We start from the raw sequence: 576,716 nt of genomic DNA, 5'->3' as shown, positions 1-576,716 counted from the left end.
TTTGACAACGCTTTCTGCAAGGCTGGTTGCATTACAAGAATCTGTTCCCAGTCTCTTACAACCTAGCCAAATGTAACCCTTGAGGTTGAGATGCGCTGTGGTGGATGTCTCTGGTGGTCTGGATTGGGGGAGCTGAGTTTAATCTGAAGCAGTTCAAAAGCAGTTTCTCGGAATGAGGCTAGAGAAAAAGAAACAGATGTATCTGTAGTTTAAAATTGACTCACAGTGCCTTTCTTTGAGAAGATCTAAAGCTTCTGTGGAGTAGCAACTAGAAATTTGGCTTGAAAGGGCCTCCGTTGCGGGGGATATGACTTCTGTCACATCCTGAAAAACTGTCCCAGTTTGGCCAGATTGTGAGCCTCCAAAGAAAACCAGAGTAAATCTCATTTACACTCGCCCAATAGAGTCTCGTCAGAGTTTAACAGCCAGACTGTCTGCCCATCCGTGGCATGCATGACCACGGTGCATGACCCATCCCTACGGAGCAAAGGAGTGTGCAGTCCTGAGCTGCGTTTTCCTTGCAATGTGCTTACCCCGTGGGGCTGCTTTGGTGCTGGGTACCACAAGAGAGAGCATGGAGCGCAGATCATGGGAATACAGCTGAGGGGCACACACACTAAAGATTCTTTTGCATCTCATCAATGGCCAAAAGTGTAGTCGGATAGACTTTACAGCTTCAGGAGTCACTGAGCAAGGAGGAAGTCAATGAAGTAGATATATTCACTGTCATAGGAGAAATACATAAAATTCCTCCTTTAGTTCCTGATGTGAAACAAATAAACTAAAGGGAATATTTTTCACTGCAGGCCATCAGAGCCATTTTTTGTGATGCCCAAATTTATTACCTGAACTTGATGTATCAGCAGACTTCTGGCACAAGGCTTTAGAAAACAACAGAGTGCACATTGGCATGTGTTCAACACCCTTTCTGGGAAACATCCCTTCCTTTGACTGTCATTCAGGCTGTGTTTCACATATTACCCCCTCTCCCAGGAAAACCGTAGCATGTCTGGTGGTGGTATAAAGATCCTTAGGTCTGCAGAGGTGATATTTTGATATGGGGAAGAACAGATGACTGATGGCTTGGAGCAACTTTGGAAAAAGCTGGAATTTCCAGCTGCACAAGCAAAACTGTATGTTTCTTATGATGGAAATGATGTGCCTGAAAGAGAAGTTAACACAGCCAGGTAGGCAAGAAAAATATGTTCAAAGGGGTACATCAAAGGTATTCAGAAACAGAAAAAAAATCAAAGAGAATAGCCAAAGGTGTTTCATGCTGGCATCAGAAGGCCAGTGGCATCAAGGAAGCTGATGAAGCTTGTCAAGTATCTAAAGATAAGTAACAGAAATAGTAGAGTTACCATGAGTGAAATGGTAAGATTACCGCGAGTGAAATATAACAGAAATATGGGTCTGTGTGACAGGGACTCCTGTTTCTCACAAGGAGAAAAAATAGAGCAAGTGTTGAAAGATTGGTCTGTACTGAGAACCAAGGGTATGACTTAGAGTAATCAAATTTGTAGACAGTGAGGAAGATGCTGTTTATGTCAGGCCTGGACTTCAACCGGGCCCCAGCACAGGTATCTCCGCAGCAGGTAATAGGCTCTGGTAACAGGAGGATGGCAGCGAGGTTACGGCACATTGAATGTGCCAGTCACCTTCCTGTTATCCCAACAGGAAGGCAGGCAAATATAACTGTGACATGCCCAAAATGAGGAATCAGAAGTGTTGGGCACCAACTGTGCCTAAGGTTTATGGAAGCTGAAGTGAACAAGACTCTGAAGCAAAACCTCATCCCATAAAGACTGCAGACTCTGAAAAGGTATAAAGGACCCGTTCAAAAAACAGCTGTCAGCAATCAAGAGGATTCCATGTGCGTGAAAGCAATTTTTCTTGGACGCAATATACTTGACCCCAAAATGTCTGTACTCCCCAATCTATTGGATTGGCTAGTAAAGTACTTGAAGAAAGACACAGAGCCAGTTTCGGATGGATGCTCAGCACTGTTACAGTTCAAAGTGGTACCATAACAGCGTAGGTTGTCATATGGTCAATAGGAAACTGAAAAACAAGAAAAATGCTGATAAAAATGCTGGGAATCAGAGTCCCTGGGGACTCTAATGTACAAAAAGTGAAGATAAACCAAGTAATATGTGATTCAGGGACACAGGAGTTGCTATTATGCATCCTTATGATAGGAGGCAAAGTTGCAAATGGTGAGATTAGCCCTACCACTATGGAAGACTGTTGTCAAATAGACTTGTCAGATAGATGCATACAGTGAAGAAATAAGGAGCTCCAGTAAAAATGGAGCTGGAGTGGGGCAGCCATGTTTTTTTTGGAAGGGCCTCAGACAAAGACAGCAGAGACAGCAGAATCATGATGAGACAGTTGACGTAACATGACCACAACAGGCGGACTCACTGCTGCTTACCAGCTGTGCTGTTCCTCTTTCAAAAGAGACCTTCAGATGTAATAGACTCAGCATTGTTGGACCAGCTAATCCAGAGACTAAGTGGATATTTCTACTATTTGTAGGTATTTATTCAAAATTCTGTGCTGCAAGGATATCAAACAGGGATCCTGTTATATGATGAACCGTATCAATAACCTGCTTTTGGGACAAGCAGGCAAGAACAGCTGTGGTGCAGCACGTATGGAGACTTATGTCATACTGCACCATCCACTCCAGGAGTAGATGATGGTGGCCTCCTTGCTTTTGAGCACTTGCTGAAGGGTGCAACCTTATACTCTCACTTAGTAATTAGTGAGAGTTTCTGCTCTCGTAACGCAGTGGCCAGCAATAAAGCAGAGGCTAACCCACAGCTCTGGATCAAAACAGCCTGGGATGTTGAACTGCTTGAAAGCTGGCTTCTAGTTTGGTGAATGGATCTAATAAAGCCTTAATTAGTTGGCTGACTACAGATGGGCAAACACAGTCCTGCTCAGCTCCCTTTCTCTGCTTCAGGTGCCACTGCTAGAAACAGTGATTAGACCCCCGTGTAACTATTCTCAAACAGTAAGAGCCAGTTCTTGTTTCTCCAGGTGACAGAGTAGCTCAGTCACCTCACGGGACTGAGCAAGCACCTGTGTTAGCCAAGGGTTTATATACCTCTCATGGTGGGGTGGAGCTAGGTGGGACTGGTCAGCTTCAGAGACAGGGTGGGACTGGGCAGGTTGCGAATCCTCCCGCTGGGTAGGTCAGGTCCTTGTACTGCTGACAGAGTGTTTGCAATCTAAACACGTAAAGGGTGGAAAAGGGAAGCATATGTTGTCTCCCAGGAGGATGTGAGACACGAAGAAATACCAGACTGGCTGCAGGATTCAGAGATTCAGAGAAATGGCTTTGCTGGTGTCAGTCAAGCCAGAAGCTGCGACTTTTAGAGAAACTCAGGGAGCCACCATGCACAATAAGAAGGAGTCAATCTGGTGTGGACACTTCTCTGAGTGTGACAGTGGTATAACTTGACAGAAATTTTCCTGCTGAAGGTGCTATTGTTTTGAATGCAATTATCTTTTACAAGGTTCTTCCAATCCACCTAATCATCTTTATCTTAATGTGCTTTTCCTTTCTACATTGTCACGTAAAATCCATTTCCTTTCAATTTACTTCAGATCTATCTGCATCCAGATTACTGCAACTTGGACGCACGGTAATTAAATGCGGTTTGTCTGAGTAGAAAGGCAATGAATGCTATTACGGCTTGTTTATGCTAGCAAGCAATGCAGGTTTCTCTGTGCCATCCTGCCAGCGTGGCTTAACCCTACCCTAGAGAGACTGTGTTTCAGGCCATATGCAAGCTTCACACCATGCATTTAGTCCTTGGGCTGTCTTCTGAGATTGCTGATGAATGCCCCTTGGGTTTCAGATTCTGAGACTTTGAAATATTCATCCCACTAGGATCTGCCTCAATAGCTCATACTGTGCTGCTCTCACCCGAACCTCTATTTCTGATAGAAATATTGAAGAGACTACTGACACCATTTGCATGGTTAAAAAGGTTACAAGTGGGTTCTACCCTTTGGCTACAATGCAGCCTGGTGCTAGAATCCTTGTGCGACTGACGGGACTTGATCCTGGCCTTGGCCCCTCATAAACCTATGCGCTCTGGGAGCTTGTAAATCTGTACTCTGAATCCTGTTTCATGTAGCATTTCACCTTTGGATCCTACTGAGAAGCAAGTTGTTTGGTAGCAAGAGTCCCAGATGTCTTGAAATGATACGGAGAAGGTATCTGTAGGAGAGTGTCTGTAGGTCAAGCATGCACTGTAAACCCACCATGGAGAGCTGCTTTAAGAGTGATTTAAGAAAAGGTCAAGTGAGGTAAATTCACCTTTACAGAGTAAGGTTCAAATCTTGGATACTGTTACAGGGTGAATGGAGTAGGGAAATCTTGCACTGATTTATTTTATACATTGTCTGAAGCTACTTCATGGGTCAAGAAATCTGGTAGTTCCTTCTCAAGAAATCCTTTGGCACTGATGAGCTTTATGGGGGGAGCCCCGGACTGGGAGAGCTAGGGCAGCTGCTCTGCAGTTTTTTAAAGATACTTTCCTTGAAAGCCATGCTTTCTCTGATATAGGCTGAACTAGAGAGTGTAGACTTTGAGACAGTCATATGAGTATGTACAGGAAAGTGATTTTTGCCTTTAAAGATAATTTCTAAACCTCTGGTCCTTTTAATGTTCTGTTTCCCCATCAAGAAATCAGGGAAAAGTGTCCCCAAACCGCTTTTGGAGACTCCACGCCCAGCTGAGCAGCAAAACCTGGCTCATATTGGAGATGACCTCTGGCCACAAAATTTAGACTGGTCTGTTTATACTGGGATTGTCTGAATAACTACATATGGTGTCACCCCACAACTGCTTGTCTGTCTGAGACACATTTGAATACCTAGGAAGCCCCAATGGCATGACCTTAGAAGATGATCGACCATTCCCCCCATGTACTCCCCTGTCTTCACTCTTCCTCTTTATGTCACCATTTTAACCTCCCTTTCCTTTTCCTCTTCTTTGTTTCTTTCTCCTTTCTGCAGCTTAAATCTAAAGTACGACAAATTTTGGTGGGTTTTGATGACCAGGATGGCTGAATCTAAACACTCAAATCTCTCATCAGTCCTTTCTTCCTTTAAACACTTCCAGTTGTCATCTAGGGCCAATCACTACATTAATTTTATTTAAGGTCTCCTGAGCTTAGGTTTTCTTGGGGCAATTCAAGCAAGGTAAGAACTTGTGACCTTGACTAATAAAACCTACCTGTTCAGAAAGTAGTCCTCTCCAAGTAAGGACTGAAAAAAATGTCAGGACAAGAAGGTTGGGAACAAATTCAAGGCAGGACCCCATCCTGCATTTGACCGTCCTACTGTACCATGATCATCATCATCTTCAGGATCCTTCTGATTGTCACCAGAGTGACAATCCTAAGTAACTCCACTGAGATCAGTGGAACTACTGTAGATGAACTGCATTTGTTTTGCTTATTGCCCCAGGGAACAAATCCTCCTCCCTCGTGATCCAAAAGATCGTATTTATCTTGCCACATTGGCCTACTAGAGACTTACCATACAGAGAGCTTTTGTGTTCGGGTCCAAAGAGACTGAGTCTTGAAAGAAGCTGGCATCTGTCAAAGATCCATTTCCTTCAGATCATGAAGATGTACGTAAGAGCAGTTGCACTGAGCCAGACTGAACATCCACCTAGCCCAGCATCCCAGTTCAAACGGGGGCCAAACCCAGATGTCTGGGGAATATCACAGTAATGGAAGTATATATGATACTTCCTGCTAGAAGTCTGCTGGCCTTCAGCCATTTATGGCTTGAGGAGAGCCTGAAGTGGAAGCAACTTCTACATCTTTAAAATTCCTCAGCAGATTTCTCTTCCGTGAGCTTCTGTCTTGGAATTCTGTAATATTTTTGCTTTCACAACATCCTGAGGAAGGAGCTCCACAGCTTTGCTGCACATGGTGTGACGAGACACCTCCTTTTGTTTGTTTTGAACCTGGCACCCAACAGTTTCATTTGATGCCTCCTGCTATCAAATTATATTGGAAGAGACAGGGAACAACTGATCCCTTTCCACCATCCCCTTCTTAACTGGGACATGACGGCTTTCTGTGAAATCACCACTGTCCTTTTCACTTAGTCATTTCTTGTACGGAAGCTACTCCATGCTTTGGGTTACCCTTGCTGCCATTCTCAGATGCTTTTGGACTTTACTGTATTCTTACTGAAAGATTGGAGGACCAGAGCTGCACATGGTATTCAGGATACAGACTTACTTTGGTTTTATGCAATGGCACAATGATGCTCTCTGCCTTGTTCTCTACCTGTTCTGTTCTCTCTACAAAGATAATAATATCTAACATTCCATTTTCTTTTTCCACTCCATCAAGAACCAGGCTGATGTTATCATGAAACAATATATCATAACTACAAGATCTTACTTCTATGGTTGGCTCAGGACCTATCAGTTATGTGTAAAGTTAGAAATGTCCTTCCCTGCGTGCATCACCTTACCACTTCATTTAGATTGAATTTCTTGTGCTATTTTATCAGTCTCACACAGTTCTTCTGCAATTTTTCATGGTCAGTCCTTGTCTTTATTACCTGGAATAACAGAAGTCCAATACAGGTTTGTGGCTTTATCCTACAGGGGTCATTTCTGGGAAAGTCTTGGAACCTGTCTTAAATCTTGAAATTGCTTAAATGGGCAGAAGACCCTTGATGTTAGGAATATTGAGTCTGAGTGTGGGAAAGAGTTGTCTTTGAACGTTGTGTCTGCACACAGCTGAATTCTGGTCTCTCCTGCTCTGCTCTGCTTTTCCTTTCTTTCTTTCTTTGCATTTATCTTGTCTGTGAGCCTGTGCTGAGCTCTAGCCCTGGGGTTTGCAAATCTTTCTGCCACTTTCATGCACAGAATAGTTTTGAGCAAGGAGAAAGACAGAGGACTTCTCTGGAGGATAGATGTTATATGACAAACCCCTTGGTTTTTGGTCCTTGAAAAAATGTTCCTGTGCCAGTCCATCCCTCTAGCCATGATTAAAGTTGTGGTGATCTCTCCTCAGTAGTCTCGAATGTCTAATTAATGACTCCTTCCAGTTCCTTCCCTGCCTGGTGTCTGTCTGTTCCTGGATTGAACTCACTTCTAACCGCCCAAGCGAGCTGCTACCTCTGGCTTGCCGGAGCACCTTCTCCTCCTCCTCCCATACTAGCAGCTCTACCCAGCCGCTCATATCCTTCCCCTTCCTCAGGCTTTCTGCTGCCATCTTTTCTCATGTTTGTTGCCTGCCTTTTCATGTGCTTTTTTTCTCATTGCTCCACCCGCATATGCCCCAGGTTCACTTGCACACCCCACCACCCCCATGCAAAATCCCTCGCGTTATGCCCAGTCTCTGATTGATGTGTCCCCTCCACCTATGCGACCTAGCTTGTTCTGCCTTTCTCTCTTTCACCCTGCGCTGCTTTTGCTTTCATTTAAGCACTTCTAATGACACCTTTTCTCATCCCTTCTCCCAGGTCTCCTCTGAATTCTCCCCAGAGCAGCTTTCTCTTCTCTGATCATCTTCACGTTTCAGAGAGGAACAGCAGAACAACCGTCACCTGTTGCTTTCCAAGTGACTCTGTGCCCTGCCACGCCGAGAGCTATCGTTGAACACACAAATGTGTGAGCGTGTGTGTGTGTGTGTAGGAAAGCTTGGGAGGAAAAAGCACCAAAAGCAAGGGGTTTTTTTGTATTAAATTGCTAAGAATGCCTGAAGCAGCCAGGTAGGTGTGAGAAGAGTGTAACTTCTGTAACATCACTTGCTCTTTCAGGCCGATTGGGTAAAAGTCTGCACAGAGTAGAGAGGAGCGAGAGACCAGCCCTGTCACTCTGCCCCTGAGCTGGACCTCCAAGCAGGTCCCTGCAGGAGCAAGGACCGGCTGCACTGCGGGGCATGGGCTGGCGGTGGTGGAGGAGCTGGACCTCTGTGCAGACGTGCAACCCTCAGGGATGTCGAAGGGCAGGGTGGCTGTGGGGAGGCCAGGAGGAGCGGCTGGAAGGAGGGGAGGCAGGAAGGGAGACGAGGAGCTGCATGCAGAGCGGGACTGCGAGGAGCTGGTGGAGAGCGGTGGTGGGCAGAGGAGCCTGCTCTGGAGGGACAGAGGAGGGGACATCAAAGGGCGCAGCAGGGAGCTGAGAAAAAAGCAACGTTAGCTGGCTCAACTTTGTGCCTGCGCTTGTGTGTCTGAAGGTGGACAGGGTCTGAGCTCTCTTTCATTTTAAGCCTGAGTTATTCCAGCCCAGTGACTCAATTTATTTCTGTCTCTGCTCCTGACATTTCTCTTTCAGGTGGCTGCTGCCTGGTTTTGGGTGGGGCTGTGGGCTGGGGTGACTCATGTTTTCAAGCTCTTATCGGCATCAGTATGATGTTCTGCTTTTCTTTTCTGTCATACGGCATCCCGCTCCCCTCCCCTTCTTCCCCTCCCTCTGCCGGCTCCCAGAGGAGGCGACAGACGGTCCTGTAATTTGGTTCCATTCGCTCGACTGGAGCAACACCTGCCCCCCTCTCTGGGGACGGGAGGGTCTCATCCCAAACCGTGCAAGGAGCCAAAGACGAATCTGAAGCCCACATGCAAATAGAGCCCAGGATAAAACAACATGGCCATTCTGGGTAGGAAAGGCAAAATCCGTCACCAGGGGAAGAGGCAGGAAAAACAAAATCGCCTCTGAAGAAATAAATAAGAAGTGCCAGGAGATTGCCTTTTCCTTTTGGGTCGGTTGCTATTGCGGTTATTGATCTGTCCCACCCTGGAGAATAAACTGAGAGTACTGAAAAATAATGGCTGATATTAGAACACGTCTATTCACCCTAAAAGGACTGAGTTAATTGGGTTACAGGATGGCTAGATGGATAGATATGTGAATAGATAGATAGATAGAATGTCGCTGGTATTTCTTCATGGCTATATAATGGAAAAGATCAATTTCTTTGTTGAATTTCATATACTCTTCAGCTCCCCCTCCCCAATCTCCCTCTCTCTCATATGCACACTTTGTTAGAAATACAGCGAAGAGATCAAATCATATCCAAGACCCTCAGAATTTCTCTGCTGTAAGTATTGGTTGTTATATCCTACCTGGCTCACCCCCTTTCTAATGCAAGCAATAAGGCACTACTTTGCAGTCGGTGAGTAGCGTGATCCCAGCACACATACCATGCACTTTGCTGGTGAGTGATGGTCTGTGTCTAGAAATCCTGCCTTTTGTATAAGCATTTCTAATAGCAGCATAAATGTAAGTCTGTATTTTGGAATATTTTGTGCTCTAGATCCTTTAATCTCTTAGGAAAGTATATGATACTCATAGAAACTGTTCCCCCTTAGCTGTACAGTCCCATGGAAATCAGTATGTTTATTTGTAGAAGTTGCTTTTGGCTTGCTGTCTGTCCTCGTTCGCTGTATCCAAGTCAGGATCCGTTTCTAGGATGTTCGGATGAATGCATTAGATGCCCTGTTTCCTAATGACACCGATGTGAATGCGTATTGCGCTCCATGTCCGTGTATGTTCATATAGGTCTGCAAGTGTGTCATAATAGGTGTTATCACCTGATGCTAAAGGTGTGCTGGATATCCCTTGTACTGGGCTGGGATATTCTAAATCTATCCATTGGAAGTACTTCCTCTCTGTGAATGTTGGAGGTTTCCATGCCATGCTTTATATATTGGATTGAGTCAGGCTTAAAGCACCTCTTTTAGCCTCAGCTGAAGGTCCAGAGATAGTGCTCTGCCTTCTCTGTCTTTGAGTATGCTTTCTTTCATGGTTTGTAGAATGAGCTCCTCTTTAAACGTGGAAGAAAGGTATCTGAATGTAGCTTTAATCTTGGCTTTAGTCCCTCCCAAAACAGGAAATATTAACTCTGTGTTTCTTCCCTGCCAATTGTTGGATTGGCCACGCATGATGTAAACTTCCATTGAGCAGTTCCACCCCGTTCCTCCTATAATATTGTCATTCAAGGTCATTCATTCCTGTATCGCTGAGGGAACATAGATGTAGGCAAAGCTACTTTGATTATATAATTAGACTTTATTGCTATCTAACGCAGACTTGCAGTGAGACAGAGTTAAAGTTGTTTACCCGTTCTTCATAAATCCAGACTTTTGAGCATTTAGCCATGCAGCCTTTTTATTGCATTGGCCTTGTAGCTTGTACATACTACTCAGATCTTTCTCAAGAATAAAAAAAGGGGTGGGATGGGGGAGCAAAACCTATGTTTTGTTTTCAACAGTCATCAACTGCTAGATGAGAATGCGTTTCCTTCTTGATGCTAGCAGGAAAAACAGAAGTGGTAGGGCTGATATCACGGTGGTGAGAGAATATAAGCAAGGTGGTGAGTGGATGGAAGTGAGACAGAGCTCGTAGGGAGAAGCAATTCCTTCTATCAGATAAACCTTTGGAAGAAAAGGACACACCTTCAGGTGAAGTGCCCTGACCCCTTCTGCACGTTAAACCTGCGACTCAATCATGTGGATACCACCAAAAGCAAAGTCCTCCCTGCCCTCTTTCTGAGTGCAAGCAGGCTCTCCCATGTCCCAGGGGACGGTACAAATGGGATGACCCAGGGAATATTCTCACTTCCAAACCTGAGCTGTTCCCAAACATCTCCACCCTACGCTCTCCTGTGCTCTCAACACAGGGGGCTCATCACTTGGGCACAGGGTCCCGTGGCTAGGGCCTCGAGACCTTGGGCTAATAACCGCTGCTGGGTCCGCAGCAAACTTCCCTGCAGGGACCTCGCTTGAGCGTCTCTCAACCTGTGAACCTGATGTGTTTGCATTACCCCCAGAGTGGAGAGCGTGGCCGGGGGGACACTGGGTTCACACCTCCTTACCCCATACCCTGTGTGCTTCAATCAACTGCCAGCGACTGCAGACACCATACTTTACAGTAAGGTAACGCAGAGCACTCTCTTCCCTAAAATGTGCCTTCCACTTTTGAGAAGGAAATAATATGTTAAGCTTGTTATTAACTAAGTCATCCCGACTGTCGGTAGCACAAAGGCTGCTGGATGGCAGGATTTATAATATCGCTCAGGCAATTAGCATCAAACTTGATCCAGTGTCCGGGTATTGACAGAAGCTAAGAAACAAACCTGTCCCAAAGAAAACCAGCTCCAAACTTGATGGAGTTATTTCAGCCCCAAAAGATGCAGGATTTGAAAACTGTGCATCGAACTACCAATCCTACGTGCGCTCCCTTGGGACGTGGGAAGCGTGCATTGGTAGAAAGTGGAATTAACAGCCTCTCTGACAGGTTTTCTGCATGGAGCCTTTCAGCTGGTCAAGCCCACGCTTAATTAAACCACTGTGCAAAGTGTCAGCCATAAAAATGGGAGAGGGGGGAGGGTTTTATCTCGCCGGCAAGTAACAATGGACGAAGCAGCCGCCGGAGTCAATGGCGATATTCAAATTATAGGTAAAATTAACCCCTTGCGGTAAACAAGAAAAGGATTTAATAAATGAGATGGCACAGAGGTCTCGCGTTACTCAGGTAATAACCTGTCTGTTATTGAGTCTGTATCTGTGCTGTGTTTCAAATGACAAGCTTTGGTGGTGAAGCCTTGTATAAAGGAGCATGGTTGAGGTACAGGGAAATACAGGGAAAGGGCCCAAGATTTTTACTTGGTTTCAGTAGAATTGGACCTGGCCAGAGAGGGGTCAAAACTGAATTTAAACAAGAGAAAGAAAATCCAGTGCGCTCAGACGGGACAAAACATGTACATTTTGGTTGCAAAGTCGGACGTATGGAAGAGCGATGGGGCCAAACAGGTGCTTGCAAGCATGGGATTTGATTTTACAGCCTGAACTTTGAAACGTGGGACCAGATGCCAGTCGTGACCGGGAGAAAGTGAAAGTAAGGGTCCTGTGCCCCCTACGCCTTCGGGCAGCGCAGCCAGCTGAGAGCAGCTGGAGCAGGGGAGCGGCGCTGGAGGGGCTGAAGCCGGAGCCTCCCCGGGTAACCTGTTGAAGCTTTCCCACGCACCACTTGAGAAGGCTTTGCAATCCTTATTCGTACGGGCATCGCATCTCCATCTTACAGAAAGACCAGCAGGGAAAAATAATTAGGAAAAAACAGCATTTATTCGATACTTTTATTTATATGCAAAACAGCTCACCATTCATGAGAGATATGAAAAACGCATCAGATAGAAACCAGATTTATCTATTTTCACTACAAAATATTGCATTATATAAAGCAACAGAGACACACAAAAAAACCCTGAAAAAGACTAAAATCTTTGGATAGCAGATGTGGTTTTTTCTTTTTCTCTTTCGTCCCTAAAATGCGCTTCTTGTTTTAAGAGATTCACAGCGAAGAACATGAAACATTTTCAGGTTATAGAATTTTTTTTGGTTGTCACAAAGGAAAGCAGTCCTGGATTTACTTTTCTTTCTTTTTTTCTTTTTTTTTTAGGAAAAATGTCCTTTCCTAAAAATATACCACACACATACACGCCCACGCTCACTCCCACACACATGCATGTATACACACACGCACATATACACCCACAAAGAAACTACTTCCCTTATAAACGATTTGCAAAGTACTTTTCAGACATAACTATAGATCAGAATAACAACAAGTTTTAAAAAAACTCTTCTAGTTAAGTGCTAGTGGTTGTCAATCCCACACGAAAAAAAAGGAAAGAAAAAAGGTCAAGAACAAATGCCTTGATATATATATAAAATATACTTATAAACAGGGAGGAAGGGGAGGTTTGTCGTACACAAGTGCAATATAATTGGAGGGAAAAAATAAATTAAAAAAAAAGGAAAAGGAACACTGTATTGATCCCAACAAACACTCATAAAGTTAAACATAATATTCCACAGGAGAAAGTGTAAACACCCGACTATAGAAACCAATTGGCACAAAGTATCCAAAGTAAAATTGCCACCACTCTGAAAAATAAATAAATCTTGAAAAAAATAAATTGTCGACTCCTTCTACCATAAATAAAAAATAGTTATTTTTAACTGCACCCATGGGTCACACGTTTAAGGTCACAAGTAGATGTTTTTGGATATATATAAAGGGGCACTTGACAGCCTGAAGAAACAATCCGGTTTTACACTTCTCTTGGAAAAACGGGCTCTCCGCCGGCCGCACCGCGACCGTGCGGGAGAACCCTCGGGGAGAGAGGGCAGGCTGCGGGCCACCCCCGCACCGCCCCGGGGAAGGCGCTGCCCGCCACTGCCCGCCGCTGCCGGGCCCGGGGCGGCGGAGGGGGGGACCCGGGGCGGCGGCGGCGGCGGGCGGGGGCCCGGGGCTCCGGGGGTCCGTCGGGGCGGTCAGGCGCTAGACGTCCAGGACGTGGTTGAGATAGGAGATGTAGCAGATGGCGAGGCGCAGGATCTCGATCTTGGAGAGCTTCTTGTCGGGAGGCAGGGTGGGCAGCAGCTTGCGCAGCTCGGCGAAGGCCAGGTTGAAGGCCTCCACGCGGATCCGTTCACGCGTGGCGTGGGCCGAGCGGTACTTGGCCGTGGCGCGTCGCCGCCGTCGCTTCTCCTCCCGGCTCAGCGGCGGCGGGTGCAGCCCGGGCCGGCCCCCGCCCCGGCCCTCCCCGCCGCCGCCGCCGCCGCCGCCACCGCCCCGGCCCTCCCCGCCGCCGCCGCCGCCGCCGCCCTCGGCGGGCTCCGGGTCGGAGACGCAGCAGCTGAGCGCCTGGGCGTCCGCGCCGCCCAGGGACTCCGGGTCGGAGGGCGCCGAGGAGGGGTGGTCGGAGTCGGCAGCTTGGTCCGGGCTAAGCATCATCTTGGCGGGGGCGGAGGAGCCTTCCCGGGACAGAGAAGCAGAGAGAGGGGGTCAGCGCCCCAGCCCCGCCGCCGCCGGCATCGGGGCGGGGGGGTACAGGGGCAGGGACACGGGCAGGGACGGGGACATGTCGGTCCCCGTCGCCGGTGGCCGCCGCAGCCCCGCTCCGCCTGGCCGGGGCGGCGGGAGAGCCGGGCCGGCAGCGGGCGGGCGGGCGGATCGCTGCTCCGTCAGGGAGCATCCATGAGAGCAACGCCGGGGGTAAACGATGCCCCGTCATTTACCATCCCGTTTCTAGCGTTTGACGGCAGCTTCAGCGGAATAGACTTCCTCCCATTATTCCCCATGCTTGCTTGGGTGTAGGAACAGGCCCGGAAAGCGATAAAAGAATATATTTTTTTTTTCAAACAAGCTAATATCCAGTGGCTCAATATTTGGTCGGGTTTTTTTGTTTTTCCAATTTTAATACCGTATTTCCTCCCCTGTCAATCTCTGCTTACCAATTTCTCTTTCGGTAATGCTCTGTGGGATGCGGGCTACAGACATGATGCTTTTAAACATACAGCTCAAGGCTCCCCAAACATAACAAGGCCAGTGGGGAAATTTATTTCCCCAATCAAAACTACGGGATCTGATCTATCTGCTGGGCTCTCCCCCCCTCCTCCCCCCCCTTTTCTCTGCACTCCTCCTTTTTTCTTTTTCTTTATTTTTTCCTTTCCTGCTGCTAATTGTGTGGATAGCGATTTGCCAGCGATCGAATAGGGATCTTTGGAGTGTCTCTGGGTTTTAAGCGATTTAAGGGATTCAAAAAGAAACAAAACCCCAAAGCAGCGGCCGAACTTTTCCATTCCTTTAAATTTTCCCTCCTCTCCCCTCCCTACGCGAAAAAGGGGAGGTGGGGGGGGGGGGGGGGAAGGCTAAATAAATAAATAAATGCGGACGTGCCTTTCAAAAGAAAATTGAATCGTATCTTCTTGCGGCCTCACAGAGCACCATCTGTCATGTAGACAGCAATACAAATCCGAGCGCGTCCGTGGACATGCCGGCATGTAATAAAACAATACATCAGGCAACTAGTGAATAACCTTGGACACACATGTGCGTGTGCGTGTACGGCTGGGGTGTCGAGCGAGGTGGGGAGCGAGCCTGAGGGAGGAGGGTGCATCACGTCCTCCTTTCCCCCGAATTCAGATTGCCAAGTATTTCCACTTAAAGTTTCCAGGCAAAGTCCCCCTCGGGTCTCAGACCCGGCTGGGAAAAAATAGAAGAAATTCAAAACAATAATAATAATAATAATGATAATAATAATAATAATACATTAAACGACGGGCAGGAGGAATACCTTCCAGGCAGGGCTAGAGTGAAGCCTCCCCCCACGGAGGGGCACGCGTGGCGGGGCGGCGGGGCTCGGCCGGGGTCGGGGCTCGGCGCTCCCCGGGGTGTGCAGGGGGAAAGGGCTGGGGAGGGGGAGAGGAGAGGCGAGGAGAGGAGAGGAGAGCCCTTGCTTCCCTGGGAAAGGGCCGCCGCTTGCCAGGGCCATCGGGAACGCTTCCTCTTCTATTTTTAATAAGGAGCGTTAGTCAGGCCCACAAGGCAGGGGTAGGGAATAAACCCGGCCAGCGCGCAGGTCAGGTGTCAGCGATTTCTTGGGGGAAAAAAAAATGAAAAGGAAAGGTTTAAAATCACTTTTCAGTTGAGATCCAAGCGAGGGGGGTTATGCGAAGGCACGCTAACAGAGGGAGGATTTGCAGGGCGGTTGTAGGAAAACGGGCAATTACAGAGGTGGTTCCTGGAGAAAGTTGCTGAACGGTTTCTCTGCGGTGTGTGTTGAATTTTCCCGTTGGGTTTGGGTTTATCCAGACGGTGGGTTTTGGCGAGCCGAGCCGGAAAGAGGCTTTTTTTTTTTTTCCATTTCAGTAAACCCATGCTACCCGTGCTACCTGGAAAAGGGATATATTGTTAAGGCTGCTTACCTCGGCGGAGTCGTTTGGACAGCCTCTCTCTCCAGGTCCCCTCGCCCCCTCGGCGATTCCTTTACAGTTCAAATGACCCTCCGGGAGCGGAGCATGGAAAAATTAAAAAATCAAAATCAAATCAAATGAATTACGAGCGGAGAAGTGTCCTGCTCGGATGGGGAAAGGCAGATCTCATCCCTCGCCGCGGCCTCCAGCGCTCCAGAGATGGGAGATGTTATCGCCGTGTTTGTTTGCGGAGTATAAATAACAACTTAAGTTAGTTACGATGCATCAGGGGAGAAAAAGCGTTTCCCCCATCAAAGTCTGCCTCCGCCCGTCAGTTCGGGGCAGCGGGCTGCAATGCACCGGCAGCTGCTGCGAGTCGGTTTTGGGGCGGGGGGGAGGAATTGCGCTGGAAAGTGCTGTCTCCCCCGCTCTTCTTCCTCCTCTTCCCCGATCGCGATAAATAACAAAAGGGATGCGGCGATAGCACCAGCCGGGATTATTCCCTCTCCCCCGCCCCCTCGGCTTCTCCTTCCCCGCGGCGGCCCGCGGAGCCGCCGCCCGCCCCCGCAGCCCGCCGCTCCCGGGCCGGGCCGGGCGCGGAGCCCGGGGCGCGGAGCCCGCTGCGCGCTGCGCGGAGCCCGGCGCGGCGCGGCCGGCTTTGTTCCGCCGCGGCCCGGCGCGCAGGCACGCCGCGGGTCGGGGTAACAATGCGTCGCTCCCTCCTTTCTTCTCTGTTATTTCTCTTTTTTGGGAGGTGTAACGTGCGGTTTTGTTAATTCGGCGGTCCGGCGGAAAGGGGCAGGAGGGGGAGACGCCGTCGGAAAATAAATGTTTGGTTTAGTTTTTCTTCTGGTCCTTCAAGAGCTGGCGAGAGGGGGGAAAAAAGGATAAACGAAACCCCCATCCGTCCCTGAGCTTCCTAACTCGTCCTGCATCTCTCGAGTGAGAATAAAGAAAGAAACGCGAACGCTGGAAAGAAAAACAAAACAAAACAAAACAAACGAAAATCTCTGCGTGGGTTCGGAGCGGCTGCGAGAGAGAACCTCGGTGCAGGAAAAGGTACGCTCACTCGCACAAAAAGAAAGTGCAGTTCCTCCTCCCACCCCTCCCAGAGTGGCAAAGAAGCCAAGGAGGGGTGCGGAAGGTGGCAGGGGCAAGACAGACAGACAGACAGAGCGGAGGATGCGTGTGGATCCGCTCCTGGTACCAAAGGGTTTAGCCTAGAGATGGTCGGAAGAGATAAAGGCTCGGAGAAAAGGGGACGGCATTTTTTCCCTCTTAAATTGATATTTAATGGGAAAGCCTATTGGACAGAAACCTGGACACGAGTCACTTAATTGGACTTGACATCTGTCACAGTGTGGGAGTTTTCACAGCCCAAATATTTTCAGCAGATCAGATTCTCGCTGAATCTGTGCCACAAATTATAACAGTCGAGAGCAGCCCATGATATAAACCCTAGCCTCTGGATATACAGCCATGCTCGCTCCCACCGCCGTCGTCCCCCCCAAAAAATATTGGATACCCACTGATCTAGAAAAACACCACTGGCATTTCACATGCAAGCTAATAAATAAGCTTTAAACATCAATTTGCATCACGTACATCGAGCGTGTGGAGAATTGGACTGTTTTTCTAGTGCATTTATTTTTGCGGTTCCCCTGACTGTCTCCCACCCACCCCCAATCCTGATGCACGGCAAGCACAGCCCTGCCGGAGCCAGGGGGGCAGAGACCCCCCCCGCACCTCTGCCCCCCACCTCCGGCACACAGACAATGAGGCGAGGGAGCTGGCCATGGGTCTGTGGCTTTTCTGCTCACGAGGGGCTGGAGGCCCCTTTGCGCTGGAGCCAGGGGATGCCTGTGACCGAGGTGACTCTTCTCACTGCCACCTTGCCCCAGTCTCCTCCCAGCTGGCAGCCCCTTCTCCACTCTGATCCCCTTTTCCTCATCTCCCTCCCTGCAGATCCCATCGAATGGGGGCCATAGCCACTTTTCTCGTTGTGTTCATCTTCCTCCCTAAGGACTTTTCTCTGCCAGGAGCCTGTGCTGACAGGCTCCCTCCGGAGCCCCCAAAAAGGGGCAACGGGAGGGGTGGGTGAGGTAGTGGTCTCCTGCACAGAGCAGAGCTGGTTCTGCTGTTCACCGGCAGGTCTGTGGGTGCTTGGCCTCGCCAGAGCCGCTTCCCTCCCTGGGTCCCATCAATAGGATGGGTGGGGGCGAGGCGGCAGGAAAACACTTGCAGGGGTCCCCATGGTTCATCCAGTAACATATGCGACAGGCTGGGAAATCTCTGAATGGGGAGAGGTTCTGCTCTTGATATGATTTACAGGACCTTAGCAAGAATGAGTAACATGCCTGAATAGTTTTGGGTTTTGTCAAATTTTTTGAAAATTATAGATACTCTGGCAAAGAATATAGTCTCATTGCATGTCACCTGGCCCACTAGCAAAAGAAATGCCTGCAAGAGGATCCTCATGGACATTTCTTCCAGGGAAAGGTGGGAATTTCTCTCCCTTCCCCTGCCCACAACAGGTCTCCAAGGTAGCAGGAGGCTGTCACTTGTTTAGGTGCTCTGAGTCCACATACCAGCACCGGATTCATGGATAACCAATACAGCCCCGACGGGGCTCCTGGAGATGCTTGGCTAGGTGATCCTTGGCTGCTATGGGACATGCCTGTCAAAGACCCCCCAAGTGTAGAAATGCAGTGCAGCCTCTGGCTGGGAGGGTCTAAAACGCGTGTGCCCTCAGCCCACCTCTCTGCCAGTCCTGACAAGTGGCTTCCTAGATCTGCAGAAAGCCTCCTTCCGATCTTGAGGAGAGCGGGGAGACATTGCTGGTTTGCATGGAAAGGGGAGTTACATTGGTGCTTGGAGGGGTGTTTGAGCTCCTAGGCACAGGGACTCAGTAAACCCCTTTGCCACTGTGAAGAGAAGTAACTAAAATCTCAGCTACTCTGCCAGGAAGATTCAGATGCAAATCACTGAGGCTGTGGCACATCCCCACTCAGTTCAGCTCTTGGTTGACCTTCACAGGTGCTCTTTCGAGATCAGGATCCAAGCAGTTCAAGGTCACTGTGCTCTACATTGCAAGACCCAAGGTCCCATTCCACCAAATGACCACTGTCCCACACTTCAAGGAGCAAACTGTGAAGGAGACCTTCTCCAGATCTTACTTGTCTGTGGCTCAGGGCTGGGGGGTTTGGCTTGCAGTACTCCTCAAGGCGTAAGTCTGAGGCCTCAGCCCACAGAAGCTGCAGGTGACGGAACAAGTAGATGGCTAAGGCTGTCATAGATAACAGCCAGCAAGCTGCTAATTCATGCAGGCCACTCTGCTCTCTGCTGCAGATGCTGTCATCACATGGCTTGCTTTTTATTTTTAATTTCCAGGAAGAGACCAAGCAGTTGCTTCTTGATGCCCTTCAGTTATGAGTGGACACCTCATAAAGCGCTGTTTACCGCCACTGTGATCTGATTACCCCACTGCTCTGCTCCCAGACGTGTTAAATTTAGAGGTTCCCACCCGGCCCTTGGCATGCTAGGCCTGCAGCATCTACCCAAACAGCCCTGCTGGGATACCACCAATCTTCTCATATCAACCGCAAGAGCCAGGATGTAGCTTCTGTATCTTTAGCCCTAAGAAGCCAGTCAGAAATGCTGGAGCTGACAGTCTGGCTCTTCTCTGAGCAGACAAAGCCACAAAGCCCAGAGCAGGGCCACATTCTCCCAGCAGAGAGCTCTTCTGCCTCCCACCGTTCACACTTGGAGGAAAAGTCTGGTTTCCAGACTTCAACATTCCTGGGGCCGACTGGCCCAGACGTGGAGGTCATCAGAAATGATCAGAAATTCTGGGGCAAAAATGCAGTTGATCAAAACAAAAACAGTTCCATTTTGGCAAAGGAAGGATGACTAAAGCTCTTCCTCAAGCTCTCTGTGTCCGTTTTGTTAGAGTATAGCCTGATGCAAGTGGAGACCTGCATGTTGGGAAATCAGTATGGTCCCAATGGAAGCTGCATAGATGCAAGGCCACCTTATGACTTGCATCCCCAAATACAGTCATGGCCAGTGTAAGCCTATGGTTGATCTCTTCACTAAGCAAGTACCTCAATGGCATCAAGACTAGCTGAAATTCCCAAATGGTATCCAAGGTGACCTCAATGGTATGAATAGCCTTGGTTTGCCTTCTCCATAAAAGGTGAAATCACAGTCTCTGAGCGGTACCTGACAAAGGGAAAGTGAATAGGAAAAAGTGAGGCATAACAAGGGTCTCCAGTTTGTACAGTGGATGTCCAGGGGCATTGTATGACTGTGGCCTTACTGCAGACTAAATCCATGATAGCGAAGCTTGAAGCACAAGTGGACAGACATCTCCTGGAGGAGAATATGGGATTACATTTTGCCACGCTGGAGGGCTGTAAGGGAGCCACGAGCATCTATTCTTCTTTACTTGGCTTGAGATGTTGCTCCCAGGGCTGGAGGCATAGAAGAAGTGGAGCTGATTTCTTGTGGATGGCATTGCAGCCCACATAACTCCCATCTCCTTCCCAGCAACCTTGTAAGTTTAATGAGAATGAAAGGTGGCCAGAGAAAGATTCAGTATCAAAAAAACCACATCCCACCTTTGTAGGGACCATCTCACTGAAAAGCAAGAAGAAAATCACTCTGTTTTGACTTCCAGGGCTCGCTGACAAGCCAATGATCCAGAACTGCTCACTAGGTAAGACCTAGCATGGAACTAATATAGTTAATTCATTAATGATAGCTAATAAAAGCTGCCCACTGCTATGAGACTTACAGCAAAGCATCACAGGCCACCAAACAATATCAAGTGATAGGTGGTGCTGAATCTGTGACAGAGACTCACGGGATTTTTCAGGGGCCAGTGGGATTAGGCTTTGGAAAGGCAAGATTCAGACAAGGATCGTCTTCAGGATGTAGTCAGAAGAGACAAGACTGAAAACAGCGCTGCCGTGTGATGGTATTTTATGGAAAGGGGGCACTTGCTTGTGTGAACATCTCAGATTCATGTCACACGATCATTTGAAGGTAATGTCATTTCTGAGAATAGCCTGGGTTGGCGCGTACCCACTAAAAGTCTGCAAGGGTGCAGCACTGACACCCTGGAGTAGCCATTTGCCCGAGGAGATGTCCTTCTGGCCTGGCAAAGCAGAAGAACGAAAGAACCCAGCTGGGCTCTCCAGCACTGGCCAGATATTAGGAAAATAATTTTTCACTTGCAGCCTGAGCAAATCTCGCAGGGCCGCCATGAGGAGACATCAAACACAGGAACCCACAATGCCGCTTTTATGGCGTTGCTTGTCAGAGCAGAGCTGCACTTCCATTACCGACATGTCCTCTATCTGTCGAAAGGACAGCTTTCCAGGATGCTTGAGAACATCTATTCTCTTTTATAGCATACGCCATTCACGTTGCTGGCATATGCTGCCCATTGAAATAAATGGAGCTTGTCACTCTTGGATGTGTTCCTTGGAAATAAACGGTCAAACAAATTAGAACGCTGAGCCATGAAAATCCTTGTCCTTTTGAAAAATCTGTGCTGGATATAGCTCAGTGCCTCTGCTCGTGGTTTCCTTGGACGTTTGGGTGATATTTTTTGTTTTCCACCGGTCATGTTTGCTTTCTCTAGGCAGTGGGATTGAGGCTGTTTTAATAAGGGGTTGGGAGCTTTGAGGCTGCTGGCAGGAACGGCCTGCAACTGGGGAAGGTGAAAAAATAGTTTCCCTTCCGGGCCACGAACAGAGGGACCAGGGCTACCAGGTCAGGATGCGAGGCCACCCTGGCTGAGGTTTGCGAGCATTTGCTGGCCAGGCAGGCCTCTCGGCTGCTCCCTCGCAAGGGTGAGTGTGTCTCTGGGGAGGGCTGCTATGTTTAAACCAGTAGTCTCCAGGCTAGCTAGTGGTTGAAATCTATGGCTTTTGGACTAAGTCCTGATTCTTTTTACCTAGTTGCAGCCTTTGGCTCATGTCCCTTGGTTTCTGTTTTGGTTCCAGTCTTTTTCTTTGCCTGTTGGACTAGGTGAGCCGTGACATTAAGATCAAGCTCTAGCTGCTACTGTAACGAGCCAGGTGCCACCATCAGGGTGTTCCGGACCCTTCACTCCCATATTGGTTTGACATCTCCAAAAATCATCCCTGCAATGTTAGTTAATATTCACAGCTTTCTTGAGGGTAGGGTGTCTCCGGAGATGGAGGATGATGCGGAGTTTTTAAAGGCAGAAGGTACCACTGTGAGCATCTCTCTGCAGGTTGAAGGCCACAGGACTTCCCTATTCGTTCCCTGTATGAATGAGCCTGCGTTTTTCAGAAATAATATTCGTGCTTGGTCTAAACATTGTTAGTGGTAGACGATTGACTATGATCCTTGGTAAGTTACTCCACCAGCCATTTCTCCCCACTGTTGAAAACACTGATATGGAAAATGAGCATGCACACCTTCAGCATCCAGCCATGGGATTTTGTTGTATCTTGGCCCCCTGGATTAAGACTTCTCTGTTATCATATTATCAGGTTTAGGTACGGATTTTGTAAACAAGTGTGTATGCATGTGTGCTGTACAGCTGATATGCCTGTGTGCACCAGGTATTAGCTCGGACTTTCCAGTCATGCGGAGCCTAGCTACAGCTATTGCTGCTGCTCCGGTCAGATGTCTGGAAATTTTGGACAAATGGGAAAATTCCACCTGGGCAAACATTTCCAGCAGAAAGAAGAGACATGCCTGAGTAAACCCAGACATCTGTTGGTCCTTCCTAGGTCAGTATTCATCAGTAGTGGCCATATCCATTCTGCAGCCTTCTTTTTGTTAAACTGAACAGGTTTGAATGCCTTGTCATCATAAAGCCTGCTTTACTTTTAAGGTGGTTCTGCTGTGGGATATTTCCCATTCTTCCTGTCCACACTCCTAGCCCAGAAATGAGAATCTTAGCATGCCAAGCTCTGAATATAGAACAAGAAATGCGTATCATGCTTTTCAATGGGTCTATAAGATTCTAATGCAGTCTGGATGCTCCTGGGACAGGTGTATTAGAAATCATATCATACTAAAATCACAGAAAACACATATAAGAGCCCAAGAATGGCCACACTGGGTTAGACCAAAGGTATCTTGTTTTCAACAGTGACCAAAAGAGCATGCCTGGGAAACTTGTGAAAATAACATAAACCTACAGTGGTATTTTCCCCGAATATTCTCCTGACATCCAGTTAATTGCAGTTTAATGCACTGGATGGACTTTTCTTCGATGAATTTGTCAAGTTGCTTTTTGAATTCATGTAATTTTCAGCATCCATAATTTCCCACGGCAAGGAGTTCTCTGTGAGCCATGCAATTTAAGTAAATGCCTAAAGAGATGCTTGTAAACATGTTTGCAAATAAATTAGGCAAGTTTTCTGTATTACTGTGGCTTCCACTGCTGATGAGTACATGAAGAGTAGCGTTAGGTATGTGGGCAGTAGTGCCTTATGTTTTCAATGAATGCATCTGGTTGAAAGTATAAATAGTGGGTGGATTATAGCCAGTTAGGGAAAAGAGGCGGAATCTCCTACTGCCTGAGTGGGGGGAAGGTAGCAAGACCAAGGCCTGGCTGCTTGAAAGCAGCAGATCACCTTACATTGACCTGGGCCAGGGTCTGCAAATACAAGCAGTCTTGCACATGCACGCACATTTGTTATATAGCTTGGAGCCATGGGAAGTGGCTGTGAGGAGCGGGCACTAAAGTGGTTAACAAAACAAGCCAGAAACAGAGATGTGAATGGTAACCTTTGCAATGCGCTAACAAGTCACACACACAAATGACTAGTGAGTAGTTTGTGAATTAAGCAGGACAAATAGGGGGAACTTGATGGTTTTGATACGTGCCTGGTGTACTAAATAGGGTGTATGGGCTCATGCAGCTCCCAAACACACATGGCTGGGGTGCAGCGGGTAGTGAATTGAGGGGGAGGCAGACACAGTGTGCTTTGCCACCGAGGACCTTACCTGTGCACGTGTGTGCGACTGCTGGCTGCCAGGGTGAGGAAAGAAAAAGTGGATGTCAAGCCTAGCTGGCAGCCAATGCATCTGTCTTCTGTCTTTCACTCCCCCACAGTCGAGGTGGAACTTGGCTATTTTTAAATCTGATGTCTGTGTGTGTAGCCATGGGGAATGCTCTTTCTTGTGAAAAAGGAGGAAAAAAAAGGAGATTTTGAAGCCACCTGCATTCCATAAGCAGATATTTCTCCCTCCATTGGTGCCATGCACCCCAGCCCCCAGATCTGCTTTCTTCACTTGGAAGAAGTAGAACTTGTAAATCAAAACCCAGTGATCATAACTGGACAGCTTAGGCGGCTGACCAGGGAAGAAAAACCCTGCCATCCGATACGTGCAGTGTAAGGACTGCCTGACTGGAGGATCCAGGTGCTCTGCCCAGTTCAGTGTCCAATCCCCAGCCATGGCCAGCATTGGGCATCTCACAGGCAGGTACACTGAGCCCTCTGGAAGATGCTGATGCAAATGTCTGGTGTTGCAACCTGAAAATAGGATATGCCCATACGAAACAGAGTTCAAAGGTTAAGAGCATGTCTGTAGGAGTGACACCTGGGCACCTAGCAAGCAGGCAGTCATAAATGTAATTTTAAAGTTTACCTCATACTGCAAGTGGCCTATGGCAACCAGGTAAGCGCTCTTCAGGAGTAGTTTAATCAGACAGGCAGGTGGAAGAACAGCTATTTGCTAGCCTAAAGACACCTGAGTGGCTCTGTTGTGCCACGTGAAAGGGCTGTCTTGCCCCATATTGTCACTGGTTTGTAATAGAGGCTTAGAGGAGGAGGAGGGTGAGAACAAGTTGAGTAACATCGCCAGGCATGGTATCCTGCCTTCTAGCAAACTGTGACTTGGTTATTTCCTGGGGTCAGAGTGGTTTGGGGGGGGGGGTTAATAATCCCTGAAGGATTTGTTTTCCATGAATTTGTTCATTTTACTTTTTTTTTAATCATACACACCCACACCCAGCCTTCCTTTTGTTTGTTCTGAACATGCTGTGTTTCATTTGCCTCCTACTTCTTGATTTCTAGGAACAATGAACAACCATTCTCTGCTCTTCTCTTCCCATGCATTAGCTTTTCCACTCTTCCTGCTTTTGTAAACCTCTATCATATCTTTCTCCCCAGCAGTCTCTTTTCCAGCCACAAAAGTCTATGTAGTTACTTGCTACTTTAACCATGTAGTAACTTGCATGGGAGCAACTGCATACTTTTGCCATCTTTGTTGCCCTTACTTTACTGCGACAAGTTCTGCTATGTCATTTGGGGTGAGGATAGGACCAGAATGTACTCTTCAAGATGTGGATGCATGCATCATAGATTTACACGATGACATAACGGTGCTTTTGCTTATGTCATATTTCCACACTTGGCACAGTCAGCTCCCAAAGTGGCTGCTTGTTCACTCTTCCTTCCCAGTAGTTTTATGCCTGGATGGGAGTTCCAGAGGTGTCTGGGGTGATACTGGATGAAGAGGAAGCCAGGACTTCTTTGGTCTAAGCCCAGACTCACAACCAAGTCAGCAAGTGGTCTCAGACAAACAATTTCACCTCTCCGTGCCTCAGCTCTGTCCCCAGGAAAGGGGGAGTTCCCTAACCTAACGCAGAAGAAACAGTGTGAAGCAAGGTGAGGGTCTCTGAGATCCCCTGATGAATGCTGCCAGGAAAGGGAAGGCCAGTGTTAATTAGGGTCAGCCCTAACGATGTTCACGCGGAGAAAGTTGTAACACTCTTCCTCGCATCCCTCCCTGGATTGTGCTCCCTGTGTTCTCACTCCCTTGTAAACAGGAACTAAAACTAACTGATTAATAATGAAAAAGCATAATGAAAACTCAAACAACTTTAATGCCTGGAACAAGCAGCAAGGGTATTGCTAGTGTGCAGAGCATTCAGGGGTGCAGACCAACCAATTTATTTCCACTTGTATAGCTCGGGCCAGCTGTAACTGGCTTTACACCAGCTCCTGTGAGTTGTATGGTCATTCCTGGCAAAGGAGGCAAATTGATTTACTCCAAGAAGTCACTCAGGCCTAACAATTTGTTTTTCCTAACAAAATATTTCCAGGGAATACAACCAAGTGTCTAAAAAGCCATTCCCTTCCCATAGAGGTTCACACCATATCCTAGGCTTTATCTCTGTGCAGGCTTTAACCTCCTCTGTACTCCAGCAGCTACTTCTCCCTCAACCTCCTGACTCTCTAGTCCTGGGCATATGGAAGGTGGTGTTGAGTATTCTGCATTTGCAGACATCTCCATTGACCACCTTCCCCCATCCCGTGGAGGCTATGTAGCACTGCCCTCTGATTTTTGAGATCCTCTGAACTTAAACCATGTGTCACAAACTGCTGGATGTTCCTCTCCTTCTATTCCCGTAATTTTGACCTCTGTCTCCTGCTTTAGGCTCTAGAGTTGTTTTTGCATCCTCTTCTTGAACATGTTTCCTTGTATCTTTCTCAATATGAAATCTGTCTGTTGCCCACAGTTATCTTTCCTGCCTGCACCCCCTATTTTCTCCTTTGTTTCCCCATGCTGTTATTTGTTACTGTTAATCATAAATGATTCTCAAACCCCTCCGTTGGGTGGTCCCTTGTTTGAAGGGAAGAAGACTTACCAAGAAGACTGGCTGGTCAGGGCTCAGCCCAAGCCGAGAACACAGTCTCCCTGTAGGACAAAACAACCTCCATTATCTTTTCAGGATTTCCTCATGAACTCAGACCATTCCTATTTGTATCTAGGACAATGCCTGACGTTTATAGGAACTCTACTGAAGCCTCCTAGGGCAGTAACTCTCTCTCTCTCTATACATATATACGTATGTATTCAGATAGGCATATTTGTGAGGCTGCTTCTTTAGACTTCTCTCAGGCTCCAGTTTTTCTGATTGTCTTCTCAAGAAAACTCCACTTTAGGGCTACATTTAAAGAAGGGGGGGGGGGAAGCAGAAAAATTGCATGTCTAAGAAATTGCATGTTATAATTCAAATTCTCATTTACTCCTTCTCTTGCCTATATGTTCATTTCTGAAGGTTAGGATAAGCCTTATATCTCGTTAGGGAGACTGGAGTTCTTCCTGGAATCATGATTATGTAAAATTACAGCATTCCCTTTAAAAAGTGCTTCTAGCCCTCCTGGTTTTCAAATGCATTTGAAAATATGTCTGGAGGGTGTTAGATGCAGAGAAGTCTGAATGTGTATGCGGTGTCCTGAGGTCAAAACTCTATGAGATATGAACTATCTTACATCATTTTGATGGCGTCTAATTTCATTGTGCGCAGTTACTCACAAGATTTTTAATAAGACTAGAGGTCATAGTAGGACCCTGTAAAGCACTTAAAAGCCCATACGGCAAGCGTATGCATTTCTAGGTGGTGAAGAGTGCCTGATGTTGAAGGCTGAGGGGGAGAAGATGTTTCCATTTCTGCAGATTGTAGTTAAATTCGCAGCTCCACATAGCTCCACTTCAACTGCCTTTCTTATCCCTGTCAGGGCTGCACCCATTGCCCCAAGAAACTCTTGTTGAATGACTTCAGTATAATACCACCTGTTCACAAAGAAGATTTCTACCCATTGATCTCAAAGTGTTTTTAAAAAGTGAATAGCTTCACTGGTCTTGCTTTATGGGCAAGGGAAGATGGGGTATGGGTGAGTTACAGGCACAGAAGAAATCTGGTAGAGGACAGGTGGGAACATGATCCAATCCTCTCTTCACCGAGGCTCAGACGTCAGGAGTTCTTATCCAGGAGGAGAACAGGCCCTGCCTACCTCCATGAGCTGGCTTAGCATAGAGCAGTAACTATTGGTGCTCTGCTAAACCAAGGGAGATCATACTCCAAGTTCCGCCGATGCTGTCATTCACTGGCCTCAGTGTTTGGGGAACATTCCCAAGGGAATTCATCCACAGACTGGTGGTAGCCATTGTCTCTGTAGTGGTATTTATGCAGCACAGCGTCCCCAAGCCCTCAGCTCCACAAAATGAAACCGCTCAGCTGGTTTTAGACTGCAATGACTCTAGCTCGCTATTGGCCATAGTTTGTTTGTATGCAGAGTCTAGGTTTAAAGAAATAGAGTTGTATGTTAGGCCATCTTGAAGTCCTCCTCTTGTTTTCTGTCGTACGGTCTCTCCTCTGCTCACTTTCTCCATAGTCTTTTAAAACGAGGACAGAGTTGTGAGTTGCCCCCCTGTGCGTACTGGGTATGATCTTCCTGACAACTCTGCTCTGCAGTATTGAGCAGAAGCTAATGCAGTTTGATTCACCGCTCACTTAGGGTTGACAGATGAGCTGGCAAGTCTTTTTGTGGCAGTTTAGGCTACTTTCATATCCAGCTGTCTGCCTCGTCCATCAGCCACAAGTTATTGCCCCTGTGACAGAAAGTCTCAGCAGCTCCAGTTCATCATCTGGTGTCTCAGCGCTTTTAAGCTAATGCACCAGACTCCGCCATGGCAGAGCCACGGGAGGAGACACATTCCCATCTGCCGAATCTGCAAAGGGAGTAATGGGAGGAGGGTCACCAGGAAGTTCTTAAACTACTGGTGTGGGGTTCGTCAAAGCTCATCTGTCAAAGCGCTTGGGTGAATCAAGTTACTGGTAATTGGGATCAGTATCATTGTTTTGTGCCTGAGCAGACTCCAGCTTGCAGGCTATGGAGGTTTCAGCCCAGCCCCGGGGTCCTTAGAGCCTTAGGTCCTAAAAGGAAAAGTCTCTGCTTTCTTGATGGATTCAGGATTTCATGCCCATATCCATATTTTATATGCTATAGCTGGAAAACAAGTACACTTTTCATTCGTAGCTTGTCATCTCAAGGCAAATTACAGGATGGGTCACAGGAGGAAGGAAATTATGGGCTGCAGCTAATAAATGGGCATTTACCAGGGCTGCAAAGACTCGGGAGATGGAGGGTCTCCCAAGGCCGCAGTTTCACAAGCAACATTAACATCTCTGCATGGAGCTTGACAAGTGTATTCAGGTTTTTATGCAAGTCCTTTGAGAGAAAAGAGATCTTCCTATCTGTGGGATGGGGGAGAGAGCATGGGGATGCAGTTGGGGAGAAGAGGAAGATGAAAGGCTACAGGTTGAGTCAGGCAAGACTTGGTTTTCTCCCTTCTCAGAAAGTTTGGAGGGAGAATACTTTAAGGACTGCGAGCATGGCCTTGCTCTGGAAACGTGCATTTCCGAAGAGCTCAGCTTTGCTCATGGCCCCTCTGCAGGAAAGCTGGAGGCGGGCATGCACCCTCTGCAAGCATCAAGTGCAGGCACCAACGTGGCAGCTGGCTCCGGCCCCTCTTACGGCTGCTCAGGCGTCTCCCCCATTGCATCTCCCTGCAAAACCCAGGGGCCTCCTGGAGCCTCAGCAGAGGCTGAGACTTTGCTGTGGTGCAAACATTGGTGCTGGCCCCCTCCTCGCCAGCCGGACTGCTCTTCCAGCAGCGGGGAAAAGCAATAATTGGCAAAGGTAATGAGATGGCGTCGGGCACACTATGTAAATACCGTTTGGGCTACATTCATAATCCCACACCATGAGCCGCGTTTCCATGAGAGAGGCAGTCTGGCCCCCTTGGATAATCTTAATTGTTTCTGACATGAAGGCTTCTTCTCCTATTTCATGACTTATTTCCCCAGTATCATTTAAATGTATTAAAACACTGTTAGCGTAGAAAGTAGGCATCATGTTAGCATAATATCTAATCAGAACTAGCCTGCCTGTCCCTGCAGGGTTTATTTATTTATTTATTTTGTGTCTGTTTGTGCTGTTTTCTTGTTAGATTGGAGAGCCCTTCCTTGACATACTCATTTGTTCTGCTATGTAATAGAATAGGATCCTTCGGAGCTGCTGACATCTGCTTTATTCTTGAGATCTGCAACTCTCAGCCCACAAAGCAACAATGATAATAATAATAGCAATAATAATAATCATAGTGTTAGGAAGCCTGAGAAGTGAAGTTAAGCATGAAGAGGAGAAGACAAAAAATAGAAGACGAAAAAAATGGGCTGGCAAAGAGTGTTTCGATCACCGTGAGTGTATTTTTATTGGCCCTGATTCTCCACTCATTTACCCATGCTTTATGATTGCACTGCCCTGTGGACTGCAATTAATTTCCTTGTGACTTGCAATATTGCAAGGGAGAGGGGATCAGGCACCATGGTGTACGTGATCAGGACACTTGTTCACAGGTATATTCAGCTCTGCTCTCGCTCAAGTACATTGCTTTGATTCCTCAACGGCATTGTAGTATTGATTTTGAAGGGAATTAGTTTCTTTAGTGCTTCTGAAGATCTGGCCAGTGTGATTTCTCAGGGACTTATTCAGCCTCCTCCCCCACAACTTTATCCTCACATGTCACAGCTGAAATAATTGGCATTGCACTATATCAAACTGGCGGGATGCAGTCCTGAAATCCAGAGCAAGCCTTGACAAAAAGCTGCATGAAGAAGAGAGCTGTTGGGCTAAGCGCTGTCTGAAAGAGGTCTGGGAGCTGTGAGCACCCACTCCAGGTCATCTTGACTGAATCGTGCTCTGTTGAGATAAAACAGGGCTTTGCACTAACTAGGGGCAAGGAGAGATGACAGTGTACTGCAAGGAGGGAAGAAGGGAAAAGGTAGGAAAAGGAAGGAAAGAAGAAAGGAGTAGGAAAAGAGGAAGGAGAAGGTAAAAAAAAAAAAAAAAGGAAAAAAGAAAAAAGAGTTCCTAGCAGTAAGATCAGTTCATGTTGAGCTTCGAGCATCCTTGAGGGGGGGAACTTAGATCTGAGTGTGTTAATCTAACTGGCTGTCACACCATCCCCTAATGTAAATTATTCACACTTAGGAATTCTGCATGATTTTTGACTTGAGATGGAAACAAAACTTGGGACTTGTGGTATTGAAATGTAAGGATTTAAAGATGAGTTTCATGGCTGGTCTCAATGACTGTGGCCACCCAACCAGCAAACAAACCTAGAAGGGCTTGAAATTAGTGAATTTGGCCCATCCTGAGCAGCTGGGAGTAAGCGGCCCTCTTGCTCTTTAGCCTAAGGCCCTCTGTCATAAAAACGGGATGGATGAGCAAGTACAGAGACCTGGTAAAACTCTAACTAGTTTCTAAAAAAAGACACAAAACCATCCAGACCCAGAAGCAAAACTAGGCCTCCGGTGTTTGTTGTCCTCCCCCTTTCAGAAGGAGAACCTGGGCTGAAGACTCTTGCTCATAATGGGTTTCCTGCTTCTTCTGGCCCAGAGCTTGGGTCTCCTCAGAGCCCCCAGTTCACACTATTACTATTATCAGTGTAATTATTTCTTTAACCAGACGTAGGCGTAAGTGACATTTTACAAATATTGGTAGGGTCATCCTTCTGCTGAGTCCCTTACATATATAGCATGCAGGCATGGGGCAATACAAAATAGAAAAGGGGTTCGTGAGAACTAGAGATGGAAAAGATTTATGGGGTCCCATCTGTTCACTTTTTCTCCTGGCATATGCTTATAAACTAAAGTACCTTTACTAGTGTTTTCCTAGTTTTAAATACTCTAGCCAGCAGGACTTCCATGTCCCATGGGAGGCTTTTCCATCAAGCAGTGCCTCTCACACCCTCAAAACCTGGAACTGCAGACAGGTGCCTCATGAGATCTTCTCCACCACCCCACCCTGTGTCAGACCTGAAGAGGACATACATGCTTGAAAGCTTGTCTGATTTGTCACTACTTGAGCTATATCGGCCCCATAAAAGGCCATAGCATCACTCAGATGACTCAGAAGCATTTCAGTACCATTCCATTCGGTTCGGGTGATTATTTTGTTTCAGGGAGTGCTAGCAGGAGTGGTTTTCCCAGGAAGCTAATGGACTCTTACACCTCTCATTAGCAACACTGTGCCACCATGCTATGTGGACCACCAGGGTCCCCCAGTGACATCAGGCTGTGCCCACCACGCTTTCACGCATGGTGATTCAGGTCTGTGTGCCTGGCCACCCGCTCGTTGGAAACCTCTATCTTTAAGAGTCCAGTTCAGATTTTCTTACTGCTATGTCGTGTATGCTTTCTTGTTTTGTTCCTTACTGCACCCCCTCAATACTTTCTTGTACTTGTGAAAAATTGCAGGCTGTGCTCTCCCTTGGTCGCTGTCTAGCCAAACTACGTACTCTTCCCACACGTACTCTTTCCTCAAAATAAAACCCTCTTGCCCCGGTCTAGGGTTATTGCTACTGCTCTTCAGTTTCTCCCTTATAGTTTGTTCTTGTCTCTGTGGAAATCAGGTATTTACAATGATTTCACTAGGCAAAAGGCCATTTTGGAGATCTTTAAATTGAATCTGTCCTTGTCCTGTTTTGTGAGCTGATGCCTTTGAGTTTGAGAGCCTGGGGTTGAAGTAAGAATATTTTTCTTGCCTTGTTGGTTAAATAAGACTTAGAAAAGCTCTGAAAAATTATTTGAAGGAGGAGTGGCTTTTGGCATAGAGGAGGTTGGAATGGTCACAGTCTTTCGGGATAGCTGGGCTAAATGTGCAGGTGGAAGATGAAATGCAGGATGAGGAAGCAGAGTTGTGGGAAAACATTGAGTCTGGATGAAAACAGAAAAAAAAAGATGGAGGGCTTCACATTGTTGCTGAAGCCTCATGGCTCACAGGATGGCTGGTAGGGCTCTTAGAAATGAGGGCAAGTGAAAACAGGCTGTAGGGAAGTACTTTCTTGTGAGACAAATCTGCCTCGTCTCCCAGTTAAGCCCATGGGAAAAGAACCATTATCTAAAGAGCAAGAACAGTGAGCTCTGGTTGATGATGGTCCATCATAGGTGTCATTTCAAGAGGAATCCTTGCAAGCACTGTTAATTACCTATGCAAGCACAGTGGCTTATATTCTTATACCTGAGTGAATAAAATTAATCTCTTAGATCCTACCATCTAAATAAAAATGTCATTTGTTTTCCATAGCAGCTAAGGTTAGAGGATTTATGGATGTCCAGGAGCTCTGAAGGCCATATTTGTTTCAGTGCCTCTTGATTTTTGGGAACTTAACTATGGTCACCCAAATCAAAATGTTCTGTGCTCTGTTCGTAAGGATATGGTCATGTAATGCAAAGTAATTAAGCCAAAAGAGAGAAATCAACCACTCAGAATTTGTCACAGACACCAAACATGCCAGTTTTCCTGTGTTACATCGTTATGGGATATTGATTTCCATTATTGTGTATTTCAGAAAATTCCCTGGGTATCACTCTGGTGATTTGCTCTAAACTGGGCATTCCAGTCATCTTTTGGCAGGCAGGAGAAAGAAACACAGCTTGCTTGTCAAGCAAAACCCTGTCGACTCAACAGTCCAAACTCAGCCCATTGTCCAGTTCCTGTTCCTCTTGCAGTATCTCTGAGGTGGAATTGAGCCCGTATTTGTGTTTGTTTACTAATCAGGTGGGATTTCGAATCATTTGCTTAAAAATACCGTATCACATGCTGCCGCATCTTGACATGGTAGCCTGGCGAAAAAACACTGCAGTAATAATGTTGCCCTCTGACCCTGAGGATAATGAATACTCAGTTCTGCTGGGAGATAGACGCATTAGTAATTAGCAAATGTTTGAACATGCTTCCACCCTACCAGCCTATACCCAACTTGATGTCAACTTAAAAAAACTATCCTTCTCACTAGGACATAGATCTATCCTTGCTGCTGATCAGGTGTCCTGAAGCATCTCTTGCTGTGTGATCAATGTTGGTAAAGCCGTGGTCCCTCTCTTAAGCTCCATCAATTGGTACAACCTGGGAAAGGCTGTGGAGAGCAGGGAAGTTTGGTAGGAGCCCTGGTGGACTCTTAACAGAACCAAAGCCATCAATTCTGTCATCTCTGTGAAGCCAGAAATTACTTAGGAGGTTTTGGGCCTGTCATCCCAGAAAAAAGTCTCAGGAGCTGGTCATGAGTACTTCAACGACAAAACACTAAACAACCTCTTCCCTCTGCAAAAGAACAGGAAGACAAGCGCCTCAAGACAGGCTGGGTCAGTGCCATGCGTTTCTGGATAACATGGGCCATATCCCTTATTTCCCCATTACCCATCTGCTAGGAAAATCCAGGGAGGAAAATCTGAACCACAGAACAACTTGCTCTTGATTTCAAGGGAGCAGAATTTTACCCCCAGGCTGAGAAATGGACCAGGACACTGATGTTTTGGGGTTTTTTTGTCCTGTGTAATACAGATCATAGAACATTCCTTGGCTGTCTCTGATTTTAATCTAGTACTCAGTTAAACATATTTTATCTGAAACAGCACTGATATTTAGAAATGACGTTGCTCTAGCAGTCCTGGAACTCAGCCCTTTCTGGATGCCTGATCCGTTTCCCATTCACTTCAAGAATCACACACATGATAACTAGACTCTTAGCCTTCTTAGAGCAATTTCGTCCCTCGGTTAGTGACACTAATTTAGTGTCACAGGGTTACACTCAGAGAGGTGCAGGACACTTTCCTGATGACGGACTAAGGTTGACTGGAATAACCAGTGTGGTCAGGTGGCTTACATTAGACTTGATCAGACTGCTGTGAGATGACTTGTCACGCTACCTTTTCAGTTTCTTGACTGCAAATCAAGAGTAACTTTTGGGCTGCAGAAATATTCAGTGTGACTTTTCAGAGGGGCACCTGAGAACAGAAGATGACTTTGTGCCTTCATCTTCCTAGAAGGTATCTAAGAAAAAATGCTTTCATGGGTGCAGTTCACCATCAGCAACCTCTTCTTGGATTTCTGATTCATTTCCCTTCTATGCTTACTCGGGGATAGGTAGATGAAGCTTTCTTTTAATAGCAGTGATTCAGAGAAGAAAACAGAAAAATTGACAATTCTGAAAATAAAGATTTGGGCTGTAGGCCATTCTGGGGATTAGCAGAACTACTCTTTGAATTCACTAACGTTCATGGTTAGTGTTCTTCACTCAAGTTTGGATTGCTCTCTCAACTAGGGTAAACGACAATCTAAGAGGCAACCTTAGATATCAGTGTAGGTAATACCATGTTTTGAACATTTCAGGAAACCCCAGGAAAGGGGGAACATGCATATGACTAATCTCTATGCAGCATGAATACAGATCTGGTCCTCTTCACCCACTCCTTAAAGCGCAGGTGAGTTAGCACCTTCCTGAGAGCTGGTCTCAAAGAAGCCCCACTTAGAAAATCATCAGCCCCTTGCCCTCCACACCCTGCCCAACACCAGACAGGTATCATCTTCAGGAGAGGATGATCCTCATTTCCCCATTTAAACTAGATATGGTTAACTTTAGTAAAGAGGTGCTGTCAGATACTGAATTTTCAGTGTCCACTGTTCCTTAGAGCAATTTTCAAACTCACTTGAGTCAACATGTTTTGACCATGAAGCATTTTCCTCACCTGGCAATGTCCTCACAGTGAAGGTATTATCCACACAGTGCCCACCATTCTTGACAGCATCCTGGGAAGGTATCCCTAAGGACCAGCTCCTGTCTGCTGAGATGTGATTGCGTATGTGTCTGTAAAAGGACGATGGTAAGGAGAAAGATGAGTTATTTGGCAGCAGTCTAGGTGCCACTGACTCACCTGGAGTGTGATTTGTCTTAGTTAACTTCTTAGTGGCATCCCCACTTCATCTGAGATAGTTCCTCCTGGCTCCCTTTACACCCGCTGGAGAAAAGGAGGCACTATGATGGTGCCGCTCATCTAGCCTATTTTAGACATTTGTGGTAGGGTGAGACGAAGTACCTACCAGAAGGACCTGTTTCTCCCCGTTAAAGGGAGCCCAGACTGATGACCGCAGATGGAGAAGCTCAGCACTGATCACGTTAATCCCAACCCTGGCTTCCAGAAGAGTCACATGCAGTCACATACGTAGCTCTGGCCTCCTCCTCAGCTGAGCTGCTGCTCCTTGCACCCTCACTTCTCCACTCTCAGCCTGCTCATTTTCAAATCAGTTCATATTAAAAAAGCATTTCCACTTCTTCTCCAACTAACAGCAGCAGAAAAATGGACCCCAGGACGCTTGCTGTAAGACTTCAGAGAAGCTCTAACCTGCCTCGTTTCGGTGTCTCCCCACAGAGTGATAGTCGAAGCCCTAATTTTTTTACCAGACGCTGTTGGGATCTCAGTCCAATCACTTGTCCTACAATTCCAAGATCCCTTTATGATTTATTTGGTTATTTGGCATTTCCACAAGAGCCTCCAGCAGGTGGAGGGACCCAGTTGTTGTAGGTGTTGTACAGACATAGGAGTTCCCGCTGTGAAGGATTTCAGGCAGTTTTACTCCTGCCAGTCACCTCCAGGCTAGTGAGAGTGTGTCTGCCCAGACCACCCATGGGTCCTCAGAGGTGAGGCGCAGGTGAGCGGCTCCTCTGGCTCCGTCCCTCACAGGAGGCAGATCCCAAGTGGGGTGACCAGAGCATAGCAGCAGTCCTCTCGGTGGCACAGAGCTAGTGCGGGAGCTCTCAGATTATACCTGCTCTGGCCTCGGTGGGGTGGGGAACTCTGATCTCCGTTTGGACCCCCTCTCACATCCTTAGAGAGAAACCTTGTTTGGCCTGACCATTTGCAGAGGGGGTTAGCTGTTGCAGGGGCAGAAATGCACAAAGGCGCATTTACTGCACTTCCACGGGCTTTCCCTTGGATTTGACCCGGTATTGTTATACTTTTCTCCTCTTCCCCGATATCTCTCAGCCTCACTCTCCATCCTCAAAGCAAGACAGACTTGCAGACAGCGTAAATGGTCGCTGCTCCACCCAAACAGGTCCCCCAGAAATCACACCAGCTGAGGACCCGCTCCCATCTCTCCCTCTTCCCTTTCTCTACCCTGATCTCTTTGCTTCTTTGTCTCCCCACTCCCCACCTTTTCTTTCTTTGTCTTTTTTTTCCCTTTCCCTCATGATCTCTCTCCGCCTGTGTCTCTCAGTCCCTCTCCCCGGCTGGCTCTCTCTGGAGACAGGTCTAGTGGCCTGGTTGCCATCTGCTGCCTGTTTTTTTTTTTGTGAGTGCGTGCGCGTATGCGCGCGCGCGGGTGCACGTGGGGTTTTTTTTATGAGGTTGAGATCAGATGGCATCTAATCGATCGTCATGGTCTCCATGGTTACCCGGGTGACAGAGTAGTTGGGAGAGACACATACTCCAGCCTGGGGCTGTCAGACCATTCCTGAGAGAGAAATAATAAAAAAAGAAAGGGGGAAAAAAAAAATCCAACCTCTTCCATCACATTTTACGCATTTACATCTTCCATGCATCTAGGAAAACGTAGCTCGTGCTTCTGTTTTACACTGTTGCCCCTTGACTTGGCTCCAGGAGGAACAAAGCACGCTGGTTTTCCTCTCTGCGCAGCGCAGGCACAAAGGTGAAGCACATCTTTGGGGAAGCAGGAGAAGATCCCCTTTCCCCTTTTGCTTCTCAGAAAGGTTTGATTTTTTACTTCTTTCCTCCCCACACCCCGGTCACTGTTGTAACCATAATGATTATTTTTATTCTTCTAAATTGGATGGTTAGTCTCTTGAATTGGCTAAAGGCAATGATATCCTCCGGGAAAAGAATTGCAATCTATTAGTATGAGCAGCATCTTTTTCTCCCTGGCCTCAGCCCCTAACACGAGACCGTCTTTGGACCTTGTTGTGACAGATCAATCAATCTGTCTATGATTCCTGTTTGGAAGCAAGTGGAGTGTGATGCTAAGGATGAATTATGGAATTAGGTGAGTTTTTTGTCTTTAAAAGCAGATTGAGTTGGGCAAAGTAACATCTCTCACCAAGGCAATTAGTGTGTCAGGAGCAGGGGAACTGAAACCGCACAGTGCAGAACATGATCCTGCATGAATCGAGGGAGGAGGAGGAAGAGGAGGAGGCTGCATTTCAGGCAATGTGATTGTGGCAGCCCCCCCAATAATCCAGGAATTTCACAAGGTTTGCCTACAGCGCACCACCCAGGTACACAGAGCCCTGCCTGATTCCCTGCCAGCCATATCCTGGCTGGGCAGACATGAATTAGTCTTTGGTTTGACCTCAGCGTGGCCCCCAAAAGGCAATCAGCCTACGTCTTCTGTCTTCTGGTTGCAGCCACAGCGTTAATGCTCATCAAAGCTCGTCCATTGTAGTTCTGTGGCTGCTGCTGCCCTGGCCACGTTCCTGCTCACAGTGGCACGCAGGGCTTTGGAAATGACGAGGGGAGCTAATAGCACCAATGCACGTGGCTGCGATGGGCTGAGGGGCTGGTGACCCAGCAGAGCTCTCCAGAGACCTAGAAGTGCTGACTTACGGCCGCTAGCTATGAAATGCATCAGATCAGAGCACCCCTGGACAAGTAGAGATCTCATGGAGCTACACATGGTTTGAGACCTTCACATGTCTTTTCCTCAACTCTGAATTAAACTGATTTTCAGTCAGAGCCTGTGGTCTTGCTTTGCTCTTTTGCCTTCCTAGTAAAAGCAGAAGGTGCCCAAGCTGGGCTGCTCATTTCGGGCTGCGAATCTGCACTGAGGGTGGGATTAAATTTTCTAAATGGTGTCATTGCAGGTGACATCTTATCCACCCTACATGCACTGCCCCAAAAAGGCACAGGTCTTCCGCTAACCATACGTATGATCTGCCAGATCCCTTTGAATGCTATAGGGGTTTAAAAGACCACTAGACATGCATGCAGCTGAGCCCCAATCTGACTCTTGGAGCAAAACGTCAGCCTGAATTGGTACAAATATCCAAGAGGTGCAAGGATTCGACCACTTCCACCCCCTGCAAAGAAGGGTGAGGCTGGGCGTGAGATGATGAAGCCGGAACTGTGACGGGGCAGGAGGAGGTGGAGTGGCATGTTGGGGACTCTCCTCACCTTTGGAGAGGGGACCAGCTTGCAGGGGGCTGTTTCAGCTCGCACCAGCTCAGAGCTCTGCACTAGCTGGCTGCTTAGGCTCTGAGAGAAGCAAGGGATTGTGAAGATAGGCTTTGTAGCCATATCAGGTACTCCTTCCTCCCACAGGGACAGCAAACAGAGCTTTTGAGGTGGAAGGATGTGGTGCTTGTAGCACAAAAGTCCTCTCCCCATTCTTTGAAAAATATGTCACACAATCCCCCTCCACCCAAGTAAAAACTGTCTTGATTAGAAATATTTCCTCATTTGTAGGCAGCCAGGGGTGATGTTTCAGAGTATCCTACTTAAAAAAAAAAAATCTGTGATCCTGTCTATTTGAATTCTGATTCTGCTCCCTCCCAGCAGCATAACATCCCTGTTTCTAACCGGCAGGGTGGGAAATCCTTTGCTCTTCAATATTCCCTAATGTTAAATACCATGGGCCTCCTAGATTTTTGTACTGTACAAACACAAACTAATTAAAGTCGTACAAATATATCCCAGGCAGAGAATGAGAATCTGTCCACTTGAGGGACGACCACTGGCTTCCACGTCCCAGGGAAAGGTCCCTCGCAGTTTACATTGTTATTTTTGCAAGGGATCATTTACGGTAAAGCCGGTTTCCACTGAAACAGCAGACGGGCACACAGAGAGGAAAAAAAAATGTAAACACGACAGCATCTTCGTGAATGCAGCAAGGTGCTGGTGCCTGCCTCTCTGTGCTCCATAATACATTAATACACACTGGCTGGCCAATCCCACTGGAGCATTCAATCATGCCATATTATAATAGAATTTAATGGAGTTGACAGCTAAGACCTAGTTGCTGGAGACATGCGAAAGACCTTTGCAATGAGGATCTACAATTAATAAAGGAAAGGGCCATAGATTTTTGGAGAACCTCATAAAAAAGTAAAATATCGACATTGATCACGGCATGTGAGGATATTAGACACGTAAATCTAGCTATTGCCTTTATTTATTTATTTGCACATCTTTAATATTATATGCACAGGTTTCCCCGAGGCCAAAATGCAATTTCTCTCTCCATTTCTCAGGAGGAGCTTTTCATCTCCTTATTCACCAGGTTTTGAATTGCACATTTAATAAGCGATGAAGAATTCCTGTCTCTTTTCCTTGGGCTTTTAGCCCGCAGTTTTTCCCTCCTTTCTGTTTTGTGATGGAAACAACAATCCTCTCTACCTGGCAGTGGGTCCCTCGGGATGAGGGGATGGTGCAAGAAGGGAGCTGGAGCCCCCAGGGACTGTCTGGACTTCGGTGTCTGCTGATGTGCTTTGTGTGCCAGGATGCGCGGGGGAAGGCAAAGAGTGCGTGGGACCAGCATGAAAAGAGGGAGAAAGGGTCTACAACACTGTAAATCAGCTTCCCCCAGCCCCCCTCCCCAGAAGTTTTTCGCAGGAGGAACAGCTTATGGCTTCACTGCCTTCATCCCGCTGTCTGGGGAGAGAAGTCTTCACCCTTTGTGGAATATTTGTAGTCATTTTAAAGAATCGATCCTGCGGGTAAACTGCATCCACCTCCAGCCTCTGCCCTGATGGAGGTGGCAAAAAACTCGTCACCCTGCAGCTGGGAGCATTGCTGGGCTCCAACAGGCTCAAATCTCTCCAGGTTTTCCTGGCTGTGCGCAGTTAGCACACACCTGGATCAGGGCTGGTCCTTGGCTCCCGGCCTCAGAGGCGTTCAGAACCAGATTTCCAAAAGTATTTAGGTATGAATTGGTACCCGCTGGGTTATTCAGAAGCACCTAGGCTCCTCACTGCCCATGGGTGCTGCAGCACGCAAGCACCTGATGTTTACATTCCCCGCATCTGTAAATGTACACGTAGCGCTGAAAAGCTGCCCTCGCAGACTGACAGGCTTGAGCTCCTTCTGACTTCAGTTTTACACCACTGCAAGCCCACTCATCTCACTGGGCTTCCTCCTAACTTACACCGATGGACCACGAGGTCAGGATCAGACCTCAGTGAGCCCAAGCCCCTGGTAATGTAAAGGTCCGGCTTCCAGCTGTGCAGCCTCAGGAGCTGGAGCTCGTGGCGTTCAGCTCATATCAAAGCCGTTTGGAGCAGACAGGAAAAAATTCGAGGGGCCAAATCCATCCCTGGTTTAGGGCAGTGGAGACTGATGGGGTTACAAGAGGGGTGACTTTAGCGTCATGTTTAGAAATGAAAAGCAACTGAATGGGTATCTTGTAAGCAGGCGAGATACAACAGTAAAAAAGAGACTGAATAATTAGATATTTCAGTTTCAAGACCAGCTGCAGTAGATTACTTTCTTGTCAGGTAAATCAACCTTATTTTTCTTTCACTTACCTATGTACAGACACGTTTCCCCAGGATAGGTGATGTCTTGTTTGGAACGAAAGAGGCCATTTGTCCATATCACAGCAACAGCGACTGCATGGTGTCATCTCACGCTCTCCTCCAGTAAATTGAGTTTGTCAGTGCTCAGCCACACAGCTGAGTGGAGTGCTGCGTGATGCCTCACCTCTCCTGGGAGAGGGAAGTTGGCAGAAGCCCTATCGTAATGGGATCCAGAAACAAAGAAGCGTGAATGAAGTGCTAATTGCATTCATAAAGACATTAACAAAGGAATTAAAATGGCAGAAGCTTCCTTTCCCCCTCAAGATTCATATAAACAACCAAAAATACATTAATAATCACTGAGGTTTACACTGTTTTGAAGAGATTATACAGAGACATGACACCAGGGCTTGGAAAACCATTTCAATGGTCTTTTTTCTTGGATTCTGTGTCAGAGATGAGACACTTTACTGCTTCTGTTTATCCATACTTGCTCTTTTCTTTCTGCCTTTTCTCCTATCCTTGTGCTTCCTTCAAAGAACAAGAAGATTGCTCCTCATTTTCCCCTGAAACTTTTAGCATGTGGTAAAAATAACAAAGCCATATTAAAAATTGAAAATTTTCCTCAAAAAAAACCCCAAAACAAAATGACTGCAGAAGTTTGGCTAGTGACACAATGGAAATTTCCTGTATAAAATAGCCTGAAACATCCTGCCTGATTTTTTTCATCTCATTCAGTTCTGCTTACCTTTCCATGGAAAAGGGAAAAAAAGACATGCTTTCTGGTTTTTCCTCAGTCGGTTTCTACACGATTTCATCCTTCCATTACCAAACTCTAGCACCGTGCTGTTATTTGCATTGCTAATACTGAGCGAAAACATTTCCCTGTTAAAAATCTCTCCAATCAATGGGGTCTTTTTTCCCCCACGGGAATACTGTTATTAGTCTTAAGCTTAGAGAGAGCTTGTTTCACAGACCCTAAATTTTGAGGCTACTTTAACTTGCTTGTATCAGCAAAATGGTAGCTCTTTGCTTTTTAGACTACTTGGCTGTATTTATCGCACCTCCCCGTCTCTTGCGCTCGCCTTCTTTTTGCCTGCTGATGTGGGTGTCGTGCTAGCGACAGCTACAGCTAAAGCCAGCTAAACATTTTTGTTCCGTTCGCCAATTTTCAGTCACTCATAACTTTCTAAAATATTCATTCTGGGGACTGCAACCTGCCAGTTCCTTGTGACCACTCAAAGGTGGATTTATCTGGGAAAGACGAGCCCAAGCCATCCAGCAGTTCTGCAGAAGGAGATATTTCTATCACCTCGGTGACTAGGGGACGAGGCTGAGAGGTGGCAGGAAGGCATCCCTCAGGGAAAAGAGGACCCTTAACTGACACGGGGAGGTTGCCAGCCTCCTGTCCCCGGCTTGCTCCATCCCCACGCTGGGGCTCAGGACTCAGTGGGTGCCAGGATCGATGCTTCTAGCTCCACAGGCAGAAGACAGGGAGATGGGATGTGCCACAAGTACCCGAAGGGATGAGGCTCAAATCTTGACTCACGTGGGAGGTGTGTGAGAGCATGGGGATGGGGTCCAGGATGGATTGTGACTGGAGGGTGGGGAAGGCATGGACCAAGGGGGAAGGGTTGTGTAAGGTGGGACAGGGTAGGCTGAGAGGGGAGAGGGGCACAATCCCTCCAGTAGTCTCCTGCCATAAGGAACAGGGTCTTCTCCAAGTGATGTTGGGACAGCAGTAAACAAGGGAAGCCTTACCCGGAAATATTTTGAAAGAAGAGAGAGAAGAAAGCAAAGCCCTTTGCATTGCATGGAGTATGGAGGGAGAGGCTACACACCCGCCTAATACCCCAGCCCCTCTGAAAGAGCTGAAACACCCAGGGAAGCGTCCTTGGTTCAAAAGCACACCTCAGCTCTTTCCATGAAAGCCAGGTTTGGGTTCGTTAGGACGATGAGGAATATCGGAGCTCATGCACTCATAACAGTGGGGCAGTCAGTATTAAACCCTATTCCCGAGGTGGATTCAAAGCCTGTAGACCCTCCCACACTAACGTGACATCTCCCAGTCCTCACTTCCCACCTTTGCTTCCCTTCTTTACTCCCAGACACATCAAGATCTTCCAGACAGGGACCCACAGCCCGTCCTTTCCCCTTTGCCCCTGCTCTGTCCCCCTCTGTCCCCCCATGTGTGTCCCCCACAATGTCCTGCAAGCACCTCAGTGTGACCCCCGTCCCTGGCGCTCCCCTGGCACTACCGCGCCGCCCCAAGGGCTCCTGAGGCTGGGAGCTAAAAGCATCATGGAAGGAGTGATGAAAAGAGACAGTGCTGGGAGGAAGAATGAGCAATGCTCCTGCATTAAATGCAAAAACTGAAATTAAAGCAGTTTTCATGTTACAGACAGCTACGGGAAAATCAGCAGCAGTAGGATTTTTCAGGGGATGTTGGGAGTGAGCACGGGGCTCAGCTATCCTTCTCATCTCAGTAGCCCCAGCTCAGGAAGGAAACATGCCCTGGCTGTCACTTAAGCGCAGGTGAATGAAGAGTGAGGGCAGCCTCAGCCCAGGTCTTGTTTCTGAATAAATGAAATGTGTATCTTCCACGTGGTCAGCTGGGAGGGAGAAGCCTATCTCAGGAGTGATGGCAGGTGCTGCTGAGCTATTTCCATTTTCCAGCTCTGCAACCTCAGGAACCTCTTTAATCCAAACCACCCGCCAAGCTCCATTCACTGGCACTGAAGATCAGCCAGTGTTTTTGGATTCATTTTTAAAACTGTCTTTAATTTTTTGAAGTATCTTGCTGGCGGATTTTTGGTCCCACCTGTGACTCAAAAAGAGATTTGCAAATCTCATTCTCACTTTTTCAGTCATTTAAAGGGACACATCACACCAAGAATTTAGGCTCCGCTTTTAATAGAGGGAACATGGGGGTAAAGGGGTATGAAAAGAAAACCAGGAGGTACAGAAATGCTTTGGTAGATTTGTTAGAAATGAAAACATTCTTTTTTGATTTCTGCATTCCCTGGGGCAGTGAGGGGAACCCATATGCAATTGCATTGAAGTAATGTATGAGAATCAGAGAGTGAATTTGACAAGAAGTTTCTCCAAACTCACCTAGAAGCTCAGCGAAGTGCAAAATATAAACCTAGCAGATTAGAGTGGCGTAGCTCAGGGGCAGGATTTCAGTTACTGTGTTTTAAGGCGTTAGTAACAGGAATAGAGCTAGGAAAATCACAGAAGATACACCCCAGCGTGATTTTACTTGGGGCTTGTGTTCTACAGTGTTGAGAGCTATTGATAGATGTCAAAGGTAAAGAGTTATTTTTAGTCAATCATGCTTTTAGTCAATCATGCAATTTTTTAGTCAATATGTGCTTCACAAGCACCTATGCACCCATGCACATACAGACACGCGTGCGCGACTACTGGTCCAAGCGTTTTCTGGTGTGTAGCTTGCTGGAATGCTTTCAATTAGGGTTTGGAAAAGGTTGACTCAGTCAGCCTATGCGGCACTTGCCAAAGACAAAATTAGTTTTAGTCACCGGTGTTTTCCTTCCAGAAAAACAAAGCCCCACTCTCCCTTTCTCTCTTTCCCTTATATTAAGTGGAGAGTATTTCTCAGATAGGTGTTTAGCTGATTTTTAATGTCATGGAAACTTCATCTGCAAATTCGTTAGAAACTCTTTAGTAAAGCAGCCTAGTAAAACAGATGATTAATATTGGTAAGCTCCTCATTTGCATATTAATTAGTCTCTGTACTCAACTAATTAAAACAGGGCTGCCTGTTTGTAGACTTTCTGAATTCCAGATTGTTGCTATTGCTCCCATGTAAGTGCATTTAGCACAGCTAAGGCAGGCCATTGATATTACAAATCAGCCACGCCAAGCAGCGGTAGCAACATTTTAAGGCATTTGAGGCTATAAGGGAGGTACTTTCAGCATTTTCTTTGAAAAAACAAGACTGATGCTTGAAATGGCAGGTTGTAATGACTAAGCAGTGGTCCTGCTTCCCTGTGATGCTCTCAGGGAGCAGGACAGCTGCAGAAACCAGTCAAATCCAAGGCCAGAGGCAGAAGAACATTGCAGGGCACAAACAAGCCCAGTCTGAGCTGCCCCTAAGCCTTGTGCTTTTGTCCAGAGATGCAGCCTAAAATCAAAGCTCAGCCTGATGACTCAAGACATGAAAATCCAAGGTTAATTCTGACCTGTGTTGCTCTGGCAGAGCTCTGTTCAGCCTTCCCAGGCTGGGGGTGGAACTGGGACTTGGAGTTCCCTGCATGTCAGCCAGAGCTGCACTTGCAATCCCACCTCACAGCCCCACGTGCTCTGCAGAGATGTCACGGAGACCAGGTACTGGCTGAACTTTCATAGGTAAAGAGCTGCACTTCCCCTAGCCCTCATTTCCCTGCCAGCACTGGCTGGGTACATGTATTACAAAGAAACTCCTCTGTTGATTCCTTGCCTTCAAGCTTTAGCACTCGAAATGCAGCCCACCCATCATCCACAAAGACCTCCTCAATCACAGAGGCAGCCAGCGCTAGCCTCTCCGGCAGCATCCTGCCTCCTCCTCCCTTTGCCTGGCTGAGGACACCCCATTGCCCCCTCTTCCATCCCGGCCACCAGGCAGCCCCCTCATGTGCTTCTCAGCCAACACACCTGTTGGTGGCCGTGACTCTCCTCTGTCCTCCTACCAACCCTTCTAGGTCCTCCTGCTGTTCTGACTTCTGGACCTGCTCCTTGGCTCTTTTTCATTCTCCTTCTCCTCCCCATGCACCTGTTTTTTGTTCCTCCCAGCCGTTAGCATTCCCCACTTCGCCATCCCCACAGTGGATTCTACAGGATTCCTGTAGAAATTCAAGAGCTGAGGATAAAACACCCTAGGCTGAGAGGCACTTTATGAATGTATATTTACTGCTGGAAAATGTTTTGCATGGCAGTGACAAGTAGGTTTTCTCAAACTGTCTGTGCATGGAGAGTTTTTCCTCACCCTAGCTGCCAATAGCAGTTTGACAGGTTTTATTATACTCCATTATTCACAACAAGCCAGGTCGCTGTGCCATATGCTGTCCAGTCCTGCTAAAGCTAACCATGTGCCCATGTTGGCTGCAAACCAAGGCTGGTTAAAACCTGCTCCTTTTTTGCATGTTATTTGTTTTGAAAGAATTGGAGACAGGGGCTTCGGGTCAGGTGTTCCAGTGTGTCTTATCGCACGGCTTTGCTCACCCTCAGCAGCTCAAAAGCCAATTTAATTGGAAAATCAGGGGTCCTGGTACGGTTTGGAGCTGAGATTCTTCTAGAAACCTGCCCTGTCCTGGGCCTGATGCAGTTTGAGGCAGGAAGAGAGTTCTAAATCTCTTTGGGGCCAGGGGCCACTGGCAGTGAATTTAACCTGGAGTACAGCTTTTGAGATGATTTCATGCACTGCTTAGTAGAACACACAGCAAGGAACAGTGCAATGTTTCCAAGACTAAACCTCTGCTTCACTGGCAACAGCTGTTTTAGAGGCATTGCAGCTACAGCAGGCATTGTACCTGCACACGGCTAGACAGACTTCCCAGGGCATCCTCCAAACTCCAGCCTCCTCCAAGCCTGCGCTCACTGCTCCATGGCCCATGCAGCTTGCTATTACCTCCCTTTTAACTGCTTTTGTTGCTCTGTTTTTTTTGAATGTTTGCTGACTTGTCATACCCTGTGGTTACCAGTGCACAGCCCCATCTAGAAAGGACATTTATTGCTACCCTCCAAGTTTGCCAGACACTGAATCCCTCTCTTGCCCATTGTTTGCACTGTTGCTGTTCTCAGGGGCACAATTTCCTTCCTCTTGCTGCATCCACTTTGCTGATCCTTCTTGCTACTCCCACAGCTTTTTCTTCTCAACTCTCCTATGCCAACCAAGCTGATGACAGAGACTACTTATAAGTGCTCCCATTTCTGGACATGGCTCTTGTTTCTTTGGGTGTGCTGTCTGCTGCCTCTCTTCCATTGCCTTTGGTTGGTGTTTACCCCTCTGTCCTGAGACTACAGCTACCTCAGCACTTACATCTCACCATACCTCAAATTGTTGCCTGCTGCACACCCTTTGTGTGACTACTGATAGCTGAAGCAGACCTACTCCTGAGCACAGTCTCAGACTTTTTTGCTGTAATGCTGGCCTGCCTATCTTGATAGCCTTTTCAACAGTCCTGCATCCTACACATCATCCCTGTCATGGGTTGCAGGAGACTACTTTTCAGGTGAAGAAGAGTTGCTCTTCTGGCCACTAAGTCTTTACACTGGACGATTCTGTTACGCGGAGAGGTTGTCCTGTGATGGTCTGGCTTGGCATGCATCCCTTTCTACTCCCTTTGCTTTCATCATCTCTTGCTTGGCTGCCTTCATTACCGACTCCACCTTCCCAAAGATTGCTATGTTCAGAAGGGACAGCATCTGGAGCAGAGGTTCCCAGTTAGTGCTACTTAGTCATGTCTTGCAGTGCCTTCTGATCCACTGTGTGAGTAAGGTGGGTCTGGTACGCCAGCCCTTGCAAAACTCACTGTCAACTTTCTGATCACAGTCCTTGTTTGAGTAACTTTTCATGATCCTGTCACTGAACAGTGAAGAGCCGCTCTGGCCCTTTCCAGAGACGGGTTGGGGTTTTTTAGGTCTACCTACAGTCTCTTCCTGTTACTAGTTGTTACACTCTTCACTCTGTTCACACATCTCACAAGCATGGCCATCCTGGATCAGATTAAATGTACTCCAAGCCCAGTGTCCTGCCTCCAGCAATGGCCAGCAGCAGCTGGCTAGGGAAGAATGTAAAAACCAAGACAGAGGGGGACCGCTTCCAACATCACTAGTTTAGGGATCTCTTAAATGAAAGTCCCAGAAATGGTAGCGTTTCAGGTTTGATTCCTTCCACGTAATTTCCTTTCAAAAGTCTTTTTGCAACTCCCTGGCTATTCTCATGCTGCTTCACTGGCTATGTCTATGTACGTTCGGGAAATGAGCAAAAACTGTGGTGCATTCCCCTGACCATGCTCCATGCATGTACATCACCAGCCTGTGACTCCTCTGACCGTGCTGCTATAAGGATGTTCCAGCCTTGGGCCACCTACGAATCCCAGGGGCCCTTGTGGTGTGTGGCACTGTAAGGAGCAAACAGAGGTCTTATCTGCCCAACGCTGTCCATGTGGTATCACTGTGATGGTACATATGAATCATGGCGGCAGCCACAGGCTGGAAACAGCGTGTCTCCCATTGCCCACACTGAAGGCAGATGCTGGTTAGGTGTGTGCTGATGACATGAGGTAAGTTTGATGTTTTAAGTGTGTATCTAGATTTGCACTTGAAATACAGTAGATGTACCCGTGGCGTGTGGCCCGATTCAGGGGCTTGTACACTTCTCAGTGGTGTAGACAGAATCTATTAATCTCTTCTCATAAGTTCCTGGATTCCCATCACTTCCTTAACGTATCTCAGTTTCTAAGGGTCCAGTCATTCATGGAAATTATCATTTTAATGCTGTGTATGGTCATGAACTTTAGGCATGTCTGTGGCAGACCACATACTCCATTTTCACTATGCCACTGGCTTTTCCTCTTCATGTTGGCATATAAAGTCTATAGATGGCTATAGATGAGGATCTGTTCTTTGTTGTTTGCTGGCTTGACAGTCAAGACCAGCAGAACTCTACACTTCAATAGTCTCACAGGTGGCACAAAGGGGTCAATATCTAACTTTATCTTAGCCTTGCAGGGATTTCATCTTCTTGAAATATTTTGCTACAGTGCTGGATAAAATTTACAGTAATCTCTTCATCCTTACATGTGGTGACGACGTTCTGGCATTCCACCATGGTCCTATATCATAAACTAAGCAATAGCATCTCTTGTTTCCTGAGGTTTTCAAACTGAAAGTTTTAAATACTCATGACTTGAAAAGAGTGTTTCTGTGTGCTGTTAGGACCCTGAGGGCACCAATTAACTTTAATTGCCCTGCCCAGCCCTTCTTAGGCTCTCCACCAACACACCTTCTGCCCATAGACCCAAGAACTCTACATAAGTTCAGGGCACAGGTGCCCAGATCCGTCCTGAGCTGTCCCCTAGCTGTACCTCTGCCTTGTCCTCCCTTACTGGCTGGTTTTCAAGGCTGGATGCCAGACCCGTGTTGTAGGCGGCTTTGTTCCAAGCCCTGGCTCTGACCCTGTCTCCTGCTGCTCCTGACTGGGCTCCCTGACCTGACCCATCACTTCACCTTGTCTGGGAGTGTCACCACTCTGCCCTGCTCAGGTACCGTGGGACTGTGCTGTGTTGGTGAAGGCGCTGCCCTGTCTGCCTTCCCTTGCAGAGTAGCCCTTATCATGCTGCTCCTGGACAAGTGTCACGTTGGTGCTGTCAGACATGTCCTGCCTGGTCCATGGCAATAAAAGGCAGTCAACTTTCTGGTTGCTGTGGTAGATCCAGAGAGGCAAGGAAGTCATCATGCCTATAACCTTCAGGGAGATGTCGGCACCCGGATAACCTTTCCGTAGTGCACTGCACACATTAATACTGAAATCCTTCCCACTGTTGTGGTTTTGCTCCTGACTTTTCTGAGGCATGGTTGTGGCTTCCTTTGAATCCTTCCTGAGAGCAGGACGTGTTTAACTGTTTCAAGCACGTAATAGGATGCCGTTTCTTGTACAGAATAATGCATTTCCTACTATGAATTGCATTTGCCCTGCACTGGCCAATGCATATCATCAGCATACGGATGTATTTCTCCCAGCTCATTTTCCTGCTTATCATTTTTGTTAGTATTACACAGCAGCTGGCTCCGCAGTCCAGCAGGAATCAAATTGGTCATTGATCTTAGAACAGAGTTACTACAACGGTAGCTGAATGGCTAGCAGTCTTCAGAGATGTTCCTAGCATGTGTGAATCTCCCTGGCTCTATTATCATGCTACACATATCATCTTCACTGGAAGTCTATGTCATGTACCTTACCATCCATTACACAGCTGTGCTTTCCTTCTGCAGAAGATAACCCACTGGGAGATGAAATGGTGCTGTTTCTCCAACATCTTCCACACCTGTTCATGACCTGTATGTTATCTTCCTTGTCTCTTGAATTGTTTCTGTGGGATATGCACTGGACTATGATTTATTAGTCCTCTTTCCTGCTTCATGAAAATTGCTAGTTCTGGCAAATATACTTGTTCTACTGTAGCAGCCATTGTTTTGATGCTGCCCTTGCTACTCTTTCCCTAGGCGTGGGTCTGTTCTGGATAAACTGGAGTTCTCTCAGTTCAGAGGTGGGATCATTTGCAGGGATCTTTAGGTGAGTCTCAATGCCAGTTTTGTTGTTGTTGCTCTAAGTATGTTTCTTCTTTTGTGTATGTTTCTTCCTCATATGTTTGTATAAGCATCAACACATTGTAACTTCCCCAAAAGCAGCTCCCTGGACTCTCATTTCCCTGGGGTACTCACCAAATACATTGCAGGCTTCCCTATATCATGTGGGTGTGGGGGTGTTTACCCACAAGTGTAACTCACTCACTACTTAACCTTTTCCTCCAGTGAGATGTGAAAGGGGTAGCTTTAACTTTTGTGTCCATGTGCCCCTTGACCAACGGTGTTAGCACCAAAACAGGAACACTGCCTTGCAGGCTTAGGCACGTGGTTTTGAGACTGGAAAAAGAGTATCCCCGCACCATTTCTGCAAGTTACTTTCTTTCCATGTAGTCTGATTCTTCTTGTGGATCTCGCAGGACTGCAGGCAGTCATCCTCTTCCATATTGCCACATGTTGCCTGGGTAAGAACCAGAAAGGGCTCCATTCTATAAAAGAGAAGAAGTCTCCTTAGGGATGAAGATGTCTTTTTACAATGATATGGCAGCCAGCATTAAAATACACATGTGTAGACTGACTTACCCGTTCCCCCAATATTTCCTTCCCACTCTGACACAGACTGCTACATCAGAAAACACGCCTTTTGCTGGATCCTCAAAATCACTGCGAATGAGGTCCAAGGAACTGTGAGCCCCGAGCCCCTACCCCATGGGTAGGTTTCAAAGGCCGGAGTCTCCACTTTGTTTACTAGTTACTTTGTTAGTGCCAAGCAGATGTGTGTGCAAATCCCTCTTGTTGGAGGCAATGTCTTTGATCCCTGATAGCTAAACTATTCATCTGTGGAAGGAGTCAACAGCCCAGGTTTTAATAAAAAATTATTTTTACCCATTCCTTCTTCACTCCCTGAGTCCTCTCTGAGATGCACCGATGGCTTTGGTATATTAGTTGACAGACAGAAATAAGACGTTGGCAGCTTCTTGAAGATGTCCTAGGCTACAGAAACTGAAATCTTCAATATCTGTCCCTCAAAGACAGCCCCTGAGGATGAATGCTGCAGCACACTTTTGTAACAGGCTCTGAAGATGAACTTGCTGATTAACAGATCATAGAAATGTGCCCTGAAACCTACTGATTCCTGACTTTTACCTGACCATAAATGCTGTTCCTCTTGCCCAGCCCGGGGAAGCAGCTTGTGAGAAGCGGCGCGATTGACTTTCCCTGCCCACCCACGTGACACGGTGCCCTTGCACGAGCGGCACCGCTGACAGGGGATTCTCTGCATGTGGCACCTCTTCTAGGCCAGAAAGAAAGAAACGTCTGTTGTGGCTGGTGTGACTCCAGAGTGGCAATTCAGACTCAGGGACTATACCTCTGTCCTGCTTTGACAAGCAACATTACAGGGTGCACGATCCAAAGAGCTAGCTGAGTCTCACATATAGGTCAATGCCTTTGTTTAGATATTCAACACACTTCTCCCAACCGCCTGGCAAAAGGAATGTGTTTGGAGGTGTAAATGATTTTGACAATTCAAGTGCTGTGTGTTAATACACTGATCAAAATGCTGAGAATTTTCAGGTCAGGGCACATCTGTTCATCTCAGCGATCTTGTTAAGAGGTAAACCCTTATAGCCTGGGAGACACTGAGGAAACATTGCAGGATTTCTCCGTCTGGCAGGATTCTTTTCCAGTTTTAACTAGTGCTGGATCTTCACCACAGAAAGGCTCCTGTCACTAAACAGAGATCTCAGCAGATCAGTGTTAAACCAAATGGGACCTAAAAGGCCAGAAGTGCCTCCGCATTGTTTCCCAGCATCACACTGACGAATGGCCAAAGCCAACAACCATTCATCAACACGACTAAATGAATGCAAGGAGTTTAGACAATGCTAAAAGAAGGAGCAGAGTCATGGGGCCAATCTGCAGAGCTACTGTCGTTCATGTGAGGTTTGGGTCAGTTCCCTGCCTGTGCTACCGATTCATTAGATAAATCTGGGCACTTTTGAGGCTAATGGGAGGTTTCCTGTTGTCTGCCAGGAGCTTGGCTTTAAACTGCCATTGCCTCCTCTTCTCTACTTAGGAAATAAGGATAGTTCTGCTCACCAGAGAAGCTCTCTCCAGGCTTGCACTGCCTAAGATGCAACAAAATGCTAGACCCCCTGTGGCCATTAAACTTCCTAGGGTGTTAGCCCCACTGCCCGGGTGCAACGCATCTTGCCTACCGAGAAATGTCCCTGGGAATAAACACTTTTGGTGAGTTGCTGCACTTCATTCCTAACAAAGCAGAACAATTTGCATCACAAGTCAGTTGTTTTAGATGACAATGGGTGAAATCTGGAGTTTGACACTTGGCTTTCCTTCAGTCTGTCTTCTGTGGGAAAATTGCCAGCCAAAGAACTGACTGAAGACAGCATAAGATGCACTAGAGTACTAACACAGTTCATTTCTATGGTGTTATTTGTCCAAAGACTTCAGAGTATATTTATTAACTAAGGTAAAGCCCAGGGAAATCAGTTGAAATCTTTGCGCTGACCTTAAGCAGCTTTTGGATCAGTGCCAAAATAAGGAAATACGCAGGTTCAGGAAAATCCTGGCATGTAGGCAAGAAGAATAATTTATTTCTTTTTGGGGAGGATGGGGGGAACAGAGGCACAGAGGTGAAATGTCTTGTCTGGTGCTGCTTGGATAATCTGAGATTGACACTAGGTAAATACATATGTTTTAGGAAGTACTGACCATGGTGTGAGGATGTTCAGTTGATGTGAAATGGGCTAAACTTCAAACTGCAAATTCAAATCGCTTCAAGAAACTTTTCAATTTAAAAAAATCCCAAAGCCTCATATGGATTTGGTATAGCATGAATTAAGGACAAACTTCTTTTAATTGAATCCAAAAAGCTCCCTTGACTATTCTCTCTTCCATTTCTGCCTTCCATCTCCTTTGGTGTCTGTGTAGCTGTTATGTTTTATTTACAGATAATTGGAAATGGCATATAAACTCATTCAATGAGCCCAACTGGAACTCCAAAGAAATCAGCAATTAATGAGTGTATACTTAAAACAGTCTCACTTAAAGGCAATAATGATAGACGGATGGGGTGGTAGCAGGTACATTCTGGCACATGGGGTGAAAGTACCTTAGACTATCCAAATCTGGCCCCAGCTTTTCCTGGCTTAGGGAAAAGCTTGATCCCGCAGCCTAAAACCTCGGAACTGTCTTCCTCAGGTGCTGTGGTTTCTGAATAGGACTGGCCTGGCTATCATCACAGCTCTCAGTTGACTCAATTGACAAGTCTCTATTGACTTTCAAATAGCTGAAAAACTAGATCCCCATTGGAATTATGGAGGGTGGTTCCTCTTTTTGTATTAGGAATATAACTTAACTAGTGGTCAAGATGGGCCAGAACATGCCAGCGGGGAACATAGGACTACTAAAATCACACAGGTTTTGAAGAAGGGGCTGTTCAGTTCTAGCTCCAGTGTTGCATTGCCTTTCCCAGGAGCTGTATCATCCATGCTGGCTGATGGCTAGTTCTTCTCTCCTTTCCATTGTCAAATCTGGGTGTCCCACCTCCTGACTCTTTGCTTGTAAGTCTAGCAGCACATCCCTGCCAAAAAAAGACCCTCCATTTCCATTTTGACTTTTTCCCTTTCAGTCTACATAGACATATATGCAATTTTTTTCACTTAACTTCTTTCTTTATTAGCAACTATTAAACTATAGAGAAGTTTGGGTTGTGGTCCATATGGCACATACGATAAAGTTGTTCTAAGTGGCACTGTGGACTAATCACCTCCCAACTATTCTCCACTCATGAGGAGCAAAGGCAGTTCTGCCTGTGTTCTTAGCAAATCTTCCCTTGCTTTTATTGGCAATGCTTCTGTTTTGGCAGCAACCTGTCAAGTTTAGAGCTGGCAACCACAGTTTTGTTCGCATTCTCAGATGAAACGTAGGCAACATGTTTTCTATGAAAACACCCTTCCTACTCTTCATTAGTGCTTCCAACATTATTGTTCTTGGTACAGAAAGCAAACATTGGTTTGCTTCTCCCACAACTGTAACTTGAACTAACAGGGCTGAACTGACATGGAGATTTTGAGTAGGAAAAAATGTCCAGTGAAGAAATAACAAGCAAAGTCCCTCTCAGCAGCCCAGAATGGCTGAGTCTGTTATACAAGTGGACGTCAAGGTTAAGAGTTGTAAGTTGGTTTTGAATGAGCTGGTAGGTCCACACTGTGCCATGGAGAGATGCTTCATTCAGGGTACTGGAAATGCTATCGCATGTTAGCATCACTGCACCATGCTCCATTCATGTCCCATGCACCTCTTTCAGCTCCACAAACTGATCCTTAGAAACACATTACCCAGGAAGCCAAGCAAGTCAAGTCCAAGAAGTCGGGTTTCTTTTTCCACTCAGTATAAAAAAATGTGGCGATGCATCTGAGGCATCAACTGGATCAGGATTCTCCTTGCTTGAGCAACGAGGTTGTCCCTACAATTCCTGTTGAAAACCCTTCTGGCTTCCTGTGCATCTCACAAATTATTTAAAATCCAAATGCCTGTAGAGACCTTATTTCATCCTCCTAGATCTCTGTTGTCCTACTGTGTCTACCCTTATTGGGAGTTTCCTGCTGTTGGTCCCGCTCCTGCAGGAAGGTTGCCAGCCCAGAGCATGCTATGCTCCAGTCCTTCCTCATCAAATACCGTATCTGTTTCTCTGTTCAGTACACTCTCTCACTTTGCAACAAGACCAGGGATAGTGGCAGTCCACTTCACAGCTACATGTGGAAAAAGAACTCTTAACCTCTTGCAGCACTGTTGCTGACTCCCTGCGCATAAAGCTTATGAAACCAGTTTAGCTCTTGGCCTCTATTTCCCTAAGCCTCCTACACTGATTTCTCAATTCTTGCTCCACTCTACCCCTTGGGAGAGCTGGCAATCTAGGGTGGAATTCAGTTCCCAATACCACACATGAGTATCTTAAAAATAAACTGTGAGGCAGGGAGGAAGTTCATTTCTGCTGAGAAGCTTGGAGCCCTTTCTCTTGCCCACCCTGGGGTTAGGATGGATATCCCAACCCCAGTGAAGAGTAACGCAGCTGTTCACACTTGTGCTTCCTTTATCCTTCCTAACGGAGCCTCTGCTCCCTCGACACAAGTCACTTCAGTGACTGCAATCATTAAAGGCGTTGGAAACAGGGTCTGAGACTTATGCAAACTCCTGCCTCAGGTGTCATGACCAATGAACCGATCAAAAATGCCAGCTCCTCTTAGAGTGCCATCCCTGAATTCATACCCAACGGCAGATCTGTCACACAGTAGCCAAACATGTTAATACAGCTGAAGCCTTTAGGTGCACTTGTACCCTCAAAACTCAGTGGAGTTGCTGTCATCCTCCAACTGTTCAGTGGCCTACATGAAATTAGTTAGAAGTCTAAATGCAGCTGCTAATAAAGATACTGTCTTTCCGCCTCGGAAAAAGCACCAGCTCCCTTTGTTACCAGATGTCCTCTTTGGCAGTTCGAGTCAATGAGGAGCTAAGTGATGAAGAATGAACCTGGTCTCCAAGAGGAGGCCTCAGGCCCCGAGTGGCAGTGGTGAAAACAGCAGAAGGGGATTTCTCTATTGCTGCTGCCTACTGGGACTTGGAGTTGATGTCAGCTCCTACTAATGTTGCTTGTCATCAGAATCCAATAGAGCCGCTTGTGTGAACTGTCTCCTGCTCAGAAAACTTCTTCCCTTGGCTCCACACAGGTCTCCTGGAGACAGGTCTGGGGGTGCATGGGCAGAGCGACCCCAGGAAGAACTGAAGGGTCTGGCACCAGCTGACAAGCACAGCTTGTGGATGTCCAGATTTTGGGGGGGAGGAATGTGTATCCTACCTTCTCTGCCTGCTTGCTGCTAACAGATAGAATTAGACTGGGAAACCAAACTCAGTCGGATGGACTATTCTCACAATCCAGAGCTCCCAGAAGGAGGAAATGGAGCAGGAGAATGTCTGCAACCTTCACTGAGAAGTCTGTAGATATGAAGGCTATGTGTAGGTTGAATTCAGCACCACTGCCACCTCTGGCAGCAAAAGTGCTCTCCAGCTTTCATTTCATTTATAGCAACAGTCCTAAATCAGATTGCTCCAAATGGCCAGCTCTGGACTGAGCAAAGTGGTTTGGGAGAAAATCACACATCTGAGAACCTTTTATGCACTTTCTCCCTACGTTTCCAGCTAAGGAGCTTTCCCCAGGAAGTTCTTCCTCTGTGCACTGTCCCAGAAGAATGGTGCGAGATCTAACAGTGTCCATCAGAGTTTATAAAACTACAGGTGGCATGGCGGATGTGAACTTTCCTCCATTTCACCAAACAAAGAACATGGCATTGGCAGGTGGCGGGTCCCAGGATAACAAAAGGAGGTCCTCTTTCACAGGACATGCAGTTACACAGTGGAAATCCTTGCCACAAGACACAGTGAACAAAAGAGTTGGCAGGACTTCCAAAGGGGATTGGGCAATGGAAGAAAACCTATCCAGGCCTACTAGGCATAAAGGCATCAGCTGTGGCTGAACCAGCCACACATTGCAAGAAGACTGGGAAAGGGGGCTGGGAAGTCTTGGGGTATGCTTTCCCTCTTCCCTATACTCTTCCCTTGATATCTGCAACTGGTCAGTGGTGGAGACAGTTCTGATCTTTGGTCAGACCCAGTACAGATACTTTTATATGAAGTACATACCAATGATACTGGTAAGGGTGAATGGAACTAGGTAGGTCCTAGAAGGAGCTCATTTCAAAGTCAGATAAGCCCACCCTGGCTAACAGGGGTAGAGTATGCCTTCCCTGCAGCTTAAGGCATTCACAGCAGCAGAAATGCAGGCATTCATGGCTTTTGCCTCTGGATTGAGGGGGACATCCAAATTCACTCCCATGGCGCTGAGTAAGAACTTTTATTGAAATCCACCCAGAACAGCAACACTAATTTTCGGAGAGGCCATCCACATTTTCAACAGACCTACAGAGAACAGAATCTGGCCTGGAATGCGTGCAGCAGAGTCGCCAAGTTTGTTCAGGGAATCACCCACAATTTTCCAGAATAAAAATGTTAGTGGAATTAAGATCGCCCTTTCCTTTATTGTAGAAAGGACCGAAATTGGTTCGGACCAATTTCAAAAATTCCACAAAGACCAGAAATTTGGTTGCCTTTTGCTGAATGTATTTTAAATTCCTCTAGAATGCATTGCACCAGAAGAGCATGTATTTTTAATGCAGAGACATCCTTCTCCTTTTGGAGGACAAGGGTGACTCTCTCAGATTTCAGCATCATCCAGATTTTCTGAAAACTCTTTGAATTTGCTGCACAAGACTTGGATTCCCCCATTTCAATTCTCTGGAAGAATTTCTCCCATTCAGCCTAAGCTAACTCAAAGAAGACAAATTTGCTTCTGTGCAAGAGCCCAGAGGCTTAAATAGGTATAAAAACACGGCATGCATTTACCTCCAGAAGTTCAACTATGTGATTTAGACTTGGAATGGCCACATTCTCTCTCTGCCCCTTTCCTAGGTTTTGCCATCCTAAACAAACTTCGCAGCTATTCTGTACCTGTTATGGTAATTTAATACTCCCCAGCAGCCTGGAAAATGTGACCATCATGGCCGAGCGACCAATATGCTGGTAAGCCTGGTACTTAGCATTGCCATGCGGAATAAGTCAATCCTCTATAGAGCAGCTGCTTCTCTCACCTCTGGTAGAGAAATGTTCTTTGGCTTTTGTTGTGTATTATAGCTCTACACCTGTATAGCGTGGTACAATGATGGGTACAGTGATTGATAGCAATAGCAATTAAGAACTAGATCTTTACAAGTCTGAATGGCAAATTTGTGTATCTTTTGCCAGAAACATCTGACGCGACTGCCTTCATATTCTGACAAAGATTAATCCAGGCTACAGCATTCAAACCCAGATTTCAGACATGCCAGTGCGGTCATATTTAAATAGTGTATTTAAGCTGCAAGATGTGAAAGTTGTTGTAATGCCCTATGCGACTCCTGCTTCAGGAGACAGGCCAAGAGGACTTATGCTTGAATACTGCTGTGTGTAAGCCGTTTGCAAGAGACACTCGCGTGGCCACAGAACTAATTTGCAGCAGTTAAATAAAATGCACACTGAATTGGAGCTCCTCCTTGCTCCCCGCTGCTCCTTTTCCTAAGTTCAGGGCTGAACTCGGAGCACATGCAGAAAACGCGCCAGGTGAGGGAGAAAACCTGCCCCAGCGCTATGGGGAGATTTCAACCCGCAACGATCTTCCCGACCGCCTCAAGGCCGGAGCCGGCTGCCAGCGGGGAGCGCCGCGCACCGGCCCCGCCGCCCCCGCGGGGAGACACCGGCCCCGCCCCCCGCCCCGGCCCCGGCCCCGCGGGCGCGGCAGCGCTCGGCCGCCCCCTGCTGGCCCCGGCCGGCGCCGCAGGCACTCTTTGTTCCCAGCGCGGAGGGAACTAAACCCCGCAGTTTATTTATTTATGTTCTTTTTCCCGTCCTGAAAAGTGATTTGGGCATCTTCCTCGGTTCCTCTGTGCGGCCCTTTTGCTGGTGGAAGGACTCTACCCTCGCGCGTTTGTTTCATTCGCGTCGGGCAAGCGCTGGGGCTCGGAGGGCGCTTCACCCCCACCCCAGCGGGGCACGCTCTGCTTTCCGCCCACCCAGCTCTGTTTTCAGAAGTGCGAATTGCTGAGGATGCTCAGCAGCAACATGAGAAACTGTGCCCTGTACAGAAAATTACACTAATCCTACCCAGCTGAGTTGCAAAGCCCTGTTCTTGGGCCTAGCTTAGGAATTACTTCAATGGTTATGCTCAACTTTGGTGTCTGGATGATTGAAGCTTGTGTTAAAGCTGGTTGTAACTGCATAGTAAAAAAGAGGTGAGACTGAAGTGTTTTGAATCCAGAAATTCCTTCCCAGACTCACTGAACAGCTACTAATGTTCAGGCTATGAGCAGTGGGACAGCCAGCCTTGGTACAGATCTGACCTTCTCCAAAATTCAGACATAGCCATGTTGTTTCTTTGTACAGCCAGCTGAACGTTTTGACCCCAGCTGGATGTCCATCCTGCTGCAGTGGTTTGCAGGTTGTCCTGAACCAAATGTACAGGGAGGTCCCAGCTGAGACCTCTGGACTTCCGGAGGTCCTTAGCACATAGGTGGTCAAGCACCTTTCCTGCTGTCAGGGCACTGTAATATCAGCTATCACACCGTCTGCACTTTCACATCCAGGATATGTCACAGCCCCTGCCATTGCCTCTGATGGAGAAACCCCATATAGTCCAAATCCACTCCATTTGAAAGCCTCCTCAGGACCTCTTTTTACCTGAGTGCCTGTGGAAATCTGCCAGCACCTATTAGCTGTCACGGGCAGTTCGGTGCCAACGTATTTCTCTCATTTGTATTGTAGCATTTACCTCAGTGCTAAAACCCATCGTCTCCGTGTTTTCTGCATCCAGCTAACTTTTGTATTCATGTGGATTCACATTACTGCCTCCCTGTGTCACTGTCCCTCATTGCTCTTATTGACTCATGTCTTGCACCAGACTGTAAATTTCTGAGGCAACAATCAACTCGGGAAAATAAAAACTAGTATTGTGGATGGCTGAGAGATCCTTCTGACTGTAGGTGTCCAGGAGCTGCAGGGCAAAGCCAGCTGTTTCTCTGGGATGCTGTCCTGGGTAGGGGGTTTGGTGTCTTTCTTTTCCTCACATATCAACGGGAATGTCTGAGCACAAGGATGACTTGAAACCTCCTGTTTCCTTGGGTAACGGGAAGCACCTGAAATTCTCCTTTTCCACTGCCTAGCTGCACAAGTTTCAACAGTGTTCTTTGCTGTGAAACCCTGATTGTGTGCACTGTCCCTTCCTGGTATTATTGAGTGAGGTATTATTGCATCTGTTGTAGATGCTCCTACATAATCCCAAGATTACTTTGAGAACTACAACTCTTTGGAGAAACGAAGTCCACATGTCCTTTGTGTTTTGGGAACTCCCCCAAGGTGCAAACCTGTTTGCTGGAAAAATGCCCTACTACCTATAGAAAACCTCTCTGTGGCATCCTGATTATTGACATAATGAGTATCCCCTACCTCCCATGTCTAGAGCTGAAAATGCAGAATCCCATCACCGATGGATGCTTTCTCTTTTTGTGCAGAAGCCTAAGGTATCTCTACACAGTTCAGCAGATCATACTTCGGATAGCCCTGAGCTACTGCCAGCCAGTGCCTGGCAGTCCACATATAGCACAGTTGGTGCAAACCCATCAGGTCAGACAAGTATGGCCTCATGAGATTTTCCACATCACTGCCACAGTGCCCTTAGGACTCCAAACTTCTGCTAATTTTGACTGTGAGCTTCTACTTGACACTCAGTAGCACCTGTCTGATGTCTGGCTGTCTTTACATCTTCATCTCTGAACTCTGAACTCCTAAGTTATCTCATTTCTTTTGCAAGGGCAGGACAGGACCAAAAGCCTTATTTTGCAGTTTGGAGTTGCTGTTGAAGGACAAGTTACTCGGTGATATCCTGCAGCAGCAGTGATAAAGAAATTTAATGGGGGCCAAACACAGAATCATAGAATCACAGAATAGTTTGGATTGGAAGGGACCTTGAAAGGTCATCTAGTCCAACCTCCCTGCCATGGGCAGGGACATCTTCAACTAGATCAGGTTGCTCAGAGCCCCGTCCAACCTGACCTTGAATGTTTCCAAGGATGGGGCATCTACCACCTCTCTGGGCAACCTGTGCCAGTGTTTCACCACCCTCATTGTAAAAAATGTCTTCCTTATATCTAGTCTAAATTTACACTCTTTTAGTTTAAAACCATTCCCCCTCGTCCTGTCGCATCAGCCCTGCAAAAAAGTTTGCTGCCATCTTTCTTATAAGCCCCCTTTAAGTACTGAAAGGCTGCAATAAGGTCTCCCTGAAGCCTTCTCTTCTCCAGGCTGAATAACCCCAACTCTCTCAGCCTTTCTTCATAGGAGAGGTGTTCCACACCCCTGATCATTCTCGTGGCCCTCCTCTGGACCCGCTCCAACAGGTCCATGTCTTTCTTGTGCTGAGGGCTCCAGAGCTGGACGCAGTACTCCAGCTGGGGTCTCACCAGAGCAGAGCAGAGGAGCAGAATCACCTCCCTGGACCTGCTGGCCACGCTGCTTTTGATGCAGCCCAGGATACGGTTGGCCTTCTGGGCTGTGAGCGCACATTGCTGGCTCATGTCCAGCTTTTCATCCACCAGTACCCCCAAATCCTTCTCGGCAGGGCTGCTCTCAATCCCTTCATCCCCCAGCCTCTATTGATACTGGGGGTTGCCCTGACCCAGGTGCAGGACCCTGCACTTGGCCTTGTTGAACTTCATGAGGTTCACACGGTCCCACTTCTTGAGCTTGTCCAGGTCCCTCTGGATGGCATCCCGTCCCTCAGGCATGTCGACCACACCACTCAGCTTGGTGTTGTCTGCAAACTTGCTGAGCGTGCACTCCATCCCACTGTCTATGTCATCAGTGTGGAATCTGGAGTAATTTCTGTAGGGACTGTGGCTGGACCATGAAAGAAGACACTTACAAAACACAGAGGCCACACCAACAAAGCTAAAGATTGTTTTGGGGTAGAAGGGGGGGATTTGTTTGTCCATCTGACTCCCCACTGCCCGTGCCTTCCCTCATATCTGGAGTTGCAAAGACTGCAGAAGCCACTTCCACTTCAGTTCCTCCACTGCTTGCTAACTGCACAATGGATGCACTACACGCATTTGACCTTCGCAAGGGAATCACAAGAGGTGGCCAGAAAGAGCTCAGGGTCCATAAAGGATTTTGAGCACATTAGTACAATGAATTACATCATTCCAGCTCGATTGTGGAACCAGGCTACAGGATCCAATACATACAGGGTCCCACATGGAAAAGGTGGGAAGTTCTGGAGCAGAACTTTGGTCAAGATCTGCATAGCAAAATAAAGCTAGTTCTTGTTGCCAGTAAAGATATGAATCATAGAATCATAGAATAGTTTGGTTTGGAAAGGGCCTTTAAAGGTCATCTAGTCCAACCCCCTGCTGTGGGCAGGGACATCTTCAACTAGATGTCAGAGCCCCGACCAACCTGACCTTGAATGTTTCCAGGGATGGGGCATCTACCACCTCTCTGGGCAACCTGTGCCAGTGTTTCACCACCCTCATTGTAAAAAATGTCTTCCTTATATCTAGTCTAAATCTACACTCTTTTAGTTTAAAACCATTCCCCCTTGTCCTGTCACATCAGCCCTGCAAAAATTTTGCTGCCATCTTTCTTATAAGCCCCCTTTAAGTACTGAAAGGCTGCAATAAGGTCTCCCTGAAGCCTTCCCTTCTCCAGGCTGAATAACCCCAACTCTCTCAGCCTTTCTTCATAGGAGAGGTGTTCCATCCCCCTGATCATTCTCGTGGCCCTCCTCTGGACCCGCTCCAACAGGTCCATGTCTTTCTTGTGCTGAGGGCTCCAGAGCTGGATGCAGTACTCCAGCTGGGGTCTCACCAGAGCAGAGCAGAGGAGCAGAATCACCTCCCTGGACCTGCTGGCCACGCTGCTTTTGATGCAGCCCAGGATACGGTTGGCCTTCTGGGCTGTGAGCGCACATTGCTGGCTCATGTCCAGCTTTTCATCCACCAGTGCTCCCAAGTCCTTCTCGGCAGGGCTGCTCTCAATCCCTTCATCCCCCAGTGCTCCCAAGTCCTTCTCGGCAGGGCTGCTCTCAATCCCTTCATCCCCCAGCCTCTATTGATACTGGGGGTTGCCCGACCCAGGTGCAGGACCCTGCACTTGGCCTTGTGGAACCTCATGAGGTTCACACGGTCCCGCTTCTTGAGCTTGTCCAGGTCCCTCTGGACGGCATCCCGTCCCTCAGGCTTGTCGACCACACCACTCAGCTTGGTGTTGTCTTCAAACTTGCTGAGCGTGCACTCGATCCCACTGTCTATGTCATGAAGATATTAAACAGTACGGGTCCCAATACGGACCGCTTGTCACCAATCTCCATCTGGACATTCAGCCGTTGACTACTACCCCCTGGATGCAACCATCCAACCAATTCCTCATCCATCAGACAGTCCACTCATAAATCCATATCTCTCCAGCTTAGAGAGAAGGATGTTGTGGGGGACTGTGTCAAAGGCCTTACAGAGGTCCAGACAGACGACATCTGTAGCTCTTCCCATGTCCACTGATGTAGTCACTCCATCATAGAAGGCCACTAGGTTGGTCAGGCAGGACTTGCCCTTGGTGAAGCCATGCTGGCAGTCTCAAATCACCTCCCTGTCCTCCATGTGCCGTAGCATAGCTTCCAGGAGGATCTGTTCCATGATCTTCCCAGGCACAGAGGTGAGACTGACTGACTTCTGCACCTTCAGGTTCCTTAGATGGTCTTGAACCTGATCTTCTCCTACAGTGGGGGGCTCTTCATTCTCCCAGTCCCTGCCTTTGCCTTCTGCGGCTTGGGCATTGAGGCTCGAGCACTTGCTGGTGAAGACTGAGGCAAAAAAGTCATTGAGTACCTCAGCCTTCTCCATAACCCGAGTAACCAGGTCTCCTGTTTTGTTCCAGAGAGGGCCCACATTTTCCCTAGTCTTCCTTTTATCCCCGACATACCTGTAGAAGCTTTTCTTGTTGCCCTTGATGTCCCTGGCCAGATTTAATTCTATCAGGGCTTTAGCCTTCCTAACCTGATCCCTGGCTGCTCAGACAATTTCTCTGTATTCCTCCCAGGCTACTTGTCCTTGCTTCCACCCTCCGTGGGCTTCCTTTTTGTGTTTGAGCTTGTCCAGGAGCTCCTTGTTCATCCATGCAGGCCTCCTGGCGTTTTTGCCTGACTTCCTCTTTTTTGGGACGCATCGCTCCTGAGCTTGGAGGAGGTGATCCTTGAATATTAACCAGCTTTCTTGGGGCCCTCTTCCCTCCAGGGCTTTATGCCATGGCACTCTACCAAGCAGATCCCTGAAGAGGCCAAAGTCTGCTCTCCTGAAGTCCAGGGTAGTGAGCTTGCTGTGCGCCCTCCTCGGTGCCCTAAGGATCTTAAACTCCACCATTTCATGGTCACTGCAGCCAAGGCTGCTCTTGAGCTTCACATTCCCCACCAGCCCCTCCTTGTTGGTGAGAACAAGGTCCAGCAGAGCACCTCTCCTCGCTGACTCCTCTACCACTTGGAGAAGAAAGTTATCATCGATGTATTCCAGGAACCTCTTGGATTGCTTATGCCCTGCCATGTTGTCCCTGCAACAGATATTGGGGTGGTTGAAGTCCCCCATGAGGACCAGGGCTTGTGAACGAGAGGCTGCTCCTATCTGTCTATAGAGGGCCTCATCCACTCGGTCTTCCTGGTCAGGTAGCCTGTAGCAGACCCCCACCATAGTGTCACCTGTCCCTGCCCTCCCTTTAATCCTGACCCATAAGCTCTCGGTCAGCTCCTCATCCATCCCCAGGCGGATATACTGAGCAGAGTACCAGTACTGCACTACATGGCACACCTGGGGTAGGAATAGCTGCTGAAATCCATGCGATTGTCCTTGTTAAGGGCCTTTTGCGTTTTGAGGGCATTATGAGGAAGCTACCACCTGCCGAGTGCCCTCTCTGCCTCCAAATCCAGAGTGCTGTTGCTTCTGTCAGACAAACCACCTGTAAGTGCTTCTGTGTACTTCTGTGGGATCTTCGGCAGTCTCCAGAGCAAGAGGCACAGTCCAAACAAGTCTTCTGTACACTGGTGATAAGGCAGAGAATGAAGGGTATAAATGCCAAGATTATGAGCACTACTCTGGCCAAATGATGACTGCTTGGAAAGAAAAGAGCGTATGAAGGACACGTGTTCTTTCAAAGGCAGTGTGGCACAACAGTTCAAGAGAACCATTTTGAGATACAAGCACTCACCTTTAAGTTCAACATTGTTATCTCTGTCTCAGTCACTGCTGGGAGACCGCAATGGCCAATCTTGCTTCTTAGGACTACATTGTTTTTCTTTTTTTTTATGGCTAAGTTTTTAGTATGTTTGAGCACAAAAGTGGGGTTCATAAACTCATTTGCTCAGCCTGAAACCCCTGAAGGTGTTTGTGGTGAAACCAGAGCTCCCACCCCAGGGTGGACACTGCAGGTAATGTCTAAGTGATGGGAAACTGAGCAGGATCAGGACAGTAGTTACAGATGCCGTTGGCCAAGAAGGGTGTTGGATGCAGATATGCACCCTGGGACATGACCAGGGGAGACGTCTTGAGAGCAACTATCCACTGTCAGAGATACAAGATGTGTGAGGAATCTCAGATCTCTCTGGAACCTGAACTAGAGCTGGTTTGCAACAGACAACTGCAAGGGATAGGGAATCAGCTTGTAACATCATTCACAGTACAGCCAGAAATTCAGCATCCCCAAGCCTCATCTAAAATTGAAAAGTGCCTCCAAAGGAATTGTTTGTTGCTTTGTTTGCAAAAAGTGCAAATGGCACATCAGAGAAGCAAAAATGCCTTGGTGGATTGTTTGGCTGAACACTTAGTCAGAGTATATTGTAATGAGCCATATGCTAGCTTTGCATAGTATTATGGGGTAAGCCAGCTGCAATGTGCAGCTGATTAGTCTGGTCGGAAAAATCTTCATTTTCCGTAACAGGAGGCCAGCAAAGGCAAGCATTCTGGCAGGTACCATCAACCCGTCTGACTGCTCCTGTCATGTTGCTGTGGATCAAATGAAGCTAGGAGAGCAAGAGAACCTCTGCTTTATTTTTGTCCTAAAGGAGGGATCCTCCTTTAGCCCTGGGCTTGTTTAATAGTAACTGTTTTTGTGAACCATAACCTTTTTATTTTCTTACGAAAGAGGTTTCTACTACCTCTCCCTGCAGCTGCCATTCTTATTGCCCAGTCAGAGCTCAGTCATTCAGTGTTCAGCTCAGCTGATGTGGTGGAAACCTCCTGTGAGGAAAGGGAGTGGAAACCTGAAGAAGTGTGAGATCACAAACGTAGCTGTGCAGCATGGGAGCAAATGTTCTTTTTGCCCCAAATCCCATCTCCTGCTGTGGCCAAAAGCCAATGCCTAGGCAAAAGTATAAGAAGAGAGGGTAAGTATTTCCTCCAGATACCAGCTTTGAACAATTTGTGTCTCGGGAATGTTGGAGCCAGAGGCGTTTCCTCTTTGCATCTGAAAAACCTCAGTGGACTTTTCTTCTGTGTACTTGCCCAGCCTTCACTTGAACCCACTTGATCTTCTGGCATCCACAGCAGCCTGGGCTAAGGAGTTTCACAGCTTACTCACAATGTCCACTGATGGATGAGCTGAAACTTCCTCCATTGGGAACAGATCTTTAGATCTCATCTGTGCTAAGTGCTGAATCAACGATTTGTGTGGCCACCCTTCAAATGGGTGAGAAACCCCCACCTAGAAGGTGGGTACTTCAATAGTTCTTTTAAGATCTTTTTTCAAACTATCATTGGTTGAGTTTCCAAGGCAAAATTAACAGCCATGTCAGAATCTACTACAAATGAATACAACAAATCTGGAAACACAATGCCAATGAACCAGAATGAGTTTTTAGCTCTAAGATATCTGATTTAACTTTTTTTTTAGAGAGAAACTTAGCTTAGGGTTATCCCTTTGCATTTACATATATCTAGTGCTTTGAATGCTCAGGGTCATCATTACATAGAGAAAGGAGCTGAACATATTTGGAACTATTATTTCAGAAAGGCTGAAAAAGAAGCCATGCAGGTGTCTCAGTTGAGGGGTACCCACGTGAATTTGACGTGTAAGCCTCTAAAGAGCAAGAAAACCACGAAGCAGTAGTAACAGAGCGGGGGTTTGGAGCGATGTGGGAAAACCTGGGGGATACTGTATTTCTGTCTGAGTAAGAAGCCTGAACCACTCTCATTAAAAGAAAAATTCCCCACAGACAGGGGACATTATTAAGACTATTCTTATTTGACATGGTTATTAATGAGGAGGAGGAGGGAGCAAATTGCACATTAATGAACTTCACAGACAGTAATACCCTGGGAAGGTCTGAGGGCTCCAGTGAGGAGAGATCATTGGCCAAATGGAGTGCCGCGCTGTCATGATATCAACAAAATGCTGAAAGCTCTGAACATTGCATCCAATCCTTTCCAAAACCACCAGCCTCACGGGGCAAACACCTTTCATTGTCAGTGAAAATCAGGAATATGAAAAAGCCTGTTTTCCTCCAAATTCACTGTATGGTCATTGCAGAACATGACATGAGGTGATCTGCATGTTTGGGGTTTAGGGTGATGGTTAACATTTTACTTCACTCAGCCAGTTCTTTCTCTCCCCCTCCTACACTCCACCTGGGTTCCTTGCTCTGCTAAGAAGAGCCAGCCCCTCTCCTCTTAATTGCCTCCCATCAGGCATTTATACACATTGGGAAATTCCTTCCTGAGCCTTCTCTGCTCCAGGCTGAACACTTCCAGCCTCTCCTCTCCTGACAGATGCTCCAGTCCCTTAATCGTCTTCGTGGTTCTCTGCTGGACTCTGTTTGGGAACCACCCACACAAGAGAAGACAGCTCCCTGATAGCTGTTTTCCCCAGGTGTAGGGCATGGCTGAGTGGTATGGACACGCCTAAAGCCAACCCAGTAACTTTGGTACGGCCAGGACTGGAGCTGTGGGAGTCAGAGGTGTTATCTCAGCAGAGCTGTGGCAGGAGCAGCGCAAGAGCATCGACTGGAAGGCGATGGAGGTGAATACAGCAGAGAGCTGCCGGTTCTAATTGCTGCCCAAGCCGCAGGCAGAGCCTGTAGCTTCTGTGGCTGTACGGAAGCAGGTAACTGAAAGAAAACTCCCAGGCAGGGGTGCTTGCGGTCCCAAGCGAGAGAGAGAAGTGCCTGAGGGCTGAAGGGAGCACAGCAATTTGGGAGGCAGTACCCTTCTGACGGGGAGCAGGTACCATCACCTTCCCCTAACTCTCCAGAGTCGAGGAGGGACCAAGAGTTGATGGCAAAGGCAACAGCCCTTCCTGGTGCTGGGCAAGCTGGAATAAAGCTGCAGTTGCCATAAAGTGCGGCTGAACTGACTGGGAGGGTGGGAAGAGTGCCGGGGAAAGGAACGTACAGCGTCCTGAGCACCAGCACACCTCCTCTGCATCTTAGCTGAGTAATAAAATGAGACAAGTGCGGTTGGATGAACACCAGAAAGGTCCTGACATTTCAGAAATCCTTTGCTGTTTTGCCTTTAATCAATCTGTACTAAGCCTCAAATATGAAAAGAAGTGCTTAGGGCAAAGGTGACTTTTGTATTAAGAGTAAATTGCTTTGATGCTTGTCAATTTACCGAGATTTTTACAGCAAGGAAATGGTATTATTTCCCAGGCTCCTGGCATGGTCCTAAAGGTCACATCTCACAACACAACTCTCTTCCTTTTTCTCCAGCTGTTGTTCATACAACAAAAGCCACAGCATAAAGTTGTTGCTGCTATTTTTTGGTACCACCAGGTAAAAAAGTCTCAACAATCTAAGTTGTTTCATGGTTTTGGAGCTTTATTGTAAAGGTGGAATGAAAACAGACCGTGAAAAGTTCATGGCCACTCTGGATGAATATTATTATTTCACAGATGTATTTATCTCCCTTCCCTTCCCACTCAGTAGAGTTCACATACCTTCACAAACCAGCTTCATTACTTCTAAGTGAGAACTTCTACCACATGTTCACAATGAAGGATCTCTAAATAAATGGCAAATACTTTTCATAAAACACATGACAAGGATTACAGTTTTATGAAGACAGCTGTAAAAGAGAGAGGCATGTTCTCAACTAGGGATTAAAACAAGAACTGCAAGATTTGTGTAAGTCCAGAACCAAACTCTAGTGGCACCTACAGTCTCACGCCAAATTAGTTTTTTTCAACTACCAGTAGGTATGCTATGAAGTATAACTACAAAATATTCCACAGTTGAGGTATGTCAGCATTTAGGGGTCCTGCATGAATTTACAGAACTTAAGCAGCGTGCACTATGTGGGTACAGCTTCCCAGGCACAGGGCTAACACTGTTCAATGAAGGTGCAAACCCACTGAGCGTAGACTGTAACTTAGCTGTGCTCTTATGATGAAACTGGATCAGACCTAAGCTGCTGCATGGAGAATGCCGTAAAACCCAGAACAACCTTGCTAGCATGGCCCCAGAGGAGCCTTCTTGCCAAGCGCGCAGGGCCAGTGTTCTGCCTTGGTCTAACCAAGGGTCCAGACGTAATGCCTTTTTACCCCTCCCCTGCTAAACAACTATGCTTAGAGCTGCTCCACTTCACGAGGACACCACCCCTCCGCCTAGCACCCATCTCCCCAGTCCTGCGCCCGCTCGCTGTAAGCAACCTAGCCGCTCAAGGCACGTCCGCGCTGACACCCGTCACAAACCCCTCGCAACCCCCCCCAGCCCTCTCACACCCCCCCTCACACCTCACCTTACGTACCCCTCACAGACCTCTCACACTCCTTACACATCCCCACAGTCCTTTCACAAATCCCTTCACGCACCCCTCACAGACCCCCACCCCACCCCACGTACCCCTCAGAGACCCCTCACAGGGCTCTCGCAGACCCCTCACGTACCTCTCGCAAGCCCCCCTGCCAGACTCCTCACACCGCCCCCCGCCTCTCTTCCCCTAACCTCCCTACCCCCCGCCCATCTGCATTTAAATCAGGAACGTGCGCGTGCGCTAACGCTCGTAGCGGCGATACAGCGGCCGTTGCGTTTCCGCTTCCCTGGCGGGCGCCGGGGAAGGAGGCAGGCAGGCTGGCTGGCTGGCTGGCTGCCTGCCTGCCTGCCTGCCTGCCTGCCTGCGCGTGCGTGCGTCCCTGGGCGGGCCGCTTCCCAGCTGCTCTCCCCGGCGCCTGCGCATGAGCACCGCCTCGCGCCTCCCGCCCTTTCCTCCTCCTCCTCCTCCTCCTCCTCTGCGAGGGCCCGGCCGTTCCTCCGCGCCCCGCCCCGGGCCGGGGATGCGCTGCGCGGCGGCAGCTCGTAGGAGCTGCGCGGCGGGCGGGGAGCAGGATGGAGGTGGAGGAGGCGTTCCCGCTGGTGGGGCAGATGGGGCCCTATCAGGTGTATCTGTGCGTCCTGCTGGCCGTGCTCCTCCAGGTGAGAGGTCGCCTCCCCTCCCCCCCCTTTCCCAAGGGTGGGCTGCAGCGCCCTGACTCGCGTGGGAGCACCCGTGGGGGAGGCAGTGCCGGGAGGGGGATGCCCCCACCCGCACAGTGTAGGTTCTGTGCGCAGTTGCCCTTTCAAATGGTTGGGTGGATGTCCCTGTGGTGAGTGCCACCTGGTGTGAAGGCTGGTGTTGGAGGTCTTCTGCTGAGGGCTGCTGGTGGCAGTAACGGGTCTTCTGCTCTGGATTTAGCTTGCAGCAGTTTGCTGTGCTCCTGGAGCAAAGGTGACCTCTGTCCAAAGGCAGAGAGAACTTCTGCAGAGTGAATTTGGGGCAAATGGCTGATGCTATCTGTGCCACGTTGCCTGAGGAGTTATGCCTTATGTCACTCGGTGAGCAAATTGGAATTATGCAGTTTGTCAGGTGAAGGGCTGTTGAAGTGAAATTAAACTGAGATTTCCATGAGCTAGGCTGGAAGACAGCGAGTTCTGTCAGGGACTTTGCTGGGGATCCTACACAACCTAGAGTTAATGGCCTAGAGTAGTGATTTCTAGGTTGCATGTGGTTTGTTTGTGGTGGAAATGTTTGAAAAGCTACAGGTGGTCACTGATACCTTTGTGTGCAGAAGCTCTCATCTAATCAGCTGATAGGCTGTGATTGCTTATGGTACTTTGATTTGTCTTGACTTAACTCTTAGAATGTAGAGGGAGTGTCTCTGCATTAGGTATTTGGATGAGGCTTTGTATTTTTGGGTAGTCAGGTTTGTATTCCGTGAGATACAAAACTGGAACTCTCTTAAGTTTCATGATAAAAATGGAGTCCAAAGTAACAGTGGAGCGCTATAACATCATTCAGAGACTGCATGACCAGGTGATGTGCTCTGCAGCCGGGTTTGTCATCTTTACTTCCTGCTTTGCTTCATCTTTGTGCCTATTCCCATGGGGGTGGGAAGGGGAGGTGAGTATAATATGTGCACCTTCAGTCAGGCCTAGGCATAAGGTATAGTTTGAATCTGACAGAAGTTTGGTTTACTCCATGTTAACTCTTCAGAAACTTAATTGTAGTGGATTCAGCTAGGGTGACATGCTGGATTACTACCACTGTGGAAGCTTACCAGCTGCAGGAGGAATGAGGGGGACTTAAGTGTCCCCCTGCCTCTGCTGACCAGTATTTTGTAGTAATCAAGAACTTCCAGTCATGAGCAGTGAGACTGAAGATGTCTTCTCCTGGTGACTAGGGGACTGACAGAAGTGTTAAGCTTTATAAGATGACCAAAGAAAATTCAGGTGCCCAGTCCTGTCAGTTGGGAACTCTGTACTTGGTTGCAAAGTTATGATGATGAACAGCAAAAGCTTTGTAGGTTTCTCTTCCCTTGTACTGTTTACCTATCTTTTTTTTTTTTTTACTGATTTAGCTGATCAATCCTTTAAAATCAGACATTGCTTAGACTTGTTCTGCTGGCTGACTGGCTAGAAAATTTGTATGTCACTGAAGATTAGGGATTAAGGAAGCAATAGTTATTTTTTCTTCCAGTGCTGGTCATGTTCTTGAACATGCAAACATGACAAGTGCTCTGTATTCCCAGAGTTTTAAGTAGTATGGGTCAGCTGTCCTGTAATGCTTTTGTTTATTTGTTTTCTTTTTAATGGATTAACTTGCATTTCTCATGGGACAAGTAAACAGAAATATCTTTACAAATCCTGGAACTAATTCAGAATAACTAAAGAAAAAAAGGTAGCAGTTTTGCAGGTCTGTTTTTTCTTCTCATGTTATCTCTAATTCTTGAACTTTACCTGTAGGGATCATCCCCTGACTGATATGTTTTCTTTGCTTCAGATCATGCAGGCACAGGAGTTTGTAAGGGGTTTAGATGTGAAGCTTGTTGTCTTTCAGACCGTGAATAGATTTGGACTTATACAACTGGTTCCTGTTTGGGTGGTTGATTGCTTTCTGTGTTCCTTTATTGGTGCCAAGTTACACAATGTGTCACTGAGATGTGCAAGAGCAAGATTGAAGGCAGGTGCCACGATGGTGTTAGTCTTTTGTCTGGTTTATCGTCAATCTTTGGAGGATGGGCCCAAAGGTAAGTAATATGTCTGGTGTGTATGACGTAGATTTAGGTAGTCGTGGGCTCCTTTAGTGGATTAGATGCAGCGTCTGGCTGCAGAATGAGAACTCCTATTAGTCTATGTCACTGGCTCTGCCATGGACTGATTATTCCATTTTATTGCTTGTTTCCCTGTCCCTTCCCCTGTGCTCCGTCAGTTGGCTTGTATTTTCACATTGGCATAAAAAAATATTTCTACATTCTTAAAGATAAGAATACCACAGGGGTGAAAACTATTTTTGTCTTTGCTGTGTCAAGTCCCTTCATCTCTGCTAATATACTGAGCTTAAACTCTCTGCTTTCGCTGTCCTTTAAGATTCCCAGCAAACTTTTCTTGTAGGCTTTTGTGCTTTTTCATCTCTGCATGTTTCTGATCTCTTGAGTTTCATACTTTATAGGTATTTTCCCTCATCTTAGTGTTTTCTTCTCATTTCTACAGTAAACTGCTTCTACCATGTAGCCTTACTTATATGCCAATGTACCTGGTCTCTAATTCTAATTACAAACATTGTTTAGGTCACAGAACTTCTTTGAGTTAAGTTATACCAAACACGTCTGTACGGGTGAGACTTTCCATGTGATAGTCAATTTTCATATGGCCATGAGTGAACTGGTACTCGACTTGTGGAATGAGCTTACTGACACTGGCAAAAAACCTCCAGGTTGCTTGTAGTCAGAAAAATTTTTTTGTATGTCATCGGTGTAAAACTAGATTAAGTGTACGTCTTGTGGGCTGCTTCTTTCATCTTCTTCAATTCTTCACTGAGTTGCATTATTCCTCTGCTACAGTTATTCATTAACTTGTTAAGCTGTTGCTGTATTAAGGTATGCCTGGCTTATTCACTACCAACTTAATAGGACTTTGGAAGATTTTTAGGGATGTTCTGTAGCAGTGGTTGCTAACTTATAATGGAGTGACGACAGCTAATGTACAGAAACATTTTTTTCCAAAATTTATGGAATTACCCAAAGACCAAACTTATCTGAAGAATGTGGGGATAGACTAATGATGTGAATTTGAGGCAGGATTAATCTTGCATTTGCAGTGTATCTTGAAGAGAGTGAGGGAGGAATACAGAGAGCTGATAACTCTTAAAATACTTAGGACACTTTACTTTGAACTAGAAGTAATTGCTTGACGCTTATTGATTACTAGAAGGGTGCTCACTACCTTTTGAGGAAATTATATTGAAGCATTATTAAAGAATGGTGTCTTTTGGTGTTTTAGTGTGTGTAGCAACATTAGACAAAATATCACATCTTGATCAGATGCTTAAGAGGGTACAAGCATATTAAAAAAAAAAAAGTTTCTTGGTCTTCTGTGACTCAACATACGCAGTTGAAAGAGGTTTGCCATTACCAGTGAATCTGAGCTATAGGATTGCCCAAGTCCAACCTGAACCTGCAGAAATCTGAGAATGGAAGTGTGTTTCTACTATATCTCTATTAAAAGGCTTTTAAAAACATGTTAGAGTTTAAAGGGGAGGTCTTGTTTGCACAGCTGAAAGAAGCTTTGCCTAAAGTTGGGTAATGTGCATTGCACAGCAGTATGGATAATTACCAAGGGTGGTGTTTCTCTCCATCTTAGGGACTTATTACTAACTGAAGGGAAGATGGAAAAACAGTTAAGATAGTAACATCAAGTTCCTTAAATAGTAGTTTGTTTTAAGGCAAAGGCATTCTTGATGCTGTGCAGCTGTAACAAGCGGTGCTGCTAGCATCTCTTTGCTGTTGGTGGCAAGATCATGTATGACTTTGATCATTAGATATCCCAATGCAGAAAGCTGCTCTTTAATCAGCCCATCTGCACAAACGTTTTGAGGGAAAGCAGATTCTGGGACATGCGGCTTAAGTAAGGCAGGCTTATCCTGATCTTTAGAAATAACTCAAAAGAAGTAGTGTCTGTCTTCAGATAGCATACAGACGTGATCCCATACATGGCCTTGTTTAACTCTGTTTCTTGACATTTCTTATCTACCCCCCATACACATTCTACCTCTTTAATGGCATGAGACATCGCTCTGTAGTTGTAATGACAGTAATGAAATATTTTTTCAGTGAATCTTCTTTTAATACTTATGTTTGCTTGACATTTATTAAGCTGTTCTTTAAACTAGCCAAAACTGATCATAAATTGGACAGCTTACTCCCAGTCCTTGGTGAGGTATACTATTAGGACTTTATCTGAATAGAAAGTGCAAAACAAATCTGAAATGTAATGAACAATTTAAAATGAAGAAAGAGATGGGTATTACACAAATTGCATTACAATTGCTAGTATAGGGTGCTGAAGGTGTTCCAGGGGCTTCATGACAGGTATGCTGTTCACCCAAAGTTACTTGCACTGTAACTTAGACATAGTTCAACTATAAGTATCTATAAGGTATGTAAGCAAGGTGGCAGATATAAAAAGGATTTACAGAATTGCCATGTAACCTTCCTTCACTTTGATTACCTCACTGTTTGGCTTTTTTCTTTGTGTCTATGGGAGAAGGAAGAGTTTCAAGTGCCTCTGATTCTCAAGAAAGCAGTTGCAGAATGTGTGTCAAACATGTGCAGCCACTTACGCAGAGGGATGGCTTCAATTGTGGCATGAATACAAACATAAAAAGTAGGGGCCCAAATTTTTATTTCTTGAGGTAAGCTGCTTATTCCCACATCTTTTCATGCATTGTATCTTACTCAGAACGTGCTTATGCTAAAGGATGGCGTAGCTTTCCTTGTAGAAGTGATGAAGGCTTTTATAGTAGTTGCATCACTGAATATTATTCCTTGTTCTGGTATAGCTTATTCCTGCTTGGGAAGAAAAATAAACTAGGTGGGTGTCAGTATGTAAACTAATCGCACAGAAAGATATGCTGCTACTCATTTGGCTAAGAATACTTCTACCTGAAAGTTGGAGGAACTTCTAAGTGGAGACCAATCCTACCATTTGCTCCAACTGGATGGGGAGAATCTTTTCAGGAAAAAAAAAATTCTTTGGTCACATGTTACATTTCATTTCAATGATTTAGATGCTAACCAAGACTCCTTGGTCCTTTAGTGGCCTTCTGTAAATAAAACATAGCTGCCAGAAGAATCAGAAATATGGTCAAGACCCAGTGTGACCTGTCTTTCTGTAATTACTTGTTTCAGATCTTTAACTGTTCCTTAAAAGAAACAATCACATTTTCTGACATTATAGTTATAACCTTAAAAACATGAATGCAGCTGATGCAGACATTGTGCTATATTCTGCAGAAAACCTGAAATAACAATGCTGAGTTGTTATGCTTCATTAGCAGTGGGGTCCTTAACTCTCAGATACAACACAGAGCCTAAATTCTAATAACTGCTTCCTTGCTGATTAATTTTAAATGGTTAACTTGCTATCATTTTTTCCAAAAATAATCCTCAGTGGAGGGGAATCATGAATACCTTATCAGCTGCCTACATCTCCATCTTCCCTCAAAATTATGTTGTGTCTTAATCTAAACCGGTGCATCATCCATACAGCTAAGCTTTAAATTTGTGCTTGTATGCAGGGGAAAAGTATGGTCAGAGCAAGCTTGAGGTATAGAATAAAGATGAGCTGTAGCTTTGAGATCTTCCCTTTTTTAACTGCATCTGAACGACAAAGCACATGCAATTGAGCTCATAGTTAGGTGGTTCTTACTGTCATTCACAGTTGCTGCGTCTTCTTGCTTTTCTGATGATCACTACATTCACTCTGACACCGAAACCACATGTTCTCTGTGTGTGTATCCATATAAACACATCTAGTCAGCTTTTGCAATTTAACTTACAAGGCTGACTTCAGTTTCTGTGCAATTCAGTCCTAGAAGATGCCTGTTCAATGTGCTGTTGTAAAGACCTTAACAGAATCATTGCTGATGGGCATAGCAAGAAGCATGAGTTTTGGGAGAAGCACAGAGAAGTAGTCATTCTGAAGGCCTAGCAACAGAGGGAAGGAAGCAGATTGTTCTGCCTGTTTAAAAAAACCCAAACAAACAAAAAAACACCAAAACTTTTTTAAGAAGTGAAGGCTACATGCTGTGAAAAGAGTGAAGTTGTCAGAAGGAACTTGCGCTGGGGCTCTTTACTCTAGCTGTGGCTGAATGCCTTGCTTTTGCAATGTCCTTTTAACAACTGGGAATGGAAGGTGCCTGGGAGGCACTGTGTCAGTGGTGATTGGCATCTTTATATAGAATGTGGGTAAAACATATGGGGGGATATTTTCAGATTATTAACAGTAAATTTATTGTTACATAGAATATTTTGTGCAATGGGATGATATTTGGGAGCTGAAGCAATCCCATCTTCTGCTATTAATCAAGATGGCTTTCAGCCTAGCAAACTCTGTTGGAACAATCCATCTAGCCAGTCTGTCCTCTGGGCACCCTCAGATGAGCCTGGGAGTTAACAGGCATAATTCTACTGGATAGCAAAGACTATGGATTAAAAATATTTGTATTATGACACATTATCTCCCTTTCCGTCTTCCCTGCCCATGTGTACACACAGTCTCTAACTTCCCATGTTTTGTAGGCAATAAATTACCTGTAATTCTCACTAGCAAGCCGCATCATCAGGGCTCTCCTCACTGACGCTTCTTCCATTTTAGAGACTATGATTTCCTTTTCTCTCAGGTGATAGAATTGGTAGATGTGTAATTTAACTCAGAATAATTGTTTCCAACTTGCATATGGTTGTTGCTCTTTATTTCTGACCCAAATAAAGTTTTGTGCTCTCTCTTTTGTGCTTTTTTGTTTTTTTTTTAAACTGGAGTAGTTAATGTAACTACTTCTATTTGTAGGTAATGTAGTGCTTCATGTGCATTGTTTGCATTAAGTAAAACCTCTGCCTGCTTTTTGCAAGTACCAGCCCAGTGGGACTGGAGTCTTTCCAGAGCAACAGCATCTGTTTTCTAGGTCTCATCTGTTTACAATATGATCTCTGACTAAGTTTGGCACTTAACCTGGTTAAACATTGTATTTGTGTTCACCTGGTCATTTTCCTAATCCTGGTGGGCTTGGGGGGAGAGAGTGTTAAGAATTTGCCTTGGAAGGCACAATGAAGCTTTTGACATCCTCAGGTAAGGAAAGCTGAAGAAAGTTGTATGTATAGCTTATTCCAGCTTTCTGTTTGTGGTATGCTGATCAGTTATTGGTGTCTTAAAAATATATAGAGAAAGACCAGGGCTCTTCAATCTCTTTCAATTTGCAGACCCCCTACAGACTTCCCACTGAAGATGTTAAATCCTTGTACAGTAAATTTAAGACTGCCGACAGCTTTATGTTTCATAATTATTTTTCCCAGAACTTCAAGAAATAATTCAGGGACTTCTGAGGCCTGTAGGCTGTAAGTTGAAAATCACTGGTTTAGCAAGTTCCACCACAAAATTGGAAAAAAATGTTCTTTCAGTTCTGGAGCATCATGTTGCTCTGAAATAGTGGTAAACCCAAGAGATTTTTTACTTAAAAACAAACAAACAAAACAAAATAAACCCCCCCCCCCAAAAAAAAAAACCAAAATGCCAAACACACACCCCCCCCCAAAAAAACAACCCAAACCAAACCAAAACCAAGCAACCAACAAAACACAAGTAGATCCAATTGCTTATCTTCAGGCAAGTCCTTAAAAATGAATAAATGAATGAAAGCAGCTTATACAGATGTCAGCAATGTCTTTTAGTCTGGATACTTAAATAGCAGAAATTTCTGAAGTAATCAGTGTATGCTTTTATTGCATCTTTTTACCAAGTTAAATGCTTTAGCTATTTGGTAGCAAGGAAGTCCAGGCACAGCCGAGAATGTGCTCTTCTCATAGTCTTAGCAGAACTCCCTCTGTGAGGCCTAGATGCTCACCCAATATTCTTTGTCAGTGTCCCAAAGCAGCGTGCTAAGGTGAGAACTTTGATCTCTTATGATACTGGCTGTGACTCAGTTATGTTGATAGTCAAAGCGGGCTGGAAGATATGGAGAGAAAGAGAGACAAAGATGAAATGCAGACAAAAGAATAATCATGCTTGTGGAAGCAGGACTAAACTTTGCCTGATACTTGTCAGCCCACAATTCCTGCTTTTTTTTTCTTTTTTACCAGCAGTTGCTGACTTTTTCTTCATGTTACCCTATAATGCCATTGAGACGGTTCAGTCCTGGGCTGGTTTGTGGTATATTCATAAACTGGAATAGGAACTTCTGGCACTTGTTTTGCTTTGTTCTCCTATAAGTCCTTCTTTACATAAGGAGAGTGGAGTGACACTTCTGACATGGTATTGATGAAACTGTATAGCTGGTGTTCAACTGAGGAATCTTGACACTTGATTGCACATTAATGTAATTTAACTTTCTTGAATATTCCTGTTCAAGCAGAAGTAGTATTTATAGTGCTTTTCGTAATTTTCGTTCTTGTTTATTGGCTTGTTTCTCTAACTTACAGTATGTGAGCATTTTTGGCAGAGAGGAACTGGAAGTTTACGTGTAGATATTTTAATAAGGCACCTAAGCTTTCTTTCTGCCTTTTGTTTTTAAAGGCAGAAAAATAATACTTCCAACTTCCTTATTCATGTTCAGAGGCCTGTCAACCTATGATGTGAGGGCAACTTTTATTTCCCTTGCTTCAGCGTGACCCAGTCGTAGCAGTGGCAAGTCCTGTCCCAGCCCTTTGAGATGCAGTGTATGAGTCCATGCTAGATAAGTATGTTTGCCTTTCTTAAGTGTTGTTGCACGTAGTCCAGCATACTACAAAAATGCAAATGCTTTAGGCTATACTGCCTGAAGCAGTTCCGGACTCATGTTTTCAGTCTGCCAGCATGCAGTCGGCTGCTATGTTAACTGTTTAAACATATAGTTTAACACTAAACTTCTGTTAATTTCTGTCAATGAACTTGATGCTCTGTAGGGCAAGGCTGTGAGGTTTTTTTCAGGGTGGTGTACTTTGTAACGTGCCAGAAGCATTGTAGCACCTGGTTCTCCATTCTAGGTCTCTAGCAAATTCCAGGTCTCCTTAGTATCATATGCGTTGCCTGTACCTCCTATGTTATTTCGAAAAAAAAAATGTTATTTATGGTCATTTTTAATGTTTCTGTGGTGGGTACCATACAGGTGTTCCTATGGCCCTGTCAGGCAAAGGTAGGTACACAGGAGTTGGCTGCTATTTGGACTACCTTTGCAGAAAACTTGTACAATGAAATTATTTGCTCTTGAGATTCAAATGTTTGCCTGTGCTGATGGGAAGTAAAGCAGGCCCTGTCTGTGCATGTGCTGTTTGGTCGCAGCAGTCACCTGTCTAATTGGCACATGTGCTGGCTGGCAGTCTGAGCGAAAGGAGCACCAAACCCCTACTGCTGCCATTGCCCACCAAAATGATACTGAGCCTGAAACAGAGTTGAGGTGTGTGTTTGGATGTTTGGAACAGAGAAGAAGGGGAAGCTAAGGGGACATTTTCCATAAACCTGTAGGAAATGAGGCTCTGTGAGTTGTGGTTTTCTGTACAGTGTTAGATTTTAATGTAGATGTTGAAGAATTTCTAGAATAAAGTTATGTATGCGTTTGGACAGACTTTGGACTTTTTCTGTGGATTCTGGAGGCCTGCATTTTAAGGTTGAAAAACTTTAAATTGGGTAAGTTTTCTCAGTTTCTCTACAGGAACCCTAAGTTCTTTCAAAACATGTCGACTGCGTTGTTGCACAGGTAATAATAGTGGTTACATTCTTCATGGGGAATATTTCCTATCAGAGTGGGGTTGGTAAGTGTCTGAGAGATTACATCGAGTTCTTCTGCACATGGTGATTCTTTGCTTTGTAACTACAACGTAGCCTTTCCTTCTGTCATACGGTTTTCTCTCTTACTGTGCTACCAAGAGGGGAAAGATACTTTGTAGAAGAGCGTATTGTCAGCAGCAGATAATTTGGCAGCAGAAAGATGTTTTAGGGCTTTTCTACACAAAAGAGTTATTGAGGAGGGGAAAAAAATCATGTGGATTTAAAGGCAAATCACCCTTTTGAAGTAACTCGGAGCAGATGAGATCATCGGACTTTCAAAAATAAGGTGGCCCTCCAGTTTTTCAGCTGCTTGTCACAGGTTCAGGAGAAATTACACTAATCCTAAAATGTAACAATCTCTTCATTGTAGGCTTCTACAAAATCAAGGTCATTCATTGTCTTCCCTTAATTTCTGTCTTCCCTCAAGGTACAGTTTTAATGTTTCTGTATTTGGAAGGTCAGAAGTTAGTGGCTTACTCATTATTTTGTTCAGCAGTGAATGCTTCAGCTGATACTTGTCTAGAATGACCAGGCTGGTTGTGAATTGCTAATGAGCTGATTAAAGAGGTTGAAACCACTTCTTAGTAGGATTTAAGTCTTGCTTTTGTTTATCATTTGTGCTTCATAATGGGTAAATTATGAAGTCTAAAAGAGTTTCTTAAATTATTTTCGTGTGTGTATTTTCATTATACACAAATGAAACTATTTAAGTTCTTCATCCCTCTCCCTTGCTAGTCTTATTAGAGATTCTACATTTTTCTTGGAAGTAATTTATTATGAAAATGAACACCAAGAAAGCTGGTCTATTAATTTCTATTAATATTAATTTTAAAATGTTAATTTTAAGTTAATTTCAAAACCTATTAATGAAATAGATAAATGGCTAACTAAAATTCCTTCTCCTTAGCAGAGAAAGTGAAAGTTTACAGGTTATTAAGATGTTGCCTTTTAATAAATCTCCTTACACCATGGACTTCTAATCTAGACAACTATAAAATTTTAACCTACAGAGAATGTAAACAAACAGGAGAAACTTAAACCAAACTAACAAAACTCTCAGCATTTCATCATCAGTGACTATGAGCTGCTGCCTCCTCCTGCTGTGCTTGGTATTCATCTTTATTAATACAGATCAGTGCAGGGAATTTGGTGGGGAACTGTTAACATCCAGGTAGAGCCGATTAAAATGTTTTATGAATAGAAGGTAAACATTAAATGACATAAATTTGACTTGACTTGTACTCTATGGGTTATAGAACAAATGAAAAATGAAAGGCGCTGTTGTTTGCCACAGTGCATATAATGTAGCCATTTTATACCTTATAAAGTTGTTATATAATATTTCTATTCTGATTTGGTAGCATTTTATATTGATGACCAGTCTATACAACTATGTTATTGCTAAGTGTAAGCATTTAGAATTCTTAATCTCCAGATTCATTAACAGAAACCCCTGTCTTTTATTTGAACGTTAAAAACTGTATTCTGAATTTCTTTAAATTTGGAGTTTACTTCATCATGTTTAAGACCACTTCTAGAAAACGTTTCTGGTCTTCAGAAGTGTAAATGAATTTGGGGGGTGTTTTGTGGGTTTTGGTTCTGTTTTGGTTTTGCAGTGAAATGAAGAGGGCTTACCATACCTGTTACCCAAAGTACAAGGCAGATGATCACCAGGAAAAACAGTCTTGTGACAGCAGTGACTCCAGTTATATAGAACAATATATTTATAATGTCAATAGACGTTATCAGAACAATACTATTTGATCACGTCAAAACACATCTCCATCTTCATATATTTTTCTGATTCAACAGATCATTTGAAAGTGTTTATCTCTTTGTTATATCCTTGCTTGCTGCAGCCACTAGGATACTTACGGGTGAATTTTTTTTGTTGAAAAAATATCTATAGTGTTTCTTTGTGTGCCTGCAATCACTTATTTTTTTTATTTCGTTTTCTGTAGCCAGGGTGGGTTTCACCTGGAGCAAAAATGAAAGCGCTATGCTTTCTTTCTCTAAACCAAATGCCTTGAGGATTTCATTTCCTGAACTACTTCAAAAATATGTTTATTATTTCACAAGACAAAAGCAAGGATGTTATCACTTAGTCCTGACACGGAATTGTCTGAGTGAGTCAGAGTACAGGGATGCACTACAGATCATGACCTGTAATTCTCATTTCTCAGTAATTTCAAACTGTTCTTGAGAATACTGTATCCATATATCCCTAGCAACATGGCCACTCAGCTTTTTAACACCTCTTTCCCCATGTAATCTTAGTCATTGCCTTCTTTCGCAGATGAGGTCTTTTACTTTTCATTGTTGTCTATCTAGAAGTTGTTCTTTAGCTTAAATAATAGCATAATTAAATGAGATTGTGGTTTTTCTTCCAAATTCCTTTTGATATTCGATAATTTTATATTAAAAAATGGAAAGAGAATGATTTTTTGAAATATTTATTTACCTCCTGCCACTACAGTAGCAGTTTATCATGTAGAATGCAAAAAGGAGTTGATGGAAAGAAAATGCTTTCAGGTAGTAACTTGGGGGTCTCTGTGTTAATTTAGTAGTAATTCTAATTTAGATCTGGGTGTAACTCTGACTGCTCAGCTGTTGTACAGAACAGAATAGGATTACCTGGTGTTGCTTGCATCAGAATTCGGAGGTCCTCAGACTTCTTTTTTTGTGCCTATTTATGGTTTTCCCAGTTTTGAGAATTATTTGTGTAGCAGCCTTCTGAGAGAACACACTTCCTGCGGGTACATTCTCCCCAAGAACATAAGGAGGAGATGCTGGCAGCAGAGCAAGGACTGTATTCAGGAGGTGTCTGAAGCGGGGTTTGAGGTATGGAGTGGCGTGGATGAGGTTTTTTATATGGAGGAAGTAGGCAGGAGAAGCAAGAGGATCTTTTTTTTTTTTTTTTCCTTTTTTCTCAGGAGCGAATGTGCTGAGTTACTGTTCCTCAGTGAGGGCTTGAGACAAGAGGCAGTTTCATTTGGAGAGTGGGGGGTCTTTGTGTTGTTACCAGCAGCTGCTTTTGTTTCAAAAGACTTTATCATCTGTCTTCTGTTGCAAAACTCATGGCACTTCTATGTTCAAACAGGTCTAAAAACACTGGGTTTTAAGATGGAGTTGCAATGTAGACTGTTAAAACAGTGGCCTGTGAATGTTCTTCTGAGCAAGCAGCAGTGACCCAGATCTAGATCAGGCTTGAAAAGTCTGGGTTTCCAGCAGTTTTATTTATTCTTTCCTAAATAAAGCCAGCTGTTAATCACTGTATTTAGACTTTGTGTGTGTGTATAAATGTGTAGATATATAAAAAATGCATATGTACATTCACATGTGTGCCTCTATCTCTTTTTTAAGAGTAAAACAGGTTCACAGAAGATTAAAAAATAGGAAAGAATTAATTTTGGTAAAACTGAGAAAGATTAGATATGAAACAGTGAGGAGGAGGTCTATTCCAAATATCAGATTACAGGAATAAACAACACAGGTGGAAGGAGAGAATATACTAGAGTAATATACTTGCATTAAAGAATAGTTTTATTTTATCTCCTTAGTACTACTAACAACTTCTCATGCATCCAGCAGGTGAACTTGTGTGGGAGTTGAGGGGCCTCTGACTGAGGGAAGAGTGTCAGGAGGGGAACTTCTTTTCTATCAAATAATCAACAAATAAAAAGTGAAAGAACCACTATGTTGAAGCTGTGGTTCTTTAGTGTATGATATTTGGTAGATGGAGGCTATACATGGCATCTTGTAGTAGAAGGCGAATATAAAATAGGAATATTTTTTAATACTGATTTGATCCCACTGCAGAGGAAACATTGCTCGGATGTATGTTTAGCATCTTTGATGTTTTTTGTCTTTCATGCCAGCTCTATGTGGCCACTGAAGCCATCCTTATCGCGTTGGTGGGCGCAACCCCTCCCTACCACTGGGATCTCCAAGAGCTCTCAGCTAATCAGAGCCATAGCAACCAGTCAGTGAGTGAGCAGAGAGCTTTTGGGGAATGGCTTCTGACCGCCAATGGCAGCGAGGTACATAAGCACGTACACTTCAGCAGCAGCTTCACATCAATAGTCTCTGAGGTAAGTCTGAAAGGTGCTTCATTGCCTTATGTGTGAGTGGTAAATCTTACTGGGTCAGTTGCGGGGGGCTCCTACTGCTTCTTGCTTCTGTACTAATGCATGTTTTGATTAGCAAATGAAACAGGTGTTACCTCCAGGTAGAGAACAGGTGCACAAGTCCATGGGACCTGATGAGATACATCCATGGGTCCTGAAGGAAGTGGCGGATGAAGTTGCTAAGACATATCCATCATATTTGAGAAGTCGTGGCAGTCCGGTGAAGTTCCTGCTGACTGGAAAAGGGGAAACATAACCCCCACTTTTAAAAAGGGGAAAAAGAAAGACCCAGGGAACTACAGGCCAGTCAGTCGCACCTCTGAGCCTGGGAAGATCATGCAACAGATCTTCCTGGAAGCTATGCTAAGGCACATGGAGGACAGGGAGGTGATTTGAGACAGCCAGCATGGCTTCACCAAGGGCAAGTCCTGCCTGACCAACCTAGTGGCCTTCTATGATGGAGTGACTACATCAGTGGACATGGGAAGAGCTACAGATGTCGTCTGTCTGGACCTCTGTAAGGCCTTTGACACAGTCCCCCACAACATCCTTCTCTCTAAGCTGGAGAGATATGGATTTATGAGTGGACTGTCTGATGGATGAGGAATTGGTTGGATGGTCGCATCCAGAGGGTAGTGGTCAATGGCTGAATGTCCAGATGGAGATTGGTGACGAGTGGTGTCCTGCAGAGGTCCGAATTCGGACCCGTACTGTTTAATATCTTCATCAATGACATAGACAGTGGGATCGAGTGCACGCTCAGCAAGTTTGCAGACAACACCAAGCTGAGTGGTGTGGTCGACATGCCTGAGGGACGGGATGCCATCCAGAGGGACCTGGACAAGCTCAAGAAGTGGGACCGTGTGAACCTCATGAGGTTCCACAAGGCCAAGTGCAGGGTCCTGCACCTGGGTCGGGGCAACCCCCAGTATCAATAGAGGCTGGGGAATGAAGGGATTGAGAGCAGCCCTGCCGAGAAGGACTTGGGAGCACTGGTGGATGAAAAGCTGGACATGAGCCAGCAATGTGCGCTCACAGCCCAGAAGGCCAACCGTATCCTGGGCTGCATCAAAAGCGGCGTGGCCAGCAGGTCCAGGGAGGTGATCTGCTCTGCTCTGGTGAGACCCCACCTGGAGTACTGTGTCCGGCTCTGGAGCCCTCAGCACAAGAAAGACATGGACCTGTTGGAGCGGGTCCAGAGGAGGGCCATGAGAATGATCAGGGGGGTGGAACACCTCTCCTATGAAGAAAGGCTGAGAGAGTTGGGGTTATTCAGCCTGGAGAAGGGAAGGCTTCAGGGAGACCTTATTGCAGCCTTTCAGTACTTAAAGGGGGCTTATAAGAAAGATGGGGACAGACTTTTTAGCAGGGCTGTTGTGACAGGACAAAGGGTAATGGTTTTAACTAAAAGAGTGTAGATTTAGACTAGATATAAGGAAGACATTTTTTACAATGAGGGTGGTGAAACACTGGCATAGGTTGCCCAGAGAGGTGGTAGATGCCCCATCCCTGGCAACATTCAAGGTCAGGTTGGTCGGGGCTCTGACATCTAGTTGAAGATGTCCCTGCCCACAGCAGGGGGTTGGACTAGATGACCTTTAAAGGCCCTTTCCAAACCAAACTATTCTATGATTCATATCTTTACTGGCAACAAGAACTAGCTTTATTTTGCTATGCAGATCTTGACCAAAGTTCTGCTCCAGAACTTCCCACCTTTTCCATGTGGACCCTGTATGTATTGGATCCTGTAGCCTGGTTCCACAATCGAGCTGGAATGATGTCATTCATTGTACTAATATGCTCAAAATCCTTTATGGACCCTGAGCTCTTTCTGGCCACCTCTTGTGATTCCCTTGCGAAGGTCAAATGCGTGTAGTGCATTTAGCAAGTTAGTGGAGGAACTGAAGTGGAAGTGGCTTCTGCAGTCTTTGCAACTCCAGATATGAGGGAAGGCACGGGCAGTGGGGAGTCAGATGGACAAACAAATCCCCCCCCTTCTACCCCAAAACAATCTTTAGCTTTGTTGGTGTGGCCTCTGTGTTTTGTAAGTGTCTTCTTTCATGGTCTAGCCACAGTCCCTACAGAAATTACTCCAGATTCCACACTGATGTGTGCAACACCTGCCCTTCCTGGGGCCTTCAGTATCTGTTAATGTCAAATTGTTCTGTGCAAGAGCCCTATCCGAGTGCATCTGTTACAAGACCTGAATTTAGAGCTATACAGTTGAGTCAAGTGTAGTACCACTTGATAATTCATGGCTATTGTCCAGAGGCATTAATGCTATCTGAATTAGTCTTGTAAAGCACTTAACTTTATTGGTTATGAGCATATTAATAAAAACTGCCAGCTTTGGAATAGTACCAAGCAGTTGTGTACAACAGGCATTGCTTCTTATTCTGGTAATAAAGAAGATACGAGTACTTATGCCTCTATTTAAATTGAAATCCTAACGAATGGTGGATTTTTTTTAAGCATTATTTAAAGCCCAGTAAGGTTTTCAAACTTTCTCTGGGCTTTTTCTTTTTTGCTTTTAATTTAACCAGGAATCTTTTATTCTCTTAAACTTGACAAGTCAGACATGTTTGTAGAACCTAGCAGTGTTTTAGGACATAAATTTTATAAAGATTCATATGCATTTTAGTTGCATAGGTAAGAAATGCAGGTAAAGAACGAAGTTTACTTCAAAAATACAAAATTAAAAAAAAATCGCAAGGCAACTTGTGTATATTCTGCTTTGAAGTTCTTTAACATACTTCTCAGTAGAGGCCCATGTGTATAAAATCTTGTTGTGTCACCTGTTTCTCACTGTTAAAATACAGTTTCTTCAAAATTTGTTAGCTAAATGTGTGGTATATTTGGAAGTTGAGTTATGTGCTAAATACAAAGATTTTAGTGATATCACACTTATTTGGGGAACATCTATCACTATCTAATTTCATTACTGATGTGTAAAGAAGCTTTTTCTACATTTGAGGAGGATGTTTTTCATGCTTATCTTGTGGTATCACTTACTAATAACATGACCATTGCAAATTTAAACTGAAAAATATTCTGATGTAAAAAACTTGACTTATAAATATTGGGCATATATCTGTAACATGCTTTATGTAGAAAAAAGCCTTGAGCCCTTTAAAGGGCTTCTTAGTTGTTGAGATTAATTTGCAGAACAAATTCTGCTTCACAACCAAATTATCCCATAATCCCTGAATGATTCAGAAAGCATCTAATGTCACTGAGTTTCAGTGTTGGCAGCTTTTTTAATTTTTATACCAAAAGTTAGGGCATGATTCTTGTAGGTCTTATAAAACAAACTGACCATGTTATTTCAAGATAAAATTAATCTCATATGCTATTATTATACAAATGTATTTTTCTGGGAATTGTTTTTAGATTCTAGAGAAGCTTCAAAAGCTGATTTGTGGTCACATGGACCACAAAATTGAATTTTGTCAGTCTTGACAGTTTATGGGCACATTACCTATCATATCAGTAAACACCTCACCATTAAAGTGACAATTCAAAATGAAGCATATACTGAGAGTAAACAAGTTATTTTCTTGGAGCTTCTGAATGATTTTGTTTTGTTAGCTCCCTAATCTTGGTGTGGTTTAATTGCATGGCTCTGTTCTCATGATGAGGTAGTTTATAAGTGAGCTTTGAAATAATATAAGCTTTGCTAGAAAGGATATCTAATGGGGTTTTGGTAGAGGAAGAGAAGGTTATGGGGAGAAGATTAGAGTGTTATTGCAGGGATAATGACATAATCACGAGCTTACCAGCAGAGGAGAAAAGTTAGATGTCACTAAGAGGAAACATTATCTCAAGATGCAAGAGGAGTAGAAACAGAAAAGAACACTAGATGTGGAAATAACTTTTGAACAGTAAGAGCATGGCATATTTTCATTCTATAGTTTTATGAGAGAAAGAATTTCCTGTCAGGTTCAACCTGTAAGAATCAAATATATGAAGATCAGGTTTGTATTTGGAATTTATAAGAATTGGAAATGACACAAAGTAGCCTGTAAAAATGATGAGTATTTGCAATACCAGAAAACCTGTCTAATGCTACCAAAGTGTTTCTCAGCGACAAGACAGTTCATAAGGAGGAGCGTATGCAGGATTATCTTTGGACATAAACCACAATTTTTATTTTTGTGCAGTATGCCTACACACTGCAGTGACATATGTCAAGAGGTAGGACTGAGTCTATTTACGCTAACAGATTTATGTAAGAAAAGGCAATAAAAGGGAGAATGGGAGAAGGCTGCAAAAATTACAATAGTCTGTGAGGGATCTGTCCCTTATTTCAGAATCAAAGACTGCACATGATTTGGGGGAACGGTGCAATTGGTTAGTACTGCCCGGTGAGTCTGGGGGACAGCAGTTGTGTTTTGGTGACTATCTGATGACTGACTGAATGGGATGCTTAGGAGATTTATGCGAAGTTTGATCTTCCGTAAAGTACGCATCACCCCCCTCCAACTATTAGCTGTTGGTGAACTGCTTGGATTCTGGTTAATTCTCCTTTTTTCTTTTTCCCCTCCCTCCATTCAGTGGTTTTTAATTGGCAACACATCGTACAAAGTCAGTGCTGCCAGTTCTTTCTACTTCAGTGGTGTGTTTGTTGGAGCAATCTCCTTTGGCCAGCTCTCAGATCGCTTCGGGAGGAAGAAAGTCTATCTCACAGGTAACCACTGCCACCTAAAAAAATGAATGAAGTGGAAGTGTCATGTCTCTGAAGATCAGTAACAAGAGCCCAGTTTCTGCTGAGAGCTTGATACGCTGCAGTGAATAATGTGCTGTGATTTTTTTTTTTTTTTCCTGTGTCCTTCCAGTATACTTCAGAAATATAAATAGGGGCAAGAAATTAATATTTGACTGTTCAATCAAGGTGCTCTGGATTTAGGAATCATACCATAAGGGCTTACACTCATGCATGTCATGCTCATGGGATCTCCACAGGTTGCAATTAATATTTCTAGTAATTTGGTACATGTTATTTCTTACATGTATAACCTGCTAGAAATTTGTTGCACCTTTTATATCCTGTCTGCATGGTTTAATTTTTATATATTTGTGATCCTTATTGTGTTTTAAAGCCCGTAAGCTTTGTTTACTGTCCCCAGATCAAACAGCATTTGGAACTTCATATTTTGTGTACATATTTATAAAGTTGTGTGTCAATGGATGAGCACGTAGAATTAAAAAAGGGATTTTTTTATTTTAAAGGACAACCTCACTCAAAGCAGATAAAGGTGGGCCTGCTATGCAGTGTAAACTCCCTGCGTACTGTCCCCTGGTAACGTTTCCGTTTCTCTTCTCTAGTTTGTATGGACTACTTTCCAAGAATGAGGGGAGATATTTGGTCATATTTAATCTTGGCTTCTGTATGGACATAAATATCAAGCCATCTTAACTGGAGCCAGACAGTAGTTCTGAGTATGTGAAAATATTCTCTGCTGTGAACTGAATTTGAAGATTTAGTACTGCAAATTATGTATCAGAACCCACTCCTTTTGTGTTCCCCCCCTTTTATGATACTGACTTTAGGTACTTAAATATCTGCCCAAACCTGTGGTATGTAGCAGTGTGTTGTAGTCGTTGACTGTGATTGCTTAGGACAGATGCCACTGAACATCAAGTAAATATACTGATAAATGCTTCTGTTTTTCTTTAGGTACTTTTCTGAAATGAAACCTTTTGCCTTGTTTTCCAGGTTTTGCCCTGGACATCTTGTTTGCCATTGCAAATGGATTCTCACCCTCATATGAATTCTTTGCCATCTCTCGCTTCTTGGTAGGGATGATGAATGGTGGGATGTCACTGGTGGCCTTTGTTCTACTGAATGAGTGTGTGGGTACTGCCTACTGGGCATTAGCAGGTAAAGTTTGAGTGTCAGTGTCTTTATTGTCAGAATCTATAGATTTCAGTCTCGCACATCACTTGAGACACACCAAAGCTAACACCATAGCAGTTGTGAATTTAACGCTGCTTGAGGATCTGTGTGACCACAGTCTTTGAGCCCTGCTTTGTTTAATATGAACCTTAGACAAGCACAGTAGATGACTTGGGGCCATTCAGATTTCTGCATCACTCAGGTTGACAAAGGTCCAGTTGAAACATCCTCTGTGAATGTTACACAGCTAAATGCTCATCCAGGTTTCGTGATAGCAGAGCTCTATCCTTCAGAATTTTGGACTATGCTAAATAGAGCTTAGTGTTTGTATGCTAAATATCAATTCTTTCATTCCTGGCAGTTCTCAAAAAGAAATCAAGTGTGTTTTTATATAATGGGAAGATGAGACAACTATTGCTCGTATGTTTAAAAAAAAAAAAGAGGAAAAAAAAAAAAAGTTGTCCCATGTGGTAATCAACCTTAGAACTTAAAACAAAAGATGCAGACACCCTTAACTGTCTTGGTTGCTAGTGTTGAAACTGTCCTTCAGATATGATGTGTATAAATTGTACCGTTACAACTCTGAGGCCTGACTTACCCAGTCTGTGACAAGTGCCAAAGAAGTGCTATGCTGAGACTGTTTTAAAACAGGATATCTTACAAATCATGAGAGCTACAAATGAATACTATATATTCCTAAAAATACCAGTTTTCCAATGGTTTGTAGTATTTATTTTGACACATAGAAAGCTGAAACATACTTATATTTGGAATTACAAGACTTAATTGTTTATGGGGCTTTGTTGGGTGAGGAGGATGTAGAATGGTGCTTTTTGGTTTTGTATTGATCTTTGCAATTAGATGTAATACTTCTGCCCTGCGTAGGTGAAGGACAGAATATTCTTTCGTCAAATAGCTGTGGTTTTGCTTGTATTGCTGAGTGAATTTTTCGTAATGAAGTTAGTTTCTGTCTGATCCCCTGTGTTGAGAGTTAATAATGTTCCTTAAAGGAGTGATAATGTTTTGTTTTTAATTGTATATTAGGATCTATTGGTGGCTTGTTCTTTGCTGTGGGAATTGCCCAATATGCTTTATTAGGCTACTTCATTCGTTCCTGGAGAGCTCTGGCTGTTGTGGTTAACCTGGAAGGAACAGTCGTCTTTCTTCTCTCTCTGTAAGTTATTTTTCAAATAGAGTTTCATCAAGAAAGATGTCAAAAATAAGAAAAGAAAAAAAATCCAAAACCAACCAAACAAAAAAAACAACTAACAAACAAAACAACTAAGTCAAGGTGCTTTTCTAGGATGGTATGAAATAGTGTAACTAAGGTATTTCTCTCAACCTCTACCACCGCATGTTCTGTGCTTTCTTTAAATAGCAGTGTTGCGGTATTTCAAAATGTAAGTGTACATTGTATTGTATATGCATTGTTACTGTAGATGGGAACAGTCTTTAGAGTGGTCTAGAAGCACATCCTATTCTTTAACGGGTATATGTAGATGATCTGAACTGTTGTCTGGTATGCTACAAGACACTATATATACGTGTTAAAAGATACACAAATGTGTTTGTGCTTATGTGATAACACGATGTTTCTCTTATAATTGTGCTTACACAGAAGGAACAGCATCAAAATTGCTTGCGCATACAGTCTTAAAGGTGACACGCAAAAGAAAAAATAGGCAGCTTCCTTTTATTTTTCAAATGTGTTTAGGAAAGAATAGGAAGAAGGCTTCTTTATTAAGATAGTAGGGCTTTGGTGTTTGTGGACTTCAGCACTGAAAGCTACATAATGCAGTGTGCTGCTCTTTTCTTATATATTTCTGACAGCAAAATCTCAGTAACTGAAAGAATAACTTTAGCTGCTGTTTAAACTTAAGGCTTTTTTCCTTCCAACATCTATTCAGTAACTAACTTTTTGAATAAAGCTCGTTGCTAAAGAGTCAACATACCCTTTCAAAGGAAGCATCAGAACTCGAGGAGAGGTCTTAAAGGCTGTTCATGAGGTAAAAAGTAGAGACAACACTTCTGATATTTCAAAACTTAAAGTGGTGTTTGGGGCGTCTGGAAAAAAATTTTAACTTTCAGATTGATATGTGCAATTTTTTGAAGTGTTTTATGCTTGGGATTTCAGAGCTGTGCTCAGCGGCCTGTCTTACTGTAATAAAGGATTTTTTAATTCCAAATTTCACACTGCCTGCCTCCCACATTGCATAAAAATTACTCTGCGCAGAAAATGCTATCGGATTTTTTTATCATGGGGAAGAAAAGCTTTCTAAGAAGAGCTTTCTAAGCTCTTTTCTTTTATAAAACCACAGAATCACTTTCCTTTAAATTTAAAGGAAAAATGTCACTTCTGGTCAGAGGCAAAAATCTTAAAAAGCTTCTGGCGAAAGACTAAAGTTTAAATTAGTTTTGGGAATCTGAAGGTAATAGAAGAAGATTAGTTTTGTAGGCTATGTTGGAATTATAGACCTATCAAGTGAACAGTGCACATGGGGAGCAAGAGCATGACCTTTGCACAGCCTCTGCCTTCCTGTCTACAGGAGAGAATTTGGGAAAAGTTGGAAAATGAGGAACAGAAGACAACTAGTTAATGTTACAAAAACATCCTGTGGTTACTTGTAATGTGCTGCCTCTTTAATTCTGAATTCTCCTAAGAGAGAGTCCTAATGATACTGTACTTTGTAGTATTGTGTGTATATGTGTGTATATATGTATATACTCAACATAATTTCTTGGTATCTGAACTACATATGATTTATATTCCCATTACTTTCAATATGCTTTGTCTCTGTTTCAATAAGTGAATTCTATACCTGAAGGATTGTTTGAAAAATTCTTTATAATACTGAAACGTATTTCAGTCTTACTTCTGTAGACAAGTCCAGCCTTGTAGAAGAGAAAAGCCCTAAAGATGTCTGTGTATGTATGTGTGTTTCAGATTCATTCCAGAGTCCCCTCGCTGGCTCTATTCACAAGGCCGGCTGAATGAAGCAGAAGATGCCCTCTACCTCATTGCAAAGAGGAACCGCAAGCAGAAGTGCACTTTTTCATTAAAACTCCCAGCAGAGAGGAGCTCCAGAGAGGCTGGCAGCTTCTTGGATCTGTTCCGATATAAGATTCTCTTGGGACGCACCTTGATCATGATGTTTACCTGGTACTTGAAATACTTTGTAGGCCCAGCTGTGCTACTGTTGCCTCTTAAGTCTTTGAGAGAACATGTTGCTGAGAATTGGCTTATCCTGCAATTGTACGTAGTCTCAGCCTGTATTATTAGGGAGACTGTACCTAAAAAGGATCCTTGTATTATAGTATTTCCTTAGTGCATTTCTAACATGAAGCCATTTTTACAATCTAGTTCTGAGGTATTTTATCTTTGCATTTCTGTCATGCTTTTTGAGACTCAAAATAGTTGAGAACTCTCTCTTCCTTTCTGACCCTCAAAGGCTGCTGAGATTAGTTATGCTGTCCTCCTCTTTGGCCCAGTGCTATGTGTCAGTACTTTAAATCACACAGATTATTCTTTGTTTTGTGTGTAAGGAGCCCATTAGCAGGTGGTGGCCTACTGTGTCTAATGAATGTTTCTTTTCTTAAGAGAAAGTGCTGCCAGTGCTAGCAGTTGCTGTAGTAAGGAGCAGGAACCCATGATGGAAACGGGGAGCAGGAACTACCGCTAGTCACTAGCAGAAACTTAACTCTCCAAAAAGTGCCTATTTTGTTTCAGGTGGCTCTGCTAGCCCTGAGGTCTTTTGCTGCCACTTTGAAATAAACCTTATGTATGACATGATATGCGAGTCCTCTGGCACTACTGTTCATACAGTTGCTTTTATAATGGATATATTTGGGAAAGATGTATTGATTAAGAAAAAACCAAATGACGTTACATTGTCAGCAGACAACACAGAGCTATTTTCCTGTTGCTTTTCCAAATGCTTAATGCAGAATAGTTGATTTTTCTGTTCTTTAAATGAGAATGGCTGATTTCCTGCAAAATAAGTTAGTGACCTGTTCCTTTCCTCTGTAAAGACGACAGCCAGTCAGGGTTACAAAAGAAAAGTTAAAAATCAGAATTGGAGAGTGAATAAAACTGGACTAGGGTGTAGAAATTAAAAGAAGGCAGAAGTGTCATCCAAACTGTTTGAGAAGAAGTTTACAAAGTATGGACTAAAGTGAAATCTGATAAAAACAGAAAGGACAAAGACATAATTTCTCAAGTCAAATAATATAATCATGATTGTGTTTTATCTTTATTCTGGTTTATGCACATTCTTCTTAAGTGTAGTCTTAAGTTTAACTGAGTAATAAGTCAGGAATTGGGTCTGTGCAGAGACAAAAGTTTCTTTACCTAGAAAGCATCGTACACTTGCAGAGAAACGTTTTAGACCTATCTTCTGAAACACTAAATATAGTTTATAGTGTATTGTGCCAGACCAGTGCTTTGATTTGGCAGGCAGCTCTGATTTTACTCTTTTTCTGTCTTTTGCAGGTTTGTGTGCAGCTTGGTTTACTATGGTCTTACACTTAATGTGGGTGACTTAGGTGGAAGTATTTATGCCAATTTAGCCCTTTCAGGTTTGATAGAAATCCCAGCATACCCAATCTGTATTTACTTGATTAACCAAAAATGGTAAGTATGAAATTTATTAATGCATTCAGGGTTTTGTTTTGTTACAGTTTTTCTCAAAGATAGGTTTCCTGTATACTGCATCTCCTAGCTTATATCTGTTGTGTGGGGCTTCCTGCTTCATTATATTCTCCTGGGAAATGCATTTTTATTTGAAAGTGCCATTGATATATCTTTATTTCGAATAACAACAGTTTAACTTGTTCTCAGTAGCTCACTTATTAATGAGCCATCTAAATTTGGCTCAGAGGTGAGGCTGATCTCCTGTATCAGTCGAACCTAGCTGTGCTGACTCCATGCTAACACAAGGTGGCATTCTTCCCACCTCTGTCCTGTAATCCCCGTTCTCACTGTTATGTCAAAGCTATTGCAACTAAACTCAACCGAAGCTGTGATGTGGTTTCGTGTAATAGCTGCTGTGTGCACTAGCGTTGAGCAGAGCTGTGGATTCAGATATTTAGCTGTTTTCCTGAGCCATGATACTCTGGACAATGTCTTTCACTTTTTGTAGAATGCACCTCCCAATCTCTTCTCTACATGTCTCGTGAGGAGTTTTAGAAATGCGCACACACAGCGCGAAGCAAATCAAAATCCTAGAAATTGTCAGCCACTGCATAAAGACTTCTTGATGTTCATTTTGTTAAGAGTGCAGTAGAAACTTGTTTAAAAACAGTGTGAGAGGAAGTGTTTGTGAGAGAGGGCATTCAGAATTTCCAACTGCAAATAAAGAGGCAATGTGAATTTAGAGGACTCATTGCTCTGCAAACTATAGATCTAATGCAGAATAAAGCTTTGTTATCCTTGCACATCAGGTTTGGTCGGAAGCGAACATTGAGTGCATTTCTGTTCCTGGGAGGATTGGCTTGTCTTATTGTCATGTTTCTTCCTAAAAAGAAAGGTAAATATTTCCTTTTGTTTCTGGAGTATGTGATAAGAACTTGTAAACACAGCATCCTACAGCCTAAGAATTTGATAGTTGCCAGTAGATTAGGCTCATGCCACACGTGAGTCTCAATTTTTGAAGCCAGAGAAGCTAACTCGCAAAAAGGATAAGCAGCAACCTTCCTAAGACCTTAAGGAAAGCTTGTTAGAAAGGCTTGGATTTGAACGTTTGTCTTTGGATTCTGCCCTTTACTTCTGATCACATCAGTTACTCCTTTCCAGTGTTTCTGACTTAATCCCAAAGAATGTTGTTTCTTGGGGTATCTCCATTAGCCAAATGATAAGTCAGTGTAAGTAGTACCCATGCAACTTATATGTATCTCTCGGAGTGAAAGACCAATGTCAAAAGATCCTAAGAACTGAATCTTGGGGCAAGTTTCCATCTTTTCCTCACTACTCTGTAATGTTCAAGACTGGTGTGATTGTGGTATTAGTTATGTGGCCACATAACTTATAGTTCAGAGAGCATTCTGAAAATCTTCTGAAGCAAGGGGTCTTTAAGAAGTGTGAAATGAAATGTGTTTTTTATAAAGACACACTAATGTTCATTTCTTCATTTTCGGATGTTTTTCAAAATGATAGAAACAAAATTGCAGAGTGAGCAATTTTTCCTTTGAAAACTATGTACATAAATTCATCTCAGCTTGTAAGATTTGTTCATGTATAACATCTGTCATAAGTAGAGAAAATGCTTCAAACATTTGAAGCATGATTCAAAAAGATTAAACATTTATGATCAGAGTATGCATAAGTTGTTCTAGATGGCAATGAATCTAATAGGTAAAACTTTTTTAAAACGGGTGCAACTGAAGTTTCCAGAAGTATTCCAGATGCTAGAGGCCAGACACTGAGATATTCTGGTTAGGCTGGTACCAGTCATCAACTAGTGTTTGCATATCAGTCCAAGTATAGCATGTGAAAAGAAAGAGATTTTCCAGAGGTTAGAACTGCAAGACCGCAGGAAATCAGCTGTGTGCTGAACTGCTGAAGTCATCCAGGGGCAAAGTACCTTAGGAAGTGAAATAGCTAACTGGCCAGAAGCAAGCACCTGTCTCTACTGAGCATGGTTTGTTCAAAGCAGTAATGGCTTATGCTGTAGCCTTCCTTGGGAGGCATTTAATGCATGTTCTGATGTGCCTGGTATAAGCGAATAAGCACTGGCCATTCTGACAAAACTAAGCTGGATGAGATATTTGGTATAGTTCTTTACAGCACCTTCCTATCTTTTGTTTTTCTTCCAAAGTAATAATGTTAGAAGCAGGTTCCCATACTATGGAATTGACACTGAATAGGGCTATTCTTACTAAAAAACCTTGCGCACTTTTGAAAAATGTATCCATTATTCTTTTCTTCCACTTACCAACAGAACTAGTCTAGTATTTTATTAGTGGTAGACTCAGAAAATGTTGAGTTTTAGTTTCAGCTTTTACTATGTTTATGGGATTTTTATCTTACATTTCTGAAATTTGATGTTCTAGTAGAGCCTTAATGCAGATTTTTAATGCTTTAAAGATGTCACTTATTTTAACACTGAGGACAAGGAAAGGAAAACTGTTTTTCTTTTTTCTGTTATTGAACAATAGTTCCGTTCTGTAGTCTCTGGGACTGTTCAGCCATTTAACCCAGTCTTTTTCTATTGGATTATATTTAATAGAACGGAAACAATTTTGGCCTAGTAGCAAGTCTGCCATGAATTTAAAATTTACTTTTTCAGTGTGTTACATGGAGAATTTTCCTCTTTGTACGAATTTGATTACACGGATAAAGATAGTAAATCTATAGACACAGAATATAAATTATGTTGGATGATTTCTGCCATTGCTGCCTAAAAGAAGGCTCTTTGGATTCTCTTGAGTTTTGAGAGTTCTCTTGAAGTACAGATCACCTCTGACAAATACTGTCCTTTAGTAGAAAAACACTTGGCTGTCATAGCAGGTTCTTCAGTAGATTCCTTCTCACTCCATACTGTTGTATGATTGAAATGATTACAGAGATGTATTTGAGTGCTCGAAAGCCTTACAAGGGTCACATTTTCTCTATCAGATACTGGAGTGTTTGCAGTGGTGAATAGTCGCTCTCTGTCTTTGCTGGGGAAACTGACAATCAGTGCTGCATTTAACATTGTCTACATCTACACATCAGAACTTTATCCCACAGTGATCAGGTAACACAAGTTAATTTTAAGGTCTTCATTTTTCTGATTCTCTTACCTGATCACCTTTTACTTCTCTATTACTTTTTTCCTATTAACTATACCTTTTCATTTGAGATTTTCAGTTACATATAATGATTATCTGTAGTTTTATATGTTAAATTTCTTCCCTTATCCTCTTCTCACTTCATCTTCTCTCAAATTTGCGTGTTCTCTTCAGACTAACCATATTCTTTATATAACAGTAAAATAGTCCTTTGCCTGCTTGGTATGCTCACTGTCCTCTCTCCACTAATGAGGATAACAATAGTATTGCTGATATTTCTTTAATGAGTGATATCTGTAACTTCTTCAATGCTTTCTAAACTCTATTAAACACATACTTGCTTATTGGCAACACTGAAGATGACTGGTCAATAAGCTTTGTAAAAGTAACTTGATGCTTCATAAGCCATATGTAAGCAACAGTAAGGTTTCACTCACTAGAGGCAGAAGTACCCTGTGCTTGTGCTGACAGAGCATCTATCATATGGGTGCAATTTTTAATAGATATTTTAATTAGGTGTTATTGTTGATGATCAGCCACCAGTGAAGCTATACTGTGGTGTTTTTCATGGGTGGGCAAATCTGCTGATAAATAGGATTTGGATGAAGGACTTTAGCCAATGTTTCAGAGAGAGACAAGATGCATTAACTGAAATAGCGCTTTTTTTGCCTCTCTGTATGTGTATGTATGTTAGAATTCTGAAAGCGCAGGGGATTTTTGCTTTTCTTTAAGCACAAAGCATATGTTTTAATTCCTGGCTTGGGATGCTTTCAGTTACATTTGGCTTTTCTTTGCCGGTTAATGTGGTCAGGGTCATAACTGAAATTTTTCTTTTTTCCTTGCTCAATGGCACTTTTCAAAAGTCATAATTTCTCCTATGCAAATGTCACTGATTAATGATTTTTGTTTTCTCCTTAGGAATGTTGGAATGGGTGCCTGCTCCATGTTTTCCCGTGTTGGTGGAATCATTGCTCCTTTCGTCCCTTCATTGGTTTGTCTGAACTTCTCACTGTTATGTATATTTTTGTTTTGTGACTCTGATGTATCAGAGGCTTACAGAGGTGGGAATATTTTGGATAAATTATGTATATAAACTACTAAGATATGTAAATTGCGTGTCTTAACAGTATCGTGGTAGGCCAAAGGCATTGTGATATAGTCTGTGTGATTAGACAAAAACTCAATATTATTTAGTTCAGAAGGTGTTTCAGGCCTGTAAGAATTTTGGGGCTTAGCTAGTGGACTTTAGCAATATAGTAATTTCAAAATACCAAGATGGTGATACCCAATTTTAAACCCTAAGTGAGCAATAGCAAAAACCCCACATAGTTAAAAGATCTACTGCATCAAGATTAAAGCATATGGGTTCAATAACTTGTATTTCTGAGAATAAATTAGTTTTACCATTAGTGCACTTCATTGAACATCCATGGTTTATAATTATCAGCAAAATGGTTTATCTTTAGTGAATGAAGATGATGATGTGGAGACCTGATATACTGACAAGGTTTTTGAGCACAAACTTCACAACAGTCTGTCAAGGCAAAGAAAAATTCTGAAGAATGAAACATGGGGATGATACTGTTATTTTCCTCGATGTTCATAGTCTTACATGTATGCAGGTAAAAAAGCATGCCAATTTTTCCCGCAAACTGCAAGCGACAATTCCTTTAATGTGACAGATTTCACCTGGAATAACTTTCCTCTCTGCCATTTGCCATCTTGTTATGTCAGGCAGAGGGCTAGCAAAAGGGCAGACGAGCACGGTGAGGCTTTTAATCTGCAGAATGAAACATTGGGTAGGTGAGAGTACAAGCACCTCCAGGGTACAACAGGCAAAGCCAAGACTGGTGCAGGTCTCCCAGGTAGATTTAATAGGCAGCTTTTACGTAGCAGTTGGGGCATCCATTACGTTGTATCTAGCAGAGATTTGGCATTGCAGGAGACACAAATCTTGGATCATCATGTTTGAAGGGGTCCCATGAAAGTGAAAACAGCTCTGTTTAAATAACAAATGAACATTGATTTGAGGAAAGAATTAAGTATTTATGTGTTTGGGAATTTCTTCAACTATTTTAATGCGTTTTCAGTATCTTTTGTCTGGGGATCTTATAAAAAGGATGGGAATGGGAAAAGTTAATTGCTGAGATAAGACATGAAATGTTGCTCTTGTATTTGATCACAGCCTATTATTTTCTCAATTTAGAATTGCTCTTTAGTATACAGAGTGAGTTTTTGAAACAAACAGCTAGACTCTTGCCTTTTTCTAAATGAGCCTGCTTTACTGGTCGTCTGAAAGTGAATATACACATTTTGGAGCTATTTTGTAGATGACTTATATTTTTGCACACACTTTTGCCCCGTGTAGTTTTGCTTGTAACAAGCCATGTGAAAACAGGGACAGGCATCAAAGGAGGAGTATAAACATTGCTTAGGCTCTCAGGGGTGATGACAGGAAGGCCAAAGCTCAGTTGAAGCTAAAACTAGCAAGGAGCATAAATAGGGATTCCATCAGTGAAAGGAAATTTAGAGAAAACGTTTAGCCCGTGGTTGAATGGGATGGACATCCTATTGGTGGATGAGATGGAATAAGCTGAAAAACTTAACACTTTTGCTTTAGTCTTCATAGGCCAAGCCTGACCCTAAGACTGTGCATATCAGCACAGTTGAAGCAGAGGGCCAGCAAACAGTGGAGGAGCAATAGGTTCAAGAACACTTAAAGCTGAAAGCTTTCCATTCCATGGGATAAGATTCTCTAAGAGGTGGTGAAAGAGCTGGTTGTGATAGTAAGGCAAGCGTCCATCATCTGTGATAAACCATTGTTGTAGAGAAAGAACACTGATAACTGTGGGGAAAAAAGCTAATGCTATGTGTGTCTTTAAGATCAGAAAGTGGATCCAGGGAGTTACAGGCTGAGCAGCTCAAACTCAGTCTCTGGGAAGATCATGGGACATGACCTCTCAGAGTCTGTTTCTGAGCATGTGAAGGCCAGGAAGGTAATCAGGACCAGTGAACGTGGATTTACTAAGGATAATTCATTCTCATCCAGTTTGATTTGATAGCCCTTTCATCACAGAAAGTAATATGGATGAGGAAAGGGAGGAGAGCAGGAAAGGCTTTTCTAAGGCTTTTGACACTGTCCCACAGCATTCTTGTTTGGAAGCTGAGGAAGTGTGTCCTGGATGAAAGGAGTGTTAGATTTGAATGTTGCATGGACCACCAGGCTCAAAGGGATAGTGACAGGCTCAGTATGTGGTGGCTGGTGACAAATGGAAGATAAGACAGAATACATCCTCCTCATATTTTTAGAGGATGCAAAATGAGGAGGAGTGATTGACACACCAAATGGTAGATCTTGAATCCAGTGGAACCTTTAGGGCCAACAGAAATCCCATGAAGGCCACCAAGAAGAATAAAATTCTGTTTCTGGTGCGGACTAATTACATGGTCAGTTCAGGCTGGGAACCAACTGGCTGAGCAGCAGTCTTGCTGGAAGAGACCTGGGTACGACAATGGATGACAAGTTAAATGGGAGCTAGCAGTGTCCTCTCATCACAAACAGGCAAACTTCACACTGAGCTACATCAGACCCAATTCAGTATGTGGCCCACAGATTAAGTTCCCTCCCAGTTCTAGAAGGATGTTGAAAAATCTGGGGAGGGTCCAGTGGAAGGTAACTAAGATGGTCAGGGGCCTAAAGCACATGGCTTCAGATGAAAGCTTGAGGGAATATTGCATCTTTGATCTTCCCAGCAGCGTGGAACAGTTCAGCAGGGGTCAATGGCCACAAGTTTTGGCTTGGGGGTTAGATAGGAAATTTGGAAAATATTATTTTTGATGAGAGGCTTAATGCAGCCCTGGAACAGTCTACTCTGGAGGGGAATCTCCATCCTTGGAATTTTTTCAATACTTGGTTACACAAAGCTATGATTGACCTGATCTAGTGTTGGCTGTAGTTGTGCTTAGAGTAGGTTGTTGGCCTAGGTGGCCTCAAGAGATCTCTTCCAGCCAGCATGTCTGTGATTCTGTGGTATCTCTTCCCTACTACAGAGTGATGTTGCGTTTGTTAAAAAATACATATGTTATGGACAAGGATTGAGTATAAATTCAGCAGGCATTTCTTTTAAAGTCCATCCCAAAATCTGTGTGGATCTAATAGTATTGATAAGATACAATTGACAATATTGGTTAAAAAAAAAGCAGTAGGGTTGGTAACTTTTATGCTAAATATGAACACTTGCCAGATGGAACGGTTGTAAAGGTTAAGTACTTTAATATGCAGTATGAACTAGAGGGAACCAATCTCAACCTAACTCTCTCTGTTCTTTTTTCCAGAAATCTATACAGTGGTCCCTGCCTTACATTGTGTTTGGAGCAACTGGTCTTTTGTCTGGGCTCTTAAGTTTATTGTTGCCAGAGACTTTAAACAGCCCTTTGCTAGAAACTATCTCAGACCTGCAAGTATGCTCGTATTGGAGGCTGGGTGATGAAGCCATGTCATTGCAAGCCCTAGGTGGCTCACAGGTGTATTCATTTTTTTTCCTAGTACTTTTCTGTTGTGTTTATTTCAGCTGTCAGCTTGAATATGCCACTCTCAATAGATTAGGATAGTGATTCTTGGCCTGTGGAGGATAGGCCCCAAGGAGATACAGAAGATATAGTTTACCATCACATCTGAAATATTGTCTGGAAATGCAGGCTGAAACATAGCTGGGTTAATTTATCCCTTCAAGGCCAAAAGCTTACAATCTTTTCCTTTGGGATAAAGGACATGGTGGTGCCTCTCTAATCTCTACGATGGATTGTTGCAGCATGCTTCATGTAAAGCTGGCCATTGAAGTTTGAGAAGCCTTAGATGTAGAAAACAGAAGCCTGTTTGTGAAGGGCTGTTCTCAAAGGCAGCACACTGTACTTCTGCACTGACCTGCACTGGCTGTTCTGCAATGTCAGTTGTTAGGTCTATCCTAGAGAGTCTTTAAATGGGTTAAAGCTAGACTGACTTCTGAGATCTGTCCCACTGTTGATTCTGGGAAATGAGATTCATTGAAAATGTTGGAACTATAAAAGTCCGAGGCATAAGCATAAATAAATGTGGTAGCAGGATGTTTTTCCGTGAGGCTTCCTTGAATGTTGTTTTTTCATAGTACTTTATACTTCATTTTGTCAAACTCCTGGACACCTCTTGAGGTGTGTACATCTTCCACTCGTGTGGAGGTTTTTTGCATGGCTGCTCCTCTGTGAAGGGAGTGAGATTAGAGAGAAGTAGCTAGAGAGCTGGAAGTGGGTGTTTGAATTTGGGTAAGGTTTTGATGTTTAAATCCTGGTCCCAAAATTTTAAGTATCGATGGACTAATAAAAATTGAGTAAGTGGTCAGAAGACTTGAAGGGCAACTTATAACAAAAAACGTTAGTTGTCCAATTAGGCTGAGATGAGACTGGATCCTTATAACACTTTCTACTTTCATTTGATTAATTTTTGGTCAAGCAGTCTGAGATTTACAGGTAGTCATAAACTTATTTTCACAGAAATCAGGAGGCAGAGTAACATTTATTTCTAGAATGAGAACAGTTGCTTCCTTCAAAAGCTTCAACATGTTGCTTTGTTTACCAATTTTAGCTGTAATAATTCTTGACAGGACAGCACAATTTAGTGACAAAAGCACTCTTGAAGAAAGCTTAAAAGAGGCAGCCCTGTAACAATTAATTTTATACTTTAGCTACTTTACATGCACATTTTATAAACATTTTTAACCATACTGGATAATGTGTTATGGCACCACATTCTTGCTGGCTACACAAATCCATCATATGTTATTTTGGTAATTACATCATTATTACATCTTAACTGTGCAGATGGCTTACTAACAAAAAACAATTCTAGCAAACAGTGCAGGTGTTACAATTTAGAGGGGGGGAAAGTCATGTTTTTATTTTCCTTTCTAACCAAGTAAGGTCTGCATTGCTCTTTGGGGTGACAAGTATTGTCTGTCTATCAGTATTTGCACAACTTGGTTCACTTTTGTCAAGCAGTCTTCTCAGGTTTAAATCTTCCCTACCTGTACTTCTGCGGGCTTCTTAAAAATCCCAACCTGAACAGGATCCACAAAATTAAAAAAAAAAAAACCAAACAAAAAAAAAAAACAAAAAAAACCCAAACAAAACAAAACAAAAAAAAAAACAAAAAAAATTTGAGAACATTCTTCAGGAACACTTTTCCCTAGATGGATTAAAATTATTGAATCCAAATGAAAAAAAAGTTGTTGGTTTAGGCCTGAAGTATTCCTGTAACTTCAGTGAAGTTATCTGGAATGTCTGTGACGCATTAGGGGTTTCTTTTAAAGCTCACAAAGAAACCACTGATAAAATGGAAAACTGTTAAACATTAACCCTATCTGACAAGGCCATGGAGAGGTCTTACGAAGCTGCTCTAAGACAGACATAGAATTTATTTGGCATACTCTGAATTCCCCCTGTGGAATCCATTGTCCTTATGTACCACTTTCAGGATAACATGCATTCTGGTTGCCCAGAATGGAGGTTTTGTCCCTATTAACATACATGAATGTGATATTCAAGTTGGACAGCATCCAGTGATAGCCTGACTTTCCTCAAATAATTTTAGAAATCCAGAAAAAAGCATTACATGATTCCCTTTATATCTTCTGACAGGTCTCAGTGCTCAAACTGTTTGAAATTCCTCTGCAGTTAACGCACATTGCTGTAGCAAAACTCCTCTGAAGACAGATCTAAAGCTACAGATTTTGCTTGCATGGTACTGTCAGTCAGGAACATGATTTCCATTTCTCTATTTTTCACCCTCTCGCCCTTCTTTGCATATGACAAGGCAGGCAGAAGTGTTAGGATGGATGCAAGCATACTGGAAAAAAATCCTAAACACTCAAACTAGACGGAGTTTATACTAGCAAGAGAATTTTTTTCACTGGAATAATTTGTATCAGTTCCATGGAAAAATGCTACACTGGCCAAATAAAAACCAATTAGCTGTAATAGCTGACTTTAATTTGGGTATATGATATAAATTATGTTGTTAAAATGACTCTGGCTGGAGTAGGTATGCCTGTAATAGGGAATTTACTTTCTGAACATATGAAGTGGTAATGTTTTTTCCCTTTTCCGTAACACCTTTAGTTAGTATTGCAGGGGGATCTTTTTAATTAAACTTGCATAGGAAAATGCCCATGCTACGCATGGAGAAGTAATAATTCAGGATGGAGAAGCTTTTACCTAATCAAGTAATCTGTGTATTCTGAGCCTCTGTTTCCAGTAGCTCAAAGAGACCTTACACTTAAATTAAGAGAGCTGAGTAGATTATCACTTCAGAACCATTCTAGCCGGTCTCTCTTCTGCATGTATTCTCTAGTGTACTGATGGAGCAGAGAAAGTTCATCCATTAGAAGCCCATCTCTTTTAAAGAGATTTTGAAGAACTGAGGACACAAAGAAATCTTAGTTCACATAATGTCTTTTACATTAATTTTTAATATAGTTTACATTAAGTTTTAATATAGTAATTTGACCTGTCTTTTCTTACTTTTTCTCTACCAGCATTCCAACAGAGGTGTAATGGTTCATGCTTACGTATTTTGAGGTTGATTTAGTGGCTTCTGTACTAACCAATTACTTTGTTTTTGTTTCTAGTCTGGGGTCAAAGACAGCTCTGCGGGGAGTGGAAGTGAAGATGAGGAGTTTTATGATGCTGATGAAGAGACTCATATGATCAAGTAATGAAAAGAAGAAACACTGGCCTATTTTATGCCTTTTCTTACTTGTCCAGTCAGTCAAGCCGTAAGACGAATACTGGGGACCTCGCCTGTCAGGGAATGTAATTGGGCAAGTGCCTGTGTTTTTCCTGACTAGGAGAGGAGTTTGAGTACTGTTCAGACTAATTACACCACTGATGCTCTCCATATGAGACAGCCGTTCAAATTCTTGTGGTTCAGAATGACAGTGCATGGACTGCATTTGAAGCCAGGTGAGACAGCAAGGGTGGGATCATGTATTTCTGAAGCCTAGGAAATTACCTAGGCTTAGACAGATTTGGACAGATCATCAATGCACATGTTTGTATTTTATTTTCAAGGTGGTTGATTTTGATTCAGTATAAATTGATAAACTTGAAAACATCCACGTTTTTTTTTCCTGTAAAGTGGTCACAGAATGTGCTCTGTGCTACTCCAATGGGAACAAATTCCTGAAATTGTATGTTAAAATGGCTTCTGCATATTGAATAGGGGAGAGGCAACTATGAACGTAAGGTTTCTCTCTCTGCACACAGACACTTGTATAGAGTTACAGGGTGCAGCTGGTTAGTCATGAGCTGTGCATTAACTTAATGATAATGGAAGGCCAGGCGGGAGGACTACAGAAAAGAGCAACCGTAAAGCCTGCAGACATAAAGGACATTACTGAATTTTTTTCCTTCTTTTCATCCACCAAGCATTTTCTTGGGCTGTCTTATGCATACATTGGCCACATGTTCACCACATCTCAACCCTGCTGTTTATAGCTTTGCCTACTTTTACCTTGTCCTCACTTTGCCATAAATATTGAAGCTCAGCAACTTCTCAGTGCAGTGAAATAATTCTGTGCAGGATGTAATTTCACAGGTGGGACATAGGTGAGATATTTATCACATACTGTGTGTGTGAGGTGTATGTTAGAAAATATAGCTCATTTTTGTGGACCTATCTGTGTCTTTATTTCTGGAAGAAACTTAACTCTGAAGTGGTAAGAGGAACTATGGGTTGCTGTTACATTTTGGGGATTATTGCCAGGAAGTTGCTAGTATTTATTTAAAATTCTTGTGTGTAGATAAAGTTCTCATTTTTTTTTTTTTAAAAAAAAAAAAGGCAAACCTCTTTGAGACAGCTTTTGGTTACTTGATGTTGTTTCTTAACCAGGTGCTTGCTCAAGCATTTGGTTACTTGACCTTGTTGAGGAAGACTTCACTCTCCTGTTTACACTAAACTTTCTGTAAGTGGTTCATTAGAGGGATATGGAATCTTGAAATATGAAACATGAACATGTGAAATATTCCAACTACAAAGATGAGGCCTTACAAGGATTCCGTTTTCTTGATTACATTGCCATCTTCATCCTCTAACCTGTGGCTTTCTATTTATTAAGATTGATTTCCATAAGACGTTTGTTAGCCTTTATACTTGGAGTTCCTAGCAAAGTGCCACACAATGGCAACAAGTATATTGTCAGGCTCGCTAGCCATTTTTGTGGATGTTAGACTAAAAAAACTGGATTAAAAAAAAAAAATCAAGAAGCTGACTGCTGAATATTTTCTGGTTAAACTGGGAAGCTCCTTTACTCTGAAAGGAAGTGAAAGTAAACAGCATCTGAAGTTTGCAGCTAGCTGCTTGAACTTCATTTACTGGGAACTGTAACACTGAGCAAAGTGCAACTACCCTGGTTGGTGCAGAGGGTAGCCCAGAGACTGCAGATTCACGTATGCAGTACTCCCACTTGGCCTGAACTTGATCCAGGCATTGACTGTGAGCAAAGTTGGGAGCCTCAGTCCCTATGGACAACGTGTCAGTATTGTTGTGATTTTTGCCTGTGTTATGAGCTTCACTAGAAGAATTCCAGCCTGCAGTCTTCACTTTGTTTTTTTCAGACTGTTGCATAGTTGTTGTAGATGTGGCAGGGCACTTTTAAACCCAGCTGGATAGTCTTTCTGCCTTATTTGGCTCTTTTGTATGCAAGAAAATTGTTCCAAATAAGGTATTCTGAAATACTTGGAAAGGTGGAATCTATTTGTTCAAAGATTTTTTTTTTTTAGTTTTACATTCACATTTTGAATTACGGACAGCTGGAAAAATGACTTTTTGTTCTGTTGCCGATGGCTTAAATAAATAAAACCTGCTTACTTAGAAGCAAACAGTGGTAAGCCTGGCAGTATTAGCATGCTGCCAAGACCCAATAGTTTTTTTAGGTGTTTGCTGCCTCTGTCCTTCTTTGGACAATAGGTGGAGTAAGTCACCTGAGAGGCAGATAGGAACTGTTAGCCTTCCTCCCTCCATAGTTTTACTGTCATTATCTGCTATTGGCAACTGTGGTCATGCCATGGGACAACTCAACATAATTTTCATTATAACAGTAAGATGCTGTAATGGTTCAAGTGGAGGAGATGACTCTCTGCAGGACCTGAGCTGGATTTTGTGATGGTCCTCAACTTATAATTAAGCTTACCTCTCCACTCATGCACTTTTATAATTATACATGTGTAAAATTGCAAAAACAAGAGTGAAGAAAACATCAGCAATCTTTTTTCCATAAAAGTGGCTGCTCTTTTTTTAACCTTAAATCTGTCCCATGTTTGCACCTTTGGAATTTTAAAGGGCAGCATCTTTTTTGTGTCAACCGTAGGAACTCTCTGTTGTTACTTTCCCTGGCCAGTTAATTCAGAAGTTTTATAGGAGAGAATCCCTCCAGGAGGAGCTCAGCAATGTACTATCAGGCTTCTTAAAATTACTTGCTCTCCCTCTTTATGTTCTGAAGTCCAAATCCGTTAGGTGCATTAAGTTTGTTTCCAGAGAGGTTTGTTTTATAAGAACTGGCCTTCTGGTACAGAAACCTATAGGATCACTTTTTTCTTACCCATAGAGTGTAATGCTTTGTAATATTGAGATACTTGTGCTATATGTAGCATTCACTGGGGGGAGATGCTGTAGTGATTTGTAGCCTATGTGATCAGCATTTTCTGTATGTAGCATTATTGCTAAGCAGAAGTTCTTCAGTTGAACAGTGCCTGCTCTGTGGTCTCACAACCACATTACTTGAAAGCCCAAGTCAGAAGGTCAGAGAGAACTTGTGACTTTGAAGTTACATGTAAGCAGTCTGCATAGGCCCAATTAATAAATCTCAGTGTTTGGGCAGTAAGTTTGCCCTGAGGAGCTATGGAGAGCGGAGGCTGATACAGCACTAGATATATCACAGTTTATGACATATTGTAATGCTGAGTCTGAGACCGAATATCCTTGCTATAGTTGAGTGAAGTATGACAACCTTATCCCACATTTTTTGCTAGAGTAGCTTTGTATACTATTATTTGACAAGTTTATTTTTTTTTAAACTACTTCCCCTGAAAACAAAGCTAGTGCTCTACATCTAGGGATTGTGAAAGTGCTGTTCAGAGACTCCCTGACATACCAGAAACTTTGAAGCTCCGTGTTAAAGGAGGGCCACAGGTGGCTCGGTGTTCAGGTCAAGGTGCTGAGTGAAGAACATGTCCACAGCTCTCCAGAGACACCTAATTAACATGGAGCACGTTGTAGCTAGTTGCCACCTTTGTTACAGTCAAGGCTTTAAGGATAGCAGCCACATGTTCCTCTGCTCACAGTGCACAATCCATGCCAGGGTTTCCAGACTGTAAGGATATACTGAGGTTAGCAGAATATCCTTTGCAGAACCATGGGGAATGCAGTCGAGCCGTACGTTTTCTAGCCTATTTCACCTAAGCATATAAAAGCAGTTCGCAAGAGAATGTTTTTGTTGTACTGAGGAAAAGGGAAAAGTGAGGAACAAACTTACTTTTCCTAGCGTGTGTTAATGGAAACATTTCAGCTAAAACTCTCTTCCCGAGTCTTCTGCATAATCACCAAATGCAGATTTGGTTAATATTATTTTGTTTTAGCTGAAGGATGTGCTATGTATACCTTTTCCCACCCTGTTAGGGCTTCTTTGGTCATGCTCTTTGACACAGCTGAATCTAGGCATCTGTGCATACAAATTGTAAGCCTTGCAGTAAATATGTCAGAAAAGCCCAAGAGCGGTGCTGTCATTTGATGGTGGAAGTTAGTCTGGCCTGACACACTTAACGCCTGTGTCACAAATGTCTATATTCAACTGTTTACCAAACAGGAGACTTAAGGTATAGCTGCATTTTGAGTTTCATTGCTTGTATCTTACTACAAGATGTATTAAGTGGAAGAAAGATACCTACATAAGAAAACCTCTGTGACAGATCTAAATGTAGAATTGGAGGGTGAACAAATTTATACAGAATTTTTCCATGCTATGTATTTTTAATGCCTTGTCCAGTCTATTGTAGCCTTCAGATTTTCCAGGTGCTACTGTTATTTAAGTCTAATAGAGCTGCGTAAAACTTTCACCCTGACAGTCTGAATTTACTGAAGTCTCCCATCTTATTTTTGGTACTATTTGCTGTTTCTGTCATTCTGAAAAAAGCTCCTGTATTGCCTAATGGGGAGCAGATTTTTCTGTTCTAATTTGAAGTGCCTGTTTTATAAAAGTCATCTTTAATTTCCTCAGCCAACTTGATATGGGACTGTGTGTAAAGTAACATCATAGAATTGGATTATATAAGTGCCAAAGACAGTTTTTGCTGGAAAGCAATGGTCCAAAACTAGTTCTAGCTGCATTCATTTGGAATTCTTCCATGCAACCTGCTAAAACTGGTATTTACAAGCACCTCTGGAGCTTTAGGAGACAGAAGGAGTTACCTTTGTTTGCTTGTCTTCCATTGCTCAGTTCACTTAAAGTAGCTTTTGTTTCTGAGAAACCAAAGAAATTAAATGAAGGATTTAAGATAAAGTGTAGGTTTTGTAGAACATGCAGAATTTATACCATGTAGTCATTATAGAGAAATCTGCAGTCTGTTTGCTTCTGAGTTGCAAATGTCAAAGCTTACTCTAAGTCTGATAAAACCTGGTTAAAAACTGCACATTGGAATTTGTTAGTTCATTCATCAGCCTTACAAATTAGCATTGCAAATAACAGCTTGCCTGGAGCTTCATAGGATCTAGCAGATTTTTATAAAATGCACAGTCTGTTTCAGGCATTGCTAAATAATAATGTCTAAAGTTTAAGTCCCTATTACAACTAAAATTCACTTCAAGTCAGCCCTATCATGGCTGCTTGTTTGCCAGTAAATAGGCAGGTGGCTAGAAGTTTGTGCAGCAAGAGCTGGCTGCCCCCAGAAGAATGGTTTAAAAGAAATAATCTGCTTTCTCCAGTGTGTATGCAGAAAGAAGCGGGACTGTGGGGTGTCAGGGTCCTCTCATATACAGCAAGCTTATAGAATGGAGTATGTTTAAATAAATACTTGCCCACCCCCATTTACAAAAGGTTTGTAGAGGAAACAGGTCTTTAGCATGCACGTTACTGCTTCCCACCAACACATCTGAGGTGCTCATATTATACCTACTTCATCAGGACGCAGGCAAAAAGTATGGCAGTAAGAAAACCTTTGCCAATATTGAAAGTTATATTTACTTAAAGATGTCCCATGAGCACATCTGTGTTCAAACAAAAAGCTTTTAAATGATGGAAACTTAATTGGGAGAGAGGTATTTCTGATGTTAGTTTGTAGGGAAAAAAAAAAATCCAGTGTTGCAGACACTGATGAAAATTGTTATAGAGCAGACAACTGCTGGGTGATTTATGATAAAAGAATTTATTGTGGTTGCTGCGATTTCAAGTATGCCTCTAGAAGACTGGTTTCAAGTATTTGATCCTTGTCACTCCCCAAAGTCTAACCCAAATTTTATTTTGTTCTTCTTAAAATTTGAGTAAGTCATGTAGAAATTGGAAGTATATTTTCCATATGGATACTTTTATTGCACTACCTTTCCTTCCTGAATCTAATAATACTTTGATTTTTTTTTTTAAGCTACCTCTTTATGTTGAGCTTTTTTGTCAATTTTGTATTTTATTGATTTTTAGGAAACTACAAAATATTTGCTTTTTTATTTATGTGGGAATCCATGACTTAAAGACCACAAGCCCTCCTTCTGTTTTTCTTAAAGGCCTTTTAAATTTAGTTAAAAGACTTAAACTTTTGAAGGAGCAGAATAATTACACACTTAGAACATGTGTTCTCCTGTGTGTACTGTTTGCTTTTAGAAGGGCCAGAAAGCCCTTAATTTTATACTAACCTCAATTGAGGACATGACTTTTCAGAGGCAATAAAAAGTTTTGAGTTGGGGAGTTTCAATCAATTTAATTTATTGCCAATTAAAAAGCTTTTAGTTACTGGGTTTGGTATTGGGGAAAAAAAAAAAGAAACCACATTTAGGGAAAACACTGCTGCTTTCTTCCAGACACCACTCTTCCCTCTCTCTCCCCCATGCCATCGCCTACCCCATGGCAGTCTCCAATTCCTTGGCTGCATGTTATGCTCAGTCCCTTCAGCCAGGCAACAGGCAGCACAGCAGATTGGGTTCAGTCCGTTGTGCTTGCTGTTCTTTCACTCCTCCTTGTTTCTTACTCAACTGCTCTCATGTGGGTTTCTTCACCAGCCTCAGTCCCTTTAGAGTTGCAGCTCCTTCTGAGTCTGCTCTCAGGCACTGGTTTTTCCTTTGGCATTTCTCCTGCTGAGCTGTCTCTCCTTTCCGTTTCTCTTGTGCTGGCATGGTCTTATCCTTTTTTCCTCCTACTGCTATAGCACTTTAATCTCTCTTTCTTGGCATTTACTGCCCTCTCTTAAACATGCTTTTGCAGAAGTGCCAGAAACTCCTCTGACAGTCTTGGAGTGCAGTGGGTCAGTGCCCACTGTGCCCAAGAGGCAAGGGACACTAACTGAAACACAGGAGGATCGATCTGAACATAGGGAAGCACTTTTTTACTGTGAGGGTGACCGAGCACTGGCACAGGTTGCCTGGTGAGGTTGTGGAGTCTCCATGCGTGGAGATACTCAAAAGCTATCTGGGCATAGTCCTAGGCAGCCTACTTTAGTAGGTGGCCCTGCTGGAGCAGGGGGATTGGACCAGATGACCTCCAGAGGTCCCTTCCAACCTCAGCCATTATGTTATTTCATAGAATCATTAAGGTTGGAAAAGACCTCTGAGATCATCGAGTCCAACCGTCAACCCAACACTACCATGCCCACTAAACCTGTGCTGCCTGTTGCTGTGCTGGGGACCAGCACAGGGCAGTCCCTGGCCTCTTCCCGCACAAGACACCCTGCAGCCCCCTCACTACCAAAACCCTGACAGTTATGCTCAATACATGACAATACAGGGTTTTCTTGCAAATCAAGTCCTTACAGTTTGGGCGGACAGTTTTTGTGAGTGGTAGTTGGTAATGTATTCCCCTTCTGTGTTGCTGTTGTCTTAGGTCAAGTAAATGAAACTCCTAAGGATATAATCAGACATTTATAGCTAAGTTCTCTGTCTGCTTACATTTGCATCCCTGCTGATTTCAGAAGACAGAACTTAGATCTCCACTTGACCAGAGGAGCAGCCAAAGGGGTAAACTACTTTCTGCTCAACCCTTCATCATCATGAAAACAAATCTTCGTGTAGTCTCTATATCCTGTAGACTTTGTATTTTTCCCCCATGCCAGTTTAATTTGAACCAACAATCAAAAGTCCTTGCCAGTTGAGAGTTCAGTAAAGGGAAAGTGGGAATAGGGGGAATAGATTCACTGCTTCAAAAAAAAATCAAGTTGTATATAGTTGGTGTGTGTATTTTTAAATATTTAATTTTGATTACTTGAATACTGAGTGTTATGAGCCCTCCCATGTTAAAATGAGGACTGATATATTTCAGAAGTACTTTCTCTTCTTTAACTGTATTAGTGTGCTGCTGTTAACTCAGAATTGTACTGCTGAAAAATCTGGTTTTAGAATACTTGATCTGAGAAGTCATGACTAAAGACAGCATAAGCTTTTCCACAATAGACCTTTTATGGTGGTATATTCATGTGTTCTGTGAACAGCTGTTGGACCCATCTTTTTAAGATGTTCTTTGCCATAGGTGAAGGACCATAACAAATGTTGAAATATTCAGAATAATTGCACTTACCTATTCTGTTTTCTTAATGTATTTCCTATGCATACTGCCTTACCTGTATGTACTGTACTTCACTGGAGGTACGAAAGGTAAATATCAGGTTCTTAATTTATAAAATGTAAATTAGTTTTAAAAATAATTCTGTAATACTACATATTTTCCAGTAATATCTGTCTTCTAAGAGAGGGTGGTGGTGGTAAGCCCAGGTGAATTTAGTCAAAAGTTAATATTGGTGGTCTTTATGTTCTCACTTAATTTCTGAATTATTTTGATCATTTGAAATATATTTTTTCTTTTAAGATTTTTGTAGAGGCTAACCTATGTTAGTAAGCCAACTTTTAGGTGATTTGTAACAGCTCTGATACTGCCTCTGACTCATACAGTTCATATAATGTCCTTGTAACTTATTTTGTGCCTTTTCTTCCCCGTCACAAAATCTCTCAATAAAAACAAGCTCTTTTGCAACACTGCAGACCTATTTTATTGTACTGTTTTTTTTTTTTACTTGCCTATCCCTTTTGTCTTGTTTTCTAGAGGGGGCTGAAGCTCTCATAATAGAATAGATATTTATAACAGACTGCAGAAGAAAATTGACAAGGTGGAAAGCAGGTCATTTTGGAATGTCAGTGCTACAAAGCGCCTGGGAAACTGGGACTGTCAGTACTAATCAATATATTCCACCATATCTAGCACAAATAATTTCTAACAAAAACTGGCACCAGTGGAATGTGAGAATCAATTTAGTACGGGCTTCAGTTGTGCTGATTGATGTTGAAAGACTGGAAACACTTTGGGGGGTTTAGCATAGCAAAATGTCTGTGATGTTACTAACATTTGTACTGAGGGAATTCCCACTAGTTGGCACTTAACACCCCTTCTTTAAAGTGCTATACAAATGCACAAAAACATAGTCCCTGTCCTCAGGGCTTCTGCCTAAACATCTTGGCAGGGAATGGCAGATTTTGAACATTTGTCTTCATTACCTGGAAATGAGGTGATAAATAGCTTGACTGCATTTCCTGTCCCCTGTCCAGTGACAAAATATTGTCTGAATCTGAAAAAAAGTGACTGTGGGATATAGGGATCAGTGCTCTATTTTAAACTGCTGGGTACCAGAGCTTTCATACCTCTGTATATGCTTCAAAAAAAAAAAAAAAGTAATTTAAAGATTCTTTTTGAATTGCTAGTCCCTTGAGCAGATGCCAAAGCACTTCATCTATTGGTATTTTAAAATGTACATACTAAAGAAGACAGGTGGTCTCCATGATAGATAATATTATCAGACCTTGTGTTATGTTGCATTTTATTCTTCCTCAACATGGAGCTAAGAACAATATCCAGCCAGACTCGCTGTTCACCCTTCCTGGGCATGGCTGCAGAAGTCATCCTTTGCTCTTGTATTGCTTACTGCAAAAGAAAAATGCAACCGTCTTAAGTATCTTTTCTGATTAATCTGTCATGTGCTTTCTAGACTCTCCTAAAGCTTTAAACAAGGTATTTTGAAGTCTTTTGGACTCCAAGTATTTTCATCAGCAGCCTTTCTAGAATGAATAATTAGAATATATGCAGCATACACCAGCATCCAAAACCACTTGTATTGTTCATCCCTTGATCTAAAGTAACAAGACAAAAGCCATCTTTTGTTATTGTTATTTTCGATTCTTGCAAGCCTTACTGTTATTTCTGGTACTTGAGATACTTTGGATTTTATTTTAGTTTTCACTTTTGCTGCTGTTTCACCATGGACGTGATGATTGAAGGCCCAGTTTTTCAGATGTGTCTGGTTATGTGCTCAGCATAGTTCCACCCATAGCTGTTCAAATTTGTTGTTCTCTCCCCTCCAATATATTTCAACTAACATGCTGCAGGGAACTAGTGGCCCGAAAGACTTTATCAGTTGTTATCCACATGAGGATAAGGACTGCTTCTGTGAGCAGCCACTGGGTATAGCAGTGGGTATGATCTGCCATACCCAAGGGCTGATTTACATTGACGCACCTTTCTTTTGAAACTGCGTTAACAGGCTGCTCTTAAATGCAGCTTTGCTTGCCTGTGCTTTGTCTGGGAACTGGCTGTATCTTGCTGTAACTGGAGCCTGTTTGACTACCAAGCCATTGCGTTTGTTGGGCCAAGATAAGGAAAAACAGGGCAAGAGACCAAGAACAGGGGAGAGGGCCACAAATTACATATGGGAAGGACTGTGGTTCACATAGCTGTGAGATTTTTTTTTTTTTTTTTTTTAAGTCAGCGTAGCTCTAACTTTTGCTTTGTTGTGATGCTTCTGCTGTCAGTAATTTTTCACACTGACAAGAGGAAGACACCTCTGGAAGTCATCAAATGGGAGGTGTGGAACTAAAGTGCCATCCCTTGAAAGCAGGGACATTTTGAGAACTGTGCTTGTCCCTTGCCAATAACAGCCATTACTGGTGTTGAGATTGCAGTAGTAAGCGTTGCCTACCAGCTGCCAAGCAGCTATCAGGCAAAATTATTCGGTTCTTTCAAACCACAGCAGGCTCAAATTTAACTAAAGTTACCTTACTTCTACTGAACTCATAGATTGTTTCCAAGCAGCGCGCTTCTGAGACTCAACTCTGCCTTTTCCAGCGTTGTCATCTTGCATCTTGTTGGTTACACAGAGACAAGACAAATACTGGTGGTCAAATTCTCTCTGTCCTGGTGAATAAAGGTCTCTACTCCTGATCTCTTACTTTTGAAGAGCATCTTCAAGGAACAATCCTTGCTGCAGGGAGGAGGGGGGAACCTCAACTTATTGATCAAACTTGGTAACAGCAGGTTACCAAAGTGGAAAAGTGGTTCTTGGGTCACTTATTCTTGCCATTTCTTTTTCTAGTACAGATGACAAAGATGCAACTGATCAGATTTACCTCCATCTTGGGGATGGAGGAGGTAATACGCACCAGAAAACTTGTAGCATTACTTTTGATCTCATTTTCCCTTCCACACTTATGCTACTGAAAGCTAGCTAAGATACGACAATCCTGCAATCTGTTCTGCAGCTAAAAGTGGATAATTTTGTTAATTTCTCTGCACTTTGTATAATCCATGCAGTAGCCTGGCAAAACTAAAATGGGGAATGTCATGAGGACTCATTGAAGGGAAGGCTGACTGATCCATGCAGATGGGATTACTTGGAAGTTTGCAAGTTCCGAAACAATTAAAAATTCAGTTCAGCTGTACTTTGATTCAGCTGTGGTTTGAGCCATGGACCAAACCAAATCCCAAAGCTGAAGTGCTCTGATGGGGGGGGGGGGGTATTTATTTATTTTTTTAGGACTGTTGTTAGCTCTCAGTGCTGCATCTTGCAGTATGAGATTCCTGATTCCTAACCTGTCTTTCAGCTGCTTTGCTTACCAGCCATGCCAGGACAAGGTGATGCCTTTGCTAAGTCATGATGGAGCTGTCCGCTGGGTGTGCTTAACAGAAGCAAAGAAACAAGCATGCAGGTGCTTCATGAAAGTAAAAACTACTGGTAAAGGACGTTTTTCAGTGTAGCGTAATTCCTCTCTTGATCAACTGTTGCTTCTTCCAAGAGTTCCTGCAAAGCTTTGTCACCACCCAAAGCTGTTTGTAGCACTTGGATTTGGTAGAAATCCTCTACCTCATTTTGGATGGTGGGTGCACCAAACAGTAGCGACTACCTCTGCACAAGTCCTGGCAATTGACTGAGAGTTTCTCCCTCTTCCCCAAATATGAAGTGCTATCTTCCAAACTCTGGGCTCAAGTAAAAGTAGAAGCTGTTAGAGGAAGTATTCTGTCTACAGTTACATCAAGGAGCCAAATGCAGTTCAGTGCAGAGCTCCCTTGTGTGACAGGAGGGCAGCGGGGCTCCATCCTTCAGCGTGTCTGTACTGCTTTCTGTGAAGATCTGCCCTGCCCGCTTGAGCCTGCAATGCTGCACTTTTTTTTTACAGTGCTGGTTTCCTGCTCTGCAATCACCCTTGTTTTTCTGTAATAGTGTAAATGGCTACTTGTACTTCACATACTGGTGGTTTTCCTCCAATTTTAAACCTGCATCAAGGTACCTCACCAGCTGGGTTGCATATCCTGACCCATGGATACATTTGCAGTGGATACCAAATACCCACCCTGCTGTATATTGGTTCTTAAATACCAGGGGGAGTCTTGCGCTTGCACAGGCCCTATTCTGTTTGGGTCAAGCTCTCTTTCTGGTTTGTTTGATACTCGCTTTGAAATGTTTGATTAACGCCTTGTTAAAGGAAGTGGAGAAAAATCCTCTCAAGCCTCTGCAAGCCCTGTGAATGCATACGCTACCAATGCAGTGATTAGGAGAGAACCTTTGAATACTACAGCTGAAATTGGCACCGGCCCTGGGTAAGTCACTTTCACCAAAATTTGTTGCTTTCTTGAACCCTCCACCCCAACGCCCATCTACAAAATGGAGCCAGTGTGAGTTCACCAGATCACGGGTTATGTTCAGTTAGTGTTTATAATGATGATGCTGCACAGGGTGCATCTTAAAGTTGGCATGAAGGTGTCATAGAGAAACTGAAAATTCCTAGGAAATTAATTTTTAATGCTTTGATCCTTGCATGGTACATAGGAAGGGTAGGCTTTTGGGATGGCGTGGCTTTCAGAAACAGTATACACAAGGGCAGGAGGAAGCAGTGCTTGCACAGTGGCCTTTTCTCGGGGATATTGGGTTGTTTGAATTGAGGGTCCATTTTCTTCTCTAAAATTTTGATGGCTGTGGCCATTTGGTCTTTTTCTCTGCTAGTCTTTGGTTTGTTAGAGAGCAGTGAATAGAATAGAAATTCACTCAGATGAGATCTTTGTTGTCCCTGATAGCAGGAACTGGACTGAATGACCCTGTGCTCCTATGAAAGCTGTTCTGCTTCCTCTTCCCTTCTGACCCAAACTCAGCATGGTGGAGAAGCAGTCCTGCCCTCTCCTAGCAGACGACTGGTAGCTTTATTCACCTTGTTTCCCCTCCTAAATACACACACACACACACACACACGCATCTGTCTGCCCTCCCCTCTCTCCATGAAAGCCCAGGGAGCAAAGAGGTGGCTTGCTCCTTCATGCACTAGCCTGGCCAGGAAACTTGTTCTGCATATTCCCAGTGTTTTTATTCCAGGATTGTTTTCTCCTCCCCCACTCCTGCTTTCAGTGCCCTGAATCTGCATTTAACTAGTTCTAGCCCTAAATATCTACCCTGTGTCCCATCACTGCCTGGAGCAGATGCAGCACAAATGATTGACCCTCTCCCTTTGGCAATTTGGCTTTGACTGCACAAAACAGCCAATAAAGTGGAAAGGCCTGGGCAGCTCATTACGGGGATTAGCTTGAAGCTGTATAGTTTTATAGTCTAAAATAGAGGAGGAAGTGTTTGCTTGAAGAATGCAATTGCATTCCTCCCCCTTTCTCCTGCTGCCTGCTCTTGATGATGACAAGTTTTTAGAAGTTGCCGACTAAAAGAATAGCATACATATTTGCCAGACCCAGCTTGGACTGGAGGCTGTTAGCTCATTTTGCAGTGACTGAAGTTAGAGTGTGTAGCAATGCAGGTCATGATCTGATCTGTCTAGAAATTCTCTGAAAAGACTTGACTGAAGCCTCTGTTGAGATTCTTTCTCAGACAAGGCTGGTTCTCACTAGTTTGTCTGCTGAATCTCTTGATCTGCTTTGTGGTACGTATATCATACTTCTAGTAAAGAGCTCTCATTCTCATCTGCATAGTAATTGTTCCCTCAGCAATTGTTTCGCTCAGGGCCCTTGCGCTATAGAGTCTCAGTGATTCTCTCCTCCCCTCCTTTCTTCCCACCCAAAGCATGCAGTTGTTCGGTCATTTCCCTGTGCTTTTCTTGAGGCACTTCTACAGGTATACTAACAAAATCTTCCTTTATCCTGATTGCTTCTTCAGCTTCTCCTTTCCGTCCTCTCCTCAATGCCATGCTAGCCTCTGAACACAATATAGTGTCCAAGTTGACTTGGCACTGGTGATTTATTCAATTTGCTTCAAACTGCCATAGACTCAAGCAATAAGTTCTGAGTTGGGTCAATTTGGACACAGTAGCAAAGTGTAAAAATAATACAAGCTAACATTGTTTGTGCTCTGGAGGGCAGCCGCAGAAAAAATACCAGCTCCTGGAAATGCTGTGGTCCAGTCTGATTCAGCCCGTCATATAGACGGAGCATCATTGCAAGCGTGCTCCTTGTTTTGGCTCTTGTAAATCTCGGTTGTGATCTGTCTGTCCCAGAGTTATTGTGCCTCTAGATTTAAAGTCCTTTTCTTGACAGCTGAAAATAATCAGTCTACCAACAGCCGAGCAAACCTATGCTGAGATCAAAAATGAGGCAGCTTTTTCTCACCTGCCAAGACTTCCAGTGCTGAATGTTTTTCCAGTTGCACTGTGCTCTGCCAAACATCATGTTTTCTCCAGATGCCGTTCTTCTAACCATGTGTTTAAATCAGTGAGACTTCTTGGTATTGAGGGTTTCCTTTTTGGCATTCAGGGCATTTACCCAGGCATATAAATAAAAGTGCTGGGAGGTTCCTGTTTTTATGAATGTTGGCCACAGGTAGTTTTACAAGATGGTGGGACATCCTGATTGAAACAATAGCTCAGTGGTTGTAATTTAGTGATGGATAAAACATAGTGATAGAGGAAAAATATACTTTGCAGATTCTTGGAAATGGTCTAATGAAATATTTTATGTTTAAATCATGATGGAACTGAACTTGTACTATTTCAGTGAACTTCCAGAGGACAATACAAGGATTTAGAACTTAAAATGCCAGTTTTCCTGCCCAACATCTCAGTCAACTCTCCCGGGAGCCTCCGAACTGATGCAGCCAGGGCTCCCAGGTTCCTGCCACCCTCTGAGCTGACCATTATAAACTTGGAAATTTCCAGACCCTCTGAACAGCTCACCACACTGGGTGCCAGTGATCTTGGCGATACTAAAAGCCCTGCTATATGATTTATATTTGCTACCCAGTGGCTTGCTTCTTAACAACAGCTGCAAAACTGACTGGATTTTTGTGAATTTGCTAGTTGAAGCTGGTCAGTGATGGGTAGCAGCATCATAATCTCAGCATTTTTCAGAATTTTCTGCATCCTCAGCTAGTGATAGTGGAGTGATCACTTTCTTTGGAAATGCTACGCCGCAGCCTGAAAAGATTCAGGATGTAAATAATTTTGGATTTCAAAACTCTTCCCTGGTTGAGGAAACTCATTTCTAGCAAAAGCTATCTGCCTTTTTCTGACATGTCCGGTCTGGCTACAAATGGAAAAAAGATATCAGGCTTGATAAACCACTGGACATGATCCAATGCTATGCTTAGTTTGGAAAGGATATAAACCTTTAACTTACTTCAGATGAAGTGCAGGCCCAAGGCTAATGAGAGAATGTGTGGCAGTGAGAACAAGCAGCATAGGCATTTGGAGGATTTTTGAGCCTGCCAAGTATTGATCGGTGAGGGGTGGGAATGAGTGGAGAAACATTTCAGTTTGGCATGCATTTATGATTCTGATGCTGTCACAGTGAATTAGCAGCACTTTCTTTTCCCTGTAGTCCATCCCAGGCTTCTGTCATTGCCCCTATCTACTTCTTAAAAGACAAAGTGAAAAAAACCTAATAAATTCACAGAACTTGTGCCCCAAAAAAAGCCTGATTATGTGATGCTAGTATCCTCTCAGTGGAGACTCTGAACAGTACTGAACCATCACTGCTAAAGACTGTTAACAGCATAAATGTTACAGGGGATTCAAGCTACAATTACTCATTTTGTACAGTCACTTAATCCACTAATGGGGAGAAATGGGGCAACAGTTTAAGAAGGCAAGAGAACTGTCAGAGATTATTAAATCTACTGGGATGATTTGTTTTGGTAGTCTCTCTTGACCCAACTACATGCTTCAGCTAATGCAACAGACTTAATGCCTCTGGTAATTAGAGCAAGAAGTGATGGGTCATCATTAGCAACTGCAAATTAAGAGTTGTATTTCATCTGGAAGGCAGCATCTTCAGCTGGGCTTATTTGTTGCCACTGCAGATCATCTGTAAGTCACAAGTGGTTCATTGGACTGACTCATTTGTGTGATTTAGTAGAGGCTTTTTAATACATGCTTACTGTTCCGTACGAGTAGTTTTTCTAAATAGTTGCCAAACAGAAAATGCCACAATAGTGGACTTCCCCATACAGTTAATACTACTGCTCTTATTTACATGATGTTGGTGATTTTTTTTATTGTTGTACAGTTCACAGTTCAGATTATTTTTGATTGTAGATTTGAAATATATTTGTCATATCTATGAAACCGATGTGTGAAGAAAGGAAAGCCAGGCAAGCATGGAAAGCATCAGTCACTGGCAGCTTCAGAAGATACAAGAACCAATCTAATACCATTCAAGATATATATTCACAGAATACTTTTATGGGTTTCATAGATCCACAATCATATTCAGTCCTGGATATTGCCAAAGGCATGGATGAAGATGATATATCATAGATTTGGTATTTTTGCAGATACTAGGAAATTCCTAAATCCTCTTAGAAGAATACCAATAAGCAAATGAAGACACCGGTACAAAGGAAATTAGCCACAAACGGAACTTCATTACAAGGTGCTACGAGCTGGGCACAGAAACAAAACAAATGGGGGTGTGCAATATAGCTGAATCATTTTTCAGATGAACTTATGCAGATCAGCAGGCAGGGAACTATGACTTGAGAAGACCAAGATATTGAAGCGTGGCTTGAAAATGCTTGAGAACAGCTGCATAAATCAATGGGTGCTCATCAAGCAGAATTTGGGGGACTGTCTGTGGTCAGCTAGCTATGTAAGTGATGCTGATAACTTCCTGAGGGACACAAAAGAGAGAAGGAAGGTTGCAGTGCCCTCCGCAAGAACTGTGTGAGGGTGAGCCTTCCTCTCAGAGGGGAGTGTCAGCAGTGCGTAAGCTGCTCAAAAAGCAACAGTTAGCAAAGATTCTCCTTCAAAGAACAAAATATGCCTGGTGCTGGAGAAAGGAGGAGAGTCTAAGTGACAAGAGGGGTGTTCTTTCCTTCTGTGCTTCTCGAAGAGTGAGGAACAAGAAATAGCCTTCCTTCACTCCCTCTTGCTGGTGTGCCTGGGGCATTAAGTTGTTGTAGGTTCAGAGGAAATGTTTACCCAGGAGATTGTGTGGGCTTGGGTCCATCTCAGGTTTTCTCCATACTTTCCTATACAAGTGCTTTCAGGATAGATGCTCCCTGAGAAGCACCAGCCTGGAACATAGGTTTGCTTCTGTAGTTTTGGTGGTTAATTGGAGGGGAAAAAAAAAAAAAAGGCAAGCTAGAAATCCTAAGCTTTGAATGGGGTGAGCTGCAAAAGCCATGACTACTGGCTGAAGATAGATGAAGGTTTCACTGCAACAACACTGCACCAGTTCAGCAGATCTCATTGGAAGAGCCTGGATTCTTCCCACTTTGGGTCTATGTCCTCCTTTATCTCTGCAGATTTCTCTCTCTGCACTCCCCTTTCTCCCTTCTGATGCAGGTTTTTCCCACAGTAATATTCCCTCCTCACACATGGGCATCTGCCTCTACTTTTCTCCTGTGTTCTGTGCTATCTTGTCCTCATGTAACAAATGAGAGTCCTTGTGATGTCTGCTTTCCTCAGTGAGGTCAAGACTGGCTGCTGTCTGCCATACTGCCATGCTGCTTTTCCCTTTACAGAAGGGCCTGTTGCTACTCTAACCTGTACTGTATTTTGCTGTTGGTGTAAGGGCCTTTATTGGTTGCAGTATTTTCTGTCAGTTAAATAGCACTCTTCTCATCCTATAAGTAGCATGATAAAATCCATTGGCACTCAGTGCAAGTTGTCCATCTGCTATGATCTGCATCCGATTCTTGTAACTGCTCTTCTCCTTCTTTCTTTCTTTGGATTCATTGAAGTCCAAGGAAATTATGAAGCAGCAAATTCTTACAGCTGGAGCAAGGAGTTTTTGGAGTTGACAAAAAGCTGTGCTTGTTGTTACATTTGATACTGGATTTCTTGTTGCTTTTTCCTCAGCCATCTCCCCTTGTACCTCCTTAACAGTGATGGTAAGGGAGAGTTATTTATTCTCTTCAAATGGCAGGAGCAGGCAGGAGTTGCTGCTCAGATCCTTGGGCTTCAGCATAAACTTGGACTTGAACTTAAATATGCTTGAACATAAAACAAAAAGACAGTCCTTGTCCAAGACTTTATGCCACCTTCCCTCAATAAGAGGAGGGGGAGCCGGGGACATCCAGACCCTCTTGGAAAAGTACTTCTCAATACAAAAAGGGTTATAAACACAAGGTGTGTTATTGTATACACGAAAAATTACCAAAACCACATTCTTAATCTGTTTGCCAGCACCTGTGACTCTGGTCTACTGTCATGAGGAGAGACCTTACAGGTGCAAGAAAGTGAGAGCCTTAATCTCCCCTTGCTTCCTAATACACATCTGAGGTTCTGGGTATTAAAGTAATGTATGGTAATGTTAAGGAAGTTGTCTTCTGTATGTACAGCTAGCTGCCTGAGGGGGCAGGGGGTTAATGTTTTAGGGACACACTTTTAACAGAATCTGACCTTTTAAAAGGCTCATTCTTCTCCCTTGCACACTCTGCTTGGACTTTATCCCATCCAACCTGCCCCTACAAGTCCTTCCTAACCTGTTGTTCCACTCATCTTCTTTCAGATCCTGCCTTTTGTCTGGCTTCCCCAGCAGAGCTCGCATGCACTGAAAGGTAGCCAGTAAATTTTGAAGTGAGCAAGGATGAGGTATGGTTCCCTAAAAATTGGAGGGCTCATCTTTTTCAGTGCCCAACTCCCATGGAAGCTGGTTTGGCAGGTAAATGCCTGCATGTCTTTGTGAAGGAGTCCCCAAGTCCCTCAGCAAAAAGACGAAGGCAGATGCCTGGGAGGCACAGAGAAAGGTTTGATTTGTAGATTCTGGGGAATCAGATGTCCTGCAGGTATTGGTACTCCATTAATGTACTTAGTATTTGACTGTTAATAAGGAACATTATGAAGGATAACTAGCAACAACAGTGCCTGCCCTGAGGTAGCACCCAGTGCCTACCCAAGTGCTGCCTTTTGCCAGCTGCTGTAGAGGTAATAAATCAGTCAAGGGATGTCAAAGTTCAGTTTCCAGGGGGAAATAACGATTTTACTCAAAAGTGGAGTGTGCCTTCCTTAATAAGGGACACTTAGCAGCATGGGATCTCATCTCTATACTCTGTCACTCCTTTCCATGTGCTGATATACCCTTTTTTCTAAAAGCCACCGACCCTCACTGGATCAATGAGGCCTGATCAATTGTTTTTCCCTCTGAATTATCCATATGGGGTTGTTAGCTGAGCTGCTGGCAGAAAACGAGAGACAGCTTTCTGTCTGTTTACTGTAAAGAAAGCAAAGCAAACTACAGGAGGGGACAGGCTGCAGGATATTTACTGTCAATACAGCCGGAGAGAGAGAGGAGATATAAGGAGAGGGGAGCAGAGGCTGCAGACTGCAACCCACATGAATGATCTGAGTGTAAAAACACCCATGCAGTTTGAGTCGGAAAGTGGGTGGGTTGAGGTAAACAAGGGATAGCTGAGAGTGTTTAACAAATGGTTTAGTGAAGGGCTAGTGAGGCAGGGAAGTACTTGTGGCACACAGAATAATAATGCTGTGCACGAGCATACTGAATCGGCAGTGCAAGCTGAAAGGCACCTGCAGATCTGCCCTGAGACAGAGCAGTAGCTGGGATATTTTTGCGTGTGCCTGCATGCAAGACCCAACATTGAAAAGTAGTAAGATGAATAATAATGATTGAACTTAGAAAATAATAATTGGAGCTAGTTTTCCGAAGCAGCTGGATGTCATCATTGTAACTCAGACCAGAAAAAAAAAAATTAAAAATAAGCATACTTCCTTGCTTCTCTCTCCTCTTCTTCATCCACAGAGGAATTAGGTGACCTGAGCTTCACAGGGCAAGAAGGCTCTGAGCAGCTCGCTCTGAGTGTCCCTCTACTTCCAGAGGCAGGTGAACGAGTGAAGAGTGAATTCACACTTTAGAGAGCAGCGAAGACCATCTTGCCATGAAACCATTCACAGATGAAGATGTAGAAATCTACATCCAGAGCAAGGTAAGGCTTTATCTGTCCAGATTTTCTGTCTCCCACACTAGGTGTTGATTCTGAAGGGTGCCAAACTTGACAGTTAGTTGCTTGCCTGCTGTCTTCATTTCTGAGACAAGACTGGGTGAAGTTTCATAAGAACTGTATTTCTAATGAGATTTCTAGGTTCCCGTTGCAGAATATTATCAGGGATCTCAGCTGGTAGCCTAATTTTTCAAGGTGCTTGTCCTCTTCTTTTTCACATGTCCTGAATTTTTGCTCCCTATCTGGAATTCCAGATGTGAGACTAGCTGTAATTGCCAGCATTTAATCTAAGGAAAGGTCCTTGCCTCTCTCCTTGTCCAGTGGTCTTGGCTTGACAGAAACAAGACTGAAACCACACCAGGGGCTGCCTCTAAGAAAGATGCATGTAGGAACTAGAGGGAGAGACAGATATTGTTAGAATTTACCCATCGGTCTGTCACCTCAGCTAAGGATACTTCTCTATATACCATGATTAAAGTGACATTCCTCATTAGCACATGCAGGCTGGAACCACGTTTTCTTTGTTATGAGATATTCCAGCATTCAGGGTTTTTTTCCCATTATGAAATGAAGTAAAACAGAATAAAGTCATCAATGAAACAATACTGTTTAATAAAAGTAACTCTAAGTGAGCCATAACATTTTTTAAAGCTGACATATTTCATCACAGTACTTAGCTGGTTCCTATTTTATAGTCTGCTTTCCCCAATAAAATGCAAGACGCCAAAGTGAAAAATCATTTCAAAATGGAAAACTGTAAGGCTTTCTTTTCTGTAAAGGATGAAATATTCTAGTATCATGAAGGGGCTGGTAAGAAAGGTTTGTTTTCTCTATGGAAATGTTTTGGTGACAAGTAGGTGTATTTCTGTGAGAACTTTCATTTTCAGCCATGCAGTGTTGTGCACCAGAAAATCATTCCATCAGAATCTGTTCAGTGAGCTATAATAGTGAACGCTTCTCTGAAGATTTATAAAACGGAGCTACAAAGGAGGGAACAGAGGGAAGCCATGCACAGGAAGATGCTCATATGACTGCCATAAGTACAGGGAACAGAAGCAGAGTGTAGTTAAGTGAGGCTCATAGTTGCCAATATTTTAGGTTCTACTGAAAGTCTGTATTCTAGCAGCTCTGATGGATTCCTAGTTTCTGCCTGCTCCTGAGTCCAAGTGAGGCTGCCTAACCTTCAGGCAGCCACAGTTCTGCCAGTAAAATGCTGCCTGTTTTTGAAAATAGGTCAACCACCTGGTGCAGTGAATCTCTATGATACCAAAGATTTCTTCCTTAAGCCACTAAGCAAAGGAGAAACTCAAGTGCATATGGAGTGGATGTGACTGGGTAAATAAGAACAAACGTAAATGTTCTTAACATTCGCCAGTCAATCTCAGTCCTGTTTCCTTCCTCCATAATAAAACCTTCATCAACCTTGTTGTTCTGGTTTTGTGCATTTGTTTTGGCATGATTTCCAAAGTTAAGACCTGGTAGGGGGAACGCCAGTAGGTGGTAGAAGTAGCTGTCCAACAAAGAGCTTATTCTGCCTCTTCTCACAACATGTCCATGCTGGTGCTAAAGACATCTTAGATAAATGCCTTGACTGTTCAGAAGCTGCATTCACTCACTCATGTTCTGTCTTCTGATTTTTATGCCTTCCCTTCTGTAGGAAGGTTATATCTTCCAATAGCATGATTAGGGAGCTAATTGTGGTCAGCAACAGTTAGCACCATCTTCACATGCCCTTTGTCCTTTTATCCCTGCCCCAGTGATGAGCAGTACATGCAGAAAGAGGTGTTTAGTGGTACCTCCTTTAATAGGTTTTTTGAGAGTCTGTACTCTCTTAAAGATTTCATGACAACTGCTGTAGCCTAGCCAGTAGGTGATGAAGGCACAAATAAATGGCGCCAGGCTAGGTTGGATGGATTCTCCCAGGATATTGGAGGTGGCAGAAAATGTTTCTCGCAGGTGCCCCTTAGAGAGAACATAGCATGAGCAATGCCTACAGAGGCACTCTTAGATCTCCATTTGAGCTGACTCACAGTGATTGTATACTTTCAACAGAAAAAAACTGGGTTTTGTGTCTAAAAGCCCTTACAGGTGGACAACTTTCTCTACCACTCATACCGTTTGCTTGTTGGAGAAACCATTAGGAGTCTTGTTGAGCAAGTCAAGCTTATTGGACTGCTCTAAGGAGTTCTTCTGGATGAGCAAAAACATGGCGGACAAAATAGTTATAGCTATAAACGGAGAAGTGCCATAAATGAAAGCTGAGATGAGGAGGTGAAAATGAACATGGGCTAAAATTTTTCAGTATAAATTTTCTTAGAAAAAAAAAGTATATGTAAGCTAGCTAAAACTGGTCTCGGAGTTGATGAATTGGAATGAGGAGGAGGGTGAATTACTAGGGAAATTAAAAGGTATTATATAAACATAAGGGACTCTGTGGTGTTAACATAGCAAAGAATCAGGATGTCAAGGGTAGATGAGAGCCCAGCAAAGGGAATATGATACTGCTGTCTGATGTATTTTCCATTTGAAAAACTATTCAAGCTTAGTAAAAATACCATTAACTTTGTTGGCTGGGGGGGAGGTATTCAAACCCTGCTTATCTTCAAGTTCAGTGTTAGTCAATTACTATTCATCGGTTAATTGATCTTAGGCAAGCACTAGTCCTTTTTAGTCCATTGTATAGTCTGTTGTTGTGAAGAAGTGAATCTATCTGTCACCTCCCATCACCTCCCAGGGCTTGGGGACACATTTCAACACACTTGAGTGTTTTGTCTGACAGTTCAACATTTGACATAAAGATGTCCAAAAGGACTTTTAATGAAGTGCTTGTCAGTGGTATTTTCTAAAAGAGAGAAGAGTGGTTTTTAGATGCTGAAGAAGACGCTAAGCAAGCAGGACACAGGAGTTTTAGAATAGAATCACAGAATGGGTTGGGTTGGAAGGGGCCTTTAAAGATCATCTAGTTCAACCTCCCTGCTGTGGGCAGTGACATCTTTCCTTAGATCAGGTTGCTCAAACACCTGTCCAACCTGATGAACACTTCCAGGGATGGGGCATCCACAACTTCTCTGGGCAATCTGTTCCAGTGTCTCACTACCCTCATTGTAAAAAATGTCTTCCTTTTGCTTTGGTCTTTGATAATAATACAAGACTGTAGCAATTATGTTTGACTGTGGCAATTACACTTGATCATTCACTTTAGCCAAGCTGTTAACGATCTAACACTCCTGTTTCATACCTGCAAATAGCCCGATTGAGGTTTTAGTTCTAGCTTCAGGTGGGTTTTCATTTTTTGATCTAGGTCTTCCAAACCTCCCATCTGTTTCTGAATTATTTTCTTGCTTGCATACAATGAGATTTAGTAGAATATGGTGAGGAAAAAGAAAAAACAAGAAAAAATTAAAGCAAATATTGCAACCAAATGAGATAAAGAATTAGGATGCAAAAAAGGACAGTAAACAGTCTTCATATCTCACTCTGCATAGGTAATTCTGGATGAATAAGTAATCAGGAATATGTTCATGAGCTTCGTTAACAGTAGCTGAACCTCCTTCTCACTTTGGTAAATGTGTAAGGATCTTTGGGAAATATTTAAATGTCCTTTACTAACATTGTTCCTTCATGTTCCTCCTGTGGAATCTCATTGTTCGGATTTTGACCATCCCCTTATGCTCCATTCATTTTTAGTCATATGTGAAGGTTCAGGTTCATCTTTTACTTTTCTGAGTTGTCCATCCTTCACCTCAGTCCTTCCAAGACTCAGACCTTCCACTGAAATAATTTTCAATAAATAATTATGCTACTACTGCTTGAATTGAAGAACTATACATCAAGTCACACAGACACCTAATCCCCAGTGGGACCAGCTTTGGAAAGATACTTTCTCACCATCTAGGAGTAGACTCTCATCTGTACTTCAAATACGAAGACAGTATGGATACTTTCAACATATAACGTAGGCATCTAAATGCTGCCACATACACCTGCAACCTGACTAATGCACAGAGTATCTGTAATTCTTGAAGTCTTGTCAGCTCTTGGAATGAAACCTATCCTGGCTCTGAGAATGGCTAGTACATGCAGGGGAATAACTGGGTATTCTGCATCAAATGGATAAAGAATGAGACTGTAGCTGGTTGCTAGCAAATGTATCCATGTAGTGAACTCTTTCCCTTCCATCCAATGGTATTGGCATGGAAATATCAATTAATGCTCAGCAGTCTTGAGTATTGGCCCTTCGGTGTTTATCAGCTGGTGTTTATCAGTTCTGTCTCATGGTAAGTTGGTTGTAACACACAGGGAAGGTAAGTTTTATTCCCAGTGCAGCACAGGCACAAATGTTTCAGGATGCTTTAAGTTAATTGTTTGATTCTTGCTGGAGACAAAGACTGCAGTTACCTGTAATACGAAGTGTCTTTCTTGGAACTGACAGGTGGAACGGCGACATTATCTGGTTTCCAAAGCAGTGGAGGAGGTGCAGAAAATCATCCAGCAACTGACCGCAGAAATCAGCTATAAGGCCACACGATTCCAGGCTATCTCCAACTCTGGCATTCACAATGAGAATATTAAGGTATGAACAAGAGCTCTAATATACTTTCTGAGCTTGTAGGTAATCAGTAAGTGATTTCTCCATTGTGTAAGTGTTTGTATGGACAGGTACCTCGCCCAAAAAGCCACAAACAATGCATTGACACTTCACTGTGGAAGGTCTAGTGACTGACTGGGTCATAGGGACTTACTCATGGACATCTTACAACTAGAGGAGCATTGGAGAGGGCCAGGTAAATCAGGTAGAGCCTTTTTTTACAACTGCTGCTTTTACAAAGAACGTCTATTGCCAGAGCTGTCAATCTGCAAGCAGAAGTCAAAGCTCTTTGGGAGACAGAAAGAAAAACTTGTACAGCAGTAACATAAGAAGAAAAAAATGCTCATGCCTTCAGGAGCTATGACTCACATTTTTCACAGGTGGAAAACCCGTCAACTCACTAAAAAAAGAAAAAAAAAATCAAAAATCCTTCTTCTGCTATGAACATTAGAAAGCTCCTTCAGAAAAACACGTTTTTTCTTGGTCATGGATTGGAACTTCTTTTTTACTGGGAAGAAATATGCTTATTAGTGGAAGAAGTTAAATGTCTCCCCAGTTTAGACCATCAAATACCAAAATAATAATGTCCTGTCCCAGCTGTGACAGGAGAAGACTGGTTATTTCCTGTGACTACTTAACACAAGAATAACTAGTGTAAGGATATAAGAAGCAATCATAGCAATGGCAACTTCAGATGAAAATGATCTTTTTCATCTGAACTAGTTTACATACTCTAGCTACGTCAACCCTTATACTAAAATGCAGCCAGTTACGGATCAAAACACAGCAAACATGTAAAAGCATGAGGCAACATTTGCAGCTGTCTAGGACTGAAAGAAGAACTCTGTGTGTATCAAGCTGCTGGAAGGGTATGGAGGTGGAGGCGGAATATAATTGTCCAGTCTGAAATATGGCTATTGCTCTGAGGATAAACACATTCAGATTTATATCTTTTCTGGAATTTTATGTATCCCAGGGCATGTGGCCTTGCCAGTACGAATGACCACAGTGACTTAAAACAGTGCCACATCCTGGTGTACGTGTTCCTTAATGCCATAGTCTGCCATCCACCTCTCATGCTGGAACAAACCTGCTTGGCTAATGAAGTCTGACAAGACCAGGGTCAGGGTAAAATTGCTATTCTGGAGAACAAAGCAGAACAAAACCAAGGCAATCTATTTTGAGCAGTAATTTGGTATTACAGTACACTGATCTGAACAACCTTTGCTTAAAAGGAATCCCCAAAATTTATTTTCTTAAAAAGTAGCAGATTTGTTATTTATACTTGACTGAACCCAGTGCTATAAATCTGTGATAGTCACACTAGGAGGGCCTGGGTAACTGTCCTGTAGGTATGGGGCAGCAAAGAATGGGTTAATAAGAAATGTTTTTTGGCTTGGGCTGTTCTGCTTCCAAAAAATAGAATCTTTAATATCGCTGCTGACATAACTTAACATAGAGGAGACTTGTGTCAAGGGAATGCCAATGTATTAACTATTCTGTGTTTAATTTTGCAACATCTTTTTTCCTGTCAATTAAATTTACAGGAACTTTTCAGAACTTTCAGCTTCTGATTAAAAGGACTTAATTTAACATGGTGAGGGGTCTAGATTTGTTGAGAAGTTACAAGCCTGCTACTAAATATGCAGGGCTGGGTGGGAAATATAGAAGAAAAGTCTTTAGATATTTAATGGTTTTCCTGTAACCTAGGGGACTAAAAGTCAAAATCTTTAATAAAAAACTTGAAATAAAATTCAGATGGACAAAATGGAATATTTTATTTTTAAAACTTTTAAGTGTTTGGTTTTAGTTGTGGCCCACCATTTTTGCAGCTGTAAACTGTGCAGGGCTGATGCAAAGGCTGTGGAGGCTTCAGTAAGGCATAATGAGCAGGTTAGCGTCCAGAGTTATTACTAGTACAGCACTGCCCAACGGCATTGCCAAAAGTTTAACTCTGTAATCAGGGGGCGGGTGGGGCGGTGATTTTTCTTTAACAAATAGGCTCGAAGGAAGCTTGCAGCTTTGCTCTGTGAATGAATGACCTGGCACATGCTTTCTCTCTGTCTGTGTCCTTCTTGTTTTCCTTTCTGCTTCTCTCAGGATCAGCCAGCTTTACTGGCCAAGTGGTCAGCTATGCTTCGGGGGAAGCGCCCATTCCACCCATCCATCCAGGTACAAAGCCTTCCTGCCACCTGGTGCCTGCCGGTCCGTGTGCCTGCTTCCTCCTCGCCACCCTCTTCTCCAGACAACTTCACCCACCTAACCGATCCTCCCATGACTATTTCATCCTCTCTGCAAGAGACTTGCTTTTTTCCTCAAAGTATAAATATTTTATTTCTAACCTAATGCTTATGTCTCCCTGGAATATCCTGGCCAGGATCACAAGAATGAGGCTGTATTTAATTTGCCCAGCATACCGCAGGTAGGTTTTTAATAGAGCAGAATTGGCCGTAAGTTACACACTCCACAATCTGAGGCTCTTGTTCAAGCCTGTGACTTGCCGGGGCCCATGGTCTGCATATGGCACGTAAGACCATCGTGTGATAGAGCATAGGTGTGGGACTGAGATTTGTTTACGCCAAGAGGACACCAGCTGCCTGGCTTTACAGTGCCAACCCCAGCCTTGTGATTTCTCCTGTCTCCTGGTAAGCCCCAGGTGGAGAAGCCTTGTGAGTTACATTTGAAAGCACTGGCATAACACCTGCAGCTCTTCCCTTTAAAATCTGTTGGGTGCCAGTGCGTACAAATCAGCGTCTTGGTATGGGAAGGAATGGTTGTTTATCTGCAAATGTGGCCGAGGCAGTGAGATGAGCAGTAACTGCATGACAGCCATTGTATTTTTTCCTTATGGAGCCTAGCACTTTGTTCCTGAGCTGCTCACAGGATTTCTCAGCTCCACCAAACCTGACTTGTGCAGGTCAGCTTGGTCTGCAATGTCATCCTTCCAGCATCCTCCTGCCTTTAGGTGGTTTATATTTGACAGGAGAAGGGCTTTCTGGTGTTTCCTTTGACATTTCTGTGCTTCTTGCTGGCCATCTTTTGTATTTCAAATTTCTTGCTGGGGAGCAGAGAAGACCGGCTGCTCCCTGCGGGAGAGGGAGCCAGGAGGTGAGCATGACAACGCGGCAGCGCCTGCCCTACGGTTCCCGAGCGAGGCAGACCTAGGGAGGGCAGCTGGCGTCAGCCAAGAGTCTGGATCGTCAGGCAAGTCTGTGCTGACAAGGCAGGCCTGAGGTCAAGCTGGGAGCACTCATCGGGATCAGGATCGGGCCCAGTGACATTAACCAGGGTCAGATGCAGTCTTTTGATTGCCAGGCAAGTCCATAGTGGCCAGGTAGGTCTGAGGTCAGGCCGGGAAGGCAGTCTGCAGGTAGGATAACAAGGTCTACGGCCAGGCGCAGGCATAGCTGTCACCAGCACTCCTACGATATAGCCCTGCACTGAGCTGAAATGGGGGTCCCAGGCCCACGGGCAGAAGGTGTGGGTAGAAACCCCAGAAAGGCTGCTCAGGGCCATCAAAGCCTGTTAGTGCCCTCAGGACCCTGGCACCTCTGCAGTCATTTTAAATCAGCTGAGCTACCAGGAAGGCCACCAGAATGTTTTGGATTATTACAGGAGCGTGACAAGGGCGTTTCATTCACCTCGAGGTAACCACCTTGCAGCAACAGCTGTCACTTCACATCCTGCTTGTGCAGCAGCTTCACCTTATTAATCCCAATGTAAGTTAGGCTTGGTAGCAAGTGGAGTTGAAAAGCTTCTGAGTCAACCTAGTAAAAGTCTGAAGGAGTTTGAACACCCTCTCTGAATACCTGAGCCGTGATCGCCAAGTGCTTCCAAACTAGTGTTTGGAGATGTCTGTCTATGCCCTGGGCCAGTATGAGGTTTCATGGTATTTGTGTCACGTTATTTACTCTTTGCAAATACTGGTTCAGCACTGGTTTTATTGGAAAATGGTCATTCCCACAGTGAGGCCAATTAATTGGCTTGCAAACAAGCCTATTTGAGGGTTTGTTGTCCATTGGTTACTGTTTCCGTCCTTACACTGTTTCTGGCTTCCGCTCAGCAGGAGATGCAGGTTCATACAGTACAGCTGGCCAAGACCTGGGTATATTTCTGAGGGTGCCACTGCCTGTGTAGGCTCAGGCATGTCACTTGCCTCACGTCTCTGTCTGTTAAAGGACAGTCACGCAGAGTGAAACACTTGTAAAATGAATGGGCCGTAGCCTTATTTTACTAATGTCTGTAGTGGACTTTGAAAGAGGTCAGAAAAGTGCACTTTTTGCCATAGTTATTACTACTATTGAACTCTAGGTTTATCTCTAGTGGCAATTCTGAGGTAATAACTTGCACTATTTTGTTTCCCTTTGCTGGATCTCAAAACACGCTCTCTGATGTTTTCCTGCTCCTTAGAAGCTGCTAGTTACTACACCTTATGCAATTGCATACTAGAAATAACAAGGAATGGGGGAAACCGTAGCAGGTATGGTGGCAAATCAGTGCGCTCTTGTCTTCTATGGGCCGTGGCTGTCACATCAGACTCCTTCTAAGACAATTTCCTTGTAGTCTTTGTACCTCCAAAGTAACCCTCAGACAGACATGGAACAGGTCCTGGCTGTAATCAATTGCTCCCATCATACCATGGCTTTTCCTTCTCTCCAAAGCCCCCAGTTTTACCTATTACTTCCTTAACCCTCTTTTCCTTACACCAGGCTCATGGATCTGCCCTGTCTCCTCTCTCAATCTCTCTGCACTCTCCTAGGTCTTAGCACCCAGCCAATTCCTCATCACAGTCCCTCTGCGTGGCCTGACCGGGTACAGGGAATGCCAGGTACGGCACTGGCGTTATTACACCGTGCGTGGAGCCAAGCTCCTCTCCTCTGTGCGGGACCCCGAGGAACTGCATCAATGGCTAGAGGTGGAGCAGTTCTCAAAAAGCCTTCAGCAGTGGCATGAAACGGATGTGAACATCGAAGGTGATCTGGTTCCAGCCAAAGTCCTTATCGTCTTCCGGGAGCTGGTGGAGAAGTCGATTATCTCCTGTAACCTCTCCAGTGAGTTTAGTGGGGACAGGTATAAGGGGAACTGGCTGTCTTCTGCAGCTGATAGAGGGGAAACCATCACACACACAAAGTGTTTATTTGACATGATCAGAAGTTAAAAAGCAACAAGCCCCTCCAAAATCAGGGAGCCTGGGCCTTTAGCCCATTTCAGAGATGCATGTAGACCTGCACTGAGGATAGAATTAAGTAGTCCTTGGCCTCTTCATACCCAAGATGTTGCTCCTTTCTTAGGAATTTGGGTAGAGTCTCCAGCAACATCACACTCACAGTTCAGCCAAGATGCAACACAGATTTTCAGAACATTTAGGAATTTGTTTGGGAAAAATCTTTTTTCTACTACAGCAGCCACAATATATCTAGACTAGCAAGGAAAATATTATAGGAAAACTGGATACAAGGAAGGTGCATAAGTCAGCGGAGAAAGTACTTGAAGATGTTTATAGAGCAGGTAATGCTCTGGGGAAACCTTAGCCACCCATAGCTTTCCAGCATGGGGTGGTGGGAACTAAGTAGAAGGATTTCTACTTAAGCAAAGTCTCTTGGACAAGTACTTCTTTCCCCAGTGCCCAGGCTACACCAGTCCTGTTCCGCAGAACTGGACTCCAGAAGTTTGCTTTCAGTAGTGGCGCTGATCCCTCTGTGAGCAATCCAGAGTGTCTGTTTATTTCCTGTGGCTATTTCACTGACATAATGCAATCAGTGGTGCATGCAACGTGCCTTCATAGCTGCGACATCTGTAGCAAGATGCTGCCTGAACAGTGATCCTTCTTAACATCCTAGAGGCACGTTACAGACTTCAGCTAATGAACACTTGGCTTGGTCCAAGCTAAATAGTCTATATCCATCTTTTCTTTCTTTTCATATTAAGATACTGTGACATGATCAAATCCAGACTGTGGCACCTCTTCTCATAGCATGTTTCCAGGATGACTTTACTCAGCAGCAGCCTGATATGGGTCTTCTGTATTCCAGGGAAATAGGAGCCATTTCCACTCATCTGATTGCACTCTGAATTTTAGTCACAGGAGAAAATCTGTTAAAGTCAAGCTCAGCTAGATCATTGCATTCTTGCAGGAAATATTTGTTATCATAGAAATGGAAAGGTTGATGGGAATGAAATTTTACCATTGAGGCTCACAGAAAAGACCAGATGGAATGGGCTTGCATCTGAGGCTTTACTTACATGAAAGTCATTGTGTTGAAGTGAAAACCTGCCATTGTGTCTAGCAGCAATACATCAACTTGTTGAGCCAGGAGAGGTACTTCCAGGGGACCCAGGGAGTGATGTTTAGGCTGATGATTCTGATGCCTTTTTTGTAAGGCGAGCTGGGAGGAGATTGACACAGAGAAGATGAGCTAAGATGAAGTCAGGAGGAGTAATTACCATTTTTGTTTGTTTCTGTGAAGAATGAACTTCCTTCATCCCACAGTACAACTAAAGTTACAGAAAAATTTCTCTGATTTCATCGCTTCCCTGTTTTTTAATTCTTTGAGCACCACCAAAACCAGTTTTTGAGGTGTCTCACTTTTCATTGGTGAAAAAATAGGTAGCACAATTGCAATGCTTTTGGAAATGCTGTGAATGTATTTACATGCTGACATAGCGGTTGCTCCAATGCTTTTCAGCTGCTAGGGATACCTGCTGAAGGCTTGGGAGCAGTACAGTTCCTGTTTTGGTGCCAGGCTTGGCTCAGCAGGGAAATAACATGCAGATTTTACTGAGGGTTATAAAGTTCTCATTGGGGTGGACTCCACAATTTGCAAGGTAATTCACCCCTGTGCTTCCTGGGGGAGATGCTAAATTACCATTGGGAATAGGCAGGTATTTCCTCTGTGAGGGTAGATGATGTTCATCACTGTCCCTTCAAGTCTGTTGTGTGGGCTCCTTGTGGAATTGCTCCTTAGGCCATGCCAGTCAAAATGAGGTGGGTTAACACACTGCTATTTAAACTGCTTATGGTAATCTGCTCTGTCTTTTACTTCAGTAGGTTAGAGCATGATCATGCAATTGGCTCAAATGGCAAAGCTGAAGGGACAGTGATCCTGCCAGAGTGACAGGGAAAGCTGGGGACAGAAACTTCTTCCATGAACACAGCTGGACCAACAGGAAACATCTCACTAAGTCTGGAGCACAAGTCTTATGAGGAGCGGCTGAGGGAACTGGGGTTGTTTAGTCTGGAGAAGAGGAGGTTGAGGGGAGACCTCATCGCGCTCTACAACTACCTGAAAGGAGGTTGTAGCGAGGTGGGTGTTGGTCTCTTCTCCCGAGTGACTAGCGATAGGACGAGAGGAAATGGCCTCAGGTTGCGCCAAGGGAGGTTTAGATTGGACATTAGGAGAAATTTCTTTACTGAAAGAGTGGTCAGGCCTTGGAACAGGCTGCCCAGGGAAGTGGTGGAGTCACCATCCCTGGAAGTATTTAAAAGACGTGTAGATGAGGCACTTAGGGACATGGTGTAGTGGGCATGGTGTGTTGGGTTGACGGTTGGACTCGATGATCTTAGAGGTCTTTTCCAACCTTAATGATTCTATGATTCTGATTCTATGATTAGTTGCAGCTTTCATTCCCTTTTGCTCTCTTAGAGCATGTTGTTCCTGGAGATGAGCCACTCTTCTTTCACTGAGGAAACTTCTTTCCTCCAAATCACCACAGAACTAACTCTTTTTGACACTCAGCAGTCCCAGTGAGGCAAGCAGTTAGCCCTTTTTGTATGACTGCTCTGCACAACAGGCCATAAATTCTGGCATTGTCTTCTGTGCAAATGCATCTCCAGAAACAAAACTTATGGATACCCCCCAAAACATTCTGAATGACCAGCAAGAGTAAGTCATTTGGAATGATCACAGGTTCTCTGAAGGAATAAGAAGATCTTTAGATATGAAGTGTCATCTGGTCCTCTCTAATCTGCAGTGATCTCCTTGTTGTACTGTACCATTAGAAATGTTAGATTGCACCAGTTGTCTATCTGTAGTTTTAAGAAGCTAGTCCTAGGATTTAAGAGGACCCACAGAGGAAAACAAAAGCAAGGTAACTGAGTGTAAAATTGAGAACTTTGTTGTTCCTTCATCTTCTTCCTGTTCTCATTCCCTAGAGTAGATTAAGATGATAATTTTTTTCTCGTATTCTGCTTATGGCACTGAAGAGGAAGTGTTGAGACAGAACAATAGAACTGCAAGGCCCTAGGCAGCCCTTTGCTTGGCTTGTGGAAAAGGACCTTTTCCTCTTTATTATCTTCTCTTGCTCTTCCTTCACAGGTAAAGTGACAGTGCTGGAGAGCTTCAGCTCAGTGGTCCGGGTGGCTGTGGAGACATCAGAATCCCAGGTCGAGGTGGAGCTGGTCCCTGCTGTGGAGATTCCAACTTGCTGGCCTGAGAAAGCCCGGTGGCCTCGTTGCCTTAAGCATTGGCCTTCCCAGGAAAAAGTGCAGAGCATCAAGGTGAACAGTGTACAAAGCACTATTAACTCTGTGCCGGACTTCACCTCACAGGTGTCTGACAGTGCTGACAGTGGTTTCCCAACTGAAGGACTGCACGGCAGGCAACAGCATGGTTGGAAGGTGTATTCTCTAGAGAAGCAATATTTCAAAGTATTCTGTCAGATTTTATTGGGATTTTTCCCCCCTTACGGTGGTGAATTCTATGGAAGAAAAACTGAGTTAACTGTTTATTGCATGAGTCTCTCGCACACAGCTCTGCTGGTGTAGCTCAATGCTGACGTGCATCATTCTTGCTGTTCTGCTCTGCCTCATGTAAGCCTTCTGCAAATGGGCTGCTATCTTGCAGTTTTGCCTCTGACCTAATCCCATCTTTCCTTACAAAGCTCATGGCTGGATTCTGGCACTCTAGCTCAGCCCCAGCTGACGTGTTTTTGCAGGTCCAGTTACGCCTTCCAGTCCTGCTCCCCCCTCATGCACGACCTGCTGCTCCATGGCAAAGTGCCTGCAGAGCTGTGCCTCTGCTTTAGTAGCACTGCTGGTACTGCACCTGATGGCTCTAGAGCTGGATCTCCTGGGAGTAATTGATGTCAGCACATGAGGAAACAAAACAAATTGCACAGTCATTTGACTAGGAATTAGGATGGGAGCATGACCCATGGTTGCTGCCTCTGCTAACCCTGTTTACAATACACTTTGAGAGATATCACACATCCTTTTAGTAACATCTCTCTGCGTTGCTCAAAGAAGTTTGCCTCTGATCTGGTGTCATGCTTCCCCTTTTGTCCACAGTCGCTTGGTTTCGACCTTTTGGCCCGCTCCAATTATCACTGGCAGCTGTGCTTCTCCCGAGCTGAGCATATACTCATGGAAGGACTTGATGAAGATGGTGGTTGTCGCATGAAGTGCTTCAGGGTGATGAGGCAGATGAAGGAGGATGTCTGGTGTGCTGGAAATAAGCCTGTCATCACAGCTTATCACCTTCAGGTAGGCATCACCATGATACGGTCTCAGTATCTGTTGCAGGGGCTTCCATCCAGTAATGTCAAAATATCGTGGTGTAAATCACTGTAGCATCTATGTAACTTCTAAGGTAACTGTCAAAACTGCAGTACCGTTTCATTGCTTTACAGTGGCAAGAAGTTCAGTAAATATATGTTCCAAACTTCAACAAGAAACTAAAGCCTGTAGGAACATTATGATTGCAGCCACATAAATGTTAGAGTTGAGGCCTCTGCTCTGTTTCTATTTCACATAGGCTTTGTAATGCTGTCTTTAACTGCACAGTTACCTCCTGCTTTTTGACTATCCCAGCCATCCATATCCATCTGTCTCTCTGGAGGAAAATTGTGCATTTGTCTTTGTGGATGTGCGCCAAACAACATTCTCTTAGGTGAGCATTATTTCATGAAAGAGGTGCAAACTGACAGTTCTGGTGTTGTTTCACCTGGGATGGGAAGGGAAGAAAGAGGTAAACGGCTGATAGCATCCTCTCTGCACGTACTTCAGGGTTCAAGATGGCTTCAAACAACATTTGTGAAGAAGAGACAGAAGGCTCTGCTATGACTGTGTCCCCCCATCTGACAGCTGCAGACACTGATGGACCACGGGCAGCACCATTTTTCAGACAGTAGAGCAATCCTGTTTTCTGGGCCTCCATCCTCCTGGAGCTGCCAGGGAGAGGCTGTTCTTCTCCCACCTTGAAGCCTCAAGCCACCAGGCTTCCACAGTAGTTACTGATCTTTTGGTGTCCAAAACCAGATGCAATGCCAAGATTTCTCCTAAAGAAAATGTTGCGACCATCAAATGCTATTATAGTCATGGGACTAATCTAAGTCAAGATAGAGTCAAAAAAGAGTTGACGAGGCTGGTTATAGCTTAGCAGAATGCAAGACTTCTCAGTGCCTGCAGGAACAACCTGGTGGAAAAACTGTCATAGGTAGGAGAAAGTGGAAAACTATTTAACCATTAGTAATGATCTCTTTCTCTGCCTGAAGAAGAAGAGGTGCAGGAAGTGATGTTGCATGGACTCTTGATCAAAATAAAAAGTTCTTTAGAAGCTCTTCAGTTCTTTACTGTAACTGTACTTCAGGCTTTTACTGCAAGAGAGGATTCGTTTACCAGACAGAAGGAATGCTTCAACATTACTTACATTAAAAAAAAAACAAAACAAAACCAAAATAAAAAACCACCAAGAGAGAGAAACAGTCAGTGGGTAAACCAGCAGTTGAACGGAGGCTTAGTGTTAGGTTTCTTCACACTATCAGGTTTCTCCTGTCAGAGGTATCCAACAATTATTATTAAACAAGACTCCACATGAAAAAGGCCCTCCATGTCAGAGAAAATCCTTTCTCCAAAAGTTGTGACAGCCTTAGAGGACTGAGTAAGCGCACTCATTATGCTTACCTCCATTGGAATAAAGTTCAAGATCAGGAAGTCCAAAAGACCTAGCTACACTTTGAAGGCCAACTCTATGCCTCCAGTAGACAGCTGGCAGTTAGGGATATTTCAGTAAATGCTGGGGATAGTTCACCTGTTTGTCACCTGACTGGTAGAGCAGTGCTATTTTCCTTGCCTCCAGAAACTTCATTGCAACTGCTGCCCATGGATCTTGCTGAAGTAGTTTTAGTGTGATGAAAGGTAACTGCTCTGCAAGTCTCCAAGGAATAGCTCTCGCAGAGTTACAGCTTGAATTCCTCGCTACATCTTTTGTTCCCTGGCAACATTAAAAAATAGTTTTTGTGGTTATTGCAGGTGTGAACAAAAAATTGTTCACATTTGAAAAGCTGTCTGAGAAGAAATTTGTCAGCAATACAACTAATTGCAAGGCCTACTGAAGGAAAAAAACAAACCAGGCAATCCAGAAGAGCGTGGCTTATTTTGATGAAATTCTACCTCTAAAGAAACAGAGGAGTTGAAGGCTGTAGTTCGGCCACATCTCACAACATCTGTGGGTCTTGTTTTGGATCGCTGAATCTGCAAAATAAAATTGGGATTCAGAGGACAGTAAGGAACTTAGCAGAATTATTGAACCCAAGATGGGTGACTTTGTACTTTAAAAACTGATTTCAGGTTGACCAAGGCAGTCTGTACGGCTTTTTTGGTACAGTAAGTGTAAGTATCTCGAGGAAAATTCTCTCAGTCATAGGAAAGTCTGAAAAATGCAACATGGGCAGCGTAAAAATAATACTATAAGAGCAATAATCATATGCATTTTGTTATTTTAACTATGGATTTCTCGAATGTAAAATCTCATAAAATAAACTTAGGGGAATAGAACATAACACCTGCTGTAAGTATCACATGTCATAAAAAAACAGGCTTCATTTGACCAGAAAGCATGCCCTGCACCTGTAATAGTTGCTTGGAATCTCAGTCTGTTTGGGATGCAGATCTGTGCGCATCTTCAGCATGAGTACAGCTGAACCTAACAAATAATTATGTTAATCTCAGTCGTCTTCTCTCCCTCCTTGCACCTACTGGCTTCTACACTTGTATAATAGGCCATTTTCTACAGCCTAAAATGCCTGGCATTTCTACCGAGGCTTCTGCTGGACGATGGCAAATCAACTAAGATTATTCTAGCAAGACCATTTTCCTTGGGCTCCTGGCCCAGTCAATGGAGAAGGGCTCCTCTGGGTAGAGATCCTAACCTGGCACATCAGAGTTGCTCTGCCTGATCCCCAGAGGAGGCTTTAGTTGTGATGCCTCTGTCGCAGAAATGTTAACACAGGGAGATAGCAGTGCGAGTCTCTCTGCTTTCCAAGGCTGTCAGCCATTTACCAGCACTAAAACTGCCTTGGTAAGCTGTGTGAGCCCTCGACAGAACCTCTAACACCTCTTCTCTCCCATCTGCTTCTTGCAGACAGTGCTATTCTGGACGTGTGAAAAATACCCACGCACCAAGGATTGGCGCTGCTTCCCCGAAGCCTTTCTGAGGCTGGTGCAGAAGCTGCACAAGTGTGTAAGCCAGCACTTCCTCAAGCATTACTTTGTCAAGAACACCAATCTGCTCAAATACGCCAACACCAGTGACCTGGACCTGGTGGCCAGCAAGCTCGCGGTCTTCTTGGAGAACCCCGTCTTCTGCCTGGACTAAGGCAGGAAAAGGCCTCCTTACCCCAAACCTGAGCCAATCCCCCGCCTCCTCTCCCCACCTGCGGTTGCTCTTCGTGTCCTTCCAGTAGATGTTGCAGCTGGCTTTGTTAGACAGTTGGCACATGCAGCGTGAAAGAGAAGTGTCAAGCTGGCAGCAGTGGGCGGTGAAAACTGATGGGAGATACCGCTTGATGCCCAGCTGATCTAATTTGCTTTCAACAGTGACAGCCTGCCTGGAAGCTACAGCCAGTGAAACCCAACTTTCTGTGTCAGTCAGAGCAGGCAACTGCCGTGTTCTCTGTCTCTAGTCTTGTGGCACCTAAGCAGAAAGACGGTGCAAAGAAGTCTCGCTCTGCTGCCTACCGGCTCTGTAACCTAGCACGTGTATTGTTGCTGCCTCTCCCTTTCTCACAAGGACAGCAGGTTTAATTCCCTGCTTACCTCACAGGCCAGCTCTGCAGAAGAGCAGAGGAACATTTCTGAAGTGTACTGAAGCTGGAAGCTTTCTCAGAGGCACTTCAATGCCTCCATCTCTAATTAAATGGGATCCTGCTGCAGTACAAAGATAACCATGCTGCTCGTGTTGAATAGCTCAAGGGAAGCAAGAGAGGAACTGTGGTTTTTGCCACCTCCTTGTTTTTCTCTCCTCCACTTTCATTTTTCTTCCAGTTGCTTCAACTATGTTTTCTTCATGTTTGCCTTTGCCAGTTATGTTAGTGCCATACAACCAGGGGGCTTTGCCAGAGCAGATTTCACTCCTACCCCTGGCTCCATCCAGCAGGCTGGAGGAGGAGCAGGTCTTTCCCTAGTTGTTAGCACCCATGTATTTTTGGGTGGTGTACAGAAGGAGAATATTTTTCAAAGGCTGTTAGCTCCAAAACCCCCAGTGCTTTTAATATTATGGATGTTTAAAAAGAAAATCAGTTTTAGTGTTTCAAAAGAACAGAGTTCTAGGATGTGTATAAAGAATGTTGGGTTTAATGTTATTAAATCACTGAAACTAAACCAAAGTGGGCCTTTTTTTTTTTTTTCTTACACCTGCGCAGGAAAGTAAATAAGTATCTCCTTTGCCAAGGGAGGTGACAGAGATAGGATTTGCAGCCCAAAATCCAGGGAGCTGCTGCAGTGGATGGCCTGCAAGACGACCATCCGTGGCAGAGCATCTCCCCCTTGTGTCAAATTGTGGTCTAACCATGCATCCTTAGCACAGCCTGCGCTTTCTGGCTTGATTTTGTGTGCGGGAGCATGTTCACAAGTCCATGGGATTCACCCCAGAGTACTGAAGGAGCTAGCTGATGTTATGGCAGGACCCCTCTCGATCATCTATCAAAGATCTTGCGAGTCTGGGGAGGTCCCTGCTGACTGGAAGCTAGCCAATGTTACTCCAATCTTCAAGAAGGGCATGAGGGAAGACCCAGGAAACTACAAACCTGTTAGTCTAACCTCGATTCCTGGAAAAATTATGGAGATTATACTGGGTACTATTGAAAGGCATTTAAAAGAATAAAAAGAATAATGCAATCATCAGGCACAGTCAACATAGGTTCACAAAGGGAAAGTCCTGTTTAACTAATTTGATATCCTTCTACGATAAGGTCACCCACCTAGTGGGTGAAGGGAAGGCGGTGGATGTAGTTTTTCTGCATTTTAGTAAGGCTTTTGGTACTGTCCCTCACAACATCCTTCTGGACAAATTGTCCAACTGTGGGATGAGTGGGTTCACAGTGCACTGGGTGAAGATCTGGCTGAAGGGCAGAGCTCAACAGGCTGTAGTGAATGGGGCTACCTCTGGCTGGTGACCGGTCACCAGCGGTGTTCCTCAGAGTTCGATTCTAGGGCCAGTTCTGTTCAATGTATTTATCAACAATCTGGATGCAGGCGTTGAATGCACCATTAGCAAGTTTGCTGATGATACCAAACTGGGAGGTGCTGTTGGCTCTCTTGAGGGACAAGATGCCTTGCAGAGGGACCTAGATAGATTGGAGCATTAGGCAATGATTAATGGGATGAGATTTAACAAGTCCAAATGGCGGATTCTGCACCTAGGACGGAGTAATGCCAGGAAAAGTATAAATTGGGAGAGGCGGGCTGGAGAGCAGCCCTGCAGAAAGGGATCAGGGGGTGCTGGTCCGCAGCAGGCTCAGTGTGAGTCAGCAGTGTGCCCCGGCAGCCAAGAGGGCAAACCGCATCCTGGGTGCATCAAACACGGCATAGCCAGCCGGTCAACGGAGGTGATTATCCCGCTGTGTTCAGCGTTGGTGCAGCCTCACCTCGAGTGCTGTGTGCAGTTCTGGGCCCCACAGTTTAAGAAAGATGTGAAGGTCCTTGAATGTCTCCAGAGGAGGGCAACAAAGCTGGTAAAAGGGCTGGAAGGCATGTCCTATGAGGAGCGGCTAAGGACTTTGGGCTTGGCTAGTTTGGAGAAAAGGAGGCTGAGGGGTGACCTCATTGCCCTCTCCTGAGGAGGGGAAGGGGAGAGGGAGGTGCTGAGCTCTTCTCCCTGGAATCCAGCGATAGGACGCGTGGGAATGGTTCAAAGCTGCGCCAGGGGAGGTTCAGACTGGACATTAGGAAGCATTTCTTTACTGAGAGGGTGGTCAAACACTGGAACAGGCTTCCTAGAGAGGTGGTTGATGCCCCATGCCTGTCAGTGGTTAAAAGGCATTTGGACAATGCCCTTAGTAACATGCTTTAACTTTTGGTCAGTCCTGAATTGGTCAGGCAGTTAGACTAGATGATCGTTGTAGGTCCCTTCTAAGTGAAATAGTCTATTCTATTCTATTCTATTCTATTCTATTCTATTCTATTCTATTCTATTCTATTCTATTTGCTTCCTTATCCTTCACCCAAGTATAGGAGGAGGCTTTCTTCTATAGTTAATTCTTTAGCAGAGAAGGTATGGGTCAAGCAGGATCCAACTTGGTTGTTCTTGCACTGGTCTCCTGCATCAGATCCCACTGTGTGCAGACCTGACCCTGCCATGAAATTGGCACCCTCTTGGCTCAGGACCTGGGAATACCCTCCAGGTCACCTTTCCACATGGGTAACTGCATTGTGTGGAACTGTTTTGGACAAGTAACTTCTCTTGCTAAACCTTTGTTCTCCGACTCGTTTCTAAATGGGGCACAAGTAGCAGTTTCATGGTGACAACCCCCGTTAAAGCGTGGCTTTCCTGTTTCGGGCGAGCAGAGCTGTTTCAGTAAAGAGCAAAGAGATGCCAGTCTGCCGAGCAGAGTCAGTGCTTGACTGTGCTGACTCAAGCAAGTTTTGCTTTCTCTCCTTAACTCAATTACTGTCTTTAAAACAAGAAGGGGCAAACAGTGGCCAAAAGGGAACTGTCTTGCATGCATGTGAAGCACAGCACTCAAGAACAACAGACATTCCCAAAGCATTCATGTAAGCGAAAGAGGGAGAAATTAAAATGGATCTTTGTGACGAGACATAGGATGCAATCAGTATTTACAGAAATCCTCTGTTCAGGAGACATGCAACAGCAGCTCTAAGAGAACTTCAGCTGAGCTCTTGGCCATCGTTGCCTTTGCACAAGGTGATGGCACTCAGGCTAAGTGCTAACTGAGGGTGTTTTTCAAGGTATTTTCAAGGTATTTCAGCTTGTGGCTAGCTGCTGGCTGGGCAGCAGAGGTGTGTGTGATCCTCACTGTCCTGTCATGTGCTGGAGCACATGGGACTAGGATGCTTTCTGAGATGGCTCATGGTTGGTGCGTAAGGGCCTCCTTACAGCGACGGGGCATTCTCAGCCCTCTCCACAGACACCATTGCTCCATCTATCAGAAACTTCAATTTCATCTATCAGAAGCTTCAAGTGTTCTTCTGTTACCATATAAAACCCTACAAAACTCCTGATGTTCTAGTACTTTTACATGGTCTGCCTTTAAGAAGTCACTAGAGGGCAATGTCTCTCTTAAACACGCACACTGATCGAGGATCTCACTTGCTCTTAAAATCAGCATCTTGTTAGTTATCATTGAACTGAGACAAATGAACTCCATTAATTTAATGCTGAATTCTATTGCCAAAAAGGAGAAAAGGAAAGAGACCATGGGAGAGCTTTCTAATAAATAGCAAGACTCGGGTAAAAAGTCTCTAAACTCTGGGAAACACTCCAAAAGCCAGATTATGGATTTATTGCTTTCTGCAGCAAAAGATGGGCTTGCAATAATTCCCAACAGCCTTGTTTTGGGGAGAGCACCGACAAGCAAAGCATAGGTAGGGTTCTGGAAAGAGGGGAACTTGCGGAAATAGCCACCACCCTGCTCCATCAGAGCACGTGTCCTGCCCTCTCTCTGTGGAGTTGGGCCTTGGGCCCGGTGAGAAGGCAACATGACCGTGACTCCCACATGTGCCTACCTCCCAAGCACCTCTGTCTCCCTCTTCTTCTCCTTCTTCCCCCGCCCCCCCAAGAGATTTTTCTCTGAATGGGTTTTCTGATGGCTCTGGTGGGAATGGTCATTTCTAAGTGCACATCGTCTCTTCCTTATGTCACAGGACTCAGGTATACACAGAGGCCATTACAGACCATCTACCCCCCTCTTATGCTCCATCTTTAGTTTGGAGTGATGCCCAGCAATGAAGTTAGAGCACCCTGCCATCTACATTCCCAGCAGGAGCAGCCTGGTCCCTCTGAGCAAAACTGGAGCATGGACAGTGATAGATGAGATAAGAGACTAATTCTGCCTTCACACTAAATGTTTCTCTCCCTACCAATGCTAGGATTGGTGTTTTTAAAGATAAACATCATAGTAATAGTCGTAGTATTTCCCCCTAGGACTGTCATCCGAGGCCCTTGCAATGTCACATGAGACAGTGACACACCACCAATGTTCACCACCCACTTGCCCTACCAGGCCGACCTCTGCCACATATGCATGCAACTCCCCGGCATCGCCACGGGACGTGTGTGGTGCCCTTGATCTCTTTGGGGTCCAACTTCTCTGGCTGGAGGAAGATGCGCAGTTTCAAAGAAAATGTAGCAGCTCCAGGTAGCAAATGTATTTTAGCCTTTGTGTTGCAGCACAAAGAAACGGAGAACACTTTTCTCATGACACAGGTATTTGTCAGTTCTGCTCCAAGCAACGCCTTTGGTCTGAAAGAAAGGACAGGATCAGAGCCTGGTTTTGAAAGCATCTCCTGGATGGGTGATGAGAAATGCACAGATGCTACCAGAGACCAGGCCTGTGGAGAATGCAGAATGTATTTTCCACAGGAAAGATTCTCTAATTTACCCTTAGCATCCTCACAAAGAGAAATTACAGGGAAATGCATCAAGGAAAGAATTAATCAGGTTGAAAGGCTTTGTAGTAATTAGAAAAAAGAATGGCATCTTCTCAGGCTCCCCTGGGTGGTGGTAATTACCAGCTGCACAACTGTGGTTTGTGCAACTTAAAGTTTGCTAGATTAAAAAGCTAAATATCTTCTTGGTTCCTTTCTTAGAGAAGCCACTCTTGGGATCAGGCAGCCACACAGGCCAACAGCTCATAGAAACGTGCATCGAGCCTCCTTCAGCCTGGCAGGGCACCGCTTTACCTGCGGGGTGGTCCAGAGCCTGATCCCAAGCCATGGCCCAGTTGCATCTGGCCTATCAGGTTTTGCTGTTGCCTTGGAGGAGATGGGTACCATTTGTAACCCAGCACCCAAACAGCCAAACCCCTTCTGCCACAACTGCAGGCAGCCTTAGAGCCATCTGCTTCTGCACCGCATCCCAGCAGCAAAAAGGCCAGGTCATAGCCTCTTCCGATGCCGATACTGTCACTGCCATGGCCGGGGGGCCTGAGGGGCAAGGTTGCATGCACTGTAACTCAAGGGGGCTAGGTAATGCTTTCCAGGGAAAGAGTTTTATTAATTCAAGAGAGCTTATGAAAGTACAGTTCCAAGCTAGGAATGAACCAAAAAGAAAACACAGCTCAGCGGAAATAAAAAAAATCCCTTGTAAAAAGAATTTTTAAGGAAATTAACATCAAGTGGTGAATTCCTGTGATCCCCTTTTGAAACGGCAAGGACACAGCGCTGGGAGGGACCTCATCAGCCACCGAATCCATCCACTGCTTTTTCTGGTCCTTTTCCCCAAATGAGCCAAGAGCTGTTTCAAAGGTAGTTAGATGATTTGCCACCCTGCTCCTGAGGCAGGCAGACTGTTTCAGACCCGCACAGATCATTAGGAGCTTTCTTTGAACGTTCAGCCTAAGTCTGTTCACAGCCAGTGTTGTCTGGTTTGTGCCAATACAGACTCAAGCTGCTGTTCTCCCTCCGTAGGGTTTGCTGACCGTGCAACCATCACAAGGGTAATCATAAGCTCCCTTGGCTTTAGCTGAGCGTGACTAGATATGCCAAACCCTTATGGTGTCTTTTTCTCTGATAAAACCTCTGTTCCAGTCCTGCTTTGCACCTTTGCTGGACATTCTTCAAGAAGGAAATCTTAAAGGCGCAGGAGCAGGCTGTCCCCATGTGCCAAAAGACGAGCTGGCGGGGAAGAAGACCGGCCTGGCTGAACAGAGAGCTTTGGCTGGAACTCAGGGAAGAAAGGAGAGTTCATGACCTTTGGAAGAAGGGGCAGGCAACTCAGGAGGACTCCAAGGATGTTGTGAGGTTATACAGGGAGCAAATCAGAAGGGCCAAAGCCCAACTAGAACTTAATCTGGCTACTGCCATAGAAGACAATAAAAAATGTTTTTATAAATACATTAGCAACAAAAGGAGGGCTAGGGAGAATCTCCATCCTTTATTGGATGCGGGGGGAAACATAGTGGCAAAGGGTGAGGAAAAGGCTGAGGTACTTAATGCCTTCTTTGCCTCAGTCTTTAATAGTAAGGCCGGTTGTTCTCCGGGTACCCAGCCCCCTGAGCTGGAAGACAGGGACAGGGAGCAGAATGAAGCCCCCATAATCCAAGGGGAAATGATTAGTGACCTGCTACACCACTTAGACACACACAGGTCTATGGGCTGGATGGGACCCACCCAAGGGTACTGAGGGAGCTGGCGGAGGTGCTCACCAAGCCACTTGCCATCATTTATCCGCAGTCCTGGCTAACCAGGGATGTCCCAGTTGACTGGAGGTTAGCAAATGTGACACCCACCTACAAGAAGGGCCAGAAGGAGGATCCAGGGAGCTACAGGCCTGTCAGTCTGACCTTGGTGCCAGGGAAGGTTATGGAGCAGATCATCTTGAGTGCCATCACATGGCTCGTACAGGACAACCAGGTGATCAGGCCCAGTCAGCATGGATTTATGAAAGGCAGGTCCTGCTCGACCAACCTGATCTCCTATGACAAAGTGATCCGCTTAGTGCATGAGGGAAAGGCTGTGGATGTGGTCTACCTAGACTTTTGTAAAGCCTTTGACACCATTTCTCCTGGAGAAACTGGCTTGGACGGGCATACTCTTTGCTGGGTGAAAAACTGGCTGTTTGGCCAGGCCCAAAGAGTTGTGGTGGATGGAGTTAAGTCCATTAAGTTGGCGGCCGGTCACAAGGGGTGTTCCCCAGGGCTCAGAGTATTGGGGCCAGTTCTGTTCAATATCTTTATCAATGATCTGGACGAGGGGATCGAGTGCTCCCTCAGTAAGTTTGCAGACGACACCAAGTTGGGCGGGAGTGTTGATCTGCTGGAGGGTAGGAAGGCTCTGCAGAGGGACCTGGACAGGCTGGATCGATGGGCCGAGGCCAGTTGTATGAGGTTCAACAAGGCCAAGTGCCGGGTCCTGTGCTGGGTCACAACAACTCCATGCAATGCTATGGGTTTGGGGAAGAGCAGCTGGAAAGCTGCCCGGCGGAAAAGGACTTGGGGGTGCTGGTCGACAGCCGGCTGAACATGAGCCAGCAGTGTGCCCAGGTGGCCAAGAAGGCCAATGGCATCCTGGCCTGTATCAGAAATAGTGTGGCCAGCAGGAGTAGGGAGGTGATCGTGCCCCTGTACTCGGCACTGGTGAGGCCGCACCTCAAATACCATGTTCCGTTTTGGGCCCCTCACTACAAGAAGGACATTGAGGTGCTGGAGCGTGTCCAGAGGAGGGCAAAGAAGCTGGTGAAGGGTCTGGAGGACAAGTCTTATGAGGAGCAGCTGAGGGAGCTGGGACTTTTAGTCTGGAGAAGAGGAGGCTCAGGGGAGACCTCATCGCTCTCCACAACCACCTGAAAGGAGGGTGTAGCGAGGTGGGTGTTGGTCTCTTCTACCAAATAACAAGCGATAGGACGAGAGCAAATGGCCTTAAGTTGCGCCAGGGGAGGTTTAGATTGGACATTAGGAAAAATTTCTTCACCAAAAGGGTTGTCAAGCACTGGAACAGGCTGCCCAGGGAAGAAGTTGCGTCACCATCCCTGGAGGTATTTAAAAGACATGTAGATGTGGCACTTAGGGACATGGTTTAGTGGTGGACTTGGCAGTGCTAGGTTAATGGTTGGACTCGATGATCTTAAAGGTCCTTTCCAACCTAAATGATTCTATGATTTTCCAAGTGCAATTTATCTCAGCATGGATAACCAGGGTGGTTTGCAGCATTCCAGATGGAGGTCTCATCAGTATCTCCTGTAACGACATGTCACATAGATAGTACTAATCCATGCAGCACAACCCCTGTGCTGAAAAGGAAAGAACAACCAAGGGTCAAATTCCCTTAAAAAATAACTGCAACTTCAAAGGAGGAGCGACTATCATCAATTATTTCCTTTGGCAAACCAGGTTAGGCTGGCTGAAAGGCTTGCCATGGTCCGGTTGTCTTGGAAGTGAACTGAATTCCCAAGGCTGTGAGCCAACAGATTCATCATCTCCGTGAGACCTGAGTTCAGGCCAGAATCAAGGAGTCTGTTTCAGCGTGTTCCCCTCTGCCCTCCCCAGTCGACAGCTTTGTTTGGGCTGTGTTTCTCCCCCACTTCTTCCCCTCGAGTCAGTGGTAGACACCGTCCCTCCTTGTAACACAAATCCGGCTTTTTACCACTAAGCTGAAGAGTTTGGCTGTTTTCTAGCTGTGTCATTAAAATACCATAGACCGGAGAGGCAACAGATCAGTGACCAGAGCTAATAGCACCAAAAAGGATTAAATGAACAATAGGTCTTGAGCGTAATTTATGAATGCCATTAGCTGCTGAGAGGCAATTACGTTATGGCTGCAGTTCTGAGGGGGAAGGGTGGGTCTTATCTAGGCAGGAAGAAAAAAAAGTGTCTGATTGCATTTGGATTAACAAACAATGATATCGATTCGCCATGTGATATGTCTCGGGCTCTTATGTTTAGATCAGATGTAATAACATCTGAACAAAGACAAACTGCATTTTCTGTATTTTGTGTTCAGACCCCCATGGCCAGCAAACGTTGTGTTCGTATCTCAGGGCTGCCGGTCACGCAGCATCCACCGACCCTGCCTGGTAAAGCACAGTTCTCCATCAAAACTCCTGCAGAAAGGCAAGTTTTCTTCCTTTCCCAGGTGTGGTGGTCTCTAAGAGGCAACATTAGTTGCACAAGGATTTCTTTGCAGCCTGTGCACCATGTCCCAGGGATGGGACAGAGCAAGAAATGCCTTTGTTTGCAGTATCTCCTCCACCTTTCCTTTGATAGCCAACATGGTATCTCATTAAACTGCTTAGCTTGGCAGCTGGGGCCCTTTGTTATAGTGTGATAGGAAGGATCATAATCAGATTAAACCTCAGGATCATATTGTGGAGGGAGAGATTAGGCTGGAGAATAAAGAGAAAGTTTAATTTTGTGTGACAGTGCAGAGTTGCCTCTAGCTGGGGCGGCAAGGGGGATAGAAAGCGATTGTGGAGGCTCGAGCTGGGGAGGATTTGTTTCGCTGGCTCCCTGCTCAGTTTTGAGCAGCGGTGTTTTAGCACCTACTTTGAAATACAGGGTAGCTCTGCAGCCACCAGCCCCTCACAGGGTTGGTTCACTTTGCTTCGCTTCCCAAATGAGGGCTTGAATAGAGGGCTCGCATGGGGAAGGAAAACCCAAGGGATGTAAATGATGCCAGAAGCCAAAGCTGCATGTGTGCTGAAGCGCGCTACTTCTGGGAGGGGGATGCCCTTGGCACTAGCCACTTAATTCTCATTATCTCTGTGCTAGAGGTCCCGGTCCTTGAGCTGAACTGCTGTTCCCCAGCTCCTTCCTACTCCAGTGCATTTAGCACAGTGTCCTATGAGTCCTCCAGCAGTCTGGAGACACCCTCCAGAAGTCAGCCCAAGGAGCCCCAGGAGCTCCAAGGAGCCCTGCAGTGTGAACATACAGCTAGGAGGTCTTCTGTGAGCTCCTCTGGGCCGATTTGGCTAGTACTAAAAGTAACAATAAGAGAAAAGTTGGCGGGTTGGGAAAGGCAGCACGCAGATGAATTTCTGGCATCTGTGCCACCAGAGAGAAATGTGATCACGGGTCAGAGCAGCTCCAGTCTCTGTCCTGAGCCCAGGCAGGTCTCATGGAGAGACCCCAGCTACCACTAACTTCAGAAACAAACCCAGACCTCTGCAGCTCTCTCTGTGGGCATTGCAGTGGGCAGCAGGTATCCCAAACCCTGCCAAAAGGATTTTTTAAAATGTTGGCTGCCATAGTGCAGCTCGGGAATCTCTGTCCTGTTTTTTCCCCTTAGTCAACAGGCAGTTAAAGCCAAAGATGGGGCAAAAACTGTAGAGAGAACTCCTTTGGTCAGGGGAGCTCCAGGTTCAGAGGAGGTGCATGCACTCACATAATCACACGCATGTCCTGTCGTCACCAGTGAAACCAGTGGGAACATAAAGATATACCCACTTTCCAAAATGGTGGCTAGGCTGAGTCCTATCCCAAATGAAGTAAACAGCTGTCAAAAAAGTGGAGATAAAAATGGGTATATAAATTTTTTAAAACTGTACCTAAGACCATTGTAAGCTCTGTTCCCACACTCCCTCTGTTACTTGTCCTGGAGATACACTTAATGAATAATATATTCTCTCATCAACTTGATCTTTTGCTCAGATATTGTACCCTCTTCCTTCTCCTTTGCTCTCCATTCCCTAGAGTCTAAGTACTTTAGGGCAGGAGCCTGACATAGAAAAATCTTCAGTTTCATTGTGCTTCCTGAAACCTAACACAATGCAAACCCCTAGCAAAACCTCAGAGTAATGGAGGAGATCCTGATCTAAACAGCTGGAAAGCCGCCAGAGCCTTTCCAGCCACCCAAGATGACTTCTGGGCTGATGAGGAGGCACTTGGGGGGGAGACCAGATGGATGAGAAACTTGCACCCTGCTCCGCATGAGTGCTACAGCCATGCAGATCGCTAACGACGTCCCCTGGTTTGGGATGATGAAGTGCCAGCACGCAGGGGATGGCGGTGCCAGATGCTCAGTATATGGCTTCGGGGAACTCGCATCCAACATTAACGACCAAAAAAAGACGGCAACAGACTGTCTTCCCCTCCTGGTGCCTGACAGAAACTGAGAAAGGGCACCCGCACAACGGGAAAGCATAAATCTAGCCGTGACACTCTTTAACCTTGCAGCAGGATGGGAGGACGCTCGCTGCTCCCCCGGGGCCAGCCGGAGTCCTGGGCTGCCCCGGGACCTCCGGGCAGCATGTTGACTTTGGGCAAGCTCCTGGCCCCCATGAGGAGCCGGGGAAGCTTGCCCTGGAGGCAGAGCCCTTTGGCAGCGCTTGGAGGCTTTTCTGCTCAGCCCACAGCAACGGTGGGAGTGGAGCAGGGGCAGAAATCCTGCTCCGGCTGGCCGAGCCTGCCTTGGGTGCAGCGGCGGTCTGAGCCAGTGCTGCACAGGGGTGAAGGCAGATATGTGCCCTCAGGAGCTCCTCCCTCTGTGGCACCGCACACTCCGGAAAGCATCCCTGCTGATGAAAGGGGTTGCTCTCAGCAAAGGCGTCTCAGGCCTTGCTGAAGGTTTTAATAAACGATGATGATCATATGCAATATGGATACGATATACATTATATAGCGTGTGCACCAATCCAGCCAGACCTAGGCTGTATTTTCCTCCAGCACTCTTTATAGGTACCCAGGCAACATGTATTAGGGACAGAGCCCAAGCTCTCTCTGCCTGTGCATCCTGCTGGAACCGAAGGCAGCTGCCCCTGCAAGCAGGGTGCAGAGCACACTGCTGAGAGGAGGAGACCGACCCCATCAAATGCTGTCCTCCTGTTGCCCTGGTGACTGTCAGATAAGATAGCCTGCGCCCAGGCGCTTTCTGTTCTTGTATTAAAGGCTCTTAAAGGCAGCGATCCTGCTAAAGCCCCCATGCAGAGAGGCCCCCGACTTTATTACGCCTCTTGGAGCTGCAGCAATACAAGAATTTATTTGAAAATGGCTTCAGCTAGGTTCCACCGGGCACTGTCCCCTGAGAAAGGGGAATCCGAGGCACAGTGGTGAGACATCAGAGCTGGTAAAGTCAAACCCCATGATACACACAGACTTGGGGCCTACGAAAAGGAGACAGCAACACCTAAAAATATGGGTACCAAACTTCTGGCAAATGAAGTACTTCAAGAGCAAAGACCTGAGATGATCCCTGCTCTTCCTACCGCGTGTGCAACAGCCACGTGGCGAGCTGGGCTGACGGAGGTTGGGATGTGAAGGGGGACGGGAGGTGAGGGCAGCTGAGATGTGAAGGGGTTGGGATGTGAAGGAGGTTGGGACATGGAGGTGGCAGGAACCTCATCAGGCAGCCTGGGCAAAGCCATTAATGTGGTTGCAGCATGGAGAGGCTGTAGCAACTGGTTGCTTTCATTTGCTAGGATTTAACGAGAGCAGAGTTTTTCCACACAAAGTGGAGGACCACATCCCTGTTTCTGTAACAGTATTTAACTTTCCTCTTTTACTTTGGAAACCACAGCAAAGGCCACTCTTGGTGTTCTCAAATTGAATTTCTTTGAACCTTCAACCTACAATCAAAACAAGAAAACAGAAAACAATGCTTCAACAAATAGTCACTGTTGACATCCAAAATATATGTAATTTATGAAAAACATGCTAGCATCCAAAGCCAGTGTCTGCTCACTGAGCTCTGCATAACACGTGGTTAGTGAACAGGCGGGCACTGGGATCCAGGTGTGTTTTTCTGATCAGGAAATATCTCAAAAAACAAACAGAAATTTTGGCAATACTGAGTAGTTAAAATACAGCCTAAAGCAGTCTGGGGGAGCCCTAATACATTTCTGTTTTACCTTGTGTCACAGGCACTGCAGGCATAGTTCTTTGAGAGGCTGGTCGCATACCCACAAACTTGCTGTGTTAAGTTTACACTGAAATTTCGCACAAAACTCGGAGGCATGAACAGGCGCATCCATTTCTCGGTTCACAGAGAGACTGATCTGGTCTGTGACCAATAATAAAGGAAAACTATAATATGTGCCAAATTCTGTGGCTTAATAGACAGAAGCACTAATGTCTGCCCAGCAAGAGTCTTCTAATGCTGATAGCAGAACAATATAATGGTTCTTACACTGCACAACTGTTCAATCTAAATATCACTCTATAAGAGGCTGCAATTCAAACTTTTATTGATTTTTTTTTTTCAGTGGTCTGCTCTTACGAGCTGGAAAGGCCCTATAACAAAACCCAGTCAAATGAAATGCAGGCGCTGGAGTCTCATTTGAAACACTTGAGATATAAGGTACAAGCTAGTGCTTTGAAAGAAGATGACCATTAAAATCACCTGGTCTCCCTCTTCTTCTTCCTTCCATTTCCCTTCAATTTGTTGCTAGAACATCCCCAAAAGCATCCTCAGACCCTTCCTCTCCTCGGCCTGGGCAAGACACAAACACACTGTAAGCATCAGCCTACCTCCAAGAGCCTGCAAAGACTGCGTAAGACTTGAACTGGATTCAGCAGGACTTTTAAGGTGAGGGAGCTGTAGTTTCTCCTTCCAAGCACGGCCATTGGCACCACATCCAGGTAGTACTGTGGATCATTTTGGGAGGAGGGAGGGAGGGAGGTGGGACTGCAGTGTTGCATGTACTAGGCTTCTCTTTACTTTTATCAGGGCATGGGGTGAAAGGATGACCGGTGGCTTGTCCAAGATGATGCAGCAGAGCGTGGGAGGCAGACCTGGACCCAGCTCTCCCAGACCTCTGGCCTGACCCCTTAGTGTGTGCTGGACTGAGAAAGTTATCTCTGACTGTACGGCTGCTCCTGTATGCAGAAAAGCTGCTGCTACTGTTAGTGATGCTGTGTTGGTTTTCTCTCTGTTGTTATTTGATATTCTTAATGGTATGGTTTCCTTTCTGTTTGTATGTTTCTTTAAATCCTTCTTGGTGATTATAGAGCCATCTCTTGTCAAATTGCAGTGCTCTGTCTGCAACATTTCTTGTGCCTTGGATGTAAATAGCTTTCATTAGTTTCAATAGTTTCTGGCTGTAAGTGCAAGACTGTCATGAGGAGAGCATTATATATACTGCTGTCCTGGCCTCTGTTTAAAAGGCGGTCCTGCAACAGGGCAGGAGTGACTGGAAAGATGGTATTTCTCAGACTGACCACAAATAGCAGTATTTGCAGTAATGCTGTTTCTCTAGCCTGGGCAGGAAGCTATACCAGTATCTGGACCACGGTCGCTATCTGCCCAGAAACACAGTGGCAGCACGTGAACGGATGCTACTGCACTGACCTGCTGCAGGCAGGCAATACTTCTCTGCCCCCCTTCTGCTACCTGATCCGGCCAGCTTGGGTGGGAGCCCTGCCGTGGGCTGCCTGTGTCTCAGCTCCATGAAAACACCAGGGGCCTAATGTTAGATTTGGGGGCAGTTTCTGCACTGCAGCTGCATCTCCAGGTGGAGGGGGACCTCCCTGTATTTATTTCTCCCCCATCGAGGGCACACATCGCTCTGGCCCTGCTGCTGGCTGCTCTGGTGTCCATCAAGGTGACAGCGAGTGTGCAGCTCCTGCAGTTTGAGCTCTACCCATGAGACTCTTCCACGAAGAGTCCTCCCTGCTTGCCTCCTCCTCCTCTGCTCCCTGAGCTTGGCATCTGGTGTGTACGAGCTGGGGAGGGGGCAAGTAGGTCATCCCTCTGGTGCCCTAGAGCCTGCATGTGCCCCCCAGAGTGCTGCAGTGCAATCCCCCCACCTCTTCCCCTTGGAGAGCTGTGAGCGTTGGGGAGAAGGGGCTGGTGGGGCTCCATGTTACCTCGGTTTTATTCTCCCTTGTCCCTCACGTCTCTTTGGGGGTGGGGAAGAAGGTGCTGTCAAGGGGCCTGCTCCATTTACTCTTACGTGACACACACATGCCCTTTGCTGCGAGCAGCCCCTGGCTCCCCAAACCTTGCGCCCATGGTCCTTGTACAAGCTCTTGCTTGGGCTACAGACCTGCACCATGTTGCTGGAGGGAGGCTGGGATGGAGGGGAAACAGGATCATGGGAGGAGAAGCTTTCTGGCACTAAAGTGGCCTTCATACTGAAAAGGTTTTTCCGAAAGAGAGGTATAGGTGGTGCACTGAAAGGCTGGGGGAGGGCTGCAGGCAGGGCTGGGGGCTCTCGCAGCAGGGAGGGCTGCGAGGACGTTCCGAGGGATGCAGAGGGAGCCCTGTTCCCCCCTTGGGGCTCCTGCACCGGGCACCCCGGAGCCTCGGTTTGCGGGGAGAGCGGCGGCCGCTGGGGTGCACTGCAGCCCCGCCATCCGCCCCTCCGGGCAGGGGCTGGCCCCGGGCACCTGCTGCGGGGCTGCGGCTGCAGGCGGAGAGGTCCTGCCGCATCTTCCCTCCCCGGCTCCCGCATCTGGGAGCCGTCAGGATGGCCGAGGGCTGCTTGAAAATAGCAGCCCATGCACACGTAAACCTCCTTCTTTCCCCCCGTAACCTCCTTCTATTCCCCCAAAACCTGATGTGGGGAACGTGGTCCCCTGGAATAAGCTCCACTTGTGGGGAGTGGCAGAAGGCCCCTGGGCAGGTAGAGCTGATCCCCGATCCCGCCACCTGTACTTTAAGCAGAGGGCTCCTGGATTCAGGGTAATGCAGCACCGGACCCATCCCTGCCAGGGCAGTAGGGTAACTGCCCAAAGTAAAACCTGCCCTCCTTGGGCAGAAGCCACAGCTGAGCATGTCTGCACCCCTGGGCTGAATTTGCTGTTGCAGTCAGGTAATGCAAAGAGTGTTGCTTCAGATTCTACAAAAAAACTCCTGAAAAGCTTCTCACGCATTTTAATTTCACCCAAAGGTGCATGGTTTTTTTCCCTACCTGCTCTGAACCAAGCCTAAATTTTCCTCTGCATTAGCTCTGCCAGCATGAGCGAGCAGGCTCTCCCTGGGCGGCAAATGCGCCCGTTGCCCCGTGCCCCTCCTTGGCCCCAGCTTGGGCCAAGAACATCATGTACCTTCAGGTGGGTGGTGTGCGTCAGCACCTCCACTGCACTGTTATGTTCCTCGAGCCAACACCAAAAGTTGTCCTTTTTCTTTTTTTTTTCTTTTTTTTCTTTTTTTTTTTTCCTTTTAAATGAGTATGCTAGATTTATTGGGCAATGGAAACTTTCCATTCCAAATGACTCAAGTTACGCTGGAAACTGAAATATTTAAATATTTCTCAGCAGCCTTTTACACAGCTCCTTCCTGTTCCATCTCTCCGGAAGAGCTTTCAAACCTGCAGATGAGCTTGGGGGGCGGGGGGGAGCACTCATTTGACTCCCCCTTCCCCAGACCGTGGTGCACGCTCCAGGTTGCTGAGCACTGCAGCCCCCCTCGCTGGGAGCGAGGCGTCCTCAGCCAGCGCGGGGTCCAGATGCAGCCAGGCACTTTGGATGCAATCGCTAATCCTAACGCCAGACTTTTGGCTTGCTAGCGCTGCGATGGCGGCGTGTGCCTCCTTAACAGCAGCGCTGTGCGCTGGTAATCAGATCCACTGGGTCCAAATTCCTTCCCACCCGCCCAGATACCAGCTCAGGGAGGCAACTGGTGCTGTGCCAGCCCGAAGAAAAGTCCATGCATGAGCGTAGCTGGCGTGAGGGGGACCCTGCGTTACTTAGCACAGTGCTTCTGCCCTCCTGCTCTGATTTAGGGTGCCCCTGGGCTCCCCAATCCCACACAGCAGTCCAACAAAGTCTGGGTGATGCTGTGTGGAAACTGCAGACAGTACCTTGGTATCTGCTTTGAGCCTCATCCATCTCAAAGAGCTTGTCTATAAATGGAGTTATTCCAGAGTAGGGGAAAAGCACTCACTCTTTACTCCACACATGGTGTTACTGAGAGTAATTAACATGCAAATGCTACTTGCATCCAAATTAATTGCTGAGCAAGGGCATGCCCTGTGTCAGCAAGTCAGCCCAACCCTGGGTGACGTGACTTTTGAAGGCAGCGCTCCCTTCAAAAGAGCAAAAGAGCAGCGGGCTGTTGGTGTGACTCCCTGCTGGCACTCAGCGCAGCTTGGCTCAGCCCTGGGGATGGCGCCTGGGCTGCTGCTCCTCTGTAGTGTGCCCTGTCAGCAATCCCCCTCCCTGCCATCAGCCCCAAAACCTGCAGCAGCCCCTGGGTGCAGCTGGAAAGGGGTGACCCTGGCAGGGATACCTCTCCTCCCGCATGCCCTTGCAGCAAAGCAGCCAGCCCTGCCCGATGTGCAAGGTGATGGGGTGTGGGAAATATGATGTTGGGGGGACCTGGCCCCTACAGTTGCCCCCCACTCAAAGGAGTCACAGTAAAAAGCATGCTCCCCTGCTGCAGCTGGCTGCTGGTGGGGACACGGGTACCTTTTGTGAGCATGCTGGTGGGCCCCTGGTACACACCTCCTGTCCCACGAGGCAGATGTGTCCCCATGGCACGGCCAGGTGCTTCCAGCTGCAGGCACGGGGACTGCAGAGGATGAGCGTGGCCCCGTTGCAGCCAGCGGTGAGGACGGTCTGTGCAGCACCGACAGCTGAGCCAGCTGCAGGGAGCCCAACGCGTTTGGCCTCGCGCTGGTGTGACCAAATGACTCATGTCACCCTGGTTTTCTGAAGAATAACAGGCGGCGTCAGCAAGCCAGGGTGAGGCTGAGTCATTTTGGCCAGAGCGGGTGTATGCGAAGTGCAAGGAGCCACCTCAGATCTGTCCGCAGCGGGAGCGCTGCCGCAGTGGAATCCGTACGGCCGTGGGCTGGGTGGGAGCAGGAGCAGGGGCTGGAGCTGCACCGCAGCAGTAACAGCATCGGATCAGCGTGCTGCCTGTTGCAGCGCGGCTGGAGACTTGGCTCGGAACGAGAGGTTAAAATAATCCCTCCCTCTCCTTCGGGGGGGTTGGATTTCCACTCTGAGAAACATCAGCTTGGACGGGAGATTTCTGACTGAAGCGCTGCTTTGCTGCAGTTCTGCGAGGTGATGGAGAGAGCAAGTCGTCCCTTTTTTTTTTTTTTTTTTTTTTTACCCCCAGCTCTAGCACTGTGCATACCGTTTGCTGTCTTCCCCTTAGTCTGCACCCAGACCTTCTTCTGCATCCCGCTGGGGTTTTGTTTGTGTTACCTACAGGGAAACTTTTAAATCTGGGTAGTTTCCCTCTTGATAGTGATAATTTAAAAACAAAACAAAACAAAACAAAACAAAACAAAACAAAACACAACACAACACAGCACAAAACAAACAAAAAACCCCAACCCTTTTCAACTTGTACTGTTTTGTACATCAAACCTGTATCAAGAATCAATCACAATTATTTGTAAATCACTTCTATGGTTTTCATATTAAATTTTACTTCTCAAAGCCTGAAAAGAGAAGATGAGAGACCTTGCTCTTCACCTTAAATGTGATGGAAACCTCAAGATTTATGCGCAGGTGGCTGCAATGGGCAGTACTGACAAGCACTTACCGTTAGTAGTTACTCCAGTAAAGCTCCAGAGCTTGGAGCCATGTAATTATGAAAAACAACACATTTTCATTTAAAAATAATAAAGTATCTTTCCAGGCCTGGGAGGTGGGGGGGTTTGGGAAGTGTGAAAAATGAACCTACAAGCCTCACATTTCTCAAACTAAGCAGCAAATAAAAACCCTACAGATTCCTTTTTAACAAAAGTTCTTGGCTTTTTTTAGCCATCTTCATGACATTTGAAAGCCTCACATACGATTCCCCCCCCCCTTCCTTCCCCTGAAAGGTGTGGAGCTGGCAATAAAAAGACAACCATTAATTCACCCATCAAGTGGTTCTGAAAATACAACCTGTGGCAACGTAGCTGAGATGGATGGTGGGATGGCGGTGCCGGGCTGGCTGTGTACATAGCCAGGGAGGAGCCTTCTATATTTAAAAGGCTAATATGGTGGTTAGAGCAGAAAATAAGACAAGCGAGTCCATTAATTAGGAATAGAAAGCCTCAGTCCCTGCAGCTCTGGTACACATCACGCTTTCCTCCAGCCCTTGACTTCCTCTCCACCCTGGTTATTTCATCTTTCTTGTTCGTCTTATATTTGATTATGAGGTCTTGGAGCAAAGGCTTTCTTGTCCCAGCGCAGCAGGGCAGTCATCTGTAATGTCCCTTCCTACCCTTCAGGTCCCTAAAAGCGTTACTCGGTGATGCCCATAATAAGTGGCAATAGCTTTCGCAAGTGCTCAACATTAGGCGAGGTGCCTTTGACCTCAGGGTGCCGTTTAATAGCAAAGGATCATCTGGTGCCGGTGTTAGCAACCAGAAGATGATACTTCTCTGAGGTATCGACTTCCAAAATTTTCCTGTACCCAATGTCATAGCGATGTTCTGCTTGAGCAGCTTTGAAAAAGCCAAAATATTTTGACCTTCAAGATTTCAAAATCAATGAGTTTTGTAACTTGTGGCTCCGTGTGGGACTAAAGGAGTCATACCAAAATTTGGGAGAGCAAGCTGTGTTGTTTTTGGCCTGGTATTCGAAGCAGGAAGAGCCCGAGGTCTCAGGAAGCCAGTTTCCACAGATCCAGCCTAATTTTGGCAAATTCAGGAGGCTTGGAAACGACAGCCAGCTCTTACATGACCTTAATCACGTGGAAGCAGGAGGGTGGGAAGCAGTCTGGTTCCAGGGTATTTGAGGGTTGAGTCACCACCCCTGGAAGTATTTAAAAGACATGTAGATGAGGCGCTTAGGGACATGGTTTAGTGGGCATGGTGGTGTTGGGTTGACGGTTGGACTCGATCTTAGAGATCTTTTCCAACCTTAATGATTCTATGATTGCTGGTGGAATCCAATGTGGGGCATCCCAGGGCTTCCCAACCATAGCCGATGTGGGGCTGCCCCATCAGCATTGGGCTGATGGGGCGGCCCCACACCCCTGGCAGTTTCCCATGGCGGGTGGTGCTGAGCTGATTTATCATCCGTGGTTCCCTCTGTCCCACGACTGCTCCCAGCTGTGCCAGCGTCTGGAGTGAAAGAGCCTGTTGTTCCCCGCAAGGGGTATAGTCTTGCCAGGTATATCATGTCCTCATTGAGGGAGGGCTGCTTATCTCCTAACCTGCGGTGGAGATGGCAGCGTGCCCTTGGTTACGTCTCCGACCAACTGTACAAAGCAGCCGGGGCCGGAGTTTGGACGCGGGGAGCGTGGGGGTGCACACACACGTGCTCCTTCCCTGCTGCCGGCTGAGGACGGGGTGACCTGCACACCCCCCGCACCAGCCTTCTGCCCTGAAACACATCTGAGGAAATTTAATTAGATAGCAAGAAACAAGCAGAAGGCATGGGGAGTTAAACGGGTGGTGAAGGGAGAGAAAAGTAGTGAGATTATTTTTTAGCCTTCCCCCATGGGCAGTGAAGATGCCCCCTCTTGCTGCTGTACCTGAGAGCACTCGCAGCTGCAGGCATCTCTCTCGTGACTTTTAGCCTTAGCTGCACTGATGTTTTAAATTTCTCTTAAATTAACTGCTAGTCATATGCAAGGAAAGGCCAGAAATAAGCTGAAAATCCAAGCTGCCCACCAGCTGATGTGTCCAGTGTGAGCAGGAGCCTGGGACAGGGCTCCTCTCCGCTGGCGGGAGGGGAGCCAGGCACCGCTGCTCGGCCCTCCGCGTGGCTCCGCTGCTTTTACTGAATCCCCCTGAGCATCAGGAGTGCTGCAGGAGGGGGAGGAAGACACCAACCACCCTTAAATTAGCATGCCAGCTGAAGGAAAAAGGCCAAACGCTGCTGCCCTCCGTGCCGGTGGGCCCCTCGCAGGCTGGTCTGCAGGCGGGCACCCCTGCCGGGAGGGTGGGATGTAGCAGCCAAGGACACGGATGTGCATCTCGAGGTGCCTGAGCAGAGGAGCTGGCTGCTCCCGGCTGAGCTGGCCCCAGCTGCGGGGGACAAGGGACACCTGGAAAGCTACTCAGGGAGGGGCTGGCGTGCACCGGGTCTGGGTCCGGCACCACCAGGTGTGAGCAGCGCCCAGCAGCACGTTCCCTCTGCCGGGCATCACAGCCGGCCTCACCAGCTCTCCCGCCTGCCCAGTGTGCAGCCATGTTTGTGACTTCTGCTGCAGTAGTTTTCCATCAGGGAGCATGTGAGAGGCTGGGTATTTTCCAGAAAGTGAGACAGAAACGTTGACATCTTCCAGGACCCCCCCTAGTCATCAGCTGGTGACTCATTTTTATGTTTTGAGGGCTGTGCCTGCCTCTGCCTATTCCTCCCTCCCCACCCCTGCGTCTCACCCCAGCACAGCCACTGCCTTGCCTCCCTGCACACACAAACGCCATCGGCACTGCCAGCGCCCCAGGGTGGCTCTGACCACTGGGGTGGCATGTGCCACGCAAGAGGCGAAAGCCAGTCTGCTCCATCCCTCCTCCCAGCTACATCTCCAGAAACTTTGCCAGGCCCTCCTCCCCCAGGGTTTCTCACCTGGCCTCTCTGCATCTTCTAATTTGGCCCATCAGGGTCCTCTGCACTGTCCAAGCTGCTCACAGCTGCCACAGCTCCCCTGCCCTTTGCTACCGCTTTCAGATGCTTAGTCCCGCTATGCCTTCGCTGCAGCACCCTCCCTCCTCATCCTCCCCCCTGCCCTACCAATCCTGCGGGCAAGGCGAGGAAGCCCCCCACTGTGGGTGGCAATTCAGCTGGCGTGTGATGTGATGGCCAGCATCGTCGTGCCGGGGACAAAGTCTTAATCAAGGCTCTGCGGAGGTATTTACAAGCTAGGTCATGCAGTCCCGGCTGTCCTTTCTCTGCGAGAAACAAACTCCTTTTAAACAGCCTTAATTGCTCACCCCGCATTTTGCTGAAATTGGAGTATTTTTGCCTTGCGTCTGCCTTTTCCAACCCCCTGCAGCCCTCCCCTTTCGGCTGAGCTCTGGTGTGCATCTGTGCCCCCCACCCTCGACCCCCATTAGCCCCAGAGAGGCGGCAGCCTCGGGACACCCTCGCCCTTTCTTGTCTCGGAGGGTGAAGGAGAGCCACGGCGCTTCTCCAGCTTGGTGGCTTGCAGCTCCACGGGCACCCAGTCGTTATCTTAACGAGCAAGCTTATCTCAGGATCTTTTCCATGACAGCACTGCATAGGCAGCAAGAAGATGGGCTGTCCCCTAGGCCTTTTCCAGTAGCCCTTTCGCTCCCCTTCGCATTCCCACTCCTCCTCCCCATCCTTCCGTCTCAGCTCTCGCTGGCGCGATTCCAGCCGACTTACACGCACATGGCTTGGATGCACGTGTCTGTCCTCTTTACCGCGATAAAAAGAGCCAGTGGAGGGAAACGGACAAACGCAAGCAGAGATGCAGGCTGGCGCTGCAAGGCAGACGCGGGGAGAGGCACAGAAGTGTAACCGAGCAGAAAAATACAGATGCCCGTAGATGTGCATGTAGCCGCTAGGCAACCTGAGCAATTAAGAGCAAGACGCGCTGGGGCTAAAGGAGACATGAAACGTGGGTGCACGTGCAGGCAGGCACATGGGGACAGGACATCTGCAAACGCCTAGGAAGAGACAGACAGACACGGCCAGGCAGAGAAATAGCAGGCAGGTAAAAAGGGACGAGGGCAGGAAGAGTTGCAGAGAGACGTGGTGAGGGAGAGCAGGCAGGCGTGTGCCACGGCCCCTTTTCCCAAGGGAAGGGGCGAGCGGCTAGACGAGTCCGGCCTCCTCCCTCCTCGCTGGCCGGATCCAGACCGTAGACAGCAGCTGCTTTCAGCGCCGGGACCCACCCGGAGCAGTCGCACTCATTTATAGACAGTTTCCTGCCCTTGGCTGCCTTACAAAACCTTGCAGCGAGAATTACGGTGAAAGAAGGTTTTTGAATGTTGAATGCTGACCTGCACAAGCCCAAACCTGACGGCCCAGAAATGTGGGCTCATTAATGCCTCCTTGCCTAATGAGGAGAGAAAGTAAAATCCGTACTCGGTCGGGAAATTTTGAGGCTGTCTCCCGGCTGGAGTACTTGCTTGGCGGCTCCGGCCTCTTGCTATAGACTTGACCCGACTAATCCTGTTCCTCTTGGCTCTTTGATCTCTCCAACCTGTCTCCCCCAAGAAGGAGAAGGATCAAGTCCCAGTCTCCAACAAGAAGGTTTACGGAGCCCCCTTGTAACGAGAAATCCAGACCGTCTGAGAGCTGCAAACGGGGCTGCCCAGAGGTGCCCTGCCCAGAACTCGCCTCGCACACCTCCTCCTCTCGCTGCTCTGGCTCTGCGGGTGGGAAACCGAATCCCCATCGCTCGCTCTGAGCCACCAGGGTCTGCTCGTGGTGACTTCCTGGAGACACCGGCTTTATTCCTTGGACCAGTGGACGGCTTTTGGCATGGGAGCCAAATCAGTGAATGGAAACATCCTCCCTGCAAGCTGCAGTGACATCCTGCTATTGTTGGCACCCCTTGGCAGGTTTGTTCAGCTGCTTTGTACCAGTTGACATCTCCGGGCTTTCATCAGTGCATCGGTATCACCATAAGGCACAGGGCTTCCTGACCTAGTGCCCAAGGAAAGCCCTCTTCTCCTGTTTACGATCAGGATGCGAAAGTAAAGGAAGTTGAAATGCTACTCAGGAATCCACTCCGGGCTTTAATCACTACTGTCACTGCTAGAAGACGTGGGGAATGTTGAAAAATAATCACCGGGCTGTGTAATAGGATGCAGATGTTCAGGTTGTGATCTATCCAGACACTGTGACCTCCTGGCTACTGGAAGACAAGCCCTAATCAAAACTCTGGAGCAGAAAAAAATTGCTCCCACGAGCCTCCAAGAAATCGGGAAGAGCTTTGTGTGTGATTAGTAGATGCACCGTAGCTCCAGCCAGGACTTTGGTTGGGGCCGGACAGATCTCCCTTTCGACAGCACGGGAGAGCCGCAGTGGCCTCTCCTTGTGGCATCGCTGCCTGGGGAGACAGGCGTGAATCACTGCCCGGTGCTGGGGTTCACCCCCAATCTCAGCCATAAACATGCACTGACGCTATTTAGGGGATACAAGGGAATCTGTTCTCGTGCTGCTAGGGCCTCCCCGGTTACAAACGAAGGGGTGGAGGTGACATTCCCACAGTGGCAGCTCCTTTGTCCCCCATGCAGCCCACCTCGGGGCACAGCATAGGGCAGCCTGGGTTAACCACGGCTGGAGCTGTTTTGGAAAGGCCCCTGGCAAGACAAGAAAAATAAAATTATGAGTGTCTTGTAAGCTGTGGGGTATTAAGGTACATACATGCACGCCCATACGCGTACATACACATAGGCGTACACCCACATATCCCTGTGGAGGGGAGTGGGTTTCTTTCCGTGTGTGGCGCCTGCTCTTTCCCACGCTGGAGCCGGCTGTCTGGGAGTCGCCAGGGTATCTTTGGGAAGAGCAGAGGAGGAAACTGCCTTCTCCTATGGACCGTTGTGGTCCTGCCGTGCCCCTGGGAGGCAAAATTGTGCAGAGTTCCTTCAGCTGCCGCAGTGACCCTTCCTGCGGCCATGAGAGAGCTGGGGTGGGGAGAGGAGGTTGGGACGGCACCTCCACAGCCAGTCATGCCATCTTACCCAGCCTCCTTCTCCCCTCTCCTCCAGCCCTTGGCACTCCCAATGGCATCTGCACTGGCTGTCTTGGCTGGGGACTGCTGAGCCGTGGTGAGCAGGCGGGCAGGGCAGCACTGATCTCCGAGGAGGAAGAGGAGGCAGAGATGGGGGATCAGGACTCCCTTCTGCATCGCCCCGCAGTACCCGAGCCTCATTGAAGCTCCCAGTAACAACTGATGCATCGACCAAAAATACCAGCTAAGCAGCACAGACGCTCTCCCCTCCGTACACACGTCGTTGGCGCAGACAGCTATGGCAAAGCCAAAAATAGCAAAGTTAGATAAATACAGAGAAAAAAGTTTACAAATTTCTGAGAGGGTGACAAACAATAGTGCTCGTTAAGGAGGGGAGCTTTTTTTAAGCAGAAAGCTTTTTCTTTCTGCAGATTCTTTCCCCACACAGAATAAAAAATTTACTTTTAAAGCAAAATGACGTGAAACGTGAAGACTGTTTGACTGACAGAAAGTGATGCTGGGGGCTGCACTGCAGCGGAGAGAAAATTTGTGGCAAATACATGCCTGCAAGACAGAGAACAGCCTGAGCTTCAAGTTTTCTTTCTCACAGCTCCGTCACTTTCTGCCTGCTGAAAGCCTGAGTGAGTAGCTATTTAGGAAGCATATAGGAAAAGAAATATGTAATCTAACTGGAGCAGGGAACTGAGATGCCTGCTTTTTCTCCCAGCTCTGCTGAAAGCTTCCTGTGTGAGCTGGATAAATTGCCTTGCTTTGACGTACCTGCGTGGATACAGATCGTGGTACCGACTTCACTGGGGTTAGTGAGGCACGTTCACCTGCCCTTAAAAATTAGCAGCACCTGGAAAACCTTCACAGACTGCAATAGACTATTTTTAAATCAGTATTTTTGGTCATATCTGATCCTCATGCCGTACTTGATGAGGATGAGGGAAACGCACGGCCGTACGTTGCCTGCTGGGGATGCACCATCCTCTGCTGGTGCTCCCAGAAGGCGCAGGGGTGCAGCTGAGGTTGGAGCGAGGGGGGAGAGGGGCTGGACCCCTTCCTCATTTTACTGACAAATAGGCACTGGGAGCTTGCAAACACCCCGGCGGCAAAGCCAACACTCCTTCCCGAGCTCCTGTGCTTTCGGTGGCAGGGGCACTGGGACGGCCAGCTGCCGCACCGTGTACAGGGCAGCCCTGGGGACGCTCGCCCGGCTGAGCCGTCGCTCGGCTGAGCCGTCGCTCGGCTTTCAAACCAGACCGGGCACACTGGGTGTACCGGAGACCCTGCCGGTGCCCCTTTCTGAAAGGAGCATTGTTATTCCACGGAAATGACCTTTGGAGTCCAAATGTCTTTATTTAAAATGAAACAAAACCAACCCTAACCGCTCTTTAAGCAAAAACAAATTAGCTGTTATTGCTGCACAGCTCTAAATATGCCGCGGCAATCTTCCACGCTTCTCTCTCTGACAGGTCGGTCAATACATGGTGCTGCCTTAACTCATCGCTACCGCCGCTCCCACGCAGGTGAGAATGGCAGGGAAACCAGCAGGTCTCCTCCCTCGCTTCATATTTATTTTCCATTCAGAAAAAAGATCTTAAAATGACCAGAAGAGGAGGAAAACAGTTGTGTTGGTTTCACACTGTTGAGCAGGAAGCAAAAACCACTGCAAGTCTGAAGTATATTATTTTATATTTTAAAAAACCCACTGTTGTCTCATAGGGCTCTCCTCTTTCTTCTTTTCCTGCCATGAGTTTCTGGCTCTTTTCAAGCATGCCTCTTTGCTGTCACTCCTGCGGAAGGTCACGGGAGCTCTGCTCCATCCGCCTCGTGGCTGGGCAGTGAAAATGAAATGTAAAATTTGGAAATCGGTCGGTCTGGCTGCGCTGCTTGTTCGCTTTCTTTTTAAAGGATCTAACTCTTTGCTTGGACCTTTATGTCCAGAGAGAGCGCAGCACAGTTTCCCAGCCGAGCTTTGCGGTTGCTAAAAAAGTGTGTGCTCCTGTTCCTTCTCCGCCTCCCTCCTGTTGTACAGCCCCAGCCAAACACAGTTCATGTTAAAAGTTTGTGACCCTTGCACAGTATTTTTTGAGCCTTTCCAAGCCAAACCCAGAGATTTTGTTTCCAAACAAACTTGAATTTTCCATTGGGGGCTGGATAATCACAGTGCAGAGGAGGACGCTAAAACCAGAGCTTGTGCTTCAGAGTTGCATGTGTCTGTAGCATCCCTCATCCGGGAAAATCCCAAAAGCCTGCCGAAGGGCGCATTGCCAGCCGCGAGAGGCAGGCAGTCGAGCAACCCGCTTGTCTTGAGGACGTTGATATTTGAGCAGCTATTTTGGGAGGCAGGAGGGGGCTGCCCAGGGCAGCCAGGAGAGGAGGGCTGACCTGGGGAGGGGGCTCTGGCGTGGCCGTGCAGCCGCAACGGTGGGCACGAAGCACCACCGGACACCTCATCCCGGCGCTGGAGAGCGAAGCCCCCTGCACCTCAGAGGAACTCTCCGCAGGTACCACCAGCACCTGCCCTCGGCGCTTTTGGCCCCCTCAGGGTGCGAGTCGAAGGGGGGGCTGTGCGAGGGGGCACGGAGCAGGCAGCGCGTTTCTGCATCAGCCCCTGCGTGAGCCTCCGTCCGTGGCAGAAAGAGACTTCCCAGCCTGGGCAGACACGCTGTCTCCTCTCCCTAATTGCAGCCTTGCGCAGGGCTCGTGTGTCCCAGAGCGGGAGCTGGCTCCTTCCCCTCCATCGCATTGTCTTTTCCCACAGCCCGGCTCCCACGGGGCTCACAGCTTTTCCTCTCCAGCTCCCAGCCCAGCTCTGCCTCACCAGCTCTGTCTCGCCCCTCGCATCTCAGCGTCGTCTCCTGTCCTTTCCCCTTCCTCTTCATTCGTATTTTCCTTTTTTTAGTCCCCACCCTAGCGTCCTTCCTTACACCGTCTTTTGCACAAAAGTCCAAAAAGCAGTGGGGCTGCACAGGGGAAACGCAAAGGTGGGCTGCCCACTCCGGAGGCTTGCCTCCATCCCCTTCACCTTGTCATCTGTGCTGCTGGGCCATGGAGGACCCAACCGTGCCTGCCTGGTGGGGATGAGAGGCGCCTTGTGCGGCCCCTGGCCGGACAATAGCGGCACTGTGCTGGAGAAAGCAGCTCTCTCCGGCTGCCACCGCGCTCCGCATCCGCCGAGCACGTGGGAGGAGAAGCGTGTCCCTCCGCTCCCCTGCGCGCTGCTCGCTGGGCAAAATCAGGGAGAAGATGGAGGGATCAAAGCCCAAGACCAGCGTCACACCGCTTCCCCATGTGCTGCGAAGGCTGGTGCCACTTTGCAGGGACTAGCGTAGCTCTGGATCCAGGAGCTTGGACCTTCACTCTGCTACAGACTTCCCGGGGAACCTCGGGCAAGGTCCCTTGGGCCACGTTGGTGCTTTGTGATCCCTGCAAAGCATTGAGGCTGCCCGGGCCAGCTGCACAGCTGGGTCCCTGCAGCTCTGCACCTGAGGTACGGGCAAGGGAGCCCGGGCATGGAGCTGCACTGGCATGCCCCAGCCCCAGACTGGCACCACACACAGGGTCATAAGATACACCAGCTCAGGGGTGTCTGAGGCAGCCCCATGCCACGCAGGGCAGGGGGACCCACAGACTCTCCCTGTGTCCTTTGCCCGGGTGGCAGTGGAGGGGACAGCAGCACAGCTCCACTTCATGGGGGCCATCAGACAGGCCTTCTCCAGATCCTGGCTGCACCTCTGACATCACTGCTGGGCTGGTATAAAAGCTGGCTTTCTCAGCCCTCTCCTCATTATTAGCACCTCAGAAAGCAATGAGTTACTATAAAGGAGTGGTTGCAGCATCAAAATAACGTTGCTGCCACTTGCAAAGCTGTGGTGGCACCCAACGCCCCTGAAGAGGGCAGGAGGAGAGCTGCTAGTCGCAACATGATGGCAGACTGGGTGGGCAGTAGGGGCTGGCTGCTTTGCTCCGTGACCTAGCAGCAGCCCTGGGAGGGACAGGAATCAGGAGTGATGTGGGGGCTTGCCCACATGTAGGCGTTCCCAGCTGTGTGCCTCACCTAGAGAAAGAAACGGCAGCTCTTTCCAGGCTCGCTGCTGCGTTGCCTGCCATCGTCACGCAGAATAAATCAGAACTTGCTTACTTCTGAGCTATCCCTAAAGTGTAGTTTGTGCTGAGGCAGAGGCAACCTTGAAAAGAGACTTTCCCATCAGAGCTATAAACTCCCGTCGAACCTTGACTCGGAAAACACTCAGATTTCTTTTCCTTCCCCTAAGGTTCCCACCGTAAAAAAAGTTTGCAGAGCTCGCTGCTTCACAGCTCGGGGCTGTAACACGGTACAGGCGTTTTAGACTCGCGAGGGTTGGTGCCGTGCTTTGTTAAGCTGGGGCCCTTCCTAAGCTCGGGCCCTCTCCCTCTGGCTTGGCCAGGGAAGCAGTGGGTTGGTTTGAGGGCGTCTGGGAGAAGACATGCTGCTTGGTTATTGTAGGGCAACTCGAAATGCTGCGGACGGCTGACCTGTAGATGCAGGTTTATTATTGCAGGCTTGCTCTCGAGCGTCGCTGTGTGCCCACTTGTTTAGTGCATGACGGTGATGGTCTGATGATGGCTGAATCACTGATACTGATCTCCCACATCTTCCTCTTTCCTCCCCACCTCCTGAAGGCCACCGCAAGTGTCTTTTGGAGAAGGAGAAAACACAAAGGGCTCCGCAAGCCCACAGCAAGGAACGAAGGGTCTGTTTGGGTTTCCTTGCATGCCCCGACTCCTTCCATGCACACGTCTGCACACGCATGCCATGGGCACCATCCCTATTAAAAAGCCTCCTCTGCAAGCTTTGTTTTAGCTCTTAGAGAAAGAGAACATCTCCTTTGCTTCAATTCATGTCTTGAATTGAAACTGGGTCTTCCTGCCTCTCCCCTGAGGGGACTAGAAGACCAGGCTGGGAGTTAAGGACCAGGAGGAAGGGGGAGTCCCGGGTGTCCCGTCCCATCCCTGGGGCTGCGGTGGAGCCACCCCCTTGCAGCCGCAGGCGTGCAGGGATGCTCGCTCACATGGGGCCAGCACGGCTCATACTGGGACATCCCGGGGCCAGTCCTTCCTACATCCTCGTCAAACGGGTCCAAATCCAGTTGGCTTCCTGGCAGCAGAGCTAGGAAGGGCCTGAGCAACCGTCAGGCTGCGAGCCAGTCACTCTGTGACTGTGCGACACCTGCAAAGCTGGGTTCCTCAGCTCCAGCAAGCCCTCCGTCTGGGACAAAAGCCCCGAAACAATGGCCCGGCTTCCCAGCAGCCAGTGACCCAAAGGATGCCATGTGCTGAGGCAGTCAAGCACGCAAGGATTAATGACAGCTAGAGGAAGCCGCTCTCCGGCCGCACCGCCGTGGGACTCGGCAATACAATAGCCAGAAGGAGCACGCGGGCTCCTCGGCTTTTTCTCAGGGCCTAGGTAAATAATCCCCTTCCACAGGAGCCGTATGGATTCCCATAAAGCTGAATAGCAAAAGCAGTTCCCAGGCTTATGGGTAATAATCATTGTTTCCCAGGCCACGAAATTATTGTTTTGACTGTCAGGAACCTGGGAGAGAGAGAGCAGACACAATATTTTCCCAATCGGCTCATGGAGAGCAATTTAATTCCGCTTAAAAGGAGCCAGCTGTGAAATAGTAAGCACACCTCGACCCTCCGGAGAGGAGCACAGCCGGTGCCCGTGCCCAGTGCAGCCCCTGCAGACCCGCTGCCCCCCACGCTAGCGAGGACTCGGGGCTAACAGCACATGACAGAAACCACATCTCCACATCTCATGAATTTGTCTCCGGGTCTCAGATGCCACAAAAATGCTTTGGAAATTGCTGCAGGGCAGAGCAAAGCAGGGAGGGAAGAAGGAATGTGCTCAACCCGGCAGGGGAAAGCACGGCAGCTTCTGTGCAAGGGCTAGGAAGAAGCAGGGTGCAGGGCTTTCTGCACCCAAGGCCCAAATATTTTGTGCGGCTCATGCCGGAGAAAGCAGCTTATGGCGTTCATTCGCAGGCGAGCTGGCAGCGTGGGAAGCCAGGTCTCTCCTGACAGCTACGTGGAGCTGGCAGCTCGGGGCTTTGAGCAGGAAGAAAAAGAGGATAGGATTCCCAGCAGCTCCGACATGTGTCAATGGTGCAGAGCACCGGTTAGATCACGCTTCTTGGTTACCAGCAAATTAATTTGCATGGCTGGAGAAAAACGATGCTGTGGGCAAAATCCTGCCTTTACAGGTCTGAGCAATTCCCCCAGCAGCCAGGGTGGGACCAGCCTTAAGGAGACGGAGCGGCTCCAGCCCGCACAGTCCCACCGCACAGCGGTGCACATGCCAGCGAGCCCATGCACAGAAAGAGGATACATGCCCTGCCGCTCACACGTGCGAGAGCCGGCCTGCCCCAGCCAAACCCTGCCCTTGGGAGCAGCGGGGCTCGGGCTGGTGGAGAAGCTGGCTCCACGGCACGGCACGGCACGCTTGCCGGGGCGGTGCATGGTGAGGTTTGCAGGCTGCACATCGCCCAGCACCTTCCCCGCTCTGCCTGGGGGGCCCCTGCGGTTGCACACTCCCCCCGCTGGGGTGGCACGGGGAGAGGGAAGACCTGGTACAATTCGATGAACGCGTGGCTGACTTGGCAACTTTGGACACCAAAAGGCGATGCTCGAAACATGTGCAGGGTGGACAGCATCTGTGCGGGTCTCCTGTCTGGTGGCTTTTTGGACTCAGACAGGTCTGGCCTGCCCCGTTTACTGGCTGGTTGTCCGTATCTGTCCACACTTCATGGCAGAGATGGTTTGGGAGAACAACAACCAGGAGGGAGACAGTGGATTCATCCATCTCCTCTCTCCTGGGCTCCTCACGGGATGTGTCGGTGTTCGCACCAGTGATCGGAGCCTCCCACCTGTATCTCCTTTCCAAAAGGGTTTCACCTCCTGCATATTGTGTAACCGCTTTCCAGTGCCAGCACCAATTTCGGCTGCTCGGGTTACAGGAGGATTGCAAGAGCCATTTGAAATAAAGGAGCAGCACTTAAAGGGGCACGGCCGCAGCCCCAGAGGGTCTGCGTGCAGCAGCACAGCTGCAAAACCTGCTGGCTAAATGCAAAGATGGGTATGTGCTGGGCTTGGAGAGGAATCCATGTTCTTGGAGAGTTAAAGCAAGATCAGGAAAGGTTACTTTTAGCAGGTTTGAGGCACAGGCAGCCGAGGTGGTGACTTGCCTGAGGTTACAGGCAGCAGCAGGGTGTAAACACAGCCTCCTCCCCAGCAATAGGACCAGTGCACTGTTGGCTGCTGTCGGGTTTCAAGGCAGTTTGTGGTGACTGTTGCTCTCAGAGCCATGCTGTGGAGGGAAGAAATGTTGGCTTTTCTGCTTCCAGGTCTGAATAAAGGGTTCTCCAACTTCAAGACTTTTCGTGCAAGCAAGCACACGATTGCTCTGAGGCTTGTGGGAGCTGCGATTCCCTCAGCCCCTGCAGCTCTGCCAGCGAAGAGGGAGCCAAGTTCAGGGGTCTGCCTTGTGCCCATTTGCAGGATAGTAACACTGCCAGTCGAATGCAGAAAAATAAATGCCTTTTCCCTGGATCCAGTTCTAGGGCAGATCGGTCATCATGGGTGAGATTCTGGCTCAAAAGAGAACCTTCTCCAAACAGACCTTCTCCAGGGACTTTCCTGGCATCACGTCCTCTGCAAACCTTTCTCTGCAGACCGTGATACTGTCATGGAAATGGGCAGTTGAAGTTGCCAGACTGTTGGAGTGGAGCACGGATAACCCATGTGCTGTAGCTCTCCTGCTGCACAGGGATGGAGGGAGGCGGGTGGTATGGGAGAGCTGGCAGCAGGGAAGAGCGAAGCAGGGTTGCCTGATGGACACATCACGTCCCCAAGCCCCACGCTGCGTGCGTAGCCCTCGGGAAGGGAAGGCACGGCCCAGGCAGCGGCAAAGCAACCTTTCCCCATGCATGCTCCTTTGCAGGACAGGAGTCATTCACTCCTGGTCATTCAGCTGAGCCAGCCAGAAAAGAGGCCACGTCAGACAAGTTGGCAAGGGACAGGTTTCTTTAGGGGAGGTAGATGCCAATGACATTCAGCTTCTGCCAAAGACAGTTTGGAGGTGGTGCCGCAGGAGATGTGCACCTTCTCTATGGTTTGAGCTTTGAGCAATGGGCTTGTCGATGCTTCACAAAGACGCCCAGCCCCTCTGAGCAGCCAGAAGCTGCTCCCAGCAACACAGACGACAATAACATTCCTGTTGCCTTCAATTGCTGTCGTATTTGAGCCATTGTATCTGTTGACAATACGCTGTGGGGAGAGCTGAGGCGCTTCCAAAAATGTTTCTTCAGAGCCAGTCTGTGAGTGATACAATTCTTTGGTACCCTGTTGAGGCACCAGTGCAAACATCAGCTCAGCACTCTGAGTGGCAGCGGTGGTGGGATCCTGGAGAGAAAGCGAGTACAGGGGGGGATGAAAGACAGAAGAGGGGGTGAATGGAAGGATGGAGACTATAACCCAGACCTTCTTGCTTTCCTCTCTTTGACAGTGCTCCCCTCCTGTAGTACTTATAGTGAGAACCTGTTTATATTTTGTTTCTATTCTGTTTCTCTCTTTGGGCTTGATAGAAAAAAAAGCAGCGGATGCAATGGAAAAATGAAGTGAGAACAGCAATGCTCCTAGGTCACCCTCTTTTTCCTTTCCACTGCGCTTGCCAAGCACAACCCATTTCGGTCTCTGCTAACAATGCTCCGTGCTGCACTACAGAGTCCTCCAGCCCCCCAGGGCATGAGCTGAAACAGAAACTCCTGGAGCCCCCGGGGAAATGCAGCAGCGAGGAACCCACCACGAGGCTTTTATCCTGAGTCCAAAGCTGTGGGGTGTCACCGCCATCAGATATGCGTGTCAGGGTACTTTGTGAGGGTTGCAAACAGCCTCGGAAGACACCACGTCCAGCATCTGAGCAAACGGCCAGCTACACCTCTGAGTGCGTGAGAAATGGCGTGGCAGTTATGATGAGGTTGTTGATGAGCCCGGTTTATAGGCCAGTCTGTCGTTGTTAATCAAAAAGATTTTTTTTTTTTTCCTCCGCCTGTCCACAGTCCTCTTGACTCTGAACTGCTTGCTTTTTGGTCTGTCCCAAAGAAGAGCTTCAAAATACAAATTGCTTCCTGGGAGCGTAATCCGGGGTAGAGCCCCAGGCAATATCACGTTCAGATGCCTGATCCCTTGCACTCAATTTTAAAGAGCTTAAATCTGAACACTCTTCAACGAAGTGACCTTTGGCCTGTGGTCTACAGACCCCTTATTTCTGAAAGGTTTGTGAAAGGTAATTAAGGAGACCAAGCCTTTTGCTGACCAGTTTAAATTCACTGTCTAGGGCTTGCGTCTTCAGAGAGAGAAAACTTTGTGAAGATCTATAATCAGAAAGGTTGAAAGCTACCAGTCCAAGAAACTGGAGGCACTTACAGGAGAGATGGCTGAGCTAGCTGTGGTGTATCTTTTTGTTCCTGAAAGAGAATTTTTGCCTGCTCTTAGAAAGCACTGCAGGACCTGGTTCCTCTCACAGTCCTCCCTTAAGCATTGGCTACAGAGTAAATGGAGGATGTTTTCCTTCCCTGAATATCTATTCCCTTCCTAAATAAACCATGGGTGAGTCTGTTGGTTTTTTTTTTTTTTAATGGAAGAAACACAAACCAGTAGGGATCTTGCAAAGCTTTTAATAGCTGCATTTGATCCCTGGGTACTATGAGGATTGGTGAAATCACTGAACACAGAAAAGGAAAGGATCAGCTAACCCATCCTCCTCTCCAAGGCAGGATTAACTAAACCTAGCCCATGCCTGACAGATGTTTTTTTGACATGCCTTTAACAGCCCTCCAATGCTCCAGCCTACTCAGGAAGTGATTCACTCACCTTATTATTTAGAGATGGTTCATGGTATTGACCTGGATCTTCTCACTGTGTTTTAGTCACGCGAGTTTGACTTTTCCCCACTGGGAAAAGAGAACGGGTTATTCCCTTCCCTTCTGCAGTGACCTTTCACATGTTTGAAGCCTATTACTGCGGCTCCTCTCAGTCTCCTGTAGATTGTATGAAAACAGAAGCCATGCTTTCTAGACCTCCCATCGCAGTCGGGGAGGGCTGTGATGGGAAAGCAGCTGGGCAAGCCTTTGTGCAATTCTTCCACTGCCCGTGATGGTGATGATACAGAGGGAGTGGATAAAACTAGGACAGGTCAAATGCCACCCATGCTCTGTACTCACAGAGCTCAGCTGAGAGCAATTCACGTGCATCAGCACCTAGATGCCTTTTTGCAAACCATCCAAAGGCCTGAAGCTATGTTTCTGCAAAACCCCCCTTGTCCTCATGAGTCACAGCATAAAGGAGCTACTGGATTTGGACTCTGTTACCTGGTCTGTACCCTCTAGTGATACGAACCCTGTGATCTCTTTTGCTCTGACTCTTTCCTCTTACACCACTGAGCTTCCAGGAAGGCTTGGATTGAGACTCAAACACCCGCTTGCGTGGGCAAGTTCAGACACAGGTTTTTGCAAGCAGGTCTTTGCTTCACCCGTGGACAATTTTCATCGGGATGGTTTGCCGCCAGCCCCATCTGTTGTTGTGCCTCACACATACAGCTTGTGGCTTGTTCTTGCCTCCTACTCCTTCGCCTGCCGAAGTCCCATCCCTGTTGCAAATACCATAGCCCTGAAGCAGCCAGGTACAGTGCTCCTTATCATGTTACAGGAAAATCGATCCTTTTCATCCACAGAGAACTAAAATTGCATTTAACTATTTTCTGAGTCAGCGCCACTCTCGAAGCTAATGAAATGTCAGGATTTGGTCCATGGTTTCTGCAAGGCTGTGATATGGTAAACCTAGGCTGATCCCTTCTACGTAGGTGAGGCCAAACTTTGTTTACGACAGGACATTGCTCCATATCTGACCTATTGCACGGACACACTTTCTATCTCTAGTGTTATTGTCTAACCCTCCCACACTTAAGACCCGGTGTCACCCCATCTATATTGCAGTGGGGTGCAATATTGTCTCGCTGTATTCAGCAAGACACAATCACGTTTGCTGGTAACATTTCAACAGCTCTTCTTAGCCAGGCTGAAGCATGGGGCATGTTTAAGGTGTTTGGCTCACTAAGTGCAGATAGCTTCGTTTCGGCATGCTGACAGGACCTTACGCTGTGGCCCCATCCTCCAAAGTTTTCCCCTGCGCTGCACTGCAGCATCACAGCATCCTTTCTGCGACCATACAGACATACCTAATGGCATGCCTCACGCTTTTCCTGCGGCCAGGACCGTGGCCTGTATCCCCTACACGTGCTTGTACTGGTATCATCCTCTTCATGCACTCAAAAAGAGGAGCCTCTGACCCACCAACAGTGTGGTAATGAAACGGTGGGTTTGGTCATACAGGTGGCCTGGGAAATGCCCAGCTGTAGGGTTCCTTCTGCCAGCTGTTCCTTGCCTCTACCAGAAAAGATTTTGCTGGTGCAGCTAGATATGGCATCCATGCTAGCGTGGAAGTGCTACTGCTGGGGAGGTTCTGCCTGTAGAAGGCCCTGCAAAGCCAGTATGAGGCGCCAGGGCTTTTGGTGGGATACAGTTGTCATTGCACAGTGGACCTTTTTAATTCCCCCCAGTATGTACTCGTAGAAGCTTTCAAGAGCAGGTAAGTGGTTTTCACAACCAGAGCAATTGAATGCTGCAAATCAGGGCGCACTTCATGTTGGTGGGTGGGTGCCCCCTCCCAACGGCAGTTTTTGGTTGGTCACCGACACACGTAGGGACCACGCCAGGACCTCAGCAACCGGCACAGCAGTGCCTCTGACAGCTTGGCCTCTCTGTGCTTGGTGCTGAATGGCCTTGCCTCCATCTCCAGAGCAGCAGTTTCCTGGCCTTGGAGCTTTGGTCGACCTCACAGGTCCCCGCTCAGGTTGCATGGAAAAGAAACATCCTTGAAACCATAAATGATCACGTATTACTTCTATTGAGGGCACAACTGGGAGTCCCTGCCCTGAGACGAGAGTTTTCCAGTGGAGATCTGTGCAAACAGACATGCTCCGTGCAAACTCCTGTACCGGTCTGCTTTCCACCTGGGGTCTGAACGAGTCACATCTCCTCTGCAGAAATGCAGTTGCAAATACAAAGTCTCCTGATGCATACAGACCAAACACTGTCAGTCTTTTTGAATTCCCAGCTCCAAATGATGACTTTTGAACTTCCTGGCAAAATTTATTCTCAATTCATGTTCTAAAAGGGCAGAAACCGTTCATGCATTTCCTTGTTCCAGAAAAGGCAGAAAAGCTTTGATGGCGACCTACCCTTTAACATGCTGCTTTTGTTCAGAGGGTTTCTTACACCAAAAGCCAAGTCTGATGCTTGCTTAGCTGCTCTGAGCAGTGTGAAAAATGTTGTATTATGTGGTTGTGAGAAAACCATGATGAGGCTTGTCCACTTGGGAAATTTTACTGACATAAATTCTTTGACTGTATGAATTATGCTGGCGTAGCTAAACAGATGATAGATATGACCACATATTATATGTCATTCCTTAGCTAACAATACCGTGCAAAAAACATGTTGTGGGCAATACCCTGTTTTGATGTCTCTGGCCTGTGTAGACAGCGGCTTCCTCAGACTGCAATCAATTCCCAAGATTGCACAAAGGTTATGGACTGCCTCCAAGCTTCCAGTTGGGGACCACTGTTGTGTATAGGGATATAGTAATAGCTAAACTATATAATTATTTCTGATCACATTCACATCATGGACTTTAGGACCAGGTCTTTGCTACATCTGCTATCAGTTAAGGATGCATGATCTTTTTCTTACTGAGCTGTGTCAGCAAGTCCCTGCTGTCTTGTACATGGAGGAGTTAAAATAAACTACAACTGCTAGTTAGCGCGTTTTGCTGTGCAATATAGCAGTGAGCTACCTTGAGAATACAGACCTTGCAAGCGAGTGGCTAGCCAAGAGAGTTTTGCAGCTAGCTGCCTGCAATCAGCCTCACCAAGCACCTGCATGAAGAAAGGAAAAGGGTTTTGTGGTCTGAAGGGCAGCAGAGGCAGGTCCCAAAACAACCGAGTCCTGCAAAGTCCAAGCAGGGCTCAGATCCAGATCCATGCAGTGAGCTGTTTGATAGCAAAGCTTAACAACTCTCCATGTCCTGCCTGGCCCTCCCTGCCATGGAAACCTTGCCAGCTTCACCAGCCATTGGGGAAGCGGGCTCCCAGCAAAGAGAAGCGAGATAGCCCTCTTCCACGCCGCTCCGTCCCAGGTCACTTAGCCTAACCAGCTCCACCTGGACACCGTCAGCTCCAGAGATGGGCAAGACACAAACACAACTAAAACAGAAATGTAAGACACCTTTTTTTGCTGCAAGGAACAAGTAGACTCCGGTCTTTTACGTTCCCTTATGCGAGAGGGCTGATTAGGAAAGGGCAAAGCTGGGAAGCTGAGCGCCCCGGGTGTAACCGAGATCCGTGTTATGCAAACGAGGAGCTTTGCTACTCATGGCGCCATTTGTTATGCCGCTGTTTGGCCAGGCTCCTGCTGCTCAGCTGGTCACGCAACAACCTCTCGCTCTCATTAATGCCAGATTGGGTTCCCTCCACCGCTCTCCCGCCGCTTTTAATCATGTGGCCACCAGCCAAGGACTGCTGGGGAAAACCCTACCCCTTAGGTTGGGTGTCAGCTGATCCTAACTAAACCACAGAGCTCTTGGGATGGGGGGGCATAAAGGAAAACAGCTGAAATGGGGACAATTCATGGGAGAAAAAGGATGAAGGTCAGAGGGTTAAAAGTGCAAGAACAGGGAGCCAGGAGGGGACACAGAGCAGAGCCCCACCATTCATGCCCACCTCTCCCTGCAAGCATCCAAAGTGCGGGGAGAGAAATAGTCACTGTGGTCCCCCTCTTCATCTGCCTCCTCCTGGAGCTGCGTGTGGTCAGCCTGACCAAGGCCAAAAGGAAGCTGCCAAGGTCTTGTGCCTGGGGCCACAGGTGGAGAGTAGAAAGGTGGGGAGAAAACCACTTAGCCTTTGGGGAAGCTGGGAGAGGGGCCGGGGCGTGCCAAGTGCATGTGTGCCAGGGTCTCTCTCATGCTGCAGGAGGGATTTGTGTCCGGGGACCCCATAAACCATGCTGTGAGCATGGCTGTGCCTGCTGCTTCTGCGGGGTGTGGAGTTGCTCATGGAGCAAGCAGTCCTGCTGGTGTCCTTCCACATCTTCTGAGGGTAAGGGCTGACTCCATTTAGGGGCTGGGAAAAGGAAGCTGGTGGAGTACAACCACTTGTAGTCCTGAAAGGCTCTGATTTTGGTGACATCTGCCAGGACTGTCCTCTGGAGCACTAGAGTCTCTCTGCCATCTGCACACAACAGGTGGAGGATACACAGTGGGGACTCACCAAGGACATCCCTCTCTGCTCCTTGGTGGTTGCAGGAGACCTGGTTGCTCTGAGATGTTCGCTCTGGGCTGGAGAGGAATCAGTGGTAGAGCATGGAGCTGGTGTCCCCAGGGATGGCACAGAGCACAGGCGAAGGGACCCATGTGGCCGGCGCTCTTGGCCCCACTGTTGTGGGCAGGGGAGGCTGCTGTGTAGGAGACCAGACAGTCTCCATGTGCACCAGGTCTTCTGGGTGAGGAGGAACGCTCTTCAGCACGTGCCATGAGAAAGCCCAGCTTTCAGAATGAGTCCCCTTGCCTCGCTGCACAGAGAGACAGGGGTCCCTGGTGATTCAGAAGGTCCAGCCTGGCAAGGCCAGCCCAGAGGCACTTGCTGTACAGGTGTACTGCTGTAGCACTTGTACTGTGGTGGTATTTTTAGGGGCAATGACACTTGTGTTCCCAGGCATACAGACACAAGGTCACTCTGACCCTGGTCCTCCTTTCTATTCCCCAGCCCCAGGCAGTTCCCCACACAGGCCCTCTGAATTGCTCACCAGCCTCCTAAGTGTCCCTAACAATGTCCACTGTCTGCACACAGGGGCTTGGGAGGGACACAGGCTACCTGAATGAAAGGACAGTGTAGTGAGTTGACCTTGGCCAGCTGCCAGACGCCCACCCAGCCGCTCTCTTACTCCCCCCACCTCAACAGGAAAGGGGGAGGAAATAAGATGGAAAAAAATGCCTCGTGGTCAAGATAGTGACAGATAACAAGAAAAGCAAAAGCTGCACACAGAAGCAAATAAAAAAGAGGAATTCATTCACTACTTCCCATCAGCAGGCAGATGTCCAGCCATGTCCTGGGAAGCAGGACCTCAGTACGCATAGTGGTTGCTTGGGAAGACAAACGCCATAACCATGAACACCCCTCCTTCCTCCTCTTCCTGAGCTTTTATTGCTGAGCACAATATATGGTATAGTCATATGGTATAGAATATCCCTTCAGTCAGGTTGGGTCAGCTGTCCTGGCTGTCCCCTTCTAACCTCTTGTCCACCCTCTGCCTACTTACTTGTGGGGTGCAGGGAGGAGAGAGACAAAGCCTTGACGCTGTGCAAGCACTGCTCAGCAGTAGCCAAAACACTGGTGTGTTATCAACGCTGTTTTAGCCACAAAAGCACAGCACCATACGGGCTGCTGTGAAGAAAGTTAACTTCCTAACTCCATCCCAGACAGACCCAGTACAGACAGTAGGCATGTCTTGTCTCTTTTGTACACACACTTGCAATCGCTCACCTTTTTTTTTCTTTGCACACTCTTGCCATCTCACTTAGACCTGGCTCTGCCTCCCCAGTCATACCCATTTCTTAAATGCCATCGTGTCAGCTCCATCGTGTACGCATTGAACCATTCTCTGATGTCCTCAACAACCTCAGGAGCGCTCCCACTCAGAAATGCCCATTTCCCTCGTGCGTGCTACCACTAACACCTGCAAATGAGCCATTACACACATTTGTGCTCATACACACCCATTTGTTCCTACCACAAATACAGCTCGAACATGAATCTGAACCTCTGCACCAGCAAGCTACTTAGCAACCTGAACTCTTAGCATAAGCTAGACTGACTGCACTGGTGAGCTGCACTTACAGTAAAAATCACATTATCTTCCCTTGTGGCTTCCCATCCAGACAATGTGGCAGCCCGGGAGTCATGTCAGGTCAAGAGAGGTGGAAGTCTGAACTAGCTGCAGCTGCCTCGAACAGCTCTGGAAGGATCTTCGTCTTTGTTCAGTTTTGATCCTGCTTTAATAGGCAAGAGTAACTGGTTTAAGGCAGCATGCAGAGTCCCTGGGAAACCCACTGCTATAGAGCAGACACTTGGCTTTGTCCGGCACCTGGGCACCTCATGCAGAATGGGGACTTTGTGTTTGCTCTTAGAAGATAACTAATTCATATAGGAGGTTCATGAATATTCAGCTTATGCTTAGGGTTGGGGAGAACAATCCCTAAAACAAAGAGGCAAATTCTTTTACCCTTCATTTGGAGGAATGCAGTTCTCAGCCTACAGGCTGCAAGTAGCCTGCGGTCCCTGTCTGTCACAGCAGGATCCATTAATGACCCGTGTTTTTCCAAGCCTGAGCGTGCATCGCTTGTGAAAAATGGATGCAGTCAGCAAGGGCTTGGAGTTAATGTTTCTGGATGAAGGAGAGTTTGGAGGTGAGTCCAAGAGCATAAGGAGCCAGGCTGAAGTCAGTCAATCTGGCTGTTGTAGCCTCTCTGTCTTTATCCCCTTTCTGTGGCTTACCTGTCCTGGGAAGCTGTAGCAGAGAGGTCTCCCAGCAGTGTGGACATGACTTCTTCTGCATAGTTACTGTAGCTCTTCCTCTGTGCAATGAAAAACAACCAGTGAAGACTTTGTCTTCACCAAAGAGGTTTGCCAGTAGCATGCTATTCCCCAAGTTGTATACAGCCTCCTCCCCCATTTTCCTTGCACAGCACGCATTTTAGAGCTTAGACGCACTGTCAAGGTATCGATGGTAACAAATTACTAATAAATAATGACTGTACTTTGTTTGTCTATGTTCAATGACTCTGCACGTGTTGTGAACTCAGATATTCCTTCCCAGGCAATATGCAGCTGATGACCCAGAGTTTGCTATGCCACAGCAAGCTGGGTGCTTATCCAGGCTCTTGTATACACACTTCTCCATACAAAGCAGTTGTTGACGTTGTTTGCAGGAATTTCCAACTGAAATAAGTTTTCCTTGTAAAAGTGAAATAAGCTTTCCTGGCAAAAGTGCTCTTTTGCAGCATAACTGTACCTACACTTGGGTTGTTACTGCTCTGACAAAGTGCTGTCTTCCCTCCTCTTCCCAGCCCCCTTCTAAAATGATTACACTGGTAACACTTTTAAGTACAGCCTTGTTTTCCTTGTCTTCACTCTCACAGGAACTCTCCAGGCTCCTGTAACTGTTCCGTGTTGTCCAACCAAAGCGGTAGAACAAGTTGGGTGACCACTGTGTGACTGATCGCCACCCTGCAGCGGGGAAGGCAAACAGTTGGGGCTGGAGCTGGGTGAAGTGGGCGCTGCTTGCACCAAATGAAGGCAGTATTACCTTTGTGGATCTCTGGTCTGGTCCCAAAACTCTGCTCCAGCGGTGGCAGGTGAAGACGGTTGCTAAATGTGTTCACCAGTGCTACCTCCTGGGTGTGCAAGGCACCTGCCCAAAGATGCGTGTGCTGGGAAGGAGGCTCTGGGGGACCTCTCATCTCTGCTATATTTTCTCACTTGCCAGGAAATGTGTGCAACACCAGCACCCATCGCCAGGCTCTCCTCCATACTTCCACCCGTTGCCTTTCTTTTGCGAGGGTGTCTGTGTGCTCCTTTCTCCCCTTCCCTCTTTTACCTCAGCATCCCCACTTTCTCTTTCTGCTCACCTCCGGCTTTTCCATCCCGTCCCATATTGCAACCCTCCATTCCCCCTGCCTTCCTCCAACCCTATCTTCCCCTCCATCATCATTCCGCTTTTTGTTTTCCCAGGAGAGGAGCTGTTCAGGCTGTCCACCTGCTGACCAAGGAGGAGGAACACGGATGAAGGAGAGACATGGTCTGTGGGCAGCAGGACCTGGTGCAGCATAACCGCATGCTGCTTTTGCCCCCGAGCCATGATGGAGAGGGCTGTCACACCAGTATTGTTGTGGTGGCATGGCAAAGGTGGGAGGGAGGAGGCAGGGAAACGGGGGCAAGGGACTTGAAACTTCAGCTGCCCCTTTGTCTTTTCACCTCCTCCGGTTTATCTGGTGCCCTGTGGAATTTATGATCCTCTCCCCTTGTTGTATTTCAAGTCACAGAGTGCCTTCCAGCCAGGTGATAGACCTCACATCATTCGGCCAGCTGGCCTGCCCTTTAACAACCTCGAAGGGCTTAATGAGCAATAACAAACTTTCCCCCAGCAACAGATTTGGGAAGACTGATTATCTCTGGTTTACAAGTGGGGAAACAGCGTTGATCCAGTCCAAGCCTCTGTGGCAGAGCTGAGCGATGGACACAGCCCATGATTTCTTATTCTGAGGCTGCTAACGATTCCGTGTCTTTTCTCCCTCTCCATGCTCAGCTGGATATTTGCCCAACTTCGGGAGAATAAGGACATTAACTCTTGTCATTTAAAGAGGCAGAGAACAGGTAAAGCGGAGGAGAACGGGACTGAGTCCAGCAGAAGTCAGCTGGAAAAATCCCATCTCAGCAGCAGGAGTTGTCATCTAGGTATTGCTTTTCAGGTAATCCAGGTACAGGACCTTAGGAGTGTCAACCTTATCTGTTTCTCGTCTCATTGCTATAGTGTGTTGCAAAGGGGACAAGAGGCATGGTTTGAGAGGATGTAGCCCCTGTGGCATGCAATTGGAAAACCACAGCTTCCAGAGCAGTTCTGCCAGCAATGGTTTTTACAAGCAGAGCAGCCCCTCAGTGAAGTCCCAATGCCGGCAAGCATGAGGGGCAGCCCTCCACTCCATCACCCCGTGTCAGATCACCGATCAGGGTCCACCTTCCCCTCTCCTCCAGGCAAGGTCACGCGTGGGATGGGCCCCAGCAGCGCCAGGGCAGCCCTGGCAGCAGACTCTTTCTGAGCACCGTGCCTTTTTCTGATTAATGGGACACAGCTGAGAGGCATTGGGAATTAGAGATAAGCTCCAGCACTGGGAGCATGTTTTCTGCCAGTCCTCTAGCATAGTTGGAGAGGCAGATGGATGCAGAGATGTGGATTTCACACCTCCTGTACAAGGTTTGAGGCATCCCCAGCTCCGGAGGAGGAAGGTGAGCCCTGAGCACCTGGGGACGTGGCAGGCTGACCAGAAGCCCTCTGAGGACATGGGTAGGTGCCGATGCAGCCACCTGTATGCTGGGTGAAGCACCAGCTGCCCCAGCTCCTGGGGCAGGTGCAGGGCTGCACGGTATCACATGTTGCTGGTGGCTCCGTGCCCCTCGCCTGCTCAGCCGGGGGTGGAAAGACACACAGACCTCAGGCAAGCAGGGTGCCTGGCAGGTATGCCTTTCTCTGAGCATTATTAGCTCAGCCTGCTTTGCCTGGGGACCTGGGGTGGCTTTGCTGCACTGGTACAAAATGCAGCTGCACCAGTGCTGCTGTGTGCTCCCCAAGAGCACTGGGGCATCACCCTGCAACTGTCCCTTTCCCTAAGCAGCCTGAGGGCCCCATCAATCCTCTCCTCCTCTCTGTCTATGCATGTACAGTGCCTTCAGGCTGTAGTAGGTAGCTATAAGACTGTTAACTCCTTCCTCCCCATCCCAAGAGGGAAACACACAGATGCAGTCACACCAGGCAGAGCTCCCGTGCAGCTGAGACCCAGACTGTTGGCTTGACAGGAGTGGCCTCCTCTATATATCACCTGCCACTCCAGATGTGTCAGTCTTCCTCCTGATGCTGTTTCAGAGGTCAAGCTGATACCCGTGAGATTCAGTTCTCTTGCCATTGCTTTCCTACATGTGGTCTCTCAGAGACAGGGACACATAAGCTGCAAACTTGTTGGGTTTGCGTTTGTGTTGCTTTTTATATTCATAAAATGTGAAAGGCCCGTTCTTCAATGATCTCCAATACTGCTGTACTGACATCCTCTCAGTGGGATTTGCAACAGGATAGCTGATGGACTACCTGTTTCTTGGATCGATTTCAGCTTGACTTCCTTGTGTCTCTGCTACAGCTTCTCTGTTACCACACGTAGATGTGCTGAAACCCAGATCAGTAACGCACACCGTGCCTTCTGCTGCCCGTGCTCGCAGGAGAGCAAGGAAGGCCACCTGCAAAGGCTCCTCCACCTCTGCTGCCATAGAGGAGTCGTGCAAGCCTTGGCGCTAAGACCTGCAACTCAATCCATGGGCATGACCTTTTTGGTAAATCAAGCCGAGTGTCCCAAGTTTCTAGTTCTCCTGCATTATTCATGTTTTGATCAGGAATTAATGTGGGTCAGGCTCTGCTTATGGGCCCATGTGCTCATTTAAAGTGTAAGCTTATCCAGAGTTTGGAGATGGCTAAAGGCAGGATTTTGGCTCAGTCTTTCTTTTTTAAAAAAGACCCTATGAAGTTACGACCCAGGGACAAGTATCCTCATAGATGGATGGGACCCATGTTTCAATTTTGTTTCTATTCCCTTGCCAGGGAAATTGTTCACTTAGGACCACGGGGAATTTTATGTTGGGGTCAGAATTCAGACTAAGTTTGCATTATATCGTGTTAAAGACTTGGAGAGGTAAGAAAAAACTTTAAGGGAAAGCAGCAAGCTGGGCAGAGGGCTCAGAAAACCTCTGAGGAACATGTGATAGAGTCCAGCGTGTTTTCCTCTGGACACAACAATTGGGGAAAGACCAGAAAACCTGCCCTTTCATAAAAGTTGTGATGCATTATTGTCCATGTCCACAGAGGCAAGGCAGGCCTCACTTGATTTACTATACGGATGATTTATGGTAGGCATTGGGGAAATGTTTTTAAGGGTCGCTAGTCCTTCAATAAGTACCCACAGCCTCTGTTGCTGGGCTACCACCCATCAGTTCTTAAAAGTCTCCACAGTTCGGGCTGGGTGGGGTAGGTATCCTTGTTCCTGTCTCAGAGCAACGGGTGGGTTAGATCAGCATGAGCTAATCGGTGAGGCAATCTGGTACGGCCCATGGCCTTTTTCCTTGGAAGAAAGCGGCTTTTGGGGAATGCATTCAGTCAGCATCCCCTTCGTTCAGCTGTGTGGGGCTGGGTGACGAGAGCCAGAGATCTCCCCGCTGTACCACTATGGGAGAAAGCGTGGGGGCACCTTGTATACAAGTGCATGGCCCAGTGGGAACTACAGGTTTTCATTTAGGATGTAGCTGGAGTTTTCTAGGCTCTGTGGTGAATCCTCACCAATTCGTACATGGTGGTTTAGACTGAAGTATGGCTAGAAGTGGGGTGATGCCTGTGTAGTGAAGCTTACAGCTTGATCTTCTTCATGGTTCAGCTCTAAACCCTATCCTTTGGATCAAACTTTTCTTTCTCTTTCAGATTTAGGATAGAAATCTAGTCTCACAGTCAGACTGGTGTAAAGATCTAGTAAGAGAGAGTAACATCTCAGCTACACAGTGCTAAGCACAGAATTAGGTGCAGTACTTGGGTTACCTTTTTTATTACACTACAATCTTCCTTCAAGGCATTCCCTTTTATAGTGGCAATGACCCAGTTCATACTCATAATTTGGGTGGGAACGGACAGCAAGGAGCTTGGCTTTCCTGCCCCAACCACATCAAACAAACAAACAAAATCCTGCATTAACAGAGGCACAAGCACTACTTGCCAGCAGGAACCAGAGGTGTAACCTGCATCCACTTGCATGGTTGTTTTCCACTTCAGCCTTCTCTGACCATTACATTTGCTAATGGCGTTGCATCTGCGAGAGACCTTTTGCATCTACTGCACTGTTCCCGAGCAGAGGAAATGAGGCTCCACATGGCACAACAGGAGAGTGGAAATTTAAAAAGTTAACAGCATGAGGTGGAGTACCAGTTACGTCCCGGTCTGCAGTCCTGAACACCTTCAGGTGAAGAAGGGGAGCTGACATCTCTCCATTGTGCTCCAGCTTGCCACAGCTGCCTCATGACACCCTGCCTGGAGTCCCCATCTCTGATCACACACCAGTCCTTGTTGTGCTGTGATTTTTTGTTTTGTTTTGTTTTGTTTTGTTTTGTTTTCTCTTGTCATCTTATAAGCTGATTTCAGGATTGCTAGATGGCCATGGATCATGAAGACACCCGTGTTTTGCTGTCAAGAACTCTGGAAGTGCTGCCAGAACCTAGCTGACCCCTGATACACTGCCTGCCTGTGTTGGCAACATGGACAAAAAGTATTTCCAAAACTCAAACGCAGAGCAGACTCCCTCTTTGGAACAGCAATAAACAAATCTCCCCTCCTCTTTTACCCAAACAATTCCGCCCCCCCCCCCCCCCCCTCCCCCGGCAGGTTATGCCCTTTTATCACCCTGTCTGTTCTCTGTTGCCTAGGAGAGGCAGAAAACCCAACACGACAGATCCATCTTTCTTAGGGTGGGAGCTCTCCCAAAAGCCTCAGCATATTCATGAAATTCAATACCTCAGAGAACCACCCACCTCACTCATGCTAAAACCATTTCTTGAAAGATCGCCTGAAACAGTCTGTTGCGCAACTCTCAACATCAAATAACCCCCTTATTTATAGTATATACACTTCCAACAATAAACCTCCCTTTTGAACTGCATTGGCCAATATAGATTTAAAAGGCTTTTTTCCTTTTAATCAACATCTCAATTTGTTGTTTAAGCATTCAGTGCTTTGGCTTGAGAGGAGCTGGTCTCGTGACTTCCTGTAGGACTAGTTGATTAGGTTTGCAAAACCTCCTGTTTCCTCCGCAGTGGTTCTCTGGGAGAAGATGGTACCGCTTCAATTTAGTAATGCCAGCTTCTTGCTCAATATGCTCAGCCTGCATCAGGAAGCCTATGTTTTGAGTTTGGAAGTATACCTGGGAAATATTGCCCCAAAAATGAAGGAAGAAGAAAAAGGATATTTCTTCAAGCTGTTAAGCAAGATTAAAAAATGTCTGTAAAATTTGAGAGGACCTTTCTGCAATAGCTCCAGCCTGTAAAGGCCAGCAGCAGAGCATCAACCGCTTGCAAGCAGTCCCCTCCATGCCCACCACAGCTCCTGTGATCGGCCAGCTGAAATCATGTGTTTCTGCCAGCGCCCTGGGTGCTAAGTCAGGCCCCAGAAGTCACATATTTCTCTTCGCTCCAAGCTGGTGTCCTTGGCCGAGAGCAGCTGTCCCTTGGCCAGATGAAGTCCCCCCATGATGGCCAAGAGAGCCAGGCTAGCTTTGGCCGGGTGGCAGCTCCTGGCCAGGCGCAGGGCCTGAGCCACCCTGGTCCTGCCAGATCAGCAGCACCCTGAGCCCATCCAAGGGCCACTGCAGCTGATCAGCTCGGGGTGCACTGAGGCAGGAGGGGAGCCCTCTGCCCCACTCCCCGGTCCTGCTGGCCGGCAGAGTGGTTTTGGCTTCTCCATCACCCAGCTTGTTCTAGCCGCCTGTTATTTCAGCTAGGGAAGAGCCGACCCCCTCCGGTTCTTCCCCAGTGTTTTCCATCTCTTCACTGCCGGTGACTTCCTCAGGGCAAGGAAATACTTTCTTTTACGCGTTGGTACAATACTTAGGGAATGATTTGCATGCTTTTATGGGCGGTGCGTGCCCTTGCCTGGAGATGCAGGAAAAGAGGATTGCATGGGCGTGACGTGCATTAGCTCTTCAGAACATACCTCGGGGAGGCTGTCTGGTGAGTTTGGCAATGCCCTTGGAGAGGCTTGTGTGCACGCTGTGAGGGTAATAAGCTGCTAAGAATGAAGACAAGGCTGGTAGTGTTTGTTACCGGCGTCTTCCTACTCATCGGGGCAAAAATAACAGAGGAAGCTCCCACTGTTTATGTAGGAACTGGAAGCAAGGCAAAGCTTTCTCATCTGTCCATTGGGATAGACTGGAGATGACTCAGGCTGTTTTCCTCACTACTTCTTTGCAATATATATTTATATGTATTTACTTCAGCAAGGACTTATTCTTAAAATTTTCAGGTGTAAGTATTCCAGAGGAACTATGCCAGCAAACCTTCCTTGTGGGAGTACTGCTTTTACTGTCACAAGAGAGTCCTGTTAGTTTAGCTGATTTTGATAAGTGAAACAAAAATTACTATTTATTGGCAAAAGACTTATAAGTGGATTCAACAGCATTTGCCCTAAGTTTTTTGCCATTATGGAAATTTCAACTTCTCTGCCAAAAAAAAGGGGGGGAAGGGGAAAGATGTTCCTTAACAATATTGCTATTCTGGCACAAAAAGAGACTTTTGCAGACCTGCCTTAAAATTAGTTTTCCCAGGTACTCACTCAACTCATGATTAGCCTCTCCTCACTAAACACTTTCAATGTAAGTAGAGACCAGGCTTGACACAAGCTAGTGCATCCAGCAGTCCTCCTGAACACTCATATATGGGAACAAGATCTGAACTCTGACACTGAGCCCTCAAACCAAAATAAAATCCTCAGGCTCTTTAGAACTAGGAAAATTCAGCTCTGGAAATGCTGGGTCTGGTGTTTTTTGCTTTTATATGCAACAGAAGAATCTGCTGGATTTGAGCATTAGATCAGAACATCTTGAGGCTTAAGGGTGGATCTCAGTTATGCAGCTCAGGTCTATCACTAACCATAATGGGCTTTCTGCATTGTTTCTTGAGGACATGCCCGTGCAGACAATAGCTATGTGCTGGCAAGCCAAGGTCTAAACGTATCTAAACACTATATAATCATAAAAAAAACCACACTGGGGGATAGGGAGCTGGGCTGCTGTACTGCATGTACTTGGCAGATACCTGTGCACTGTACAGAGCAATGTCATTGGCAGAGCAAAGCACGTTCTCCTGGGACATGCTATTCCTCCAAGCTGCTCCCCGGCTCTACTGTCTCCACTGTAATTGCCTCTTGGAGTGCTAGATGTTAACGCTATGGCCCCAGGGAATGCTGCTTTTTCAGCAGCATGTGGGAAAGAACAAAGAGGGTGACAGGAGAGCGCGGAGCAAAGCACAGCGGTAGGCACCTCACTCTTCATCGGGGAGAAACCCAAGCTACAAGTCAGCAGATTTACCACAATTTCAAGCACTGCTAAAATTTCATTGCAGTCCTGGTACAAGTATGTGTTGCATGAAAGTAAAGCTACACTTGCCCAAAAGCAGCCGGTGCCAGAAACACACTGAAAAGAACCATTAGCGTCCTGGTGAAGAGCTGGTATCCACCTAAGCAGAGGCTGGGCTTTTAGGTTAGCCTGGAACTGGGATCCCAAGTAGAATATGGCCAGATCTTAGCTCTGCTATTAACTTTCCAAAGTTAGTGGAGAAAAATGTGGACTTCCAGAGTGACTCACCTCACTCGAGGTTCGGTGGCAGATGTCGGTAGAACGAATTGCTCTTCGGAGAGGTGCTCTCTAGAGAGTATGGAAACAACATGAATCCTACCCTTGCCCCTCTGTGCTGTGTTTCTTTCTGCCTCCTGTACAATGTAGATAATGGCGACCATGAGTCGCTCATATGTGCGACCACACTTGGAGATACAGTTTGCCAGCTGGGGAAATCCACAAGTGGCTAATGCAGTGCATCAAAGCGGCTATGAGAGCACGAGCGAGCTCTCAGAAGGATGTGCCACACGCACCCCTTGTTACTCATGGCAAATGGACAGCATCCTCCCCTCAGCAGGCATTGCCTTGGGCAGCCAAGGGAACTGATGCATTATAAACCCACGTGATCTTCCCCAGCAATAGTGTGTTCCCATCTACATGGTCTGCGCTGCTGTCGGCTGCCAGCTTCAGACTTTTTCTAATTTGATTAAACCCAGGACCACTTTTTCTTAATCTAGGTGTAATCCCTCAGACAGAGCCTATCACAGCCTCTGGCCGATGCGCAAGTCTCTAATCTAGGGCAGCCAGAAGCGCTGCCCAAGAGTGTGACGGCTGCATGATAGTCTGCCTGGTGCAATGGGGTGGAGATGGGTGGCCCACATCGGGAAGAAAGGACCTGCCACCCTGTTCCCCTCAGCAGCACGGAGGGACCGCCGAGGTGCCTTGCTGGTACAGGGGAGTGCCTGGGGCAGCCCAAGAGTTATAACTCAGAAGCACATCTCGACAGGTAACTCAGAGCAGCCTTTTGGCCATCTCAGAGCAGGGCTGTAAATCCCCTCAGCCTGCAGAGCCTCCAAGTCAGAGAAGGTGGAGGAAGAAATGGAACAGCATCTTCCCCAGAGCTTCTCCTCGGCGGCTGGCTCTGCCGTGCCAACACGGACCGTGTGACTTGCACGCCTGGAGGAGACAACGCGGGTCCTCCCCTGGTTTGTGTCTGTGCCACCACTGGTCTGCACCAACTTTTAGAAAGATGATGAGCTCCCTGCTGCTCTGGTCTGCAGTCAGACCGCGGCTATGCTTAGCATACGGTCACGCAGGGGTGTAGGCTGACAGCGTCCAGACACGCTCCTGTGGGTATGTCGTATGTCTGTGCCCATTCAAACCCTTTCTTTGCAACGCTTGCTGAAGCTGATTAAAGTACGAAAGCCTCCATGTCCTCTGTTCTTTACACGGAGTAAGCAGCAATACAGACAGCACTTGCTACGACTTCACTCTGATTTTCCCAGGTCTAAAGAAATTCATCCACAGTAAAGGTGAAACTGCAGGTTTATGCAGGTTCTTCCTGCAACTGTAGGGGAACTACATCTTGTCCTTCCCGTTGCAGTAAGCAGCCATCCCCAGCTTATTTAAAAAATGAAGCAAACATATATGCATGCATTTGTGTGAAACTCTGCTGGAAAAAATCTCTGGGCTAGCACTTGTCCTTGTGGACCCCAGAAATCCCAAGTAAAGCCACTGAAGGAGAGGGGGTTAGGCTAAGCTCTTGTGACATAGGACAGAATGGATTTCTAAGTATTTGCTTTTAAAGAGATGCTATACCTCTCCATCATGCAGAGGAACCCATCCCAAGATCTCAATTACCACTAGTCGAGGCTGCTTTTTAGGCTCTCGTTTGGGTTCTGAACACATACACACAAAATTTTTAAAATGACATTTTTGTAAAAGCCAGCAACCTTGTCAACTATGCCTGTCATCTGAGTTCTCTCTCTCTCTCTCATCAATTCTCTTCTTGTAATTAATTTCCTTACTTTTTCCATGGGGTAATATTACAGAGTGTTGATAAGCAGCTCTTTTCTTTTGCCCCAGAACAGTGATCAGTGCAAACAAGTAGGTTTTAAAATCCTCAAAGAGAAAGATGTTCTGCAAACAGAACTTGTTACTGAATTGAAATTGTGTTGCAGATAAGGACGACTCATAAACTTGAAGCAAAAATCTATAGCTGGTCAGCGCTTTGCTTGCTCACGCCTATTGGACTTGCTCTGGGCAGTAAACACTGTGGGAATACAACACATCCTTGGGCTATAGCCCATCTGCATAGAACAGTTTTGCTGCTGAATGTGCATTTCTTACTAAGGCTAACTGCTCATCTCAAGGCTATAATGATACTGATGCACTCACGCCATGATCTGCAACCCACTGTTCTGGCAGTTCTCTTGTTTTATTTCCCCACCGCAAGAGCTGGAATGAATTGTATTTGTTGGTGAAGCTTATTTTTGCTGGCTTTCCGTCTCAGGCAGTGGAGGATTTTATGGAGCTATCTTGTCTGTTTCAAAACCTTTTTTTAATCCTCCTTTTTCCCAGCAGTTACATCGTCCTGAAATAGCCCCGTATATAAACACCAATCATGCGTATGTGCTTCGTGTTTCCCAGGGTACAAAACTCCCTCTACAAACACAGTTTAGGAGAACTACTGTGAGCCCGCGCCCCCGGCCACCAGGCTGGCTGGCTGCAGCTGGTATAGCCGACATCCTTGCTCCTTCCTAGACTTCTTGTGCATCTCAGCTAAGGAGACGAGCAATTTCTCTGCACGTAAACTCCAGGAGTCAGGAATACTTCTGAGCATCAGGGATTAGGACCATACTCAGACTGTCCCAAATCCAGACTGGGGTAAGACTGGGGTGTTTCCTAGCCCCTTCCCCGGCTCTGTCACTTCTGCAGGACCCCAGGGTCATCCTACTTGAGGACCTACCTCTGTGCCTCAGGGAGACAGGAGCATTTCCTTACTAATTCCACGTGGGCAGGATGCTTTTCCTAACAGCTGTGAAGCACTTGGCCATTATAAGCTATGGGACCTATACAGGAACTATACTCGATTACCAACAAATCTGGGGGCTCCTGGCTCCCACGCTGTGGTGGCAATGCTGGTTTACGGAATGCTGCCTTGTGCTGGCACTGCTGTTTGTGCAGACTGCTGATGTGAGAGCAGATACCCGAAAAAAAGACTTCAAGGAAAAAAAATGGGGAATGCTTTCTGCATGTTTGTTTCAAGTGGGATGGGTTCTCCAACCTGTTTCACAGTGTTTGTCCACAGCGCTTGGGCCAACACAGCAGCTGGGAGAGATGGGAAGTGCCAGGGCAGCAGAAGGAAGGGACAGGGGATTATGGTGGTGAGGCAAAGCTTTTGCCGGGCTAGTGCTGACGGATGTTTTGGGACATGCAGGCACAGCCCCAGACTCCTGAATGATGAGATTACCCTCCCTCTTTCTTAGTGAGACATCCTTCGAATGTACCTGGGGGATATGTCTTTTTTCATTTTGGTTTCCTCCTTACCACACGCTGCTTTTTAGACAATTACATAGAGGTACTACTAAAATGTCTGCTCTGTAGTGCTTGCCTTATCACAATACCTGGTTTTGTAGCTTTTTGCAAAAATCTTCATGGGGGCTGGATTATCCCAAAAGTGAACCTGCACAATGACTGACTCAATTTCAGAGCCCAATACTTTCAACCTTTTCTCTATAATCCTAAGGCTGTATAGAAGGATTTCCCTGGTTCAGGGGAAAAAAACCCTAACAAATAGTACCACTTCTAACCAACAACTAGCTCCTTCCCGAAGCTCAAGCACTCCCATGCCAGTTTGATAACTACCAGCTGAAAAATGCATCTGGTGGAAGACCCAGAGCGAGAGTCTGGGCCCTGAGAACAGGGTCCTAATCCATAACCTATTACTGTGCGCAGCACTTGCCAAGAGAGCCCACACAGTGAGGTAAGGTTGCACCATGCTCTCTCCTTCCTTGAATAAGAAGTGCCTGCTCTAATGAGAAGCAAGTCCCTGATTCAGCAAAGCACTTAAGTGTTTTGATGAACCAGGGCCAGACTGAACATCTTGTGCAGAACTCGGTTGTCTAGCGAACGATATCAAATATTTTATTGATGGATGCAGACTTAAATGAAAATTAAAGACGTGGCTATTTAAGGCCGAAGGTGCCCAAACTCATATTGTTCATTTTTTATTGTATTAAAGTAATCATTTGTACGGGAACAGAAGCAGCCACCTCCAGAAAATCCATCCCTGTCATGCTGGGAAGAATATTCTCAGTCCTCCCCCAGCGCCCTGTCAATTTGATGGCTTATGTAGCTTGCTTAGAAACTCGTCACAATCAGACTATTTCAGATCAACAAGTTTCAGCCATATCCTCCCTTTTCCTACCAGGAATGCCCAGTTTTAGTACCCCTATTGGTTGCGTTAAGGTATGGGGAAGTGAGGCATGGCCTCCTGTAGGCCAGATCGATACTAGAAGGTATGATTGACACGGTGCAGCACCACTAGACAGGTCTCAAGATCCTGCCATCACCCTTACTTGGCCGTCGGTCAACAGGCAGGGCGCTGAGCTCCGTGCTGACCTTGGTGTCTGAGGTTGCAGCCAGCAAGGGTCCCTGTCAGCCTGCTCTCCTCTCTCTAACACCTCCGGCCGTCCTAAAAGGGGCTCTTGAGCTCAGAGAACATTAATCTTGGAAAACGAAGCATTATGGCAGGTGAAGATAAATCTCAGTCTATTAAAGCTGGCTCCCTCTCATTCACTGTGCAGCTTTTCACCTGAAATGCTGGATGCAGCAGCGCTTTGTAAGTGAAGGCTGCACCACAGTGCATGCAGGAAGGTGGAGAGAGCAGAGGTTGGACTTTGGCACATCCTGACTTCGGGGTGTTTCTCTGTGGAAACGTCCTATTTTTCTAACACAAATTTTTAATGGAAAGTTATCAGTATCTTTTGTATGTTTGAAAACGTATCTGTAACATAGCAAAATGCCAAAAAGAACGTACCTGTTTCTAATGTGGCAAGATATACTTTATTCTCTCTCCATGTCCAGCCTGGAGCAACGATCTTCAACTGGCTTTTACTTATTAATAATACACGCACTTGGCCTCTCAGCTAGGTAAAACAACAGTGGAAGTAAGGATTAAAAAAAAGAAATCTGGCATTTTTCACCAGGTTGTATATACTTAGATGCAATCACCTCCCTGCCATGTAATACAGGCAGGTGCAAATGGGGGGAAAGGAAAAAAAAAAAGAGTACATGCAGACATTTTTTGGCTCAACCCTATGCTCTTTTAAATATATTCCCATACAGCCACTAGCGCTCAAACGATTTGCAGAGAGGGCGTAAGTTACATGGCACTCGGTTTATCTGCTCTGGAATGGCAAAGTGCACACACAGATATACACTGTGGTTCCAGGGAGTCTAGGGATTTCAAAGCTGCTTTATCTCCCAGATAACTCATTGGCAAAGAAGGGCAAATTAAAAAAGCGTCGGTAACTAAAAATGGAATGATAGATTACGATTAGGGGCTTTAAAAAAGAAGTGTCACTTAAATACATGTTACAGTCTTGTCCAGAGTAAGAGTTTTAAACCTTTTTTTTATTATTTGTGGATTCCTAAACATTTTTCCTGGAGAAGTGCAAATCCTTGAATAGTGTATTTCAATCTATTGGCGACGGCGTTGCTTTTCTCGTTCTCACAGCATCCCCACCTCCAAGTAGTCTTTGGAGATTTGTGAACCAGTAGTAAAAATCTGTCTCCTAGCAGTTGGACAGGAACCACGCTCTCCTAAATCCCACACATTGCTCTGATTCACTGCATGACTCTTCTAAGCCTCCACCTCCTCTCCGGTAAAACACAAAAACCCCACATTTTTTAAGTTCTTGGGCTGAGGCACTTTGAGCTTACTCTTGAGAAAGGCTGAGCAGCCGAAGTTCCCACCTACAGAAGTGCCAAGCGCCCAGGAATTTTGTACAGGCATAGCACTGGGGCACTCGAAATGACGGGAATGCTGCGTATTTCTGCCCTTCGCCTCTGCAGCCTGCAACGCCATCGCTTTGAAAGAAGGTAATGCCATTTATGTGCAGTGGCAAAGGCTGGAGCCCTAATTTTCACAGGGCCTTTGAGGAGTCTTTGTCATGTTTTTGCAACAGTATTTGAATGACTGACTTAAAAGGCTTCAGAAAAATGCAAAACACTGTCAAAAATGCAAAATGTTTGTATCCCTCAGCCAGGGGGAGGAAAAAAGCGCAGGAAGCAACTTATCCAAGCCTGACCGGGTGTAGTGGATCTTGATCTTTGCTCACCCCATAGTTAGATATTGTTCTCCCCCCCATTTAATCGAGTCACAGCCTTATCTCTTAAAGTGATCTCATTAAAGGCAGGGGACAAGACAGCAGGGGGTGCAAGACCTGTAATTACAGCTAGAAGGTCGACAGAAATACAGTTACATACATCACCTTGTCTTCTCTGGGTCCCCTCTTAAGGGAATTACCCTTCAAAAAGTACAAATCCCTTTTGACCGCTTTTCTGAACCACGTTGATAGAGACCTCATGGTGGAGCACATCTGGCTTTATCTGCACTGCTGCCGCTTTTGTTGCCTGTTTTATTCTGCTGTAGGTAACCCCATCCTGTGGAGACTCTTGAGATAAGGCACAAGTAATGAGGGAAAACAGCTTATTTGGGCCCAGCTCCATTCTTTTTTTTGCTGAGTAAGTGGGAGCCTCTACTGTGAAGGGCACCGTGCTGTCCACAAGCAAGCTGCCCCAATGTGTACATATTAATTGCCACTGAAGAAGCGGCTGTGCTTTTCAAGGTGAAAGCCAAAGCGCGGCTCTTGTTGCAACACATGCAAAATGCTGGTGGATGTGGGAGATGTCACAGAAGGAAAAAACAGGTGGGAGGTGACATCCTTTCCTATTCCAGGTAGTATCCACCGCTGGGATCTAACATTCCAGTTTTCCCGAGAAATGTAGCCCTAAGCTGTGGCAGTTGCAAAGGGATAAAGAAGATTTGCTTCTCTGTGTTGAGCTACAGGCAGTCTGTCACTGAAACAGGAATATGCCTGAACAGAAGCTGTCGTATCTAGCAGCAGGAGCAAAGGGCTTTGAGACCCTTGGACTCTTACCTAGAACCTGCTAAAGCTTTTCTGCATGCCTGCCTTCCCCAGCTGTGACTCCATTTTCCTGTCCCTAAAACAGCCATAATAAAACTCCCTGCTGTAAAGCACTCTCAGCTTCTCAAATAAAAAACGCTGCAGAAGAGCCAAGTGATGTCCACAGCAGCAGGCATTCACATAACACCCTGCACTGTCTACCTAAGGCCCACCCTTCTCCTTTCATCGCATCCCGTGCTACCTACCCCTGGAATTCGACTGCTGTTCAGCAGCCCACAACGGCACCACAAACAGTGAGTGGTCCGAAGGGAAAAACAATGTATTGCTGCTAATCTGCAAAATAACAATTCACGATTACTCCCGGGATGGGGACACACAAGCCAAAGACCAGGACTTTTCAGGTATTAAAACCTGATTTGGATCTGACCCGCTGGCAGGAGTGAAGTTCCCTGTATGTTATCTCTGCTTCTCTCAGTTGCCCTGCCAAGGTATCAAAAAGAGTTTGTAATTGCTTGTAGATACTGAAAACAAAGCTCTCCCGATTTTTCTTAAACTAATCTCTCTGATACCTGTTACAGGAGGAGAACACAAGTACTCTACTCTCCCTGCCTGGTTTGACATAACATTTCCTTTGACCCATATCGACTTGCTCTCTGTTTAAATCACTGACAGTAACAGAACTGAGATGCATTTTTCACCTGAAAGAGACACTAGGTCTAACTTTACGGCATCACAGTTGCACACTATGGTTCCATGTTGTAAAGACATGGCAAGGCGTCAGTTACCCCAAGGCAAAAGATGGATCAAACTGATAGTGTGCTGAGTCAACTACACTGGTTAGGTGGCACCTCAAGGGGAAACATAGCTCAGAAGTTGTCTGGAGGTCTTCTTTTAATGTCCTATTAATCGTGCTTCACTGCCACGTAGAAAGAAACCCAAGTCTGGTACTGTGGATTGCTCTTAAGGAAATGCTGTTAAGGAGTGAAAATGAAATTATTTCAGGCTCTGAAATTTCTACCCAGTTCCTAATGCCTATCCCCTTCTCCCCGCCCGCTGGCAAGAGCCAGGCCTTTCATGGGAACTCTTAAAAGAAAACCTCAAAGATGAGTAACGAGAGCTAACTGAGAGCGCTGCCTCGGGGCCAAGATGGTGCAGCTTGGGAGGGAGACGGCTGCCCAGGTGCCATGTATTTTCTAGGTAAACCGAAAGCTTCAGTCTCCAAGTCTGTCAACACAGTGCCAGATCCAATAAAGACCATCAGAGGCACAAAATGGAGCTTATGCAGAAGACTAAAAAAGTGTCTCTGAAATGCTGGCCTGCCGTCTAAAATTCCATCTGAGCTCAGTGTTGGTTTTTACTTTAAAGTCACTACATTCAGTCCCAGTAAGCACCTCCGTACTGAGCGGGTCGAGCCATTTGTAAGTCCAGCTGGAATCCCAAAGATGGAGCGTCCTGCATGTACGCAGGCGCCAGATCCATCAGAAGCTCTAAAAGTGGGTCTAGGGCACACTGACAGGACCAAGCTCCACCAGTGGTATGGTGCCTCCACCACATTTTAAAAGACTGTGATGGTTGTAGTGGCATCCCTTCCCCTTACATAGGTGGGTCTGTGGACAGTTTGATGAGCAAGCTCTTGACCAGGACGTTTAAGGCCTGAATTCAGTTCTCCTGTGGAGGGGAGTTTCAAGCCCTGCTTAGCAGGGAAGTACCATAACTACATTCCTCCTCCGCAAGAAAGTTCCCAGCTAATTTTTGGGGCCCTCGGCAGGTGAAGCCTCCTGCGGGGAAGAGGCTACTGAAACATTTTCTCATTTCCAAGCTCATACAGGCTCCTCGAGGTTCTACTAAGCCATCAAGAACGAAAAAGAGCAGGAGCCGATTTTCTTTGCCAGAGAACCTGGACAGAAGTAAAAAGCAAAGTGATCAAACACACAGTCACAACTTCTGCGTCCGTCTTTCCCAGAATTTGAAGCCTAAGGGAAGGATGATGGTCGCCTAGCCAGGCTCCCCGAGCAGCACAGGGCACAGAAAGATGCCCTGTAACTCTTTACCGAGTCCTTGATCGCCAAGTGTAGCGATCGCCGTGCTTTAAAGCAGTTTCTGGCAAGCATACGCACACCTCCCGGAGCGTACGGAGCGCGCTTTAGCCTCCGAAGGTTTGAAGCATCGCGGGCGCCACACCACCCACGCCTGCCCCTCACAGCTTACCCACGCAGCCCCCCACGCAGTGGCACAGGCTCAGGTTTGAGTGGAAAGGGGCCTCCGGAGGTCTTGTGCCCCTCCGTGAAGGGCGGCAGTGCCGGCAAGACCCGCGGGAAACCCACGGGACACCCCGAGACTTCAGGCGGCCGCGACGGCGGGGCGGGCTCCCACCGTGACCGTGGGCGGCGGTCACGAGGGATAAACCGCCAAACCCTCAGGGGGCAGCGGCGGGGAGGCGCGGCGCCCGGCGCGGCCCGGCATGGCGGCGGCGCTGGGGCCCTGCCCGGCCCGGCGCCCCGCGGCGGCCTCGCCCCCGGGAGGGCGGAAGGAGCCCCCGCGGCCCGATCCGCCTCCCCTCACGCCGGCGAGGCGCGGCTCGGGCAGCCGAGGTGAGCCCCGAGGTGCACCCGGGGCCGGGCCCGTGGGCACCGCTCCCGCCCCCAGCCGCTCCCCCGCCCCATCCCGTCCCGTCCCCCCCTGCCCGCCGCGCGGAGGGGCGGTGCGACGGGCCGGGCCGGGGCGGGGCGGGGCGGTGTGGCGAGGACTCTTTATGCGGCGGGAAGCCGGCGGCTCTTGGAGCTGCGGGCGGCTGCGGCGGCAGAGAGGAGCGACCCGGGCGGGAGCAGAGGGGGGCGAGGCGAAAGAGAGGAACCGCGGAGGAAGGAGGAAGAAGAAGGCGAGCGGCGGCCGGGCGCTGCTATTGTTCCGCACCTGCCGCCGGCCCGGGACACGTGGCGCCGCTGAGCCCCGCTCCTCGCCCCCAGCCGCCTGACCCGCACGCAGTCGCCCGGCACCATGGGCAAGGGGGTGAGCGGCGGGACCGGGGCGGAGCGCATGGCCGGGGCGTGGGCGTGCGGCCGGGAGTGGGAAATTACAAGGAGCCGGAGCGTGGCCGGTCCCCCTTCCCGTCCGGCTGGAGCGGGCGGGACTCCGCTTTGTCTCTGCCGGGCTGGGGCGGTGGCGGCGGCCACGTCGTGTGTGAGGGTGGCGGGCCGGCGCGGCCGGTAACGGCCGTTGGAGGGCGGCGCTGGTGCCGCCTGCCCCCGAGCAACGGGCGGCAGAGGAAGTAACGGGCTGGGGGGGCGGAGGGAGACACACGCACGGTGAAGCGAGGCGCCGGCGGCCTCTCCCCGCGGGCCCGGCCGCAGACATGGCCGCGGAGCCTGTGCCGGTGAGCCCGGGGGGAGCGGAGTGGGGGGTGGCCCAAACCCCGCCGCCTTCCCCTTGACGCCGAGTCCCCCCGAAAAGGGGCCTCCCGCCCCCGAGCGTGTGGGGCCCGCAGCCCCGGGCTGGTGTTATCTGATGCCCTTTTGGAGCGGAGCTGTGGAGCGTGGCTGCTCCCCTGTCTTGTAGGGAGTACTTTAGACTTCTAGAGACACGAGGGCCCGGGGGCGGGCGGGGGGGAAGGGGAACTGTCAGGATTATTAGGGCTAATTTGCCTATTGGTAGCAGTGAGGGCGTGATGGGACCTGGTGGCAGGAGGGAGGTGATCACCCCTGAGTTCATCGTGTCTGTCCTGTTAAATGGGGTGATAAAAGCCTCTCGGAAGGCCCTGCAGCGGTTTCTGCCCCGTTGTTTCTACTAAAGAAAAGTGTATGTGGACGCTCTTGGAAACAGGAGTGAAGACTTTTTGAAGTTGGATGTTGCGATCAAAAGCCCATGTGTGGAGCAGAACACCTCTTGGGTTGCTCCGATTTTATTTTATGTTGAAAAAGTAAAGACCCAGTTTCTGGGTTTTATTGTTGCTTGGGTGTTTGTTTTTTTCCCTTTAAATACTTCCCTGTGTATTTTGTATAGTTGGGGGTGTGTAGACTTTTATTTACTTTTGGTTTTGACTCGTTCCTGGAAAATACCCATATTTCTCCGCTTCTCGACGAGAGCGTGACAGTGCGGGGCCTTGAGGTGCAGAGGTGGTAGCGTTGTCCCTGCCTCCAGGTGTTCTGTGCTTCCCAAGCGCTGTTCAAACATTGACTTGACTTTGCATTGTCCTCATCGGTGCGGTACAACGGCGGCAGTGTTGACATAACCTCATGAATAGTAGGGGAGCTGCAAGAACATGGCTGAACGGACAGTTACTCAGAAAAGGGGGTTGAGGAGTGCATGGAGGGGTTTTTGGGAAAATTTTTTGTGGGTTTTTTCCTCAGTGAAGCCCTTTTTTTGCTCGGCAGTCCAGCGTGATGTTTTTCAGTCTGGTGGGCAACAGGCAGCCTGCACAATGTGAGGTCATCTAAGAGGTAAAACAGTGAGGGGAGGTTTGGTGGTAGTGTAATCTTCTGGATGCTTTAAATTGTTGAAGAAGCCTTAGAGTTGTGTGTGTATGTATCACTGCACTGCAGAAGGCTTTGAGGGCTTAGGCTGCCTTGGCTGGACTAATGGGAGGTGCAAACACTTTCTAATATAGAAAGATGTTAGCTGTCTTGCTTCCATTTCAGATTTCATACATTGCATGGATAATAAAACAATTAGCCTGAAACTGAAGTGCCGACATGAGGGATAATGCAACAGTGTACGGCTGCCTCGGGCTTTCTGGTAGCAAGTCACAAGATTGGTTCGTTTAGCGATGAGAACACATCTGGTAATTGGGGACCCCCTGAAAAATGGGGATGTGAGAGAGCAAGGCTGCAAAAAAGGCGGTGTGTGGTTGCATGTGCACTGAACAGCATGTGCCTGCCCCAAGTTAGGGTGCCCAAAAAGGAAACCTCTTTCCCATGGGAGCATGGGATGGAAGAGAAAGTAAGAGTGTAAGTGTGAGAGAACAAGTTCCTGGTCTTTGCGGCTGTGAGGAGAAGCTGAGCGGAGCATCTGTTTTACTTTAAATGGTAACGGGATGAGGGGAGGACCGCGAGCTGCCTGGGTATGTCATTCAGCCCAAAAAGCCGATTGTCCAAGGGGGTGTGCGTAGTGGCGGAAAGTAGATGGGATTTTGTTTCTGTTCAGAGCTGCCTGGAAGCTGTCTGCAGACAGCAGCATGTTTCACTCCGTCTCCCGTACTGCACGCGCGTAGCACACAGTTGTTAGTGCATGCTTTGAGATGTTTCTGGAGGAAGGTGCTAGTGCCTGAAACCTAGTTAAGGGTTTTCTTCCTGTCAGAAACTAGGAAAGCTTATTGCATAATGGACCAACTGAGGGGAAATTATGCAAATCAAAGCAATCATCTGGTGCAATTAAGAAATCTTAATATATTACTCTCCCCCCTTCTCCATCTTTTTCATTCCCACTTTTTATTACTATGGCTAGAGGATATTCTTTTTGCCAAAGAAAACCCTGGGCCTAGTCAACGCATGCTTTTGCAAAAGCAGGTCTCTGGCAAGGGTCTGTACCTGCGGTTTGCAATCCCACGGCCCAGTAGGATCCTGATGTGCTGAAAACTGCAGGTCATGCTTCACCCAGGCCTTTTCAAGGGGTAGCTGAAGTCACCAGCTCCTCCAGGGGAGAACTGTGTCCAGTCCACTCATCTTCATGTACTTGACAACTACTAGAGATTTCTGGATTAATGGTAAAGATGCACTAATATCCAGGCAAAGAAGCGTGGGAGATGACACTCTCTAGTTGGCACAGCACTGAAAAACCAGGAAGGGCTGCTGTGCAGCGGTGGCATTTGGAAAGCCAGCTCTGCCCTTGGGTCTTCAAGCAGCTCCTCGAGAAGTAGAGATGTTTGTCCTAATATTCAGAGAAGACTTAAGATGTGTGGGTGGTCCTGTGAGGGTAAAACCCTTGCAAGGTTTAGATCACTTGTCTTTGGAGGAGAGCTTGTCCTTCCATAATTTGGGAAGCAGCAGTCTGCTCACAATGAGCAATTACTAGCTGTTGAGTAAAAACTGCTTTGTACTGTACTAGATGCTGAGAGTCTGTTCAATTGATGCAGTTGATTAGACTTTTGATTAAAGATAGGAGATTGAACACAGCTCTTGGGAGGGAGTAAGAAGAATCCAGAGAAGGCATTCGCATCCCTTGCTAAGATTACGTGGGGTCATGGAGCGGTGTTTCCAGTCCAGTAGGCATAGTCCGTATCATGACTCATCTGGTTAATATATTTACTGAAGGCTGTCTCATGAGGCAGCAAGACAGTAACTTTTTTGTTTTCTCTGCACAGTTGATTATAATGACATAAGTACTAGAACAGACCAGGCCTCCAGAGACGGTGTAATTTATTTTGGCTCTTACTTGACACTTCTTCTTGGATTAGGTGATGTTAGAATTAGGGTACTTCTGAGCTTGTCTGCTGATTTGCACCCCTCCTATTTCCTGGTCAATCATGGCTTGTGTTGAGAACATCAGCCATGAATGGCTCAATTAGCCCAGAGCGGAAAAGCATAAGCTGTACCTGAAAGACAATAGGATTTTCTGGGGACTGTAAAAAACTTCTTACACTGGTGTGTACAAATGTTGTGCTTAAGCCAATGGAAAAAAAAAAAATCTTGCATTGGAAAAAAAAAAGCTGTGTTGTCTTTTCTGTGGCAATTTTGATGGGTCAGAGTTCCTAGGCTAAGTCAAGTAACGGGTGACATTTCTGATGAGACAGACCTTCCTTTGTGTTCAGGCCATGTGATTAATTCTCAATAAGATGTGGATCTGGAGTACTGTAGGCCGCCTTCTCGTTGTATGGCAGGAAAAGGAGGGGAGAGTAGGGAAATCCTACAGTGCTGAAAGGTGGGATGAACCCCTTGTCCCCTTGCAGCCCAGCCACACAAGCCTTTCTTGAACAGAAGGAGAGGCAATGACCCTGAAGGCAGAGAACTGGGGCAGGACTTTGACTCTGATCTATGTGTCAAGTTCAAATACGAATGTTGGAGTGGGAAGTTCAGACTCTGCATGAAATGATCCTATAGCAAGAGCTGAAACTCATGCTACTGACTTACCTTTTCTGTGAGGGTGGGATGCGGTACTAAAGCAACAAAAGGGAAGATATTGTGCTTTTTTTTTTTTTTTTTAACCTGAGGAACTCTGAGCTCCTCAGTAAGATGGGCTCAGTTAAGACCCAAATACTTGGGTGCTTAAAGAAATGAGTAATCTAGCTGCGTTCTGCCCTGACTGCAACTGATGGCTGGGTTTTTGTTCAGTTTTTTTAAGCAAATAATGCTTAAACAAGGGCAGTGAGCCTTTTCATGTTTGCCCACTTGTAGGTTGTCTCTGCAGTGAAAGAGCTAAACGCTCTTATATTCTTGGGCTGTTCACTGCTGCCACCTAAGTCTGTACTTCTCACAGAAGTTTCAAAGAACCAGGAGGCTTTTAGATCGCCTGCAACAGCTTGCCAGGCTTTTCTGGGGGGAAGGGGTGAAGCTGAAGGTGATGGACTGCTAGTCAAGCACCAGCTCCTTCACCGTTGTTAGAAATCATTTCTCATCTCAAGCAGTAATCAAGAAGCATGTGTTTTATGCGGGACTGTGTTTGGACTTGTCTGCTAGAGCTCTAGCAGAAATCAAAGTTGTTTCCTTCAGAGACCGAAGGAGAGAGAGATGCTTCCTGGTGACTTTTTGTGAATTGCCCTGTGGCAAGTTCTTGTGATGCTGGAATGCAAGGACCATGCTGGTTTAAGTTCTGTGGCTTTTGCTTTTTTAAGAAGTGAAATGGGAGTTTAGGTGCAGGGAAGAGAATGTTAGGAATGCTGATAGTCTGTAGTTCTGTGTCCTTTTCCTGGAAGCGAGGAGGCAAACAGCTCGGCTCCGCTCCACTTACTAAAAACTGTTTCCACTGCACAGCTCTGTAGCTGCATGCAAGGATATGGGGGTTGCAAAGCCTCCCTTTACTGAACAGGGTAAGAGAGGGCTTCTGTGCATGTGAAATGTATGACTATGTCTGCAGAGTGGTGTGCACGGGGCTTTCTCAGAACAATAAAAATCCTTGTCTAGATGTGACTGATGGATTCTTTTAGAAAAATCATGATTTTTTTCCTTTTTTTTATGTAGTTTCACTTTTGGTTTTGGTTTTTACTTCTCTTGGAGTAAATAATAAAAATTTCCTGTGCTTGCTGCACAACAGGACAGTTCTTGGACCCTAACACTAGTTTCTGTGTCCAGATCACTCTCAGGAATCCAGTGATTTGAGGTGCTTACGCAAAGATCAAACAAGGAGACGCCTTTGAAACCTTTTCTTAATCTTGTTAACGGTTTGACTGTGGTGCCACTAACTGCTGTTTCGTCTCAAAATACTTCTCGGGGATATTATTGGGTGAAAATGTCATCGCATAAAACTTGGCAGGGATGTAATAGGGAAAGGAGGGAAAAACTGCTATTGGAGGCATGTGAGAGTCTGGAAATATATGGAGTACTTAATGGAGGAACTGCACTGCGAGGCTGTACTGGTGCCTGGTTTTGATATCTTGCAGAGTGTCCAAACTTCTTGCAGTTCGGGATTATTTCTGCCTGTAACTCTTCTGTACTTTTTTTGTCTTTCAAGTGATGTTTAAATGTGCTGCGTCATGATTTCTTTGTCCTTATGTGCTTGTTTACCCCATCATGACAAGATCTAAATCTCTGCATGATTTCATGTAGAATTAACTGTAACGAAAGTGAATGAAAATTCATCTGAATAAAGAGGCTTTAAGCAAATCATCTGCTCTGTGAAGTGTAAGCAGGACTGAGTACAGATCGAATCTGCAAAAGTGTACTACTGCTTTGTATACCATTCTCGTTGGTCAAACTGCCATAAATTGAAAGCAGATTTCTGTTGCGTAACCAGCCAGCTAGAGTGCCAAACTGAGAATGAAAGTGTTGGAGCTTATCCCCAGATTCGACCAGTTAGAGATACCACCTCTTCTTTATCTTCGGTTGATAGGCTGCTCCTTGCCAGAGGATGTGGAAGACTGAGAGGGGGGAGGAGGAGTTAATGCCTTGAAGGGAACAGGGAACATACGTATGCACGCAGGAATTGGTTTCTTCTGCTCTTCATCACTTTTCAGCTTGAGCTGGGGCTCACATTTAAAGACTGACTGAATAGCATGTAGCTTGCTTTCCTCCTAGCTAGACTTGCACAATGTCTGGCTCTAATCTGTGTATCAGGGATGCTGTTGAGCACATTTGTCTGCTCACTAGCTCTTTCTTTTATTTATTGAAGTGGTATAACTTTAATAAGCCATAATCATTTTGTCTGCCTGGCAGTCTCGTGTGCATAGTTTGTGTCTACTGCTGTAGAGGTTGACCGTAAGGTATTTCTTACAGTACTGTGTTTTCTCTTGCAGGCTGGAAGAGACAAGTATGAGCCTACTGCTACATCAGAGCATGGCGCAAAGAAGAAAAAGGGGAAGAAGGAGAGGGACATGGATGAACTTAAAAAGGAAGTCTCAATGGTAAGTGTAGGGCATGGAAAGAGCAGCTTTAAGAATATTCACTGCCCCCAAAGCCCTGTGCTTCATGTGACTAAAAAAGAAAAGAGCTGGTGTGCTGACAGCATGGTGGTGTGACTGAGGGCACTGATCTCCCTTCTGGTCCCCTCTGTCTCCAAGCCTGACATGCTGCAAGTGTTTTGGCATCAAGATGATCACGCAGTAGCCCTGAAAACATCACTTCTCAAAAGGCACTTGACACAGAACCCAAGTCTCTGCTTGCCTGCGTTACCCATAGCACAGTGTAGCTGCATTTCCTGACCCAGGCAGGCGCTGTCTGGATAGCAGCATTGCGGGCTTTATTGTGCTGTCATGTGAGTGAGACTGCTGTTTTCATTCCAGCTGAGGAGTTGAGTCTGTACAGCTCCATTTACTGCTGGCCTTTGCTCAGACTGACCTCAGTAGTATTATTCCTTCTAATCATGTTTGAGGCTGTGGGGAGTGTCTCCCATCCTCGTCTGTGAACACTGGATGATGATATACATCTGTCTATGCACATCATCCAGCTTAGGTCTGTTCTCCTTGATGTTGATACAGGTTTTGTTCCTGGGCTGTGGATTTGAGTCTGGACTCTCATATTTTTGGCCCCCTTTGTTAGGGAGAGGGGGTACTAAAGCTTGCTCTAAGATGAGATTTTGTGCTCAGTAGCAATGCTAACTTAAAGCATCTGCTCCCTCTCCTCTTTGGGGGAACAAACACTGCTTAAGCTGGCAGCATTACTTAAAAATGTGTGAAATTACAGGATTAATCTTCTGTACATTCCTACCTTCCTTTCCTTTCCCCTCCTCCCTCAACCCCCCCCTCCCCCCCTAAAAAAAACCCCACACTGAGGCTTTACAGAATCCGCTGGAAGCATAAAGACTGCACTGAGATATAATCAGAGTTTTTTTAAAAAGCTGTCATGTCGTACCCAAATAGTCACAAGAATGCTAAAGATGAGACTGCTTTGAGTTGTGGAATGAGATTGAGATTCTCTTCACAGAGAAGATGAGCTCGAATCTTGCTATCTTACCGAACTGTTACAGATAGGAAACCTGGGGTGGGGGGTAGAATTGCTGACCTCTTGCTGATCAGTCTGCAGGGACTGTGATCTCTTCCCCCCCCCACAACCATTTCTTGTCTTTCAGGATGACCACAAACTGAGCCTTGATGAACTTCATCGTAAATACGGAACAGACTTGAGTCGGGTAGGTAGACTTTGTTTTCCCACCCTCCTTGCCATGATCTGAAAAGGAACAGTCTCGGTTCAGAGCACTTCACAAAGGGAGATCTGGGTGGTCTGGTTTTTTTTTCTTTTTTGTTTAATCTCCCCTCCTCCAGTTAAGTTTCCCAGGCTTTGGGAGAATTGTTGAGCTCACAAATACTTCTCTTCGTCCTCCCACTGTACAGCCTGGCTGCAATACTTTAGTGACTTTGTTTCTAACAAAGTCACTGTTATCTGCCTCTGAATTGTTCCAAGGTCAAGTTGATTCTTGGATTTATTTTTTTTCCCGAGGAGCTTGTAATAAAGGCAAATGTTTGTTATATTGCAGATGTAGTCTAGTGAGCTAGCACATGCCCAGAAACTTAATGATGGCTAGTAGCAGTTAAAATGTTACGCTTTCATAGTAAGAGGTATGCAAATGTCCTAACCTCAAAGTCCAGCGCAGAAGCGCTGCAGTGGTTTTGCACCTTTGCTCTTGTTTGTTTTGCTTAATGCATTTTTTTGCCTGATTGCATATAGCAACAAGTCTGCTCTTACTCTATCACAGCACAGAGATTAGCATATTTCTGTCAAAGACCTTGGCTTCTGAAAGCTGAACTTCCTGGAAGGCCAGTCCAAAGTGTCATCATCTTTATGGCCCCTAGCTTTCACTTGTTCCATAATTTGATAGGATGGATTGCACTGGGTTGTTCCTCAGAGCTCAGAGTCTGCTGCTGTAGCCTTCTTGTCATGCCTTTCTTCAGTGTTTGTAGCCCCATGGCCTGCAGGCTCCTCAAGGAGCATCCAACATCCTATTGCTCCTCTTTTGGCATTCAGCTTTCATATCCTGCACTTGTGTTGCAGAGCCCTGGCAGCTGTGGAGATCTCCATTACCTGTTGGCATCTCCTTATTGCTCAGAACTCTGCCTGCCTTTTCGAGCAGAACATGAACAAATTCAGAGTCACCTTCCCCAGTCAGTCTTGCCACAGTGCCTATAAAAGGAACTTCTCTTCTAGGGTTTGACTTCTGCACGTGCAGCTGAGATTTTGGCTCGTGATGGCCCAAATTCCCTCACACCCCCACCCACCACTCCTGAATGGGTCAAGTTCTGTCGGCAGCTCTTCGGAGGATTCTCGCTCCTGTTGTGGATTGGTGCTATTCTATGTTTTCTGGCTTATGGCATACAAAGTGTGATGGAGGAGGAGCCCAACAAGGATAATGTAAGTAAAAATGTCTGTTTTACCTCTAAGGCAGGCTGAGCAGCCTGTTTGGCTCAAAGCAGATTAACTTCCTCTAAGCATTCGGTCCAGAAGCTTTTCCCATAAGCACGGGAAATTCAGTGGATGAGCTTAACACGTCTTGGAGTGCTTCCACATAATGAAATGAACAGCCGACTTCCTTCATGTTGTGTTAACAACACTAGCTTGTGGACGGCCTTTGTGTACAAAACGTACAGAGACTGCAAGTACCTCCATGCTTTGTAATGGGGCACTTAAATACCAAGCAATTTATCTGGACAAACTGGAAACCTTTCAGGCAGATCGTCCTCTGACTCACTTTCTCTGCTCCTTGTAGCTGTACCTGGGTGTTGTGTTGGCCGCTGTGGTTATCATTACGGGCTGTTTCTCTTATTACCAAGAAGCAAAAAGTTCCAAGATCATGGAGTCCTTCAAGAACATGGTGCCTCAGGTATGGAATACCTCATTTCCTTGAAATCTGCCAAGCTGTAGCTTGCTCAAGGTTATTAACTGTTTTAAACATGGGCTTCAATTGCAAAAGGCGTGGCTGTGAGTGGTATATATTGACCTTCAGCAGACCAGATGTCTCTTGTGCCAAGCTGTTAGTGTGGGTTACTAGCTCTTAATGTTGAGGGGTCTATGAGGCTCGTTCCTCTTTATGCTCCAAGTAACTATGCTAATAGTCCAGGGCAGTAACTGGTGTGATAAGCGCTAAAACTCCCTCACAGACAGGATTCCTTCACAGACAGGGTCTGTATCATACCTAACCGTCTTGCTGTCACCTTGGCAATAAGGAACTTTAATATCAAGAAAAAAAAAATAGCTATTTTTCTTAAATAACATACGTATTGGAGATAAACATCTTGGTACAAGTAGAAACTTTGTAGAACCATAGCACAACTATTTTAAGATACTCAGATCTCTTAAACCCCTTCTTAAGAGTTGCTTTTGACACAGGTTGTTTCTTTACTGTTTTTCAGCAAGCTCTTGTAGTCAGAAATGGTGAGAAGATGAGCATAAATGCTGAAGGTGTTGTAGTTGGAGATCTAGTGGAGGTGAAAGGAGGAGACAGAATTCCAGCCGACCTTCGGATCATATCTGCACATGGTTGCAAGGTACAGCAGTGACAGGCTGTCTGAAAACTTCATTATGAAGGATGATGAATTAGTTAGGTTTCAAAGAATGTCTTCTATGCTGTGAATGGGTGGTGGAGTGGAAGAGAAGGGTGGGGGGAGTGCCTACTGTTTTATCTGCTTTCATTGCTGAAGGCGTCTGTGTGCTTGTGTATGACGAAGTACTCTTCCATGTAGGTGGATAACTCCTCACTTACTGGTGAATCAGAGCCTCAGACCAGGTCTCCAGACTTCTCCAATGAGAACCCACTGGAGACCAGGAACATTGCCTTCTTTTCCACCAACTGTGTGGAAGGTATGTGACTCTCCGACTTCCCTAAAGTATTAACAATGCTAGGGATTGAACGGCATAGGTAGGCAATGCAAACGCTGTGTGAGTTTAGTGTATTAGTTGGTAGCCTGCTCCTACCATTCAAGAGCAGGCTGGAAGTTCCCAGCAAAGGCTTTGCCCATTCCAACTGCAATACTGTACAATGGGCAAAGAAGACTCCACAGCACTAACTGTTTTTTTCTTTCTTGCTCCTCCTAGAGGAGCAGCTATGTTGTGTGTCTTCAAGCATGACTGCCTTATTACAGCAGTGTTAAAGTGCTGATAACATAATGTGAACCAAGATGGTTAGGCAGAGCTATAAGAAATAATACAGCTGCTGCAGAAAGCGGGAATTTCAAACATCTCTGGCAGAACTTCCTGTTGCAGCTCAGAGTGTGGTAGTCAGTACTCTTTGTGCTGAAACCCAGAGCATCTTTTCCATACCCACAGGGTTTGTAACTGCTCAGTGATGGTGGAGAATTCTGCCTGACTCCTGTTGTGTCCTCTGCTGACAGATTCTGGGCAGCAAACTGCCCCCTGCTCTTCCCCGCCCCACCTCCCTGCCCAAAAAAAACCAACCCTGCAGTACTGAGGGATATTCTTGATCTTTCTCAAGAGCCTTGGGGAGAGAAAACGGGCCTCCCCTTAAAGGAAAGAGGACACTGTCTACTTCTTGAAAATGGCTTCCTCTAATTCCCTATGCAATTGGCACTTGATTCCCTGGGGTAGAAGGGAGAGGGCATACAGCTTGGCCAGTCAGGCGGGAATCCTGTGCAGCACATATCTCCATTTATTTCTCATGCTGCTAGAGAGTAAAAAAAGCTGCAGTGGGAGACTTTGGCCATTGGAAAGCCTACCTGCATTTTCTTGGACAAAGCTTGCTAAACTCTAAGACAGGCTGAACAAACTCAGTTTAATGAGTTTTGTGAAGGGTTTTTGTTTTCTAAAACCTGTCTCTCTTCTAGGCACTGCCCGGGGCATTGTCATTAGCACTGGGGATCGCACTGTGATGGGCCGTATTGCCAGTCTGGCTTCTGGACTGGAAGGGGGGAAAACTCCAATTGCCATGGAGATCGAGCACTTTATCCACCTCATCACTGGGGTGGCTGTGTTCCTGGGTGTCAGCTTCTTCATCCTTTCACTCATCCTTGAGTACACGTGGCTGGAGGCTGTAATCTTCCTCATCGGGATCATTGTTGCCAATGTCCCTGAGGGGCTGCTTGCAACGGTCACGGTGAGTGAAATTGGAAAAGAAGATTGAATGACTTATGTATATGATTCTTAAGGAAGTGGAGTGCTTCATGCTCAGTGTGCATTCACAGAGGTAAACATCAAAGTAATGGAAGGTGTTCTGTGTGGTGAGTGTGTAGGGCCAGATTTTTATAAATTCAGTGAGGTCAGACTAGTTACCTGAATCAATGTCAAGTTCTGCAGCTGTTTTTCTAATGAAGATGGGCCCCTAAGCTAGACCTGCACAGAGGCTTGGCATTGCAGAATTGAAGCGAGCAAGACTAGGAGTTCTGGACTTGTCTTGCCTTTTTCTGTGGCAAGAAGGGATGTTCCTGTTGCAACTGTTCAGGGTTTCTACACCCACGTTCACACCAGCCCTTCCAACCCTGAAGGGCTGGCAGAGCATCCAGCAAGCTTCACTCTAGTCCCAGCTTTTGATCTGGGACCTGGCAGAGATTCCTGTAGGTTTGGTTTCCCAAAGAGATGGTGGCAATATCTAGATGTGCTCAGTTGTGTAGAGGGTGGTGGGGGGCAGGGCTAGAGGCATCCATGCAGCCTTAGGAAGCAGAGCAGCAACTGAACTGGGGAATGAACAGTTGGGAGCTGGAACCAGATTAAGAACCTCTGGCAAGAAAGGATGGCTAGGGCTGCTTGCTTCTTACACCAGTAAGTTGCAACCCTATCACCAGAGCTATTTTGGGCCTTCTCATATGTGGCCTGCCTCCACCTATTTTGAGAGTTCCTATGATTAGGGAACTGCAACTTTAACTAAAATGTTAGTCCGGGGCATGTTATTTCCTTCCTAATGCACTGAGAAGCAGGAGACTGAAGACTTGTGAGTCCTTTTCTGGAGGTTTTGTGGTGAGGAAAAGTGTCATTTAAACCTAGCAGCTGGGCCTAAATGTTGCTATTTATTTTGCACTGGCAGGGTTAGCATGGGATTAGGGAATCACTGCAGGGCACATAAGCTGGTTGTCATTCCATGCCCATAGTGAGTTGAGTAGCAGTGTATTAGTGTACAAGTGCATCTAACCCGTCATCTTCTTCCTTGTCTCCAGGTATGTCTGACACTAACAGCCAAGCGTATGGCTCGTAAGAACTGCTTGGTGAAGAACCTGGAAGCTGTGGAAACCCTGGGCTCCACATCCACTATCTGTTCTGACAAAACAGGCACTCTGACACAGAATCGTATGACGGTTGCGCACATGTGGTTTGACAATCAGATTCACGAGGCTGATACTACAGAGAACCAGAGTGGTAAGACCATCTCTTTGCGCTTGAGGCATCTCATTAAAAAATGGCTTTTTCTGGGGCTTTCTGTACACCTGTACTTCTAAGAACCTGTGTTTCTAGCTCTCCAGTCCAAGTGAAGTTCACAGTGCAAGAACTTCTAACATATAATCTACAACGAGCATTAAAAGACTTGAGGTGACACATAGAAAGCTTTGCGCTGTACCACAGTTCTTTTTAATCCTTAAAGTCCATATAGGCTGCTTTTGCCCAGAATTACTCCATTGTAATTTGAGCCTCTTGAATGTTCAGCCCCTTATGTTTGTCCTGTACGTAGAAATATTTGCTGTTCTGTACTTCAAAATACCTGTTTATTTTTGCCAAAATGTATCTGATGAAATTGCCCCATCTTAAGTGTGCTGAAAGTGTGGACAGCAGAGGTGTTGACCCTGATAATAAATTACTTAAGACTAGATGGAAATTTGCCGTGTTGAACTAGATGGCTGCCTTTGAACAGGGGTTTTCCCAGAACATCCTGGTTGTGTTTGCAGAGTGGTAGCAATGAGTGAAGTGACTGTAAGACTTCAGCAGGAAGTTTCTTTTAGATATTGATAAGAATCTGAAATCTCAGTGTGCTGTGCAATTGAGAGAGGTACTTATCTCTCCAGAACTGTTCAGTACAACCAAATTCAGGAGTTTCCTTGCTGTCATCTACCTTGTGAAATGTTGTGCTTGCAACACATTATTAGCATAAACTTTTTCCAGTGGTGCTGCTGTACCCTGCCCCCAACCACTCCAAAACATTGTGCTTGTCTGAACCACTTCAAGAACAGTAAAGCAGCTTTTTTGTCTTTAACACTAGTGCAAAGTAACAAGCTATAAATAAAGTGTTATTTGGAAGCACTCTGTTTCGGCCTGGCAATGGTTAGCTTGGCTGCAGTAGAAATAAACCTAGAAGAGTTCACTTCATGGAAAGTACATTAGCTTATCAGTTAACTGTCTGTTCAATTCATCTCCCTTGAAGCCAACTTAAGAGCCGGCATGGAAGAAGCAGTATCTTTATTTAAGCATTGCTCCTTTGGGAGCTATTTCATCCAGTTCCTGGGTGATGGATAACATGAGACAACCTGGAGGTGGAACCCAGCATCCCTTCCTCAAGCCCCTCTGAAAGAATGTTATCTGTCCAGAATTCCTTGGCTTTGTCAGCATGGCCTTTGCTGCTGCTGGATGCAGCCGTTACTGGAATCTTGAAAGCAGAAGTGTTGTCTTGCACTGTTGCTATTTCACCCCTGGGTCTTAAAATAATCAGCTGCTCATCAAATACCTGGGAAGGGAGGAGGGTTGAAAGAGATGTAGTGTGCTAACAGGCTCTAAATGTTTCCTATTTCTGAGGTAAAGGCTTCTTGCTCTTAAGCCTGTGGGATTTTGGGGTTATGTGATTTTTTGGGGGGTGCTTTTTGACATTCTTCCTCTGCTTTCAGGTGCTTCCTTTGATAAGAGCTCGGCTACTTGGAGTGCTTTGTCCAGAGTTGCAGGTCTCTGCAACCGTGCTGTGTTTCAGGCCAACCAGGAAAATGTACCAATTCTTAAGGTGAGTTCCTAAAAGAAATGTCTGTCCTGTTTCCCACCACGGCCCTCCCTAATGGTAGTGAGATTATGTCCTGTGGGTCACAGGAACCTGCAAAGTAGAGGTATCTGCCACTCTTTTCTGCAGTCTAGCAGTCTAGCACTCTTACAGGAGATGGGCTGTGGGCAAAGGAGATGGGACTGGGAAGACACATTTCCCACAGCAGACTCCCTGCCATACACTAGCATCTACAGTCTGTTTGGGAGGTCAGATACTTCAGACAGGACTAGGAAAGACCAGAAAGCTTTCCTAGGCATTTCCCAATGTCTGGCTGTTCCAAGAATTGCCATCTCTGGCATTTGTACACTTGAAAGCTACAAACACCTGGTTCTGGGAGCTGGGAGAAGTAGATACCAGAGCTGGGGGAGCAGAAGTCATGGGTGACTTCGTCTTTAGCCAGTCTGTTCTCATTGGCAAGTCTTGGGTTTTTAAGCTTTTGCTGGTTCAGCGCTGGTGCAAATGCCGGCATAACATCAATTCAGATTCCTGCTTCTGAACTGTGACCCAGGGCTGAAATTAACTGTACAGTGCTTATAATCTGTCAAATATTAGTCATGTTGCATAGTAAACTTCTTCCCAAGGGTGTTCTGATGCTGTGCTAATAGAAATGATGGAACAAACTATTTTTCCCTAGTACTCTGACTACAACTTCAGGTCATGTTTCTTAAACCTAAGATAAAGAGCTGGAGTTCTTCCCATCTAAGAAAGACTTGGGAGGGGGGAGTTTTGAAAAGTCTTTAGAAACCAAAGAGCAGTATAAAAATGGAAGAAAATTTCTCATGGAGAAAAAGTCCAGAAGGGCAAGAAATATTTGGTTTAAATTGCAGCAAAAGAAACTCAAACAGGACATTGAGCACACACAGATCTCCAGGGCTGAGAACCCCCATCTACAGTCTCTACCAGTTAACCTTATGGGGGAGGAAGCATGGACAGATAAAATCTTCTCTGCCAGAGGCTTCATAAGTTGATCTTATATTCGGGTGGGAGAGCACATGCAAATGTTTCTGTGTGCATGTCATCAGTCTTCATCCCACATTTGCTGTTCTTCATGGCAAGCAACTCACAGCAGCTCTTCTCAAAGTTTACCCTCCAGCCTCTCTTTCTTTGACTGCACCTGGTTATCTGACTTTCTCTGCCCTTTAAAAGGGCTTCTTGACTTTGGCAGCAGAAGGCTGCTGCTCTCTCAGGCTGGGAGGTCTGGCATTCTGAAATGCAGTATTTGTCAGTACTATAGATAATTGAATTATTTATTCTTTGGTCTCATATCATGTTATGTAGAAGCTGGGACTGGGCCGAGATGAATACACTTTTGTTTTTTAAATATCTGGTCTTCTATGGTGAGTCCACTGGGGTGTATGCTTTGATAGTTGTCTCTTTCCTCAGAGAGCAGTGGCGGGAGATGCCTCTGAGTCTGCACTTCTGAAATGCATTGAATTGTGCTGTGGTTCTGTCAAGGAGATGAGAGAAAGGCATCCCAAAGTGGTGGAAATACCATTTAACTCTACCAACAAGTACCAGGTAAGTGTGTGTCCTCCTGAGGAAGAACTGCTGTGTGAAGCAGTGATGGTGATGTGATTACTCATGACCTTCACAGTACATGTCTATAAAACGGTTTCATTTCTTCCACCCTAGCTGTCTATCCACAAAAATGCAAATCCATCAGAATCCCGTTACTTGCTGGTGATGAAGGGAGCTCCAGAGAGGATCTTGGATCGCTGCAGCAGCATTCTTATTCATGGCAAAGAGCAACCACTGGATGAGGAAATGAAAGATGCTTTTCAGAATGCCTACCTTGAGTTGGGAGGCCTCGGGGAGAGAGTGTTAGGTAAGGAAAAGCAGCCTTAATAAATTGGAAAAGGTTTGTCCCTCGTGCTCCTGTGCAGAGTCCCCACAGATTAAGTGGAGGTTGTACTCTGTTCCTGCAGTGTAACCATAGTGTTGAGTCAAGGTCACTTCAGCAATTCATGTAGGAACAGTCCTGCCTTTAGCCTTTAATCTAAAAGGCAGCCTGCAGGGTCTTGTCTTGCCCAGCAGCTGCCTCGCCTAGATGAAAATGAAGCAAAGCGTTTAGGACCTTCAATCTCCGTGGGACCACACGCTATTAGATTTGCTCCACTGCATGTGAACCAAGCTGTGTCTGGGCACCTAGCAACAGCTATTAGTTATCAGAATATGAGCATGATTCCTGCCTCAATAGCCCTGGCTAAACCTCTGACGCTGCCCTGTTATTCTTGCGTAGCTGTTTGCAGAAGCAATAAGCATTCGCTCTCTCTGCCTCCTGACGTGTAGGAACAGAGTAAACATGGGTTTGATGTGTTACAGGATTCTGTCACTTGGCTCTGCCTGATGATCAGTTCCCTGAAGGCTTCCAGTTTGATACGGATGACGTGAACTTCCCTGTAGACAAACTCTGCTTTGTAGGACTGATGTCTATGATTGACCCTCCTCGTGCTGCTGTGCCAGATGCTGTTGGCAAATGCAGAAGCGCTGGGATCAAGGTAGTTTATTCCTGGGCTGAAAATAGCCTTCTCTATACCTGTGGATGAAAAGGGCTTCCCTTACTCTGTGTGTTTGCTGTAATGTGAGTGAAGAGAAGCATTGATCAGGATTTAACGAGTACTTTGTCAAGTACTCATAATGAAGCTTCGTAAATGAAGCTTTAGGCTTCATTTCTGAGTAAATACAAATGATTGTATGTTAATGAACTGAAAAATGAGTTGGACTCCAAACTGTTAGGGCACTGGCAGGTGCTGATGGCATGGTGTCCCAGAGCATGTGATTTGGCTCTTGTCTTCCATCCAGCTCAATCCCTTGCATACTGGTAACAGGTTACTGCCTGTACCTCAGGCTTGCTCTGTGCCAGGGCTCGGTAGTAGAACAAAAGCCACGTGGCCTTTCCAGTCTCAAGGGACCCTGCCCCTTGTGCAGTGTTGCTCTGCGGTACAGGCAAGGCTCTCACGGCAGTCTGTTTGTGTTTCAGGTTATCATGGTTACCGGAGACCATCCGATCACAGCCAAAGCCATTGCTAAGGGTGTCGGCATCATCTCTGAGGGCAATGAAACAGTAGAAGATATTGCTGCTCGACTCAACATTCCTGTCAGCCAGGTCAACCCTAGGTACTGACTGGTGGGGAAGGCCAAAACGTTTCAAAGAATTAAGCTTTTGCCTCTCTCCTTGCTTTGGATAATCTCTCAGCATCTCTCCCTAGACATGAAAAGCTTGGCATCTGCTTAGCTCAGCGTGTTGTAGCTCTTCAATGTGTATCATGAGTTATGTGAGGAATGCACAAGGCTCTTGAATGTGCATGTCTCCTGTGCAAGGGAAGTAGTTAGGAGTAAGCCCTGTACAGAAAACTTCGGCAGTTTCTTCCGTCCTTTCTCTGCCCCGTAGCTGCCTGTCCTGATGGTCTGCCCCCACACTGGGGGAAAGGAACAGCTGGCTGGGCGGAGTCTTTTGGGAGCTAACTTTTTCCCCCTGAGCTGAGCATTTGCCCTGCCTGGTTCATGTCACTGCACAAGCACCATGTACTGGCCCAATGTACCAGGCAGAAAAAAGTATCTAAAGTGGCATGGGGGAGGGAGGTGGCTGTGTGGGGACTGTTTTGAGCAATGCTGCTGCAGAGCCTGGAACCACGTACTCCTGTGATTCCAGATCTTTAAATAGAGGCTAGGTCTAGTTTTGCCCCCAAACATATACTTAGTCAAGCTTATTTAGTAAAATAACTTAGAGGTTCATGGGAAAACTCTGGTAAAAATAAAATGCCTACTAGCTTGTTAGTCACAATCTAGGCTGAATGGGCTACCGAAAGTAAACTCTGTTTAACTGTTTTATACTGTTTAGAGAAAAGAGCTGAAATGCCACCTATAAACTTGATCACTCAAAGCCGAGTTCTGTCCCTCTTGCTCTCAGACTCTCTTCTGGGTCTGATTGCAGGTGGGTAAAGGCAGCAGGGCTTAGGCTGGGTAGAGGAATTGACACTAGTCAGTAGCTACAAGCAGAATAGATGTGAAAATGGAATTCCTTCCTCTTAGGGGTTAATGTTTGCCTTCATAGCCTAGTGCAGAACTGAGGCATCCTCAGAAAATGTGCTTTGGCATAAGCGGGCTGTTTGCAGAATGGCTGGGCTGTCTGCATTGCTTAGCTTGACCCAGCCTGTGTTTGGGCTGGAGGGTAGCCATGTAGCTTATGAGCTGTGAATAGAGACACCCTGTGGAATGAATTGCTTGGGGAAGACAAGTATTGTGGCTGAATTCTTCTCTTTTTTTTTTTTGAGGGTAACTTCACAACCTAGCAATGCAGGCTGGGGATCACTGGGCTGTGTGACTGAGCAGGTCAGCAGCTGGATAGAAGGGTGGGGAAGGAATTTCCCTGTCTAAACTGGGTGATGTCGTGAGCTGCGTGGATAGTCTCCTAGACCTATAAGGGATGGTATGCTGGGTTAGAGAGGTGGTATTTTGCTGTAGCACGCAGGGTACCAAACCAGTCTAAATATAACATTGCATGCTTTTGTTGCTGAAGAGTGTAAAATAGTCAGAACTGGCATAGCATGAGCTCTCTCTGTGAAGAGCCACGTGTAGATCGTCAGTCTGTTGCAAAAAGGATCGCCTGCAGAAGACCACATCTCTTGTGATGTTGGAAGCTAACTGCCTGAGCCAGAAGTTCCTCTCTTGCAGAGGCCAAGAGCTGTGGTAACAACTAGTCTTTGCCTTGATGCATTTTAAAAAGCCGTGGAAAGAATTAGTCTGCTTATGGGGCTTTTTGTCTGTTGCTTGGTGCTGTCTTATTGTCTTTTTCTTTGTGTTCCCCATCTACCTTTAAACTTAGAGCATCAAACCTCTGTGCAGAGGCTGCCTGGATTAGTATTTAGTCACAGCAGGAGTTGGTCTTTCCCTAGAGCACTGAAGAGCCATAGCTTTATGGGACAAATACAACTAATGAGTTTAACTTGTGAAGTAAAACATTATATTGTCTCTTGATTGCAGGGATGCCAAAGCTTGTGTTGTTCATGGCTCAGATCTAAAGGACATGACTAGTGAGCAACTGGATGACATCTTGATGCATCATACAGAAATTGTCTTTGCTAGGACATCTCCTCAGCAGAAGCTTATAATTGTGGAAGGCTGTCAGCGACAGGTAAAGAGAGGGAGTCCAAGGATTTCATATCGGAGAAATCCCCAGACATACATAGAAACTATCAACCAGTGCTGCCTTCTGAAGTGGCAGGACTTAGTTTTCTCAGTGCCCTCAGTTAAAGGGCCACACTAGATCTCAGTCTGTCAGCAGCCTTCAGCTGCTGATGTCAGGCTGCTCTACAATACATGAATACAAGGGTCTTGCAGGAAAACATCTTCAGTTCGTACTTAGGCTTTCTTTTGATCCTAGGGTGTTTGTTAACACACTTAATTCCTAAATGCTCTGGAGGTGCTTGGGAGAGGAGGATTCAACATGTTTATATATTGTCCAACATCTCCTTTGGAGAGAGCAGCATGGTTCTCTGATAAGGCTGATCAGAATGGGGAAAGGGGTGAGGGGAGGACAAGGAGAAACTGAGGTCTCTCTACAGCAAAGTGAAATAGTTTTTTATGCGTCATCTCCTGAAAGATAGGAGAAATCTTTTCTGCTCAAAACATCTTAGATGATGATCTCGGTCTTTCTATCCCTCTCTTTGTGACTAGGGTGCCATTGTTGCAGTCACAGGTGATGGTGTGAATGATTCCCCAGCCCTGAAGAAGGCTGACATTGGTGTTGCTATGGGTATCGCTGGCTCAGATGTCTCCAAGCAGGCAGCTGACATGATTCTGCTGGATGATAACTTTGCCTCCATTGTCACTGGGGTTGAAGAAGGTGAGTTTATAGCTTGTGTGCAGTGGTGGCAAGTGGCATGCTTCAGCAATGTTACCTACTGATTCCCTCTGAAATAGAGGCATCTGGAGGGCTCTCCTTTAGTTGAGCTTGTCTCCATGACAAGTGTTTTAAAGGAGGGTGGCACTTTCCTCCTCCCTTCAGTCTTCTCCCTTTCCATGGGACCAGCATGACCCTTTGGGATGGGTAACAGTAGGAAGCAGCTGAGTAACAAAAGCTACTTTGTCTTTTTGCCTAACACTGACAGTCATCTTTGCCAGCTGAGTCTGACACATTTTCCTCCCTGATGGAGCAATCGCTCTCAAACAGGAGCAGAACAGAGTACCGCCAGGGGCTCTTGGTGATCTTCAGAAACCAGGGTTTAGTATCCTACTGCTGTATGCAGTGAACCCTGATTGCTGTGACCAAAAATACTACTCTGTATAGGTGATGCCGTGATGGAGCACACAGTCTCACCCTTACATGCAAGAGAACTCCTCAATTTGCTGCACTAGCATTTTGCCTTTCAGTGTTACCACTGAATCTGCCTATGAGCTACTTGGCTGCCTTCTGCTGATAAATGAGAGTTATGTTGTTCTCTCTTCCTTGCCCCAGGGCGTCTGATTTTTGATAACCTGAAGAAGTCTATTGCTTACACCTTGACCAGTAACATTCCTGAAATCACGCCATTCCTGATCTTCATCATTGCGAACATACCCCTTCCACTGGGAACAGTCACCATCCTCTGCATTGACTTGGGCACTGACATGGTAAATGTCTTTTTTTGTCTCAAGAAGAAATGTGGGTGTTCTTAGGTACCCTAAAGAAAGGATGGGTGGAAGAAAATGCCTAAATACAGTTTTCTCTAGTGTTCTGATTTAAAATAAGTGACCATTTGATACTCTCTTAATCCACACTCCCTTGTCTCGTGGCTCTCTGAGTCTGAGGATCCTTCAGTTCCATGTAAGGACAAACTGGGGGTGGGGAGAGGGGGGTAAGGTCCTTCCCAAACACTACAGCTAGGGCTTTTGGGCAGTGCTGTTTCTCAGGCTGAACACATGGGGCAGGGAAGACTATATACAGTGTAAAATTGAAATGGTTCTAACAGCGGTCCTACAACCTCCAAAGGTCCCTGCTATCTCCCTGGCATATGAGCAAGCAGAGAGTGACATCATGAAGAGGCAGCCCAGAAACCCGAAAACGGACAAGCTGGTGAATGAACGGCTGATCAGCATGGCCTATGGGCAGATTGGTAAGCTGGTGTATCTTCTCTGGCACTGATTTGAACTCAGTGGTAGCGGGGGTTGTATACCATCCTGAGTCAGTGACTGTTCTGCTTAGTTTGGTAGGGTTGAGGTTTGGGATGTGTAAACCAGAACCTCAGGCTGTTAAGAACTTGCCATGATTCTGCCCCTATGGCACAGAGCGGTGGCTTGTGCAGCTTGATCCATTGAATTGCTTTCACAGTAATTTTGTTTAATTGCATAGTGCTGTAAAGGAACTGGCTGACAACCAGCTCTCCTCTGGTTCAAACTTGTTCAGCAAGAACATAGATCCCATTGTTAGTTTAATTAGAAGTAAAGGATTCTCTCCAGCATATCCCTAAACACACAGTATTTGGAGCTTTGATTAAAGGCATCTACAGAGACGTGCCTGGTTCACAGGACGGGAGCTCATGCTTAATTGCAGTAGACCTTGGGAACCTTCTTGACTGTATTTTGCAAGGGTTGGGGGTGGGCAAGGCTTAATGAGAATACAAAGGGAGTTTTATCTTGTGTCCTTGAGTACCATGCCATCACAGCACAGGGCAGAACAGAAGTAACGCTGTACAAAGTTGGGAGCAGAAGCCGCTCAGTAAAAGGGTTGCAGCTGAGTTTGATGTTAGTGTGAACTATTTCTATAGCTGTTGCTTGGGAGACTGAGCCCCACAAGGAGTAATTTTTTAGGTGGTTGGGGTCTCCTGCAAACTGCTTTCTGTTATAATTGCACTGCATAGTACCTTCATCAGTTTTATCGTCCTTTCTTATCTGTTCAGGTATGATCCAGGCCCTTGGAGGTTTCTTCACCTATTTCGTAATTATGGCAGAGAATGGGTTCTGGCCTTCTGGCTTGCTAGGGATCAGAGTTCAGTGGGATGACCGATGGATTAACGATGTGGAAGACAGCTATGGGCAGCAATGGGTAAGTTTTGAGGCACAGCTTAGAGGCTGCCAGCCAGAATACTAATGCCTGCTGAACTTGGTGTGAGCAGCAGAGAGCAAAGGCAGCATGTCTGAACAAATGCTCTCTGCTTTGTCTGCTTCCTAGACCTACGAACAGAGGAAAATAGTGGAGTTCACTTGCCATACAGCCTTCTTTGTCAGCATTGTGGTTGTGCAGTGGGCAGACTTGATCATTTGTAAGACCCGAAGAAACTCTGTCTTCCAGCAGGGGATGAAGTAAGTCAGGCTGTCCATGGAGGACTTAGAATTGGACTCCGGGTATTCTCCAGCACACGGCATTCTAGTTCTTCACCACAGCAGTGTTTGGACATCTCGGTATAAGTCTTGAATAGTCTGGTGCCCTGGTAGTGGAGAAAGGACGGACTGGGTGCTCTCTCTTGTAGTACCTGCTACGGTTGTCAGGCTGAGACAAAGTGAAATGCTGACTTCTGCTGGCATTGCTGGCATTGTGGGAGCTAGCCCGCCTCAAAGGACAGTGACATACTGCAGCACACAGCCTTGTGCAGCAGCAGAGCAGCTGGTGTCTCAAAAGATCTTAAAAGATCAGCCTCCTTCTGAATTTGTGATGAAAGCAATTGCTGGTTGACTTAGTTGTGAACTGGAATATCTCTGTCTAGAGACATAAAAGACCCTTGTGACAACTGTGCCATCAGCTTGGATGGCCTGATAGTCCCCACCTGATGGACTTCTGGCTAGACCAGAATGTCTGTTTCCATTCACTACCATGTGGCAACTAGGTGTTTTTTAGGATGTCATCTGTGAAAGTACTTTGTCCCTGACTGCTTTCCTGTTTCTGCTAGGAACAAGATCTTAATATTTGGTCTCTTTGAGGAGACTGCTCTGGCTGCCTTCCTCTCCTACTGCCCTGGGATGGATGTTGCTCTAAGGATGTATCCTCTCAAGTAAGTTGCATCATGTTTTTTGTGCAGCAGACTGTACCACAGAATAACAGTGCTTGGGTGGGGAGATGGATAAAAGTGGTTGTGAGCTTGTGGAGCATGAAATCTAATCTTAATCTAGAAGAGCTGAGGCTAGAGGGGGCAAGTGATCCTTTGCTGTAGTGTGACATACCGGGGGTTTGCTTTGCTTTACTCTCTGTGGGCATGCTTATGGGGAGCTTGCAGTTCAGTGCCCCCCTGAAAATTAGCAACACAACTTCAGTTGTACCGGTGTGCTGTAGTGCAGCTGCTTTTGTACTTACTTGCATGGGGTATTTTTATGGATAGTGGACTGCACCTCCAAAGAAAGCCGGTTGAATTGCTCTAAAATATAGGCCAGGTGACTCTTCTTTACTGAAGAACTGGTGATGACATCTTGTGCCTTTTTCTGCCTTCCAAAGAAATAGCACAAGTAGTAAAGTCTTTTGAAAGATGTTAGGTACAGATGACCAGTTAGTGCATAGTAACTTTCCTAACATTGGGAGGGTGCCAACATCTTAAGCGTTGCCCAACAGCGTTGCAACACTTCATGGCAGGGTTTAGTCTCAAACTTCAAACACTCCTCTGGCTTAGGTGCCATGAAGCTTTCATGGCAAAAAAATCCTGGTATATCTTGCATTCCATTCAGAAGTGTTGTCTGGAGTTTGGTGCTGAAGTGTGAGCATTTCCTAACAAGAAAGCTGGCATCTGCCCAACGCCTGCAGCAGCTAGATGTTAGCACGTGTAAATCATAAGGAAAACCAGTGCAGTTCAAGTGAGCAAGGCTGTGGGCACAAAGGTTATGTGTACTTAGAGGAAATAGTGCTAGATTAATAGGTGGGGAGGTGCTGGTACAGAGTTGAACAAAGGCGCTATGACACACCTCGTGTTGGAATTAATATCCAAAAGTGGATTAACCTATTGCAGCAGAAAACTTGGTGGTAATTCTTGGCTTGGAGGATTCTCGGCTGAACTGCAGCCGTGTGGGAGCTGGTGTACTGGCAAGCTGGGACATGCCAGCCTTCCTGCATTCTTCTGTGCCATCAAATCAGAGCTCTGCTAGGCAAAGAGCATCTCTGCTGCCTGTGTTCTTACCGTCTCCTCTCCCAAACAGGCCGACCTGGTGGTTCTGTGCTTTCCCATACTCCCTCCTCATATTCCTGTATGATGAAGTCAGAAAGCTCATTATCAGACGCAACCCCGGTGGTAAGAATATGCTGCTAATCTGTGTGTTTCCTTCCCCACCTCTTCAAGCTGCTGAGCTCTGTAGAAGCTCTGACAATGCCCAGGGACCCCCAGTGCCGAGCACTATGCAGGGATGTATTTTGCTATGTTTTCCCTTCCTCAACATTAATAGTGCAGTTAGTTCAAACTAAGGACTTTCTCTGTCCCTCTCCCTGCATTCTCCCGCAGTATATGAAAGTACCAATGCACTGAAGTAGATGGAAAAGACTGATTAATGCTTGGGTAGTTCTATAGAAAGCTGGAAGAGGGCCTGAAAGCTGCAGCACATCAACAATTTGGCAAGATTTTTCCATTGTGATGGGTCACTTCCCAGCTCAGGTGCTACAGTGCAAGTTTTCAGAGCCTAAAAGGAGGTCTCATGAACCTCATACTTGGTCTGCCTGAAGACTAACTCTGCTTTCTCCCTCCTTTTCCTTTAGGTTGGGTGGAAAAAGAGACCTACTACTAAAAAGCGCCTGTAAAACATTCCACGCACAGCCCATGCCACCTCTCCACCATCTCCCCTGTGTGCGTACTTCATCTTTGCAAGCGCAGATCTGTGCCTGGGCAGGAGTGAGCTGAAACTAAAGGAAACATGAAGAAACATGGACTGGAGGAGAAAGCAAGGGGGAGGTTGGGGTGGGGGGAGTGTCCGACCATCAGTCCATGGGGATGAGAGTTTGAGTAGTTTTATGTGCCTTTTTGTTTTTGTAAAAGGAAACCGAAGATTTTATATGTGGATTTTTACAAATAAAGATGGATTATAAGAGGATGCCCCCACATGGTCTTAGGTGGATGTTTTTCTTGAGGCAAAAACTGGTTCAGGGCAGCCTCCCCTCCCTGCTTAGGGTGTGGTGGTGACAGCATGGGTTACCCCCTGGCTTCCCTTTTCTGTAGCAGGGGAGCAGAGCTGCTTGACCTGGAGACAACAGCATATGCAGTTTTTGAAAGCCCTGGTGCATCCCACTCTGCAGCTCAGTGCCTAACGTGACAAACTCCTTGCAAGCACTCGCATTTCAAAGCCTAAAGCTCAGGAAGCTTGCTGGCCCCTACCGATGCATCTTGGCTACTTTCTGCAAATGTAGCATTGAGTGGAGAGAAGAGCTGGTGGCTGGATGTCTGCTCTGGCCTGCTTTAAGAGGCTGTGACTTGCTTGCAGGGTTCAGAGTGAGAACAGGCTTCCACTGAGTGGCACTTGGATCCAAGCAGACTTGTTCTCAAAATTCTGACACTGATTTTCCTGCTTGCTTTGCCAAACAAGGGGTGGTGTTTGCGTGCACAGGGGACACTAGGACACACTTGGTCCAGTGTGGCCCCATCCTGATAGTGGCTCGTGCCAGCTGTGGAGTGAGGGCAGAGGCTGATCTGTACAGGATCTTCCATCTTCCACTTGTGAGGAAGGCATTGCTGTTGTCTGGGCTCCAAGTTGGCTCTGTGGCCTGAAGTGGGTCTGAATATCTAGCCATTTTCCACATGTTTTGATTTACTGTTTAATGCTTGTATGGTTCACTTCTGAGAACTCAGTGGGGGAGCTGGCCTTTTGCATGTGGACAGTCACCGTGAAGTCCTAACTTCATGCTTCTAGTGCTGTTGTGCTAAAGCCACCTGGAGATGCTTCAGGCCCTTGGTCCTATTCCTGAACTACTGGTCTGTGCCCCTCTTAGATATGTGTCTACCTCTGCAAAGGATCACTCTAAACCACAGGACTGAAAGGATCTGCAGTTAAAACTCCATGTTGTCATCCCTTCTTTCTCATTACTTTTTTTTTAAGGTGTTATTTTAAAGCCAGGTTACTTCTCATGTACTGAACAATATAAACTCAAATAGCAAAGAGAGCACTAGGGAGGGAAAAAATGAGAGGCTGAGGGTGGCAACTGTTTTAACTTGTCTTGGATAATCTAATATGGAACCTCCAGTTGGAGATGATTAAAAAAATCATGATAAAGTCTTCCAATTGTTGGAGTCTGCCTATGCTAACAGCTGAATTGATGCAACTGGGCTTGAGGTGATCCTAGCTGGGAAGAGGAGATAAGGAGTTGCACTAAGGGAAGAGGGAAGAAGGTGGGATGAATTTTACTGAATCTGATGATGACGGAGCAGTGATGCAGAAATGACACTTGTTCCACCCATGCGTGACACTTGTTTGAACTTTCTGACTAGTGCCTGAGAGTTCCTCAGAGTCCCACTGCCATGAAGTTGCAAAATCAGCCTTGCTTTGTCTGATGCAGGCAAAAAAAACAAAAAAGGAACCTGTTCTTCCCCTGGTATTTCAGCTTTAAACAGCCTTAGTAGTGGGCCCCTCGCTAGAAAAGAGGTAGGTGAGAAGGGATCCCTGAAGGTCCAACCGCCTGCTCAAAGGACAGCCATTTTCAAAGCATGGCCAGGTTGCTGATGGCCTTCTTGAGCTGAGATCTGAGTATTTGCAGGGAGGATGGCGGTCCCACACTTCTGACCACCTGTGCTAGAGCTGAACCCATGCCCTGCAAGCCCACACGGTTCCTCGCTAGGCTGTCCTTGTGCTGTAGTGTAGCTGAGGCTCCTTTGCAGCCAGTTCCAAGCCATGTCCTGCAGGAACACTTCTTGGCTATGCTTGCTTCTCAGGAGCAAGCATCTCAGAATGTCCTCACCTGGACGTCTCACGCCAGTCCAGGAGCGTCTCTTGCATTTCGTGCTATCACTCGCCAGTCTAGTTGCAATCTCCTGAAAGAAAACTACTCTGAAGCCAAGCCTGGAGCAAGCATTGGCTAATGTTGAAGGAAAGCTTCATCCCACTGTGACTGCTTTAACATCCTTGCCCGGATAAAGGACTGAGGGAGCTGTGACTGGGGCAAACTGAGCTCTGATGCTTGGGGAAGGGAGCAGGTAACCAGGGCTGGGGTGGTGGTGAAGGCAACACAAGATGGTTTATATTGTCTCTAGATGTTGGTCAATATTTACAAACTAAGCAGTTCTTAGTAATTGGAGACTGAAATTATTAAACGACACCAAAGGTAGAATACAAGGTTTGGGCTAAAAAAGGTACAGGTTTTTGTAATAAGTGACCTGTACACGTTCCTCATACCACTTTGGAGAGCTGGTCCTGGGAGGTCACGAAACTGTGTAAACAAGGCCAGGCAAAACTTCCTACCGTCTTCCATCCCATCACGGTGCAGAAGTGGAATAGCTATTTGAATGCAAGTTGATTTCAGCAGAGTTTTCCCAGTGCTGAAGCCGCCACGGTAACAGTATTTGCTCTGTTCTGCTCGCATTTATAGAGCCAGCATCAATTGCATGGGACTGTGTCAGCGCTGCCAAGGCACAGGCAGAGGTATGGCACTGCTCTGTGCTGAGCAGAGCGGCATCAGGGCTGCAAGACTTGCGCTCGCCTGTCCCCCTGTTCCAAGGGCTTCATGGCACTGGGATGTTCAAGCTCCGAGTGCCATGTTCTTAAAGCCTTCAGAAGGGCTTCCCGACCAGCATCAGCTTAGACAAAGAGTGAATGAAGAGCGTGATGATGATTTCACGTCATGGATGGTGGATCTTTGGGCTTTTGGCCATCTGATGCCTAAGTGGTGTTGCTCCTGAAGAAGAGTGCTCTAACTTTGCTCACGTGCCGAGTCCACACTGGTTTCCTTCAGCCTGGCCACAGAGGGACCGAGGCTTAGACCCACCTTTGTGGGGGCCTTTGGTTCCTGATGTTGAAGCTACTGTGGATGGGACAGGTCTGGCTAGAGCCCAGTGCCAGCCAGAGCAGCAGGCACGGACCATCAGCTAGACTCACGGGCATGAAGGTGACGAGCCCAGGCTGCACCACAGGGGACTGGGCAGAGCATGGAGAGCACCTAGGCGTTGTGCTTGCTGTTGGCTTGCAATCCAGATGCAGAGAGCAAGAGCAGTGAGTCAGCAAAGGTGTCCAGGGCCCTTTGTCCCTTCAGGCCTGCAGGGGTGGGAGCGTGGTGCTGTGGCTGCACCATCCCCACCACTTGGCCCATCGTCATGGCTGAACCAAGCTGCTCACCACCTCCATTGCTGCTGCTGGACTTGGAGCACCACAGGACACAACGTCAGCTGGTCTCTGCCAGAGCGTGGCACGGCATGGCCTCCCAGCCAGAGGGTATTTCCACTTCGCTCAGTCACCCCACACAGAGGTGGGTGGGTGGTGAGGCGGGACTTCGACTCAGTGGACCATGACAGAGGGGCTCAGCACCCACCTCCGGGTGTCTTCAGGGGTAATGGTGGCACCCGGTCACCACCCTCCCGTGTGCCCCTGACAAAGCTGCTGTGTGCCCCTCACAACTGCAGGCTGAGGCATCGCCTGCAAAGCCCGGCTCAAGCAGCCCTCCTGCTTTATTTGGGAAGCCAGCTTGGCCGCCCCACGGCACGCAGAGGCGCGGGGCAGCTGCCTCTGTGGCAGCAGCACACTCTGCCTTTGCCAGCAGAAGGGAGGTGAAAAAAGCCCAACTGGAAACCACCTGAATTTGCTGCACTGGTGCCAGGCGTGGAGGTTTAATCACTGCCCCACGGGCCTGGCAGCCGGGCTAAGCATGAGCAGCGGGAGCCTTGCACAAAGAGTACGGGGAAAAGCTGGAGCTCCTTCTCTCCCCTGACCTTGGCTTCAGCAAGAGACTCCTTCCCCAGCTTGGATGAGTTTGGCTTCAAGGGTGGCCCTTTTTGTGAGAGGCTGTGTGCACGCAGGCACCCCGCCGATGCACGGGCAGGTCGGCAAACCCATGGAGGGTCCCCACAGGGTCCCTTGGCAGCCCCCGGCAGGGAGGGGAGGCAGGGCTGAGTCGTGGGCTGCGGAACGGCCAGGGTGGCTGGGGGCAAGGGGGCACAAGGACCATTTTGAATAACAAGAAGGTTGCGTCTGCCATGATTAAACAACGCTGCACCGCGGGCGTTGTTTTGTCACCTTGCCGGGGAGGCTGCGTGCAAGCGGCCCTGAAGGCAGCCTGGTTTTTGTTCTGCCCCTTTTCGTGCAACTTATGGGCTCCAAATAAGGCTCTGGGCTCCCTTTTGTTTCCATCCAGGACCTGAGAGCTTTCTGAGACCCTCTACATGTTGTCGTCTCTGAGAGACTTGCAGAATGAACATTGCGGGGGTTGTCTAGAGGAATGAAGGCTTTTTTAGGGACCGGTTTGGAAACCACCGCGTGTGGCACGTCGAAGGGGTCAGACCCATCCTCAACCTTGCAAGCACAAAGGTGTTAGAGCAAACATCTGCTTGGTAAGCCTTGAACTCGGGAGGTCCAAAGTGGTGGAACAGCCACCTCTGGCATGTCCTATGGCTATGCCACAGCCCCCACAAAAAGCACTTTACATGCAGGTCTGGCAGGAGGGGCAGCATTTACAGCAGCTTCCCCTTAGCGCAATGGGCTCTTGCCACACGACTGAGCTCATCCTCCTGACTCTTTTTTTCCACCCTCAGTGGACGGGATGTACTTCTGGTGGCAACAGCGTCTCCTTTAACCTAAAGCAACAAGGAAGAATTTGCATGAGATGCCCATGACTCACCCTCCCAGCCAGCAAAGGAACCTGAAATAGCAACAGTCCCTGAGCAGAAGGGCTCCCAGAAGACAAAGTTCACAGGGGACAGAGGGACAGCGGAGGCGTGTGCCCGACCCATGCATCTCCTTTGCTCAAGATGGGGTCCTGAGGCAGAAGGGTGAGGGCAAGGCATGGGGCCAGCCGGAGATGGTGCCCACCAGGATTTAGGAGCCTCAGCAGATCCCTACAGAGCAGTTACCTCGCTTAGTGCCAGGCTCTCGCTAAGATGGGATTTCTCCGCAGTAATCCTTTGTTTTCACGAGACCCACCAATTAGTGAGAAGAAAGGCACTAGTCCCTCCCGGGCACCTGCTCCCTAGCACCGTTCCTCAAGGGATAAAGCCCTTTTGCGCCAGACCTGACAGCAGGCTGCTCTGAAACCCTCCACAGAGGTTACTCTCCCCTGACTCCGTAGCCTGAAAACAGCAGGAGGGCAAAACACCCCCCTCCAACCTATTAGGCCTCTGAACCAGCTGATTAGCCAAAATACAAAGCAGATTAACCCCAATTAGGTGGAGATGTATAAACAAACATATTCAGCAAAGCCTTTTGGATAGGCTCCCCAGGAGCCTGGCTTTGAACACACCTCCCAGGGACCTCCCATAGCTCCCACTCACAGTTTCATACTCCATCAGCTCCCAAACAGTACCGATGCTGGGGGCCCCTTCTGTGCTCTCCTATAGCTCCCTGCTGCAGGTTTGCTCAGCCTCTACGAGCAGTTGCTTCAGATGTTGCTGTGTTCCTCTTCTCTTCTCCTCTCTTCCCTCTCCTCCCCTCTCCATCACCTCCAACCTCCACAGCCCTCCTCCTTCTCTCTCCCCCTTACTCCACATGCCACCCCAAGAGACTCTGGACCCCTGGGCTTTGCTGATGAAGAGTATGGCAGAGGGTCTGTATCTACGGAAAGTTTTACTTCCCATAGGGAGGGATAGAAATCCCTCTCATCACACTCGTCTTTCCTCCCATGAGATCATCTGTCTCCCTGCTTCTTTCATCTGGCTTCCCAAACACGGTAACATCTTCACGTGCCTAAACTTTGAGCCCTCTGACTGTTCGGAAGGCTGGAAAGCAAATATGGCCAGTTTACCCAGCTCTGGTGACAGCAGCAATGGGATCTTGCATTTCTATGCTTCCTTTCACTTTAAAAGGCCCCGAATTTCCTGCACAGTATACAAAAAATTCCGTCTGCCTCCGGGAGGCTTGTGCTGCTGTCAGGCAAACAGCCAGTTCAAACAGCCCAGAGGGGAGATCTGATCGGGAGTGAGATACCAAAAAACCTCTCCAGTGAAATGCCACGGGAACTTTCCTACCATAGCTGGAAAAAAGCTGTGCTTCCTAAGGAGCACGGGACTCCGGTTCCCGTGCCTGGGAAAGTTGGTGTCACCCCCCAGAGGCTTGCCCAGCCAGCACCCCCATGTCCAGTGTGCTTGCCAAACTGGATCTCCGATGTGCAGAAACAAGCCATAAAGTGACGGATGGTTTGAAAACTGTCAGGAGGAATGGGAAACCTCTCTGCAGGCAGAGCAGCTCAGCTCCTCCTCATACTGCTGCAGAGAGGAGGTTGAACAACCAGCAGAAAAAAATCACAGTAATTTAATTAATTTTAAATTAAAGGCAAAAAAAAAAAAGGGTTCCTGACAGCATGTCACATGCGTGGACTGGGACCCACAGCTGACTGGAATCAGGGTTAAAAATAAACATCTGCACTAACGGGCTCAGAGCAGCCTTTGGTGAATGAGTCCCAAGGTGAATGATGAAATCTAACACGCGTTCTCTCCTTAACAAGTGTGGTTTCTATTGAGGGTTATTTACCTTGGTCTTCATACCTGCCGGACATAGGATACTACTCTCAGGTTTTACAATGAAACAGATCTGGACCTGATGGTGAGATGGCCAGGAAGTCGACAGAAGCGCCGTTACAGAGGGTGCAGCTCCACACAACTTCTCAGCAACAGCACCGGCCAAAGGAGCTTCTGGTTGTGGACCCTTGCCCAGCTAAGTTGTGATGTCACCCAGTGAACCTGGCTTTCAAACAACTCCCTGAAACCCTTGATTCGTACAACACCTACCTGCCTATCCACGCATATATTTGGTGACATGTATTAGGTGGTGAGGATCTGATCATTTACATCCAAGCGTTGCCCACCTGCATTATCCATCCCTGGCTGAGGCACGGTAGCAGGGCTGCGTTTCTGTTGAATGAGCCAGAGCATCGCATGGCGCTTGTGATGGCTCTTCGTCCTACATGTGGGAGGGTGGGCAGCACCTGATCCAGAAAAAAAACAGAGCAGCACAGGCATGAAGCCTGGCTGTGCAAGAATTATTGTCTCAAAAATTCGCAAAAGATTTTGAACTAACAAGTTTATACTCATCTGCCCTGTGTATGGCATGGCCGGGGTGTGTTTGATCTGATGTCAGGAGCCCTACAGTCAGGTTTACCACATCGTCAAGCTACAACCTGAAATGGCTGGAAGAGTCTCCCCGCAGCTCGGTGCTGCCCCAGCGCCCAAAGCTGGGCCCACGGGCAGAGGAGAGGGGGAAGAGGCTTAGCAGGCAGTTGGATTTTTTTTCCCCCAGTTAAGCTACTTTCCCCTGTTGTTTTCAGTTGTAACTACAGCTAATCATCCAGGCACTTTTTTCCTGTTCCTTTTTTTTTCCTTTAAAAAATACCTTCTAAAAGCAAATCAGTGCGACAGCCAGTCTGAAACGTGGTTGTCCCCAGCCTCCTCTTTCTTGCACGTGCTCACCCACACGCTCTTACTTCTCTGCTCTCCCAGTTTTTTTAGGAGGCGATTTATCCCCAGAGAGATTAAAATAGAAACGAAGAGAGTTTTTCTTTGGAGAGGAGAATATTTCTGAATGACCTTCTTTCTCCTCCTTGGTGAAAAATGACCATCTTGGAATTGCTCCCAAAGCAACAGATACCACTTACAGGCTTCGAGCAAAGTCTTCTCATTACTGTAGACAAGGGGTCAGGAATGGCTCGGCTGCACTGCTGGCATCCAGCGCAAGCAGTGTGATCACCTGGAAATATGAAGGTATGACAGGAAAGAAAACTTAGTACTGGGATGAGCACCCTCTGGATCTGCTGGGGAAGATCTATTTTGGTCACAGAGAGTCAGACAGAGAGTCAAGGCAGGATCCTCACTACCTCCTCTGGAAGCAGTCAGATAGCTGCAGTTTGTCTAGCCTTCCTCTTCTTCATTCTGGATTTCAGTGTGGTTTTGTAATGAGCTCTCTGAACTCATCAACATCTTTAAACCCCCATGTGTCATTACTGGCATCAAGGAACTCGCACTGCTGTCAGTAGGGTCCTTTTTCACGCCCTCATGAGGTAGCTGGTTTCATTTTATCAATGAGGTTGTGTGAAATCCCCAAACTACTACCAAATTTGGAAGAAGCACTAAGCATCTCTTCCTCCTCTCTGTGCCTCATCCTCGAGTTAGCCCCTTGCGTGAAGCTCTCCACTCACACTGCTGCATGCACGTGATTGCTGGATCCTCCGCCAACACACATGAACCCATCTCCCCAAAACACAATGTGGTATGTAACAACCATGCTATAAGAGGACTTTTCTGTTCGTATTATCCTTAAGGATTGCCCTGTCCTCCCTCACATCAGTGGAATATTAACACCTGAACACTCAGGCAAGATCTAGTTGTCTAAATACATGACCACAGATGTCTTACAGCTACAGCTGTATAAATAGAGCTGCATAAATACCCTTTTGCCTGACCACCTTTCAGGCTTGAATAGGCTTGTCCCGCTATCGAGGCAGAGCACAGCAATGCTATTGCTCCCAGGGTATCAGTGGGGCTTGACCCCCAGCAGCTCAGCATCCCAGCCATGCCCTAAAGGAGAGCAGAGAGCTGGCTCTGGATACCCTCCAGCAGCAGCCTGGGAAGCGTGCAGCAGCCCCCAGGGACAAGGCTTGCACCCTCTGCTCAAAAACACAGGGAGAGGCAGGTATTTTGCCCAAGATTTCACAAAAATTAACTGAATGTGCCTTGTGGGGCCATGAGTATGTGATGGCTCACAAGGGATGGGGGTAAGCAAAGCTTCCCAAGCCAGGTTTGAGAAAGGCACCCTGCCAGAGTCAAGCTTGAGGAAGGAAAGAGTACAGAAAAGCCTGTTCTTTCACAGCCTCACTCATACCAAGCCTTGAGCAGGAAAAGGGAGGTCAGTCGCTCTCTGAATTTCAAGCTAACATCTGTGATCCAACTCTAAGAAGGTCCCACCTTGCTGAGGGACAAAAGTGTCCTCAAATGCCATGTCTTGTGTTACTGTTAGACAAACAGCTCTTCACACGTCCGTGGGATGAGTTTCTGCGCTCACCGAGTACGGTGGGGACACAACCCTCCAGTCCCGCAGAGGTGAGGCGGGAGTCGCAGGCTCCTGGGGGGGCACAGTCAGAGGGGTAGGTTTGATGGAAGGGGATATGGCACAGGCAGGAGAAGCAAAGCCCTTGAGCCCCGCAGCCGCTGCGTGAGGGAGTGCATGGTGTGTCCCATCTTGGCCCGCTGGTTCCCCTTGAAGCTGTTCCTCTTCCTGGTGCCTGTCCCTGACAGCCGGTGGGACATCTCCAGTGCACCCTGGACAGTTGTGGTGTAGGCTGAGGCTGTTCAGCACCCCACAGCTCATAAACCCTTTCTTGCCAAAAAAAGTGAGAAAGGGGATTTTTGTTTTCCTTCATTGTAAAACACTTGGGAGCAGACAGATTTTGCTATAAATGGCAACTTTTTGCAGCTCTATGGGGAAAACTATGTCACCCTTGGCCTAGGAGTGCAGAGCTAGCCAAATTAGAGGTAGTCCTCTGTACTCACATCATTCCCAGCTCCCTAAACTTCCCATCACCAGCCAAGACTACGCATTGGGGAATACAGGACGGGGGGTGTGATGTAGGAGGAGAAGGGGTTCTTAGGAGAAGATCAAATCTCAAAACATCATATTTGCAGTCATTAGGAAGCAGTAAAGAAGCTAGGCAGGCAGCACAATTAGAGATAAGGGCGAGCAACATGCTGTTCCTAGCCCAATGTCCTGCCTGCTGGTAAAAGTGGGGGTGCAGCCCGATGCATTCTTGACATTTTGTTCTCCCAACTGATGCCAGCTCAGTTCTTATCAGATATCTCCATGGCCAATGATTTTTCACGGTGGATAACACTGCTGAACTGCATAGGAAAAAATCATAAACGTCTGTCCTAGGCAGCTAAGCAGAATGTTCCCTTCCTGGCCTTCATATGGGGGTAATTGTGGCTTTACCTTTTCCACTCTTCTTCTCTTAACCTGTTTCCTGCCCTGCACATTTATGGTTCTGACCCACCCTGAGCTGCATGAAGGTGAGGAACCTCAGACCAGATCCTTCCTCCACTCTCCTGGTCCAGTCTGACCTCCTCTTCCAGACTCACTCCCCCGTTTCTTTAAGATCAAACTCCTTGATCATTCCCTGCTGGGCCAACCTTAAATTGCAGGGCCAGCACGGCCAGCATGCAGGCTCGGAGCTGGGGCAGGAGGGCGCAGCCAGAGCAGGGCTGCCATCAGGGACCGGCACAGCAGCAGGGAGAGGCTGTGCCTCGCTCCAGACTCCTCAACTCTCCACGGCAGAAGTGGCACCCTCCCCTATCCCCCTTCCCCGCTGAGGAAAGCCATCCCCATGCTCGAGGTTGCTGCCAGCTTTATAGTTTCCACAAGGATGCTGTGCATGTGGTCTTGGCAGTGCTGGCTGAGGTGGAGGTGCGCCAGCTGCCCACCACCATTTCAGGCTTAACGTGGGGATCACCTGGCAGCCAACGGAGCCGCCTCTGACAGGAATGTGACCTTGTGCACGCCAGCCTGACCTCCCAGCAGAAGTGGCACCTGAAGCTCCCTCCCGAGCGGATTTTGGCTGAATCTCAAGGATGCTTTTGCTGCTGTTCTTCCTTTATGCTGAACTACATGAAACCTGTCTTGGCGTCACCACGCTGTGTGAGAGAGACACCCTCCTTGTTCTGCTCTGTGTCCAACTCTCTGCTAAAGCAATATTTGGGGAGCTCAGTTGTGTGTGCCGAAGCCAAGGGAGCTGGGGATGCAGTCCAGCTGCTTCCCTTTAGATTCTGTGCTCCAGGGTAATAAAGCTTTCCAGTAAGTGATCACACCCTGGTGATAACGGTGACAAAAGCGCATCCTTGCCTAGAGTAACACATGATGGTACTGTTAACGCAAGCAAGGTGCTGCTCTGCCCTCCACCCATGGGTACAAGAGCTTGAGGCTTTTTCAGGACTCCCTGGGATGGGTCCTCACAGATTAGGCAACAAGGAGCGTGTTAATTTTGGCCAGGCAGCGCTGGCTTCAATCTACCCTGGGCTGCTCTGCCCTCGGCTACGCACCCCAGGGGCTCCGTTTCGCAGTGCCCTCACCCCGGGGCAGTGAGCATGTTCTTCTGGGGCTGTCGGTAGTCCTGCGGCTGCTCGGGGCCTCAGGCTCTTTGCAAGAGGTCCATCTTTTTCTGTGCGGCACAACTGACACTGCAGCTTGCCTGAACCACCAGGGCTGTATCTGGCAGGTACCGTGCCCAGTCCCACATCTTCCTTTTCAGCTCAAAATGGGAGAACAACAGCAGAGTTCGTTAATGTAGGGCATCACTATAAACAGCCAGAACAACCCACCTGCCAAGCAATGCCTGAGAGCTGCTGCAGCACCCGCTGCCGTTGTTCAGACTTGCAGGGTTCCGCCAGGACATTAGCAATTGCCACCAGGAGCAGACGTTTTCCTCAGCTGGGTGTTTCATAGCCCCTGCGGAGCTCAGGGATCTCGTTCTGCTATAGCACTTTCCTGCTCCCAAACTTCAGATCCTGAGGGGGTGTTTGTTGTTTCATATTCTTTGATCCTTTGTACTGCTTCAAATCCCCCACGCCTCGGGCAGCAGGGTCTTTCTCTTCAGTTTTCTGTTGAAGGTGATGTCAGCAGGCAGGAACGCTCTTCATTAAGTGCTCTATTGTAACATATATATAACAACATATATAATATGTATGCTGTATGTACGTTGCCTGTGATGATATGTATATATCCATACATATACAAACATGTACATGTATACAGACATATATATCTCTGTAATCTGTGTCTATATTTACACACGTGACACTAGACTCGTACATCACTAGTTGCTCTGCAGGGCTTTGCAATGGAAGTGTTCTTGAAACTGTGATAGCAGGGCACCAGGGAGATGAGCTCCATGGCAAGTTTCTGAGCCAGTTTAGGCCCTTCTTTGGGTCTTTTTCAAAATAAGTAGGATTATTTTCCATTTTGTCCATTCCTCCATTGTATTTACAGTGATAGGCATCAGCAGCCACCAGTCTGAATCTCTTCCATGCAGACTGCTCTACCACAGACCCACTGAACTGTAGCCAGTCCCACGCATTATCATATTGCAGCATCAGATATCAGCTATATCCAGCCATGTTAATATTTTCGTGGCTTGCATGGCTTGCCTAGGGCCCGCAGGTCTATGTGCAATCATGCTTGATCCACACACCTTGCTCTGCAGGTCCTAACTCTCTTTCTTGCGGTGCTGTGGATTCCCAGCTCTACAAACAGTTTCAGGACCCTATTCACCCGGCCATAGCCATGCTTTTGGAGGGGATGCACTGTGTTGCTTGGCACAGTCGGGGTTAGTTCTGGCTCTCCAGTAGTCCTTCTTGTTTTCGAGACCAGCCACGGGCTGGTCTCCTCTAAGGGAGTTGGCTATGCTCCTCTTTTCCTTTCTCCTCCCCTAAAACTACCAAACCTATCAAGCACATCTGAGCCAGCCGGTATAAGAACCAGGACTATTTCTCGAAGTCTTTTTATTTCTTCGTACCTTGTGCAGGCACAGAGTGAAACAGTCTTTGACCTTCCTCTGCTGTTTCCCACAGCCCCAGAGCTCCGGTGGAGCTTTAAGTGCTCCATCCTTCTGCTCAGATGTTTTCTCTGTGTGGCTGGAACTGTGTGATCATCAGAGATCACTCAATAATTTAGGTATTAATTTGCAGGACAGGGGCCTGCCTGTGGTCAATAAGGAGGTGCCTTTCTGTTTATTACATGCAAACTCTGCCCATTCTCCGACCCAAGAAATGCTTCCCAGCACCTGTAACTGATGGAAACCCTTCAATACAAAAGCCTGGAAGCCACAGGACTGCCACTTCCTAGCTCTTTGCAATAACAGGACTAGATCTGCCAGGTAAAATCCTGGGGGACCAAATCACATCCCCACAATTCTTCCCTAGCTGACCAGAACAAAGATTTTTTCCTGGCTTAAATCTGGACACTGGTTTACCCTCAAATACATGAACAAGATGCAGGGAGATCCTTGAGAGGTTTCCCAGCTCAGCCTGACACATACCAGCTGGTCTCTCTATCTGTGGCCAATCTCTAGCGCTTCAGATAGTCAGCCAGAACTGTCCTGATTTTACAGGAATATGTAGCAACAGGGAGCAGTTAAGCAAGTGGCTTGCAGACAGAGACAAAATCTAGCCAGACTGCATGCCTTCCTCCTGACCATGCAGATGGTAAGCACATCTGTGATGGAGAAGGAAACTTTAGAGAGTGCTCTTTGCACCTGGATCACAGCTCAAGAGAAAAGGGAAGCTGTAGCTCAGCAGCCGCTTCTGGGCACCAAGTGTGCACTGCTACAGGTGCCACAAGGTGCGAGGACACCGGCAGGCAGATGACCCTGCGATCTGTCCCCTGTGTCCCTCCACCAGCTGCGTTGGGCCCTAGTGTGAGTGCCTAGTGGGAGCCGCATGGTCAAGACTGCCTTTTTCAGCAGATGGGGGAAGGCGCCCTTTCACCGAAGGCGGATGGGTGGTGAGGGCGGGGACAGCTCACCTGGGCTAGCTGCTGCACGCAGAGCTCCCGGCTGGCTCTTGTTCCAGGGGTTATCTAACGACAATACAAGGTCGTCAGCCAGCAGCCAAGCTACGCCATTCGAGACCCATTCAACGTCCATAGGTCCAGCATCCAACATCACAACCTTGCTTCCTTGATGGTGTTCCCTGCCCAGAGACCAGCCCCCAGCAGGGACCGGCTGTGGCCTCTCTCCCTACTCCAGAGGAAACTTACTGGAAGACGCCGGTCCAGTGTCTAGCCAAGCCCCCAGCAAAGGCCGCCCGAAGGAGCACGACGCACTGTCCCACTCATTTGGGTGGACATGACGCCCTTGGTGCACACTGACGCTGATTTCAGTGGTTAACATTGTTTGCTTCTCTGAGGGAGGTGTTGGCAAAAACATTTGCTCTCCCTAGCAATATAAACACACAGCTGCTTCCTCCAAAATAGGAGGTAAATGGAAGCGAGAGGAGTGAAAGTGTGTGCGCATTTGTGATGCTCGTGCTACAGAGAAAGAGAGAGGAAATGAGTCTCGGTGCAAAACAGAGGAAGTGGGAGAAAAACAACACAAAGCAAACGCTGCATCCATTGAACGGGACTTGAATTGGTATCTTGGCTGCTGTTTGACTAACTTATGGTATCACTAAATCCCATTCTCCTCGCAGGGAAAGAAGCCCTGCAACTGTGCATTGTCAGCGTGACGGAAGAAACAACGGCAGCTGATGCTGGTTGGGTAAGTATTACTCTCGGTCTCACAGACCGGCCTTTGTTCCCAGAGTGGTGACAAAGGGCTCCCTTCTTTCCTTTACCTCCCTCGAGTTGTTCATAGGCGTGTTGGAACAGTGCATGTTTTAAGACTATAATGGCTATGGGTGGCATGCTTTATCTGGCTCCCATCAGGACCACTGCCACCCCTGCCCCTTGGGAGGTGCTCCTCTCCTGCATGGGTGCCCTCCGTGGAGGCCACAGGCAAAGGCTCATCTCCTTATCACTTGATGGAGCTGTGTGCCCCTGGGAGCCCATTGGTACTAAGCATGACCACAGGCAGATCACAAGCCCTGAGCTGGCAGGTCCACAGAGGACCAGGAGCACGCATGGTGCTCATATCACTTCCTGGTTCATCTCTCTGGTTACCCTCAGCACCTCCTCAACTTGTTCACTTGGGCACTCTGCTTTCTCGCCTCTCCAGGCAGATGAGCACAGAGGAAAGGGAGGTGGTGTTGGTGAGTCTTAGCTGGCGTTGATCAGGGTGACCTCTTTCTCCCCCTGCATGAAAGAAAAGACTTCAGAAGCTTTTGCCAGCACCTGAGAAGGGGCAAGTTACCACTGCTGGTGAAATCCCAGCCTGTGGTGCATGCTTTTCCAAGAAGAGGCAGCCTCTCCGCCAGTGATCTCTGGCAAGCGGCTGTCCCCATCATCTGCAGGACATTGTAGCGGGTGGCAGAGTTCTTCCAGACAAGGGACTTGGCTGGAAGACATGTTTCCCACATTCAGCCATCCTCTGACTGGCAGTGAAGGTCTACCTTCCTGCTGTCTGTGTGTTGTACATGGAGAGCACACACGACGGGGCAATATCTGAAGACCTGAAGGTTCACCTGCAAGCCCATTTGATGTGATCCTGGTATTCCCAGTCTGCACACTCTGCATAGCTCTGATCTGAGCTATCAGTCTGTCGGGATTATTTCAGCCACAGTTCTAGTGTTCTTTAACTTGGTGTCAAAAGGATTTAACCTTCATTACATTTCTCATGTTCTTGGTATAGAGGGATGAACCTGGACAGAGGTATACAGAGACACAAAATAGGGCCCATGCCATGATGCACACAGGTCCTAACATATAAGAATACACATTTAGAGGCATATACACAGAGACCCACTTGCAAAATAAGGATCTTGCATAGACAAGCAGAACAGTACACAGAGATAATGACAGACAGACAGATATCTTCTAGTGCTTTACAAGAAATCCTGTGTCACTGTCCCCCAAGGGAATCCGACAAAAGCAGCACAGTATATTAGATTTGAAGTTGATGTGCCAGTGTCTCCCTTTCAGAAAACAGGGAAATAATTTTTTAACCTCTGAAAACAGCAAGCAGCAGTGTATGGAGGAGCCAACATAGGTGCCACAGCCTCCATTATAGTTTTGATGTGTGAAAGGACCTCAGCAGGAACATCACGTGCTGGCCACCATGTCTGCACACAGGTCACACCACTGGGAGATGCCTGCTGTCAAGCAATCCCAAAGCTATCTTTGGAAGTTGTGTCTCCACGTTTGTACAGGGTAGCGCAACTACAAGGAGTGGCCTTCCTTGAACAAAAGATGAACATTTCTGAATGGAAGTTAAACAGGTGCAGCTGACCACATCAGTCAAAACAAGGGGCTCATGACTAAATGTTCTCCTCTCTCCTTACACTTCCTCGGAAGCTAACTTTTTCCCCTTCGGCTGTGTCTGATGCCAGGCAACACGACTCACATGAAGCCTAGCAGGCACTGGCACACACATATGAGGACAGACCTGCCTCTGTCCTGAGGCCTCCACAAGGCAGCCCAGGAACACAGCTCAGACTCTCCTCTGGGGTCTGGGTCCTGGATCGTTGGTTTTTTAGAGTAGGGGTGGGCCAGGTGACTGCACATGTATGTAGGGTAAGTTCAGGAGAAAAATGAAAAGGGAAGATAAAAGATGCTTTGTGGTGCAAAACATCTTGCTTAACCCATATGTCTTTATTTCCCTTACCTCATGGGTTACTGGCCAGAGCCCCATGAGGAGCTGTGGTAACATTCGTGTCAAATTCGTATCAAAGAGTGCACACCGGTAAAGGTTGTGCCAAATGCGTGCATTTTGGGGAGGTCAGCAAAGAATTTTCTTCTTTATGCTAATAGCAACCACCCATGCATCCAGATCGCAGGAGCAATGAGACCAGGGACTGTACTTCATAGCTCAAGTGAAGCTGGGCAAAAACACATCCCCTTGAATCTATGACATTTGCTGGGATTGACCTTCTGCGGCTGGAATTACGAGTTACCTATAGCATGGCTTAACTAATGTTTCCCACAACAGAGCAAGGGGAAGGGCTTAAGCTTATTTGAGATTGGTCAAGGGAGGGAGAGAGTTTGTCTCCAGAGCTGTTTTTTATGGCACACATCTGAATACAGTTTACATGTGGCCAGAAGGAAACTCTATGTTATTGTGGTTAAAATGACCTCTTAGTATCTAGCCTCTATTTTAAGTAGGTGATGCATATATGTTCTCATGCCAGTACTCTTCAGTCTTTTAGCTGAAATAGCAGTTCTCTTTCACTGGGATTTACCTATCTGATGTATTAATAGGCAGCAATCATATGCCCTCACAACATTCCTTTTGATAGGCTAAAAAAAGCAAAGACTCCTACCATCATCTCTGTCTTTTTCCCCAGATCACTCTAGTGTCATTCTTTGTACTTGTTACAATGTTCTCTCTCCTCTTCCAGATCTTCTGGAAGGTACTTTTCTCCTCCTCAGTACTGGCAATGCCTCCTTGTTTTGTCTCTTCAGCAAACATTTACATTTTTTCTCCAAGGTCATCAGTGAAGATATGAAATTAACTGGTGCCAAAACCAGTCCCTAAGGAATTTCATTAGCAATTGCTACTACTTTAAGTTTCAGGGTCTCTTCATTAAGCAATTTGTTACCCACTTTTCAGTTCAAGTGTGATTCCCTGTACTCCCCTGCTGTCACAACTTCCCGAGCACCTTCTGTGAAACCTAGATACATTTCATATACCACATAACCGATGTTTAAAAAATTACCTATTCTCCCCCCAAGCATAAAAAAAAATCAAAAATACTCTACTTTTCATACAGTCATGTTGAATTTTGTCCCATTGTCTGTGCACTTCAATATTTGTAATTATTCCTACTTTGTTCTAGGATAAAAATAAAAGTTGTTTTAAGCCCTTGGGTCTGTAAGTAACCACAGCCCTTTTTTGTTCCTCAATTAAATTTAGGTTAAATTGTTGATACTACGCAACTGTGTGATCCCTATCCAACCTTCAGTCGAACAGGTTAATTGAACATCGATGCTAGTGGATTTACTACTTGATGTGTCTCTGGGAACCTTCTCATCTGAATAAACCTTGCGAGTTTTGCCTTGACCTCTGATGGGATTGTTTCTATTTTCAGACACTTTTAGCCATCAACTTGTAATCCCCTTCTTCTACACTATCTTTCCGGCAAAGTGAGGCAAAACTTTTGGTTTCTGAGACATACCTCGGTCTCAGCTGCACTGCACAGAGGTCTGATCTCTTGCCTTGTTCTTTTTACCTTTACAAAGAACTTTCAGCAACTCATGACTTCCTCTGCCAGGTCTAGCTCACCTTGATTTCTGACGGCTGATGTGTTTTTTCCCTAAACTTTGTGACCTCTGCAATGTAGATTTCTTTGCTGACCACTCCCATCTTTCACTGATGGGATTTTTTCTCCAGAGAGAGACACCTTTTCTACATGCTCTCCTGCCACTCTCTTGCTCAGGAAATCAAGTTAGCTTTTGCAGCGCTGAGCCTGAATGTCTTCTTCATACAAGTACTTGTGACTTCTAGCTGAAATTGCTTCATCACTTCAGTCCCATAGCTCTTCTGATCATTCCTGTTTTGAGGCTGAAAAATCTTAGCTGTGGCCCCATGATATTTACTCTTCCATTTAATTTAAACAGAATCAGTCTGTGCCCAGTCAAGGTTAAAAGTTATCTTCTGCCACATTGTTCTGTAATGTCTCACTGGTTACCAAGACCAAGTCAAACACAACAGCAGCTCTGATTAGTTTGCTGCCTCTTTAAGTGAAGAAGTATGTCAGCCAGTGCATCCAGGAATACCTGGGCCCAGCCTATGCTAGTAGTAATTATTCTTCACGTAAAAAGTTAAAACCTGTAGTAATGACAATCCCTCGCACTGCATATCTTTCTAAAAACATTAGAGACCTGTATTAATATCCTGATGCAACCTTGGATAACTGCAGCAGAACTACAGTTGTCTTTCCTCAAGGTGATTTAGACCCAGACAGATTCTGTTTTATCACCTCTGCTGCTTTTTGTTTCTTCACACTCAACAATACCATGAACAGACAATACTACCACACACTCCACTTTTGTTTGCTCTTCTGAGCAGCACAAATCCTTCAGCCTCAGTGGTCCAGCCATGCCAGCTGCCCATCCTGCCTCCAAAAGCCCTGGCATACACAGTTTCATACTCTAGTTCTGGCTTCACCTATATATTTCTCATGAGCTCCTTGTCTTAGCGTTCAGGCACTTCCATTGTTTCTCCCAGTTTCCCATATGTACTGGCTATATAATCTTGGATGGAGTATCAGTTTCCTGCTCCAATTAGTATTACACTCCTGCTCTCCTATGTTCCTTTAGTCACTGCTGTATCTTAATATCTATGCTCTTCCTTCAACTACACATCAAAAGCAGGCATGGAAACCACACAAGTCCCAACTAAAAAGCCCACACAAAATCCCAAGTCCTCCTCCCCATGTCTTAGTCTAAGCCCTGTCTCGGCCGTCTCGCTCCCAGCAGGCTGTGTTCCTCCACATGCACACTCAAGCTGCCAAGGAGAGCCCTCTTTCTGTGGATGCCTTCAAAGAGACAACACATTGCTGGCAGCAGTTCCCAAGGCATCTGTCATGTCTGGGCCATGGATTTGCCCTTCTTCTCTTAGGACGTGTTTCACTGAGGTATGTAAACTGCCTTGAGCAGTATCTGCAGTCATCCTTCTTCCATTTCAGTGGGAATCTGGCTCCCTCATTTGTCTCAACATGAAGGGAATCACTGGATTATTCCGTCTTCCCGTCAGGCTCCTTTTCAGTTCCAGATCCTTTTCGTAACAGGATGATGATTTGTCTTAAAGCGTCCCCACTCACACAGACTTGTCTTTCCTGGTGCTCCTGGGGGTCTCCAGCTTCATTTTGTCCCTTCCCCTTGCCCTTTGCAGCTCCTCCCGCAGCCTCTCCTTCTTTGCAAGTTCCTGGACTGACGCTTCCCTGGCCTCTAACCTCGAGCCATGCCCATCTCCTCTTTTTGTTCTCTGCTGGGTTTAGTTTTTCCTTTCTCCTTGTTGCTTTTCCTCGCCATTCCCAGTCCACAAGCTCTTTCTTGAACTTCAAATGATGCAGTAGCAGGGAAGAACTTGTTAACGTGCCTGGTAAGCTCTGCTCTGATGTTTAATCATAAAGTACAGTAGGGATGACCTGAGTGCATCCCTCTCCATACTGAAAACCTGAACTTCCAAAAAGGGCCGTGAGATTTCATTAGCACAGAAGCTGTAATGCTAATTTAGCCTTACCCAGACCCAACTCTGAAGTGGCATGCTGACTTAAAGCAGCAAGGGTGGGCTGCAGCAGTACAAGGCCAGAACATGCAACTGCCTTTACCTAGAGACCGCAATTCCTGTTACAAGTTTGAGTTGGGAATCTCACTTCCCCAGGAGCTGGGCAGCTACTACTACACACATCGTACATCATGGTGACAGAAAGAGCTGCCAGCGGGGTAGAGGACTTGGATAATATGTCTCTGTTGTAGGTATCTCCACCTGACTGTGTTGCCTAGACTCCCTGGTCCTAGACAATTAACTCAGGTGGAGGCAGAAACGTTGGACACATCTTCAGCACCCTAATCCAAGTGTCATACCTCCCGCTCTCCTCTGCTAACGCCTGAACCACAGTCCTTCCCACAGCTCCCCTGCTTCTTTCGCCTGGGTACCACACTGTTCAGCACAGTGCTGCTGGGTAGCATCGCTCAGGTGGAGCACGTGTGTTTCCTCCGTTAAGTTTCCATCCCAGACAGGGCTGCATTGTCCGAGGCGAGTGACATGATGCTCCCACTTGCTGGGCTGAGAAGCAAACTGCCACGGCACAGCAAAGGACGGCGGCAACATCATGGGACCGTTTCCCTTCGCCTCCCGTCAGCCTTGCTCAAGGTCACGCCGCGTGGCAGCGACAGGAATAGAGCTCGCGAATGCCACCTCCTTATCCCACTTGTCCCAGGGCCAGGCCCTGCTGGGAAAAAGCAATATCCGTCCAAGTGCGGCAGCAATGCCCGGGTGTTGTTGTGAAGCTCAAGAACAGGTTAACACTCGTGCTGAAACCCCCGCCACACACACAATAGGCAGCGCGAGGTGCCAGCTCTGTAGGCTGGAGGCTTGGGGACACGTTGTGCTGGAAACGCTGGGGCCCCATCCAGCTGCGCCAGCACTCCCTCGCCCGTGGGACTTCGAGTTCCTCCCTGGGAAACAGCAACGCCCAGCTGACTGCGCTCCAGCACCGGCAGGAAAACGCCAATTTACGGACAATGCCCAGGCGGGGTGATTAAGCAGCACATTCAGCAATGCACCGGCCAACGCGTGAGCTGGGTGTGCGCTGCGGTGCACACCTGCACTCCGGGCTGTATTTTGTGCTTCTTTTTTTTGCAAAGGTCTGCGCGTTAGGGATGCTTTCCTAACGAGAGAGAAGGGAGGAGCAGGGCATTTTCCCTCCACCTGCCAGGCAGCTTCAGCTCTGCCCCAGAGGCCTCCTGGAAGAGACTGGGGGGGTCGTTTATTCTCACTGAGATAGCTATCAAATCTGTTAGCATGGGCCCTCAAGAGCTTGAGAGATTTGGGCACCCAACCACTATGGAGTAAAAAGTGCTTCTTTGACTTCCGTGGAAAAGGTCATGCATCACAGGCTACTGCCAGTTAATGAGAAATGAGTCTGGACAATTAATCAATACACAATCTCCTCTGCTAATCATATTGATGGAAGATGATCTCCATCCCCCAGGAAGGGCAAAGGCCACTGAGCTAAACCATTTAGCGGCGTTTATTTATATCCTTGGCGGTTTCAATAATTTGAGTCTTGCCTGATAGCATCAGGCCCCCGAGGGCTAGGCAATATTGTCCAACTGGAAAAAAAAAACACAACAGGTATTACTTAAGAGAAAAATAGCCTTCTAATGGAAATGCACACTTCAAAAGGCAAATGCATTCAATTTCTCTAAATTTTCAACCATGCAAAATGCACAAAGAATTTCTGAAATATTCTATGCAAGTAGTCCAAAAAAGGTCATTTTTCTAAGGGAAATACTCAAGAAAATATTGACAAGGTCTCAGGGCATATATTACTCTCAGTTGCACCAGAATGCCCTGCTCTAGAAGTCTACCATGAAGCATTAAAAGAATTTGTCCCTCACTCATTTGTCATAAAACCATGCCTTTCCTCCAGCGGGCACAAACTGCTTTGTAAGAAACCTGGCCCTGTAGGTAAGGTGAATTCACGCTTGTGTAATTAAAGCCTATGTTGAAACACATACACACCAAGGGAGAAAGATGATGTCATGGCACAGCTGTTTCTGCAACACAGCTGGTTTCCTGGCTCCCTGATACAAATCCTGCTCTTGCTGAGCTGCAGCGAAGCGGGTGGTAAAACTGTCAGTTGGTAGTTGCAGATTGTCCCTGCCTGTCATGTGTGGTGCAAAAACTAGCAGAGCCCTTCCGTTGCACCCTCCGCCAAACAACATAACCTGCGGAGAAAGGCACTGGTGCTTGCAAAGAAGCTGTTTACTTACACAGTTACCTGCTGGGACTTATTTACAGAGTACTACTGAGAGCCACCAAATCTGCTTGTAAAGCTCTGGAGACAGTTCAAATCCTCTGTTCCCAGACCAGTGATTAATGCTCTATGGAGAGAAGTTAGGACTGAGGATAAAACTGAGCTTTCAAAACAAGAGCCTCTGATCTTAAACTGAACAAACATTTCCCCTTGCCTGTGTCAGCTAGTTTGATTTCCAATAAAAGGGCAAATGGCTTTGGAAACTGCAGCCACACCGGTGAATTACCTTCCTGCTAGCCAGAGAGAGCTCCCTCAAGCACCCTGTCCCTGCTCTCTCAGTCAGCTTGCAGGCAGAGCTCCCTCTGCAAGCAGTTAGCACAAGGTAAGCTCAGGGGTAAGTCCCAGCTCAGACCCTGGCAGGAACAAGACTACACTCTTTAGAGCCCCACCTCCTCACTAACCCTTACTTGTAAACAGCCACGGGGCCAACGTGTGCTCAGAGGATGCACCTCACCCTGCCGGCAGCAGATCCCAACACAAAGGCATCAACGCAGTAGCTAAACCCTCCCTTTGAAAGGACTACAGAAGCCAGAACAGGATTTTCTCACAGTTTGAAAGCATCTCTGGACAGGAAAGACTTAATTGCATTGTCAAAGATGTGCTCCATCGAACAGGGTCTGTGGCAGCAACACACAGAGCGCTGTGATAGCAACAGCCCAAGGCATGGTGTCTGGATAGTATGGTCCTCCATAAGACAGGACCGGCCTCCCCCGCTGCCCTGTCCCCCGTACACAGAAAATATGAAACATGGTGGATGATTATTAACAGCTCGTAAAGTCTGTGACTTTTAGTCTACACGTACAGAAAATGCATGCTAGTATAGATATACATATACACCATCGTTCATATACTCATGCTGTGGAAAGCCCATCCAAGCCGCAGTCATTGCCTCGGGTACTGCCAATAACTGATGAGATCTTGCTGAAAAGTGCTCTAAGCCTGCCTGCGCTCAGGTTTAACTTTGTGCTAGCCTTTCCCAGCTGAGTCCACAGAGAACGCCGCTATTGTGAGGGCCAGAGCCTTTCTGCCATGCCAGCACAGGCAAAGGCTGACGTTTCATAAGCTGCCTGCCATCAGGAGGACAAAGTCCCGTTGAGTGGGCATTGGCTCTGCCTTCCCTCGCAGATAGCAAGGGATCAGCTGAACGCAAGTTTGGCAGCCTCCCAGGGCATGGCACAAGGCTAGCCAAGCACGTGAGGCAGAGTCATTATCAGTGCCCTGTTCCTAACGAAGTGAAGACATTCACTTTCATCTCAAACTAATATTTGTCCCTGCTCTTTCCAAGCAGAGGAAGACAGACGCACACTGTGCCAGATCCCCTGCTGTGATATGTATCTCCTGATCTGTAGCTTGTATGGTTACAGGGAGGCTGAAGGCATGGGAAAACACTTTAACATCTGAATTCAGGGATAACATCCAGTCAAGGTGTAAAGTAGAAACAATAAATAAAGGCTCTTTGGGAAGAAGGGAAGACAAAATTACTTAAGTCCATGTGTTTTCCCATCACAACAGCTAAGGAAGCTAAGGTTTGCAAGGGGCAAGTGAAGAAGGTTTGTCCATTCCCCCTTAGGAGAAAGAAGGTGCTGGCTACCCAGAGCCAGTATCCAGAGCCCTGGTATCTCTTCAACCACCTTTAACACCAGAGGCAGGAAAGATGAAGCTCTAGGACCTCTCTCAACATTTTAGTCCTGGTTTAGGGCACAGACCAGTCAGCCTCACGAGTTAGCCAAGATCCTGAGCACCTGAAGGGACTTCTTTCTGCTGAGAGTAACCCTAATTCTGCATGACATTTGTGTATTTTCTTTGTAACTTGACTCTATCTGTGAACCAGATTCACTTGCATTTCTGAATAAAGAAAACCCATCTGTAAACAGTGACTTATGGCTAAGCTGAGCCTAAGTGATATGACACGTACTGGAGACACCCTGCTCCTGCTGGAACGCTGAATATTTTACGCAGAGCTGTCCTGGGAAACTGCTTGCATGCCTATTGGCCATGAAGTAGTGGAGGTGCTGAGAGTCCACAAAGCACTGAGTTGCAAGGTCCTGGTCCTAGGCAGGCAAGACAGGCTGTCCAGTTACAGAGGGATGTCTGTTCCTCTGCAAGGTTAGACTGAGATTCTGACAAGCGGGGAGGCAGGAGGAGAGGGGGGAGGTGCAGCTCAGGGGGTCACTGTGAACCCGTCCAGAATGGCCTGAGAGCGACCAGCCTGCCGCCATGTCCTCAGGCAGCTGAAGTCTCAAGAAACCCCAGTGAGGAAGGCACCAGAGGGAGGACTTTGCCATGTGTACTTGCAGCTTTCTGGGTCAGACGATTTTGGAAATAGAGGACAACATTCGTTTAACACATTTTGCAGTTAGCTCCTGTCCAGAGCCGGTTGGTCACACAGCCTCTGAACTGCTCAGAGAGAGACAGAGAGGAAAAAGAGAGGAAAGGTCCTTTATGGCTCATGCCAGCAGTAAACGTATGGAAGAGGAAAGCATGAGGACTACAGACACCGAGAGGCAGGGTACAACAACTCAGCCACGGGTCTCGTGCACCTATATCTCCCCTGGAGCTATTTTGCATCCAGCCAACTCAGAGCACAGGCAAGGAGATGGGCTTTGTTCCCCCTCCTTTGGAGATGTGCCCTTGCTTGCTTCAGTGAGGAACGAAACGGTGCAGTGACCCTGAAGCAGGTCAGCCTTTCAGCCGTGCCTTTTATTCACGTCCAGGCTTTCCCCAGTCTTTGCAGATATGGGCCCTTTCATACCATCTCTCCGTGATGCCGTCTGGATAAGAGGATGAGGGAGCAGAGTGAAGGAGAGTCAGTGATAAAATGGACAACACAGCCCTGGAGTGCCAGGTGTCAATCCCTTTTCTCACCAGCTTTCCTTTCCTTTAGCAGCCCACTGAACATTCTTTGCAGGTTACTACAGACCTCTCACACAGCATCTGCATCCCCGGGTGGCTCTGGTGGCGTGAGCCATCAGTGGAGCAGGTGCCTCATCAAAGGGGCTGCACTGGGCATGCAGCGATACCCAGCACCACGCAGGGGATGATGCCCAACATCACAGCCAAGAGGCTACAGTGCAGGCTGGGCACCATGTGCAGCTCATGGGGTCACAGGCGAGGAAGGTGGCCACAGCACAGCGCTGCAGAGGTGTGCAATACATGCATGGAGTGGGACAGGACCTCACCACGTGCCTCACATTCAGCCATGGCTGGGCATTAGCAGGCCTGCAAGCACAACTAGCCAGCCTTTAGCCAGACCTGCAGCATGCACATTTCTTGATGCCTCAGTCTACTCCAGACCCTCCTTCTGCATCCAGGGGATGACCAGGGTCACTGCAGTCCTTTCACAGGGTGCCAGTGAAGGAATAGGGAAAGAGTCAAGGTAAGCTCTTGAAGTAAAGCAAGAGCCACCACAAACACACCTGACTGATCCCAGCAGGAGCAAGCGTGTGCTCAGTGTTGTCCCTTCAAACATCATTCAGGGAAGCACTATAAGCCAGCAGCTGGCTCCCAGGCTGCCATGGACAGCCTTGCCAGTCACTTTGATTTTTGGCTTTGCCTAAGCCACAGGACCTCTGTGTTTCTGTTTCCCTGCTATTACAGCATGTGGCGAACGAGAGGGACTCCTTCCACAAGACGTCTGCCCCATTCAAGAAGAGCAGCAAAGGACCAACTCAGCTTGTCACCAGCCAGCGAAGACAGGGAGAGCATAACGCCTGTATCATGTACAGGGGCTGCCTGCCAAAGTGCTTGGAGCACAGATCCTCAGGAAGTAAATCCCTGGGGAAATAGACAACGTTGCCCATGTGTTTCCTCCCAGCCACCCCGCAATGCTCTGCCTCCATGGGGCTGCTCTGCCAGGTGGTGAAAAGCAGAGGCTTCAAGTATCTGTCCCCACACAGTAGTTTAAGCACCTGAACGCCACGTTATGGACGCGAGCCAAACATCTAAGCAACGCCTGAGTCCCTAGACCTGACCCACCCCACTGTCAGCATCTCAGCTGCCTACCCTTCAGCCAGGGCCCTCCTGCAGCCTGGGGGCATGCTGGAGCTCTGCAGGGGTCTCAGTCCATGCACCCTTCCTGCCCCAGCACATGCCCTTCCCGACCTCCCACCCCTGCGGTGGGAGGTTTAGCGGCCACAGAGGAGAGAACCTTCCCCCTCTGTGTGAAAGAAGGAGCTTCAGAGAGGCTTCACAGCAGAGAAACCAGACTGGCTCTCTGCTATCCCCTCCCAGAGCTAAGGTGACCAGCTGTTTCGGGGACCCCTTCCTGGGTGGCTGGCATCTGTGGAGCTTGCCTATAAGCCTTTGGTTTTTCCTGTGTGTCTGTCAGGTGAAACTAATGATAGATGGATTTTAAAGTACTAGATGTTATCTATCTCACCATGTCTGTCCCAGAGTCTGTCTCCTCATTTGTACTGCTGCTTGACAGCCGGCTGGGGCCTCTGCACCTTGTCCAGGAGTTAATATTTTATCTGGAGGGCCAGGGAAGCTCGGTGGAAATTGTGCTAGCCTTGAAATGCCAAAGGTAACTTTAAAATATTTCCTTCCAGACTCTGAAATGTTGCTAGTAGAAATGTATTCTCTGATAAGGAAATGGCTCTGGACCCAGGCTAACAGCTGGCAAGATTATTCATGGAAATCAGTGCCATGAGTCTCTGTATCACTTTCATCTGTCTTTCCCAAATCCCACCTTTATGGAGACCAAGTCCATCACTCTTCCAGCTCCAGGGAGGTGAAGTGGGAGCAGCTCTCCAGCAGAGGAAAGTCTGCTCATCCTGAAAACGTTGCTTTGTTCTCATTGCACAAGATCGTTTTTCTACCGTTAAGCAGATTTATGTGAGGAACAGTGGTGGCACAGGGAATAATGACTCCATTTTGTTTAATAATTAACTCACGCGGTCGCCTGGTGCCACACGTTCCAGCAGACTCGGCAGTCAGTCTGTGCTGGCTGGAGAGCTAAGCATGAGGTGGGCAGTAAGGAAAAACTGATTTCTCCTTCTTCTGCTCACCGATGTTGTGCCCTGACCTGCCAGTGCTTGGTTCTTCCTATCTGCAGACTCTACATGCTCTGAGTATTTTACAGAAACAGCTGACACTGTGGAGTATTATTTCGATGGGGGGGGCATATAACAACCATTTCAAAGAGCAAAGCCAAAATGTATCGCAAGAGTAAGAAAGGATGCCAGAAGAAATTAATCTCATTGAGTTTTCCAGCTGCCATCAACAAGGTCTGTCTTGCAGCCCATCACTGCTTGGTTTGCAAACTGCCAGATGCGGCTTTACAGCTCAAACATACAGATTTCAGGAGAATTTGCTAGAAACCTTTCGCCAAACTTTTCTCAAATTTTAATGCCAGTTCCTTACATCCAAACCATTTCCAGGGAAGAGCTGCTTTCAAAGAAAACTTCTGAACTTGAAATATCGCTGGGGGGTTCCTTTTCTAAGTGTCATAACATTTAGACATTTTTAAAGCAAAAAAAAAAAAAAAAAAAAATTCACCACAGATTTACAACACTTAGTTGTTAAAAACCAGAAGAAGACATTTTAAGGTTACTGAAATAAAATATCTCAAAAAGAGCTTTTTTTTCTTAGCAAAATATAAATGTTTTGAAAAGTTGAAAAGTTAGTTTTTAACTTTTTCTCCCAATTCAAGACACATATTTTTCCTCAATACCTTGAACCTTTGGGGGAGGGGGAATCTATTTTCCACTCAGCCTGGCTTTTAGAGAAGCAGAAAACAATAAAACAGAAAGGAATTTGGCTGGAAAAAAATCTCAAGTGAGTGAAGATGACCCCAGGGCTACCAGTGACACTTGCAGCTAAGGTTGAGGCAGCTGTAGTTTTAGCAGCACTTGCCGTCGTGAACAAACGCCTGAGATGCCAGCACGTCCACGCTGCCTGGGACCTGAACTCTGTTCCTATATCTCTGTCTATTTTAAGGCATATCCCGTATGCGGTCCTTTCAGCTCCTCAGGGTCAGGAATGTGGCTCCTCCTGGAAACCATCTGCTGGGGGAGACAGCTGGGCTTTTACTGAGGGCTAAATCTGCACCCTGCAATGCAGCCCCTCCCAGGTGGGTTAGGATGCCCTGAGCAGCGCCGTCAGGGCGAGTACCTCCTTGCAGCGGGTTTCCAGGGTTTCACAACCTCAGTATTCAGGGCAGACCAGTGAACGTGGCAGGGACTTTGATTTATAAAATTCCCACTTATTCCCAGTCTACAGGCATCAAACAACACTTTGGATACACCCTGACACCCCCATCCTCCCTACCTGCCCTGCACGAGTTCACTCTCCAGGCCTCCTCCGCCCTCTGCACTCATCAGGCCACAAGTCCTGCTGATGGCTTGTGCCAGGTGACTGCTGCTCCACGTCCCATGGAGGCTGCCAGCCAAGCTTTGCTGGCCTGCTAGTCCAACGGTCTGAAATGACCTTCAAGAGATTGGCTGCAAGGTGAAAGTACACAAGCAGATTGAAGCTGGTTATTCAGCATCCAGGGATTAGAGCAAACGAGAGAAAACAAAGCTGGTTTGATTGCCTTCTGCAAGACGTCATTGTCTAAAAGTCAGATCTGCAAGCCCCAAAGCAGAAGCTAAGAAGAGCCAGGGGCCAAGGTAACCCAAACTCCGGGGACTGGAGGACTCCTGGCTGGGGTCCCAGGAGAGAGGACAAGAGCCAGTGAGAAGTGGGAGAATATTATTCGAGACCCCATCTAACTGGGTACTGAAGTGTGAATCCCAATCAGTGCTCTATCGTCTCTGCTTCCTGCAGTCAGTCCAAGGGAAATTCTATATGATGGGTGTCATCTTTGATTCAAAGTTGGAGAGACAGCAGTTCCAAACTAGGAACAAACTTTGGGACTGGGAAAGTTTCAAAAGAGATCCTTGAAAATCCTCCCCCGACTAAATGTCCTAGTAATGTCCTAGTGGTTCCTGAGACCCCTAATGCAGATTTTATCTGCCCTGAGACCACTGAACTGTACTATGTTCTTTTACTTACCTTCTGAGTGCTTCCAGAGCAGCCTGGCTGCGAGGATGCACAACAGCACAATTGCACCCCAAAATCATCAGGCGGTTGCTTAAGTCCTTAGAGGAGGGGTGAATGATCTGGGAAGGGGAAGGTGGGGGGAATCTCAACAGATCTCAACCGCCTGCTTTTGCTTAGCACCACCACATGCCTTCTGCAATGCCTAGTCTGTAAAGGTGGTGCCCAAACTCAGGGGGTAATGAGGATTTATGACTAAAAATCTCCCTTTTCAGTCCTTGAACAAGCAAAGGGTGGCTCCACATTTCCTCCCGGTCCCATCAAGCTCGATGATGTGTGACTAACTCTTTCATTGACCAAAGCCCAACCACTTCCCTCACGTGACCTTACATAACTGCTCATCTGTTTCGTTAATGAATGGAGCTTGAGAAAATTTCCATTGCCCAAGGCCCTTGGGGGGAAATGCGTGAGCACCGTCTCCACCTTTTGTGTGCCAATATGGGATTTTCCTATGGATTAACAGAGTACAGTGATATTATTTTTTGGTTGTTGTCATTGGTGCCTGAAATGGTAAGCTAACAGCTGGGTGCCACGGAGATGGGGAAAAAAAAAAAGGAGTCCCTGCCTGAGCCAGAGGAAACATGAGACTCCTTCTGCCAGGAGGAGCGGCAGGGACGTCACCGCAGTGGCCAGGGGCTGCATCTATTCCCAGGCAAAAGCTGCTGTGTTTGCTCAGCCCTGTGCGGAGCCAAAACACCTCCCGGCCTCTCTTCTCTCCCCACCACAGACCCAGTAGCTGCTGGCGTCCTGGGGGCCAGACCCGGTCCTGGGGCTGGCAAGCGGCTCTCTCTGCCCTGCCACAGTGAGGACGGAGCAGCCAGGAGGACAGTCCCCATGGACAGGGCTGTCAGGGGTGCTCCGTAAGCTCAATTACTTCCTCCATGTGCTCTTCGGCTTTTTCTCTCCTCGTAGGGAAGGAGTCAGTGCCCCAGAGCAGCCGCAGGAGCCCGGTCTGTTCTTCTTCCTCTGAATGCAGTGTAAATCCCCGACTCCCAGTCTGATGTTGGGCAGCAATGGAGGGGGGTGATTGGCTATATTGATAGCTAGCTATATTGATAGTTGGCTATATTGGCATGTCAAAGGCACACACACCAGCATTTACAGCAGGTAGGAGCTGGAGGGAAGATGGGGATATCCCAGTGTTTCTAAAAGCCCATACTGATGCTTCAGATTTTCCCATTTTAACCACTTCACTGCGGTGCTGCCTAAGATAGCAATTACTTTTACCATAAAAGTCCTTCCGCTAGTGGAAGGCTGGGGAAGGGGGAGCTCTACCTCTCCCAAAGTAATGTCATACAAAGGTGTCTGTAAGTGTTAGAGACACGTGATTTTCAGAAACACGATTCATGCTTTTCTCTAAGGATGTACTTTGGAACCGAGGTATTTGTTGGGTGCGCGATGTGGGCTCCCCATGGCGTGACCTAAAAATCTCATGGCCATAGGGTTTAGGAATGCTGCTGAAGCTAACAGGATAGCTAGCTTGAACTGGGCATTACTGGACCACCATGAAGGACAGAAGTGACAGCACTGAAATACTGGAGGATGCTCCTTTCTCTTTCAATTCATGGGGAGAAAATGCAAATGCAGCCATAGCCTCTGTAATGCCTGGTCCATGTGCAACGATGAGTAAATATTTAACTGCAGGAAGAACATTCCCTTCCAGAGATCGAAGCAGACGAGTTAATCAGTTCCAGGCTATATTCAAGTCATGAGTGTCAAGAGGACAATACAAGTTCAAAACCTTGAGGATGTTCAAAGTCTTCTACTACGCCTGGACAGTTGCCATGTCTCCCCTGAGATGCTAAAAAGGAGGATCTTTTCACCTGCTGAGAAAGCAGGATGATTAACTCACTCAAGGACAGGCTTCACAGAGAGGGGGAAGGGCTGGAGGTGCAGCAAACAGGGAGTTTGAAGATCCTCCTGTTGCATCCAGGTGGTGTTTCAGAAGCTCGGGAGCAGAAGCTGCTACAGCAGCTGGGCTGGGCTGGGAAAGCCCTCAGGCAGGTCTGGAAACGTTTCCTGGCCTGGCAGCACACTGGATGTTCACCTGCAGGGCTGATGACAGAACTTGTCACTGATAGTAGTTCTCAGGCTTTGGAAGGTGCTCTGTTTCTGCCAGACCCTCCTCCTACACATACTTCCAGTTATTCTTTTACCCCAGTATAGTTAATTTGCCCTCATCTGTCTCTCTCGCACAAAGCCAGTCTGTTCCCTTCAGAGATTATGCAGTGGAGAGAAGATTGTCAGTACTCATCTCTGTAATAAAACAAGCTCCTCCAGACATGATGTAGTTCATATTTTCTTATAATGTCTGTAGGGCTCGCACTACACTCCTGGAGCCTTGGAAAGAGACTTAGCTATCAGCATACTTTCTCCCACCGGCATCACTGGCTGACCAGCTGATGAGCTGGGGTCTTGGCTGCTCTTGGCTGCTCATTCATCTCTGACTTTTGCTGGTGCTTCAGAGTAGAGATGTGTCTCTGTGGAGAAAAAAACTCCAAGAATACGTTTATCTTTAGGCCCAACTCTCCACTGGTGTCTCCCCCACAAAACCCCCTGAGGTCCCTGCACCAAACACTATTTTTTTCTCTAGAGCCCATTTTGCTTGAAAGGACATGTCCTGGTTCTGGCTGGGATAGGGTTAACTTTCTTCCCAGTAGCTTGGGGGTGTGCTGTGTTTTGGGTTTGGTGTGAGGTGGACCCAGCTGGCCAATGGGGTATTCTATACCATGGGACATCATGCTCAGTATAAAAACCAGGTGTGGGGGGGCTTGCCCCCCGTTCGTGACACGCGGTCGGCGGTCGGTGAGCGGTTGCATTGTGCATCCCTGCTTTGTATATTCTGTTATTGTTGTTCTCATTGTTGTTATCACTGTTCTACTTCGTTTTATTTCAATTATTAAACTGTTTTTATCTCAGCCCCGGAGTTTTCCTCCTTGTGTCCTCCCGATTCTCTCCCCCATCCCTCCGGAGGCAGGGGTGAGCGAGCGGCTGCGTGGGGTTTATTTGCTGGCTGGGGTTACACCACGACAGGACATCATTTAAAGTTGGGAGGAGAAAGGAGGGAAGTGATTCAGTATCCAAGTCCATTTGGCTGACTAAGCATCTCTTAAGTGCTTCAGTCAAAGCACTCAACATTTACTATTTGGGGTATTTTTTGTTAACAGTCAAAAGAGTCAAATATTTTGCTATGGAATTGAAAACTTTATGTATTATTCAGAGCTCAACTCCTCCTAGAGGAATGACGAATTAGAAGCTGTAATGGCAAACTGAATACTGGCTACAAAATGAAACAGCAAAGGTCTGTGTTGCTATTTTTCACTTTGGATTTAAATCCTCTGGACTGAATAGCCCTCACCAGGCACTGTGTAAAGTTTTCCCTAAAATAAGATGACAGGGGTCAGGGGCCCAAGCTAAGCTGATTAGCACAGCTAAAGCCGTATCACATTGGCACGGTGGGGTCATATGGTTGATCACTGGGGTAAATATTTAGGAAGCTTCCCAGGGAAGGGGAGAAGATGGGACGGACCAGAGAGGCCAGGGAAAATGGGCATCTGGGGTGTAGCTAAGGGAGGGTCTGATACCATTCGCCTGTCATAATGCAAATCAAAAAAGCGGGGGTAGATTTGCTTTGAGTTACATCTCCCATCGGCTTCCCCTCTGAACACGCGTCCTGCACCACTGACCCGGGACTCCGGATCACCTTCGCTGCAAGGCAGTGTTTTCAGCAGGCAAGACAAGGAGACGCCAAGGCAGTCCGTGTCACTCTGCAAATACGTGACATCGTCCCGCCAGGCCTTGCCGGCACTGGTCAGCCCTGCTCCCCTCTCCCAGTAGCTAGGGACAACACAGCACCCGCTGCAGAAGGGTGACATGCTCATCAGTGGGTCAAATGGGCTCTCCATGGGCTTTGACTTTCCCGTAGGCAGCATGGGACCCTCTGTGAAGGGCAGGCGGGCCAGGAAGCTTTGCAGGGGCTCTGAGCAGTCCCCAAACCCTGCCGGCACGGGAGCAGCGTGGAGGGGAGCGGTACCAGCCACGGTCCCTGACCCTTCCCTCTGCCACCACACCTCCTCCTCCTCCTGGGGGAGTGAAGGTGGAGAGCAAACAAGCTGTGCTAAGGTAAAACGCTCATTCGCATCTACAGCGGGCACCTCCTGGTGTAACCTGGGGGAGTTTTCTTCCTCTCCTGCCTCCAGTGTAGGTGCTTGAGGAGCTAAATCCTGCTCTCAGAGTGGTACCCAGCTCTCCTCAGCCCCCGAGTCCTCCTCTGGGGCCAGGCTGCACTCCTCGCTCCGCTGGGGCTCTGTTAGGGGGGTGCTGACTGGCTTCAGGGGCTTCACCCTGTCCACAGCCACAGCAGCGGTCCCCACAGGGTCTTTCCCCACTGGTGGGGTCTGCAAGATGGCTGCCCTTCTTCACGGGCTGACCACAAAACTCGTGCAGATGCCCTTCCCTGCCAGGACCCGGAGACCCCACTGAGGCACTATCTCAGGACCAAGGGGAGAACCCCAAGATGGTGCCTGCCCTGAGATGGCACCCGTTGGCAGGCCCAGGAGGGGGAAGCAGCACCCAATCCTTCTCTGCTGCCCCACAGTTCAGCGAAGACCAGAGAGGCCTCTGGGCCCCCCTTTCTCCCACAGATGAGGGGCAACATTCCGAGCTTGAAGCCAGTCCTTCGGAAGCATGTCCAGGGCCTGGCTCAGGTGCCAACCCACTCACCGTGAGGCACCCAGAGCCATGACATGAAGAGTTTCCTGAACTTCCTCCATAATTAATGGCAGCCAAAATTGTGAGGGCTGAGGGGCAGGTGGGACGAAGGCACTGCCCCAGTGACCACCTTGGGGCTCCGCTGCAGCACCCAGGGGGCCTCCTTCGTCCCGGTGGGTCCTGGGCACCCAAAAGACACGGGAGCGAAGACAAGGCCTGAGGATTTAAAAGGATAAACGTGAAGGCAAGGAGGCTGTGAATGATGGAAAGCGAGCAGTGGCTGTCCCGGAGAACCTGTATTATTAAACAGGTGCGAGTGCCAGCTGCCAGCTGCCCCGGGGAGGGAGCGGCTTTCCACACATGCAGGGCTTTTACAAACCTTTACCCCTGTCAAACTTGGTGATTAAAAAAGAAGCCACCAAAAGTTAACCTTCTCCTTTAACCACAGTTTTACCAGATCTCATTTCTTTGCTGCTTGCCTTTCCTGTCCTATTGCAGACTGAGGTTGTTTGCCAGAAAATCAGACAAAGGTTCGTTGCTGCCAGAATTTTCCCTCCAACAACAAGGAACAGCAGTAAGTGGGCAAGTAGGGATACACAGAGCTGCACAGAGAGTGGAAGAGAATAGCTCCTATTATTTTGGTAAGTCGCTGTTGACTTTGAGGCAGGACTCTCAGGGAAAGGTAACAGCTGGTGTTAGACAAATGATACAGCTAGAAAAAACAGAGGAGCTTTTAGACACACAAATCCTTCTGAGTTGAAGCAAAAGGCTGTAAACGTCAGCGTAAGCATGGACTGGAAAAGCTTCTTCTGAGTCTCCCTCTTCTTTCTTCAGGGAAAAATGAGGCTCTACGAGGAAAGAACTTGCCCCTCAGCACACAGCAAAACAGAGGCATGACTGGGTCCCTGATCCCAGCCCTTCTGTGATGAGATGGTGCTTCCCCACCTGTAGAACCATTGCTGTTGCTGCGTCCATCAAACAAAATCTGTTATGGCACTGCAATAACACCCTTAGTACTTGTGAAGCTCTGGCAGATGCTTTGCCACACTGCGTTGCTGCACACAAGCAGTTTGCAAGTGCAACTCAGCCCCAGCCTTGTAATATTGAGCTGTGATTTACATTGACTCCAGAGATCTCACCTCATGCAACTGCTCCAATGCAGTCTTCACTGCAAACATTCATGACATTTTACAAAAAAAAGGAGTGTTTTGCAGGCCCTGGGGAGAGGTACCAGGGTTGAGCAGAGCTCAGGAACTGCATCAGCACTAAAAGCAGCAGGTGAGTTAGAGGAGAAACAGCATGAAGACACTGTTGAGCTGCGACTTGACAATGGCCAGTGAAGCAAACTATGCTTTGCCAGGTTACGGGTCAAGCAGCAGTAGTATATTGATTAATGATGTTGAAGTCTCCAGAGGACCTGTCTCAGATGCAGCAGACAGGTCACATCATTGCGTTCTGGGATCTGTATGTCTGCTTTGGGCCAGCACTCTCGATTTGAACTGCAGCACCATTTGTCCTTAGGCAGACACCTTGGCTTCAATATTGCACAATGGGATTTGCACAGGAGGCTGCATTCACGTATAATCGCATTGAGTGTCACAGAAGAAACCCAGCCTACAGGCGGCAAACTCTGTCCCTCTGCCTGGTGCTCAGCTATGCAATTTCCTATTGCACCGTGTGGACATTTTCCGACTTGCTGTTTCAGGTCTGCCTCACCCTCTGCTTTCCCTCCGTTACGAAACTCTAGAGGTGCTTCCCCAGCAACAACGCTATTTTGTTCGGGACAGAAAAACCTAGGACTGATCAACCCTGCTATCAACAAGCAGGCGTCTCAGACAGCAACAAAAGAACCAGCATCAATAATGGAGAGGGTAGAGAGAGACAGAGAGGCAATGAAGTGGAGAGAGGGAAGCCAATCAACTTAATGAAATAAGGTGCAAGGTTAGTGAAGGGCTATTTATAGACTCCAACTGGTTCAGCCCTGTGCACTTAGAGGCTGGTTCAAACTGGCTCCTTAACAGCAGTAATAATCATTACAGAAAAGAAAGAGAAAAAAAGTGAAAGCTTGGAAAATTCACTGCCGGAGGTAAAGCTTTAGAGCCGAGGCTGGCTGGAGTCAGAAGTAACTGCATTACTGAGAGATTGAAAGGTTAATAGGAAACCAGCTGACACTGAAAGGGAGCAATTAGAGAGGTTAAGGGGCTTAATATTAGATTAATGGTTGCCTGGAGGAGCAAAAGCAGAGATTTCAGGAAAATGGGAGAACGGTGCACAGAAGGCTGTTTTTTCATGGACGGAGAGCCCCAGGTCTGCTCCTGCCACTCCCCGGATAAACTGGAAGAGGATGGCTCTGCCATTGCTTGCCAGTCTTGCTCAGTCTCCTGTTCCATCTCTCTTTCTCCCCTCCCATCTGTTTGTCTCTTGAACTCCCTTTGGGTTTGCTCTCCCCCCTTAAGTGCTGTCTGTGTGGTCTTGTCTTAGTGTCTTCCTTGTGTTCCTCCTCCATCCTCCCACTGTCTCCTTAAAGGTCATAATAATAATAAAATGATGCTTAGCATTCCCATGGCCCTTTCATTCCTCTTCAGCAAGCTGCCTTCCAGAGGCAGGGGTGGTAGGGATGGACACTTTTATCTGCATTATCTGTAACCAGGAGTCAAAGCTTCAAAGAGAAAAAAAAAGAGTTGACAAAGATCAGATGACAGGTCTGTTCCCCAGCAAATTCTCCCCAACTAGATGGACAATACTGACACGGGTGAGGTCCCTAATTACTGACAGTCATTTTAAAAGGCTTTCTAGCTGGAAGATGTTGGACATACTGCAGAGTGTGCTGATTTAGCAAGATAGAAACATATGGCATGGATCGATGGCATCTCCAAACCCAAAATGAGGGTTGAAGATACGAAGGAGAGGACATTCAGCACAAGGAACACAGTCCTACCAGATGAAGGGCCATAGACATGCTGCTGCTGAGTAGTGGGCTGAGCACTGAACAGTCAGAAGGTTAAAACATGCCTCTTACAGGAAGACAACAAAGAAAGGAGGATGTTCTGTGGCTCAGAGATGCTGGATGTTCTCCTGAAACCTTGTGCTGCAGAGGGAAGGAGATAAGCTGTTCTCCCTTTCCCCACAGTATGGGATGAGTAGCAAAGAAGTTGGGATGGACTCATTGCATCTGTACCGTGTAGACTCCCCAGCCATAACCTGACCTGGCCCATTTCCCCACGGTCCCTGCACTTGCTGACATACTCAGTCCCCTGAGAGTCCCTGTACCTCAGTGCCAGGAGAGCCTTGTCACAAAGCACCACCAGCTGCTGCTTAGGACGATGCTGGGAGCATTGAACTGCTCCCTGCACCACCCCAAGGAACTCCTGAGACCCAGGGAGAAATTCTCCCCTCCTGCACCACCCGCGGCTGCTGCGCTCAAGGATCTTTCCAAACGCACGTGCTCCTCCCACGGGACAGTGAGAACTTTCCCCGAGTGCCTGGCCCTTAGCTGCTGCTTGTGGACTCAAACAAGCGCAAGCTGGCTGGATCCATCCGTATCTTACACTGCTTCCCACAGCACAGCCTCCCCTCTGAAAATCTCCCCGGCAAGATTAGAAAGCAATGCACTCAGCACTTCCTTCTAGGGCTGTAAAAGCCAGGCTGGGACTCGGACACTGTGCAGGCACCTGACAGAAAACTTTCCTCGCTTGTGATAATGACAGCGAATGTCCCAGCCTAGATGAGTTGTGGTCGTTTGCACCATATTATTTTCAAAACACTTGAAATGCAGTGCTCTGGCTTAATGCAACCTATAGAGGTCTCCCATGGGTTCCCGAGGGGAAAAGACCAAGGAGGCTCTGGCTGGCATCAGAAGGCAACTCAAGTTGTTTTCTTCTTATATCCATGACAGCTGGGCACTGACTTCTTCTTACCAGCTGGGACACTGACGATTGATAGAAAGACCAGAAAGATGGCTAGAGAAGCATTTGCTGGATGTATTATTCCTCAGGTCTCTCTTCCATGCAGCCATATCTGCTTAAAAGCAATGAGCCTGAAGGGACAGGCTCTCCTTCCCACCTTCCCATCCTACATAGGAGCATTTCCCAGGTCTAACATAAACCTCCCCCCTGTGCCTGGCCGGCCACATCTGGCCCCTGGAGCTGCATCTCTGCTTCAAAAGATCTGATATCCCCCCAGTGCTGACCTCTGCCAGAGCCCGGGGGTACCCATCACCTCCAGCCCGCAGTGCCCCAGAGTTAAAAGCAGGTTTCAGCTAAGGATCTCCAAGTGCTGTACAAAAAGCCATTAATCCTCAAGCCACCCCTAGGAGCCATGCCTGTAATTATTTGGCTCGCTATTTATCTCTGGAACTCACTGTGCCATTCCCCCAGCCTGGGGATGAAGGAAGGTAAAACAATACCTACTATTTCGTAACAAATTGCAAATTAAATCGACTGCAGCTCAGCCGTTAAGGGAAATGTTACCTTTTCCATAATCACTCCCTGCAGGCAAGAGCCTGAGAAAATGTAGCAACAGCTACTCTTTAACAGTTAGGTAAACTTTGACACAAAATTTAAGTGACAAGCTCTGAGTGAGACAGCCAATAAGTGGCAGAAGATTTCCAAGAACCGAAATCAGGAAACCTACCTCTTGGTTTCTTGTTTTATCAACTGAATTGTCTTTCCTCCACACACACACCCCTCCTTAAAGATGACCGTCAAAGGAAAAGAAATGCCGCTTATGCCCTTTATGTGCCTTTGTAATAGATTAAGGAGCCTGTAGGAGTTCAGTCCAAGGGAAAAGATTAAGTGTTTTTCCACTTGTTTTCTTACATTAGAAATGCAGGTCTTTGGGAGCCTAGAAGTCTCCAGTCTGTCTAGCCTAGATCATGACAAAACCAGGAACAAATGAAAGACAAGAGAGCAAGAACAGGGCAGAGGAGAGGAGAGGGGAGGGGAAATTGAGTCAAACTCACAAAGTGCTGTTTGCAAGCAACAACTGCATAAACACAGTAACGCAGTGACGCACAGAATATCAGTAAGAAATGATATGCTGTTTAAGAGTTGACTCTCCCACAGCTCAGCCAGGGTGTGAGAACCCACAGAGGTCAAACTCTGAGTAACCCAGGAGATCTGCATGGGAAGAAGAAAAGGAAAAAAGAAAAGGATCCGCATACCTTTTTCTTCTTCTCAAACAGAAGCCGTAAGTGGCTTGAGATCTCAAGACAGACCCAACCTACAAGAACAGGAAGGACTGGGCAACAAAAGCACAGCAATGGCTGTCCTTTTTACGCCTCCTGTGTTGGCCAGGTTCATGCAGAGGAATCCCTGGAGAGGAGATGCTGAAGGGAAGGAGCATGAGGATGGGTGGGGTAAACCAACAATGCAAAAGGCAATTACAAAGTGAAGCGGAGGTGAAGAAAGCGGCAGAGGACAGGGCTGGAGCAAATGTCAGCACACAGAGGAAATTGTCCCACTTCAGTCCAGAGAGCAGAAAGTCACTCAGTGGATTTCTAGCTGACAAAGCTGCCCTTTTTACAGTCTTTCTCTGCCCTCTTCCTACAGGTCCCTCCCCTACCTGTTCCAGGGAGGCAGCAGGACCCCCGCTCTGGTCTGAGCCCAGGAGGCAGTAAAGAAAAATTTCAGTCAGTTCCAGCTGTACCTGTTTAAACTACTTCTGCAGCTGGGAGATTTAATTACAGCTAGTCTGCAATATGCAGGCTTTGCACTGCTTTAATAGTCTGGGATCGAAACCTGTATGGCCAGAAGGTGGAGGGAAGGGCGGGGGGGTTGCAGCTGTATTGAAAGAAGTGCACTGGAACAGGTCGTGTGTGGTTGAGGGGTACACAAACTGTGTTTGCACAAGGGCACCTGGTTGCGAGTCACTGGGCATGTATTACTAAAATACAATTCAGTAAGCAAAAGCCTTTCCTTAGGAAATCTGTTTTCCCAGTTCTTTGAAAATCCACTCAGGTAGCTCCTCCAGAAACCTCCAAGCACAGAGCATTAAATAATAATCTATTAAAATTAACTCCCCCTGACCAACTACCTGCCGGTAACACTTCATTGCTACACCTAGGTGTGAAACCCAGGAGAAGCCCAAGAACTGCCTGCAGTAACCAAGCGCCAATCTTGTGGAAACCCCTTCCCTGTGTCAGGAAGCAGGTAAATACTCTCACTGCCCAGCTCACAGCCCCCTCGGGCCATGCCTACGCTTTTCAGGCCAAACTGGTGCCTTGAGCCGTAGCCACACCATTCCCCTGTAAAAGGGAGCTGGAAGGGCCTGCGAGGAGCGCGTCACCAAACAGATGCCACAGCAGCCAAGCGATTGCTGATGCTAGAGCGGTGCCTGCTGGCCGCTCATACCAGAAGCACTTGGAAATGTTTCCACAGAGGATGGACTTGCAGGTCAAGTTCAGGAAAACATTTCTAGGGAAGAGCTGCGTGTCCAGCTCTGCCGTGTTTCTGCCGGACAGCTGGCACCCAAGTTCCCACCCGCTGCAAACAACATGTCCCAGTTCTGTGAGTCAGTCTGGTACTTATTTCTATCGGACCTCCAGCCCCATGCCGTTTCTCATCTTTCTTTACTCTTTAAGGATTTATGATTTTTAAGCCAATCCCAAGGTAATAGATGACTTTGTTACTTTGGTATAACTGATGCAGTTTCGATAATGCAACTCCCTCTGAAAGTTCAGATTGTGGACAGTGTCATCCCAGCAAGCTCCTTAACCTGTCTAACGATGGATGCTAAGAACGTAAGGCACCTCAAATCACTGAGAGTTTTTGAAAGGTCTGACATTTTACATACCTTTTACATATAGAAACATGCTCAAAATGCCAATAATGCCATTGTTATGCCAACCAGGTGGAACGGGTGCCAAAACCGCTGTCCTTTTACTGTCCGTATGATGTGCTGGGAGAGAGAAATGATGCTATGGGTGAAACAGCTCTCGTCGCAGAGACAGTGCCTTGGATGCTCACAAAATGATGAATACAAAAAAGATGAAATCCCAAAGAAATAATCTTCAGAGATATAATGTAGCACTCTTATGCCACCTCCACAGATGTATAATAATGTATTATACTGGACTTTGTCCTCAGTCTGAGATCTGGAGACAATTTAGATATGAACAAAAGAAAATAGGTAGTGTATCATGTAGTTCCTGAATTTACGGTATGAAAGAAAATAGTGTTCCACCAGAAGATTGGGATTACGTCCCCCTGAGCCCACAGTTCTTCTAGGTAACAACACGCACCTATCCATACGCGCACACACACACACACCCCCCTGCTCCTAAGGCAGGAGTTTAAAATGGGTAAGACTGGTAACAGCAAAGGGATGCATCCATCTTCATGGGTCTTCCAGGAGCTGAAACTGTACAGCAAGCTCTCTCTTGGACACTCACACACCCGTGTTCTCTCGCTGATGGCAGCTGGTGCCATGTTAGGCAGCCTCAGCTAGAGACTTCCCATTATTCACATTTGTTTGCTATTTTGCCACACTTGAACTGTCAGGCTGACATTTTACATCCTCAGCATAAACAGGGCAGATGTAGGTGGGAGGTGGGCAGGCAGACAAAAACAACGTAAGATTGTTAAATGCCTTTCTGAAGAACTGGATTTTATCTGTACTGTTGTTTGAACTCCCCCATGCTCCACATAAACCAAAACATTCATTTGAATACATACTTAAGGTAGACACTGGCCAAATGTCTGTGTTGGGCCAGCAGCTGCACAGATTTTAACTACTACTGCTTCTGTTTCAGCAGAAGAAAGCACCCCTCTCCCCACATCCACTCCAGCACAATTCAGTGGTGACTGCTACACCTAGGGAAAACAGACCCCAAACAGTTCACAGCTCCGCACAAGCACTGATCTACTACTACTGTAGTAACTTATATCCTTTCTACTCTAAAAGCTCCAGTGCACTAAGAGGCTAATAATTTACCTCTTCAGCATACTTCCCTCCCCTGTAAGAGCAGTGCACAATACACAGATGCACACACATTCATGCATGTATACAGAACACAAACATTTGCACACACATGAAGCACAAGATTTCCCGACATCATTGGTCTTTACTTAACAAGTCAAAACATGAGCTTGTACAGCTAATTTATATACAACTTTTCTCCTTTCTGTTTCTAGCAGAAGGGGAGGACAAGAGCATAGGGAACCCCATCTTCTCTGCTGCCTAAATACATGGAGTTTCACCCAAACAGAATTCATACATGGATTGCCATGCTAAGGCTGTTTATGCATTCCCTGTTTCCCCATGCGTGCAACAAAAGATCTTGCTAGTAATTTGCGGCTGCAGCTGAAGGTGAACGGAGCTCTACCATAATCATATGAAGGCCCCAAGACTATGCAAGCATGCAGGAAATCCAAGACTTAGTCATGTATGCTCCCTGAGCAGTGAACACATCTGACAGACTTGGTCATAATTTCATTGAGTGTCAGTTTGCCCATCTGTAAAAAGGGGACCGTAACACCATCTGTCTTAGAGGGTAGAAAATTTGTTTGTGAAATGGTCAGATGCTATGGTGTGGACATTGTAACTCAAAAACATCTGAAAGAAAGTGAATTACTCTAAAGTGTGTCTTGGATTATGCCTAAAAGAGAAAGCCAAGGGGCTACGCAAAGTTAATGCAAAAAAATCAAATGAAATGTGGAAGCAGGATCCATTTACTACCAGCCACAAAAATCTATTTTCAGAATGCATTAATTACAGGGAGAATAAGGGAAGATTGTGCACAAAATCTTGAATTCAGCATTCTCTAGTCTTTCAGTGTTTGATTTTGCCACTACAGTGAACTTTTGTCATAATTTATTTGACTCCAGAAATAGAGAATTGAAAAACAACCAGGTAATAAATAATCATTAATATGGAGCACATTACTTATGATTACAATGTTTCAATTCACCATATACTTGTTACCACTGTGATACCATAGTGATTAGAAAAAGCGTATTAAATGAGTTCTGGTTGACATACTGCAGAGTTGAACCAGAGGACTTTCATATTTAACCAGTGCTGTTGAGGGAAACGCATGATTCAGAGCCATGACAGAGCCAAAGAACAGTAAATAGTCTGGCTGCATTCCATGCACTGACATATTTGGGGATCAGATAACAGTGGTCCCAAATTAGGTATTATTTCCCATGACCTTTTCCCCTGCTAGATTGGCCGCAGGAACCAGCCAGGGCCACACCCACCGGAAGCCAGCGGAACTTTTCTCGGGACGCGGGCACGCTTCAAGAGCAGATGTGATTTAGCAACTGTGCAAGGACATTGAGCAATAAAACTCTGTATGGAACCCGCTCCATTCCTCAGCGGTAAAATTCTCCTGCCCTGGCAAAATTTTTCTCCTCCTGCTGTTGAGGGGGAAAAGAAAAGCGGTGGAGATGGGAAGCAGAAGGGTCCCCAGAGCCCAGCACAGAAGCACGGGACACCAGCAGTCTATGTGTAATGGGAAACGTGATCCACAGCATCCCTGGGCCACAACACCTTTTTACAAGGAACAAGTCCCCCACCCCCATGGGCTGACCCTCAGCCATAAAGGCCTTCAACTTCAAAGTCCCACAGCCAGTTTCTTATAGTTTTCTTCTTCTCAAATCCAAACTTTGGCCCATCCCGCCTGCTGGCCTTGCATTACCCTAAATCATCATGATGTTGCTGAGATCATTTCCCCCAAGGGTCCAGGTCCCTCTTTCCGATGTTCTAAAGATAATAAAAAATGTCACGTCTCTGCCAATTTCTAATTCCTCTAGACAAAAAAAAAATAGTGGCCCTTGAAAACATCTACAACAAAGGTTGCCACCCCCACACTTACCAAATGCCCTTTGTCTGCATAAGTGGGCAGCAACCTGCCTCCTACAGCTCTAATGCAAAACAACTAATCCATAGGTGATTCATCTTCAGGAGCCCTTTTCTCTCCCCTCAGATCAAAGACCTTCCCTAAAAACCCTCCCTCTCCACACAGCAGAGGGAACCTGGGAAAAACCCCCTACACTGCCGGGTCCTGCCCCAGGGCAAGTCCTGCCCCGGCAGAGCAACACCAGCAGGACACACAGAGCTTCAGGCTGCCAGCCTGGCACCTAAAGCTTCTCGCCTCTTTCTCAAATGTTGTCTCCCTGGGACAGTCCTCTAGCTTGAGTGACAGACGCTATTACCACCAGGGACTTTCCTTGATTAGTTTAGTTAAATCAGTTATTTAGGTTAGCTTAACATTCACGTAAAACTGAGAATTCGCAACTGGAAGTGAAACCTCTGAACATGTAATTCTCAACCAGAACTAGCAGGGAAATGCTGGTATCAATGGAAAGGCATGGCTCCTCTGTTGCCAGGACTGCAAGACGCAGCCTATTGCAGCATAAGGCAAGCATTTCAAGAGATGATTCTGGGATGAATTTACCCTTGGAGACGTAAAAAAAACACTCTGTTTTGCAGTACTGTACACAGAATTTCTGGACCTTATTTGCACTTACCTCCACCTACCATTCATTGCTCAGGTCCCCTCTGTTCCATCTTCCTGGTCCAAATCTTCAGTCCCTTTTCCCCTCTCTCCCTCAGAAACCAAAGAAAGATCAAAAATGCATACTTGAAGAGCCCCGAATCCCCCAATGAAGCGGAATGGCAAACAAGCACAACCAGATATGATAGAAGAGGAAAACACAGTCTAAATGGGAAAGAAACTTGAAATTTGTAAGGTTAAGAATGAATTTTTCTAAGTCCCCTTGAGGTCAACCCTAAGGCAAAGCTCCTCAGAATTTTGTTCACATGCTCATTAGGGTCCATAGAAAATATTTCATGTCCTTGTACCTACGCCACAGTTCAAACTGCTGCCAGAGACAGTGAGAGCACACAAGCTCACCTCTCCTTTGCTGCTTTGGGTGTTAGTAAATTAACCCGCTATTGCTTGAAGAGCATTGTGTTCCAGCAGCAGCGTGCCACATAGGGTGAGCATCACCTCCTTGCAGTCTGCCAGGTGTTCTCAGCCCCTGGTTTTAGGACAGAGATACAAGTCTGCTGGAAAGACAACCGTGCCGTCTGTTGGTGTTCCTGCTGTCCCTAGCTTTTGCTGCAGTCCTGCTCCTGGAAGACAGTCCTCACAACTCTGCCTGTGGAGCTCCATATGAAGTTGGCTCTTGGGCACCGACGAAGGCTCTTTCAACTCACACGACTGCTTTCACACTGTAATCTATTAGAGAGCGTTCCCAATAGTTGCACAGCCAATGATAAAGTGAGGATGGTGTAACTTTTCAAGCAGCACAGCCAGATCCAGGACACGGTGTTTGCAAACAACTGAAAGCTAGCCTGTGCACGTTAGCACAACACAAAGCTGCCTTGACAACTGTGGTTTGAGTTTGATGCCCAAAATCCATAAAATCAGTTCTACACCACCACTCCAGCTCTGATCTCATTTATTCTGGGATAAATGGGGAGCACCATCTCCTGCAGGCACTGCTTCCATAGGTTAAAGCTAGTATAAAGGAGAGTCAGGACCAAGGAATCAACTGGGATGTGTTTTGTGAGCACAAGTACTTAGCAGCAGCTTCTACTCACTCTGAGTTTCTGTTATTAGCAACAAGCGGGTCTCAACATCAGCATGAGCTGGGACTCCGGGGTGGCAGAGGGCAGGCTTGCTCCCTGGAACACTGTCAGCATTTCCTGGACTCAAGTCATACATGAGCCAGAAGTAACTGTTTGCACCTCAGGTGGGCTTCTGCTCTTTGCTGTTGAAAATGGCCTAGTTTTGGATTCACTGCAAGATAAGATTGGACACAAATTTTTCACAGAAAAAAAGATGGTTTTTCTTCTTTAATTATTGTGCAGGAGACATTTGGAGAGAGGGACATGGGGAATGGCAGTGCAAATGCTGTCACCAAAACCAGCAGGAAGTCAGGTCAATTTATTCTCCCAAATGTCTGCCTTCCCATCCCTATGGAAAATAAATCTACCCATCATAAAAAAAAAAGAAACAACATCAATAAAAAAAAGCCCTGAGGCTCACTCTTGCTTTGAAAACTGCAAAGTCTATACTTCTACCAGTGGGCAGAAGTTTCTCATGCACAGTAGACACTGTGCAAAGTGAATGGGTGAAAGCAGGCAGTGAGATGGTGTGGAGCCTATAGTTCTTGGTCTTATGTCAGCCTGCCATCTAAGTGGGGTTTTCTACTTCTGATAAAGCTCCAAAATTCCATGAATTATGCTGAAGTCTTCCGGCAACTGTTGTTAATTAACCACAACTGCTTGCTATTTTTGAAGGCTGTTGCTGTTTGCTTTGGAAACAAAGTCGCTGATATCAGGCGTCGACGAATTTTCAAAACCACACCCTATGCAAGATTTTTGCATGCTGTTTAGCATTAAATTGCACAGGATGAATGCAGTGTATTAGATGAACTGGTATAGTTTCTGGGAGCAATTTTAGCCAGCTCCTCCAAACAATCATTTTTTGGACCATTATTTCTCATATTAATAACAGAAAGCAAGCCTTTGTCCAATCACGAAAACAAGCTACAGGTTTACCCTTACCACAATACACATGATAAAGGACATCTTTGTGTGGAAACCTGTTAAAAAGTTATTAAGAAGTAGACAGCATCATCCTGATAAACCTGTTGAAGGTGCAATGGAGAAGGACACTTGGCTCAGGAGCTGTGACTTATATATATATATATAAATAAATCACTTTGGGTTAAAGATTATTTTGGGGATCAGCTACTGACTTTTAAGGTTAAATAAAAAGTGTGTGTATATATATATAACATATATTACAAAAAGACATGGCAAAGTTTTTTACATCTTAACAATTTTTTTTAATAAATTATAAGCAAGTATTTACAGAGGTAAGATGGTCTAGCTCTAACGAAAGGTCCTGTTGAACACTCCTGTAGTGCAGCTGCAAAGAGCAGAAGAAATTGTGTGAGTGCAAGTAAACATCCCAATGCTATGTGTAGCAATAAGGAAAGATCTCAAGTTTTCCGTAGGGTCTGTACTTCCTACAACAGAACGCCCCCAGGGCATGGGCGTAAGTTACCTGTGATCGTTCCCATACTGTTAGTAACTGTTAGTTAGGTTTCACTACCAGAAAAAGCACACAGGAGTAGCTTGAATGTCCTACGGAGCTGTCTAATGTAAAATCTTTGTCAACAGGCTGGCCAACCTCATGAGGAAAGCTCTGACGTAGGAATGATGGGGAGATCACAACCTACAGGTAAACAGTAGTGGACAGGTAAAAGGTACAGGGCGACAGGAACAAAATAGACCTCAGAAGGAAAAGGAAAAAAAAAAAAAAGGCAGAAGGAGGCATGAAGGTACATGCACAAATACATGCAGCATGGAAAGCAAGCAAGAAGAATTATAGTTCTCCCTGAGTTCACAAAACTGCAACATTGTTGGAGTAACGGAGACATGGTGAGCCAGCTTGCATGACTGCAGCACTGCAGTGGATGTGTAGCACCTCTACAGGAAAGTCACGGAGGGAGGAGGAGAAGAGAGGCTGCCCTCTCTGCGAAAAAGTGGCTTGAATGTATGGAGCTCTGATACAGAGCAGGTGACAGGCTGCCTGAGAGCCTGTGGGTCAGGATCCCAGGAAAGGCCAATGGGGATGACGATGCGGTTGGAGCATGCCACAGACCACCAGATCAGGGCAAGGAAGGAGGTAAAGGCTTCTCTAAACAGCTCGAGGAAGTCTCTGACCCACAGACTGGCACATATCGGGGAACTTCTGACATCTGCTGGGAAGGCAACACAGCAATTCAAGCAGTCAGGAAGATTTCTGGGACAGCGTCAGGGACAACTTCCTCACATAGACTCCCGGATGCACCAGCAAGGGCTGATGTGCAGCTCGCTCTGCTGCTCACTAGCAGAGGAGGACTGGATGGGGATGTGGTCACGAATGGCTGTAGTGACCAAGAAACAGCTCCAGGTCCTGAGAGGAGTGAGGAAGGTCAGCATCAGGGTACAGGCCCTGCACTTTCACAGAGCAAATTTCTGCTTTTTCAGGAAGATGGTAGGCAGGATCTCATGGGAGACAGTTCCAAAGAGCAAAGGAGCTCAAGAGGGCCATCAGGCCTTTAAGGAGGACTTTCTCCAAGCATGGGCACAGGCCATCCCCATAGTCAGGAAAATAGGCAGGCAAATCAGAAGATCAGCTTGGCTAAGCAGGGAGCTCCTGACAGGGCTCCAGTGCAAAAATTGCTTGTACTAGATGTGGAGGCAGGGACAGGCTATAATGGAGGAATTTAGGAACACTGCCCAGGCAGGTAAGGATGGTGTCAGGAAAGCCAAGGCTCAGCTATATTTAGACTTGCAAAGGACATCATGGGCAACAAGAGCTGCATCTGCTGCTACATTAATTGTAAAGGAATAAAGGAGGAAAATATAGGCCTATTCCCGAAGTGGGGGGGTGATTTAAGGATATCAGACAGAGAAGGCTTAGTTACCTGCTGTGTTCCTTGCCTCAGTCTTCATTAACAAGGTCTCACAGGCTCTGCGCTTAGTCAAAAGGCTCAAGAAAAACTACCAGAAGTCAGGGATTACTTGAGAAAACTTGATCCACACCAGTCCATGGGACTTAATCAGATGTATTCAAGGGTGCTATGAGAGCTGGCTGATGTCACTGTGAGTGCTGTCACCCTTAAAAGGTCATGGAGATTGGGGAGGTCCCCGACAACTAGAAAAAGCAAAAACGTGCACTCATTTTTAAAAAGTGCCAAAAGGTCAACCTGAGGATCTACAGGCTGGTCAGCCTCACTTTCATCCCTGGGAGAATCATGGTGCTCTTGGGACAAATTTCTAGGCTCGTGAAGGAGAAAGTGGTTGGGAACAGTCAGCATACATTTAACTAAGGGTAAATCATGCCTAACCAACCCAACAGCCTTCTATAATGATGAAATAACTAGATTTATGGATGAGAAAATAGTATTTTTATACCTTGTCTTTAGCAAGGCTTTGACACTATCTCCCACAATATTTCTGTATCCAGGTTAGAACATTATGGCTTGAATGGGCGAACTAGATGGACTGTTGGATGGATAAGGAATTGGCTGGATGGCCACGTCCAAAGAATTACAGTCAATGGCTCAATGTCCAAGTGGTAACCAGTAATGAGTGGTGTCCCTCAAGGGTCCACACTGGGACCAATACTATTTAATACCTTCATCAGTTACATAGATAGTGGGATTGAGTGCACCCTCAGCAAGTTTGCAGATGACACCAAGTGCATCTTGGTGTGATGAGTGGTGCAGTTGAGGGAAAGGATGCCATCCAGAGGGACCTTGACAGGCTTGAAAAGTGAGCCCAGGTGCAACTTATGAAGTTCCACAAGGCCAAGTCCTGCACCTGGGTCAGGGCAAGTCCCAATATCAATACAGAGTGGAGGACGAATTGTTTGAGAGTAGCACTGTGGAAAAGGATTTGGATGTACTGGTGGACAAAAAATTAGATATGAGCTGGCAATGTGCACTTGCAGCCTAGAAAGCCAGTTGTATCTTGGGCTCATCAAAAGAAGCATGGCCAGCAGGTCAAGGGAGGTGATTCTCTCCCTCGACTCCACTCTTGTGAGACTCCACCTGGACTAGTGTCCCCAGCACAAGAAAGACATGGACTTGTTAGAGCAGGTCTACAGAAGAGCCATGAAGACTATCAGAGAGCTAGAGTATCTTGCCTATGAAGGAAGGCTGAGAGAGTTAGGGTTGTTCAGCCTGGAGAAAAGAGGCTTCAGGAAGACCTTATTGTGGCCTTTCAATACATAAAGGGGGCTTCTAAGAAAGACAGAGAAAGACTTGTTACTGTAGTGACAGGACAAGGGGCAATGGTTGTAAACTGGAAGAGGGTAGATTTGGGTTGGACATAAGGAAGAAACTTTTTACAATGAGAGTGGTGAGACACTGGCACAGGTTGCCCAGAGAAGTTGTGGATGCCCCATCATTGGGAGTGTTCAAGGTCAGGTTGGATGAGGCTTTGAGCCTGGTCTAGTGAAAGATGTCCCTGCCCACAGCAGGGGGTTGGGCTAGATTATCTTTAAAGGTCCCTTCCAATCCAAACCATTCTATGATTCTAGAGATAGGTAGAAAACTGGTTGCATGACTGGGCTCAGATGGTAGTGGCTAACAGGTCATACTCTACCTGGGTGGCTGAGACAAGTGGAGTACGATAAGGGTCTATGCTCAAACTAGTCCCATTTAACATCTCCATCAGTGGTCTGGAGGAGGGGATAAAGCACATTCTTGTCAAGTTTGCAGATGACACCAAACTGAGGAGAATCAGTCAACATGCTAAAGGGATGGGTTGTTAGAGAGACCTAGACAGGTTAAAATTAAAAAAGGACAAATGTAAAGCTCTGGGAAGGTGGAACCACTTGCAACGATACAAACTAGAGTCTGGTTGGCAAGGGAGCAGTTCTGCTGAAAAGAAGCTGGGGGATCTTGGTAAGCAGCAAGCCGAACACGAGCCAGCAGTGTCCCCTGGCAGCAAAGGCAGCCAACAGCATCCTGGGCTGGAGCTTTTGGATCAGTACCTTTTTACAGTCAGAAGAAAGATGGCTCATCCTAGCAGCATTGTTTTTTGGTCCACAAAGCAATTATTTGCTTATCATTTAAGATCTGAAGCAAAACAGGAGCTTAGCCACTAGATTGAGGGTAGTGATATCCCCCTCTATTCGGCACGCATTAGACTGCTTCAGAATACTGCATCCAGTTTTGTACCCCTTCAAGAAGACAGACATCAATAAAATTGGAGCAAGTTCAGTGGAGGGCTACCAAGATGATCAGAGCACTTGTACTGTGAGGAGAAGCTGAAGGCACTGTGCTTGTTCAAGCCCGGAGAAGAGTAGGCTTTGAGAGGGTACCTAGCAGCAGCCTTCCCGTACCTACAAGCTGATCATCGAGAAGATGGAGACACGTTCTTCACGATAGTGTCTGGTGGGAGAACAAGAGATAACGGGCATAAGTTGAAACAAGAGGGAAGATGAAGGGGGAGTTCCTGATCTCTGGTTACCCTTGTCAAACCTTCATGATTCTTTACACATACCAAGTTCAAAATCAACTGAAATGGCTTTCAGCTTTCATTAACAACCAGCATGCAGAATTCATGAAACACGCTCCATAGCTTTATGTTTTGAAAACATTAATACATGGTATTCTTTCTCTTTGATTCTTATTGAGCTTCAGTGTATATATGACCTCAGTTTTCAAGTTTTCTTTCCAGTCACAAGCAACCTAAAAACATACTATTATTCTTTAGAAATGGGTAGATTGACATTCTCTTAGAATAATGTGAAGCAGAAGCTAAGACATAAAAAAGAATCCTAAAAGTGCAAAAAATATCAAAAGTTCAAGGAAAAAAAACCAAAGCACTGCTAATAGCAGCACCTTTGTTCCAACGCAACAATAAATTGAATTGTAGCTTTATCACAAAGTCAACCACCATCAGGAGATGACCAGTTTGCCAGTCTTCTGCCAACTCCAGGAGATAGCTATCTGGGAGAATATTTGCCTGCTGGAGAACTGAGACTAGCAAATGCAAACTTCCATGCATCTGGAACTGCTGAAGGATGAACCATCTTTCTTCTAACTGTAAAAAGGTACTGATCCAAAAGCTGATGAGTTTTTGATTTATCCATGTTCTTGCCAATGGATATGACTTTGTTAATCTCTAAATACCAATTATAAAAAAGGCCTTAGCTCTTACATTTTGTGTTAGTAGAGCACTGTTTGTTAAAACCAGATACAAAACAATACAAAAGATTTTGTCCTATTTATCTTCATGCAATGACACTAGAAAAGGAGGCTGTCCCTTCTGAGGGAAGAAAAATAGGCACTGGAAACAGCTCAGCTAGTCTTTGAAGCACTTCTTTATGGATGACTTCAGTGCTGGTGGAAAACCTCCAAGAGAAAAGATAGCAGTTCCTTCACTGTTGAATTCTGCTGCTTCTCTTCCATTGTTTTTTGGTCCACAAAACAATTATTTGCTTATGATTTAAGATCTGAAGCAAAAGAAAAAGAAAAGCACACAGATAATTATTACGTCTTCTCTTCTAGAAATTGAACTAGTTATACAAGAATACTGCAGGCTTTAAATACTAATAAAGTGTGAAGATTCATTGTTGTGGTTTAACCTGGCAGGCAGCCAAATACTAGTAATTTTATCATAACAAAATAATTTTATCATAACATAATAATTTTATCATAACATAAACCAGTGTCACACAGTATAGCAAAGCGATGACCTTAATCCATTTCCCAGAGATGATAAACCCCACATAAATACCGATAATCAGCAGTATGTACAGCCAGTAAGGTGCTACATACCAAAACTCCAAGAACAGATCCAACAACTCTGAGAGCAAATAAACCAACGTTGTGACCAGCAACTACTAAACGGATATAATGAATGCTTATAACAAATCTGTTTTAACCCATTCGGGTCAGATGCGTCGTTATCTCAACCCTTCGAGCCCCACGTTGGGCGCCAAAAAAGACTGCCGTGGTTTAACCTGAGAGGCAGCCAAATACCACGCAGCCGCTTGCTCACTCCCCCCGCCCAGTGGGACGGGGAGAGAATTGGAAGAGTAAGAGCGAGAAAAACTTGTGGGTTGAGATAAAGACAGTTTAATAGAACAGAAAAGGGAAGGGGAAAAAAAAAAAGATAATGATAGAATATACAAAATGAGTGATGCACAATGCAATTGCTCACCACCCGTGCTGACCGATAACCAAGCAGCGATCCTACTTCCTGGAACACGCCTACCCTTCATATACTGAGCATGACATCACATGGTATGGAATACCCTGTTGGCCAGCTGGGCTAGCTGTCCTGGCTGTGCTCTCTCCCAATACTTGGTTTTTCTTAAGCTGAATGTCCTTGACTAGCAGGGTACTTGGCAACAACTGAAAACATCAGTGTGTTATCAACACTATTCTCACACTGAATCCAAAACACAGCACTAGGAAGAAATTTAACTCTATCCCAGCCGAAACCAGGACATGAATTAAGACATCGTCACACGATCCAAAACAATCCAATTACAGCAGCTACGCGACCCGTGGTATCTGATAGTCACTAGCTGTTTTATCCAAATTATTTGTTTATTGTTAGCCACATTCCTCTGCAACTGGAGCAGGTTAAAAATATTTATCACTTACTGCCAGCCGCCTGTGAAGCAGCTGGTAACCTCTGAGAGGCTGTTCTGACTCCATGACTTCGGATCACGTAACTAGGCACTTAAGACACCACTTTTATGCAAAGGTTCAGGTCTATAATCTTAGTATCAGCGGTGCACCACACATGCGTGTGATGCTGCTGCTATTTCTTCCACACAGTAATGCCAGGTGCTTTTGGAGTTTTCTCTTTTGAGGACTGCAGATAGAGCTCTTACTTGACAAGCAAAGAAACTGAAGGCAAAGGGAAGTTACAGTGCAGGAAGTTAGAATCCAGCAAGTTCAAGACTACGTGCCCAACCTAACTCACTGCATGCAACATGTACCAACCTCTAACCAGGCTGTTTTCCAATAAAGCATACACAAGGCCCACTTAGATCAGTGGTGCACACAGAGCAACAGTATAAGGGGAACGAACTGGATGTGCCAAGGCACTGTGTCATTCAGTCTTTGCTCCTATTTTGATAGCACTACCCCTCCTTTCCACTAATCTCTGGCTCAGCATCACTCCAACCTAGGGTAAGATGCCAGGAGACAGTCTAGGAGAGCAGCATGTGGTGACACACGGCTCTCATCTCTGTTGACAATGAGAAAAAGAAAGATGTCCCTAGTCTGGTTTTCACAAGGTTCCTGAACAGGCCTGAAGTATTTTTATGATTCGTACCCTTAAAATCCAAGCAGGTTTACTCCTTTACCTACAGCTGACTTATGCCAGCTTGATGACAAGACTAAAGAACATGATCGAGAAGCCAGCCTGGGTGGGGGCTGCTATTTAGTTGTGTCTATGCAGTGAGAGAGCCTGAATATGAAATTAGTGTTCTCTCATTTTATAGCTGTGGTGATAAGCATCAGGTTTCACACTCCCCACAGAACATGCAAAATGTTCTGTCCCTACACAGCTCACAAACAGCGCCAAAGAAAGCACAGCTACGTCTCATGACATGATGTAACAACATAACTATTCCAGATGCTAAACCTTTAAGCATGACGTAGGAGCACAGTTTAGCCAAGTAAGCAGCCCCTGCAAAGCAGCACGTCACGTAGGCCATGCATGATACACTGACTGACTTCATTTGGTCTTCAGTATTGCTCCTTGGCAACTAACAGGATCTGACTCAGTTATTACAAGATACCACAGCTTCCTCTCCAGCTATACAGCCTTGTTTCAAGTCTGTTTCCTTGTTTCATGACAGTTTCACTGGCAGTTTTGTCTGCATCACAGAGTCAGGTTTCCTATACTCAGTCCTAACTCCCTTCCACTCATCCGTGTTTTCTCACATTCGGAGATTTTTTTTCCTCTTTTCAACATCGTCTTCAGCAAATATCTGAATGTGATTGCTTGGCTGGTAATTCAACAGAAGAATCAAACCTGGCAGAACAGAAAAGGTGCCACTAGCTTCCACATATCTGTGCATTTTGAGAATCTTTAAATGGATTATCTGGATCGGTGGACTCCAAAGTGGGGTGTGCTCAAGGCAATCCATTACGGTGCAGGAAGAAAATATTTTTGCACCATTACTAAAATTAAAAAATTAAAATACTGTTTACTTCATCCTTATCTCATCCTTTTTAAATTTCTATTTTTGTGCATGTTTTATAATACTTGAGTACGGTAGCACATGCATATAATTTATAAATAAATATACATAAATTGGGTGTGTATGTTCAAAATATTTCACTGATGGGGTGCACAATCAAAAAAGTTTGGAAACCACTGATCTACAACACAAAAAGCAGAAAGCAGTATAAAATGCCCATAGTTACACCCCTTAACTAAGGGCTATAGGACAGACAAAATATTTTTCCTTTTCTTTTGAGGAAAGAAAAACTGTTTTCAGTCAATCTGCAAACTTCATTTCTTACCAAACAAAAATGCTTTGATACACACTGGCTTATAGTACACATTTTCTAAAAGCTTTTTAAATTTTCTTTTTAAACATTTAAGTCAGATAAAAAATTTCAAAACAAGTAATTTCTGGTGACTCAGTGAATAAATTTGGAAACAAAACCTTTCATAAAATCATAGAATATCTCAAGTTGGAAGGGACCCATAAGGATCATGGAACCCAACTCCCTGCTCCTCTCAGCACTACCTAAAGCTAAACCATATGACTAAGAGCGTCATCCCGATGCTCCTTGATCCTTGACAGGCTTGATGCCATGACCCTGAGGAGCCTGTTCTGGTGACCGACCACCCTCTCAGTGAAGAGTCTTTTCCTAATGTCCAATCTGAACTTCCCCTGACACAGCTTCATTCCATTTCCTCAGGTCCTATCGCTGGTCACCAGAGAGAGGAGATCAGCGTCTCCCCCTCTGCTGCCCCCCTTGAGGCAGTTGTAGACTGCGAGGAGGTCACCTCTTTCATTTCACAAATAGCAAAACAATTTTTTCCATCCATTCCTTTCTTCCGTCACGCAGTTTATTTGCTATAGCTGACCTAATTTCATATCCCTCCAAAACCTTGTTTCTTCACAGATGTTTTATTTGTCAAGTACTTTTAAACTAGCTACGTTCTATGTAGAACAGCCAGCACTGTCAAAGGCTTCAACTCCGGGAAACCCGCTTATGCCCTCTACTACCAGGCTCATTCTCAGTTAAACTACAGCTGTTCTACAGCACGCTCAAAGCGCAGCAAAGCTTTACGGTGTGAGAAAGTAATAGCTGCATGCAACACGTATTTCACATGCACATCTCAGCCTGTCCTGCTATCACTGCAACAGTCCCCCCCATGCCCCGGACCCTTTCCCTGTCTCCTGCCCTTCCTTCTCCCTTCGAATCCACCGCTGACCAGCATCCCATCGCCTCCAGTATGTCAGCCTAATGCTTATCAAAGCCCTTTATGATCAGATTTAACCTATTAGTCCAGCAGAAGACCACCCAGATTTTTCTGCTATGTCAGCTTCCTGCTGCATGAGGTAGTTAAGTTGGCTCACAGAGGGGTGTTGTGGTTTAACCCCAGCCAGCAAATAAACCCCACGCAGCCGCTCGCTCACCCCCCTCTCCGTTAGGATGGGGGAGAGAATCAGGAGGGCACAAGTAGGAAAACTCCCGGGTTGAGATAAAAACAGTTTAATAACTGAAATAAAATGAGGTAGAACAGTAATAATAACAATGATAACAACAACAATAACAGAATATACAAAGCAGGCAACGCACAATGCAACTGCTCACCGACCGCTGCCGCGTGTCACCAACGGGGGGGCGAGCCCCCCCCGCCCTGGTTTTTATACCGAGCATGATGTCACATGGTATAGAATATCCCATTGGCCAGCTGGGTCAACCACACCGGCTATGCCCCCCCCTCACAACTTCCCCTGCACTTGGCAGGGCATGGGAGGCTGAAAAGAGAAACAAAAAGTCCCCGGTGCAAGCACCACCCAGCATCAATGGGCCATCAACGCTCCTCTCATACCGAACCCGAAACACAGCACACCCCCCAAGCTACTGGGAAGAAAGTTAACTCTGTCCCAGCCGGAACCAGGACAGCATCCACCTTTTATTCTGTACCACTTACGTCATGCCCAGGTCTCACATTTTCCCATACATTCCAATTAATCATCACCACTTTTCCTGCCTTTTGATATATACACACACAGAGATATCATTCCCTTAGTCCATGGGCCATCCCTCTAAAATGTCTGTTGAGTTCATGTAGTCCATGACTTCGGGTTCCATCTGTCATAACAGTCTTTCAGGGCAGGACAGATGGTGTGTGGTGCTGGACTCCATTATCACCGCGCTCTATCATCATTGGTTCGCTCTATCATATCCGGTTCTATCATCATTGCACTTTGCTCGGTTTCATCGGAGTTCATTCTTCATTAATCTGGGTGATTCTTACTGCAATACCATTGATATGATATATAGTAACCATAGAAGTGATGACATACAGTATTATACAGTAATTAACATCATACAATCCAGTTCATTGGCTATTTTCACACAAAATTAAATCCCCTTGAGGTACACATTGGACTTCCCCATCCTTTCGCATTACCCATCAAGTGCACCCAGGTCCTTGGGCAAAAGCAATCCCACGAATGGGTTTTTCCTTGCCAGAGGCAGGAGTAACCCAGACTGTCTTCCCCAGCATATTTCTTATGTGCATGACAGGGACTTTATCTCCATCTACAGTACGTAAGGGTTTGGATTGGGCAGGGCCAGCTCGAGTGACAGATCCCCTAGTGTTGACTAACCAGGTGGCTTTTGCTAAATGTGTGTCCCAATGCTTGAATGTCCCACCACCCATTGCTCTCAGCATAGTCTTTAGCAGTCCGTTGTATCGTTCGATTTTCCCAGAGGCTGGTGCATGGTAGGGGATGTGATAGACCCACTCAATGCCATGCTCTTTGGCCCAGGTGTCTATGAGGGTGTTTCGGAAATGAGTCCCGTTGTCTGACTTAATTCTTTCTGGGGTACCATGTCGCCATAGGACTTGTTTTTCAAGGCCCAGAATGGTGTTCCGGGCGGTGGCATGGGGCACAGGGTATGTTTCCAGCCATCCTGTGGTTACTTCGACCATGGTGAGCTCATAGCGCTTCCCTGTCAGGTTTGTAGGAGTGTGATATAATCAATCTGCCAAGCCTCCCCATATTTATATTTCAACCATCGTCCTCCACACCAAAGAGAGGCTTTACTCGCTTGGCTTGCTTGATTGCAGCGCATATTTCACATTCGTGGATAACCTGTGCAATAGCGTCCATGGTTAAGTCCACGCCTCGATCACGAGCCCATCTATAGGTTGCATCTCTTCCTTGATGGCCTGAGGTGTCATGGGCCCACCAAGCTCTAAACAGTTCACCCTTATGTTGCCAGTCCAGATCCACCTAAGCTCCTTCGATCTTACCAGCCTGATCCACCTGCTGGTTGTTTTGGTGTTCTTCCGTGGCCCAGCCCTTGGGTACGTGAGCATCTACATGTTGTACTTTTACAACCAAGTTCTCTACCCGGGCAGCAATATCTTGCCACAGCGCGGTGGCCCAAATAGGTTTACCTCTGCGCTGCCAGTTGTTCTGCTTCCATTGCTGCAACCACCCCCACAGGGCATTTGCCACCATCCATGAGTCAGTATGGACATAAAGTACTGGCCATTTTTCTTGTTCAGCAATGTCCAAGCTGGATGGCTTTCACTGCAAACTGACTCGATTCACCTTCTCCTTCAGCAGTTTCTGCAACTTGGCGTATAGGACTCCATATCGCAGCTTTCCATCTCCGATGCTTCCCCACAAGGCGACAGAACCCATCAGTGAACAGGGCATATTGCTTCTCATTTTCTGGTAGTTTGTTATACAGTGGGGCCTCTTCGGCACACGTCACCTCCTCCTCTGGGGATATTCCGAAATCTTTGCCTTCTGGCCAGTTCGTGATCACCTCCAAGATTCCTGGGCGACTGGGGTTTCCTATTCGGGCCCATTGTGTGATCAGTGCGACCCACTTACTCCATGTAGCATCGGTTGCATGATGCGTAGAAAGGACCCTCCCTTTGAACATCCAGCCCAGCACCGGCAGTCGGGGTGCCAGGAGGAGCTGTGCTTCAGTACCAACCACTTCCGAAGCAGCTTGAACCCCTTCATATGCTGCCAATATCTCCTTCTCAGTTGGAGTGTAGCGGGCCTCGGATCCTCTGTATCCCCGACTCCAGAACCCTAAGGGTTGACCTCGAGTCTCCCCTGGTGCTTTCTGCCAGAGGCTCCAGGTAGGACCATTCTCCCCGGCTGTGGTGTGGAGCACATTCTTTACTTCTTGTCCTGCCCGGACTGGCCCAAGGGCTACTGCATGAACTATCTCCTGTTTAATTTGTTCAAAGGCTTGTCGTTGCTCAGGGCCCCATTTGAAGTCGTTCTTCTTCCTGGTCACGTGATAGAGAGGGCTTATGATCTGACTGTAATTTGGAATATACATTCTCCAAAAGCCCACAACGCCTAAGAAAGCTTGTGTTTCCTTTTTGCGAGTTGGTGGAAACATGGCTGTTATTTTATTGATCACATCCGTTGGGATCTGATGACCTCCATCCTGCCATTTTATTCTTAAAACTGGATCTCCTGTGCAGGTCCCTTGACCTTACTTTGTTTTATGGCAGAGCCGGCCTTCAGAAGGATTTGGACTATTCTCTCCCCTTTCTCAAAAACTTCTGCTGTGCTGCCCCACACGATGATGTCATCAATGTATTGCAGGTGTTCTGGAGCCTCACCCTGTTCCAGTGCGGTGTGAATCAGTCCATGGCAAATGGTAGGGCTGTGTTTCCACCCCTGGGGCAGTCGGTTCCAGGTGTACTGGACGCCCCTCCAAGTGAAAGTAAACTGTGGCCTGCACTCTGCCACCAAAGGGATTGAGAAGAACGCATTAGCGATGTCAATGGTGGCGTACCACTTGGCTGCCTTTGACTCCAGTGCATATTGAAGTTCTAGCATGTCCGGCACGGCAGCACTCAGTGGCAGCGTGACTTCGTTCAAGCCACAATAGTGTATTATTAGCCTCCGCTCTCCATTGGACTTTTGCACTGGCCATATGGGACTGTTGAAGCGTGAGCGAGTCTTGCTGATCACTCCTCGGCTCTCCAGTCGACGAATCAGCTCATGGATGGGAAGCAGGGAATCTCGGTTGGTGCGGTATTGCCGCTGGTGCACTGTTGTGGTAGTGATTGGTACCTGCTGTTCTTTGACCTTCAACAACCCCACAACAGAAGGGTCCTCTGAGAGACCAGGCAAGGTGTTCAGCTGTTTAATTTCCTCCGTCTCCAGGGCAGCTATACCAAAAGCCTACCGGTACCCTTTTGGGTCCTTGAAATACCCTCTCCTGAGGTAGTCTATGCCAAGGATGCACGGAGCCTCTGGGCCAGTCACAATGGGGTGCTTCTGCCACTCATTCCCGGTCAGGCTCACTTCGGCCTCCAATACAGTTAACTCTTGGGATCCCCCTGTCACTCCGAAATACAGATGGGTTCTGCCCCTTTATGGTTTGATGGCATCAGGGTGTACTGTGCACCGGTGTCTACGAGAGCCTTATACTCCTGTGGCTCTGATGTGCCAGGCCATCGAATCCACAGTCCAGTAAACCCGGTTGTCCCTTTCCTCCACCTGGCTGGAGGCAGGGCCCCTCTAGTCCTGGTCATCGTATTTGCTACCCACCTCTTGTAAGTACAAATAAGAAGTCCCTTTATTAAGGTCAGAAGTGGAATCAGCCCTTCTACTCTGTCTGGGGAGCTGCTCACTGGAGACTGGAGCAGCAGTTTTCCTGGAAGAACCCCCTTTTGTGGTTGTTTTTCCTTGCAACTCATGTACCCGTGCCTGTAGGGCTGAGGTAGGTTTTCCATCCCACTTCCTCATGTCCTCTCCGTGGTCACGCAGGTAAAACCACAGGGTGCCCCAGGGTGTGAACCCACAATATCTCCTCTTTTGAGCAGAGAGGTGCTTGCTCCTAATGGCTGAGATACTGGCCCTTGCAGGTGGAGAATAGGACATATCCTCTTTGAGTTGCTGGACCTCCCGAGACAGTTTCTCCACAGCAGACACACAGGCCCGTAGGGAGGAAGAGAGACTTTCTTCATATTGCCGGAGTTGGCCAGCCAGTTCATCCACTGTTTGTTCCTCTCCGTCTTTCCAGGTCATTATTGCCAATGAGTTTGCATGTGATGCTGGTGTGCTTCGTACAAACTTCCACCACGTGGGTTGGGTGCATTTGACTTCATCTGGGTCTTTGGATAACTGCTCGTTGTTCAGGTCATCATAAATCACTTCCAGCATGGCTAATTCCCTCAGGTACTGGATACCTTTCTCCACGGTGGTCCACTTGCCTGGGTGGCATATAACATCTTCCTTGAAGGGATACCTTTCCTTCACGTCTGACAGGAGTCGCCTCCAGAGGCTGAGGACTTGTGCCCCTTGTCCAATCACTTTGTCAATGCCCCCTTCCCTAGAAAGGGATCCCAGCTGTTTGGCTTCCCTACCCTCTAATTCCAGGCTACTGGCCCCGTTACCCCAGCATCGGAGCAGCCAGGTGACAATGTGCGCGCCTGGACGACGGCTGAAGTCTTTTCGCATATCTCGCAGCTCACCCAGAGATAGGGATCGGGTGGTCACCATCTCATTTACGGGTTCTGCCTCTTCCTCCTCCTGTTCTCCTGATGGCCCTGGTTCATTTTCATCCCTTACTAAATGAACTGATTTTCTTGTGTGTTTTCTTTTTCGTATAGGGGCAACTGATACCGGCACGGGTTGGTTGTCTGTCGCAGGGGGTGGGGTAGCCGCCGTGCCTGCTGTGGGAGCCATGGGGCCTGTTGCTTTGTCATCAGCTGCAGAGACCTTTTCTTCCCCTTGGGGGTTCTGAGTGGTGTTAAACAGGGCTCGGTAGGCGTGGGCCAGGCCCCAGCACATTGTAGTGATTTGTGTCTCCCTAGAATCACCAGGGTGACAGCATACTTTTTCCAAATATTCTACTAATTTTTCAGGATTCTGAACTTGCTCAGGGATGAAGTTCCAAAACACTTGGGGTGCCCACCACCCTAGGCATTTGCCCATGCTATCCCACTCACCCTGCCACTCATAACTATTCAGCCTTGGGGCAGATCTCTGGATGACATTCTTAAGTTGCTTACCAACCTTGGATAAAACCAAAACAATATTCCCAAGGAGCACCAATAGATGTATCTTGACTACCCAGGGATGTTCAAGATACCGACAAGTTATTTTAACAAAGGAGACGACATCATAGAGGAAGGTAGCGAGGGTGCCATTCTCTATTTCCTCCATAAAAAAAATCTGTCAGAGGAAGAGGTATAATTGCTAATGGTCTCCATGAGGTGGTACCCGAAATACAGTAGTGGCTTCATTACAAATCCCAAATACCAAATAACCCCCAATGCCAGCATTTTAGTAACAAATCTCCCAGGCAAAACATCATTAATCACTGCAGAGCACAGCAGACTACAAAACCCAACACCAATCTTTAACAGGTACAGTAAAAACACACCAAAAAGGACTGTCGTGGTTTAACCCCAGCCAGCAAATAAACCCCACGCAGCCGCTCGCTCACCCCTCCCGCTCCGGTAGGATGGGGGACAGAATCGGGAGGGCACAAGTAGGAAAGCTTGTGGGTTGAGATAAAAATAGTTTAATAATTGAAATAAAACGAGGTAGAACAGTAATAATAACAATGATAACAACAACAATAACAGAATATACAAAGCAGGCAATGCACAATGCAACTGCTCACCAACCGCCGACCGCGTGTCACCAACGGGGGGGCGAGCCCCCACCCCCACCCCCCCCGGTTTTTATACTGAGCAGGATGTCACATGGTATAGAATACCCCGCTGGGTCAACCACGCCGGCTATGCTTTCCCCCCGTAGCTTCCCCCGCACTTGGCAGGGCATGGGAGGCCAAAAAGAGAAACAAAACGTCCCCGGTGCAAGCACCACCCAGCAACAACCAAAGCATCAATGGGCCAAACACAGCACATCCCCCAAGCTACTGGGAAGAAAGTTAACTCTGTCCCAGCCGGACCCAGGACAAGGGGTGTGATAAACATCAGAGCTGGCCCAAAGAGCAAGACCTCCACCTTTAGTGATAGTAAGTGGCCAGATTGGCTCAAGCCATCCTACAAATTATAGTCTACGTGGAACAATTTTCACCCATCCACAGGAAAGACAGAACTCCCTAGAGTCAGAGTAAAACATGCTTGAACTACGGTAAATTACAGCAAGTCTCTCAAACCCAGATAAGTGGATTGCCCTCATTAGATGGATTCAAAGTTCAGCAATGGGTTCTCAGTGTCATCTTAATCTCTGTAAGCTTTGCAGACACACCAGCAATGAGAAAGTTTTATTACCTACAGTTATATTTACCTACAGTTTTACTTCTGAAAATCTTACACAACTCCAGTGAAATTCTTTCTAAGCTGGTCATGCACTTCAACTATATTCTTTGCAAATCGAGAAGTTCACAATTATTGATGGCAGCTGATTTCACTTCTCCATGCTGCCACTGAATCTGCTAGGTTGGGGAAATTACTTCTACCTCCACCACCTGGCTGTCACGAAGACTTTGAGATATAGCACTATGCTACGGCTTCAACTATTCTGCCTGGAACCTTGCTGTTTCACGGATACTAACTTTGGATTTTCTACACATAAGCATTCAGCAGGATTTTCTGCGATACAACCAGGTGCTTTGGAAGCCGAACTTAGAGTGTAGTAATTATTCTCTTGGCGAGGACTTGACCTTGCTGTGTTCTTTGCCAGATTTAGATGTCTCAGTAAGACTTTTCATTATAAACTAAAAGTCAATGATCTCAGCTTCAAACCTATGATCTTTAACACTTCTTGGGAATCACAGTGTGAAACTAATTAGTAACAACAGTGAAACCAGTTAGCGTTCCATAGGCCTTCTCTACTTTAGAAAAATTCTACAGAAACAGTATTCTGGTCTGGATGGATGATAGACTAATGTAAGCCCTTGTCTGTGCAGTTTATTAAAGGATAGCTCTTATATCCTTCTGTTATCAGATTTGGGACAGGACTAATCTGAGTTTTGATATTCTCGAGGTTGATGTACTCCAAGAAGCAGCTGCACAACCTCACAGATGCTCTGGTCTGCACACATACCAGAGAAAACAGATTGAGAGTTTTGCTGCCAAAACATCTTTGGAGATACGTAAATCGAGGCCTGTTATGCCCTATAGTAAATGCAGCATACAGAACTGATGACTGAGTAAAGGTTCTAACTAATTCATGGAATATGAAACAATTGTTGAGAAACACTGCATCTTTGCAGCCTGAATTTCACTAATATCCATAAGATGTAGTGTTGATCAACTATTCTCCCATACAGAGTAATAATCAATCTTCTCATTCCATGTGTCAGTCCTCAGGCCCACTGGTCTGTTTATTTAGAAGAGCTTTCCCACCATGTCCATGTAGGTTTAAAAAACAACAGCAAACCACAAGAAAAACACAAATTAAGTAAAGTCTGCATTCTTTGTGACCAAAGAAAACACAGCTGTACACCTAAGCGATAAAAAAACCCCTTCAGTGTTCCACAATCTCTCTCTACTTTGATATGATGTTCAAAAGCATTCATAAGTAACAAGGTAGAACTGCAGCTCAGAAATCTACTGACCCAAAACCATACTGCCTTACTGACACCTCAGCCACTATAAGCCTTTATCACTGGTTAAGGCATGGAATAAAGTAAAAGTGTAAGCATGAGCAAGAGGTGTGTTCTTAATGAATGTTAGTAATATTTAATTCTACAGTTTTAAACTGGCTAAATTGGCCAGTCTTCTAAATACTTCCATCACAAACATATGATTCCCTAGCATACATCACACACACACGGACGTGCCCACCACAGACACACCCCTTCCCTCCTAGTAATTCTTACTCTGTTTTCTACTTGAGCAAAAAGGGGTCAGGGTCATACACAGTCTGGCCCAGCACTGCCACTCCCAGCCTCCATGACAGTCTGCACGCTCTCCCGAGACAGGGAAAGCTTCACCTTCACATACCTTCTTTACTGCAGCTGGGAGAGTTGCTCAGGTGCTCCCTGTTTGCACCTTCTGCATCCTGGGTCACTTCTGCAAGGACAACAGGCAATACTCAGACAATCCTGGAGCTCACAACACTCCCCCAGCCCAGATGGATCAAGAGTAATCTGACTGAGAGCTGGGCCATTTGTTCGGCATCAATAATAGCCCTGACCAACATCCCCCACCCCCATGGCACCATCATACAACACCTCCCCTCTCTCCTCCATACCCAACTCCACACTGTCCTCATGCTCCCTTCCAGACCCTGCAAAGGCCAAGGACAGAAGGCACTCAGCGCCCATGGTGCCACCCATAACTTCACATCAAGAAGCGCTAGGCAAAAGTCACAATGAACAAAGACCGCTCCATAGCACAGGCACTTACCTCCCTTATTTACGCCATGGTCATCTGCATGCTTGGCCAGCAAGCTGCTGTTCTCCTTCTTAAAGATGTCTGAAGAGAGATCAGAAGACAACTGCAGTCCCCTGCCTTGCTCAGCTTCAAAGTACTGGCCATTGTGTAAGAGTGAGTTACTAGCTACAACTCAACATGTTGCCATCAGCTAACACCAGAAAGCTAACACCTTTCCCCCAAGACAGCTCCCAAACACAGAACAGGCACTCACCTCCCTCAGTTACACAATGGTCAACTGCGCACTTGGACGTCAGGGTGCTGTTCTGCTTGGTAGAGAGCTCTGAAAAGAGATCACAGGACAGTTACAACCCACTGCTTAACTTCACAGTGGTATCGGTCATTACTTAGAGATGAGTCACCAGCTACAATTCATAAGAATTATAATAATCATTCAAGTTTGCTCAGGGGGGGAATCCAGGAGGTCTCTAACCCAACCTCCTCCTCCTTGAAAGGTCAACATTCATTTCCATACAGGTTGCTCAGGAATTTCTCCAGTGAGGTCTTAAAGATCTCCAAGGGTAGAGACTCCGTGATGACTCCGTGCAGCCTGTCCTAGTGATTAGTCAAGCTTAGAAGGCAGAAATCTTTTTCTTATATCCACACAGAATCTCCCCTGCTTCAATTTGGGACCATTACCTTGATATCCCACTATACACCTCAGTAAACAGCCTGGCTTGGTCTTCTTATCGATATCCTCATAGGTATTGGCAGCTGCTGTTATGTACCATGAAAGCCTGCTCTTCTCTGGGCTTGAAGAAGCCCAGTTTCTTCAGCATCTCCACAGATGAATTGTGCTCCACCCCCTGACCACGTTGGTGGCACGCTGCTGAACTTGCTCAAATTTATCACCACTTTTCCAACACAAACTAGATGTAATACTCTACATGCCATCTAACAAGTGCCAAGTAATGGAAAATAACCACTCCCTTCAATGTACTGGCTTAAGCACTCCTTAAAACAGCCTAGGATGCTATCGGCCGCCTTTGCTGCCAGGGAGCACTGTTGACTCATAGTGTACTGTCCACAAGAACTCCCAGGTATCTTTCAGCAGAACTGCTCCCCTGCCAGTCACTCCCCATTCTGCACCAGTGCAAGCTGTTGGTCCATCCAGATGCAGGACCCTACATTGCCCCTGCAGAATTTCATGAGGTTCACACAGGCCTCTTCCCCTCTGGCTCCCTCTGAACGACAATCCTGCCCTCATACTGATTGACTGCACTCCACATTTTGCTGTCATCTATAAACTCAATGACACTGTTTTCTGTCCCTTGTCCAGGTTACAAAAAAAAAAGACGTCTGCAGTACTCCACTTCCCACCAGCATGCATGCGGTGTACAACCCATTAACCACTACCTGCAGGCCTGATAATCTAGCAAGTTTTCTACCCGTGTAGATAGACATTCATCCAGACTAGGCCATCCTAACTTAGGACTCTAACGACGCTGTGAGACGTTGTATAAAAAGCCTTGCTAAAGTCAAGGTATATGACACTCATTGTTCTCCCCTCATCCACAGATCTAGTCATTTCATCCAAAAAAGGTTGTCAAGTTGGTCAACTGTGATTTACGCTTGGTAAAACCATCCTGCTTACTCCCAGTCACCATCTTTCTCCTGTGACCAGAAACATGTTCAGTTTTCAGTCCACCTCACTGTCTGCTCATCTAGCCTATAGTTCATCAGCATCAGCTATCACTAAATCAATCCCCTGTTCAGCAACAGGCGTACATTTTCCTCATTTATTCTTGCACGGATAACCTAGCAGCAGAAGCTGCTCTCATTGTTCTAGTCATCCCATAGTGGTTTCAAGCCTCCCTGAGCCTTGGCTTTCCTGACACCATCCTTACCTGCCTGGGCAGTGTTCCTAAATTCCTCCATTATAGCCTGTCCCTGCCTCCACATCTAGTACAAGCAATTTTTGCACTGGAGCCCTGTCAGGAGCTCCCTGCTTAGCCAAGCTGATCTTCTGATTTGCCTGCCTATTTTCCTGACTATGGGGATGGCCTGTGCCCATGCTTGGAGAAAGTCCTCCTTAAAGGCCTGATGGCCCTCTTGAGCTCCTTTGCTCTTTGGAACTGTCTCCCATGAGATCCTGCCTACCATCTTCCTGAAAAAGCAGAAATTTGCTCTGTGAAAGTGCAGGGCCTGTACCCTGATGCTGACCTTCCTCACTCCTCTCGGGACCTGGAGCTGTTTCTTGGTCACTACAGCCATTCGTGACCACATCCCCATCCAGTCCTCCTCTGCTAGTGAGCAGCAGAGCGAGCTGCACATCAGCCCTTGCTGGTGCATCCGGGAGTCTATGTGAGGAAGTTGTCCCTGACGCTGTCCCAGAAATCTTCCTGACTGCTTGAATTGCTGTGTTGCCTTCCCAGCAGATGTCAGGGAGGTTAAAGACAGACACACATGGAGTACTGTCTTCCACCAGTGACAATGACGGATAGTCTGACTCCGTTTCACAGAGTAGCAATCTCTCCAATCTCAGACAGAAGCTGTCAAAGCTTCCTCTTGGTCACATCAACTCTTGCTCCTCACTTAAGTGCTTCATGTGCACACACTGGGGGACTGGAAGCCCCCTTGCAGAGATCTCCCAACAGGCAGCGTTAACCAGAAGACCAGAAGGTAGCACTTCAGCAGCAACTGCCACGTGACCAGTATTCTCATCTCAGTCTGACTGGGATTTTTTTTTTTTTTTAAACCCCACTGATTTCCAGAACACACCTCCTTCAAGCTGGGGTGATTTCCAAGGGTGGTGAAAACACAAGACTCGCTCTGCCCTAGCAGAACTAAAACAGCTGTTCTTGACTACCACCTCAAAGCTGGTTAACTCTGCTCCTGAAACTCCTGCACAGAAGACAGGTACCCAGCATTCACAGCACAATCCCCCGCAACCCACCATTGAGAAGCATTACGTGGAAGTTGCTCTGAGCCTTCTACTCTAAGGGATCCTGGCCAGTTTGCCCAGCGGGTCATTAGCACTGACTGCTCCATAGAACAGGCACTTACCTTCCTGATTTACACCATTGTTAACTGTCTGCTGCTCTTTCAGGGCACTGTCCTCCTTGTTCAATTCTTTGTCTGAAAAGAGATCAGAGAAGAGCTACAGTCCTTCAGGAGCACACTCCATTGCTGTCCAGAGCTCAGCAGCACGCCTTCTCCTCTGCAACTGTTACATACTGCTGTGCTACCAGCAGAAGCCTTATTTAGAATTGCTCTGTACACGCATTTCAGAGAACATCATAGCCTTGCCTGCTGTTTATCATCTGTACAGCAGTGGTTGCATGCTACCTAGGTGCTGCAGGGTGTACTGCACAAAGGTGCACCGACTCCCCTTCCTGATGTTCCCACTCTATACTGCAACAAAACAAAGTATTTTATTTTGTTCCTCTAGTGTCCAGACAGACAACCTTTATCTGATTCTCTTTTGCCTGAACTGTACGTTTCCCTCCTTTCTTCCATAAGACAGGCATAAAATAAACCTCCTTCTCCTATATCCGTGTCTATGTATGTGGAAATAGTTCCACAAGTGATAAGACAATCCCACAGTGCACCACACCTTCACCATCAGCTGCACAACCCCTATTTCTTCAGATGAAGAAATACGCCCATCACAATTCATGCAGGAAGAATAAGCGGCAAAACCCAGGGACTTCTGGGTTTCCTTTTTCTTATTGTCATCATTAGTGATTTTTCCCTTAATCGGGAAAAACTTCTGCCTTCTCCAACCCCCTTGTTATCAGGTACTTGTGGAAAATGGTGGAAGAGTTAGTGAGTGAATGAATCATTAGTGCAACAGCCTGAGGAAAAAAAAAACATTTTTTTTGCTGACTTGAACTGTAATGTTCATATTTCACTACCCCTCTGAAGTAAAAAGAACTTCTAGAAAAAAATAAAGGTCCCAGAATTTCCTTGAAATTTACACTGACTGTACTGAGAAAACAAAATTGGGGCTTTGCTTAGCTGCCTAATGAATGCAGTCAAAAAACTTCCCTAGAGCATAAAGCAAGTGGAAGATACTGCATCCAGAAATGGTGCTTTTCTAAGGAAGGAAGCCTGCTCTATCTCCCAAATTAGCATTTTGCAAGTTTGTAAGCATCCCATCTCTAAATTGGTGTGTTGAGGCTCAGATTTATTTGCCATCAATACAAACAAAGCTTTGAAGTCATAGCATTTTGTTATCTTAGGTCCTGCTTGAGGGTTTTGTTCCAGCAGAAAGCAAAGATCACCTACCCGTGATGACACACTATAAAAATATCCTTGCACAATTTTGCATGCAAATTAAAGGTAACATTAGACAAAAGGGTAATTTGCTTATTTACTATAAAAAGGGGTTCCCTCATACATGCTTAGTTCTTTTTTCCACAGATGGTGAAGTGATTTGCAAACACAGCATGCAGTATCATTCTCATCATATAAAGAGGGAAGCTGAACCCCAGGAAGGTATTTGCTCAGTGCTGTTTAACAAACACAAGGATCCAGGTCTTTTTGACAGGGGAATGGTAATCTCTACACTGAGAACATGCTAATACGTTTTGGACTGCAAAAGGCCACGTGCAACACTAATTCCCCCCTTCATGTTCCCCTGTTTTAGGGCACCATCTCACTTGTTACCTGCTTCAGGCTTTTCATTCTCATAATCAACAGCTTGGGAAGATGTAGCTGCAAGCAAACAGAAAGCCTTTTTAGAAATGCATACGGAGGTAGCACAATAGTCCGCAAAATACGCAACTCAGCCTTAAAGTGACAGTTTCATTGTAACACTTTTAGCAGATACTCCTGAGAACTAGTATGTTATGCCACCTTACTGAAGGACTCACAATTAATTTCAACTTCAACTTCCCTCCAGCAACCTCTTAAGGTCCCAGACCACAACCAATATTATCTATATTTATGCCTACAGCTTTACAAAATCTTTCTGAAGTGGGTTTACTTAAGGTGATAAAGCTGCATAGATTTACCATAAAAAGCCAGAGACAGCTGAGAAGAGAATCCACATCTCCTTTTTTTACTTCATCTATGTGTTGCACTAACACTGTGACTTTAAATCCTTTCTCTTTGCAGACCTTAAAGAATCTCTAATAGAAACATGGGCCTTTCTAAAGTAAATTTAAGTGCAGTACCAAAAGGAGGGGTTTTTTGGTTGGGTTTTTTTTCTTCCCATCCCTCTCCTTTTTTCACCCTCAAATCCGTCCGTAGTCTCTAGACTTCAGTGATCTCTGAACCATGGGCTAGGGCCACAGCTGTAACAAACGTATGAAAATACCAGAAGAAAAATGAAGTTTCTTATCCAAAATCCTGCTAAAAAAGCTCGTAAGACTTTGATATGCTGGGGGAGGGGAGGAAAAAACCCCAAACAAACCCAACAACAAAAAAACCCCAAACCCTGCTTTCATAGCACTGCCTCTCTACCTGTGGCATCTTTTCCAGTCCCATCACCAAGGACCTCATCACGTTTTTTTAACCTCCAAACCCATAAAAACATTAAGAAACTTCAGAAATTAAATTAAAGAACAACTTAAGAAATTAAATTAAACATACAGAAAATCTCTGCAAAGGTGACACGGTAGTTTGCAATCCAAGAAACATCCTGCTCCAGCCTTGTGCTAACTCCAGCAGCTCGTGTAAGATACCAGACCGAGTATCCCACATGAAGCCACCGTTAGTCAACACCAGAACACTCCAACACGGCACTGAGCTCGTATCTGATGGCAGGCGCTTTGGCCATTCCCCATTGAAACAGTATCTGGCCTGGTGACCTCCACAACGAAGTATTTTTTAAGAGTCTTCCCCTGCTCTCCTTAATCTGCTTGACTGCCTGATTTAGTTTGGTTCATAAGAACAGACCACAGTGGTCCTGGCAACAAGATGCATACATGTTAAAGCTGGAACACGTTAGTCTCATTCACCCTTGTGAAAGTAGCTGTCCCCTTCCCTAGCTGCTCACCATATAGAGTGATTCCCATACCCCAACACACAGACCCACAAGCCAGAGAACTGAGCAATCTTGCTGCAAATTAAAGAAGTAAAAAAAAAAAAAAGGAGCAGGATTAGAATGGACAGCAGAAGCACAAGTGGAAATCTGGACAGGAAGACAGGAATGCAGACAACCCTGAGAATCTGTACTGCCTGCAGAAGGGCACCACGTAAAGAAATCATGGGTGGGCAGCAGACTGGAAACTAATGAAAAGAGGCGAGAAGTTCCTCCACTGACTGTCTCCTTCCCTCACCTTGACTGTTACAAGGAGAAGACAGGCCTGCAAAATGGAGTAAGAGTGAACCAAAAGGTGCTGCTAACAGATTTTTTCCTGAAACAACTGAAAGGGGTTAGAGAAAGAAAAGGAGACAATTGCAACTTGACCCACAGGATGCAAGCATGTACCAGAATCATGCACCAAAAGCAAGGACCAGAGTTCTACACACCAGACTAGCGACGTGCCTGTCTTCACCATTCTTGGATGGATTTTCAAGATATGACCAAGGTAAACTAACAGCAAATTTACTCAAGGTAAACAAACAGCACGCCAGTCTGATGTGATAATACCTTCAACGGTCATCATGAAATCTACTGCTACATGCACAGCATCAACCCCCACCTACTGGAACCACCAGCTTTCCAAGCCAAATTCAATGCACAGAGAAAAAGGCTAGCTGCCCAATTTCCAAGATAGACCAGCAAGAAATTGCCATGGGGGACATTGGGAATGAGCAATGTATTACATTCATGCCCAGCCCTAAGCACTCGATATGAATACCGGGTTTAGAAAAATAAACAACCAAATTTCTGAAAGAAGTTTACATAAATGGGACAGGCAGGTAAGATTAAAAGAGATGGAAGAAATATTAACCTCATTTCAGCATGTAAACCAGCCCTAACCAAACAGGTAAAGAGTAAGTTCTCCAACAGATAGATTGCCCTATAGTGTGTGCATTTCCAGCCCTCATCCTGAGGCCAGTCCCCATTCTCCAGTGTCAGAAGCAGAATTCACCTCCAAAGCGAACTGCTTACCAGGCAAATCTCAGGCCATTCACTGTCAGTAATTCTGCCAGCCCCACTAACACATCCACTAAGTGCAGGTCCCTATGATTATCCAATACTGGACCTCAACTTAGACTTTAAGGCTGCGTGTGCCTTAAAATCAACTCAAAAGCTTACACACTGCAAAAAAGGAAAGAGCAGATCAGACTCCTTGCTCCAACCAACAGCAGATGTTTAAAAACACCTATACCCCAATACAGGTTTCTTACCTCTGTCTGAGTTAGGCTGTTCTTGGTTGTCCATAGAGCAAAGTAACTGATGTTCTCCTATAACGAAATTTACTTACTTTAGAAAGTATGTTAATGATCTGGAAAAAATAACTACACTCTGTAAAACAACTAAGGCCTGAAAGAAAACTTATTCCTTTACCTCTCCAATTAAAGACTATACTGCCACAGAGAAAAAATTTACAAGCCTTGACCAAATTAACGCAATAGTCTGAGTTCCACAAATTTGTGACACTCTAGCTCTCTTACCGGAACCATGCAAGGGATTGTTCTTCTGAGCAGCTCTTCCTGTTCCGAGTTTAGTTCTAACTGCAGCAAAACAAATAAAATACCTGGAGAAATTACTCAGAAATAAATTGTGCCTTTGGAAACTAGCTGACAGCCTCTATCCATTTCCCACCCGCCCAGCCCAAACGAAAAAAATCCACTGAGGACGTGCAACTGAATACTTGACTTCGGGAAAGAAGAAACAGTGAAATATTGTTTTGGGGCAAAGACAATCAGTGAGAGATCAACAAAATGGGCCTCCTGCAACAACAACAAGTCAGAACACATCTAACCAAATCTAAAGGAGAGTTTAGCAGTTCATGACTCTGAATCTTGTTCTTAAATCAGCAAATCACACCCTCTGTTTGATTATACCTATGCAGTGCTTATCCTACTGAGGTATAATAAGTTTATTTTCTAGCATGGTCAAACCTTTGCTGTTTCAAGGCAATGGAAGTGGAATACTTTCGAATCTAACTGATGGCCAGTTATGAGTGACATTCTTTGTGTGTTGATACCAAGCATAGTTTTGTTCAACATCATCAACATGGACAAGGGCACAGAAGGCACCCTCAGAAAGTTTGCAGATGACATCAAACTGGTGAGAGTACGGGATACGCTGGAGGGCAGGGCTGCCGCTCTGAGGGACTTCAACAATCAGAAGAATATGCTGTCAAAATAAGACGTGATGTTCAAACACAAACATAAAGTCCTGCACCTGTTGAAATCACCCCACGGAGTGGTACAGGCTGAGCTCTGCCTGGCTAGAAAACAGCTCTGCAGAAAGGGACCTGGAAGCCCTGGTGGACGACGAATTGAATATTAGTCAGAAATGTCAGAATGCAGTAGAAGCCTACTAGAGACTGGGCTGTGTTAGCAGAAGCGCAGTCAGCCCATCGACAGAAATAATTCTTCCCCTCTATTCAGTATTTGTGACACCACATGTGGAGTACTGTGTCTAGTTTTAGGCTCCCAATTCATGAAAAAACACTGACATTCTGAAGCTAGTCCAGCAAGATGTTTAGGGGGCAGGAGCTGTGCAAGGAGGTGCTGAGAGAATTGGGTTTGTTCAGCCTGAAAAAAAAGAAGGCTAAGGGGATGGCTAATTGCAATCTACAACTAACTTACACAGAAAACACAGGAAACTCCTCTCAGAAGTACAGAACAAAAAGACAGGAGGCAATGGCTGCAAGTTGCAAAAGGGAAATCCCCAACAGAAATAAGGAAAATATCCCTCCCCACAAGGTTGATTCAGCGCTTGAACACATCCTGAAAGAGGCTGGGGAATTTCCATCCTTGGAATTATTCAAAGTTTGACTGGACAAGGCCCTGAGCAACTTGATCTAGCTTTGAAGTTGGTCCTGCTTTGAGCAGCAAGTTGGATGAAACCTCCAGAGCTTCCTTCCCACCTTGTTTATTTTATGATTCCATGCCAACAGAAACTAAATGGAAAATGATCAGGAAAGCATAAGGTCCACATGCAATATACATCTATGTATGCTCTGATCAGAGCCTCCCTCCAGAATATCATCAATTAGTCCTTCCCAGATAGGAGATGCATCCCATGCTCTTCACCCTGCAGCCACTCCCAAGTGGTGACTCCTCCTGGAAGCCAACAGGAATTTTCCACGCAGAGCACTCTCACGATGAAGCAATAACGTATTCCGGTTCGGGACTCCCTCAAACACAAAGAGAAGAGATGGTGCGCACCTCTTTTTCAAGCCAGAATACAACCTGACATATTAACCTAAAAAGGTTAATCTCTTGGCAGCAAGAGATACAGAGTGATAGCCTACAATTACCATTTCCAAAAAAGCTATCAGATTTACAAAAAAGATGCTCGAATCCAGCGTAGGGATGGATGAAGAAACCAATCTAGGACTCCAAGATGATGGCAATACAGGCTGACAGGAGGCACAGAAGTCCCTACGTATCAGTTGAGCACAATGAGTTGTTAGATTTGACTCAGCATAAGGTATTCAACAGGCCCTGGTATGAGCCTGTCCCAACAATAAATCTGATCTTGAGGGCAGCTTTATGATGCTCTCAAAAAAGGCAGTGAAAGCACACTCAGGTAGGAACGGGAGAGGCCATAGATACTTGGTAAGTAGAAACACGCAGTAAATGAAACACCTAGTCTGAAGGAGAAATATGCAAAGACAAACTAGAGTGCTTCCCAGTACACAGAGCCCAGTGTCTGAGTGCAAGAAAGTTCAGTATATTATTTTCTTCAAATCTATTAGCCTTTGCTTAAGTTGTACTTGTTTCTGCTACTGTATTTACAATACATCCCACGGTCAGAAACTTTCATACATTCTACAGAACCTTAGATCAGCATAATCTTGAAGCATGCTAAGCTCAATTAGGAAATGCTATACATACCTCTGTATAGGAATACTACGATTCCTGCTAGAATGAAGAGAAACAAAGCCGCAATAAGACCATCTCTGCTTCTTTTGTGGTAGCTGTCTTCTTTAAAAAAATAAAATAAAGAATGATTGGTTAGTTAAAAAGCAACTGTGTGATATACTACTTCAGTAGAAATACAACCCCGCGTATGTTTTATAGCTATTTGATTTTAAAAAGTAGCCTCAAGAAATTAATGCACCAGAGTCAGTTATTAGCAAAACCCTAAGCCAGCTCCAGGAAAGTTACATGGTAAGTACCTTAGTTCAGTGAAGGCACATCACTGCCTGAAAGGCAAAGGCTATTCCATTTTTTGGCCTATGAAAGGCCGAGCCAGATCTCAGCCAAATTAAATTTCAGCAAATATCTTGTATTGGGTTTGCATGCCAAAGTTTTGGTAGCGGGGAGGCTGCAGGGATGGCTTCTGTGAGAAGATGCCAAAAGCTGGCCCCATGTCAGACAGAGGCAGTGCCAGCCAGCTCCAAGACGGACCCGCCGCTGGCCAAAGCTGAGCCCATCAGCGACGGTGGTAGTGCCTCTGTGATAACATATTTAAGAAAGGGTAAAAACTGCTGCGCAACAGCAGCTGGGAGAGAGGAGTGAGAATATGTGAGAGGAACAGCCCTGCAGACACCAAGGCAGTGAAAAAGGAGGGGAGGAAGTGCTCCAGGCGCCGGAGCAGAGATTCCCCTGCAGCCCGTGGTGAAGACCATGGTGAGGCAGGCCATCCCCCTGCAGCCCATGGAGGTTAACGGTGGAGCAGATATCCATTCTACAGCCCGTGGAGGATCCCACACCAGAGCAGGTAGATGCGCCCGAAGGAGGCTGTGACCCCGTGGGAAGCCCACGCTGCAGCAGGCTCCTGGCAGGACCTGTGACTCCATGGAGAGAGGAACCCACGCTGGAGCAGGTTTTCTGGCAGGACTTGTGACCCTGTGGGGGACCCACGCTTGAGCAATGTGTTCCTGAAGGACTGCACCCCGTGGAAAGGACCCACATGGGAGAAGTTCATGGAGGACTGTTTCCTGTGGGTGGGACCCAACACTGGAGCAGGGGAAGAGTGTGAGGAGGAAGGAGCAGCAGAGACAACACGTAATGAGCTGACCGCAATCCCCATTCCCCTTCCCCCTGCGCTGCTCGGGGGGAGGAGGTAGAGAAATCAGGAGTGAAGTTGAGTCCGGAAAGAAGGGAGGGGTGGGGGGAAGGTATTTTAGATTTGTTCTTGTTTCTCATTATCCTACTCTGATTTTGATTGGCAATAAATTAAATTAATTCTCCCCAAGTTGAGCCTGTTTTGCCTGCGACAGTAATTGCTGAGTGATCTCCCTGTCCTTATCTCAACCTATGAGGCTTTTGTCGTATTTTCTCCCGTCCGTCCGTCCCTCTGAGGGGGGGGGAGTGACAGAGCAGCTTGATGGGCACCTGGCAGCCAGCCAAGGTCAACTCACCACATGCTTCATTTCTAACAAGTCTCTAACACATAATTCCAGTGAAGGAGGAAGAATTCTACACTGGTAAACCATGAAAATGACTTTTGCACAGAAGTGGGAAATTTTGTCAGTTAGGGACTGCCTTACATACCCTACAAACCAGATGGTTCCAAACGTGTCCTCATCCTATGTTAAAAAAAAAAAAAAAGCAGCAAACCTCAAGCTGACCTGAAGCTCAGCTGAGGCTGTCCCAAAGCAATAAGCAACAGCAGGAAAACTCTCTTTTCTCCTTTATATATCTGTCTGTAAAGGAGGAAAAGAAGTATGCATATTGACTCATGCACGCACTAGATGAGAAATTATTTTATCTAATGGCTGCCAGATGACTCACTTGAAATGACTAAGCAGTTTCATTCCAGTTCATGGAAAGCAGTACAAAGAGCACAATAGTCACTAGCATTAATTACACAAGGCCAGAAGGTTCAGAAGACATCGTCTAAGTGTGTCTCTCTCTTTATTATTACTCATTTCAAGTCACAGCTGAAGGTTTTATTCTATTGAGATCCCTGCAAAAAGTATCTTTGCGGGGGGAACAAACTGCCAACCTCATACCTTTCACCAACTTTAAACACGCTTTTAGCAGACAAATCACTTCTGATGCTTTTTACTCTCTAAATTCAATTTCCTGAGAAGTCAGTAGAAATCTTACAGTCAAAGTCCATGCTGCTTCCCAACCTAGCCTCTCAGACTTGTGTATACAACCTGACCCATTCATTACCTTTATTATCTGGAAAGCATTGAGTCAAGGAGATTTCAGAGGTCTTTTCCGTTTGAGAGATTTTAATGAAACATGCAGCTTTCTCGGAAGCATCAACATTCTTCTTAGGGATGAAAACTTCCTGGGTGTGACGAGTGGTTAGTATGCTACTGAACTTCCAAGTGTAATTCAGAGGCTTCTGGAAATCTGCTGTACATTTTAACACAATGCTATCACCACTGATGTTGCAACTTATTTCAGGTTCTGAAGGGGGATCTAAAAGGAGAGAGAACATTCTGTATCACCTTGGTTATAAACTCCCTTGAATTTTAGCATGGTACAAGGGCAGGAGCAACAAAAGCAGCAGGAGAGTGCATAGATAAAAGTGTATGTGTAAGGTTTGTGTGTGTGTGCATGCGCACGCACGTGCGTGAGAGAGAAATGTATTTCTAAAAGTAGCCCTGTTTGTGGTTCTTCGGTGCCCAGTTTGAGACTCCTCATGGTTTATTGCCAATAGGACTAATACATACACTGGTCAAATATATTTCCCAAAGACTACTAGTGAAGCTGCATAGATCTGCACAGGATGATGCCACAGATATTCAAGCATGTACAATATGCCTGCAGGAGCATCTTCAGTAGATACACAATGCCTGGGAAAACTTGGTCAGCTTGCTCAGAAAATTTGGTTATCTACCTGAAAGTACACAGTGTGCCATCTTATACACATTCTAGAGGTCATTCCAAGGTGAGTAATGATGGGCACACAAATTAGATGACACCTCTGAAAATCTGTTTAAAGTGCCTAAGCAACAAATAGAGCCAAAGAACAGCCCCCCTCTGTTTCTGTTTGCTTCCCTGTCAAATAAACAATCCCCTTTCTAGCCTTCTTAAAGTGAATAAAGTGGTGCAAATTCTTTATGTAGTTCTTCCACTACTTACCTAACACATCAAGTATGAAGGTTAAGACATTATATTTTTTCACAGAATCCAACACGTATGTGCCAGCATCATTCTTCTCCAAGTTAAATATAGTCAAGCACCCATTCTCCTTGTTTAGCAAGCCTCTGTTACGGAGAGAAGTGAAATATGTCGTTTCGTTTTGTCCTTCCCATTCAGCCACTTTATCCTTGTTTTTCGTCCAAATAATTTCCTCTAGTTTTTGGTCTATTTTTACTGGAAAAGTAAAATTTTCTCCCACAATGCCAAACACGTCCTCGAAGTGTTCGTGTGCTACAGGGGAAAAAAAGAAAAAAGTTACTTTAACAATTGTTTTATAAACTATTGCTTGACTAATGCTGTATGCGCTATCAGATATGTTCAAATTTAGGTTAGAAGCACATCCCAATGTTGCAAAGCAAGGTATGTTTCGGTAAAGAACTACCCAAACCCAGCCTGTCTGCACAATCATGTAACATGCACTGCAAAGGGATCCAGTTTCCACATTCTGGTCCCAGGTAGAATCTGGGATCTGTCCTGATCTTCTTCCCTATCCTAAGCTCCTCCATCCTCAGTACTTTCTCTCTGTTCACTTGAATTAGAGCTCCTGCCCATGGTCTGGTGAAAAAGATGAAATGAAGAATTGTTGTCATCAGCAAAATCTATCTCAGCATCTTGTTACAGAATGCCCAGACTGAAGCTCCTGCTGAGCAAATAAAGTGCAATTTTTCCAGCATGAATATTCACAGAGTTAGTAAAAAGCACACTTCTGATATAAAATTGCTACTCGGCTCAAAGTGCCAGCTCTGAAATCATGGGGATACTAGGGATTTCCTTTGGAAATGTCACTTAAGCAAGTTTACTTCACTGCCAATGTATATGAAATAGCATCCCAACCTTTGAGATCTAGCAGAGCTGCAAGCAAGAAATGGGATCTGTCCAGAAACCTTAACTGCTATCAATTTTGAATCAATCATGTTCTGCTAAAAAAGGCCCAGGCATTCAATATAAATGAATAAACCACAACAAAAAAGAAAAGAGAGAAGAGATTTTCTCTAGTTTTTATTAAAAACAGCTACATGTGCCAAAAAAAAAAAAAATCTACTGATCTAACAGATGAGACCAAATTCTGCTGTGGGGAAGGGATAGATACTGTAAACCATTAGCATCTCTGTGTCCCTGCTTCAGTTTTCAGCAATCACCTCTTACTTCCAAATAGCTCTGAATGGCTCTAAAAAATCACAAGACTACTGCCATGGCAGACATGTATGTAGACATAGACAAAAACATGTCAATACTGAGTTCAAGTTACACTTGCATTAAGGACTCGATTCCGCTCCATGGTAGCTGGTAACTTTTTACTACTAAGTTGAAGGAACGGCATGATTAAGATACAAATGAGGTCTCATATTAAGGCAAGATTCCCAATATACACCATAGAAAAGTTCCCTTTAAACAGTAACTGTGCATGGTGAAAGAGAAATATTTCAGAAGCCTACTCCTCAAGCCAACTGTTCCCAGCTACTATTTTGGGTTTGTTTTGGTTTTGGTTTTTTTTTTTTTGGTTCCTAAATGGCATCAAGTCATCATCATGTCATCAAATGAACCCACCACAACCCCTATATCATTCTGTGCTTCCCTTGCTTCTCATGTCGTCATCGTATGAAAACCTACTGTTCATAAATCCATGCTGATACTACAGCCTTATCACATCGAAACAAGAAGTCACTTCCCTTCACTGTATATGAGTCCAAAACACAAACTATAGCCCATCTTGCTCCACATCCTATTGCCTTCCACATGAAAGCAGCCAGGAGGTCAGCCAGGCCAGTCATTAAGAAGATTAGGCTCCCCATTGGCAAAGAACAATGCTCATCAGCATACTAAGTGTCCCACTGTTCTGCCTGGTGCTGCACCACAGAAACAAAGACACTCTCAGGCAGGAGACTGAAGGCAAGCAATGGGAAACACACTTCTGTGTGCTTGGGTACAGAACTGCACACACAGAAGGTCTTCTCCATGCCTTATTTCTCATGGACCATCCAATTTGTTTGCAATTTACCCATGAAAGTACTCTTCTCATGCCATTACAGTTTCTACTTCTTGTTGTCTGTACTTACGCTGTGGCCCTTTCCAGGCACGGGAACTGGAAAAATAAGCAGGGTGGAGAGGGCTCAGCTATCGCTCCCACAGCTTTTCAACACAACCCACCTGCCTTTCTTTCTCTTCTATCCCATTCAGACAGCTTTAAACACCTCACTTGTTTCTGCTGCTCCAGTATGAGCGTCTCTTTACACCCATCTCAATTAACAATTTCCAGAAAAGGTAAGAACCCAGGAGCTCCAACATTTGTGTCTGGAGACCACAAGAAGGCAGGATGCTGGGCAAGATGAAACACTGTTTTGATCTGATGAAGCTTGGAGTCTTGTTAGAGACTTTTGTTTCATAAAGACAATTTCTAGGAGTGTGTTTTCCTCAAGAAGTCATCTCTCACTGCCTAGGGACCTATAGTATTCCTAGCATGGAGAAAAACTCCCTGCTCTACCCACTGTGAAATTCCACCTCTCAGTAACTTCAGCTCACAGACACAATCAACGATGGCTTAACATCACCATCCATACGCCAAGCCACAGTGGCTGCTGACAAGAGCAAAGTAACACAACGCCATTCTGGGAGGAAAGCAGCCATTTGCTGGAGACTAAGAACATGAGCAAGGACAGCCACCACTGCTCAGCCAACCACCAATAACTTCCTAAGCCTGGGTGTTGATGCGTGTAAATCCTCCGTGTCTTTGCGCTCTTTCAGTTAGTCGTAAGAGCTAGGCTGGAGTTATGAGGGGAAGATTGTTTCTTCTTCAAGCCCAGAAATGAGATTAGAGGAAAGCAGAGCTGAAAAGAAAACACATTTTCCCTCCACAGCTTCTGCTGCCCTCTTCAGCGCACTCTCTTCTTGCTGGCTGGTGAAACAAAGGCTTGGCAGCAAGGAGCTGAAGAGTTCCTGCCCAAGGACACTCAGGGCTCCCAGGAGCAAGACAGGGAAAAGGTTATCCTTTCAGGATAACCGTCACCTCCTCCTGTCTAAAACCAGGGATCGGACGCTTTTACTTCCCTGCTTCGCTGCTCTAGTGAAAATGTGAAGAAACCTCCCACTCAATGCTGTCAGCTTCTTTTTTTCAAGGAAATTATACATCATACAAAAATGTTGCATAAGGTCTCCACCACATATCTTTGAGCTTCTAAAGAAAGCATGTGTCATCATATGTTTTCTAAATTTCCAAGGAACCCTTCCCCCTCTTTTCTACTTCATTTTATACAAAGACAGATTTCTCATTCCACAGCAGTTAACTTCTCTGCTGTGAGCAAAGAGGGAGAAGTAACAGCCAAACACTTTCTCATACCCTTTTTTTGGAAGGCTAAAAATAAGAATGATGTTTCTCTGCTTTCTCCCTCTCTCCTTGTTGTACCCTATTATTCCAAGATAAAGTTCACACAACAAGTAGTGCTATGCTAAGGCCTCCAGTAGCCTCTACAGAAACCATCACATTACCTGGTCCTGTATCTCCTTCAACCCACTCCAAACTCCTTCTTATGCCATGTCTTTGTGTTCTATCCTTCCAAACAAATCATATAATGAAAGTGTTACTGATAAAAAGAAGCTAACATTGTGTGAGCAAAGCCTCTTCTGCAAACCCACGACCTCATGTCATCTACATCATGTTCTGTTCTCGCTTCTCCAGCAGCCAGATACCTTTGCCTACACAGCCTTCTCGTCCTACTCAGAGCCACGGTCAAGCGTTCTGCCTATCACGCATCAGCTGAACCACAACAACAGCATGGGTGCACAGATCTGGCCTGCAGCAAACAGCAAGCCATGAATCTTAGCCTGGTTTGCAGTATGTGAAAACATTTCAGATTTTCTCATGTTTGACAACGACTCAGCTAATGCACATAACCTGGATCTCCACGCTAACTGAATCATGTCTCTGAACGCAGAGCTTGAATTGCAGCCTATGCAAGACAAGGCACAGTCCTTCACTCACAGAGTAACAGGTCACCCATACAACCTAGTGTGCTATACTTGAGTTTTAATATTCACCTGAATAATTCTGACTCTTTAAGCATTTAAGCAGGCTAAAGGTATCCACATGTTCTGTTCAGACTGAGTAAGTGGAATTTAATATTCCATTCATCAGCAATAAATGCTTCATCACTATATTTGTCTAGTCTACCTGATTTGATTTTCTTCGCTACTTTCCTTGGAGCTGATGTAAGGCTTAGTTATTCCAGAGAACTTCTGTAAGCTAATTCCCTTTTTATTTTTAATGCTATCATTATCATCTTTTTTGGTCTCAAGTACCTATTTGAAACGCATACATGTATATATAAGGTCTATAGAAGCAGCAGTTAGGCTTCCATATTACCGTTAAGACGTTAACATTCCACCTGCTGAAGCTGGGTGGAAAAGTCCTTACTGATTAGCTTATAGCAAAGAACTGTCTGCCTCAGCAGTTTGGCTTTTTAAATAGTGGATTTTTGTTCTATTTCTTGTAACTTCCCAACTACCCCTTTTTTAGGCTTTTTGTTTTTTTTTTTAAATTGTGAATTCCCCCGGCAACTGTAAGCAACAGAGAGCTACGTTCCCTCCTAAACGTCAGAACCACCAGTTGCAGAGAACCCTGAAATAAATGTTCAGTCCAGAAGGACTATCAGAATATTCACCCATAGTCCTCCTAATTCTCCCACAGGCCACAAACACGACCCGCTTCCCAAACTCCAGTAAGAAAACACTTAGACTCGTGGTATAAAAGCATGGGCAAAAGCTACAGCCAGGAAAGAGAGAACGCAGATGACAGTAAGCTGTAGCAGCATCCCAGGCTGTTGCAAGAGAAAATCAGATTCGTGCAGGAATGACTGCAAATCTTACATGTAACATCAGAAGCAGAGTTTTTCACTTGCATACTGCAGCAAGTTCACAGAGGTATGTGTTGCTGCTCCTGGACAGTACAGGGCTGCCTGCATTTACAGAGCTCTACACATCAGCAAAGGCAGGACCTAAGGGTGGCACCCACCAACAAGCCTTCGTCCCTCCCCACCACAAAATCCATACCTTCAGTTATATCCCTCAGCACGGGCCTAACAACAGGCAGCATCCCCATGCAAAAGTTACCCAGTCATTTTAAAACCACGCTGCTGACCAAAAGTGTGGGGATGACCTAGCCATTCCTCCCTCTCCTTTGTTTTTGTCTGCCTGTTCCCGCCATGAAATAGTCATGTGGAGAGTACAATTCGCTGAAAACTAACTTGACACACACCCCCACCCAAAAAAAAAAAACCAAACCAAAAAACCCACAGAAGGATTGTAAGTCCCAGATGTGACTCACTGTGGAAACACCGGTGCTTGTGCACGGGATGGAGCGGAAACAAGTGAAGCAGGGAAGAACATGAGTAAGACCATTCCTCTGGCCAGCAGCACAGGCCTGGCTCAGAGTGAGTGACCACACCTGTGCCCCCGAGCAGACTCCTTAAAATAGCTACCAGGAAATGATGAGGATTCAGCTGCACCTTAAATCCAATCCATGTTTACCCACTTCAGTGAGGGCGCTTGCCTCTCTCCACTCTGGGTTCACAGCCCTAAACCTTCCTAGGACAGAGGTAAAGCCTTCCAAAATGCTGTCGGAAACGGAGACACTGCCTCCCTTTTCTCCGGTAACTCACTAGTCAAACCACATGTTCAAGACATTTTCCTGCCTTAAAGAGGGAAAATGCAGAGTCAGCTGAGGAAGAGCCTAAAAACTTCTCCCTAGTGTCCTGACCAGACCAGACTCTTTTGGGGCCAGCTGCATTATTATTCCCTCGTGCACCCTGGCACAGCCTGAGGAGGAGGAAGAAAGAGCACGCTCCGCTGCACAGCTCGGGGAAGCCTATGGTAGGGTTATCAAAGCCTCGGTATGTGACTCTCAGAAGGACTCGGTGGATCCCAGCAGAGCTTAGGTACAAGCAAGATGCAGAAAAGCTTGTCTATGACAAGGACTAGGCAATCCTGGATACTTCCAGGGAAAGAAGTTGAGGAACGGGAAAAACAGAGGACCAAAACATCAGCTCCGCAGGAATAAAGGTGCCACCGGGGTGAGACACCAGCTGACTTCTTTGACATCAGAATTGAGAGGAAGGTGCAAATCTCCAACAACTTTTGGAAGTTTAGTTCCAAAGATTTTTTTTTTTTTTTTTTTTTTTTACAATAGCCAGAATTTTCAGTTCCTCTGCCCTGTTCCCACTTACACCTCTCTTCCATTTGCTGAACCTCGCAGATCTCTCTAGCTCCCTCCACCCTGCTTCCTGCCCAAGCCTCTTCTACTCCCCTTGTCCTCTGATTACTTGCCCAGTCTTACTCTTCCTACTGCTTGCCATGGTCACTGCTACCATGCACTTGTGTACTAGGTCTGCTTGGGATGCAGTTAATTTTCTTCATAGCAGCCCATATGGTGCTGTTTCAGATTTGTGACCAAACCAGTGTTGATAACACACCAGTGTTTTAGCTGTTACTGAACAGTGCTTGCACAGCATCAAGACCTTCTTTCTTTCTCACTCTGCCCAATCCTAGAAGCAGGCTGGGGATGGGCAAGACGCTGGGAGGGGACGCAGCCATGACAGTTGACCACAACCGATCAGACGAGATATTCCCTACCAAATGTCATGCCCAGCAATCAAAATGAGGGAGAGGAGTGTTCATCCAAAGCAGCCATTGCTCAAAGAAGTCAGCTGGTGGGAAGGGGTGAGTGATTGCTTTTGCATCACTTTGTTGCCCCCCTCCCTTTGTATTCCCCTCTTCACTTATTAAATTGTCTTTATCTCGACCCACAAGTTTTTTGTACTTTTGCCCTCCTGATTCTCTACCCCATCCTGCTGAGGGGGAGCGAGCGAGTGACTGGGTTGGGCTTCACAACCTGTTTCCAGATCTTTACCCACCTCTGACGCTCCTGTGAGCCAGGAGGATCTGGTTCACAACAATGCACCTGAAATCCTGGCATCTTTGCCTTTGAATTAAGGACAGAATCTGTCCAACCCCAAATTTTGCAGCTCAGGCCTGTTTCTTCAGAGATCTGAAATGGAAGTTCTGAGCCCAGTGCAGTGCACATCCCAGGATGGATACTGATTGTGCAGCTCTGGCAAATTTTCTTAAGCTTTAAAACTTTTGATACAAAAGCAACTCTGAGGAGATGCTTCTAAATAAACTTCCTATTGGAAGTATCCACTGGGCTATATTTCCAAGTTGGAAAGGATACTCCTCTCTCTGAATGTAAATGGGTAGGCTCTTATTTTTGTGGCACCTTCTTGATTTGGGTGTTTTCTTTTTGCCAAAGCATTGCTTTAGGATAATTCTAGGTAAGTCTATTCATTTCATACTAAACAACATCAACAAAAATATTCCACCTCTAGCAAGTTCTAGCCTGTTCATACACCAGGAAAAAGGTATGTGTACAATGTCACCAGGGCCACACTAAAGGTAGCACCAAGAGAAAAAACTTCACAAAATTACTGGTATTTTAGCTAGCATAGCATCTCTACCTTTCAAGTACCATGGTACAGTGGCTAACACATTGGTCAACCTGCACTCGCACGTCTCTCATACTTGGTTATGTTGCGCTTCATTAACAGCAAGGGAAATTTCTGATGTAACAGCCTAGATACACACATTATTAGCAAACTTCACCTACTCACAGCTCTCATCATCACCCTGGATTAAGTAGGAAGTTTTCACTTCCGCTAAGCAAACCACATGCAGTTTGTCATGCTGCTTCTTACTACCCATCTAGCACAAACCTGAATTCACCTCCATCGTTCTTATCACTCGGAGAGTAATGTAGCTTTACAACCCAAGGGTTTTAGCTTTGTATAGTCCTTCTACCTCCCGAGCCTCAGTCCCCAGAAATTACCTCTGAGCAGCATTATGACTTCATTAATAATTATTCAGTCACAGTTATTCTGATCATTGATTTAACCTGTCTTACTATAAAAGACTATGGAAGTGCAAGACATTCTCTAGGATCCCTGCCTTACAAGAGTCTTTCTTATGTGCTGTTCTAGAGCAGGGAAACTTCATCTCTTCTGCGGAAGTCAAAGTCCACTAGCACAGCAGCACTCCAGGGTATTCACCATACAGAGGAGGGGTTATTGCAGGACCATGGTTTCCAAATCTTCTTTTGCTGTGAGAGGCGCTATATGGTGCAATGGTGGGAAAAGAGCACCTAAAATTATATTTTATGTTCTGTAGTTACAGTACGACATGCTTTGCATATACAAACTTAGGATAACCTAATCACTTAACTCCAGCTTCAGAAGGGTTTATATAGTACACTATTACTGCCTGTACTTTGAGGCAACCTAGATTCAGCTAGTTCTCCTGTCAAGAACATAACCAATGAGGCCCTTCTTCAGGTCACACATAGAAGCAGGCTGCAACGTGAGAACTCCTATTCCAAAAATTTTGTGCCCCCGGCCCTGGACAATTGATTAGCTCAGGGCAATTAAGCAAACACCTGACTCACTCATGGGGGGTGGCTGTGTGTGGCCATTCCACTCTCCCTCCCCTCCACCTGCTTTTGCCCTCCTTTTTGCAGTCTCAGTGTCCTGCTCCATTTGCATGTTCCCTGGACTGAGCCAACATCATCCATCAACTTTACAGGGTTTTTTGACAAATTACATTGCCATTAATGCAATGAGCTAAATCCAGTGAATGTCCAGGCCAACACATGGCAGCGTGAGGTGGGGGAGGGAGAGGGAGAATTGGGAATCCCCACTTTGGCAGTGGTGAACTACTAGATAGGATCACTGGGTCCTGTAGGATACTGATTATTTTGGATCTCTGGGCTTTGCTTAGGGACAGAGCTGACTTGCATCTAAGCCTACCCTGAACTGCCAGAAAAAAAGCAGTTCAAATCCTCTGGCCACTTACTCCCAACATTCAGATAGTACTTCTATGCTGTACTAGCACGGTCTTTATGTAGCTATATGATCAATAGGACTCAGAAAATAATTTGTCTCAATAACTTTTTTCCTTCCATTGAGTTCATTTTCAGCCAGATCATCTTTACAGTTCTATTTGTAAAGAACAGCACAAACTGATAACACAGAGAGGAACCGTTCTTGTCCTGTGGCAACACCAGCTTAAATGTACTCCAAACTACAACCTACGTCTCTTCTAAACCCTGTATCACCCACATAGCCTATAGCCATACCACGCTGAACACGGCCAATATGGTCTCATGAGACTGTAAACTCATAGGAGGACCATAAAAAAAAAAAAGACAAATACATACACACGATCAAATCTTTTTTTTTTTTTTTGAACAAACACCTTTAACCACACTGTCAACTCTCAAGATCGAAGGAGTCTGTGCATGTAATCCAGAGATGATCCTGGCTTTCTAAGGACTATGACTATTAATCACATTAAGCCAAGAAACTATCAGTTTCCTTTTTCACTCTGTGTTCATCCTGTAGCGTTAAATATCAATGGCAAAAAATTATTTGTTTCTTTTTGTTTTTAATATGATATAACAGCTACAGCTCTGGAGGCAAGAAGGCCCATAGAGAGTGTGTAGAGAAAGAAAGGGACGAAATTTCAAAACAAAACCAAAAACCAGCCCAAACTTGTCAAACTGCCTAACGGGAAACAAACAAAAAGCCACATTAAGGAAAGCATGGGTTTGGTGGTGGTCACTTTTAGAAGAAGTCAGAAAGAAAACATGAGAGTTGCTAACAAGTATCTGTCAGCCTACGCTCAATATTGTATATGTAACTTCCACTCTTAGGTGAACCAGGCTGTCTCCCCTTAACTCAATTTTTATGAAAGAAGTTGAACTGGGAAATAAAGCACTAAGGAACCCTGCAAAATATGCAAGAACTAGAAGGCAGCAATACTGCTTAAAAATGAGTTGATGCTCAGACCACTGAAAGAGTTCCTTGGCTTTCAGATGAGCCTCACCACAGACGCAGAATGCTTCTAGGTGCTCTAGTTCACTCATCCGGCTTACCTCCCTTAACCCCTCTGCTTTTGGGGGCAAGTCCTGACTCCGCTGAAGACACTAGAAGTTTGGCTGCCATCTGCAGTGTGGCAGAATGTCCCCACTGGTGTGGCTGGCACTGCGATCCTCCTGCTGGTGTGGCAGCCAACAATTTATTCGCCTCATACAGGGAGGGTGCAAAGATCTCTCTGTGGGTTCCTTCAACAAACTGGGCCACAGATACTACATTGGCTTTTCTTCCACCAACATACAGTCTCCAGGATCCCAAAATTGAAATTCAAGTTTTGGCTTGAATTTCCAATGACTGAAGGAACGTGGTCTTTATAGGTCAAAGATTTGTAAAATCAACGTCCTTCATAGCTTCAGCGTGACCTTTACACTTTAAGCATTGTATTTGCAAGTCTGAGGTTTTATCAGACAAAAACCTGACGTGGCAGGGCGTTGTGAAAAGCAGTAATCCCTACACGGTGAGTAGGGATTCTGAAGATGCCAAAGCTACACTGCAGCTTCCATGTGTCACAGGTTCCCACTGGAGAATGAAGAAGCGTGTCTTCAGGACAGATTATGCTATGTGCATCTCTCCCCCCCCCCCATTTCCAATGTCCAACGCCATGTGACTAGGATAGGTGCAGTGCTTTGAATTTGGGTGGAGAAGTGGGGAGGCTGGGAAGGCAGGGATTCAGGAGGGGAGGGCTGATAGAGGATGAGGATCTAGCAACAGCATCCTGGTGTTTACAAGAGGTGTTTGCAAGGCTAGAAACTTGCATGCCAAGTCAAACTGTTACTGATTTACTTTATGCACTTGGGCAGATCAGTCTGACTTTCAGAGTCTTGATTTTCTCGTACGGAGATGAGAGATTATTTTATGTTGATAAAATCAACATAACATTTACACATAAGCAACAACACACATAATAGCAATAATGCAAGCATACAAACAAAAAGAGGGTGTGAAATCTTGCTGATTTAGTTTAGTGAACAACAGTAAAGAGTTTGTATTTGTATTCCTACCCTAATCAACCACTGCAGAATCAGTTTTATAGAGAGGAAAAGACGACAGAGCTAGTGAATTTTTCCATTAAAGGAGGATATTACGACACTTGCAGCCACAATTACCCTCTCCAGTCGCCCAATTACCACCGTCTCTCCCTTTCAACTGTATGTTGTTTGGAACCTGGAATCTCATTTCCTGGATAAGTCTACAGCACCTGGACTCAGATGCTCACAGTAGCAGCCGCATGCCAACTTACGTAATGTAACAAGGTGCCTTCACACACACAAAAAGTTACAAGAGGATACTCAATTAATCTTGCATTACTAATGCTCATTTGGAACTATCTGCAAAAGCACTGCAGGTGAGATGAAGAAATTGCTGAACATGGGCAGACTGACTCACACAGGTATGCAGAATGCAGAATTCTAGCTTCTACGCTGGTCCTCCGTACACCTTTCCCAAAGCCCTCTTACAGTCTTGGCTGCAGAACAGGATGTCAGAGTCTTAATTAAACAAAGCAAGCTAAAGACTTCTGGAATAGTGTGGGAGGAAATCTCAGGGGGTTGTTCTGAATACTCAGCAGCAGAACCAGCTGCTTAAAGCCTTCAGGAAAAGCAAAAGGAGACTGTTCTTTTTTTAAAAAAGTGATGCAATAGGTCCTATTTTAGGCACACCCAGGAAACTCCCAAAGCAACAGAAAAGACACTGAGAAATCCCTTAGACTAGAGGAATGGTAAGAAGATCTACATACAGCAAGCCATGCTGCTTGGCTCATCCAGCAATAGCAGCTACTTCTGATGTCAATGAGAAAGTCTGTACATCTGTCTTCAGTTTCAAAAATGAGCAAGTCTTGTTTGTTCTTCTCATGTTCATAGCCCTGTGCAAGGGCTATGGACGTGAGGGCTATGCTCCTCAGGCACACAGGCGGAATTTGGATTAAGAAGGCCTCTATTTAGTATTTCACCAGAAGTGAATGTTAATAATTTACTTCTATTAAAAAAAGCCCCACCCATTAAAAAAAAAAACCAAAAACCAAAAAACATTGAGAACTTTCATTGATGATTTTTCCTTGAGCAAGGAGTAACACAGAATACAAAATAAACACCATTTTTATATACAGGGATGACAAGAATATTTTCACAATAAAAGCTAGTTTTCTAAACTCCTTAACACCTCAGGGACCGGGGGCAGACGTGCTTTGGGAGTACAAGGCTCCCCTCGTGCTTCCTCCGTAGCGCAGGGTAACTTCACTTAGCCAGGAAATTAACTGTACCATAAAATCACACCCATTTCCCACAGCAACCTTCCCCGTACGCAAGTTTGAGACGAAGAGGGCACAAGTATTTGCCCTGCCAAGGAATGGCGGGGGCGGATCCTAAGCACACTGGTCGGGGACACTAAGAAATTCTAGTGTTAAATGCGGGGGGAAGGCAGCTATTTGGTTCTGCCTGCTACCACTGAGAGGGACAGAAAACAAAACAGCCCCCTTCAGCACCGCGCTGAGAGACACAGGCGCGGAGCTCGGCGCGGGGCCCACGCCGGGCTCCCCGCGGCCAGGCGGGCAGCCGAGGGGCGACCGCGGCCGGGGGAGGCGGGTGGGGGCAGCTCCCTAGGCCGGAACCCACCGCAGCCGCCAAACCCGAACCGTCACTGCGAAGCCACCGCCCCTCACCGCTCCCCCGCTCCTCACCCCGGGGCGGCACAAGCCCACCCGGCCGCCTGGGGAGGGGCGGTTAGGGGGTGCCCTGCTCCCCGCAGCGCCGCCGTTAACGCTCGCTGCCCGCCCTACTACCTCCGCCCCGACACCGGTGAGGGGAGCCGGGCGGCAGGAAGGGGAAAAAGCGGAGGGCTCGGGAAGGGTCCCCGTCGCTCCCCTCACGACTTACCGAGGAGAGAGCCAAAGGCGAAGAGCAGCCACAGCCAAGCCAGCAGCCTCATGGCTGCTCTCCCGAGCCGAACCCCGCGGCTAACTGGAAATCGAAAGGTGACGGCGGCCGCTGCCCGCCTCCCCGCTCGCCACGCCCTCAGGCGCCCCGCCGGCCTGCCCCGCGCTCTCCGCCCGGCCCCTCAGCCTCCTCTCCCCGCCCTCCTACCCCAGCCGGGCCCGGCGGTGGGAGGCCCCTGTGTGGTGCTGAGTAACCGGGGTTCCTCTGGAAACTCCGGCCCTCCATCAGGAAAGGGGATTTCAGACTTGGCGGCCGCCTCCGGTGTGTCTTGGTGGGTTGCGGCTGCCAGAGGGGAGCTGGGGTGCGAGGTGATGCTGCGAAGGGGGTTTCTGGTTCATGGGGCGCAACTCCAGCAAGCGCTGGCGGCAGAAATTGTCGTGTCGGTCTTACAGCAGGGAAGTTTCAGCTCTGCTAATTGAAAAGCTGAAATTCAATCAATTTAATGTGGAGTGGGAGTCCCACAGGTTAGGGGGAGAACACATTTCAGCAGGTAACGTGCAGCTTGCCCCCTCAGAAAATGATGGTCATCACACCTAGTACTCCCTGGAGCCTGGTGTATGACACTGATGCTCCCCCAAATGCCCACTGTTCTCTTTGGGAGACACCTGGCAATGTCTCTGTTTGAGGGGTGGGCTGGCCATGCTCACTCCTGTCGGCCGAGGCTGGGTTGGTCTCTGTGGAGGTGACCCTTCTGCCTAAGTGAAAGAAAAAAATAAAATAAAACAGAAACCAGCTCTGACTTCTAGGGGTTTCCTTCGACACCATTCACAAAACTAAAACAAAACGACATTCCCTTTCCTGGATGACTGGCCTCTTGACACTACAGAGTGTTTTTGAGAAAGAAAGGGAAAATACCACAACAGTTTGGAAACATAAATACTCAGCAGCTATTGAAAAATTGCTACTCTGCCGAATACTCCAGCAGCAGCCGTGAGCCAGCTTTCCTCCCACAGCAGTCAGTTGCTGCGAGTGGGTACGTCAGCCGCCTTTGCCTGCATCCCACTCGCAGTGCGTTATCCTGCCTGAGAAGAATCCAGCTGCCGGCAGGTCCAGCTGCAGACCTTACAGCCCCAAAGCATGCTCAGTTCCCAGGAGCTCGACTGCCTGTCCTAGGGAGACCCGCACAGCACTAGCGCTGGATGGTAAGGCTCTCACCGCAGGTTCAGCCTTCGGCTGGCTCTCTGCCGGAGTGCTGGGCCCACGTGCTCACTGCCGAGCAGCTGTGTCGGGCTATTCATCGCCACTTGGAGCGACCTCAGCTCTGCTCTTCACACAACAGTGCCCGTAGTGGTTCAGAAAAAAAAAATTGGCAATCGTGGAGATGTCTAACCAGAGGATCTTCCAAAATCAAGAGTGAAGATGTTCCAACGCTGAGTGGTTTTTTCCCTCCTTCTAGGGGTTGCTGTAAGCTCCCCTACCTCATCACTGCAGGCTGCAGCATGAGCTAGAATGACTCTGCACCTTGTGCTGAGCAGTGCTGTCTCGTTCAGGTCTTACAAAATCAGAATAATATTGATCCATTCTCCATAGCTATGTCAGAACAACGTGGCACGTAACTGGCTTCCAAATGGAGTCAGGACCATCCCGTAAATTGCTTTTGCTCAGTGACAGAAACCCACAACAAGCTTTTCTGTCCCTCTGTTCCCTTTTCCCCTTCGTTCTCAGTTTAAGTGTCAAAGGGAGTTCCCTATGCTGTAAAGGCTCCAAGTTGCAGTGTTTAGACCAGAAATGTAACGTGGCCATCTTCCGGCCATATCCTGGTGGCAGGGGCAGCTGTTCTCTGCTGCTGCCTAGTCCTCTTGTCCGGTAAAATGTCCTCCCAAGATGTCAGAGACTTTGGATTGAACCTTGTTGCTGGGAGGATGCCACCTCCCACCTTGCACACTACAACTTTCCAGTAGGTTATGAGATCTTCAGGGTTAGCAGAGAGAAATCTGAAGCAGGGACTGACACTTTCATTTAGAAACAGATTATTTTAGGCTGGAAGGAACCACAGGACATCACCCACACACACTCAAAGCAGGGCTAAGTTCTGTCTACCGAGCTGCTCCACGTTGTAGAGGACGATTAGGGCTTCACGGGGCAGAGAAAGTGAGAGAGAAACTTGAGCCTGGTGGCCAGTACCCTCACCTAGGCTCCTCTATTTTTGGGAGACTGCAGGGATACGTGGCAAGGATGCATACTTATACAGTCATACTAGGTAGAAGGTCCATAAAGTACTCATGAAAGACTCAAGAAAATGACTGTGTTTCCTCCTTTCCTGACTGAGTAGCCAATCAGACTTGCCCATGTTTTCCCTTCCTCAGTCGCCAAGCCAGTCTTTAATGTTTTCTTCCTACTGTCTCATAGTTAGGACACTCTTCCGAAAGTCAGGAGTTTGAATTGCTTTTTGTTGAGGTGAGAACTAAACCCAGATCCTCTGTCAATCCTGGGAACAATACAGAGGAGCCTAGGTGCTTAACATAAAGCCATGGTTTCTACTCCATGGGCAAAGGACAGAAAATACAGGAGCTGTGATACCAAGTATTCCAGCAGTAGGGTGGATCCAGACCTTAATGTACAGTGAGCTAAGCTCTGCATATATTTCATGCCCTCCCTCGAATGCAAAGACCACGGGGAGTGGTTTAAATAGTCATCATTTGCTCAACTCACTCTTGGGTTCCCCCAAGGTCCCGCATTGTTACCCTGATTGCATTGTTTCCAGTATCAATGAAGAGTTTTCCAGTGTAAGTGAATTTTCCGGTGATCAGATTTCCACTTGACCACTGGGCATTTGCAGTGCTTATATGCCTCTGCCAACTGTTGCTTTGTGGGTGGGGAGATGACATTTTCAACTGAGTTGGGCACTTTCAGCATTTGCTTGAATGTGCAGACAGCATGATTTTTTCAATTTTTTTAATGAAAAGAATTTGCGCATAAGATCAAGTTTGTTTGCTTTCATTATCCCTGACTCATTCTTAAGAGAATCACACTGTGCTTCACTGTGCTTCGTGATTGTACACTGTAAGGAGCCAAGTGTATCAGGATCAGAATGTATTTGTATTTATGTGTCTCTGGGAGGATGCAGATGGGGCAGGGCTTCAGTAGCCCTCCAGGCCTGGCAGCTGGTGCTGCCTAACTTTCCTGTGAGAACCACAGAAATTTCTCTCAGGAGTGACTTGGAAATAAAAAAGAATTTCCACCTAACACAGCCCCAAAGCCTTTGGCTGGAGCAAACTGGGGTAAAGAAATGACTGCTATTGCCAATAACTGTAAAGGAAAATAATGTCTGATGCTGTTGGAAGGTCTTTGGTCATCTGTCTGATCACACTGCAGCAATTTCTTCATTTCTTCATTGTTCCAATAAAGCAGCTGTAGGATAGTTCCTGGACAGGGAACACCCCTTCGCTCTTTACCCTTCTTGCCATTTAACACAGCCAAGGGCGAAGCTGCCTTGTTCTTCTGCAAGAGGGACCAACACCCACCAATGAGACTTAGGAGACAGGTGTGCCCTTACCTGAAGGTCTAACGCAGCCAGGGAGATGGTACCACCATCTCATGAATGTCTTGTGACGGACTCCTAGTTACACGTTTGGTTGCGCGCTTATGCTTCTCCATCTGTTTACACCAAAGCAGCAGAGTGTTTTATTCAAAGATCTGTTTGAAGTATTTGCATACTTACGATACTGGTGCATTGCTGAGATCATCCTTTTATTTGCTGTAGTATCTGAAATGCAGTCTCCAAAGGAAAAGTGAAGACTGTCCCCATCCTAAGAAATGTACAGCCTGAGCATATTACAGCAATATGGCCACTGGTTACATTTTAGCCTGTCTTTCCCCTCACTTTTCAGAAGCAATCCATTGCTTTGCCTTCTTTTAGCAGTTACGGGAATCTGATCAAAAGTAGAAACAGAGGAAAGAGACAGCAATGCAATAGGGAAATACTCAGATGCAAGGCTGGTATGAATCTTTCTGGCATAGACTTGCTGTGAAGCCTTGTGACAAATGAGTGTCCCATCAGAATTTGGCAGACCGGTCTAGGTGGCAAGGATAAAGCACTGTAACTCTCTCGCTTGCTGGGGCTGGTTTCACTAGCTGATTTATAAGTAAGAAGTTTGCCTTGAGGAAAGGGAGGTAGGGAGGAAACGGGTATCAGCATCTTTTTTAACCAAAAGGTCAGTGAATCCCTCTGCCCACACAGACTGTGGCTAATGGTCAAATAAGAGCAGAGGTGATTGCCCCTACTCTTTTTTCCCAAAAGAGCACAGGCTGGTTGATCATTAACAGAGTCAAGCTGATCAAGCAACCCACCACGGCTGTTTTTCCCTGTACTACCCTTGTACTTGTAGTGGACTAATAGGAAGATGGTTGAGGATCCGAAGAGAAAGCCGCTCATGGTTCTTGCTGTCCTCTTCCTGCTCAGCTCAACACAAGCAGGTAAGAAAAACATGAGTGCCTGGCAAGGCATTGAAGGTTTTACATAGAAGGATCTGAATTCAATTCTCCCTAAACAACTGTGTGTCAAGAGGTCTTTGCTATAATCTAGTTAGGTGCCGGGAGAAAGGGTAGTGCAAGAATGGTCCTTTCTTCTCCCATGCTTTGATTCAATCAGTCTCAGTGACTTAGTTCCACTAACCTGATTTAAAAGAATGATCCCGGTTTACCCTGAAGTGTAAGGAGGCAGAAAAGGGATCACTTGACCTCTGGCACTGGCATCTCCTGCTTTGAAAGCTTAGCAAGTGTATTTTGCAGTAGCTGAGAGAAAATAAACAGACACCACATTTCCATTTCTTTCTTTAATTGTACTGCCAATGAAACTGCTTTTGTGCAGATTCAAGGCTGTTTCACTTCCTCCAGTCCAGAAAGGGAAGGTGCATACATTGTCATGGCAGCAGGATGCAACCATGCCAGTTCATAAAGTAATATTTTGTAGGTCAGAAGGGATCGTTTAATCAATTATTTGGCTTCCTGCTCATCGCAGGTTAATAAATTTCACCTTCAGTCCTTCAGTAAATCCAACAATTTACCTTCAACAAGCCTTCCAAAATAGCAGTCCTCTGAAATGACAAAAGATGGAGAACCCATCTGTGGGTAACCTAGCTACACATACTGCTACCTATACATACTGCTAAACTTCTATGCTTGCTTTCTAGCCTAAATTCGCTCAGTTTTTTACTAGCTACAAGTTTGAGATTTTTTTTTTTGCCATCTAGCTCAAAGTACCTTCCAGTAGCTGCCTTTTCCTTCCCATGTTTCCTTCTATTCCTTTGAAAAGAAATATCCCCATTCAGTGGTGACTACCTGTTAGCAACCATTTTTTTAAAGATCTAATAGCCAGCTCATAAATGTACTTAGTAGCTGGCATTTGTGGCTGATATGGAAAAAAAAATCCAACAGAATGTCATTCACGTCTCAGTAAAACAACTCTCAGAAGTCAAAGCTACCATGACATCCATGGTTATCTTCCCCAGCCAGCACTGGAATTCCATCAAAAGACAGAAAAAACTTTATCAGACAGATAAAGTTTACAGAATAGGCTGATTTTAATTTATGTTCTATCCTTGTAATCTTTATCAGTAAAAGCAAGATTGCTACCTTCATTTTCCTAATGAATTAGAATGAGCTTTTTTTTTCCATTGCACAGATGCAGACTAAATATGCTATTCACTCCCTCTCATTGCAGGGAATACAGACAGACTCTCAGGGCATCACTGCACTGACTTCCAGACAGCAAATTTCCTACGGGGCAGTAAACTTAAGGTCCAGTTTCTTCTATTCACCTCCTCAAGCCCCAGCTGTGGCAAGCTGATTTTAGCTGATGATGGCATCAAGAACTCCAGCTTCAACAGCAGCCTGGAAACCAAGATCATAATCCATGGATTCAGGTGAGAGAAAGAAGAGCACTGTGACAAAGTTTTTACGGGTAAATTAAACGCTGTCGGGGCATTCCCAAGAACTGGGTGGGGCTGGCACGGAAACCCCCTGCTCGTGTGATCTTCTTGGTCTCCCCAGCAGAGTGGCTGCGTGCAAAACACCTGCTAAGAACAGAGTCTGGAGTGCTCAGCTCCAAAATGGACCTGGGAATTGTCTGGATGACTGTTGGTGGGCCAGGGCCAGAGACATGGAAAATGCTGCTGACAACCCTCATTACAACACAATTTGAAGTCTTTTAGTTTGTGACCAGCTGCCTATTTTGTATGTCTTGCACATTTTTTGGAGCCTAAAAAAAATTAGGAAATTACCTTTCTTGCTCTCGCTCTCTCACTCTCACTTGCTCTCTTGCTCATTCTTTCGCTCTCTCCTCTTTTACCTCTTTCCTTTTCTTTCCTTCTTTCAACCTTTTTATTTAAGAAGTCTTTTCTTCAAGATTCTTGCCCCTTTAAATTGTCTTCTTGGAGCTCATGTCCTGATTTATCAACAGCCTGGATTAGTCAGCTGTTTAGGAGCCCTGCCAGACACATTATACTTCTATTCTTGAAATTGTAGGCTTTTAAGACGGGTTTTTTTAAGCTGTCACCATTCTGCAAGCTTATTTTACTGTGCCCTTTTTCAGCCAGGTGTGACCAAATAACATTACTTGTTTTGATGTGCAAAAGCCTGAATGGAAAGTACATAGAAGACCAGGATGGAACCACAGAAGATGTTGCAGGGTCTTTTCAGAAAACCAGCTGTTCCCTCATGTGACATAGCACACGCCCAACAGGTAGTCTTAGGGGAAGTGGGTAGAACACAGCCTCCTCAGTTTTCCTTGAATTCTTGGGTGTAGAATTTCTTTTTTAATTGTCTACAGATGAGGAAATGTTGGAGTGAAAGACTAGGTGATTTGACCAAGGACTTCCTGCCAGTTGGTAGCAGAGCAGGATCCAGGTGTTCCCGGTCAGCTCACTGACTCCACATGGGCTCTGTGGTGGCTAACGGAAGCACCACAGCAAAACTGAGATCTCAGCCTAAGCCCTGCAAATGTTATCATCTCATTCATTAAAATATCTGATTCTCTTCTGAATCAGCCCATTCTGGAAAGTGTTGTTACACCACCGCAAAGAAATGCCAGGTGTCGGTGTCTGGCACCAGAAAAAACTTTCAGCAACTGTCTGGCAGCCTCCTCTGAGACACGTGAAGCTCCAACACCAGTGAACACCATATTGGCACATGCCCTACTTTGGAAGACACCTGACACACTTGTTTCTGATGACTCCACAGGGCTTTGGGTACCAAACCTTCCTGGATTGAAGGGCTTGTCCATGCCATACTGCATACAAGCCAGGTGAACGTGATTGCAGTAGACTGGGTTTATGGGTCTACAGGAGCCTATCCCTCCGCAGTGGAAAATGTCACACAGCTGGCCCTCTCCATCTCACAATTCATCAGCAAGCTCCTGGTAAGCTACTGTGCATTTCCAGTGGGGGGGAGCATGGCCAGAGAATATCATTCATGCAAACAATCCAGAGAACTGCTCCCAACCTGCTGTCTGCAGGAGCTGGACAAGCAGGGTCTTTATTCCAGAGTGAGCGCTGTATAGCACTGAAAAGATTTCTTTTTTTCCTTCTCTCTCAGTCCAGGCTTGAGCATGCCACTGTTTTTCTTCTTTCTCTTGAGTTTTGACATTTTCTGGAAAAACATCCCAGTTGTCAGCTGCCCTTCCAGCCCGGGACAAACCTGAAGGATGCCTTGGGTTTTCTCAGGTCCATGCTTCACTGGACGGTCGTCTTCTTCTGCCCGGAAATTTTGTCCAGAGAGCTGGAGGGGGTGGGATTTGAGGCTATTTTATATTTGCTTTAGGCTTCAGATATACTTCCCAGTAGCTGGAAATCCCCAGATGTATCCCAATTCGTTCGTGCACAGCACATCTGAACAACACTTACGCAATGAGAGCGATACATCTTTGTGTTAACCACACAAACTCTTGCGTAAACTCTCCATGTAACGTTTGCACTGCAGACCCAGGCTGCACAGCATGGGAGTTCCTGGGTACTCACCACATTGTGCACAGTCACACATTTCTATCCAGAAATACGGCAACCCTTGGAGCCACTGTGTCATTAGAAGGATGGGGCTGGGGGCTGGGGTGGAGGGGCAGAGGACTGTCACCCCTCATTCCTGATTAGTTCACACAGTGAACAAATGACTGAGCTGGACGGTGTCCCCACCACTCATTCCATGTCTGTGCTGAGCTCTAGTCCAGCTACTTAAGGACTTTTTCTGTCCAGCCTCTCCTGCAACACTACACCACAGAAGACTGTATTCTCTTCTCATAAGCCTCAGTACTGCTCCGGGATATGGCCTCATACGTTTCAAAGTCAGGATTTTTCATCTTGCCCCCACGCTCTCATGCACCATATGGTCTCCCATTGTTCGGTACTGCATCATGCAGACCAGCCTGCGGGCAGCTGAATTCCTGTGGACGGCGTCATCTCACATCAGGTCTAAGTGGCTGTGCTTTACCTGGCAGTTCAGCCCATGGATAAATCCTTAATCTCTGAAAATATAATCTTAAAATTCTAATCAGGATAATGGTACAATGGTGGTATAAAAGTGAAAAAAAAATTCCTCTGCTTTACTGAGAAAAAGATTATTCACATGGTGAACATGGGTCACAGCTGAGAAAGGGAAATTCAGTCTGAAGCAAGCTGTGGAAAGGGAAGCTACAGGCTATGTAGTTATGAACAGAAGCATCCGACTGACCTGGTTAGGGTTGGATTTGCATCTGTGGACCTGAAGAAAGACTCTGAAAAACAGAAAGGGCAATACCCATCATTCCTACATCTATTTGGTTCTCCACCATACACCTCAAAAGCAATCCTATATTAGAAGAAACAGAGCTGCTGTGTGGGCTGGGACAGGGTATTTCACCTTTCTGCTACAGAAACATTAATTTGTATTATCATCAATCTGCAGGCCCTGGGAGTCTCAGGGACATCCATCCACATCATTGGGGTAAGCCTCGGTGCACATGTCGGGGGCCTGGTGGGGCACTTCCATGGCGGTCAGCTGGGACGGATAACAGGTATCATAAAACTGAGTCTTGGGTCCTCACCTGGTCTTCAAGGAAGAGAATGAAAGAGTAAGGAAGGGGAGTCCTCCATAGTGGTCTTTTAATTGCATAAGGGCTCATTAGATCTAAGCTTACGGGCTTCTTCCTAGCTTCAGAAGAGCCTGACAATGCCTTTCCAGCCATCAGTCCCCTCCACATCGCCAAAAGAATGCATGTATTTGCAAAGGGCTCCTTCCACCTCTGTTCCACTCTTCAAATTGGTGCCAGCTTAAAAGAATACAAGGCCTCATGACTAACGAAAACCTACAACACCCACGTGCTTTGCTTCCACTTTATAGCATGTATACCTCTGTGGTTCTTAAAATTAAAGCCCACAATGTATGTCATTGGGGGGAAGCAGCAAGAGTGAGCTGCTCTGCAGGAAAATGTGAGCTGAGAGCCAAGGGGACAGCAAGGTAGGCAGGGGCAGTGGCCTCACTGACAAGGGACACAGTCTTGCCATATCTGGGCAAGAAGAGCAGAGCAGGTCCAGTGACAGGAACCAGGGTCATCCACAGTCCAGTGATCACCACGTAAGTCTGTAGTGATGAGGCAAGCCCAACATCGAGCCAGGAAGTCAAGTCAGCAAGATAAAAGCAGGACCAGCAAGACACAGGGCTGGGCATGGCATCCCTACAACACATCTCAGGCAAGGACCAAAGGCAAAAGCCTGAGCCAATGTTGGGGGGCCCCAGATAAGGCTTCTTGCTGTTCTCTCCTGTATCAGCTGTTTTCACAGTAGACTGGTCTAAGGCCATCCAGTTGTACCAAATCAGACCTGACCTTAAACACAGACAGCCAGACTCCTGGGTATGAGGAAGAGGTTACAGTGGAGGAATTACAGGGAAAGATGGTTAGAGGCTGATCGTGGCATTTGGAGGCTTTTTGGTTCACTCAGGGCCTTGTCAGCCTTTAGCTATGGAGTGTGAATAGAGTCACAGAATGATCTAGGTAAGAAGGGACTTTGGAAGGTCTCTAGTCCACATACACACCCCCTCAAAGCAGGGCTGCCTTCTAAATCAGATCAGGTTGCCAAGTTCTGGGAATCCCCAGGGATGGAGATTCATTTTGATAGGAGGGAAAATGCCACCAAGAAGGAACAGACATAAAGGCTCCAGTAGAGTGACCACAGCTCCCAGTCTGCCTCAGCCCATGGCAGGTATGTCTCACAGAGGTATCTTCAAGGAGAGTCTCACTGCACACTCGGCAGGGCAGTCCAGAGAAATACTGGTTCAGCCTTCACATGTCACAGCTACCCACACTGCATGAAATACAGGCATTTCTTAACAGGAGCTGAGTTTCATGCCAGGCCCTTTTTTAAGCTGTGAATCAAAGTTTACATTAGGAGGGACTTGGAGTAACTACTCTCCTGCACCAGGATTTTATGATTAGCAACATCTTCAGATGAGCAGAAGCAGACTCTTTCCCAGGAAAACATGGTAATTAACTACAGAGTCAGAGACTCTTCCCCTTTATGTTGTCTACATGTAATAAAAGCTCTGTAGGTTTATTTATTCCATTAATTTTTAACTCTGCTAGAAGACAACCCTTTTTCTAGACTCCTGATTGTCCTATGATTTCGTAGGCACACTGGGCATTGCAAGTTCCAGTTCAGATTTAGGAGCCTGAAGACCCCCTAATTCCTGGGTGGAATTAGACCCAAGATATGTCTGATCTCATCTCCTGCTTTCTCAAGCACATGCACACACGCACAGAGAAATGTGATCCCAGAGCCATAATTTGCTGAAGGGTTATCAATCACTTGAAAAAGCTGTGGAGCAAAACCAGAGTAAGTGTTGGAGATCAGAGCGCAGACTTTATTTCTGTGAAGCGAGTTTCTTTAACCCATGCCTGTTCCTGTGGATATCTCCCTGCCCAGGAAAGCAAATGGTACAGGAACTGGAATGAACAGCCCATATCCAAAATTGCTGAAGAGCAATTTGTTTCAATACTCGCAGAGGAAATGAAAAAGCCTAAAGGAATTCAGCTGCATACAGTATAGCTTCAGTGAATAGTTTTCTTAGCTGCTGAGGATGTACATCTCAATGGATTTTATGCAACTTGTGCTTGGAGGAGATAGGCATAGAGAATAGAGGATAGAAACGTGCTTGCTTCGGAGCTGTGCTAGAATTGATTGTTGCTCATATTAGGTGTTTCTCCCTCCTCAGGAAAAACTTCAAGCTGTACTGAATAACACTTTTCAGTATCTCTTAAAGCCTTTAAGTAAAACTTGGTCTGTAGAAGTGGGTGGGGAACCTCTCGGCTTTTTGTATGTGTCAAGATTAAAGAACACGGAAGAAAAATTAAAGCAGTAAATTCTTCTGACCACTTGTCCCATTATTAGCTTTTATTTACAAAAAGAATAGGAAAGAATTTTTTTCCCTTCTTTCCCTTTTCCTCCTTCCCTCCCCCCTCACAAATGCAGACACATCAGTTTGTCTATTGTTGATATTGCCTTCTCCATAGAGAATTAATGGGACTGAGTCCAAGGCAGTGAAACTGGCCAGCTCTAAGGCTAAGTGGCATGTGGAGCAAAGCTGCTTCTTAAACTATTGTTGTTGCCTGGGGAGTGAAAAAAATCTGGTGAGATTACTTTTCTACGAAAAGTGAACAGGATAAACCTCAGCCAGAACAAAAAAAAATTATCTTTAAGCTGTTCCTTGGTATTGCCAGGGATAATTTTCTGTATTCCTTTGACTCCCCAGAAGACTCTAGGAGCAAGTTTTAGGCAAAAATGTAGATGGCTGCTTAAGAACTCCATTTTATTTGTAGGGAGAGGGGTCAGAAGCCTCTTTGTTTTAAGGATGTTTGATAGCGTCAAACCTTTGTAATGCTTGGATTGGTTAATGCCTGGGATGCTGAATTCATCACCTAACTGATGACCTTCAGTGACATTTCTCAGACTGTGGTGCTAATACAGATGACAGTACAATTAGGGAAAGTGTTATGAGTTTGATTCTCTTTCAACAAAAATCCAAAAGACACTCTGCACCCACTCTGTCAGAGCTATTTGAAGCTCAGTCATGGCTTTACAGCCTAGAAACTTGAGGTACAAAACTGCTAAAGGGGAGTGGAACGGCGGAGTTCACGGTAAGGAAGCTGTAGTGGAAGTTAGCGGGGGCAGAAACCATTCTGGAGCATAATCAGTGCGACCTGGGAATAATTTATCACTTCTGCCTAGCTACATTTTTAAAGTTTTGGATAAAATAACTGGTCCAGAAATAAGAAAGAGAGGGGCTGAAGAGCACTTGTTGAGGCATTTGATTTTGTTACAGGCCTGGATCCCGCAGGCCCTAAGTACACCAGAGCCAGCCCTGAGGAACGCCTGGATCCTGGGGATGCCCTCTTCGTGGAAGCCATTCATACCGATGCTGACAGTAAGCTGGCTTCCATCTTCTTCGTCCGGTGCTTGTGTTCCTCCTGCCATCGTTATTGCTAAGGAGTCTGCAGGTCATTGTCCCTTTTTTGCCAGATCATCATGAGTTCACATTCACTCTGAGGAAGTTTCCTGATTAGAGAGGCTTTAATGATTAATTCATTGGCAGGTACCCATACCCCAGAGCACTTCAAGCAAGAGACAGGTGGAGATTAGGCAGAGAGCAATCTTCCAGCAAATATTTTTTCCTTAACCCTGCTACAGCAGAGTGAGTTTATGCAGAAGCAGCTTAGCATGGCTTTTACCACCCAGAAGGAATTTACGTGTCTAGTCTCCCTTTGCTTTTTCCCACCTGACATTGGAAAGGTGCCACTGCGAGTGCCGGTGTCAAACCAACAGCTGGTACAACAACAGAGTAACTTTTCTAAAGCACTTAGAGTCTACGTAGGCAGAACATGTGCTGAAGAATAATGTGGTGCCTTTGAGTCACATCTCTTGCCTGAAGATCACGAAAATCTCTACCAACATAATTCTCAATCATGCCTCATAATCCCCCATTAAGGTTGTGGTCATTTTTGTTCTCCTTTACACAGAAACAAGAACCTGAGTCACAGAGGTGGCAATTAAGTCGCAGTTCCCAGTTATTTTGATGGCAGGGCCTGGAGCGCGCTCTGTTCCATGCAGCAAACCTGCACAATGCAGGAAGGAACAGGAAATCTGTCCTTGCTGTCTCCAACACTGGAGCTGGGTCCAGCACTACTAATGTCCAACCAATTACTGGGGCCTGTCATACACCATGTAGAGTAAAGCCTATAGAAGAACCAAGTGTAAGAAGTGGCATTTCACCTCCTTTCAGATTTCGGGATCCGCATTCCTGTAGGCCACATCGATTATTTCGTCAATGGAGGCAAAGATCAGCCAGGATGCCCCAGATTCATCTCTGCAGGTAAGAACATTCTGTGGCCAAGCAAAGGGCTTTCATGGCCATTTAACAGCCTGTGAAAATGCTGTTTGGCAACCAGCTCCTGCTACAGTCAGGGCAGACATCAAAGCGAGACAATATGTATTATTTGTAAAGAACTATGGCAGCAGAGATTCATGGCCCACATCTCCTCTCAGCAGTACAAGAAGCAGCTGAAATTAAAATCACATACAGGTCAAGTGTCTTGGCAGCACCGCTGTCACGAGACATGATTTTAGCGATACTTCTGTATGAGCCAAAACCCTAGCATCAGCAGAGTTTGTATCAACAAAGAAAACATTTTTGCTAAAAAGGCTCTTAGGTACTACTAGCAAAAGCTTCTTCTTGTTTTCATGCTGCAAGCTGTGTCTATACTTAGACAGCTTGTATGATTACTGCCCTTTCCTTCTAGAGAATAGGACTTTACACAGTAACTAGTGTGGATAAATATTCAAATAAGTTCTGGATGAGCCAGCTGCATTGAGGTTACAGGGGACACCTACGGTACCTCAATTTCCATAGCTGGGGTCCCAGTGCAGGTGGGAGTCAAAGGTATTGTTCTCCCTTGCAGAGAGCTTGGGGCCTCATCAATGGTACGCTGATGAAGACATGGCAGCCCTGTGGTCCCCCTCTTCTGAGGGACTCTTAGTCTGGGAGATACACTTCTAACTTCCAGCGTAACTTCTCTTGCAGTGGGATCTGGGCTTGTAGTCACAGAGATGCTCTGCAAAATGTTATTAATGGGAAGGGCATCGCTGCAGAATCAGTAAGAGTGTTTCTTGACTCTCAGTTCCTTGGGAATATGCAAAAAAACGGAAGCCAACAGAAAGGCTCATGGCCGCTTTTCTCTCAGTGCGTTTTTTCTTGCAGGCTATAAGTATCTGATCTGTGATCACATGAGGGCAGTACATCTCTATGTCAGTGCCTTGAAACATTCCTGTCCGATCATGGCGTTCCCCTGTGCAAGTCATCAAGATTTTTTAAACGGTCGTTGCCTGGATTGTGTTGACCCTTTCCTGTTCTCCTGTCCCAGAATAGGTACAGTACCAGCATGAGACCTTCCTGGAGCAGATGACAATACATTCCTGATGGGTGTCAGTGCAGAGCACAGTACACAGTTCAGATTCCTCTGAGCAGGATTTGCTTTGGATCTCCTTGGGGATAGTGAGAAGCTGTTTCGTTTTCGGGCTTCTGTAGAGAAGCTCTAAAAGCTCATATATTGCCCAAGGGAGAACACCAAGATTTTTAACATTTCTGATCTTTAAACGTTTCATAGGGCCCAGAAATGAGTTGAAAGAGAGTCTCCAGAATCACCTGCCTAACAAGTGGGCAATTAGCTCAAAAAGTGTCTTGTTTAGAGAAGCAGCTGGAAATTTTAGCCCAAACCTGAAGTCCCATTCTCCTACAAACCACTCACTGTTGCTGTGTCACCTCCTTCTCATAAATTCCTGCCATGGCCACCCCAAAGGTGAACTCCCTGGACTAGGAGAAGGTAATAGTTGCCTCTTTTAGGCTTCGAAAATGGGCTGTGGCACGAGGAGAGGAAGTGTCCTCTGGTGCTATTTGCAGTCTGATACCAGAGGAATATGAGGAGAGGCCTCTTTTGGTATAGGTGCTCTCAAATCAGCCACCCCTCCCCATCTCAACTAGCCACATTGTCAGCTAGTTAGTGGTGCAGGCCTCAAGTTATGGTGGTCTTCTCACTTGACCAAGAAATTCAATTTCCCAGCACCTTGTGTTTGCATTGTCATTTACATCTGCACTAAGTTCCCTGACTTGGCAGTCTTTAGTTTTGCTCATTTTGCACAGGTGCAACTGATGGCGCATTTTGTTAGCAGAGGAATGAAACAAAGCCACCAAGAGGTACTCTAATGAAGATTACCTGGGGTAGCCAGAATAGGTTTTCTGAGGGGGATGTCAACCTCTCAAACAGACACCACATACCTGGGCTTGCTCTCATTTGCACTGGTATAAAGAAAGGGTCTGTCCTCCAAGACAGCAGAGTTGGTCAGGCTGAGTGGAGGTGAATCAGCACCAATTATATTTCTGTTCTGGGTCATTCATGGCTTTCCCTGCACTTTCCTCCTGCAGGTCTGCTGGAGCAGGCAGGTGTCAACATGAGAAAGCTGCCCAAGGAAGTGAAAGTTTATTTAATGACCAGCCCCTCAGTCCCATTCTGTGGTAAGTAGCAATGAGAAAAAACGAGTCAGAAGGGGGTTGACCAAATGAGGCAGATTCTCTGGGGAGATCAGGTAGTTACAACTCACCATCCCCATCAGAATCAGCTGCTGTGTCCCAGATAGTCTGAGAAACACAGCTGAAGAGCAATAACCCTGCACATCTCCCCCATAACGCCCTTTCTACTGGGTTTATTAGTGTGGGCACAGCCCTGGATTAGGACAGCCACATGGTTTCAGGACTGAAGTAAAGGGTAGTGAAAATGCCTGTCTGTTTACACTGGACTGTGCAGGCCTGCCCACTGTGCCTCTCATAGCACAGAGACTAGTTTCTTTCTTACGTCTGTTTAATCTTTTTTCTGCTGGTGGGGCCAGGGAGTGAGTGCTAGAGGCCTTCTTTTGGCAGGGGTAGGTCCAACTGATAGTACCCGCCCTCACTCCCACATACTTTGCCTCTTGCTCAGTGTATCACAGCCTGGTTGAGTTCCACTTGCAGAAGAAAAGAAACACAGTCACCAGCATTGAGATCACTTTCTGCAGCAACAGCACCAAGGACACAGTGAAGATCACCATGTGAGTGACGATGCATGCTTCTGGCCTGTTTTTTTCCTAGCTCCATGTGTAAGGATGTTTATCCCAGTCCAGGAAAGGCACAACAATAGCGTCTCTCCCCGAGTGCAGTCACTGCGTGATGAATCACAACCTTTCTTCTTGAGTCCCTCCACATTTACCTTAAATGCTGTCAAGAATCAGGCATCTGCTACCATTACTCAGTAACCCTAGCTAGGTCCATCTCTTCCCTGAGTGCACAAAGCAGTAGGTATACTCTGGGATCCCCAAATTTGCATAGTTTTATGTTGCTACGCTGGTTCCTTTTCTACAACATACCCTTGCCTAGTGCCAATTCAAACTGCAGTCACTGTCAGATAGTTATTAGCTCTACTCTGCCAGATAGAGATGGCTACAGCAAGACCCCATCCACCAGAGGTTCCAGACTGCTGGACTTGGTGGCTTAGACATTTCTCATGATGCCCAATTGACAGCAGTTGCAAAGAGGAGACAAGTGCATCTCTGCACAGTCAGAAATGTGTTCAGTAGCTTGTTGCCACTGCAGTAATGCAGCAAAGCACTCAGGCTCCCATTGTAGGGAAAAGTCCAGGGAGCAGGGGACCAAGACCACACGTGTAGACAGACAGATCTCTCCTGAAAGCACCACCCTCCTCCAAACCGTATCTGAATTAAAGAACCAGACTCAGACTCCTGTTCCACAGCCCTTGCCTCAAGGGGATCTCCCCACCACAGAGAAGTTCCCCAGAAGAAGTCTTCCTCGCTTCTTCCTACAACTTCCTGCCCACTGCCGTGGGCTGGGAACCGCCATGTAGACAAGCAGCCAGCACATGCTGCTGGCTGCCTCAGGAAGCAGGAAAACAGTCTGCTAAAGAGCCCCAGCCAGCTCTCCTAGGGTCAGAGGGGTTCCAGCGCTGGCTCCCACACAGCCCTTACTGCTAAGCCAAAACGTTGTGACCTGAAGCTAATTGTGTTGCTGCTTCAGTCCTGGGCACCAGGAGGTAGAGATGAGAACGAGGGAAGGGGTTCTCCACCACACGGCAGGGTGCTCTCCAGCGTGCTCTCCAGCATGACATAGCTGCTTGGTCACAGATTTCCAGCCAGGCAGTGCAGTTTGGAGTTTATACTCCAGCCGGGTGGAGCTCAGTCTGTTCGACCCCTCCCCAGCTTGGAAGCCAAATCTGCCTTTTCCAAAGATGCAGGAGGCAGGAAATCGTAACACTCAGCTCAAGGCAAGACCCGTGATTTGCTCAGGAAGCCATGCAGCGCTTCCTTTTGCAGTGCCGGACACGGGGTTTGATAGGTGTCCAGCAGGAGGCATGTGAGCGCTGGAGAGCAAGGCTGCCTGGGGCAGCGAGACAGGCAGGCAATCCCGAGGCTTTGCTGTACCCTCAGGTTTTAAAGAGACAGTAAAGTTATAGCAGGGTAACTTATCCGGAGATACCCTTACCCTCGGAGAACAGCAGCTGTGTTTCATTTAAGTGCCTTCCTAAGAAGCACAAGGCTAAACCGAAAAATTTGCTTACAGCAATAAACCTACAGATTTGAGAGTATAAAATTGAAGATACTCCCTTTTAATTCACACTGTAGCAAAGAGCAAAGAAACTTCCCTGCTCTAGGCAAAGCTCAGCCCTCCAGTGCAGTCAAGCTCAGAGTGTCGAACGGGCATCTAAACATAGATTCTCACATCACAGATCACTGATGGATCACTGACTTATTTCAGGTGATCTGACACGCATGTCATCCTGCAGTTCCCCAGAAGTGCACAGGGACTCGGGAGCGTTCGGCTAGTCTCATACCTTCAGCAAGTGACTCACATGGTTGTGTCTTGCCTCACATTGCCCTTCTCTTCTCCTCTCCCCAACATCAATTCCAGTCTCACTCCTCGGGGATACCGTTACCCCACACGTTGCTCAGAGTGCCCCAAGAGACATGTCCCCAAGCCCCATAGCTGCCATGGGGCCGACAGAGTAAGGAGCTTGTTACACAGCACACTTCCCAGCTGCACTGCCATTGCTTACACATCACACGACATCATCCCCCCTATCCAAGAAAACATACTTCTGAAGCCAGCCAAGAGTCCTACACCCATCCAAAGGTTGTGTGGGGTTGCACCAAATGTCAGTCCCAGGAGTGACTTTCTTCAACCTGCCAAACCTTACTGTGTTCCTTTGCCCCAGGGCAGTGCTGGATCCTGCCCATGGACAATATGCAGTAGAGAGATGGCCTCCCCTCTGTTTTCCATTTGCTATCCATTATTCACCTTTATAACCACAATTTCGTGATGTTTCCTATTTTTGGCAGCTTCAAGCCAGACACAGTCAGACATAGTCAGACACACAAAACCTCCAGCATCTACCACTGCAGTCTAAGGGAGGGATGGGATGTACTGGTTTGGGTTGGCCACTCTGGCCTAGGAGGATGCTGAGTGCAGCTGTCAGCCTGCTCCCGGGAGCAACTTTGATTAGCAGAATTGTAGGCTCTTCCTGACTCTTTTGTCACCTCTCCCCTTTCCCTACCATCACATTTCTGATCAGGCAGTCGCCCAGGTGCTTCTGGGATTGTGCTGAGTCAGCTACACACATATTCTTCACGAGCACAAGGAAGTCGATGATCTCTGGCTCTTAGAGGTGCCAAGTAGATCAAGCATAAGAAGACCCACTGGATGACTCCATAGAAGGGAGGTGGCCACTTACGTAAAATGGCTGGGCAGCACCCCTTCGTGGCACATGATCGACTGGGCTCTGATCATTGGCTGTTTACACAACCTCTGGCATTTCTCAGTTCATGTTACCTGGGTAAGAGCACAGAGACAGACAAACGTCCCTCTATCCAAGCATCCCACCTTCAACATGGTCAAAAGCAAATACCTAGAGAAGAGTATAAAAAAAGGCAGTGTAAGCACGTAGCAATACTTCCCCCAAACAGTTTCCCAGTGTCTGACTAATTACATCTCAGGGATTTTCAGAGCCAAAGGTGAGATCTTTGTCCTTATTAGCTCCCAATGGTTTTGTCTTCCACGAGCTTGTTCAGTCCCCCTCCCATGACTTGTACAGTCATGTAAACTTTCTAGCATCCACAATATCCCACAGCAAGGATTTTAACAGCTTAAAAGGAATGGTACTCTGTGCAGTGTGAGATCTTCTTGAGCCTGCCACCTGTTAGCTTTCTTTGGTGACCCCTAGTTCCTGCACTGGAAGAAATGGTGAACAACCGATCCCTACCTGTGCCATTCATGATTTCATAGATGTTGACCTTATCTACCACTTACCTCTCTGTAGCAATCTGGGCAGTGTTTCAATCTATATGCAATAGCAAGAAGAATCGTTGTAATTGTGTGATGGAAGGAAGGATATTTATACAGAAATGTTCCTGACTTCAGAAATAGAACATGGAGAGACAGCCAATAAGACTCTCATGCAATGCCCTGTTTTGGCAGATGAGTCTTCTCACTCCATTTTAGTGTGTGAGGGCTTCACAATAATACCCCAGGTTCCTCCAGTGTTTCAACACGTCTGCATATGGCCTGCATCTGCAGGTTGATTAAATGTTCTCCCTCACACCTCTCCTCTCTCACCCTGCCTTGCAGACCTAAGCACCAGGAGATGGGCAAACGGCTGCTGGCCCACAGAGCTCCCCTCTGCCAGATAAACAGCGTGACACTGAAGTATCTCTCCAAGAATCAGTTTTGGAGGAAGGATGAGTCATTCATTGTCGGCAAGTTCTGTGTAGCCCCGCTGCCTCTTGATAGCAAGTAAGTCACAGGAATATCTTACAGGAATCCACTCAACCTGTGGATGCAGCTTGTGGTTTGAAACAATTCTCTCTCCCGTTCAGATAAACATGTAAAGAGGTCTCTCCCACCCCTATGTAGATCATTTTCTACCTGTTAGAGAGAAAAACTTCCAAGGTAGTTTTCTAGTTTTCTATGATTCTTCCCTCAGGATAAAAGTGTTGTGCCATGGAAGGAAAATGGCTGCAGCTCACATGACCTTGAAGATGCTTAAGTCACCAACCATGGCAAAAGCTTGTACTAACTAGAATTTGTTCCTTTTGTCCTTGCTTGCTCTCTCCATCTTCCCCCTGTCTACAATGGGCCCCCATTTGAAATATGGCAGACGCACATTTTTCAGGATGAGACAACAGAAGATCAGTAATACATTTCTGCTTCTTATAGTGTACAGGTTTATAAAGCACTAAGGTTAAAGACAACCATTTTGGCATTTTCTGGACCAGGCATTGTAGAGGATATGCCTTCAGCCATAATTTCCTTATCCAGAATAGAAACAGCCAAGTCCTTCTCATCCTGAGAGAGTTAATGGTCTTCTCCATAATACAATATTCTTGCCAGGAGTTTCACAGATCCAGAGGTCTTGCAGGCAGGGAAAAAGAGCTGTGTCTGTACTGACACATTAAACTCCATCCACATTGCTTCTGAGTTGACTCTTACGCCGGCTCCAGGCAGAAGCAAGCTAGTGGGTACTCCAAAACAGGGAAAACCAGAAGCAGAAGGGAGACTGGGCTCACATTCAAATTCTATTCTGATGGGCAGTAAGGAGACTCGAGCACAAGGCAGTAAAAATGTATCTAGTAGGCCCAGATAGGGGAAAAAAGAGGCATTCCTGTGTAAATACCAGGCACTCCCTTGAACATAAGGAGTATTCCTTACTAGCGTGCTTTGCAGGGGAAAGCACTCCAAAGTTGGGATGAATGTGCAGATACATGGCTTTTTATCACTTATGAATGGGACAGCATGCCATGTTGCCTTAAAGGTGTGCTAACCTGCACCCCTGGAAGCACTGGACTTGGCTGTGGTTCAGGTAGAAAGCTGTAGAGTTGCACAGGTTCACAACTATGCTCTTATCACTAAACTGGGAGCACTCAGAGCAACAATGGCACTGCTAGGAGGAGGCAGGGGAAAGGTGAAGGACACAACCCCATACGCACCCCTCCAGCCAGTTCATCCCAGCCAGGGCACAGCACCCTGTTCATCATACCCTTGCAAAGCAGCACGAGGTCCATCTGCAGCTTGCTTGCCTCTGTGTTAGGATAGCAACCTCCCCTGTTAATGCACAGCCTGACTTCCCTGTGCTCTTCCCGCAGCAGGACGATGTCATGCCTGCCCTGGAACCTCACCCTCCCTGGCAACAGAGACATCTCCTCCGAGCTGCCCGCTGCTTGTGCCTAGCACTGCCTTCGGAGCATGCAGGCATACCCAAAACCGGAAAGGGGCCCTAAACCTATTGCTGCTCTCTGCTCACAGGTGATACTTCCACCATAAAACTGGATGGGTTTTTACTTCCTGCATTAGGGACAGGGTGTCAAGGAAAAGAAGCGTGTGGCAGATGGGCGAGTACAAGGTTGATTGGTTACATCAAGACCTCTCAGTTAAAAGACTGGCTTGGGACTTTTATCTTACGGATTCTGTACCCAGCTCTGAAAGTGAGATGGGCAAGTCATTTAATCTCAAGGTTCGGATCTATAGAAAGAAGATAATATCACTCTTCCTACAACAGGAGTATTGGGATGATTAATTTGTGGTTTATATTAAAGTGTCCTGAGAACTTCATATTAAAAATGAGAAGTATTATTTTTCCTCATCAAGGGGAAACTGTGTGGTTCAGGTTTGGCACAGGAAGGAGTCGTTCTTAGCCAACTCTCCAATGGGAAACTCACTAGTCCTATCTACAAGACACTTTCAGAGACCCTATTGATTTCATGTTAGGGCTCCTGCTAAATAATCAGAATTAATTTCCTTCCCATGACAGGCTTGGAGCAGCTCTTCTGGCTGTTGGCTTGTTCTCTTTGAAGCTCACATGAAGTGAAACAGACACCAGGAGCACGGTAGTGCTCTTGCATCCAATTTTGCACTGCTTTGAACAACTGCCCAGAATAGAAGGTAATACGAGGAGAATGGAGCATCATAGCTACAGGGCCACCTAACACAAATTAGTCCCAGGAACTCAGCACAGTTCAGAAACGTAGCCTAGATTTGGAAAGAATTGGTGAGAGATTACAATATGAGAGACACATACATAGAAACAGCCCTCACCCATTCACACCTTTTCCATCACCTTGATGCATATGCAAATGAAAGAGGAGAAAGTCTTAACATCACTTCTGCCCACAAACCACATCTTCTACAGACCATTTTCTCTGGTTCTCTGGACTGGCTTCACTGGGTGATAGAGAAGTGCACCAGGAACACTATGGTCAGGAGAGAGGGACATGCTAAAGGCTGTTCTGCCGTGATGAAGCCTCAGTCTTTTGGCATGAGCTGTCACTACTGCTTCACTAGACAGTGTCGCTGCAGGGATAGCTCCTGCTTTCAGCTCACATCCAAGCTTTTGGTCCCTGCCATGTGGCTGTTTGGAAGGCCAGCTAACAAACACCATCTCCAGCATACACTCAGGAGAGAGTTAGAGCTGGGCTCTGACAACCTGACAGAGGTACAGGTTAGTTGGTGCCATGATTGAAGGGTTTCCAGGGAGCGTCTTTTTGAAGACTGGAACGTAACCTCGGCAGGCACCTGTGAAGGGCAGTGTGTAATTCAGCCCAACGCAGTCCACTACTGCAGGGAGGTGTATAAAGCACCACAACGGATGCAGTTTCATTGTGCATTTCGGTTCCTTTGCAGAAGGGACACCAGCAGCTCTCATGTTAATATTCTGGAGGCATTTCCTAGCTGCGAAGGGCAATGGGGTCAGGCTGAAGCAAGATTGCAGCAACAGAGCATGGTAACAACCATTAGCAGGATGGGTGCAGCTGCATGGGGGAGCCCCTTTTTCCTGCCCTGGAGTGACAGCAAAGGTGAGCAGCATGAGGAGCACTGTACGCCATGGATCCCACATACCCACCACTTCAGAGGCCTCTCCAGACCTCAGCAAGAGTGCCAGATCCCAAGGGCACGGATTTCATCCAGCCGAAACTCGCAAAACACACCAAACCGGTCTCTGGGCCATAGCCCCTGTGTGAGCAGTGCAAGACGGGTGGAGCTGCCTCCACCAGCCCGGAGCTGACACGGGGCCAGCCCCACACGCAGGATAGGATATGTGTGCCAAGGGCCAAGAGGCACTGAAGAACGCCCTGCCCTGTACGTGCTGATGGAGGGATTGACATTCCTTGCTCCTCCCCTGGATATCTGCCCTGGAGACGCTGCTACCCTCACCGCCCAGCTTGGTTGCACCAGAATCTGTGGAACAGAGGGTTCCTCCACTGGGACTGCCATCTCCGATTCCCTGACAGAGGAAACGGCTGGGGAAGCTTGTCAGCCTGTTGCAACTGAACTTGGAAGAGGCCTTGCATCTCCACACTATTTTCAGCTAAGATATTGCACTTCTTCCTACCAGTGGCTGTGCTCCACAGAGATGTTTTGTACTCACTCACTTCTTCACTCGGTGTGTGCACCCGGCGGTCATCCCCCGTCCAGCACAAAAAAAGAAAAGGGTTCAGGCTCTCCTTCTTGCCTACACATGCCCCCAGTCCCAATTCCTTCCCTTTCTTATTCCAAATGAACCAACTCAAACAACCGACATTTCACCAGAAGTCGGTAACTTCTTTGAGAAGTGGTGCTGATCATAAATGAGAAATCCTAACCCCTGGAAAAGGAATTTCTGGTCTTACTACCGTGGATGCCCAGTGGGATGTATGATACCAAATCTCCATATCATGCTCTCCATTACAAGCCCATTACCAAAGCCATCAGGCAGCCCATTTTCCCCTGTCCTTTTCCCTCCCCCGCCGTGCCTTGAGATCACCTCAAGCCTTTCAAACGGTGTTATCTCCCTCTCCAAATCCTCAAACACAGGTAGTTTAATCTCTGACTTTAATGGGAATCATTAAATCAAAGGGAACACAGATTCTGCGAGCAGGCTGGTATCGCTTGCAGCGATATCGGTGTACCTTGGTATCAGAGCTGCCGACACACCTCAGAGAGGCAGGACTAGAAAACAAACCGGGGAAGTAGACTGGGGCAGGCAGCTCTGGTGAACAACCGTGGGGTGGGAGGTGCTGGAGTGTCACACCGCAGTCTCACGCGTGTGCTTCACGTGCTCCCGAGTGTATGCGTCTGCAGGCAGACGTCTCAGTGCTTGCTAAAGTGTGTCTCTGGTCAGAAACCTATGTGAGCTTACGCTCCCTCGGAGGGGCTTCGGGATCAAAACAGCCTGTTGTTCCCTAGAGTTCAGGGGTCTGAGTGGGAGCCAGAGGGGCTCGTCCTTTGCAGACAGGGTGGGGGGAACTTCGGAGAAGGTTTCCAGAGGCTGCAGGAGGAAAATGAGAGCAGGGGGAGAGAGGGGGGGGGGGGGAGAGAGAGAAATAAAGAGAGCACCATTATTATCACAGGAATAATTCTTATTTCCAAACTGTTCCAAGACACAAACCTTATGGACCGTTACCTGTCCTTCTCCCCTCCCCTCCTAAATTAGCATGCAAAACTACGCAATTATTCAACATGTGGTAATTCAGAAAACGGACTTACGCACCCATCCTGAGGCAGCAAAAACAACACCCTCCAAAGCACCTTCTGTAATATCAGTTAAAAGCCCACAGCTTCTTCGGTTTTGCTCTCAAAGCAGGTATAAACCAATTCCTACTAACTTAGATATCAAGCTACAGGCCATCAAGCATCCATCCATCTGCCTCACCCACCAGGTAGAAAGCCAGCCCCCAGATGTAACTGTACAAAACTAAGTAGCAGCAGCTCCACATCTTGCAAGCACTTGATAGCAACGAACCAGAGCAAATGCAATATGAAAAAGAGAAAAAGCAGGTGGCTTTTGGTTGTTTGAATTTTCATGCAAGAAATAAAGCGTAGTTTGCTATGGAGCATTGAGCTATACAGCAATACGCTGTTAAAGCAAGTTTTGAACAGAACCTTTGAACAGGCAGCCTGTAAGTTACTGACATATCTCTCCTCCTCAGAGAAAGAATGTGCTCATCAGCGAGATATCACAGTCTGTCTTGCTTGTAAGCAGACTAGAAACTCTTTCAAGGAACTAGGTGAAAAGACTAGTAGCCAATATATCTCCCAGGAATATTTTCTTCTGCGTGATCTTTGCAGCACTTTGGGCATTCAAGAATTGCCCTCTTGCACTGTGGCATTGCAAGGTGGCTGTTGTAGTGACAGAAAATGAAAAGGAACGTCATCCATAGAAGCACTTCAGCACGGGGAATTTAGAAGAGCTGGAAGGTGATTACCCAGGTTGGAAGCTGCTGAGAAAGGAGATGAGAGCACAGGCCTGGGGAAAGCCTCAGGGGAACTCTGATCTCTGGGACCGCAGCTATCCTTACTTCGAACAATGACACTGCAGGGAATATTCCTATTTACTAAGGATGTTTTCACCACTTCTAAGGCAAAAGTTAAGACATTGCTTTCCCTGGGCCACGGAAGACTGCTCAGATCATCCACTGAGCTGTGACAAATGCCTGGCCAGACAGGAAAACTGCAGTCCCTCCGTATCACTAATTTTTGTGGTTAGGCACTCAAGTCGCTGTGGAATACTCTCCGGGTGCGACAATTGCTGTTGTGCTGCTGGGACGTGATGTGATTAGGATACCCAGTGGTGAGCAGGGTAACAAGGAAGTGCTCGTTCCACTGTTATGGACACACTAAAGAGAGTTTGTGTTTCTTTGTCTAAGTACCTTAGAAATTAAAATACCACACTGGCTATTGTCTCCAGACTGACAGACAAGGAAGATCCTCCTCCTCTCCCACCCCAAATACTGGCCTCTGAAACATTTGGACTTTTATCGCAGGTCTCAACTGCAAGTATTAGCATATTTTGATACTGCCTCATTCACAAGATCTAGAAAGACAAAAGCTTCCAGCTTCCAACATGTTTTAGAAGAATTGTGTGAAAGAAAGAATAGCTTTGTGCTGTGTAGCACAAGCCTTCCCCAACACACACACATACACACACACCTCTTGTGTGTATGTTTACAGTATTGACTCATTACCAAAAATGTGTGGAAGCGATTCAAAAAAAGCTATGGTGTTCCTTGCCTCCTTTCTTTTTAACTTGCATTTGAAATTCTGATTTTACTGAGCTTGATCAACCAGGAGAATTCTGCCAATGACCTGAGAATGGATATCCTTCTGCTGAGAAGACAAAATACAAGCAAAGCATAGATAAAGAGATTTCACCACAATTACAACGCTAAATGCATTCATTTTTGATTGCATCTATTCAACAGACATGCCTGACAGTTAGGAGGATGGCTGTCTCATAAATGATTCAGTGTTCCTGCCTCTCCAAGTAAGGACTGAAAAAGCTGCAATTTCATATCTCCAGCAGTCTACCAGCAAAACCAGGGACTTCACATTTCTAGGACTTCTAAGCTAGAAAACAAATAAGGATTTTTTTTTCTTGTTCTCTCTCTGTCTCCTTTTTTAAAAAAAAAACTAGGCAAAGCTCTTGCTGACTTTTTATCTGATTCAAGCAAACCCAAATACTTGTTCTTTCCCTGGCCAGTTTCTTCATATCCCAGATTTTAAGTTTAGAGGCATGGAAGCAGTACAGGAACAGGCACATGACTCAACTCAAAGCAGAACTGTACAAAACAGGAAGATCTTCCAGTTCCACTGTTTTCAAAAACTAAGAATAGCAACTGGATGAAACAGCACAAAAAGCCTCTTCCACAGAGGCCTACTGCAGCTAGCAAATGCTGTCTGACCCAGACAGCCTTTTCATTTAGAGCACCTAGGAGGGACGGTCCCCTTGCCGTCACAGCAGTGAGGCTTGTGCACAAGCACTGCAGGGAGGGAAGATTCCTGCAGACTTCCCAGGGCTCATGCCAGGAGTTACTGTGTCCTGCTTCATGCTCCCTGCCAGCGAGTCCACAGCCCAAGCATTTGCAGCCCAGAAGTAGGGCGCAGGGAAGACCAGGGTGCGATGGTGCACCGTGTTCAAGGATGCCTGCTGGAAGATGGTCTCCCCCGCTGCAGCTCAGCCCTACAACTTCCTCCCTGCCACGTAGACCCAACGGGGACACACGCAGTGGTCGCTTCTAGGACCGAAATCCCGGTCCCAAGCTTGGTGTCTGGCAGCTGGATGCCAGAAAGCAGCTATTACAGGACAGCGGCAGCAATGCACATTTCGGGGTCTGCAGCTGGTGTGCAGCAGCTGGCATGCAGCGGCTCGCTAAAAGTAGCTCAGCATGGAATTTCTCTCTTGGCCACTTGGATCTGAATTTCAAGCACGAGCCACCCCCTGCCGTCTATTTCTGTTCGCCTACATTGCTTCTCTGCCTCAATATCTACCAGGCCCGGGAATTTTTCCCTTGCAGAGCAAAGAGTTGGCATTTTGGAAGAGGGCATCTCATTCCCACTCACGAGAAAGCAGAGTTTGGGGTGTGTTAAAACAATGTTTAGCCTGTCAGTCCACCCAGGGTCATTGGAGGCAAGAGCTATACCACACAGGGCAGTCTTTCCAATACCTTACTGATCCGGCTGAGCTGAAGCTCAGCAGCAAAAAGGCGGACAGAGCAAATGCTGGGATGAGCTGTGGTGGGCACAGGGAGGAAGGACTCTGAGCTTCCTCCCCATGCCCGGGTTCAGCATTTGCAAGGTGTACAGCAAGTCCCCACGATCAATCTGCTGTAAACCCTGGAGGTGTTTCTACCCCGTCAGCATCTCCTGGGTTGTCTGCTCTCTCCAAGCAGATGTCTTCCTCAGCTCAATACTGGCGTATCTCCAGACACAGCTCTACCTCATGGCGAGCCAGGTCGAGCCTTCTGGGGTCTCTGTGGGCACTCGGGTACCACCCACCAGCCTGGACACGTTTCAGTTTCTCTGCCTCCCCTGAGGGATAGAAAGAGGTCAGGGCAGGGAAGAGCTTCCTCCGGCTGGGTTACTGGCCCTTCCACCCCACGGTGCAGCTGATGCCTGGAGTCAAGCCTCTACCCTGCTGCTTTTCCTTAAGAAAATCGCACAGCTGGAGCCCATCTCCCGGGATTCCTTGGGGCAGCAGGCAAAAAAAAAGCTGCAGAGGAGCAAACCCATGGCAAACAAGGGCAAGATGCTGGGGGCCACCACTCTGCCCAGGCAGTTGCATCGCGGGAAGAACTTGCTTCCGCAAGCGGGTACTTACGCGGGGGTCCCACACAGGGTGAGGCGTGCCCATGCCAGGAGTGCCCTCACTTCATATATTCCCCTTCACTCACATAGTCCATAAAAGACCCCGGCAACTCAGCAAAATCTTCCAAGACAAGACTGGTGGAGTCCTCACCCAGCAGGTCACTGTCAGGCCGGGATGCCCGGGGGCGCGGAGCCGGCGGCGGCGGCGGTGGTGGCTGCGGAGGGGGCTCGGAGGCACCAGCCTGGCCAGAGGCAGGTGCTGGCTCCTCGCAGTCCTCTGGGTCCCCCTCAGAGGAGGCTGGCCCGAGGACATGGTAGAGGCTGGGCAAGCGGATATCAAAGCGAAGGCCGAACTTGGCAAAGAGCTTCTCGTTGAGAGAGTAGAGCTTCTCTGAGATGTCGTAACCCAGGTAGGAGGAGAAGAGCCGGGCAACGTAGCGGTCCTTCCTCAGGAGGAGATACAGCTTCTTCCTCGGCCAGGTGATGAAGCTGCAGTCAGTCTCGGCTGTCAGCGTGACCTGTGGGGCAGGGAGGGAGCAGAGTAAGCCCTACCACCTGGGTAGGGGTCACCCATCTTGGGGCTGCATGCTTCTCTCCAGTGAAGGACCCCAGCCCCTTTGATGCCTCTTCTCATTGGAGACAGTGGGGCTGGAGAGCCAGATCGCCCAAACCAAACGATCAGATAAATCCTTACCCGCCTCTGCTTCCTCTCCCCAAGGAGCCAGAGACCAGGTTTTCCTATGCAATTAGCAGCATGCCCTTGATTAATCTAGCCACATGACTAGCTACATTTCACCCTCTCACTTTCAGATGATGCTCCCTGTTGACACCTGAGCGATGTAGCTCAAAAGAGCGGGGTGGCACAGAAGGCCTTATCCCTCTACAGAAATGTTATGGAGGGAAGTGTTTCTGTGTGCCCAGCTGGCCCAAGTCACCAGCGGGTGGCCATGCAGCAGGCTGCCGCCCTGTCCTGCCGCTGGGTCGCACACCCCCTATTCCAAGAAGGCCCTGGGTATGGGCAGGGCCACCTGGAAGGCTTGCCTGGTCACCCTGTGCCAGAGGGACACCCTGTCTTGTCAGCTCTGCCGGGTGCTGTAGGGCTGAATGACCTTGAAGGATGCACTGCACAGCTCAGCGAGAGAGGAAATAAAATATTAAAAAAAAAACCAAAACATGTTTGTGTGTAGGTAGGGAACTCACTCAAGGTTTTATTGGGTTGATTTTGGAGAACATTGTGTTTTGCTTTGGGTTTTGCCATTGCAGAGACATTTTTCCCCCTACCTGTAAGACCAGACTATTAATAATAAAAAACATTATACAATACATGAGTGCGTATTATAATATATAAATTTAATAATGATAATAAAAGGTAAGAAACACAGGAAGGGTAAAACTGCCTTGGGACAAAGAAGAACATCCGAGTGTAATGGAGACACTGGCATGTGAACAAGTGCCAGAGCCAAAATAACCCGGGGGCTCCCTTTCACTCTATATCCAGGGGTCTCCTTGGCCAGCCACCATGGCAGAGGGCCACTGGGAAGCTGAACACAGCTTGGCTGCATGTTGTGTCCTTGGGTTTGATATTTAATGCCACTGCCATGCAAGCAGCTGCCTTATGAAAGAAATGTAGGAGATAAAACCTGAGAACTTTCCCAGGCCAAGGTAAGCGAGAGGAAGGGTCACAAGGAAACTGAAATGACCAGAATCTCATTTTCCTAACCAATTTCTGGCATGGCAATCAGAAGCCTCTGCTTCTCGTGAGGGATTAAGTAAGATGTAATAAGAAAACCTGCCTCCCAACCAGAGCAGCAGGCAGATTTCAGTCAGGAATCCCCCCGACACAAGTGCTCCGGCATCAGCAGAGCCTATAATTCAGCCTCCTGGGGGAAAGTGCCAGCCCTGAAACCCAACTCCTTCAGGCACTGGGAGCCAGCAGTCCTGTGAGAAGAAGACACCGCCAAAGCAAAAAGCTCAAGGAAACCGGCTCTCCTTGTAGACTGGGTTGTACTCCTGCCATTTTTCGGTGGGCTCAGGACTGAAACTGCTCGATCCAGAGAGCCATGGGGAAAACTTGGGCAAGAAAAACCTTCCGTGCCCTCCTCCAGCAAAGTCCCAGAGTCAAACATGCACTTTTTTAACCAAATGATTGTGATGCTAAGATTGAGATATGCCACAGGTTTTTATCAACTACTCAGGGAAGAGGGACTAGTGGGTTAAAGAGCTGCCAAAAGCAGCACATCACCATGGCTAAGCACAGCCATCAAGAATAATGTCCTGCCAGGAACATGGACTGGTCAAGTCTCACCTGCTGAATGCTGGTCTCACACAGGCTGCTACTTCTTCATGCTCCTCAGTAAGCGGAGGCGGGTTTTAGGCATTTCCAGCACATGGCTGCAGCCTTTCCCCACCTAGGACTCTGCCTCCCCATCCCGGTGCCAGGCGCAGCCGACCTCCCTGACCAGCCCTGTCTCGCAAGAGCAGGAGAGGGGCCAAGAGTGTGGTGCTGGCAGGGCTGGTGCAGCCTGGCACCAGCTTGCTCCCGAGCTGTCTCACGCACCACAGATAAAGACACTCAGGAGGTCTGGGAACACTCAGTTCCACAGAAATTAGCGCAGAAAACGATGCAGATGTCTTTGCAGGTTGCATGCCATCCAGACAGCCATTTTCCTGCCAGGAGCACTGGGCAGCCGTCATTCTCTCTGCTCGACTCTTAGGCAAATACAGTCCAGGAGCTAGCAGCAATCAGCTGCCGGACTGAAGCCCTGTGCAAAACATGAGATACCCCCATCCCGAGCACAGCCGTGCTATTCTTGCCCTCTCTACCCCATTATCTTTGCCCAACATCGCTATTTCTCCTCACGAGCTGTAGCCCTGTGCCACAGTCACACCGTCAGCCATCTCCTGCAACCGTTCCTCTTGCAAGACTGTAATCACTGGCGATGGCATAGCTTTCAGGAGCGACTGCCATGACCTTTTCACACAGGGGCCAAATTCAGACCCGAGGAAAGCAGATTCAGAGAGCTGCCCTGGTTTAACCAAGTCTGGCTGCCCTCATGAGAAAGCATCATCATTCCCTCATGATTGTCCTACATTCCCAAGGGATTAGCAAAATCCCTCCTCATATGCCCTAACTGACATATTCTAGATTGACATCCTGAAGGGATCAGCCTGTCCTGGGATGTGAGTTAAAGGCAGAGAGATGTGGGCTTAAGTAATCTCCTCCAGAAGGAAAGCCAAACAAATACTGTGGGGTGTTGACAGCAAGAGCAAAATCTTTTCAGTTGCTGCAAATAAGAATTGGTCTGGCCTCTCAGCAAGGGATTCTTCTGCTCAGAAAGAACCATATTCGGGTGTGAATCATCCTTTCTGCTTCTCCACCCCAAACACATCACCATCAGAAACTTCTGTGAGGAACAGGATATTTATGGATTTACTTCACTGCTGCATATTGCCATGGCTGCCATCCTGATGCTGGAACGATGCACCCTGCTAGCAGCGTGCAGGGCAAATGGATCAATACAGGTACTAGGGAACGCTGTAATGGAAGAGAGCCAGCAATCCAATACCTCGTCTCCCTGCTAAACTGGAAAGAGCACCATGCTCCACCATCCCTGCTCTCAGCTGATAGTAGGAGCATGCACTGAGGTCTTCAGAGGAAGGTAGAAAAAAAGATAACACAACTGATCGCACCATCCTGTGCGGGCTAAACCACAAGGAAGGGGAGGAAAGTATTCCCGGTTAGCTTTGAATGGCATAATGAGCCCACTCCGTCCCCTTCTCAGACATGCAACGAAGCAGCAGGGAGCGAAGTTGGGCTGCTGCGGGGCCGTGCGGGGTTACCTGGAAAGTTCCTTCCTCAGAAGGTCGCAGCGACTCCCATTCTGGAGAGTCCAGGAACTGGTAAGGAAAGACGTAGTGAAGGAATTGTCCATCCTGGCTCACTCGGATCCTGCAGAGAGGACAGGTGAAGCGCACAGGCTTAGGCTACAAAATAGATGTCACACGAACCTGATCAGCTCACACAACGTGCAGGCAGCTGGTCCCACCAGGGAGGAAAGGACTTCTCCTCATCTCACGCGTGTCTCATACCCTCTCCGGGACAGCTGCTGATGCTCCAGTCTATGGGGCTGTCCCTCCTTTCTCTGTGGGAAACGATACTTACTGCCACTTCCCCACATTCCATCTGTTTTCTGTTCCTGCTACAAAGCCAGCCCTCACAGGTGCAATGCTTGGTCCTAAACCAGAACTTCTCAGCCCGCAAGACTGCTGCTGCTTTTCAGGTACTTCTAAGCCAGCCTGTGGCTCTTTGTACTTGCATCTTCTTCCTGTCCCCAGGATTGCATGAGGGCATTCCTTGCCCCGATGCTGGGAAGCTGTTACACCCAGAACCCCCTAAAATCACATTGGCCATCACTCCTGACACATCGCGCTGCGAGCTCGTGGTTTGCTGCACATTACCATTCAGTCTCTCTTGACCTCCCAAGTATCCCTTTCCCCTACTTTTGCTACAATTGCCTACCAATGTCAAGGTTGAGCTTGCACCCAGCTCTGCTGTGGGAGCAGAGAAGGAGAGCTGCACAGGCCTGGGGCAATGGCAGGGCACTCTGGAGCTCTGCCATTCGTAGCTCTGCACCTCCAGATTTGGGGCCTCTTGCCTCCCTGTCACCACGTTCCCCCGTTGTACAATGCACGAAGGCAATTCTTGCTTTCAAGAGTTACACTGTTGGCTTCCAGTCAGCTGGGAGTGCTGCCTGGAAGGGTCAGGGATAGCAAGGCAGGTTTCCTGATCCAGGCACATTCTGCATTTCCAAGCCCCCCTTGTCTTGCTGTTGTTCAGTTTAAGAGAGGGCACCATAATAGTAGCAGTGCTCTGCTGGGTCAGCAAGGACCTCACAAGGCAATAAAGTGGGTACCGGGAAATGCAAATCCAATCCCATCTCCATCCTATACCAGCCAAGACTGCAAAAAAGAGCAGAACAACTACCCCACCAGCGCTGGCTTACTGTCCATTGCAGCACTTCATTGCCCACAGAGCAGCATCAGATTACCCAGTGCAGGGCAAGACAGCACAGACTCTTCCCCGCTAACATTATTTGCAGATACGGTAAACTTCAGAGCAAGCTGCTCAGCACAGATGTTTGGTAAGGGGAAAGACACCTAATGGAAACACACGTACCCAATTTCGTCCCAGTGCTTTGCCATTCAGCACTGGTCAGTGGTCCCAGGATGCTCTTAACACATTTTAGAAAAGGGACAAACACCAAAAAAAGGAAGGACAGCCCTTCTTCTTTACAGCCCCCTCAACAGAGAGGATGGACCACTGCAGTAAAACATGAGCCCCAGGTGATGCTGGGTTTGTCTTCCCAAAGGAAAATCCTTGTGAGACACACCTCCTACGGCTCTGCACTGCTCCCGTTTACAGATCCCCTTCCTTTCCCACTCTCAGTTGACATTAGTGCCAAGTGCCTGGCAGCAGCTGGGAAGCCAATATCATTACCATTCGTACGCATCTGGCTTTTGCAAATCATTAAAAGATATGCTTATAAAGGCATGCCACAGGATCTCAAGTGAACAAATACCAGTCCTTCATCAGCACAGTTGACTCAAATCCCCAGTGTGACTATCTAGAGGTCCCTGAGGACCTCCTTGGTGGTCCAGAGGAAGGAACATCATGAAGGCATGATAGCACAGGGAAAGAAAGAGACCTGATGAGGTGGGATCCACTACAGGAGAGCACTCTCTCTTTTGATGAAATGACGCTCAAAGCGAAACATTTCGGAGCCCTGAGGGTTGAGGTGTTGGGAACAGGGGTGGAACCTCTCCCTGAACACTGCTGGCCAGGGGGACCAGGTGAACTGAGGACTCAGCGTACTCAGTGCACGGCCATTTGCATCACAGAGCTGTGTCTGCTACCCCCAGAGACCACAGGTCCAGACCCACTGCCTTCCTGCCTTGAGAAACACTCTCTCACAGCCAGTCTGCTCCCATCAGAAATAAGATCACTTTAAAATGACAGAGAAAGGGCTAAGGATTCCCCAACAGTATCACAGGCAAGGCCGAGCTGGCCGCTTCACTGCACAAAGCTTGATTCTGCAAACTGTTCCCTGAAATATTCTAATTTAGAAAATCAAAAGAAAACAAAAACAACACCCAAAAGCCAATCACCCCCTCCCCAACAAACAGATGCGTATCTCAAAGCCCTTTCAGAGGAAGGAAACAATCCTCAACCCAGTTTCTACAGAGGGTGAAAATACAACAATAAGCCACAGCGCTTTGCTATCAGACTTTGTTCAGAAACAAGAGAGCCTTTACCTGCCAGACAGCAGCAACGAGAGGCGGTCGATGGGCGTCTTGCCCTCCACCGCGTAATTCTGGTCTCTGACTAGTGACTGGACTTGCTCTTCACAGCACTTCACAATTTCTTTGTAGACTTCCAGGGGCACCTGCAAGGGCAGGTACATGGTCTTGTAGAGGAGGTCAAACTCTTCTGGGATGGTGTCTCTGCGGAGCCGGTAAGCCAGGTGAGCCAGCTGAAGCAAGCAGGCGAGGACAAGCAGCATGTTCCAGATGAAGATATCCAGCCCACAGGCACTCAGCCAGCCCCACAGAGCATAGCAGAAGTAGCCTGGGGCCAGGAACGCAAAGATATAGAGGGACCCAAAGATGCCACTTCCCCCCATGTAACCCAGGAGGACGATGCAGCTGGCCAGCTGGTAGGCTGCTCCCTCCACAATCTCCTTCCAGGCATCGCACACCGGTGGCTGGAGAACAGCCTGGTCCCAAGAGAGGCTGCTTGCGCTCCTTCTTCCCCACTCCCCACCCTCCCCGGCCATCCTGCGCTCAAAATGAATTGTCATACACAACGGGTGCTGCAGAGGTCTGAAATCAGAGCTGCTGGGTAGCTGTTCCTCCTCCTCCTCCTCCTCTTGAGCGCCAGCCGGTCCCACAGCAGCGCACTTCAGAGCGACATGTTACAGTGCCGCCGAACGTTTTTGCACCCAAAAAATCTCCAAAGGGCTCGTTTCTCCTCTTTGTGGCTCACAAACCGGCAACTGGTCCCCTCCTTAGCCACACCAGTGAGAAAAGGAGCTGGCAAATATGAGGCCAAAAGAGCTCAGTCAAAGAACAAGTAGAGGCCATTAGCTGAAAAACTCGCAGACAGGACGGAGATCTCGTTGCACTGCCTCTCTCGCCTGCCCTCCGGCAAATGGAAATAGCGACCGTGAGAGAGCAGCGGAGGGAGCTGGTGTTGAGTGTGGAATGTGTATCACTTGGCAGCGGAAAGAAGAGAGACCCCAAATGGATAACCATGTTTGGAATTGAAATCCAAGGAGCAAAAGCAGCGAGGAGAACAGAGAGCAAGCATGCACCCGCTACTTAACATAACTCAGGCGCCCAGATAAGCCCGGCACAGTGCGAGGAGGGGAAAGGAGAGGGGAAAACAACCAGCTTATCGCAGCGAGCTCCCGCCCCACGTGGGGCTCCACACCGCTCTGCACTCCCGCAAGAGAGTGACTTTCACCCAACAAAAAAAGGAAAAAGGTCACCCCTTCTCCCACTGTGGCTCGTAGCAGCGGCAGGGACTTAGCAAAAGAAGAGAGGCTGGTTCTCGAGAAATGCTTTCCGGGCACTGCAGCACAGGAGCTTGCTCCAGGGAGCTCCATCTCCTGGGGCGTTTTAGACCAAGGGGCACAAGGGAAAGCTCTGCGCTGGCAGCCAGTTGTGATTGCAAGGGATAAAGCTAGAGTAAATGAGCTGTTGGGACCCAGCTTCATCTACCACGAAGAGGAGACTACCCTGCCTAAAACTTTGGGAGTGTAACAGTTGGAAGCGTGTTTTGCGGGGAAATCCTAGTTGAGAGAGGATTCTCCCACCCCACAGATAACAGGCTCTGATGCGAAGCAACCTTGGGAAACGTCATCTCACATATTCATTTTTTAATAGCAATTTGGAACCCCCCCAGACCTTCATTTAGCACGAAGAGGAAAGCAAACGCTTTCCACTCGGGTAACCTGGGACACAGGCACGAAGAGGGACCCGCCCAGTCCAGTCCTCCGTGGTCAGCTACAGAAAAGATGCATAAATGCAATTTCTCCCCTGCTTCGAGTAACACGTTATCAGTCATACAGGCAGGATCTGCCCCGCTGCCAGGAAGCAGTTACATTTCAGGCATTGACGCAACCCGCACGGTCAGTCAACCGTATGAAGTCAGCCTGCCTGGGTCAGTGGAGTAGAGATAGGGTTTCGAGGGTGGTCGTGTTTCAGGCCGAGCCTGCAGCTGCCCTGCCTAACATGCCATTCCCATTGGCACCATTCAGTTAAAGACACACTAATCGCCTCTTCTACTAATAGCGCTCTGGAATAACGCTGTCTATTGGGCAAGGCTGAAGCAATGCTTTATGGAAACCTTAAAGAATTCATCATGGTCTTGGACAGTACAATCTATCTCTACAACAACTAGTCCACGTGGAACACGGAGTGGTACGACTCCTAAGAGCAGCAAAGGCGGCGCCATCTTGACAGGTTGGCACGTGGGAAGGAAACAAGACAAATTAAGCTTTGCACAGGGGGTGAGTATGATCCACTCAGAAAGATGCTTTCTGTTACGAGTGAAGTGAAACAGGAAACCTTGTCTCCAGTGGTCCCTTATTTAGGTGAAGAAATAAATCCTACCGACTGAAGCAGAACAAGGCTCAGCTGCAAGAGGTATGGGGAAATGAAGAACTTAATTTCTCTTGAGTTTCTTTGCAAAGAGGGAAGGGTGATCTTATAGCCAAAGCACCACAATAAAAATCTTGGGAACCGAGTTCTGTTTTTCATACCATTGCCATCTACTTGATAGATGATCCCAACAACAACCTTTAGGCCTCTGCAAAAAATCAATACTATAAGGGGCCCTCTTTCCAAGATAGGCTGACATTCGATATAAAGAGGAGTTGGGATATCAAGATTGGGAACACTTATGAGAAAGATACTTTACATAAGACCTGTGAGAGGAAACTGAACTGCTATGAATAGCAATATAGAACTACATTAGAGGAAGCAACATTGCAACTTCTCCCACCCTTCTGCATTACCAAAAAACTTCTGCGGCACCATCAAAGAAAGTGACCCAAAAAAAAAAAAATTATTAATTTCACTTCTCAGGTAAATTCCTGAGCTAGAAAGTACTCTGGAACACAATGTTTAATGACTCGTTAGGACAAAGGTGGTGCTTCCTCTGACGTCTTCCAGAACATGGGGAGTGGCGTTGCAGTAACCCCAGAGGCGTGTGCCAGGGCCACAGTGCTGCCGGGGCCAGCGGCGCAGGCGAGGACGGCTCGTTGTGACTTCCCTGCAGATGCCAGACAGGAAGCTTTAAACCCACAGCAGTCTCAGCACAAAGCTCTCATTAGAAACCATGCAACTTTTCTGCTGGGGCTGAATGTAACATTGTAGAGAGAATGATATAGCCTTTTAAAAGGTAAATCTCTGAGCACATGCTAGAGATTAATTTAGGTGTTTTCAGGCCCAGTTTTCTAAAAGGAACATTTGTAAAGTGGTTGAGCCACCAAGGCTCAAATCTTCCTTTTTCCCTTGAGAGTACCGGGGCCACACAGACCATCTTCACAGCACTTTCAGTCTTCCACCCAGCAAGAGTTCAAAAAGCTCTTAATATTCCAAAGCGAAATTTTATTTTCATGCCTTGCCTTGAATTAGAATACATGCCTTCCATCCAGGGATGCTGGGGTTAATGTGAGATGAGTGTTCAAAGCCAATACCGATCCAAGGGGAAAGCCACACAAGTATTAAAAGGGAGATACCAAGGCCCAAAACAATTTGGAATCAAGAGAGCAAGTGCATAGAAAACACCTGAGCAACACTAAGATTCTTCCCTGGAAGAAGGCACATAGGCATTACAATAAAATGAGTCTGTGAAGAAGAAAAATAGACATGTCAGTGCTTTCAGCACTGAAACCGGCAATGTGTAAAAAGATCTGTGTAAACAGATTTTCCCACTTATAATGAATTCAACCAGTAGCACTTAATATTTAGCCCCACACGATGATGCAATCCAGGTGCAGCCTGCACTATGTTTGGCAAATAAATCCTCCGTCCTTGAGAGCACCACCGCACTGAGAGATTATCAGTCCCAAATCTCACAGCAGCTAAATGACTGGCTATTCTGCCCATCCTCAGGAAATCTACAGGTTCACTACTGATCCCATAAGCTGAAAACTAGTCCAATCACCTGTGTTGAGGACACGAAGACCTTGGTGGCTTAAAGTCAGAGAGGGCATAACCAGACATCTCCTTTTTGATTTATTATATAGTGCATCGCTGGCATTAGTCTGCAAAACTGTTACTTACACACTAATAAACCCTGTAGCTCCAAAATAACCACTTGGTGTTTCAAGTCACATTCGATTTACAACTGTTGGGAAAGGTCTAAAGCCTGCTCCAGACAAGCTCATGGTGAATCACAAAGGGACAAAGATGGCATGTACAGTATTTAGTTGTTCTGCTACATAGCTTAGTCAAGTTTCCTGCTACCACCACGTTTCATGCCCTCGCAGGTACACTGAAAACCCTGTGCAGGGCAGTGTCTGTCACCAGATCCAGCGGTAAGTAGTAACACAGTCCCAGCAACTCCCACTCCCCAAATCAAGTCTTGAATCCACTCCACAGAAATCCTGTAGTAACAAATGAAGCCGCTCAGCAAGAAATGTGATTTGACTACAAGGTTTTTCCGTTGTTGCTTTAAGTATAGGTATCCTTTTTGTACCTGTTGCACACAGGTATTGTAGCATCCCACTCATCACCTTCCTTCCAAAAACTTGCTAAAGTATCTACCATGCTTTTACCTTCGTGCAGGCCTAGATATCCCATTTCTTAAGTTTATAGAATTTGTGTAAAATTGTACGGGGACCCATTTCTTCTTTTCTTGACCTGATTTAAATAGCACTCCATTCTTACTTGACCACTGCCAACCCCTGCCCTGCTCTTTACTCTGTGGCATCATTTCCACAATTTACCCAAGACTAGACATGCTACCACAAAGCTGGTGCTCGTCCACCTTTTAACGTTCTCTCCAGTTCAAGCTCTGACATGCATTGATTCAATAATAAATGACCTTATTCAAGTTTCTACCTCAAGACAACAATAAATGCCAAGAGGAGCACCAGGTCCTGCTCCCCAGCCAGCTACAGCACCGCAGGCGGCTTTGAGCGCTTTCTGCTAGAACTACACCTGTGTCCCTTCTCTTAGGGCTGGAAGCCAACATGGGCACAACTCTCACCTCAGGACAGGAGAGCAGACGAGCAGTGTAGAGCTAAGTCTAACAGCCCGGATTGTCCCCTGCAAGCATTTTAGAGTACATTTCCGCAGACTCCAGGACCTTCATGAAACATTCCCAGAAGCAGAATCTAAACTCTCCTCACACAACTTGTGAGTCTCAGCAGAGACGGTACCAAGTGTCACATACTGAACGTTCACAGCCTATTCATTGCTAGCTCAGAATATGCAGGGCCCAGCAGGCAGAGAAGTGATCATGACTGCACCTATCCCTCCAACAGGATCAAAGCCAAGAGAAGAATCAAGACAAAGCACAGATTTTGTATCTTGAATTTCTGAAAAGAAAACTCAGCAGGAGGAGAGGAAGTAATCAGCGATGCCATCTTAAGCAAAGTCAACTCACCAAAGGAAGAACATTAGGGTTGCACAGCGACATAGTATGAAACCAAAAAAGTCCCGCATGCATAACAAACTACCAATCGCACTTTTTTTGCTCTAGATTGCAAGAAGAAATCAAAGGCCACAACCATCTTCCCACTGTCACGTCACACAAGTGAGAAAAAAAGCCAGAAAAGAAAAGCCCATGCCTAGCACAAGACCAACAAAAACTGGGCATAAAAAAAAAGCTTTTATTTCAGGCAAGTGACCTGTACATCTATCTGCAGTCCTCTGCTCCCTTTCCCTTGAAGAACTACTGGCTCAAGAATTTGAGTTTGATATGGAAAGTACTTAATTCTTCGTTGTAAAGAATGAAGCTTGAATCCTAGGGTAAAGCTATTCAAAAAAAGTTGGAAGAATTCTAACAGGGGAAAGCAAATCCAGTTTTGACTCCAAGGAAAGTTCATTTCACAAGGCTGTAGTCATCTTTGTACAAATATAGTTACGCCTACTGTCACAAACGGCACTACAAGCTTCAGCATGACTTTGCTGAAGGCAGTAACAGGGCAGGGTTACTAGCACGATTTCTCAATTGGCATCAGCGGGAAAACCCACCGAAAGCCCATGTGTTCAACCACAACACCAGAGTAATCACGTCAGTGAGTAAGCAGGCTTTTGTCATTCTCTCCATTCCTATAGCATAGTGTTTTGAATGAGATGATCACTGTCATTTCTTTACTTAAAAAGAAATAGAAGTCAGGAACACCGGTCATTTTCAGACTTTTATTAAGAGGAAAAAATATATTTTCTATAGCAGCGGTCAAGAGCTAGCAGTGGAAAAGCCACAGACGTGATGCAGTCTATCATTAGAGACTCTTTATAAATAGATTCTTTGTTTATATTTGTTCTTTGAAGTAACTTGCAGAAATAATTTATTTTGCAGCTTTCCAGAACACAGTCACACCACAGACATCATCTAGAAGAGAGAAGAAAGACAGCTTCACAAAACATGGATTTCCACTGGATATTGAGGGACAGTTCAACAATCAGCCAAAAAACCCCAGCAACAAACCCACAAAAACTAACCCCCACGCTGCCCTACCATTAGAAATCTAAGTTGAAGTTCAGATCTATTCGAAGACAACAGAGGCAGAACCATACTCTACTGCTGAAGAGCTACTCACAAAGGCTGTACTGCCAGAAGGCTTCATCACCCTCCCAAGGACAGCAGTACTTACTCTAGCGTCAATGAGGATTACTTTGCCTTCCCTCTCATAAGGAAGATACCTTTGCCATCATGAACAGTACTCTGGGCCTTCCAGTGGCACCAGCTGACATGCCAGGGCACTTCCGAGGCAGAGGTCCTGAAGGCTATACTCACCACATTCACAGTCCTCCTCATCTCACTCATATCTTGAAGCCCAGAGCTCTCATACACTCTTTGTGAGCTTCAATTAGGTGCCCACAATTTTCTTCCCCCTTCTCAATGATGCTGTAAAAAAAAAAAAAAAAAACAAAACAAGGTTCAGCAACAAAAAGTTAGCTTACTATTAGTCAAAGCCACTGAGAAGCTGTTGGGGACAATCAAAAAACCCTATTAGGCTCCAGAGATCCTTTTGCCCATCCTGTCCAGGGTAGCGCTTTTTCGGAAAGTATAATACTATCTCAAAAAAGTGCCCAAGCCTGGAGCAGTGCACTTAAAACTCTGATGAGATGCGTAACAGAATTTCCTGTTAACAGGCCAGTGTCTATTCTGGGCAAGTCTAGACAGGGATTTGTTATACAACACAAGGCTATCGCATCACTTCATTGAGTATGCTGATCTCGTCAGCAACCAGTTTCAAATCATTAAGTACAGAAGCAACAAAATTTCTCCAGTAAGAGACCAGTTGGAATAGGTTGACCAGTAAACGATGTTTTAGTCCAGCTTCAGTTGGTATTTAGGGAACGTGAAACAAAAAAAACTGGCTAGCTACTCTTAAAAAAAAGGATTTACCACATATGGTAACTTTTGATGCTACTCAGCCATCCAAGTGTCTAATACATATTCAAACAGTGGCAAAAGCCTACCATCATTGACATATCACGTATACCGCAAAAGCAGATCAGACTCGCTCTTTGATTTGACTTGCAAGAGTGCTTCCTGTCCTCAGAGGTGGGGATCCCACTACGCTGCAGAGCGCAGGTCACAGGTCTGATCAACCCTCATCTGCCAGATTATGCTATTCTTGCTGCCAAAGGAAGAAACTACCAAATTGTGAATAACTAAAATATCTTATTTTTTAATCATTTAAGTTTTATTACAATAAGCATGGACAGGTGTGCTGGCCTCCCAGGGCAACTCCATCTGACCCGGGACTTGCATCCTACCACCCTTTTCTTAGAGGGCCCTGGACTCACCTTCACTCTGCCACGTAACTAGACACACACCCCTAACTTTGCCAGAAATAGAGTGTCCAGTATTATGTCACCTACTGAACAAGATCTGCACCACTTGTCAGGTAAAAAAGAAAGACAGTTTGGTTGCCAGACTAAAGTAATTTACTGTTATAGACAAACGAACTCTATTTTGGGGGCGCATTTCATGCTATTTGATAGGTCCAATGATCGTGACTAAGCCTACAATTACAATTGCAGCTATACACACCATTGCCAAATTTTGCACTACTGTGAGAAATGTCATCCTCTGAGATCTAAAAACCAAAGTATTTTGTTTTATTTAAAAGAGAACAGCATTTACAATCAATTAAAAAATAAAAATGTTACTACCTGCTGGTACTTGTTGCTTCAGTCAGTCAACAGTAGTGAAGATTCGTAAGCAGCATTAAAAGCTAATCTCTGAAACCTGTTTTAAACTAGGGCTATTAGATATTAATCTCTTCATTTCTAATTTATCCTTTTAAGACATTTCCTCTTCCTCCTCCGCACTCTCCCGCCCACCCCTCTTGCATGCTCCAGGACCCTCGGCCCGGAGTGGGCTCACAAAATCACCCCGGGATATTGGCAGGGGCAGAAACTCCTAGAAGGTAGCAACGAGCGGGGCAGGGAGGGAAATCCACCGGGCCAGGCCGAAAGCGGGCGGAGGACCGGTTAAAACGCCCCAGCAGCTCGGCGATGGGCCGAGCCTGCGAAGGGGAATACCCGCGCAGAAGCTGCCACCCGCCCCGGGGAGCTCAGGGCCATCAGAGGCCACTCCCCCGCTCTGAGGCGGGAGCCGCCGCCGGCGGTTGGGGCCCTCACCAGGCGTCCCGCGCTTTCTTGGTCTCGGGGCAGGCGCAGCAGGGCTTCAGCGGCTTCTTCTCCTCCCGCGCCTCCCCCGCGCCCTTGGTGTCGCAGCTGGCGGCAGCAACCGTCGACATGGCGGTCGGCTCCCCGGCAGCCACAGCCTGCGGGGGAGAAGGGGGCGGGAGCAACCGTTAGCGGCTCCCACCCCGCGCGAGCCAGCCCCGCCCCCGGCGCGCGCCGCTACCTGCCTGCCCGGCACGAGAGCGGAGAGACACCGCCGCGATCCTCCGCCACAGCACTCGCGGCCTTGAGGGCTCTGCCGGTTCCGGGTAACCTTCCCCGCCACACGCCCCTTCCCGACCCCTCTGCGGCCGAGGCCCGCGGCATGGTGGGAGATGTAGTTCGGAAGCCCTCCCTCCGCCTGTCCTTCCGCCTCTTCCCGCGCCTGCGTCTCCTGCCCCGGCGGGCGCGCATGCGCCGCCGCAGGGCGCGCTTTGCCGTTCACTCACCTGCCGGTGTTGACCGTTACCTCAGCGCGAGGGTGGAGGGTTATAACACACACGGATCCCCATTCTGTAACAATCAACCAACGTATCGAAAGAGACATTCTCCAGGGAAACTCGATAGTTGACGAGCCAGAACGAGAAGGGAAAGAGGAGGGAGCAGGAGGGTGAAAAATGGCGTCAGCAGCTGAGAGGACCTGCCACCCGCCGCAGTCTTAGCAAGAGCAACAACTGACAGGATTTCAGTTCTGCTAGAGCCAGGTTCCATGATCAGAAAGTTGTAGCCAGCTACCTAAAGCTCTTTTGTCCTCCTCAAGCAGTGGAGAAAATGGGGGCTCAGTTCTTTACTGCAGTTGCACACAGAAAACTGGAGATCTGTGGGAGTGAAGAACACGTGGCTCTGCAGGCACTGCACATATGAGCGTAGCCATCATTGCAACATGAAATGTTGCTGTTTCATGGCCGGTCCCTGCCATGGGCAATAAGTGAAAAGATACAGAGTTGCTTTTGCATTGTAGTCTGCCCCAAACCAGGCATCAGCAGTCACTGTTGCCTTCCAGGGATCTGCTATACACTCGGCTATTTTGCCACAGTCAGCACTCTAAGGCAACTGCATGCTACACCTGTGCCTGCAACCATCCCTGATGATGAAAGGATTATTTCTGCACACATACATGGCAGGCACGTTGCAGAGCAAAAGGACACCCCACACAGGTAACACAGGAAGGGCTGTACATCAGCGGATGTGACACTGCTGAGAGCTTGGAAGGGGAAAAGAATATTCCCACTGGGATGCAGCTGCTGTGCCTTTTAATGGGGTGTAGCAAGAGTCAAGAATTGGCAGCTTATAGCAGGTACTAAACATAGAATCATCGAATCATTAAGGTTGGAAAAGACCTCTAAGATCATCGAGTCCAACCGTCAACCCAACACTACCATGCCCACTAAACCACGTCCCTACTAAGGGATCCCCTACTAAGGGGATCCAAAATTATAGGAACACTGACAAGAACATTTGGAGGGACAGAAAGCCTGTATTTTAGGTATCTAATTAATTTCTGACTTTTAGGATGAGTTTTTTACCCTTGGGGCAGACTATCCCATACTTGTCAATCACAGAGGTATTTATTTTGGTCTGTAATGAAGAGTAAATAGCAGTAGCTCTTATAGAACAGGTTACATGCTCTCAGTCTCAACAAAACTCAGGAGCTCAAAATATCTGCTAGGGATCTGAGCACTCCAGTCAGATGAAAGATTGAAAAGGGTCCTGCCCTATAAAGGGCATGAAATATCAAGCAACCCTGTTGTTTTCAAGAGCCCTGGGCAACACAGAGAATGATTTCATTATTTTCAGTATTTACCCTTCCAATAAGCCAGGCCAAAAGTGAGGTCATTCTCTGTTGAGAGATTTTGCTCTTCTATTTCTCTGGATCACCAAGGTGAATGCCAACACCACTGACTCGTTCTATCTGAATGAGTAAATGATAGGAGAGGGTTCTCTTTTGATCCCCTCATTCTCACAAAAAGAGACGAGAAGTAGAACCTAGCTCTTTTCCAGAAGCCCAAAGCGCCTCATTTTCATCACACGGGTAGATGAGGCTCTCCTGTTTTCACCATCGAGGCACCTCTGGGGCAACCTGTCAGTGCGACTCCTTGAAACGCAGGCTCTTGAGAAGATTGCCTATGCATTGCCATCCTACCTCTGAAACGGTGTCGTGTAACACTCACTCACCTAATCAGCCATCTACGTAATTATCCATGAGTCTCAGCTCAGTAGCCTGTCCCCAGCTATCCCATTTGGCTGGGAAGGTTGTTCAGACTGACCTACGCCCAGGCAGCCTCCTGGTTCAGCACACACACGTTGGGAGGCCATGCAGCCAGGCACGATGAACTGGAAGATGCACAGGTTGCATACGTTGACCAGAATATGCTTTTCCCAAATGCATGTAAACATGCTGCAAGATGGAGCCAAGATTGAAACGCCTATCGAAAGCATGCATCAGCTCCCCAAAGCAGTGCCTTGTTATTAGTTTTTTTAACATATTAAGCATGTTTTCCTTTCAAATTAACTAGCTGTGTCTTTTCTTCCTAAAAAGCTTTATCTGCTGGCCACTATCCAAAGGCCTAGATAGAGCTGGTGATAGCAACACAAACTCTGAGGGAAAGCCTGTGGTAAAAAACCTCAAAGGGGGTTTCCCAAGTCTGCAAGTGAACAGTATCTTTTATTTAACAACATCTTTTATTTAAAAAAGAGTTTGAATGAGATTGATTTGGCCTATAGAAACCAGGAAAAGACCAAACAAAACACATTCTATTCTCTTGCCGGAGTTACAGGATAACAAGGGTAGAGGGAGGTTAAAATTTAGTCATCTTGGGAGACAACTTCGAAGGGGTCTGCACAAAGGTATGGCCTGTGGAGAACTAAACATCTCTGCAAACAGCACTCCATTGTAACTCTAGCAGCTTTCCAAATAGATTAAGGAGGAGTACTGCTATTTTCGCCACACTGCCTGCATGGTAATAGTTTGTAACAGAATCACCCTGGAAGAAGGAATCACTTCTTGGTGGGATGAAGGGGCAGGGAAGGAGGAGAAGGAAGGGAATTGCCATTAAAACACAGTTAACACGTTCTCATACAGATTGCACTAATTTAAATTACAGTGCAGAGGAGAGATCACAGCCTTTTCTCTTCTGACGTTACATTGTGCGTAAGGATTGCTTGTTAACTTGGTGCTTTTTGTTTTCCATTTGTCCTCTGCCTGCTGACAGTGGCAGAAGAATTATATTAAAGAGTACGTGTCAGGATGAACAGATTCATCTACCAGTCAAAGAGGAATGGCTGAGGGTAGGCTACTGAGTTGAGACTGCTGGAAAACTCTCAGATCCAGTACCCAGGAAAGGAGATTCAGTGAAAATCTCAGAGCTTCTGAAAGAGATAATGAAAAAAGACCCTCCCTCAATCTACCATGTCACTTGGCAGCCTAGTGCCACATGTGAGAGTACAAGGACTACAGATAGCACTGGACATTTACAGATCTGGGTTTTGAGGATTAATGGGTGAAATAGGGGGACACTGCCCAGTTGCCACGGGTTTCCAAATTGTTTTCGCTGTACAGCCCTTTATCAGAATTAAAGAACATACAACAGTGACTCATGATTGTAAACATCACAGTAGCACTGCAGTCTATGCCGTTGGCTTCCTGTATCTTCAGTTTCAGCCCACTAAAAGAATGGTTGTCCAAAAAAAGTAGTACTTCTCTGTTAGAGAGACTCAAATGGACAGACTTTTCAAGGAACCTCAAAAATATATTTACATTCATTGTTACTGTTAAGTAGGGTAAGCCCCTATCAATGTCAGTTGAAAGTAGCAATCTGGGGTAGTCCGGGGTTTTCCAGATTTCTCACACTTCTAATATACATGATAGAAGGTAAATTTAGCTGGGGAAAATCTGTGTGGTGAAACAGAACTGAAGGTATTTTAAAATTTTCCACGTAGAGCCTATTCTGGCAATCAATAACCCTTTATCATCTTGAAAAAAGAAATCTGTTTAATATTGGTCTAGAGAAGTAATTTTGTCTTTGACTTAGTATAAACATGAGACAGTTACTGCTCCAGCAGCCCAGTCAACCATACACTGTGTTTGATTGTCAGAGAAGTTGGCTGTGGTTTTGGTCAGCGCTTAGACACACACGGGAAAAAAGGACTTCAAACCTCTGAGCAAGATGACTTGTCAGGGCCCTCTTGCCTATTATATTAACTGCCCAAGCACAGGATAGAGTTTCTCTTTTTGATCAGAGTTGCAGACCTGCAACTACCAAATACTATCAGCTCAGCAGTGTGACCCGAGAGAGAATGAATGCTGGGATGGAAGGACCTTTGCTCTGATCTGGTACAATGGAAAAGACCCTAAAGTGATTAATTACATCCCCTCTAAGCGTCAAACTCCATCTTTAGGTGAAGGCAAGTGGCTCACTGGGCTAAAATCACCTCAAGAAGTGATGCACCAGTCCCTTCCCAGGCTGAAGAGGCAAATCCTCTTTTTTTCAGGACTACGGCATGAATTCTGTATGCAGAGATGCTGTACCACAGGACTGAACCATCCCCTCCTGGGAGATCACCATGGAAGGCTGTATGGAGATAATCTCCTTCCATACTGGCAAGCAAGTCCTTCAAGAAACAAGAGCAGAATCAAGATTACTTTTAAGGCATTTCTGTCTCTTTGAATGCCCTACAAGCATTCAGATGAACAGATCATGTCTTGCCAGAAATTCGGCCAAATCTTCAGAGCGTCAGAGGCTGGAGGTGGAAGGTAGTTTGCAATATTGCAGTCACTTTCCACTTTAGAAACAGGACTGCTGTCTCTGACATTGCAGGACTCGGCCCCACAGCATCCCAGAAACTCTGGGGTCTCATGCTGCGACCAGGACTCTGTGGCCTAGCCCTCCACCGTAAAGAAGATAGCGACCCTCCTACAACAACAGGCAGAGCAGAAACTTTAGTCCCGACCAAAATTTGCAGCAAAACTAATTTCAAGACTTGCGACCACTGCTTGCTTTTGCTAAGAAACTAATGTTTTTACAGTACAGTCAAGACACTGTTTCCAGTGATGAATAACTTTTCCAATGAAATCTGGATATTTGTGCAGGAAAAAAAAAAAGAAAAAAAAAGACATCAGTGCTTGTTTTTTGTATAAACTTAAAGGATCTTAATGTCTTTCTCATTTTTTTCTGCAAATCTCTCCCCAGTCTGTGCTAAGATTATGACTATCATCAATTTCATGTTATGCCTCTTATTTTCACTGCCTGCTGAAAGCATATCCAAACATATTAGTAAAGATTACGAATTTGCCATGCAACACTGCAAAAGCCAGATCAGCAAATTCAGTATGCAATCTCCCTGGTAACACAGCAAAAAAAGGAAGCTGGCATTTTGTACCGTGCCACAAAGTAACCTGCCTGTTCCACATGCACTGGAGGCAAGAACAACTGAGCCTTTGGACATGTGGCAGCTTTTCCACATTGCAGATGTGCAGCAGCTGATGTTGGATGCGCATTTCAAGCATGGTCAGGCTTACTTCAGTGCTTGCTGGGATGGCTGATCAGCTGCTCCCCTTCATGGAGGGAACACCCATGAAAATCCAAGCATTCTGGAATAGATCCCATTGCGCAGACTGGTGGCAAGGGAAGGCCAGGTGTTTGCACTCAGATGGCTGCACGTGCTACTGACACAACAAAAGAGCATGGCTGAAGAAGAAAAGTGTGTATTGTCTGACAGTCTCTACGCTTAGTAACTCAGAAAATCCTAACCTGTCTTTGGAAAATAACATCACTAATCCTCCAAAAGACATGAATCTGCAAAGGCCTGTCCCTCTGCTGCAGTCAGACTCTCTGTTTTCAGTTAAAAATCAGAAAAAAATAGCCAAGGTTTAAAAGTGTTTAGGCATGAAGAAGATACACACTAGTCACTCAGGGGGAAGTTTTGCTATCCTCAGATTTTTTTTTCCCTCCATTGCAGAGTTAACCAAGACAGCTGCCTATGTAGTTTTTTCCAAACAGGAAACCTTTTTCATTCTTACTTCTCGTGACTTGAAAGAGTAAGGCTTTCAAACTTCTGCATAACCCCTTGTTGCGAATGAGTGGTTTAAAAGCCACTTAAAGAATCACCGTCAAAGGTATTAGCAGAAAGTGATTTTAATAGAGATTTATAAAGGTGTGACCTAACAGAATTCGATGGCAAGGTTCACTCTATTACTTACTACATAGACGAAACATAGAAAGAAAAATCATGATATGTCTAAGGGTTTATATCTTAGGGATTATATGTGTTTAGCAGCAGTCTAGAGTTCCTTCACAGTTTTAGCAACACTTAATCATCAACTAATCATTAACAAACTTCAGTAGCACTTAATCATTAACTAATTTAATATTTATGAAATAAGTGTTAGTAGAGTCTGCTATAATCACGACTTAATTACAGATTATGCTTACTATTAGTCCACACCTACACATAGACAGGAATATGTATATATGTATATGTGTACAAAAGGTATACCATGTGTACAAAAGGTATACCTGTTAAAAATTCCCCTCGAGTTCAGTGAAGAAATATTCACGTAAAATGTCTCGGCATTTTCTCAACGGGCGAGGGTTGAGCATCGAGGAGTGAAGGGGTTCAGCCCAGGTCCTGTCGTCAGCTTTCAGCAACGGTTCTCCAAATATCGCAGACTCAAGAGGTCATGAGCTCTGAGAGGCGTCCCACTCAGAGGGAGATGCTGGGCGTGGCCCGCTGTGGTCCAGGAGAGCTCAACGGGCCTCACTTAGGACCACCATTTGTAGGTTTGCAAGATGGTTGGCTTTATTCAACCGTAAATCTCCATCCTGGCCACAGTCGCAGATGGTAATTACTAAAAATTCTCAAGGTTTCAGTGTTGTTCTACTTGATACCTGGGCCAGGCAGTAGGAGTATGTTCCCAGCCTCACCTATGCAGAGTTTCTGACGCAGTCAAGGAGCCCTCAACCGCCAGACTCAGTACACCAAGGCTGAGGTTTCATGGGAATTTCTGAGATCAACAAGCGGCCTAGGAGAGGCGGGGGGGGAGAAATGCACCATCACACCCCTATATGAATTGTCAGAACTGATCAGAATGTGACCTCAAGCAATCAGACAGCTGAGCCACTGTTAAGATATAGCACCACATGCATGCATGGATGACCTCTCATTAGTCACCCCACAAAACTCAAATGCTGCCTAAGGTCTGTGCTTATGCATTACAGGAAATCTTATTCAGAACCCAAGTCCACTTGCCTGTGTATTGAAGAAAAATGCCTCACTGTAGTTCCATAAAATACTCTGTAATACCAGCTTCCAACCTTGATCAGTTCTGCTGCAAACCAGGCAGTGTTTCTGAACAACTCCGATGAATGATGTAAAGCTGTTGATCAACTGAGAAGCAGCAATACAGGAGATCCTCTTTTTTTCCCACTGCACACATTCCAGTTGTCTTTTTTTCCCCTGAGCGTTGCTGCTATTAACAATTTTATTCTGCTTGATGGCATGCTATTTTGATGTCTGTGTCGGTATCAAATCTGGCTTGTTTGAATCTATTTAAGTCTCTCTTGATCATGTTTTATGAAACGTGAAGCTCCACTATAGCAAATAGTTCAACATTCACAACAAACTGTGGGAGCTAACTGGAAGCGTGGAAGGAATCATTAGCATTTACAAATACATGAGTCATTCAATTTTTGAGATGTCACTGATTGCAGCTGCATACTTCTGTGTACTCACATCCCAGCACCTCACTCCTTTTAAATATTGCATCAAGACATATGCTGTGCAGTACTGCAAGCTGCTTGTGAAGAGCCTGCAACATTACATATCTTCTGAATCCATTTAGAATCCCCACAGCTGTTACTCGCAAAGTTACAAAACAATGTAGAAAATTCAGTCACTCTTAAGCCATTTCTTTCACATCAGTGGTCAAGCTAGACTTTGACTTTCATCACTTAATTCTCCTGCACTTGTTTTCTTCTGGTTTTCTTATTGTTGATCCAGGAGAAGAATTTCTAAGTGAGTCCAATGAACATTATTGGCACTTTCTGAAATATCTTTAGAATCCTTATTCCCACCAAAAATCAATTGGACTATCAAGTGCTTAAATGTCAGATTTTAAGAAGCATTAGGGCATTTCCATATGCAGGTGGAGGGATTCTCAAGAGAGCCTACTTACATTGACATCTTCCTAAATAAATTACGTAGCTGGAGTACAATTATTTTTTAAAAAGTGATATGGGAACACCAGTCATCTACATGGCAGAAAATTTCATCTAAACCTTCAGCTCAAGCTGATATCCTGACTATTTTGCCCTGTTTTTCAATATGCTGTACAGTATGCTGTGCAGTATTTTCTCCAAGTACTGAGTGTCTTGTGTTGGTACTCAACTTTGTGTAACAAACCCTAAATTTTACTTAACACATCCTGTCTGGACTGGCACATCTCATTAACTTCAACTACTCCAATCCCTTATTTAAAACCCAGAATGGATATTTCCAGGTCTGATTCTCCTAGTGGTCATCCAAAGACTTACTCAGGGGATATTTCCAGATCAACACGCTAGATGCTGAGTTCCTATCGTGCTCTCACAGTTGGCAAGTCAAGACACCAGTGATGTGCTGTAGATCCTGTACTGTGTTCTGTTCAGTCTCCACCATTTGAGACTGGGAAGTGATGTGGGAAGGGCTATGTGGGTGCAGGCAAAGACACAGGGCAAAGACAGGGGAACTTTCAAGACCAAAGAGAGCACAGGCTTTGTTTTCTTATACGAGGGAAGTGATACTTACGCACCCTTCCCCAATCCTTGAAAGGGCTCTGTTCAGATCCCATCTGATTCTAGCTTTTTTCTTCCCATGGCCTGAGTGTCCTGTCAATGCTGTCTCACCTTTTTGTTTCTGGTGAGCCCTTGGATGTGTGCTAGCCCTCAGCTGACTTCCATCCAGCGACTGCAATTAAAGGATGATAACTAAATTTTTTTTTGAAAGGTTTAATAGACAGGATTAAGATCATGTTGCACTGATTATTTAAGAGGAAATAAGAGTGTAGTGTACGGAAGAGTTATACATATTATAATAACAAGTTGAAATGAGACTCCATAGCACTTCTGTCCAGTTATTTAATTTCCATGAAGAGTGTGGCTAAAATGATCACGGAAAATCAAGAGTCCCTGATGCTCCCCCTTCAGATCAGGCAAGCACAAACATTCACTCCCTGGGAAAGTTTTCCAACTAGTTGGAAGCCAGACTTGACCAGCCACCTTAGTGAACAATAGGAGGAAGAGCAAGGAGAAAGAGCAAGGAAAGCAGAAATGCTGCAGAGGTCAGCAAAGTACTCCATTTCATAGTTTTTGACACGTCAGATAAATACATACTACATGTCTCCCTGTCTGCTGAACTGTTAAGCTACCCTGCGCTACTGTGGGCTTTAGTACAAACCATCCATCAAGCAGCCAGTAAAAATCTAGCTACTGAATTCCTGAGCTTCTGGGTAGAGAGATCTCCTTGGCTCGAGGAGACAACCTTTTCTCTACAGCCCTTGACATTCTTAGGGAGTCACCACCCCTCTTAGTCATGCCAGCCCCCCGCCCAGTCTGAGAGCAGAGTCGGGAAGCAGGATCAATTGGCCAGGCCAGGATAGTCGTTGCTGGTGACAGCACCCTCCCTGCATCCCTGCAGGCTGAACAGGCACCACCAGTCAAGTGTTAGGGAGATCAGTACTTCAGCAGGGCTTCTCCTCATGCTTGGATGAGTAAAATAGGGCAATTCACACCTATCCCATCCAGACTATTAACAGGCTTTTAGGATTTTTGTTTTTTAGGATTGCCCTTTTAAAGAAAGAACTGTCCTCTCCCAGCTTAGCATGGGCTTGACAAAAATGGCTATCACCAAAACCAGAACTCAGTGGTGGCTGGAACCCCTTCCACTCCCTGAAACATCTCTCACCCCTCCTCAAGCTCTTTCTAGTTACAGCTGCCTCTTGCCTTCCTTCCCTTCCTCCCTGCACTTGGACTCCCTTTTCCCAGTCAGTGGGTTTTCTCTCTTCTCCCCAGCTCAACAGACAGCTACCAGCAAATACAGTTGTTAATTTATTTACTTTTTAAATAGACAAACAGATGATAAGCCTGGAACCAAACCCTCATGAAAAGCAGATATGGAATCCAATCTATAAGCACATTTCTCATCCGGGTCTCCAGAAGCAAGAACTAGTTGAATTGCTTTGAAGATACAAGCTCATCCCAACTTCTAAGCCAGAAATACAGGATGAAATCCTGTCTGTTAAGTCAATGTAATATTCCCCTTCCATCAAATTGTTCCTCTGGTTGTTCTCTTACCTCTTGTGCTCTGACTAGGAGGTAGCATCTCCTCTGCTGATATAACCACTGATTGGGGCAGCCAGGAACAGAGGGAATCTAAGGTTTAATTTTGAAAAGAAATGTCTTAAGACACTGGAACTTGAAAGCTGCAAGCCAACATTTTGGCATTGTCATTTATTCCTCTGCGTATTGCATGGGAGGAGTGAGAACACTAGGAATTCACTAGTTCCCTAAAGAGTTCAATCCAAGATCCTTTTCTGACTGAGGTGAGACAACATTCCTGACTTCAGCCCAGCAAATCATCCAAAAGTCATCCCTGTTCATTAAGGATCTCATCCAAAGCTCATCCAAGTGAAATTAAGTACATGAATGTCCTTCAGAGGATGACTGAAGTATTGGTAAGCTTGGGTTTTTGTCACAAATTGGACTTCTCTGAACCATGAGCTGAAAATGTCCTTAATTCTGCCTTTTCTTTTTTTTTTTTTAGTACTAATCAAAACCATTACAGGAGGTTTCAGCAGGCTTTGAAGTGAATCCTTTAATTGTGATCACAAAGTACTACTACTTCATTTTCATTGAACTTTGACTTTTTAGGCTACCCTCATCTGTAGATTGTATAGGAAACATGCCAACAGTCATACTAAGAAAAGAAAAGCAAGAGAGAACAGATCCTCTATAAAGACTTTCATCTGTTTTTTCCATTTCAGTAGTTGTATCTCAAGATGCCTCTCTTAGCAGAGCTCTTAGTAAAAACAGCACAAAGAAACCAAAGACTTCACCTTGGCAAAGCTCCATTTACCACAATCAGTACTCCAAGGCCATTTTTACAAAAGATGTCACATGTTAACAACTGAGGTATTCCACAATGGATATAATGTCTTACTATAGCCAAAAGCCAGCAGAGACACAAGGCCTAGATCCAAAAAACATCAGATTTCACAGCATCTGTCTTCTCACATTTTTTTGAGACTTACATCTGCTTCCTGCTGGGAATAGTGACCACATCTTTCTCCTCCACCTCTTTTCCTCACTCTCCTTCATCATCTCTTCTGATGTGCTGGGAGGAAGGCTCCCTTCTCCCGGATTAAAAACTTAGCAACCACATTGACTGCAGCCTTGTGGTACTGCTTTCCTGCCCCTTCTGAATCACACATCTGGAAAGAGGTGCTTATTATACACAGCTAGTAAACGATGTGAAGATCGGACAGAGAATGGAAATTTACCTTAGAGGGGTCCAAGAGCCAAATTCATTTTATATCATTTCACATTTAATAGAAGTGGTGAACGGGTACCACCCAGGTTAGAGAACATGATGGACCATACATGGAGAAATCGTGACATCCTGTGGCAAGAATGGGAAATGGCACTCTAACAGTTACTAATTTTAAATAGATTAATTTTGGCATTTCCTGCCATCAAAGCCTCAGCAGTGCTTTTAATGCTATAACTTTGTTGCCTGTAACTTAGAAAATAACTAGAAAAAAGCCGCCACAAAGCACCACATGCACCCAGCACTACAACAGTGCTGTCAATTGACAACTGCTAACAGATAGCAGAAGAGGACCATCTACATAATTAAGCTTAAAGCCAGATGGATGACATCTTGCCAGGGGGTTCACAGATCCTCGTGGGTTGCAGGGGAAAAGTCATATTCAAGAAACCCAGTTCCCTCCCAGGCTTTGGAGGACAGAAGGAAGACAAGAGTAGAGAGACTCATCATCTGTTCAGCTCAAATTCTTTGCCTTCTCCTCCCCAGTCCTGCCTTTCCACACCCTTCCCCACTTTCTCAGCTCCTCATCTACGTCTCCCATTTTCTTGTCCAGACCACTTCAGTTCCGCTCTACTGGCTGCTCACCCTGTCTCTCCCTCCTTCCCCTGCACACTGGTTCTCTACCACCCCGCTCTCCTGCTATTTTTCCTTTGCTCAGCCAGCCAAGTTTCTCCTCTAAAACCACACTTTCACATCCAATCCATCTCTTTGTCCAGCTACTATTCTGCTCTCAACTAATACCTAATCCCACCCTCCTTGTCTACATTTTCCACTTTTCTTTGTCTGATTTTACAGTTCAAACACATCAGCAAGTCATCACAGCATAGCAAGTCCATCAACAGAATAGCAGTAATTCATCTTGCAGCAAATTACACCATCTTATCTCAAAGTTGATGTGAGGTAAAATGCATTTGGCTCAGCCTCTTTCATGGGCAGCTAAACTAGCGCACTTTACCACAATTTTGCAACATGCTAAGCATTGGCACAGAGTTAGTCCACTCAGTCACTGCACAGTAACTCACAAAGGTATGAAGAGTTTACTCATACATCTGAGCACCTGGTGTCCCCTCAGAGCCAAGTGGCTATAAAAAGAAAATCATCAGATAGACAGCACCCCAGCTCAGCTACACTGTCTTGTTCTGGAAAAGCTATTACTGGGAAAAAAAAAAACCACCAACCCACCCTAACCCAAAAAATCATGCTACGACCTGCAGCTCTGAGGAGAAAGCCCATCAGTCAAGTTCTTTGAAAATTATAGCTAAGGAACAGGAATCTTTTTTGATTGATTGCTTACAGTTTAGTTGCCTTCAGCTCACTTTCACCAGAGCAACAGGATGCATCCTTGATGTGGACAGACCTGCCAGATAAACTTTGTGTCCCTTTTCCAAAGTGCTGGTCAGAGACAAGATTGCCAGTTTACTGCCTGGGATCAAACATTTTCTCAGAGCCTTTTGCGTTTTGGGATCTTTTTCTTTGGAAATGGCTGATCTGTATTTTAAAAAAAAAAAAAAAAAAAAAGACCGATTCAGACCAAACCTCACCGCTTTGCCATTTCCGTGTATTCCCCACACACCAGCGTGCCAGGGGCTCTGGCCAGGTTTCACTCCAGCTTCAGGTCCACAGAGATATGAAGACTTCAGGCAAAGAACATTCAAGATAGTAATAATTAACACATCTTTCAACACTTGTAAGGCTGTTCACTGTCCACATCTGTAATTCAGAGATTTCTCAGAAATATTAGTTAAAAATAAGCCAATATTTGACACACACATACTCCCTAATCTTAATCTAAGAAATCTCCATGAACCTGAATCTTACGCTTTGTAGCTCAGCCACATATACCTGTCACCTCCTGTCAGCAAGTACTAGTCTTCAGGCAGCTATGCAGTGACCTGAAAACTTTTATTTTCTGACAGGTCAGTTTTCAGCCACATCAGTCTCCTGAGATGGTTCCCCACATGGTCTTTCAGCTGCCAACACCAACAGATCAGAGGCAGTGGGGCCAAGCAGCTCACGGTGAACAAAGAAGAAGGTGGCAACATCTTACATTTAGTCCAATTTAATGCGGTTAAAGTTAATAGTGGGACGGCACCTTTTTGATCTTCCACAACTCCAGAGAGTACTCATCTCTCAGGCTATGCCCTGGCATTTTGTTGTGCTCTGTCAAGAACTCATGTAACTCTTCCATTGCTCCTTCTCTACCTGGTTTCCAACCGTTTCCTTTCCTCATCAGAAAAACAGAAGTCCAAGCCACCTGTATCCAGTCATCTCTGAAAACCTTAAAGTGGAAAAATGTGAGAGGGTGGAGCTGACCAAGAATAATTTTTTGGCCAACATACAGTTTACACACCTCGTTACCTCAAGGCAGATGTCCAGCATGGAAAATTTCACCATGGAAATTATGAAGTTCTGATGTAATGAGATACAAAAAAGGAAAACTGAACTTGATCATGAGGAATGTTGGGCAACTCTATTAACAAGTGACCTTCGCTGCCCCTGTGAATAATTATAAGGTATCACTTTGTAAAGCCTGTTAGTAAAATGAGAGCCTTTACAGCCTGCTGGGTGTCTTTAGGGCATGGATCAGTCCACTGTGGAAAGTAGTACCCTACAGATGTCAGCCAGCAACAAAGCTGTGATGGCATTTCTTAGTTCAGACCCACATCCGAGTGTTCAATTGACCCATTTCGATCAACTACTCTACTAAAGAAATTGTTGCTTCAAACAAGTGACAGGCTTTTAAGAAAGTAAACCAGCATTCAAAGTTGAATTAAATGCCTACATGTAAATTGGCAGAGCCAAGGAATTTGGAACCATGGTCCTAACGTTGTTCTTCTGTGATGAAGCACCGAGGGGCCAAAATTTTACATCATGTGTGGCAAGCTGTGAAGAATTCTTTGAGATACACAGTTTTATACACAAAATAACTAACACGAGAGACCTGCTTCAAGATTACAGGCAGAGGAGAGGACCCATTTGCAATTCCGCTGCTTTTTATGTCCTATTCCAAAAGTCTCAGCAGCATTGCTTCCAAATCCCCTTAGGCTGACAACATCTCTGGCTCTTCCTCTTTAACAGCATGAAGAAGCTCCCAACTTCATTCCTCGTAGATGATGACCTCCCCCTTTCAAAAACAGCAATGCATCTTAGTAACAGCATGTTTATTTATAATGCTTTGTACAGTTTACAAATGCAAAAATACCTGCAGCCTCTCTGGGAGGTAGATACCAAGCCTATATTCACCTCTTTATGGCAGCAGAAGTCCTAAGCAGTTACAAGCAGAGCCAGGAATAAGAATATCCAGGCTTGAATCCAGTCCCCAACTGTAATTGCTAAACCAGTTTTCTTAAGCGCTGAGGGTCCAGGGGAACTGGAGAGCATCACACAAAACAACTTGAGCAAGAGCTGCTGAAAGGCAAAAATACCTAGGCCATGCGCCCCCCCCCTTCCAGTCGATCATTCCCTGTCCTCCTCAAACTACCGACAAGCCACCCCGGAGCAAGAGAGCGCTGGGCCCCCTCCCCACGTCAGCGCCCCACCGCCGGAAGCTCCCTCCGCGCCGCGCCTGCGGCGGCACGAGATGGAGACGGGCGGGTCTTGCCGCCTCACAGGGCCGTAGGGCTCTCCGGAAAGCTGGGCCCGCGGGGGAGAGGCAACCCCCGGCCACGGGGATTTGGAGGAAGCAGCGGCAGCGTGCCGGAAGCCGCGGGGAAAAACCCGAGTGCCAGGGCTGTCCCCGCGGAAAGGCCCGACAAGCCGCCGCCGGGGAAGGGAAGCGCTTCTCCCCCGCAGAAACGTCCCGCCGTAGGGGGCGTGGCATTCCCCGGCCCCGCCCGCCGGCGGTCGCCATGGGAACGGCAGCCGGAGGAGCCATGAGCCGTACGGTGACCGGCGCGGTGCGGACCCCGGTCCTCGGGGACGGCCGCCGCGGCCAAATGGCTCCCGGCCGGACCTTCGACTGCCTCTACGGTACCGGGCCCGGCCGGGAGCGGCAACATCCTCCCCGCGCCCCCTGCCCCGCCTGCAGCCCCCGGCGCGAGGGAGACCGGTGCGGCCAGGCCCGACACCCTCCGCGGGGAGGGTGGCCGCGTCCAGCGGGGCCGGCCGGGCCGGAGGCGGGGAGTTACGTGCTGGGGGAGACGGAGTGCGGGTCGTGAAGGGGTTGGGCTGCTCGAGCAGGCCTCCCGCCTCTCCCCGGGCCTCTCCTGCCCAGCCGGCCGCCGTGCAAGACGAGGTGCACGGCCAGAGCTGGCCGAGGGGCTGTCACTGAGCGACCGGCAACTAGCTAGGCAGGGAAAGCAGGTTTGGAGCCGGGAAGATGGGTGCCGCCCCAGGAGCAGGGCAGAGCCACACGGTGGTAAAGCGTTAGGGTTGGCAGCAGAAACGAAGTTAGCAGGAACGAGGAGAGGCTTGGGACTATGGAATATTTGCAAGCTGGAGGAAAGCCAGCACTAGCTGTATATCCCAGAGGGAAGCATCATGTACAGTATATTTCCACTGATTACTATTGCACCATGCTTGCTTTTTTCTGTTTCATGTCTTCATTTTCTATTTAAGTTGGCAGTGCTTCCAAAGAAAGTAGATTTTTCTTCAGTCATGTGCATGTTCCACAGAACAGTAGTATTTCAGCTCTGAGGCTCATTTGTGTGATGGTGCCGTTTCTTTGATATGGAGACGTGTATTTCAGTTTTTTCCTTTCCTAGTTTGTTTTATACTCTCTTATGGACAGACTTTGAAAGAGGGAAGGGGAGCCTGACGGTTCATGCTGATTCCTCAAATATGTAACGAGTTCCATTTGTTCATTTATCTTTCAGACCCTTTGTACACACTATCAAGTGAGAAGGACCATTCAAAGTCAAATGTCCATGTTCAACTTGTTGGTGATAAAGTGGTAGGTGTTGGCCAAAGATAGCTCACATGTGCACCTTATATTTCTGTGTGTATGCATACACATGGGTAGAAACTCCATCTCAGTTCTAAGTTGCTCCCTTAAAACAGCAAAATACAAAGCAAAAGAAGCAGTTTTATCTAAAACAAGATTTAACGCAGGGAGTAACCATGATTGCTGGCCTAGGGTGACTGTAGCAGCAGCCTAGAAATGTCCAGTTTCATGTCCTGAGTAATTTCCTAAACTGTATTTTTAATACAGTATCTCCAAATGCTGTTAACAATAGCTTGTATATGTTATTAAGATCTAATAAAAGAACTGGACAGTTGTTGGGCTGTTGCTCAAGCAGAGCTGTTAAAATGTGTTATTTCACACGGTGTGTCCTCACTTACCTTGGGATATACTTACGCTACAGCTCAAGGCAGCATACTTAGACAATTTAAAATGAACTAGTAGCAACAGTGAAGCAGCCTATAAAGATTGCAAACCCATCCTGATTCTTCATACTCGATTAGCGCAACTTAACTTACTAGCTAAGCCCTTAGCTAGTTAGCCCATGCTTAGCTCCCTACTGCATTTGCTCCCCTGCTATCAGTATTCACCCTAGCTAGTTTAAAACCAGCTAGGGCATGTCTGTGGGAGTTGCAGTCACACCTTGAGACAGCAGTGATTAATTGCTGGACAGGCTGCATATAGGTAGAATGCCAAAGGAAAACAGACTTGGTACAACTGCACAATGAATTGGATTTTAAACAAAGAGTTCTCCTGAAGCTATGCACTTGACTGAGCCTGCAAGGCAGATATTCTGAACTCTGAAACTCCACTGCTGTACAGCAAGGAGAAAATCCCTGAGCAGCTTTTCAGCAATGGAATCAAGAAACATTTTTTTGAAGAATGTTTCTGGATGTCTCTTACATCCTCTCAGACTCTTTCATATGTCTACATGCAAAAAATGCGTGTTTGTCTGCCTCTCTGTAGAGAGACATACACATGGAGCTGGCAACATTGCCTGTCATCATAGAGATCCTGGCAACAATATGGCTGTGTCAACAGTTCAGGCCAGACAAAGTCAGCAGGCATACTGTCACTGATGTTGTCACATCATAGGTGTAATGTTGCGGATGGGTATGGTGGCAGACTCTGACTTGCATAAAACATGTTTTAAGCATATGAATCAGCAAGTGCATAATGTGCAATACAAAACAATATGACTTTGAATTCTTAGTCTATAGCAAATAGTCACAAAATGGGGTGGACAGGGGTTGTGATAATACTGGTTTATAAGGGTTTCCAAACTCTTTAAAATTGGATTCCCTTTGAAGAGAAATGAAACAAAAATGCAGATTCATGCACAGCAAGCAGCCACTCATAGTAGGGTGCCTAGATCTTCATCATCTGACACTCTTTTACACTCTGGTGAGTTAGTGTACTTGAAATGTCACCACTACCCTATATGCATCTGAGTTAGCACCCGCTGAAATGAAAGGGGTAATTCACAATTCAAATCTGACTTCAGGCTTTACAGAAGCTCAAGCCAATATAGCTACATCACTTATACTTGAGTCACGTTTGCAAAGATTTATTGGCAACCATAAATTTAGAGATTTAAGGCATATCCACCCAGGGAAATTAGTGCTTAGAAGGAAGGGTGTGGATTTTTAATGTGATCATTTTTGTGTGCTAACTCCCGTCCAGATATTTTTAACACAAGCTAAAATTGTTACAGTATAAAATAATGTAACTTTACTCTGTAAGTGGAATATGTTACTTCATTTCTAGAGCACACGAAATAGGAGGGAGTTACATGGGGTAATGTGCTAGAAGTTCACATTACTGCACATTCACAGTTACTGCACACTAACTTCTTTATGTAACGAACCGTTAGACCCTTCAATTTTAAGTCTAAGTTTAGACAGTGGAAAACAGCCAGAAGACATATTTGTGCATCTGCTGCTAGTCTGGTATGCTCCACATCTTGAGAAGTACCATCTAACCAGCTGACATCATTAGCATATGTATGCCGCCTTCTTTCCCCATCCCAAATGTGCAGTAAATCGCAGCAAGCTGAAATTCTGATCTCTTTAATGCTATTTGAAATCACTAAATCACTGCCTCTCTTCTTTGTGTCAACACAAACATTAGGTAAAGGCACCGATGTTCAGAAGTATGTTTAGTAGCTTGATCCGTTTCCCAGGCTACAGTCTGTGCTTGGAGGGCAAAGATCCAGTGCCTCCATTTATTGACCGAAGATGGAGAGGGAGGGCTCAGCAGCGCCTGGAGGCTCTTCAGCAGCTTGCTCTGTAAGTGTTCTATGGTTGCATAATTTAAAACATACATACAAACAAATCAACAAAAACCCATGCACGCTGAAGTGGAGATGCCTGCAATTTGCTCCTACTTATATTTCTCTTGAAATTAAGAGATTGCAGCTGTTGTGGAGTATGGTTGCCCATCTGTTTCTTACAGGGTGGATGTTGCACATTCCTTCATCCCCGTGCTATCTGCTTTGCAGCGGTTGCCAGGAAAGAGAAGAGAGTTATTTCAATCTCTTATAGATCAGATAAGTTATGAAGACTTCAGTGACTCGTGTGTCTTACTTCAGTGGGAGCTGTTTCTTTTTAGTCCCGTGCAGTTGCAGCTGGTTAGATTGCTTTTGCTGCTCATTCAAGGGCCTGAATCAGGGCACCACATTTTTAGTGCAGGGGTTTCTTAGTTGAACTTTCTCCTGGCATCACAATTTGGGCTTCTGATTCAGCAAATATTTAAAAAAACATTTATGTGTTTTGCCACACCACGCATTTTTTGGAGTCCTCTTGTAGCTGTAGTCGAGACTGCAAGCATCAGGCTAGGTCGTTGTTTTCAGAGGTTTTTGCTGCATTAACAAGCTAACTTTAGACCATGGGCTTTTCATACGATGCATGCTCTGGGGTTGCTGGTAACTGAGTTCTACCACATGCCAGACAGTAAGCAAAGATGTTTAAGAGTAATACAGCGGTTTTCACACCTGGTTTTGTTCAGTTTCGAAAGCATATTTTTCTCATTTCCACAATAAAATAAGAATTTTGGAGCCTTTTTTTTTCTTCTTATTTTCAGCAGTTCAAACTGTCCTCGGCAAATGAAAATCTCACTGGCTTCTTATATTTTTCCTAATATTCTGTAACAAGAACTTACTTGACGCCTGCGCTGCTTTAAAATTGATTTACATTTCAACAACATGTATTTGCAAAAAGTCTTGCAATTAACAAAAAATGAGAAATACATCCCCTCTGTTTTAACCTGCACTGATTGACAGTGTTGCTGATACAGAAGATGATAGACAGAATATTTCCCAGCTGTCTTTTCAGTAGTTGCATTGCCTCTGCAAGGTTACCAGGAATAAATGCTCATTTATTTCAGCAAAGTCAGCAAATATAAGTCAAGGACACGCAAGAGGGAGGATCTGTGGAATAAAAGGGGCTATTTCACTGGGTTCCCACTGTGCCTATAACTATACCATAATAGGATGATTATTGCTAATAAAGTTAGCTCATAAGAATAAGTGCCCACCTGTGCTGAATGAAACAAAAATCCATCTGGATGGAGCAACAGGCTGATATGTAAAGAGTCAGCTAGTGGAACTAGCCATCAGCTCAATTAACTCATTTGAATTACAAACACAACTTCACAATAATAGGTTGATTAGTGCTAAGCAAGTATCTCAGGTTACTGCACTGCATCTCAAAACCTTCCCCTCTCTTTTGTTATGTGATATGACTGAAAGCAGTGGGGAGAGATGACTTCAAACTTACCTTTGCAGTAAATTGTATGTCACAGGAGGTTAATGAAGCATCTCTCCATAGGCTTTGCTGTAGTGGGTAGCCATACTGGGGCTCCCTGAGTTCCACAGCGCAGTTCGCAGGGCTTCGATGGGGGTCTTTGAAGACAACTGATCTCAGCATGCAAGCCTTTGTTTTGATCCCAGCTGTCGAGCAACGTTATGTATTGTTAACCATATCTCTGTAAATATGCCTCTGTATTTAAAATCAGGCAGCAGCAACCAGATCCAGCCCTCACAATCCCATACATCTGAGGTCAGGATTCTCAGAAGTTGCCAAAAATGGTCTTACAAGAAACATGACCTTCAGGACTTGCCATATATATTGCTTAAGGAATTGACTTACCTTAATGGCATGACATGGGCTGTTTTTTTTTTTTTAAAGAACTTCTGTTTCTTGTCTTGTCTAGAGTATAAAGTGGTTGTGAAATCAAATAGTAATCCTGATGCATAGCTTTCAAAGGACTCAGTTATACCCCTTCTCTCACTGACTGCCTTAATGAGGTCTACCTCATGGTCTTCCAAAGCTTTAAAATAAAGAAAACCCTCCAAGATGTTATAGTGAAAAATTTAAACAGTCTGCCTACTTTAAATTCAAAATGGGGGAAAAAATGAAGAAAGAATGTTCTTGCAAAAGATATGCTTGTTCCAGCATAGGTTTTGAAACATTCACATGGTCAGCCTAATTTTTCTCCTCTACTGGAGAATTCAAATTGAAATTGCTGATTCTAAAATATTCCACATTTGCTGAAAGACTCTTTAGCTATTTTTGAAAGGTAGAAAGTGGTAGTCTTCCCCTTTGTTCCTTATACTCCTTTACACATATTTTCTCTTATGGAAAGTTTTTCACTCTTAAAGAAATGAGCTTGCTCCCCCCACTCCCAATAAAAGTAGTTTACTTTACAAGGTCAGGCATTTACAAGTGGCCAATTCTTTTCGTGACAAGCACATAAGAAAGTTCTATTAAAGGCAGCAAATGACCATTTCTTGCCTACACCTAGTGGGGAATATACATAAAGCATCAAACTGTCTTGCTATGTATATAAGTGTGAAAAAAGCAAAATATAATTGCTTGTATAAGTATGGGGATTTTGTGGACTTTGTAGTGTGTATGTTTGATTGTGCAACCAGAGAAGTAGAGAAGGGGAAAAAAAAAGGCAGCATAAGAAAAAAAGATTAGAACTGCTCTGAATGTACTTCTTAAATGATAGTAAGGAATCCTGTATTTTGGCTTTTAGAGCTCAACCTTCTCTTCAAATACCTCAAATTGTGTATGAAGATCCTGAAGTTAGTGGAAGGAATCGCTACAAATATTTTGCACGGTAAGGAATGAACTGATTTGAAACAGAGTTCAGAAACTTGCTTTTGTGCAGTTTAAAGAGCACGTAAATATATGCCAGAGCCTTTCTTTTTTTTTGTCTTTTCTGTTGGTTCTTTGATATAGAAAATCTAAATAGTAACCAAATCTTAAATCACAAGGTCTTTTAAAATTCACACTATGCCAGAATTTTCAGGTAATGAGTTACCGTATAAGCAAATGTACGAGGCATTCTGTACTTAATAATTATTTGTAGAAAGCTTTGAGCTGTAGATCCTCCTACATAAAGGAAGAAGATGCTCACGAAGTCATTGTGGTTCTCCAGACTCCTGGAAAGGTGCCTTCTTAAGGAGGAACCTTTTAACTCCCAGTTTCTGCCAAGAGCAGAAAGGGAGCAAAGGGAATTCTTGATTAACTTTTCATCAATGATGTGCTCTACTGCAGGACTACTCCGCTCCTTCCAGAATGGCACTGCAGGTCAGCAATGGACTCAAGATCTGAACCAACAGCTAGCATACAAACATTCTCAACTTGGTCACGTATACTCTGGATTACATTCACTATTACAGTCAGCAGCTATTGGCTGTTATGTCCACTTTAAATAGAAAAAAATCACCAAGTTTAATAAATTGAAGTCCTTTAACAAAAAAAGGACAAAGATGATGTTTTCTTCTACAATTTGAAATTAAGATTTAAAGTCTCTCAAAGGCTAAGGGAAATTGATAGTGAAATGCAATATGCAAACCATAAGAATGCCTAGGAAGGAATTATTAATATGACATTGAGCCTATATCACTTTCAAGATACTTCATAAAATACTGCAAAAAAGGAAACAGTCAAATTAGATAAGTCCAAAACAGCTTACCTTACCAACTGATTGTAGGAATTCATTTCAGGATTTCAAGAAGTTATTACAAAAAAACTCTCTCAAAAGATCAAAGTGAAAAAAGTAAACTAATTAGTGAAACATACACAAAATGTTGTGAGCACACTCAAAACTAACTTCTTTTGTCTTGTTTTGCCATTCCATTTTCTGCTTTGACAGAAGAGTAACACTCAATCCTACTGGTAAAACTTCCTCTGTTACTCCATAGCTATGAAAGAATTAATATTCAGGCACAAGTCTTAAACATGCAACTACAGAACCTGAATTATGGAAAATCAGTGTAACTCCATTGAAATTAGTGGAAATTAGTGTTTTTTCTAAACTGTAATGATCTTTTACGCTCATGGTTGTTGTCTTACATCTCTCTTTTCAGACCTCTTGTCCCTTCTAATAAGCTGCTTCCACTAAATGTTGCTTATGCAATGGCAAAGTAAGTAGTGAGTTCTGGAATATTACTGTTGTAATGGGTCACATCTCACCAGAAAAAGATTGGGTAACTGTTTAGCTGGTGACCAATATTTTTCATAACGAGCCAACAGGAAAAACTTGTTAAGAGGTAAGGGTTTGTTCACTATTGAGAATTCCTGAGGAAAGAGGTGATTGACTGTTTCAGAATTTGCTTGCAGTATGTAAGTAGTGCTTTGTGAGTTAAGGACATGTGCCTCAAGTGTGTTATAATTATGAGGCCTGAAAGAGAAAGCCAAGTGTCCCTGAATCCTAGAAGAGATACCGACGCAAAGAAGATTCTCCAGTACAGCAATATTGTTGGAAAATCTTCTGATATTTTATTACAATCTCTGTGATAGTTGCTATACTGTTCAGTGGTGTAGAGCATCCATGAAGTAGTCTAATGTGGTTTTCAGTGGGGATCAAATTTTGAGGGGACATAAGAAGATTCAGTTCCTAGTGGAGTCAATGGAAGTTGCACATGCTTACATCAGAATTGAATTTTTGTTCTGGAATTGTTGGAAAGACAAACATGTAAGCTAAATTGAAGCAGTCCTACTACATTTTACACTCAAGCATTAGTCACTTTTTGTGCCGTTGAAAGCAATGCTTTAGAATGGATACACAGGGAAGATTTGCATGTAATAACTTGTGAGAGCTGAAACCAGAAGATTTCTGGATTGTATACCTAAGGAGAGAGGTTTCAGAGGACTCAGTGTAGCCTCAGTCTGCTTTTACTAAAGATGATAATGGAGTTAACATCAATGCGAGCAATGTTAAGATAAAACAAAAGACATTTGGATATCCTACCTTTGACTTAGTATTGTGTTTCTGTTTTGTTTTTTTTTAATGAATGTGACAAATATTCTTCCATCTTGCATCTCTGTTCAGGACAGAGCCCTGTGTCCATTCAGCTACCAGAGACAGCGAGGTCTTTGGTCCCAAGTTACGAACTTTGGGCACACAGACAGATTACAGGGATGGTGAAGCCCAGACGGATCCCTATTCCCCTGAATATGTAGTTCCCAGTGGCTCAGTCCCTGAACTTCTGACACTTGCTACACTCACTTGGGGTGAGTTGTGAAATCAAGATAAATGGTAATAATCATGTCACCTCTTTAGCAGGAGTTTCTTTTTTTTTTTCAATGTCAGGTTTCAAGTCTGTTGCCAGCTTGGGCAGCCCTTTGTTGTCTTCCTTTGGGGCACATTATTTTATCTATTTCTAAAATAGGTATGATATTTTCCTACTTAATAGCGCTGTTCTGGGGCATTTCGTAAAGAGTTTTGAGATCGTTCAATATAAAAAGGTCATATGTTTTACAAATACGAACTAGGAGCAGTTTTTCCATTTACCTGCTGTTCTTCAGCTGTTCTGAGTTAAACATCAGTAAAAAAACCAGTACGAACACTGCTGCCTCAGAATATATCTGTGATCCTCATCTCCCAGTGTCCCACCTGCAATAAAGATGGACACTGGACATGCCAAAGAAAGTGCTCATTCTCAGAAAGTGTCGTCCTGGAAAAGTTTTTCCTCCTTTGCAGCCTGCAGTAGAGGAATGAAGTGCAAGTGTTAATGTCAACTAAGCTATAGCAACTGCAGGTCCTACCATTCCTCATACTGTAGAATTTTACTGGCCTTAGAAGTGTTTACTGCTGGCTAGTGACAGTTCTGCTTGTGTTTAACATATGGGCTTGTGCCCATCCAGCCCTCTAATACTTTTTGGTGGTGGTTATTTGCTGGATTCACCATTCACCTGAAGAGCTACTGTTTCTTGTCCCTGTAAGGTCGGGGGCTACCAGCAGGACTAGCCGAGGTGGAGATGATTGAACGTGCCCGGGAAAAACGTGCATGGGAAGCAACTCTTCCAGCCATGGACAATGCCTCACAAATCGCGAAGAGGAGGAAAATGATGGATGATATGGAGAGGAAGGAGTGGGCCTTTAGAGAACAGGAAATAGAAAAGTAGGAGTCCAATTATACTCTTTTTTTCTTTTAATTATTGGCTGAATAGAGAAGAAACAAGAAGGTTTAGGGGATTGGCTGAAGGATACAAGCCTTTTATTTCTGTGAAAGTCCCCTGATTTTGGGAAGGGGTATTTTTGTTAAATCTAATATAAGAGACTGCTACCACAATACTTTTCAGCAGTGCTAAACTCACTTTTTAAAATGAAAGATTAAATATGAGATGTGCAATATGAACTATGTGTAAAGTAGTCAGTTGGTGTGTAGGATTCGATGATGATAGCATTGCACAGAACACTGCAGAGTACAGCAGGTCACACTTGGCCTTTTCTTTCCTTACAGATTGCAGGAGGTTCGACTGGAAGTCTTAAAGAAGCTGCTGCGGAGGCGAGAGGAGAATCAGAATGAGCTGGATGCCAAGCGCTTGGATGACCACTGGCAAAATCATCAGAAGGCTAAAGAAGAGAAAATAAAAAAGATTCAGCATGACTGTGCACTGAGTAAGTTTGAAAGACAGCGAGAGAGCAGTATGAAAGTTAAGTTTTCAGACAAGCCATTTCTAATTTCACAAGGTTGCAGTCTTCATTCAAGATGAAACAGGTTGCAGCCACGATATAGATATGCATGGCCAGCATTTGTTCTGGTCAAACAGCTCATGTTTTTATATTAACTAGCAAAAGCTCTTGTGAATTTCCAAAGGTACGGCTATTTTAGAACTATTTGTATGAAGAACCTTCTCACATTTGTATTTCCTTTTCAGTGCTCAGAAAACTGATAGCTAAGAGGAAGAATGTGATGGGGAAGCTGGAGAGACGAGATATCATCAAAGAATATACTGACTTTGCATCACAAACATATGCTCCTTTGTCTAGAATTGGTTATTTCCCAGACAACCATTCTGAACGCTATGTGGTGAAAAACTTCTATCTTAACACCTTTGCGGGTAAGGCATTTTGGAAGACTTAGTTTGTATGAGATACTTATTTAAAATATTAACAAAATTCAAATTTCTGTCCACGCCACTTCAATACTTAATTGCTGTTTGTATTTCTTAGGACTGTGTGAACTGGAAGCATCTCTCCCAGATTCTGTCACCCAGGTCAAGATTAAAGCTCCAAAACCTAAGTACACTACCACTAAGACTGGATTTATTAAAAGATCGGCAAGGCTAGAGGTGGAGTTGGCACAAGTTCACCAGGTATGGAGCTGCGTCCAGCAGCATGTCAGTTCCTCTTAGATTTGAACTGCTCAGAAATGCAATTGGGGAGGCACATGTGTAAGCTTTTTCCCAATTTCCTGTGCTAAATTCATATTTTCTGTAACACAACTTCAAGAACAGAATGGATCAAACATTCAGACTGTTGTAGGCATGACCAGTACTACTCTGGAACTCAGTCTGTCAGTACTCTCTCCCCCTAATATCTGTGCTTCTACTCCAACCCTACAGAAGACAAGCATAGCTGCTTCTGTTTTCCTACAGATCACGTATTTGGATCGGAACATATTATGACAGTTAGAAATTCTCTCCTGCCATTTGCTCATTCTCATTTCTCCCTTGCTTTTATAATGCACAAGTGGCAAGCCTATTGGTTACACTGTCAAACTACTAATAATTAAATAAACCAAATCTGGCTTCATATTCTAAAAATTCTGTGCATTTTTAAAAATGTACGTTTTAAGTACATATTGTAAAAACACCTGCAGCAAAGCATGATTAAAATGACCCCACTCATAAAATCGAATCAGAACAGTGGATGCACGTAACTGTTGTTCCCTAACAATAGTGCATCTGATGTTAGGGATTGCAAACATGCTAATAGTGTTTTGCATGCCTTAATTTATCACAACTGTTCATGCAGATGAGATGTGCATATATGCAATTAACCACTGAGGAAAGAAGTGCCTCATTGGCATCTACAATCACAATATTTGTAAATTACATGTACTTTTGAGTACGCTCCTTGTGCTGCTGTTGAGGGTTACCTTTTTTTAAAATCAGGTGTATTCTTGGCTGGCTGCTGTATCTCTGAAAAATACTGAATTTGATTTGTAAGGCTTGGCAACTTTAACTTATGCTTTATTTAGTGAAGAAGTATTTCATAATAGGAAATTATGTGTATAGCTTTCTTGTTTTAGTGTAATTTAATAACACTCTCAATGCAGACAGTAACTTTCTACTAATGAATTTTAAATTGAAATCTTGTTCTGAAAAATCAATCATATTTTCTCAAATTTAAATTCCTCTGGATCTTGTAAAAGATGAAACATTGCATCTGATTATTATTCAGAAGGAAAATTTTCTAAGAAAAACATGAGTGCAACAGGAATTGTTCAAGAACTAAGGACATTAATTCACTACAGTTTTAGAGAAGACGACACAGCAGTATTGAAGGGGTTTGAGTTTGGGTGCTTTTTGCATAAAATTCAAGTAATGGCTATGTATAATCTGGGTCATAACCCAGTTCTCATAGGCAACAGAACATTAGCCCAAGCTTTCAGAGCTGAATTTCAATTACAGCAATTGTATTCTGTTTGGTCAAAATACTTCTCATGGTTTGAAAGACTACAGTGGAATGTCTAAACTGTAGTCACAGAGAAGTATGCCCTAATGCTGGCTGCTCACACAACAATGTCTCTTCAAAGAAAAATGGGTGGCCAAAGGGAGATGGAATGCAGAACAAAAGCAGACAATTCTGCATATTTTCTTTCTTAAATTAATGTAGATCACTTGGTCTACATTGATTTATACCAACTAAGGGGCTAACATAACTAATACTCATTTTCCCACCACAAAAAGGCAAAATGTATATTATTTTAAAATCACAAAGCATTTCCTTTGCAGGCAAAGATGATAAATCCACTATGCAAAGTTTAACTGCTGTTTTTAGATATACAGAAGTAGACTCCAGACTGGTTGGTCCAGACAAGCAGAAAGTACCGACACTGTGAAACACCCAGGCTGCCTCAGCCACTGTTAGACTTAAATAAACTTTCTGTTCAGAGCAACAAGAAATTACTGCCCGAATTAGCGCTTGAGCTCTGTGGTACTGTTACTGGTCACTTCTCCCACCAGAGGCTTTTGCTTCTTAAGTTTGGTGGCTATACCATGTTCTGGCTTAGCAGGGCATCTCTGACAGGTCTACCTCATAAGCTACTGGAGCTGTCAAGAACAGGGCAGTAAAGGGTGCAGAATACTTGAGTTAACAGAATTTAGCACTTGAGAGGACAGTTGTCTGACCACTTGGCATAAACAGTCCCAATTGTGCCAAGAACCTCCTTCACACACAGTGTGAAAGAAGTTTAAAGCAGGCAATTAGGGATCATGTTACGAGGGCACTGGATTGCTTTGCATCATTTCTATAGCTGAGCAGCCAGGCCAGTTTTCTCTTCAAAAGCCTCTTTTTAGTGCTGTTCTAGCACACTTAATCTATAAATTTTCTCCCATAATCCGAGAAATAAAGAAGAACGCTAGAAAATTCAGAGAGTATACAGTGATCTAGCTCTAGAATGAGTTTCTTCCATTTTCCCTGGATAATCTGTGGAAGGAGGTGGCAAATAGAGGAAGAATGCTAGGTTTTGGCCTCAGAAGTAATTAATTGTAATAAAGGAAGTTTCCAAGGCCTGCTTCTCTAGCCAAACAAGTGGCAAGATGGACTAATCCTCCTCATTATGTTCCTCTTGGTTTGCCATATTGAGGGTTTTCCTAAGCTCAAAGCTTGTAAGAAGGGATAAGCAATTATCCAAGGAACTAGAAAAAGGATCTGTGTCCTCTTGAGAATAAGAACAGCTTCTTCCAGACTTGAAACTAAGCCAAAAATAAGTGATTTTAGAAGCAGACTTTTTGAGGTCCATCCTGAAACCTTTTGCAGGAATGTTTTGTACACTCGGTATTCTTTGAATAATTCTCTAAAACAAGAGAACATGACAGAAACAGGAGTGACCCAGGATTTACAGTAAAAACAACGATCTGTATCTCAAGCCAGATCTGTAAAAGGACAAGGAAAGCTAGTTGCTAGCCAGTGCAGATGACAGTGCTTTAAGGAATGTAAGTGAGCCATTATATAGACAGCCTTGTGTGAAATTCCAAGGCATTAAGGAGAGAGCATACTGGTATAGCTAATTACTATAGGAGAGAAATGCGACTAGGTAAGTGAACACACCAAGGAATGGAGGAGCTGCTAGAAGAAATCCCAGTGCAGAACAATGCGTGACTTTAGGCTGACCCTGTATGCTCTGGTGACTCAAGAGGGGTGAAGTGTCAGGTAGTTTCAAAATGCTGGATCAAGGTGGTGTCAGAACAAAGAATCTCTCACCTCAGCATTAAGTGCAACTCTCATCACGTCTGTTTTCCTTTATCCAGTTGCTGGAAGGAGGTGGAGAAGTAGGGGGGCCAAGAATGTCTTTGGAGAAAATCTCTGCCAACTTCAAAGCGTAGGAAAACCTGTTCAAGCAGTTATTTCATCAGGAATAGATCTCCAGCACAGTGTTAGTTGGCTCATGCTCAGACAAGCTCTAAGAGCTATTATGTCAGTCTTGATCAGCCAAGATGCAGCAGCCATTCTGCATTGCAAAGTAGGTAGTCAGTCTGTCCTTGATGATCTCACCTTCTTCATTCGTGGGCAAAAAGGAAGAAAGAGAAACATGACTGTATACTCTGTGCTGTACATGAAAATAAAATATACCTCGTGTCTTGTGGAAAGGAGAGGAAGATGTGAAGATGAGGAAGGAATCTAAGGAATGATTTATTTGAATGGAGAGTTGTTTCTTAAGCCACTATCCTGTCAAGAGTTCTGCTTCTATTAGAAGCTAGCAAAGAAGCTAAAGCGTATGGTGAAAAGCATGGGTGCCATTTGCTGTTCACTGCATTTTCCAGAAAAATGAAAAGGAGATGAATTAGGGGGTCCTTCAGTGTCCAATCCAACCGGATTATACCATGACTTTGAACCTGCTACCTGAAAAAAGTTATGTAGTCTATCTCAGAAAAATTAGAGTGTGATATGTAGGCAGTTACATTTGAAGTATGTTGTTCAGAAAATTAGCATTTTTCTCATTTTAAAGAAAGTATTTTACTGCGATTCTTGGGCCCTGGTCTCCCTATTTTGAAAAATGGTAACTTGTTAAGTTAGGCAGAACCAGTTAATGCAAAAAGCATATTTTCTTTTTCTTTCCTTACATTAAAGTCTTAAAATAACTTAAAACCTCAGATTAGAGAGAGCAAATGGTAAGCATTTTTGACTTAGTAAAGATAGCAAAGCAGGCACTAGACTGTGCTGATGTGAAAACATAAAACCACTTCTGGGAACTGCAGTATTTCTCAAATCTACATTAATAAGAATTGCCTCTGTCAGAAGTGCTCATAGATTTTTCTGTCTTTAAAAGTTGTTATTCTCGTTGTATTTTGTTGTTCTGGTTAGCAAGAAATATTTTTGGAGGCTAAGGTTTTATTAGAAAAATTCTTGGGAATGCAACATGGTACTAATAAACATAGGAGCCATTGTTTTCGAAAGAATCACAATTACAGCAGCTTTTTTCTTTCAATTTCCCCCCCATCACGCAAAACACCTTATAAATCATAGCAAGCACTGTTATAATCTTCATGCCAGAGAGCTCTAAGGTCATCAAATACAAGAAACAGTTCAGAATATCTCTCAACATTTTTGAGCTATAACCATTTTACATGGCTTATAAGCAGTTTATAGGCTTTGATTCTTGCATTATTAACATGGTCTCCACCTAGAAATCTCTCTTTTTTTCTGGAGCAATTAATTATCCTGGCCTGAAAGGTCAGATCCAATAAGCAAGAAGAGTTTTGTACAATGACCACTGGAGTTTCAAAACTTCATTAATTTCACAATTAAATTCTGTGCAAGTGCCATCAATTTCCTGTTAGTGGAGAGAGAAATTCAGCACGGGATTTTTTTCTTAAGTTTTTCTTTGGTTTCCCTCCCTAGTGAAATACCGTATTTGAACATTTGAAAGAGAGAGAGCGAGAAAAGAAAAAGGCACGCTTTTCCTTGCTGCAATATATCTGTTCTTTCAGTAATAAAGACTACAGATGCAACTCATAGTAGGATTATAATTTTGAAGGAGCTTTAAATGTACAGGCTCTCTTCCCTTTTCTTTGCGAGCCAAAGTGTGATGTCCTACAGCAGGCAAGTGTTGCCATGCAGTTGGAAATGATTATCTGAATATCTTGTTCGAAGTAGCTTGCAATGGGAAGTTGGCAGGACTTCGGCTCTCTAAACAGTTTGAAAATGTCTTGAAAGAGTTGAGGCCATGGTGGCATTTCCATTCCTAGCCTGCTTTGGCTGACAAGGTTTGGCATCTGCCACCAAACAGCTGCAAGCAAGATCATATCCACTCTTAGTGGGCTTGTGGATTTTCTTGGTAGAAGGAAATTCTCAGGCAAGTTAGTTTCCCTTTCGCCCTTAGTCCACCGTACAGTTGCTGTGGGTGCCATGTGGCTGCTGGGCTGTTGCAGATGAGCAGAGAACAGTTTCAAAACATGTTTTGCAAGGAAGGGGTCCTGGGTCATTCGGTTCAACCCCGCGCGGTAACAGCACATCATACAAAGGCATTTCACTCAGGAAGGGCCAGAGAACAGTGACAATACATTCTTCAGGTGACCCCCTTCATAAAATCTCCTGACCGCATTAACATTTCTAACCCACGGTAACAAGCATTATACCTATAGTTAAAGGCAAAGAGTTATAACCATTCTGTAGTGATATGTAAACTGTAATTAAATTGTGATATTCCTACCCATTTTTCATGTTTTGAAAGAATATTACCTCTATCATATAGAAAAACGATTAATGTGTTTGTCACTGCATAAGGAAAGTAACACACACAACTGCCTCTGCTTGCATATGGGTCAGTGTTTAATTGGTTCAGTAAGACTCCTTTTTTAAAATGAAAAATATAAATCTGAAATATGCTTTTACTTAAGAATGTATTGTATTAAAGATTAAGTTCATACCAATTTTAGATTAATTTTAGGTAACTCACCCTATGCAATTGCTGATGACTTACTTGTAAATATAGTAAAAGAACTCCCGCTTCCTTCTTACATGATTTTGAATTTCCCATCAGTATCTTCTGACCAACCAATAGCCTCATCTGCTCACCATATTCAGTTTTTCAGTTGATGTGCAGTAAGAAATAGAAGCCACAAGCCTGCAAAGTGCAAAATACTTTCAGCTCCCTGTAGTCAGTGTAATCAGCAATAGTCAGCATCTAGAGGACTGGCTTTATAGTGTTGTTCTATCTAGCCCAGTTCTGATTAAATTGTATGTCTATTCCAGGCACTACTGGAGAAGAAGAATAAAGTCAAGGAGCCGAAGAAGCCCCTCCGTTTGCTTGAAAAAGTAGAAAAGCCTGTTCCTCGGCCACCTACTCCAATCCTGGAAAAACCATCAATTGTAAGAGGGCTGGTTTTAGCACTTTTTTTTTCCTGTTGAATCCCTGATTGTTTCCTACACGGTTGTTTAAAGGAATGCCCAGAAAAGGAAAGAAGTAAGCTTTATCTTTTTTGTGTGTATTCATGTTAGAAATAGCCATCACTATTTCTTAAGACTCTCTTAGTCTCTCTTTATTCTATAAAGATACTAGCAGCCGAAGAATTGAAAATCTTTTACAATATCTGTTGGCCAAATCCTTAACTAAACTTTATTTTATAAAGACATAAGTTAGTAGTCATGTTATTCCCCTGTTTTGGGGGAACAAAAAGGCAGATGATGATGATGATGATGATGATGATGATGATGATTATTATTATTATTATTATTCAGTCTTCCAACCTTCTGATCTGACAACACTGTCGTAATCCAGCGGAGCAATTAAGTTTAGTCCCATTGAAGTCAGTGAGACTTTGGATGCTTAGCACTGAGCATGCACTTCATTAATTTGCTGGAGTGAAGCTTTTGCCGTCATGCAGGATGCAGTCTTCGATGAGCATGCTCCAGTTCACAGAAAATGATTCTTCTGCAAAGACTGAAATAGCAGTAATGATGTATCAGGGGGATGTGATACGCTGTAGGAAAAAACAACTTTTTAGGGGAGCTGCAACTTCTTTTCCTTTCTTGAAGTAACGTACTTAAGAGGTGGTTGCCCCAGTGGATTGCTTTGTCGGCTTATTAACACCATTCTCATGATGTAGTAAGAATCAGACACAAGTACCACTTAAACTTGTGAAGTTTAAGAGAGTCACACAACCAGGCAAGTGAGAAAGTCTTATTAGATCATCCATGCTGTCTTCCTTTGTGCAGTGTGATGTCCTGTGTTTTATACAGTCTATTTTAAGATGACTGAAACAAGAATATCTCCTTGGGAAGAGCTTTTTATACGTGTGTATAAATTATAGGGTTTTTTAAAGAGTTCCAACACAATAGAATTCTACCTAAATGAATTATCCCAACATTTGGGTTTTTTCCGAGTATCTTTATGTGTGAACACATAAAAGAGTGGAGCTTTCCAGTGAAGCTCCGTCTGTAAAATAAGGCCACTTCAGCCACTGAAGAGCAGCACCAACATCTCCTGCCTTGCAGAATCCAAGTAAGGTTTCTCCTACCCGCTGGCTGCGAGGAGCACTGAAAGCAAGGCTTTTCTCTGTTGTTAGTGCTGCTCTTCCTGCCATACACAGATACAAATACCAACTGCTAAGTCCATCAGTCTCTTCCCGCTGGAGGTGAGGATCTCAAAAGGAAAGTGTGCCAGAGTGACAGGCTGGTGACATGGACCACAAGGGGTATAAAAGAAAGTAGAGAGAACAGAGGCACTACAGCAGGCCACCTCAACAACTCTTCCCCTGTTATTTCTTATGCACTTATTAGCCACAACAAGCTCGCAGAGTGCCTTTGAATTCCTTCACTTTCTCCCAGCCCCCTCTAGTTTTCAGCCTGCTCCTAGATCCTTCGATATCCTTAACTCCTTTTTTTTTTTTTCCCTTTTTCCTGCAGGGCTTTCCATCTCCCCTCACTTTTTCCTGCTGGTCTGTAGGCAGATGGAGAAGTTGATGATTACCCTTGCTAAGGCATCATTTGCAGCACTGAACGACACAAGTACAGAAAATTGCATCCCACAAAAATTTAAACCAAATCTTAGTTTAAATCAAACCAAGCAGTTTGTCCAGTATATGTGCCATCTCCGTTTCCAAAACTCTGTCCTGAAGGGTTTTCACATTGTAGCCAGGTGATGTGGTACAGTTTAGCTCTCTAACTGGACTGGAAATTCATCCCCTCTTTCCAGAGAAAGAGGACATACCAAATCACAAGGCAGTCCTTCGCCTATTTCTGCTTTGCTCCTCCTGGGTGGTGGTGTGGAAAGGCAGGAATACTTCCCTTTGCTTTTGGAAAACTTAATCTGCAACACCTAAGAAAAAACAGATACTAAGATTCAAGCCCACACCACTTCTCTCATCCCACACTCTTCACTGTTTTTCCGACACTTCTAAAATACCACATTTCAATGCAGACCTCATAGACTCTTTATTAAAAAAACTTCCTTGCAATTTTTAGATTTCTTTTTATTTTTCCCAGGCACCCAATGGGCTTTTTCCTTCTGCTACTGTCAACTCCAGACTAGAAGACCCCTAAGCAAGGAAAAGTGCTGCCAGTTGTGCTTCCTCTAGATAAAATAAGCCTTTTTTTTTTTCCTATGGTCATGTTCCCTTTCCCACTACACTCCATCATTCTTCCAAGTTGGTATCAGTCACACAATGCTAGGCCAGTGAAGTTCTCAAAAAGACAAATCACAATATAATGTAATTAATTTTACTTCCAAACTATCACTTTCTGAGTCTTAAATTTACTGAGTTACTCTGATAAAGGTCACCACTGGTATAAATATCAAAAGAAAAATTGTATATGTTCCCGTTTAATATAATCCCTGTATTTATGGTTAACAGCTCTCTTGCACCTCGTTCAATAATAATTCTATCCCCTTAGTGTCTTGACCTGTTAAATTCATTTTGCAAACTCAGCTTCAGTCAAGCTACAAATAGTACTTCTAAGTAATTTTCTCCATCAACATCTCCTTACCATTAGGTACTCCTCTCTAAAGACTGCCTGAAATCTCAGATAGAATCTAATTATACAGCCTTTCTCCCCCATCTCTTGTAAAACATGGAAGTACGTATTATTCTGACTCACCTTCCTTTCCCTAGAAATTAGAAGAATGGTGTTCAGAAACAACTGAGAAAAAGCTGGATACGAGTTACACTTTTTGATAGTTAGATGCATAATCTATAGAAATATCAGTCTCCACAGAAATAATTAATTACTGTGTGGATATTTGTTGTGTTCCGGCAGGAGGAAGAGGAAACAGAACTGGCAGTGATCTGTCTGCAGAAGTTGCTCCGAGGCAGGGCTATTCAGAACATGGTATTCTGTGTCTCTTTGTTTATGTCTGTCTTCAGAATGATGGGAATGATTGAAGGCATGTTTGCAATCTTTCTTCCACAGCACTAATCAAGGGTAATGAGGCTTCTGCAGCATATCCTCCTGTATGTTCTCTGAAGTCCTTCAAGGCTGAAGTCTTTGCCCTCCAGCCCAAATTTCTTACAGGAACTTCTAGGTTCCTACACATGTCTGTGAATGTCTCCCTGTTCCTGCCATCCCCTACACTCAGCTGTTAAATTACGTGCTTGATAGCAGAATTACTCAAATGACAAATTCTAGACTAGATCTGAACCATGAGTACATTTTGCCTTGATTATGCCAAGAGCCCAGGCATAAGAAACGTCCTGCATCCCAGCCTGGCAGCTTGTATTTCATACCATCTTTCCAGTTTCCTGTGATGGTGAGGTAAACCTTAGACGAGGAGCAGTTGAAGCAAGTACAGGACCCATCATTCTGCTTTCAGTGGAGTAGAAATGGGTCTAGGTAAAAATAAATTGAGTAGCCATGCCTCGTGGGCTTTATATTAAGCAAGTCTGTCACTTTTGATCACTTTTTCATGCCTTCTGCTTCTTTCTGGATCATTGGTATTCTCTCTTGCACTAATTGTTTAATGTTTGTGAAGTGTTCCCATGTGGGACCCTGACCTGAGCTTTGTCAAACAATGCAATACTATGAAAGTGGCTTGAGGTGGAATATAGACTTCCCAAGTCTTCCCCACTTCTGTGATCTCTGAGAAGGATGTTTGATGCCATTGCAGGACTGTTGGCCGTCACACTGGGAACACTTCACAAACAGGGACAGCACCAGTTTTGACAACCTCCCCACCAATTTATTGCTTTGAGCTGTTGCTGGACTCCCTCAAAACGAAGGTTGAGATGTTGAAACAGGAGACATCTAACCTGGGACTGAGCAAAAGAGGCAATGCTCACACTGGGAAGCTTTGACATTGAGGCTGGTATAACAGAATCCGGAAGGATATTTCCCTTTTTGCTTGACGTTGGTGTTGCTGTTCTGCATTCCAGTGGTTTGAGTTCCGGGTAAAGCCAAACAAAATAAAAAAAAAAAAATTCATAGTAAAGTAGCAATGGATCATCTATAGTCCACAGCAGAAGGTCTCAACTTTCATCTTCCATGCAGAAGGTTTAGGCAAGATTTACATGACAGCGGTAGTGTTTGCCTAAATGCGGCCACAAATTTCTTACAGAGAACTAGGTCTTGGAAACAGCTGACCCGGCAACTCGGAGAAAAAGGGTGTGCTCTGCTGGCAAAACATGTTGATCTATATTCTCCATTTAATATGCTTGGTTGTTTAACTTTATTTTAAAGATGTTTGAAGGGAAGGAGAAGCGGCTGGAACTGATCCGAGAGCTGCGCACTACTCACGCACTCCAGGAGGATGGACAGCTGCTTTTGAAGGCAGAGGAGCAAATGACACTGGCCTTACAGCAACAGCATGACTTGCAAATACACAAGGTTTGCCTGTATAGATGGGAAAGCTGATTCACGACACTGTCCTGGCTGGGCACTCTGTGCTTGCAGTATCACCAACGCTCTCGCATTTAATTTCTTTATGTTTTCTGTTATCCACAGCACAGAAAGCACTCCAAGTAACAAAAATGCTCTCCTAGCACAGGCCAAGCATTGAATGCCTGCGGGGCTAAAATTGCTCTCAGTGCTGTGGGGGCTCTGGGGAATCTCGGGAATAGGCTGAGGCGCCATGACCACAGCTGCTACCCAGGCTGCACTTGCTTTGTTTGCAGACAGAACTCTTATTTATATTTACAGGGCTTTGAACAAACTGCACTGTCAGACAAACCTCAGTTTTCCACATTTCAATCCATTTGACTGGTGCTGTGACCTGGCATCACAATATGTGCTTGTCACTCACATCTTTCAGATGTTTTACTGAATGTGTGTTACTGCTCTCTCATTTCCCTGTTCCTTTTCTAGCTTGGCACCCTCTCAGGCTCCTTCTCAGGCATAAAACATCACAAAAAAAGCCAAAGCGGACTTACTTTGTGAACCTTGCTGGGCTCAAGACTTCTAGGACCTTAGGATTGGTGTCACATTGTTGTACTTGCCACTGTTAACAGAGAGCAGAGAAATTTTGGGCTCCATCCTCTGCCAAGGATCTAGTGAGAGCTGGGGGTGCGAATTCCCATCCTATTTCCTTCCAGGGCCACAACTTTCCAGAGCAAAGTGAATCAAATGGCAGATGTTGGTCTGAAATGGATCATAAAGAAATTTAGTCCACACTTCACTGCATCTCAGATATACAGTATCTCCCACATTCCTGCAGATTTTCCTATAGTTTTTACTGCTCTCCTGTTTTTTCAGTGACCATCTGTGAGGCAATTCTGCAGGTTCCAGATTATGGTAACAGCATCCACTGGCTGGCTGGCCTGGCAGAGATGAAGCCAGACCACTGCTTCCTGCTGGGTGGGCAGCAACAAAATTCCCCCTCTGATCTCAGTAAAAATTGAACCGGGTAACTGTGTTTTACCGTTTATCATTTCCAGATGTTCCCTCATACTCAGGGAGCCCAGGTGTGGAATGCAGGAATGCAGTATTTTTCTGCTGAGGAATTAAGAGAAAAATAAAAGCCTTAGGCATTAGGAACTTGAAATGCTCCTTCTCTTCTGGAAGGTCAGGTGAGAGTGAAAGAGAGAGCAGTTCAGACACCATAATGACGTTCATAGAGAAAGAGAGAGAGCAAATGGTAAAGATGCTGACCTCTGAACTCAGAATTTCCTTTTGGGAGAGGATCGCTATCCCCCTCTGCTGGTACCTATCTCTTCTACCCTTGCATTTTTTTTCACTATGTCTCTGAAGGCACACAGTCCAGGTCAGGTCTTCAAACATTTTGACCTTTAAAACTCTCTGGAATGCATGTGCAGGAGTTTTCTGTACGTGTCGCTATTTTAGAAAGTCACTGATGACTCACAGTTCTTTAGTTTTTGGTGGACATAGAGTTTTTCAGGTTTTTGATCTTTCCAGTATAAAAAGAGGTATTTTTCAAGAAATGCTTTCTGCAGAAAGAAGATGGAAACTCCAGATAAAATGGCCAAAGATGAGGGGTTGAAAATTTCCAACCTGGTATATAACAAAAGTCTAAGACAAGAATGTTTCTGGGTTATTTTCCTCCATTTCACACCAGTTTTAGACACAGTACCTGGAGCAATGAAGAGAAAGCAGCATGGTAGTTCCATGTTATCCCTCCCTGCGGGCTGCTGCAGTTACTGCATTGCCATCTTCCATCTTAAACGCCCATGGGCTAAGCACTGTCACTTCTAGATATGTGCAACACTGACAATCCCACTTTCTTTGAAACACTGCATGAGCAAATGGCAGCATAAGAGAGCTGATTTATTACTACTTGTCTGGGATATTTCATCTCCATTTCGAGTTTTACCTTCAGGTCTACTCTGTTATCACTTGTTTATTACAACAGAGAGACAGCATCCCAGCCAGCTCCAGACATTCCCTCCTGCCAAGGACTGTGGCTTCATAGTCCATACTGGAGATAATGAACTTACTTACCATAGATCTTGTCCCTTTCCGAAGTATAATCACACATACTCAACCCATAAACCATGATGTGCTTGGAGCAAGGAGTAACGCTGAACACCTGGAATCTAGTCTTAGCTCTGTCACAGACTTTCAGATTTTCCATAACCTGGAATTTTGAGGTCTCATTTGCACTTCTGCAAACTCAATATAATTACTGTTGATTTGAATTTGTTAGCAGTTAGTAACTTGTACAGTTTTAGGTAATAACTCAATACCTAAAACTGCAGGGACACATGGTTGCTCTATTATCTCAGCAAGTTATATCACTTTGGTTGCATCATGAATGTCCAACCAAAGACGTTCCATTTCACTTGAGGTGGCTTTGAACTGTAACAGACATTTTATATCCTTAGGAGAGGACAGAAATGTGGCTGTGCTCACAATTGCAGTTTCCTAAACCTTTACTCAAGCTTCCTACTCATAAAGATTGAGGGTTTACTTGCCAAATGCTAGAGAGAAGCTTCATTTGCAACTTTTGATCCTATTTTTCTGTTCTGGTCTAGCTAAGCTTAGCACAGAGAGATGGAGGGTAAGCAGCTCAAGTCATTTCATTGTCACTTTTATACCTCCCCTTTCTTGGTCTGGGCAGTGGAGCATTCCCCAGTAACAAGCAGATGGCCTCAGCCACTGTTCTGATTGTACTCACAGCCACAAAAGTTGTCCATAATAGCTGGAATACAGCGCGTCTAGTGCTTTATCTCCTCCCACCCACCCAAGTGTAGGGGCTGCTTGTCCTAGTGTAACAATATCGGGATTATTCCCGCACTGACTAGTTTTGCCATCTTTTAGCCTCTTTATGGCATTGGAGCCTGTATACAGGAACATAACGTTATCAGAATCCAGGCCAGTGCATGTAAAACAGAATGAAAAACTCCTTGGGTTGTCTCATGGCTGATCTGGGTGGATGTTGCAGGGCTGTTTCACATGCCTGTGGTAGTCCTGGGACTTCGAACAACATTCCTGGGGTTTGTAACACAATTCTCTGCCTTTTTTTTTTGAAAGCTGTCATCAGTGGAAAACCACTTAGCCAGGGAAGAAGGAAGGGTATTGGCGAACATGTTTGATTTCCTGTCCAAAGAGCTGGTGAGGCTGCAAGAAGAACGGAAGATCCATGCTTTTGTCATGCTGGCTGAGAGGCAGAGGCGGATGCGAGAAGCGGAGGAGAGTGGACGTCGTCAGGTGGAAGAGAGACGGCGTCAGGAAGAAGATAAGATTTTCAAACAGGCAAGAGAGGGAGACTGGTGGGAGTGCGGGCAGTTTGTAGGAACTGCCTCCTTGTGGGAAGTCCAGATGCAAGGGAGGTGCTTCAGCTCTGACTTTGGTGATGGCTAGTTTAAAAATTGAGGGGGAAGGCTTAGTGAAGAGAGGGTGATTCCTTCTTAAGAGTCATGCCCATTAAATTAAGGATGATCTGAATACCCCTACAGACAGTCCTGTTAGGGATATCATGAATGGATGTAGGTTTCTAAATTTCCACAACGAACACCTATGGAGAACAGATGTACCTAGATCATCTTTAGGAATAATGTTTTGTCAGCACTTGGTCTGTCCAGCAGAACTATTAGGTGCTCTCCCAGGAAGGATGCCTTTAGGCAAGGTTTTGGAAAGATTTTGCCCCCCAAAAGTGGAGTTACCTCTTGTAACAAGAGGTACAAAAATTATTTTGAAGTAATGATAATGGATAACATAACCTTGAAATCCAGAAACAAAAATCCTGAATTACCATATTCCATAACTGTTCTATAGTCCTATTCCTATTCCCTAGCCCCTGACTGTATGAAGCATATTTCTCCCAGTTGAAAGGAACGAGTGGGAGCCTAATTGACTAAACCAATAATTTTCAAACTTTGTGGGAGGAGGTTAATACCAAGAGAGTCTGGCATCATGTTAATTTTTCTTTTAATTTTAGCTTCTCCTCTTATCTTTTCTGCATCTCTGAGTGGGAAGCAAGGAGGGTCAAAGTGCCATAAGCTTATGCCCTTCAGACTAGCAGAAGGAAAACACGCATTTCTAGAATCTCTGCTCTACAACCATTATAAGGAAACCAATAATTTTATCTTGGTTTTATTCATGTTTCTTTGACTGGCTTGATGGAACCTTTTCCTTTCAGAATTTGCTTGAATGAAAGCTGATTAATTTACTGAAGTCAATACTGATGATAATTATTTGGCAGTTGTTGCTCAGGGGACCATGAGGACTGAGGAAGCAACTGCCATTGCATTCACAGAAGTAACCTGCTGCAGCAGAATTGGATCTGCGGATAAGTTTTTCTCCCACCACTGGTTCTTTCCTGCACTTGTTTCTGTTCAATTAGTTCTCAGAAAAAATTGTTAGAAAAGAAACTTTTACACAGGTTGTTCCTCCCAGGTGAAAGCAAATCTCTGAAATCTCAGGCTGGCCTGCCTGGAATTAAAAGTCTGGTGAAAATCTGTTGTTCTTGCTTCTTTGGAAATCTGCTTCCACCACGCTCCTGGCACAGCAATAGGCAGAGGAAAAATATCTTGGGTGTTTTGTTCCAGGTGGTGAAAGTGCACCAGAGCACTATTGACTCCTACTTGGAAGACATTATCCTGAGTAGCATGGAGAACACAGCTGAAGAACAAGCCAGGGAAGAGATTCAGAGAATGGCTGTAGAAATCAATGACGTTGCTTACGAAATGGAAAGTCGGTACGTTATTAAATGGCACATTAGAGGCTGTTTACAGCAGTTTAGAACCTGCCTGACCATCTGCATCTGTGGTTACGTGTGTAATCTAAGACATGGGAAGGGCAGAGCAATACTGTTCATGATCGCTTCATTAGTGTGTCTGCTGTATGGGAACCACACTGTTGCTACCTGGTACACACATATAAATCCATCAGAGCCTTATTTCTATACAGCGTGTGCCAGATTCCCTTTGCAAATCACTTGTGGGATCTGTGAATCACCCTTTTTAGACTTCTCCATGCCAATGTGATGCTGTGAGTGAGCTTTAAGTGAATCTGGGAACTGCCTAAAGCAATACCCATTCATACTGGTCTTTTCATTTATTTACACTACTACAGAAAATCCATTTGAAAGAGATGCTAGAAGATACAGCTATACAGCAATCTTTCATTCTGAGGCGGCTGTTCTTTAAGAAACTGCCAATTTCCATGGGGGTCAGTCATATTGATGGCTGCCTGACAAGGCACTTTGAGTGGAGTTGGTTGTTGAGAACACCACAGTCTTGTGTTTGGCTGGGGCATCAGCAACGAATACTTTTTAGGACCTGCCAAACCTCCAGTTTAGTTTCTATGCTCTTTTTTTGGAATTGAGCCATAAAAATCCCAATGACACAGTGACTCTCCTATGGTACAGCAGCTGTGTATTTTGTAACTAGATGAATACAACCAGAATGTTGAAATCCTTGGGGAGAATGAAGCGTAGATAATGCATGCAGCCCCTGGGCCAACTGGGAACCCACCAAACACTGGCATGGAAAAGAGCATGGGGACCAGCCAAATGCAGAGTCACAAAAGGGAAGAATTTAGCCAACTCAGCAATGGGCCAAAGACTAAACTGACAAAGACGCAAAGCCTCAGAGGTGTCTGCGTGTCTAACTCAGTTTGTCATCAGTAAGAACTGGGCTCCTAAATACCTTCGAGGATAAGGAGTCTAGGGTGATCTTCTCCCTGGAAATACTGCTTTCCAATGCAGTATTGAACACATTGGCAATGCAGTGCAAAGGGGAATAGTCACACTGTCACGTATTTGCAGGATAAAGAGAGACCAAGCTCACAATTACTGCCATGACAATACACTCCCTCGAAAATAGAATATTTACAAGGGAGTCTCGTGTTTGCAGAGGTGATCTGGAAAGAAAATTAAAATACTAATACCACTCTGCATCTGTTCTGTAGTCGAACTCACCTACAGTCAGAAGAGATTGTAGGAGAGCTGGTTTATGATTTCCTGATTCCAGAAGCTGAGAAAATGTCTATCAGAGAAAAAGGTAAGGAGTCCAGTAACTTTATTCTCTTTGTGAACTGGTTCGCCCTCCTCACTCTAGCTCACTGAAAGGAAAGATACAGTGCAAGAGTTGTCTCAGTTCTCTGAGATTCCTCTTTTGCACTCTGCAGGTAGAAAGTTAAGCCCTCTGATCCTTTTTCACTCAATTTCTTGTGAGCTTTAGTCTTTTAAAATGGTGGCCTGAATTCAGACCTGATGTAAATTTGGTGTATCTGCAACAATAAAACTACATGAAAAGAAGCAGCCCATTGCACCTTCAAAAACAAACTGGGAAAAGTCTTTAAGTAGCGTGGCTGTGAATTGTCTATTATATGGCAATTTCTAAAAACTGTAGAAGTCTTTAACAGGCAGATTACTTAAATATATGCCGTATGTGGAAGGAAGATTATATGCTTTCCTATGCTTCCCCCTCCCCCCCAATTGGTTGAGAGCTAGAAGCAAAGATAAGGTTTTAGGGTTGGCTGTAGTGGCATTATGTTTTAAGCAGATAATCTTGCAGTTGTAAAGGATGCTTCTGTTTAGCCAAAATGGAATAGTATCTGTCAAAATATAGAGGGGAAGACCCTGGAAACCTGTGTATTACATTGAGTATCATAAATAAATGGCTGTTCTTAACCAAGATGTTTCCACTGACCAGCACACTCAGAAGACTATGACTAAACCAGTCACCCATAGAAAGTGGATATAACCTAAGAAAAGTAATTGTATCACGATAGAGTCTGAAGTGGTCCTTGCCGCAGCGTACGTCTCTGACTTGAGAACAAAAGCACTTACATTATTGCTTTTTTTTGTTGTTTTGTGAATGAAAACACAAACCCTGCAAACACATTTTGTGGTCTCTGAATTGAGCAAACTTTTTTCTTCCTAGTTTCTGTATTTGTCACAACAACAGTATCTATTCAGCAGCTGGCAATTCTGCATAAGCTTAAATCAGCTCCCTTCTCCTTAGCCTTTCTTCTACGAGGCTACCAAAGCTAGTGATTTAATTTTAGTCAATGAAGCCTGCAGCTCAGGCACTAACGCACACAGGTTAGCCAGTCTCAGAAAGGAGAACAGAAAGAGAAGACCTGGAGATGGCCTAGGATTCTGGACATACAGAGGTACCATGAAGGAAGATAATATGTACTGGGCTTAAATGCAACAGCAGCTAATGAACAAAACACCCAGAAGCACTCCCAAGCAACAGAGGAAAAAAAATCTTCAAAATCTGTGATAGCTACAGTGGGTTTGCCTGGAAAACAGAGCTAGACCCAGACAAAAATTAAAGTGGATGCTGGTGGAAGAGCTAGAGCAATAGGTGATAAAGTACAAGAGCTCCTTCAAAGGTGATCAGGTGACATTTGCTGCAATATTCTCCTGACAGCAGGCATCAAATGTCAGGAAGAGACCTGGCTCATACCCTCTTCTCTTATTGCTGCGTGGGGTGGAGGGGACTCCATACACTTGAAAGATAGCTGAATTCTGCCAAATGTATGCTGTGATGAACACACCCTGCCGTAAACCTCCTGCACAGTGATACCTTCAAGGAAGCAGAATCAGTAACTATTCCGTATAAATCCAAAGGAAATAGTATCAAAGAATGGCATTAGATCTCACAAGCACATCAGTGTATTGCGTTTCTGTGGCAGCTTTTAAAGCTTTCCCTATAGTGAGCCAGATTATTCAATATGAAACTGTGTTTTAGCAACCTGGCACATGCTTGAGCATACACCCTCCTTGAAACTAGCAGGAATGATCTGAGGGCACAATTGTCTGGCCTGCCAGAGGAGCAAATCCATTTGTAGAACAAAGATTTGAGGGCCTGCAAGTTCAGTCTTTGCCTACACTTTAGCTTCCTCTTAAACATCCCTATTTTGCCATTACCTAGTCTTTTCTTCTCTTTTTTTTTTCTCCTCTTTTTGTTGCATTCCTATGCATAAAAGCAGGGGTTACCCAACACCAGCTCATCCTGAAACCCCTCTGCACCTCACTTCTGGATGCTCCCTCATTGGAAGTAGAAGTCAGTGTGCTGATATGAAAAAACTTGCTTTTAAAAGGACAAGCACTCACCAATTTGTACCCGCTTTCTTACAGATGGTATTTGCTGTGGGTGGAGAAAGGGACTGCAGCAATACCAGGAGAGTATTCCCGGTATTGTTGATGCAGTTCATGCATGCACGATTGAAGCCAAAATGCCATGGGTAGAGAAAGCTCTCCTGGGAATTGAGAGCTGGCAGGTGAAGGTCAGCTTTTCAAACGCAAGTGAGATCCAGTTGCATTCATTGTTGACAAAATGGACCTGGGAGATGGATAAACATAAACGGGATGGGTTAGTAATGTTGAGTAACTGAGTCAGTGAGAGTATGCAGAATGCAAGACACCAGTGGTTCAGATTCACAGTTAAAGTACAGCTTAGCCTTACAACATAAACAGACGAAAGCAACAAGAAAGTCTTGGACTTTTGCAGGGAAGTGACACCATGAGAGCCACAGCTCATTCCTGCAGCGTTCCCCACACCCTCCTCACAAGCACGCAGTATTTCAATCCCCATGATTGTTTACCAGCATCGTAAGTCTAGAGAGAGAAAGAGGGAACAAAGAATAGTGAAGAGCAATGAAGAGAATTGTGGGTGAATGATTTGGCTTGGGTAATTATTTCCCAAGAGGTGGGCTGGAAATATATACAAATGAGATATTGGATGAAAACTGTGAAACACAATAAAGAACTATCCTGCAGTAGCAAAAGGGAGACAATAAGGTAGGTGACTTAATGTGTCTAACCGTCTCCAAGTCTTACTTTGAACTCAGAGTTTCTCAGTGCAGGCAAAATCATAACACAGGAGAGGGCAGATTTCAGTTCCAGTCTTCCAGAGACCTGCTGCAGTTAACAGACACTGAAGGAGAAGTTATTTTAAAACCTGATAACATATCCTGGGCAGTTATGCCCTAAGCTGGAGAGGAAAACACTTTGGCTGTGCTTCCCACTGTGGGGGCTAGTCTTCAAAGTGAAATGCAAAGTTGGTTGCTGCTATTAGGTGGCAGTAGAATGCTTTCAGCCAAAGTTAGAAGGGTGTGATTTTTTTTCCTGAGATAGGATTTTCCACAGCCGCAGGAAGGCTAAAAGCTATCCCTCCCTTCTCCCCTACAGAGAACACTTTGCTGTGCATTTCCAAGTAAAAGCCTTACCTCTTTTTATGCACAGTGAGGCAGTCCCAAAGAAAACACATCTATGCTGCTCATCAGATCATCCACAGGGGCACAGAGACGGTAGTGGCTGATCTGGCACTACATCGGGAGTCATCCGCCAGCAAGATAAAGGGAGATCCTCCTGCTGGGACAGCTAGCGCTGCTTTGAGTGGGACAGCTGCTGGACCAAGTGCAGCTGACGGCGCTTGCGCTGCCCCAGTTGCATGCGAACTAGCTAAACTTCTGTGCGAAGAAAGCCCGGGAGAGACAGCAGTGAACCCTTCTGAGGGATCAGACAAGCATCCCACAGCCTCCTAGAGATAGAAGATGAGCCAGGTGAGTTTCCCTTCCCCTCTGTGATTTGAGCTCAGAGCATGATGAAGGAGAGGGAAGCACATTATATTTACTTTTTTCAGGGCACCCAGAATGGACAGTCCTCTCTCTCCCTTGGGCTGTCCCTCCTGCTGTCTGCCAGCAATGTTGTCCTGGAACCACTCTGTATACATTTTGGTGTGGTAGCCCCAGTCCAGCCTCCTCCACCCCCTCCCCAACTAGCTTTGGACCTCATAAGCTCATTTTCCTCTTCTAATTATTAAGAGAAGCTTGAGTGAGAAAGCAGTGTTAGCATTCCTTGTTTGTTTTCCTGGCACAGACCAATAAAGATCTGCACCTGGGCTTTTGATGGTATTTCCTTGCATCAATAACATTAAATGAAAAAATATTCCAGCAGTGGGAAGTTTTGAGTTGAGACCATACACAGAGTCTTTTCTCAAGCATGTCCCACTGATTTCCTTAGTGGAGTAAAGCAGAGTGGCTTCCTGCGTTAGCACTGCTATTAATAAAGCGTTGAAGTTGAATGAAAGTGTTGCATCATCTTTTCACATAATTAGCCCTTGCTTAAAGAAAAGGAAGGCGCCTTTGACCTCAGCAGAGAGGTTGCTGCCAACCAGGCAGTGTCTGGCACTAATAACTAAGGCTAGGTGATAGCAGAATGACATGGCGGGGGCTGATGTAGCTTGTGCAGAGAACCCATTAGCCAGTGCTTGTAGCTTTTCCAGAAATGTTACTCTTTGGGCTGACCTCTTCTTGCTTTTTATCATCCCAAAGGAGAACAGTTCTGGAAAGAATCTTATTTTTCTTAGAACAGTGTTAGTCACTCTGGCTTTCCAGCTCCAGGGGGCTATGCAGAGAGGATGCTGGCTTTGCCTTGTTTGCAAGCATGGGGGTGCTCCAGCTCAGGATGTCAGAAATCGGCAGGCTGCAGACAGGCGCAGTGCATCTGATCAGAGGGCTGTCAGGCACTTGCTCAGCTCTCAGCACTCACCTGTCAAAATTCCAGAGGTCTGTGGGTTTAGCATCTGAAAGGTACGTTTACGCCGATACCAACATCAAACGCGCCAGCTTTTGGAGGAGCAGGCACAGCCACACCACCACACCCAAACCGCTTACTCATTGATGGGTGCAACTTACGCAACAAATAGCAGTATTAGTGCTAACGTGATAATGGGCTGATCTCTGCCTACTTCCATCATTTCTCTGTAATTGATAGCCCGTTCTTTGGGCTGGCTCTGTAAAGCCTCCGGTATGGTCCAGCAAACTAATCCTGAACATAGCGCTGCTCCTTCAAAACACAAACCAGCAGCTGGTCGAAAATTCAGGCTCATTAGTGCATTCCTGGAAAAATTTTGCGTCAAGTTTCTGTTTTGAGGATGGGGTTGGGGGGGCAGGAGGCAGGGAGGAGAGAGAGAGGAGAAAAAAGTCTGAATGTCCCCGTATTCCACTGAGCTGTAAATCAGAACTGGAGAGAAGAAAATGGGAGAAAGAAACCATTGCTGGTCTCCAGATCACTGAAGCAGGGGCACCAGTTTCCTGCAGGAATCCAGCCTCTGTAAGTACTGCAAAATCTGGCAGGAGTCAGAGATGGGTAATGAGTTTTGGTTAGGACTCTGTGAGGAGGGTGATCCTGTTAGGGTTTGGGGATTTGGGAAAATTGTCATAGTGTACGTAGCTAGTCAGTAAAAGGGAAGGTCGCAAATGCAGAAACATCGAAAGAAACACTCTCCCCAGTGTGGGAGGAGCAGCTGTGCAGGGATCGGCTCTTTCGCCTCAGGCCACCTTGGACAAATTTAGCCTGGTTGAAAGAGGGGGGATAACGTGAATCACGAGATCCAATGTAATAAGAGAGACATGGAAAACTTGATGCAGCAGAACAGTAGAACAGGAAGACAAATCCATGGAGGTATTTACTGTATTTCTGAGAAGGTATGGCGAAATAAACATTCTCTGCGTGGCTTGTTGTACATTTGATGTGGTTTTAAAAAGACAAGAAGTATTCCAACAGGTGTGGGAATGGATGTAGGCTGCAGCGCTCTGGTCTTCTGCAGGGATACAGCCCTCTGCACGAGAACGAGGCGGCAGGGGACTCCAGATGCTATGCACAGGCTGAGCTATAAATGTCTTGGCTTCTGTTACGATTTAAGGGACACTGTCAGGGTAAAGCCATCTTTTCCACATGACATTGCCTAGCATGTAAACCGAAGGCCACGGCAGGAAACTCTGCTCTAGAAACTGCTTTCAATTGTCATGTGTGGGGTTTTTTTCAAGCTTTGCAGAATGTGCTTTGAGAAAGAAAACGAGCAGAGTGAGAGGGAATTGGGATCATAAATCAACAGCACAAGAATGCACCATTCCCTCTCCTAGCAGGAGCCAGAACAACGCTGGGGAGGAGCCCGTACCCGAAACAAACACAGCAGATGCTTCCAGGGCTGCACCAATACAGTGGAAACACTGGGGAAATTCTGCTTGTCCCGCTTTTCTTTCACCAGCTGCCCGCTGGGAGGGAGCCTGGCTGCGCCGCTCTGCCGGCTTCTGTATCCTGACGGGTGCGGGAGACGGGCTGAACCAAACGAGCCTCTGGGGTCACTGCGCTGTGAGAATGGTGAAGAATCGGTCTCTTTGCAGTAAACGAATGAATGCAAATTGTCTCAGCTCTTCCCTGCCAATATGGCTCTTGCAGTGTGGAAGGAGGAAATCCTATTGCGATAACTACAGTTCAGACCAGCAAAAAGGACTTTCGGTAGGACAACTGGAAGCCAACGCACCTTTTTCGCTGGACGCTTTATCTATGTTTTTGTCAACATAAAAACACAACAAACCCCTGCTCTCCCATCTCTCCTGTCTCCCTTAAAAGCAACATGACCATCACAAAAGTTGCTGCTGTAGACCTGTCTGTGGTGCTGTTAAGAGTTCCTGCCGCTGTCGGAGCGCTGCTGTTTTCTCTGCTCCCAGTCTCACAGGCGCACAGGATCTGCCTGCTACTTTGCTGGGCTCAATTCAGCCCTCGCACAATTTTGCGGGGGGGATAACCCTACAAGTATGGTCCTTACATGCCAAAGGCTTTTCACAAGGTCCAACTGCACTAACTTCACCTCCTCCCAGTCCTGTCTCCCTGCTGCCACCAAATTCCTGTTCACGCAGCTTTTCCTGTGTTTTTCTGACTGGTGAGTCAGTATCTTCTCGGCATCCACCAGCCTCCTCACCTCAGCGCCCTCCAGAGTCAGGCCTGGGCTTGGAAGAGGAGCTCTGTTTCATAACCATGCTCTCCACCCCACCAGAGGCAGGAATTGTTTTGAACATCTGCCAAAACTGCCAACTCCCAGAGATGTTAACGTGTCCACCTAGACTAGTAAATTCAATTTGCCTGGGACCTCTCCCTGGCGGTGAGCCCAACAGGCGCAGAGCAGCCTGGATGGGCGGCTTCCAAAATAGAGGGGCTGCACATGAAAAGGCACCTGGAGGCGATCCCTGGCCCATGGTCATTCCCAGGCTGCGTCAAGCAATGGTGTGGGAGAGAGGTAGGAGACCTTGCCTGAAAACCATGCCAGGGACAATGTGACGATGTAGACAGTCGTCTTTCAGTGCCCCGGAACGCTCCGCAGCATTTTGTTTACCAGCTGAACCTTGGAGAGCCCTCCCCTGCAGCACACACACAACCCGTGCCCCCGTCTCGCACGCGTGGGCGAGATGCCCGAAGGCCAGTGGGCCTCCCATGCAGCAGCACCAGGGCTTTGATGCGGCTGGGTGGGTGCTCCGGACCAAGGCCCCCACCTCTCCTCACAGCCACTGCCGGGAGCAGAACTGGCAGGGAAGGCATCTCAACAGACACTGTTTGCACAAGAGAGAAAACCCCAGCGGGCCGATGGGAAGGGCGTACGCTGAAACCCGGGGAGGAGAGGCAGCTCTGGCGCTCCGCTCCGATCGTATCGTTCGTTCCCTCTCGTTCTTCCTTTTCTCCCACACGCTGCATCAACCCCACGCACCTCTTCCTCCACCTCCTGTGGCTGGAGTCCAGGCCTCGCCTCTTGCCCTGTTCCCACGTGCCAAAGCCCAATCCTTCATGGAGCACTCAGAAGGGATGTCCCGTTCCCGTTTCCTTCCTGGGCTGCTCCCCTGCACCCGCTTGTTACTCAGGGCGAGTGCCCTCCCCAGCCAGCCAGGCTCAGCACACCATCCCCGACAGACCTGAGAGCTGCGACTGCCCCTGCAAACACTCACCGTCGCGGCTGGCCACTCGTCTACGGCTGGTTGGACCTGTCGCACAGCCCAGCCCATGCCCAGCCGCCTGAGATTTATCACAGCTAGTGCCCCCAGCGGGGAGCTTTCATAGTAACCTGCACTCCTTGCCCATCCTGGAGCTCCTCGGTCAGTGCTGGGTGCGGGGATGTTCATCCTCTTCCTCGGGGTAGCGGCTGGAAGCGTGCGGTGCTACCTGCAATGCAAATTGCAGTGAGCTAATTGCAGCTGCGCAGCGAGGACCCGATGCTGTTGCTCTTGGTGACGTCGGCGCCGAGCGTGAATACCACCAGTGCTCTGAATACAGATGCAGCAAGAAGCCTGAAATATTTAACCAGTGCTCTTACGTAGCCCCTAAACTGAGAGCGCGCTAAACCTTCTCCTAAATACTCTTCTCGGCCAGCATCTTCTCACTCACTAATTTACATCGCTAGCATTTGGAAAGCAGCTGCTCCCACCGCATTATGGAGACTGAAAAGCTGCATTTGCTCCTCTCTCCTTCAGTCGCTGCAGGACCGAGCCTAAGAACGAATCTCCCTTTTGCTTATTACTGAGCCAGTAAGAGCCAGCCCTTCCCTTTAAAGCCTCTTGCAAACACCATGTTGGTTCCTTATCTATCGAAGCCTTTCTCCACCTGCCCACGTAATTTTTCTGCCTCCAACCCAATGCAAACCATTTTTCATTGCTGTGCAGGCCCCAAATTTGTTGTCTCCAGCAGAAACAGCTTCCATTGACCAACCCGTTCCTAAGCCTGGTGCCATGAAACAAAAATCTTGAAAGAGGAAGGAGGTGTAACTGAGATGGTCCAAAGACTCCCCAGCTGGGTAGTCCTCTTCATTTCCCGAGCCTGCTAACAAACGACAGCATCCCGAACAACATCAATGATCTCCGTGAGCAAAAATGCTCTCAAACAACCCGGATTTCGCCAGCAATCACCATCCACCTCCCGAGCACTCTTGCCTGGCAAAGGATTTGGTTACAGGAAGGAGCTGCACAAGGGAGAAAGAGGACACGTCTGCTCTCATGCCTTAGGAAACATAGAATCATAGAATCATTTAGGTTGGAAAGGACCTTTAAGATCATCGAGTCCAACCATTACCTAACACTGCCCAGTCCACCACTAAACCATGTCCCTAAGCACCACATCTACACGTCTTTTAAATACCTCCAGGGATGGCGACTCAACCACTTCCCTGGGCAGCCTGTTCCAGTGCTTTCTTCTTCTTTCGGTGAAGAAATTTTTCCTAATATCCAATCTAAACCTCCCCTGGTGCAACTCCAGGCCGTTTCCTCTCGTCCTATCGCTTGTTACTTGAGAGAAGAGACTGACACCCACCTCGCTACAACCTCCTTCCAGGTAGTTGTAGAGCGCGATAATGATGTAGCCGTTGGGCTGGTGAGAGGAGGATGAATACCTCTTGCTTCCTCTCAAGCTCACGTGCCGTTCCCACCATACCCCTGACCCTACCTCGCCCTCTGCAGCCCCGGCCTCCCCCTGACAAGACCTGCCACGTGTTCCTGTGTCAGCAGCAGCCGTCTGGACCCCGCAAACGCTCACCACGTGGAGGTGGCATAAAGCACAGCGCGTTCAAGCAGCAAGCTAAGATGAACAGTCCCGTTCTAACTCCTGAATTCCACCAGTTCTTAAAAACTTTCCTTAGGGGACCCCCCCCTCCCCCCCCAAACCAAGCCAAATCCCTCCATCTTTCTACTTAGCAATCCATTACACACCCAGACCCCAGGGCCCTGGCACCATCCGCAGGGCCCGTGGCTGCGCTGCCTGGAAGGGGCTGTGCTCGGCCAGGCAGCTCTGCCTGGGGACGAGGTTTCATTTGCCCACGGCCGCATTTTCTCACTCTGTGGCAAGTGAGGGGGCTCTGCAGGATGCCCTGGACTCGGGCAGGTTGCCCTGCTGCAGCCACTCGCAAGCTTCCACACGGGAAGAGGTGGTTGTTCTCCACCTACCTTGTCCTGGAGGACCCAGCCTTGCCTCTGGAGAGTGCAGGCGGGGACAGGTGATGCTGAGAGCGGGGAATCCCTGAAAGAGAAGGCTTTAACTCCACTGGCCGCATGGGAGACCGACTCAGCTGAATGCAAACTCTCAGGGGGCAGTAGGATATACCAAGAAGAAAACGTCTGTGCCAGGACATCAGGAGTTAGCTGGATGTACAACAAGACCCAGGACTGCATTCCTGCATCGACCGAAGGCAGGTGTTTGCTATGAAAGTCCAGCTCTCCCTTACAGCCCTGACCGCTGCCACCTGCACTGCCTCCTGCGATGAGAACCAGCGGGAGTTTGTTCGGGGGACTGGCCTCTGCTTCAAAGCCTCAGCAGTTGTATGACATTCACGCCAAGACGTGAGCCTGGGTGTCCTGCCGTGCCCCGTGCCGTGTTTCTACCTACACGCCTTCCTTTCCCACCAGAGCTCGGCTTTGGCAGCAGGTCGGGTCTGACCCTGCAGCCTTTGGCCTTGGCTGGTTTAGCAAAGCCAGCAAAGACGGAGCAGCCCTGTCCTCGCCAGGAACGCGAGCCCCAGGGCTAGCGAGGGAAGTCAGGACGACGACCCAGCCAAGCCCTTCCTAGAGCCAAGAGAGGGAAGCGAGGTTCAAGACTGGCTAATGAGGTTGTGTAGCATCTGCTGGGCTCGCCGTCTCCAAGCAACTGGACTCGGCGCTTCAGACACAAATGGCGGCGCTCCCGCTCTCCCCTCTGCATTTTGCAGCTTGCTTCCCTCCTCCTTTGTGGCTCTTGTTCTTCTCCCACAGAAAGAGAAAGCCTCTTGGACCTTACCACCAGCAGCCCGAAAGCTGCCACCTTCCCGATACCAGTGCTAGTAGCCTTGATGCCGACTTTTAATTCCAACCCAGATGGCTGGAAGGTTGGTCGATAAAGACAGAGCACGTCAGTGGAGCAGACTTCTGTACCGCATTCAGCTCGGTACTGCTTTGCGTTTGGATTAGCATTTTAAATAATTCAAAGGCGTCGGTGACCGACAACTAAGTGGATTTGAACCTGGTTTACAGACAGGTCTCAAAAGGTATTTTCACATGGGGAAGAGTGACAGACCGACTGTTCCCTGAAAGGTTGTGCAGGGACTGGCTCTTGATGCTAAGGTGTTTTTCATTATTTCTTTTTAAATGGTGGTTGAGATGAAACTATAGAAGTCTCATTGATAACGTGTGCAAGGATTACAACGGGAGGGAGTGCTGGATAAACTGGACAAGCGCAGCCTCCGCACAGAAGGACGAATGCAGTCCTCAGGTAAGGAGACGGAGGCACCAGCTGCAAGATGCTCTCTGGTGCCTGTATTTGACATTGGGGAGACTGATCAGGAAATCTCTGGCTGGTTTTGGTACTGGTTTTAAGCTGGTTTTAAGGAGAGTGTTAAAAACAGTTGTAGAGGAGATACAATTGGAAAGATTAGAAAAACATGAAGGAGCTGAAGATCCCCTTCCAGTCAGCTTAGCAAGAAGTTACGAGGTGACTGGGTCCCGGTCAAGGGGCTCTGACATTCAGAAGAGAGCCCTGAGGCTGGAGCAGAGGGTTCCCGTGCAAAGACAGCGCAGAAAGAGAGCCCGCAGCTCGCATTCGCAGCGAGAGAAGTTCAGAAGAGACAGAAGGCCCCAGTACCTGTGCGTCTAGAAAAGAAAAGTGCCTAAGGATAATTCACCACCACCCCAAATTACTGAACTCCCCATCGGTGGCAAACTTTAAGTCAATAGACTCACCTAGCGAGGTGCTGTAGTTCGGGCAGCGATGTCTTTGCAGGTGTAACCGGCCACCCTTCATGCCGGGGGCCGGACTGGCTGAGCAGGGCAGCCCTGCTCTCGGCACACGAGCCAGATGCGGCCTGAACCCCGCTGACGTTGTGGGACCAACCTAAGCGAAGGGCCAGCAGCCGGGCACCTCCGTTGCTTCCGGGGCGGCCAGGCTGCGGGCAGCCGCCTGGCCCTGTCGCCCTGGTACCCCAGCGCCTGCCAGAGCGCAGAGGCTGAACAAGACCCCTGCCCCCGTCAGTGCGCCGGGGCGGGCCGCACCTGCTTTGAGGGGCGCAGCTTCAGCACCCAGGAAGGGCGAGAACAGCCCCCGAACGGCTCGGTCCGGGGGAGCCAGCGCCTAGCAGCGAGCGGGGGGGGGGGTCAGCAAGGGCCTGGCGCAACACTTACGGCGTGGGCCCACCAAGGGCACCGACCGCCCTGTCGCCGCTGGCGGCCCGGTGCCGGGAGCCGGGGACGCCGCGCTCCGCAGGGAGGGCCAGGCTTCACCCGCTCGCTCCTTTCACACGGAGACCAGTTTGGGACCGGCAGCCTCTTCTCCGGCCCCGGCTGAATTTGGGCGCAGGCGGCCTTTCTCCTAAACCAAGGTCTCTCCCCGAGCAGCCGTCTGGAGGCGGCTGTCCCCGCGCCCCGGCCCTTCCCGCCCTGCTCCCACCTCTCCTGGAGCGGCTCCGGGGCGGAGGCTCCAGCCCGGAGCCCAGCAGAGGAGGTTTCATGGGGACGACCGCGGCTCGTGGCACCCGAACAAACCACGAGGAGCCTCTGTGCAATATAAATTTGTTTTTATTGAAGCAGCAGTCACATGACCTCGCATCTAGCCTTTAGGATAGCGACAGAATGGATTCGGCCAGGTCAGCCAGCCCAAAAAAGGATTTTTTTTTTTTTCTTTTTTCTTTTGCGCTAATAGACATGTCATGTTTAATACATACATTATCCAGTACCGGAAACCCAACTCAGAGATAGCTACGTGCTGATTTGCTGGAGGAACGGTCCACTGGACGTGGTCTCGACAAACTTTACAGATCACCACCAAATAACATTACTAATGGGATCAAATGGTAAAAAAAAAACCCCAAACAACCATGAGTGCAGGATTCAAAGCCAGCGGTTTACACAGGTTCTTAAGTTCGTATCTCTAGGTGGACGGTAAAGGAAGATCGGTTGGTTTTAATTTGAAATATTTATGTCCCAGGGTTCCTCTCTCCATCAAATCAAACGGTATCATAGACAAGCTGGCATCTCTCAAAAATAGCATGGAATAACACAGCTCATTTAAGAAAACATGCTTATTTCTTGTGGTTTTTCTTTTCATTATGATTACAAAGATTCACGTCCACCTATTCTTGCGGAGTGGAAAGAGGCGTGAGGGCGAGGAACAAGGGGTGGAGAAGGGAGGGGAGGAGGAGGAAAGAAAGGGGCAAGTTTTTGAAATAAAGACCACACACTTGGTATTTTTTAAATTTCATTTCCAGGCTAACCTACTTTTTATTTAATGCAAATTACAGTACCAGTTAACTATTTCCGAACCGAGTCACACAGAACAAAACGTATTTACAAGGGGAATGGGGCGGGGGAAAATAATAAAACATTAAGCATACTTTCCACAAAAAAAGTTTATATTTAAAATGAAAAAAAAAAAAAAATCAGTCACAGAGGCATTCAAGTAGTAATAATGTTATACAGGTTTTGCTTTTCCTTTAAATCAAGACAGATTTGCACAAGTGTATGCAATAGTTTGTATACAACCCACAGTCCTTAATATATATATATATTTTTAGATTTCTGTTTTTAAGATGGAAGTGGTCACGCTAATTGGTGTGTACAGGCCCAAGTGATCCATCAGCAACACATTAATGAACGCAAATTTTACAGGCAAGCAAATTATATATATATAAATATATTTTATATATATATATATTAAAAATAAATTGAGAAAGACCAACACAAGGAAGCTACTTTTCTCGAGCTAACCCCTTAGGTACTGTTTTCCTTTCCTGTCGTTTTGCCGTTATTGCAGTGTTGCAAAACGAAGCCAACTACGACCAGAACCGGCTGAGAGCCCCGTGGAAATCAGCTGCCACCCCAGGGGTACCCGCTGGCAGTCTCCGACAGGCAGAGCCCGGACCGAATACCCTACTGTGCTTTTCCTCATCGGCTTTTCCTTTTTCTCCGCGGTGGCCGAGGTTCCTAGTACGGGAGTACGAGTCTGACAGGCTGCTTGACTTCTACTTTTGCAAGTACTGAAAACCGGGGGGAAATTTAAGTTGCAAGTCGCAGGCACCTGCCGTTATTTTAGGTAAAGCTTGGCTTCGGAATAAGGGGACAAAGTGTTCGGGGATCTTCTACCAGCCAATTTTCTTTTGCAGGTCATTTCTTTTTTTTCCCTAGCAAGGTAGGTAAGTTCCATACGAAAGAACACCAGCGTCTTGACCGGGCGTCCATCGGGGGAGACAGACTGCCATCGAGCCCGGCTCAGAGACCCACGCCGCAGCAGGGCTGACGTAAAGGACAGATCAAGACCAGACTGGGTTAAAAACAAGCCCGAAAGAGAGTAAAAGAAGAGAGGGACAGCTCTGAGCGGACTGTCGCCAACAGCTCGGCATCACTGACCTTCGTGTCACCAGAAAGAAAGTGCAGCCTCTGCTTCACTGGAATGAACACGAGATGCTTCGAAATAAAACAGCAACCTTTGGTTTGGTAAAGAGTTAAGTGTTTTCCCATTCAAGACAATCTTATGTGGAATACTAACAAGGTAGTAAAACACAAGCAAACTAGTTTTAGAAACAAGGCCTTCGTGCTGGGCACAAGAAATCAAGAGTCATGTTCAACTTATCATCTCAAGAAAACAAAAGTGACTTTGGGGAGGGGCGCGGGGGAAAAACAGGGAGAAAGAAGAGAAAGGGAACAAAGTTCCCCTGGCAGAAAAGACCACTGCGGTCTCCTACGGCGGTGCCCCGGCTCCTACCGCGGCCGCACGGCTCCGAGCGCAGCATGGCGGTGGGGCGCGGGGTTTTCCCCTCCCCGGGGGTCCTTTCCGCCCGCCGGGCCTGGCCGCTGCCCCCGGCACAGCCGCAGGGAGGAGGGAAAGGCCGAGCCTCCTGGAAGCCGCTGCCGCCCAGACGACTTCTGGGCGCAGGACCGGGGGGGAGAGGGGAGCAAAGCCCAGATGAGCGGCCAGGGCAAGGGCCCCAGCGAAAGCGGTCACTGCCAGCGGGAGGAGGAGAGGGCGAGGGGGCAGCTCGGAGACATCCAGGACAAAGCCACGGCTCCAATGACATGAATGACGGTGGAGACGGTTTCCTTTCGTTCCGCTACTGATCAGGGTATCACCAAAACCTTACAGCACTCAAAAGAGTTAGAAAGCGGGAGGGGAGGGCAAAGATGCGGGCGTGGGGTGGGAGACGTCGTTAATAAAGGAGGGGAGGGGGGGGGAGGAAATAAAATTCAAAAAATCATGGAAGCGAAGGCACTCCAAACTATATAGATACACTATACATCGCTAGAGTTATTGTTACAATAATACAGGCCGGTACCTACTGTACAGAGTTAAAACTATATGGCTTTAAAAAGCTCGTCTACATTTTGTCTGATTATTAAACAGAATCACTGCCCTGAACAGTAACTTTTTGCTCATTAATAACAGTTCCTGGGTCCACATATTTACATACAAAACAATAAAACTCAAAATTCAAAAACAACCAAAAATAATAATGTACAAGCTTGAATTTGGTGAGGAGCTTTGTTTTTTTGTTGTTGATTTTTTTTTGTGTTTTTTTTTTTTTTCTTCTTATTTACAAAAAAGGTTATTCAAAGACCTGGATCTAACTTGTATAAAAGAGTGTGTGATCCTGCCATGATCCTTGAAAAAAAGAAACAAAACCAGAGGGGCACCCCCGACCCTCCCCCCCACCTAACACACACACAAGACACACGCAGACGCCGGCACAGTCACAAAACCAGAGAGAAAAGCTCTTAACTCCCCTCCGCCAGTCTTAAAACGAAAAGATAAAATGAAAAAGAAGAAAAGCCACATTTCCTGGCACAAGCAGCAATTTTTCTTCATTATTTTTATTACTTTTTTTTTTTTTTTAAAGACTCAGTAATTTACTGCCTCCAAATAACAGCGTCTGCGGCCAATGCTTCAGCAGTCTCGCCTACGCAGCAGATCCATACCCTGCCACTGTCCCACTTTTTGAGTCTCCTGCATCCATCTGGATCACTGGGTCAACCAAGCCCCTCCACTTACCTTTCGGGACACTGACTAGCCGAGCTCTCGCATTAAGATGCTCTGCAGCCCTTCCTAGTCAGTGGCATGGAAGGATTTGGAAAGCCTTCCGTTTCTGAACGTGGGCGTGCTTTCCTTTGCAGCCAGCCAGAATTTAACGACGGCTAAAAGCTTTAAAGCCTTTTTTTGTGTGTGTGTGTGCCTGACAGCAGGTTGCCGAGGGGTATAACACGAGGGTTTATCGGTTTCACGGTAGGTGGTCACTCACCTCTTGAAACAGCTCCCGCCTCCCCGAAACCCGCCGTGTGTCAGGCAGGAGGGAGAGGGCAGGGCTTTTACCAGTTCCAGGGCTGCTAAGAGACAGTTTCTAAAGAATCCCACGCCAATAGGATAAAAAGTACAAGAAGAAACGCACCGAGCTCGTGAGCAAAACCCCTGCCGCCCCCGCGGCGGCTGCGCTTGCCGAAGCTGGCAGCCCCCGGTACTGTCGGCTACCCCCGGGCTGCGCGAAGGTCCACGCGTTCCCGAAAAGCAACCGCTTGCCTTAGAGATCCGCAGGTCGCATAACAGCTCGTAAGCACCACAGGTGACTACAGTTTCTCTGAAGGAGGATAAGGCCCGAGCGGACACCAACCGCAAGCCTACGACAAGATCAGGTCTCCAAAAGTCTCGTTTCTACGCCGCGGCTGCGTCCGGCCGCTCACCTGACCCTTTCCCGAGGAATATTGCTTTGACTTCAGGAAGAGAGACACGGGTGCTCACACCGCGCGCTGTCCCAGGGAGGAAACCCGGACCCTGAACAGATGGACTAGAACAAGCATTCACCTCACGCTTCAGTCAGACTGTTTCGAGATCGTAGACAAAATAAAAAAAGCAGTATTGTATCTATGTATACATGTATATATTTATATAATATATATACACACACACTCATATAGCCAGCTTTCCTACAAGTCAGCAGGTACAAATTACTGTCGAGAGCACTCGGATGTGTATTTTATTAATATTCTACCAATGTAAAAACATAATGGCGACGTGGCAACACGCATCAATAAATAGAGATCAAAAAAAAGCAAGAGATTAAAAAAGATGAAATTAAATACAGATTCTAGCTGTGGATTTAAAATCAGAACTATCGTAGAATGTGGCATCCTGCAAGTTAAAACTGCAGTTAAAAAAAAATATTACAAAATAAACCAGTAGACTGTTACAGTTCACATTACAAACCCTGGTGTCCTTTTCCTGTACGCACCTCGGGAAAGGGAAGCCTGTTCAAATCGAGAGCCTGGGGGGGAAGGGAAAGGGGGGGGTGGGAAATAAAGCTTTCACAGTGGCCACTTTCCAAAAAGTCCCTTAACATCCCCGGCTGGGCCCCCGCCTCCTCCGAGGATTTTGTTCGTCCGCTCTTCTCTGCTGAAGATGGGAGCTGACCGGCCGCCTCCGCCGGCCGTTTGCCCTGCACCGGCCCGCGACACGGGGGGCAGGAGCTCCGGCTGGGCCAAGGAGCTGCTTCAGTCAAGCTAACCGCTTGTGTTCGTGCATGTGTGTGTATTATATTATATACAACCCACTTGGGTGAGACTTTTCCCATAATGAAGCTGCAGGTTTCTTCATCGCTAGCACTGATTTTTAAAACGAAAGGCTTCCACTAGCGGTTCGAGCCTTAGACACACGGCAAACCCTCCCCCCCACCCCACGGCAACCTATTTTCCTACCACGTCGCCCGCTCCCCATACCGAGCCGGGGCAGTTCTTCAGACAACCTGGGATATGGATTCGCTGACAAGAAACGCTGAGCTCTGTTGAATGACCCCTGCTAAGCTCCCGACCAAATTCAAGCTGTGCACTACATCAAAGTCCGAAACTTCACTTAAAAAGAAAATAAGAAAAGAGGTTAAAAAAAAGAACTTCAGCAGAGAATGAGGTTTGGGGTTTTTTTGTTGTTGTTGGTTTGTTTTGTTTTTTTCCTTCTTTCTGTTGTGGGAGGGGGCATGAGGCAAGAGTCCTGGTTCTGAAGTACACAACAGCAAACTTCCAACATGAAGAGATTGTCGAGGGGAGAGACATTGGTGTGTTGTATTGCTCCGCTTTCCCTCCTCCCCCCACCTAGTCCCCTGCCCCGGACACCCTGCAGAGTGAGAATACAATGAAACTGGTTTGTATTTATAGATATTTTACAAGGTTAAATAAGAACAACAATAATAATAATAAAAAATTGAACACTAAAATGAACAGGTTGGTTGGTTTGTTGTTTTTTTTTTTTTTTTCCTCTTTTTAATTTTCTTTCCAAATGTGACCAGTGTTGCTGAGCAAGACTCAAATTACTGGTGATTTTTCCTGTGCAGCTGGCTGCTTGGTACCGGTTCAGGTGGAGTTGGAGGCTGATGCTGTAGCTACACTATTGGTCTGAACTCGTTCTCCTGCGTTAACATCTGCAAATGACAGGCGAGAGGAAGGGAAGAGAGAAAAACAACCAGTATTACCTCCAAAATACAGACACATTCGGAACAACAGCTACGACATTCTCCGCACAGAGAACCCCACAACTCCCACCGAGGTGCCGTTTGGTTAGGATGCTCTCCTGACTTCAGGGGGTGCAGATGGAACAGTTCGGCCTGGGGAGAGGGTGGGAAGATGGTCTTTAAGCAGGACAAAGGCAGCCTCAAGGGCTGAGGCTTGTACGCCGGCACGCGAACACCCAGCTGGGCTCCAGCAGATTTTGCAGGATGTAACATTGCTCGCGCAGCGGAAGGTTGCCCACGTTACATTCCAGCAACTCCAACTGCAAGACAAGGCACACTAGCATCGCCAAAGCTAACGCACCAAGTATCCGTGGCCACTACAAGGCTTCACGTTGGTGCCAAAGTTTCATATTGTTAGGCCTTCTTGTAACAAAGGCGTCTTAATTGTGTGAATGAGCGCAGACGATGAACGCGAGGAGCCTGCTTCCCTGGCAGAAACAGCTTCTGTGTTAATGTGTAATTCACGCACTTGTTGCCTCAGAAAAACGTCTCTCAAGTCTACCGCTTTATTCTGTGTTGCTCAACCAAAGTTGGATCTGCCACCCCCTGAACTGCTGAAGCAGATTAACATTAAGGCCTGAAGCCAGTAACGAGGTTTATGCAAGCATACGACATTGTTAGAGGATCGAGTCTCTGCAGTAAATGGTCTCCAACACCTTTTCTTCTGTGGCCAGGATAGCGCTCCGCAGAGAGACAAGTCACAGGATTGTGGACATGTGTCACGGTGCATTCCAAGAAAACACAGGGTTTGCAAAGAAATACCAAAAGGAAATTCACTGTAACTGTGTTTTCACAGGCCACGCGCATCAGGTTTTTTCTCTAAAGAAATTGTTCTTAGTATTAGAAGAGTTGGTAGGGGAAAAAAAATGCACCAACTTCATCTGGAACCATCCTATGCAGTATCTAATCAGCATGGTCACAAAAAGGAAAGTGGTTAAACACATAAAATACTCATCACAATAAATACAGGAATGGGGGGGGAAGATATTAAGTGAGGTTGTCTACAAGAGACCGTCATGCATTTCTCCCACTTAATTTAAGTAAGGTTAAATGCAAAGCAACAGCAAAAAAAAAAAAAAAAAAAAAAGGACTTCTTATCTCAGTACAGAAGGGGGCAGACTGGGCAAACGGTGCATTCGAAAGACATGGGGAAAAGGGCTTATAAAAAGAAAGAATAGGTTTACTGACCTCAGACTGAAGGACAGTATGACTAGCATAAATAACAGACACGATAAAAATACAACTGGTGGGCCGTGGGGGTGCAGTTGTACTTCTCCAGCACAGAAGAGCTCGCGAGGCAATGCGGCCGGGCAGTGCTCTACAATCACCTGGTAACGAAACCCCTCTCCTCTCCTGCCACATTGACCTGACCACAGTTGGAAGTGCAGCCATGAGCAAAGGCAATGAAATGAATTGAGAGTCTAGAGATGGGCAGACTTGCTGAGCGACAAATTAAGTAACATACACAGACAACGGCAACAAAAATAGGCAATCAAACAAACAGCATCCAGGAACACAAGGGACAAGTGGGAAGAGAGAATGATGCCCATTTGAAAAGGAAATGCTGCGAGGAGCATGTGGGGAGAAAGGGAAGTCCTCCTGTGGGCAGAGGATGCCAGACAACTGCTCTGGGAGTTTCCCATTCCCTTTCCTCTCACCCCAAATTAATTGCAACCCCTCCCTCACAAAGGAATGACACCACCATGATAAAAAAAGCACATGCAGTAAAAGCACCAAGGCAGCATGACGACAGTACCAATGCTATTTGGAAAGCTAGCCTTGCACGCGAGAGACGCCCTCCTACGTGGAGAATTACCCTGAAGGAGCAATTCCCAAATCCCACATGCATGCAGACCAGTGATGACCATGGAAATCAAAAGCGACCCAGCCAGACAGGTAATAGTTTCCACACTTTAAACTCTCACTGTGCCTGTTCTAGATTGATTTTCAGGTATGGATAAACTCCAGTTAATGCAACATCTGCCGTGCCTGATGCAAGCAGTCCAGCTGGAGTCTGTACTGTTGGCAGGGGATTTCTTTGTATGTGTACAAAAAGTGCTTGTATTTCATTTGCTGAAATGAAATGTGCCTTTTGATCTCCTATTCCTGAAGACAGCAGAGGCTGAAATCGTTATCATTACATTGCTACTGAGCAAAGATAAAGAAAAAAGAGGAGGGGATGGAGCTACTTCATGTAACATACGTAACATATGTTCCTTTTCTATCATCACTCTAATGGGGGAGTTCCTGAGAAATATATATGCCACATGTTAAAAAGGAAATAAACCAGGTGACGCAGCCCAAGACCATTTACATGGGGCTTTTCACAACAATATAAAGAAACCCACCCAGGCTGGGACAGAGTGCAGAGCCTGCTCAAGGCTGTACTGCCTCCAAACCTGCAAGAAAATGCAGTATTTTGACATTCCAGCTTGTTCTTTGACTCCGCAACGACAGGACATTTCGGGAACAAAGAGGAGCTTGTTCCAGCACTAGAAAAAAAGCACAACTGGAGTATGAGGGACTCTGGACATTCACTTACTCCTCCTCACCATGAGAAATCAGTATTTGGGCACAAGGGAAGAAAATCTAGGCCTTCAGCAACGTCGCTAAGACATCTGCTTTGCAAAGCCGTGGCCTGTGCCATCGTGGAAGCCCTGCTGGGGAGCGAAGCTAGGAGCTGACATGCAGCTCTCTGGTATGGGAGAGATGACTACACCGCAGACTGCAGCTTGAGGTCAGGGCAGCCTCTTTGCCCTAAACTACCCACCTGACACCTGCCTGTGAAACCACATTAGGGCGTAAGTGCCAGCTGTTTCCAAAACTTCTTCCGAACAGAGGGCAAAAGTATCTTTCATCAATGTGGAGCACCTCCTTCAATTCAGCTTCTCCCTCTGAGGAATGCCTCAGCTGTCTTGGAGGGTACATGACACTCCTTAGAAACCTCCCGGACAGGAAAGATGGGGCTACAGTTCAGAGAAAGACCGAGATGCCAACTCGGTCTGAGAAAGCCCATTAGCACTAATGACAGCATTAGTTGGTTGGATTTGTAATGCTGACAGACTGTGCTGCTCACCTGCAGAGATACAGAAACAAAACTACCACCAGCCTGGGAGTCCTCACAGGACAGCTGAGACGACAAGTGGGAAGAGGACGAAAGCCCGTTTTTCCTATTGCTTGCCTATGGATGTAGAAATCCAGGGCTCAGAGCAAAACTGGCAAGCCTGAAACGCGCAAGTTTTACTCCTCTAACTGTCATGGACTCATCCCTGTGCTGAGCTTGCAGAAGCCTGAGCAAATTGCTTGCCCCTCTTCTCCTGGTTAAGGAATTAAAGTTTTCCAAAATTCTTTCAATGGGAATACTGTAAATGCACTAGATTTTTATTTTAGGGAGCACTGTGGTCTTTTTCAACTGCCACACACCGGCAGGTAACACCAGCTCTAATCTGTTTTGCTGCTGAAAGTTCAGGCACACCATCGCATTTGGGATTACATGGGATCAACACAGCAGGATGCCTAAGACGATGACCCCAGCATCCCTGCTGGCACAACTCCCCTGCAGATGGCAATTATGCTCTTCCCATTTTAATGCTGCCTAACAGAGAGGTAACTACTGCTGCTGGCTGATCCAGGAAGAAAGTCACACAAGCAGATATGCTTTCGGCTTGGTGTGCATGCTCCCCTCTCAGATGCTGTGACCACATGGCTGTGAAACCATCCTCCTCCTCCTCCTCCTCCTCCAGCTGGATCAAGTCAGTGTCCACACAAATAAAGCTGCACTGGCATTTTTAATCAATGCCCAGCATAATTCACAGAAAGCTAGCACACCATTTCAAGCAGGGACCAATAACTCCCATGTTCCTTTTCCTCCACTTTGCTTTAGACGTGCCACTAATGTCACAGAGAATTTCTCACAAACGTTTAGGTGAATTTACTAAAGCCAGTGCAGCAACACTTCCACTGCAAAGCCAGGTTCTATTAGTACAGTGAGTCCAGCTTCACGCCTCAACAGAAGAGGAGATTTACAATAAATACATTTTTTTAACACTCAAAAATTACCTACAATAATAATTCCCCTGCATTTAAGATCATGATCCAGGATTACTGTTGCATTGGGCTGTTGAAATCACCACTGTGAATCTATCAGTTAACAGAAACTACTCGTTTTGGATAACTTTTAAAAATGAGGATGTGTGTCATATTGGTTAGCACAAGGGCTAGTATTGCTGGCTTGATGAAACCTGCACTGGTATGTTGAAAAGCCAATCTTTCCATCTCTTAACACCGCACCACTGCCAAGTCTCCTGGCAAAGACTACTTTGCTAGACTTCGGACAAATAGATCTCATTTTTTTAGTTATTCTCTAACTATGACCCTGCCTTGGTGCGTGATAAAAAGCAGTGCTTTACACCTTATCAAAAAGCTGAGATTCTGACATGGCTGCATACCAACATGACAGCTATGAAAATGGAGTAACTGTCCGCAAGCAGGTAAGAACAGCCCAGCTGGATTATCTACAGTAATGAACTAGTACACTGCATTTCCATGTACGTGCACCTACGCCTCAAGCTTACAGAGTAGGCCACCTCGCTGGACATAACAGCGGACACTTGAACCCCAGTACCAGTTCTGCTTCCTAGAGGGAGAGTTACACACTGATAATGTGGATTACAGTTACATATAACTTGCTTTGCCCTTTGAATTGCCTTGAGAGCTACATTTCGTAGCATCATCATCACTCAAAAAAGTAGTTTCTGGACTTGTACTGCTTAGTCACATGAGCAAACATTTTGCAGAAAAGCCTCCTGCCTATTGGGATGCCCTGAGTTAGGTGGGAGAGTTGCTCCCATGCTGCTTTAGCAGTTACTGAAGAACTAGAAATTTACTGCTCTGGGATGTGCAGAGGGTATAGGGAGAGAAGGAACCCCCTTCTATGAAAATCTCCTACTAGGTGTAGCATGCAAAGCACAACAGATTACCATAACCTCATACAGGACCTAATCCTAAAAAGCACAACTCTGATGAAATTCCCACTGCCTGTTGTGAGAACAGTAAGAAACTACAAACCAGCTGTGCTGCAGAAACCCAAAGCTGCGTGTTGCCCAATACCGAACTTAATTTTCACAATTTCTTTCCAAGATACAAGGATTTTTTGGGGGTTTTGAACTATGAATAAGAGGTCCTATCTCAACTCAGTGCAGTGCTTGCAAACAGAGGTTTAAAAATGTTGACATCAGTAAGGTGGGGTTGGTTTTGGTTTTTCTTTTAGTATACTTCACATTTGGGACACATTCAGGACTCAGCCTAATACATCTTCCCCCCACATGAACTCTCGGAAAGCGCTGGGTGAAAACAGACTTCTTAACCCCATTAATTCCTCAAGACTCATATCTTGGCAAAGAGAGCTCCTTAAAAGGCATGAAAGGGACATTAAGTGAAACAGTATTTTTCAGAAGGGCTTAAAATAATTTTTCATGTTTGTATTTTGTAGTTTTTCAATCACTTTTACTACTTTATCTGCTTTTTTTTCCTCACTCGTTGTTGAGCAACAGATGCACATGAAAGGGAAACAGAGAATATGACTATTTACAAAATACTGCCAAGCGTATGAAACAAACATACTAAATTTGAAAACAGCAATTTTGCTTTCTCCTAAATTCAGAGCATGTAAATTGTACAGGCTGTAGCCCTTATCAACTGCTACTACATTTTCCGAGAGAAGCCTCATCTTTCAAACCTGGGTGCATCTGTCTGTCCTGGAGTATGAAAATGCTTTCTATACAGCACCGGCTGGACCAAGCACATCAGATATCAGGAAACTGTCCGGCACATCAACCTGCAAACGCTTTCCTGCACGTTTCAAGAATACCTTTGTAATGAGGGCTTCTCCTTATCACCTATCTTACACTGAGTAAGTGCCCTGCACCTCAAAAGTGGGTCACAGCCCTTGTCAAATAGGATGGACACGGCGTGCAGGATACGTATGGAAGCACACCCATTTTGCAGCCTGCCTTTGGTTGCCCAAGCCCCGAGACAGCCGGCTGCTGTGCTGACTCAGGTCTGACTCAGGGGAAGAGTGCCACGTACTGAATCACCTCTGCCACATCCTGCAGCACCTAGGATTTTCTCTGGGAGTCTCCCAACTGATATTACCCAGCTTTTAAGCTTTCACTGGCAACAGAATACAATATGGAGTGGCTACAGGCCAACAGTGAGCTTTTAAAAGGTTTCTGACAGAAACTTGAGAGAGCATGAGAGGCAGAAAAGAAATTCACTCAGTGCTGGCCAAAACCCAAAAGCATCTGCCTCGTGCCCGAAGACGACACAAGCAAACTCAGTAAGAAGCAACTGCAACTACTTAGACGAGGCAGTGAGCACACTGACTGAACTCCCTAACCAGACTTTTAAGTGCTATTGCCTTTGGGGAAAAATACTCTCCATCCACGCTCCACGGAGGCCATGTGTACTGAAGCTAGCCGTTTCTCCTCTTCCTAGGCATCACAAACTCACACCCCAAATCAGTATTAACTTCAGACTGTCTGAGAGCTCAGAAATTAGGTACAAACCAATCCGCAAGGATTGCTAAAACACAGGGGAAGTAATGATTTTTTTAATAGTGGAAGCCTGAGCAAGAGAGAACAACAAACTAAACAGTTGACCGTGGAGACTAACAGCCCTGGGTTAGGATTTGGGTTGGTGACCACAGCTAGCACCCAAATGACCACCTACCAAGAGCAAGTTTCAGGTGATGCTGGAACGAACCTTTCCTCCCCGTTCACCCTGAGGGCCGAGGTGGCTTGCGGACCACAGCAGAGGGAAGGTGCCTGGGCAGGGGGAGCGAGGGTGGGGAGGGAAGCAGGCAGGCGCACGTTCTCACCTGAGGCCGCTGTAGCGTTTGTAGGGGTTGAAGCAGCTGCTTGGTTCCGGGCATGAGCAGGGATGAGGATCGAAGCCAGAGATGGGTTACTTGACAGTTCTGGAGGGGAGGTGGAACAAACAGAGTTAGCTCATCGTCCATGAAGAGCCCCGCATGCAGGCTCAGCTCCTCAGGTTCACCTCCCGTAACAGCAACCTTGGGTGAGACGCATGCCCTTACAGCCAAAGGTCACGTTACGTTTTATTCTTTGCTGACTAGCGAGAGGAAGCCACAGCCATATTCGGCAAGGCAGTCTCCAGAGCAGGACTGTCAAAACTACAAGTAGTGGTGCAAAGGAATTATTTCCTAGAGAAAGACAGTGGCTTGGGAGTTAGCAAAGAACCAGCCAAGCCCGTTCCTTATCAACAGCCTGATAACACTGTTTCCTTCTGAGCACTGGAAGGATTCTCTTCACAAACCTACTTGCAATCAGTCTCAAGGAGAAGGCTGATAACAGTGGTGCTGCTTTGGGCACTGGTTCAGCAAGCAAGCAGCTGCCACAGTTGCTCCAAGAGCTTCAGGGATTCAGTTCTTTGGCTCACTCAAGCATCACTTTCTCAAGGACCCGGAAACCCAAGACCAATCTCTCACAGCAGTCTCCTTGAGCGAGGCCAAGAAGGGGTGACATCTCCTTTAAAGGCACAGGGAAAGGCAAAGGGAATTGGTCTGCTGGGCAATTTAAATGGACAACAAAATGATGCAACCATTCTTTCTGAAGACATAAACCAAGGAAAAAACAGTCATGTCTTTTAGGCTCCAAATCTAATAGAGTTTTAATGTGTATCAGAATGAGAAAAAGGCATCTTACAGCCACAACTGTAGGAGGATTAAGGACAACCCATTGCCAACAAATGACAATCTTCTGGCACCCTTTCAAGAGAATCTAGTGCCTCACAGAAGGTGGGACTGAGCCGAGACAAGACAGGTCCTGTTTGTTTCAGAAACAGGAGTGACTGACTGTCTCTTGAGAAAGCAACATCCGGTGAAAAGGATGTGAACAGTCACCTCATGGAAGGAGACTGATGACTTTTGGAGCTCCAGGAGGTCATCTGGAGGAGAAATGAGAATAGACAGCTTTTTATCTAAGACCTCCAGATAGCAAGGGCTGTACAGAAACCAGTCCAAATCATGCCGTGGGTTCAGTAAGGTGGTTTTGTACATAGTCTTAAATTATTTGAGCTCATTTTTATGAGCCTATTGCTTTTCTTTAACACAAGCTTTAAATTTAGGGCCTAAAGGGATCAGTAGTCTACTTGGCGATTTTTTTTTCCTCCATTAAGTTACATTAAGTTTCTTTATTGCTGGGAGGGCGAGATGCAGAAGACTCTCACCTGCTTACAACCCTCTTATTACTACATATTTTGAGACTGCATTTCAGCACTTATGAACACAAGCTCCAGTCTAGAACCAAACAGAAGTTGCTACATTATCTGCAACCCATCCAATCTATCCTGTAATACTCCATTCCAGTCTAAGCAGACCTAGCTAGTCCTTCTACAAAGCCTCAATGCTCACAGTATTTGTACAAATACCAATCCTCAAATTCATGTGGGAATAATTCAGAATTCATATATTCATAATATAATTCAGAATTCATAAGTCTCCATTTTAAATGGAAAAATAAGCTGAAGAAACATGAATCCTCAAGTGTCAAAGCTGAACACCAGTGATAAACCTATACTTTAATACTAATTTGGGTATTAGCTGTTCTGTGCTAGAAGATGTTGTTCCTTTAGTGTTTTTAGCTATTACTGGGAATTTGCTGTTCAGCTCGCTGTTTTAAAAGTTTCTGTCATCCCCGCATTATTTTCTGCTCATCGCTGGCAGCAGTACAGGGCCGTGACCCAAACAAGAGCAGAGCTAAAACATCAAGGAAACCAAATGACATTTGCTACCTTCCGGTGCTAAGCGGTGCCTCAAGGATGCAGCTATAGGCTGCCTGCATCGCTGTAGCCAAAGAACCAGCTGATCCGACAAAACACCACCCTTGCAACGCCACTTCGACGCCACTCTCATTCCTCCCATACATTCATCTAATGCCATCAGAACACCTCCTTTCGCAGCACCAACTATGGCAAGCATACTGTTTTTTATTGTTTTTAAGGCAAGTGCAACTATTTCTCTGACGCTACCTTAAAGAACTTGCATAGAGACTAGAAGACTGATCTTGTTCCTCTCTTCTCAGACCCCACATTATCTTTCTTGGTATGAAGTTTCTTAAATTTAGCATGCTCTGAATGTCTTGACACTTCACTTAGAGGAGCAACTCAATTCAGTCAAGAAATAACCAAAGTAAATTGAACTCTTTTGGCTGAAGTTTAATAGCAGCTTTGCTTGAGAACTTGTTTGAATTTTTGTTTTGCCATATTTTTGCAGCTATCCCGTCTGTAAGGATAAGACATGTCAATAGTGACGAAAAAGCTTGACCTGTGGTATCTGCAGTCTACAAAGTATTGAGAACCTCTGTTTTCAGTGATTTCCAACACAGTATTTGGACAAGCTGTTGAACTGTAGCTGCTTATATAAATCAAACTTGCAATTCAAGGTTGGGTTAATTATAACCAATACTGTTGCAAGAGGTATTGTGATCAAGGCAATCCAGACAAAGTTTTCAAAACCATGATGTGAACAGAGCAGCTGTCCTAATTCATTTGAGAGCCAACTCCCATTCACATCAGCTGGGAGAACACCTTTGGCTTGCTCCTGATCAAATCATGCCATCTGCAGCCAGTTTACATCTCCAATAAGGAACAGGAATGAAAATGTCTAGCTTTACTAGAACACCAGATCATCTTCATTCCCCAAACACAAGAAAATGCTTGGTGTTGAGAAATAGCGCAGTGCTCTTTTTCAGTATCGTTATGTTTGATGTATCAACACTCCCAGAATCCTCCGGAAAAACTAATCTTGTACCATGTTTGCTTTGTCACAATAACAAACTTTCCATGTAACTCAAGTTCTTCCAGTCATTTCTCCTCAACCTTAGAAGAGTGCTGGAAGCTGCACAAGTTTCATCATTTTCCTTTCTTCTCTCCCCCCCACATGCCCTGAGCAGAAATAACGCTGTCTAAAAAAAACCTAGATGGCACTCAAATGGTCACACTAAGGATTTCTGGTCACACTGAAAGAGTTTGGTTAGAAATTAAGGGTTGTTTTTTTTTTTTATATATATATATAAAAATAAATCTTTTTTTTAGGCCACGACCCAGGCTCATTTAAAAAACAAAACAAAACAAAACAACAAAAAAACCCTAAAACACAAAACCCCACACTTTAGCAAAAAAGTAATTTGTCATTGAGAAGCATGATAACCATCAAGGGAGGTTTAGATTGGACATTAGGAAAAATTTCTTTACTGAAAGAGTGGTCAGGCCTTGGAACAGGCTGCCCAGGGAAGTGGTTGAGTCACCATCCCTGGATGTATTTAAAAGACGTGTAGATGAGGCGCTTAGGGAAATGGTGTAGTGGGCATGGTGGTGTTGCGTTGACGGTTGGACTCGATGATCTTGGAGGTCGTTTCCAACCTTAATGATTCTATGATTCCTAAGTGCTGAATCACAGGAGAATTTTACAGTCTTTAATGGCCAACATGGAGTGACAGTAACATTTGTGACCCAGCACAATCACCGATATGTTACAGGAAGTTTAGGAAATGGTAGTCATTTCACAGATTGTTTGAAAATTCAGCTTCTAAGAGAAAAATTGCTTTCTATGCTTTCTGTCTTGTAGGTCTAACAGCCACTGAACTGCAACTCTGTGGCTAGTGGAAATACCTCTTTGGCCAAAATAATTTTTTCAAACCCCAATTAGCACATAACATTTGTTTAAATACTAAGAGAAACTTACAGGCAAGACATTAAGGATGACCAGATAAAGCTCTCGTCAACAGATCTCATCTCTAAAATAATGTAAGCACCTACATGCTCCACAACTACTGCTGGCAGCCAAAGACCATGATCTTTACCTTTCATATACTCCCACCGCTTTTTTTCTAGCCTATATCTGAGCAGCATCAGAGCCCAAGATCAGCAGATTTGGTATGATGCGTAGGTTCTTTCTGAAAATCAATTCAGTGTGTTAATGGTCAGATTTATATTGTTATTTCTAACAGTTTTGCCTTCAAGCCTTCTGCAGCTACCTCCTCCTTCATGGGTTTCAGGCAACTGGGTATAGCCAAATAAAACACTTCTAAAACTTAATATTGTCTGTTGAAAACAAATGCCATTGAAACCAAAGGATGTCTTTCATTACTTTTTAAATTACCACAGATGACTTAACATGAGTCATCATCTGATTTCCAATGACCTGCTCTATTTCCCAGTTGGGATTTCAGCACTGGACTAGCCAATTTGACAGGACCTTGCAGTCTGGCTAAAGAGCAAGGACTGCACAGTGGTCACAGGAGGAGCAAAAGCTTCTTGTCTATCTTGAGGTCCTAATCAGGACTGCTGCTACATGAGACACACTGCTGCATATTTATTAATTACAAATGTCTTAAAATCACTGCGCTAAGCAATATATTTATTTATTCTAAAAAACTCTGGTTATTTTTTTGAGTTTGGCTGGTCATCTGCAACAGAGCTTATTTGGAAATGGGTTAATGACCAGCCTCTGTCCTGCCTTCCCTTTCTAGATGGTGAAACTGGCACCTGCTGATGACAGAAACCTGCTTTTTGAATCTTATGGAAATCACTCCACTGAAACTGATTTCTCTTGCCATTCCCATGAGTCACTATGCAAGGGGACAGCACATCAGCTCCGTAGGATGGCAAAAGAGGAGCTTTACATTTGCTTGAGCATTAGGGTAGCTTACCCAGCAGTTCCCACACTGCCTGCGGGGCAACCAGGGACACACTCCCAATACATACATTTAACATACTTCCCCCCAAGGATTTTTAAAAAGACTTACTATAGAGCTTTCTAACACTTTTTTAAATCCTTGTTTTCATGTAGTAGACAGGCCCAATCTTAACATCATTAAGAAACAATTAATAAGAAACACTTTCAAAAAGAACTGGGGTGAAGGTGTATTAAGATACTGGGATCAAAACTATCTTAGCTACTGAAGGTGGCCTTAGAGTGGGAAGAAAAGGCAACTCATGAGTACTGTAACAAGGAAGGACCTGTAACATAACCACTAAATTCATAACAACAGATGCAGGAATCAGCACAGAGGACAGTGACCTGGAAGCACAAGCTATTTTCTTGAACACTTTAAGGTGTTCATGCTTCAGAAATGTTTTAGTATATTCAATATATTTACCCTCTGCAAGGCAGCCACTCAAAGCAAGTTAAAAGTTTATTTCCAGGCAGCTTAAAATACTACTTTGTACAGACACAAAGCTTTTTGCCCCTCTCCCCCCCCCCCTTTTTTTTTTTTTAAATAAAAGGGCTCCACGTGTTGAAGGAGAGGGCTCCGTTTCACATTTTAGCAGATGGGCATTGCATGTACTACAGAGTTTGAAAAATTACATTAATGCTAGCTGAGCCAAAAGGTGTTTTAGACTTTCAACAGAAAATGCACACAGATCTATTCTTGCTCAAAGGGTGAGAATTGGCAGCTAATCACTTTAAAAAAAAAAAAGTGCTGCAAAATTAATTACTAGCATATTTGTATGCCATACTTCTCACATTTTGTGTCTTGGCAGGCAAAACTGTTCTAGGGGGGATATCAGTTTTACATTTCTGACTTCTGTGGAAAAAAAATACATGAATGGTTTTAAAATTTGATACCAGTCTGGCTTAAAATAAAAAAGTTAGTTGTCCGTCATTTTTACAGTTTCTAAATGACTGAGTCAATGTAATGCCAGATGAACTGTATAGCACATAAAACCTGGACACGAAAGCCTCTGTATTTATCTCGCATCCAGAACCAAAATGGACAGCAACACTACAACTTCCCTGCCAAACCTAATATGCATTACTCCTTGTTACGGTGTTTCAGGTATGAAGGAGCAGGATCATTTCCAAAACAATAATCCAATCTCCACGGTCCACTGACTGTGATATTTCACACAAAACCATCAGTTAGGTTACAGACATTGAACTGCAAAACGTAAGCCTTCTTGACGCAATCCAATAGTAACAAGCCTCGGTCCCCTGCACTAAGTTTGAATCGAAGGCACCATGCATCTGAAAATCCCATAACCCATTTCTCCAAGTCCCTTTCCTCTCTTTTGGAAATGGACAGCTGCTTATGCAACCGCTTAAATAACCTTAGTCCTCCTCGGAGATTTTTTACTTTTGAGGGAGTGACATTTACATTACAGTGAACATTTATCCCAGTGCTTCTTCCTAAAGCAGGGATCCTTCAACGCTCACAGGCTACCTTGAGTGGTGAAATTGAAGAGTGCAGGTTTCTCTCGCCCATTTGGTAACTTGACATTTGGGTCCCGTAGTTCATCGAAGAAAGAGTGCGCACAGGCCTCCAGGGGAGTCAGGCGGGCAGTGGGGGTGTACTCCAACAGACGGCTACATAGCGCAATTGCTTCTGGTGGAGTGCGGGGCCGGAAGACCTAAAAAAAAAAACAAAAAACAAGGAGAAACAGGTTGTCTGGGTATGTTTCTTTTCTTTGCTGACCAGAAGCAAGTCAGAGCAATTAAACCTTTCATTGCCCAACAAGCTGGAACCAACTTGTGGTTTGTGCTCATCAGAGTCCTCCAGTAAGGATGGGGAAATCCAGTTTCTGGGGTTGAGAAAGGGTTAATTGCAAAGTCTTGCACTAGAGTGAAGGTGCAATGCCAGCAAGAGACTTCATGAGAGCGCACTCAGAAAAACAACTTTAAGAATGAAGGGGAAACTCATTCAAAAATCATGACAAACACACACAGGTGCTACCAGCCATGCATATGAGGTGGAGTGAAGGTGGGAAGGAGGGTTCAAATGAGCAGGATTCACTGGATGTAAAAATTGAATAAGGCCCCGCTATGGTTTTGGGTTGGGTTTTTTTGGCTAGTGAATGAAGTCTTACTAACATGGACTTTTGCAGGCAAGCAGGTCAGATTGTTGCTATGGAGGCTGCTGTTCAACTTTGGAGAACAACAAGGAAAGCACGGGTGGGGTGCAGGAAACGTCTAGCTCTAATTTGCAAGTTACTCCTTCCGTGACCTTATTCTGGCAAGTCATTCCGATAAGCTTATTAGGATAATTCCTGCACATTTGGTATTTGTAAGGACAGCTGAGAGTTGTATCAAGAGAACCAACTATTTTACTCTGATTTTTACCTTGAGTGATTACAAAAAGGAGTTCTTCACTGCAGCTTTGTTTTAAACCTCTAAGAACAGTTCTACCCACCACTAATCACACCCCCATCGTCCTTTCTTCATTACATCAAAAGCAAAATATGAGTTAATCATGTACGTGACCTGGATGGCCTACTCAAGCACTTGTGTCTCGCTAAGTTGCGGGTGATACACAGGCTGGGGAAAAGGGAGTGGGGTGGGTGTGAGTGTTAAGTTCTGATGCCAGCATTTTTGGTAAAAATTGAGCTAATCCAAAATGCTTTTGCACCAGTGCAGGTGAACCCAAGCCACATAACACCAAGGGAAAGAAGGAGAAAAAAAAAAAAAAATCAGTGCATGACATGCTAGTTAATCACAAATGAGGAACTTGCACAGGCACTCCCTTAAGTAGGTTTTAAACCAGACATATGCTCTCGTGAATGAGAATCAAACACAAATGCTAAGTTCTCCAGGGACTGAAATTTTATCCCCTTGGTGCCCAGGTGGCTCAGGAGCACCCAGGTTTGCTGCAGTGCGTGCTGTGCTAACTAACTTGTGTGGCCGGGAATCCTGACTCGGGGAGTCAAAGAGCCAGGTACCAAAAGAGCAGAATTTACTTCTACTACCGGGTTATTGAAAAACAAACCAAAAACGTTTTCACAGGAGGCCTATAATGACAAAATTAAAGGCTTTAGCTTAATGCTGCCAGCAGAGAATTCTGCTGACCACCGTGCTGTGAATATACAGTTATGTGGAGGGGCAGCAGAAGCTGTTCAGCACCAAGACCTGTTGCCCGCAGAGTTTGGATTGCTGACCACAGTGCAAAGTGGATGCAAGTATCACTCCCAAGTCACTGCCTGTCCAGAACAAAATCTAAGGCTGTCTCCAATTAAAAAAAAAAACAAAAAACAAACTTTTTTTTTTTTTTAACCCCATGGTAAGTAGCACAAATGAGTACGTCTTGAGGTAAATCCACAGAAGTGAAGTCGCTTGGTATTTAACATTGAAGTAAAACTACTGAGGTATCCCTCATCCACCTTCTCACTGATGTTTTAACAGGCTTGCTTTACCACAGCTTGAAATTGAAGTACTTCACTCTTAGCTGTGTTTTTCCCTCAGGACAGCTCACATACCAGCTACTATACAGATTTTTAAAAAGAAAAAAAATCATTTTTTTCCTTAAGGCAAAGATGACAAGCCCTTATCTTGAGCAAATTAGTAGGCAGACAGTCGCAAATCTGCCATCTGTAAAAGAAGTACTCTTGTTTGTCCACTCTTAAACTCCTCATTTTCGAGTCAGTGAAACCCTAACATCTGTTCTTAAACCCTGTTGAGAACTCCTCAGCCTGCCTTTGGATCAGAAATTACTCACTTAGGGTAGGCAGTTCCCAAAGTCTGCCCTAACTGCTTTAAACCAGGGAGGGAAAAAATAAAAAATAAATTAGAAGGCCTCGCAGACGCCTCCTCCTGCAACAAGTGGTGACTAACACATGAAGTGAGTTACAGGTCTGTGCCCATCTCATCTCTATCACCTTGTGTTACAACACTCGCCTGGCTGCTGCCTCAAGGATGCGATTTGAACTCAAATATTGCACTTCTAGCATTTCTCTCTTTTTTTTCAAGGCTAGGCCTAGTAATTTGAAAAAATGTTTAAGTACATACCCGTACTCCTGAGGTGAAATGTCCTGTTCCTGACGAGTCCTAAAGATGATAATGCAGTGAAATAATCCAAACAGGGGGAGTCAATCCAAAAGAGAATAGTCCAGCAAGGAAAAATATAGCCAATATTATAAGAAATCCATGGTGTGGGGGACATAGAAAATGTTTATACAATTAGAAACTTTAAACATCAGTCTCCATAGCAGCAAGTCCAACTTCACCACAGTGTATGCCAAAAAATCGATTGTGCAATGGTGAGGCATAGTATAGAAACATTTCTATATTAAATTTATGTTCCAATGCCAGTGCATTTACTAAAAAAATAAAAAAAATTGAAATCAAAACTCTAACTCGAACTAAAAGGGTAATTGAAATTCCCATCATAAAGAATTTTCAGTCCTTGGTCCTGGATATAAATGTCCACAGACAATGGGGCCAGATTAGTTTGTCCCCAAAGGTGCATCCCACTTGTAAATCGGTCCCAGAGACACAATGTAAACTTTTGGGTTGTTTTGGTTTCTTTTTTTTTTTTTTTCTTTTTCCAAAAAAACCAAACCCCTAGCAATTTATAATTTGTGCTGAAGAGAAAGTAAAAATCCGAGATCTGTACTTTGAATTTGGATGCTTTTAATTTGCGTGAGCTATGAGTGCTTCAGGCCGCCGCGGATTATTCTCCATTTTGGATTGACTTCCCCCGCCACTGGATTTTGTTTGCTGGCGTTATCTCTTTAGGATTCTTCAGGAACTGGACGTACCACCTCAGGAATGCGGGTATGGACTGAATTTCTCTCTATTGCGGGTTTATTCCCCCTCATACCCGTCGCACCGTTACTTAAGAAATTTTTTTCCCCTCAATTTGTCCCCTCCCACCTCCCTTTTGAATAACGCCCTAAGAAATAAAAGCAAAACCCCCTGCGGTCTTTTAGCTCTTCCCATTCAACACAGTTCCACCGGGAAAGCTGCCCAATTCGCCCACCGAGAACTACATGAGCGGCTGCCGCCCACGGCAATGGGTACGCCAGCACTTCCATGCCACGGGGCGCCGACGCCAAGGCAATGCTGGGCCGGCGCCCCGTGGTGGGAAGGGATGGGAGGACAGACAGACAGCAGGACTCGTGAGCCATGAAGCCCCTCGCGTGTACGGCTCAGCGGGAGATTAAGGTCTCTGTAGTTCTCAGTGAGGGAATCGATTTAGTAAATAATCCGCGGATTCTTTTTAGTCTGCGGACTAAAATTTAGTGCACGGACTAAAATCCGGCCCATCGGAGCAAAGTCTGTCTCGGTCTAAAATACATCTGGGTGAAAGCAAAAGAAAAAAAAAAATAAAAAAAGAAAGAAAAAAGGAGAAAGGAAAAAAAAGGAAAAAAGCTAAGTGCACAAAGTAAAGTGTTTGGGCGGACTAACATTTAGTATGCAGACTAAATATGGCCGGGCAAAAGGCACAGCAAGTCCACAAACGAAAAACAAAAATAAAACACTGACAGGAACTTTTAAAGCAATCAAATACTACCCCACCGGCGCAGCAATTCATTTTTCTAAAATGAAACAAGACCTTTTGTAAGGCTATTTGTCCACAGGAGGGACCGAAGGCTCAAGCTTTCATTTTAAAAAATGAACCTGTTTTGGAGATAAACAAATGCAAAAAAAAGGCTTTACATACAATATTTTTCAAGGAAAATTTGCACTTGCATAACTCAAAACCTCTTGTTTCTGCAAAGCAAATGAATTTCAGGCTGAGACCCAGGTTGCTGGTTTTTTATTTGGTTGGGTTTTGTTTTTGGATGAGTTACAAAAAACTCTGAATGAGCATGTCAAATGGAAATGCCGACTCATCCAAAACCACAGCTTTTGGTGCTTTTGGGTTTCCCCCACCCACCCCTTCAGTTCCCAATAAATCTATACCTCACCAAAAAGCTGAGGGACCAGTGCAAATTCTTTCTTTGTTCAGGCATGCTGGTGATGCTCAAATGCTGACAGACCGTAACACCTAGACAGCAAAGCCAGACACACTCCTCTCTCCTTTCTAAGCTACGCTGCTATCAATACGAATTTTTAATGTTACTCCCCCTTCATTTTTCTGGAACTACCACCATCTTCAGCATTTCAAAAACGATTGCCAGGCTTAAATGCCCCTGGTGCACTATGCGGCTCTCATCCCCAAATGACTTCAATTTAGATGAAGTCTTTGTGCACTAGTCACATTTTATCTTACTAATTTGAAATGGTTCCTACCAGTGTAGAGGAGTTCATGCCCCTTCTGAATTCTATTTATTTTATTTTTTTTGCGCTCATGGAAAGACAGAAGAAAAAGGAAAGCACAGGATTCTCCTGTTTCACTTCACTCACATCAGCATTCAGCTCTCAAATAAAACCACATGGGGCAAGAGCTAAGTATTGTTTTAACAGAATGGTTGCTCTGACTTTCAGTTCATTGACATTCTTCAAACAGACTTTCCATGCACAACGCAGAGCTCCGTCGTCTTGGTCTAAATAAGCCCCGAAGCCAAAGCTTCACAATGTTACACCAAGGTGCTCTTCTAGTCAGCGTGTATTAAAAGACATGACTTCATGCCATCAACCACTGTGCATTTTGCATACAGATTGTGAATACCGCTCGCATGCTGTGCTCCCTAAGAGAGCAGAGGCTTATGAAAATGACATCTGTTGCTAACACATCAAGTTTGTGACACCACGGTTAAAAATCTCCTCACCAGCTTCAGAGACTCATAGGCTTTGCCAAGAACTACCCACACCACCGATTCAGGCTGACAGTCTGTGCTTACATCTCCTTTTGGTTTGCAAGCACATCTTTGATGGCACATGAACATTAGGGAAGAGAGAAAGCTCCTCCCTTCAACCAAAAACTTGTACTGTTTACAAGCGATCAAAGCCGTCAGATACAGGACACGGCCCTCAAATCAACTTTTTAAAAATGCAATCGCACAATACGACTACCATGACTTTACAACATGAAGCGATATTTCGGTCAGGCGAATTTAACGTAATAAGGCTTACGATAAACACGACACGTTCATAAACACAAAAGGAGAGGGAAGAGACACATGCCAGAGAGCAACGTTTGCACTGAGCTCCACCTGACACTAGGAAACCCAAAGCTGCGGCTGAAGCTCTGCCCTTGGGACCAGTCTTGTTCCACAGGCCTGAGAATTTCAGGACGGGATTTCTGAAATACACCATTTGGCTACTTTGAAGTGCCAAAAACTCATGTGATAAAAATGAAGGTTAAAAAGCCCACCAAAGAGGCACTGGTGTTGGAAGTTATTTTAAAATACACGTAAGCCTTCCAACTTCCTTCTCTGATCAAATCCCCCTACATTTTTTCTAAGCAGCAGCTCAGAAATAGCGAACACCTTATTAGTCAAAAATCCTTGTCAGGTGGCACTTCCAGAGATAGGGGAAAATGAAACAAAGACAGAAGGGTTAAGGGCTTACAAATGAGCCAACACAGAACTGGGAACAGGACCAGGAACCTGTCTCCAAAGCTACTTCTTGTTGAGACCACACACTTGTTACTGGGCTCCTTCCATTGAGGACCCGGCAGGGACAGAACACGCTAGCATTTATTACCCAGTGCATGTGCTCCATTGGTATCAAGCTCTAAAGGAAAGCAACAAAGCTAAGCAGAACAGCTCCCCTTCTTCTCAAAGAGAACCCCCAAAAATATACCTCTGGAAGCGCTCTCAGCCTCGATGGGACAGCCACTATGAACAGCCTAGACAGATGTGTTGCAATGGGATGGCTAAACAGATGGTACATTGCAGAAGACATGTTAAACTTAGTATTTGATTTCCGTAGTTGCACTGATGCAAATCATGTCTTAATGTTACATTAGTGCTTGCTCATTTATTGTTAAGCAGTACTTTCTTTACTGCATACAAATTGGGCAGAGGCAGGGTAATTTACCACCCGACAAACCTTGCTTCTTTTCTCATGCTTTAGATGGAGATAAGAGGTTTACACTGTCAAAAATCATTGCTCCTACAAAAGGGCCGGGAAACATGAACTTGCCAGAAAAACTTGTTTTTTTTCTTTGAAGTTAGTCTCCAGCAGAGCTGTTTTCACTCTTTGCTTGGAAAGTCAATACACACCAAGTGAAAAACAGAACTGTACTCTTCAGAAAGAGGTCAGGGCACGGTTTCAAAACAGACACAAATTGCCTCCAGTTCACACTGGGAAGACAGTTCTGCCCTTCTGGCCACGCAGGTCTGCCCTGTTCCCTTGTCCCAGCACTTGCAGTCAGGGCTGAATGGTCAGCCAGGTAAGAAAGGTGATCCAAATCCTCAACATTTGTGTTATTCAAGAGGTTTTTGCTACTGTACAAACAACAATGCAGAAGGGAGGCATGAGGAATATGCAGGTGGGAGGTGGAGAACTGACCCCGCTCCATGATGAACTTAGGCCAATTATGAAACTGCACCCAAAGAAACATCTCATCTCTACTGTACCTTTGTAGCTCTACAAAAGATCAGACCCCAATCTCAGAAAGAAGAGTGTGCATTTTCAGCTTTAATTCAAATGCAAGTCCACTTACAAGATTTTTGACAAAAGAATTTTTGCTTTCTATTGTCATCAGTTATAATTACAAGTGACAAAACGAGCCGTCTATTTATCCATTTTAATGTTTGGTATTCTTCCTCGAATCTACAGCACGAGCAGTCACTTTGGAAACATTACAAGCAAAACAATCCGCTTAAAAACCAGACAAGAATCAGGAGGGCAGGAGTAGGACAGGATGAAGACATGAAACTGCTTCTGGAGGGTGGAAAAACATGCTCATGAGGGAGACCAGACTCTATGTCCCAGACCCAGAGTGTGGGGAAGACAACAGGACTGCCTGCTACAAGCACAGAAAAATTCAACATTCAAGGTAAAACGATTAGTATGGCAGAACGTATACAAAGAATACACACACACACACAGAGGATAGACTAAAATACTTGCCAAGTATTTTATAGTATTAGTAGAAATTATTTCATAATATAGATCCTAAATATGGATCCTGAAGTCAATATCCAAAGCTACTCTATAATATAACCAACTGTGGTTCTGCACAACTTCAGCTGCAGCCAGGAGTGGCCAATTGCTTTGGAAAAGTGCCAGAAGGGATGAGCTAGAGCCTGAAGTTTCATCTTAGACACTGTTTTCCTCTGCTATAATAATTTGGCTTGAAGACACAGACAGAAGAGCACTCTGAACAGTATAAATAACAAAAGAAAAAAGAAGGAAGCGCTTACGAAGTTGGGAGGGACCCTGCCCTAATCTGCTGCAACTTTATAGTGATGGCGAAGTGCTACAGAGAGAAGTCCTTGTGTATTCATCCACAAGAGTACACTGCAAAGGGCAGAGATGCTCAACACCAATCTAGACATGACAATTTTTCTCTCCCACTAAACAAATAACTCCTGTCTTTTTCCATCTCAACACTGACTTGGAAATTATGATTCAGATACCAGCTAGCTATAGATTTGGGGATAGTGAATGAAGCCATTCTTTTGAGTACACTCAAATTTACCAACTGTATATTTAAAAAGTGCTTGCATGTGTGAACAATCTTGCAAGTATTTTCAGAACAGAAGAAACAAAGGCCACTAAACTACAGCACACTGAAGAGATGCACTATCCATTTTAAAGAGCTGCCTGCAGTGGAAACTGCTTCCATGTCTATACAATGGAGACAAGGCAGAGGTTATGATTTGACTAAAGAAAACAGCCTTTGCTGATATAACCTGTTGTGTTGTCCTGCCATCACGAACCATGGGCATGCTTGCAGCTCAGTAGGTAGGTCAGTTCATTATAATGCCATTACCGGCAAACATGTGGAAGTATCCTTGGGTGGGGAAAAAAATCCAAACGAGTCATCTCCCCCATGCAGAAGAGGCCTAAACTACATAATTGTATTACATTTACTACAATCTTACTCAAATGAGATCCTTTACTAGCTGGATGCAAGGGGAAAGACAGGCTGTCACAGACGGACGCTTTTCATATATCTGGAAATAATCACAGCACTGTCTTTGTTTTTCATACCCGAAAGGATTTGAGATCTGAAGGTAGCATCTGAGTAATGCTAGGATAAAGGCCAGCTGTAATGGGACCATGATAAGCAACGCCTGTCTAACACAAGCTTATGAAGTACGCTTTTAGACCTTTCGTCAGCCACCCCCTGTCCCTGCCCCCCTCCAAAAGGGCTGAAAGCTTCTGAAAAAGCTAATTGCCAATGCTGAACTTCAATAGCCCTGTGATGTACAATCTTGCACTTGATCTCAGATTTTCTTCTTGGCTTTCCAGTCCCACAGTTATGAAGTATAGATGAAGCTTAGTCAGAAGAAGAGAAACAAGTATAAAGATCAGTAGCAGAGATCAGACTGCACTTCCAAGAAAGAAGGCTCAAGGAGTTGAGGTGGCTGGAAGACACAGAAGGAAAGTTCTGACCTAGTAAAAACAACAGCAGCAAAGCCTCCAGAAGGGGTAGTATCTTTTATTCGATGAGCTGATACAGTTGGAAAAAATGGACAGGTTTTCCAACCCAAGATAAACCTGAAGACATGATTGTGTATCTAAAAGCCTACCCATTTTTTTCCAACAGTATCAGTCAGTCAAAAGATATTCCCACCCCTGCAAAACCTTGCTTCTCTTTATAACTTAATGCTACTTACTCGCAGACTAAGGCAGACAAGCAACAGGATGCACCTTCATGAATACAAAATGTTCTATACTAAGTGGAAACAAAGGGAGGTCTGGATGAAAAGAACAGCTATGTTACTAAATTAAATACTCCGGTATTCCGAAGAGGACTCCCCTAAAAGAACCAAAATGTCCCAGATTCCTCCTTTTGGGGCTGGGGTTGTGGGGGTGGGGTGCCAGTGGGGAAAACGAAAGAAGTCCTGTTTTGGAAGAACTGTTTGAAAGATTCCTGGAAAGTTCAGATTCTCTTTTCTTTTGCTAGCCAGGGACACACTGAACTCCCATCATCATCTGCATCATGCACGTAACTGATGTAATAACACGCATGTGCTTGGGCAACACAGAACTATATTGGAGAGAAGAGAGAGAGGCCTCTGTACGTTTTATAACGAGAGATTCCAACTCTTAAGTTACAAAAGTACTTCAATCTCAAATTGTCAACAGATTGAAAAACCAGCCTGAGAATAGTTTGCACTGTAAACTCACATTACTGCTGCAGCATAGAAAAATATTTTTTAGTGTTACCTTGACTTCTCTCCTAATCTATGAAGGCAGAACCTTGTTAATTTGAGATCTCTTTCTTCATACTACTACATCACATTGAATATCAGTACTGTATTTGGATGATACCAATCCATTTCTACCTTAGTTTAAGATACATCTATGAAGGTAGACTTAAAATTTCCATAAAACTTGTTCTCAAAATTCCAATTTAAGCTTGAAACTGAATGAATCTAAGAAACAATATTCCTTCATGGACTCATTCTTATTCAGTCTCAAACAATTTCTCCGCTTCTTTAAAAACCCAGAACTTATTTCATTCTGCTACAGCACCAGCCACCATTTTTCTTCACCTAGTAGGTAACAGCAAATGTAGCAGATTACACCACCACAGCAATACTGAGTAGGAAAATAACGTTATCTATGCCTGCCAGAAATATCTAGAGAGCAGACCAGAACCAGGTACATCCGACAGAAGTCTGCACCCCAGAATTTCAGATGCAACTTATAGGTACTACAGCTTCCAAAGAAAATTCTTAATTGCCATCTACATACGCTTTTGCACACTAAGTTCCCTGACAACAAGAGTGAACCATGGGCCTTACTTCTGTATAGATTATTGGCCTGGATACAACCAGTTCCAGACTGCATAGAAGAGGTTAAACATCTAGACAGTAGCTAAACATGCACCTTCACTGGGCATCTCCACTGCATGAAATTAACTCCAAGTAGGACCTACAAAACCCTCAACTTTGAAAAATACCCATGTTGTATTAAACACCACAAAGCAACAAAGAGAATGCCCTTGTGTCAAAGAGCTTATAGCAGGGACTGACTATATTCAGCATGTTTGACAGAGAATTACTGAGAAAACCAGCTGCCTGGAGGTTCTTCCACACAAAAATACCTTAACTTCTGTCTGCTGAGTCCTCTGGTCGTAACTAGTCCACAAAAATAACAACCTTCTAACTACTGTAATCTTCAGTAATTCTTTAGCTTAAATGGCAAAGATTTGTGCTTTTGAGGCTGAAACTTAAAGTTCAAGTTCTGCCAGCAACTACCTGTGGCACTCTACTTACATACACAGTTATAACAAAAAAAACATTTGCACTTTCACTTCTTCAGTCATTCTTTTTCTGCTCATTAGACAGCCAGCAGTGCTGTCATAACTGCTTTTTCTCCCATGCTTTTCGATTCTAAGATATACACACTCCAAGAGGATGCACATGCCCACTGCCGTGCCATCAGATGTTACACCAATACAGTTGGGTAAGGAAGACCAATTCTACATAATGTTACCACTTAAATATTTCACGGCTCAACATGCTCAAAATGTCGAAAGGATCTTTAGAAGTAATACATTGAGAGGATCAGCATCATTACCAACACCATGCTGGATAATCCATTTTGTTAATTTAGCATTTGTATAATGAGAAAAATACAGATCTCATAAATGAAGAATCACGTAACCCAATTGTAATAAACTGGTTCAAATGCTATTCTACGCCCAGCCAATGTCAGGAAGAGTTGTGTGCAGGATGACTCGAGAATGAGAAGCTATGTTGCAAGCACTGCTCTCCAAAACTAACTGTGTCCTAATGGAGAATGCAGATTTCATCTTCGGGCAAGCTCCTCTCAAATCTTTAAAATCGACTTGATTTCACTTGCGATCCTTTAGAACGACCAAAAACCATTCATATAAATAGAAGGAAGTCTCAGTTTTTTCCTGAAGCTTCCATTTGCCAAAAGATCTCTGCTGTGGTCCAACAGACCATACAGTGTACAGATGTGCGTACAGATGATTTCAGGCAGATGATCAGTTGCATAGCTAGCTTAGATGCTTAACTGTGCCCTACAGTACATCTCTGCACTCCCACTCCATTGCATATTAATTTAAACCCCCCCCAATCCAAACACCCTCACTGCAGGAATTCACATGCAACCCTAGTATTCAATGCTACAAGGCTTTTGGACTTATTCTTGCAACTTCTACCATGATGCAATTTGAAACTGAAGAGACCAACTCCCAGGGATTTCATTTGCCCTAATTTTTTATTCCCCTGTTAACACAAGGTATAAAAATCCTCGCTGGATTTACTGACCTCTCATACTATTATAAATCACTTAACCAACCCTCAGAAATAAACTTGCATATGGAAATGCAAATCAGGGATTACTGGGGAAAGGGAGAATTCAGGTGGTGCACAAGTCATTGGAGAATCTATCACAAAAATAGTGACTTGCAGTACCTGGTCTGGCATGTACCATGGCCTGCTATTACCCTCAGTGAGCTCCAGCTATTGTTTCAGTTTCTACCACCACCGAGCATTAGGTCCGAAAGAGTCTGACCTGGACATGTGCGCAGCTAGGAATGTGACCCTTCCACACATACGTACTACTTTCTTAGCAGAAGGAAACCTGAGCCGTTAAGATATCATGAGAATATACTGCAACTCTATCAGACATTTCTCAAGCAGCAAAAAGAAAACGTTAACTACCCAGGCTTCAGTTGCTTAAGACTCAATATTTAACTTATTTCACACCCAAGAGGCTAATTAAATGATTGTTACCCTGTCCCACATCAAATATTCATCATTCCTTGACATGTGGAAGACAGCTTAATTGTGTGGCTATGTATTTGTTTCAATGCTAGCAGTTTCCTCTCTGATCATGGAGGTTATAATGTTGTCTGCAGGTACTGCAATAGTGTCTTCTTGTGAAAGCTAGACAACAAGTAGTCTTAAGAAGTAACTCTAAGAAAAAACACCTCCCCTCAAACTGCACACCTATAGGAGTACAAATATAACACCACCTATGAAAGAACCAGTTAAGAAAGTGACTGTCAGCCCTAGTCACATTATCTAACAGCATTACAAAAATGTCACACATATCATTGGAACACTTTCTCAGTTGTAGGTGACTTTTGTGCACATCAATTTATAGCATGACAGGATTTAGATATATTGCAATCTGCTATAAACACACGCACCGTTGTTAAAAAAAAACACCTGTAGGCAACCTCAAAAAAACCCTGACCAATAGATATTACTGCTTCAATACCTTTTTTTCCTTATCTACATCAAAAATTACTGGGTCCCCAGCTTAGTTAAAGGCACCCAGTTTAGACTGAAGGCCACCAAGACACTCAAAAAATTGAACTCCTTGAATTTTTTCTTTCAGCCCACATGTGTTTATTATTGAGTTCATATAGACTCACCTTAGTCCATGGATGTGCCTTAATCTGAGGGAATTTGAATTCAGTATAGTTTGGATTCATTTCTCTAATTTGCTCCCTTGTAGGCGTTCCCAGAACCTAGAAAGTAGAGAGAAAAAAAGGCAAATTGTTTAGATGTGCTTCAGATTCACACGGTAATGAAGAGCACAATATAGCCTATTACACATTGAGACAACTTACCAAAGTCAATCTGTGTAACTAGTAAGTTAATATAGTGTTGAGAACATTAATACTCCCTGCTCAAGCAGGGTCAGCTGGAGCAGGCTGCCCAACACCATGTCCAGCTGGCTTTTTAGGATCTCCACAGAAGGAGACTTCACAACCTGCTCCAGTCTTTGACCACCCTCACAGTAAAAAAAGCATTTTCTTGCATTCAAATGAAGTTTCATGTCTTTTACTTTGTGCCACTGCCTCTTGTCCAGTCAGTGGGCACCACTGAGAAGAGCCTGGCTGCTGCTTCTTCATTCCCTCCCACCAGGTATTTATACACATTGATGAGATCCCCTTGAGCCTTCTCTGCTCCAGGCTGAACAGTCCCAGCTCTTGCAACCTCTCCTCATATGACAGATGCTCCAGTCCCTTAATCATCTTTGTGGCCCTTGCTCCAACTTCAGTAGTCTCTTGCTGGCAATGCAGCTGATGCTCCAAGCCCAGTGTCAAAAATTTAATAATCTTCCACAGTTTTTCACAAAATTCAAGCATCTTTCCCAAACTTAGTGATATTTCAATGGGGAAGAGAGTTTACTCTAATTAGACTGTTATAAAACAGTACTGCTGAACATATTCAGGAATTGCAGCTCACTGCATATGGCTGATTAAGGATCAGACCAGTAGCACAGACTGCATTTTACAAGTCATGAACAGCAGCCCTCTGACGAGCTTAAAAGATCAGCCAATTACTGCTGAGGTGAGACAGAGAGGTTTCCCCCAGCCCACCAAACCGTGTGGGTTTTGGTGGTGGTTCCCCACCCTAGTATTTTCACGTGGAAGATAAACTTAGTTTAAATTTAACCTGGAAGCATCTAAAATACATACCACCCCTGGTTTACTTTCATGAATTTATATTTCTCATTCCCAGAATCTGCACAAAGTTATTTATACATGCAAATTAGTTGTATGAGAAATAACACACAATCACACATCTCTTTGTAGGGGTGGATAGATTTTGAAAGGATTCCGGAAATCCCTTCAGGGAATAAGCCAGACAATACAGCATTAGTGTTTTCTATTCAGTTAGCGCTAAGCATGAGAGAGTTGTTGCCTCCTACTTATATATAAAAACAGCAAAGCACGTTCAAAGAACCCCATTGTTTTCTGCTTGCACCCAGTTGCTGGGTATCGCTCTGTTCTGCAGAGAGAAGTGAAGGCGGCAGAGGAGTCGCTCCTTTATGCTGAGCTGAGGTTCATCTTCCTATAGGAACCCTGTAACCTTGCTACTCTTACCCTGTGACAAACCTCTCACCATATAGATTAGCATAATGTTATCACCTCATCTCATAGACTGCACTATCACTATCAGGAAACAAGTGATCTACAGCATGACGTTAGCACTCCACCTTACTGCTTGATAAAGAAATATTTGGTTACATATTCTGGTATCCGTGAACATTTTCATTCTGTTAGAGGAACGGAAATTACACAAATGCACTCTAAGGAGTCAGGTAAAAGGGTAAAAGAGCAAGTTAATTGCTGTTTAATTAATTTGTGCAACAGAGAAACTATCATCAGGTATTATGAAAGGAACTTGGTATCTCTTTATTATTTAAAGTATGAGCTGTACGACAAAACTAAAATACCTACCCACAAAGCAATCTTTTAAATAAACAGCAGCAGCAGAGGAAATAAACCCTGCAACTTGCTCAGACAGTTGCTTCTTGGATAACAGATTTAACTGACAAGTTGTACACAACGAATGATCACGTAACTCCTACCTTCCCATTGCTAACCAGGATTTAAATCCCACCTACTCTAAAAGCCAAGGGTTACCTTCAGAACTGACAGAAGATTTTTCTGTGCATGTCTGAAAATGCCGGTTTTGCTGAGGTGGTAGAAAAGAGGGTGTTTACAGGATTCCATACGTTTTGCTCAACTTTCAAAGCAAAAAAGGGTTGAGAGAAAAATGTGCCCCTTCCCTGCTGGTCTTCCAGCTGGCTCCCCCCAGAGCACCGGCCACCCAGCTGCCAGCCTGCCAGGATGGCAATGCTCTCAAAGCTTTGATGACCGCTGCTCTCAAAGCTTTCCACTTCTAAAGGATGAGGGGATTTCACACCTGCAAATATTATTTTCAACCCAATTCAGGATAAAAGCCATTTTCAAAACCTTGGAAGTTTCTTGAATTAGTTAAATTAACCTCCTGAAAAATTATGGATAACTTGTATTGCTATCCCACCATTTCTAAAGGCTAAGTTTTCAGGCCGCCCTAGTATGAACAGGACTTCTTTAAAAGCACGTTTACCTTCTCTCCCCTTTTCCCCCTGAAAAAATTCCTTTAATAGCCTTCCTAAGAAGAGGCAAGGACTAGATTTTTTTCGATAGCCAAAATTCAGGAAACTGGCCGAGTTCCCAAAGCTGCTCAGAACAGGAGCCTACACAGTGCAAGTTATTTTTAAAGACTGCCTACAGCATCAGAGAGAATTCAGATTAGATAGGCAAGGGCAATTTCATGGAAGGACCCATGGACAATATCTATCTATACATTTCACTAAAAACACAGCTGTAACTCCAGATGATGGGAGGACGCAACTCCTAAGCTCAAGCACAGTCATCTAAGCAACACCGCTTAAGGTCTCATTGAAAGCTTAGAAAAGAAGGTGCTGAAGAGGGATCATGCCAGCTGAAAGAAGGGATTGCCTGACCTTTCAGTTACATCGCAGCCTTTGACACACAAAATAACTGTACAAAAGGAAAAGTGACTTATAGTAGCCACTCTGTATTTACTTTGTTCTCTCTGGATTATAAAGCCAGATTGAGCTTTCAATTTGTACTGAAGGCAGATTAAGGCAAAAAAAACCCCAACAAAACAAAACACAAAAACAAACAAACAAAACCCCCCAAAAACCCAAAAAATGCATACCACCACACCCAAGAAGAGGAAAGGAAAGTAGATAGGAAGAATAATGGAAGTTTTAAAGACTGTTTCAAATTCAAATCACAATCCAGAAGAAAAGTGTGAGATGAATAAAGTGATAAGCTATAAAACTGTAGCAGTACTTGACATATCTGGAAGAGGTCCTGTAGTGGACTTCTCCCCGCCCCCCAATGCACCAACACTGTTTGCTACATGATTTTGAAATTGTACCTCACTGATTCACACTGAGTTTTCAGTATATTAGGAATACAATCGAGTAACCCTGGTGAGTAACAGCAATCATTCAAGCTATTGCAAAAATTGAGCAAACCTCGTCTTTTAAAAAACTCACATATGTGACTGCTCTTTCCATTTGAAATGCAAAGGAGAAGCATAAATTACTTTCCACATTTTTGGCAGAGTTACTCCCTGAAACAGCTGCTCTTGCTATACCAACTCTGAAAATACTATGGAGCAGATGTTCCCTGGAGAGAGGTTTCACAGAATGGTTGAGGTTGGAAGGGATGTCTGGAGGTCATCTGGTCCAACTCCCCTGCTCAAGCAGGGCCAGCGAGAGCTGGTTGCCCAAGACCATGTCCAGACAGCTTCTGAATATCTCCAAGGATGGAAACTCCACAACCTCCAGAGGTTGTGTTCCAGTGTTTGACCACCCTCACAATAAAAACTGTTTTCTTGTATTCAGATTGAATTTCATGTGTTTTGATTTGCGCCCATCGCCTCTTCTTCTGTCACGGGATGCCACAGAAAAAAGCCTGGCTCCCTCTTCTTTGCACCTTCCTGTCAGATACTTCCATACACCGATAAGATCCCCCCTGATCTTCCAAAGGGTCCAATACTGAATTATTCAGGTCTATGCATATTAGCACATACTATTCTACTTCTTGTGAACAGTCTTATGAAAAGTGACATTGTTAAGGAAAAAGTTGATTTTTTTTTTTATTGGGCACTTTTTTTTTTTTAAAAAAGAAAGCCAAAGCAGAGTAAATACTAGAATAATACAAATGTAGTTGTCTGATGGAATCAACTGTATCTGGAATGAAGACTAAACTTCTGAATGAATGAAGGGGGTCTATGTGAGACTACAAGAGATCTTCCTGCAAGTGAGGCTAACAGGTCAACTAGTCTTGCTCTTCATTCCCTATTGTCATCATCATCTCTTAAATAAAAATAAATAAAAATAAACATTATCTACTAAGATTAACTAAAGAATACACTTGCTGAGAAGTCAGAGATACTGCTCTGATTCTCTTAGGACAAAAATTGAACGCAGCAGGTTTCACAAGTATTTTCTGGAATGTTTGTCCTTGACATTAATCTGTAATAGATGAAGCTCCTCAAATAATTTTTATTTCAGGAACAGGGTTTGTGAAGATAGGGTAATGGTACATATCTCAAGCAATTAAAGGAAAGCTACAGGCTCCCAATAATGCCATCCTTAACAAACATGAGGAAGAGATTTCTGAACCTGGAATAAGCCCTGCATTTGATTACAAATACCATAAAGATCTTCATTTTATGTCCTTGCAATCGAATTTCTATAGGAGAAAAAGATGGATGATATTCAGCTCCAAGAGACACCTTAGTTATACCCCAATACTGAAGACAACTGCTGTCCACACCTGGCTTCACCGTGCAAAACTGCACAGAGTTATTTATGAGACCAAACCCACACCATTGCAACACCAGAGGAAGAGGAAACTGGAAGGGTCTCAACAAACCCCAGTGGAATAGAGACCCTTTCCGACAACCATTGTTACTGCTAAACCTTTGCCAAAATGTAAAAATCAGTTAAAAGCATAGGGACACCGAGGGTTCAGAAGCTCCGGCTGGTAATGACTGAACTAGAGAGGGGAGAAGGTGGTTATTAAAACCAGAAACTTCTAGAAAGCCATGCTTACAGCAGCGTAATGCCTTCCCCGGGAAAACCGTGCAAGTTTATGAGGAAACGTGCTCCAGAAAGTCTGGTGTGTATGGCTTACCAGATGGCATAATTAATGTTTCTGCAAACATGTCTGCACCTCTTCAGAAAGTTGTGAGAGGTGTGCCAAATAGTTACTTAAAAAATTCACGGTGCAGCCATCTCAAGCAGTAAACACGGGTCAGCTTTGAAATAATACTTCAAGAGGTCTGTGGTAGAAAATAAGCTTACCCATTTTATATAGACTTTCTTTCAAAAACACATTCTTGTCAAACAAAGTGAAAGCCAACTAAATATAGAGATTTCTTCTATTCGCAAACACGAGAGCAGCTATACATCAGGAATAGGAAGATACCCATTGTCACTGCTGACATGAATATAATTGCTCATCAACTTTTTACACTGCCTGCAAGCGCTGGAAGTGGCAAATTACGTGAGGCACAGGAACAGCCAAGTTGTGATGTGGGGGGACATCAGAAAAAAATGCCAGGAGACTTCCCTTACGGGCAAGGAGAGACGACCCACATGAAGGCCCGCGTCAGGTGCAGGTCCTCAGCACAGGACCACATCTAATAAAAAAATAACATGCTCTCCTACTGCTTTTTCTCCTGGAAGAGACAACTCCTCTCTCCCCATTAACTACTGTGACTGAATTTATTTTATTTCAAAAACTGAGCCCAAAATAGTACCTTAACATTTGAGCATGAGCCATATATTATAATTGCAGTCTATACTTAGCATTCGGCTCAGTAAAACTGTCAGAGACCAAAAAGTTACATATGGGCAGGATTCCTGATACTATAGAACTTGTCTTAAAACATTTTTTCCCCTTGCCTCATTCCTAACCCAGAGAACCATGGGAAGCAGGTTTTATTATTTCTCCTAAATTACCATGAAATGCCAGTTTTGATGCAAGGAATAATCACACAGTCCAGGAGGAGCCAAAAACACTAAAACAAACAAAAAATACCCCCCACAACCCTTTCCTACAGTTTTCACAAGTTAGTTAATGCATCTCAAACTCTAGATTGCAGCATATGGAAAAAATATTTCTGGGAAAGACAAGGCAAGGCAGATTGACAGATGCTGTTCTCCCTCTGTCCCAGGGCTGCTCAGACAATTATTGCTGCTTCATTCTTCTGACAGATACGATTTTTTTTCCCCATTTTTGAGGAGAGTAGGGGGAAGGTAATAAACAGAACCTTTCAGAAGATAATTATTATCTTAGAAACAAAACCATTAAGCTTCCGAGATTCCCTTTTTGCAAGGGGAATAAAGAGTAACCGCTGTCTGCAGGAAGTGTGGTTGAAGATGTTTTAGTTTGGAGGGGATATCCCAGCCAGTTTTCCCTTGCAGGGCGCTGCAGAGCTCGGGGGGAGGCACGGATCCCCCACCTCCCAAGCTTTCGCAGGGGGCACGGCAGCCCTGCAGACACCGCTGCTGCATTGCAAGCTGTGCACGCAAGGATTTATGGAGGGGTCCGTCCTGATTTTATCACAAAAAATCCCTCTTGTGGTCTGAAAGCTGCTTCTTTTGAGTTGTATTCAGTGGTATCCCACTTGCACAGTGGATTTTAAATAGGGAAGTGGCAACTGCAACCCCCCTGGGCTGCTGGAAGGAGGGGGGTTTCACCCTTCCACTGGGGACAGGACTGTATGACTGCTTTCTGAGGTGTAATGCTTGCTCATATGTAATTTCTTCACGTGACCACTGATGAAACCCACACTGCCACTGTGCCTGCTTCTGAAACTGAGCACATTTCTGAAGGAGATGTCACTCCAAAGCCAGTAGGGGCATGAATTTTAATGAATATATCGGGTTACCCACTTGAGATATTCCCAGCGATGGGATAACCTAACATTTGGAATAGCTAGGCAAGAGCTAAAAATAAGGAGGAAGGGTCACCATTCAAGATCAAACTTCGGAAAAAGCACAGCACATGATTTCTCTCCTGTAATAGTGTAAGTATTCAAGAAGAATGTACTTGGGTTAAATTATTTCTTCAGATGGAGCTCCAAGATAGTATTTCCCCATATCGAATATCATTTTGTCAGGGGTAAGTGGTCAAAGATCTCTCTCCCCTAGCCAGATTGAGAACATCTGGAAAGACTGTCTTTAAATAAATAGGAACAAGAGAAAGAGAAGCTAAAAAGAGGACTGTCTTTTGATTCACATGAACGTGATGCTGTGGTTCTAGAGGGGCACAGTTTTTCGGAGCAATTTGCAAATATGCAATAGGCCTGGAAAAACTCCAGGTGCAACTGGATGGAGAAGATCTTCCAAGGACTGCTTGAAATGAAACTATGGGAAGACTGGTAAAAGTGAATCAAAATCTGACAAAAGCCAAAAATGCTTGTGATGCAGCAAGGGACTGAGGATGTTGGGCATGCAGCCTGCAGGAAGGACAAGCTATGCTGGACTGCCATATCACAGAAATTCTATCCTCATGAACACAGCTACAGAGGGAATGTCATCAAGAATTGCATGAGAAGAGAGGACTAGTTTAATGTGATGGCATTTTGAAGTCATTCTCCAGCCTAATGCAAAAATTTCACACCCAGGTGTGTAGCATTCAATTGCTGTGTTGTGAAATGAACTTTGAATAATCAAAGCTGAGTAAGCAACTGAAGAGACAACTGAAAAATTTATCTTGGCTCAAAAAATGCTGCAAGAATGACTGTGACCCAGTCATCCTGAATTGACATGAACCAGCAGAAAAGTTTCTAAGCTGACCTCTCTTGCAGTAGAATCATAAAGTATGAAAGTCAGACGCATTTCCAAATGTGTGGATAAATATTTTTCTACCATAGCCCTTTTTGGGAGTTTAAAATACTCCGTTTTCTCTGCCCCTAAGTTTCAGACATACAGTTCCAAGGAAGGTATCTGAAAAGCGCGACGCCAAGATAGTCAAACAGCAGTTCACAGGTCCCAACCTGCAACCTTCTACAAAGTTCACTGCCGTTCTACAACTGGCAGACTCCACAGCTCTGCTTCTCCTACAGCCAGTTGGCATTAAAATAAGTCTGTGTTACAATGAAAGCTTTAAACAGTAGTATTCTATGGCAGCAAATGGAAGAGGTGGACACCTTTTATTTTTAAATGAATCCTATTCTAAATGGAATATTGTACAACCTAACGTTTTACATGTTGTGCCCAAGTTTTAACATTGCCGGTAATTTTTATGCTGCAGAATTGCGTACGTCTTCAACCATATTGAGGCTGCAGAACCCAAGCTCACTCAATAAATACAGGTTGCAGTTTTATGCTAACCTTTCAAATCCAAGTCTAATTTAAGCATCATGCTGGGAGTGGAGAAGAGGAGAATGTTTCATGACTTCTTTGCAGATTTGAAAAACAAATCTGCTCAATTTGATTATTGGTCACTTTTAAGGGATAGTAGATAGGACAGATCCCTGCCAACAGCTGGCAGAATGGAAAATTGAGGACCTCACTTTCTACTTTTTCCTCAATTCTCAAAAGGTAAGGAAAAATTACTTGAAATTTGAGGTAAAAACACTGTTCTCCCTCTACGCCCACTATGAGAAATACTTGTCGGTGGGTATGGCATTACAAGGGAAGCACCTCATTGCCCAGTTCATGCACTTTCCTAGACAATTTCTCACGGCTGTTGATTTTGAATGCAATATTCTCAATTGTAACTCTCTCTGTATTCTCACACCTTAGCCTTCTGACAGGGCTTTTCTGAATAGTTTATACAAAACTTCACAACACAAGATTTGGTAAACAAGGGTGTTGAAAAACAGTCCACTCCTGCAGTTTGCACTCATTTTCTCTGCTGATGTTGCCTTGAGAATATATGCTGCCTCAGAAACAAATATACGGGCAGAAAAGTATTCATGGCACCCATCCATTCAGGCTCACATTTTCCATCATACTTCCTTAACGATTCAGTGAACATCCTTTTTTGTGACTACTACTGTAAGATTTACAGCATTTGTTCTCTCAGACTTTCCTAAAACATACTGTCTCAGTACTGTAACCTTTTCACTGAAGAGACCAGGCTTACTATAAAATTGAGTTATCCCTACATTTAAGTTGTTTCACTTAATTTCTACGCATAGGGGACTACATATCTAACAGAAGATGAGAAAACCCCCACACAACACAGGTGTGGATGATCATTCAGTATCCCCCTTTCTACATTTAAAGAAATGATTCAGAAATTTGTTTCTGCGGAGGTGAAAATCATAATCAAGATGTAATTTACTGAAGTTCAACTCTTTACACTGGATATTCCATCGGCTGTCATGAGAAATAACATTAGTTTGCCAGTACTATGTATTCAGCTATGAATTGGTCAATAAAAAGTTATCACACCACTCATGGTAGTGGCATTTAAAGAAACCACAGATGGTATACAGTCTATCAGCAATTTTATTAAAGTACTCCTCTGGGTCGATACAACTTAACTCAAGTGTAGACAAAGCAGAATCATCACAATCAGAGCACAGACGTGCTATAAAATTCTCAGTTCACAGATGTTTCCTTCCAACACTGAGAACTGGAAAGGTCCACTTGATGATAACAGCTTCTCGCAAACTTTGAACCAAACCACAATGTCTGCTTGGCAAGCCTGTCAATAATGAGAGGACATCTATTTCCTGATTATTTTACTTCCACATTGTGAAAGTCAAAGCAATGGTAAGGTAGAGCACTATGATTTTGCTGATAAGACCTTTCTACTCTCAGATTTCTGATCGAGCCATGGAAGGACTTACAGGACTGTCACCATGATATAAACAGTTGTATTTACAAAAACTCATTAGATATAGTTTCTCAGGATTGCAGAAATTAATCAAGAAACAAACCAGGACTTTTTGAAAACGTCCGAAGGCAAACGCCACAGGTTATTGCACAAACTCCTGAGAAACTCTGGCCATCTGAAGTGGTCACAGGGACCACTTCACACCTCACAAACGCAGTGTAGCAGAAAACAATACACCGCTCCAAGACACTTCTCAAAAGGAGAAAACTTGTGCCATCACCATGCCTACTTCTGACAGCAACTCTACTTTTCCACTGATGTTTCTTATTTCTTATTTAAACTGACCCAACTTGAACTGACCCAATGCTGAGCTTGAAATACACTGGGCAGACAGGCAATAATAAGAAACCAAGAAAGTCACAGGAGAATTAGGTGCAAGACATGGAGCCTCCAGAGGAAAGGAGTTGACTGGAGGATTTCCAGCAGGACAGACAGAAATCCACTGCAATAGAAGCTAGGTTTACATGGTCAAAGGCTAGGGGAGACGTGGCGAGAGCCTATGAAGGTCAGAGTGCACCCCATTGAGGCCACAGAAACACTAAGACTCATCAGCCCATTTCCTCCACGCAGAAGAGTGACAACTTGGTGTTGGTTGATGTCATACACTCAGTTAGGACAGGGACAAAGACACTAGCAGCTCTTCTAGTGAATAACACAGATGCAAGTAGGAAATTCTACTCTTCCACTCACACATTTTGGTTTTGAGGGGGTTTTCACATGCATGCCACACAAACATACATGTATCAAGGTAGCAGTTAAGTAGCAAAACCAGGGAGGAAATTCTCTTAATACAGTCCCCTTGTGGTGATGAAATCAATAAAGCCGAACAGCATGTGTAATACTCCCATCTTATTAAGTGCATAGTATAGATTCAGAGGAAAAATACACTGCTCTCTCTAGAAATCTTGCTTCCTTCATTGCAGAAGTTGAAGGAGGTGGGGGAGACTAGGGTGCTGGGAAGTCAGACGCTTATTTTTTAAGCTATGAATTATCCTTCCATGCCCCTAATTTCAGAATCACAGAATATTCACAGCTTACCAAATGAAATCAATCAGGATGTGTCTGAACATAAGTAATCTATAAATGTTGCATATTCTGAAACATTAGGTCTTTTTCACTTGAAATACAAGACTCTTCAAGGTGGAAGGTATCTTTGCCCTACATTTCCTGATTCTCCATCTGCAAAAAGGAATGCCCTTTCTCACCTTTTACCTCAAAGAGCTGGAAGGAAGGAAGAAGAGAAGAAGGCTACATATGTGAAGAATCTGGCACAAGGAAATTTAATAACACTGTTTTCAAAGCCAAGTACTAAATGCATGCAACAAAGGAAAAAGCGCCAGATTCTTAAAGAATGAGAGTCACACATTAATAAATATTGGCTCAGTACGTAAGCGCTATTTCCAAGCACACTGAAAGTGCAATCCTTTAAAGAGGGGAAAAAAATGCTATATAATTAAAAGATGATATACCATTATGCATGACTGCAAGAAGGGCATAAAGATCATAAAGTTCTCAAAAAAGGATGGTAAGTGTTTTCAAACACGGTTTACATGCAACACCCTGTACAATGGTGACAGAATATATATGTTGACAAGGTTATAACAACGCACATTTTCATGCTGATTCCCAAGGAATAATGCAGTCAAAAAAACACTTAAAATTCCATACCTTGATTATTTCCACCAACTGATCCACACCACTGTCACCTGGAAAGATTGGTTGTCCTAGTAACAGTTCAGCCAATACACAGCCTGCTGACCACACATCTAAAAAGGAGAAAGTGGAAGACAGGGAAAGGTATCATTAAAAGGTATATATTAGGCCATTTATATAAAACCAGCAGTTTTAAGCTACTTACTTTCTTCTTTGCCAAGTTTAATACTGTATACAACACAGCTAAAGAAAACACAGATACCTGGCATAAAGCAATGGTGGGCAGACAGTCTTAGAAGTCAAACCATGACACAATGAGAACTGGAAAATAATTTTAAACACTGTAATATATTGACATTAAAACTTACACATGTAGGGAAAAGACCTGAGAAAATTTGCCATCTGAAAATTAATAATTTCCTAAAACCCTGTGTTGTTTTAAAATCACATTGATCATGAACTATGCATAGGTATCATCTACCACAACGGCTGATGTTTTTACTGTTTCTGAATGTTGAATAGACTCAATAGTTCATCCATATATTGAAAGCATATATACACTAGCAGATGAACCAGTACTGCAACTATTACTTGCATCCTGCAGTACATGATGATTAAGGGATCTGGGAGACAGCCTCTCTAACTCAGTCACATCAATCTTTATGCCAACTCCATTTGCAAACTTGGCTGGACAAGTCATGGGTCAGGTCAACAGCATCCATTGAAGAAGCCATCAACTAATTTTCATACATACACCAAAAGCCAAAAGTAGTGACTAGCAGCTACTCTTCTACATGAAGAAAATGTTCATAATCTATTACAGGTATACCTTCTTACATATAAATAAGACAATTCAATACTACAACAGCAACGTAAGAATGTATCTAAATGTATTACAGAAGACAGCATTTTATTTTTGAAACACAGTTAATTCAAATGAAAAATCTAACAAAGGAAATGCAGTAAACACTGCATAGCAGATATTTGTGAGAATTTACTGTAACTGCACACCAAATATTGTAGTTTAAGCTGCTCAACACACTAAAAGAATTGCACCTAGATGCAGAGATAACTTTCTCAAAAAAAAATAGATTGACTGTAAGGTTTTCTAGAAAGTCATCATTCGTTCCATGTATATCTGAAACCTTACACTAAAATCTAACCTCAAACAAGCAATCAGTAATGGAAGATTTGTAAAGCCTACAATACCGTAATGCCCCAAAAGAGAAAAGAACACAACCAGTCCCCCTCCACCCATCTTTCTTTGAACTCTCGCGTACTTTTACGAGCTAACCTTCCCCTGTGAAACAACAGTAGCACCACCATAACTCAAAACTCAGAGAATTTACCTCCCGAGGCCCGTTCCAACCTGAGATAACCCATGCTACGACAGAGATCCTTATTCCCCTAATGTATTTGAACTATGCCATTGGGAAGCAGGATACACACAACACTGTCAGTTATGGCTGAAGGTCTTGTAAGGAAAATGTCTCTGACAGTTCTCTAAACAGTCTATTATCACTTTGTCACAACCATTAGAGACTGATGCAAAAAATAATTTAAAAAAAAAAATCTTTCAGGAATTCAAGCTTGATAACAAAAGAATCTGCAAGTTAGAATAGACTTTTCCTTCCCCCATTTCTAAATGAAAGAGAGGGGCTATGTAAAACTACTTCCCCCTCTTCTCAAGAAAGATATGGTTCAACTGTAACATAAACAAAAAACACTGCTCATTACTGCAACTTTCAAAATCATTCACCTCTAAGTCAAAATGGATGCATTTTTACATAATGCCTTAATACAAACATCGCATCAGGGTCTCTCCTAAAAAGTAACTACTTATAATACAAACAGCAATCAGCAATAATCTGAAGTTTGAGTCTTGAATTCCAAGAAGAAACCAAACCAGATTACGCTTTTTGATCTTTTAGTCATATTTAATAAAAGCTGATATGGCCACCAACATGCTAAGATCTCTTTTGGACAACAAATGAAGGTGGCATCAAATAAAGAACATTTAATTGCATCCGACTGCTAAACAACATCTCTCTCTGATAGCTCCTGTTGTTGGACCAACACATACAACAAAAAGATGATGCAAAGAATCACTTTTTATGTCAACCCATGCATACTGGGTTTATAGGAAATTACACAACAGTTCAACAGATAGCACAGATTTCTTCAGAAGTATTGAAGAAACAGATTAAATGTACTAAGCAGAGTACTGTAACTTAAAAATCTATTTAAAGGCACCTTAAAGGGTTTTGAAAAAGCCAAGTCCTTTACACTGAGTATACAAAACAAGTTGTGCCCCAAAGCTATAATCATTATTTACAACTTCAATCCTTATTTTGCACGGAAAAAGAAACAGTATATGGGGAGGAAAAGTATTTGACAGAACATACACAAACCCAAAGCTGACATGAGAGTAAGTCAGCATTCACAACTCACTTCCTTTTAAAATTTTGAAACTATGCTAGAGTGATTTTTTTCGAATTAGACTGTGGCTTTTTAAAACTGTTTTAAATAACCTTCTGGTCTGGCTGCTCCATGAAGTTGGCTTTGTGTTGTTTTATCCTTTCTCAGTCTCCCTAAATGCCTTCGCACTCCACCAGATAATTTCAGACAAGTCTGAAAGTCAGAAGTCTCGAATCCATGGCAGAAGTTTCATAGAAACAGTGGGAAGAACACACATCAGTGTTGCTGCTGAGGACAGGACGGCTCAGTCCCTGTGGGACGCGCCGGGCTTGCCTCTACCCTGCTAAACTGCAGCTGCAAACAAGTCAAAGGATGTGCAGGTCCTTGCTCAAGCAAGAAGGCCAAGCAGAAACAGCAGAGGGTACATGAGAAAGCTGAGGGCACCGCAGGGGGAGAGAGGAGAAAAAGAAAGGATGTAGGTCACAAGGAAATAGCTGGGAAAGTCTGAGGAATACTTGCTGTATTCATGAAGGGTTTAATCCATCAAAAATACAACAAATCCATCGGAAACCTATGTAGTTCTTCCTCGTGCAGCGAAATCTTCCAAATCAGGTGATTTAATGCCTTGTTAAAAGTCTATTTAGTTTTCCCTGATTTTACTTGCTAACGCTTTAAACAGGCACTGAAATAAGCTACAGGCATTCCAAAATCCCCAACTTTTTTCCAGGAGTGCAATTTCACCGACTTCCAAATTAGGACTTGGGCAACGTTCCCTGGGCAAGGAAGTGAACAAACCCTTGAAGCATCCTCAATGAACGCCAGAGAGCGGAGGCTAGCTTCAGCAGCTCCAAGCAGGGATGGCAACAGAACACAATTTACATAGGTGTTTATACAACTCTGGTGAGCAGTGTACAATAAGGAAGAAACCGGGAAATTTCAGCTCTGCTGAAACTTGATGGAATTTATGCCATCAACTTTAACAGGATTAAAGGCTCCAGGATAGTTTGCCTTTTTTTTTTTTCCCTTTGAATCTAGCATTTAAAAATTTATCTTCCAAATTTGGATGGTAACATTTGCTCAAGCCTGAAGTAAGCAATGTACTAAATTCTATATTTAAAGACATGTTACTTAAGAGAAGTGATAAGGTAGTTAATATTAATTTTTGATAGCTCCTTCCCAGACCCTCTTCTGCCTTAGCACAGTCACAGCTAACTATTGTAGGTTAATAATCTTTCAGAGTAAGTTTGCGGTGTAACTACCCGCTCCCATGGGAAGAGAAGCATTTTCTGTACTATTTCTTTTTAATATGTGCAATTTAATTAAGGCGAAATATGACTATCATTCACATGCTTTAAACTAGTTAATAAACAAGGTAAGAGAGAACCTTAACAGAAAACAAGAATCAAGTCAACAAATCATCCTTATGCCAAACTAGTTCGGACACTGTGAAATTTTAGGAGAAAATACTGAAAGCTATTAATTTTAAGTAGAAGAAAGTAGGCAAGGCTACTTTCTTCGTACCTTCAGTGAAATGTAGTCTAAACAACATGGACAGTAAATGCAACTGCCAGCCAAAAGCAACCTTCAAATAAGCTTATTTCAGATAGCTTTCACATATTATAATATTAGCTAATGCCATATCTTTTGTAGACTGAACAACACTTAGACAAATACCATTATCACGTGAACTACCTGCACTAATTTAAGCACACCAAAAATTCCTATAGCCTCTTATACTACAAAACTTTTCCTAAATTAAGTTTCTATTACTTTATTGATCTTCACAGTTGTTAGATGGACATTAACTTATCTAATAATATCATCTGTATAATTCCCTTGCTTTTGAATGCCATTCCAGCATTACAGAAGGTAAGAAAAGGAAAAGTTCTCTTTAGTTCAGGAAGAGGCATCCGGCAGAACAACCTGCAAAATACGCTCTCTAGCTTTAATTGTGCAAGTGGGCAATGGCCATTTCCAGCTGTGAACTGTCTGTGACAGAATACCCTGTCCATCAATTTCATTTTTGTGATGTCAAACTCTGCCTTTCCAAGCTGAGAAGCTGGCCCTCTTCTTCACGGCATGAGCACCACTCATTGTATGACATACCAATTCCTCTAACTTGTTATTTGGAGGACATGAAGAAAAAAAAAAAGTTGAGCCTGCTCCTATCCATTTAGTACAAATTAAGAACTTTCCTTTATCTGACATTGTATGGGGCACATTTACCTTTCTACGTTTTTTTCCCCCCTCATCTATTCATCTCTGCCCCACTATCCCTTGATCTTGATGGACTTCTTCCATCTTGGAGGTGACTCAAAGTTGCTGCTCTGGAAACTCTGGAAACAAACTAGCAGGGAAGAAACCAGGAGTCAGAAAAGCAGCCCTAGGAAGTCATAAAATCAGCAGCTTCTAGTTGCCAAATGCCAGAGCACAAAGTGCTTTTCATTGCTGCTTGTTTGGAACACTTTTTGGGATGTCAGAACGAGAGCAAAATTCTGGATTACAGACGCGCATGCTACGTCGGTGCAAGTTTTGCACATCAAGCCACACAGATCTACAGATTATGGAGTCAGAGTAAGGTTGAAACCTGAAATGCTTGGAAAGTCGTGCTTGTTCCGGTACTTGGAACAAAAGCTAAACACAGGTATCTCTATTTTTCTGCAACAGAGAGATGAAACTACAATGACAGGTGACAGACTATTTCAGTAAATTAATCCCTGTGCTTCGTTTCAGCGTTGGAAGTTGCCATCCAAGATGCAGAGGCGAATACTTTTCACTGTTTGGCAACAGGTTTGGGACACACCTCATGGTGGTTATTCCCCAGGAAACTCTGAGATAGCCCGACTACATGTGCCTCCAGAAGAGCTTTTGCTCCATACTGCTGAGGTGAAATACTCTCTCCCTCTGTCTTAGAGCTTGCTAGGAAAATGAATGAATAATTTTGTGATACTTATTTTTGGACACCCCAAGAGAAACCAGCGATAGAGCCACGCAGATCAATCTTTCCCTGCCAGCGGCTACAAATGTTCCTTCTGGAACGCTCTCAATTCCTGCCAGCACAGTGACAGAGAAAACGCACCAAGACCAGCAGACCCTTGTTATCCAGAAGAACCGCCATGTTCTGGTGAGCTCTCCATTGCCCCATCACCTAACCTAGTAAAAAAAAAAAAAGCATGTTCTGGGGGTAAAGCTCAACTGCACAGCTTCTGTCTACATAAGAGGATCACATGGCAACAGAAACATCTGCACCCACACCTGCTCCAGTGCCTGTGTCTGTCCCAGGATGTTGTAGGGGAACTTAGGCAGCCAGCCCACGGTTTTTCAGCAGGCAGCAGCACCCAGATGACCAGCACAGCCAGCAGCATGCTGGCAACGTACTCTGGGATGGCACAACACACACAGACCTGCAAGGAAGATGCTTCGGCCAAAACTCTGTCAAGGGATAGCTGAAGAGCTTGGTTTGCAAAAAAGACAAACCTCAGCTGCAGGAACAAAACTACATGCCATCCCCAGCAAGCCTTAGGGACATGCACACACTTGCAGAATTCATAGTCAAAGGATCACGAAGGCCCAAACTGTACAAACTATGAAAGCACCCAAGTGACATGAATGCTTGTGCCTGACCATTGAAAAATCCCTTAAATTTGTTACGCAGGCAGACGACAGAGCTATTATGGGCCTGAATTTGTAGCTATTTGGCAACAGGGATTATTTAAAAACTTCAATAGGTCACTTCCCAGGTCATTATTTTAATAATAGTCCCAGGTCTGCTGGATGACACACACAGAGGCATTAACAGCAGTAAATGTGTTTTGATGCTACTCTTACTATCGTATATATTTATATACAGCAATAATGCAGTACTTTACAAAAGTGCAACAAACGCTACCCCTGGCTGTGAGTTATTTTTAAAGGGTCCTTTTGGGTTAGAATTTAAGTCATGCACTTTGATGAAATAATCAAGACCCTAGAAGATAAAAGCCAGTTTATAGTTCAGTTGTGATATCCAGGATGAAAAGACACATCCTGGAACCAACTTTAGTTTTTGCTACACTGAAGAGCAAGTAACGTCGCAAAGGCAAATTCACGTGTTAAAAGACAACCTAGACGAAGCCAGACAGCCCAATGCAACTCCTGGTTACAGTGCTAAACAAGACGACTAACTACTGAAATGGTCGTGATGCAGGCTGGCTGTACTATCAGTCTTGGGCCACCACAGTGTCACTGCCTAGGTTTAAAAAGCACTTCTTGCTCAGAAATAATTCCAATAATTACTATATTGCAGCATGTTATAATCATAAGCCTTGCAGTAACGTTAACAAACAAAAAACCTCAGGAAAACAGCTGGATGCCTCGCAGATAACGTATGAAAGAGTTCTACTTAGAACACTTTTTGACTTCACATTCTTCTCGGATTTTACTTTTAGTGTAGTTTTAACACAGCGCATTTAAACAGAAGAGTGAAGATCCCTACATCACATTTAAGCTCAGTTTTTGTTACCCCCCGCCGCTCCTAAGTGAATTCTTATATAGAGAAAAACACTATAGGAGGAAAAGACTGTTGTGCTAGTAATTCAGAAGAAAACAAGAACTAGAAAACACAAAAAAAAAAGGTTTAAAATGCAGTATTACAATACTGAAGCATCTCATGGTTTCCTATTGTTTGAGTTACGGATAAATTACTGATAATTAAATGTTCTTTCCTCTCCCCCTCTTTTAAGAAACCTATCTGTGCCCATTGGTTGGTATACAAATGCTGCTGGTTGAGTTTGCATGAGTAAACCGATGTGAAATAGGGAAGAGTTCTCACTAAGCACTGCTGCTGCCTATCTAGCAAGAACTAAGGAATGCCATGGTATTTTCCACCACTGCAAGCAGCAGCATCACAAAACTAAACCCCTAGAATTTCTAACATATTGCAGAACACTCAAAAACTGTAAAGTAAGTTTGTAAAAGCATTTTATTACTGCCCAGCTCCCAAATGCAAAGATTTTGTTGAGAAGGAAGCGGAGGGAGGAAAGGGTAGGAAGGAAGGAAGGATTATTTGCTAAACTTAATTTTCAAGCTATTCTGTGCAAGTTTCATTTATATTGATTTGTTCAGAGAAGGGGCTTGGGGGGACGGGGGTTTTGGGGGGCATGAGAAAGTCTGAAGCACAACAATTGAAATTAATGATGTTTCTGGCAAGTGGAAAATGGAGTCCTCACTTTAGAATGATTGATTTACTAGAACTATTTTAGAGACCAGCAGATAAGAAAATAAAAAAAAAGGAAAGAGCAACTTTAAAAAGGTTCTGCAAAACGTGCAAGTTTAAAGTCATTATACAGTTGGAGCAAGAGACATTTCACAGACTTATCTACAAAGCAGTCTCTCTAGGTGACACCTAGAATATTTGTTTTATGTAGTTATCCTCTGAAACAAGTTGTCTCAGTGAACTCTGATAATGCAGCTAAGCCTATCTATTAGCTCTCAGCTGGCAAAAAGACGTCAACCAGGATCAGCTGCCTTCCCCTCACTCACGAGCTCCCATCACTTTGCTTTTACCTGGGCTCTACTGCTTATCAGACTACACAGTAATGTTGATTCAACTCACTAATGTACCAGAAAGTTAACCTAACCAAAATAAAAGTCTCTTGTCAATTGAAGCCAAATTGGCGTATGAAACAGTAAACCATGAGAGCCAGGGTATCCAGGGGCAAGGAAGAGTAGGGCTAGGGCTGCCACTTTTGGCAGTGGCCAACCATTAAATAAGTTCTGCCTTTTTATCTTTATTGTGCCATTACTTTCCCCAGACTTCTTATGGTTCTGCCTTTTTTTTATAGCAGGGGAGATATGCGAGTGTGCTATAATACATACTGAAGAATAACTAATGGAAATAAAATTAGAAGAGCAACTAAGTCTTCAGGAACACTTCTATTTTCAAAGAACTACAGAGTTGAAATAAGCCAACCAGCCAATGAGTTTAATACTTGTTAGAACATACTAAATTTAAACATACTTTAATGGGTTATAAACATATTCTGCCAAGACTTGATCATGATCTCCAGATCCTTTTGAACATATTAAGCAACTCAAGTCCACAAGAAAGGTAAAAGCTTAGCACAGTAGCGGGGAACCTGAGAGCCAAACCTCGTCTCTTTAGCACCAGCCTTCAGAAAGGGAATATCTTGACTAAAAAAACCTGACGAAGTTACCCATAACCAGCCAACACATTGCTGTGCATTTTTATGATTTTTCATTTTGCTGTGCATTTTTGATTCCACTGTATGAAAACTTGGCTATTCCCTGTCCTCTGCCACAACCTCCAGCTTCCCTAACATTTCCATGATACAGCTCCATGCCAGGTATTAGAAAGAAGTCTTCTTTGTGTTCAAAATTAATGACTAAAGGACAGCAAAAGTTAACAGAATAAGTTGAATCAGAAAGACTACTGTATGCAATATATTGAAACTGTCAAGAGAGTTTAAAGCCAATCATCAAGCCACATTTTCTCTCCCACTAAAAACACTTTACTAAAAGCCAAGTAAATAAATGACAGAATTATTCGTGTCTAAATCATAGCATATCAGATGCAGTAGTTGATATTTCTACAATCCTTCTTTACAGCTATTTTAAGTCATCAAATGCTTTTTCAGCTTGAGATCTCATACCTACTTTTAAACTAAATAGCAAAACTACCTGGAGAGCTGGAAAATGTTTTGAAACCAGATTTCCCCCCATACATTAAAAAAGCCCCTTTCCTAATCCAATTGACACTGAAATCTCAAAAGGCATAGAAATCACAGCAGCCATCTACAAAATCCGTGTATTTTGTTAAGAAGTGGTACTTGACCATTTACAATAAAATTCTGTGTCTCGGGATCATATCCCAGATCTCTGGAAACTTTTACACTTAACTACAGAAAAAAAAGCCACATGCAGCGGGTATAGATTTCAACAAATACACATACATACCTATACTGGAGGTATAATCGGTGGCTCCAAAGATCAACTCTGGTGCCCTGTAGTACCGAGAGCAGATGTATGAGACATTCGGTTCTCCACGAACCAGCTGTTTTGCACTGAAAAGGAAACAAAATAATAATCTTTCAGTAATTTACAATACTGCAGTGCAGACCAACATTAAGCTTTGGCACTCTTCACCCACCCCCAAATCCTAAATGCTAAAGTACCATGTTCTTCTAAGCTGATACAAGCCACAGACGCAATGATTTACTGTGAAGTCAGTCCAATCCAGCAAGCAGCTACCTTATACTGGACACAGCAAAGGAAATTCTGACTACAATCAAGGTGACAAATAGGGTCAGATTTTAATAGGGCTGGCAGTTGTCTTTTGCCAGGTACAAAGGTTTGTTTACAAAGAAAAAGAGTACAGAATACGGTTCATTCAAACATAGTTACCTTTTAAGGTTCAAATGCTCTGGATACTCACCAGAACTGACAGTGTTTTGTTGTTGGTTCCCCCCTACCCCCATTTTTTGTTGGGGTCTTTTTTTTCGTTGTTTGTTGGGGTTTTTTTTGGTTGTTTGTTTTTGGTTTGGTTTTTTTGTTTTGTTTTGTTTTGTTTTTTTTTTAAAAACTTGCATCAGAATATTCTGGCTCTTTGCTGTTTAAGGGGGTGTGGTGTGAGGGAAAAGGGGTATGAGGAGACAAAAGAAAAAAAACTTTGCCAGTGTAGTCACATGTTAATGGTCCGTGATTAACATGAAGGTTTCATTTATACTGCAAGAGGTCAGCCACAAAGGATCTAACCTACAGTAACCCCTACCTTTGGAAGCATCTAAGAAAATAAAGGAACACAAGAGCATATTACTTTTGAAACATGAGTCTATGAACATATTATACTTCTTTCTTAATTAACACCAAGTGTTAGATGGAAAGGAACGGGAAGACAAAACTGCCCTTTTAGAAATACGACATTCAACTAAGTAGCACCAAACCCAGCTGAGTGGCAAGCCAGCCAAATCCAACGTCCAGCCTTCCAGACACTCCTCTCAGCCTTCAGGGAAAAAGGACTCCCAACACCCATTTAGCCTGTTTTTAAAAGTTTTCTGTTTTCTATATCAAAACTACAATTAACAAATTCCCACTGGTAACACAGAGGAATTACCACCTTTTTATGCATTGTTACTTTCGAGTTTCAGTGCGATTCCAATTTTGCTCCAACACCAGTGAGGCAGAGCTGAGGAGGAGATTCCCAAGCCACCAGGCATGACGATGCACTGCTTGAATAACCACCATATGACATTCCCACTCACTACGGGCAAGCAAATTTAGCAACAGCAGCTTCGGTGACCCCTTGCACATATCCCCTAACTATTTTAGTCTGCAAAGTTATAGCACAATCTAAAGACCGAACTTTCCCAGAGGGAAATCTGTCTCCTGTCTCAGAGTGGATTCCTAGAATTTCTGTCTCAGTTCTAAGATGAGGGCTTGACTCTAAAGGTGATTCACTTGAATGGATACTGGAAATAAATGTACCATTGGAACCTAGGATGTAGACATCCACTATCTAAGAGCTTCAATTAGAAGTGTTGCTTCTGATCTTGAGCCTCTACATTATTTGAAATGTTAAATAATTTGGTGTACATACAAGTAGACTAATACAGTGTAACGTTAGCCTTTTCAGGCTACTATACCACTGCACCTGTCCTCTCTTCCCCAAACACATTTCACCCTAATATTTGGTTGTATTTTTCCACGGCACAGTATTTTCCCTATGCAACTGCATATTTATTTTATTTTTTGACTACCTGCACAAATAACAGCTTTGAATTTTAAATCCCTCCGTATTGATTTGTAGTTTCAAAACTACAAATGAAGACATTTGGAGGAACACGGACGGTTTCTCTGCAAAATTGCATCCAGGTTCATTTTGAAGGAAGCTCTTTTCACTAGGCTTCAGGCCACAGCTGCACTTACCTTCCGAAGTCGCAGAGTTTTAGAACAGCTGTATCAGGGTCCAGCAAGAGGTTCTGTGGTTTTATATCCCGGTGGCAGATCCCAAAGGAATGGATATAGGCTAAACTCCGGAACAGCTGATACATGTACAACTGGAACACAGAAACATTGCATAAGTCGTGCTTTCCCAGTCAAAACAGGGTAAACAATTAATTTAGCACAAACTCTTATTAGAAGAAAAACAAAAGCACTCAAAAAAGACCCTACTGAATGCATATCAGTGCTATGAAGATGGGCAAGATATTCGCATACCTTCCTCACTGCCCTTTGCCACATACCCAACACATGCAGTTCAAATTTGTTCATTTGTCCTTCCAACAATGAGCACAATTCCAAAAAAATAATTGTGCCAGCTTTCCAACATTTATAAATAAGGGTATTCATAAAAAACATACACAAAATAAAGGTGTTTCAGTTTGCTTTATAAATCAGCCTCTTCATAAAAATGAAGTATTCCAGGTTATGTAAGGGGGGAATAAAAAAAAACAAACCCACAACAACAAAGAAAACCCTTTAGTTGATGAAGTTATTAACAACATATTAAATGTTGCCCAAGGACTATGGTAGTGTCTCAGCCTGTCGCTCCAGTGAATCTCCCAGTTTCTCTTGGTGAGAGGACAGACTCATCTTAATTTCAAATCTCTGGGCAAGAAGAGAGGGCAGATAAAGACAACTGTTCAGGATTTTTTGCAAGGCATAGCAAACAAGTATGCTGAGGGAGGGTTTGCTCTGCCCCCTATCCAAGGCTAACCAGCCCCTCAGCAAGGAGGAATACAGCAAGGGGAGATGTTGTGAAGCCAAGAGCTTCACAGGGCAAGACTACAGAGCAAGGGGAGGATGTCCAGCTGCTGGAGCTACACACTTTTTCACTATGAAGAATAAAGAGCTGCTGGACACAATTAGGACTGTATAGCATATACAGTCGTAAAGGCATGGGAAGCCCTGTTTCAAGGTTGACAACAGGCTGTCAGGTTATTTGTTATCTTCATTGTGTCTCCCCCTAGGTTCCACTTAAAAAAAGCAAAACAAAAAAACCCAAAAAAAAACAAACCAAAAAAACAATCAGGCTACAGGCAGGACATTGTACTGGAGTTGCAACTCCACAGTTTCCTTTTCTAAGCTCATTCTCCACAGTTCACCTTTAATGGTCTGTAAAACTGGATGCAATTGCAAGATATTGCTATCAGGTCATGTTTGCCTCACTTTCACCACTATCTTTGGCTTTCACTCCGTCTCTCTCCCTCGGTTTTTGTTGTTCGTTTGGTGGGGAAGGTAGGAGCGGAAAGAGAATCGCCTGAATTTTGGCTCTAGGTCTTTAGTTTTCATATTTGTTTCTCAAACAACTCCGCACAAAGAAAAGCAAACAAACATGTTTTCCGAATTGCCTGTTCTAGACACGTTAAGCATGTATTGTGCAACTGTATTGCAAAATAATCCAAAAGATTGCTCTAACTTGAGGAGTCAAGTCAACACAAGCGGGATTTAGAAAGTATGCTTTTCATCTCCACACAGCAAACCCAAGATTTCCAAGAATTTCTTACAGCATGTTAGAAGTTACAAATAAAAATTAACAAAAAGATGACTAGAAAAGCCTCCTTGCAGTTTTTTAACAGTTTCTTTGTTACTCAGGGAAGAGCAGCTCTCTGCCTGCCTAGGTATCAATCAGAAGTGAACAAATAGGTATGATCTGACCTTTGTGTAGCCAAGATGCCTGGAAAATTGCAAAAGCTTTAATGACATCAGGATAACATGATCTTTTTAAATACAGGATCATGAGAAAGGCTTGCCTTGCCAGAAAAATAAGAACAGCCTTCCAGACTACCTGGAATGGGAAGTCCCAAGTATCCAGCAAGATGAAAGAGTTGTAGCAGAATTTTCTCTCAAAAGATAAATAAGTACAATTTTTTCCCAAGTCCCCATAATGAAGAACAATTAGGGCAAGAGCACTGACAGAAGCTATATAAACAATTTCTCAAAAGCTAAGCTAAGCTAAAAAATTTTGGGGAGCATATAACCTGAAGACACGCTGTTCCACCAACAGACCAAACAGAGTGACCTTGCAGTAGAAATTCTTGTTGCTAGATGATAAGATTCTGTGCTTTCTTAGAAACAGGCACCAGTGCTGGCTATTGCAGAGATACGCCATTTACAATTTATGCATATACAGTTATGGCACAACACTTTGTTATTGGATTAATTAATTACTATTTGTAACTTTCATCTTCTTTCAATCACATTAAAGTTTTTTTTCTTAAGCCCATCCTCATGGTAAAGCGCTGCACTTTTAAAGAAATCAGTAAGAATCAGAAATATTTGTTGCTAATTTCCATTTAGTGTTACCTGCATGCCATGTTAAGAAGTTAATGCCATGTGAAAACATGATCATTCACCAGCGTGTGGATTGTGGTCACAATATATGAAATGGAACTACGAGACTCAGATGGGTCCCATGTTTGACAAAAAAAAAAGAAATTTTATTCATCTTAGCCACTTTGTAAGAGAGGACAAAAGATGCAGACAACTTAAGTGAGGTTTTGAGGCTACAATGTGCATACAAACATCTTACCCCATGTAGCTCTTCAAGACAAGAGCCACTGAGCTCCAAGTGCAGGGAAGGGGACAAAAATATGCCGTTCATGCCCACAACAGAAGCACGTGAACTCTTACTCATATGCCAGGAGAGGGGGAAGATAACAGATAAGAGAACACTATTCTTCCTGACATCCTCTTTTAGTTCCCGACCTTTGTACTATTGTGTCTTTATCATCTCAGGAAATTGAAGCTGCTAATCTGGCTGGTGTTAGTCTTTAAGCTGCTTAAAAACCAAAACACTCCCCCCACACTTGGTCTCCCCCACCCATTCCAAGAGTTTTGTAAAGTGAGAAATCGGGAGCGCTTGCTTTAAGCCTCTCGCCTCTATTCTTCCTTCACCACAGCAAATAATAATTTTAATCTTTTTTTTTCCTTGCCTCAAGATGTATGCGCTCCTAAAAATTTCAGAAAACTAGTTATGTCAGAAAAGAGTTATCCGCAGTCTATTCCTGTAACATCCTTCTTCATCTAACCACATCTATCAGTTACCTACCTTGACATAAATCATAGGGAGTGTCTGTTTGGCCCGACTATAATGTCTGGCAACTCTGTATACTGTTTCAGGAACATAGTCCAGCACCAAGTTGAGGTACACCTCATCTTTCTGAAAGAGAATAGAGAAGAAGGAAAAAAAAAATATCAGCAATAGATTTGAAGCATGAAGTACAATTAAAGCATTCAGAGAAGCCAGCAGGATGAGAAAGCTGTGGACATTGTAAGTATGTGTCTTTAGTGGGACTGTGAGCTGCCGCCAAACTGTTTTTCCTTTAGGCTTTCAACTTGTGCACTACTTAAGTCAAACTTATGATTAAGGTCGCGTTAATTAATATGGTCTCCAACAGAAGGCATTTTCTGATTATAAATGCGGACAAGGATATAATTGTTCTGCCCATTCAGTATTTTCATTAGGAGCTATTTCAAAGTGACACCTGCATCATTATTTAAAGCAGCCTATTAACCCATTAGTCCCTTCCCCGCCAAAACCCAACAAGTGCAAATTTAAAAGTCCCAAACTCACATCCCACAACTACACATCAAGAAAAAGTTTAAACATCCTGCATCTTTTAGAAATTTTAGTTTGATCTTACTGAATTGCTAACTATTAAGGGATTAATAATACATATTAACCATTCATATCCAGTAAACCAGTGTTAACATTTGTAACCATTTTGTTTACACGTATTTTGATGTTCCAGTTATTTCCAACTTAAACATATGAACTTATTCATGGCAAAACAGAACAAGACAAAACAAAGACTTGAGTATTGCTTTTAATATCTAGGATCAGGTTAGAGGTCCATCTGAACACAGAGAAACAACAAACGTAGCTTTATAATAAGGTACTTTGTTACAGAATACATTAGCAAAGGAAAGAAGGAACAAAGAGGAATTAAATGACAAAGCAGTATAATCACATAGTGCCTAATTGTGGGACTGAGAATTTTCAGCAGCAAAACAGGTCTTAAAAAGACTTCTGATATTTTAATGCAGTCTTCTGTGCAAATCCTATCAAGACTGTGAATACATTTAATGTTGGGGGATGGGGGGTGGGTATAATTAACTATATCAACCTGAAAAATTATTTTTTCAAAACGTAACCTCTCCTGCACTTGCTGTATTAACAGCTAGATCTTTCTATAGAGAAAGACGATACACAGAGACTTTACATGGATGGAAACAGCACAGAATTCCCAGGTCTTCACCTGGAGTCCCTCATCAGCAGGTCCACTGGCTATGTATCTTAATACCTGAAAACAAACCTCACTTAGCTATAGCAATTTAATAATATTACTGTGACTCAACACGTCACTTCAAGCATGGAGTGTGGCGTGTTACTCTCTCAGTGCTGTTTTCCTTACCTGTCTCTATCCTGCCTCAGCAAAGACCAGCAGCCTCCAATGAGTAAAGAAATGGTACGTGGTAACACACACAGAAATACACACCTTGAATACACAATATGCAAAGAGGTGCTGGTTTTGTGTATTGTTAAAGACTCAGAATTCAAGATCTCTGTTCATCATTATTTGACAATAAACGCTTGTATTTCCAGGGCATTTTAATAGCTCTTACCAATACCTCCTAATAGGCCAATTCACCTTGCAAGGCCCTGCCTACATCACTCTTCCCTGCAAGAAGATGCTCTTTTTTAAATATCATTGCTTAAATGACAGTGGTAATAGCACCAGCACTAAGCAAATGCCAATGGCCCACTAATTTGTATCTGCTCTTATGGTAATTCTGCAACATAGACAAGGTGCAGCAGCCTCCGAAACCATGCCTACTCTGGTGCCCTCCCCCAGTGCCGTCCCAGAAACGGGGTAACAACATGAAGGAATCTGGGGACCAGGCTGGAAAACAAACAACTTGAAATGGATGAGGAGGGACAACTACCAGCAGTGCAGAGGAAATACCAGATGGCTCTGGAACTCCATGGATGTGCAAATGTATGCAAGAAAATTACGTACTTGTATTTCAGCACTTTCCTTTCTGCAACAACAGAAGTTCTTCCTTCCCTGAGTCTCACTTCAAGCCAATAAAAAATCCACTACCACCTCTTCTTAGGTCAGGGCTTTCAAGGTATTAATTATAAAATACAGAAAATATATGTCCTGAAAAATCAAAGTTCACTTATGCCTGGTAAGGCAACCTGTACACCAAGAGAAAAAACAGTCTCATGAATATGAATTCTGTTTGATTCAGTGTAGATACAACCTGATGAACACGTTTAACGCTTGCCTCCTCTTGGAGAGTGGGAAAGTCTCACTGGTAACAAGTCACTGCACAAAGTACTCCGTAACTGAGATTGATTACTTTCATTCAGAGGGGTCATGTTCCATGTATCAAAAAGATTTACATGAGAGATTAGAGAGACAGAAAAAAATGAGTAGAAATGGAATTACAGTGATTTCATTATCACCTCATAGTACAAGTAAAAGGACACATGTAAACCAGTAATACGTATGATCATTAAACCCCATCTACGCTACTTCACAGCAGTGAGTTTTGAGAATTATAGAACTCTATTTAGTTCACACCACCTTTGTTTTACTCTTCTCTCCTCCATTTTGATTTTTATTTTATGTTCTGTTGGAAATGGGACTAATTAAATGGCATGGCATGACTCAAGCACAGAAAGATCACGGCATCTAAGTCGTAGAGAGGGAGGTTTTGCACCCACCAACCAATCCTTATGAGCTTTTATGCTACCCACAGTACTTGAACAAACTACATGGGTTTTGCATGGTATTGCTCCTGTGTAAATGTGTATCGCACATTATCACCTAGAAGACGCGAAGGCACACGAACACCTTTCCCCCCACCAAGAAACAAGTTTTGATATACCATTTGATGTACCCAGAACTTTAATACGCAACTACAAAGGCAAGGCTTATGGTGTTGGCTATATAAGTAGCAGCATACTCCACTCCTACCACAAGCAACTGACACTTCAGAAGTGCCCTAAATGACTATTTCCATGAATTAAAGATGCTTCAAATGTTCTGACCTACCTCCTCCCGATGTAACCCGGCACAAATCTGATAAAAGCTCAGAATACCGTTTTCAAGAGCCCTTCACTGTTCTCTGTGAGCATGAACTGGATGAAAATAACATCCAAGTTACCTGGATTCCCCTGAACAAGATTCAGTACGAGCTAGAAAGCAGTCATGGCCTGACAAGCTCTGAGGATGATGTAACCTGGTTTGCCTACCTCATGCATTCCTCCTAAACACATATTTTTCCAGTGACCCAGATGTATTGCAATAGGAAACAGGGTTAGCTCAAAGAGCTTGCCAAATGAGGGCAACTGCTTGAGGATCAAGGCTTATCTTTCCATTACAGGAAGCCTTTTTCAAACCTCACCACGTATTCCACATGTGACTTGTTTCCACAATCCTGTTTCAAAATCGCTGGGCTGGGAACCAACCAAGGTAACCTAACCATCAGGAGCACCTCTGAAACACCTCTACAGAGAACAGAAAGGTCCAGAGGAGACGGAATCATATAAATGACAGAAAGCAAATACAAGACGTCATTTAATAACTCTCTCTTCCCTATAGACATTAGGATTGAATAGATTATTAGCTTTCCTCAGCAGGTCAAATGTTTCTGTGCATCCATGTTCTCCTATGCTTGCTGCTAAGGTTATGACCATGTACTCTTTAAAATGAAAAAGGGGGAAGTGCAGGGAGCCAGATCCTGAAATACAGGATCAATATATTTCATAAGGATTTTGATTTTAGCAATGTGGCTCATGTACCTGCAATTGCCTCAAATGTTAGAAGCTGTTTTTTTGTCACTTGGCAGATAAATTCTCAGCTGACAAACACTGCTCCGAAATGATCCAGAGCAAAATAACCATGGCCTTGCCATTGAACCCTTCTGCACCCCTCAAGATCCGACAATTCAGGCACCATTTCACTTTGGCTGGAAATACTTCATGTAAGTAGATACTAATACAGATTATGACATCATAAAGAGGCATGAGAAGGGCTAGGACACGAGAGCCAAAACATTCTAGCAACTTAATTTTTTTCCTTGTATCAGAAATTGGAGATAAAACAGGCTGCAAGTACAACTACTCTAGCACATGAGCCTTACACATTATGCGGCTGAAGACTGAGCGAAATTGAAAACATTACCCTACTGACATAGGAAAGGCTGCATGGAGGTCTCAAACTCCATTTTTAAAACTCTTCTGTCCTTCAGTCCATACCAGTAATCTGTTTTAAGCACCATCCAGTTGAGCTTAACTGCGGCAAATATAAAGCAACAGCCACTGAACTCAAAGATTCGCTCTTCTGGATTGTTCCTTGCAGGGAAAGTACAAATATTCATTCTCTATGATCCTCATCCGCCTCAACAAACCCCAAATAAATCCTAAGTGGTTTCTACCAGCTTTCGTTAATTTTTTTTCATATATCACAGACACTACCTTTACAACGTGCATGTATAACACTGCAATAGGCATTAGTCAGTCACAATCTAGCTATTTCCCCTATTTACCACTAACAGGATGATAGAAGCCAGGGAGGTCATATATGCCAAACGCCAGACTGAGGGCAAAAGCAAATATCACAGGGCATATTCTGAAGAATATGCCAGCATCTAGTAAGATGTTAGAAGTTCTCCTGAACTGGAATCTAAGGAAAATTTCTCTGAGCATCAAGTAATAGGATAAAAAGGTTAAGAAACTATTCTGGGCGCTCTTTCTTCTAGGGTGACTAAATTTACTGGTCAGCATTTGGAAAGAATGATGAGCATGCTCATTTTTGTTTTCATCTCCTGGCAGATCAGTACTAGTGTGATGCGGGTTCTAGTGTGATTTGCGGGTAGTTTTTTTGCTTTCATTCCTTTTTTTTTTTTAAAAAAAAAAAAAAATCCCAGATCATTTAATTGAGCTAGTTTTCAGATGGACTCCATGTGATCAGCTATATGAGCACAACTGAGAGAAGATGAACACCACAGGAGTTTCTTAAACTAACTTTGCATTTGGAGAGATAAATGTGGAACTACACTCTGAAGAAACTCGCTTTACCTGTCTGTTCAAGCTAAAAGCACACAGAGAAGAGATAAACCTAAAATTAAGGAATATTCCTCCAGAATGCAATTCTTATTGAAATTATCCCAAGGCATCAATACTGGGGCTATATGGGGTAAATAAGGGGATCATGTTTTCTTTACCATATAACAGCACCCCACCAATGATGTATCAGAAGCAGGTGCTACACCCGGAGCTGTTACTGACAGGATGGCGGCTAGGCAAGGGTTCTGTCAAAAAGTGATGAAGGATTTAACTTGGAGTTGGAAAGCAAGAAAAGGGATTTCAGCATTTCAAGTTTACACCTTCTTTCAGAGTGCATTATTTAAACACTGGAGAGTGTCAGCACAAGGCAAGATATGCCCTTCACCCTGGCTTAGACATCTAGATTTAGACAACATACAAGGTTTAAAGTCACACAGTTTTTTCATAGATTCAGAAAAAGGTTATTTTACTTTTTCTTAAAGCTACAACCAGCATGCACTTCACACACCCTTATCAAGCACCATGAAAGATCCACCTTCCTTCTCTCATCTTGAAGGCTGACGTAGTACCTTAAAGATACAAAGACTTTGGAACCGCTTTGAAAGACAAAGCAAAAATTTGCAACCTTCCTACTCTAACTACTGAGTAGCCACGATACACTGGAAAAATTTGAAAATGCAAAAAATGTTGTAGCTGACCTCATTTGTATGAAGGAATGGTGACATCCAGTGGCCACGTGTGCCTGTTTTTATTTGCAGTTTACAACCACATCTACTTCAAAACAGAGCTGTGGTTGCCACCAAAGTAAAGGAACCATAAAACTAGATGTATAGCTGCAGTTTCACACAGATAACTCTAGGGGGGTAAGAGCTGTTGAAGACTCAACTTCAGTGTTCGGAAAGATACCGATACTTTCTATTAGTACTGCAAATGTTGGGCAAACTATCTCCTTTCCTATTCCCTCACTGTTCATGGCTGAGTTTGAGAACTGAGATCTGTCCCAAGACCTCTGTTCCTATACCTACTTGTCAAAACTTATCAAATTGTTCTGTAATGCTCATTACTCTTCAACATAACAGTCTGATGTAGGTAGGAACTGCCAGCTGGGTCAGCTGTGATGGTAGCATAAGGGCAGAAGTCAAGCCTCCCAATATAATTCAGATTTAAGAACTTTCCTGGGTCTTGTTCTAAGACAGTTGGTTTACATTGTCTACCTTTGATGACTGAAAGAGTCTAGGTTCTTAGGTGATGCCTAAGCCTTTTCCATTCATTCAAAAAAAAAAAAAAAAAGACAAGACATTTTCTGTCATAGCTTTCCCCTCTAAAGAGAAATTATAGTAAAGGAAAAGGTCACTCATGAAGAGAATTTGGGAATCCCTGCCAATTCTTGTTTATTTTATGCCCTGTAAAGTCCTTAAGCTTTTAGCTGTACTTCCAAGGAGAAAATATTTCTACGAAGTTGGAAACACCCACCCAACGTCTAAAAGGTGGGACTGATTTGTGATCTTTGATACAGGTGATCTGTGGGTATGTGAACCACAGCACCCAAGCAGGGACTGTGCCATAAGCTGGCAATAACTCTGTTGGAAAATGAAAATTAACAGATAATGTTGGGATCCCTGGGCTGTCCTGCATACCTTATCATGAAAATGAAAAGCAGTGTCTTTGGAGATCCACTATTTCTCTTGCCTGTACACTACTTTCCAGACTGAGTGAAAATTTCCAAATCGGGATGTACCCATGGCAGCAAACCAGGCAAGATAATACACAGTAATGGTTCAAACCATATGCCTCCTCAGGAGAAACAATACAAGCTGCTTTCCTAATGGTTATCCAACACGGGAAAATGAGAGCAGTGGCTAGAGCTGGTGAAGGAATATCTTGAGAACAGAAGTGTGACTAACCAGACATACTGGACAGTTCACTGGTCTAGAGAGAAATCATGGAGCTTCCCATTTCCACTGCAGGTATATACCACACCGAGGATTCTAGCCACTGCTGCCTACCCCACATTTGCAAAGCCCTACTGCAGGCAGACAAAACTGCTATTTCTATTAACACAACTTACTCAAAACCAGAGACTGCTCATAACTACAACTAAGGAAATTCCCAGCATGTTGCAAGCTCTAACAGCAGTAACTGATAATCATTATCTGATGACTGGTGCCCTTTTTGAAATGAGCTTGGCAGGCCTCAGGCAAGGACTACAGAGATACCAACATCACAAAACTCCTCATAATTGGCATTAATTGCTTCTTTGTTGACAGCACAGCAGATCTGCCAAGGATTAACTGGATCATAGTAAGTAAATTCATCTCTAGTGATGGCCCTTTAGCACATTACTAGGCTAGTGCAGAACATTCACACAAGCTCTGTCGATTCAAAATTGGGCTCAAGGCTCTGTTAATTGAACTTTTTATGCAATAACTTTTTTTTTTAAAAAAACAAGTTCAACTAAGAAACCAAATGGTTCAACTACAAGTACTCCATTTTAACAGGGAACAGAACAGATGGTCCTTACGTGAGGACTCATCTGAACACTCCTGCAAGAAAGGATGGTGATGTTCATGCCTCTTTGAAGGTGGAGGATATATCTCTTCTAACAGGGATATGAACCTGGAGAAACACCAACTGTTCAGCAAAGCCCAAATTTGCAAATCAGCCAGTTGCTCCCTTCTTCAAAATTTCTTCATTGCAGTTTAAAACACTGCTGCCAAAGCACACGTGAGATAGTGCACAGCAGCTTATACATGCTGAGCTGCACCTATCTCCTGCACGTTTATGTTAAACCTCAGTCTAAGTCTATGGGAGTAAATTTACATCTTGAGTCTGCATGGACTTTTGGCTGCATGCCCTTACAGCTAAGGGTAAATAAGACTAGAAACCAACTAAAGCATGCAGAAGGGCCAGCTCAGCCTCCAAACAAGAGCCAGCGTATCGCCTATTTGTGATCTCTCTGTGCTTTCATATATGCTTTGACTCCTCTGAATACCAAGCCACCTTAAAGGGTAGGGGGGAGGGGGGAGTTACATAACCAGAGATGCAATTACTCCACAAAAACTCTATTTACTTTACTTTTATATGATTTGATGCAGAAACAAATCTCTCCAGTGACGACTTTTCCTCTTTTGGGCACAGATATGGATCGTTCACACTATTAAACACTCAAAAACATCCACACAAGAAAACCCAACAGTTATGAAATACCACAAAGAAAGATCTAAACCAGAAATAGAGAGGGGAGGAAAAAATGGGGATTAGGAACTCATATTCAGCTGAATAATTTTACTCAGCAGCCACTGATCTAAGGAGTTAGGTTGTGCTATAAAACACTGGGGAGTATGCTCAGCAAAGGAGCCAGAGGGATTATTCAGTATGTCCATGTCCACCCTCCCTTGGAGCACAGCTCAAAAGTTCTCAGCAGAATTAGGCTAAAAAGGACAGGCAGCAAGACTATCTCCCCCTGCTTCAGTAAATCAACATTTACATTTATATATCATGCTAAATGCAAGGCAGTCCCTGAAATTAAGGAAAAGTAGCAAAAATCAAACCAGAAATGTACACCTTCCTAATACAGTCTGATCTCCCAGTGCCAAACTGACAGGCAAACCAGGCATCTTGTTCAAGACCTTATCCTAAGGCAGAATACCAAAACTACCTAACACAGCAGAGTTGGCTAGCCCTATAATCCTGCCCATTTTCTCCAAGGGTTACCTAGAAAACCACAAATCACAGAAATACAGCATGGAAGAGACTTTTGACTACTTCCACCAAGAGAATCTTCCATACACAACTCAGCCCATTATTGCATTGTCCTTCCTTCCCATCTGGTTCATTCCACCAGTTATAATTACGGGTTTTGGACTGCTGAAAGGCACATTACAGCTACAAAAGTCAGTGCCCTGCTATCAGATATCTCATACAGCTTCAGAAAAAAAAGAAATCAGAATCTACTCTGGCAAATTCATTAAGGAAGAGTCTTTTGAAAGAACTGGGTTATCCAACAGGTCTGGCAAACATCTGTAAACTTACAAAAAGAAAGAACCAAGGAGGAAATAGTTTATAGAAGCAACCTGACTGCCAAGCCTGTCAACTGTCACATGAATATATATGACGTGCTCTCTTTGACCTCTCTTAAACTAGAAATTATTAGTCAAACATGATTAATACATAGTCAGTACTCAAAACAACTTTTATATACACACACACAAAGGTATAAATATATGTGCGCACGTGCATGTATGTGCATAAATAAATATACACACCCCCCTCTATATAGAGTATACCTATATAAAGGCAAGACAAATTCAAAGATGCTCAGACAAGAGGAGTCACCCAGTCATAGAAAACCAAGGGAGAAGAAATCAGTCAAAGCCATGTTTGATAAAAGATTTCCATGCTGCTAATGCTGGATTGCTTTTGTCAAAAGCAGGAAGGAAGTTTAAGCGATTGGGAGACATAAAAAGGAGAGTTCATCACATGGAAAAAGAAAAGATAGGGAGCTCAAACACTTCAACCAGTTCCACGGATAACCCCTAGAAAAAGCAAACAGAAAGCTCCAAATCTCTACAAACTAGCTACAACTTTGATGCAGCTAAGGAATAGTCTTACTAACAAGTGTTGCAGCCAAGGAATAGTCTTACTAGCAAGTGTTATTTAGAATTGTTTTTCTATTTGATGTTATTTTCTGTTGTTTCCAGTTTTCTAATCAAGAATTAAACCCCCTGTTTTGCTAGAATAAAGCCAGTTTTAAGGTTGCCCAGTGCCTAAAAATGCCTAGCGATTAAAATGAACTAAAGTGACTATTAGGCACATGGCTTTCAAAGAGTGCCAGTCTGAACAGGATTTGGAGAAATCCTTTGTGGTACCTCTGAATCGAGACAGATTTAAGCTTCTTGGATATTGGCCAAAAAACAAAGAAAGAAAAGTCTCTGGGCTTAGAGACACTGGTGTTAAGCACCAGGGAAGAAAGAAGTCATCCAAGGAACACTCCAGCTGGAACAAACAGGTGGAGCGATCACAGCAGCATGAAAACCTTCAGGCAAGAGAATGCTTGATATACAGGTATCAAAATTAAGTTCATTGGTGAACTATTTCATTGAAGGGATCAGCAGTATAATAGTTATCTCTGAAATCTTCCCATCACTGTTAGACTTGAGTTAATTAACAGTCCACTGTCATTAATCTGTGTTTATGCTAAGTTCTTCATGAAGACTGACTACAATTGCAAGCCCCACACATCACTATGCTACTGCATTTTCTGCTATACTTCCCTTGGATTTTTACATTACTCTTCCCATTGGACTTGGCTTCAAGAATCACTTTTTTATAAGGCTCAGAGTACCTAGCATCTCAATCTGCAACTGCTTCCTACATGTTCTTCCTGGATACCAGATGGGACCTTATGCTTTTCTCCCTTTTCCCTCCACGCTCCAAAGAGCCAGCTTGATTGTGAAGGTAATACGAAGGAAAAGATGTTATTGCTTCCCAAACTGACAAAAACATGAGAAGAAACGTTATTCTTCCTTCCCAGATGAGCTTCAGAACACCAACTTGCTGCTCTCTAGAGCTTTTCCCAAACAAGAGCCAACAAAGTCATACACAGTTATCTTCACATGCTGCCACCTACATGGAAATACTTGCAAGCCAATTATGTATCATTTTGTACTGAACTGCAAAAAGACCTGGCAACCTGAACTGCAACATTACTGCTGCTGATGTTCTGCTCAGTGCACCTTTGCCCTAGGGACTGGTTCACATTTGGCCCATTTTGCAACAGGCTAGCAGTGGAAATCTCAAAGGCACAGAGCAGAGGCATGAAGAGAGAAGAGCAGAAAGGAATGTGAAAGAAAACTTCTCACTGAAGCATTAAGATCCGCTGGTCACGGATAGAGACCGCATTTTTAAAAACAAAACCAGTGTTGCCAAGAATCAGCCACGTGGAGTTGAAACAGCAAAGTGGAAAATCCAGTCTCAAGCTCAACATCAAGTTAAAGATTTCCAAAAGAGTTTTACTCAAGTTACTGTTATACAAAGGCTCCTGGAACAGTGTTCTGAGAAATTTAACACTTCCACTGTTTGCAGGAGGTTTCTGAAAGCCATTAGATAAGGCAGTTGTCTTCTGTCTCATGAAATTCTACTTCACTCTAGCCAAGTTATAAGCCGGTTAAAAAAGCAAACAAAAAACCCCTCCTTCACAGTACTTCCCTTCTTATACTTATGTTGCTCGAGGAATTTCTGGTTATATGCTACATGAGCACAATATAGTTTAAAAAACTACACTACACTACCAACAAAACAGCAACAGCCGTATAACACTGGAAATGCTTGCTATCACCAGGCAAGGAGAAGGAAGGAAGGGCTGATCCAAAAAAAAAAAAAAAAAAGAAAAAAAAAAGAAAAAAATTAAATCACATTTCTCCTTGATTCCTGCAAAGTGGTTTTGCAAGCTTTCCATAGGCACAGGCGAGGCACAGGGCCAGGTCCCCGCCAAGCACCTCTCGGAGGGGTAACAACAGGGCTCCTCCAATTATCCTTCTGTGCACTGCACAAGACTGCAGCGACCTGCCACCAACAACTTATCCTGGGGATGTCAGCTTCTTCTCCAGCTCCAAAGACCATGACATGAAGTCAGTGGGTTGCCTCTCCTATTCTGTTGACCCACTTCATGGCAATAGCAGTTAATAGCTTTCCAATAGCTATCAGCTCTTGTATACAGTCCTTTACAGCATTGTGTATCGGCATCTGTAGACAACTAAAGATGTCATCAGCTTTAGAAAATGAAAAACTATAACATTTATATAAATTATTACATAATTTATATAAATATTTATAACTGTATATAAAAAGATCAGAGGAAGTTCAGAAGGTCATCTAGCCCATTTCCCCACCTCACAGCTTACACTAACTCCCACATGGGCCACAAAGACTTTTTTTTTTTTCCTCCCCACTTCATGGATGACTCTGCTTTAAGCATGAGGTTGCACCAGATGCCATCTTGCAGTCCATTTCATCCTGAATTCTCCTATGATTCCTAAAATGCTGATACATACAGAGACAAGGAAGCTGTTACAACTTCACATTAAAACAAAAAATTGTAACCCCTTTTTAAAAGACCCAAGGAACGTTTATACCTAGACTGAAAGAAAGCAGAAATGGCAGTGTCTACTTCTTGATATTTATTAAATCCAGCTATTTGCTCCTTCTTCTGGAGCATAAGCATTCTGACAAATGCTATAATCACGCGATCATACATTATTCTTTCCTCTGGGCTTTGAAACTCAGCCTTTATATGGAACAGATGCACAAGGAAGGGGGACAGAAGCACACAGAGACTGGGTCTGGGAAAGGTCACTTAAGAGCTTTAAAGCTAGACTGCTTAATGCTGAATCCTAGAAAACATATCTGCACATATGGAAAGGTAGTGCTAGAACATGCAAATGAAGCCCGGCTGTGCTGCACTAAATCAAAAAATCCGTTACACTATTGTTGTTACGCTATGCTAATAACACTACTCCTCATGGACCACACACTTCCATACTGAAAAAGATCTGCTCCAACGTGATCTGTTGGGCACTACGATAGCGTTTTCTCGATGTTATCACGTCTACTATCTTCACACTCCTGTCTCTAGAAATTCAAACAGTTCAGTTATACCCCAGATGGTTACCAGGAAGCACTGCCTTGTTTTTCATTCTTACCTTCTCTCCACTAGAGTAGAAGAAATAACGCAATCGAACAATGTTACAATGATCCAACTTCCTCATAATCTGGAGCTCTCGGTTCTGAAACAAGAGAAAAGCAAACAATTAGAAAAACTCTTTTCTCACAAAGCTAGAGTACTGTAATGAACACCTTAATATACAGATACAGGAGCTGACAAAACTAAGGAACCAAAGAACAACTAAAGTTGGAAAGAGGCAACAGCTTTCACGCGTTTAGTAGTCTTTCTTCCAATTACTTTATCACTAAGAATATCGACATCTTTGAGTACATTCTTCCTCCTAAATAAAGGTCTACAAATCCATCACAAAATCCAAGAATTACCTACTTACATTACCAAAGTTTCAGTGGTAAAAGGCAAGACGACATTAACTTTCCATTTTTATTTTCTGATCTTACAATAACACAATATATCAGCCAGAATGGTTGGAAACCTATCCCCCTTGAATTCTGTAAACAACATAAAAGCATACACAACATTTCCACCTACACACCCTCCCTCGTCCACAAAAGAGGTTTGTGATGGAAGATCATTTCCCTTACCATTCTCTTTGCAATACCAACAAAAAGCACCTGAAATTGAGTAGGCAACTCAGTTCCCACTTTTGTTCATCCCAGGTTTAACCAAGTTTAGGCAGACAGAATAACAGTATTATTTTTCCATTTTATATCAACCTGGAAAAGCTGTTAAAATAAAATCAGTTCATTACATGCATGATAAACTGGGGACTTTACTGCAATATCCATTGTAACTGAGCCCTAAATAAATGAGGGATCTTATAGCCTAACAGATAAAAATGAGTGAAATGTTGAATTGCAGGTATGAATGAAAACAAGCAAGTAAAATTAGCACAGCTATGTTTGTTATACTTCATTCCACAGCTGTTGCTACAATACTTCTTTCTCCTATGGTCACATTTACACATCACTGTTTTTCCTTCCTCAGTTACTATACAATCTGCAGCTTCAAAAATAGAAAGTTATTTCAGTTTTTACTTGGATCACGGGGTTGCTAAATCATGCCTCCTAACTAGCTAGGACCAATACATTTGGCTAAAACACTGGTCCTACTAGTATCAGCATCATTAACTCTGGCCAACCTCAGGAATATTTGGGAAGAAAATTCTGTAGCCACCACACATTTTCATATTTAAATGCACAAAGCTAACACCTACTTTGTGCAGTGCTGCTGTCAAAATAAGGATTTCATATTCTGTGTATCAGGGAGTCATGTACGGTGCCTATCACTATGATTAAAGCTTAAGCAACTCCGCAAGAACCACTCAGAGCTTCTAATGTGAACATGGCTACAAACTCCGCTTTTAATTCCTCTAAGCCATGTAGCCTTAAAAAGAGGTGTTAGGTAGGATGCAGTATCATTAATCCTATCATCCCTGCCACCCACTGACTGAAAAAATACTTCAGTATTAGCCAGCTTTTTACAAACACGAGTGACATCTCACACAATTATCAGTTGGCAATTATCCAGCTAGCAGTTAAGGAGAAAGCAAGTCCTTCCCTGAGCCTGCCCAGCTTCTGAACAGATTAAAGCCTAAGTCCGTTAGGTGCACACCAAGACAGGCCTATTCTATCCTGAAGGATGAAGAGAGAAAATAAGAGAAAGCAGAGAGAGACCTTTGAGGCTTTCATGTATCTCTTGAAATACCATGGAGTGAATTTGTGAAAGAGGAATACAGGCTTCATCACACAACCTCGTCAACACACCTCACATCTCACAGAGAAAAGTGTTCTCCTGGTATGAACAGGAGCTCAAATACTCTCCGCTTACTTATTCATTCTTTATTAAATGCTATCAAAAAGAAGTCAATTTTGAGAGTCTTGGCTGGGGTTCCTGTGACGCACGGCACAGTTCAGACTTCAGACCAGCAAAAAGACCTCATCCTCCCATCTTGTCCAAACCGCATGCCACTGCTGGCTCGGTGGTGTCTCCCTGGACCTTACAACCCAGGGCAGGTTTCAACTAGCGAGTTGAAGTAGGGATGGCTCTAGATCCCATCAGTCACTGAAACACCAGTTACAAGAGATTAATTTCTTCAGTTGGTTTTTACAGCGCTTAACAGTGCTACTACAGGACTGAACCTAACACTGCAAGTTCCAGCACCTCAAGCAAATTCCACCAGCAACTCATAGCACAACATAAGGCAAGTAATTTCTTCCTCCCTTTCTCCCACTGGCTGTGAGATGGGAATAATACCTTTTATCTCATGGAATTACTGGAAGAAACGTGAATGCACTAAGCATGAATGCGCAGATATTATTTTGGCAGTATCTCTACAAGCTCCTTAAAATACACATATATACTCTTAAGTCAGGTTACCGCTTCACGTTCTTTAGATAGTATGTATATGCTGACTGGATACACCGGGGCAGGGGGGCGGGGAGGGAAATCAGTGGAAGTTATTCTAATGCTACGCTGAAGTTATATTTATACTCTGGTATCTCATCCTAGCACAAGCACAGTCTGTGCCCACTTTGATGCCTTCTTCTCTGACCCATCGCCTTCGGCTCTCATCCTGACCATCTGCTGCAGCTGCACTAACAGTGCTTCAAGAGGCGCTAATATCAGGGATAACTCATAAACCGGTTACACAGTAACCTATATCTCGCATCCTGTGACTAGACAGAAGGAAACAAATTTAAAACTGTCATCTTGGTCAAATAGGCACCTCAGCCATCTTACACCCAAGCTGACTTCTAATCACCACTCCTTGGTGGAGTTAAAACTGGAAATACTCGAACAGTTGCAAAGCTCAAATTGGATGTGGCAGGGGAACAGCTACTGATGTTCATGTAACAGACTGATGCTTTAAAGAATTCATTTTTTCCCAGATGAATACTTCAAGTAGTCTCACTACTCACCATGTATTTCCCTGTATACATCTTAAATAAATAACAGCCTTTTCACATTACAACGTGGGCTATTAATTACCAGTGCACAAATGCACTGGGGGTGGGGTGGGGTGTGGAAAATCAGATTATAAGCAGGGCACCTTTAGTGAAGTGAACAGTGACAGATGTCCTACACCGAGTACAAGAGAGAAAACGCATGTCTAAATATAATGCAAACTAAAACCATTTCAAAACACGCTGATGAGAAAGCCTGACAGTGCATGATGAAAATACAGGGTAGATGAAAACATAAAGCTTATGCTTATCCTTAACTCATCATTTTTGTCTTCCAAGTGACATGGATGTAAAGTCAGAGACTCAAAGAAGTTGTTCTTCTTTCCTGTTCCCCCACCCGTTCACATGAAGAGAAGGGTTTACTTTTCTTACTGAGAATATCAGGCCTGGTAAGCACTGAAGAAAGGAACACCCTTCAGCGCCAGCCTTGCCACTAGAGAGGACCCAGCAGACTTCTGTTCACACCGAAACACAGAGCTCCTGCAGCACACGTTCCTTCAAGAAGCCGCAAACCAATGGGACTATGCAGAGATTACTCAGCAAATTTCTGATGCAGTTTGATTTCTTTATCTAAAATACATTTTTTTAATCCAGAAGGCAAGGGGCTGCTGACACACAGCTCCAGAAGACTGCTTTACAACCAGTACACTTCAGCCCTTCACTAACTACTGAAGCAAACCCAATGTGACAAAACCCTGTTCATCACTTCTGAAGACAACTTTCCGAGTCCAGACTGACTGTATCTGTTCATTATATTGAAGAAATCTGGTTGCTCAAAGTTAAAAATTTGGTTAAAGATTGCCAAGACAACATCAGATTTAGAATTTCAAAACATGGCCAAAAAAGCTCATGCATGAAGACTCATGCCTTCTCTCCAAAGTTACAACACCTCGTAACTGTGCTAATGCTGCAGTTGATACAAAACCACCAAAGCAAGATCATTTCTGCCTCACTGCAGAATCTGCATACAGCATAATAGCATAATCTGCTATTACAGACTAGGCTAACCATTGTTGTGTGTCCCCCCCGCTTCCCTCCTCATCCAGAGATTTCTAGAGCTATGCCAGTTTGCATTCATCACCCCTAACCTGGATCTTTGCCTTTTCTTCCCCCCTCCCCCCCCCCCCTTCTTTTTCCCCCCTTTTTACAACAGGGGATAAAATGACTGGATCATCAGAGATGATGCCTTATGGACTTGCAACTTCCTGAACTGGAGCAGAGCAAATGAAGGTGGAAGGACTTGTACAGCTCATGTCAGCACGACATTATCAATATATACCCAATAAAGTGTAGAAATATCCCCTGGATCCAGTTCAGAAGAGAATTCCTCAGAGCTTCCTCAGCTAAAGGGTATGAAGGGTATGCCCAGTTTTGCTTTTTTTTTTTTTTTCTTCCAAAATGCCTGTTCAAAGTTTCAACAAGATTCTTTGAGGATTATGCTCAAAGCAGACGATACAGGAGAAATTAGAAATTTGTATTTTTGCCTTGTGCCACACCAAGGATATGACCTGGTTCTTGTGAACAGATAAGATCACATACGTCTTGTCCTTTTAAGAGAGGATATCTTTTTGATGGAAAGGCAGGGATAAGCTACCAATCTATTTCAACAAGCAACTTCAGCAACAGTCGTCTTGTTTAAAACAAGTAAGGCCAGCAACTGAAGTAAATTCTCATTTTTGCACTTTTAGAACTGATTTTTGTTCTTCTCGGGATAATACCTTCGAATGCTGAAGCTCAGTATCTCGCATTCTTCCATCAAGTTGGAAAAACAGCAAATGGAAGGTAATTGTCACATGAACTCTGGCATTATAGATGGATTGAAGCAGCACAGGTAGATCCAAGTTTCTCAGTATACAGAATCCTCCTCCTCTTGCACATATCATGTTTACAGTTTCCTCCTTTCTCTTGCTTCCATCATAATTTTCTCCATTCTACCACATTTCTTATTCTTCAGTAAAAGTTTTCCCCACAGTGAAGAGCTGGAGCAGGGAGCCATGGGCAAAGCTGGGGAAGAAACTAGTTTCCAGCAGGAGGCATGAAGGCAGTCATGAAGCCACAGGGCTTGCCCGCCCTCCCCCCCCCCGCCTCCTTCTACTTGAACAGCCTGAATGACTGGTCACCTCCACTCACCTTCACCTGCTGCACTGCTGAGCCTGCCCAGGAAACAGGCTCAGGCCGAGACCTTGAAAGATTTAAAGCATTTTCATACAGCAGGAAGACGACTCTTTATCCTGACCATGTCCCACCACAAGAAAAAGGCTGGACTCCCAAGCACAGGCAGCAGGTGCATGCTGACAGAGGTCTTTCAATGTGATCCTAGCCAGCTTAGCTCAATGCCTTGCAGAGACAGCTGCTTGCACAACATTTGAGCCATACCTCCTAGGCTCAGCTTTGTAAAATGTGCCGAGACGAAACACTCCAGACCACAGAGGAAGCCATCGTACTCACCATAAGCTGCCTGTGGTACAGAAATGGCACCTGACAGGTTACCAAGGGTTAGTGGCATCACCAAGATCATAATATTTTCACTAATATCATTACTAAAGCTCCAATCCCAGTATGTTTGGTTTATCCTAAGCTTAGTGGGACAGACTCCAAAATGAAAGCTGTACCACATCTTCTCTAAAAATCCCTGAAGCTGCCTGACCCATTCCTCCAAAGGTGAATTTCAAACACCATCAATCACAAGGCTACTTTTAACACTGTCTGACTGTCAGCAAAAATATTACAGAAATTATTCTATGGCTTACAGAACCAACTGTCTTTCACAGATATATGATAAATGAGTAATTTTACAGAATAAAGGCTAATTCCTACATTCTTCTGTATTTGCCCAAAGCTACCACTGAAATAAATCAGTGCTTGGAGGAAAAAGAAGTGCAAAAGGGGCTTAACTAGAGGCCTGGGCTGGGAATCTGCCCGTGCCAGTCATCAATAGCTAGCCACCCATGAAAAGTCCATTTTGTAGGCAAGCAGTTTCAAGCAGAGATAAATGTCAACAGAGATCACAGTTTTCCTCATTTACATTTGAGGCACAGATTAAGACAAAGCCCCAGTCTCCCTCTCCTGCCAGTCACGGCATATTTCTAACACCAGACGATCTAAGTTGGGAAGGTCTCCATTTTTAGCACACCTGTTAGTCTCAAACTCATACAATCACAACCTTTAATCCAGAAATATAGGCCGATACCAACGAACGAATACTGTTTATTAAATACCTGTACCTATGACATACCAAGAACTGTAACGCCACAACAACCACCACCCAGTTAGTGCCGGTCCATCGACAACTGTTAAATACTTGCAGCCCAGTAGGCCTAATGCACAGGTCAGAAAGTCCAGGTATCGTGTCCTGCTCCAACCTCTACCAATGTGTAACACACGCACGTGCACAGAAGCAGCTTTGAAGGTTAGCGTTTGTAAAAGCACTTTGACTTCTATCATCCAAAAAATCCTAGAGACACAGATACAATACCAATTAGTATACTGTTACCATTCAGGGCTTCCCTAAGAAAAAAAGAATAGAAATCAGTGATAGTCATCAGCAGTTTACAGCATAAATACAAACTTGCTGCTTTAAATACTGCCCCCCACTCCCCGTTCCTTGCACCTCTTCCTGCCTGCCATTGATAGGAATCCCAACCTTCATGCAAGGGAAAACCCAAATGCTAAGTGCCTATACAACATGAGAATAATGAGTTCACGTGCACTGTGCCACGCAAGCGGGATAACTGGAGGAAGCTGACAGGGGGTCCGAAATACAGAATGCTTGTGCATGCATTTCTGTGCAACCCAGTGAAGTGCAGTTGCATCATGCTCTGTTTTACTACAACTAAAAGCAACAAAAAGGCTCCAAAACCAGCTTCGTTTCGCTACCAAGTTCCACAATGCTGCCAAACTTTCCACTATTTGTCCTCATGTAAAAATCTGATAATTAAGATCCTGAAGCAACAAACGATGGAGACACACAGCAGGGTTGCACCGCAAAATGTTTCTGGCCTGAGAACACCCAGAAAGAGTCAGAGGCACAAAATGCATGCGTCAGCTGTATTCTAGCCAAAATTTATTACTGAGCACAGCGACCTTCAGCCCTGGCACGGATACAGATCAGGGCAAAAAGCATCGGCTCCGAACGCTGCAGCAGGCAGGACCTGCCTGAAGAGGCCAAGGGGCAAAGTGTGCTGGGCTGGAGCTGGGGCCAGGCCAGGGCAAGCTGAAGGCGCAGGGTTCAGGCAAGTGTAGATGGGGCCACCAGCACACTCCCAACCTGCAAACCCATGATTTATTACAGCTCAACTGAAATTAAACAGCAGACAGGGCAGCAAGAGGAAAAAATGTGCTTGAAACTAGAATTCTAGAATAATGAGTGAAGCAAAAAGTCACAGAGCCACCGCAAATGTGGGCTAAACTTCATTAACCCCTTAAGGACTAGATAGATTTGAACCCCAACCACACAGTAATGAGCGAGCTGACAGAAAGGCACACTGGATGAAAATCTGAGATACCAACCCACACCTTGATTCCACCCTGTTGATTTTTTTTATTGTACTACTGCCCCAAATAAACTCAGGCATTACATCCCTTCTTGCAAAGGGACCACGTGCTTTGAACTTCCAAACTCTTCCCCTGGGCAGTCAGCAATGGCAAGTGCCATATTATGTCATCTCCAGCCTGCTCTTGCCAATGTAGGACACAGTCCCTAAGCAGAAAACTTGAGCTTCATACAGCTATTACACATAGTTTCCTATAACTGGAGACTGAAACGGCTTATTTGTGTTCTTAAGAGAACATAAAACAAGCCTCAATCTCTCTGGAGAACAGAAGAAAAATTCTGACTCTTCTTTCATTTCCTCCCTGTATCTCAGCAGTTAATTGAAGGGTGGAAGCCAAATTCTTTGCTCATCACTGCCTCTTTGAATGGAAGTAGAGTTTGAGAGCCTCTCAGAGACTTAATACCATCTCTAAATTCCTGCCAGCTCAGGAAGCTCGAGACTGAACTTGGAACGCAAACTGATCATGTCACTTCTAGACCACGACCCAAAATTCACTTAATCATTTTCAAGTGGTTGTTTCAAATATTGTGACCTGATGAACAGCTCAGATCTACATTTCAGTTCTACAGCATCTACTGTGCTCTGCCAGCGGCAAGCCCAGATGCAGTAGGAATTACAGTGTACCCAAGATAAAGTTAGAAAAACAGAACTAGGTCTGAAACTCAGAGAGATGGTTCAAGTCCACTATAACATTGAAATAGAGTGCAAGAAGGAGAATAATTGAAAGGAAAAGTATTTCCTAAAAGGCAGCCCTATGCTTTCAGAGATAATAGCCATTCTTTTTCAGAGGTAGCACAGAGGATCTCTGTTGAAAAACTCTTACAGTAAAAATCATTCTCCTTTCATAGAAACAGCAGACGGATTTTTCCTCATGTTTTGATTTTTAACTCTTCAACTAGGAAGAGGAAAGTAAGTATAAGTATGCCTATAACATCAGTCCTCAGGGAGTCTGCAACATCCATTGAAACTTACACCTGCAATCACAACCGGAACAGGTTGCAATTCATCTATTAATCAAATAAGTTCCAATCTCCCACGGGCATAAGACATTTGCTGGGTTGCTAATCACTATGTTATTAAACATTAATGAAATGCTTTATTACTCTTGGCCTTCTCTTCTTACATATGATGCAGCAGATGTTTCATGCAGACAGATTTCAAAGGACTTGCAAAACAAAAACAGTTTCTCCTCACCCTCCAAAAAATTTTATTTATTTATTTAGGGAACAGGTAAGTGCTGCTTCCAATGTTTATTCTTCCTTTGTCTCAGGACTATTGCTACATGACATGAAGATGTCTGATGCTAGAAGTCATTAGGGGCTTTAATTTCAATCCAAATGAAAATTTCTGACCCCTTAAGACCTTAGAGGAAGCATTCAAATTAGAAGGACACGAGAAAGGGAAACGACAGGTGAAGACTGAGCAGGGAGCAAAGGGGGAGTGGAACTGGCAACTGGAATTAGCTGCCTGCAGATGATTATTTGCCAAGCAGAATTAAATCTTTCCGAAGTAAGAGTCTTAATAATGAGCTCCCAGATGACCGAGCTTTTAAAAGGTTAAGCATTCCCTACTGAATTCAGAGGGAAGCTGGGCAGCTTCTCCTCTGGGAGTGGGAGAATGGGAGAGGAAATTGGCTCAACTCTAGCAGTGAAGTTAAAATAGGGACTTACACTCCTTACCTTATGCACATATACAATAAGCCCTTCTCCTCACACTCCTGACAGGTTCCTCACCCCCTGGTTTGGTAAGTTTGTCATGAGCAAGTATCAGCATTTTTTAGTTACCGCTATAATTTAAAACCACCACATGTGAATATCAGGTCTACGATAAGCCTAAGATAATAAATAACCCTACCAAATTTCAGATGATAGCCACACTTGTATCAGAATGTTTCAACAATTGTTCTTCATAGGTTTATATACAAAAACAATTCAAGCTTCCCCAGATACATATCTTCATATTAAAAGGCAGTAGCACATTCTTCCGGTAGCTGCAAAATAATTTTACCAGTTGACCTTTGCTACACCCAAGAAATCTATCGTACACTTGAAAGGGAAAGCCAACTATGTCAAAGTACAAATCCACTGTAAGCTACTAGAAGAGTTAGTGTTCAAGTTTGATAAAACAGGTTATCAGACTTCTTGCTTGAGGTTTTCTTCCTTAGTCAGCACTAGTGCTTTTCGAACACTGTCCCATTTTTCAAGAAATCATTTCCTTAGGCTAAAGGGTGTCACAGCACTGAAATGAAAAGATTAGGAAATCATCACATTCACTTCTAGCCTAAATTGCTCCAAAAGAAAGAGTACTGAGAAGAAGAATAACTTTTAGTAACTATTTGCATAGCAAAGCACATTTTTAATGACAAATTTTAAGAGCTCAGACACAGCACTATGGCTAGATTCACCACTTAGTCACACTAAAAAGAAGCATCCTGGCTTCCACCTTGCTTCCAGAATAAAATGAGAACTTGCACATAACCCTGCAGCAAGACAACAAAAGGAGAACTGGTGAAACCAAGGGACTGAGGAAACAAAGCAACTTGGTCAGACCAATCATCTCGGCACCATATCACCCAACAGTTCAACAGCAGCCATCACCAGATGCTTCCAAGGAAGGCTCAAAAAAGCTTAGTTTCTCATCATCTGGGACCATAAAACCTGAAGACATGGACGTTTAACCTCTTTTACTGAACTTGCAAACAATTTTCAAAAATGAATTTTTAAAACATATGAGACTCAATGACTTTGTGACACTGTGCGCAAGTCAATCACATAAATTATGTCGGAAAGTGTTTCCTACATCACCTACCACCTTTTCAATGGACTACACATTCTTTTGTGTTTACTCTACAGTACTAGGAGATTCTCATAAGGTAACTTCATTAAAACATCCACTTTTACTAGTAGTGCAAGTTGCAAAACCTTTCACTGACCTTGCAATATACTTTCCACTACAAGATCTTATTTTCCATAGTTTAAGGAGGTCTCTCACTGCATACATCATGCAAAACAGACATGCTGTGGGGATGAACTGTAGTTGAGTAATGAAAGGAGATTTGGTTTTACGACTCTTCCCTCATTTGTTACAAAAGGAAAAAGTTCTGCAGTGGATAAGGTGAGGAACTGCAGAAACAGTAAGGACTGTCTTCTCTCAGTCATAGCACTTTATAATGCTGTATTGTGAAAAATGGACTTGAATCTACCACTAGTACATAGAATAATCCACATTAACGCGTTTATCCAGGAAGCCGTTACATCTGTTTTACTCTCCCAGTTCAGTATTCTGAAGTATTGAGCAATTAAATATACACAAAAGAGATCAATAGGACCACTGATGTTCACACCTGTGAAAAAGCCAAAATTGGCCTCTTCTGTCCTGTATTCACTACATAAACAGATGGAAAAAAAACTCCCCAATGCCTGCACTTTAGAAGTCACATCAGGAGATAGAATGTGACATAACCAAGAGAGACAGGGGCACCTGTCCTGGCCCAAGGTATCTTGCAAACATCACTGGCAGTGAGATGAGATTGGCTTGTCCAGGCAAGCCAAGAGTACCCTGCATGCTAGCCTATTTCTCACCAGTTGCCCTGCTTGTCCTCCTTGAGCGTGAAATTTTATTTGCACTAAATTCAAACTATGCACAATCAAGTAGAAAACATGCAGTTTTTACTAGATGGAAGAAGTTGTTAAGTATCTCTGCTCTGTGTTCAAAAAGCTAGATATATTTATTCAGAGGTACAAGTAACATAGATATTGGTGGCATCCAGGTGCCAAACAAGCTAGACCCATTGTTACCCCCAAATTAAGTTTCTGAAGGACCCCAAGCCCATGAAAAAGTTATCAAGTATTTCCTGAACACTTGGTAGCTTCCAGTGAAACCAAAAGCCTTTTAAGGACTGTTATACCACCTTCAAGATCACAATGATCCACAAGGGAGGAACAGTGATTCACTCCACAGGGAAGCCCTGCCGTCATAGCAATGGTAAGGTATACCTTTGACAAAATTTATTCACAAAGAGGAGGACTTGAAAGAGTAAACAAAGTTTTTAAACCACCAACCTACTGCTATTACCTAAAGCAATCAAATAATCACAAATAACAGTTTCCAGACCCAAATACAATACTATCCTAAAGCTTTTTTCCTCAAGACTTTAATTCTCTGCTTGATACGTTCTCTTTCCTGCCCTGATATTGAAGGGTATGAAAACCAGCAATCCCTATCTCTTCCCATCATTTGCTTGGTTTTTGAGAAATATACGTTAGAACAACCAAGGCATTAACATTTAGATTAGTAACAGCAAAATTTAATTTATGCCCCCTTGAAGCAAACAAGACCTACCTCTCTCACCTTTATCAAACATAGCACTCTTCATTGCACTAGCAGTTAGGGCCTGCCTTGTTCTGCGGCACCTCTTAAAACTAGGAATTAGGCATGATTTAATACCTCCATGAGAAATCACAGCAAAGGCACCGAATTCAATTTCAATCAGCACCTCCAATAAGTTACCTGTCTATGGCAAATTTTTACTGGATATAGAAAACACTGTGCAGCTTTCCTAAGCACCCAAAGAGGATGCGCACAAGTTTCAACGTTTTCCTGAAAACCAGCTGCCTTCAAAAGCAGCCTAAAACACCTATCCAGGTGAAGTGATAGAACCTGCACAAGACCGTCTGTCGTTATATTCTCCTCCTCAAGAGTATTACAGCTTTATTCCACAGCCAGAGATAATCGAGCAGGGCTGCTGCACAGGAACGCAAACCTAGTGCGTCAAAGCACGTGTGAATCAAGATGGGTTCTGTTTCTGAGAAGCTGAAATTTTTCCTGTGTTAAAAAAAAAAAGCCTAAAAGACAAGTCAAATACAAGTGCTTTACTACCCATTTCCATACAGAATACTTTCTATTGCCAGTTTTATGAGCTTGAAAAACTAAGCTTGCTCCATAATATTTTATGTGTATTCCTCCTGAACATTTTAAAATACAATTCTGAACTTTTTCTCTTCACATTGAAAAAAAATTACAGAATTGACCCCCCAAAATGACTACAAGCCAATGGAAACATAACTCAATATCCCTTTAAGGTTTTGTTTTATTACATTTCATGGACTATTTATAATTGTGTATTTTAGAAGTGGGGAAGCAATATATGAAACCTGTTATCCCAGTAAGCAATAACTTAATCCAGTTTTAAGCAACTGAAGGTATCTTGTACTTCACAGTACCTTATGTCGTAGGAACTGCAGTTGCTAAAAGTTGGTGCATTAGAAAGACCAGGCTGTAAGAGTCTCTGGTCATCAGAAGTGAAGGGACCAAGGATTGAATGCCAGCAGCTTCATCTCTCTAACTAGCCAGAGTTAGTTAGATCTCTGCAGATCAAGACCAACAGTCACAGGAGCAAAGTTTGCAATATTGCTTTGTAGCCAGAGCAGATACAGCTTTCAGCAGGAAAGTCCTTAGGATAGCCCCTACTGACAGGAGCATTAAGCAGCAACATACTCACTGAAAATGCCACAAAATACTACCAGCTGCCTCATATTTCCACAGGATTGTGCCTTCTGAGTTGAATTCATTTCCTTGCCCCACCCCTGAACAGTGAACAATGCTTTTCCACATTTTGTTGAAATCAAGCTCTATACAAAGGGTGCTGAGACCCTTCTGCGTTCAAAATCCCAACAGCAGGAAATAATGAAGAGTTACTTCCTGCTGAGGACGTGGTACTGTCTGCTTATGTAGGCAAGACAGTATCGCTCCCCACACATTCTAGTGTTTGCTGCACATAAGGTTAGATTAAGACAGAGCCACCATATTTTGAGTCATATTTACATTCAGGAAAATTTAATTCAAATAAATTTTAAAGGTGAATCAGTTAAAACTTCCAACAGAGTTTAGCTGAACAGCTGAATTCAGAAGGGTCTCAGCTGAATTTAATTCCCTTTGAAAGCACATAATCTACTCAAGAAGTCACTTTCAGATTCATTACCCACAAGCAGATCCATGCAGACAAGCCAGTAGGACAGGATGCCACAGCTCAGTGCTCCACCAGGAAGGGACTTTCTTCTACCACCTGCACACAGCGCTATGCATTTGCGCCAGGTACAGGCTGTTGCCACTAGCAAGGCGGACCCTTTCCAAGAGATACTCATCAGGTTAGCTCCAAACAAGAGTCCTTGCACTGTTTATCCTTCCTGTTAATTGATGGCCTTCGTGCTACCACAGAAATTGCTCAACAAGTACACTGACTCTGTTATGCCTCCAACACTCCAGGCAATCCTCAACTTGCCCTAGTTTTCCTATGTCTCATACTACTTTCTTGTCCTACTAGACCTGTTAGCCCTATGTGAAAGTAGATAACCTTTATGCCTGTTATGCACAGTTACAGAAGCAGAGCCATTGCCTATCAGGAAATCTATTATATTATCTGCAAACCATGTCCTTTTTCGCCCTTTCCCAAGTTATGTTGACTGTTCAGGGGAAGAAATAAAAAAAACCAATACAAGTATGCATTGTACCAAGTTCTTGACTATTTGCTCTGGCTCTTCAAATGCTGACTCCAATCACCTACCGTGGTTTCCAGCACACCAGGGAAAGAACATTTCTATTTCATATGCTCTCATGCTGCTGCTTTTTGCAGGTATCTAAATGACAAGTGGATAGTGTTAAAAACCATAGTGTAACCCAGGAAGCCCCAGGTCTCACAGACAGGCAATTCTAGTACACTTTACTGTGACGTTCCTCTAACAGAAGAATCTAACCTAGAAAGAATAGAGCACTACTTTTTAAAAAAACTACAGAGCTTCTCATGTCATTGCCTCAACTAAAAATTATCAGCTCTTACCACCTTCTGATTTTGTAACTCAGAATTGCTCACTATTTATAAAGTATGTCCACAAAGAAAAGCAGTAAGTATTTATCCTTATTTTTAGGAATTCTTCAGAAATCTGTGCTCACCTCAGATCTCCTGCTCTACATCCTGTTGCTCCCTGTCAGACTTCACCTGAAATGTGCTCACACAGTTGCTCAAGGTCAGAAAGCAAAACAAATGCATCCATGTAAGACACTGAACTGAATCTTTCTACAGTTCCTTAGCCCATGGACTACATTTTGGAGCAGCAAACTTCAAAGTGCTCATTTCCACAGTTGCACTTACTACTAATTCCCACGTTAAAAGATATGAGCAATACATCTTTTTAAGGGTTTGTTTTTTTTTTTTTTTTTTTAACCAATAAAAGCAAACTTTTCCACTAAGATGCCTTACCCGGTTCACACAGGCAACATGAACATCCACTATAAACATTTACTTTTTTCTTTTTTTTTTTTAAAAAAAAAAAAGGAAAGGAAAAAAAATACTTCTCGGTACACTTGCAGTAAGAGCAATGCGACTGGTGAACAACACAGCCGGGGAGGTCAGGAAGACATATGTGTCCCCCACCACAACAACCAAATAAGTTGCACTGTCCCATTTCAGGGACTAAGTAGCCTGCAACAAATTATTTCCTTTATAATCAATCAACATTCTTGCACTGTTACACTCATCTGATATAAATGAGATGCCTGTTTTCAAGCCCAAAAAGCATGGTACAACCTTTATGACTCATGTGTCTGGTGACATTAAACTAAGACGATTGCACAAGGGCCTGCAAACTCAGTCTGATAAGCAGATCCTTGGACAAATCTTCAAATGAAGAACACAGAAGCAGATGGGTCTTTAAAAGACATCAAGTCACATTTCTGTCTTCATCCTCGTTTGATAAAATTTAGGGAGGAAATCAAGGAGGGAAATACACTCTAGCTCTCTGTGACAGAGTGCCTCTTGAATTAAAAAAAATAAATAATCAAAAGTAGATCCAGCTGTTCTTTTACATATGCATTGTTATGCTTCAATGATTCAGACTGGATGTTTGTATTTTGACTAGTTAGCTTAGGACTAAGCAGTCTAATCATCATGGCTGGTCTTTCAAAGGAACATCACAAATGAAGAGGTGGAATAAGCACCTTTATTGGGCCTGTAACAATTAGACCAGGCTTCAGATTTTAGAAGAACCAGGGAATATAGATGTATATAGTCTGGGTATTTGCATCATGACACATATAGAAGCCTCGATTACTCATCCCAGTTCAGTATACCAGGCACTACATAAACAAAAACCCACGCTGAAGAAAGCAGACTGCATTCTATTTAGTTAAAAGTTTGTAACGTATATTTAAAAATATGATAAACACCACACCTCACATCTCACCCTAAAGAAGAAGAACTGGATATTGAGTGGGTCCCTTCTTTACTCCTTTCCAAAAAAACAGTATAAATGCATGAGGACCTTTTTATTGGTATCACTCTTTATATTTTAAAACAAGTATCAACACAATACCAAAGCATCAAGCACCGTAATTAGAATTTTCCTTAGTGGAGTAAGTTTCTCATTACCTTTCCAGAAAAATTTCTTATTTTGCGTTATTACATGATACAACTCTTACAAAGCCACTCAAAGAATATCAGTTTTACTTCCTGCAGTAGATCATACAGGAGTCAAGGTCATCCAACAAAACCTCACTGTCTCCATCATCCTTTAAATTTAGTCTTGGGCACCATATGCCAAATTTCACTGCATAATGCAGACAGAAAATGTGAGGGGAAAAACCAAAGTGGGACATAAAGCCAAAACAAGCTTTTCTCAAAAATGTACAATATAAAGTAGCAGAAAAGTAATTCCTTGTATTGTGTAGGCTAAAAATAATTGTGTTTGTCATTCACACCTCACCTTCTCAGACGTCCCAGGGACAAGGAAGTACCCAAGTCACAGGAAAAACCAGCAGCGTTGTTAATTCTAGACAATCTGAAGTGCCTCTGTTTCTGCACTATAGATGCTTGACAAAACATTTAAAATAGCTTCCTTTCATTATTTTCTCATGTCTTGGCACTACTTTTCAGAGCAGCAATGGGCACTGCATATTGCCTTTAGCAGCAAAGGAAACAATCATCAATTATATGGCTCTAAAGGCTTTGAAAGCTTCCCAGAAGGAGCATGCCAGTTGGTTCTAAAATGCCAGGTCTACTCAAGAAAACAAAGCTGCAACCAAAAATTATTCCCAGTTCCACGTTTCCTTAAACCTTCGCCATTTTATTTGCTGAATTTGAGTTACCCTTTTTCAAGTAGGAACCAGGAATAAAAAGAGCAGCTCATTTACAAGGTTTTAAACAAAGCTGAAAGGGCTGAACTACAAGACAGTGCTGGAGGGCACAGCTTAGCTGTCTTGGTGACACATGAACGAAAAGATCTGTTCCCCCTCTTTGCTTCAGGAAGCCTCTGTCGAGCAGCAGGTAGATCTCTTCTGTCCTTCCTGTCTTGCATTTCATCAGTTATTCCTTCTTTCCCCTTAAGCATATAGTTACCACAGAAGAATATTTGAATAAATTTCAAATACTGAGTTCAAAAAGGACACACAGTTTGCCACTGCCTGATTTAGCAGCCAAGTATTTTAAAGATAAAAATCTGTGTTCACTGGCAAAAACTGAAGCCAAATCATTCAATGACATATTCCAATCACACTCTAAAAGAGGCATGTTGCACCAAAGATAATCTAACGAAGAAAGAATGAAGTGAGCAAGTGAGAGCCACAGGTACATAATGTTGCTAGATGTAAAAAGTGTTTATGCTAAATCTTCCGTAGTCAGGCAATCTCACACTGTGGGACTTCTAAAAGAGAATACACAACAGTACAACAAAAAGCCTTGAAGTAACTGCATGCACCAAACATCCACGTAGTCTCAAAAGCACCATTTTTATCTCAAACGTCAGCTAATCTTCTATTTATATCCTACACAATACTCTTCTCCCTAACTGGGAGACAGGTGTACAAGGTTCCCACTGGGACATCATTTCCACCCAATATCTGCTTTAATACCCAAACTCTATACAGCAGCAGTGTTATCTAGCGCTCCAAAGCATTAGATGTGCCTACTCTCTGCCTGTCTTAGCCAGAACTACAAGATGAAAAAAAAAAAAAATCTAGCTTAGAATTTATGTACAACCTCACACAGCAGTGTATCACTAAATCTCTGAGTTTCAGAAGGACTTCAGAAATTTTACTGTGACTTTTCTCTTTTTAAATGACCAAGTTCAGGCTGCATTCACAACACAAAGAGCAGCCCCGGATTCTCCACTTCCGACAGTCTGTGCACTTAGAAAGGCCACTCTGTTGCCACCCTAAGAGGGTACTAGTGGCAGCCATTAAATACTTTATTTTTAAATGAGAATGAGAAATGAGAATGAGATTATGGGCTCCACCAGCCCGTAATCTGCCCATCTCAGAGATGTATATCCAATGTAAGGATATATTCTCAGGCAAGCAAAGATATATAGTCTTCGTGGTAATGCTCCTGAAAGGCTATCACAGCTCTTTCCATAAAACACCACGTCCATGCTTTTCACAACTGCTTTTGAACACCAGCATGGCACCCCAAAAAACCAAGAATGTTCAAGTCAGCTTTCATCTCGGTTACACAGACCTGTGAATACGTGCCACGAACAAGGCTCCCTCTAAGCAGAAGGCATGGCCAAAAGTAAAACTTCAATTTACAAATGTGAACAATATCTCTAATACATTTAGAGATATTGTTATATCTCTACTGCATGCAGAATTATTGTTTTTCCTTCTCAGGCACCTAAGTAGCAAAATTGGAAAGTCAAGGAAAGGAAAGTGTCTTTTAAAAATGGAACTTAATGTGACCAGGATCAGGAATTCTGCAGCATCTTCAACTATATTTGCACAGATATAGTATGCTGTTGGTACATGGCAGAGTTACAGCTATTTATGTCCTTTAAACTACACATTTCCATACCTTAATGTGTTTGGAATTCTTTTAAACTGTAATCTTCACTCTGGATATCATGATTTCAGAATAGCATCCCTACAATGTTACTCTTTTTTAACCTCTGCCTCAAAGCAGTCTCCAGCTTAATTTAGGAATATATATATATAGAATATACAGATCATGGAATGTATATAAATATATGTAATTCATGAACCTCAGACATATGAACTCACTTCCTTTAGTAAACATGGGACACAACAGGAAATAAACCAAATTATTATTACAGCATCTATGTGAATTATCTGGACCGGTGGGGCAAAAGACTTTTTCTAAGTATAATGTATCTTAAGTTTCATTTTGTTGGTCAGCAGATAACACATAGGACAGATAGGTTTAATTTTAGCCTCAAGTTATGCACTAGAAGTGGACAAGAAGAGAGCAAGTTGACCACAAACAGCTATCTTGTTTTAAAATCCTATCTTTGGTCCTAGTCTAGGTAGTACCACAAAAAAACCTCATGGAAATAGAAAAGCTCAAAATCCAAAATAAATGCAATACTTGAACTGCTGCACATATCTACACAGATGCCTCATGCTAGCACCCATGGGGTGAGGGGGAAAAAAAAAGCCCTCAAGGGCTCTTATGACTCCTCCCTTTTCAGAGAACACATTCTTACGGCAGATATTTCCCTTCTAACGTGGGTTTCCACAGGGCAACATGTGGAAACACATTTCTACATGCACACACAGCCACGGCTACAGATGAAGCGCTCTTCCTCCTCCTCCCCAGGCCAATTGCAGCTGGATGACGCTGCATTCCCTGGGCAGCAATTTTCAATCCAACTCCCCAGCTAAAAAAGAAAACTGAAGTCAATGCCCTTAATACAAACTCCAATTCATCTTCACATGCCAAACTGAAGATCTATTTTGCATTAACACTTATTATGCATCCAATTCATTTGTCAGATTAGAAAACAGAAAACTATTTCTGTAGAAATAGTCATAACAGAACTACAAATAATTTTATTATTTAGACTTTATCATAATACAAAGTGAAGAAGATGCTTCTTAGCCCTCTTAGATCTCTTCTAGGCCACAAAAGTACATCCAGGGAGGTTTCAGCTGACACAATGAACAGTACACTGCTTACTTCAAAGATTGCCAAAAGCAAGGGTACAAACAGGTTTTTGGTTCGCTAGCAAAACTCAGTGTTTGCGAAAATTGGAAAATGGAATGAAATACAAGGTTGTGAGTGAAAATTCAGAAATCTACCCAGCCTCTTCGGTGTGCTGTGATCAGACAGGCACTGCAACTGCAATTACAGCCAAACGACAGAATTGACTCCGATAAGCTAGCTTTCAGGAGACAGACAGATCAAGTACTGCTATAAGAAATGCTATTTTCTTGGTAAACATTTCTGATAATCTGGCTAAGCTCAGCTGGACCAGAGCTACAAATTTGGCCTCTGAACAAGAGTTAAAGCACAGACTTGAAGAAACTCTCTGGAACCAAACACAGCCCTCCAGCTCTTTAGAAGATGGAAAAATATCCTGAACACATGCCCACGCATCTCCCATTCTGCAAATCGTATCTAATAGCCTCAGTCTTTCAGAAGGACTGCATTCCCTCAGATGGGGACAGGCAGGGCTAGAGTCAAGCTCGATTATCTTCCTTCTGCTAGTTTTACAAAAGTTTGTAATATTTGCTAATGTCACTGGAAAATATTTTCAGCCTTCCTTCCCCACTTGTGATACAAACACAAGCCATCAAATTAAAGTAGTCAGAAGACAGATCTGTTGTTCTGGGTGTACTTTATAGCTATTTAACAAAAAAAAATTAAGGCATCCTTTTAAAAGCGCACCTCCACAATGGTCTTACGACCAGTGATTCACTATTCTTCAGATCTTCAAAGTAGCTAAGATGTGCAAGTCCTAAAAGACTTATAAGAAAGGTGCTTAAATGTTATTATTTCTCATCACCATGTCATTCTTTTGTGACTTTTTATCCCATGAGTTCTTCCAACTCAATTGGGAAGTTCTTGGAGATGAGATAGGGTAAATAAAAAAAGACATTCTTTTGACAGAAGGCCTTACAGATTGATGTTTGAATATTCAACAATCCTTAGATGGAGATATTAGAAAGCTAGCTCACACACAGAGATTAAATTAACAAAGAGTGCAGTCTGTAGTTCAGTGGAAACCTGTGCAGGTGACAAGAGGTCACAGAGAAAGATGATCATGAATACACTAGAGCAGGTCCAACCTCTACGTTGTATTCAAGACTTAAAACACTGACTTAAGATGAAGACAGTGTTCGTTCTAAACCTCTGTGACGACTTCCAATTCCTTCTCTAGAAAGGGGTAAAGTACTTCACTCGGCCACCATGTGCATGGAAAGGATCTACAGCTCAGGCACATACAGACAAAGGAAGTCAGAGATCTAGGTTGTATCTCAAGTTTCAGCAGTAACGATGGCTTCTCTGCAACTATACAGTTAACATTCTCACGCCAAAGCTAAAATACATAGGAATAGGAGCCTGGAAGATGGATTCGCTAAAACATAAAAAGACAAGATGCTTCTTGCACCCTGTCTGAACCTGATGAAGGGAGACCAAACCCGCACCAAAGAGACAGTGATACCTTTTCCCTCAAAGCTTTCCATCTGGGTTCCCCAACAGGTATCAAGAGGCCAAGTGTCAAACTCCTGTTTGTTTGTCAGTCTATAGACATGACTACCTATTGCCCAAGCTTACAGACTGCAAAAAAGACTTGTTTTAACTTTTATTTCTATCAGGTTGCTAGGTACATCCCTCCTCAAAACAGATCAGCTACACTAACAGTGATCTTAGTAGACTGAAGCCCCCTAAAAATGCAGCCTTTTTTCAATATAATGCTACTATCTGCTGTATCTTAAACAGCCAAGGATAACAGAGAGCCAAGAATTAAGCCAGGGAGGGTCAGCCAAGAGTGGAACTAATTAAACGTGATTTGAAGTCAGACTCTCACAGTGGTCTGTTAACCACAGAGATCCTGAGAGCAAGATACATATCTCATTAGTCAACAGGTTCACACTTTTTGCACAAGCATGTTTACAGAATGACACCTTCAACCACAAGCAGAGATGCACAACCTATTTAAAAAAACTGGGTCAATTTTAGATTTTTGAATGCTTTCAAGAGACAGAAGAGTCTCTTGAAAAGTTAACAGAAGTTAAGAACCTAAACACCTAGTCATTTTTCAACAGGAATTCTTCCTTGTGGTTTTACATTTTCCATGTGAGCTGCTACGATCAAAGTTGCTGTAAATAAGTTAACACAAACAGCGGACACAGGCTACTTTGTAAAATGATCTTTTTATACTTAGCAGCTTGATATATTTCAGGCAGGAACTGAAGGAAAGCTGTTGCTCTTTCAGAAGCATTTCAAACAGCTCACAAAAGTACACACACCCAGCAGAGAAAGAGAGAAACCAGAACTTCAACATAGACTTATTTTTCCATCCTGCTGCTTTATTGGGTTTTTTAAGGCTCAGATTAACACTGAGAATTTACATACTTAAAAAAAAAAAAAAAATAATGCAAATGGTCACAACATATATTCCTCCCATAGCTAAAAATAGGGAAGAGTACTGCCTACTATTCAGTGGCCTCAGCTTTATCAACGCACAGCTTCACGTTTATGGACCATCAGGGCCCTAGTCTGACATCCTCTCACACTCCAGAAGATCTGCCTATTTGAGTAATTCAGGCAACTAAACCAAGGGCATACACAGTTGGAATGCTAAACCTAGGCAGTCCCTGAAAGATTTGACAGACTGGATGGCATGAATGGTTCTTGTTACAGAATTTGGCTTTCTCTTGCTGCACACTTCAGGTCTATGTGAGCCATTAACAAGAAATGTGATGCCCAATCTAGGTTGTCTGAAAAGGTGCAGGATTATTAAGAACTCTCTTCATTATTTAGACGGCGAAAGCCTAGCACTAAAGCAGAAATATCAAGTACTGCAACTCAGATATGAAGAATTTAAGTATTTATTCTCAGTCAGCTGAGAAACGTTTCTAGCAATTCACACATTCATTCCAACAGGATTTCTTAAGAATAGGCATGAAATGACAGAAATAACAAAAACTAAACTAGGAATTTTCTATTTGTGCTAACATACCTGCTTGCTTATTATTGCTTTTTTGTAGAATTAGACAGCAACATGACTGACTCTTAATCTGAAGAATATTCCAATGAACATGCCAACAAAAGCAGTGCAGGAAAATTTATGCTACCAGTATTTTCTTTTCAAGCATCACAATTAGGCTGTGTCAGTTAAGGGCCTTTACAGACACGTGGATGAAAATAATTGAAAATATTATAAATAATTTAACTGCACCTATCTGTATCAATGTTTTGCATGAGGACCTATTCCTATGCATCTGTGGGATAGAAGCAGAACCACAGTATAGATCCATGAAAGCCGGGACATAGTCTTTAGGAAATTTTACCATTTGAATGGATTTTGGCCCCAAAAGCTTGTGAATAGCTGTTTTACACCATTTTTTCGAAGAGAAACATCTCTCTTATCCTTGTTAAACTTTTAACTGAAAAAAACCCAAAGAAAATATGACCCTCCATACTGACTAGAGACAAATTAAATCATCCCACAGATGAATGACAAACAGCATGTAGTTTGTGAACTACTCAAAGTATCATGTAATTGTCCAAAATTACATTACTTAAGTTCCTCACGCTTAATATGGCAATCTACCTTAATGAAGGCGGAAGACTTTGCAAGACTTTAGTTTTGCAAACCAAAATTAAGCATAAGTCTCTATATTTTATTTTATTTATTCCCCTCAGCCATTTGTTTCTATCTCTAGTGTACCAATACTATTGCTCTAGGTTACACTGAAATCTAGAGGTACTCATTTTAAAACCTAGAGCACTTCAGAGACCCTGTTTAAAACACAGCCATGCAGGAACTGCACTGCCAAGCTGAAGAACCACTAAACTGCAACAAGGGAGCAGAAAGAAGCAGGAGCGTTGCAAACTATCTTTACTATCACAGAAACGGTAATACTCAATTCTTTAGCAAAGATTTTACACTCACTTTGTTCTGGCATAGACCAATGCTGCTTCTACTTCAGTGGAGGCTGCCGAGAAACTTGTCATAGTAATGGCAAAGGAAAAAAGAAAAAAGACAACCCCCCTCTGTTAATTCCAGCTTTCAAGCTAGCTTTAAACCTGAATAAAAGTATCTCAACTTCCTGACAGAGATCTAAAAATTGGCAGCTGTGGTGTATTTTCCACATCTTCACAATAAACTCCCTCCAATTCACAAGACGCAGAAGGAGCCTAGAAGTTACACTCTTGTGGGACTTCCTAAAGTTTCTGAATTATGCCCTTTAAGTTTCAAGACTTCCTGCCGGCTTTTCTAAAAGCATTTTTTTAAGAGCTAAATCACAACAAAGGAATCATACTTCTTGCACCAAGATAAATTTGTCAGGATATAGAGATAAGCAGGCACCAGCTTGAAGCATACAGCTGAAAATTTCGTTGATGATCTACGCTTCAAGAAGCAACTTCCATGCATTACTTTCCTCTTGTGCCTCTCCACCACTGGGACAAGTGCAGACAGGTGTTTCTAAAGTGCTCCCTCTCTTCCCCCAGAAGTTGATAAAGTTGATTTAAATCAAACATGCTACTGCCACCTTTGGCTGGCTACGATAGGGTTTTCCTCATCATTGCTGAAGCAGGGATGTACATTAATGAGAGGGAAGAAGTGGCAGATCTCTTCAGGAACTCCATTCACCAGGGCTTGGATCTGGACTCGGGCAGCCGTGCAGGGCACGGCTACAGCCCAGCAGAGCTGCACACCACAGCTCAGCTCTCTGAACAGAAGAGCTGGTCCGCTCCTATGCCGCAATCAAACTGTTCAGCCAACAGACGTTCAAAGTTCCCTGTTTAACTGGTAAAGTATCTGGTCCAGCATTTACAATCTAGACCAGACGTTCCCAGAGAGTAGCATATCCTGAAGTAATTGTATGCTGTTCTTGATATAAGATATATGTCTCTAGCTTCCAAATCCATCCAGGCAGAGGCTTTCATCCAGCCTGCAGGAATTTACACCTCCTGCCAACAGAACATACACTTCCAGATCAGAATGTGAAAAGAAAGGGAGGACTGAACTGATGAATGATGGGATAAACTAGGGAGCTAAGACCAAAGGTAGATGATGTTGTGCAGCTGGGACACAAGTTTGGGATAAGTACCACTGCAGATGTGACCCATGCAAATTATGAAGTTAAAAAAAAAATTTAAATTAATGTTATCTATTTGTAAATCTACACATGCACTTACCATTAATTCCACCTAGTTTAGGGGTATTAAAGCCTCCAGGTACTGGATGTTCTCAGTTTATGTCATCATACATGGACAATTAGTTCAGAGACCAAACTGGAAACATCCTACTTAGCTTTTTAGCATTTGGAGTTTTTCCCTTAAACAAAAAGAGGGCTAATATTCAAAAGATGTCATGTTTTTTTTAATCACTTAAAGAAACACTCTGAAATAAAGAGTTATATAGTCAGATAACAAAATGCCACTGAATCAACTACTGAAAGAAAAACAAAGATCTACACTTTACTCTAGATGCACAATACAGATTTATAGAAAAAATATTAAGACGTCACAAACTATCAGTATCTGATGGGCAGGAACTAAAATGCTCAGCCGAGTTTTCATTTTGACACCCTACACAACCTCAAAGTCATGAGAGTGAAGGAATCAAAGATTTTGGTCCAAAGCACTAGTTGACATCCACCAAGCATGACATGGTAAGGGAAATGTCCTGGCCTTCCCCCTGAAACTATGCAATGGGAAGAGATCAGAAAGCTCTTTTAAGCATGACTAGGTTTAGAGCTTCTGTTATTTCTCTACCTCTTCCATTCCTCTAAAATAATCCACTTTTACATCATATTGCATGCTCCTCCAGTACTAATTGCCTTCAACACATAATACAGTCCAGAAATAACTCAGATGTAAGAACAATGTAGGAAGTTTACACACCTTTCTCAATCAGAAATTAAACAATGCTGCACGATTACATTAATTTAAACATATCTTTCCTTTTCCATTCTTCATCTAACGCATCTGTGATATACTGATACCTGTGGTGATGACAGCATCAATTTCAAGACTCAAGGAAAAGGCATACACTAGTTACTTCAAAACACACTAAAAGAATGGTTTTGCTACCAAAACAGGACACAAATGACAAACATTACCAGTGAAGCTAGCTGTGCATGAAGTCTTACTGAAAAAAAGAGAAAACAGAAGGAAAACGATAAAAATGTCATCCAATAGCCTTTAGAAGTATCTCTAAAACTAACAGTAAGTATCAAATTGTAAAAAAGAAGTTTCAAATTGCTGATTTTCCTTAAATACGCTTCAACTATTTTTAAGCTCAGAAGTTTTTGTGTCTAGACCATGCCATCAAGATTACCCATGGCACCTTCTCTATATATTGTCCTTATGCTTCTATAGTCATGAAAGCTGTGGCCTTCAGATGCTAAAACCCACACCATTGATTTCAGATGCTAAAACCAGTACCTTTGCTATCATTCACTGCTTGCACAAGTTTAGCTGCAGGCCACTTGACCACAAGGGAAAGCAGTCAAGCACACCAAGTACCAAGCAGAGGACTAACAGCAGTGACGAGGTTGCTGATGGTCCTTAACTTTTATTTGGTTTAAATATCACCAGTTAAAGATACAGCTTTTTGGAAGGCTACTTCCAAATACTTAGAATAAAGTATCACTAGTCTATTAAAACCACCAGAATAGATCACATTTATAAATCAGGTAATGGAAGGAAGTAACTCGCCTTCAGTCCAAACTGGGCTCAGTATTTGTTATCTGTCTTGGCCTGGGGACTTTCTGAATTACTCAAATACAGCCTTCCACTTTGTAGGTGCAACAACCAAGAACAAAGCCCAAAGGCTTCTGTTCCTTCCAGCAGCTTAATTACTAATGACTAGAGAAGAGTCTATGCTAGAAAAAAGTAAGCATATGACAAGCTTTTCACTTCTTTCCCCAGCTCATTGTCTGAAAAATCTACTCTGCGGCCTGGAAACAGCACCACAACATCAAATCAGGATTTTTAGCTTCCTGTTTTGCACTAATCCAAATAATCATAACAACAGTGACTCACTGATTTTCAAGTTAAACTACATCCCTTTATCATAAACCATCTGTTTAATCTTTAGTCTTGGAAATTTTTATGTGCATTTATGTGCTCCAATGAAAATAAATTTAAAAAGAAAAATCAAAAACATTGCCATCAAAGACATGGAAAATGAGAAAACATTCATGAAAATATTCTGAACTTATGCACAGGCTCACCTTAAATCTTTTATCCTGCAGGACTTTCTTAATGGCCACAAGCTCTCCTGAATCACAGAGTTTGGCTTGATACACAACACCAAAAGATCCATTTCCGATCACCTTGGTGTCTGTGTAGCTAACTTCTTGTGGTCGGTCCGGACCTTGTCCAGGAGTTGCCACTACTGTAGTCACTTTGCTGCCATCTTTGTCTCCTGGGAAGCAAGAGATACACAAATAATCAAAATTCATGCGTAAACAAGATGACCAACAAGACTGAAACAGAAGAGGGTAAAATAAAAGATTTAAATTACCATGTGTATTTCATTATTATAGAGAAAAATAAAAAACCCTGACAAAATGCGAAGAAAACACTGAGAGTATTTTTTACTGAAATATATTAAGTGGTGACAATTTTTCATCTAGATTATTGCTAACAAAAATATTCCCTTTCCAGGAGCAAATAGCTCAGCAATAAAATGTGATGTATGAGCAAGACAAGTACTTATTTCTACATCTGATTAACATAAGTGGTATTAAACGGTATTGTTTGTATTACCAAAATGACGCATTTCCCCATATTTTCCTGTAACTGAAGAAACCAAACTGTCAGTATAACCTGCAGAGCAGCACTCTGTCCTTTACAGGCATACATCTGGCAACAAAAACCAGAAGCACTGACAGACTTTGTTACAAACTCACCTGCACGTAAAGCTTCAGTTTGCATGCACTAGGAAGCAAAACCTTTGTCAAAGCCGGCTGTGTGCACCTGAAGTGAAACCTAGGCTGCATCGTATGGCACAGTCCTGCTCCTCCCTTCTTCCATGCCTGGACTTCCTCACAAAGAAGGGGGGCACTTGCTGGGGCAGGGGGAGGAAGGGGGAGAAGGATGACAACAGCACGTACTTAGCTCGCATCTTGACACGAACCAGAACGCAGACAGGGACGTGCGCTCAGGATGCAAGATCACGGTGGATGCTGCACTGGTCCTGCACTCCCCAACGCTACAGAAACTGCACTCATGAGATGCCCATCACATCTACGTATTGAGAAAGTTTCCTTCCACAGCTTCCCCAGGGAGTCTCTTCCAGTCCTTTACTACTCATGCATTTACAAAGATTTTTCTAACAGGTAGCTCAGACCACCTTTAGTGCAGTTTAGGTGAATCGCTCCCTGGTTCCGCTCCCAGAAGGCACGGAAAATGGTGCAGCTCCCCCCTTCCCTCTTTCCACCCACTCTCCCCCCATCAAACACGTGAAAGGCTGTTGCAAAGAAAGTTACCGTGATGGAGAAGTTACTTCTCTATGGGAGACCTCTCCCCTCACTGCTAAAAATCTCTCAAGAACGGTACCCAAAATTAGACCCTGCAGAGGAAGCTTACCTCAGCTCTACCTGACTGCTGGTGACTTCTCGTGTCTGATTTACAACACACTTGTTTGTACAGCCCGGCACAATGTTTGCAGCTTGTGCAATGCTGCAACCTGGTTGACTCATGATCAATTTGTGTACCAAACTCTCCTCTGCAGAGCTGCCGCCTGTCCAATCCTCGTCCACTTTCCACTTACAGACCTGATTGCTCTTACCAAAGCCTAATATTTTGCATTTGTCCCGACTGAACTGCATCCAAGGTTACTTAATGCTCTTTTGCGAGCTTGTCACATCCTTCAAGCACAGAGTCACCACCAGAAGGAGATCCATTTCACGATGCTATGTGAAGTTTATCTAACAACTTGGTGAAAACCAGTGAATCCTGAGACTCCTTAAGGACTCTGCAAAAACCCATTAAACATCTCATCCTAATTTTATCTTGAACCTCTTGTTATGCTCAAACAAAATAACTAAACCATTTTGTATGCCTTTCAGGGGATTTCCAGTAGTCCATTGTTTTCCTAGGCCTCTCATGAGAAAATTAGTTTGAAAACTTCAGAGTCAAGATACACACATCCACTACTACTCCTTCTGTACCTGTAATATCCAGAAGAAAAGTAGGTTGGCTTGGCATAATTTGCTCCTGAAAAATCCACATTAACTGTTACTCATCTCTTATGTTACCTTTTAGATTCTTACAAATTGTTTGCTTTTATGCATCCAACTACTCCATGAAACAAATGAACAAATTAAAAATAAAGCACATTAGTGCACAGGGTGCCAATTACTTGCCAAGCAATACACAGCAGGTATAGTCCTTCCCCGAAATATTCACGAGAAGGTGAGATGCAGCTTTACACATTTGAAGAGAAAACAGAGAAACAACAACAATAAAAAAAAGGAAACATGGAGAGATAAATGTCTGTTCAGAGGGGGAGAGAAAAGCATAAGTGGAAGCAGACTAAAGCTGTATGGAAAAATTCACCCTCCTCTTTGATAACTATAAGAAATAAATGGAAGGAAGCCAGGAAAAGAAGGAAACCCTTTTTTTGGTAAACAAGTTGAAAGTGTAATTCTGATAGCAGCCCTGCATTTATTTGCCCGACTATTCTATGATTAGCATTCTAAGTCAGCACATATAAATAGGTGACATCTGCTTTATTACAACAATCCTCACTATTTAAAAGGTAATCCCCTACTTCCCTGCTTTTTTGGGGTTGTGTTTTTTTGGCCTTGGTCACAAGGCCAGAGTATCAAGATTACTGTTAATGAGGTTCATTCCCTGCCCTCCCAAAATCCAGACTACTGAAGTCTTAAGAGGTAAAAAACCCCTTGTCCCCAGCAATACTGGTTGAGATTTTAAGTACTTGATATCAAGAGATCTGCTCAAAGGACACTCTTCAGAGCTGCAATCCACTTGGGGATCTCCTCAACTGCAAGACCAAACCCTGAATTTCAGGCCACATCAGGTAGGTTCTTCCCAACGTGGCGCTGCAGCGACCTGGCCAACTTCTCCAGAGTTCAAATGAGAAGCCAGTCAGCTTTACACACTTTCCTTTAAGTCCATGGAAAAACAGCTAAATGTGCTAAAACCTTCAGTGCTTAAAAGTGTAAGCACTGACACTTTAATCAGCTACACCAAGAATTACTTTGTTTCTTTACCGAAATTCACAGAGCATTAAGCCTCCTAGATGTTCCTCCCAGTTTCCTTCTTTCAATAAACAACGGCTTTTGCAAACCCATCCACAAAAGACACCATAAGGACTCCTAAGCTTTCAAAAATTAAGTCTGTTAAGAGTTTCATTACAGAATAGTTGAATCTGAGGGACTGCAGGTGTAAAATTCACCTTGCATCTGTGATAGCTTTGATATCGAAGAGTAAAACATCTCAATGCGTTTCAAAGTATAGAAATAATACATATTTGTATCACCAGCAGCATCCAGGGGCCCCAAGCCTGTTTTGCCACTCGTTCCACTACATAGATGTATGTACTGTTCAGAAGACCATACAGAGTTCAGAATGGTTATCCCAGTTTTTATTGTCTGGACAGCAACAGTTGACTTGCCAGCCAAACAGCACATAAAGAAGTTCACTAAACACCTTTGGGAAATACCGGTTTTAACCTCAGCGTGAGAAAAGATAGCAGAGAGCAAACACCCTTTTCCAGCAATCGTCACTACCTCCAAATTGAGACTCCTAACAGCAAACACCAAGAAGCATCATACCACAGCAAGCCTTAATGAAAAGCCTAGACAGTTTTCACCTCATCCCTTTCACCTTTACTTTGTTTCGGACTGTCAGACTTAGTGGCCCCACCGGATAAGCAGGCACTGTCAAACACAATACTCTCGACACCTTCGATCGTAGGTCTACAATAGAACTAAAACATTAAATTGAAAAACTAAGGAAAGAAGGAAGGACCAAACATGAAAATACTAAACAGCTTTTACGGCACAGCTCACACATCAGAAGAGTCACTAGTATTTATCCAAAAGAAGCTTTCCAGTGCCAATGGCAATATGACCTAGCTTTACTGTAACAAAAAAGCAGATTCATGTGACTGTACAACCACCAGCTAGGCAAACCAACTTTTTAACATCCAGGACAGAAGCACAAGTAAAAATAAATAGCTATCACTCTGTAATACACTTGTATTTGCACTTAGCACGTTTAATGCAAAGCCTTAAAGCACTTCCCCACACTGTCTTGGTGTTTAACATCCATAATGTGGTATTTGGGGGGTGTTTTTTGATGATGAGGTTATTCCAGAAGTCTGATGTGCAACTGAAAACAAAATCCAGACATTTTAATTCCAGCTCACTTTCCACCTTTAGCACATGATGACCATATGGGCCAAATCACGAGCATTAGGTGAAGTCAGTAGTTTGAAAGCAGAGAATACTCACCAGTTTGTGGGAGGAAAAGAACATATTCCACTTACAGGACTACAGTTTATTAGAGCAGCAGTGCAAGCTCTAACTCTATTTTCCACTATCTTGGTATAACTTTAGAATGGCTCATGTCACCATTTTACCTAATGCCAATGGCCACTTACCCTTTCAAGCTGAGTATTAATTCAATTTTGTACACTCAAAAAAAAGCTGAATATATTCAACTCTGTCTTTTGCTTATACAATTCACAAATTAAACCAAAATGAATATGGATCGGTATTATTTTAATGAAATATTCATATGGTTTGGGAACAAGAGGCCTACATCCCAAAAAAAATGGTGGCAGATGTTTACCCAGGTGAGACAAGGGATTCTGCTACTGGACAAGCATTTTGTCACATAAATACCCCACCAGCTGCAGATTCCTACCACTAGCTCAAATCTGACCATTCTACAAGCACTGTACGTATACTTTTTGCCAGTACCTAAACGTAGCTGTCAGTCAATAAAACTCACTTCAGCCCTCAGAGACCATGGAAGATGTCCTTTACTATTAATCAGAACTCCCCCCACGCCTTCTACTGAATGGGCCTGGAGAAAGTCCAAAATTACGTCTGCCCTACATCCCTTCAGCTGTTTAGCTTCTGACTGAGCAGTACAAACGCATGTTAATGCACATATGTCAGAGATCTATGATTTTTTTTTCTTTCAACTACATATACACCCTCTTCCTCCTCTTTTATGCTTTGAAGTTTAAGGGAAGAAACAATGAATTAGTAGGATGTTTACATCTGCTTTCTTCCTACTTCAAATGCAACCTCAATCCTTTGCACTATCTACAAACTCCCCCTTTTCCTCTTTCTTTTGGCTTTACCTATCTTCTCTTGCTTCCCTCCTCCAACTGCTACACTCCTCCTTGCTGACATGTGCACAGGTCCTCCCATTAGATGTTACTTAGGTTGTTTTTAAGTCCTAAACGAAAACCTCACAGACCTACAAGACACTCTCTACAATGTCTAAGGTCATGTAGCTGTCTGACTCCACTTAATTCAAATATCTTCATTGATCTGTTTTAATTCTCACTGTCACCTCCCTATTAAGATATGGCTCAATATTAAGTTAATATTGACTGCTTCTCCCCTTCCCAAGTCTAAGGCTTCTCCGCACTCTTTCATCTTAATTTGCTTAATGTTCAATACAGCCAATAAGTCACTTCCATGGAAACCCTACACTCCTGAATCTAGCCCCTGCCAATTTGAATAGGTTACAACCAGCAGCTGACCCAACTATCTGTAGAGAAACAAGTGCCCAGAAGGGGATGGAAATCTTTCAGAACTGCATTGGCTTTTTTCAGTCATTGATAATTGAGAAGGTCAAAAGATCTGAGTACTTTGTGAAACAAATGTTTTAATAGAAAGCACAAGAAAAGTTATCTGCTAGGATCTGATGCTGACCATCAGATTAGTCTATGAAATAAAACACCTGGCTTCTTAGATATTTGTTCATGGCACATGAAGGAAGGAGGAAGTCATCAGCTGCTCTGAGTCTCTTCAGTGTGAGCAACATATGCTTGAGGTAATACACTGTCAGCAGTCGAAATCACAGTGCTAGATGACCTTTTTTTAATTATTTTCCCTACTACATTTTTTAAAAGGTTAACTTCACAAAAAGCTAATAATTCTGAGCCAGTACAGGGGAGAAAGTATAAAAATGGTATTTACGAACTGTTTTACTAGACAGCTTCCTTTCTTATCAGTGAACTGCATGAACATTACCTAGTGGGAGACAGTGGAAGATAGAAATGAACATTCAAGGACCAAATCAGAAAAACTCAGGGAATCGAAGAGAGGACTCTAACAAAATAAATCTGTTTTGGTTTTCAAATTAACCCCAAACAAAGGGAGTCCTTGAAATTTCAAAAATAGCTCAGGTCAAGCATTTAACAAAAACCTGTAAGTGTGCCAATCATCACCCAGAGAAGGCAGAAGCATTCACTAAATACACACACACACACTTGTTTTAGCACAGGAAATGTCATCTGACTTCTTGACTGTAACTGAATACCGCAATAAAAGAGCGGCCTTCAGACGTTACTTAAGATCAGAAGAATCTCACGATTTGCATCCAAGGATTTTGGAAGAGCTAGCTAAAAGTCTGAGAAGTGATGCTGATTTTTAAAAGAAATCAGAACACTCTGAGAACTTCAAAGGTGGATGGGATGATCCATATGATCCTGTAAATCTGACAACAATTTCAAATTAAGTACCATATCAGCTACTTTGATAATGAATAAAGAGGCAGTAGGGTGGTTTATAGAGACTGGATTGTTGGACTCCATATTGTTAATGACATTACAGGTTCATTTGGAAAAGAGAAGGGGGGAAAAAAGCATTGATGCAAAACCACTGTGACTTCTGTAGGGTTTCTGACTTGCTATCACAACCCAAATTAATGAAGAAACACATGTACAGAAAGAAACATGATTACTAATCAAATTATAATACGCTAGCCCGTAAGATTCAACTTAACTATGATATAATAAAATATAGTAGGAGGCCCCAGCATTAATTTTTGGCCTCACACTTACTGCTTTTATCAACAACCTGGAAGAAAAGCTATGATGTTCTCAGACACAAAATTTAGAGAGTTATGCACAGGATAGAGATCAATGAAAAAGCAGCTGGTCTCCCTTTGTAACCCAGGCACAAATTAAATGGAGGGATCCAGGACCCAAGGTGACAGGCCATACAGCCAAACCAAGTAAACCCACCCAAAGAGTGGAGTCATCAACTCTGACTTGCAAGGCATCCTGGCACAGACAGAAGTGCCTAAGCACAACATTCCTACTGAGACCTAAAGCAATCCTTAGATGTATAAGCAGGGGAACATCAGCCAGGAAGGGGGGGAAAAAAAAAAAAAAAAAAAAAAAAGGTTCTCTTTCCTATTTGGCATCCATGCAACAGCTACTTGGAACAGTGTGCTCCCTCCTGATAGCTAAAATTCAGGAGTGATTATTTAAAACACTAGAGATTCACAAAGAAGCCACAGACATTATAAGGTCAGAAGAATACATTACTCTGAGTGAGACTTTAAGAGCTCAAACAATTTAAGACAAAGAGAGAAAGCGGGAGGATTATATCTAAAAGCTACCCATCTAAGGAACAGACATTTCAGAGAGGGGTCTGATCCGCAGGTGGAGAAGATATTGCACATAATGACTAGAAATAGAAATTGCAAAAGTTTGGGACAGAATTGTGGGTGGACAAAATTAATAAGGAAATTTTTTTTTTTTTAAAAAAACTCTGAAAGTTAAGGTGATTTTTGCAACACAGATTTTTATTTTAGATTGGAATCTTTTCTAAAGCATACAATATAGCTGAACCACAACTGCTAGGCTTGAAATAAGAAAGCCTGCACAGGATGAACATAATGACTCTCTGGGTCTTAAGAAGTCAGAAAGGTTCAATACCTAAATAAACCATTTTTTTCTATCCAGCACTAATGCAATGGTGTCATAGCTCAACACCAAATATGTTGCTTTCCACAACAGTCAAAATCTGCATTCAATTTAAACAAAAACATAGTAAAGTGATAAATTATGAAAAGATGAAACAGTCATTCTTTGGCTTTATTGTTAATGATCAAATGATAGTCACGGTTAATTATGTCTCAATTCACTTTGGTTCAATACAGAGACAAATAATCAGGACAAATTTCAGCAACAACTGCCAAGCCAAAGACCACTAAGGTAAAAAGCTTTATAAAACACTCCACCCTGAAATCGAGGTTGCCTTTGGCTCTAGCTGGACACAAAGGAAGGAAGAAAAAAAGAAAATATTCATTCCACTTGCACCAACCGATAGTAATGCTTTTTAGATGTCAATCAATTTCAAAACCTTCCAGGAGGCAAAATCTGTAACCCCAAAAAACTGGTATCTCTACATTTTGCTCAATAGCTTCTAAAATGGCAATACAAATTTAAAGTACTAAGTGCTAAGTTTACGCAGGAGACAACGGGAAAATGGAGTAAAAAGTAAACACTAGACAGAAGTCAATCACTGCTATTGTAAATCAAACTATACCATCATTACAAAATAAGCAGTAACAGCTCAGACAGGCAATATAACTTTATTATAAAAATGAAATAGCGTGTAACTCAACTGACCTCTGTCTTCATGCCTTTTTGAGATCAGTATGTCACACGGAAAGAGAAACTAAACATATTTCCAAGAAAGTGTGACAGGTAATGATGTGACTCATATGCCTATATTTGATTTAATAATTTTTTTATTAAAATTACATCAAGATGCAGGGACATTTTTTTTTTCCTATTATTTATCTGTTGGGGAAAAAACCCTAAAATTTAAGTAAAGGAACAGCATATGGATTTACTGCATCTCAGTTCAGTTATTCCAAATGCCATTGGATCTTTAAGTCTCTCTTTAGAGGTAATCAGAGTTTTTTTGGAGGGGGCATTCAATTCACTCTCTTTGAAAGCTTAATGCTAAATACTGTAAACAAACCTTTAAAAAATGAACAGGGTACTTCGCAGGTCCCAGAACATTCACATGATAGGCTTGCTAAAATGTCCACTACAAGGTCACATGAAGCTCTAAGACATTCATTTTCTACATTTTTAGATTGTAACTAAGGAAGCCAAAGCAAGCACAGCACAACATAACATTGACCATGCAGTTGTGCTAGTCTACCCCAGCATAAGCTTGAGTCTGAACAATTTAAAAAACAAAACAAAAACACAAGAGGAAAAAGGATGGGAAGAGCCCTGTTGATCTAGCCCGGATGCCTATCATGTTGGCCATCAGATGACCTCCTCCAGATCCAATTGTAGCAGATGGAATTCCAACAGCCAGCTGTTTAAATCTGCCACCACAAAATCCCAGCAGGTTATCATACCACTGACTTATAAACCAAGCAGCTGAATCCAAAAGGGATGTTTACTTGCAGCATCTGAAGAAAAGATTCATCTTACTAAAGCCTGCCTTCCTACCACTGTGTAAGGTGGTGCCCACACCTTTCTGAGGCACATCTAAGGCTTGGCTTAACCACCTCTCTCAGTAACACATAGCTTGCTTCAAGTCTCTTTCTGTCATGGCAAACATGGACCAACACATTTCTAAGCAAGAGAGCTTTCTCAAGCTGCAGTTAGCACTGGTATGGAGGGAAAACCCTGCCTTATTATCTTAGGGAGCAGCATTAAAAGACTTTTTTCTGCAACTAAACAAAATATCCACCAGGATGCTTATACTTAACTTTCTGCTTTGGGGGGGGGGGGGCGGGGGGGGGGGAACCAAACAGAAACATACAATTAAGGTAATCTAAACACTGGCTGCCAGTGGGGTTTCATAAGCAGTTTCGTTAACAAGTTATTTTTAGTGGGCACTCTTTCTGTTCTCCTCTCTCCTCACCCACCTCACACATACACAACATGCAGACGAACCCACTCCACGAAAGTTATTTAGCTATATAAATCAACTTTAGATTCCACAGATTAGGAAGCAAGTACTGAAGCGATCATAACAGCATTTGTTTTTATAATCTCAGGTCAGGTCATTCCTGCCCCAAAGAGCTTACAGATTAAACGCAGCACAAGAGACAAGGACAGAGATAGGGAGTGAGTGGAAACAGTATGACAACATTGTTTTAACATGAGGCTGTGGCCTCAACAGTATCCCCCTTTGCTATATAGCTCTGAGTTAATTGCTAGCTGAGAAATTCAGCCTATACAGTACTAGGATTTCTTATTTGAAGTTTCCTTTAGTTGTTCCTCCCTCTTACGTCATCAGGGAACATGATTTAGCAAACATTTGCCAAAGACAACTATAGCGGTTCAGCTGACACGTAATAACTTATAAAACCCCTGTAACTGAGCCCTGACAGGGCACCGGAGAACCCCAAGTTACAAACAGATCGTATGTACCCACTTGTTCGTGCCATTCAACAGCTGACCCTCAACGAGTCTATCGGTGTCTTCTAGCAAGGCTGATATAGTGAATCCATCATTGAGCACCTACTGGCATGCCTACTTTAAGAGCACTGTCAGAGACTCCAAATCTCCCTCCCCTCGAAGACTAACAAATGATAAACAGCACATTTGGGGAATTCCTAGCAGGCCTACAATCTTCCCATCAAAATATCTGGTATGACCTGTAAACCTTTCACTAAAGTAGCTTCTTGTAAACCACTTAAGTAGGAGGCTGTCTACTTGCTGGAGGCTTCCCTGGCTCAGTTTTAACTGCATTTGTTATCGTTTTTTAATCCAGTTAAATGTACATATGTCACCTAGCCAAGTACATCTCTGATCCCTGAGAACAAAGATCATCACTTTTTTCCTTTTCGTTATCTCTCTGAGTCCACTAAGAGGTTTCTAATGCACAAGACTCTACCATTAAGCAAAACCCACAGCATAGCCACCTGCAGTAGCTGCAAGCTGCCAAGATCCTCCCTACTGCACACTTGCACGAATTAAGAACATCTTAATATATCTTAGAGGAAGTCTCCATTCTTCTACTGGGGTTTAAGAAAGAAATCTTTCAATTGTGTTTGTTACAGCAGTGCCTAAGTATCAAGTGTGAATAGGACCCCAGCGTGCTAGGCACAGCACCAGGAATAAGAGACAGCTCCTACCCCGGCGTGCCTGCAGCCCAGCCTAAAGAGCAGACAAGACAGACCTAGGCTGAGACAGTACAGCCCACAGAGGAAACTGTATAATGGCCAGCTGTTTCAGGCAGCTGCCACAGTTATTTGAGAAGGAAGGAAGGAAGGAATGAAGAAAGAAAAGACCTAAAAGGAAACAGGCTAAAAAAAGAAGAAAAAAAAGTGAAGGTAAGGAACAGCAAAGAGGCAGGGGAAAAAACCAAAATACCCCAAACAAAAAAAAAAAAAACCAAGAACATCAGAACCATACCAAAAAGAGAAAAAGCAGAGAGAAGCAGAAGCAAGAGCAGAGATTCAAGGAGAGAAGAGAATTTGGAGCAGGACTATTATCAGATTAACACTGGACAGAGAGAGCCCCCAGCCGAGTTCTCCGAGTGCACAAAGAGCTTGCTGTCACCACCACCGCAGGCAGCCTGGGCCACCAGAGCCTCCAGCCAGTTCTCTGTGGCCTCTGCAACCCCGGCCAGACCGTGGAGCTGTGGAGGAAGGAGCAGGGCAAGAAGCATGTAGTTCCACATCTGCTGGAGTCTCTTCAGCAGGGTTCCTTTCATTACACCACTGCAGTTATCTGCCACAGCATCCAATCTTTATCACAACACTGCATTCTCGAACCTCAACTTTTTTGCCTAAAAAAAGAGCAATTTCTGTATTTATCAATAACATAGGTGGCCTTGAAAACCCAGGAGCAATGAAAAGTAATACCTGCTTGAACCTGCGGAGTTTTCCTGGGAGTGCAGAGGGCCATGGTCTCCCCCCCAGCCAGAGCCCTGGGTTCTGATACATTTTTTCTCCTCTCCAGGATGTCGGAGGACTCTACTTTTTGTTTTGCAGCTTCTCCCTTCTAGCAAGTACCCCACAATTAGTTTCTGCCCTACTAGGACTTGATGTTTTCTTATTCTCCAACTTCACTGAAAACTGGACAGGAATACGGTATGTGCTTGCCATGCTATTCCCTGTAATACCAGGAAACAGCACCACAGATCCAGAGTCCAACCCAGAAAGTGAAATCACAGTGGGAAACAGATTGTCTGGAATCTGACAGCAGCCAAAATCCAAAGAGAAAGACTGATGAAGCTAGTTATGACTTTTCATTCATTTGATGCCTATCTTTTAATGCTGGAGGAGGAGTAAGAAAATTGCCAGCTGTTCAGAACCAACATCCACCTTGGGAGGGAAGTACAGTGGAAAAAAAAGTCAAAAAGCAAAGTAAGTAGTAGCTAATCTGAATCCCTATCTTGAACCGTGACCTGTGGTTGAATGCTATTCTAAGAGTGAAAGGGGCATTGCAGCCAATTCTGTAGAGAGTAAAATCGAGTTGTTCTGCACTGTCCAGTTCATGCTGCAGAACGCAGACCAGCTCTAAGAGACTACACAGCCTCCACGTCCATCCCACGTTACTATTTTAGATTACACCACAGAACTGCACAGAAATGGAACATGTCAGTTTAGGTTAAAGACGGTTTTGAATTCAAGGAGAGCATTATCTCAATTAACATTAAGAAACTGTAGACATGCCATCAATGTAATGTAGATATTCTCCAGAGCAGAAATCGCTATCTTGGTGAAGGAGCTCTTATTACAGATGAGGCAGCATTTTAGAAGCTAGATGCAAAGCTTTTCATCATTGGCAAGTCTTGATTTTTTTTTTTTAAAGTAATAAAAACAATAGAAGAAGAAGAGCAAGAGAATTAAGTGTTGGACATCTCTAAAACTATTTAAGGTAACCAGAGAAACTATATTACACATAATTTGATCAAAGTGGGGGCTACTGCCAAAAGGGATGGTCACATTTCCCACCTTCGTGGTCCTGCCATGGCAAATCTGGCAATCTTGTAGCCTGAGGATGAGTCAGTTTAGCTTACTGATCTGACAAACGAATTCATCTCCAAAATAAAACAAGCCTCAAATCAGCAAGTCGAACCAACTCATCTTGAGGACAGGCAATTGTTCGATCTGACAAGGTGAAGAACAGAGAACAAGACTGTTCCTTACTGCCTGTACTCCCAGATAAGCCACGCTAAGTGTAACATAAAACCACACCCTTTGACTCAACGCCATGGCAAAGCTGCACCCGGCAAAGGAGGCTGCTTTCAGAAGGGCAGTCCTTGCCCTCCCATCCCTCCTTGCGCCCTGACACCGCTTTGCGCTGGTACCAGGTACCAGGCAGCTGCTATCAGCGAGTGAGCTGGATCAGAACCGCTTCTGGAGGAACAAAACTCCCTTCCCTGATTCACCCCACAGCAATGCGAGCGCCCGGGCTGGCAGAGGAAGGAGATGGAAGCAGGCAATAAGGCCAGAGCCATTCCTCGTGATGACAGCCTGCGTCAAGGGCCAGCTGAAGTAGTCAAACTGCAGGCTTGGGTGAATCTTTGAAGTGATAGCACCTGGGAACCACATCCACTGCCTTCTCAAAGCAAAACACAAGCTCAGACTGTCAAATGACTGAATAATAACCATAGTTTTAACCAACTATGGTTTTTTTAAAAAAAAAAAAAAAGCAAACAAAAAAACATGTTACATTACACCAGTACAGGCATTTATTCTCTACAGTAACTATCCTGCCTTAATGCATACTTTAGCTAATTAAAAGTATTATTTTCTGCTAAGGCTTTTTAAACCTATTAATAAGTTTGTTTGTTTTTCCTCTCTCAGAAACAATACACCTACTTCAATAAGACTTTTTCCCCCTCCAGTGAAAGGACAATAATGTAATTCAAACTACAGAAGATGCTTCCAAATATTTTATTGCAATATACAGATTTTACTAAAACAAAATCCTACACAATGGGAATCAGTTTTCTCCACAAAGACATGAACAAAAGGAATATTTCTCCTCATAAGAACGAGCCCAGACATCTGGGGATTCAATTCCCTTCTGCCAGCACATGAGCAGACTGAGGTTTTCAGGGACAATCTCTACACATATAGCTGAAATTCTCAAAACTGTTCCTGTAATTATTTGTTAAGGAAGACTGCTGGAGCTTGAAATCCTAAAATAGAGACAGGCATCTGGAAACAGGGAGAGGAGAGCAGCACTGTTTTAGCGAAACTAAAACTTCTGAATTACGCAGGCAAGAAGAAAAATAACTAGCAAAAACAGACTTTCCCAGATTCTGCCAGTTTCCACACCAGACAAAAAGAGTATCACTTTTGAAGATACAACAAAGCAGAAAATAAGTGATACTAAGCAGAAGATAAGCCTAAAAACTCATGAGAGCAAATTTTGAGAAATTATTATATGTATGTCTACAAAAGTTGCATACCTATCCAGAAGTGGAGGTTTTTCAAGGGCTGCTGTTCCAAATCTATGTAGGTTTTGAAAGCACCTGAGGCTTTCCTGCCAGCAGTGCAGCAAGTTTTCTTAATTAGAAGCTTGATTGTCTTTGAGTGAAGAGAAAACAGACTTTGAGTCTCAAAAATGCTAGCTCTTCCTTCTCTTCTTATATATGCCCCTCATCCTAGGAATCTCAAGCAAAATAAACCAGGCATTATGAAGCCAAGACTGTGGGTACATGCAGATTTCCATTTCTAGAAGGAGATAATGGAGCCTATTGATTCTCTACTGGAGAATAATGGCAATGCTTTATCTTGGTCCAGGTAAGGAGGCTACTTTCAACGCAACAATACAGACACTCACCTCAAAGAAGAGTAAAGACAAGAGGAGCAGACTAATGTTCTTCTGCAGACAAGGGTTTATTTACCTAGCTCAGAAGACAGTAACTAATATAAACAAATAAAGCACTTTGAAAAATACAATTCCTTTATTAGAAAGGTTCAGATAGAGGAAAGATACTCAAATATCTACCAGGATACAGGAAGCACATAGAGAGAAAGCACAGGTTCATCTATCCCATTTTCCCATCTCTTACAGCAGCAAACAGTAAATGTTTAAGGAAGAGTATAGAACAGGATGAGCTTGCAGGGACAGCTATCCCAGCACACTCTCCCAGCCCCCAGCTATAGGTGGCTTGGGAACTTCCCAAGCCGGAGGCAGTATCTCTGGATTTTCCTTTCTGACTTTGCAAACCCAGCCCAAGATCTGAAGATACTAGATGCAATAAGCCAACCAACCATTTCTGAACAGGCATAAGGAAAAGTGACATCTCTAAAGCATATCAGTGTCAGGACTATCTAGTAGAAAGCTGAAATTTTATCTCAACATCTACAGTAGCAAGTAGTGACAATTCTGTTCGAAGTCCAGGATGGCTAAGGCATGTGCATACTAGGCAGCATCCAGGCAATTTTTACGACACAGGATTAGTCTTCACCTTGTTCAGAAATTCATCTTTCATCTTGGGATTGGACAGAAACAATATAATGTAAAATTGACTGATGTCTTTAAACAGACTAAATAAAATAAGATCAGAGACACTTAGCATGAATTTGGGAACAGAAGAAGATCACAATAACATAAGATAAAGATCAAATAGTGTTGACAGACTTGAGAAGAAAGTAATTCTCACTAAAGCAAGATTGGAAAGGAGCGTATAGAATATGCTTGAATGCTTGCATTTTGGCTGAGATAGGAAGTAAAGTCTTGAATAGAAGTTATTTTCCACAGTAGCAGTCACTCACCCACAAACCCACAGTGAAATTATATTAAGACGTTACAGCCTACCACTGTAGCAGAGATAATGAATGCATAAATCAAACTTATCACAGAAGGATTTCGGCAAAGGCAGGATGAGACTCATCTTAAAAAGCTATGGCAAAAACCAACAAAAAAGCAGAAAAAATTGCTCATGTTTCAGTTTAGATAAAGTTATTACAAAATATACTCTTTTTTCTTCCTTTAGTAAAAACATTCATTCTGAATAAACATGTTTTTCTAACAATCAAATCAGTAATTGTCCTTTATCTGCCAAGAAATGAACCCGGGATTCTGTTTTCCTTTACACTTGCATATAAAAAAACATCTAATATTTCACTTTAGATCCTTGATAAATCAAACAGCACTACAATTCAGCATGCAATTAAGGAGAAACAGCTTTTTTTCCAGTATTTTCTTTGAAACAGTGACATGTAATTGAGTTGGTACACAGTTTTGGAATTAGTGATAATTTTTTCCAAAAGACTTATTTCCTCTATAAGACGACCTGAAAATACGATCTACTTTTTAATCCAATTATTGCCCCTTTCAGTTTGTCACATCCAAAGAGTCTGACAGCTGATACGGCAGATATCTGAAAGTAATGCATGCTGCCTGCATCACAAATGAAGGAAAAGAAAACGTTTTGATATTTTTATATATATATTGCTCGTCATCAGAGGGGTTAATGTATGGGTTCATCAAAATTAGATGGTTGGGAAATATTCAAACTCCAATTCATCCCCTTTCCAACACCAAAGACTATGGCAATACTGAAATTACTCAAAGACAGGTCTTTTATTTTAATGATTGATTGCCATCTATCCCAGTGATGGATTCTTCATCTACCTCTACTCTTAGCTCATTTGCCAAGGCAGCACAATTATTCCTCAGAAAGTTAGAATCAAATGAAGAAATAGACAGGAGGCATCATATTTGTACAGGATGAATACAAATTGGTTTCTTCCATAATTCCAAGTACTTCAGAAAGTCTCTTCATCACTAAAGAATCTAGACACAAAATTATGCCTCAAGAGTGGAAAGCCAGGGCATTTTATTACAGCATTAAAAATCATATCCCGAGGAGAAAATGCTCTTGGTCATTACAAGGACCTGTGGCCTTTAAGACTTGGAAGCAGAAAGTTCCTTATGCAACAAGAGAGCACTGTCAAATTAACTATACTGTCATTTCTTAAACCAAGAAGTTCATTATTTCCTTGATATATTAAAACAGAAAGATCTACAGCTAAGATAATAACATGCTGCCTGATTATAGGCTTTGCAAACTGACTGTGAACAAAAACATAAAGCATCTTAGGTCTTCACACTAACCTAAGAAACATCACTAGGTAAAACATCAGTCACCAGAACTAAAAGGGTTATCATTCACCTGTTTCCACACAATTAAAAAAAGGCATCCTGAGAATACCACTTCAGTGGTTTTAAACACAAGAAATAAATTATATACGCACTGGTTTTTAATAGTTGTAAGTTACTCCTTTCAATTTCACAATCCATCCTCCTACCATTTGCTCCATCAGATCAAGAAGTCCCCACAGAAACCACACAGGACAGAACAATGCAGCATAGTCTGCAAAATACACTCACATTAAGAGAAAAACCTGTAGCCACGTTCAACACAAAATATTAACTCAGACAATCCATCTTTCAAAAAAACACCCTAAGCCAGTCTGATTATGAGAAACAAAACATTTAACTGGATTTTTCCGTTACGACAAGAATTGTTTAATATACAGATGCTTGTAAGGTTCCAACAGCCAAGTTGAGCTCCAGGGTTTTACAGCCATCATTCCCATCTCCAACGTGGTGGCTCTGCTTCAGCACTAGAACATCCCTTGCAAGTATGTAGTCACACGGTGGTTCAATGTACTTCAGTTTTACAAGCACACGTTCTTTTACTTTCCACTGTTTCTGTTTTAGCATCAACAGGGACAATCCGAATGTAACATAAAGGTTAATTCAAGCAGAAAAGCAATTGGCTATCTTCCATATTTCCTATCAGGATTCAATAGTGACTTACTGTCACCAACACAAGTCTCCCTAGATCAAAGCAATGCTACAAGGAGTTCAATATTCTATTATTATACCCTATGGCCACAAGTCAACATTTACTGCATATTACATATTTCCACTTAAACGATGACACTGCACCAAAAAAGGCAGCAGTGAGCTTCATGCAAGTAACATCACACTAGCCACAACTGAAAAGTAATTTTTATATGAAAAATACAGCTAGGACTCCTAACTTTCTGGTTTTACATACAGTTGATTGTGTAGTTGCATGTTGCTTTTCTCTGGTAGCTAAGTCACATTAAGAAGTCTCCCACACACCGCGGCAGCTTATTCCTCTCCCTACTACCATAATTCATCACGCACTAAATCACGCTGATGAAACTGTTTGTGTGGCTATGCTATAAACATCAATGAAGTAATCTGGGAAGCAAACCAAACTATGTTTTTTTATTAAAAAAACATACACTCGCAATTCTGGATCATCTCACCTATTGGGTTCACAGCACAGCTGTGGAAGAAACTAGCATCAGGGACTGAACAGGTCAGGGTCAGGGAGGAAAATGAAATCAGCCTTCCCACTAGGAAAACTAATGTAAATCTGTACTCAAAAGAAAAAGCAGCAAGGGGTAAGAGGTTTGTCAGCCTTAACACAGGTAACTGCCACTATCAGAACAGACTTACCTTTAACCCAAGTGCTAGGAGCAGATCAGCATTCGCAGTTTGTTGTGGGTTTTTTTGTTTTTTAAAAAATTTATGCAGTATTAACTTAATAGAACTATAAGTCATATACCCATTTACCTGAAGCCATGTACCTAATTTGGGCCTAAGATGCCATGTAACACAGTACAGTTAAAGTCTGCAGGACTGCTCTAGTTATAATTGAGTTTTCACTTCACACTGTCCAAACCTGTGCCTTTGGGCATACTGAGACAGGAGAGAAACTTCTCATTACTTGTAGGTTTCTTTCAAGTTCTTCAATAATTGGCCTGGTGGGCTCTCCAAAAAAAGACTCCAATGGGAATCTTAAGAGCTACAGACTGGTAAATGTGAGCTCCATTCATGGCAAGACTGCAAATACAAGGGCATAGCAAGCAACCTGCTGGGATAAGTTGAATATGGCTTTGGCAAAGAGAAACCCTGCTGGCACTCCAAGCAAACAGGTAAAAGGGATCCAAGGAAAACACATACTTGGACTTTCAAAAAGCCCAGGCTGCTTCTTTAACAGTCTATGGCAAGAAGTCAAGTTGCCTGGTTATAGAGGAAAGGTCCATTTATGGGTAGAAAGCTGGATAAAGACTAGGAAGCAAGGGTAAGACTTAATAGTCAACTTTCCACTATGGAGAAGAGTCAATAGTGGAGCTGACCTGGCAGCATTGCTAAGACTCATTCTATTCAACATCTTCAGTGACATGGATAGAAGTACACAGTGAAATTCTCCAAGTCTGCAGATAAAGCTAAGCTTTTTCAGGTCAGCCAGCTGCAACGGCAATGACTATGAACTCTGGAAGGACCCCACTAAACTGAATAAGCAAAGAGTGGTAAATGAGCTTCAATGCATACAGATCTAAGACAATACCTATGGGAAAAAAAAAATTAAGTTGTGCTTCCATGCTGAATTTATAGCTGAATTTACAATTCAAAAAAGTGATCTTGGAGTCATCGTTGAGAGTCCTCTGAAATTACTGGCTCAGTGTGCAACATACACTGAAAATGTCATCTAGATGTTGGACATCAACAGGAAGGAACTGAGAATAAGGCAGAAAGTAATTTTGCTGCTATGTAAAGACTTAGTGCACTGCAATCTTAAGAACCGAGATGTGAATATAAGAATGGCATATAAGCAGGGCAGAGCAGAATTCAAAAAGGTACAGAAAAGGACAATTAAAGGATTAAGAGACAGAGCAGCTGCCTTGGGAGAAAAGACTGAAGAAGCTGGGGCTCTTCAATTTGGATGCAAGATGATGAGGGATGGGAGGGTGTAATATATCCAAAGCTTACAAAAACCTGATGGCAGTAGATAAGATCAATATTGCTGGCAAGGAACTTTGGGAATCTGTTACCTCAGGATAGTGAGCAGATACTAAAGGGAACAGACAAGGATGCAGCCTCTAATGCTGCCAGTCTGATGACTGGATGCTAGAACAGCAGGAGGACAGTAAGTCATAGAGTGGCCATGCTCGCATGTTCTCCCTAAATAGCAATGTCACTGCCACTGTTGAAGACCACATATTTGGCTACACGAACTACTGACCTGATCCAGTATAGTATTTCTTACCTTCTAAATCAAAACTGGAGAGGAAAATGTTAATGTGAAATATTTCAAACTGACTTAATACCGGGAAAACTTCTTAAAATACAATTTAATGATCTAATTTCCATTATATGCTTACAAGGAGACCCACTTCGGAGAAGAAAAGTACAGATGCTAAGTTAGATGTGGCAAGGAGCTTGGCTTTCAGGATGGAGGAGAATGAACAGGAAGAAGACAAGCTTAGCTATCTCAATTATACATTACTCCGGGCACTTACAGTCAGGAAAAGCTTGCTTCCAAAACAGCTACACACCCCTGGGCCACAGGCTCCATCTCTGAAAGCTTCGATGTCAGCAAAGGCAGCCCAGGTTAGAAGTGGGCTGCCTGCCTCCGGGTGCATGACCAACCATAGTTACAGTTCCTTTATGTCATCTCAAGGGAATTCCACCCGGAGTAAAACACACCTTTAAAAGGCAACATCTATTTCTCCATGAAGGCCCATCCTCTCCAGGCAAATCTTAAATTAGGAGAGACAGAAAAACAAGCTTAAAACAACTGAGTCACTGCCCAGTATCTCAGCCGAGAAGTTTCTTCAAAAGAGACAAGGCCACATTAAGCATTTGTACGTGGCTGGTTTCAAATACTAGCAAATACAGCAGTCTCACTGGTATTCCTCTCTGCCTTGAAAATGCCATGGAAGCTGGGAGGTAGTGAGGCTCTTATCCTAACTTTTGCTGCTGAACAGGTCTACAGTCTGCTCTTCCGACCCAGACCTCTTGAGTAGCTAAGATGTAGGTGGCTTATTTCCCTCCCATGTTTTCCTCAAAGCAGTCATCTGCTCTGCTTCCTACTCATACCACAGGGGGTGGCCCACGAGAAGCAGGCAGAGACAGGCTCTGAAAGCACTGGGACTGACACAATCCCTGAAGAAATATCTTAAGGTAATGACAGATGTGCTTTATTACTGGGTCCTCCACAGCTGGGCAGAGCTGTCTCCTCCTTGGGCTGAGCTTGGGGGCAGCAGGGGTGTGTGTCTCAGTACAGGGCCAGTACTCCTGAGAAATACACCTTAATATTGCTTTGGTCTCTTGTTCCTTACAAGATGGTCTGGAAACAGCTTTCAGTACTATGTGAGATTGTGATGGACAACTTGTAAGATGGGCCTAGAGTATGCAACCTCTTCTTACCTTGAGACCGGAGCTGCATAGAATAAAACTCTTTTATCCAGTGCTCAGAGTCTGAATCACAGTTGAAGCAAAATGGTTCAGGAGCGCTGAACTGAGCTGAGACCCGGCAACACAAACAGACCCTGAACTGGTATCTGCTCTGATCAGCCACGCTGGACATGAAAACAGTGGCGCATGCAGGACCAAGGGATCCAGTGCAATTCTTGCCTTGGGTCGGCACCCCGAGCCCCAGTGCAGATGGGGCTCGGCGACACCTTCCAGGGCCCTGGGAGACTGTGGGGGGACCAAACCGGCCACCAGCAGAACGCTGCAAGACCATGCCCTCTCTCCCTCCATTTGCAGGCTGTGAGGAACCAGCATCCATGGCAACAATAGAAGAACTGTAAGAAAAATTATTTGAGGCTTTTCCATGTCTTCAGATCCTGGTGAAAGAAAATGACCCAGTGAAGCGGCAACAAAGAGAAGAAAACAGCCTGGGGCACTATAACCACAAAGAACCACCTGAAGCATACTTACGCACAAGGGCACTGGATCAATCATCTATACAGCTGCATGAATACCCTAAACACTACAAAAGCACTAAAAAGACCGATGGCTTCATCCCCACTTAAACATTTCAATTGTCATTTTAAGCAGTTAAGAACACATCCACACAGCTTGCAACAAGCAGGTATAAAAGCAACAAATTTTGTTTCACTAACAAATTAAAATGAATTTAAGAAGAGTATTTTTTTAAATTATTAGTCAGTTTCTGCCATGTATTTAAATTAAGGTATCTCAAAAGTCAACACTTCACAAATACTGCACTTCATATAACTAAGACAAATATACTTTTAAATGTCTTTCCTCAGCTTGTACTTGGGTTGGAAAAAAAGAAAAAAAAACACCAAACCAAAAATAAGAAAGTCAAGCTGACCCTATAAAAGAAAAATTGTAAATGGCACTCCACCAAAATTAAGATACACTAAGTGGTATCACTTTTGTTTGTTATGTCCCAACACTCTGCTGCAAAATTTAGATTTAAAACTTTTTGGAAGACTATTTCAAATCCAAGCATAAAAAGAATTTCAGCCATGTTAACAGTCTTGTGGAGCAGGACACAGCCTTCCCAACTCCTTCATGAGGATGTGGATGGAATCACCTCGTTGCAGAAGACAACAATGAAAAGAATTCAATTCAAGTTCAAAGTCTAATTTGCAGTCATTAAATGCATGCAATTTAAATCTGTATCACCAATCACAATAAGAGCACCATGAAAAAATTATGCATTTTTATTTCCTCTACAAGTTATGCAGTTCTTCAGATTCACAGGCTGTTAAAACCTCAATATGTTGGTGGATGAGTGTTGAGGACAATATTAAGACCATGGTTTTTGCAGTATATCCTAGTCTTTTTAAGTATATAACTCAGTATTACATTGGCACAGAATTTTCCACATACTAACACTAAATGCTCACCTTTTAATACTTTACTACACCTGCTGCACATTTTTGTTCTTAAAATCTAAGCAGTTTCCTAAAAATAGTATCACAATACTAAAGTCAAGAATCCTTTCCCAGAGGCCACCTACATCTTATGCTTGCATGAATTCAGCTCTTGTTTTATTTTGTCTTGTTTTACTTATGCCTGACCACATACCCTTTAACAGTTTAATAGCATAACTTTTCTAATTACCTCCAACACTTAAATCAAGTACTTTTTCTAATAAATTGAGATGGCGTATCAAAAATATTACAACTCCAAAAGAAACAGTAGTTTGTTCTATGACATGAGGCACCAACAGTCTTCCAGTTACTTGCCAGCAAACAGAAAGCAGTAAGATAATCTATGTCAGCAGTACTTTTATCTTCACGTATTCAACTGGAGGAACCGGGAAGGAAAGGTTTCCATGGTCGTTTTAGTTGTGTGGCAGTCTATCTACAGAATCCTTATTTTAGTAAAGTTTACCATATTGTTTGGGGAACTTTTGGAACTCGCGATTTGGGGGCTTTCCCGAACAGAAATCAAAGCATCAAAAATAGCAAGGAAAACACTAAAAATTATTTATCATTGTATTGGGCAGAGACAACAGAACAGCAGAGAAGTCCAGGAAGTAGCACGAACACTGAGTTTCTGCTAATTAACTAACACAGCTAAGGAAAAAAAAGGTGATAAAATCCTTCAGAGTTAGAAAGGCTACAAGCCATATGTTTATTGGCACCACCTTGAATAGGCAGTATTCTTTCTATAGAGTCTGGAGTCATACAATAAAACTCAGCTCTCCTTAAAAGCAACCCACATTTCTTATCTTTCGGTTAAGCAAGAACTCTGGGGAATATGAAGAAGCATAGCCCTAAAGACAAAAACTTCTTTCTCCTATCTCAAGCTAGGGGAATGTCGTAATTCTGGGCAGCACTGTTTGTGAACAGTTGACAATTACAAAATTAGGTACAACAGGCAGTTTTTGTTTGTTTTAATGCAAAACATAGCCAACTAGAGCTCAGCACATTTTGGTTTACTCAGAGGGCAAGCACAAGTTCAAGTTCTTATAAAACTGCACTACATTCGCTTCACAAATCTGGCAGAGTTACTGAACTTAAACTAAAATTAATTTTTCAAACACACCTGCACAGTGTTCCAGACCAGTTACTTCCATTTACGAGAACCTTATTTTACCTAGTTTCATTATATCCCTTCCTTAATTTGTATTCCCATATCCTTTCGCTGTTTACTCCCATTGCCCCTTCAGATTTATTTTGCTCCTTTCGGCTCTTTTCCTGTCCTGCTTCTTTCTTGTCCGTGACTCAGAATTACAGTAGGAACCTCTAGTTTGCCCCCTTCAATTCCCTCAAATGGGAGGAATATCTCTCCTCATACCCGATTGTGTATTCAAACCTGTCTCAAGAGGTGAGTAATGAAGTCATTGGCACTACCTCAGCCATCCTTGCAGCTATACAGCCTCCCTGTGATTAAAAGCAAAGCTGAATTTGTGTACAAATCATCACTGTCCAGATATATGCACAACCAAATGCTATGTAGTGTTTATCCAGCAGCTGGGAAAGAAGTGATCACAACTCATACTCCCGGACTTCTGCACATAGGTATGCAAACAGCATGATCCTTTTCCTACAAGAGTTACTGAACATCTACTGAACATCTAAATTTTCAGCTTTACTGAAAATTAATCAAGCAATCACAAATAGCCTGTGGTGTGAGGACACCAATTATTCATTTTAGGCTTTAAATTCTCCCAGAATTTAAATCCATCCCACCTAAAGGCTGGGGCATGGAAAATCAGTTCCCAAACTGCAGAGCACACAGAGGAAAAATGAAAGGGTGGCTGAAGAGGCTCCAAGCACTAACAATCCCAGGTGGCTAGCAACCCCTGATAATAAGAACTGCCTCACTTACACCCCACCCTGATAACAGCTCAGCCTTGAACACACACACACGCACGCACGCACGCACGCCCCCTCACCTGGTCTGGCAGTCCTGAAACACAAGAGCCAGAGGTAACAGACCATACCTGCAGTAACCAGTCTGATGCCAGGACTGGACAGAGGGCCACCAGCTAGCACGGCAGAAACTGCTTTCATAAAGCTAATTCTTAGCCTGCCATTACATTCAAATCCAAGTCAACTCACTGAAAAGAGCTGGACTCAACTTTAGCCTCTGGCTATCTTTTAAAAGGTGTTTCCAACTGCCAAAAGGCAAACAACCTGACAGCCAACAACCCAACAGCCAACAACCCATTCATACTGGTGCGATTGGTGTCCTCTCCAAATGGTGGTATCTCCACTGTGTCACTTTGGTATATGCACGTTTACTGCTCAAGAGAACGCCTTTTTTTGCTACGTATTCTTCCTTCAGAGATTGAGCAAGTAAGTGCTTGTAAAGTTTCCAGAACCCATAGGACACTTAAAAGCTCCTAATCCAAGTTTATGGAAGCAATTACAGCAGCTTTCAAATGTAGTTTTGATTGCCTTCAGCATATATGCTTTTTGAAAGGATGGACTAGGAAGCATTGAGTAAACTGTATTTCTCTACATAAGCAGCAGACTGAAAGCAACTCAAAACATTTCTTATTCTTGTATAGGAAAACACGTTGCCTTCTCCCAAAAGGGATACTAATTCTATAACTATTTACCTGAAGTACCTCTGTACTCATACATACTTTTCACTTTGTCCTGTAATTCATGTCTGTTTAAAATGTCTTTATAATACAGATGAGGTTTTAGAAAAAGACAGGCTCAAACACCACACTGTCATATCGCAACTGCAGATCTCCTTTCCACTCATCACAGCATTCAACATTATGTAAAATACACAAATGTGCATTTTACATACCTAAGAATATCAGAGAATGTATTTAAAAGGCTTTTTTAACTATTTGGGTGGAAACAGAAACTAGCATAGTATGAGGGGAAAGCTTGGACCTGTGCCCAAGCAGTGCAGAGCCCTCAGTCAAATCAACTGATTTCATGCTGGAAGTTTTATGTAGCATCAAGAAACTGCTATGAAACAGTACCGCCCTGCATTGACAAACTCTCCACTCTCTAGCTACTCGCACATAACAAATGCTACTCCTTATAGAAAAACACTTAACTTTCAGGCTTGCCTCTAAACTAAGACAGCTTCGCACTTTTAATTGGATTCCCACATCTCCAAATGCCAATTTGGAACAGAGAACCTGTTTACTTCAATGATGGCAAACAGCAAGAACTTACTGTGCATAACTTTTGGAATCGCTTGTTTAATTTCCGAAATCAGCTTCTTTCGACTGATTTTTCCAAGCTAAGTGTAGTTACAAGAAACACTAGAACACTACTAGCTGAGGCTGAAGAATATGAGCTTTAAGAAAGGCAGGTTTCCCAATTCCTCCCTTTAAGTACAAGTTTCAGCGGATGAGGTGAACCTCTCATCCGCATGCAATTACTCTAAATGCTAACTTACAACTGATCTCCACTAGGCTAGATGTCCACCTTGCAAAGGAAAAGCTGAAAATCTGAAATGCTTATAAGCACCAAAACCACTTCCTCCATAGAAATGACTCCCAAAAATTATTTGCACTGTTATAAAAAGAATTAACTTAATATTGCTGCGCCAAAAGTCTGTCAAACTTTAAAATGCTGTTAGTTTCACTTTTAAACTAGTTACAAGTATACACAAAACATGAAGCACATATTTTTCTCATGCCATATATACAGACAGCAGTATCTGACTAGACATCATGTCTGTATTTAAGACAATCCCTAAATACAAAATCTGAGCAGAAGTTTCTACACTCAACAAGTCAACTGGTAGACCAGAATAACTCTTCTTCCAAGAAAACTCCAGGTACAAGTAACCGGCTGCCAAGTACAGCTCTCCACATACCAGGGCTTGTCTGAAGCTTGTTTACCTACTCCATTATCTTAAAAAGCAATGGTGAGGCCAACAAAGATCTTTAGGTACTGCCAGTATTTCTTTAACAAGTACACACATCTCCCATCTGCCTCCTTTCCTTGTATTTGACACAATCTGCAATTCAAGTGCAGGCTTCATAGGTACCTGAGACAAGCGCCTCACTCTTTCCAGCTTTTTGTTTGTCTCTTTGTGGAGGAGAGAGGGAAGGTAAGAGCATATCAAAAAAAAGAAAGTGTCATTAACTGAATGAAGCCGAAACCTTGCTGTTTTCAAGTCATAACTATACACCTTCTCTTGCAAAAAGCAGTCTTTGCTGTCTTAGGTTTTTTTTTTTCAATTAACTATCAGTAGAAATGCAATAGTGAAAAACTGTTTCGGTAGTGTTTCCAGCCACTGTCAGAGTAAACCTTAGTTCTAAGCACAGAAAGTTTCAACCTACTCTCTCCACCTCCCGAGGCCAGTCATCCGCACACAGACCTGCATCTGAAAAATCTGACTGCAGGTTTCCACCTAAGGAAGGAAACTGCTACTCAAGGAAGGATGTCTGCCAGCCGTCCAGGACAAACATGCGAGTCTTTAACTATGTTGTTACGGGTGTGGTTAGACAAGGCTGCTAAAGTGACCTAATACTTAATACTTTGCTGTCATCAAAAGGGACACTCCTTTCTGCTCCCCCTCTCCCTCCAGCCATAGTCCATCCCATCCCTTGTCATCATAACTACAAAAATAAGCCAATTCAACTCGCTACCCTGGCAGAAAGCTGTTTACTCTCACATTGAGTTAACTTTCTGATGAACAAGCAAGCTTAAACAGCTCACTGTGCGGTCATGTAAGCTCCGCTCAGACCACATACAGGAACTGGTAGGAATATGGCCAGTAGTGGAACCCCATTTTGATAGCAACAAGACAATTCTGCTGAACTAACAGCTAAATGCACTCCAAAGTTATGCTAAAAGAAATGCTATTAAAAAGAAGTGTCAAATTAGATTACAACCTAGAACTTTCAAGCAAAAGCCAAGGTCTTGCCAAATACATTTATATGTATGTATGCACAGACACTATACAAAGGTGCAAATATAGATGTATCATATATTAAATATATATCATTTACTTCAAAGGGTTCAAAAACATGTAAGGGCAATCCTTGACCTCATGTACAAATTCCTGCTACTATTTGTTGTTTGTGAAAAATCATTAAACAGAAAATGGGGAAGGTGATTCAGTATCTGTTACAGAATTTCACTGATTTATTAGACTTACTTTTAGGGGCAAACTCAAATAAGCCCTGACCTGAGTACTTCTGTTAGAAAAGTAATTTCTAGGCCTAAAGTACACTAGACGTGTGAACTCTATGAGTAGAAAAACATTAAGGCAATACAGTCGTCTAATTCCAATGCTCTCTTGAGCGCATCCACTTATTTGGTCAACACTTTTCAAAAAAAGAAAGGCTGAGAAGAATAATCTGCTGGTTCTCCCCTGTCTTGTGAGCAAGTTGCTGACAGAGAGAAGTAGCTAATTATTTTGTTGTTGTAATTTATTTCATTGTAATTCACTGATTCCTGTGGGATCTGGCTCACCAAAACTGACTTCATCAGAAGTTTCACATCAGGTGTTTTGTTACCGATATTATGACAAAAATTCATTACTTCAAGTGATGAAAAACTGTCTTGATGTTAGGTGTGAGCGTGACTCATCCTCAAGTCAGGATAGACACCATTTCTCATAATCTTTACTTGCAGAGGTAAACAAGTAGCAACAAAAACAGAAGTTACAGCCAATATAGCACAAAACAGACTGCCCTGAAAGAATGGCATCCCACACACTTTACAAATAGAAACAAGAAAGGAAACTTCTTTAGTATCAACATAACCTGATGTGCAAGATGACAAGTCAACAAGGGAAAGCTGAGTAGCCCCAGAAATAGATGATACCTGAAGAGTGATACTGAATAAAGGAGAGAGTGTTATCCACCCTGAGAGGGAAAGAACAACGTATTTTGTGGAAGGCAGGCAAAGAACAATGAAAGAAAACAGAGTAAATGTGCCAAAAAGGAAAATGAAAGGATGGTTACCAAAAGGAAAGGGAGAAAAATAAAATGCCACATCCTTTACTAGTACATAAATCCTTTTAAAGTACATAAATGAAATTACTTCCAATCAACTCTTAAGAAAGGGTCATTTAGACAAGGAAGTGGGTATCACATGTGAAAACAGGAAGACAAAAATTTCTATAATCTCATCGTTTGGGGATCGCTTTATTGATGGTTTTTGCATGCTTCAGTTCACAGCAATCACAATCCCACAAAGCACCCTCCTGCCTCAAAAAGAAAAAAAAAAATCACCATGTTTGGCAAGACTGAAAACATGGTACAGATGAAAGGGACTGAGCAGTCAGGCTTTGAGTTTAGATGCTTTCTATTGGCAAATCTGAGTAGGCAGGACCTTTGGCTTGAAAAGAAATCACCCAAACTTCTCAGAAGTACACTCAAAAGACTTCTTCTCTTCCACAAACAGATTAAAAATAACAAATGTGGGAGAGAGGAGGGGAGGAGACCACCGACACAGAAAATGAAGTAATTGTACTCAGCAGGGATTCAGGAGCAGGGGGAGGAAGAGGATGTTTAGTCAGTACCTCCCAGAAGTACCAAGATGAAGCTGCCCTACCTCTTCCTACCTAAATTACTTCAAACTTGTATAAAACAATGCATATTGGGTTACAGTGCCTCAGTACTTAATTAAAAAGACCAAAACCAAAACCTTTGTTACCATGTTCATATTATTTATAAACTACTTGCCAGCTACATGATGACCTTTAGAAAAAGTTCATGTCTATATATTTTAAGCAACCCTTGGTGACATCCCCTTGGCTGTACAGAGAAGTCCTATACAGCTATGCATGTTGCAACCAATACCTCTGCGCTCAAGGGGATGGAGGAATCAGAGTACGGCACCAGAAAGGAGCATAGCCTGGGCGGTATTAGCAGTGCTACAGTGTCCTGTTCCTGTCTAGGTACAAGAGACCCCTTCCTTCCCTCACACTTGCTGCCACTGAAACTAGGTCCTTATGCATAAAACATTTGTAACTGACTGCTACACTTCCCTTTCCAAAGCCTTACAAAGGAACAATCTTAAGTGGACTGTGACTCTCTCCCTCAGAACATGGACACGCAAACAAGCCACTGCATGGAAAATACATGATTGAACTTACTATGGAATAATTAGTGCGCTACAGCTTTCCATCTGCACAGTCACCCTGAAGTTGTTTCATTGTAGTTTATTTTCCTTGTATAGGCTCTATCAGAAAGTAGAGTTTCACTCAGTTGACCTGCAATGATTGTTCATGTGTCCACCCCCTTGGGTCCCTATTACTGTAATACACAAGGGCTTCATAATCTGTAACTCCCCTCAGAATACCTGGTAAGATAGGAAAAGGCTGTTAAACACGTTTTTGAGCTGGGGCACTGCACAAAGCAATATTTGCCTACATCAGACAGCAGTATTGACTGAACAGTAAAAAGCCTACCATGGACACAATCACAAGGTTATAAAGGCATTTTTACACTGGTATAGCTGTTTCCACAGGGAATACAACTTGCATGTGATGATATAAAGTTTCTCTATACTGGCACAATCCGATCACACCAGAGCTTTCAACAGAATAAGCACTGCTTCTTAAAAACTCAGAGCTAGCAGGATGGCAGGGAGGCAAACACAGCTTGCTCAGGGACCCAGCACAGCAGCAGCAGGAGGCGGCAACTCAAACCGGACCTCCCAGCTCCCACATTTCCATCACGTGTAAGATACTGATGCTTTTCACCCTGTTCTCTTTATTCTGATCCCTGCCAGTACTGACAGAACCAAAGCTTGCAGGAGCTCTGCAACCTAGCACTTGCTTAGAGTTCACTTCACACAAGGCATCGTAATACAGGAGAACTGTGACAAGCTGACTCTTGTCTTTCTGCTATTAATGATAAAGTGTCCCATGACTAAAGCAGAGCAACACTAAAACTGGGATAGACCTAGGGACTGAACTGAAAGCCTCATATAGTGGACAAGTCTTTCTGGCTGACAGTTTCTTTAGAAGGCAATGCTCCATGATAGCTTCACTAGACAATGTTTGCAAAGGCACTCAGTGTAATGACAGGGATTAAAATATGACTTGCATGTTGGGTAAAAAATTAAACTTTTGCCTGAAGGGACAAATTGTAAGCAAAGTTCATCTCTGCTTCTCTCTTTTTTGCATTTTACTCTGATTCCTCTGTACATTCTCTATTTTGGCTACCACTGCTTTTAAACTGGTTCCCTGAGCTAATTAGACTTATGCGGTCACTATTTTGCCCATCTGTTTTTCCTCCTCACCACCAAAAGACCTGGACCTCATCAGCCATTATCAGCCTAGTCTGAAAGAGCAGAAACCTCAGAGACATTTTGGACCCCCTGTCAAACCAGCAAACTAGGTAACGCTCCCCCAGCCCTTTTACACTGGTCGGCAGCAGGAAGGTGCATACACATACCAGGCACCAGCAAAAACATGCTCTGGTACAGATGAGCCAAAATCCATGCCTTCTCTGCCTCTGAGAGGAGAAAACCTGGTCACTGAGTTACAGCATATAAACAAATAAAATTGGACAAATCCTTAAGAAAGGAGGCATCATTAGTTCCACTGCTCAGAAGTCTGTGCCATACGTGTCCACAAACTCCTCAACCTTTGCTTTAAAGCATTCCAGGGCTCTGCTTCCACCTACATTTGACCTCATTTCTTTACCCACCCTGTCTCACCCAACCTGCTTTAAAATCTTGACAACACACCCTTAGGAAACTTGTAATAGCAAGTGCTACATCTTTTGGAGTAAGGGCACTCTGCATTTACACCTATGTACCTGTACAAATGAAGTATCTACTTCACGCACTATGGATATTCAGACTGCAAACCGCGTTATAACCACAACTCACGTGTGCTTTTGTTACATCAGTGGGCATCCCTGCCACCAATTATTACCTATGCGGAATCTATGCATGACAGGCCATAATAAAAGTGGTGATAGAAAAAAAAATTACAAAACATTCAAAAGCTGTAAATAAGGCCCAAAAGTCTTATTAACAGGCAGAATATCAGTTCTGGAGGCCAAAGGTGCAAGGTAAATGTAATTCTAACCTAAGAATTTATTTCCAAACCACAGCCTGTAATGTGGTATAGTAATCCTTGCTTTTAAAATTTTTGACAACCTGGTAACAGCTTAAAGCAGACCCATCTACATTGACGAGAACATGATAAATCTACCTCAATTCTACACATTATGGAGAATTCAAAACTCAGCTGCCAAGGGCTGAGTACTTTCATTTTCTTAATGCTACTGCCATCTAACAGGCTTCAACAGCGAAGCCACTAACCCATCAATGCTCATGCTTTTCTGGGAGCAGTATTTCAGAGACAGGCAGAGACCAACCTACGCACAGTTTGGGAAATTAGCATTCACACTCCATCTAGCTGAACACCACTAGACAGGAAATAGCTCTAAATGAGAGAAGGAAATCTTTAGCAACAAATCTCAAAAAAAAAAAAATTTAAATTTCTCCTAATCAAGAGGACAACAAGCAGAACAAGTAACTTCCTAACCTTTACATTTAGAACAGACTGCTGCTTTAAGCACATAAAAGCTAAGCCAACATGTTTTAAAGTGTTCAGGATCTACAGAACTGACAATTTGGTTTTCTATTTCTGTCTGCTTACCCTGCTGCTCCTGCCTGTAAACATTTTGTAGGAGGATGTGAAATTCAACAGAGAGGACTCTGAACTATGAATGACTCCACAGTGGCGCATTCTTAGAAGTGCATGGTGGTGCTTATGAGCTCACTCACACATGCTATCGTCACTGGTCAGGGTCAATTCAAGGCAGCTACAGCTCTACTTGGTTACAGCTGAATGTCAGTTCATTAATGTGAAAGTGCCCTTTCCCCACCTCTAGTGGTAATTTGAAGACAGAAAGAAGGGGAAAAAAAAAGGGCGGGAAAGAAATATGTCAATGTTTTAGGGAAATTAGGTTAATAGGACATCTGGCAATACCTTCAATTCTTTGCTAGTTTCTAACTTCTAGTAAAAACCATGCACTGAACACTGACTTCTGATCTTATTAGGCCTAATCATTTCACTTACCATACTCATTTTGTCCAACTTGATGACTTGAAAACCTCTGCATATGTTGCATAATTTACTCTGAATGCTTTCATTCTGGATTCCTCACTTGTTAGGCTCCTATGCAATAGGTATGACAGCCCGTCCCTGGTCTGTACTAACACCAAAACCAGCTATCTGAGCTAGTAAAACATAATATAAAAATCTTCCTAAGGGCTTATCTACACAGGGCTGAGGAAAAAGTAAATTACATAAGATTAAAGTGAGACATGTTACACACAGGTATTCTTACTTCAAATTAGGTATGCACAACTCACCTTTAATATACCTTGACCTGATCAACCAAGGTCAATGCAACTGCTTTATCTCCATAACAAGGAAAAGGTTGACTTTATAATCACAGTTAAGAGACAGAACTTGTCTTAATAGTTGAGCAGAACATTGTCTAAACATATCAGAACAACTAGTCATTTCATAAACACATTGTTAAAGAACTTCTCATTGCTTCTTCAAATCAAAGTCTTAATTGATTCAGTCATTCAGCTATATCATATCTAAGACTTCTATCAGAAGAACCTACTATACATGGCACACCGTATCATTAAGTATGAGTAAGTCTGAGAAAAGGGATAGATGTAGGTTTCTCCACCACCACGGTTTTCCATCAGCTAAAGAAAATGTACAGGGCTGCCCATCACAGAACACAAACTGTAATAACAAGGGACTTGGAACCTCAACATCCCAAAAGGTAGTAAAATTGCATCTTCTGTTTTATAGAAGCACATGTGAACAGATGGAGGAAAAAAAATTTATTATAAACCAAAAAAGGAACCAACATCTGCTTTTAAATAAAGATGCAGTTTTACCCAACATGTTGCAGTTTTAAGTCAAATAAGCCTTGTTTAATTAAAGCAGGAAAAAAAAGATCATCACCTAATCTTTTAATTCTAAATATGACCATTGTAATGACTTCAGTATGCCTTGGAGCTGCGATAAGACATATACACCCCACATCTTTGTTACACCATTTATATGAAACCAATATAAAAATGTACACCACTTGGCATGAAAAAACAAAATGCAGTACAAAACACAGCATCTCAGAAAACCTTGCTGTCTTTTGCTCGTCAGAAACGTACATGCTCAGGCAGGGAAGCTGAAAACTCCAATGTTCCCCATCTATAAAATGAAACCAAGCTAGAACACGTAAGAAGCTATCACAACACCACAAGGTGATTTTACCACAAACTCAGGCAAAACACTGGATAATGGTTCCCCCACACCACAAGGCAAAAAATGATTAGCCGTGCAGAGGTTTACTGGAGCTGGAACCTCCTCAGTGTACAGCGCTCTGCCAACCACAGATCAATCCATCTAGCAACTCAAATTCAGGAACAACTAGCTTAGACTAAACATCTCCAAGCCCAACCACTTTTCCCCTGCCTGTAGCAGGGCTTGACCGAGATGAAGTAACATCATCACTGCTGAAGTAAAGCACATTTTATGAAAAAAATACAGGCGACCAGAGCCTCTTCAAAAGAGAATACTTTCCAACTACTTATGAATAAGGTGTTTGCTGTCTACACAGCTTCCAAATTTTATAAACTCTTTCAGCCTCAAAATATGTACTACCACAGTGAAGTAACACTAACTTCTGCCAAAAGAGAGCATTTTCCCACCAGCTCCACGGCAGAGAGCAACACATTCAACTCAAGTGCTATCCGAAGGCTTGCAGCTACTGTACAGCAACCCTAGGGATGAAAACTAAGTTTCGCATTAAAGACTCATTATGCTACAGGACAACTCTTTGGAGAAAAGTTACGTATTTTACCTTCTTTTGACCTCAGTCTTCCACATACAGAGAACTAAATAAATCACGAGACAGCAAGTCAACAAGGCAGAAGCTTGAATGGAAGTCGAGATTTTATCAACCATTAGATTTGGTATGTAGGTTGCTATACAGAAGCTCAAAGAAAATTGTGCAATATTCTGACAACTCCAAAGGCAACATCTTTAGAGCTGTTACCACAACGCAAGAAACAACTCTTAAAAAGTAATACATACTTTCACAACTCTTTCCGTAGTAGAAAATTAAGTGCGTCATTATTTCAATATTCCAAACATAAACAGAAACTCACCATGTTTATTGCTGGAATAAAGCTTCCTAAGGACAAGCTAAATATACTGAAGATATTTTTAAAGTTTAGAGAAGCAACATTTGTTATTCCACACATTTAAGTTAGGTATATAGCCAAATTTTTACTGTTAAAGCAAGGATTCAACAACTGCTGTGTAAATAAACTAGCGTTGCCTCAACAAATTAACAGTGGCTTTCCCTAAGTACACTGCATGTTGTGAGAATTTGTAAGTGGATATCTTATACATACGAAAGCAAGAGAGTCCTCTGAGAGTCCTCAAAAAGCCTAATACCCCACATCAGCCAGAGATCCCAACTATCTTGGCTGTTTAAGACAGTTTACGAAGTTCAAATATACTTGTATTCTTTGCTAGTTACAATGAAAGACCTGAAACCCTTCACACCCTCAGAGCAGTAATTATGGCTATCATTTTAGCCATCAACATTTCAAACAAAAATCTCTTTATAGGGAACTCTGCAGATAATTATTGAATTTCAGAATGGCTGTTTTTCCCAGTGAATTAAAGTCTACCATGAAGAGGAATGCCCAAAGACCAACACGTAGCATCTGATGGCAATCTAACTGTACTTCGTTTGGGAAGAAAGGAAAATGGGACATTTTGAAAGCAGGCATTTTTATTTAAGTACAGTATCAGCCTCACATTCAGAACAATGGATGGCAGCCACATCATATTTCAAGGGATTCTGTGTAGAAAAATGTTATTTTTCTGCAAAACAATAAATTCTGAGCCCTGGATCACAGCCAAAAATAACAACTGTAACTCGGGTGTGTACTGGGGGGAAGTATGGAGGCACAACAGAAGAGTTTGAACACACACGAAGAACTATGAAAGCCAAGATCTGGAGGTAGAGGGACATAAGGTCCATGTGCTCTGTACTGTTTCCAACCGAGATAAAGCAGATAGCTCTTATTGCAAATCACTCAAAAAATAAAATGTTTATCTAATATTTTATATTTTAAAATACCAACCAATGATATTAGAGTTTTTATTTCTTTATGATTTTTCACATAAAAATCAGATTGAGAGCCTGGTTTGTCAGCAAATAATGAACAAAGCACATTTACAAAAATTAGGCCAAAATAAATATTTCCGTTCCTAGGGTGTAAATGAACATTTAATTTGAATTCACATGTTCAAGATAGATACAGGTAAAACAAGAGCAATTCCTCTTTCTGCACCCATCAGCAGGAAATGTGCTAGCAGTTAGGGTAAACCAAGGAGAGCCATGGCTGGTCACGCGCAAAATTCACATGCAACATTTTACACCTTCGTTATAACTGTGGTTATTTTATGGCCTCACTACAAGGCGGAACATCACTCTCGGATATATGCAGCAACTTATATGCCTTAGCACCTCAGATTCCACCTGCAGGTTTGATGAACTAACTCATACTGAAGTTCAAAACCAGATGGTTCTACATCAAAAAGACTAAGCATTTTGGTTTCACCAAAAAAATAAAAAAACACAACAAACAAAGTCTTTAAGTCAGGGTTTAGAAGTTCAAGTCTGTTTACATCCGGTTATAAACTGTATGTATGCGACAGCACTGGAAGGGGCTGACACCTCATAGCCAGAAGACATGACTTGCCAGGCTTTCAAGTAGTTGTTGCAACGTTCTGCCAAGACTTGAGCACGCTTCTTCTAAACCCTGAAGTGATCAAGCTACCAAGTAGGGGGGAAGCTACTCCAAATGACCAAGTGGTTACTTTGTAAATACAATTAATTTCACTGCCTGCTGCATTAAAGCTTCACAGTAACCAAGAGCAGCAGAAACACCCTCAAAGAGCATATTAAACTGGTACTTCATTTTTTTACGTATCACAATTTCTTTTTATCTGCCACAAACAAAGTGCATGCACACTCCGAACTACTTGATAGGAACAAGAAAGCATGTTATTTTCAAGGAATAGACACACATCTTCAGCAAGAGTTCAGTGTGCTGATGGTAGGTCTTCCTAATGCTGTTTATCTGGTAGCATCCTGTAGGATCAGAGGCATGCCTCTGTTTCAGCAACAAGCAACACTGTCAGCAGACTGCTTAAGGCATAAAGCTCAACTGTTCAAGGACAATACATTCCATGTTACTGAAGGAACATAATAGCAACCAAAAGAAATTCCCCGTAATGATTCCTTTAAAGTTGTGCTTATCCATTTACGAGATATCAGTTGGAGAAAAAAAAAAAAAAACAAAAAACAACAAAAAACCCCAACAAAACCAAGAGTTTAGCCAAAATGTTCAATGCAGAAGAACCATGGCGGGAGAGTCAACAGGGAGAGGAAGAAGTACTTTAAGAAAAACTGGCACACCTCAACAGTACATTGAAAATAAATAAACCATGATAAGCAGACACTTGCATGCACTTTTATCAAAGTCCAACAGGACTTGAAATAAAGAAAGTTTAGAAAGTCATGATCCAAATAAAAGCTCTTTAAGGCTATGTACAGAGCTTAGAAACATAGCACAAACTGTACTGATGTTTTACTACTTGATTAGATCCAACTCCCTGCCAAAATGAAGGTTTTTTTATTTTGTTTGGGCGTACATGATGCTGAACCTTGTCAGTTGCAGGAGCATTAGAAAACAAATTTGCACAATCAAACCACATTCAACACTAACAGTCTTAACTTGTCCAAGATTTTTGCCTAATGTCTTGAAATAAAAAGCTCTCAAGAAAAGGTTTTGCTGTTAGTAGGTCAGGGACTTGAGAACAGTAAGTGGAAATAGGCGTGGCATTCTGACTAAAACCAGTTTTGTTTTCAATATTTTTTTTTTCCATAAAATTCTTCGAGGAAAAAAGTCAATAAGATCAGAGAAAGAACTCTTCTATCCACACCTAAAATACAATGGTTTCGCTAGAAGCAAAAAGAGGCACTTAAAAAATGTATTATTTAAAAAAAAAAACAAATGGAAGAGAAAACTGGATGGAGAAGTAAAAATTCACTTAAAATAGAACTCAAGTAAGTTTATCTAGCTGCCTTCATTCTAAGGCTTATGATTTTGTTATGGATCTTCTGCACAAAACCTGACATGTACTTTCTCCCTTTTAAAAAAAAAAACCTAAACATGACTTTTAAGTAGTTCTCCCACTTTCTTCTCCAGTATATTGGCTTTATATATAAATACTGTAAAACACTGAATTTAAATATCCATGCTGCCACGCTGATGACTTACAGAAGATTGTTCTAACAGTATAACCCCATTCCTCTCAAGAACGCCACAGAAATTTAACTGTACCTTAAGTTTCAGAAGATAAGGCACGTCTACAGTATTTTCAAATCAACTTGATTTCCACTACACCTTAACATGTAGTACTAGCTAGTACATTCTCTCATGTCAGACACTACATCCAACTCCCCTGTAAATGTGAAATAATCCAACTTCAAACCAGGCTGCACAAATGGTGACAGCTAAAAGCAATTTAAACTTCAAGTGAGACATAATTCATTGCATAATACTGATTTAGTCCCTGAGCTTGGATTACAACCAGAACTTTGGTAGTTATGAGCTTTAAAATGAGAAGGGGATTCCCCTAAACAGTCTGTGAGCATTCCTAACATGCTAGAGGCAAAACCAAAAAATATTAATGCCTCTTAAAGAATGGTAGAAAACTTGGACAAACCGGGCAAATTCAATACAGGGTAGAGTTTCTTTTACTTCTTTTCTCCTCACTGAAAACATCCAGGAAAATAGTTGATGTTATCATATAGACAAAACGTTTTTTTTGTACCAGTCTCAAATCTTAAACAGAAGAGAAACTGGAAAACAAGTCTGCTCGTATAGAAAGTTCCTAAACCAAATGCAAGTCAAGACAGCTCAACATCTGATAAATTTACATGGCTGTTCTAGTTACTACTAGCCACAAAGAAATGTTCCATACACGTTCATGAACAGCTAAATTAGTATGTTTCTATTTATTCATTTTAGCTTCATTCCAGCTACTTTAGTGGTCTAGAAGAAGGCACACAACTGTTCTTTAACAAGAACAACCAAGGCTTTCTCTTCAAGCCACAACAAAGGACGTCTCCATAGATGCCAGAATGTCCCCCTCAGAATGGCTGAAGTTGGTTTTTTGAGGGTTTTGTTGGTGGTGTTTTAAAACCATAAAAGCCTCTCAGCTTTAACTTCTCAAATATATCTTATAATAAGCAGAAAAATGAAAAGGATCTCTTAGGTCCCTGAGTCCAACTTCCTCCTACTGAACGAAACTACATTGTATAGCCCTGATTGTGTACTCAATCAAGATAAGTCTTTAAGGTGCTTACCTTTTCTTGAGGAAAGCTATTCTAAAAATCTCTTTTTCTTTGGGTGGGGAGAACAGAAAATAGAGATTTTTAAGACAGACAATACATCCTTTTATAACTTCAGTGTCCTTGTTTTTACACAAGCATTGTACTTGAGGGAAGTAAAAGCAATAATTAAACTACTGTTTGCCTATTCTGCCCTCAGAGTATTTACAGAGAAAAAAAAAATACAATCAACATCCTCTCTGACTATTTTGCTAAAGTTAAGACAAATATAATCAGTTTCACTTCCAGGTTCGCCTTTCCCCTGATAATCCTGGCTTGTGCTTCAGATTGAATTCCCCTTTTGTGGAGCCCAAGTGATCAGATGGGCACACAGTACCCCACATGTGACCTCAGCGGCAGCATCTACAACTCCGCTCATTTCCCTGTCTTCACTGGAGTACACTACCCAGAATCACTTAGCACATTTACAGCCCTATAGTTCAGATGTCCCAGTAATACCGACATCCTTGTGCAAAATCCTGTCCATGCACATTTCCAAATGATAGGCTTTCAACATATGAGCTCTCCACATTACAGCATGCTATTTCTAAGACACCTGTATTCCTGAAGTATTCCTGTACATTATTGTACTCTCATAGTAGTGAAAGTAAGAATTTGTCCCACATTAAAGAGTGTTTAAGAACTGAAATAAGAGTATAAGTTTTACTGCTGTTACTCAGATTTTCTTGAACAAGTTTAGACTTCCTATTCTCTTCCCACTGGCAGGAGTTTGAAGGGTGGTACAATGGAGTATTTCTGCTTAACTCACAGTCAAGGCAACTGTTCTTCTCCCCTATAACCAAGCAGTGCTTTTGGCTACATCGCAAGACTTAATTAGCATGCTTAATTAAAAACTTCCCAGCTGGATCCACCGATCTGCACATCAATTTTAGTCCAAATCTGGAAACTTAACCATTTGCACATGCTTCTACCACCATGTCTAAAGAGCTTCGAAAGCCAGAATCAAAAAAAGTCCTGAAACATTAAAAAAAACATATTTAAGACATTAGTAGGATCTGAAACTTCAAATTATCATTGCTTTCTTTTCCAGAGGTGCAATGCTGCATTCTTTAAACCAGACCCATTTTCAAGTTTGCCATTCCACTTACTCTTTTCCCTCAAAAAACATTTTTATATTTGTAAAATGTATTTGCATAAAGCTGAAAACCACAAAAAAAAAAAACCTGTGAGTGTAACATCAGCTAAACTCTGGCATTACAAACAATAAACACAACATTTCCCAGAGATAACTCCATTCAAGAGCTGTGGATCCATGTGGTTTCAAGCACAAATACTGACTACAACAAAGGTAAAGGAGCAAGGAAGTGAGATGTGACCATTTAAACCAAAAGAGTCTTTATATACTAAGAGAAGTTACTAATATTTTGACAAGTATGGAAGAGAAGGAACAAGTACTTCTATCCAATTTTTCTTCTCCATGAAAATGTTACTTCAATAATAAGATCTACATTAACTTACAACTTCAGTTAGCGTACCAACTGTCCCATACTCATCCAATGCATCCTGAACTCAAAAACAAGCTCAGAGAAGAGCAAGTGTTAGTGTGGTGGGTTTGGTTTTTTTTTTTTTTTTGGGGGGGGAGGGAGTGTTTTGTTCTGTTTTTTAAACCTTGTCTATTTTCAGAAAACTCAATTAATCTGAATGATTCCAATAAGACAAAAAGACCACTTGGTTAGGCTCTACATTACTTCTTTCCCAGCAGCCATTTCTGATGCCAAGTTATTCTGTTGACTTCTTGTCACCGTCACAGCATTGAAGCTAAAGAATGTCAACAGAAGCGCCCCAGTCTCTCACAGCTATCAACAGGGAAGAGGAACAAGTTTTCCACGATACCTAAGTTGTAAACTCTTCCATCATTCAGATGATGACAGCTGCAGACAAAAAAAGAACCGTATGCCCTGACAGTCTAAGCCATCTAAGAGATGGACTATTTTATGCATGTCAAAGTCAGAGCAAACACTAAGCACAGCCTTAAGCAAAGCGCTGCCTAGAAATGAAGTACGACAGTCTCCATCAAGAGCCTCTCTTGCAGCTAACGGTCTAATCCTTTCGTCAGCCAAAGATTTAAGAGAGAAAGAATAAAAGGCATTCTGGACTATTATTGTACCTTAGGAGGCCTTTGACATAAGGCTTCAGGGTTATCATTTCTTTCTCTCTCATTTGAGCAGATTAGAAGGGAAAAAAAAATGTAATTTGACATCGATCTATTTTTGCATATTCGAAATCACTTGGAATATGGAAGCAAGGCATTAACAGGATTTTACAAAACCAAATTATAATTTTAAAAGACGTTATATTAACAGTAGTTCAGGATTCCAGCCTTCCACAGTAACCTCATAAGTACACTAAATAAGACTGTAGTTTTGAGAGGCACAGAAAAACCTCTTTGTTTAGTTCTACTCAAAATTTCCGCACCAAATGAGAAACCACATACCAGTACAGATGATCCATTTTTGCTGTAAAGTATCTTTATAGTTTCTCATGTAAGAACTCTAGGCTTAACAGTTTCACACATCCCTCTTACTTGTATGTCAAAAAGCTAAGTATAAGTCAATTAAAACCCCTAAAAATTCTAGGGAATAAAGAAGTGACATAAGGCAATGCTTTGATTTTCAAGGTCCACATCAAATCTTTGACCTTTGAACCAGAGCACTGATAAAATAAAAAGAATGTACATCTAGGGCATGTAGATAGATGTAAGACCAAGAACTTATTTTCTTCCTTGGCTCATATTCTATGCAACATCTGATTGCTACACACAATCCTCAGACACTTGCCCATTTATTAAATAAAGTGACAGCTGTGAATAGACAGTTATGTATTGAGGGATGAATATTCTTCATGCACTGGCATTATACACCAAAATAATTTACTTATACTGTAAGTTCTTTTGGGCACACACCCCCTATCATAAGCTTGGTACTTACACAGCTACTGCAATGTGGTCATGGTCTACGCTTGAAGCTCTGAGCAGTTTTTCACTTGTGCTAAATTCTTTTGTGTTGAAGTAAGAACCACAGGATCAAAAATTGAAGGAAAGCATTGTTTTTCTCAAGACCCACATGAAGCAAGCCCTAGAGATCCCCTACAGAAAGTCTGTGGTTCTCAACTGCAGTACTAGAGCAAGCTTTCATTTGAACAGCACTTATGTCAAAAAACAAAATTCAGAGCTGATTTAAACCTCTAACTGAAAATAGACACTCCCCAATCATACTAAGCTTTTCCAAATACAATACATTTACCTAAACTCCAAGGCTAAGGAAGTTCTTTCAGACTAGATGTAAGGAAGAAATTTTTTACAAGGAGGGTGGTGAAACACTGGCACAGGTTGCCCAGAGAGGTGGTAGATGCTCCATCCCTGGAAACATTCAAGGTCAGGTTGGACAGGGCTCTGAGCAACCTGATCTAGTTGAAGATGTCCCTGCCCATGGCAGGGGGGTCGGACTAGATGACCTTTAAAGGACCCTTCCAACCCAAACTATTCTATGACTCTTTCCAAATTAGAGCTACATGCCATGACTAGGACAAACCATTGCATATGCTAAATTCCCAGACTGAGGCTAACCTCTCTAAGAAAATCTATCTAGCCTTCAAGTGTTAAAGCTGTGGCCAGTTTTACAGATCCTCATCTTCGCATCCCCTAACTGCCAGCAAGCTGCCAGTAGCACAAGGCTACTCCATCCCAAGGGGAGAAGAAACAGGATCAGTGCGCTATAACTGAAATTCATCCCAAGACCATGCAGAAATAACCAGAACGACAGAAAATAAGACCGTAAGGGACCACAGGCTGTCTTAATTAAAACCTCTCCAACCTTCTATATACCTGACAAACTTCATTTTTAAAACAGCCACTGCTGGGAATCTGACAGCCTTCCTAATCTATTCCAGTGCTCCCGTTGTTCTTAAAAGTTGACTCAACTAACTTAAAGCATGTTTGCTGCAGTTTAAGCCTACAACTTGTTTCATCTCCAGTGGAGAAGACAACAGCTTAGTCTTTTCTTTCCAACTATCTTTTGATAGTGGTGTCTAAATGTGTCAAAGAAATCCCCTTCAATCTTCTCCAAAAGAAATCATCCAAAGCGCCTTCAGCTTTCCCTTAGAGCACATTTTCTAGATCTCTGATCATTCACTTTGCCTGCAAACTATTCTTCCCCCCATACAATACCAAAACTAGGTGCTGCACTTCAGCTTATTAGCATGTTGAGAAATGAGGAGGCTAACTTAATGTATTTTACATGGCATTGTTGTTAACACACCCAGTAAAAAAATTGCTGTTTTTGCAACATCAGTTGATTCATGGCCACTATGCAAACATCTAACTCCAAGTTCTTCTCTGCAGATCTCCTGCCTTCCCAGTTATCCCCCACCCTGTTATGTGCACAGCCAAGTCTTACTGAAGATTAATAGACTACACCTGCCCCTGCTAAATTTCATCCTACTTAGGTACCACTGCTTTGTCAAGATCATTTTGAACACGTGCTCTTTAGTCCTCTGAAGGGAATGCAATCCGCAAGTCTAGAAAGTTTACTCAGATCAGCTGCAAAAAACTTACTACTACACTTAGGAAAACTCTGCAGAACCCCCTTGACCCATCCTTCTAGTTTGACCACAAGTCCTGGCCAACTTCAAAGGAACATTTATTTTATAATGGCTGCAGACCCTTCTTAGACAAGCAAAAGCCTGAGTTTCTGCCAGGATATGTAAACTAGTTAACAGTGTGAAAGTGAGCACAGACAATATAAAGACATTTCGTTTGTAAGAACAGACATACTGGGTCAGATCAAGGCGTTGCCTAATCCACTTTCCTGTCTTCGAGAGCAGCCATAAGCAAATACCCAAAGAATAACACCACAGCAATTAACAGGAGGTATGCATATATGCCTTAAATTATATATACACATATGCCATATATTTTAAGCATATTCAGTAGCTTTACTTAACAATAAATGACATCATTCTCCAGCACTGCATCTTGTTGCCTGTGTACAACAACAGTTTATGGGAACAAAGAGCTCTCAGCTGCATAAAGCCAAAAAAAAAAAAAAAAAAAGAAAATTATGCTGTGACTGAATTACTGGAGGAAAAAATTAACAGTATTCCATAAAAGAACACATCTGAAGTTTTTGGTGGATGATGTGTTTTTAAACAAGCACTTTCATGCCACACAGTTGACTCCATTTACCAGCACGTTCCATGGCTGATCTCCTTTTAAGAGGTTTCAGTTATGTGGTCTACATAACCTTTTCTTCAAAGAACAGCCACGGAGTGGGTCACTCTGTAAGAATCTGAAGAGTACCATATTTTTTAAAAGGGCAGTTTCGAATAACTTCTAGAGGATTTCAGCTATTTCTCTTTTAGTAGCACAAAGGAATTTTTTTTCTTAATACTATGCCAAGATGAAGAAAAAGTGATTCATAACTGCACCAGCCTACCTTCCTGCATTCTACAGAAGAAAATATGCTCTTGAACTTTCAGTAGCAGCACCGACTCTCAAGTCAAATTGTCCAACTTCAATACGTCACTATAGCTCAGCTCCATTTTTCACACCATTTGAGGAGGTACACATTATATAGTCTATCTCAGGACATCCAAAGAGGTACATTTTACAAAGGAGAACATTTCATATATAATTTACAAATCTGGCAGAATGCTAGTATTATTGCATTAGCTCTTTGTATTTTCATTTAAAAACGGGGGAAGGGTACTATGAGGTACTTGTGTATTTAATGTTTAATGACTTGCTTTCCACACAAGCACAAAAGCCAGTAATAAATATGGCAGAGCTGATTCCACACACATAATAATTCCATACAGTAGGGTTGAAGAAAGTGGTCAGAAACAACAATGGTCAAATAATCACTACCTGACTCATTGCATGTTTTTAAAGTATGAGTGGGTTTCATATCAATACAGACAGAATGAGAAATCACAATAGAACAGCACAAGAGATGCCCAGAGCAATTCAAGGGATTTCAACAAACAAATCTCCAGGAGTTCAGTAACATCTGCTCTCTTCAGTGTCAGATGAAAGCTCATTATTCCTCTTCATCTGCAGACAAATTCCCCGCCCCTTTATTAACTATTTTTCCTGACAAAATCCTGGACATTATTTGAATTTTTAGAAATACTTGCCTTTGTTCTCTACTATACTTAGAATTTCTAACAGGTTTTTCAAATATATTACAGTCCTAAAAAATTGCAATACCCTACATACAGCAGTTGTCTTAGTCCTCAGCGCCAACACTTTGTTCTCCTTACTGCATAAATGCCCTGCATCAGATTCTAGAATTTAATGGACTACTGATATATTTTTCACACACTACTTCTTCATATTTCCCAGAAAAATATTCGGCATAGTAGCACACCACACAGAGATGCCACTCTGTCTTTTTTTTTTTCTTCCCTGCCAGAATTGCTTACTCCATTCATGCAGACTCAAGGCACACCTGCAAAGTACTAGGTGAGGGCTGCTCACCCCCACAGATGAATCCATACACCAGCAAAGCCCGGAAGCACAGCAGTACACAAGAATGCTGGGAGAGGTGACAGCGCCACAGTACAGAAGACACCAGGCTGCACAGTAAGTGTGAACAGCCAAAATAAGCAAGTTAAAACCAACATGTTACCAGCCTTGCCAGATACTCAAACAAGAATACCATGAGCAGCTATGAAAGTAAATATAAATTTTTGTACTCTTACATTAAGGCACAAAATCAACCCACCCAAAATTTAGAACAAGAAAAGGCCACAGGTTTGCAGCATTTCTGTGACAGTATATGCTACATTAGCACAAACCTAGCTTGAAACATCAACAGCATTGTCAAATCCCCATACTTTTTCCGTAATTAGTCATAGCAACGCTACAGTAAGAATGGTTCAATGTAATACTTGAATAACCTAGTCAAAACCAGTGACAGAGAAACTATAATTTCCTTAAAAAAAAACCCAGATGTATACCTACTGCAGGTATAAGGTTATAATTGGTTTGGGTTTTTTGATGTTTGGTTTTTTTGCTGTTGCAATAATATCCTGAAAAATCCATGGGTATGGAATCCCAGCGTTCAGTACAGATTGTTACAGGTTCACTAACTAGTGCTGCAAATACTCGCAAAACTTTTAAGTGTCTCTCAAGCCTCCTCCATATCAAAAACTTTTAAACTCACTGAATGAAAGCAAAGTCTTATTTTAAAGTTACATAGTGACTAGGTCCTTACTTGAAAACTCTTAAGAGTTTTAAAAATACTCAATTTTATAGTCACATACACACAAAAATCTTCACAATTTATTGAATTCAGAAATCCCATTTCCTACCTTACCAGTATGTTCTTTAACTATTGGTTTGCTGACAACCTAAATGCAACAACTGCAACTAGGCCAGGAGAGAAGTCTCCTACAGTCACAATACTCAACGGGAAAAAGGCGTTTAGAGTGATAGAAGACAGCACATTAGGTTGCAACACAGCTTCTTTAAGAGCTCCCTTAGCAGCATCAAAATTAAACGTTAATGCTAGTGGGATAGGACATTACCAAGTCATAGAATGTATCATGTGAAGTCAAATGAGAAACAGGTTCACTATTTCTGACAAAACAATTATTGTTCAAGTATTAAAATATTACTCCCGAGTTTGATCTGCAGAAATGTAATTAGTCAACACAGATTTGGCAGAACATTTTAAAGCAGTCTGTAAAGGCTTTAAAGCAGAAGCTCTAACATAAAGCCTTCGCACACGGTCTAGGTTTAAATTCCAGATCTCAGAAACCTACATCATCTCCTCCCCTCCATATCATATTTCTGACAATGCATGAGTGTGTGTCTCTCTCTACACTCATAAATACACATAAAAAGCAATAGAGTAAAAGGAGCTGCTAGAGGACAACTTATCATGATTTGTTCTCATCTAGAATCTACTGATTTTGACCAGGTCAAAACCCCTTCCAGTTGCTCTTCCAAAAAAAAAAAAAAAAAACCAAAACTGAAAAAAAAACAAACAAAAGACAAAATAAACAAAAAACCTCCACCCAAAACAACATCCCCACGATGTTCAACTAAACTAAAAGGCATATATAGCTACCACATGTTCTAAAATAACTCTAAAAGAAATTTACATTTTGTGATTATGCCACCAGGTAAGAATGAAAATTAGGCTTTCACCAGATATTTTGAAATGCGGGCAGTGTCATTGTCTCAATGTAAGTATTTCTGAAGTATCATAATTATGAAAAGTTATGGACATAGCATAAACATCTCTGCACCACACCCCCTTTTACAGTTGGCCCACTATAATCAAAATTTAGTCGATCACGAACTGCTCAAACATTACCAGTGAAAAAATAATCTAGTGTATTATAAAAAAAAAAAATTCCACAGGCTATTGCATAAAGCCAAAGCATTGACACCACACAGAAAATGCTGTTTGCTGCCTCATGAATATCTATACCTGTCTGCAAAATCCCACAGGCATTTCAAATGCGCCTCCTGGGAAAACAGCCGTCATTCTTTTACTGTGTCAGATCCCAGCAATGCCCTTGTCAGCTTCCATAGACACTGAAAGCCAGTAACTCCAGCCAAAGAGAAGCTTCAGTCCATTGAAGTTAAGCCTATCATGAAATAGAAGAGACTTGCAGATTTGGTAGTATTCATTACGCTACGAAGATCTTCTATTAAGCCAACTACATTTCTAAAACACACTCTGATTGAATGACAATCAGCAAATTTGCTGGTGAACTTTACTACTCATATAAAAAGTCCAACAAACATACTCAACTGCCATCCCCATGTCACTTGCATAATAAAAAAATCTATACACAACCCCAAACTAACTCATGCCTACTGCACTGATCAAGGAAGAGCAAGCTCAAAGTTGAGCTCAATCTAAAAACCCCAGTACCTTCCCTTCTGGGAGTTGCAATCAAAGCTCTCCCTGCCCTCCCACTAACAAATATCATCTGAAGTTCAGGCCCAAAATTTCTGGAATAGTAAAGTTCTCCCACTCTTGCTTTTGTCTCTAGTACGTTCACTAGTTGATCCACTACAAAACAAAACCAGACAAACAGAAAAAAACCACCTAGCTTTCCATGGGCCTTTAAAGCATTTCCCCAAGACTCAAATCAACTCTGCAGTCCGTTGTGGTTACTAAAACATGTAATCCAAAATTAACATGTTTTGTAAACATATTTCAAAGTCTCTAAAACTGAAATTTGATTAGTAAGGTTTCTCTATTCTCTGAGGAACACAGAAAAAAATGTTAACTTGCAATTACTACGCTGCATTACACTACACATACCTGTGGCTCCCAAGCCAGTACATACAATCACGAGTAAGATTGCAAGATTAGAAGTGAAATGGTCAACAGATACGATCTTCTCAAGGACGACATTATTTTCCGCTTCTTTAGGTTTCAATTGAGCAGTTGTATATATAAAGAAAAACCATTCCAGAAGCCTTACATCTACTCACCTGCAAAAAGTATGCCTTGCCAGAAAGCTTTTATTCTCTCAGCAAGGCACAAAACATTCTTTCTATGCTGATACTCAACCTTCCACAAATGTGGGGAAATTCATTTATGGCTATGGACCTCATTCACAGGGATACAGATCTGTGCCAAATGATCCATGTTCACTTGGCCAACAACCAAATATTCTGTTTATTTAGGCTGATGAATTTGTGTCCCCTTCCTCCCTCAAGGAAACCCACTCATACAGGTCAATTCATTGTGTTACTTTTTTTTTTAAGTGGATACTGAAAACAAATGAAGCACATGAGACATGGGATACAAATAACAATATAAGTTCTATGTAACTGTTTGCAGCAGGGTGTGAATCAAGAAAACTAAACAGATTGGCGCTATCAACTGCGACTAAATAGTTTTTCCTCTTTCTACACTGCAAGAAACATCAAATTCTTCTTTGCAGCAATAGTCACATTTTAGTTTATCTTTCTGCAAAACATATTCTTGGCCTGTCTGAAAATTAAACAATTGTGTGCATTCCTGGCAAAGATACTTCTTTGAACTACAGGGCTTGTAGCCGACAAGAATTATATTCCTACTAAAAAAGTCAAAACAGACGATGTTCTACAGTTGTGGCTGTAAGAAGTCTGCCTTGGTTGGAAAAATTCAGCTGCTGCTTCCCTTCTGGTTATAACTTCAGAGCCAACACCCAACTTCTCTCCTTCTAAGTGCTCTGATCCAAAAGCCTGTGGCAACTTTTGCCGCTACACTCAAATACTTATCTTTATGCATGCACAGCAGCACAGTATTCCTAAGTCCCTTATACCCTCTACAGCATTACTTATCCACTGGTATCAGTCAGGAACATCTTCCCTTTCTCTTCTGATCAGCAGGTCTCTTATTATGATCACCTACTGTCAAGCACTTGGACTACTAACCGGTTTCTTCAAATCCGCCCAACTGCCTGAAGAGACACGTCGAGCAATGCAACTATACCACTACACATTCCTGTGATATATTAAGAGACACTTTCCAGACTCAGAAATAAAATCCACAGAAGCTGCCTAAACAAAGGAAAAATACTAGCAGCTATCTCTAAATAATTCAACTCAACCTTATCATAATACCAGCATAACAGTCATTCACTACTTTCAACATGACTACATTGGTCATTATAACCTACAAAGCAAGAGACACTCAGACCTATTTAGACCTATTACAGAGTTATGAAACTATATTTTTCTTAGCTCTAAGTTCTTACTTACAAGCAAGCTAAAGTGAATTTCCTATGGCAGGCACCAAGGTCCTCTGCAACCCCACAGCACTATTCCTTCAGCTAAATCGACTCCACATTACTGATGCAGAAACCTTGCAAATCATGAAGAAATTAATCATGTGGAAGATACTTGGCAACTCACTTTCACCCAGTTAATATCAACTCACTAGTCAAGTGCATGTGCAGGAAGCACTGGTACTGATACTAAGTTAACAGCCCCTCAGCTGATGCGGCTAAGCCAGAAAATACTGGGTCCGCTGCTATGGAGAAGTGGCAATACTCTTGGCAAGACTGGTGCCATCCCTTCAGAAGGAGCTGTTGCTGTACAGCTTTTGTTTAAAAAAAAGTCTCAGTGCTTGACATTGACAAGCTATCTTACCACTTTCCTTTCTTCCATTATAAGACAGACTAGGTGAGAACACAAATTGCCTTAAATGCTTAGATCTTCTTCCCGTCTGCAAGAGATAAAAGTACAGAATGAACTGCTTTGCTTTATTTCCTTCTCTGAACAACCGACAAGTCATCTGTGGCAAGAGCACCTAATGAAACGATTCTTTGATAGCACTGATCATACAAGAAAAAAAATCACCGTCCATTCTTTTAGAGGCACATCAGTATGCGTTCTGGGCATCCACATTTTTGACAGTTCTCAAAGGGTGATACAGAAATGCTTTCAGTAAGATCTCCAACATGGATTTCTGTTGAAATCACCTCATCTCATCTCTCCTGCTGCACAGACAGAACATCATACAGCAGCACTGTTAGAGCATATAGGATTGAGTCAAACATGCGCTGTCTCATGGACTACACCTAGATAACTGATCCCCTCTCTACAGCATGGTAAGCTGGTACCAACGGGGCAGGAGGGATTCTGAAGATTTGATGAAAGCAGTTCTTCCACCTACAGTGGTTATCCAAATCTAGTTTGCAAAAGCTTCAGGTAGAGCTTCATTTTAGGCTTCTGTTTAATGAGCCACAGCGGCGCTGACCAAGAACACCTCGTCTGAGCATGATTATGATGTTGTAGCCATTTCTCACAGAGGTGTATCTTGCTACCATGTTTCACACCTTTCTCACCTTAAGACCAGATTGCTGCAATGCACTCCATATATGGCTACACTTTAAACCAATTCAAAAATATGAAGTGCGTAGACCACCGTGCCTCCAAACTTACGTCTTCCCCAAAGGCAGTATGCAGCACTTTGGCAACAATCTCCATCAGATGAGAAGTGCCAGGGGGTTCCTGGTTTTGCACCTAAAGAGAGGGTGTTTGACCTGTGCAGCACTCAGCATGTCTGAGGGAGTATCTTTTCTTGCCACATTGTAAAAACTGTAATTAGCATTTATTTTCAACATATATAAATAAAAGAGCATCTATTTGTGCAGCTTAAGGAAGTGCTGACAAGACAAAATTTTGGATTTTATATGGACTTGGGCCAAAGAAAAATGAGGAGAGCTGCTTTGCGAGGCATTTAAACTTCCAATAAGCTCCTTTTCCTAGCTGCTTGACTTTGAAAGTTTTGTTCGTCTTTCAAGGCTGCACTGGGCTGATGCTCGTTAAATTCAGAAAGCAGCCAAGTAACTCTACCAGCCATAGAGCTTCTGCAGGAGACAGCCATTTTAACACTTCCCACATTAGCTATGGGTGACTAAAAGGCCTCAAATAAAGTTGTTTTTTTTTTTTAACAAAAACAAAAGGGAGAGAACTCCAGAAAAATGTTCAAGTCTTAAGTCTATAGAAATTTCTGGAAACTCAAAGGTAACAGACCTTCCAATTTAAAATGGGACTCAAAAGTCATTCAAAACAAAAAGACTCCAACAGCTTGAACGAAGAGGCTGCAAGTGTTCATTAAATCATTTCAGAAAATGCTAGAGCTGATCACAGCACAAAGCTTTAACTGCAGGCTTTTTGCAGACACAGATACCCTATAAGCTTTCAGAATTTTCTTTGTATCACTCATCCACCCAGTTCAAGAAAAATCATGGGTGAGGGAACAGCAATAGCCAATATCCCACAGATTTGTATCATTATGAAGACCTGTGATGAGTAAACTGGACACCAATATTGGAAAAATCCTTTATGTTCTATCTAAAATAGCACTTAAAGATAAAATACATCAAAATTAAAGAACTCTTGGGGCAGCAGAGGGAAACCCTTCGGCCTGTGGGGTGGTCTTCAGCAATACATTCCAAAGAACTACTTCTTTTCTTACCCCCCAAGAAAAAGATCAGAGCACATAAACCACCACTGCTTTGTGATACCTACAAGGCCCTATTAAGTTAACGGATGAAGTGATACAACAATTTCCAGAGCCAGGATGCACACAGGCAAGGAACACACTCCACAAGCCATATGGGCTTCCACAGCTGTGTAAATAGGTAAACAAGATGGTTAAAACATTGCTAAGAAATACAAAAGATGAATCAAGTGATAATACAATAGGGGATCACCTCCAGGAAGCAGTGTAGGGAAGAGGAAACATGCAGAACAGTGATGGAACGAGAAGAAAAGGTTCAGGATAAACCCAGTATGTCTTACAAGAAAAAAAAACAACCAAACCACCAACCCACAAAAGAAAGACATGGGGGACACAGCAGAATAATTAGTCAAATTATCATTTGACAGGTTCCATTGGCAGGCCAAACTTTTTTATTAGTTATTTTTCTGCTCAACTACCCCTAATGACATGAATAAAGAGAATAGTTTGGCAGTGTTAGAATTAAGTACAGCAGACAGCTGTTTTATTCCTTTTCAGACTGCAAGGCGTGACTTTGGGGCACTACAGCATGAAACACTTTCCACTGTAGTGCACGTGGTCACTAGCTGACCCCTTTAGTGCAATTTTTTCAAGTTTAGGCATGAGGAAAGCTGTTCACCCAGCAGCAGTCAGAAAGCTGGACAGGGCTAGGATCAGCGATGGCCAGACACATAACGCTCAGCAGGCTTCTGGAAGGGAGTGATCTTCCTCTCTCCAGCAAGGAGAGCAGGATGGGCGGCTTCCCGTTTCAGAAACCAATTAGGCAGAAACTGCTATCAAAGCAATAGAGAGGGCCCTACCCTAACTGGGTTGAGAAACAGAAGGTGGCATTATCTCAATCGTTTTGCCAGTTTCAACAGTCACACTCATTCCTTCTCGCTGAAGTTGCCCAGGGTGCTCTTTTCCAAGGCTCTACAAACCTACCTGGACATTACACAGTATTAAATTAATCTGTCACCTAGACGCCACATGCTACCTAAAAAGCAGTAACTTTTATGTCCTGGCTTGTGGAATGGCTACTAACAGAGAACGAACTCCCAGACTTTATTCCTTCATGAACCACTTTTTAAAGAGCTGTTACATGAACAAAAGATGCATCACACTCAAATGCCAGCAGTAGTACCATGTGTGAACAGTACACAGCAATATAGGTTTACCATGCTATTGTGCTTTTAGGAGATTATACAGTACAAAAAACAGTGAATCTAAGAAGAAAAGAAAAACTTCAACAAAAACCAAGTTTGGCACCACTGTAACATTCTTCCAGGGAGTTCAAAATGAATTATTACAAGATTGTCCTTTAGATTTTGCAACCAAGACTATGTGTACAACATCAGAATTAGCTAAAGCAAATAAAATTGCCTTCTCACCCTCCAAGTTAACAAATTCTGCATAACCAATTACAGAGCCATAACACTCGCACATGGAGCAAAAAACTCTTCATGGCAAGCGTTAGCCATGACATTATTTACTGCAGACCAACAAGATAATTGTCTACAGTTACAGTAAGTACTGCTGTCTACAAGGACTTGGTGTTACTTGAAACACTTATTTTCCAGAAGCTCAGGGAAGGAAGAAAAAAAAATCAATTCTACAGTCATTAGATGAAAATTCTCAAACTGCAAACTTCGAGACTTCTATTTTTATACAGATATTTTTGGTCATGTGTTGCTCCAGGCACCCTTTATATTTCAGGATTATTTTTATCCCATTTGGGAAACAGTGTACATCTGGAAGCAATGCAAGAACAACTAGGTGAAGAACAAAAGAAAGCTTCAAGCTCATACCTCTTCTCTTATACTACACCAGCAGGTTGATAGTATCAGAAAGTGGAAAACTGGAAGCTCAGCTCCCTCCCGCTGAGGGACAGGCTCAACACAAGGAGCACACGCACTTTTTTTTTTGTGCGGGGAAAGCCTACAAACCCAGTAAGACAGACCTGCACAAGGAATAACCTAGTTGAGAATTACTTCAATGTAGAAATCCATATGGTGGGGTAGAAAGAATGGTGGAGTGATTTCAAAACCACCAAAATATAAATAGAGAAACAAAAAATAGTCAGATTTCAGAAGGTACTCTTGATGCTGGTATGGCTTGAAAGAGATACAAAAAAGCCACAGGGTTCCTACTCTTGCAGAGATGTTAAAACCCTTGTAATGTCTATTACAGAGCAATGAGAGCAACGTGCATGAGAAGGCATCTTTCCCAACAGCCAGAGGAGAAGCAGCTGTTGATAATCTCCCATCCCTTCATTCAAGGCTCAGGCTTTCTCACCAACTTCTGAGAACAAAGTCTCATAAATTAAGTCTAATAAATTATTCAGGGAAGAGATGAACAATGCTTGCTCACTCTTTCTCCCCCATATACCTTGGAGAGAAGAACAATCACCGTACGGTTCTGGTACTGCACCTCCCAGGTAACACAAGGATCAGTGAGCCTTCCTCCACTACTTTATCAATCCTTTCCTCATCGCTTGGATCTGTCCTTCCCAGATAACTGTTGCAGCACTCAGCCAGGAGCAGCAATAGCTCCAGAGACACCAGAGCAAGAGTGACTTCATCATTTAATTTCGCCGCTACTCAAGCAAAAAGGTTGACATCCAACAAGGCAGGTTTTGCTCCCTGATGACTTAGAAAAGACCTGCACCAAGACAGAGATACTAAAGATGTCCCATAGACTCAGAGGATACCAATCCATCAATTTTCACCTACCTCACAAGGACTCTTTTGTCCCAGCTTTCACTCAAAAGGGCTCAGAATGTAACTAAGTATCAGTCTGTAAATATATAGCAAAATGGAAAAGTCGAGCAATCTCTGTTCACCACACAAGTGATTTTTTTTCTTCCAAGCACTCAACACTGCTGATAGATAACTTGCTACATCATGCTATAAGATGCTACCAAAACTCATGAGAACCAGAAAAATATAACCCTTTTTGACACCCAGGAATTTTTCGCTCTTACAAAGCAAAAAAAAAGTTAACTTCCTGGGCTGTCTTACATGGATGGATTAACTGAAAATGTAAAATGCATTTCCCACAGAGCCCTTGTATGTGGTTCTCTTGCTTTGTTCTGACATTTTTTTCCAGACAGCAGAAGGACCAGGAGCACATGACTAGAGCGACTGTGGGGGTTATCACAAGTGCATGTGCTTTATGCTACGGCCTTTGTTTCTCCCGCAGTGTTATACACTTGGGATTGAATCATATTTGCAAACTTGTTAGTCTGCATCAGTTAGCACCCTCTTCACAGGCAAGCATCTGTCTAGTCTTTGACCTCAAATAAACGGGAAAGGAGCATCAATGACCTTTCAAGAATCAAGCTGTAGAGCTTGAATAAGACAAATTTAGTTGCTGAGGATGACAGGTCTCGCTTGGTTTAGACAGACACCTGCAGAAATACTGATCAACAAGACCTGCTTCCTATTCCACGCGCGCATAAAGTAAATCAATAAATTAAAATGGAGTCACCCACAGTTTTTCTCCCTACGAATCAAGAATCCTTAATAAACACTAATGCTGGACCTGATCATATGCTCTTACACTGCTAATATGGGTTAACTGCACCCATGTTCTTTTGAAGTGCTGCAGGCATGCTGATCATGCAGATACAAGGTAGACTACAGACCCCGAGCCAAATGCTTTCTTCAAGGCTTCAACCGCAGTGGAAGACATTTCAGTGCAGAAAAACATCAGAATTTCTGATCTGTCAAAAAGCTCACAATCTTAAGAGTGCTTTGGCATGAAATGCATAAAACGATGTGATATATGCACGCATGCACACACAGAGCCATGTCAGGTGTGGCTTTACGCAAGTATCAAATAGATCAATTGAACGGTAATGCATATCAAGCATTCCAGGTTCCATAAAGATGTCACTCTGCGTTTCCGTAAGAAAAACGAAAATATCTCTGAAAACTACACTATTAATATGAATCTGGAAGAACAATTTAGTTGTTAATATGAACACATTCAGATGAGGAGTTAAGAAATTCCCTATTATAAACATATAGTCAATCTTTAGCAACTCAGAACAAGACCTTTTCCCATTCGCACTGTGCATTTATTCAGATTTAATACGTATTTTTAATTCACATAAACCAGCTAATCCCAGAAGCTAGAATATGAAGGATGGGCACACATTAAACACAATTTCCAACATGCCTGTGCAGAATAAAGCACAGGCCTCATTCTTAAAAATATTCCTCTGATCAGAAAACTGGAAAAGGCATGCCAAGCTTGAAATAACTATTCCATAGGCTCACACGTCAAAATAACCATTTTCTTATCCCCTCTATTGAGCATTTTACCAGAGCCTGGAGGATATTAGAGAGACACCTTTTGTAAGCCCCCCTCCCCCTCCCTTTTTTCCTTTTTTTAATGGGCTGGACTAAAAGGTGCTCACACCCGATCTACGGGTGCACGGAAAAATCTTCCAAGCTCTCTCCTTCACAGCCAGGAGTGCTTAAAAACACATAATGAACGTGAATGTCACAGCCATACCTGCGTGCCCGCAACTCGCTTCCTCCTTTCGGGGGGAAATAAAAAGCAAATACAGGCTATGGAGCTCCCAATCCGTTGTACAAAGGGGTAAAAAAAAAAAAAGGCTTTTTAATTAGCCAGAGAGGCCGCTTACAACGCTGGCAGCGATCAGAGGCTGAGGAAGAGAACAAACCAACCGGCATTTTTTGTCCAACAGGCCCCAAACGCAGCGGCAGCGTGCGCCTATTCAAGGTTAATGGGGGGGGGGGGGAAGGGGAGAGAAAGGGAGCTGCCTCAGCCGGGGCTGGGGCCGCTCGCTCGCTCGGCCCCCGGCCGGGCTCCCGCCCGCCGCCTTACCGCCTCGGCGAAGGGAGGGGGGGGAGGAAAGCCCCGGCAGGGCCAGACAGACAGACGGACACCCACCCGCCCCCCCGCGCAGGGCGGCAGGATACTCACGGCTAACTTTCATGCTGCCGAAGGCCGAGGGCTGCTGCACCGGCTTGCAGCTCTCCGCGAAGGAGGTGGTCCTGGGCCGCCCGGACATGGTCTCCCGCTCCTGCTCTGCTCCGATCACCTCTCTCTTCCTGCCTTCCCCCTCCGCCTCGCCCCGGCGGCTCGGCGGGCCCGCCTGCCGCTCCCTCGCTCGCTCAGCTGGAGGAGACGGGCGGGACGCGCCACATGAAACGCCGGGTCCCCCCCTTCCCCCCCCCGGGGAAGCCCCCTCCCCTCTCGGTCTCTGTCGCGCTCTTCGCCCGGCTTCTTCTTCTTCCTCCTCCTCCTCACGCCGCCCGTTTCTCACAGAACCATCCTTCCCGGCAGCGCCGGTGGGTCCGAGAGCCGCCTCCGCCCAGTCCGCAGCCCCCCCGGCGCCGCTCCCGCTCGGGCTCCCGGCCGCGAGCGAGGGGGGTTTGCTAGGCCTCGCTGCCCCCACCCTGGGCGCCAGTCACATGGGGCGGAGGCTCACGGCCCGGCTCTCCGATCCCGTCGCTGGGTTTCTCTTTTTCCTTTTTTTTTCTTCTTCTTTTTCCTCCTCCTCTTTCTTCCCCCTCCCTTCTCCTCTCCTTCCCCCTCGCCTCTGAGGGAGGCGGCAGGGAACGGGACTATTTTTTCCCCGGCGGAGGGATCTCGGGGCTCCCGGATCCGCCGACAGGAGGTGATGCGGTAGCTCGCAAGGGGATCCGGCAGGGGCGGTGGGATCCGCGGCGGGCGGAGTAGAAGTGAAGCGGCCCGGGCGGCCTCGCTCGCTCGCTAAGGCTTCTCAGTGCGGCGCTGAGGCGGCGGCTCCGGCGCGGCTCCTCATTGCGCCCGCAGGGGCAGCTGGCGGCGGCTCAGGCTGGGGACGCTGCACTGCGGGCGGCGGCCGGCGGCGGCGGCGCAGGCCATGACGGCGGCGGCGGCTCCCCGGCTCCTCCTCAGCCGGCTTCAGAGCGCTGGCGGCGGCGGCGGTTGTTGCTGCTGCTGCTTCCCCGGGCGTCCAAGGCACATGGGACTCGACCGCCCGGCTGAAGCCTCCTGCCGCTCCCTGCCGGCGCCGGCTGCCTCCCGCCGGGCCCCCCTCCCCGCTTCTGCCGATCAGTCCCTTTGTCCCCGCTGCTGCCTCCGCTGCGTGCCGGGCTCCTGCTGCTGCGCTCTGTGTGTGCGCCAAAGCCGCGCAGTCGCTATGCCCGTGGCCGCCCTACGCTGCGGAACGGCCCTAAGCACCTTCTGTGAATACCCAGCCGAAGAGCCCGACGCACTCGCTAGCCCCCCAGCCCGAGGCCCTTACGGAAACATCCGAGCCTCCTCGGGACCAATCCCGAGGTCGTTACGGAAATGCCTGTAACGGGTCGTAACCAATCGCGAAGTCATCACGGGCGCAGCCGAGTATTCCCGAAGCGAAACGGAGACCCAATCGGAAGACGTTGCCGCCGCCCTAGCAGCGCGGTCGGGGAGCCAATAGGAAGGAGCCCTCTCTTCCGGATATTGACGGGCCAACCCGAAGAGAGCCGAAGCGGGAGAGCCAATCAGGAGGCGCGCTGCCTCTGTCACACAGCCCTGGGTCGGTTTCAAGCCGCAGCCCGAGGCGGAGAACGGGCGCGGGCTGCTATTGGCTTCCCTGGCGGAGCGCTCCGATTGGCTTGCGGCGATGAGGCGGCTCGATGACGCAATCCAGCTCTCCGCGACGGACCAATCCCTAAGCCCGGAACCGCGGGCAGCGCCCGCTCCCGTTGGGGCACGGCCGCTCACCTTTATGACCTCACCGGGCGCGCAGGGCGGGGCCGGGGGGGGAGGGGCGCGCATGCTCAGTGCGGCACGAAGGACGGGCCCGAGGGCACAGGGCGGCGGCCGCCGTCCTGTGCCCTCGGGCCCGTCCTTCGTGCCCGAGGGGAGGCAGCCACCGCCCCTCAGGCCCTGCCCGCCGTGCGGAGGCGGCTGCGAGGCCTGTCCCAGCGTGAGGCAAGGCTGCTTGGGCAGCGTAGAGCCGAGGGAGTGGCACAAAAGAAACCCTGCCCGAATGCCCCAAAATAATGGGTTTTGTGCCTAAAACTGTCAGGGACTAAGTTCCTGTGGGCCTGCCTGCAATCCCTTGTCAAGCTGTGAAAGACAAAGACATTGAACCGGCATGCAATGTCATCTGTAGGCCTTTGGTGGTGGTGGTGGGAAAACTCAGCCACTGTGGGAAAGGGGTAGCGATGCAGTGAGGCGACTTGTTAAAAAAATGTTAAAGGTATGTTGGAAGTCGCAGAGGTGACACGTGAAGTGATGGTAAACCTATTTTGCAGAAACTGGGCCGAGCGATGGGGAAAAAAGATCAAGGCTCTTGGAAAGTGCTCCCAATTCAGCAGTTATCAGCAAGACCTTCTTAGAGGAAACACGGTTTTTATTAGAGCCATTAAACTGGCCCTCATATCCATGTCTTGGTGCCACCATGAGTGGATTTCGCTTGGCCCTGGCCAGAGTCCCAGGCACTGTTCTGGAAGAGCCAGTACTTCAGGGCTCTGAAGCCTCCCCGGGGGCATTGGTTCCCAGCCCTGGCAAAGTAGGTGCTGGAGTACTTCTCCCTGCTGTGACCTCAGTAAAATTACTGGGCAGACCTCAGCAAAAATTGAGCACCGCTTGCCTATGCCATTAAAAAAAAGCGTTCTTGCCAGAATAGTTTATACCACAAACAAAATAACTTGAACTAGCAGCAGCAGTTTTTGCCAGTGTCAGAGTCTAACTAAGAGCTGCTGCTTTCTTTTCAAGGCATCAAAATATTGCCAGATTTTTTTTTCTACTTTTTTTTTCAGTCCCATTCTGAACGACATTGCTATGTGAGCAAACAAAGACCTGGCCAAAGGCAGCTAAAATTTATCCTTTACAAGAGCTGTTTTCCAAAGCAGAAAACAAACCCAGTCTCTCAAAATAGTCCTGTTCAGCAGTTTGCTCGCCCCAGGGTGCTTGCTTTGCTGGAAATCTTTTTTCCTGCCTGATAAATGATGAATGGTTTTACCTACTACAAAGGACCTGAGATTGTTTAAGGTTTGATTCATCATGAGCTACCTGTGCAGCTCTGTACAGCTGGAAACCTGACAGTTGAGAGTGGTGTGCCCTAACAAGGACTAAAGGAGACAGTCTGAAATCACAGCACTGGAGTGGTACTGCCACCATTCCCAAACCACCCTACTGTACTCATCGTTCCAGCCCCCCTCTGAGACACTGTATCGAACATTGCTGAGACACGGTCTCAATAAGCCACCAACCATGAAAATGACATTTTCTCTCCTGTTTTGGTAGAGCTGTTGACCCCAGCCACAACTATTTGTCAAAAATTAGGGCTACAGACTGGATTAGTTCTCTAAAGAGCGATCTTACATAAAAAGACAAAGTAAATATGCAACTAGTGTCCAGCTCTCCTCTACCTGAAACGACATTCCAGTCGTGAGCTTGAAATTATTTTTTTGGCATTAAGCACCAAAATGCCAACGCAAATCGCATTTTCTTAACTTTCTGACAAAGCTCTTTCCAAAGATGACATTAACAGGAGAATCGACTTAAGAGAGACAGCCGAGCTTTGTTACTTGGAAAAGTTGGTGGTCTGAAAAATAGCAGGCGGGGGAGGGTGAGCTCTTTGCTTTAGCATTTGTTGTTACTCATAATAATAGTAAATAAAAATCAGAACAATGCATAATATACACCAACACTATCTGTTTGAAAAATATCCATTAAAGCTTTATGGCAAGTCTGCAACCTGATAATACAAATGGGAAATCAACTTCATTCACTTACAGAGAACAAGGCTACCTCAGGAAAACGGCTTCATGCTTGTCCTCCTGTATATGGTATAGCCCTTCCCTAAAATCACCCAGTTTCATCTTCAGTACCAAAACAATCCGTATCAAACCCAGAACTCTCAGTTACTGCTAATCTTGCTTTTCTGAATACCAAGCCGATCCATCCACTCGGGGAATGCACACTACAAAAATCCCAGCTGCTCTATTTCCTATTAGGCAATCCTGCCCACATTTCCAAGTAATAATTAACCAACCCACTCTCCAAAGCCTGTCCATTCAAGTCGTAGGGTCTTCCCATCTACCAGGAAACGACACCAGTGTGCTTAAAGGAGGATTATTATTTATTTGAAGGGACGGGAAACTATAAAGCATCTCCAGTTTCTGTTACTCTTTTCATAGATTCTTTCTTTAGCTAAGACTACTCTCAGAAAAACCCTAAACACATGATAAGGGCATCTGTTAAGCTTTCGTCCTCAATTTAAAAAATGGACTGACAGAATCATTTGGGAGAATCATGAGTGAGCTAGTTGCTTTTTTAGACTGAAAGATTCTCTTTTGACAACATTGCAAAGTTCATATTTATTTTTGGCCCCTTGGCTGATGAAA

At 44.8% G+C, this 576,716-nt stretch overlaps 10 protein-coding genes across 23 annotated transcripts; 5 read left to right on the top strand and 5 right to left on the bottom strand.

Moving 5' to 3' along the window:
• Positions 1–13,333: 13,333 nt before the first annotated feature.
• On the bottom strand, positions 13,334–13,789 carry NHLH2 (nescient helix-loop-helix 2). The gene has a single exon (XM_075170277.1). The coding sequence runs from the start codon at positions 13,787–13,789 to the stop codon at positions 13,334–13,336; it is 456 nt and encodes a 151-aa protein (XP_075026378.1).
• A 56,359-nt stretch (positions 13,790–70,148) lies between these two features.
• On the top strand, positions 70,149–105,958 carry SLC22A15 (solute carrier family 22 member 15). Its single transcript, XM_075166663.1, has 12 exons — positions 70,149–70,315; positions 84,052–84,264; positions 88,855–88,987; positions 90,017–90,181; positions 91,241–91,370; positions 93,141–93,356; positions 94,686–94,826; positions 95,636–95,721; positions 97,809–97,929; positions 98,882–98,954; positions 102,299–102,487; positions 105,622–105,958. The coding sequence occupies exons 1-12, from the start codon at positions 70,229–70,231 to the stop codon at positions 105,706–105,708; spliced, it is 1,641 nt and encodes a 546-aa protein (XP_075022764.1). The 5' UTR covers positions 70,149–70,228; the 3' UTR covers positions 105,709–105,958.
• A 19,394-nt stretch (positions 105,959–125,352) lies between these two features.
• MAB21L3 (mab-21 like 3) lies at positions 125,353–143,074 on the top strand. Its single transcript, XM_075170143.1, has 6 exons — positions 125,353–125,878; positions 130,326–130,466; positions 135,241–135,532; positions 138,797–138,978; positions 139,768–139,962; positions 142,841–143,074. The coding sequence occupies exons 1-6, from the start codon at positions 125,831–125,833 to the stop codon at positions 143,072–143,074; spliced, it is 1,092 nt and encodes a 363-aa protein (XP_075026244.1). The 5' UTR covers positions 125,353–125,830.
• Positions 143,075–202,903: 59,829 nt separating this feature from the next.
• Positions 202,904–228,586, top strand: ATP1A1 (ATPase Na+/K+ transporting subunit alpha 1). The gene is made up of 23 exons (XM_075166585.1): positions 202,904–203,135; positions 209,506–209,613; positions 210,777–210,836; positions 211,850–212,053; positions 212,409–212,522; positions 213,052–213,186; positions 213,382–213,499; positions 214,480–214,748; positions 215,803–216,001; positions 217,456–217,565; positions 218,985–219,119; positions 219,234–219,426; positions 219,924–220,099; positions 220,582–220,718; positions 222,585–222,735; positions 223,278–223,446; positions 224,059–224,213; positions 224,572–224,695; positions 225,479–225,624; positions 225,751–225,881; positions 226,466–226,567; positions 227,697–227,788; positions 228,247–228,586. Exons 1-23 carry the CDS (start codon positions 203,124–203,126, stop codon positions 228,273–228,275), a joined length of 3,069 nt encoding a protein of 1,022 aa, XP_075022686.1. The 5' UTR covers positions 202,904–203,123; the 3' UTR covers positions 228,276–228,586.
• A 51,024-nt stretch (positions 228,587–279,610) lies between these two features.
• CD58 (CD58 molecule) lies at positions 279,611–319,728 on the bottom strand. 8 transcript variants are annotated; one of them, XR_012676291.1, is made up of 12 exons: positions 319,584–319,724; positions 306,683–306,973; positions 305,762–306,016; positions 301,130–301,189; positions 300,863–300,919; positions 298,229–298,276; positions 296,624–296,695; positions 293,832–293,900; positions 293,591–293,659; positions 293,186–293,254; positions 282,751–285,522; positions 279,611–280,508 (listed from the first exon to the last, which is right to left on the bottom strand). XR_012676291.1 is itself a non-coding variant. In XM_075166598.1 (11 exons), exons 1-11 carry the CDS (start codon positions 319,633–319,635, stop codon positions 292,539–292,541), a joined length of 1,080 nt encoding a protein of 359 aa, XP_075022699.1. In that variant the 5' UTR covers positions 319,636–319,724; the 3' UTR covers positions 292,437–292,538. The 8 variants fall into 8 exon arrangements, 6 of the variants coding, with proteins under 6 accessions (XP_075022750.1, XP_075022709.1, XP_075022737.1 ...); XR_012676299.1 differs by lacking the exon at positions 293,591–293,659 and having other exon boundaries at positions 319,584–319,725; XM_075166598.1 differs by lacking the exons at positions 279,611–280,508; positions 282,751–285,522 and adding an exon at positions 292,437–292,576.
• Positions 319,729–323,981: 4,253 nt separating this feature from the next.
• PLA1A (phospholipase A1 member A) lies at positions 323,982–341,307 on the top strand. Its single transcript, XM_075166577.1, has 11 exons — positions 323,982–324,059; positions 325,306–325,507; positions 326,823–327,000; positions 328,518–328,626; positions 331,929–332,030; positions 332,886–332,975; positions 333,861–334,028; positions 335,082–335,171; positions 335,632–335,740; positions 339,324–339,488; positions 340,838–341,307. Exons 1-11 carry the CDS (start codon positions 323,987–323,989, stop codon positions 340,920–340,922), a joined length of 1,371 nt encoding a protein of 456 aa, XP_075022678.1. The 5' UTR covers positions 323,982–323,986; the 3' UTR covers positions 340,923–341,307.
• Positions 341,308–343,543: 2,236 nt separating this feature from the next.
• On the bottom strand, positions 343,544–355,021 carry POPDC2 (popeye domain cAMP effector 2). Of its 3 annotated transcripts, none has more exons than XM_075166563.1 (4): positions 354,123–355,021; positions 351,651–351,759; positions 347,962–348,328; positions 343,544–343,995 (listed from the first exon to the last, which is right to left on the bottom strand). In XM_075166563.1, the coding sequence occupies exons 1-4, from the start codon at positions 354,665–354,667 to the stop codon at positions 343,910–343,912; spliced, it is 1,107 nt and encodes a 368-aa protein (XP_075022664.1). In that variant the 5' UTR covers positions 354,668–355,021; the 3' UTR covers positions 343,544–343,909. The 3 variants fall into 3 exon arrangements, with proteins under 3 accessions (XP_075022664.1, XP_075022644.1, XP_075022654.1); XM_075166543.1 differs by having other exon boundaries at positions 347,824–348,328; positions 354,123–354,745; XM_075166553.1 differs by lacking the exon at positions 343,544–343,995 and having other exon boundaries at positions 347,796–348,328; positions 354,123–354,745.
• A 5,210-nt stretch (positions 355,022–360,231) lies between these two features.
• COX17 (cytochrome c oxidase copper chaperone COX17) lies at positions 360,232–363,063 on the bottom strand. Of its 2 annotated transcripts, none has more exons than XM_075166533.1 (4): positions 362,932–363,063; positions 362,703–362,848; positions 360,844–360,954; positions 360,232–360,438 (listed from the first exon to the last, which is right to left on the bottom strand). In XM_075166533.1, the coding sequence occupies exons 2-3, from the start codon at positions 362,819–362,821 to the stop codon at positions 360,870–360,872; spliced, it is 204 nt and encodes a 67-aa protein (XP_075022634.1). In that variant the 5' UTR covers positions 362,822–362,848; positions 362,932–363,063; the 3' UTR covers positions 360,232–360,438; positions 360,844–360,869. The 2 variants fall into 2 exon arrangements, with proteins under 2 accessions (XP_075022634.1, XP_075022625.1); XM_075166524.1 differs by having other exon boundaries at positions 362,936–363,043.
• Positions 363,064–378,168: 15,105 nt separating this feature from the next.
• Positions 378,169–409,620, top strand: CFAP91 (cilia and flagella associated protein 91). Its single transcript, XM_075166509.1, has 18 exons — positions 378,169–378,296; positions 379,142–379,218; positions 381,358–381,515; positions 384,268–384,351; positions 385,607–385,663; positions 386,572–386,753; positions 387,466–387,643; positions 387,986–388,143; positions 388,404–388,586; positions 388,699–388,841; positions 394,948–395,064; positions 397,951–398,022; positions 399,367–399,513; positions 402,613–402,834; positions 404,130–404,278; positions 405,493–405,584; positions 408,782–409,101; positions 409,182–409,620. Exons 1-17 carry the CDS (start codon positions 378,176–378,178, stop codon positions 409,081–409,083), a joined length of 2,442 nt encoding a protein of 813 aa, XP_075022610.1. The 5' UTR covers positions 378,169–378,175; the 3' UTR covers positions 409,084–409,101; positions 409,182–409,620.
• A 12,598-nt stretch (positions 409,621–422,218) lies between these two features.
• GSK3B (glycogen synthase kinase 3 beta) lies at positions 422,219–574,028 on the bottom strand. Of its 4 annotated transcripts, none has more exons than XM_075166473.1 (12): positions 572,314–574,020; positions 515,435–515,628; positions 488,738–488,821; positions 476,007–476,117; positions 472,883–473,013; positions 470,915–471,021; positions 461,558–461,655; positions 450,080–450,175; positions 439,660–439,698; positions 437,105–437,291; positions 430,738–430,836; positions 422,219–423,770 (listed from the first exon to the last, which is right to left on the bottom strand). In XM_075166473.1, the coding sequence occupies exons 1-12, from the start codon at positions 572,399–572,401 to the stop codon at positions 423,703–423,705; spliced, it is 1,302 nt and encodes a 433-aa protein (XP_075022574.1). In that variant the 5' UTR covers positions 572,402–574,020; the 3' UTR covers positions 422,219–423,702. The 4 variants fall into 4 exon arrangements, 3 of the variants coding, with proteins under 3 accessions (XP_075022574.1, XP_075022589.1, XP_075022584.1); XR_012676275.1 differs by lacking the exon at positions 422,219–423,770 and adding an exon at positions 431,200–431,407 and having other exon boundaries at positions 430,748–430,836; positions 572,314–574,028; XM_075166488.1 differs by lacking the exon at positions 430,738–430,836 and having other exon boundaries at positions 572,314–574,027.
• Positions 574,029–576,716: the final 2,688 nt, after the last annotated feature.

This window comes from Calonectris borealis, chromosome 1, assembly GCF_964195595.1.
Source record: "Calonectris borealis chromosome 1, bCalBor7.hap1.2, whole genome shotgun sequence".
Lineage (NCBI taxonomy): Eukaryota > Metazoa > Chordata > Aves > Procellariiformes > Procellariidae > Calonectris > Calonectris borealis.
This window is presented reverse-complemented; position numbering and strand designations above follow the sequence as displayed.

Excerpts from the sequence above, each read along its gene's own strand:
- NHLH2 (XM_075170277.1), bottom strand. The coding sequence starts at position 13,789 with ATGATGCTTAGCCCGGACCAAGCTGCCGACTCCGACCACCCCTCCTCG.
- COX17 (XM_075166533.1), bottom strand. The coding sequence starts at position 362,821 with ATGTCGACGGTTGCTGCCGCCAGCTGCGACACCAAGGGCGCGGGGGAG. Across the intron at positions 360,955-362,702 it reads AAGAAAGCGCGGGACGCCTG|CATCATTGAGAAGGGGGAAG; the intron begins GTGAGGGCCCCA and ends TTTTTTTTACAG.
- ATP1A1 (XM_075166585.1), top strand. Across the intron at positions 220,100-220,581 it reads GCAGAAGCGCTGGGATCAAG|GTTATCATGGTTACCGGAGA; the intron begins GTAGTTTATTCC and ends TTTGTGTTTCAG. Across the intron at positions 223,447-224,058 it reads TGTCACTGGGGTTGAAGAAG|GGCGTCTGATTTTTGATAAC; the intron begins GTGAGTTTATAG and ends TCCTTGCCCCAG.
- PLA1A (XM_075166577.1), top strand. The coding sequence starts at position 323,987 with ATGGTTGAGGATCCGAAGAGAAAGCCGCTCATGGTTCTTGCTGTCCTC. Across the intron at positions 324,060-325,305 it reads GCTCAGCTCAACACAAGCAG|GGAATACAGACAGACTCTCA; the intron begins GTAAGAAAAACA and ends CTCTCATTGCAG. Across the intron at positions 335,172-335,631 it reads CCCCTCAGTCCCATTCTGTG|TGTATCACAGCCTGGTTGAG; the intron begins GTAAGTAGCAAT and ends CCTCTTGCTCAG.
- POPDC2 (XM_075166543.1), bottom strand. The coding sequence starts at position 354,667 with ATGACAATTCATTTTGAGCGCAGGATGGCCGGGGAGGGTGGGGAGTGG. Across the intron at positions 351,760-354,122 it reads TCGTTGCTGCTGTCTGGCAG|GATCCGAGTGAGCCAGGATG; the intron begins GTAAAGGCTCTC and ends TCCTCTCTGCAG. Across the intron at positions 348,329-351,650 it reads CTGAGGAAGGAACTTTCCAG|GTCACGCTGACAGCCGAGAC; the intron begins GTAACCCCGCAC and ends CCTGCCCCACAG.
- GSK3B (XM_075166473.1), bottom strand. The coding sequence starts at position 572,401 with ATGTCCGGGCGGCCCAGGACCACCTCCTTCGCGGAGAGCTGCAAGCCG. Across the intron at positions 471,022-472,882 it reads AAACTCTGCGACTTCGGAAG|TGCAAAACAGCTGGTTCGTG; the intron begins GTAAGTGCAGCT and ends TTTCCTTTTCAG. Across the intron at positions 430,837-437,104 it reads CTTCAATTTCACCACTCAAG|AACTGTCAAGTAACCCATCT; the intron begins GTAGCCTGTGAG and ends CCTCCCCTCCAG.
- SLC22A15 (XM_075166663.1), top strand. The coding sequence starts at position 70,229 with ATGGAGGTGGAGGAGGCGTTCCCGCTGGTGGGGCAGATGGGGCCCTAT. Across the intron at positions 70,316-84,051 it reads TGCTGGCCGTGCTCCTCCAG|CTCTATGTGGCCACTGAAGC; the intron begins GTGAGAGGTCGC and ends CTTTCATGCCAG. Across the intron at positions 90,182-91,240 it reads TGCCTACTGGGCATTAGCAG|GATCTATTGGTGGCTTGTTC; the intron begins GTAAAGTTTGAG and ends ATTGTATATTAG.
- CFAP91 (XM_075166509.1), top strand. The coding sequence starts at position 378,176 with ATGGGAACGGCAGCCGGAGGAGCCATGAGCCGTACGGTGACCGGCGCG. Across the intron at positions 402,835-404,129 it reads AAGATAAGATTTTCAAACAG|GTGGTGAAAGTGCACCAGAG; the intron begins GCAAGAGAGGGA and ends GTTTTGTTCCAG. Across the intron at positions 404,279-405,492 it reads GCTTACGAAATGGAAAGTCG|TCGAACTCACCTACAGTCAG; the intron begins GTACGTTATTAA and ends TCTGTTCTGTAG.
- MAB21L3 (XM_075170143.1), top strand. The coding sequence starts at position 125,831 with ATGAAACCATTCACAGATGAAGATGTAGAAATCTACATCCAGAGCAAG. Across the intron at positions 130,467-135,240 it reads TTCACAATGAGAATATTAAG|GTCTTAGCACCCAGCCAATT; the intron begins GTATGAACAAGA and ends GCACTCTCCTAG. Across the intron at positions 135,533-138,796 it reads TATCTCCTGTAACCTCTCCA|GTAAAGTGACAGTGCTGGAG; the intron begins GTGAGTTTAGTG and ends CTTCCTTCACAG.
- CD58 (XM_075166598.1), bottom strand. The coding sequence starts at position 319,635 with ATGAGGCTGCTGGCTTGGCTGTGGCTGCTCTTCGCCTTTGGCTCTCTC. Across the intron at positions 300,920-301,129 it reads CAATCCCTTGCATGGTTCCG|GAGAACATCAGTTACTTTGC; the intron begins GTAAGAGAGCTA and ends ATTTCGTTATAG. Across the intron at positions 296,696-298,228 it reads GAATGAAAAGCCTGAAGCAG|ACAAAGAATTGAACAAGGAG; the intron begins GTAACAAGTGAG and ends ATCTCTTTTCAG.